At 42.5% G+C, this 510,086-nt stretch overlaps 7 protein-coding genes across 20 annotated transcripts; 5 read left to right on the top strand and 2 right to left on the bottom strand.

Moving 5' to 3' along the window:
• The first annotated feature begins 31,780 nt into the window (after positions 1–31,780).
• Positions 31,781–65,847, top strand: LOC125455168 (keratinocyte-associated protein 3). Its single transcript, XM_048536867.2, has 7 exons — positions 31,781–31,915; positions 45,308–45,492; positions 47,651–47,710; positions 58,142–58,342; positions 60,814–60,948; positions 61,718–61,815; positions 65,034–65,847. Exons 1-6 carry the CDS (start codon positions 31,903–31,905, stop codon positions 61,805–61,807), a joined length of 684 nt encoding a protein of 227 aa, XP_048392824.1. The 5' UTR covers positions 31,781–31,902; the 3' UTR covers positions 61,808–61,815; positions 65,034–65,847.
• A 24,781-nt stretch (positions 65,848–90,628) lies between these two features.
• On the top strand, positions 90,629–271,369 carry LOC125454647 (kinesin-like protein KIF13B). 4 transcript variants are annotated; one of them, XM_048535631.2, is made up of 40 exons: positions 90,629–91,021; positions 119,614–119,707; positions 162,026–162,038; positions 163,942–164,002; positions 165,268–165,360; positions 165,716–165,896; positions 171,189–171,276; positions 172,917–173,051; positions 176,080–176,192; positions 177,640–177,751; positions 182,668–182,880; positions 195,883–195,993; positions 199,040–199,174; positions 200,587–200,717; positions 204,482–204,568; positions 204,979–205,169; positions 206,389–206,596; positions 206,907–207,069; positions 209,489–209,635; positions 213,867–214,016; positions 216,331–216,471; positions 217,356–217,529; positions 219,340–219,497; positions 224,188–224,320; positions 226,740–226,886; positions 227,394–227,423; positions 229,072–229,171; positions 229,848–229,974; positions 231,186–231,241; positions 233,946–234,070; positions 235,472–235,648; positions 238,488–238,580; positions 241,304–241,456; positions 246,539–246,616; positions 248,722–248,775; positions 253,481–253,589; positions 257,087–257,205; positions 259,877–259,939; positions 260,931–262,143; positions 263,867–271,369. In XM_048535631.2, exons 1-40 carry the CDS (start codon positions 90,967–90,969, stop codon positions 264,175–264,177), a joined length of 6,042 nt encoding a protein of 2,013 aa, XP_048391588.1. In that variant the 5' UTR covers positions 90,629–90,966; the 3' UTR covers positions 264,178–271,369. The 4 variants fall into 4 exon arrangements, with proteins under 4 accessions (XP_048391588.1, XP_048391587.1, XP_048391589.1 ...); XM_048535630.2 differs by having other exon boundaries at positions 257,069–257,205; XM_048535632.2 differs by lacking the exon at positions 260,931–262,143 and having other exon boundaries at positions 257,069–257,205; positions 263,867–264,052.
• Positions 271,370–276,549: 5,180 nt separating this feature from the next.
• On the bottom strand, positions 276,550–307,424 carry LOC125454910 (homeobox-containing protein 1-like). Of its 6 annotated transcripts, none has more exons than XM_048536209.2 (9): positions 307,158–307,424; positions 294,079–294,552; positions 293,220–293,305; positions 291,827–291,937; positions 290,118–290,271; positions 289,356–289,438; positions 287,401–287,496; positions 285,497–285,591; positions 276,550–281,305 (listed from the first exon to the last, which is right to left on the bottom strand). In XM_048536209.2, exons 2-9 carry the CDS (start codon positions 294,540–294,542, stop codon positions 281,165–281,167), a joined length of 1,230 nt encoding a protein of 409 aa, XP_048392166.1. In that variant the 5' UTR covers positions 294,543–294,552; positions 307,158–307,424; the 3' UTR covers positions 276,550–281,164. The 6 variants fall into 6 exon arrangements, with proteins under 6 accessions (XP_048392166.1, XP_048392168.1, XP_048392171.1 ...); XM_048536211.2 differs by having other exon boundaries at positions 285,497–285,588; XM_048536214.2 differs by having other exon boundaries at positions 285,497–285,585.
• A 99-nt stretch (positions 307,425–307,523) lies between these two features.
• ints9 (integrator complex subunit 9) lies at positions 307,524–337,573 on the top strand. 5 transcript variants are annotated; one of them, XM_048536653.2, is made up of 17 exons: positions 307,687–307,975; positions 312,528–312,655; positions 317,732–317,792; positions 318,344–318,406; positions 319,227–319,366; positions 321,476–321,562; positions 323,367–323,487; positions 325,626–325,760; positions 326,366–326,477; positions 327,849–328,029; positions 328,476–328,536; positions 329,234–329,405; positions 329,764–329,888; positions 331,090–331,257; positions 332,082–332,180; positions 333,107–333,244; positions 335,713–337,573. In XM_048536653.2, exons 1-17 carry the CDS (start codon positions 307,967–307,969, stop codon positions 335,887–335,889), a joined length of 1,977 nt encoding a protein of 658 aa, XP_048392610.1. In that variant the 5' UTR covers positions 307,687–307,966; the 3' UTR covers positions 335,890–337,573. The 5 variants fall into 5 exon arrangements, 3 of the variants coding, with proteins under 3 accessions (XP_048392612.1, XP_048392611.1, XP_048392610.1); XR_007248137.2 differs by lacking the exon at positions 333,107–333,244 and having other exon boundaries at positions 307,524–307,975; positions 331,090–331,261; positions 335,713–335,824; XR_007248136.2 differs by lacking the exon at positions 335,713–337,573 and having other exon boundaries at positions 307,525–307,975; positions 331,090–331,261; positions 333,107–333,220.
• An 8,840-nt stretch (positions 337,574–346,413) lies between these two features.
• map3k21 (mitogen-activated protein kinase kinase kinase 21) lies at positions 346,414–445,978 on the top strand. Of its 2 annotated transcripts, XM_059648737.1 has the most exons (11): positions 346,414–347,448; positions 414,342–414,522; positions 415,326–415,474; positions 424,679–424,854; positions 426,411–426,651; positions 429,618–429,740; positions 436,958–437,080; positions 438,312–438,465; positions 438,890–438,990; positions 441,206–441,979; positions 442,685–445,978. In XM_059648737.1, the coding sequence occupies exons 1-11, from the start codon at positions 346,683–346,685 to the stop codon at positions 443,110–443,112; spliced, it is 3,216 nt and encodes a 1,071-aa protein (XP_059504720.1). In that variant the 5' UTR covers positions 346,414–346,682; the 3' UTR covers positions 443,113–445,978. The 2 variants fall into 2 exon arrangements, with proteins under 2 accessions (XP_059504720.1, XP_059504721.1); XM_059648738.1 differs by lacking the exon at positions 436,958–437,080.
• A 7,522-nt stretch (positions 445,979–453,500) lies between these two features.
• Positions 453,501–461,502, bottom strand: LOC125455199 (microtubule-associated proteins 1A/1B light chain 3A-like). The gene is made up of 5 exons (XM_059648855.1): positions 461,429–461,502; positions 458,226–458,302; positions 457,901–457,998; positions 457,562–457,668; positions 453,501–454,440 (listed from the first exon to the last, which is right to left on the bottom strand). The coding sequence occupies exons 1-5, from the start codon at positions 461,500–461,502 to the stop codon at positions 454,263–454,265; spliced, it is 534 nt and encodes a 177-aa protein (XP_059504838.1). The 3' UTR covers positions 453,501–454,262.
• On the top strand, positions 457,751–489,170 carry LOC125454726 (dapper homolog 2-like). The gene is made up of 5 exons (XM_048535836.2): positions 457,751–458,033; positions 471,809–472,090; positions 479,826–479,958; positions 485,966–486,268; positions 487,292–489,170. The coding sequence occupies exons 2-5, from the start codon at positions 471,845–471,847 to the stop codon at positions 488,587–488,589; spliced, it is 1,980 nt and encodes a 659-aa protein (XP_048391793.2). The 5' UTR covers positions 457,751–458,033; positions 471,809–471,844; the 3' UTR covers positions 488,590–489,170.
• The last annotated feature ends 20,916 nt before the right edge of the window (positions 489,171–510,086 follow it).

Below are 510,086 nucleotides of genomic sequence, written 5' to 3'. Positions count from 1 at the left end.
GCATTGGAGGCTCAGGGATTACGTTATAGAACTTTACAAAAACATGAGGGGCATGGATGGGTTGAATAGACAAGGTCTTTTCCCTGTGGCGGGGGAGTTGAAAACTAGAGGGCATAGGTTTAAGGTGAGAGGGGAAAGATTTCAAAGGGATTTAAGGGGCAAATCTTTCATCCAGAGGGTGGTGCAAATCTTTCATCCATTAGCTGCCTGCAGGAACGCTGGTGGCTGGTGCAATTATAACATTTAAAAGGCATCTGGATGGGTATATGAAGTGGAAGAGTTTTAAGGGATCTGGGCCAATTGCTGGCAAATGGGACTAGATTAATTTAGGATATCTGGTGGGCATGAACAAGTTGGAGTGAAGGGTCTGTTTCCATGCTGTACAGCTCTATGACTCTAAATAGTCCATTACTGTGTGCTTTGTCAAAGATTTAACACATTGTACAAAATCAGCAGAAGATTGGTAAAAGGTGGAACTGACCTGTCGCCCAAATACATACATAAGGTACATTGAGAAATGTCAATACTCTGAAACAGGTTGAGTGCTGATTGGAAATAAGTTATTTTTGTCTGTGTCACTTGTCATTATTTGAAACTTGTCAACCGCTTCGGATTACAAAGGCTAATTGAGACTGTGTTGATGAGTGCAAAGACATAATTTCAAAACATTGCCTTCTGTTTTGCCCATTTTTTAATCTTGAATCTCTTCCTATCCCCACAAAATTATTTATTGAGAGTTAAATTTATGAAAATTGATTTCAATGTCATAATTTTTTTTAAAAAAAGCAATCTCTTCTGAATTTTGCACTTCATCCTCGGCAAGGGTGGAGAAGCTTCCTAATTTCTCTTAGTCACAAGGACGATTTCCTGCCACCTCAGCAAATGGTTGTATTCCTGGTGAGAACTTGTTTCTTTTTAAAATTTCCCTTGAAGTCTGAATGGCAGCAATGTGCGGGGACTGAAGTTATTTCTAATGTGTATTTAACTGTTAGCTTGGTGTATTCCTTTTTCCTCTTGTAATATCTGTGTCACAGTAGATACTTAATTTCACCACCTGCAAAAGATAATGGGGTGTAGTACAGAAATAGTTTTTCTGGAGATTGATAAAATTCATTCTTTTAGAAAACTTTTTTTAAACAAAGCATTGCAAATAACTCAAAACCTTTCTGAACATTTCCATTGCGACCAGTGTTTCCTTCTCATTATAATACCTGTTCTTAGAATGTTATAATTTTGTGACATGCTTGAGTGAATCATAGTTATACAGCATAGAAACAGACCCTATGGTCCAACTTTAGTGTGTGCTGACCATAATCTCAAACTAAAGTAGTCCCACCTTCCTGCGCTTGGACGATACCCCTTGAAACATTTTTTATTCATGTACTTATTCAAATGTCTTTTTACCGTAACTGTACCCGCATCAACCATTTCCTGTGGAAGTTCATTCCACACCTGAACCAGTCTGTGTTTAAAAAATTTTGTGCCTCGTGCTGTCTTTTAATTTTTTTCCCTTCTCACCATAAAAGTATGCCTCCTCGTTTTGAAATCCACACCTTTAGGGAAAAGACTCCTGCCATTCAGATTATCCATATTTTACTCCTCATAATTTATAACTCTCTATAACATCACCAATACCTCTTTTGCTCCCGTGAAAAATGACCCAGCCAATTCAATCTTTCCTTATAACTCAAACCCTTAATTCCCGGCAACATTTTGGTAAATCTCTTCTGAACCCCTCCTGCTTGATGATATTCTTCTTGTAACAAGGTGACCAGAGCTGGACACAGAACTCCAGAAGAGGCATCACCAGCATCTTGTACAACCTCAATATAATGTCCCAACTCCTGTACTCAAAAGGTCTGAGCAATGATGGCAAGAGTTCTAAATAACACTGCCCAAGGTCCTCCTTTTAATTGTACAGGTCCTATCCTTGTTTTACCAAAATGCATACCTCATAATTATCAAATTGAACTCCACATACCACTCTTCAGCCCCTTGACCCAATTGATCAAGGTGACTCAATGATTAGCACTGCTGCCTCTCAGCGCCAGGAACCCAGGTTCAATTCCACCCTTGGGCGACTGCGTGGAGTTTGCACATTGTCCCTGTGTCTGCATGGGTTTTCCTCCAGGTGCTCCTGTTTCCACCTACAATCCAAAAAGGTGGATTGGTCATGCTAAATTGCCAGTAGTATGCAGGGAAGTGTCGATTAGGTGGGTTATAGGGGGATGGGTTCTGGTTGGGACGTTCTGAGTGTTGGTGTGGACGTGTTGGGCTGAAGGGCATGTTTCCACACTGTAGGTATTCTATGATAGCTTCAATTTTAAATAACTGCCTTTACTATTCACTATACCACCTCCTTTTGGTGTCATCTGCAAATCTACAAACCATGCCTTGTGTATTTTCATCTAAATCGTATATTTTAATGACAGAAGTGGACCCAGCACCGATCCCTGGTCTCTAGTCCAAAAAACAACCCTCCACTGTCACTCAGTCTCCTGGTGTTGAGACAGTTTTGTACCCAAGTGGCAAGCTCACCATGTGGAACTTCGTCAAAGGCTTTATTACAGTCAAAGTAAACCATATCTACTGTTCTGCCCTCATCAGTCATCTTTGTTACTTGAGTCAAGAATCTCAATCAAATTTGTGAAATACAATTTCCCCCTTTCAAAACCATGCTGACTATCCCTAATCGTTCCTTGCCCCGCAATGCATATAAACACTATCTTTCAGAATCACCTACAACAACATACCCATCACCAAAGTCAGACTCACAGGTTCATAATTCCCAGACTTGTCTTTACATCTCTCCTTGAACAAAAGGACAACATTAGCTACTCCCCAGTCACCTAGCACCTTACTTGTAGTCACAGATGATACAAATATCCCTGCAAGGGGCTCCACAATTTCCTCAACTTTCCACAAAAGTCTGGGATACGCTAGATCAGGTCCTGGAGGTTATCCACCTTTTATATTTTCTTAAGACTTCCAACACTACTACTACTGTAATGTGACCTATTTTCCAAACATCAATGTTTATTTCGCTAAGCTCTCTAGCTTCTACTTCTTTCTCCACAGTAAAAAAAAATGACATGATATATCCATTTAATATCTCTCCCATCTCTTGAGGTTCAACTCAGATATGACCCTTTGAATCTTTCAACAGCCCTATTCTCTCTAGTTGCTCTCTTTTTAATGTAGTTGTAGAATCTCATTAGCTTATCCTAACCTTATTCGCCAAGACTGCCTCATATCCTGTCTTTGTCTTTTTGATCTCCCCCTTAAGAATGCCCCATAGTCTTTATTCTGTTCAAGAGATTTATTTGAACCCAGTAGTTTATATCTAATATGATTTTTTTCTTTATGCCTGACTAGAGCCTCAATATTTTAATTTTTTCGTTAGTCACTAATCTGACCAGTTCACCTTTTACTCAAACAGGAATGTAAGGAAGCTGAACTCTCAGTATCAAATTTTTGAAAGCCTCCCACTTGATAGACTTTACCTTTACCTGCAAACAGTCTACTCCAGAGATAATGGGAACTGCAGATGCTGGAACAGTCTACTCCAATCAGCTTTTGAAAGTTCTTGTTTCATGACATTAAAATTTGCCTTACGCTAATTTAAAGCTTCAATTTTTATGGAAGGCTTATCCTTTTCCATAACTATTTTAAAACAAATAGAATTATGATCACTAGAGCCAAAGCGTTCCCATACTCTCACTTCAGTCACTGTCTTATTGCCCAAGACAACAACAAGTTCTGTTCCTTCTCTAGTAGGAACATTTACATAATTGATGAAGAAAATTTTTTTCTCAGTTTATTACTCATTCATGGGATGAGCGCATTGCTGACCCGACAGCATTTATTGCCCAGAGGGTAGTTCAGTCAACCACATTGCTTTGGGTCTGTGGGTCATCGCATGTAGGCCAGACCAGGTAAGGATGGCAGTTTCTTCCCTTAAAGGGGATTAGTGATCCAGATGCGTTTTTTCCCCACAATTGACAATGGGTTCATGGTCATCATTAGATTCTTAATTCCAGATATTTTATCAAATTCAGATTCCACTATCTGCCATGGCAGGGTTCGAACCTGGATTCCCAGAACATTAACAGGGTCTTTGGTTTAACAGTCCAGCGATTAATATCACTAGGCCATCGCCTCCCCTTTCTTGAATATGTTTAACAAATTCTTCCATCCAAACATTTAACACTACGGTGGTCCCAGCCAATGTTTGGAAAATTAAAATCACCTATTGTCACAACCTTATTATTATTAGATCTCTGTCCATATTTGTTTCTGAATTTCCCTCATTATTGCGGCAGGGGTGGGGGATGTCATTATACAGTCCCATCAGGGTGATCCTTCCTTGCTTCTAATGTCAACCCATTTATTTTCACTGAGTTAGTGAGCTGGGGGGAGGAAAAAAATAATCGGATTAGTTTAGTTCTTTTGCTTTCCACGGGGAAATATACTAATCCTTTGGGCATGCTGGGCATTTCTCTATGTGGCAAGAAAGTTTGCTAAATAAAAATATATCCTGTGGCCTCTGCAGATTGGGAGGGTAACAACTGACTGAAATGCTACGTTACTGGTGTGTGTGACAGTTTCAGTGATGCAATCCAGCAGAGAAGCAAGTTATCTGTTTATTTTATCCTGTTTTCGTTGCTCATTAACTACTTCATATAATATTTTGCTCTTGTTTGTCTTAGCCATGACTAAAGGTTGAATGAGCAATGGTTTTATTGTTAAAGGGGAGGGTGTGTCAATGGATTAGGCTGCACTAGACTTCCCTCTTTTTAAACCCACTAGTCAGACCTGTGGCAACTTTACCACACAAGGGGAAGGGGAGGGCAGTTGAACATCATGACAAGGATTTTTGATGCTTGCTACTTTTTTTGTATGTCTGTAATCTACACCAGGACACAGAATTATTCTCAATTAAGTCATCCTAGCGTAAGAACTAGAACTCCGTGGGAACCTAGGGAAGTAATTGCTGGGCTGCTTGCTAAGATGTATTTGTATCAATAGCCATCAGCGAGGTGCCGGCAGACTGGAGGTTGGCTAACATGGTGCCACTATTTAAGAAAGGTGGTAAGGAAAAGCCAGGGAACTATGGACTGATGGGCAAGTTGTTGGAGGGAATCTTGAAGGAATGGATTTACACGTATTTGGAAAGGCAAGGACTCATTTGGGGTAATCAACATGGCTTTGTGCATGGGAAATTGTGTCTCACTAACTTGATTGAATTTGTTGGAAATCGTAACAAAGGGGATTGATGAGGACAGAGCAGTGGATATGATCTGTATGGACTTCAGTAAGGCATTCAACAAAGTTTCTTATGGTAGATTGGTTAGATAACATGGAATAGCAGGAGAACTAGCCATTTAGATACAGAACTGGCTTGAAAGTCGAAGTCAGAGGGAGGTGGTGGAGTGTTGCTTTTCAGACTGGAGGCCTGTGACTAGTGGTATGCCACAGGATTGATGCTGGGTCTACTGCATTTCATCACATAAATGATTTGAATGTGAACATAGGAATGGTTAGTAAGTTTGCAGCCACCAAAATTGGAGGTATAGTGGACAGCGAAGAGGGCTACCTCAGAATCCAACAGGATCTTGATCAGATGGGCCAATGGGTTGAAGAGTAGCAGATGGAGTTTAATTTCGGTAAAAGTGAGGTGGCTTTTTGCAAAGGCAAATCAGGGCACAACTTATACACTTAATGGTAAGGTCCTGGGGAGTATTGCTGAACAAAGAGTGGAGTTTCATATTTCGTTGGAAGTGGAGTTGCAGGTAGATAGGATAGTGAAAAAGGCATTTGATATGCTTGCCTTTATTAGTCAGTGCACTGAATATAGGAGTTGGGAGGTCATGTTTCAGCTGTACAGGACACTGGTTAGGCTACTTTTGGAATACTGCATGCAAATCTGGCCTCCCTGCTATAGGAAGGATGTTGTGAAACTTGAAAGGGTTCAGAAAAGCTTTGAGGATGTTTCCATCTTGCAGGGTTTGAGCTATACAAAGAGGCTGGATACAAAAAGTTCTGAGGAAGCGTCACCAAACCCAAAACATTAACTCTGATTTTTATTCTGACAGATGCTACCAGACCTGCTGAGCATTTCCAGCAACTTCTGTTTTTGTTCCTGAATATTCTGGAGCTTTGGAGGCTGAGGGGTGACCTTATTGGAGGTTTATGAAATCATGAGATGCATGGACAAGGTCTTTTCCCCGGTTTGATGTTGGGGAAGAGTCCAAAACTAGAGGGCATAGTTTTAAGGTGAGAGGAGAAAGATTTAAAACAGACCTAAGGGACAACATTTTCACACAGAGGGTGGTGTGTGTGCAAGCTGTCTGCGGAAGTGGTGGAGGCTGGTACAATGTTTATAAGGTATCTGGATATATGAATAGGAAGGATTTTTGAGGGATATGAGCCAGTTGCTGGCAAATAGATCTAGATTTGTTTAGGATATCTGGCCAACGTGGATAAGTTGGACCAAAGGGTATGTTTCAATACTGTATATCTTGATGACTCTGTGACTGTGATTAGTGATTTTGAAGAAAAGCAGTGTAGCCGCACTGGGATATTATAAATTTTCCAATCTGAAGTGATGATTGAAGTGTTTTGCACTGATTGTGTTGTGAATTTCTGAATCTGCTGAAATGCTGACTGGTCTTTTCCCTCAAGGGAAAAAAATTATATCCAGTCTGGGACAGTTTGAATTATTTTAAGCATTGCCTTTGTCAGCACTGGCTGTGGGTCTACACTGATACAATTCATTCTACATTGTTCCTTTTTAGAGCCAGTTGGTTTATATTTTGGGTTGATGGAAAGATAATGGTGTATAAAATTGCAGGGTAGCTCAATGCATTGATCATTGTAGCTTAGTTAAGCAATGACAAATGCTTGCTCATGTCTTGCTTTCATACCGGGCAATTCCAGTAAGATTAGTTATTCAGAGTGTGATCAGTGGGATGTTTTGCGTGAATTTTCTGTTCCTACTTCAATCACAATAATTGTTTACTGATGACGAGACTGCTGGACATGTATATGGTCACAGAAATTTGAGGGTGCATACATGAGGATCAATGGTCGGCACAACATTGTGGGCTGAAGGGCCTGTTCTGTGCTGTACTGTTCTATGTTCTATGACGAATGGTAACAAACTATTTCCAGTGATACCCTGCATTCATTTCAATACAATGCATACTTCAAATGGGCTGTTGAAAGAAATCAACCATGAGAAAGGAGGAAGATTTTTTTTGTTTCAAGAGTATAATCTTTAAACCTGCAATATTATCTCAGTGTAAGTTAATGCCTTGGAATACCTGTCACCCAACAGAATTGACTGATGATTTCACTTGTTTAATTGAAGTGTTATTGCACTCCAGAAAAAGCTAGTATTCCTGTAGATAGTTTCAAAGAATGAAGTTTTTTTTTCATCACGCCGAAGAGTTGAAAAACTATGCATTTAGTTTTGCACATTGCAGTGATGTCTTGTGATATTTTATTTGTTGCGTTGCATTGCATTGTAGTAAAACTATTACTGAAATGAATGTGTAAATATGAAAGTAGGACTTTGAAAGTATGGTTGAAAGGATTTTCATTTATTTTTAAACAAGTCAGCTTTCAGATGAAATGTCTAAATTTGCACGTTGTAAATATATTTCTTGGGGGGGGGGGCAGTGGCTGTGTGGTGGGCAAGGTGATGGTGAATCTTATGCTCCATTCCAAATTTCAGCATGACTAATGACTTAAACTCAAGGTTGGTTTCTGAGCTTTCGTCTGTACTTTAACAGTTATTCTGGATGCATCTCTCTTGCTTGATCGACACTTGGCTGTTGATGTCCCTTTTGTTTAAAAATGTTCGTTCATGGAATGTGGACATCACTGGCAAAGCCAACATTTATTACCTGACCCTATTTGCCTCGGAGCTGATGGCATCACTATGGAGAACCGTAGGCTAGACCAGGTAAGAGTCAGATTTTCTTTTCGAAATAAACCAGATGGGTTTTCACAACAATTGACAGTGGTCATGTGATTGACATTGTGCTAGTTTTTAATTCTAGGCTTTTGCTGACTTGGAATTTCACCATCTGACATGGTGGAATTTGTGCCCATGCCCCAGAACATTAGCCTGGGGTTTTGTATTACTGATGCAGTGACATTACCACTCCACCACCACCTCACATAAAGCTGTTGCCTGCTGATTTCCTGTGGGTACATTATAACAAGTGTTTGCGCTGCCAAAGTACTTATGCTTCTGAAATGCATAACTGCACATTCAGGGTAGTTAAGAGTCACCCACATTGCTGTGGGTCTGGAAGCACACGAAGGCCAGACCAAGTAAGGACTGTAGGTTTCATTTTCTGAAGGACTTTTGTGAATCGTGTGGGTATTTTTTACATGGCTTGATTGGCATCAGGCTAGTTTAGTTTTTATTCCTTTTCTTTGCCCCAAACCGTTAGCCAAGGGTCTAGATTACCATTCCAGTGACATTATCACTCTGTCACTGTCTCCCCTAGATATGTTTTGGCGTTTTGTTTTGAAATTTGGTTTCTTCTCAAATCAGTTGTTTCTAATTTTTTAATTCTCTCATGTGAGCACGATATATTTTTGTGCAGGTTTCTGTTTCCTCTTTCGGCATTGTCTGCTTTCTGATTGCTCTTGATTGCTTTCTGTTACCTTGAAGTAGCTGTTATGCTTGTTCTCATTGATAATTGTACTATTAGCTATTTAAACACAGTGATAGCACTATTAAATCTGATTCTGCGCGTGCACTTGAAGGCAGGGGCAACTGGATAATGATCAGGAATGTAAACACTGGACTCTTAGCAGTCTGGGTTTCTCAAGTGGGAATATTCAGGAAAGCACAAAGTAAGGGTTGAACTCTGGGACCTTCCCAGTTTGCTGACCAATTTGTTGGACAAACTGAGCCATTGGAAAATATACAGATCTGATACTTCACATTGGATTGTGTGGGAAAGCCAAAAAACTCCCCAACTTTCCTCACCAAAAATATATATCTTTTGAGGTTGGAAATAACCTCCATACCATTGTGATGTTTATTTCAAAATTATGATTTCTCTTACACTGACTGCCTTTTGATCCTTAAGTATATGTATTGTACCATGCGTGTGAATTTTAATGTGAACTGAGTTGATAATATCCAAGTATTTATTTTGTTGAATGCTTGCATCTGATTGAGTGGAGACTCATTCCATTCCTTGGAATCAGATCAGAAAGGTGCCCTTTTGTGTATTCCAGATGCCTTCTAATAATAAAATTAATGGGACTGCTTTGTGCCAGTGGAATAGTATCTCAGGAAAGACTTATCTTTGGTTAGAGACACCAAGGTTAGTAAAATGAGAGGACAAAATATATTTACTGTACACAAGAGAATTATCTTCTTTTGCAATCACGCAGGGTTGAAGGTGACTTGCTTCCACCTGGGGAAAGCTGGTCATGTGTGGCCAGTGTCTGGATATTGGGGATGTTGGCCTGGGAGAGGATGCTTACATGGGTACACCTATGTTGCTAGTGGATTTGCAGGATTTTGCAAAGGCAATGCTCATGATAACTCTCCATGGGTTTTAAGGCCTCTGCTGTACATGGTTTTGTACATGGTGTTTCTGATGCATGCAGGAGGGTGGGTGCCATAACTGGTCTGTGGAGGTCTCAGACTTGAAATGCTTTGCTCCTCGGGTGTCCGAAGGCTGCACATGTGCATTAGAGTCTATGTTGAATTTTGTCATCAGCTGCGCAGTCAGTGTGAGCAGATATCAAAGCTATCTTCAGTCCGAGTACTCCACCCACTCGAGGATAAGGGCAGCATGAAACCACATTAAGACCAGCACTAGTTCATTAGTCCCACTCATTCTTGCAATCACTGAGGTAATGGCCAGCTTCTATTTATAGGCTGACACAAGCTGCCCTGATGATGGGCATCTATAACTTTTGTAGGGCACTTTTGGAGGGTATTAAGGCTGCCATATTGGTCAGACTGGGTACAGGTAGTTGTACCCCGCTTTCAGACGGAGTTTAGGAGCTTTTAAACAATGAGGTATTATTAATTGCTGAGTTAATTTTCAATATAATTGCAACAATTTGCACTCAGACCTCTAGGTTGCTAGCCCATTACCATGATCTATAATATTGTGCTCTAATTTTTCTATCTAAAATGTGGACCATGGGTAATTGAGATAACAAAGTGTAGAGCTGGATGAACACAGCAGGCCAAGTAGCATCAGAGGAGCAGGAAAGCTGATGTTTTGGGCCTAGACCTTTCTTCAGAAAATGGGGAATGAGCATGGGTAATTGTTCACTTGAGGAAGAAGCAAGAATTCCAGAAGTGTATTAAAGACAACTATAAATGCGAAGTGATGCATTTTGGAAGGTCGCACTTAAATGCTGAATATAGGATTAAAGGCAGGATTCTCGGCAGTGTGGAGGAACAGCGGGATCTTGGTGTTCAAGTGCATAGCTCCCTCAAAGTTGCCACCCAGGTGGATAAGGTTGTTAAGAAAGCATATGGTGTTTTGGCTTTCATTAACAGGGGGATCAAGTTTAAGAGCCACGATGTTATGCTGCAACTCTACAAAACCCTGGTGAGACCACAGTTGGAATATTGTGTCCAGTTCTGGTCGCCCTATTATAGGAAAGATGTGGAGGCTTTGGAGAGGGTCCAAAGGAGGTTTACCAGAATGCTGCCTGGACTGGAGGGCTTGTCTTACAAGGAGAGGTTGACTGAGCTCGGACTTTTCTCTCTGGAGAGGCGGAGGAAGAGAGGTGACCTGATCGAGGTGTACAAGGTAATGAGAGGCATGGATAGAGTCGATAGCCAGAGACTTTTCCCCAGGGCAGGATTGACTGCCACGAGGGGTCATAGTTTTAAGGTGTTAGGAGGAAGGTATAGAGGAGACGTCAGAGGGAGGTTCTTCACCCAGAGAGTTGTGAGCGCATGGAATAGTTTACCAGTGGTAGTCGTGGAATCGGAGTCATTAGTGATATTTAAGCGACTGCTGGACATGCGCATGGACAGCAGTGAATTGAGGGGAATGTAGGTTAGGTTATCTTATTTTTGGATTAGGATTATTCCATGGCACAACATCGTGGGCCAAAGGGCCTGTACTGTGCTGTACTTTTCTATGTTTACCTATGTTTATGAAAGAAGTTTTACATATGTTGTGCATTGCACATCATGTCATTACTTTGACCAAGAGGTGGCAGAGCATACACATGTTGAAGAACATCCAAACAAAATATGATGATGCTCAGGCGTATGCGATGAAATGGAATAGACTTTTGGTTTTGCAGTCTACCTCCAGAAGAAGCCCAGTATGAGAGACATTTTATTGTATGTGTTAGCATGATTTGTTCTTCAATCACTATCTTTTTTCATCTGCAGTTGAATTTAATTGCTAGACATCTTTCTTTAGATAAGAACACACCCTTGCTAGCAAAGCCTGTCCAGAGGCTTGAACACCGTCTAGGCTGAGGAAATGTTGCAGTCAGAGATGCCATCATGCAGATGATACAAGATACCTGGGTTTGTGTCTAACCCCATGAGTGGACCTAAAAGGCCCCACTAATCAAAAAAAAGAGCAGCTTCGTACGACCAATGCTTTCCCTAACCAATGACTGGCAGAGAAGATCGAGTGGGCAGATTTTGTTAGTCTTCTTGGCAATTTCTTTGTATAAGTTGATTACAGCATTACCTGACATTGCGGCACATAATTTGCTGCTATATTCTTTAAAAATATAAGCACCATTGTATGCACCCTTCTTGTGTAGCACTGAGTGGGATCTAATTGTGGTGCTTTCTCCCTTAACAATCAAGAATCTGAATCTTCTAAATTATTCATCCTTTGTTGTTCAATTTGGGCAACAATTTGATTGCATCAAATCTTTACCATAATATTGTTATAAACAAGACTGAAACACGAGGAATAACATCTGTTTTCCACTGAGGCATCTTACGACCTCGGTCTCAAATATTGAATTCAATAAATTTAGAAACTAGCTGAATAATGTCTGCTCTGAATTTTTCTAATGTTCCCTCCAATCCCAAAACCACAGCCATTGTCTTGTTTTGCACTTCCTGGAGGATCAATTGTCTTGCTTTGGTACCTTAATTTACACCCATTTTATATCTTTTTCTTGTCTCTACCATTAACAAACTCTTTTATTCACTGGGCTGCCTCTATCACAAGTATATTTTTAAAAATTTCAACACCTTTCAGTTTAGAAGATGTTTTGAAAAGTTAACTTTCTTCACAGATGCTGCCAGACCTCTAGGGTTTCTCCAGCATTCTACTTTGTTTCATACATCCACCATCCGCAGTATTTTGCTTTTCTGCAAAAATCAAATTGTGTAAATACTTTTTTATTATGCAGCATGTTTTTCAGCTTTATTATTTTAAGTTTCTTGGAGACATTGGTTTAGATGGGCAAAATGCCTTACTCCAATCTTATCCAAACATCTAATATTGTCATGATGTGAGGAATAGAATCATTAAAATCAATTAGGTACTAAATAAAAATTATCAATCTGAGGAGGACTTTCAGTGGAGGGAGAACACATCTGGCCTAAGTGCCCTGGGCAAGTCCAGTTATGAACCTATATGTTCAGTTAATCTATTTAATGAACCATTTAAGAGAATGTTATCCCAATCTGTACATGAATCACAACTTTTCATTGAACTAACATGCTCACTAACACACAGGTCCACTTTGAGCTGCTTCTGAGTTTGATGGCTGTGGTAGATTGTTAAATTTGAATTTTTCATTTGAGATAATTAGCCAGTCCCATCTCTTGGGCACCATACAATGATTGTTGGCCTTTGCCTTTGTTGGCATCTGACGCTTCCATGCAGGCAGCCAGCCAATGTTCACAAATATGGTAAGAACTTGAATAACTAAGGGTGTTGAGCCATGACCATAAAACAACATTCAAGCAAGCAGAAACATGACAAAATTCATTTTTAAAAGCTGTTGGCAGGATGGAGGTAATAAATGTAATCCTGATCAAGTTAACTATGGATCATTTGTGGAGTGATTACAGAGGCTGACTCACATCCTCTCTCAGCTGACAGAAAACAATTTCAGTGACTCACTTCAAAAAGATACTTGAGCCACACCCATATGAATTTCTGTTGAACTGTGCTGTGGCACTTAGGTGATTTACCAATCAGAAGGGCATGTTGTCCATCGTAAAGCTAAATCCAACAGGATTAGTCATTACCAGGCCTTAATGCTTGAAAAAGGCGTTGTTTGATGAACACAATAGTTGATTATTCTATATTTTTCAAATCTAGGAAGAGCAGAAGAGTTCTCCACTTTATATTGGCCAAAGTTGTTGTTTGGTAAACCTCACTATAAAACAGGCTATTTGACTATTAGCTGCTGTTCTTTGTCAAGTTTTATTGCATGAAATTTGACTGCCAAATTTCCCTACTTGTAGCTACCTGAGGCATCTTCACCATTGCCAAGGTTAAAAAAAGTGGTGAGTGGGCGTTGACATGTAGCAAATGTTATGTACACAAATGCTGTCTGAGACTAATGTGGATGCCTTGATGAAAACTGAGTGGCTGGCTGTCCTGAAAAAGCTCCCACTACTGCTGGCGCCGTCCAGGCTGGTCATTCTGGCTGGAAACTTCTACCTCATCGTTGTGGATGGACAATCCGGAGGGGCGAATAGTAAACTGGACAGCACATCCACATTCCTGATGGAAATGGTAAAATCACCAAACTGCATGATATTGTCAGCATCCTGGCAGACAGACAGCAAGGGTAGGTGTGCCTGGTTGCGGCCAGATGGGTCTGTCCACTCAAGGACGATTTCCTGTTTGGTGGATCTGACCAAGAAGAAGACACAAGGTCAAGCCAGTGTTCTTCTCTGACCACTACCTCCTGCTGGCTGACTGTCATGTATAGGATGAGCAGGCAAGGAAACATGGAAGCTGAACAGAAACTGTTGAACCCAGAACCCGTTGATGAGTTTAAAAGGGATTACACAGGTTGGAGAACTGTGAAACCCCTCTGATTCTCCAGCGGACTGGTGAAAACAGTAATGGGGAACATCAAGAGGTTCTTCATCATCAAAAGGTGTTCAAAAGGCGAGAGAGAGAGAGAACATAGAACATAGAACAGTACAGCACAGAACAGGCCCTTCAGCCCATGATGTTGTGCCGACCATTGATCCTCATGTATGCACCCTCACGTTTCTGTGACCATATGCATGTCCAGCAGTCTCTTAAATGACCCCAATGACCTTGCTTCCACAACTGCTGCTGGCAACGCATTCCATGCTCTCACAACTCTCTGTGTAAAGAACCCGCCTCTGTCATCCCTTCTATACTTTCCTCCAACCAGCTTAAAACTATGACCCCTCGTGTTAGCCATTTCTGCCCTGGGAAATAGTCTCTGGCTATCAACTCTATCTATGCCTCTCATTATCTTGTATACCTCAATTAGGTCCCCTCTCCTCCTCCTTTTCTCCAATGAAAAAAGTCCGAGCTCAGTCAACCTCTCTTCATAAGATAAGCCCTCCAGTCCAGGCAGCATCCTGGTAAACCTCCTCTGAACCCTCTCCAAAGCATCCACATCTTTCCTATAATAGGGCGACCAGAACTGGACGCAGTATTCCAAGTGCAGTCGAACCAAAGTTTTATAGAGCTGCAACAAGATCTCACGACTCTTAAACTCAATCCACCTGTTAATAAAGCCAAAACACCATATGCTTTCTTAACAGCCCTGTCCACTTGGGTGGCCGTTTTAAGGGATTTATGTATCTGCACACCAAGATCCCTCTGTTCCTCCACACTGCCAAGAATCCTATCCTTAATCCTGTACTCTGCTTTCAAATTCGACCTTCCAAAATGCATCACCTCGCATTTATGGGAGATGGGAAAATTGTCCAAACTTCAGAAGAGCAAAAGGAACTTACTGTTGCTGCAGGTGATGGTGGCTGAGGATTTCCAGCGGGTGAAGAGCCAGCAAGCCTCACTGTTTTGCCTCTTAGCTAATCTGCCAGTCCAGGTTCCGCTCTGTGCAGCAGGATATGATGGGCTTCTGTTTCTTCTTCCAGAAGGTGCACAGGGAGAGCTCTGCGATCTGTAGCCTGAGGGAAGAAGATGGCTCAGTCAGTGATCTCAGTTTGACATCCTTTTTATGCCAGACAGTATGACATAAGCCCAAAGACATCATGACCTCCTAGTTGTTCCTGCTGTCTATCACTAAGGTCTTAAACGACATAAATGAATGGTTGGATCAGCAATTATTTCTGGATGATCTAATCAAAGCCTTCAAATCCTTTGATAAGAAGTGACAGCTTACTGACCAAGTTGTATTCCGCTCCATGGGTCTTAATCGGCAAGGTGGTGTACAACAGTATGCTTCTGGCAGGTAGCATGTGCAAATCCATGAAGAAAGATATCATCACCCTCAACCACAGGCGAAGGTTGGGAAAGAGAGAGAGGAAGTTAGAAATTGGCGACTACTTTCGCTGTTGAATGTGAAATTCTGTCTAAGGTCATGGCCAACTGGATCAGGTCTGCTCTGCGATCAGTGATCCACTCCAACTGAGCCTGTGCTGTATTTGCCAGGAAAATTGTTGACAGCCTTGCGGTCCTCAAGGATACGATCTTCTCCAAACAGGACGGGGGATCGACACCTGCTTTGTCAGCGTGGATCAGGAAAAGACCTTTTGACAGAATATTGAATGCCTACATGACAGATGCACTCTTTGGGGATGGGATCTCAGGAGCACAAAAGCTGATGTTTCGGGCCTAGACCCTTCATCAGAGAGGGGGATGGGGAGAGGGAACTGGAATAAATAGGGAGAGAGGGGGAGGCGGACTGAAGATGGAGAGAAAACAAGATAGGTGGAGAGGAGAGTATAGGTGGGGAGGTAGGGAGGGGATAGGTCAGTCCAGGGAAGACGGACAGGTCAAGGAGGTGGGATGAGGTAAGTAGGTAGATGGGGGTGCGGCTTGGGGTGGGAGGAAGGGATGGGTGAGAGGAAGAACCGGTTAGGGAGGCAGAGACAGGTTGGACTGGTTTTGGGATGCAGTGGGTGGAGGGGGGAAGAGCTGGGCTGGTTGTGTGGTGCAGTGGGGGGAGGGGACTCAACACATCCCTCACACCCCGCCCCCGCCACAACCGCCCTAAGAGGATCCCCCTCGTTCTCACACACCACCCTACCAACCTCCGGATACAACACATCATCGTCCAACACTTCTGCCATTTACAATCCGACCCCACCACCCAAGACATTTTTCCATCCCCTCCCCTGTCTGCTTTCCGGAGAGACCACTCTCTCCGTGACTCCCTTGTTCGCTCCACACTGCCCTCCAACCCCACCACACCCGGCAACTTCCCCTGCAACCGCAGGAAATGCTACACTTGTCCCCACACCTCCTCCCTCACCCCTATCCCAGGCCCCAAGATGACATTCCACATTAAGCAGAGGTTCACCTGCACATCTGCCAATGTGGTATACTGCATCCACTGTACCCGGTGCGGCTTCCTCTACATTGGGGAAACCAAGCGGAGGCTTGGGGACCGCTTTGCAGAACACCTCCGCTCAGTTTGCAACAAACAACTGCACCTCCCAGTCGCAAACCATTTCCACTCCCCCTCCCATTCTCTAGATGACATGTCCATCATGGGCCTCCTGCAGTGCCACAATGATGCCACCCGAAGGTTGCAGGAACAGCAACTCATATTCCGCCTGGGAACCCTGCAGCCATATGGTATCAATGTGGACTTCACCAGTTTCAAAATCTCCCCTTCCCCTACTGCATCCCTAAACCAACCCAGTTCGTCCCCTCCCCCCACTGCACCACACAACCAGCCCAGCTCCCCCCCCCCCCCACCCACTGCATCCCAAAACCAGTCCAACCTGTCTCTGCCTCCCTAACCGGTTCTTCCTCTCACCCATCCCTTCCTCCCACCCCAAGCCGCACCCCCATTTACCTACTAACCTCATCCCACCTCCTTGACCTGTCCGTCTTCCCTGGACTGACCTATCCCCTCCCTACCTCCCCACCTATACTCTCTCCACCTATCTTCTTTACTCTCCATCTTCGGTCCGCCTCCCCCTCTCTCCCTATTTATTCCAGTTCCCTCTCCCCATCCCCCTCTCTGATGAAGGGTCTAGGCCCGAAACGTCAGCTTTTGTGCTCCTGAGATGCTGCTTGGCCTGCTGTGTTCATCCAGCCTCACATTTTATTATCTTGGAATTCTCCAGCATCTGCCGTTCCCATTATCTCTTGGGGATGGGATCTGACTGCTCTACACCAGCATCAGTGGTGCAGTCTCCATCAGTGAATGCAATCAAAGTTTCCTGATCAGATCTGGAATCGGGCAGGGCTACTCACTCTCTCCTGCCTTGTTTCTGCATTGTACAGAGCCTTCGGCCGAGTCCGTCAGGAAGGATGCAAGCCTGAGAGGCGTGACTATTCCAGGCAGCGAAGGCCTACAGGTTAAAGCCTCCTTACATGAATGATGTTGCCGTTTTCTACTTCAGTCTGCTGGCATTATGTAGACTTGTGAGCATCTGCATCGAGTTCAAAATAGACTCAGGAAACGAGAGGATGGCCATGTTCTTTGGCCAACCGATCCTTTATCCCCTTCACCATCAGATCAGATTATCTGAAGGCGCTAGGTATGTGCTTAGGAGGGGCCAGAGCATGCGCCACAACGTGGGAGGAGCATATTGTCAAGGTGAAACAGGCTGAGCAGGTGGGAGCACTGCTCTCGGCATTGCAAGTAAAAACCTGGTCATCAGCTGTGAGGGACTCGTGCTGTTCTTCTATGTGGTGTAGGTCTGGCCTGTTTCCTAAATCTGCACCATTCCAGTCGCTTACACCATCTTCCACTTCATTTGGAAATCAAAGATGGACTGTGTTTGCAGGGACACCTTGGAAAAACTCTGATTAGGGGTGTGTGTAAGTAAGTAAGTATCATTATGTACCTGAGTTCTGCTAGGAGACAGTTGATTCTGGTGGGTTCCTTGAACAGACAGTCATTTGCCAGAATGCATCCTGGCCAGAACTTAGCAACGAGAACCAAGATGCAACTTGGCTGGTGGTGAGAAGGGTTGCACCTGTGAGATCTTTCATGTATTTCGTCTCTATCACCGCATGCTGCCTTGGAACATTGACTGCACCTGGAGGACCGTTATTCAGTGAAAGATGCTGTTCAGTTGGTCAAAACTTGTTGGTCTTTCCATTGAACTCAACCAAGTATTGCAGACTGGTACTTTCCAAAGTCCAGGACTATGTGCTGAAAGAAGCACTAAAGCCTGGGGCATCTGTCACCAAGGCATAGTGGGCTAAGACCACCATGTAAGGTCTTTCTGCCAAAGTAAAACAGGGATCAGTCAATTATCAGACCCTCTTGTTGCCTCAGTATATGTAAATAGTGTCTGGCATGAGTAGGAAATGTAGTTATTGCAACTGCAAGGAAGATCAAATTTTAATCATTTTCTTGAAATACAAAGACTGTACAGAAGTGCTTTAGTATCTTGGTATGTGGATGAAGTTTTTTTTTAATGGATAAAGTATTTTTTGCAATAAAATCAAGTACAAGCTTTGAATTATGAGTTATTATAGGATTTTAAGATCATTGTTGGATTGGTTGTTGGAGGATCTTTGGTTGAGCTGAGCTGCTCTAAATGGATGTTCATGCCAGCTTCAGCCTAACACCAATTTGGTGTCCAGTCAACCAGAGTAATGGCAACTGTAAGTGTGCAAGCCCCAGCCTGCTGTGTCTGGAACACAGTCAGGGTGACTGTGAAGAAGGTGGAGGAAGTATGCCAATCAAGTGGACTTTCTTTGTGAAGAGGATCCTTTTGGATTCCAAGCAGTGGATATCTACTGTTGGCAGGGTTTCCCCAGTGGGGGATGTTATGTAACCTTCCGGACTGTGGAGCAATATAAATGTCCCCTGAAGATGCTTGAAGGAAAAGGAGGCAAGAGATCCCTCTCTGTTCTCTCTGGCACCAGTTTCTTTGTCCTTTACACAGAGTGCGCTGAGTTGTTAGAGTCGGTATGCTCAACCTGTGTCCCAGCAACAGATCTTCCTAAGAAAGTATGTGTGGCTTGAAGAAGGCAGCACCGATGTAGTGGACACCTTCAGAATCTGGACCAACAACCATCAGGTCAAAGTGACTCTGAAGGTGGTCACCAATGGGATCACCCTTCACGTATCCTCCAGCTTCGCGAGCAGCCCCAGAGAAATGCTGGACATCACAAGGGTACTTGAGGAATTTCCATCTTCTGTTGTCAGAAATGGTTGAGTACCCATCATACTACATTGACAAAAAAAACAAAAGAATTGCGGATGCTGTAAGTCAGGAACAAGAACCAAGTTGCTGGAAAAGCTCAGCAGGTCTGGCAGCCTCAGAACTGAGGAAGGGTCACCGAACCTGAAACATTAACTGTTTTCTCCTTCACAGATGCTGCCACACTACATTGACATTCTGAGCCAGGGGCAGAGCATAACAACTCTGATTCAGAGCACAACACCAGGAAGGTTTTGTTGTCACTATAATGACATCTGATCAGGACAACACCCCCACAGGAGAACAGGATAACAACCTCAGCCCTGTGAGGACGTAACAGTTTGCTCAGCAACAAGACAATACAAGTTCCCTCCCCCCATCCCCCTCTCTGATGAAGGGTCTAGGCCCGAAACGTCAGCTTTTGTGCTCCTGAGATGCTGCTTGGCCTGCTGTGTTCATCCAGCCTCACATTTTATTATCTTGGAATCTCCAGCATCTGCAGTTCCCATTATCTCTAATACAAGAACCTTTTGGCTTATTTGATAATACAGTGATGATAAAATCTTAAAATGGATTTGAAAATTGCCAGCATAATGTATGTAGTGTAAAAGCTGCTGGATGACGTGTCTCTGCATTGGTTTATCTGGCCAATATCAAAGTGGACCTCCTGTTTCTGCGGGAGTGCAAATACTGCATCTGGGCAGTGACTGGAAATGGTCAAGCTCTGTGCCCATGGGCCCTTGGTTTGGCTGGGGGTGGTAACAATTGCGCTCCTTCAGCCTAGGTATTCTGCTGAGACAAGGCAACCTCACTATCTCTGAAATTTAAGGAAGTAGTGGGGAGGTGCCCCCTCTCAACAGCCATCATGTACAGAAATGCTCCCTAAGACTGACTACTGTGTGTGCTTCAGCAGTAAAGAGTGAGTAGCTAGCTGACCTTTTGCTCCCACTGCTGCTGGCAATGTCAGGCTGGTGACTTCTGGAATGCGCCTTTGCAAAGAAGATCTGGAGAGAGCGAGAGACAGAGTTTTTTTTGGTCAAGGTTAATACTGAGCAGTCCTGTGACAGAGAACTCTGTGCTTGATAGGCTGTTCCCTGGGACATGCACCAAGAAAAACACAAACTGTGCCTGGAATATCATCACCTTGGTGAAAGATGCTCTTCTTTCTTGAAATCTGGTGGTTTAAAGAGTGAATCCTGATGGACTGTTGCAAACTGGCACATTTGAAGGTCCAGGACTAGATGCTGAGGGACGCACAAATGCTTGGGAAAGCTGTCACCAAGGTACTGTGGGGGATAAAAACACCATCTTCAGGGTGGCACAGTGGCTCAGTGGTTAGCACTGCTGCCTCACCGCACCAGGGACCTGGGTTTGTTTCCAGCCTTGGGTGACTGTCTGTGTAGAGTTTGCACATTCTCCCTGTGTCTGCGTGGGTTTCCTCTGGGTGCTCCGGTTTCCTCCCACAGTCCAAAGATGTGCAAGTTAGGTGGATTGGCCATGCTAAATTGTCTGTAGTGTTCAGGGATGTGTAGATTTAAGTGGGTTATAGGGGAATGGGTCTGGGTGAGATGCTCTGAGGTTTGGTGTGGACTTGTTGGGCTGAAGGGCCTGTTCCACACTGTAGGGATTCAGTTTTATGTTGCGGTCTTTCTGTCAAAGTATAGTAGGGGTCCATTCAGTTTTCATGGTCCTGCCTTGCCTCAATGAATGAAGTATTTTACTTGCATGAGCTAAAAATGCCTCTGTTCTACAGCTGCGTATTAGCTCTGTGGGATAGCAAACTCCAATGTGTTGTTTGTGTTTCTTTTCTGTCTCTCTGTAAAGACTGTACAGAGTGGATTTTGAATCCTTTGCATGTACTTTATAGATACATTCCTTGTGAGTAAAATAGCTTTTCCAAAAAAAAATTCAAGTAACTACGCTTCAAAAACACTTCATTCTCTGTCATGTATTTTGGGAGGTCTTGAATTCATGAATGTACAATATTCCCCTCTGCTTTCGCTGGGGTTTTGTTGGGTCGTCACCCCTTCTGTTGCCTGCATGCAGTATCTGGGAAAGGAGGAAGAAGCAGGAAGTGGAGGACAGCAAGATGTAGACTTGATGGGCTGAAGGGCCTTTCTATATGCTCCAAGACTGCAGTGAGCAGGAAATAAGAGCATTTTACCGTGACATTGTGAAGTTGTAGGAATAAGTTAAATCAGCTGGTGTGATCATTGTAGTTAGTGACTTAAAAAAAACTTGGTGAAGGAACATAATGAACCTGTGACAGGCAGTATATACTTGGATCAGAAAACGAAAAGAATGCCGCTGGCCTAATTTACTCAAGAGAATGATTTGGGGCCAACACCTTTTAGCAACAAAAACAAATTGGAGGAGACCAGAAGTTGTGTGTCAAATGTGATGGTGAAATGGTGTTTTAGAAACAGTATAAGGAAAATTCACTGGCTTGAAAATAATTTGAGTATTTTCTCCTTATGGCAAAAATCAAGTTGAAATTGAAAAAAACCAAAAAAGGTGTTTGATATTTTAGAGTTTAACTTTAAAAGAATGAAAATGGAGGTATTCATTCCAAAAATTAGAAACAAAAGAGTGTGAATACCTCTCACTTGAGGAATTGAAACAAAGAGGTCACAGAATAAGAAGAGAAAGCAAATAGTTGGTGATGGTTAAAGAACATGCTGCTAAAGAAATGTCAAAGCAGAAAAGAGGGGGGAAAGAAAAATACAAGGAGGGGGGCAAAAATGAGATACATTCACCGATGACAAAGAAGAAAGAATAGGCTGTTAGAATCTATCTCCTTTCTTGAATGGCTCAAATTTAGACAACAAATATGAAATTGGCAAGAAAAAGAATGCATGTACGCCAGCTAATGAGAAACGTGCAGCGAGATTTATGGTGAAGAATTGGAGCAGGAAAGAATTCATAAGTTGAGAGTTATACACCAGACAGTGGAATATTTTTCGAAGTGGTAAAGAACAGATAACTGGTGGATGCATAAAAGTTGAAGTTGATCAAGTATTACTTCAAAGATTAGCCAAATAATGGACAGAACATAGAACATAGAACAATACAGCGCAGAACAGGCCCTTCGGCCCTTGATGTTGCGCCGACCTGTGAACTAATCTCAGCTCAGCCCCTCCCCCTACACTATCCCATCATTATCCATATGCTTATCCAAGGACTGTTTTTAAACGCCCCTAATGTGGCTGAGTTAACTACATTGGCAGGCAGGGGGTTCCATGCCCTTCCCACACTCTGAGTAAAGAACCCGCCTCTGACATATGTCTTAAATCTATCACCCCTCAATTTGTAGCTATGCCCCCTCCTACAAGCTGAAGTCATCATCCTCGGAAAAAGACTCTCACTGTCCACCCTATCAAATCCTCTGATCATCTTGTATGTCTCTATTAAATCCCCTCTTAGCCTCCTTCTCTCCAATGAGAACAGACCCAAGTCCTCAGCCTTTCTTCATAGGGCCTGCATTCCACACCAGGCAACATCCTGGTAAATCTCCTCTGCACCTTTTTCAATGCTTCCACATCTTTCCTGTAATGGGGCGACCAGAACTGCACGGCCATATTCCAAATGAGGCTGCACTAGCGTTTTGTACAGTTGCAGCATGACATCACGGCTCTGGAACTCAACCCCTCTACAAACTTTCAGGGATCTATGTACATGGACACCAAGATCCCTCTGCACATCCAATCTACCAAGAATCTTTCCATTGACCCGGTATTCTGCCTTCCTATTATTTCTTCCAAAGTGAATCCCCTCACATTTATCTGTATTAAACTCCATTTACCACCTTTTGGCCCAATTCTGCAGTTTATCCAAGTCTCCCTGCAACCTGCAACATTCTTCCACACTGTCCACCATTCCACCGACTTTAGTGTCATCTTCAAACTTACTAACCCATCCACCTATGCCTGCGTCCAAGTCATTTATAAAAATGACACAAACAGCAGTGGTCCCAAAACAGATCCATGAGGCACACCACCAGTGACCTGACTCCAGGTTGAATATTTTCCATCAACCACCACTCGTTGCCTTCTTACAGAAAGCCAGTTTCTAATCCAAACTGCTAAATCTCCCTCAATCCCATGCCTCTGTATTTTTTCCAATAGCCTACCATGTGGAACCTTCTCAAAGGCTTTACTGAAGTCCATGTACACCACGTCAATTGCCCTTCCCTCATCCACATGCTTGGTCACCTTCTCAAAAAACTCAGAGGTTTGTGAGACACGACCTGCCCTTGACGAATCCATGCTGACTATCTCCAATTAAATTGTTGCTTGCTAGATGATTATAAATCCTATCTCTTATAATCCTTTCCAAAACTTTTCCTACAACAGACGTAAGGCTCACAGGTCTATAATTAACTGGGTCATCCCTACTGCCCTTCTTGAACAAGGGCACAACATTTGCAATCCTCCAGTTCTCTGGTACTAAACCTGTAGACAATGAGGACTCAAAGATCAAAGCGTAAGGCTCCGCCACCTCCTCCCTAGCTTCCCAGACAATCCTCAAAAAAATCCCATCTGGCCCAGGGGATTTATCTACCTTCACACCTTCTAGAATTGATAACACCTCCTCCATACTAACCTTAAATCCTTCAATTCTAGTAGCCCGTAACTCAGTCATCTCCTGTACAATATTCTCCTGTTCCTCAGTGAAAACAGATGAGAAATAATCATTTAGCACCTCTCCAATCTCCACAGGGTCCACACACAACTTCCCACTTCTGTCTTTGACTGGCCCTATTCCTACCCTACTCATCCTCTTATTCCTCACATACCTATAGAAAGCTTTAGGGTTCTCCTTTATTCTACCTGCTAATGTCTGCTCATGACTCCTCCTTGCTCTTCTTAATTCTCTCTTTAAATCCTTCCCAGTTAATCTGTAACTCTCCATCGTCTCATCTGAATCATCTTGTCTCAACATCACATAAGTCTCCCTCTTCTGCTTAACAAGAGATAAAATTTCTTTAGTAAACCACGGCTCCCTTACCTTATCGCTTCTTCCCTGTCTGACAGGGACATACCTATCAAGGACACGCAACATCTGTTCCTTAAACCAGCTCCACATTTCGATTGTCCCCATCCCCTGCATTTTGCTAACCTGTTCTATGTTTCCTAAGTCTTGGCTAATTGCATTATAATTGCCCTTCCCCCATCTATAACTCTTGCCCTGTGGCATGTTCCTATCCCTTTCCATTGCTAAAGTAAATATAACCAAATTATGGTCACTCTCTCCAAAGTGCTCACCTACCACTAAATCAAGCACCTGGCCTGGTTCATTACCAAGTACCAGATCCAGTGTGGCCTCCCCTCTTGTCAGGAAACCCTCTTGCACACATTGGACGAAAACCGATCCATCTGACGTACTAGAGTTATAGCATTTCCAGTCAATGTTAGGGAAGTTAAAGTGTCCTGTAATGACCACCCTGTTCCTTTCACTCCTGCCCAGAATAGTTTTGCCGATCCTCTCCTCCACGTCCCTGGAACTTTGCGGAGGCCTATTAAAAAAAAAAACTCCCAGCAGTGTTACCTCTCCTCTCCTGTTTCTGACCTCAGCCCATACCACCTAAGTAGACAAGTCCTCATCAAAAGTTCTTTCAGCCACCGTTATACTGGCCTTGACTAACAAAGCCACACCTCCTCCTCTTTTATAACCTTTCCTGACCTTAATGAAAGATCTTAAAGGAAAGATGTGGATGCTTTGGAGAGGGTTCAGAGGAGGTTTACCAGGATGCTGCCTGGACTGGGGGGCCTATCTTATGAAGAGAGGTTGACTGAGCTCGGTCTCTTTTCATTGGAGAAAAGGAGGAGGAGAGGGGACCTAATTGAGGTATACAAGATAATGAGAGGCATAGATAGAGTTGATAGCCAGAGACTATTTCCCAGGGCAGAAATGGCTAACATGAGGGTCATAGTTTTAAGCTGGTTGGAGGTAAGTATAGAGGGGATGTCAGAGGCGGGTTGGAATGCATTGCCAGCAGCAGTTGTGGAAGCAAGCATTTAAGAGACTGCTGGACATGCATATGGTCACAGAAATTTGAGGGTGCATACATGAGGATCAATGGTCAGCACAACATCATGGTCTGAAGGGCCTGTTCTGTGCTGTACTGTTCTATGTTCTATCTAAACCCTGGAACCTGCAACATCCATTCCTGACCCTGCTCTGTCCATGTCTCCAAAATGGCCACAACATTGAAGTCCCAGGTACCTATCCAAGCTGCAAGCTCACCTACCTTATTCCGGATACTCCTGGCGTTGAAGTTGACACACTTCAACCCAGCTTGCTGTCTGCCAGCACACTCCTGTGACAGTGAGGTCCTGTCCATGTCCTCCCTACGCTTATTCTCCTGTGTACTAGAACTACACCCCCCACTGAATGAGTTTAAATCCACCCGAATAGCACTAGCAAATTTCCCAACCAGGATATTAGTGCCCCTCTGGTTCAAGTGGAGACCGTCCTGTTTGTAGAGGTCCCACCTTCCCCAGAATGAGCCCCAATTGTCCATGTACCTGAAGCCGTCCGTCCTGCACCATCCCTGCAGCCACATGTTCAGCCAAAACCTCTCCCGTGAGTGAACTGTATGAGGATTCAAATCGATGGGTCCTTTATCATAGTGGCAATGATGGATGAAATTTTGATGTCAATTTGTAAGCATTCTTTACCTCTGAATACAGGAGCAATTTCCAGTATAGATGAAATGACAAAGCAAATTAAAATAATTCTGAGATATAATCCAGAAGTTTATAAAACTGGCTGAGTGTGAAAACCAAAAAGATGACCAGAAACAAAACTGTTTTAAGGAATATATTAGAAATTAGAGTGCATGACTTTGTTTGATGCCAATGAGAACTGGAAATGGTGCATGTGATGCAAAAGTCAGAAAGACGAGAGACAGTTTCAAGTAATTTTGTGAATATGTGTTAATAACAGGGAAACTCAAATTTGTAGCGTGGGGGAAGTCATTTGATGCAACATCTTACCCACATTCCTTTGTGCCTCAGAAACCTGGACTGTAACAATTTGTACAAGAAAATAAATGTCAGAAATATGGATGCTAAGCCTTGTCCTAAAAAAAATCCATAAGTACCATCAGACAATTGAAGAAGTACTTGAAATTACAATAGCAATAAAGCTCTGAAAAGTAATTTGAGAAGTTGAAGAATTTGGCTATTTGCTGAGAGCTGATCACGACTAGAGAGCAGCAAAAATAAGAGTGATAATGGGAACTGCAGATGCTGGAGAATCCAAGATAACAAAGTGTGGAGCTGGATGAACACAGCAGGCCAAGCAGCATCTCAGGAGCACAAAAGCTGACGTTTCAAGCCTAGACCCTTCATCAGAGGCCCGAAACGTCAGCTTTTGTGCTCCTGAGATGCTGCTGGGCCTGCTGTGTTCATCCAGCCTCACATTTTATTAACTTGGATTCTCCAGCATCTGCAGTTCCCATTATCTCTGATACAACATTACTCTTTCAGCCAGGGCTAACTCTGCTTTCAGGTTGAGTGCAGGTTGTTTAGATTTCTGAGACAAACGATGGAATGGATATTTTCTACAAACGGGGGGCTGAATTCTGTCAGTGCTTTTGGGATCAGCTGGAAAATTAACAAAATCTCATGGGAAGGTATCTGGCAACATGCCTGCCAGCTTCCTCTTCCTCATACTACAATTCTAGTATCAGGAAGATAGTTGCTTGTTCAACTGAACTACTTAAGTGGCCAACGATGAGCCATTTTCTGCGTGTCTCTGCCATAGGTCAGAAACTGTGGCCAGCGCAATCGGTTGACTGGCCACCGCAGCCTGGCACCTTCCCACCGCGGCGTTTCCTTCTTGGCTACTTCAAGAAATAGGAGCAGGAGAACCTTTTCAAGGCTGCTCTGCTCTTTGTTATGATCTTGGCTGAGCTTGGGCTTCATTTCCCTGCGCGTTGCCTGTATCCCTTAAAATTGTGAGTAGTCAAAAATCTGACTATCCTAGCTCTGAGTGTGTTCAATTGTAGTGTCGAGAAACCTCCCAAACATGGCTGGCTCTTAACAGACCTCCAAAATGACCTAGGAGCACTGCAATGAATTTCAAAGTCCAACAGAAAACTGAAACCAAACAGACCATGCCCTTGACTGGGAACAACGTTGCTGATCCTATCAACCCTACAATGCCCTCCTTATCAAATGTGAGGATTTCTGCCAAATTTAGGAGTGCGTCCCTCAGATTAGTCACCCTACAGTCTGATAGCATAATTTCAGAATCATTCCTGAATAGACAATATCCTTGATGCCCTCATTGCCATTCTTTATGAATTTATCTGTCCTGCTAAAATACTAAATGTCTATACTACTACCACCTCAAGCACAGGCACGAATGAGTTGCTCTGGGTGTATTCACTACATCAAGTCTCAGCATCTGGGCAAGGAAATTACCTGCTGCCTACCCTCTCTTACGACCTTTAAAAGCTGTTGGTACAGCATGTTGAATACAACCTGAAGGAAACTGTAAGGATGGCAAATGCACAGACTGCACACTGAGTGGGGGACTTCACTATCTAGCACCAAGGATGGTTCAGTAGCCACATTACTCATTAAGCTGCTGCATCCCAAATGACATAGCACAGTCCTAAAACTGGATCTTCAGCACCAGCTGAGGAACCCACAAGAGAGAAGAATCTAGTGTCACCAGTGCTGTGCAGACTTTGTGGACAGCAAGCCCCTCTTCACATTCATAAGTGACAGTGCACAGTGCTAAATGGGATAGACTTTGTTTATAAGCTCAGCTGATGCTCCTGCTGAACAATTTAGATCCCGGAATGAAACCTCATCTTCTGGTATAACAAAGTGTGGAGGTGGATGAACACAGCAGGCCAAGCAGCATCAGAGGAACAGGAAAGTTGACGTTTTGGGCCTTATCCCTGACTTTTTAAAAACTGAATTAATGTGGTGGTTATTTACTAATACAATCACCTTAGGCTGCAGAGTTTCTTTAACAACAAAACAGAAGCTTATTAAACAAAAGGCCTTTTTTTAAAGTGAAAAGGTTTCTTGATGTAGACCACAATTTGAAAGATCATAAAACAGCATCATCCTGTTTCTTATGCTATCTATTACTGAGCACTTAGGCCTGGAATTCAATTCCCTTTCTACAACAAAGCTTTAAGTTTGACTTAACTGATACTCCTGACTTGTTTCCTATGAACTGTGAAGTTGTTTTACATTAATATTCTCAAAGCGATCTTTAGACTTTTTCAACCTCTAATCGTCTGCAGATTTCTAGCCAGTTACGCTTGGTCTAAAAGTTGCTTTTCAGACTAAACTTTCCTGAACAGTTGTAAGCGGCTTGCATTCGATGGGGCTTACTGAACTCAACTACTGGATCACATTTAAACTTTGAACTCCTGGTACATCCAGTTGTGAATGGTAATGGACAGTTACAGAAGTAGCAGGAAGGGGAAGCTCCATAAATATCGTCAATGACAAGGGAGCTCAACACATTAGCAGTGCTGTGGGTGGGATGGTAGCTCTGTGTTTAGTACTGCTGCCCTATAGGACCCAAATTTGATTCCAGCCTGAGGTGACAATGTGGAGTTTGCACATTCTTCCTGTGCCTGCATGGGTTTCTTCCAGCTGCACCAGTTTCCTCCCACAGTCTAAAGATGTGTAGGCTCTGTTAAATTTCCCCTGATGTCGAGACTCGGTGAATTAACCACAGGGAATGCAGTTTTAAAGGGATAGGGTAGGTGTGGTTGCTTTTTGGAGGGACAGTATAGACTCAAAGTGATAGACTTGTACAACATGGAAACAGATCCTTTGGTCCAACTCATCCATGCTGATGTCCATCTGTACACTGCTGGGATTCTATATTCTGGAGCATCTTTTAGAAGTACAATGGCAGTGGATGAATGGGAACATCACTACGTGCACTTCTCCTTCAGGGCGCATACCCTCCTGCCTTTGAATGCTGTAGCTTTTTTTTTGTTGTTACTTGGTAAAAATTCCTCTGCCTGCCCACCCAATGACTGGAGTGGTTTGAGAAGGCAGCTCACGGTGACCTTCCCCAGCACAACTCAGGATGGGTAATGGACACTAGCCCAGCTAGTACTGCATGCATCTGTGTTTTAAAAGGAATTTCCCTATTCACATGACCAATCTTCATGAGCCACTACCATCAACAAAGAGCTCACCTGCAATTAATTTACTGTCCTTATAAACAAGCTGCTTTTTCTTTTGCCTTGATAAGAGATTACAATGCACTCAATCCAGGATGGTTTGATGGCTCTGATGCAATTTGGGGCCTATTTGACTTAATGTTACGTGAGTGCACCAGAAAAAAGTAACCTTTCACTGAACACTGTTTTTGTTTGAAACTGTACGTCTGGCAGTGGCTGTGGAGAGAGAAACTGGTCTTTGTTCCTTTCTTTGGAATTGGGGATAAATGGTGAAACTGGGAAGAAGAAAAAGGCCATGAGTTGGAAACAAGGAGAGATTGAATATGTGATAACAAGGTGTACAGCAGGCCGAGCAGGAAGGCTGATGTTTCGGGCCTAGACCCTCCTTCAGAAATGGGGGAGGTGAAGGTGGTTCTGAAATAAATAGAGAGAGAGAGAGAGAGAGAGAGAGACGGTAGAAGATGGATAGCAGAGAAGATAGGTGGAGAGGAGACAGACTGGTCAAAGAGGCAGGGATGGAGCCAGCAAAGGTGAGTGTAGGCAGGGAGGGAGGGAGGGAGGAGGTAGGTCAGTCCAGGGAGGACGGACAGGTCAAGGAGGCAGGTTGAGGTTAGTAGCTAGGATATGGGGATGGGGCTTGAGGTGGAGGAATGGTTAGGGAGGCGGGGTTGACCTGGGCTGATTTTGGGATGCAGTAGGGGGAGGGGAGATTTTGAAGCTTGTGAAGTCCACATTGATTCCATTGAGCTGCAGAGTTCCCAAGCAGAATATGAGTTGCTGTTCCTGCGACATCTGGGTAGCATTGTTGTGGCACTGCAGGAGGCCCACGATGGACATGTCATCTGAGGAATAGGAGGGGGAGTCAGGTGTCCTCGTTTTTCAAGGACCACAATTTCTACGCTTTAGTGGTCGAGAACGCCCTCCACCCTGTCTCCCGAACTTCCCGCAACTCATCCCTCACACCCTATCCCCACAATAACAACTGAATCAGAATCCCCCTCGTCCTCACGTACCACCCCACCAACATCCAGATCCAACACGTAATCCTCTGACACTTCCGCCATCTGCACTTCGACCCCACCACCAAAGACATTTTTGCCTTCCCACCCTTATCTGCTTTCTGGAGGGACTACTCTCTCCGTGACTCCCTTGTCCGCTCCACACTCCCCTCCAGCCCCACCTCACCTGGCACTTTTCCCTGCAACTGCAGGAAGTGCTACACCTGCCCCCACACCTCCTCCTTCACCCCCATCCCAGGCCCCACGAAGACTTTCTACAGCAATGGGTGTCCTGCATCCGCTATTCCTGTTGTGGCCTCCTCTACGTTGTGGAAACCAAGCGGAGGCTTGGGGACCGCTTTGCAGAACACCTACGCTCGGTTCACGCTAGACAACTGCACCTCCCAGTCGCGAACCATTTCAACTTTCCCCCCTCCCATTCCCCAGATGACATTTCCATCCTGGGCCTCCTGCAGTGCCACAATGATGCTACCCGAAGGTCACAGGAACAGCAACTCTTATTCCGCTTGGGAACCCTGCAGCCCAATTGTATCAATGTGGACTTTACAAGCTTCAAAATCTCCCCCTCCCCCAGCGCATCCCAAAACCAGCCCAGTTTGTCCCCGCCTCCCTAGCCTGTCCTTCCTCTCACCTATCCCCTCCTCCCACCTCAAGCCCTACCCCCATCTCCGACCGACTAACCTCATCCCACCTCCTTGACCTGTCCGTCTTCCCTGGACTGATCTATCCCCTCCCTACCTCCCCACCTATACTCCCCTCCTCCACCTATCTTCTTTTCTCTCCATCTTCGATCCGCCTCCCCCTCTCTCCCTTTTATTTCAGAACCCCCTTCCCTTCCCCCTCGTCCATTTCTGGGGGTCTAGGCCCGAAACGTCAGCTTTCCTGCTCCTCTGATGCTGCGTGGCCTGCTGTGTTCATCCAGCTCCACACCCTGTTATCTCAGATTCTCCAGCATCTGCAGTTCCTACTGTCTCTGAGATCGAATATGTAGTGAGATTCAATAGTGACGGATATCTTTAAACTCCTCATTTTTAAAGAAAAGCAAAACAAACCTCCATTCGCTGGAAATCTGAAATAAAAACGGAATTATCGAACCCAGAGTGCTGCCACACTTTCAAAGTATTCCCAGCGCTCTGTTTGTTTTTTGTTAGTGTTTGCCTTTAGCACGTACACTTGTTATTACTCCGTATGTCATGGAAAGAGGTGAATGCACAAAAGGGAGGGAGCGTTTCATCCGACCCGCTCAATGCCAGGATGGTTCAGTTTGCCAGGATGCCCACAGTACGGAAGTGGCTTCAGGTTCGCTCTTCCTGCCCAGGTGTCGCTTCCGGGCCGAGGTGTAAGGTAACGCCAAAGCGGTTACCCTCACCAGGTCAGGAGCGGCTGCGGGCGGTGACCAGGAGCTGCGAGCCCGAGCTCTCGGCAACATGTGCGGCTTTGGTAAGTAGCAGTGTGTTCTCGGGCGGTCCGGAGGGATGAGGTGTGTTCGAGACAGTAGCCAGCAAAGGACCCTGAAACGCGTTGTTGCAACCGGCAGCAGATCTAATTCCACGTACGGCTTTCTCCTCCCCTCAAATGCTGTCAACTCTTAACGCCGAGATTTATATGTGAAACAAATCCACCCTCAAATATAATGACACACTTCCAATACTTGAACGCTTTTTGCTTTTAATGATTAAACCTAATAGATTTTAAAACAAAGGAATTCCTGTTCTGAAATATTACCGTAAATCTGAAATGTTGTTGATCGAGAATGAAGGACTAGATGTAGATTCACCAATGACCCTTGCAAGAGTTTGACGTGGAAAACTTTGCAAGGCTATGCTGAAAGACTAGGTGAGAGTGACTGAACAGTATTTCCAGGCATTGGAGTAAAAGGCCTCGTACTGCAAGATTCTGTGGGGAGAACAAATGAGTAGCTACTTCTGTTTTCTATGAGCTGTGCTGATCTTTTATCAATAGACACATTAGTTGAACAAATACGGGACAATATTGACGCGTTTTATAACGTTATTTGGTCGATTTCCTGATGCTGAACCAAGATCACGTTCTCTCTATTACCGTTACCACCTGGCCTTAGCTTCTTCTGACCACAAATCACAGTCCTGCTACAGTTCATATGCAACTGAAACCTTCACCTAGGCCTTTTACAGAAGTTCACAGATTCCCTACAGTGTGGAAACAGGCCCTTTGGCCCAACAAGTCCACACTGACCCTTGGAGCATCCTGCCCATCTCCCTAATCTACACGACCCTGAACACTATGGGTAATTTAGCATGGCCAAGCCACATTTTTGGACTGTGCGAGGAAACCCATGCAGACAGGGGGAGAATGTGCAACCTCCACACAGACAGTCACCCACGGCTAGAATCGAACCCGTCTCCAGTGCTGTGAGGCAGCAGTGCTAACCACTGAGCCAGCGTGCTGCCCTTTTGTTCCTCATGAATTTGGTTATTCCAGTGTTCTCATGGCCAGCCAACTATTTTCCACTCTACTTAAGTGAGCTGAGAGAGGAAGACAAGAGAATAATGGACAGGATGATTTGTAACGAATTGATAAAACCTGACAATCCTGCCAGAACCTTTTGTAGGGGAGACTTCAGCAGTGAACAGGGGAACATCAATGAATAAAATGGATTTTCAAAAGATAAAGTATCTCATAAGAAACTAATGTTGGAGTTCACGGAGTTAAGGGCAAGTTATTGACCTAGTTAAGACGTGCAGTAACAGGAGAAAAGTCACTATAATGCACACGAACACTTCATTTGCATAGATTGTTTTATGGCATTCTGTAGGCATCTATGTTAGGACCTCTGTATTTGTTGTACTGATTAGTGACTAGAAAGAGTGTCATATCGAAGCTGCTGTATGGCACAAGGATAAGTGGCATTGTATAGACTGAAGTATAAAAATGAAAAGGTCTGGGTGGATTAGGTGATTGGACAAAACTGTGATAGATTTCTGTGTAGTTTGGATCCAAAACAATTGATCAGAACACTTTCTAAATGGCAAAAGGCCAATACAAGGCAAGCCTACAGAGACTTGGGAGTCCATGTATGCAGATCGTTACAATGTCATGGACCGCCCCAAACTAAGTCAAAAAGTGGGAACTGTATCTTGACAACTAGAGTACAGAGTTAGATCTCACACTGCAGTCTTTGAGAGGAAGAATTTTGGAAGGAGCATAAAATGAAAGAAACAGGGCAAGAAGAGGTGGGATAAAACCACTGAACATGTTGGTCAGAGATAATGGGAACTGCAGATGCTGGAGATTCCAAGATAATAAAATGTGAGGCTGGACGAACACAGCAGGCCAAGCAGCATCTCACGAGCACAAAAGCTGACGTTTCGGGCCTAGACCCTTCATCAGAGAGGGGGATGGGGGGAGGGAACTGGAATAAATAGGGAGAGAGGGGGAGGCGGACCGAAGATGGAGAGTAAAGAAGATAGGTGGAGAGAGTGTAGGTGGGGAGGTAGGGAGGGAATAGGTCAGTCCAGGGAAGACGGACAGGTCAAGGAGGTGGGATGAGGTTAGTAGATAGCGGGGGGTGCGGCTTGGGGTGGGAGGAAGGGATGGGTGAGAGGAAGAACCGGTTAGGGAGGCAGAGACAGGTTGGACTGGTTTTGGGATGCAGTGGGTGGGGGGGAAGAGCTGGGCTGGTTGTGTGGTGCAGTGGGGGGAGGGGACGAACTGGGCTGGTTGAGGGATGCAGTAGGGGAAGGGGAGATTTTGAAACTGGTGAAGTCCACATTGATACCATATGGCTGCAGGGTTCCCAGGCGGAATATGAGTTGCTGTTCCTGCAACCTTCGGGTGGCATCATTGTGGCAGTGCAGGAGGCCCATGATGGACATGTCATCAAGAGAATGGGAGGGGGAGTGGAAATGGTTTGCGACTGGGAGGTGCAGTTGTTTTTTGCGAACTGAGCGGAGGTGTTCTGCAAAGCGGTCCCCAAGCCTCCGCTTGGTTTCCCCAACATGTTGGTCACATGTGCATTAAACGATTCTAACAAACTGTGTGTGCAGTTGTAGGGTTAATGTTAGAACAATGAGACTGTCGAAATTGTGGTCTTGAATTCATTGTACTCCATCACTCCTTTTGTCTCTTTACTTCTCCCTTTATGGTCTTTTGTGTCAGAAATAGGAGCTGGACAAGGTCCTTAAGTTCCCTGAGCCATGTGTCTTTTTAACTGCTTTGCAATGACTTACCATGCCTTCTGTTGCCTCGGCCCTCCATTCTGAAATCTTTTCCTAAACACCCCTAACTTTCCGCTTCTCTCTTTCCCCACTACTTTTAAGATGCTCCTTTGAAACCTACCTCTTTGAACAAATCTCAAGGTTACATGTCTAATATCTCCCTGCGTGGCTAAGTGTTAAATTTTATTGGGAATGCTCCTGTTAAGGACCTTTGAGGATATATTGTTCCATCAAGAGTGTTGTTTAAATGCAACTTGTTGCTTGAGTCATTGCCTTGAAAGCAGTTGTAACATTCAATTTCAAGTGTGATTTTAGGATTGAAACAGCAAACATACGAGGATTAGTGGTTGAAACCATTCAGTCTTGAATGCTGACATATTTATGCAAATTTAATTGATTTTAAATTATTCAGATAATTCAACTCTTGACAACATCAACACTCAGTTATCTGCTACTCATTCAGTTGAATAGAAAATAACCAGGTAGATCTATCCACACTTGTTGCATTCACTGATGTTGAGTGAATAATTGCACTTTTAAATCCTCCGCTCATTTAGTTAGATCACAGTAATTAGTTGCAATTACTTGTTTTGTGAGGTGCCTTTGAAATCTTAAAGCCACTTCTTGGACTTAAATAGGCACTCTGCAATCTTTGTGCTAAAGGTGGAAGCAAGTGATGTTGTGCAGATCAAAATAGATTGTCTTGATATTGGAGGTGATATGGTTAGATTCCCTACAGTGTGGAAACAGGCCCTTCAGCCCAACAAGTCCAAACTGCCCCGTGAAGCATCCCACCCAGAACCATCCCCCTATAACACACACACCCCTGAATACTACAGGCAATTTAGTATGGCCAATCCACCTAGCCTGCACATCTTTGGACTGTGGGAGGAAACCCATGCAGACGCGGGGAGAATGTGCAAACCACACAGACAGTCATCTGAGGCTGCAATTGAACCCAGGTCCCTGGCGCTGTGAGGCTGCAGTGCTAATCACTGAGCCACCGTGCCGCCCTCAGCCGTGGTTTCATTATGGCACAGTCTTTCATGCTGGTTTAGCTTGAGCAAGCTGAAGGTAGGGTGAGAATATTCAGATGACCAAAAACAAGACATTGTTGGAGAAGCTTGACAGACCTTGCAGCATCTGTGAGAAAAAACAGAGTTAAAAATTTTGGATCCAGTGATCCTCCTTTAGAATTATTCAGCCAATATTGAGGTTTGGTGAAGGGCTCTCAAATGTCCTGCTTTTGCAGAAATTTGTTGCTTGTTTCCACTTTGAGCCGTTGGTGATCATGAAATCAAAGGTAGCCACAGATATGTTAAAGCTGGGTATCATCAGCATGCAATTGAATGCTTACTCTTATCTCTGGGTATTGTTGATGAGAATGAGTAAGCAAAGACAAGGTCAAAGGGTTTGGAGAAATGAAGTAGTCAGGAGGTGACGTAATGTTAGGGGAGGATGCAGGAGAAGATACTTTGATAGCTCTGGAATTGCCACTATTCCCAAAGTAATCTGAGCAACATTTCCAGTCAGAAGGTTTTAACTGGATCAGGCTGGCTTGTTGTAGAACGTGAGAGAATTCCTCCCGCCCCCACTCAAGATAATCTTGAAATCTTGACTCTTGCATGCATACATTTCTGATAAATGATATTTGATAAACTGGTTCTGCTGAGGGTGGGTCATGCAAAGTGCAAATAAAAAAACACTGTACAAATATTTGTGGTTTTGGCTCAAATAGCAACTCAACTTATCACCCAATACTTTTTTAAAAAAGTGCTTTAATGCTGCACAAGCTGCATCAAATTTAACAGCACTATTTGTCCTCCTTCATCACTGACTGGGAATAATTAGCATTGTCAAATTGTGAAGCTGTATGTTGCCAGCTTTTTAAAACATCCATTAAACCTACCTCTTCAATGTGGGTGTTGTTGGCGGGGCCAACATTTGTTGTCTATCCTGAAATGGTCATTGCAATGAATAGCTTGCTCAGCCATTTCAGAGGGCAGTTAAGAGTCAGTCATGTTACTGTGGGTCTCGAGACATGTGTAGGCCAGACCAGGTGAGAATGACAGAGTTCATGTCCGGAAGAGGAGTGGGTTTTTACAACAATCAATGATAGGTGGTAAGGTCACCTCCACATTTAATTCCAAATTTTTTATTGCAAAAATATACTTGATTCCAAGAAGGAAATCTTCATGTACATACAGTTAACAAAGAAGTTCAGATCTGTACTATCCTCTCTGATGAAGGGTCTAGGCCCAAAACGTCAGCTTTTGTGCTCCTGAGATGTTGCTTGGCCTGCTGTGTTCATCCAGCTCCACACTTTGTTATCTTGGATTCTCCAGCATCTGCAGTTCCCATTATCACTATCTCAGATCTATACTCTCTTTTATTTACAGAGAATAAAACAAACAGTGACATTTGCCTTCCTCTATGTTTACAATCAACCTCTTGGCTTTTAGCTGAGGCATCAGCAGGAGCCAGTTACTGAATGGACCCCTGTTATGTTTTGGCAGAAGGGCCTTACACGGTGGTCTTTGGATGAGTTTGCTCGCTGAGCTGGAAGGTTCGTTTTCAGACGTTTCGTCACCATTCTAGGTAACACCATCAGTGAGCCTCCGGTGAAGCGCTGGTGTTATGTTCTGCTTTCTATTTATCTGGTTAGGTTTCCTTGGGTTGGTGATGTCATTTCCTGTTCTTTTTCTCAGGGGATGGTAGATTGGCTCCAAGTCAATGTGTTTGTTGATGGAATTCCGGTTGGAATGCCATGCTTCTAGGAATTCTCGTGCGTGTCTCCGTTTGGCTTGTCCTAGGATGGATGTGTTGTCCCAATCAAACTGGTGTCCTTCCTTGGAGACTTGGAGACCGCTTTGCAGAACACCTCCGCTCAGTTCGCAACAAACAACTGCACCTCCCAGCCGCAAACCATTTCCACTCCCCCTCCCATTCTCTAGATGACATGTCCAAAATGGGCCTCCTGCACTGCCACAATGATGCCACCCGAAGGTTGCAGGAACAGCAACTCATATTCCGCCTGGGAACCCTGCAGCCTAATGGTATCAATGTGGACTTCACCAGTTTCAAAATCTCCCCTTCCCCTACTGCATCCCTAAACCAACCCAGTTCGTCCCCTCCCCCCACTGCACCACACAACCAGCCCAGCTCTTCCCCCCCCCCGACCCACTGCCTCCCTAACCGGTTCTTCCTCTCACCCATCCCTTCCTCCCACCCCAAGCCGCACCCCCATCTACCTACTAACCTCATCCCACCTCCTTGACCTGTCCGTCTTCCCTGGACTGACCTATCCCCTCCCTACCTCCCCACCTACACTCTCTCCACCGATCTTCTTTACTCTCCATCTTCGGTCCGCCTCCCCCTCTCTCCCTATTTATTCCAGTTCCCTCTCCCCATCCCCCTCTCTGATGAAGGGTCTAGGCCCGAAACGTCAGCTTTTGTGCTCGTGAGATGCTGCTTGGCCTGCTGTGTTCATCCAGCCTCACATTTTATTATCTTGGTGTCCTTCCTTATCTGTATGTAAGGATACTAGTGAAAGTGGGTCATGTCGTTTTGTGGCTAGTTGATGTTCATGTATCCTGGTGGCTAGCTTCCTGCCAGTTTGTCCAATGTAGTGTTTGTCACAGTTCTTGCAAGGTATTTTGCAGATGATGTTCGTTTTATTTGTTGTCTCTTTAGGGTCTTTTAAGTTCATTAGCTGCTGTTTTAGTGTTTTGGTGGGTTTGTGGGCTACCCTGATACCAAGAGGTCCGAGTAGTCTGGCAGTCATTTCGGAAATGTCTTTGATGTAGGGGAGCGTGGTTATGGTTTCTGAGCCCGTTTTGTCTGTTTGTTTGGGTTTCTTGCTGAGGAATCGGCGGACTGTGTTCATAGGGTACCCATTCTTTATGAATACACTGTATAGGTGATTTTCCTCTGTGCTGTCTTTCCCCACTGTGCCTTGGTGGCAGCTGCCCCAAGCTTTAGTGTGTCCCTCAGTACGCGGTCCTGCACCTTTGAATGTGCCAGTCTGCAACACTCGACTCGGGGTCCACTCTTCAAACCAGAAGACCAGTGAGTTTTAGGCGGACTGAAGAACATTTTTCACCTTGTTGATGGTCCTTCCAGGCACAGCTCGTGTTTGTCTTGGTGTGCGTCTGGGGAACAGACTGTGGAGCACATAATGGAACTGCTCAGGACAAAGGTCGATTTAAAAACCCACTGCATTTCTCTCCAGACTTCCTTGGCAAAGGCATATCCCAAACACTCTTGTCCCCACTGTAGCTGCTTCGAGGGCAGCGTGCAGTGGTGCTGAGTCCTTCTCACCAAAAGCCAAGCAATGTCCTGGTGCTTGCTGGTAAGCTCTGGTGATGAGGCATTCTGCCAAATGACTTTGACAGTCTGCTCAGGGAACCATACTATGGGATCGACCCTCTCCTTTTCCCAAAGGGTCTTGAGGACACTACGTGCTGACCACTGCCTGATGGGCTTGTGGTCAAAAGAGTTTTCCTTCACACATTTCTCCACAAAGGACAGGTGGTGTGGGACGGTCAAACTACTTGGAGCGTTCTGCAACAACAAGGCCAAGCCCATCTTTTGCAACACTGGGGACAGGTAGAACCTCAGGAAATAGTGACACTTAGTGTTTGCGTACCAAGGGTCTTTGCACAGCTTGATGCATCAGCACAAAAAGGTGTCCATCAGGGTGAGGGTAGCACTGGATATGTTTTCAGGCACACACCACCCCCTGCTGCCGAACCCCAGCCAGTTCTTGATGCCAAATGTATCGGCCCATCTTCAACCTCCAAACGAAGTGAAAGTTGGCCTGGGTGATTGCCTCAGTGCAAGATCTGGGAATAGGCCGGACCTGCGCCACATATGACAACACTGAGAGTACCTCGTACCTGATGTCCAGATTGTTTTACCCATAATGGAGAGGGATAGGCTCTCCCATCGTCCTAGTTTCTGCCTTAGTTTGGTGACATGCTCCTCCCTAGCCTTGGTGCATGCCCCAGCCCTCCAAACCAACAACCCAGCACCATCTCAGTCTGTCCTGATGGTGAAGGGAACCTACATTCCTGCAGAAACGGGAGGCCTGCTTTAATGTTGGCTAGGTTAACCAACATGGAAACTCATTGTGTGATAGCTTTAATGCTATGCATTTTAATACTCACGGTTTTTAAATCCACTTTAAATGTACACAGTTCTTAAAACCCAAAGTCCATTTACTTAAGATCTTATAACTGGGGCAGTCCCTGCGTGCCCATGGTGTGGGCAAACTGTTGGAACCTTGCAGGACTGACCTAGCTGTCCAGTTCCTTCCGGGACTGCTTCCCTCGTCTGGTGTCATCGGAGTGGGGATGGAGCTGGGAAGTCCGGTTTGGAGTCCCACAGGGGGCCCTGACATCCCCTGCTCCTTCCTCCAGAACTCAGTGCCTCTGGTTGCCTGGAGCCGTGGTGTAGAGGAGCCCCTTGGTTCCTGACAGTGGGAGGCTGGGTTTGCCAGGCTGTTCCCGACATCCGCTGTTTTTGGGTGGGGGGAGGGGGTACTCTTCTCCTTCTCCCTGGTAACCTTGATCCTCCTTTCCGGTTAGTGACCCTCCTTCCATAGGTGGTCCTCATCAGAGGAGCTGCTGCTGTGGCCATCATACAGCTGCTTGTTCTCATTCTGTTGCTGTGAGCATGTGGGGGCCTGGTGAGGCTTTCATTTTTGGTTGCTCTTGACTGCCCTCCACTGCCCTGACTCCTTCATTACTACCACCTCCTCCTCCATTGACTCTGGACCCTCAAGGAGAGGATGAGTCTGTTGTGCTGCTGTGCTGCCTTCCTGCCTCTCCTCTCTGGCCTGTACCACCATCCATGTGGCCCTCACTTCGTTTATCCTGCTGGATGGTGGTATGTCCCTTTAGGGGAGCTCAGCTCATGTTGCCACTGCATGCCATCTCAGCATATGTGCCCTCCCCACCCATCTTGGGCATGCCTAATGAAGGTGACCCACTTCCCCACACAGGTTAGCATTCTTTGCCTGTTGGCAGTCCTTGATCAGATGCCCCTCTTCCTTACAGTTCCTGCTCAGGGTCACCTTGTGCTCTACAGCCGTGTGCCCTGACCTCCCACAGGTTTGACAGACCCTGGGTTGTCCCCCATATGTCAGATGGCCTCTGTTCCCAACAATCGCAGTGCTGGACAGTGGATGGAGGATGTTCCCATCAACATCTGCCCTCAGGGTTACTTTGACCTGTCGTTTCTTGGTCCTGATCCCAAAGGGGTCCATCCAGTCACTGCTGCCACATTCCAGTTGCTTGTACCTTCCCAGGAAGGTCAGGGCATCTGCTGGTATATGGAGGTTACACATGTGGATAGTAACCATACGACAACTCTGCACAAGTAGCACAAACAGTGGCATTGCATTCATGATGGAGAGGGGACCCTTGCCTCCTTTATCCTCAGATATTTTCAGAAGATGCACACATTGCTTCACGCTCCCGAAGGTCACATCGAAATACTCATCACTGGGGAAAGCCTGTACACAGCAGTCCAATATGCACTCTTCATAAAAAATGTCCGATTGATGGGTGTGCCTTCTTCCACCTTCTTTGCAGTCATCCTGACTGTGTTCCGGACTCCCTGGCCTGGGGCTTACTGAGGACTTACAGCTAGGTTGGCTTTTCCCTGAATTGACGTTAGGCTGAAGCCTGTATAAAGATCCACCATAGCAGGTCAGCTCAGCCAACAGTCCTCCAATGTGCAGTCACGATCTGGCGACAATTTCAATTGCTCTGGTGACTCACAACTCAACACTGGATTTTAGTTGACTTGGTGGGATTTCAATCCATGTTCCCAGAACGTTATCCTCTTGATTACTGTTTCAGTGATATTGCCTCTGCATCAACTGAGTTCACAACTCTGGGACTCGAGGCCTGTGACTACTTGTGTACCACAGGGGTCGGTGCTGGGACTTTTGTTATTTATTATTTAAATAAATGATCTGGATGTGAATGTACAAGGTATGATTTGTAAGTTTACGGAATGATACAAAATTAGGAGGTATCGTTGATAGCGAGGAAGGTTATCAAAAATTACAGAGGGATCTTGGTCAGATGGGGAAGCGGGCTCAGGATTGGCAATTCAATACAGGTAAGTGGGTGAGGTGTTGCACTTTGGAAAATCAAACCAAGATAGGACTTAGACAGTAAAGGGTAAGGTCTTGAGGAATGTTGTAGGAGCTGGGACGTTATGTTACAGTTGTATAAGTTGTTGGTGAGGCCACATTTGGAGTATTGTGTACAGTTTTGGTCACCCTGTTACAGGAAAGGCATAGTTAATCTGGAAAGTGTGCAAAGAAGAATTACGAGGTTTTTGCCAGGATGAGTAGGCCTGAGTTATAGGGACAGGTTGGCCAGGATAGGATCTTATTCCTTGGAATGTAGGAGAATAAGTGGTGTCCTTATTGAGGTGTATAAATCATGAGACGCAGAGATAGGATGGATGCATATGGTCTTTTTCCCAGGTATGGGAATTGAAAACATAGGTTTAAAGTGAGAAGGGAAATATTTAAGAAGGATCTAAGGGGCAACTTCTTCATGCAGAGAGTGGTGCACATATGGAATGGGCTGCCAGAGAAAGTGGTTGAGGCAGGTACAATAGCAACATTTAAAATAATATTTTTTTAAAAATAGGTACATGGATAGGAAGGGTTTAAGGGGGATATGGACCAAATGCAGGCAATTCGAACTAGTTGAGTGGTCAGCGTGGACCATTTTGGGCTGAAGGGCATGTTTCCATGCTATATTACTGTATGACTCTGATTCTATAACCAGGATTGACTGGAGCAGGCTTGAAGGGCTAAATAGTCTAATCTTATTAATCATTCTGTTCAGACATATTATGTCACACACATAAACAGATATTGCTGGAAAAACTCGGTATGTCCAGCAGCAAATTGGGAGCAGCTGCTTGTAGCTAAATCAACATCTGACACGTAGGAGCCTTTTTAAAAGCAAGTCGACCAGAGTTCAGGACCAGCATCTTTCAGTGAGGATGAAAGATAAGGATGATAAGATTTGGGAACCTGGGATTACAAGAATATTGTCAGAAGAAAAGGAAGTGTATGTTAGGTTTAGGAAACAGAAATTAAACAAGGCTCTTCATTTTAATGAAAGTCAAACTTTTTTAAAATAAAAAGATTAGGACAGCTAGATCGCAACATGAAATATCCTTGGAATGTAGGATTAAGAAGAATTCCAAGGCATTTTGTACATATTAGGAACAAGAAAGTAACTTGGGGAAAAAGTAGGTCCACTCGAGGATAAAAGAGGGCATTTGTGTGTAGAGCCAGAGGGAGTGGGTGAGGCCCTTAATGAGTACTTTACATGGGTATTCACTAAGGAGAAAGATGAATGATGCTAAGTTTAGAGAGAGGTTTGTTGATACTCTAAGGCATATCAGTATTAAGAAGGAGAAGGCACTGGGTTACTTGAAACATGTTAAGGTAGTTAAGTCTCCAGGGCTTGGAAGTGATCTATCCCTATATACTGAAAGGGGCAAGAGAGGAGATTGCTGAGGCCTTGATAGAGATCTCTGTATCCTCTTTAGCACAGGTGAGATCCCAGAAGGCTGGAGAAGAACCATGGTTGTTCCTACATTCAAGAAAGGCAGCACAGACAATCCAGGAAATAATAAGCTGGTGAGCCTTACATCAGTGCCAGGAAAAGTACTGGAAAAAATCGAGGTTGAGGATTTATGTCTACATTTAGAGAAGAATGGACCGATTAGCAGTAGTCACCATGGTTTTACGCAGGCAAAATCTTGTCTCTCAAACATGCTTGAATGTTTTCAGGAAGTTACGAAGATGATTGATGAGGGTAAGGCAGTGCATCTTGTCTACGTGGACATTTCTAAAGCATTTCGCAAGGTGTGTCATGATAGCCTGGTCCAGAAGATCAAATTATGTTTAATCCATGTGAGATGGCAAGTTAAATATAAAATTGGCTTTCAAAGACAAAGATAGTTGCTGATAACACGGTGTAGAGCTGGATGAACACAGCAGGCCTGGTAGCAACAGAGGAGCAGGAAAGTTGATATTTCAGGTCAGGAAGGCTCAACTTCCCTGCTCCTCTAATGCTGCCTGGCCTGTTGTGTTCCTCCAGCTCCACGCTTTGTTATCTCTGATTCCAGTATCAGCAGTTCTTGCTATCTCCAAGTAGTTGTGGAGGTATGCTTTTCTGGCTGGAGGTCTGTAACCAGTGTGGCTGTGCAAGGATCAGTGCAGAGAGCTCTGTTGTTTGTGATTTATGTAAAATATTTTGATGAAAATGTCAATGGTTTGACTAGTAAATTAGCAGAATGACACGAAAATTGGCAGCGTGGTGGGAAGTTAGGAAAGATATCAAAGATGCAGCAGCATGTAGATCAGCTGGAAAGTTTTGCAGAGAAATGGCAGATGAAGTTTAACCTGGACAAGTGTGAGGTGATGTATTTTGGGAGGGCAAATGCAAGACATAAGTATACAGTAAATGGCCAGACCCTTAGGAGCATTGATATTCAGAGAAAACTTGGCATCCAAATCTATAACTCCCTGGAAGAGGAAACGTGTGGATAAGGTGGTTTAAAAAAAACATACAGCATGTTTGTATTTATTAGTTGGGACATTGAATGTAAAAGTTGGCAAGTCACGCTGCATCTGTGTAAAGACATTTTTCGGGCCAAGTCTAGAGTATTCTGCACAGCTCTGGTTTAGCAGGATGTTGCCTGGATTAGAGTGTGTTAGCTATAAGGAGAGGTTAGACAGCCCTGTGCTCCTGAGATGCTGCTTGGCCTGCTGTGCTCATCCAGCTTCACACTTTGTTATCTTGGACAATCCTGGAGTGTTTTTGCTAGATCATCAGAGGGCAAGGGGTGACCTGACAGAAATATAGAAATTTATGAGGGACTTGGGTAGGGTGGATAGTCACAGTGCCTTACCCAGGAGGGAAATGTCAAATATGAGGGGGCATAGGTTTCAGGTGAGAGGGGGAAAATAGGTGCCTGGAATGCTGCTAGGGAACGTGGTAGAAGTAGATAAAATAGCAATGTTCAGGCAGAGAATTGAGGGATATGGACAATGTTCAGGCAGATGGCATTAATTTAAAACAGCATCATGATCAGCACGGTGGTGGGCCTGAGGGCGTATTCCTGTAATATTCTGTGGAGAGAAAAGAGTTAAGGTTTTGAATCCCTTGTTCTGAAGAAGTGTCACTGTGCTCTAAACATTAACTCTGCCGGCATCTGTCGAGAGAGAGCAGACTTGGTGAATTTCTCCAGAAATCTATGTTGTTGTTTGTTTTACTTCTCCAGTTCATTGCTTTGTGTTATGGCACATGTCAGCAATAGGTGGGACTTCAACCTGAGTCTTTTGGACCCAAGTGTGAACACTGCCACAGGAGTTCATAGATTCATAATCCATACAGTGCATATTGAGGCCTTTGTCAGTAAAAGGTAAACTGACCAAATGTGCCAAGGGTAATGAGGACCAGCCTTTTTTAAAAATTAATTTCCTTTGGTGGATCTGGAAGGTTTACGTGGAAGATCCCTGCCTCTATTTTGTTTATGACTCTTTCCTTCCTCAATGCACGTGCAAACTGGTTGCTCTTTGCTTCGACAGATAAGGTGAAGGGACCCCGGAATTTAATGAGAAAGGGAATCACGTTGATTTTTGTTGGGCACATCAACTTCATTGTCGGCGCAATTGTTCATGGCACGGTCCTGAGGCACATTTCGAAACCTAAGGAAAAAGTGACTGCTGAGTATTCAGTGGCCAACGTTATTTGTGTCATCTCAGGTTTGTTGGTGAGTTCATATATTCCATTTATTTTTTCGGAATGAATTGCATTCATCCTGCCAGGAGTGTTGCTGTCAAATTTATTGATTTGTTGGACATAGGTGCTCATGGCTGTTGTTGTTTGATGAGAGAATAAGAGAAAAATTTGCATTTCTATACTAACTTTCAAAATATTGGAAAATCCTCAGGGCTGATTGCCAAGAAAGTATTTTCATTTGAAGTGCACCTGTAATGGCTGAATAAGGCCTCAGGTTACCATCTTGACCAAAAGATAGAAACTTGGACTGTGTGGTACTCCCTCAGAACTGTACTGGAACCGGCAACCTAGATTTTGCACTTAAACTGTGGAGTAGAACTTGAACCAACAACCTCCTAGGGGAACAAATGCTAAATTCGGGCAGTTCTAATTTGAAGCGAGAATTTTTTGTATCCCTGAGTCTTTGCCACTGTTTGGTTGGAAAGAGTCTCAACTGAGTCAGAAGGTTGTGGGCACAAAAGCTACTGTAGGGTGTTCAACACAGAATGTAACATGACAGTCCTGGTGCTGGTACTGAGGCATGGCTGCAGGGTTTGAGCATCATCTTCAAATCAAAACCCTGTCTGCCCCCTTGAGTGGGCATTAATGGTTTCATGGCACTATGTTTAAAAAAAAGAGTGGGCAATTATTACCTGCGTCCTGGGAATAAATATTTATCCTGGGGTCAACTTTCTTTTTAAAAAAAAACATACTGTCAGACCGTTATCATTTTGCTGTTTATGGGAGCTTGCCATGTGGCTGCCATGTTCCCTACAGCAGTGAGTCCTTCAAATAAAAAAGTAAGTAAAGCAATTTGGGATTCTCTAAGATCATAAAATGCAATAAGATTGTAACTGCAAGTCTTATGACCATCAATAACTTGTGACCAGACTAAACGGGAGTAGAGTCATCTATAGTTGGGGGGGTGGGCGTGGTGGATGGGTGGGCAGGGTGGATGGGTGGGCAGGTACGTTGCATCTCATTTCGATGCCATGTCTCTCCTTGCTGTTTTCTTAGTCCCTCTATTTCCACTGCTATCCCCTCAAGACAAGACATCTTTATATTTCGTTCATTCACCTGACAAAACTGCAAGAACTGACTTTTGTTTCTGATCTCTATCCACCCAACCACTTATGATTGACAGAATTAACTCTGTGCCTTGCTTGTCCTCTCACTCGTCAGCCAAAATAAAGTGAAACATTTACAATCGTATCAGAAATAATGGGAACTGCAGATGCTGAAGAATCCAAGATAACAAAGTGTGAAGCTGGATGTACACAGCAGGCCAAGCAGCATCTCAGGAGCACAAAAGCTGATGTTTCAGGCCTAGACCCTTCATCACATGGCTCTGATGAAGGGTCTAGGCCTGAAACGTCAGCTTTTGTGCTCCTGAGATGCTGCTTGCCTTGCTGTGTTCATCCAGCCCCACACTTTGTTATCTTGAAACATTTACAATGACAGCTTTTATTTGTATTGTGCTTCTAACTTAATAAATCAACCTAAAATGCTTCATGGGGGCTTATAAAGCAAAAGTTGGCATCAAATCCTATGGAGAAATTTGAGGTAAGTGACCAACATCATCTTCAGAAGCAAAGTTGAGAGACTGTCTTAAAGGAGAGAAAGGTGGAGAGGTTCAGGGTGGGAAATCCTATTGTGAAGCCTTGCTGGTTGAAGACCTGGCGATCAGTCATGGAGCACTTAAAATCAGGGATGTACAGCAGAACAGAAGAGTTGAGTGCAGACATCTCTGTAGAATTTTGAGCTGAAGAAGATTGCAAAGATTGGGAAGAGGAGCACATTGCTAATGTTGGTAATAAAAATATAAGATACTAGAAACACCCACTGTGTCCATGAAAATTTGTAAAAGGGGAAGGTGTTTTATGTTTCTGATAGAGAACTGTGTTCTTCCCAAGATTCTGTACCTAAAATACTTAACTATCTGTACCTGCTAAGTGCATAATTTTCTCCCTGTTTTATTGTGCTATACTGTCTCTTGGCAACAGTATCATGACTGCTGTGCAGACAGAGTTGAATTGTTTGTTTAATCAAGCAGCACTCTTCAATTCTTCCAAGTGACCTTGTGGAACCCAGAACCCATTTAAACTCTGGTTGTGACTAATTCAAGTTTTTTTACATTTTTATTTTTTCAGAGTATCATAACTGGTATCATTGCCATTCTGGTCTCACGGAACTTAACCAAGATAAAACTGGTATGTAGTTTAATGATAGTGAAAAGTGAAAGTGTTTTTAATGTTTTATTTTTGAACTGTTGTAAATATGAAAATAGTGTGAAACGGTGAGGATTCAGCAGGGGAGGGGTTGCATGATTTTTTTAGCACTTGTATTGCAATCTGGCAGCATTTGACTCTGAAACTGACAGCAGGTTCGCAGCCTGCTCATTTAGCTAAAGATGGAAATGCCGAAGTTATCAGTGATTTCAGTCCTTATCCAGAGGGTGAACTCTTGAAGGCTATCTGCTTCTCCGCTCCCAACACTCATGCACACAGTGTCTACAATCAATTACGAAGCACTGAAATGGCAACAAAATTCTACCCTTTTTATATTACTCATCTTCCTGCCAAATCCTTAACAGTTGCACCTTGTGCAATGAGGTGCATCTGCATTTTTTATTGGTGTACTGCTGCCTACAGGGAAAACAGTACCACCAAAAAGTACATTAACACATGACCTCAAAAAAAAATCTACACGCACATGAAATCCTGTAGTCCGCACTGGAACACATTTTGCAACCCTTGAACTAACACGCTGAATAGCCTATGTCCTGGTTCACTGCTAACGTTACTGACACACAGCCTAGTAACTGACCTAAGTGGTGCAGTCTTGTGTGACAACCTTCAACAGCTTGAGAATGGGCTGGGGAAGATGTGGATACTTTGCCCATGAGTGAAAGGTGAAGAATGGTTTAAACTGGGAGTGAAGGACATTCAAGTCAGGGTACTGCACCTACCAAATGTCTTCCTGAGCGGTCTCTTCCTGATGGCATTACAGCTGCTCACACTGTGGCAGCTAAAGCTGATGAATGGTGTAATGGGATCAAAATAAAAATGTGACTGCTTTCTTCAATCGTGCAATTTTTTGTTTAGAAAGGGGCAGTCTAAATTCAGAGATAACGTGTAACATCCTTAATGCTCTTGAAAATCAAATTTTGCATTTGAAAAGAAAAGTTCACCATTTTAACTTCAAGAGGTTTGATATTTCAGCTGTAGTCACACATGTATTTCACTCATGGTGAAACTTTAATTAAAAGTGACAATTTCAGTGCCTTTCATTCTCTACATTTATGATGGTGATGATACTTCGCTTCAAAAGTACTTCAGTGGCAAGTGGAATAAATCATTCAATTAGCTCTTGAGCCAGCTCCCTGTCAAGTAGTAGAATGCAGTGGTTGTTGATGCATGAGAGCTATAGATTAATTTGGGATTTCTGGTTGGCATGGGTGAGTTGGACCGAACGGTCTGTTTCCATGCTGTACAGCTCTGAGACTGTACTGCCTGACAGGTAATCTGAGCAAGATAAGCAAGTTAACTGGTGCACATTGTACTCCCATTGACAAGACAAGAATTCACACCTTGTTTCAATAAACTTTGTAGTGTGCTTTATAATTTTTGATTGTTGTGCATCAGGAGACTTTTGGAATCAATGCAGCATCAAATATAAAAATGACTGGTTTATTTTCACTAAGGGATGCCCAGCACATTATTACATCAGAATCATGAGTTTGTCATTTGCGTTGTTAATAGGATAGCCCCCACTGTCCTCTCACATGTGAATCAGAAGATTGGGAGTTCAGTCTTACTCCAGGTCAACACCTCTCATGTAGGACTGAGAGAATGCTACACTGTTTGCAGCTATCGTCTTTAAATTCATACAAGAAACTAAGACCATATCTGCCTTCTGATATGGTTGCTGTGAGAAAATAAGAATAAAGTACAATAATAGCAGCACTTCACAAATAATTCTTTGTGACAAAGAAGGGAGGAGGGGTAAACTGAAAGCCCTTCTTTTCTGTCTGTAATTGTGTGGTTTAATTATGAAAATATAGATGTGTGATTGTGCAAGCTTTGACAATAATAGACAGGAAATTCCACAAAGGAGTGCTGTTTCTGTATCTGTTCAAGGGGGAAACCCTCTCTGGTTATCACCTAATTTGGAGTTTTCTGGAAGCTTGATAATCGATATTGAAGTTGCAAAGTTCATCTGATGTATGTTCTTTCCCCACCTGCCCACCCCCACCCCCAACCCTCCCCCCCCCCCCCCCCCCCCCACAAACAAAGCAATCATCATGACAGTTTCAGTGTTTTAAAAGAAAAATATCTTAAAAATTGTCCTGTCTACAAGTTTGACACCAAAATACTTTGGGGCTCCTTTTCATGATTCAGACATTTCCCATAGCAAATGCCTAGAGAACAGGTGAGAGTCAACTGTGTTGCTGTGGATCTACAGTACGTGTAAGCCTAACCAGGTAAGGATGGCAGATCTCCTTCCTAAATGACATTAAGCTTACCAGTGGGTTTTATAATAATCAAGAGGCCAGGCTAGTCTTTCCATCCAGATTTTTATTAAATTCCAATTTCATTATATACCAAAGTGGAATTTGAATCCACGTTCCCAGAACAATCACTTGGGGCTCTAGATTGCTAGTCCAGTGACATTGCCACTACTCCACGCCCTCCCCAATGTTGGGAAATATGCCACATAAATTTATTTTAAGGGCAAAGGAATCCCAGACCAACGTCTTCTTCTCCGACCAACCACATTTCTGCATCATTTGTGCAATTCTACCTAACTTGATAATCCAGCCCAAATTTGGTAATCAGCAGTTAACTAATGTCACTCATCACTGACCATAAAAGGTTTAATGATGTCAGTGGTACGGCTTTCCTGATGGCAGTTTGAACAAATATGTGGACAGATTATGGAAAATGTAAAACGGTATGGTTGTTGTGGGTGATTTTTAACTTCTTACATTTGATTGGAACTCCCTTAGTGCCAGGGGCTTGGATTGGAGAGAATTTGTCAGATGTGTCCAGGAGGGTTTCTTGAGGCAAGACATAAATAGTCCAACTAAGAAAGAGGCCTACTTGACCTGTTATTAGGAAATGAACTTGGCCAGGTGATCAGAGTTTCAGTTGGGGAACATTTCAGCAACCGTGACCAAAATTCCATAAGTTTTAAATTACTCATGGATAAGGATAAGAGCTTAAAGTACTAAACTGGGGTAAGGATAACTGGTAAGGTTTGGGACAGCTGTGTGAGGGAAATCCACATCATTTGGGAATCTTTTAAAGGCCAGTTGATTCGAGTTCAGGACCAACATGTTCATGAAAATGAAGGATAAAGTTGGCAAGATTTGGCAACCTTCGATGATCAGAGAAATTATCAGCTTGGTCAAAAATAAAAAGGAGGTGTATGTATGGCTTAGGAAACTGAAGACTGACATAGCTCTTGAAGAACATTTAAAGCACAGGAGTTAACTTAAAAGGAGGAGTCAGGGCTAAAAGGGGCCATGAAGTGTCCTTGGCAAACATGGTTAAGAAAAATTCTCAAGGCATTTTATACATATATAAGGAGCAAGAAGAGGGTAGCTAGGGAAAGGACAGGTCCACTCAAGGCCAAAGGAGAGAATTTATGCATGAAGCTGGAGGAAGTGGTGAGGTCCTTCGTGAATATGTTGCATTGGTATTCACAAACAAGAAGGACATGGATGGTGAGTTTGGAGAGGAGCGTGTGGATATTTCTAAGGCATGTCAATTTAAAAAAAAGGTGGGTTTGGTATTGTATACTTTGAAAAGCATTAACGTAGGCAAGTTGCCAGGATCTGATGGGATCGATCTCAGAATGCTGAGGGAGGCAAGAGAAGAAATTGTTGGTGCTTTGTGCAAAATCGTCATATCCTCTTTTGTGACAATAGAGGTCCTAGAGGACTAGAGAATAGCCACAGGCATAGTTAATACAGTATGGAAACAGACCCTTTGGTCCAACAAGTTCACGCCAACCATGTTACCAAACTAAATTAGTTCCACCTGCACGCCCTTGGCACATGTTCTTCCACACCTTTCCTATTCATGAAATTATCCAATTGCCTTTTAAATGTTGTAACTCTACCGGTATTCCACACATGAACCACCCTGTGTGTTTTTAAAAAAGTTGCCCCTCGTGTCCTTTTTAAATCTTTCTCCTCTCATCTTGAAAACAGGCTCCCCTAGTTTTGAACTCCCCTACTGTAGGAAAAGACCCTTGTAATTCACCTTATCTGTGCCCCCTCATGATTTTATAAACATCAATAAAAGTGCCTTTCAATCTCCTTGCTCCAGTGAAAAATGTCCCAGTCTTTCCAGATTATTTTTATATCTCAAACCCTCCATTCCCGGCAACATCCTGGTAAAACCTTCCTGAACCCACTTCAGCTTAATAATAACCTTCCTCCAACAGGGTGACCAGAACTGCACACAGTAACCTCACTAACATCCTGTACAAGCTCAACATGACATCCCAGTTCCTACCCTCAAAGGTGTGAGCAATGAAGGCAAGCGTATTAAATGCCTTCATAACCATCCCGCCTACCTGTGAAACAAATGTCAAAGAATTATTTACATGAACCCCTAGGTTTCTGTGTTCGACAACACTGTCCGGAGCCCTACCATTAATTGTGTAAGTGCTGTCCTAGCCAGTGATGTTCCTTTGCTTAGGAGTGGCAACAGGGATAATCCAGGAAGTTACAGGCCAGTGAACCTTGTGTCAGTGGTTCGGAAATTATTGGAGAAGACTCTTAGGGACGGATTTACTCTCACTGGGGGAAAATATGCACTTATTAGGGATAGGCAGCATGGCTTTGTGCAGGAGGAGTCTTGTCTCTGTTTTTTGAGCAAATGACAAAGATTGATGATGGAAGTGAGGAGGAGATTGTCGACATTGGCTTTACATGTTTTTAACAAGGTTCCTTGTGGCAGGCTGATACAGAAAGTGAAATTACATTGGATCTGAGGTGAGATGGATACAGAACTGCCTTGGTCATGGAAGCCAGGGAATAGTCTTTAAGGATTTTTTTTTTGACTGGAGATCTGTGAACAGTAGTGTCCTGCAGGAATCAGTGCTGGGACCCCTGTTGTTTGTAAAAGATACAAACGATTTGGAGGAGAAGGCAGCTGGTTTGATGACTCAGTGTTCAGACACCACAAAGATTGAGGGAGATGTAGAAAATGAGGATTACTAGAGGATACAGGAGGATATAGATAGGCTGGACAGTTGGGTGGAGAAATGGTATATGGAATTTAATCTGGACAAATGAGCTAGTGCCTTTTGAGAGGTTTAATTTTCATTAGAGAGAAGAAGGTTGAGAGGTGACTTAATTGAAACATATAAAATAATCAGAGGGTTAGATAGGGTGGATAGGGAGAGCCCTTTTCTTAGGATGGTGATGGCGAGCATGAGGGGGCATAGCGTAAAATTGCGGGATGAAAGATATAGGACAGGTGTCAGAGGTGGTTTCTTTACTCAGAGAGTAGTAAAGGAATGGAACGCTTTGCCTGAAACGGTAGTAGATTCGCCAACTTTAGGTACATTTAAGTCGTCATTGGATAAGCAAATGGACGTACATGGAATAGTGTAGGTTAGATAGGCTTGAGGTCGGTATGACAGGTCGGCACAACATCGAGGGCCGAAGGGCCTGTACTGTGCTGTAATGCTCTATGTTCTATGTAATCCAGGAAATAAGTGTACAGTAAACGGCAGAACCATTAACAGACAGAGGGATCTAGGCGTACAGGTCGACTGTCCGCTGAATGTGATAACACAAGTGTATAAGGTATGAAGCAGCATGTGGCGTACTTGCCTTCATTGGTTGGGGCATAATGTATACAAACTGGCAAGTCACGTTATAGCCACATTTAGTTGGACCACATTTGAAATATTGCATACAGCTCTGTTCGCCACACTAACAAAAGGATGCGAAAGCCTTAGAGAGAGTACAGAAAAAATTTACCGGGTTTCTACCTGGTTTAGAGGGTATTTGCTATGGGAGACATTAAACAAACTCGCTTTATTTTCACTTGAGCATCAGAGGCTGAGGGGTGACTTGACGGAGGTTTACAAAATTAAGAGACATGGATAGAAGGGATAGTCAGAATCTTTTTCCCACGTTCGTAACGCCAATGACTAGGGGTCACAGGTTTAAGGTAAAACAGAACAAGTTTGAAGGAGATGCAAGAGGCAAATCTTTTGCACAGAGGATACTAAGTGCCTGGAATACAATCTCTTCTGGCAGTGCATTTGCTTCTATCATGTTCATAGACATAGAAAAGTACAGCACAGTACAGACCCTTCGGCCCATGATGTTGTGCCGTGGAATACTCCTAATCCAAAAATAAAATAACCTAACCTACATTCCCCTCAATTCACTGCTGTCCATGTGCATGTCCAGCGGTCGCTTAAATGTCACCAATGACTCTGCTTCCACGACTGCCACTGGCAAACTATTCCATGCGCTCACAACTCTCTGGGTGAAGAACCTCCCTCTGACGTCTCCTCTATACCTTCCTCCTAACACCTTAAAACTATGACCCCTCGTGGCAGTCAGTCCTGCCCTAGGGAAAAGTCTCTGGCTATCGACTCTATCCATGCCTCTCATTGCCTTGTACACCTCGATGATGATCCTCCTCTTCCTCCTCCTCCTCCTCCGAGAAAAGTCCGAGCTCAGTCAATCTTCCCTGGTTGGAAGGTATGGGACAGCTGTCCTGGCGTGGTTAAAAACCCAGACAGTAGTTTGTTTAGTTATTAAGGCAACCTGTTTAAAAATCAGCCAATGAATTTAAACCAGGCAATTAGAAATTCAAAACGAATTAAATTTATATCTGGTTGTTTTGATAACCTAGGACTAATCCTATTGTAAGAAATTAATAGGTCATCAGAAGTAATTCGTCTGAGAACAACTGCCATCTATTAGGTTGTTAACAATCTATCAGCTTCAAAAATAAAATCACTGGCTCTCTCAGAATAACCATCATCTAACTAAAGGTATAGCGGTACTCTTAGCTAATATTCCTGATACAAAACATCGATGGAGAGAGGCGTTCCTGACTGAGCATCAGTTGAGAGGGCACAGAGCATTCCAGAAGACGTATGCTGGCTGTAATTTCAAGACACTAAATTTAAAGGTTTTTTCCTTGTTAATTTGGCTTATATAAGTGGGACTTGTATCTGTTGGAAAGCATAACATTAGAATTTTGTTTTATTCTGGAATAGTTCATAGTTAAGGGGGAATTGTTTGGTTTGTTAGTAATTCTGCTAATTTGTTCACAGATGAATTGTTACTTGTTGATTATAGAGTGACTGTCAGGAATTTGTTTCATTTAACATTTCCTTTACACCATTGGGAGGTTATACCATTTTTCACACTTCCTTCAACAGATGAGGCGACTGGGTGTTTTGGTTTTACTTAACAGAGTAGCCGGGGTGGTGGGGGCGGGGGGGGGGGGCGACCTCCACTTCATAACATTTGTAAATGTCAGGAATATGGTAACCCTTAGTTATTTATCTGATGTTCACCAAATAACTAGCTTAATTTCCTTTAGCAGGGTCAGAATTAATCCTTGGAGATTGTAAAGCCTAGAAAACAAACAGCACATTCTTTTCTTTCATTTCTAATGCCTTTTTAATCACCACACTCCCATCATCTTTCTTTTATATATTCACCAACAGAATGTGGGCACACTGGCTGAGCCAGCATTTACTGCCCATCCTAGTTGCCCTTGAAGATTGTGTTAAACTGCCTTCTTGAACTGTTCCAGTCCATTTATAAATACAACCACAATACTCTATTGTAAGGCACTCTTAATTGGCTAGTTCTACATGCTTCTAACACAGAATCCCTACCTGATCCAGTTAGAGGAACATTCTTACATACAGTCATACAGATTAGGAGCAGAAATGGACCATATCATGCTTCAAGCCTGCTCCACTATTCAATAAGATCATTGTTGACCTGTTGCTATTCCAAATTCCACATTCTCACTGACTCAAAACCTTTGATTATTATATCTACCAATGCCTAAAAAATATTCAATGCCAGAGAGTCCCAGAGTTGTATAATCCTTTTGAGAGACAGAACTGCCCCTCATCTTGGTCCTAAAAGAGTGACACTCAACTTTAAAACCCTGTGAAGAGTAAACATCTTTTCCACATCCAACTGCACCCCAGGGTCTCTTTGTTCAGCAACATTGCCCAGAACTTTACCTTTAAGTGTCTAAATCCTGCCCTAACTTGCCTTTCCAAAATGAAGCACTTCACCTTTCTTAAATAAGGAGATCAAAGAAGGTACACAAGGAAGCTGTGGTCTCCCCAGCATCCTATATGCCTGAAATGTGACATCTCTGCTTTTATGTTCAATTCTTCTTGTAATGATGGATAGTATTCCATTAGTCTTGTGAATCACTTTGTCAAGTTCGTTTTCAGAGACCCTCACGGACTTGATGCAATAACAAGACACTGACCAGTTAGAAAAACACAAATCCTTTTATTACTAAGCAAGTACAAGCTGTGGAGAATCACTGTACTCAACCTGGCACAGAGTGCAGAGTCTCGCAAGTAATTCTCCCTGAGCAGCGGACAGTCCCCACTTTTTATACTTTACAAAAGACATGATACATAAAACAATTTCACAATTTAAAAAAGACATGATCCATGAAACAATTACTACAACAGACAAAGACAGGATACCAAACAAGTATTACATCAAGAACATAAAAGACCAGGATATAGTATCGATTGCTAGTGAAGTGGCTGCTCATGGCAGGAGGCGATTTCAAGTTGTTATCGGGACAGATTGTGATTTCAAGTTGCCGGTCTGTCTGGCTAAAACAAAGTCAGTGCCCTGGCCCCTTTGTCAGCGTCAGAAGTTACATGCTTTAGAGGTTTCACACCTTTACAAATGTTCCCCACCTAACCCTATTTGAAACAGTTTAATTCTAATTTTATTCAGTCAGGAAGCTTAAGACAGTGCCTGCACACCGATTTATGAGAAGATAAGGAGTTACAAAAGCTTTACACTGAATTCCGAGCTGGGCAGGAAGCTTCAGGGCAGTGCCTGCATACCGATGTGTAGGTAGATAAAAGACTTTAATTTAAAGAAGTATAGAAATCAAATGCAGATACAAGACTTTAATTTATAGAAGTATAGAAATCAAATGCAGATACAAGACTTTAATTTATAGAAGTATAGAAATCAAATGCAGATACAAGACTTTAATTTATAGAAGTATCGAAATCAAATGCAGATACAAGACTTTAATTTAAAGAAGTATAGAAATCAAATGCAGATACAAGACTTTAATTTATAGAAGTATAGAAATCAAATGCAGATACAAGACTTTAATTTATAGAAGTATAGAAATCAAATGCAGATACAAGACTTTAATTTATAGAAGTATCGAAATCAAATGCAGATACAAGACTTTAATTTATAGAAGTATAGAAATCAAATGCAGATACAAGACTTTAATTTAAAGAAGTATAGAAATCAAATGCAGATACAAGACTTTAATTTATAGAAGTATAGAAATCAATGGGATGCTATCACATTAACATCTCAACTGCAACTCATGCACTTGCACCTCAAAATTCTGCAATTATCCTCCATTTAAATTATATTCTGCTCTTTTATTCTCTCTCCCAAAGTGAACAACTTCATGGTTTCCCACATTATATTCCATTTGTCAGATTTTAGCCCACTCATTTGACTCATCTATGTTATTTTGTATCCTTGTTACATCTTCTTCACAATTTAGTTTCCTAACTATCTTTGTTTCAGAGATGGCTATCATGTCTGCCCAACCGCTCATCTAAGTCATTGATATGATCTGTAAACTGTTGCAGGCCCAGCACAAACCCATGCATCACATCCTACCAATCTGAAAATGACTGGTAGGATACAGAGTATGTATATATTAGCCAACTAATCTTCTAGCCATTCTAAGATGTTGGCCAGTAATTCATCACTTTCTGAAATGATATGATCTTTTCCTAATTCCAGGAGCCGTCAACTGAACTAACATGGACTTAGTCTTCATTTTAAAAAAATCTTTGCATAACTGTGTCTATTGTTATTAATGTAGGTGCCGTAGTATGACAACCTAAACCCTTTTCACTTTTTTTTTGTAGAACATATGTGATAATAAAATACTATTTTATTCTATTCTACAATCTATTCTGCAAAGTGTTGTGTGTAACCTTGTCAAATTTTTGATGTTGCAATTGCTGCTTTGATGACCTAAATCCAACTGCTGTTCTGTTGGAATAAATGTGAAAATCGTGTTTAAATGTGGGCACTTGGAATTTAGACTGCAGATTTCTCTTCAGTGCTAACTATAAACAAAATTTAGACTTCTACAAAAAGGTTAGGACTTTGTTGCCCACCATTTGCCAGTATTGTCTCAAACCTGGAGAATTAAACTATGTACTCAATGGCCTAGTGAGGATTATGGAATTTGTGCTGCTTGTAAGTTTGCTACTGTCACAAGAACTGGTAAATGATTCACTCCACCTAGCTGATGGAGGTGTCCGATGGCGTGGTGGTCTCTGTTTTCTGTTTTTTTTAAATCACTGACTCTTCAATTTTATTTCTGCAGCACTGGGGATTGATGTCAATCTCTCTACTAAATACTTTGACATCATTGGCCTGTTCAGTTGGACTGATGCTTGCCATTGTGCTGACAGTATCACTTGGTGGAAGGAACCTGATTTCTGGCTGCAACTCTACAATGGTGCCAGCTATCTCCAACAGGGCAGCAATAATGAATGAGTGCCCATTTGATACCACGCGTATTTATGTAAGTATTCAGGCATTTCAGCATCTTTTGAAGACAGGAAAATAGGAATTGCAATTCTGTCCCCCAGACTGGCTCTAATACAGAGCATCAACTTCATCCTTGTGGATTTTAAGTTGCAATAGAACGAGGCGAGAGCTTTTGAGAGATTGAAGAGACTGGACTTAGGTTCTTAGTTTAGAATAATGAGAAGTGACCTTGTTGAAACATAAAAATTGTTACAGGGTTTGATTGAGTCAGTTATGATTCCCGTAGCTGCGGACGTAAGGGGGAGGTAGGGTCCAGAGCTGAGGGGATTGTGGGGTAGAATAAGGGCAGACTACTTAGGACTGAGATGAGGACAAATTTTTTTCACTCAGAATGGTAAATATTTCGAATTCCCTATTAGAGGACTGGAGCCATTGACAGTCACGAAGTCAACAAACCTGTTTAATACAACCATTCCCAAGTCTGTCTGTCTCTGGTGCATTTAAATTAGAGGTCTTCAGTTAGCAACTCGCACATCGCCTGTTTAATTGACTCCACGTGACGTATTATTTTTATTGTTTGTTGTGGTGAGAATGGTCTGTCAGAAATAACGAACAAGTTGCTGGTCAGCTAAATGCCCAGCATAGTGACTATACCAATGGGTGAGAATTCATTTCTCCTTTAATTAAAATATCTTCCATTGAGTCGGATCCGTTTGCTTCATACCATAGTACAATGGTCACAAGTGTATGATAAAACATAGATAACAAAGTGTGAAGCTGGATGAACACAGCAGGCCAAGCAGCATCTCAGGAGCACAAAAGCTGACGTTTTGGGCCTAGACCCTTCATCAGAGAGGGGTTGGGGAGAGGGTTCTGGAATAAATAGGGAGAGAGGGGGAGGCGGATTACAAGAGAGTTGCAGTGGGAGAGAGATTCTCTGAGGTTGGCCCGTGACTAACCTGAAGAAGTTACCCTCCTCCCTCCAGACCAACCTCAGGGAATCTCTCTCCCACTGCAACACTCTTGTAATCCGCCTCCCCCACTCTCCCTATTTTATTCCAGAACCCTCTCCCCATCCCCCTCTCTGATGAAGGGTCTAGGCCCGAAACGTCAGCTTTTGTGCTCCTGAAATGCTGCTTGGCGTATTGTGTTCATCCAGCTTCACACTTTGTTATCTATGATAAAACATGTTTACTTGAGTCCTACAGCAGTCAAATCAAGCAAACGGTAATTGCTTGGCAAAGGATAGTTGAGTGCTGAATTTCTAAATTTATTTACATGGAAAGGAGCATTCTGTTGCACTGTAATCTGTGCAACAAACTGATGCCCTAGGCTTTTTTTGCCACCCTATGACCATCAGGAGCAGACAGCGAGTCCTAAAGTAAATAAAATCTGTATTTGCCTCTCCACTGTTTGTTAAACCTGTGACAGGCAGAGGTGTGTCCTTGGGCTGACTGCAGCATTTATTTAAAATGGTGTTTTTATATTTTTCACAACCCACTTTCTTTTTATCAACCTTAGTGAATTTGGAGATATTACTTGACTGTTGCTGCAGGCTGAATGAAATTTGGATAGTCTGAACAGACTGCCCTCACATGGCATTTAAATAATTTGAGGGTAGCTTAAGAGTGACATTATAGCTGCTTTCAATTTTACAGCAATGATAATGTCAGCCTTGTCAACACAAATCCATCATTAAAAACAGCATTGAGTGCTTGCAATGTAAAATCTGCTTAAGAATTGCTGCTGTTAGTACAAAGTGATCTGAATTCATAGCGTGAAGTCTGATAAACAAAAGTAACCTTAAACAGACCAAAAAGAATATTTGTGCATCTGGGAAATACCAAGAAGGTAATGAATAATGAGCAAATCTATTTTGCAAGCACACCTCACTACATCAGATCCTGGGTGTTCTTGTTTGTAGTTTAGCCAGGGGTTTTACAAAATGACTGTGAACAGTCTGAAACAGAAACCATAGAATCAGACAGTGCAAAAGGATCACATTCAGCCCATCATTTCTGTGCTGTCTCTTTGAAAGAGCTCTCCAATTGGTTTCTCTACCCCATCTCTTTCCCTTAAATTTTATTGTTTGAACTATTCATCCAATTTCTTTTTGCAGTTTGTTATTGCATTGGCCAAGCCACCCTTTTCTTTTGTCAAAACCCACTGTGTAAAAGAAATTATTTACTTCTCACTTTATTGTCAAACACACTGATCTCTGTTTATTTTCCCTTCCCTACCTGACTGCTGCATTTGTAGATAACCTTGTATTATTTTACATCATCTTATTTTCCTGTTATTTTTGAATGAATTGAAATGTCGTCCAGCAGCAGCTTCCTGTGCACCTGCCATTCTTATTCCCATAACTTATTCCTATTTGTTTTCAATCCAGAGACCAATCTGTTTGAAGACGTCTAATTTAGCCCAGTTGGAATTTGGTCACATGATTCCAAACTGAAATTGACAATGTTTTGCTCATGTGATGACGATCCTTTTTGATTCCAGGATACTACACTGGCTTTATGGATTCCATCAATGTTGATGTCTACAGTTGAAGCAATACTGTCTATCCGCTGTCTTGTAGTATCGATGATTCTTCGAGGGATAGGGCCTTGTGGACAGAATGATATGCTAGATTGGGTCAGTATGTCTCTGCACACTCCAGTATGTGAATGTGTTTGCACGAGGTGGATGTGTATGCTAGAATTATATGGTTGCTCATTTGCATGTAACTAGCTGTATAGAGTTTGTGTGAGTTTTAAGTTCTGGCATATGTGTGGGGGTGTGTGTGTGTGTGTGTGTGTGTGAAGTCACTTTTTTTATTCTATTGATAATACACAGACTGTCTAACAATAGGTTGATCTCAGGTGTACAGAAGTATTGTTATTCACATTCCTGACTGTAATGAAGACCCTGAATTGATGACATTTTTTGACCCCACTAAACCATTCATTTTTCCTTTTCTCACTTGCCGTCTGTCAAAGACCTGGTACAGGCACAGTGGGCTGAAAGTTCTTCTGTTATTGCAAAATACTGTGGAATATCTGTAGGAGTATAGCACCTTTTTTTGTTGTTTCACTTTCACGTTCTTGGGCTGACTTTCACAATGTACAATGCTGCTGATCATATATTAACTGTCCAATGATATATACTCCAACATCAGCATGGCTGTGCAGGGGAGTTCAGTGTGGTGTCAAAAAAAATCATTTCAATTTAAAGATGCATTTCCATGTAAACAATTTGGCAACATCCTTTCTCTATTAGTTGCACAGAACCTCTTTGCTTGAGAAGGTGACAGCATTGCTTCAGATTTGATCATTATCTCCCTTAAAAGAAGTGCCCACATTTTTAAAAAATTTGTCTGAAATCCCTCTGAAATTCAGTTCTGTGAACACATGTTGTTTGTCAGATCGAGGAGGAAAACCCAGCAAAAGGAAAGAAAGGCCAGGAATTGGAAACTCATAAACTCATCAAGAAGAGCAAAGACATCGAGGTGTAGTGAAGGAGGTGAGTATACAGGCTTTTCCACTGATCTGAGGTATAACAAAGTTACTATAAGATCTAGTTTGTCTGGTATTAGAAATTTTGATTTTGTTTTCTGCTCATTCTGGGGTATTGAGGGAGATGGGGTTAGGGAAGGAAAGTGGAATTGAGAAGGTCAACAATAATTGTATTGATTGAATGAATAAGTTTAAGGGGCTATATGGTCATTCTTGCTGCTGTTTCTTTGGTTCATCCTAACCTGACACTAACAGTACTCCTGTGTGCTACCGAAGGAGTGCTGCATTATTGGCAATTTCTTTTTTAAGCAGAAACAATTCAGGTTCTCAATGTCTCACATTAAAAGTGGTTTCTGTGATTGAAGGTCCAAAATACAGTGTCTTGGGTTGTTCAGTCATAATGAGATGGTCTCACACCTGACCTTCAACCTATTCTGATACATAGGTACTTCCTGAACGATTCATTTTAATTACCAATCTACAGTCGAGGAGGTAGTAGGAACTGTAGAGCTGGAGAATCTGAGATAACAAGTGTGGAGCTGGATGAACACAGCAAGCCAAGCAGCATCAGAGGAGCAGGAAAGCTGACGTTTTGGGCGATAAGGGTCTAGGCACGAAATGTCAGCTTTCCTGCTCCTCTAATGCTGCTTGGCTTGCTGTGTTCATCCATCTCTACACCTTGTTATCTACAGTTGAGGAGGCTTTTTGTATCTCCAACCCCCTTGAAGGCTTTCCTTTTTATGAGCTGAGGTTAATTAAAGTAACAGAAACAAGCCTTCAAAACAGCCAGGTACATTTGTCCAAGGGAAGAACAAATCCATCCCAGTTGTATTTGCAGTTGTAGTTTGATAGAAGGTCATTTGGCCTATTGTGAACCCTTGGGAAACAAGAAGCCATCCAACCTAAGATAATAAAATGTGAGGCTGGATGAACACAGCAGGCCAAGCAGCATCTCAGGACCACAAAAGCTTTTGTGCTCCTGAGATGCTGCTTGGCCTGCTGTGTTCATCCAGCCTCACATTCTATTATCTTGGAATTCTCCAGCATCTGCAGTTCCCATTATCTCTGACGCCATCCAACCTAATCCTGTTTTCCTTTGTCTACAACCTTTCAGGCAGAGACTCCGAACACTCTCTCAAGGTGAGACATTTGCCTTTCAGTTCCCTCTATCTCTTACCTTGCATTCCTGCCCCCATGGGCCCTGAACCAAACACCTTCTTACCAAGTCCATCTAGACGACTCAATTTTACACATAACTATTAGGTCGTCTCTCATTCTCCTCTTTTCCAAAGAAAACAGCCCCACTAATCTGATCTTGCCTTGTACCTCAAACTCACCAGTCCAGGTAACAAGTAAATCTCTTGTGTATCCTCTTGTTAACACAATACTTTTCCAAGTGAAGAGTAACTATTTGTACCAAGCGGTGAACCTTAACACCCAGGAGGGGATGAGTGCTTCTAGGCTAGGTGTTAGGTGGTGGTGGTTCTGTAAGTGGTGGGATATGTCCTTTTTAGGACAAGATTGTTACCCAAGCCTTTTCCCATTTGAACAATATGTATATCGTGCCGATAATTCAATCAGCTGTTTATGTGAAGAAGTGCAAAGGTGAAAATTTAAAACTTAATTTTTTGGAAGGAAATGTTTCACAGCTTTTTCAAATAGGGCATATTTGACGAACATTTTGCCTTCTGAGATTGTTGCTTGAGGTTTGGAGTGCAAACTTGCAGATTTCCGTTTGAATTACTACTCATAGAACATAGAACAGTACAGCACAGAACAGGCCCTTCAGCCCACAATGTTGTGCCGACCATTGATCCTCATGTATGCACCCTCAAATTTCTGTGACAATATACATGTCCAGCAGTCTCTTAAATGACTCCCAACAGATTCAATCTCTGACCCTGGTCAAAATTATTTGTTTGACTTCATGCAAGCATTAAAATTAGAATTCATGTTTAAGATCAAGGGATTTGCTATCTCACTGTGATCCTCAGCGTGCTGAGTTCCCTTGGCTTCAGATGAGCGGTTCGAGTTGTAACACTTCACCTTCACTTTGCAGAATCTACTCTACTGTATTCACTGCTGACAATGTGGTCTCCCCTACCTCGGGGAAACAAAGCGTAGACTGGGTGAGTGCTTCGCAGAACATCCATGTTCTGCTCACAAAGACCCTGAACTACCTGTTGCCTGCAACTTCAACTCATCACCCAGTTTCCTGGCCAACATCTCCTGTCCCTGGCTTGCTGCAGTCTTCCAGCAAAGCTCAAATCAAGCTGGAAGAACAACACCTTATTTTCCACTTGGGGACCCTGCAGCCCTTGGGACTCAGTACTAAATTCAATAATCTTAGAGCCTAAACTCTCCCCTGTCCCAACCCCCTACCCCACACACCAGGCCTAATTACCACATAGCCTGCCATTACACACCACCTATTGTTAGTCACTAAGTCCCCATTAACAACTATTCACCCTCCCAATCTGATCATTATCAACTCTTTGTTTGGCCAACTACTGTTCTTTCTTTAGAATCTGTCCTATTGTTTACTCCTTACCCCAACCCCGCCGTCCCTTTTTTCCCTGCATATAACCTGACGTTTTCCTAGCCACCATAAATTCTGAGGAAGGGTGACTGGATCCGAAATGTTAACTCTGTTTATTCCTTCACAGATGCTGCCAGACCTGCTGTGCATTTCCAGCAACTGTTTTGGTTCAAGTTGTAGCCTACAATGTTAGCTTACTCCCACATGGGACTGTAAGAATGGGTGGAGGGTTATGACCCCAAGGTGTGCCCTCATGGTTACCGATGTCAAAGCAGGATTGGTAGAGGCCTAGTAGCAGACTGGAGATACAACATTGCATCTTTTCTGCTGTTCTGTGCTAAGGGGAGGAAACACATTGGTTCCTCTGCATGGGTGGTAACTTGGCACACTGTTAGTTGCATTATTAATTTTCTATACCTGTTACATCTTGCCATTTTGACAAGACGGCTTGTCTTGACTCGAAACAGTCTTGATCTCTATGACCAGAATACCAATCTTAGCATGTTTCAATTAGAAATTTTGATGTTCCCTTCTGTTAATTCTGAGGAGTGCAAAACTGATATTCCAGTGCAAAATTTCTCAAACATGGTTTGAATTTGAGTTTGCAGCTCATTATTAGTATGAAATATGAGTGCCAGTCACTAGAATTGCTATAAGTATAAATTTCATGTTTTGTTCTTTCTCAGGTCAACATTTCCTTTACCACTTTGATGCAATGCTACTTATATTAGAATTCACATAACGCAACTGAGAGTGATGGATGGTTTTCGGAGAATGGACATACAATTTTTGACAATGAGGATGCTGCACTGATCATTTTTAACTTTAACTTAGAACCTGAAGTTGCATGTATGTAAGAGTTACTGCTGTCCTCTTCTGCTGATTGAGATCCTCCCAAGAAAAACCACACCCAATTGCTTTGTATTAAAGGCAGAAAGCCAGAGAACCAAATGCACCGCTGTGCAGTTTCCAGTTAGTGCCAAGTTTGTATTAAGTCAAGAGTGTCTTAGCTGCTAAATGGTTTATAGTTATTACCTAGAAAGGAATCAGCCAGATCTCCTGCTTCTAGTTGGTGTCTACACTGAAAATGGGCACTAGCTGAAGAAAGGAGCAGGTTTGACTGTGATTCTGTTCATGAAAGAACAGTCAGCGCCATTCATTGCCTGTAGGAGTTACTATTCATTCCTTTCTGTTTAGGTCCCTGTATATGACGCACAGTAAATCAACAGAACTTGTAAGTGGGGTTATGCTTGTCTTTCCAGTTTCTTCTGAGAATGCAGGAACTGCCTCATGTTTTGCACAGAGTGCCTTTTCGCTGGTGAACTGGCTAAGATTGGAAATTTACCACTTTTCAACGATGGAGACTTTGTGACTGCTGAATTCTGTAATTCCATCTGTATTGCCAGGCAATAACTAGATGCGGTCAGCAATCCTTGGAATTGGTACCTCAAGGCAAAGCCTCCAAATGGAATTAAATCACAAATTTATTGCTTGTACAAATTTGGTGTAGTATTACTTTCCATTTTCTTCTGATAACTTCAGTGTCACATGACCGTGAGCTAAGAGGATGCAGAGCCAATTCCTGTCTTTGGGGACAGTGATTGGCAGAATAATGCAATTCACTTTGGTGATTCTGAGTTAGGGGGAATGGCGGCATTAGTAATACTCACTCAAAGTTCAGCAGTTTGTTTTGTTGGTAATTGACTTGGGAAAACATCAGTTGTGATATCCACCCAAAAGGTAGTGGGCCTTGCAAGTTTCATCGGATATGCCCAAAGTTGACCTTTAATCTTGGTACAGAATTGACAGCTTCAGGGGTGTTATGGTAGGACAAGACGTTTCAAAATTCTATTGGATTGTGGTATTAATTTGGTGCTGATTTCCAAGGACTTGTTGTGCTTATTCTCCTCAAAATCCCACTAAATGATATTCCCTGTCGGTTGGCTTTTGCTATAAACTATTTAGAAACAGCAACAAATGTTAGAATTTTAAAATGGAATAGAGAATATTCATAATGAATACCCCTTAAAATTGTTATTTGTTGCCTTTTATAAGTACCTTTTTAAGAAAGCTAAAGAGTAATCATTTGGTAGTACAGAACTTGAGCTAAAAGTAACATTTTTATGAGAGCTCTTTCTTGTATTGATCAAGATGTTTGTAAAAATGAGAAAGGGAACATTTTGTACTGTAATTTAAACTCCTACAAGATCATGATTTTGAAATATTCAATCAAAAAAACAATGCAAATACAAAATTAGTGAATTAATCCTATTTTTTTCTCTTTCTGCCCTCTTTTTCTGGCCTTTTATTCCACTTTCACTTTATTCCCTCCTTTAATTTTTCCCTACAGCGTGTGCCTTTCCATTCATTTATCAATCAGCAGCTGGGCTACTAAAGTGGGGAAATCATGATCAGATCGCAGTGGATCTGAATTCTTCGAATCAGCTGATTGAAACAGAAAAGTCTCAGAGTACTGTATGGAGTTGACATAGCCAAAGTGTTATCCCAGTCAGCTCAAGAAATTCTTGTTTAGGGATGGGACAGAAACGAGTCAGTGTTGCTATCAGCAGAAATTGCAGTTAACTGTCCCAGTTGAACAGCTGTGGCTCACAAATTAGACATATCTGTTACTCTAGATCGGGGTGGAATTCTGTCATCTGCCTCCGCCTTAAAACAAAGGGTGAAGAATAGCAGTTGAACAGAGGCATTTTGAGTGTTGTTTCAGGATTCAGTTATAGTTTTAAGAACATTTGCCGCAAAATGTGGCTTTTTTGTGTGAAAAATGACACACTTTCACCTTCTGCTAACAGTGTTGGCGTCTGACAAATTTTGGATCTGATTTGGTATTAACTAAAGCTTTTATTTTAAATTTGGCTGCCCAAACCACATGCTTTAACCTCCCACCCTGGAATTCTGATTGCAACAGTTCAATTTCTACAGCAACTTTTTCCTTGACCATGCTGAGGGGGTTTACAAATCACTTGTGATAAGCTTGTATCAGTAGGCATCATGTAGCTTACGAACATAAATACAAATGCCCAAATGCAGGATATTTACAGATGGCAAAGACTGTCTGTGCTGTAATTGAGTATAATGTCATTGTTGAAACTTTGATTTAATCATTTTGCCATAAAAGGGTCTGGAGTATTAGATTTACTGAGTGAATGAGCAGTGGTGGGCCATCAGATACCTGGCTTTGTATTCTGGTTCTTGACTGCTGAATTGACTGATCACGCCAACAGTAGATGTCTTCGGAAGAACGTGCTTTGACAATTGGCCCTTGTCATTGGACTGGCCTTTTTTGAAAAAGGTAACGGAGGGTTTTCTACAACTACCCTTCTTGGTAGATCTCATCTTTGAATTAATTCACTTTCCTGCCCTGCAATGCACCAGATACTTGAATCATGGAATTTAATTTGGCTCAACTGAATTCCAAAACAGCTGATGGCTCAGCTTTGAGGTTTTTTAATTTTTGGCATTTTTAATTTAAAAAAAACAATTTTGGGCAACAATTCTGTTTAATATCAGTGGGATTTTATTTCCAGTGAAGGTTCTTCAATGTTCACCGTTTATTTAAAATAAAAAAAAATTGCGAACTCTTTGGTTCCCAGTTTTTCATGGTTTCATTCTTGCCTCTGAGCCATTTAGTGCACTTGACAAGAAGTGGGAGTTACAAGCTTTGATTGTGGTTTGACACTTCTGTGATGGCATGTGGTGTGCATTGTGGATGATTGAGAGTCTTCTGACTCCCTCGTCCCTAATGGCCTTAAATAGGTCGGTGTACCTTCCCTCTAGCCCTAGACTCTGCTACAAGGTGAAAAATTCTGTCAACATCCATCCTATCAAGCGTCTCAAAACAAAGATCACCTTTCATTCTTTAGTCAAATGAGAAAAGAGTACTTGGCTTGCATGTCATAAACTACGCTGAGGCTGCAACTTCATGAATGATGCTGGCTAAATTTAATGGAATTTAAAAAGATAAATATCACATTCATAGATATAAGGTGAGAGCAGCAAGATTTAAAGACATGAGAGGCAACTTTTTCCACAGAGGGTGGTGCACGTATGAAATGAGCCATGTGGGAAGTGGTGTAGGCTGGTACAGTTACAACATTTAAAAGGCAGCTGGGTGGTAGATGAATGGGAAGGCTTTAGAAGAACATTGGCTAAATGCAGACAAATGGGACTAGATTAATTTAGGGTATCTGTTAGACATGGATGAGTTGGACAAAAGGGTCTGTTTCCATGCTGTGCAGCTCACACTAACAGAATACTGAAGATCTTTTAAAATTGAAAAATGGTTTTAACTTCTATTTTATGGGAAGATTTCTTAAGACTGCAGCCATGAGGTTTTAATTGAAAACTGGAAGGGTTGTACATTGTGCTTTAGGCCACAAAAGGTGCATAACAGTGTCTATCTTTGCATAAAAAAGGCACCTTCATTTTGCTGCAGGTGAAAAATCACCGTCTTGATCACTAAAAGGCAGAACGATCCCCTGTCAGCAGTACAGAGAAACAGCATTGCTGCTTTACAGAATTTACAGCTTTCATAGAAAAAAATGCAGCATTGCTTTACTACAGAGTTTATGAAATAATGAAAGTAACTGCTATTTACTCTCTGATGAAGGGTCTAGGCCCGAAACGTCAGCTTTTGTGCTCCTGAGATGCTGCTTGGCCTGCTGTGTTCATCCAGCCTCACATTTTATTAACTGCTATTTACGTAACTTTTCCAAAGAAAAAGCTTAATTCGTTGACTTAGTTAAGGGTTAAAAGCTTTAATTTCAGTAATATTATAGTATTTAGATTTGCAGAATATAATTTTAAAGGAAACATAAATAATCACAAGATGACATGACAATAGAAATCATGCTTCATCAAAAATTTGGTGTCAGATAGATCAAATGGAAAGAAGATTCGGACATCTTAGAGAAAACAGTTCCAGGATAGAATTTTTCAATCTTAAATCATAAGCTGAACAAGTAAATACAGAAGAGTATTCAATTGAACCAACAGCTGATGTATTAATTTGCCTAATAAAAGAGAAAACAAGTGTATTTTTGGAGAAATCATAAGAACGATAGTTAATTCAATAGCAAACACAATATTTGAAGGTAGAGACAGCAAGATTTGAAAGAAGAGTTAGTGTCCAGTAGAATCCAAGTAATTTCATTAATGATCTCTACAGCTTTGTGCAAACTATGACTATAGAGACATTTTAATTCATAGGAGACAGCATTTTGTTTTGGAATTATTAAAACGTCTTTGTCAGATATGAGTCCAAAGGAGATTTGACTTTGGTAGTGCGATTTAAATTGTGTTGTTGAAAGCAGACATGAGGAAGACTAAGAGACAAATCCTGAGAGAAGGTCAAATTTATTACAGTAAAGGAATAGAAGCTACCCATATGATAACGTATAACACTCCACAGACATGTAAGAAATGAACACAGTAGGCCAAAGAACTGATACTGAGAGTTATTGCCACTCCTCGGCACATTGGCCTATCTGATCAAGATCCCTTTGTACTAGGAGGTAACCTTCTTGCTGTCCCCTACACCTCTAATGTTGCTGTCATTTGCAAACTTACTTACCATACCTCCAATGTTCACATTCCAAATCATTTACATAAATTGCAAAATGCAGTGGGCCCAGCACCGATCCTGTGGCACACTGCTGGTCACAGGCCTCCAGTCTGAAAAACAACCCTCTACCAACACCCTCTGTCTTCTACCTTCAAGCCAGTTCTTTATCCAAATAGCGAGTTCTCCTTGTATTCCATGTGATCTAATCTTGCTAATCAGCCTACTGTGAGGAACCTTGTCGAACACCTTAGTGAAGTCCATACAGATCATATCCACTGCTCTGCCTTCATCAATCCTCATTGCTTCTTCACAAAATTCAAACAAGTTAGTGAGACATGACTTCCTACGCACAAAGCTGTGTTGATTATCCCTAATGAGTCCTTGCCTTTTCAAATACATGTAAACCCTGTCCCTCAGGATGTTCTCCAACAATCTGTCCACCACCAAATTCAGGCTTACCAGTCTATACTTCTTTGGCTTTTCCTTACCACTTTTGTTAAATAGTGGCACCACACGAGCCAACTTTCAGTCTTCCAGCACCTCACCTGTGGCTATCGATGATACAAGTATCTCAGCAAAGGGCCCAGCAATCACTCCCCTAGCTTCCCACAGACTTCCATGGTACACTTAATCAGGTCTCAGGGGTTTATCCATCTTTATACATTTTAAGACATCCAGCACCACCTCCTCTATAATATGGACATTTAAGATGTGGCAACTGCTCTGCCCAAGCCTGCAGGAAATGACAAAGAGTTGTGAATGCAGCCAAGCCCATTACGAAACCTAGCCTTCCCGCTCTGGTTATACTCTCTTCCACCCTCTTCCATCAGGCAGAAGATACACAAGTTTGATTTAAGAACAACTTCTTCCCTGCTGTTTTAAGACTTAGGAACAGGACTCCTCATATATTACAGTTGTTCTTTCTCTGCCCTTCTCCGTAGCTGTAACACTATATTATGCATTCTGTTCTAATTTCATTTGTCTAATTTATATCTAAGATTTTGTACCTCCACATCTTTTACCTAAGATGATGCCAGAAATAGTGACATTGTACACTTTCACTGTACTCATGTATACATGTGACAATAAACCCAAATAAGACCATAAGACATAACAGCAGAAGTAAGGCCATTCAGCCCATTGAGTCTGCTCCACCATTCAATCACAGCTGATACATTTCTCAACCCCATTCTCCCACTTTCTCCCTGTAACTGTTGACAATCAAAAACCTATCTCCATCTTAAAATGTACTCAATGACCCAGCCTCCACAGCCTTCTGTGCCAGTGAATACCATGGATTCACCACTTTCTGGAGGAAGAAGTTTCTACTTATCTCCAATCTAAAAGGTCTTCCCTATTGTCTAAGGCTGTGCACTTGGGTTGTAGTCTATCGTAGCAATGGAAACATATTCCCAACAACCACTCTACCCAGGTCATTCAATATTCTGTAAGTTTCTGTTAGATCCTCCTTTGTCATTTAAACTCCATTGAGTACAGACCCAGAGTCCTCAAACGTTCCTCATGTGTTAAGCTTTTGATTCCTGGGACCATTCTCATGAATCTCCTCTGAACCAGCTCCAGAGCCAGTACATCCTTCCTGAGATATGGGGCCCAAAGCTGTGCACAACACTCCAAAATGTGGCCTGACCAGAGCCTTAGAGAGCCTCAGAAGTACATCCTTGCTTTTATATTCAATTCCTCTCAAAATAAATGACAAGGTTGTATTTGCCTTCTTAACTACTGACTCAACCTGCAAGTTTACTTTCACAGAATCCTTGACTAGAACTCCCAAGTCTCTTTGCACTTCAGACTTCTGAATTTTCTCCCCATTTAGAAAACAGTCCATACTTTACCACATTGTCTTTGTCTTCCATCTGTCACTTCTTTGCCCACCCTCCTAATCTGCTCAAATCCTTCTGCAGCCTCGCCACCTGCTCAATATTACCTGTCCCTCTACCTATCTTCGTACCATCTGCAAACTTAGCCAGAATGCCCTCAGTTCCTTCATCTAAATCATTAACATATAAAGTGAAAAGTTGTGGTCCTAACACTGACCCTTGTGGAACACCACTTGTCACCACTGCCATCCTGAGAAAGACTGTTTTGACCCCACTCTCTGGCTGTCTGGCATCTTGCCTCTAACACCATGAGCCTTTACTCAGCAGGCTTCTGTGCGGCACCCTGTTAAAGGGCTTCTTGAAGTCCAGTTAGTTAGTTGGTTCTCCTTGTTCTAATCTGTCCATTATTTCCTCAAAGAATTCCAACAGATTTGTCAGCCATGGCCTCCCCTTGATGAAGCCATGCTGACTTCGCCCCATTTTACCACGCACTTCCAAGTATTCAGAAATCTCATCCTTCACAATGGACTCCAAAATTGTAACCACAAGCAAGGCTAGGCTAATTGGCCTGTAATTTTCTGTCGTTTGCCTTACTCCCTTTTTATATAGGGGTGTCACGTTAGCGATTTTCCAGTTCTCTGGGACCCTCCCTGATGCTCGCGATTCCTGAATGATCGCCACCAACACCTCCATGATCTCTTCAGCTATCTCCTTAAGAACTCTGGGGTGTAGTCTACCTGGTCCAGGTAATTTATCCATCCTCAGGCCAATCAGTTTTTCTAACACCTTTTCCTTGGTGATGGCAACCAAACGTGGCCCTGCCCAACTATCTTGAATTTTAGTGATATTACTCATGTCTTCCTCTGTGAAGGTTGACGTAAAGTAATTATTCAGTTCCTCAGCCATTTCCTTGATCCTCACTATTATCTCTCCACCATCATTTTTCAGTTGTCCAATGTTCACTATTGCCCTTTATATATCTAAAGAAACTCTTACAGTCATTCTTTATATTACTGGCTAGCTTACCCTCATATTTAACCTTCTCCCTCCTTTTTTTGTTTTCCTTTTGTTGGGTCTTTATAAGCTTTCCAATCCTCTGGTTTCCGACTGCCCTTCACCACATTATACATTTTCTCTTTTGCTTTTATGCTATCCCTGACTTCCCTAGTCAGCCATGGTTGCCTTCCCGAACCATGGTATTTTTTTTCCGAGGGATGAATTTTTGCTTTGTCTCCTGAATTACTCTGAGGAACTCCTGCTACTGCTATTCCACTGTCTTTCCTGCTAGGCTCCTCCCTCACGCCTTTATTCAGCTCTAATACTGTTACTTCTGATTCCATCTTTTCCCCCTCAAATTGCGGAGTAAGTTCAATCATATTGTGATCACTGCCTCCTAAGAGTTCCTTCACTTCAGTTCCCTTATCAAGTCTGCCTCATTGCACAACACTAAATCCACCACAAGCTGCTTCTAAAAGCCATCTGTTACACATTGCACAAAATCCTTTTCTTGCAATCTACTCCCAACCTGATTTTCCCAGTCCAGCTGCATATTGAAATCCCCCGTGATCACTGTGACTTTGCCTTTCTTATACACCTTTTCTATCTCCTGGTGAATCTTGCGCCCTAGATCCTGACTACCGTTTGAAGTCCTGTACATAACTCTAGCTATGGTTTTTTTTATCTTTATGGTTCCTCAACTCTACCCACACAGATTCTACAACATCTGACCCTAAACAGTAAGAAACAAAGTAATTTCATTTCTTACTAATAAAGCAACCCCACCCCTCTGTCAACCTGCCTATCTTTTCAATAGAACATAGAATCCCTACAGTGTGGAAACAGGCCCTTCGGCCCAACAAGTCCACACTGACTCTTGCAGCATCCCACCCAGACCCATCCCCCTAATCTACACATCCCTGAACACTATGGGCAATTTAGCATGGCCAATCCACCTAGCGTGCACATCTCTGGACTGTGGGAGGAAACCCACGCAGACACGGGGAGAATGTGCAAACTCCACACAGTTGCCTGAGGGTGGAATTGAACCCAGGTCCCTGGCGCTGTGAGACAGCAGTGCAAACCACTGAGCCACCATGTCACCCCCTGGGAGCAATTATATAATAGAAATGTATATCCCTGGATATTCAGCTCCCAATCCTGACCGCCTTGTAGCCATGTCTCCCTGATGCCCACCATGTCTTATCTGCCAATTTCGGTCTGCACCTCAAACTCATTTACCTTATTTCTTGTACTGCGTCCATTCAGATATAACACCTTCACTCCTGTATTAAACATCCCTCTTCTCATTGTCATTCATTTATCCAGCGTGCTTGAAGTTTGATTCCTAACCGTTTCCAAACACTCCTATTCGTGTCTGTGCTGGAGACTTTAATCACCTCTCCCGAGTTCTGCTTCTCTGTCATTTTTATCATATTTTTCCACACATTTGAGTCCACCCTTTACAGATGTTAACCTGCTGCTTTGTTCTCCACTGGGGGACGTTTTACCCCTCCCATTACTCTCACTTTATACTTTAAAGTCCTGCTGACCAATCTATTTACCCTTTCCACTAGAACATTGGTCCCAGCTTGGTTCAGGTGGAGACGGTCCCAGCGGTACAGACACCTTCTGTTTCAATACTGATGCCGGTGCCCCATGGAATGGAATCCCTCTTTCCCAAACCACATGTTTACTTCCCTTATTCTCGTGTCTCTGGGCAAATTTGCACTTGGCTTGGGCAGTAATCCAGAGATTATAATCCATGAGGAATCGTTCCTTAATTTTGTTTCAAGGTCCTGATAATCCCGGAACAGGTCCTCTTTCCTCGTCTTGCCTATGTTGTTTGTTCAGATGTGGACCAAAACAACTGGATCCTCCCCCCAACCTCTCCAATATCCTTTCACGCTGGTCAGGGATATCTCTTACCCTGGCACCAGGCAGGCAGCACACCATCTTGATCCTGCTAGTCGGCTGGAAGCTGTCGGAGGGCAGAGCAGTGGCACAGGGTGAGAATAAACCTACTGGACCTCGGGGATTGTGGCCTAGTTGGCAGGAAGCTGTTGGAGGGCACAGCACTGGCACAGGGTGAGTATAAACTTACTGGAGCTCGGGGATTGTGGCCTAGTCGGCAGGAAGCTGTCGGAGGGCACAGCAGCAGCACAGGGTGAGAATAAATCTACTGGAGCTCGGAGCACATTGTAGCTGCGAAAAGGAAACTGGAGTGATATCTCAGAGAGGCTGTGACTTGATTGGCTGGTAGGAAGTCTGCACTAAATTTGAAAAAGAACACAGCAAAAAACTATCAATAAATTTAATTAACTCAATAAAGTCATCAACTAAGTAGAAATGGCTGGACAGGTGATGTGTTGCAGCTGTATGATGTGGGAGCTGGATGATCCCATCACAAGCGGTGGTGAGAACATCTGCACAAGTGTTGGTTGCTTGAGGAAATTCAGCTCAGATTTGGTGAGCTGGAATCTGAGCTTCAAACACTCTGGCACATCCTCAAGGGGGAGAAGTACCTGAATACTCTGTTTCAGGCAACAGTCACACCTGGTAGATGAAGTAATTCAAACTTGGTCGGTGATCAGGGACAGCAGGGGGTGACTGCAAGCGAGGCAGGTGGAGGGGTCCTGCAGTCAGGAACAGAAGAACCCAGATCTTGACCTTGTCCAACAGGCACGAGGTACTTGCTCCCAGTGCGGATGAGGAAAAGGGCTGCAGGAAGCATGAGCCAACTGACCAGTGCACCATGGTACAGGAGGCCATTCAAAAGTGGGGAGCAAAATGTAGTAGTCATAGGGGATTCTATAATCAGGGGAATAGATTGTATCCTTTGTAAGTAGGATTGAGAGTCCTGCATGGTAGGTTGCCATGTAATTCAAACTGAATTACCTGATTTACTGAGGTAAAGTATGATTTGTCTGGTTAGCATGCAAAATAATCATTTTCATTGTGTCTCGGTACATGTGATAATAATAAGTCGAATTAAATCAAAAAGAAAGTACTCATTTCCATGGAGCTACTGTCTTCCATGTTGGACATTCATGAGATCCAAGGTACCCTAGCTGATGTTATAGGGCAGCTACCTGAGTTAGTTGAGAAGAATTCCTCTATGATGGAAATTCAGGGGATTAAGGATTCTTCAGATAAGGTAATGGACCAACTATTAGGTTTGGAAGAAACAAAAACTTCCAGGTTGGCTGTGAAAGATATTGAACCAGGTGCACTGTCTCTCTTGTAATGCTCTTCTGACTATATACTCCCAAGTCCAATAAACAGATGTAACAAGCCAATGGCAGCCCGGGTTAGAACAGAGAAAGTGAAATTGATACCTGTTTTTTTAACACACTAAATCTACTCAAGTTTAGGAGAGGTGGTGAAGCAGTTTCTGTGTGTCTGGTCTAGTAATCCAGAAGTACAGGCTTATACTTTGGGGACGTGGGTTCAAATCCCATTATTGCAGCTGAAGGAATTTAAATTCAGTTGAAAACTAGTCTCAATAATGGTGACCATGAAACCATTGTAGTTACATTGTAAAAAGCCATCTAGTTCACAATATTCTTCAGAGAAGAAATTCTCCCATCTTCACCTGGTCTGGCCTGACCTTGCATGTGATTCCAGAGTCAAGGAAATGTGATTGACTCTTAACTTCCCCCATTGGCCTTGCAATACATTCAATTCTGGGGTAGTTTGGGATAAGAAGCAAATGCTGGCCTTTCTAATGCCCACATCCCATTAAAGAATAAAGGTATATTCAGATAACTTTCCTTTCCAAAACTCCAGAACAGAAGAAATAATAAGAAACAATTCTGCTGTTCAATTCAATTGCTGCTGATTTTGTCTACTTTAAGGCATACAGTGTTTTAGCTTTTATTAATAGAAGGATCGAGTTCCGGAACCATGAGATTATGCTGCAGCTGTACAAAACTCTGGTGCGGCCGCACTTGGAGTATTGCGTACAGTTCTGGTCACCGCATTATAAGAAGGATGTGGAAGCTTTGGAAAGGGTGCAGAGGAGATTTACTGGGATGTTGCCTGGTATGGATGGAAGGTCTTATGAGGAACGGCTGAGGGATTGAGGCTGTTTTCGTTAGAGAGAAGAAGGTTGAGAGGTGACTTAATTGAGACATATAAAATAATCAGAGGGTTAGATAGGGTGGATAGGGAGAGCCTTTTTCCTAGGATGGTGACAGCGAGCACGAGGGGGCATAGCTTTAAATTGAGGGGTGAAAGATATAGGATAGATGTCAGAGGTAGTTTCTTTACTCGGACAGTAGTGAGGGAATGGAACGCTTTGCCTGCAACGGTAGTAGATTCGACAACTTTAGGTACATTTAAGTCATCATTGGATAAGCATATGGACGTACATGGAATAGTGTAGGTTAGATGGGCTTCAGATCAGTATGACAGGTCAGCACAACATCGAGGGCCGAAGGGCCTGTACTGTGCTGTAATGTTGTATGTTCTATATTCTCTTAAGATTACTTAACACCTTTGACTAACAAAAATCTATCCATCTGATCATCACCGATTGAAGTTTTCCATTGATCCCCAGGCTCTGCAGCCTGTTTTTATAGAGAGGGTTCCATTTTTTCATTATGCAAGAAATGTTTTCTAACATTGCTCTGCAATGACTTAGCTCTAATTTTATGGTTATGCCATATTCTTCTGGACTGTCTCCCCTCCTAGTTAGAGCTCCTGTATACTTTATCAACCATTGCTTCTTGTTGACGTCAGATTGCCATGAAACATAGGGTTGGATACATTTCTGAACTGCCCCATTGCATCTATATTTACCGAGTTGCAGATCGCTCCTTAATTGTGCACAGGCTTCAGAAAAACAACTGAACTTCAAACAATCTCGCCTTGATGTATCTGGCCACCCACACAAAGCAGCAGTGATTGTAACTATGGAGAAGTCTGTGCCCTGGGTAATTGTTACCCAGTTGCAGATGGAAGTGGAGCCTAGGTTATAAATAAATTGCACAGTTTGTGTCAGAGGCAAGTTAAGGTTTTTCAGTATGTAGATCTGTTTGTAAACTTAAGGAGGCCATCTACTGGTTGTTTAAAATACTAATAGCTGGTAAATATCACTATTAACTCGCTATTTAAAGAAACAAAAAAGACTCAAGTTGACAACTATACCAATTGGTAATGCCCACATCTGGGAAATATTAATGTTCAAATGCAATAAATCTGACATTCATAGAGCGCCTTTCATGACAGTGGGACAATCCGAAGAACTTTACAGCTGAAGTACTTTGAAAGTACAGACACTGTTGTCAAGATAGTAACCTTAGATGTGCGACGAGAGTAAAATGTCTTCATTTCAGAAAGACTGTTCTGTGAAAATAAAGTGCAGTTTTGACAAAGATGCAGAATGGAGAGCACGAATAAAAAGACTTACAATGCATTAACATGCCTTAAATACAAGATTCACTTTTTGGCTGAATATCAGTAATATCAGTCAAACATGGACAAAGTAACCTCCTACTGTTAACCACACACCGACCACTCATCTCACACTCGATGCATCAGTACTCTTCCATGTTGAACACCACCATGCAGAAACACTGATGGCGGCATGGTCACAGAATGTACCAAGGGTGAGGGACTTCATGTCACTTCCATTGTGGCTTCATAGCACCACTATTCACCTGAGCTGGCTGAGCCCCAAAACAGTATTGCTACAAGAATGGGTCTGCAACAGGTGATGTGGGAAACAACACAAGGAAAAGCCTAGAGATAATGGGAACTGCAGATGCTGGAGATTCCAAGATAATAAAATGTGAGGCTGGATGAACACAGCAGGCCAAGCAGCATCTCAGGAGCACAAAAGCTGACGTTTCGGGCCTAGACCCTTCTGCTCTCTGATGAAGGGTCTCGGCCCGAAACGTCAGCTTTTGTGCTCCTGAGATGCTGCTTGGCCTGCTGTGTTCATCCAGCCTCACATTTTATTATCAAGGAAAAGCCGACTTGACTTTGTCCTCATCAATCTACCTGCAGCAGATGGACGTGTCCATGACAATTTTAGCAGGAGTGACCACTACGGAGTCCTTGCAAAGAAAACACGCTATCTTCACATTAAAGATATATCCTTGTTGTTTGGCGCGTCCATCATGCTACCAATAAATCAGTTCTAAGCTTTGTATTCCTGCAGCACCCAGTCAATGATGATTGATGATAAAGCAACTAATGAGGCTACATAACATCGCTCCGCCCACAGCCTCCACAGCCAGCAACCCCAGAAGAGACAGCCACACTGAGCCCCGCCGAATTTTCACCATCCCCCCAGACCTCCCACTGATGGAAGATGAGCGGTCAGTCCTCAGCAAGGGACTCACCTTTGTCCCCCTCCACCCACACATCAACGAATACCAATACGTTTGGACATTGAGCAGTTTTTCCACCACCTTCGCCCCCACACTTACTTCTCCAACCGTGAGCCCAACCCTCCCTCCACTGAACCCTTCACCCGCCTCCAACGCAAGTCCTCCTCCTGGACACCACCCCCAGGTCTCCAACCCTCCCTCAACCTCTTCATCTCCAACTGCTGTGGAGATATCAATCACCTCAACCTCTCCACCCCCTCACCCACTCCAACCTCTCCCCCGCAGAACGTGCAGCCCTCCGCTCGCTCTGCTCCAACCCCAACCTCACCGTCAAACCCGCAGACAAGGGAGGCCCAGTTGTAGCATGGCGCACTGACCTTTACATTGAGGCCAGACGCCAACTCTCCGACACCTCCTCCAACCGCCCCCTGGATCATAACCCCACCCCCGAGCACCAAACCAACATCTCCCAAACCATTCGCAACCTCATCACCTCAGGTGACCTCCCACCCACAGCCTCCAACCTCATTGTTCCCCAACGCTGGACCGCTCGCTTCTATCTCCTTCCCAAAATCCATAAACCCGCCTGCCCTGGTCGACACATTGTCTCAGCCTGTTCCTGCCCCACCAAACTCATCTCCACCTATCTGGACTCCATTTTCTCCCCCTTGGTCCAGGAACTCCCCAGCTACGTCCATGACACCACCCACGCCCTCCACCTCCTCCAGAACTTCCAATTCCCTGGTCCCCAACACTCATTTTCATCACAGATGTCCAGAACCGATACACCTGCACTCCCCATGCAGATGGCCTAAAGGCCCTCCGCTTCTTCCTGTCCTGCAGGCCCGACCAGTCCCCCTCATCTGCCCAGCCGAACTCGTCCTCACCCTCAATGACTTCTCTTTTGCTTCCTCCCACTTCCTACAGACAAAGGGGGTGGCCATGGGTATCTGCATGGGCCCAAGCTATGCCTGCCTCTTTGTAGGCTACGTGGAACAGTCCCTCTTCCGCACCTACACAGGCCCCAAGCCCCACCTCTTCCTCCGTTACATTGATGACTGTATCGGCGCCGCTTCTTGCTCCTGAGGAGCTTGAACAGTTCGTCCACTTCACCAACACCTTTCACCCCAACCTTAAGTTCACCTGAGCCATCTCCAACACATCCCTCACCTTCCTGGACCTCTCTGTCTCCATCTCAGGCAACTACCTGGAAACCGATGTCCATTTCAAGCCCACCGACTCCCACAGCTACCTAGAATACACGCACCCACCATCCTGCAAAAATTCCATCCCCTATTCCCAATTCCTTTGCCTTCACCGCATCTGCTCCCAGGATGAGGCATTCCACTCCCGCACATCCCAGATGTCCTCGTTCTTCAAGGACCGCAACTTCCCCCCCAACGGTGGTTGAGAATGCCCTTGACCGTGTTGCCCGCATTTCCCGCAACTCATCCCTCACACCCCGCCCCTGCAATAACTGCCAAAAGTGAATCCCCCTCGTCCTCACATACCATCCCACCAACCTCCGGATACAACGCATCATCCTCCGACACTTCCGCCATCTACAATCCGACCCCACCACCCAAGACATTTTTCCGTCCCCACCCTTGTCTGCTTTCCGGAGAGACCACTCTCTCCGTGACTCCCTTGTCCGCTCCACACTCTCCTCCAACTCCACCACACCCGGCACTTTCCCCTGCAACTGCAGGAAATGCTACACTTGCCCCCACACCTCCCCCCTCACCCCCATCCCAGGCCCTAAGATGACATTCCACATTAAGCAGATGTTCATCTGCACATCAGCCAATGTGGTATACTGCATCCGCTGTTCCCGGTGTGGCTTCCTCTACATTGGCGAAACCAAGCGGAGGCTTGGGGACCACTTTGCAGAACACCTACGCTCAGTTCACAATAAACATCTGCACCTCCCAGTTGCAAACCATTTCAACTCCCCCTCCCATTCCTTAGACGACATGTCCATCCTGGGCCTCCTGCAGTGCCACAATGATGCGACCCATAGGTTGTAGGAACAGCAACTCATATTCTGCTTGGGAACCCTGCAGCCCAATGGTATCAATGTGGATTTCACCAACTTCAAAATCTCCTCTCCCTGCCCACTGCATCCCAAAACCAGCCCAGCTCATCCCCGCCTCCCTAACCTGTTCTTCCTCTCACCTATCCCCTCCTCCCACCTCAAGCCGCACCTCCATTTCCTACCTACTAACCTCATCCTGCCCGCTTGACCTGTCCATCCTCCCCGGACTGACCTATCCCCTCCCTACCTCCCCACCCATACTCTCCTCTCCACCTATCCTCTCCTCTATCCATCTTTGGTCCGCCTCCCCCTCTCTCCCTATTTATTTCAGAACCCTCTCCCCATCCCCCTTTTCTGATGAAGGGTCTAGGTGCGAAACGTCAGCTTTTGTGCTCCTAAGATGCTGCTTGGCCTAGCCAAAGATAAACTCACTGAATTACCATTGCTTGGCTCATCCTTAGAACTTTTTTTGAATAAAGAGCATAACATTTGCAATTCTCCACTTCTCTGGCCCATCTCTGAAGCTACAGGATGAAATTATGGTGACTGCCTCTGCAATTTGCACACTTCTTTCTTTCAGTATGCTTGAATAGATCTCATCTGGTTCACAACCTTGTCAATTTTATGCATAGACAGCATCTCAAATGTTTCCTTGACATCAATTTAACCCCTCCCTGCAACTGAATTTACTCCTCTTTCACCATGACCTAGATATCATTTTCCTCCTTAATAATGAAAGGTGCAATGTATTTGTTTAATACTATAGCCTTGTCCTTCTGATTCCATGTGTGATTCCTCTTTGGGCCTCCCACTGTTAATGCACATATAGAAGACTATGACGTTTCCTTTTATTCCAGCCTGGTTCTCAACTGTATTTTCAAACTGACATCTGTTGTAAGTGCATTTTTTTAAAAAATTCATAATTATTACCTGTTTTGTGATTCAGGAAGTTTTGGGATTTTTACCCTACTTTTCCATTTCAAGGCAATATTCCTCGACTGCCCCCAAACCATCTCTTCTTTGAAAACAACACATTGGCCACTGTTTTGCCTGACAACATTTGGCTCCTAGTTATTTAACATTTATCTGGTCTTACACCTTTGATATTGATGTCTTTCATTGAATTACCGTACTACTATCCCAGTTTATATTTGGATTAAAAAAAAGTCCCCAATTAATACTATTGCCAGAAATTAGTTCAATTCCTGACATTTGCTCATTCTTTTAACTGTTAGGTTCCACACACAGCATTTAAGTTACACTAAATTAAATCATATACATTATCAGTAATATGAAACCATAATTGAAATGATGATAAGCCAAAGAGAACTATTGCTTTAGAAAACAAAATACTTAAAAGTTTAATTGATGCATAAACTGTATCCTGCTATGATCTTGATTTCAAACCAGCAAAGGATTTACAGCAATAAACTGGCACACAATATTGAACTCTTGACATGATTACAGATGACACAACTATCAAATTGTTTTTACTGGGTTGTAGCCTCCATGTCATCAAGGAAGAATTGGATCGAGGAAGTGTGGGGGTGAAGAGGGGTGGCATCTCAGCCTCTCCGGGAATTGGAGAGCCCTTTTCTGCTGACCAGCACATGAGTATTTGTAAGATCTTTAAGATCATACTAACAAATAGCAGGAAGTGATCCATATTGTCCTTCAATTATTCTTTATGGCTGGTATTATGGTTGATCTTCTAACTCAATTTCACATTCAACTGAAGCTCTCTGTGTAATTCATGACAATAGTATCGGGATTTCTTTTTATCCAAATATAAACTGGGATAGTAGTAGTGTAATTCATTGAAAAATATCAATATCAAAGGTGTAAGACCAGATAAGTGTTAAAAAACTAGGAGCCAAATGTTGTCAGGCAAAACAGTGGCCAATGTGTTGTTTTCAAAGAAGAAATGGTTTGGGGGCAGTCAAGGAATATTGCCTTGAAATGGAAAAGTAGGGTAAAAATCCCAAAACTTCCTGAATCACAAAACAGGTAATAATTAGGATATTCTTTAATAACCTCTGTACTGAAAAACTCTCACATTTTTGAATGCATGTACTAAATGTTGAAAATCAAAAAGGATTTCTCAGCCCCTGACAATATTGTAGTAGCTCCCTTAATGCATTGACCATGTCAATTGTTGATCAATGAACACAGAAACCACCCTGATCTAAATACATGCAGCAAGAACTTGCAATATTTTAAGGATGAAATGTTTAAATGCCTGACCAGCAAAATTAAGGTAGATATTCCCTTGCAGTTGTTATTATCACTCCAAACAAGCTTTTTTTAAGAAAAATGATAAGGTTGACATCATTGATGTCTCCTGCTGAATATTTTTCCCTTCGACAACGGAGCAAGACATTGTGATATTGTTCAAACACAACCTTGTTTCACTACTTAAACATTAATTGCACCTCATTCTGATGATAGGAAGGTAATTATACTTTTAAACTCAGCTACAAATGACTCAAAGCCAAAGTCTTAAAAGTTCTGAAGCTAGCTTTTGGTTTCAATGCTGAATCAAGTAAATAAAGTTGATCCTTCACATTCCAAAGGCAAAATACTGCATATGTTGGAAATTTGAAATAAAACAGAAATTTCAGGTCAGTAATCTTTCATGAGAACTGGAAAAGTTTTGAGATGCAAACAAAAACAAAGTTGCTGGGAAAGGCTCAGCAGGTCTGGCAGCATCTGTGAAGGCAAAAACAGAGGTAACTTTTCAGGTCCGGTGACCCTTCCTCAGAACTGTTCCGAGGAAGGGTCGCCGGACCTGAAACATTAACCCTGTTTTCTTCTTCACAGATGCTGCCAAACCTGCTGGGCTTTTCCAGCAACTTTGTTTTTGTTTTTGATTCACAGCATCCGCAGTTCTTCTGGTTTTTATTTGAGGTGCAAAATTGGATATTAGGTTTGAACAAATTAAAAAAAAACAAGAAATGGCAGGGGATATGTGAAGGAAAGGAATGGAGAAGAAGATCTGGTCAAAGTTCTTCACCTGATGATGGAAGCCAAAAGAGATTAAATAACAAAATAATGGTATGAGGATAATCATCGGAGGAGAAATCTCAAGTATCGTTGCCATTGTTGCAGCTGCTCACAGAACCACTAGGTGGCAGTAAAGGCAGTACTACAGATTCACAGATAATAAAATGTGAGGCTGGATGAACACAGCAGGCCAAGCAGCATCTCAGGAGCACAAAAGCTGACGTTTCGGGCCTAGACCCTTCATCAGAGAGGGGGATGGGGGGAGGGAACTGGAATAAATAGGGAGAGAGGGGGAGGCGGACCGAAGATGGAGAGTAAAGAAGATAGGTGGAGAGAGTATAGGTGGGGAGGTAGGGAGGGGATAGGTCAGTCCAGGGAAGACGGACAGGTCAAGGAGGTGGGATGAGGTTAGTAGGTAGAGTTGCAATGGGAGAGAGATTCCCTGAGGTTGGTCCGGAGGGAGGAGGGTAACTTCTTCAGGTTAGGCATCCCTGGATGAGGCTTCGCAGTGAGGTTAAAATAGTATCAGAGATAATGGGAACTGCAGATGCTGGAGATTCACAGATAATAAAATGTGAGGCTGGATGAACACAGCAGGCCAAGCAGCATCTCAGGAGCACAAAAGCTGACGCTTCCGGCCTAGACTCTTCATCAGAGAGGGGGATGGGGTGAGGGTTCTGAAGATGGAGAGAAAAGAAGATAGGTGGAGAAGAGAGTATACGTGGGGAGGCAGGGAGGGGATAAGTCAGTCTGGGGAGGACGGACAGGTCAAGGAGGTGGGATGAGGTTGGTAGGTAGGAGATGGAGGTGCGGCTTGGGGTGGGAGGAAGGGATGGGTGAGAGGAAGAACAGGTTAGGGAGGCGGAGACAGGCTGGGCTGGTTTTGGGATGCAGTGGGTGGAGGGGAAGAGCTGGGCTGGTTGTGTGGTGCAGTGGGGGGAGGGGACGAACTGGGCTGGTTTTGGGATGCGGTGGGGGAAGGGGACGAGCTGGACTGGTTTCACACAAGCTTCAAAATCTCCCCTCCCCACAGTGCAACCCAAAACCAGCCCAGCTTGTCCCCGCCTCCCTAACCTGTTCTTCCTCTCACCTATCCCATCCTCCCACCTCAAGCCGCACCTCCATCTCCTACCTACTAACCTCATCTCGCCCCCTTAACTTGTCCATCCTCCCCGGACTGACCTATCCCCTCCCTACCTCCCCACCTATACTCTCCTCTCCACCTATCTTCTTTTCTCCATCTTCAGTCCGCCTCCCCCTCTCTCCCTATTTATTCCAGTTCCCTCTCCCCATCCCCCTCTCTGATGAAGGGTCTAGGCCGGAAACGTCAGTTTTTGTGCTCCTGAGATGCTGCTGGGCCTGCTGTGTTCATCCAGCTCCACACTTTGTCATCCTGTGTCTACGGAATCTTTGTTGCCTTCAGGTATTCGGCTACACAGTATGGAAGCAAGGATATTTCATATCAATTTCTCTATACAGAATCCAGTGCACATAAAATTATTTAATTTTATATCATAATTGTCAGACTTTAGGTTATAATCTGACCTCCACTGCCATGACAGCATGGGGAGTAACACCACCCTGACTTCTCCCTGAATTTAATGTCATTTCCACTGTTCTAATATATTATTGCACAAGAGTCTGGAAAATTTAAAATCCAGTTGACAGAAAACATTGTTTGACAATTATGCTAACTTGCCTGCAGTGAGGTTTAACCGGTTGCTTCAGCTTTATTCATCACCCATGCCAATTAGTGTCATTGTTTCCTGTTGTGTGCAAAGCAAGTTAAATCAGTGTCTTTATATACTCAAGGATGAACCACAAGAAACAAGCACTGAAATGTCACGCTTTCAGACATTGCAGTTCTAGATTTCAGATGTTCCTTGTACTTTTTTTTAACCCCAGTCACGCCACTGTTCATTTTCATGTCTTACTAAGGCCTCTACATTGTTTTCTGCATTTTCTTTGTTTCTCATTCCACCCATAACCCCTACCTCATTTTGTTTCAGTTTTAAATTTGCTCTGATTTCATGGAATCCCTACAGTGGGGGAACAGGCCCTTTGGTCCAACAAGTCCACACCAACCATCAGAGCACCCAGACCCATCCGCCTAATCTACATATCTGGAACACTACGGGTAATTTAGCACGACCAATCCACCTAGCCTTCACATCCCTGGACTGTGGAAGGAAACCCACGCAGACACAGGGAGAATGTGCAAACTCCACACAGACAGTTGCCCGAGGGTGGAATTGAACCTGTGTCCCTGGTACTGTGAGGCAGCAGTGCTAACCACTGAGCCACTGTGCTGCCCCATACCTCCTCATAACCTTTGTTTTACGAAGGTTCAATGGGTAGTGCTCTCATCTGTAAGACAGACAAAAGTTCATTCAAATTCTGATTCTGATACTTGAGGGCAACAATTTAGGCTGATTGTACCTATGACAAAGTGCTGCACAGGGCAGTCTTTTAAAATGAGGCCCTGCCTGCCTTCTCGTACATGAAATGAAATAGTCTATGGCATACTCAAAGAAAAACAGACCTATACATTCTAACCACAGGAAGTGCTACACTTGCCCCCACACCTCCTCCCTCACCCCTATCCCAGGCCCCAAGATGACCTTCCATATCAAGCAGATGTTCACCTGCACTTCTGCCAATGTGGTATATTGTATCCATTGCACCTGGTGTGGCTTCCTCTACATTGGGGAAACCAAGTGGAGGCTTGGGGACTGCTTTGCAGAACACCTCCCCTCGGTTCGCAACAAACAACTGCACCTCCCAGTCGCGAACCATTTTAACTCCGCCTCCCATTCCTCAGACGACATGTCCATCATGGGCCTCCTGTAGTGCCACAATGATGCCACCCGAAGGTTGCAAGAACAGCAACTCATATTCCGCTTGGGAATCCTGCAGCCCAATGGTATCAATGTGGACTCCACAAGCCTCAAAATCTCCCCTTCCCCCACTGCATCCCAAAACCAGCCCAGTTTTTCCCCTCCCCCCACTGCATCACACAACCAGCCCAGCTCGTCCCCTCCCCCCACTGCACCCCAAAACCAGCCCATCCTGTCTCTGCTTCGCTAACCTGTTCTTCCTCTCACCCATCCCTTCCTCCCACCTCAAGCCGCACATCCATTTCCTACCTACCACCTCATCCCGCCTCCTTGGCCTGTCCATCGTCCCTGGACTGACCTATCCCCTCCCTACCTCCTCACCTATACTCTCCTCTCTACCTATCTTGTTTTCTCTCCATCTTCAGTCCGCCTCCCCCTCTCTCCCTATTTATTCCAGTTCCCTCTCCCCATCCCCCTCTCTGATGAAGGGTCTAGGCCCGAAACGTCAGCTTTTGTGCTCCTGAGATGCTGCTTGGCCTGCTGTGTTCATCCAGCCCCACGCTTTGTTATCCTATACATTCTAAAGTTCTTGACCAGCTAGGTACATGATAGAGCTCTAAAGCAAATGGGTACATTTAGAGTCCTGGACCACTTAGAATGGTAAAAATTCATTCACTGTGTTTTACTTCCTTCAATTCCTTATAAAAACAAGCACAGGAATTAATATTTCCATTTCAAAGAGTTTGCAACCATTCCCTACTGTCAGTCAAACTGAGATCCGAGAGACGCCCCACTGTGATAATGGAAGATTGAAATTAGTCAAGCAATCCTGTTAGAATAGCCTTCAGGTTTATGTCAACAAAGTTAGACAGTAAGCATTCAATTCTGTTCTGGATGTGAGCAAACTCACATCCAGAACCTCAACCTGAGCTACAAATCTTCTCAAAACTCGCCATTCAATTCTGTTTCAGTTCCTTTTGCCTTTTGTTCTTTTCCTTCTGGTCATAAAGTGACTCAGGATGTTTCTGACATTAAAGTCTTTTTATATACATGTTACCTTTCAGTTGGGTCCCTGACCTCTTGTTTGTGGTACAGACCCTGTCACAGAGTTTCGGCGGGCTCCTGGTCGACCTTCTGGGCCTGTGTAACTAGCATTCAGAACTGAGCTGCCAAGGCAGTGATGCCTAATTGGAGGCAGAATTTATTTAGGATGGAGCTGTTTAAAAAAAACGTGTAAAATGTTGAAATTGTCAAAATTCTAGGGCCTTTTCTTTGGTTGGTGCAGACTGTGAGCCCATTTGGTCAACCTGCTGAGTGAAAAATGTATATGAAGCCTCTCAAAGCACAGACATTCTCCAATTTTCTGTTGTTATAAACTTGAAGCAAATAAATTATCCACTATAACTCAATGGGCAATGATTTTGCCACTAAGCTAGAAAGTTGTGAATTTAAGTCCCATTCCAGAGACGAGCAAAGATATCTAAGCTGCACTCAGTACAGTCCTGATGGAGTATTGTACTACCACTTTTTGGTTGAGTTGTTAAACTGAGGCAATGTCTGATGTCTTAGGCAGACATCGGAGATCCTACAGCCACTATTTGTCAAAACTGAGAAGTCAGCTCTGGTGTTTCAGACTGGTTTCTCAAACAACATCACTAAAAAATGAGATCATTTGGTCAATATCATACTGCTTTGTGCAAATTTGATGCGCATAAATTGACTGCTGCATTACCTATTAATAGAATAGTTAGAGCAGGAAAAGAGGCCATTTCAGTCCATCTCATTCATTCCAGCTTTCTGTGTGATCAGTTAAGCTAGTCCTATTCCTTTCTTGTTTCCCCGTAGACCCTTTATTCTCCTCAGATAATTATCCATTTCCCCTTTGAAAGCTACATTTTCCACCATCCTCTCAGCAGACTACAGCAGATCCCAACCAAATGATGCGTGACTTTTTTTTCATTTCGCCTTTACAGTGTTTTGCCATTCAATTTAGGACTACGCACTCCGATTCTTGACGGTGACAATCGCTCATGGGATCAGTTTCTTCCGATCTACCTGGTCCAGGCCCGTTATCATTATGAATACATCCAAGAAATCTACTCTCAAACTTTTCTTCTCAAAGGAAAACAGCTCCAACTTCTCCAATCTAGCCATGTAGCTGAGGCCATTCATCTCTGGAAATATTCTTGTAGATTTTTTCTTCATCCTCGCCAATACATTCACAATCCTTAGAAAATGTGTTATACAGAATTTGTCACAATACTCCCATCAGGCCTAATCGGCCTTTTCCTGTTGATATGTCCATAAGATACAGGAGCAATGTAGGCTATTTGCCCATTGAGTTTGATGCATTCATTGAAATAATGGCTAATCTAATAATCCTCAAGTCCACCTTTCTGCTTTATCTCCATAACCTTGGAGTCTCTTCATGACTAGAAATCTCAATCTTGAACATACTTAACAAGCCAGCCTCAACAGCCCTCTGTGGTAAAGAATTCCACAGACTCACCAGTCTGATCAAAGTAAATTCTTCCTTACTCTGTTTTAAATGGACAACTCCTGACTCTGAGATCATGCCGCCTTGTTGTAGACTCTCCTCAAAGGGCAGGCAATCTCTTTGCATCTATCCAGTTATTTTTCCTTTTTGAAATTAACCTAACTTTTCTAATCAACCTGTTCAGAGATGTTATTTCTACACTACTGGAACAAGTGGGACTTGTCTCCAGGCCTCCCGGTCCAGAGGTAGGGACACTATCACTATGCTCAAAGAGGGTCTCCTTTTTTATGTTTCAATACAGCGTCCTCTCAGTCTCCTGAGCCCCAACGAGTACAAGCCCAAACCTCATAACTTTCTCTCTCTAGACAGAAGTCAATTTTTAAACTAATCTAGTGTTACTCAAATTATGTTCCAATGCGACTTCATTTCTCAAACTGGGTGAAAATGTTAGTTGTCCCAAAGCATGTGACCCCAAAATTTAAGCTTGGGGACGGTGACTATCTCTCTCCCACCCCAAATCCCACTGGGGCCCTGAGCAAATCCTTACAACCTCCCTCTCCCTTCCAAAAATATAACGACAATCCGCAAATATTAATATATCTGAGCTATGCAATTGTTGCTGTATAATTTATGTGCTCATGATCATTTGTGTGAATGGTAGAAAATAAGTCAATACCTCTTGGAAGTATTTTTGCACCATCTCTTAATCTACATTTCAATTCATTTAAAAGATGTATTTCATGAGGTGTACTATGGGACATTGCGTCTTGGCGCTATGTAGATGTAAATCCTTCGCTCCGCCGTTCAAGCATTGCCGAAAATTGCCGATCTTTCCAGAGCTCCCTCCGGAGATTACCGACGCTTTCCGCGCTTCGCGGAAATCACCGACCCTTGGCTCCGCTCTCCGGACGTTGCCGATCCGAGGAAGCGCTCTCCGGGAATACCCGACCCTTGGCTTCGCCCTCCGGAAGGTGCCGATCCTTGGCTCCGCACTCCGGAACTTTCCGACCCGTCGAGCAGCCCCGGTCGCGCTCCGGATTTGGCCGAGCGGTCTTCTCCCTCTCACCGGCGCTCCTTCCGGAAAGTGCCGAAACATCCCGAAGCCGGCCTTCCTTCCCTCCCCTCCTCCCATCCCCCTTCCTTCCCACCCTCTGCCTCTGTGGTCGCCGACCTGCCCTGCCGGCTCGGGTTTACCGCTGTCATGGCGAAGAATCATCGTTTCAAATTCAGGCAGGGAAATAGGTGAAACACGCGAGGAAAAGAAACAGAGGGGGAGGGCGGGGGTGTTAAAAAAATAAACTGATTTAATAAGTTTTGTTTATTTTGAGGAGTGGAAGCTGTGTGTGCCGAGTTGGAGAGTCGCCGTTGGCTCTGTCGACGTTTTAAATCTTCTTGAACCACTTCGCTGCTCTCTTACTAAATCATTTTAAAACTGAGGGAGGGAATAAAAAGTTTTTATTTCTGAGCTGGTGCTTCAAGCCTTCTGTCAGCAACATGTCCGAGTCCAATGTGAAAGTGGCCGTGAGGATTCGTCCCTTCAACAGAAGAGGTAAATCCACCAGACATTACCATCGTTAAATATAAAGTGTTCTTAAAATTATATTGTTAAACAGATTTAGAAATATTGATACTAGGTGGGGATTTAAACTTGTGCTTTCGGAGCTCCCTTACTCCGTCCCAGAGTAAGCACTCCCTGGATGTAGATAATTAAAATATTAAATCTCTTTCTATATATTAAATCTCTTCCAATCATCTTCATAAATATTTTATTTGCCTTTTGATGGCTTCCAAAAACAAGATGCGTTCGTTTTGCAGAAATGATACTTGGCACTTGTCTAGTTTTTTTTGTAGAACATGAATCAGAATGGGTTTCCCCCTCGAATTCTCTGTCCCAAGTTAACTTTGGTGCAGATGGGTCTCTGACTTGTACCAAGATCTTTCGATCTTATCCCCCTCTCTCTCTTGTCTGTCACTACCCCAAATTGGGAGTAGGGTTTTCTTTTAATAATTAATTTTTGGGCGGAGAAGAGGAAATCAAGGTCAAGCTGAGTCATTTCATAAATAAAACAAAATTAAGGCGTTCTTGACTAAGCGCTAAAGATCACCTGTCGGTGTGATTCAATTGCTGGAAGAGCTTGGGGGCTTCTGTTTCGCAATTTGATTTTAATGTATTAGCATCCCTTTGCGTATTTTCAGTTCAAATTATGAAAGTTGAAACAACTGTATTATGCAGTTTCACTAATTTTGGTTTTAGGGTTTTTTGTTACAGAAATTATTAGGCGTTGTAAGCTTTGCAGTTCCAGTTACATGTTTGTTTTCAGTTTAATTTTTAACGTGAGGGATTTCTTCAGGATATTTAGCAACTTTTCTTTGAACGGGTTAGACATGCAGTTCTTCAGCTGAACAGGGCTGCTTTGTGCTTTGATCAGAGATTTCCCACAATGTTCTTTGAAGCTTTTTTTTGTTTGCTATAATTAAATCCCATAAAGAGGCAGTGGCTTTCTTGCTGTCCTCAATTCAAAAATCAAATCCTTTTTAGAGGGGAACAGCTGATTTTAAAACAAAGGGAAGAAAAGTTAGAAGTGAAATGATGTTGACAATCAAAGCGATTATTCAGCTACACCAGCTCGTATGTAAATAGTACCTTGAAGTGCTAACAGCTCCTGGAGGAGCATTAATTAAAAAAAAATTGACATTGCACTCCAGTCCTTGTGATGCTCATTGGTTGCAGAGAGTTTCACGACCTTTTGCATCCTCTGTCCATTTTTCTTCCTCCTGGGGGTGGTATTACATCCTCTGGCAAAGTCTTATGGATTCGCCGTGTACTTCGGAGACTCACTGAAGTGGCCTTCCTCCAGCTGAGCATAACTGATGTCATATGATTCCAAATTTGGGAAGAATACGGTCCTCATCTGCATGAATGTCTGGATGTAGTCTCGGAACCTTGATGTTTTTCTCCACCTTTCTCAGCCATTAGGGCAATGGCGGAAGAAAAAGGTATCTGGAGCTTATTAGGTAGGCGATGGCCAAGTGGTATTATTGTTCACTATTAATCCAAAGACCCAGGTATGTTCTTGGGACCTGTGTTCAAATCCCACCATGGCAGATGTTGGAATTTGAATTCAAATTATAACATGGAATTCCGAGTTTAATGATTGCTAATTGTTAGGGAAAACCCATCTGGTTCACTGATGCCCTTTGGGAAAGGAAATCCATCCCTACCTGGCCTGCATGTGATGCCAGACCGACAGCAATGTGGTTGACTCTTGACTGCTCTCTGGGCAATTAGGATTGGGCAATAAATGCTAGTCCAGCCAGTGACTCCCACATCCCATGAATCAATTTAAAATAGCTAGATTTTTAAAATATAATGATGGTTACTGCTATATATGATGCAGAATGATGTGCGGCTTAATTTGTTTTAGTTAGTGTGGCATTTGTGGTATACCTCAAACTTAATTTCGTGTCAGTAAAAATAATTGTATGTCCAAAGATGTTACCTAAGAATTGACAATATCTATTACTATTTTGGATGATTATCCGGGGAAACTTGGAGGCAAAACGCTTTTGTATGGCTTTCTCACTATGGTATGATTCCAAAGACACTTTGCACCAGAAACAAAAAGAATTGGGACTTTGCAAACAAACTGGAATGGCCAAGTCTGCGTCCATTTTGGCAAAAGTTGACTGTAACTTTGGCTAATGACTATCCTGTTTAGGAGTTCTCAAGTCCTTTCAGTTACATGTTTCCACGTGTTAGTTTGAAAAATAAATTTAAAGGAAACATAAGGAGGGAGAACTTAAATTTATACCGCAATTTATTTTTTCACAACTTCATGATAGCCCAAAATACTTCTCGGCCAGTTGTGCACTTCTGAAGTGTTGCAGGGAAATTTAGCAGGTGATTTGTACACAGCAGGCTCCCACAGTTTGTGATTGGCCAGTTACTCTGCAATAGAAGTGTTAACTAATGGTTAAATATTATTTTTAACATTAGGAGAACTTGCCACCTCCTCTTTGAATACTAAAGTGGGATCTATTCCATCACCTCCAAGGGGAGAGTGAACTTATTTTAACATCTCATTTTAAAGATGACAGCACTTGCACTGCAGCATTTTCTGTGCTGTTCTGATGTGTTGACTCTCTTTTCTTGCTGCGTCAAAAGGATTTTAAATTAAGACCAACACAGGTGGTTCCTTGAAACTTCCTTTTCTTACTCTTCACTTGTTCGTAATCAATTCTGTGAAGAAGAGAAGATACGTAAGCAAGATCACTTTGGAGCCTAGTACTGAGGACTGTTGTGCTGCACTGTAGTGTCTGTGCCAACAAATGTGTGTAATAACATCTCTGAACAGGTTGTTTGTAAAATATCTGGATCCTAGTGCTAGAGCTGCTGCTCTACTGTTGATTACTGTGATGACCAGTGTTGTTCTTCAGTTCATACTTCTAAGAGCAGCATTTTTACTCAAATGAGTTTTTGTTCATTACTGCTTGAAGCTGCTTAAAACTAGACCGTAGTTGTAACTTTTGGCATTTGTGGTACATGTTCCATGAGCTAGTGATGGCAGACTGTACTTTTATTTGACAGGCTGCAGTATAATCCCATCTTTTGTTTCTGGATTTGGATCAGTGCAGAGCTGGTGAGATCAGTGGACTTGAAGATGAACTGTTATCATCTCAGGATGTTTTGTGTCGAACATTTGAATGTACATGATTAAGCCATTGATTGTCACAAGGTTATGATTGGAATAGTGATGCAAGTGACTTAAGGCTGAAATTGAGCATTCTTTGTGAATCCAAACTCCGCAGAAGAATTTCATGTCAAATGAACTTTTCTCCCAGGCACCGTGGTCACCTGAGTTGCTGGATTTGAATTTTTTGCACCAGTGTTATTTGATAATGCTCGGCTTGACTACTGATAAATGGCGTACATTATTTTATGTGCTTTTACATGCTAGCTAGCACAATAAAGTTTTGATGCAATTGTTTCCATTTGCATTTTACTGAATTTACTTTGTCTCATCTACAAACAGAATTGCACCACATTCTTTCTTTGGACCGGTGTGTGCGCACCACTGAGCTTCAGGAGACACAGAAGTCTAAGCTCGCATTAATTATTATTATATATCTCAACTTGTTGACACAGGCAGGGTTTAGTGTCTTACTTCACCCACCATTGAGATTGTAATGCTAAAATCAACCCTTTCTGGATTTCCAGGCTTTAAATCAACACATGAGAAATAAATGCAACATGTACTGAATAGCCTTGACTTCAAGGTGACTGTTGGCAGAGCAGAATCTGTAGCTTGGATATGCCTGATTTTGCTTGCATATATGAGAGATGGTGCTGTAGGTTTTCAGCAAAAATCAAATGCATTGTGTGGTTGATGCACTTGAGTTTGAGTGTTTACTGTTGCAATGATCGCCAATTAAAGTTTTATATTGTGCATAAAACATTTGATTGCAGCAATCTAATATGGAATATTAAAACAAGAGAGTCCATTAATATTTAACTTTTAGTAATTGCATTTCAATTGCTTTTGTACTTATTTTGATCTAACTTTTGAGATCAGGTATTTTAAAATTAAAATTCAGTTCAGTAGATATGGAGCTGTCTTCACAGGATGCAAGCAGTGAGTGTTTCATTGACTGGCAGCTTGGAGGATATAATTTAATAAAAAGCATGTTATTTGCACGCATGATCGGAAGTACAATTTGAATATATGACAGAGAAATATTCTCCTTGATCAAAGTGCTTGTCAGGTCTGCTGGCAGATTTATGGATTATTGTTCTCATATTGGTTGTTGAAAGGTCAGTGGTGCAGCTGGGGAGTTTGAATGAAATTTACTTTTATTCTCTGACTCCTTTTCCAGAATACTGAGCATAAGAACAGGAATAGGCCATCCAGCCCCTTGAGCTTGTTACACCATTCAGTGAGATTATGGATAATCTGTGGCCCAAATCCATATATACCTCTCTGATGAAGGATCTAGGCCTGAAACGTCAGCTTTTGTGCTCCTGAGATGCTGCTTGGCCTGCTGTGTTCATCCAGCTTCACACTTTGTTATCTTGGATTCTGCAGCATCTGCAGTTCCCATTATTTCTTTCCATATATACCTGCCTTTAGTCTCTTTCCCTTAATACGTTTGCTTAAGAAAAAATCTTTCTCCGATTTCAAATTAACAACCATGCATTTGTGAGAAAATGACCGTAAAGCACTCCGACCCTTTTGTTCTCCTGTGCATTTGTTCATTTTTCATTCCATACAAGCTTCTTCTTAGAGAACCTAACGGACAAGCTGCCGTAAATCCTCTAATTTCACTGTGACATGCTTTCCTTTGATTTTCATGTATTGTGCCAATGTGGTTGAAATTGTAAACTCTGCTATATTTGCCAATGCTTGCCCGTTACTTGATAATCCCCAGCATAGATCAAGTACAACATCCAGAACCTGATCTTTTAGATTTTTGCTTTCGGTGTTGAACCTTTTTCCTCGGGAAATTGTTTTTCTTTAAGTTTCTCTGCTTCTTCCTTGAAGGTGTTAACTTGTTTTTGAAGATAAAATGCCTTTTTGATTTGTGTTGCATCTATTCTGTTTATGTGACTAATTTGTTCTTCATGATACACTAATTATAGATTGCACTGCTATGTGGTTAAGTTATTACACGCAGCATCCTTTCATAATGTGTTGCATGTTATGATTGTTTCTCCATGACAGTTTTACAACAGAAGCTAAAGGCTTAGTGGGAAATGAACAGGAATGTTTTTTTTTCCTTAAGATCCATCCTTTTTTTTCTTTCTATTTTTTCAGGAATGATTCCAGGTTCAAGTAATAGCTTTCTGTGGTATAATTCAGCATTTACCTGTAAAACTAATAGATAAATGCACTTGTTCTAGGAACTGTATAGCCCAGGGAAGCCTCATTTTTAATTCCTCAACTGTATTTATCTTGGCGTGCCTTGGCAAAAGGGGAAAACCAATATGCTTAATTATTGACCAGTGACTTTGTACTGGAAAGGGCATGTCTAAGTTTTGGATTGGGTTGATTTATGACAACATTGACTGATATGTACTCCTTACTAAGTGCACAGATTAAAATGAATAATGTTGTTAAAATAGCAGACATCTGATATTCCTAGTGGAGCTCAGTCTTCAGGACAGACAGAGTCATAATCCATCAGACAATAACAGTGATAGTGAAAAAGATCTTGTTTATGAATATAAATTTACTCCTTGACTTGCTTGTGAAGTCGTAGTGAAAATTTTAGGATACAGATCCTGAACTACTCTGTTCCATAGTGTTGCATAACAGTGTCACAGATATGAGAGGAAGATCACTTCTTAAAAAATTATTATTGGCACATGGTTTATCTTGATAAGAGTGTTTATTATTCATCCCTAGTTCCCCTGAAGGCAAGAATAAAATTGAGGTCAAAGACTGGAGAGTTGGCATGCTCCTTGCTGAAGGATATTAGTGCACAAATTGTGTACTGAAGAAGAGTCATAATGGACTTAATGTTTCCCTTGTCTCTCTCCACAGATGCTCCATGACTTGCTGAGTTTCTCAAAAAGTTCTATTTTTGTTTCAGATCTCCAGCTTCCACAGTATTTTACTTTTGTTTTCTCTAATTATACTATAGCATCTTCCGTGGTCATTGTTCCAATCCCTAATCTCTCTCCATCAGATTTATTGAATACAGTATTTTCGCCACTTGTTTTAAATCTTAACCTTTGGGTTGCTTGAAGCCATATCCTGAAGCAGAAAGATTGTTTAGCAAGATGCCAGTGAAAATCTGCCAAAATTAGATTTAAATAGGCTGACCTTTTGGGAGAATGTTTGCTTGGTTTGGTTTCCCCCTCCCCAACATTGTGATACGAACATAGCTGACAGCAGGAATATAAAGGGGTCTCAGTTTGAGAACTTATAACCATCCTAAAGTGTTGTCTTCAAATGCTTTATCAGATATGCTTTATCAAATATCTCCAGGTATTTGGAGGACTGTTAATGTAATGCTTTAGTTATTTGATTTACAATTTATTTTTTCATGAACATTCAGAACCAGTAGATCCATACTTTTAGCTCTATTTAGCCAAATAAAGAGGAGACTTTGCTGGGCTGTCTGCACAGATCGTGAATTACCCATTAGTTTTCCCAAGTAAAACTCTGAATTACATCATATAAAGCTATGATTTGAGGCTGATGCCTTTCCTGAAAAAAAAAGCAAAGATCGGTCTTAAGGAATAAAGACAATATTCCTTACCATTTCCCACCAGAGCTTGTTTCTCCCCTACAGTTTTAGACCAGAAATTAATCATAACATGCCACATGCATCATGGAAGCTATCGGCTTTTCGTGCATCACGCGCGTTTTCATTTAACGTGGGAATGGGGTGATATAAAAATGTTCTATTGTAGAGGTTTCAAGCTGATCCTGTTTGTTACCAGGCCTGTGGATAGTGATGTTTTCCAGTTGAGATTGCTGGACACCAACCGCAAGTAGTGTTGTGAGGAATTGTAAGGGAAAGCACAGTCCTGGATTGAATTGTGATCATTACTGCCTGTATGGCCTTTTTGAAATCTCATTTGAAATTCTGAGTGCTGTATTGTTGAGTCCAAATGAAGGCTGGTGTCAGGGACGATCTTTTAAATGCAGAATAAGCAATAAGTAGCCAGAAAAAATTGAGATTTTTGAACATGTTAAAGATGGAAGTAAAAAACAAAACATGTTAGCTCATGTTAACATTACATGCAAAACATGAACTATTGCCTTTACATTATTATTGGTGGCATATTCCATTGAACCTGATTTTTTTTTTAAATGCATGGAGAATTAGAAGTCCATCCTAAAATATCATTGAACAGTCTATGCTGCAATTTGGAGCATGGAATAACTCCATAAGATTGCTTCAGGCAAAATTCGATAGGTTGAAAACAACACACTAATTGTCTGTAGTGTTAAAGACTTTTTTTCAGATTTTTTGTAACTGGCAAAGCTTTAACTGTGATATTACTTATATGTATGTTGGGCCTTCATTTGTAAATTTTCTACTCCTTGTCTTAATCTGAAGAGTGAATAATTATATATTCTCTCCTTGGTGAGTGTGGAATCCCGAATTTGTTTCAAGGCAGTTAACTACTTCTGTCAGATATTTGTTGTTCTAAGTTAGGGAAGAGAAACAAGGTACTGCAAAACTTATCAAAAACCAGACTTGTTTTAGTGGTGTTGGCTTGGGATATATATTGGCTCAGAAACAGAATGAAGCTGTTCTTTGAATAGTGCCATGGGATCTATTCCATACAAGGGGGAGGCGATGGTCGAGTAGTATCATTGCTGGACTGTTAATCCGAAGACCCAGACGATGTTCTGGGGACCCGGGTTTGAATCGTGCCACGGCAGAAGGTGGAATTCGCGTTCAATAAAATATCCGGAATTAAGAATCTAATGATGATGACCAGGAATCTATCGTTGATTGTCAGAAAAACCCATCTGGCTTGCTAATGTCCCTTAGGGAAGAAACTGCTATCCTTCCCTTGTCTGGCCTACGTGTGACTCCAGGCCCACAGCAATGTGCTTGACTCTGGCCTGCCTTCTGGGCAATTAGGGATGGGCAATAAATGCTGCCTAGCTAGCAACACTCTCATTGTAAGATTCAGACCTTTAAGAGCAGGTTGTTTCACTTGCAGAATTATTAGTGAACATTGTATTCTTGTACGTGACTGTGCACAAACTGTGGGAATCATCAAATCACAATTGCTGAGCTCAGAAGGAAGGTGGCCAACACTTCATATCCTCCCTACATGATACAGTTGTTTAGTTATTATTCTGTAATTTCCAAGCTATTACATCATTCAGCTTCCATGACCTTCACCTTTACATTGCATTAACTTCCATTAGTTTAGCAATTGAGACTTGCTGTCTCTATGTTAGCAATCCGTAGCCACCAGTCGTAAAGTGCTTGTCTACATGTCGAAGAAAAGGTCAAAGCAATTAAGGCAGACAGATTTATCCACTGGTAGTATAGAACTACACTAAGAGCAAACAACTATCTTTGACTCCAGCTTGTAGCCACCATGAAAGCGGTTTGATGATCTGGTCTGATTACCTGATCTGGACAGTGGCTGTCTGATTTAGCTGATTTCTTCTGTCACCATATTAATTACAAAATTGAATCTTGTGTACAAGGAGAAACAATCAGTGTTATCTCATTTAATATAGCTTGTTCTCACACATTATTAAGAGTCTAACGATGACCATGAATCCATTGTCGATTGTCAGGAAAAACCCATCTTGTTCACTAATATCCTGTAGGAAAGGAAACTGCCATCCTTACCTGGTCTGACCTACATGTGACTCCAGACCCTGAGCAATGTGGTTGACCGTTGACTGTCCTCTGGGCAATTAGGGATAGATAATGAATGTTGGACTACCGTTTATATGCTAAAACTCAACAATATTTAATCTAACTATAAACTCAACATACAGTATTCACAGCTCTTCCCTTCAGTGAGTTTTTGGGGTAAATGGAGAAGGAATCAGTTTCAAAAATGTTGTGCACAATTACATTACAAAAATCACACTAATGTGCAAGAAATTCATTACCTGTTAATAGTTGTTTTCCTGGCTTCTGATTAGTTGTGATTAGTTTCACTACTGTGCCCTCATGTTACCATTGGCGTCTCATTGCAGCCATTCACTTTTCTCCTCTCCTATTTCTCACCATCCACGTCTCACCTTGCGTAGAAAATTCTCATTTTTTCTGGCCTTCCTTGGCAAACTGGCTGCTACTTGCAGCTTTTCTAGTCAGATGCACCCTTACTCTGACAACCTCCCTCCTTCCCCCACCCACTCCTCCTCCTCCTATGCCTCTGGCAATCCTGCAGGCTGGTTCCCTATTATTGGAGGGGCAGCTCCTTCCAGACTTTGAGTTCCATATAAGGGAGTGACTTTGTACTGATCGGCAGGCCCTGTTATTCATTTTTTCCAGGTGCTTTAGAATTTGCTTGCTGCCCCCCTGTATTGTGAATGTTGTTGCAGGGAATTTTTGGTGCTGGAGGTGGAATGAAATGCCTATCACTCAATTTATAGCCTGCATAATGGTAAAACAAATAAGTAGTGGAACAACCATGTGTATTCTGTTTTTAAATTTGACACTTGATACCTATGGAACTTTTTGTTCTTATTTTATCGTGACTCCTTTGTCCTTCTCCTCCCCGCCCTCATTTTCTCAAATTTGAGATCTTGTAACCTTTATCATGCCTGTGTTACTTGTGCGTATAGAAAGGGCATATTGGTTAAAGGTGCCATATTATTATAAGTTGTTTCTATTGTTTCTCTGCCTTTCCCTTGGGAATACCAGACATTGTTTATGTTTGCATGGAGATTTCTTCAATCATTTGAAATGTGGATTATTTTCACTGAGAATTGAGCTGCTAACTGTTAGTCCACTTGAATAACCTGGATAATGTCATGCCCCACCCCCACCCCCCCCACCCCCACATTTAACGTGTGTAACATGTGTATTAATTGATCTGTATAATTGTTTTGAATTACTCTTCTTATAAAGGCATAATCAATTGTGAAAGTATATGCCATATTAGAATGTGTAGCTATCTTCTAAACGCTTGAGGTTTTTTCTGATAATTTTTATAGGCTTTTTCACTCTGTTAAATGTGTATCATTGATACCGATGAATGAATGATCACTTAATTTTTTTTTGATACTGGCAGTTGATGTAATTGTGTTGGTCAGGATCCTGGAAGGAGAAATGGTATAGTAATTTTACAGTCTGAGCTGGTGAGAATGCTTATGCCATGTAATAAAGTAGAGATGATGCCTATGCTTAAAGAAATTTTATGCATTGGGCACTTAAAGTGCAGGGTTAGTTTCTTTTTAAAAATCAAGGTTTGATTAGCTCCCAAGGATCTGAATAGCTTGTAGGTGTGAATGATATAACCAGAAACCTTTGGGCATCCAGAAAAACTTCTGTGTTTTCTCTGCAGTAAATAAAACCTAAATACTGAAGTAAGAGAGTCAGTTTATTCTTTTCCTCACCAGTTGCTATAAACTGAGAATTTAGGATGCATGGTTAATAAGTTTGTAGATGGCACCAAAATTGTTGAGAGTCAGGAAGGTTATCTAAAATTGCAAAGAGATCTGGATCGATTAGGCCAATGGGCTGAGCAGTAGCAGATGGAGTTGAATTTGAATAAATGTGAGGTTTTGCATTTTGATAGAAGGGCAAGACTTAGACATTTAATGGCAGGGCACTGGGTGGTGTTTTTGTACGCAGACCTCGGGACTTAGGTACATAGTTCTTTGAAAGTTACCTCACAGATAGACAGGATGGTTAAGAAGCTGGTTAACACACTTGCCTTAATTTCCCAGATCATTGAGCACAGGAATCCGGACATCACATTGAGGTTGTACTGGTTGTTGAGCCACTTTTGGAATACTGTAGAGTTGTGGTCGCCATGCTGAATGAAATATATTATTGGAAAGGGTTTAGATATATACAGTAATTTATTGTTAGATATTTATGAAAATACAGTGAAATGTGTATTCATCACCATAATTAATCCAATGCCATTTTTATTTCTTACAGATTTATATAATTATGTATACATAAAGTTACAATATACCTCATTTCGTTTTGTTCAAACCACGGCTTCTTTGTTTCGTAAGTGGCTATGGGGACATGCCTTAATCCACAGCTGCCAAAACTGTCCCTGAGGCCACAACACCAAGGAGGAAGTACGCTGCAGCAACACCTACTGCTGCTGACTGAAGCGGGAACATTGCGCTTGCCAAAGCTACTTCATTGCTACCGATACTCGAGCCACTGCCACAGCCAGGATATTGTCCCAACTTTTGGTGACTGGGGCCCATTCTCAACTTCTGAGGAGCAACAGACCATGCAAATTAGCTCGCGAGGGTAGAGGGATCATTTACTCCGCTGACTTTGCAGTTTACTGTAGAAACACTAAATGAAAAGAACTGGCCCTAATCCTTCAAAGCTGGAGCTGTTGCTCAAGCTATGGCTGCCAAGGCCATGAGGAATGGACTGGATTCCATTGGTAGGAGACCCTAGGATCCGAGGGCACAGCCTTAGAGTAAAGGGAAGACCTTTTAGAAGGGAGATAAGGAGAAATTACTTCAGCCAGAGAGTGGTGAATCTATGGAATTCACTGCCACAGGAGGCTGTGGTGGTCAAGTCATTGAGTGCATTTAAGACTGAGATAGATAAGTTCTTGATTATCAAGGGTTACAGGGAGAAAGCAGGAGAATGGGGTTGAGGAACTTAACAGCTATGATTGAATGGCGGAGCAGACTCAGTGGGCTGAATGGCCTAATTTATGCTCATATGTCTTATGGATCTGCTGCTCAATTGCTCCTTGCAACTTCTCCCCTCCACTGTAGCTGCAGAAAGAATAATAAACAAATTACCAAGATGGTGCTGGGACGGGAGGGTTTGAGTTATGAAGAGAGGCTGGGTAGGCTGGGACTTCTTTCACTGGAGCAAAGGAGGTTGGGGGGGAGGAACCTCTTAGAGATTTATAAAATCGTGAGAGGCATTGAGAAGGTGAATAGCAAAGGTCTTTTCCCTAGGGTGGGGGAGTTCAAAACTATATCCATGCCAATCAGATATCCTAAATTAATCTGGTGCCATTTGACAGTACTTGGCCAATCTCTCTCTAAACCCTTCCTTTTCTTGTACCTGTCCAGATAAGTTTTAAATATTGTAATTGTAGGGTGAGAGGGGATAGATTTGAAAGGGACCCGGGGGCAATCTTTTCACACAGTGGATGGTGTGTGTATGAAATGTGCTACCAGTGTAAGGGGTGGAGACTGGTACAATTACAATATTTAAAACTTATCTGGACAGGTACAAGAAAAGGAAGGGTTTAGAGAGAGATTGGCCAACTACTGTCAAATGGCACCAGATTAATTTAGGATATCTGATTGGCATGGATGAGTTGGACTGAAGGGTCTGTGTCTGTGCTCTACAACTCTGATTCCAGTTCATACATGTTGCCAGTTTATAAATGTTCATCTGCAGCTTAACTTATTTATTTGTAGTGGACAGTAATCCTTGTTAAATACAGAAACCTGGTCTGTTCTTTCTGAGAATCCCGAGTCTAGAAAGGCAGGTAAATTAGTGAAATTTCTGTACTTCATAAAATCTTCTATTTTTATGGTGATTCCAGGAATAGTCGGGCTCAATTTCCAGAACACTACCCTAGTGAGATGAACATCTTTTCAAAAACAAAAGTGAGACCTGCGCAGAAATGAAAATTACCATAAGACATTGGAGTGGAAGTAAGACCATTCGGCCCATTGAGCCCACTCCGTCATTTAAATCATGGCTGATGGGCATTTCAACTCCACTTCTCTGCACTCTCCCCGTACCCCTTGATTCCTTGTGAGATCAAGAATTTATCGATCTGTACCTTGAAGGCATCTAACGTCCCGGCCTCCACTGCACTCCGTGGCAATGAATTCCACAAGCCCACCACTCTCTGGCTGAGGAAATGTCTCCTCATTTCCGTTTTAAATTTAGTCCCTCTAATTCTAAGGCTGTGCCCACGGGTTCTGGTCTCCCCGCCTAACGGAAACAACTTCCCAGCACCCACCCTTTCTAAGCCATACATTATCTTGTAAGTTTCTATTAGAGCTCCCCTCAACCTTCTAAACTCTAATGAATACAATCCCAGGATCCTTAGCCGTTCATCATACATTAAACCTACCTTTCCAGGGATCATCCGTGTGTCTCCCTGCTGGACACGCTCCAGCGCCAGTAAGTCCTTCCTGAGGTGTGGGGCCCAAAATTTGACACAGTATTCTAAATGGAGCCTAACTAGAGACTTATAAAGCCTCAGAAGCACATCGCTGCTTTTATATTCCTATCCTCTTGAGATAACCGACAACATTACATTCACTTTGTGAATCACGGATTCTACCTGCAAGTTAACTTTTAGAGAATCCTGGACCAACACTCCCAGATCCAATTACAATTCTTTTCCCCCACTTTAGATTCCAAGACCCAGATAATAATATAGTATGAACCTTCATCACATCATGTACATCCATATCAATATGTTTGGCCCTTAGTTAACCTGCTTTGAATTATGACACTGTCAACAGTAGAAAATGGCCTTAGTTTGGCATGGAATGTGAGCCTAGATTATGTTTAGCTCCTGAAGTGGAGCTTGACCCCATAATCAAAAACGCCTAGGCAAAAATGCTACCAGCTAAATAGCTTAGCATTTTACATGGTAGTTCCAATTATGAACCATTGTCTACTGTAAAGGAAAACCTGATTAAGATTTGGGGGAGAAACAAGTTGACTCAAGTTCATACTGCTGTCCTGACCCCTCTGCTGTCTGCAGCTCATGAAGGTTACCCACTTGATTACTGTGGTGAAATTGGACTAATATTCTCGCAGATAAAATTACATTATCCTAATTATAGAAAGCATGAGTTTTTTTATTAATTGTTAGTTCAGGAGAAATCAATGTTCTCAAGTATTCATAGCTCTGTATAGATTCTATTTGTGGTATTCAAACTAATTTTATAATCGTACTCCACCAACTCTAAAAGATTCCTCTGTGCTGCTCTGACAGCTGTATTCCTTAACTTCCATTATTTTATCTTTTCTCTTTCTTTCTCACTGTCTAAAATCTAAAACCCATTACTAACATGAGCTTGAGCAGGACTAATCCTAAATTATATAAAATAACAACAGTAAAAAGAGTGATCAGTTTATTACTTCAACCGGAAGTAGTTAAATAATTGGCCTGATGTCACTTCTGTTTCTAGGCTTCAGTAATTTAAGATTAGAGAACATTTGCTTGACTAGGTCACAGAATTTGTGGTTATGGCCACTGTTGTCTTGGTTGAGCTCAGGAGAGTTGAAGAATAACCAGGTCTCACCATGTCATGAAAAGATTTGTGTGCTTTACGTTGAACAGTGGCAGAGTTTGTACTTGCTTGTGTGCGCTTGAGATGCTAGGTATATTAGAGAGGAACAAATCTGTATCCTAATCTGAGGGAGGAACAGTTACATGTGATTTCCACTGCACTTCTGTAATCCTTAAAGACTTACTCAAAGAGGTAGATTTTAGGTCATCGGATAGAATATTTCCTTAAATATAGACAAATTGCTTGGGAAACTCGGCTATTCTGATGGTGCCTTGGAGAGAGAAACAATGTTAGCAATTTGAGTGCAATTTAATTCTTCAGCATTGGGACAAGGGCCCTGGAGCATCAGTGACCTTAAAAAGGTTTATAAAATCAGAAGAGGCATGGATTGGGTAAATAGGCAAGGTTTTTTCCTCAGGGTAAGGGAGTCCAAAACTAGAAGGGATGGGTTTAAGATGAGACGGGAAAGCTATAAAAGGGACCTAAGGGGCAACTTTTTCACACAGCGGGTGGTGTGTGTATGGAATGAGCTGCCAGAGGAAGTGGTGGAGACTGTGGCGCAATTACAACATTTTAAAAGGCATCTGAATTGGAAGGGTTTACAGGGATATGGAGAAAATTGTGGCAAAGGGGACGAGGTTTGTATTGGATATCTGGGGGGCATGGATGAGTTGGATTGAAGGGTCTGTTTTTGTGCTGTCTATCTTTGTGACTCTCTAAGGGAAAAATAAGTCGAGTCAAAAGAGGAAGAAATATGTTAAGCTGATCTGAATCAGGCTGGAATGGGTGTGCTAGGCCAATCCTATTTGTGGACTTGGAGACAAAGGTAGAAGTGGCTTATATGGAGGTCGGCAAAGTTTTAAGCTATGGAGGCAAGGTCACTGGAAGAAATGAGGTCAGTAACAATACTGCAAACAGTGGCTTGATGTTCAGTTTTTGAGGTCATGGTGCAGTGAAGGATTGGAAGATGGGCTCGAGTGTTCAGCCTCTGCACGGCATTGGCCCATTTAACAAATGTCAATGTCACAATTCTTGTCAAGAGGTTTAATAACAAAGTCATTGTCCGTATGAGAGAATGGAGCAGAGCAAGTTCAAGGGCTGATAGGTTAGCAAGAGTGAGGGGATCAAAAAAAATTAGAAGATGAATAAAAGGCAAGTGGTCAGTGGGAAAGTATGTGGAGAGTACTAGAGATGGCTGACAGAGTTTGTGGAGCAGGAATGGCATTCACAACTGGAGGACATGCGTTTAAGGTGAGAGAGGAAAGATTTACAAGGGACTTAAGGGGCAACTTTTTCATGCAGTGGGTGGTGCATGATGGAATGAGATGCGAGAGCAATTCGAGGAGTCTGGTGCAATTATGACATTTAACATGCATCTGGACAGGTATATGAATAGGAACAGTTGAGAGGGATAACAAAAGTGTGGAGCTGGATGAACACAGCAGGCCAAGCAGCATCTCAGGAGGACAAAAGCTGACGTTTCGGGTCTAGACCCTTCATCAGAGAGGGGGATGGGGAGAGGGAACTGGAAGAAATGGGGAGAGAGGGGGAGGCGGACCGAAGATGGAGAGAAAACAAGACAGGTAGAGGGGAGAGTATAGGTGAGGAGGTAGGGAGGGGATAGGTCAGTCCAGGGAAGATGGACAGGTCAAGGAGGCGGGATGAGGTGGTAGGTAGGAAATGGAGGTGCAACTGAGGTGGGAGGAAGGGATGGGTGAGAGGAAGAACAGGTTAGGGAAGCAGAGACAGGCTGGGCTGATTATGTGATGCAGTGGGGGGAGGGGAAGAACTGGGCTGGTTTTGGGATGCAGTGGGGGAAGGGGAGATTTTGAAGCTTGTGAAGCCCACATTGATACCATTGGGCTGCAGAGTTCCCACCGGAATATGAGTTTGCTGTTCCTGCAACCTTCGGGTGGCATCCTTGTGGCACTGCAGGAGGCCCATGATGGACATGTCATGACCCCACCCCCGAGCACCAAACGATCATCTCTAACACCATCCATGACCTCATCACCTCAGGGGACCTCCCACCCACAGCCTCCAACCTAATTCTTCCCCAACCCCGCACGGCCCGTTTCTATCTCCTTCCCAAAATCCACAAACCTGCCCTGGTCGACCCATTGTCTCAGCCTGTTCCTGCCCCACTGAACTCATCTCCACCTATCTGGACTCCATTTTCTCCCCTTTGGTCCAGGAGCTCCCCACCTGCGTCTGTGACACCACTCACGCTCTCCACCTCCTCCAAGACTTCCAATTCCCTGGCCCCCAACACCTCATTTTCACCATGGACGTCCAGTCCCTATACACCTGTATTCCTCATGCATATGGCCTCAGGGCTCTCCGCTTCCTCCTGTCCCGCAGGCCCGACCAATCCCCGTCCACCTCATTCGCCTACCCGAACTCGTCCTCACTCTCAACAACTTCTCTTTCGATTCCTCCCACTTCCTACAGACAAAGGGGGTGGCCATGGGTACCCGCATGGCCCAAGCTATACCTGCCTCTTTGTAGGTTACGTGGAACAGTCCCTCTTCCGCACCTACATAGGCCCCAAACCCCACCTCTTCCTCTGTTACATTGATGACTGTATCGGCGCTTGCCCAGAGGAGCTCGAACAGTTCATCCACTTCACCAACACCTTCCACCCCAACCTCAAGCTCACCTGGGCCATCTCCAACACATCCCTCACCTTCCTGGACCTCTCAGTCTCCATCTCAGGTAACCAGCTAGAAACTGATGTCCATTTCAAGCCCACCGACTCCCACAACTACCTAGAATACACCTCCTCCCACCCACCCTCCTGCAAAAATTCCATCCCCTATTCCCAATTCCTCCGCCTCGGCCGCATCTGCTCCCAGGATGAGGCATTCCACTCCCGCACATCCCAGATGTCCGAGTTCAAGGACTGCAACTTTCCCCCCGCGGTGATCGAGAACCTCCTTGACCGCATCTCCCACATTTCCCACAACCACAACCGCCCCCAGAGGATCCCCCTCGTTCTCACATACCAACCCACCAACCTCCGGATACAACGTATCATCCTCCGACACTTCCGCCATCTACAATCCGACCCCACCACTAAAGACATTTTTCCATCCCCACCCTTGTCTGCTTTCCGGAGAGACCACTCTCTCTGTGACTCCCTTGTCTGCTCCACACTCCTCTCCAACCCCACCACACCCGGCACCTTCCCCTGCAACCGCAGGAAGTGCTACACTTGCCCCCACACCACCTCCCTCACCCCTATCTCAGGCCCCAAGATGACCTTCCATATCAAGCAGATGTTCACCTGCACATCTGCCAATGTGGTATATTGTATTCATTGTTCCCGGTGTGGCTACCTCTACGTTGGGGAAACCAAGCGGAGGCTTGGGGACCGCTTTGCAGAACACCTCCGCTCGGTTCGCAACAAACAACTGCACCTCCCAGTCACGAACCATTTCAACTCCACCTCCCATTCCTCAGACAACATGTCCATCATGGGCCTCCTGCAGTGCCACAATGATGCCACCCGGTCGCAGGAACAGCAGCTCATATTCCGCTTGGGAACTCTGCAGCCCAATGGTATCAATGTGGACTTCACAAGCTTCAAAATCCCCCCTTCCCCCACTGCATCCCAAAACCAGCTCAGCCTGTCTCTGCTTCCCTAACCCGATCTTCCTCTCAGCCATCCCTTGCTCCCACCTCAAGCCGCACCTCCATTTCCTAACTACCACCTCATCCCGCCTCCTTGACCTGTCCACCTTCCCTGGACTGACCTATCCCCTCCCTACCTCCTCACCTATACTCTCCTCTCTACCTATCTTGTTTTCTCTCCATCTTCGGTCTGCCTCCCCCTCTCTCCCTTTTTATTCCAGTTCCCTCTGCCCATCCCCCTCTCTGAAGGGTCTAAGCCCGAAACGTCAGCTTTTGTCCTCCTGAGATGCTGCTTGGCCTGCTGTGTTCATCCAGCTCCACACTTTTGTTATCTTAGATTTTCCAGCATCTGCAGTTCCCATTGTCACAGTTGAGAGGAATATGGGCCAAATGCTAGCAAATGGGGCTAGGTTAATTTAGGGTATCTGGGTTGGCATGTGCAAGTTTTACCTTTGATATTTAGACATAAGTTCCTGTACATTCTGTTGCATTTTATATACACTTTTTCAATTATGTTGTGATCATTCTTGCTTAGTAAGAATGCAAGCAAAGAAGCTTACTTTTAGATCCTCAGTAGGAGCTGAGATGGTTTATGTATTGAGACTAGGATTGCAATCCACAGAAGATGAGTCATTTCAATGTGACTTGAACTTGCTACCACAAAAAGAGTAAATATTTGATGTGAATTTTTTTGTGTTTGTAAAGTAAGTGCTGCATTTACGTCTCCCCGCTTTCTTGCTTTCTTCCTCCGCTCACTCTCTTGCTCTCGCTCTCCCCCTTGCTCGCTGTCTGTATTCTCTTCTCAACGTTCATAGCTGTAAGTTGGGAGGTAGTGAGCAAGTGATATTATCACAGGATTTTTATTCCAAAGGTTCAGATAATGTTCTGGGGACCCGGGTTTAAATCCCACCACGGCAGATGGTGGAATCTGAATTCAATAAATATCTGGAAGTGAGAATCTAATGATGACCAGGAGTCAATTGCTGATTGTCAGAAAAACCCATGACTTCAGACCCACAGCCATGTGGTTGACTCTTAACTGCCCTCTAGGCAATCAACACTGCCTAGCCAGTGATGCCTTCATCCCGTTAATGAATAAAAAATTCTCATATCTTCTATCATTCTAGGCAATCTTTACTCTGCCCATTCCTTAGCTATGATACACTCAACTTTAATATTAAACGGGTTTTCTGGAGTGTTCACTATGTTTAAATAATAGCCAAGCGTTCCAATTTTTTTTTCAAATGACTGTTTCAACTTGAATTTTCACCTTCAACATTATGGATTTAGCTTTCATTCTGCACTTGCACTGATTTCCTCAAACAATTCCAGTGCATTAGTCAAACACAGTCAACCAGTACAAATCCACGCTGGCTGTTCTTAATTATTTAGTCTCTTTGAGTGCTAACTAAATTAGTTTTGGCTCCTAAAGTTCAATCCGAATAAGAATAAGATGAACTAGCTTTTGAGGCTTAGTCCTTTACCCATTTTTTTCGACCAGTGTGTAGGATTCTCAGCTTTACAGTTAGCAGTTTCAGTTTTTCACTGCGTTGGTACATGTTGTTTAAGGGATCAGGATGGTGTAAATAGGGAAAAGTTCCTCATTTTGGTGGTTGGGTTGAGAACCAAAGGATACAGATTTAATGTGATTGAGAAAAGATTCAGAAGTTAGAGGAACATGAGAAGTAGGAGCAGGAGTAGACCATTTGGCTCCTCAAGCTTGCTACTCCATTTAATAAGGTCGTGATTGATCTGATTGTGGCTTAACTCCAATTTTTTCTTGTCTTGCCCAACATCCCTGCAAATTTTTGACTTCTTTATAGATCAAAAATCTATTTATCTCCGCCTTGAATGTGATAAGTAATCCAGTCTCTCTGCTGTTTTGAGTTTGAGAATTCTAGAGATTAGTAACTCTGAGATCAGTTTTGCCTCATCTTTGTTTTAAAAGAAAGGTCCCTTATTTTGAAGATAGTAGGAACTGCAGATACTGGAGAGTCTGAGCTAACAAGGTGTCGAGTTGGATGAACACAGTAGGTCAAGCAGCATCAGAGGAGCATGATTTTCTGAAGAAGGGTCTAGGCCCGAAACGTCAGCCTTCCTGCTCCTCTGATGCTGCTTGGCCTGCTGTGTTCATCCAGCTCTGCACCTTGTTATCCCTTATTTTGAAACTCTGTCTTCATGGTAGATTTCCCCATGAGGGGCAACATTCAACAGCTACTTGTCAAGCCACCTCAGAATTATACAAGTTTTGATTAGATCACCTTTCATTGCTCTAAACTCTGACAAAGCAGGCTTAACCTGCTCACCCTTTCCTCATAAACTAACTCCTTTACCTCACAAATCAGCCTGCTGAACTTTGTCTGAATTACCTTTTCCCAAGTATATACCTCCTAAAGTAGATTTTCCTTGGGTATCCTCTATGCAGTTTACCTAATCCTTGTAAATCTATAGCGAAACTTCCCTGCTTTTTTACTTCTTTCAGAAAGATGTTTTCACACAGTGACTGGTTAAGATGTGGACTGCACTGCCCGAGACTGTGGTGGTGGCAGTTTGAATTGTGGTTTTCATAAAGAAATTGGATAATTAACCAGAAGAGAAAAGGTATTTGTAGACTGTAGAGTAAGAGAAAAATGGAGAGCAGCTAGTGGGGTGATAATGTTGCTGGACTAGTAATACAAAACCAGAGGCTAATGTACTGGTGACATGGGTTTGACTATTACTGTGGAAGTTGGTGAAATTTGATTTCAATTAAAAAAAACTGAAATAAACAGTTAGTCAATTGACAACGATGTTGATTGACGTGAAAACTTGTCTGATTCACAGATGCTTTTTCGTGAAGGAAATCTGCCATTCTTAGCTGGCCTGACATACCTGTGATAGTTAACTGCCCTCTGGCCAGGCCAGATTTTATTGCCAGAGTGATGCTGATATCTCTTGGAACGAGTTAATCAAACGAGGTAGGAATGTGCAACTAGCTGAGTAGGTCTCTCAGAGATCCCACAGCAATATTGGGCTGCGTGGCCTTTTCCTGTGCTGTAACCATTTTGATTGTAATGTCTTGCTTACCTCCTACTGACTGTATTCTGGGATCCCTGCCATCTGGGCCGATGGCTCTTCATATTCAGTTGTAAAACTGCAGATGACAACTTTAGACTGATTTAGAAATTCGATCATTTTATGCGTGCTTTTTTTGAGGAGTTTGATTTTGATCCAGTCCAGTCAATTTACAAATTGTCTGCTCTGCAAGAACTCAGCTAGCATCAGTGCTGATAATACATTTCATCAGACTTGTTTCACGTAATTTGTTTTCAAATATTTGGATGTATTTCTCTAGAATTAGGATTCAAATTTACACGACTTGGGTTTGAAGTGGAATGTCCGTGGTATTCGGAGATTGCATACGTATGGCAACAATCTCTGGACAAAAAGTGTTTGTGGTAAAAAGGCACAGTGATCCTCCTGAGGCAGTTGAAGTGTAACTGGATAGTGGCGAGAGTGATGAAATTGTCTCTGTTCCTGATGGTGTGGATGTCATTTTCTACATGGACTTCGAACACCAATTTATTTCCAGCACTCGACACTTGAACCCTCTGTTTAGTAACAGCCCATTTCTCGTTCCTTTGAAGTGGTTGTGCTGCGAGTAATTTAATTAAATGTGTGGCATTTTTTCAGCCCAGTTTCCCAACAACTGTAGCTCCTTCACACTCTTTGATCACCATTCCCTCTCAAAAAAGAAATGCTGAGCCTGTGAAGCTATTCGTGAGGAAGGGTCACTGGACCAGAAATGTTAACTCTGATTTCTCTTCACAGGTGCTGCCAGACTTCCTGAGCTTTCCCAGCAACTTCTGTTTGTGTTTCTGATTTCCAGCATCTGGGTAAAGACCTGGGTAATCATATGGGGACCAAAACTGCTCAATATTCTGAATGCAATCTGACCAGAGCCTTAGACTGACTCAGCAGTACATCTTTGCTTTTGCATTCCAACCTTCTTGAAATTAATGCAGATGTTGCATTTGCGTTCCTCAATACCAACTGAATTTGCGTGTTCACCGTGACAATCCTGAATCGGGACTCCCAAGTCCTATTGTGATTCAGACTTCCAAAGCCTTTCCCCATTTAGAAAATAGTCTGCATCTCTGTTCTTCCTACCAAATGCATAATGCCATATTCAATTTGCCACTTTTGCCCACTTTCCTGGCCTGTCTATGTCCTCCTGTTGCCTTCCCACTTCTTCAACACTACCTGTCGCTGCACCTATCTTGTCGTCGCCGAACTTGGCAACAATGACCTCCATTCCTTCGTCCAGATCATTAATGTATAATATGAAAATTTGTGTCCCAATGCTGACCCCTGCACAACCCCACTAGACAACTGCTGCCATTCTTTAAAAGACCCCTTTGACCGTACTATGTGCCTTCTACCAGTTGCCAGCCTTCTGTCTGCGGCCACGTAGGTGAGTCACTTGAGTCTCCTCTTTTTGATTTTTGAATATCTTTGGTGTTTTGCACATGCAAATGTATAGGAGCGTGTCTCCCTCACCTCATGCCAAAGTGCACCAGAACAGTTGTCAACTATTACATTGATATCAAAATTCATGGTTGGCTTTTCAGAATATAAATGCAAAATACTCCAAATCCTCTCAGTCTTGGTTAGAATCAGTAGGTGTTGGAAAAAATGCAGTGGCTTGGCCAGTCAGCAGAGAGAGAAACAAAGTTAATGGCAAATCGGGCAGCTATTCTGACCAAAGTATTGTTGTTTTTGTCGCATTTTCTGTTTTTATTTTCTGTTGTCTGGAGGCAAGTTGTGAAATGTTGAGTGCAGAAAACCCTTCAGTTCATCCCAGTCCATTCCTCTAGATGCAGTGGATTGTTGCGATTGCTAGGTTTACTACCAAGGTGTTTTTGCATCAGTTTCTCTTTGTGTGATCCAGGTTGTATGTGTTCTTTTGTGGTGTTATTCATAAAATGGTTGGAACTAAACATTGTATGTTTACATTCAGGGTACCAAAGTACAGCCAGGTCCTGCGCTCTATCAGTCCGCCGGCCATCGGGAGTTGTTAAATAATCTGTGGTGCACTGGTATTTGTGAAGGCAAAGTGTAATCCTTTCAAACATATTTGAACTAGATAATATATACATAACGTTAATAGATTAATTCCAAAGGATTTCCATTTATTTTGCACAAATATCTTAGTATATTCATTTCACAAGGAAGATGTGGAATTATTTTGCAATCACTGTACTTTGCACTCTAGGCTTGAGTGCTGTAAGCAAATGACACTCCTCACAGTATCACGAATAATTTCACTCTACTCAGTACATCCGATAGATGTTAAGTGGCTGTTTATTCTACACTTTTTCACCTTTTTTTATTTCCCCACTACTTCCCTTGTGTAAACAGAAAAACAGCATTTGAGGACAAGAATCTCAGTCTCTTCCCCCTCTCATGCTTCCTTAAGCAGAAGCAATGAAATGTTTAGACCCTTTTGGTTAGTGAAATGCTGGCATGCTTGCTGATTGTATTTGTAAGTCCCTGCTGTCAAGGACATTTCAAAAATTACCCAGCTATTGGTTGTGAACCAACTAATGTTTGTTGTACCCAACTCACTTTTTTGCATGTAGGTAAATGTAGTAGATGGCACTTGTGTTGCTACTGACTTGTGATTTGACTTTTCCAATCAGCTGGAATAGGATATTTGGTCCTTACTTGTTTAAACTTTGTGGGGTTTAAGTTAATATAATTCTGTTCCTTATTTGTGAAGGACTTGTTTTTCTGGGTTAGTTTCCTGACCTTTGATTGAGGCTGCTACAGTTGGGACATCTTTGCTAGTCCTTTAAATAGGGATCTAATTTATTTCTGTTGCTGTTTCTCTAGCTTTTCACTTCAGATGCTTTCTAAAGGCAAAAAAAAACTTTTATACATTTTATTTACACATTTTGTTTTCTGAAGAAAGGTCCAGGCCCGAAACGTCAGTCTTCCTGCTCCTCTGATGCTGCTTGGCCTGCTGTGTTCATCCAGCTCTACACCTTGTTATCTCAGATTCTCCAGCATCTGCAGTTCATACTGTCTCTGAATTTATACTTCCTGTGTTTTAAAATGCTCAAATAATTTGGATACGTTATGCAAAAGCCACTGGCTGTTAACGTTTAAATCTTTTAAAATTAGTTATTAATTATAATAAATAGTAGATTGTAAATTTCTACAACATTGTATTAGTATAAAGACATGTCACAGATTGGTAGGATGTGGTTTTGTGACAGGATTTCCTGAATTGAATGTTTGCAATGTTGATATATGTCGAAGAGGGTAAAAGAAAATGCAAACCAGCTACTCACCCACAGGGAAGGGAAGTTAGAATGGTAGTTTCTGCACATGAATTCGTAGAATGTAGTACTGACTGAAGCCTGACAATATTATTTTTAAGTGTCTTTCAGCTAGTGTATAGTCTACAGTGAGACAGTTGCAACTATCAGTGAATTAAGATTTAGCCACCTCTTCTCAAAGGCCAGTGGGCATCTGTGATAGCATGATGAACATGTTTGACTGGTTCTTTTAACTTTGCTTCCTTTTCATTTGGTATTATTTTTTCATGGGATCTGAGCATTTCTAAGGCCAACATGTCTTGCGTATCTCTAATTTCCTTGAGTGGGTGGTAGTGAGCCAACTTTTCTGAACTTATGCAGTTCAGCTGGTGAGAATAGATCTACAATGAAAGAAGTTCCAGGATTTTGACCCAGTCACGGTAAAGGAATGGCTATATAATTTCCAGACAGAACAGGAAACTTAGACAGTTGACACTTACTTCCCTCATCCTAAATCATTAAGGAAATAAATCAGTACTAGTAGGGAAATTGTGTTGGGGAAATTGATGACATTCAAGGCTGATAAATCCCCAAGGCTTGATAACCTACGTCCAGGGGTATTTCAGAAAGTGTCCCTAGAAATAGTGGATACATTGGTCATCTTGCAAGATTAAACAGATTCTGGAGCAGTTCTATGTATTGGAGGATAGGTTATGTGATCCCATTGTGTTTTCTTTAAAAAGAAGGTACAGAAAAAATGGGGAATTTTTCACTTGTGAGCCTGGTATTAATAGGGACAATGCTAGACTTTTACAAAAGGAAATCATGCTTGCATCTATGGGAATTTTTTGAGGTTATCATTAGTAGAGTTGATAAAGGAAACCAGTAGATGTGGTTTACTTGAACTTTCAGAGGCTCTTCATATGGTCCCACATAAGAGATTAGTTGAAAAAATTAAAGTGCTTGGCTAGGGGCTTGGTTAGATCTGGTGTACAAGTCTTCAGCTGCCTGTGCTTCTTCGCATGCAAGTAATCCTGTGTTGTAGCTCAGGTTGATACTTTTTTTGGGAAAAGATATTCTTCGTGCTGGAATGCCTTCCAGTCCTGTTGAACCAGGTTTGATCCACTGGCCCAGTGTTGATGGCAGAGCGGCAGATATGCAGATTGTGGTTAAATGTAATTCAGCAGCTCTTGTGGCCGTTGGATGCCCAGTCTTGAAATTCAAACCAATCAATCAATTCATCTCATCAGCACAATGGTATTGCCACACAACATGACGAAAGTATACTCACTGAGATCCGGGGCTTCACCTCACAAGGACTGTGTGGTGATCACTCCTTCTGACACTGTCATGTCAAGATCAATCTGCTCCAGGGAGAGTAGTTGTTTGGTTCCCTGCCACAGCCCCAGTGTTGCAGCTAAGCTCTTTAGAACTTGAACACGTTGGCCAGTAATGATGTTACTGAGTGACTATTGCTGCTGGACATTGAAATCTCCCACCCTGAGTCTTTTGGTGAGCCCTCCAATTGGTGTTCAACATGAAAGAATGCTGATTCATAACTCAGTGGTACAGCAGGTGTTAATCAGCAGGTGTTTTCCTTGTCCATATTGGACCAGATGCTATGAGGCTTCATGGAGCCTGGAATCAATGTTGAAGACTGAATGCACCTCCTTGACTGTGCACCACTGTGCCTATATCTGTGGCAGTGATGTCTGGCACATGGTCATACTGATGGAACTGTAGTTTACAAATAATGTCAGACTAACACTTGATTAAACGATCTGTTCCAATTTTGGACACTAGCAATAAGGTGTTAGGAAGATGGTTTCACAGTGCTGTTTTTATTTCCTGTACCTTGGTTGATACCAGATGGTCTTTCTAGATATTAGACTTTATAGATGTGACTAAGTGATTCCTAGACCATTTCAGAGATAACATAGAACATAGAACATAGAAAAGTACAGCACAGTACAGGCCCTTCGGCCCACGATGTTGTGCCGTGGAATATTCCTAATCCAAAAATAAATTAACCTAACCTACATTCCCCTCAATTCACTGCTGTCCATGTGCATGTCCAGCAGTCGCTTAAACGTCACTAATGACTCCACTTCCACGACTACCACTGGTAAACTATTCCATGCGCTCACAACTCTCTGGGTGAAGAACCTCCCTCTGACATCTCCTCTATACCTTCCTCCTAACACCTTAAAACTATGACCCCTCATGGCAGTCAATCCTGCCCTGGGGGAAAGTCTCTGGCTATATAACATAGAAATAATGTTAGTAGTTTTATGTGGTTGTGGTTATGCAAAGCTTTAGCTATCCTATCAAGCTAATAGAAATAGGATTATGAAAAGGTATCACATGCTCAGTTGAACATCAGTTGAACTCCATGCTCACTGTACTCCTATCGGCCCTTAATTCCCCAAATCACAAATTCCTAAACTTGCTCTTGGTCAGCCTCTTACACGTGCCATCTCCAGTGGCTTTGCTAGTCCCATTGCGTTAAGTACAGATAAAGCCATTTAAAGTTTTTGAGAAGATATGTAGCTCAAGTTGTGGCTGAGGTTGTACATCTGCACACTAAACTGAAGTGTTTGATTGCCAAGGCTTTGTCATCCTCCTGGGATATATTGTCAGCGAGCCTCCGGCGAATCGCCGATGCTCTGTCCCACCTGCCATCCACATATCTAGTTTGCTGGTGTGGTTAGCACCACTCCCGGCTCTGCCCCCCAGCGATCCGCACACCAGGTCCAGCTCAGCGTGACTGCCGACAGAGCCCCGGCCGGAACGCCAGGCCCCCAGGAATTCCCCGGCACGTCTCCGGCCCGCGCTATTAAGGATGCGTTGTCCCAGTTGAATTTGTGTCTTTCCGTGCCCGCGTGCACTGAGACGAGCGAGAAACGACCGCGCCCCCCGATGACCAGTCCGCTCTCATGCATCCGCACTGACAGTTCTTCTACCTGATTGGCCCGTGCAATGGCTCTCACAGTCCCTGCATGGCACCTTGCAATTATATCAGTCCCATTGGTTGGTGGTATGGGATCCAGTAGCTGTTACAGAGTGATTACAAGGTGTAGAGCTGGATGAACACAGCAGCCCAAGCAGCATCCGAGGAGCAGGAAGGCCGACGTCCAAGTCAAAATTTTTGTGGATGTGGACTCACATGTAGACCAGACCAAGTAAGGATGGCAGATTTCCCTTCCTTAAAAGACATTCATGAACCAGAAGGGTTTTAGTGATATTGGCAATGGTTTCATTGTCACCATTAAACCAGTTTTAATTTCAGATTTATTCATTTTAAACTTTATCATCTGCTGTGGTGAGCTTTCAACCCATGTACCCAGATCATTAATTGGGATCACTAGATTGACTTCATTGACAATGTTACTAAGCAGTGGTCTCCTCACATTTGAGGTTCTTCAATTCTGGCCTTGTGCACAGTCCTGATTTTAAATCACTCCGGCGTAGTGGCGGTTCCTTCAGCTGACAAAGCCCTGAACTTTGAAAATCCCTTGCTGTACGTCCCACCCTCTATATTTTTTTCCTTTTAAATCCATCTCTTTGGCCATCTAGCTTAATATCTCCTTATGTGATTTGGCGTCACATCTTGTTTTATAATATCCTTGTGAAGAACCTTTGGATATTTGATTATACTGAAACATAAACTCATGAAAACAGGTTGAGTTTTGGTCGCGGTATTGATGTTGGAGGGAGTGAGTGCTTGAAGAGGTGCATGGAAACTAACTTGGTGATGTATGTGAGTTGCTAAATGTAGCCTTTTTTTTTGTAGTAGCTACAGTTCATGGAGGAACTGCCCAAACATGCTTCACATTCAGTAAGGAAGCGAAGAGATGTCAAGGAGCTTAGATAACTTGGCAAAGATTGTTGACAGCCAAAGGTGTGGTAGTAAAAAGAATTGTTGAGATTTCTGAAATCGAGGGAGGTGCAGACAACTTGGCAGCAAGTTGCAATGAGTACGAACAGTGTGGATGAATAATAAGCAATCAATAAGACAGCAGGTGAACCAAAAGGGTCGGGATGTGTAAGCAGAATGCATGGTTGGAAGAAATCATTAAGGGATGATAAATAAGGTCATGAGAATAATTTTTAAATCTAACTTATGAAAATACTTCAGAAAATATTTACTTTTACAGGTATATAAATTGTCTAGCTGCTTTATGATGTCTTCTGATATATGTTATAAAATATGCTATGAAGATGTGTCAGTCTTATTTTTCCTGCCACAATTTATTTTAATAAATTATGTCTCACTTTGTTTTTAGAAATTGATTTGAACACAAAATGCATTATAGATGTTGAAGGAAATCAGACCATTCTAAGTCCAGCTAATGCCAATCTTGGTAAAGGAGATGCGAGGTAAGCTGTTTGCCATAAACTGGACTTCTTGTGCTCCATTCAAAGTTTTGCTAGTGTTTCTTTTTCCATGTATTGTATCTTTGAAGAGAGGCTACTGATCACTATATTGCAAAATTTAAGCAGTACATGAAAATTTTGTTCTAGAGTTAATCGGTAACTAACTTGATTTTTAGTAATGAACTGTTGATCGAAATCTGAACTTTCAGAATAGAGTATTTGTTTCTTTTGTGTGCAAGTTACTCTGGTGCTATAGAGTGCAGCGACTGCTATCTACAGGAAATAAACATGCTGCATTTTATTTCAAGCTTGAATTAATTCAGATGTCTAAATACTCTTGCCGTTTTTTCTAAGCTTCAAAAGTTGAGAAATTGTTAGGATTTGCTAAGCAACACTGTTTTAAAGCACTTTATTTCCCTCTGCTTTAGACCATAGAGCGAGAAAACTAAAAGCAATCTTTTGTAATATAATAACAGATAAACTATAGTGAGTTTTGAAATTACAATCTTGCTTCTGGCTAGAATTGTGAATGGTACATCTTTTAATTCATGTGATGTGAATCCCTTTGAGACTGCCCTTGCCATTGATTCCTATAATTGATTATTCTGTGCAATACTGGACAAGGAATACTCTTGTGTGAAAATTACCCTGCATTAAGGCAGGAAGTGCATTGACAGTTGGTGTCAGCAGATGCTACCATTACAAGAAACTGAGTGAATGCAAAATAAAAGCCTATGTGAAATTATACCCAATCTGAGAGTAATTATCTTACAAAATACTAGCCTAATTGCAGGGAACAATTTAAAAGGTTTTGTGTTTATTGATGATTTTTGGAATACTGTGATTAGGTCTATGATTACTTCAAAGTATTTGCAATTGTTAATTGTACTCTTAAACTGAAATATTTGTTGCTGTTCATTCACCTGCTTGCGTGCTTCAGCTTGATCATATACACCAGGTGGTTGTTAGGTGCTACACGGCACGTAAACTAATTTTGTTTTGTACATTTTTGTTTTCTTCTAACTCTACAAAATAAGCAACCGGTTCTGAAGAAGTGTCCTACCAGACTTTTAAAAAAAAATTTAAGTCTGTTTCTCACTCCACAGATGCTGCCAGACCTGCTGAGTTTCTCTAGCATCCTATGTGTTTGTTTCAGATTTCCAGCATCTGCAGAATTTTGCTGTTAGAAAAGCATGGCACCTTTATGCACCTACCTTCCCTGGCTGAGGAAAGGAGGTAGAATTCCGCTCCTAAATGCGCACACCTTTTGTAAGTAGTAATGATGATGAGTGTGCTGATTTCCCTTCCCAAGGAGAAGCACTGGAGTGTGTCTGAGCCTGAGAAGCAGCTGTGTGAAGCATCTTAACGCACGCATTTTTGAGCATTTTGTGGTGTGGGTCACTGAAGTTCTGATGAGCTGTGCCACCATTGTGTCCTAAATCATATTCCAGTGAAAGGTTAGAGCAAATATAAAAGCATTGGTGAAGACATAAAATAACGAAGGCTGTTAAGGCTCCAGTTAGTAAATTAGCACAAATATTTAAATAAAACACAATGACTTGTTGAGTGGACTGAGAGCTGGGCTTGTCATTTGGGATTTTACACCTCCAGGCTGCCTTGACTGCCATGTACTATGTGTACAGTCTTGTTTTTCTGCAAAACTGATTTCCACAAATGGCTTTTCCAGTTGCATAATGTTTAGTTGTCATCAAAATAGTGCAACAGTAGTCAAGGTCCTGTACAATAATGTTTTTGTAGAGTGTATGTAGCCTTGGCTTTCAGAGCAGTCTCCTGATCTGAAGGAGTTGAACAGAATGCAAATCAGACATCTCACTGGTACGTGTGTTTTAATAATCGGTGTTTCTTTCAGTTTGGTTGGTGCTATGTACAAGTTGGGAAATCAAAACAAAAATTGATGAATGTAGGTGTAATTCATAATGTCAGTAATTATATTGTTTTTATACTCCTATTAATTATAGTCAATCATTATTTTTAATTGAAGAAAAATGAAAAAATCTTGAAGTTTTGAATACCGTACCAATTTCACATTAAAGCTTAATTCTTGGAAGACTGCTCAAACTGTGTTGGTTTCTGGTATTTATTCTGTCCTGTCAAAACTAATTTTGATCCCTCCCTTATCGATGGGGCCAGTTGTATGAGGTGAGGTTTTCTCTTACCATTTTTATTTCTTCTAGATACTTCTCTTAACCTTATTTTTCCCTCTTCCATGCTCACCATACCTCATGTCCAACCAACTTGCTAAAGACTACATTGAGGGCAGATCCCTAGAAGCCTCCAAGATTTACAATAATTTGAGTCGTTAGATAATACAATACTTTGCATGAATGAACCCATTCCGTGTGTTTAGAATTTAGTTCCAGCATGCCCTTTGGAGTTAAAAATGCTCTCCATGTTTGGGATAAACTTCAACAACGTATTTAGATCCTTGATGTGAAACAAAATGTATGGTACACAGATGACTGAGTGAGCTGTTATATTTGTCTGACCTTTGGATAAGGATCACATTAAAAGTTCAACATTTAGAATTTTTATTGAATTCCTTGACAACAGAATGCATTTGAAGTTTATAAATGTAGAATGTTTCTTCTGTTTTTGCCCTCTCATCAACCAACTTGGCTACAAATATATTTCTGTCTGGCTATGGCAGTGAATCAAAAGGTACCATTACTAATTGCCAACAAGTGCTTTGTGGCTTGTGTAGCAGATACTCAAGCACGTCAAATGAAATATTTTAGTAACAATGGTATCTGACATTCGGATTGAAGGGCGATGCTGTCCTTAAAAGCTTTATTCCCTTGTTTTAAGAATAAATACGTGTGGCTGCTACCCTGCTGACAGCGCATAATGCCACACTGCAACCATACTGTCAATACTTTAAAAATGGTGTTTGGAAAATTAAAATTCAAAATTCAGAATGAGTATTGAGCTTTAATGCTGGCTCACAGAAGTAATAATTTTTACATGAAGGAAAATATGATTTTTCCTTTTTAGGATTTGCTTATGGCATTCCAATTTGTTTGCTGAGAATTGTGTATTGACAGAATTGATTAGAATATGTAAATGTTTCAAGTTAATTGTATACAGGACACGAGCACACGTACAGAAATTGCCCAAATACAATTTGGGGCCTAATGTTAAGAACCACTTTACACAAATTCTCTGACTGGCCTTCTTGATAGTGTAATAGATGCAGAAACTTGAATCAATCCATAGGAAGTGACATATTGTAATAGATGATTGCAAACTACATCTGTTAAGTTGCAGCTTTTTTGAAATGTTCTTCTTAAGCTCAATGGATGTCTTCTACTTGATGCTGTAATAATTCAGTTTTGGATTGGCTGAAGGCTTTTATAGACTGCACATTTTATGTCCCTGCAGGCAATCTTACGATGAAAAGTTTCGCTTGCCTTTGGGCAGATTTTTTGATGCATATGTATTTGGGTTTCAGTTTTGTTAAACTCTGCGGAATGGTTTGATTAAAATTCCTGTTAGGTTTTTTTCTTCAACCGTAGATCTGTAATTTTTCAAAGTTTCCGAATGTGGCCAGCTTCTGCATAGATTCTTTTGACTGGTATAAAACCAGCCGTGGTCTTAAGCCAGTCCTAATTAATGCCTTCATTGTCTGCTGTCACAGAACTTGATGGCTGTGAATGCATTTAGTGCTTTCTGAAGGCATATTTAAATTCTGATGACAGGAAATTGGAACATCTTAGTCGCCTTTTTAAAAGAAACCTTTTACAAGGTAACTTAGTATTTTGAATGTTTCAATTTTATGGAAAAGAAGGTTAGCAAGTATTAATGTCATCGAGCCCAGAATTCTTGTTCGTTGTGTCAGTGGAGCTGCAATAACGTTCCTCGCATGGAGTGCCAGGAGTGAAATGGCTCAGCTTCGCACATCCAATGCTGTTTGTGACCATTGCAGGAAGATTTACCTGTACATCAGAATCTGCCGTCATGCCAAAAAAACAGAATACTACAAATGCTAGAAATCTGAAGTGAAATCAGAACTTGTTTTCAAAACAATTGCTAGGTCAGGCAGGAGAGACTCAGCAGATCTGACAGCAGCTAGACTGAAAGAGAGTTCGTGCTTCTTCACAAAATGGCCCTTCACGAAGAAGCATTCAGCATTCACACTTTGTTTTATTACCAGGTCAGATGGCATCTGTTTAGGGAGAAAAATCGAGGTAATGTTAGGTCTGACGGAAGGCCTTAGCATCTTTTTTCAGTGTCTTCTCTTTTTGTTTCTTCTGTAGTACTCTGTTGAATAGTATGATGGCACATGCTCACTGAAGAATGATGGCTTAGGTAATGGATTTTCATGTAAGGCTTCTGTTTCGACTTGGCATTGATTCTGGCTTCAATTCTTGACCATGCTGACTAAACTATACAAACGGAGTCTTGGTACTTCCCCTGAAAACAGTATCCTTTGCATTGGTTTAATGTTCATACGCACTCTCCAAAATACTGCATAGCCCATGCAATAGAGGCTCAAATCTATGTTGCATTTTTTTTATTTTGCAAATATTTTCCAAGTTATCGTTCACATAGTCACTCCTGTTGATGTGGAAGTAGTGATTTGAGAAGTCATTGTACGTGCTTTTGTCTGAGACTTGGCAAAATACTGTTAGCTAATTATCTACTTAAATTGTACTCAAGTGTTAGTGTACTTTTTAAAAAATTCATTTGTACTGTTATTGCCCATTGCTTATTCCCCTTGAACTGAGAGGCTTGTTAAACCATTTCAGAGGGCACTGAAGAGCCAACTGCCTTTTGTGGGTCTAGAGTAACGTGTGGGCCAGAGCTGATAAAGATGACAGATTTTCACTCCTAAAAGACAAAAATGAACCAGGGATAACGGGAACTGCAGATGCTGGAGAATCCGAGATAACAAAGTGTGGAGCTGGACGAACACAGCAGGCTAAGCAGCATCTTAGGAGCACAAAAGCTGATGCTACGGGCCTAGACTCTTCTTCAGAAAGTGGGGATGAGGAGAGGGTTCTGAAATAAATAGGGATAGAGGGGGAGGCAGATCGAAGATGGTTAGAGAAGAAGACAGGTGGAGAGGCGACAGACAAGTTAAAGGGGCGGGGATGGAGCCTGTAGAGGTGAGTGTAGGTAGGGAGGGGATATGTCAGTCTGGGGAGGATGGACAGGTCAAGGGGGCAGGATGAGGTTGGTAGGTAGGAAATGGAGGTGTGGCTTGAGGTGGGAGGCAGGGATAGGTGAGAGGAAGAACAGGTTAGGGAGGCGGGGACGAGCTGGGCTCGTTTTGGGATGCAGTGGGGGGAGGGGAGATTTTTGAAACTTGTGAAATCCACATTGATACCATTGGGCTGCAGGGTTTCTGAGCAGAATATGAGTTGCTGTTCCTGCAACCTTCGGGTGGGAGGCTCAGGATGGACATGTTGTCTAAGGAATGCAATGGGGAGTTGAAATGGTGAACCAGGCGTGTTTTTACTATAATCAATGGCCAATACTTGATTGCAGTTACACTAGCTTTTAATTATAGGTATTTTAATTTAATTGAAATTCATCATTGCGCCATCCCCACAAGAGCATTAGACTGGGGTTCTGGATTAGTACTCTAGTGACATTACCACTACATCACTGTCTCCCTCTACTACTTCATGTATCTGTGTTAACTAGTTGTCAACTCTGCTAACCATACCATGAACCTATTTCATCATCACTTATTTCAATTTATTATAATCATTTAACTTGATGTATTTTTGAACCAGATTTTGTATAAGTGGGAAATCCCTGGTTTCAGCATAAATTTCTTCTGACTCATAACCTACCAGTTGTAACAAAGCATAATTATCTCTGTGTTACGCCAGTTTATGGTACCAGTGGACAAGTCAGATCCGAGAAGGAAGTCCGACTTGACAAGTATTTTTTTGTTTTAGGTAATATCTTTCACTGTAATTCAGTAATTCACTGAAACATAGTCATGTGAAACTGTAGTGTTTCTTTAACAACAGAATAAAAATTCTTTATGCTAAAGAAATAAATAAAACCCAAGCTATATAAATATGGAGCACCCTAATTAAAATACGCAGTAGAACATGGTTTCTGCTTGTTTCTTAATAACTGTCCCTTAGAGATTCAAATCCAGAGAAAGTTCTCTCATCTGTCAATTCCTTGGGATTCTACTTAACACTGACTTTTGACTGTTTTTGTCATGAACTGTGGAGATGATTTGATGTTTTTTCAATAGGCCAATGTGGACTCTTCCACAATACTCGGAGACTAAGTTTTCTCGTTTCTAAAAACCTGCAGATTTCTAGTCAAATGGATCCGGCTTGAAAATTGCATTAACTGATCTCTTCAACTGAGATAACTTATTCTCTGAATTGCTCTGAAAAGCACCGATGTAGGAGATAGACTGTTCTTGCTTTTGACCTCGGTCAGGTCTCCTCCAAACTGCTTTAAAATCTTTTAGCTTTAAAGATATTGATTTAATCAATTCTTTATTATCCTGAACTGACATGAAGCCTTCCATGTTTATCCTGCCAGTTATAAACCCCTCAGTATAAACATCTTGTTCCATTTGCATTCCAGGTGTTTACAGTCACCTGCTCTTGAATACATATTGGATTAGGTTACTGTCCTCGAAGAACTCTGACTTTGATTTTGTTTCTAAAAAAAACTTCACAAAGGTATCGAACACCCATATGCCAGTTTTGAAATCCTGGCTCTAAAAATTGTATATATAAAAAGCAACCTCTCTGTTCATTGGGAGGGAGGATTTGTTATTGCAGGGATGAGTTGCGAGAAATGCAAGAGATACAGTCGAGGGCGTTCTCAACCCCTGTGGGAGGAAAGTTGCGGTCCTTGAAAAACGAGGACGTCTGAGAAGCCTGGGAGTGGAATGCCTCATCCTGGAAGCAGATGTGGCGGAGGCGAAGGAATTGGGAATAGGGGATGGAATTTTTGCAGGAAGGTGCGTGGGAGGAGGTGTATTCTAGGTAGCTGTGGGAGTTGGGAGGCTTCAAATGGGTATTGGTTTCTATGTGGTTGTCTGAGATGGAGATAGAGGGGTCCAGGAAGGTGAGGGATGTGTTGGAGATGGTTCAGGTAAACTTTTCTGATGAAAGGTCTGGGCCCGAAATGTCAGCTTTTGTGCTTGGCCTCCTGTGTTCACCCACACACTTTATCTCTCTGTTCATTGCGCTTTTCCTTAATTTTTCCATCCATGCCCCTGTTTGCTTTAATATCTGTGCCCTTGCATTTGTAGCTTGACAAATGTTTTTGAAAATGTGTGCCACAACATCAACTGTATTCTGATACGCTGGATTTTTCTAACTAAATTAGTCAATTGTTACCCTCTTTTTTAAAAAACATTTACTGTTGACTGATCCTTAGCAGCTGATAGTTTATCCCTGCAGATGGTGAAACTAGCAATCCAATTTTGCCATTAGCTCAAGTTTGCATTACAGTGAAGTCCAGTATTAATCTAGATTTATTTGTGTACTGTTATGGACCGGCCCAGACCAGACCCTTCAAAATATATTAAGGTAGCCTCGACCCTAACTTTTCCTTCCTTTTAAAGGTAAACGTCAGGTGCTTTGTTCCAGAGGCAATTCGATTGGTCAAACTATTTGATGTTAAGAAAAACACAATTTGTTCATACACTAAAGTTAAAATGCAACAAAAGAAAGAAGAACTTGGAATGACAACTCTCTTGGCAAACTTAACAGTATAATAGATTTCGTAACTATTACTATTTAACTGTTCGAACATAGTAACATTTCATAAACATAACCTTGGCAAAAGGCAAATTCCAAAAATAGATTTTGTCTCTCATGCAATCCAGCAGCTGAGGAAGAGGACCCCCAGCTTTTGGCTGGTAATCGAGAGAGGGAACAAGAGCTTCACCTTCAAGCAACTACTGTTGGATTAGATTAGATAAGATTCCCGACAGTGTGGTAACAGGCCCTTCGGCCCAACAAGTCCACACAGCCCTTTTGAAGCACCCCACCCAGACCCATTCCCATCACCCTACAACCCACTCACCTCTGAACACTATGGGCAATTTAGCATGGCTGATCCACCTAGCCTGCACATCTTTGGAATGTGGGAGGAAAGTTGAAAACTTAAAAAACTAAAATTCCTGGTCCTGTGAGTGGCAGCTTGACAACACCCATGCAGGCTGTTTTTATTGTTCCAGCTTTTCTAAAAAAAACGCAAGGCTTCACATGTTGTTTATCTTCTTGTAAACTGTTTGACACCTGTCTCCCAACCTCGCTGAGTAAAAGAAACCAGGACAAAACTCCTCTTTCAATTCCTCCCACTCCCTGCAGACAAAGGGGGTGGCTGTGGATACCTGCATGGGCCCAAGCTATGCCTGTCTCTTCATAGGTTACATGGAACAATCCCTCTTCCGTACCTACACTGCCCCTAAACCCCACCTCTTCCTCTGTTACATTGATGACTGTATTGGCGCCGCCTCATGCTCCCATGAGGAGCTGGAACAGTTCATCCACTTCACCAACACCTTCCACCCCCAACCTTCAGTTCACCTGGACCATCTCCAACACCCCTCTCTTCTTCCTGGACCCCTCTGTCTCCATCTCTGGCAACCACCGAGAATCCGATATTCATTTCAAGCCCACCGACTCCCACAGCTACCTAGAATACACCTCCTCCCACCACCTTCCTGCAAAAATCCCATCCCCTATTCCCAATTCCTTCGCTGCATCTGCTCCCAGGATGAACCATTCCACTCCCAGACATCTCAGATGTCCTCGTTTTCCAAGGACTGCAACTCCTCCACCCCCGCAGTGGTCGACAACATCCTTCACCATGTCTCCTGCATTTCCCACAACTCATCCCTCACACCCCCTCTCCGCAATAACAACCAAAACAGAATTACTCTCATCCTTATGTACCACCCCACCAACCTCCAGATCCAACGCATCATCCTTCAACACTTCCGCCGTCTGCAATTCGACCCCACCACCAAAGACATTTTTCCCTCCCCACCCTTATCTGCTTTCCGGAGGGACCACTCTCTCTGGGACTCGCTTGTCTGCTCCACACTCCCCTCCAGCCCCACCTCACCAGTCACTTTTCCCTGCAACTGCAGCAAGTGCTACACCTGCCCCCACACCACCCCCCTCACCCCCATCCCAGGCCCCAAGAAGACTTTCCACATTTTACAGATTTTTACCTGCACGTCTGCTACCGTGGTATACTGCATCTGCTGTTCCCGTTGTGGCCCCCTCTACATCGGGGAAAGCAAGCAGAGGCTTGGGGACCGCTTTGCAGAATATCTACGCTCGGTTCGCAATAAACAACTGCACCTCCCAGTTGCGAACCATTGCAATTCCCCCTCCCATTCCTCAGATGACATGTCCGCCCTGTGCCTCCTGCAGTGCCACAACGATGCCACCCAAAGGTTGCAGGAACAGCAACTCATATTCCACTTGGGAACCCTGCAGCCCAATAGTATCAATGTGGACTTCACCAGCTTCAAAATCTCCCCTCCCCCAACCACATCCCAAAACCAGCCCAGCTTGTCCCTGCATCCCTAACTTGCCCTTCCTCCCACCTATACCCTCCTCCCACCCCCATCTCCTATCTACTAACCTCATCCCGCCCTCCCTGGACTGACCTACCACCTCCTTGTCTCCCTACGTGCACTCCACTTTACTGGCTCCATCCCTGTCTCTTTGACCTGTCTGTCTCCTGTCCACCTATTTTCTCCTCTATCCACTTACCCGCCTCTCCCTATTTATTTCAGAACTCCCTTCCCCTCCCCTATTTCTGAAGAAGGGTCTAGGCCCAAAACATCAGCTTTCCTGCCCCTCTGCTGCTTGGCCTGTTGTGTTCGTCCAGCTTTACACCTTGTTATCTCAGGACAAAATGTGCCTCTTCAAACCACAGCATTGTCACAGTACTACTTCACCAGCTCTGCTCAATTGCCTGCTGCCCATTTCAAATTTAAGAACAAGACCGTGGTTATGCACTACTGGTGATCTATGTGCAGTATTTGATTATTTCCAACTTTTGTTGTCCAATAACTTTGAGGAAAAATGTCAATACAATGTTGTGATAAAGCAGCTGTAGATATACAAATAATGCTGTATACAGCAAAGCTATTGTTTGTCATTCATTGACTGCTGACTTCACTTTACAATCTGCTGATAAAAACCAGCAAGTAATCTGTCTGGCACTTGGAACTTCTAGAAACTCCTCAAAGCTTACCTTCAGTTGAATCAATACATCATTCATATACTATTTTATTCCATATATCAGAATAGTAGGCTATCGAGTTTCTTTAAAAGCATCTCTTGCTAATTGGCCAAGAATGGCCATAACTTGTTCCCCATCCCATCACTACTTGTGTTGACTTACTTGAATACACAAATAGAGAAAATAGATGAAACAAAAAGCAGGGGGGGATAAAAAACTGAGTGAATTTTTTAGTGAAGCATATTACTTAAAAGCCAGTGCATGTTAGTATTTTGGAGAACCTGACCAGATAGAAAAACAACATCTTAAAGGGCCTGCAAAAATTAATTCTGGAGTAGCTGGGTTCGAAGAATTCTTTTGTGTAGTATGGGGCATAATTTCGTTTGGATTTGGCTGACGGGAGTGGTTAAGACTGAAGTGAGTCTTTTAAAAGAGCACTGTTTGAAGACTTTAAATCTCATTATCTGAAAATCTACAGTACAAATTTTGAAATAATTGTTCCATCATGTCAAAATGAGATGCTGATGAATTTGGACAGAACTTGCTTGAATCTAACTACTCCGTGATTATGCTCCGGAACAGTTGTCTTCATGTGGCTGCCTGTGCACCCACATCTAAACAATGTCTGAAGTGCACGCCCAGAGTAGAATGCCAACTCAAACTTACAGTTGCAAGTGTGTTTCTATTGGAAAGCACCTGAGAGCAAAGAGAAGTGGCCATTAGCATGCCATGGTGTCAAAGTGCTGGTGTTGCACTGGGCTGGACAAGGCTGAAAATCTCAACCTGTTGGCCTATCACCTGGTGTTGTGTGATTTCTGACCTTGTCCATTAAAATACATGCTTCCTTTCCCACTTTTTACCAATCCTCTCTTCCAGCTCTGAGCTTTGGAAAATGTTTGGTTTGTTTGTCTGCATTGTGGAAGATTTAAGAGGTGGGCTGGCAGAAAATCTACATTTGATCATGCTTGGTATTTCTTTGGAGCAGATCGTAGAGTGGGAAAGGATAGTATGAACAAACTGAAGGTGAAAATTCTACAATAACCAAGTTTGGAGCTGGATGAACACAGCCGGCCAAGCAGCATCTTAGGAGCACAAAAGCTGACGTTTCGGGCCTAGACCCTTCACCAGAAAAACCTTTTCTGATATTTTGCTGTTATTTTGGCTTCAATAATCGCCTTGGACCACATGTCTGGTTTAGGATACATGTTTTGCTGGTTATTTCATAATCTGGTATAGTTTTCATACTTGGTCAATGTAATAACTTGTGCAAGACTCCATCCTAATGCCACCTTATTAGCCTCCATCACTGATCTGATAAATAGTTCCCTCTCTTCAGGTGATGTCACTCTTCATTCCAAAAATGTTTATCAACATCCTGTTCAAGAAATATATAGTTATCCTCCCCTTTGTCTTGAATGATTTATTTCCCCCTAAATCCAATGTCTCTCAGAAAACATCTCTCAAAATTCCATGACTTTCCTCCAACTTTTGACTGATGCTGAAGGCACTTCACAAAGGCAGAGTGGTGAATTATTAAATCATCCTGCCAAGTCCCGAAGCATGCAGTAATTTTCAGGATTATTTTGGCCATGTTAAAGTTTCATAGAGAGTCATAGAATTTTTATAGCACAAAAAGAGACTCTTCATTCCACAGTGTCTGTGCCGGCCAGCAAACATCCATCTATTCTGATTCCATTTTTCAGCACTCGGCTGCAGCGTTGAATACAGTGTCGTTATTGCTGCATGTTCCATGTATAAAATTTGGATTAAATTGATCTTTGGCAGGCATGCCAAATAGTTGTTGCTTGTGTTAGTAGTTTGCTTTAGACCCATTCCAATGTTTTCCTCTTGGGGAAAAGTGTTTGGGTGTTAAATGGTATGCCACTTCATTGCCTGTTTCGTTGATAGTAATTTCACTTTCTTTGGATCTAAACTTAAAAATGCCTTGGCACGTATTTTTAAAAATTTAAAATTCCTCCCCATGTTAAGTATTTTCTGTTCTTCCAGAAGCATGCTCTTTCTCTTTGTTCTGACCCATCTCTAGTTTCTGAGCAAACTACAATAACTTGCATTTTTATGTCTAGAGCCTAGATTGCTGAACTCACTGATAGTTGTTGATTTGGTACAGATTTAATTTAAAACTGAGTTCTTCTGCTTATGACTCATTTCCACAGCAAGCAATCTATTTACAAATAGTCATATAGATTAGTTTTGGAGAAGTCTTAATTGCTGAATGTGGACTTGGTGAAAAATACTTGCTCTCTTGTAATATGGATATCCTGAATAGTTGTAACTGTCTTCTTGATTTGCAAAACTGAAATGCTGTGATCTGGGATGTGGATAGTGCTTCTTAGTCTGGCATAGAATTTCTGTCTTTTTTTCCTGAGTTTAGGGTGGAGGGGAAGGGAGGGTCAAGTACACGTTTGGTGATTTGATTATCTGTTGAATAATTTTCTGAACCGAAGCATGCCTTTGCAAAACTTAGGGTGGGGAAAACTAACATTGCATGTTTTGATTGCAATTGCATACCAGATTTCAGATAGATTGGTGTTTCTGACTCCAGAATACAAGTAACTTTGCTTGACTCATTGCAGCTTCTAAACATTGCAGCTTCTAAACATTGCAGCTGAAAGTTGAGTGTTCCATTGGGAATCTTTCTTTAGTAAGGATCAGTGGCAACAAATGATCTGTAATATTCTTTTGTTTGATTTTGTGAAAAAATCTCATGTTATCATTTAAGTGTAAACCTAGTTGCTGATAGTTACATGGGATACACACCACGGTTACAGATCTTCATGCACTATTATAATCTCCTTTTGTATTCCTTATCTAACGCTTTCACACTAACCCTCTATTTTGTTTGATCTTGCATATTTCTCTACATTTCTCTGAAATCATTTAATCACTCTGCTAACAAGTTTTACATTCAATGCATTTCTCTGGATAAAGGTGTTTCTTCTTAGCATTCAACAAGAACAGAAAGTTATTTAATTTGAAATGAGGCGCAAGCCGCAAGGTGACCAAACCCCTTTAATGATTCTTCTGAAAAGCAGTGAAAGATGAGGGAAAGCTCTTTGGCCTGAGGTAATTGTAACTGTAGTATCCACTGTATTTCAAGCTTGTCAACTGTGGAATGAAGAGTCTCTTTTTGTGCTATAAAAATTCTATGACTCTCTATGAAACTTTAACATAGCCAAAATAATCCTGAAAATTACTGCATCCTTCGGGACTTGGCAGGATGACCACCAGGTGTGATAATTCTAGTAAAACACTTACTCTAAAGTTGAAAAATGTGTGTATTTCTAAACCATTTTTGCATTGTATTATCGCAATGCATTTAAAAACAAAAAGCAAAACAACGTTAACCGTCTGCTAATTGAGTTCACCCACTAAGTTAAAGAAGAGAACTCATGCTTAAGCACTCTCTTAAAGTGGCTTCCAAATTTAACATTGCATCTAACAATAGAACAAAGGATACAGTGACTTAGCTCAATTCAGGACCTTTGTTTAAAAATCTATATAAACTTAGTCTGGAAATAAAATTAGTCTTTTAACAACTCAACTATGCCAAATTTGACTCCGTTTAATTTCAGCCAAATGATAGTCCACAGCATGTGTACTGTTTTAAAAATGTAAGACTGCAAGATATGTGGTGCAAGTCCTATAAGAATGGCTTTCAAAATATGATCACAGAGGGTGGTGATGGCCGAGTGGTATTATTACTGGAGTGTTAATCCAGAGACCTAGGTAATGTTCTGAGAATCTGAGTTCAAATCCTGCCATGGCAGGTGTTGGAATTTGAAGTTAATTTAAAAAATCTGGATTTGAGAGTCTGATGACAGTGACCACGAATCAATTGTCATTGTCGATTGTTCATTGCCTATTGTTGGAAAAACCCATCTAATTCACATGCCCTTTAGAAAAAGAAACTAAATGTGGCTGATGCTTAACTGCCCTCTGGGCAATTAGGGATTGGTAATAAATGCTCCCTGGCCAGTGATGTCCTCATCCTGTGAATTAACTTAAAAAAAGCTAGGGGAGGAGAAGAATCTGGAAAAAAGACTGCAGCATGGTTCATTAGGGAAAAATGTAAGACATCTAAACTCGGAAGCATGTATCCTACTTTGCCATGCCTAATATGTTGAAGAGAAGACATGGAGGAACAATGTAACAGGATAACAGGAAAATCACCTCCTCCCACCCACCCTCCTGCAAAAATTCCATCCCCTATTTCCAATTCCTCCGCCTCCGCCGCATCTGCTCCCACGATAAGACATTCCACTCCCGCACATCCCAGATGTCCAAGTTCTTTAAGGACCGCAACTTTCCCCCCACGGTGATTGAGAACGCCCTTGACCGCGTCTCCTGCATTTCCCGCGACACATCCCTCACACCCCGCCCCCGCCACAACCGCCCCAAGAGGATCCCCCTCGTTCTCACACACCACCCTACCAACCTCCGGATACAACGCATTATCCTCCGACACTTCCGCCATTTACAATCCGACCCCACCACCCAAGACATTTTTCCATCCCCACCCCTGTCTGCTTTCCGGAGAGACCACTCTCTCCGTGACTCCCTTGTTCGCTCCACACTGCCCTCCAACCCCACCACACCCGGCACCTTCCCCTGCAACCGCAGGAACTGCTACACTTGTCCCCACATCTCCTCCCTCACCCCCATCCCAGGCCCCAAGATGACATTCCGCATTAAGCAGAGGTTCACCTGCACATCTGCCAATGTGGTATACTGCATCCACTGTACCCGGTGCGGCTTTCTCTACATTGGGGAAACCAAGCGGAGGCTTGGGGACCGCTTTGCAGAACACCTCCGCTCAGTTCGCAACAAACAACTGCACCTCCCAGTCGCAAACCATTTCCACTCCCCCTCCCATTCTCTTGATGACATGTCCATCATGGGCCTCCTGCACTGCCACAATGATGCCACCCGAAGGTTGCAGGAACAGCAACTCATATTCCGCCTGGGAACCCTGCAGCTATATGGTATCAATGTGGACTTCACCAGTTTCAAAATCTCCCCTTCCCCCACTGCATCCCTAAACCAGCCCAGTTCATCCCCTCCCCCCACTGCACCACACAACCAGCCCAGCTCTTCCCCCCCACCCACTGCATCCCAAAACCAGTCCAACCTGTCTCTGCCTCCCTAACCGGTTCTTCCTCTCACCCATCCCTTCCTCCCACCCCAAGCCGCACCCCCAGCTACCTACTAACCTCATCCCACCTCCTTGACCTGTCCGTCTTCCCTGGACTGACCTATCCCCTCCCTACCTCCCCACCTACACCCTCTCCACCTATCTTCTTTACTCTCCATCTTCGGTCCGCCTCCCCCTCTCTCCCTATTTATTCCAGTTCCCTCCCCCCATCCCCCTCTCTGATGAAGGGTCCAGGCCCGAAACGTCAGCTTTTGTGCTCCTGAGATGCTGCTTGGCCTGCTGTGTTCATCCAGCCTCACATTTTATTAACAGGATAATAAATTGTTTTGCTTTTGTGGATGTGCATCTGAGAATTAGATCAATTATTTTTATAGGTAGTTTGATAAAACGAATATATTTCTTAAAACCTGTTCAAGTCTGGATTATTGTCCCAAATGCTAGTAATGAAAACCTAGAAAATAGGCCCTTTGATCTTGCTCCACTATTCATATGATCATGGCTGATTATCCTATTCAGCACTCTGTTATTGCTCCGTACCTTTTGATCCTTTTAACCCTGAGAACTAAATCTACCTCCTTCTCGAAAGCATTCAAAGCTTTTTCTCACTGGGTGTGTGGGTCACTGGCTAGCCCAGCATTTACTGCCCATCTCTTGTCTTTTACCTTGTCTCTTCAAGATCACCGAGTTTCAAAACATGTGTAACAGATCAAAGGAGAAAAATATCATTGATTATGTTGTTCACGGTTAACATTGTTTACCACTTCACTCTTTCATTATCGAGATATGCAGTAGGGTTTTGGTACAGAACTAGCAATCCAGAGACTTTCAATTCCAGATAACAAAGTGTGAAGCTGGATGAACGCAGCAGGCCAAGCAGCATCTCAGGAGCACCTGAGATGCTACTTGGCCTTCTGTGTTCATCCAGCTTCACACTTTGTTATCTTGGATTCTCCAGCATCTGCAGTTCCCATTATCACTTTCAATTCCAGTATCACTTTTATGAAGGTTACCAAAATGTTGTAACAGAAGACATTGTTCATCAGTGTGCTATCTTGTTAGTCACACAAACATCGCTCTATCCAGTCAGCTATTGACCACCTCGGAAAGTTCAATTGGACTACTTTGAACAAATCCATGTTAGTTCACGTTGATCAATTCATTGTAAGCACTCAATCATTTTGTCTTTGATTTATATTTTCCACAAATTACAAACTGACAGTTTTGCAATTAACTGGTTTCTTCTCGCTTTTATCTCATTTAAAAAATGCGATCCCGCTAATTATGAGGATTACATAGATCTGCAATTTCTTCCCTTAATACCCTGGGGCAGCAACTATCAGGTCCTGCAGATTTTTTTAACTCTATTATTATTATTTTCTCCATTGTCATAACTTTTGTGTTAGTTCCACGAAGTTTCTCCTCTTCATAGTTAGATTTCTTTGTATCAATGATATTTTGTCTTCCTGACTCAGATACAAACATGAATTTAGTAATTCCTTGTTTACTAGTGTTGACTATCCTACATCTGTCTTTCCTCAACCTACATAGGAATTAAGAAATGTGTAGGCCACTTAGCCCTTGAGCCTGCTGTGCCATTCAGTAAAACCATGGCTCATCTATTTATCCAACATTCCTTCTTACCCCCAGCAACATTTCACCCCCATGCTTATCAAGAGTTTGTGTATCTCCCCCTTAAAAATATTCAAAGATTATGCTTCACTGCTTTTTGAAGAGAGTTCCAAAGACTCTGGGAAATCACAAGTCCTGTATTAAATGCATGACCCCTTATTTTTAAGCAGTGCCTTCTGGTTCTAGCTTCTCCCACAGGAAGAAACCTCCTTGCCACATCTTCCCGATCAAGATCCCTCTGGTTCTTGCATGTTTCAATTTAGTCACCTCTTCTAAACTCCAGTGGATACTTTGCTAATTCCCTGCATCCCACTTTATCACTCTATCCAACATATTCGTAAAATATTTGTTACCTTTGATATTTCCTACCCTGCAAGTTTTATTTCACGCTTCCATATTGCACCACATGATTTTCCTTTTATTCCTTTGCTGTTTATAGTTCTCATAGTCAGTTACACTTGCCTTCTTCCTTGTAAGTTTGATACACTGGTAATATGTGTAGAACATGTTTATATACTGATTGTTAGTCCATAATCTTCTCAACAATATTGCCATAAACAGATTGTCTCGTCACTTTTTTATTGTTAGTATGTGTCTACAAACAGTACTCCAAATTAATTAGGGTGTGGTAAGATATAAATACAAATTAATTCACCCTTTAGATTCAACAGCTAGTTTGGAAGAGGAGTTCATGAAAATGGTTTTGCTTGTGTTTTATCTTGTTAACGTGAAAAGGTTGTGATTGTGTCTTCATGTTGCTCATTATTAAAACTTCACTTATCTATCTTTTCTTGATATCAAAAGTCCATCCCCCAGCTTGGAAATCAATTAAATCCAGTTTACAAATTGACACGCGTTCCTGTTTGTATCTTTAGCATGTGCCTAGAAATCTGAGATCACTTCTTTGATTTATAGATTTCCCTTTGGAGCGTGAAACTTAAGGTACATTGAGATTGTTTCCTTTGAGGTATTGTGCCCTACAAGTGCAATGTTGTGAATTCTACCCAAGTAATTTTTGGAGAGTATCGGATTGGATCATGGTTTTGTTGTAATTGAGAGATAAATAACTCTTTGGAGGGAGGTGTTCTCTATTTTGCAGAAATAATGAAGAGAACTGTGCCCTTAAATTATATGACCTGAGGAAGGAGTGATATATTTGGCATGACTTGATGCATCCTAAATTGCTCAATTGTAACAGTGTACTGCTGGTCTAGTCTTCAGCTGCTACATTTTCTTTCTGTTGTCTAGTATTAATGAGTACCCAGTGCCAATTCCCTATCGTTGTTTTTGCTGAAGCTGTGTTGCCTTAGTAACTATACCAGCTGTCTGTGTGGGGAAACATGAAAAGGGGGTGTTTGCTGATGCATTTGTGTTCGAGCATTTGTGACTCTAAATCTTTTTATTAGCTGTAAACTTCGTAGCATAACGCAAATTATGGTCAGTTTTATAGTCAACATATGTGTGACCATCTTGCTACCATTTTTAAAAACAAAATTACTGTTTTTTTTTCGTTTAAATATGCTTAAAGCCATTCAGAGTTTGTGGTTAGGTTGGTCCATCTAGTTTTTATTTAAATATGATCTTTCTGCTTGAATTGTGCTTTGGAGATATTTAGTCGTGTACTTGTACATTTTACACTTGAGTTATAATTCAGAAGTTACTGTCCACGATTGTGGGTTTTTTTAAAGACACTATCCTACCATGCAAATCCATGTGCAAAATGAACTTTATAAAGTACTTTTAAGTATTGTAGTTGGTCAAATATTGAGGTAACAAATTATTAGAGAAGATTGCGTGTGGAATGAGGAGAAAGCTAGTTTGTTAGGTTTAAAAATTGGCTAGAAGGGGAAGACTGTTGGAGAGGACGGCTAGTTTCTCAGTGATTAATGATGCTTCCAGGAATCTGTTCGATGACCGTTTCCATTGACTATGTAAGTTATTTGGAAGTAGGGATCAATGGTGGGTGTATAAATTTGTATATAATAAACGCATAGTAAGTAATTCAGTGAGCCAAATTAGGAGTCCTGTTTATTTACAATATATCCTAATGATGTGGTTGAGGAAAGTGAATGTAGTGTAATCAAATTCGCAGATGACTTAAAGTTAGGTGGGAATGTAAGTGGTAAGAATGACTAAGAGCCTGCAGAGGAATAGACAGGTTAAATGAATGGCAATAACTTAGTAATTAGAATGGACTGAGGTAAAACATGAGGTTATGCACTTTGGCAGGAAGAATAAGGGAGCTGAATATTACTTAAGTGGAGAAAGATTGCAGAAAGTTGCAGCACGGGGATATTGGAGTTCTTGTATATAAATCACAAAAAACTGGCATACAAGTTCATCAGGTATGAAGGAAGACATATGAAATATTGGCTTTTTTTGTTAAAGGAAACGAGTATTAAAAATAGGCAAGCATTACTAAAACTAGCTGGAATAATGTGAACAATTTTGAGCCCCTTATCTAAGGAAAGATACACAGGCATTGGAAGCAATCCAGAGAAGGCTTACTAGCCTGATTCCAAATATGGAGGGACTGTCGTTCTGCAGAGAGCCTGAGTAGGTTAGGCTTGTACTCAAGAGAGTTTTGCAGAATGAGACGCATACAAGATTCTTAGAGGACTCGAAAAGGTAGTTGCAAAATGGTTACTTCTCCGTATGGAAGAGTCTGGAACAAGAGGACACAATCTCAGAATGAGAGGCGTTCTGTTTGAGACAGGTGAGAAATTTCTTCTTGGAGGTAGTGAATCTGTGGAATTCTTTATCACAGGCTTGGAGAGATTGGGCCACTAAATGTATTCAAGGGTAAAGACGGATTTTTAATTCATAAGGCAATCAAGGGTTCTGGAAGAAAGACAAGAAAGTGAAGTTGAGAATCATCAGATCCGCCATGATCTTACTGAACAGTAGAACAGACTTGATGGGCTGAATAAAAACCGGAAGCACTACAGATGCTATAAACCTTCTGAGAAAGGGGCAATCAACCCAAAATGTTAACTCTGATTTCTCTCCAAAGATGCTACCAGACCTGCTGAGTTTTTCCAGCAATTTCTAATTTTGTTTTTTTGGGATGAATGGCCTACTTCTGCTCCTACATCCTATGGTCTCAGCTTCAAGTTGGAGTTAATAAGATGGTGTCAGAAAAATGTCACTGTTGCTAAGTATAAGGTAGAACATTTTCATTTTAAATAAATAGAAACAATACTTGAAGCATGTTCGAAGAAGTGGGTGAACTGCAGGATCAAGTGGCCAATTTCACAATAGTCAGTTATAATTTCACAGAAGGAGACCATTTGACCCATTGAACCTGAGATGACTTTCTGGAACAAATCCATGCTGCCCCATTCTCCTCTCACTATCTCATTTGCCCAAAAGTTTATTTCTTTCCAGTCCTTAACCAAGTTTCCTTTAGCAAGCCCCAAGACAATCAACATTTTCCAACCTTAGGAAATAATTGACAAAAATAGAAATTACTAGAGAACCTCCGTAGGTCAGGCAGCATCAAAGGATAGAAATCAGAGTTGACATTTCGGATGGAGTGACCCTTCCTTAGAAGTATTTGTCTCTGATTTACAGCATCCAAATTTCTCTTGGCTTTTCGGAAATAAATGCACAGATGGTGAATAAAGAAAGGACCATGCACTGTTGTTCAGAGTCTGAGTGAAATTGGCTTCAAGGAAGCCAAATGGTTGTTGGCTTGGAGGTGGTTACAAAGATATACACATTTATTTTTCGGTCATACATCTTTCTTTTAGCTGTCTGGGAAATGTGATCAGATTGATGTTCCTTTGTCGATCTTTAATCTCTTACCATTGTTAATGGCATCTTAATATAGTGGTAATTGCATCTTTAGATACATACGTTATCTTCTTTGAGGAAGGAATGAGGGTAAGTTGGGCTTCTGCTGAATGAGGTCATCTCTGAGATATGATGTACTGTTGGTGATTTTGTTAAGCTCAGAAGCAGGGAGTTCTGAAAAAGAGTCCCGACCCAAAACGTCAAGTTTTCTGTGCTTCTGATGCTCCCTGGCTGTGTTCCTCCAGCTCCACACTGTGTTGACTTCTACTGAATGAGGTCACCTCTGAGATATGCATGCTGATGATTTTATTCAGCTCAGAAAGAGGGAGGGAAGAACTTCTAACCAAAATTTAGCTTTAGTTTTCTTTTAATGTGCTCCTGACGAATTCCACACTGATTGCTATGCAGTAGAAAGACAAGTGACTGGTTCTAGAAATATGCATCCATTGCCAGGACAAAAGACATCACCTCTCAGACACAACAGTGTGGAATTGGAGGAACACAGCAGGCCAGGCAACATCAGAGGAGCAGGAAATTTCACTTTTCAGGTTGTGAGTCGTCTTCAGAAAACGTGTTGTCTCTGACTCGAGCATCACGTCTCGGAATGACATTAACACCCACTCCCTCCGCCCCAAAACCAATTTGTTTCAGATATTGGATTGTAATCAACCCAATTGACTATCTTAACGGAGCCTGGCAGGTCTGTTTTGCTTCAGGGCTTGTTGAGGTTTCAGTTGTTGGATTGGCTCATCCATAGATCTGGATCTGGTGAAGTGTTCCTATTCAGTCGTGAATAACCTTATTTCCAAACATCCTGATGCATAGCTGTAACTGAAGAAACTGCAAGAAACTTAATTCTCATTGCTGGGGAGTTCTCTGCATTTTAACAGGTGAAACTCTCTTCCAGTTCCAACTTGGTGTCCCTAATCTCATTCCTGACAATTTGCAATTATATCTACTGGTCTTAATAAGTAATATAGATCTTATTGGGAATAGAAATTGTGTTCTAAAGTTTTTAAACCAAACGTGTAATGTTATTATTCTAGCCTATGGTAGTACAGACAAGTTGGATCTGGAAAAAAAAAATTAATGGATGATATGAGAGATAATGGGAACTGTAGATGCTGGAGAATCCAAGATAACAAAGTGTAGAGCTGGATGAACACAGCAGGCCAAGCAGCATCTCAGGAGCACAAAAGCTGACGTTTCGGGCCTAGACCCTTCATCAGAAAAGCTTTTCTGATGAAGGATCTAGGCCCCAAACGCCAGCCTCTGTCCTCCCAAGATGCTGCTCGGCCCGCTGTGCCCATCCAGCCCCATACCCTGCTACCATCTGTTACCTATCTCTGACTGCTCTTGCGAAGGTGGTGAGGTACATCACCATCTGCAAGCTCACATCAAAAAAAAACTTGTCTTTAAAGTATAGCATCGTTCTTTCAGTATGGCTGAGTCAAAATCCTAGAACTCTTTGCAAAACAGCATTGCAGATCTACTGAGCCCAAACAGCCTGCAGCCATTCGAGAATGTACCTCACCACCTTCGCAAGGGCAAAAGCTTTTCTGATGAAGGGTCTAGGCCCAAAACGTCAGCTTTTGTGCTCCTGAGATGCTGCTTGGCCTGCTGTGTTCATCCAGCTACACACTTTTTTAATGGACGATATGTTTAGTTTTTACATGTGGTTACAGTGATGGTTATTGATTTTGAAATATATTTGCTTGAGGATGCAGATGTTGTTCAACAACAGAATATAAGTTTATTACTCAAGGAAATAAAAACAATATGGAATACCGTTCGAGAAATTTTAAATGTCCAAGTTTCAAACTGTTTCCGAGTGTTGTACATTGCAGGTATGCAATTAGAGAAATATCTCTTAAGTGACTATTTTTTAAAATAAACTGGCACCTTACTGGTTTTCTTTGTTTTAACGGGCAGTTTTGTGAGGACTTTGAGTCACTGGCCATGTATCTCTCAATTCTGATTACTGAATTTTTTTCATTCTGACAATTTGAAGAAGTTTGCCCAAAGCCCCTCAGCTTGCAAGTTCCACGGACAAGGAATCTTGACTGGCTTTCCTGAACTGACTTGGTTTTCCTGCTCCAGCTAGGTGAGACACTGTTCTCTTGTGAATTAAGACCTTGAACCTTCTGTTCTAAAACCAAAAGTAAACTAATGGCCTTACTGTGTTTAATCTGTGAGCTCAAAAGCATAAATGCTTTAACCATTCACCCTGTATGTACTTGACTGAAGTCACCTACTTTCTTTAGAAATTGTGTATTTAGCTCAATGTTTAAAACATTTTTGACAAATGAGCAGGGGCTAGATTTTGCATACTTAATACTCACTGTCCCGCAATCATTATTGCAATCGGCATTGTGAATGAACGTTCTGAGTTTTTGCTCATCCCCATGTTCAAGAAAATTCTGTATTTCACCAAGCAAAGTCAACGTGTTTCAGCTGAGGGAAGTCAGTTTCTATCTTTGATTTTTCAATATTAAACATAAGAAAGCAGAACCGTTTGTGTTTAATGCAACAAATCCTGTATCATTCAAAATTCATGTTCTTAGTATTGTACTTCCTTATTTTCAGTACTTTTTCTTTTTTCTCCAAGATGCAACAAAGCAGTTCCTTATTATGTTATAGTTTAATTCAGCAAAGTTGAAGGCAAATCTGCTTTGAAACACTTCCTGTGTTTCCCAATTCTTAAGTGTTCCGTACCATTTTTTTCCAACTGCATTTGAACCATATCTCAAGACATAAAGTTCATGTAGCAAACAGGCAGCTTTCAATCTCATTTACCAGAAAAAATAGGCTAGGTTAGCTTAATAAGGTTACTTAACAAAGATTGTTGTTAAAGATCGTTGTCTTTAGATCCAACTTTGTAAATTTGTGGAAGCCCCTTGTGTCTTTGAGTGCAGTACTTATTGCATTATTGCGCAGAGACTCGTGACAATTTTGAAAGACTCGTTAAGCTATGGTCACTTAGGCGACCACCTCAAATGAGCGAACCTAATTATCTCCCCTGATATTCACAGGCATTACCATTGCTGAATCCTCCACAAAGTATCGTGAGTAATACCATTGATCAGGGACTAGTTTGGGCCAGCAGTTTAAATGTTGTAGCTGAAACAATAACAAGCAAGTAATTGACCTACTTTTTCCCCAGTGCATGTCCACAATTTACAAGATGCACATGGGGAGTGAGAGTGAATGCTGACCACTTGCCTGGATGAGTGCAACTCCAACACCACTGAAAAAGTGTGGCACTTCATCTGCCACTTTCAGCATTCACTCTAGTCATAAGTGATAGCAGTGTGTACCATCTAAAACACATACTGCAGCAATCCATCAAGGTTTTTTGACAGCACCTTCCCAACCTGTGAGTCTACTGCCAAGAAGGACAAGGACAGCAGATGCTTAGGAGCAGTATTGTTGACAATCTTGGACTTGCATTCTCACTGATGCTTGGTCAGAATCTGATAACACCATCTTCACAACATTGAGGCCACTTGCATTTGAAGGACTGCAGCACTTCCAGGAGGTAGCTTACCTCCATCTTCTGTAGGGCAATTAAGGATGGCCAATAACGCTTACCTTGTTAGTGATATCCATATCTAATGAACAATTGTTTAAAAAAAAGTCAAGAAAAGAATTCTCTGGATAAGGAATCCTTGATGTGAGATAGCAGACTTATTCAAATGTGACTAAAGGAACTTTCAGAGGTTTTTCTGAATGCTTTTAATTTGAACAATTTGTTTAAGTATTACATTATTAGTAGTCTCTTTCAGCCCATGTACCTTATTCTACTTACAGAGCTGTTAGCTGAGCTGAACATTCTGTTTTCTAAGTATCATACAGACAGAACACAGGCCGTTGTGTTGTGCATTCTGTTAAGGTTTGCTGTGTAAAATAATCATTTGATAATTATTAGACCACAATGTACTGTCACAGTGATAAGATAGTTAAAGCACTGTGGGCTTGAGTTTATGTAAGCCTTCACTTATTGACTCTGAATAATTCTATAGATATTTTTAATCAACCTGTTCTTTTGTGTTGTGATACAACTCTGGAGCAGGTGGGACTTGTTTAGGGCCTTCTGACCCAGAGGCAGAGATTTTATCACAGCACTACGAGAGCCTCTGAATAATCCTATATTTTGGTGTTACAGGCATAGAAATCATTTGACATGGTATTTCTCCACTTGAAACCGTCAAATCTCGCTGAGATAGTTCAGTGTGATCCAAAGAGAAAGTGATAGCTGAAAAGTTAGTGGACTGGGTGTGAATAACAGAAAAGTAAACTTTCCTGAGTCATCTTTTCACTTCTCTGAATGTTTCCAAGTTCCTCTTTACATTTCAGAGTTAAATCTCTCCTTCTCTTGGAAATAATAGAGCCAGATTGTATCATTATTTTTGGGAGAAATGTTAGTCAAAACAAGAGATTTCCTTGAATAGTGCCATGTGATTTAGGGGACATCATAGGAATTTTATTTAATTTATACAAATATTTGACAACTGCTGAATCTCTTAGAGCAGAGGACAGATGCATTGCACTTCAATATATTGTTTTCATTACAGAACACTAGCACCAACAAATGTCAGGTGCTGTGGGTACCTCTTCACTCTGTTTAATGGGAGTAGTAGAGATATAGAATGAATGGCCATTACATTTTGCTCCATTTCACATTTTTCTTCAAGAATTGGAGATACTCTAGAATAAACCCAAACTGTTTACAGAAATAGTAAGGTGTAGAGCTGGATGGACACAGCAGGCCACGCAGCATCAGAGGAGAAGGAAAGCTGATGCTTCGGGCCTAGACCCTTCTTCAGAATTCATCCAGCTCTACACCATGTTATTGCAGATTTTCCAGTATCTACAGTTCCTACTATCTCCCAAACTATTTACACACAAGATTAGATTTTGAAACACAATAAGATATAATTGTGTGTATCCCAAAGTATTCCTTTCTGGAATCCAAAAAACACTAATCTACAGTTTGTAAACACATCCTTAGTATAGAACCGTCAATAGGTTTAATTTCATTATGAACTTAAAATCCCAGCCTGGAAAATGTGATAGTTTCTTTCTTGCTTTTCATACACTTGAATTTAACTGTTCTAAATATCAATAATATCATAATATCAATAATATCACTAACTAAATATCAGGACCTTCATCCAAACACTTCTGATGTAGGAGTATTACTCCTTACTCTATCTTATCCCTTTCTCAAGAGAATTGCTTTATGCGTCCATCTTCATACAAGGGCTTCAGCAGTTGTCTACCCAGAACTGCAAAAAATACACAATTGTTTACCTTGCTCGGTTGTAAACTTACTGAATGTACTCAAAAACCCATTAGTTCTGAACATTAACTTCCCCAAGCTGTTTTAAAATCCAAACTTGAAGTGGTATCAAAAATATGCGAAAATCACACAGTTTACATCATAATTTACACAGGCTTTTCTTGTATCCTTATCTTAGCACCAGTCATACGCATAACTGACTTCTGGCAACATTTTCAGGGGAGTGATAGGAGGATCCAGACTTGTGAAATTTATTTTGTGGAAATTTACCCCAAGTTGTTCAACTTCATTAGTTGTGCCTTGGATGGAATTGATAAGAAGAGTACTACTGGTTCCCTTCTAATATTGCTGAGTAGCTGAGTGTTTTAGTTCCACTGAAGCCTTTGAATATCCTTTGAAGGGACAATTGGGTTTGACATGCTGCTTATTATTGTAAAAAAAGCCTGCTGGCATTCTTTCGGTTTGCATGGAGATTGACTATATGAGTTGAGTAATCCAAAGTTGTATTGCCATCATCCCAGCATGAGTCATTGACATAAGAAGAGGTGAGGATAAAATCCAATTTTGTGCATGAATTATTCAAGTATTTAATCACTTGGTGTAACTTATTAGTAGAGTTGACCATTTTATTTTAGAGAAAATGTGTAAAATCGTTGAACCCTGTTCCAATAGTGAGTGAGTGAGAGAGAGAGAGAGAATAAATCAGTACATGCGGTGTTTAACAGCATGCATGTGAACCTTGATCTCCTTCTTCAGAGTATCCAGAAGAATACTGTTTCCTGACAAGATCCCAGAGTTAACTGCCTTTGTTTGGCGACACTTGTCTAAGCCTGCCAAAACATTAGATGGGGAGCTACTTGGACATGTCAAATCCTATCCTGCTTGTCTTCAAGAACTAACACTTAGAGGTCAAAAGTGCTTTTTACCCAAAGTGAATTACTGCAGAGAGAAAATAGGAGCTGCAGATGCTGGAGAATCCGAGATAACAAAGTGGAGAGCTGGATGAACACAGCAGGCCAAGCAGCATCTTAGGAGCAGAAAAGCTGATGTTTCAGGTGTAGGCCCTTCATCAGAAATGGGGGAGGGGAAGACGGTTCTGAAATAAATAGGGAGAGGGGGGAGGCGTATCGAAGATGGATGAAGGAGAAGGTAGGTGGAGAGGAGACAGACTAATCAAAGAGGTGGGGGGGTGGAGCCCGCAAAGGTGACTGTAGGTGAGGAGTTAGGGAGGGGATAGGTCAGTCCAGGGAGAATGAACAGGTCAAGGGGGTGGGATGAGGATGGGAGGTAGGAGATGGGCGTGGGTCTTGGCGTGGGAGGGGAGTATAGGTGGGAGGAGGGACAGGTTAAAGAGGCGGGGACAAGCTGGGTGGTTTAGGGATGTGGTTGGCGGTGGGGGGGGATGTTGATTTTGAAGCTTGTGAAATCCACATTGATACCATTGGGCTGCAGGGTTCCCAAGCGGAATATGAGTTGCTGTTCCTGCAACCTTCGGGTGGCACTGCAGGAGGATGTTGTCATTGTTCTATTTGTAAATGTTGTAATTGTTTTCATAGAGAATGTTATGAAACCTGTTCTTTAAGCCTGGGGTTTTGTCATTGTGTCTTTTAAAGTGTCAAATATCTTCAATCTAACCATTCCAGCCAATTTCTAATAAATTTATAGCGTTTCCATCAACTACATTACATTCTATTGCAGAACTTACCTGTGTTTAAATTAGTGAATAGTCAGTTTCTACTGTCTCCTGTCCAGTTAAAATCAATTGATCGCCAGTCAGGAATGAGAATGAAAGCTGTTTTACACTAACCAAGTTAAGACCTGAACCATTCATCCTTCTCTGTTGCTTGTTCATGTTGAGCACTGTTCCACAGGAAGCGCAACTTTAAAGATGACTGACAAGGTGGGGATTAAATGGTTAGAACATATGAGATCAGGTGATTACAGTTCATACGAGATACCATCTGCAATCGAGACAGTTGTTATGATCTAAAATGAGAACAGGAATGCTGGGCATACTCAATAGTCAGGCAGCTTCAGTGCAGTGAACCTGTTAAGATGCCAAGTCAATGACATTACACCAGTTAATTGCTGCAAGATTCTTCTGTACTCAAAAAAAACACGAGTGAAAGCAAAATCTAATCCAAGGTGTATTGATGATCCAGAATAATGCCCACTGTGTGGGTTCAATTCTTGCACTAGCTGATGTTACCATGAAGGACTCTCCTCCTTAACCTAGGGTATGGTGACCTTCAGGTTAAACCACTACCATCATATCTCTCTGTAATGAGGGAGCAGCCCTATGGTCTGGTAAGGCAATGGCAACTTGATCTTTTGTGGTGCTGATGATCTCATGTATGCTAGTCTGTGACAATGTTTAAAAAATAACTTTTTGAACTTTGAAAATCATTAGATTGATGAATCTGTTGATTTTCCTTTCTGCCTGAAAAAATTGATGTTGAATTTACGGAGATTCAAACATTGGTTAAAGTAATCTGAAGTTACAGTTGCAGCAAGCATCCTTGCAGTTACTTTTGAGTAAAATCAGTTCACTTTACTGTAAACTTTACAGCTCTCTGATGAAGGGTCTAGGCCTGAAACATCAGCTTTTGTGCTCCTGAGATGCTGCTTGGCCTGCTGTGTTCATCCAGCTCCACACTTTGTTATTTTGGATTCTCCAGCATCTGCAGTTCCCATTATCAGTTTACAGTAATTTTATTTGAGGTTTCTGATGTAGTTTGTATCTGTTTTGTTCGCCTAGATTAGCTCCCCAGCAGCTGAAAGGCTCGCTCGTTATAAACATAATCTTTATAGGCTACTCCCACTGCTGTGTTGACTACCAGAAGATATCAAGAGCAAGCTTGACGTGATTTTAGTACTGCTGCAGAAGTTACCAGTCTTCCCTCAGGCCTGTCTTATCCCATTCTTCACATAGCTCAGCTCAGGTTAGGAGTTGAGCACTTTCATTGTGCCCTGCCTCCACCTTGGCTCTGTGCACAGAACAGTGCCTAGAGCTTTGGAATTTTATTTACTCCTACATAAATATCTGACCTACCAAAGCACTGAAACTTCTCTTTCAACCTGCCCACAGTACTGTACTGTTCAAAGCAAAAATGCTAATTTAGAAATCAACTTGAATACTCCAAACAGTTTTCCAGTGCAGTGCAGAGTTTGATTCGTTTTTTACAGGGACTGTGGTGGAAAAATAATATTCGGATCCAGGTTTTTAAAAATGTGTCATGTCTTGAATAGAAGTTAGTCAATACTATAATTATACATGATGAATATCTTGTTCCAACTTGTCATTTGGCCCACTTCCCAGTATGTAATTGAAGTTCAAGAGATCTGGCGAGATGAGTTGGGATTTCAGTCAGTGTCCACTTTGAGGATTGTACAAAGTTATTGTGCTGAATCTATAAGATTTAATGTTCGCATGAAGCATCTTTGTAAACAGCTAAAAGACTGGAGGTTCGTACAGTTCAAAAGTATTACATAATTATCCCACGTACCAGTGGGTTTAGTCTCCATTCGATCTGTGGCTTGTTGCATACGGCACTGTGACAAACTCCTGGAAGAAAACAAAACCTGAAATATTTGCATTTTTATAGCAGCTGCTTGTCACTGAACTAAATTTTACTTACATCAATTACTTTTAAATGCAGTTTTGGTGACTGCAGAAATCACTGTGGTCACGGCAATGACTCATAAACTCCAGTGAGACAAATGAGCAACTAATTTATTTTGGATGATTGAATATTGGCCAGGAGCTGGGAAGAACTGAATGCCTGCTCCTTGGCAAGACAAAAATTCTCTGGAATCTTTTAAGTTGATTTGACCAGATAGAATGGGCTTGTTTAATGTCTCATTTGAAAAATCTGCCTTCACACCTTGAGTGTCCTTCACCCACCATCTTTCAATTGCTCAAAATGCACAAATGGTCTTACTAACTGCAGCGATTTCACCAATGTTTGTTTGTGCCGTTTGAAAATGTGCTGAACTCCATCTGTATTGAAGGTATCCATTGAGGTAATTGGAAAGTAGGTTTTATATTCCTTGGAATTTAGAATGTTAGGGGTGATTGTTCAAAGTTTTTCAAGATAATAAGGGGCATCAATAGGGTAGATAGAAAGAAACAGTTTCTGTTCATTAGGAATGTTGGGGCTATGGGATAAAGGCTAAAATAAGAATGAGACTGCTTCGGGTATAGTTAAGAGAGACTTCTGAACATAACCATATTTTACATATGGTAGTAGTTTGCAATACCCTTCTACACATGATGGTTGAGCTACATGAATTATAAATCTTAAATCTGAGAACCACTGATTTCATTTAAGTCAAGGTTTTAAGGAAAAGGAGGCAAACGTGAATGCATGGAGTCAGATCACTGACTAACTATGATTATATCAAATGGCAGAACAGGCGAAAATGGCTAAATGGTCTCCTGTTTCTGTGATTCAACAATCATTTTATGGGATTTTTTTTAAGCATGGGACTTCACGGAGTTGTAGAAACGGGTAATTCAGTCCAAGTCAGTGTGAGTTGTTTCTTCACATAAGCCTTGTTAGTCTCACAGCTGTGTCTTGAGTAATTATTTATTTTCTTTTAAAATAAATGAACTTCATGTGTACCACTCACTGTACAAGAGATTACTTTATAATTCCATATATAATTCTTTTTATGCTTGTGGTGTACTTCCGCACATTGGAAACTACATATATTAACGCACAGGGCCCTGTTCTTTGCAGACAGAAAGAACAGTGCATGCAATTCACCTGTTTCAACTCCACACAAGAGTCAGCCAGTTACTCATGCATTTCTTCAGGCAATGCTTTGACCTGTTCAGTTTAAGACTTAGTAAAGAGATGCTGCTGGGCCTGCTGTGTTCATCCAGCCTCAGGTTTTATTATCAAAGACTTAGTAAAGCTTGGCAGTTAATGGTATATTCTGTATAGCAATTATGGGTGTAATTACACAACTACTTTTCAGTTATTGCTAGACAAATTCTCTCCCATTATTTTAATTAATTTTATCACCATCTGCACTTTGTTTATACACTGATTTCTCTTTTAACCTGACGTTTTTATTCTTTTTCAGCCACTGCTTCCATGAACATTAGCCCTTTGGACAATTTCATATTATAAACTTTTTGTCTGTTTCTCTAAGTGCTCCAATTTTATAACAGCTCTTTTAAAAATCTAGAATTTGCTGAAAGATGGCATTCAAAGCCATTTTGGACTTCGAGTGTCCAGGATTTGCAACCTTCATCCATTGACATTCCATTATTACAGCGAACTATTTAAATACTGGTGACTAGTTCTGGGCATAGGTTCTCTACTCGGAGCTTGATCGCGTTAAGTGCATTGCAAAAATCTTCTCCCTATTCAATGTGGGAGCGTTGCATGTTGAAAACTTTAGCTTTTATTGAGCAACAGCAAAAGTGAAGGGAATGCAAAAAAAAATGCTGTATTTGTTTTGGGGAATGAATAGGGCCTGCTTGCCTTTGAGTAACAACAACATTTTACAGCTAGTGAGTTACAAGTGCATCGCCTCAGATCTATTGAAAACAGGTGTCAGTTAAGGGCTTTTTGACTTCTGCCTGATGCAGCAACTACTCTATCATGCTCATGGAATAATTCTCCCAATCAACGTCTTACTTTTATGTTCTGAAAATGACTGCTGCCCTCTCAGCTCTTCAGTGTTTGTCACATGCCCTCTTTGCCTGGCTACAATTATGCAGAGCACAGCATTCTAGGATTGTGCAGCACAGGCAGTCAAATTACTACAAAGCACTTCCCCATTTTTCTCTCCTCCCCCCCCCCCCCAAAAAAAGGCCAGTACAGCCATTGAAATCTCATCCTCAGGAGGCTTTGTGAAGACTGTGGTTGAGGCATAGTTCCATTGAATCTGCACTTGGCCCCAATCAGTGGATTGCATAATGGTTGCAGAGTACAGCCTCTTTCACCCAACAACCGTTTAAAAGTACATGTCATCCCCCGATTGTACTTCCACCTGATCCTGACAGAAGCATCACAGACTACTCTCATAAAGCTGGACCAAATAATCTGCAACGCCACCAAAGAATTCCTACACCTACCACCTCATACTGCAGACGGAATGCTATACGCTAGCAACAAGAACGGCGGCCTAGGCGTCCCAAAACTAGAAGTGCAAATCCCATCCGCGATTGTTCGCAAACGCTAGGCACTAGACATGCCCAGTGATGTGGTCATTCGGGCCTCCTTTCAACATAAAGGAGAGAGCAACACAGAGACCGTTGCGGGACTGCGTGAGCTCAAGGTCCTCAAGGAAATTGAAAATTTCCAACCCAGTAGCCGCAGCAGCGGCGAGGGGAAAATCGACCTGATGACCACCATCCAAGACATGAAGCCGGCACTCCAGAAGGCAAACGCGGGACGACCAAAACCACCCAATAGGTATGCAGGCTGGAGGGAGTGGGAATTCGAAAAATGGCAAAAGCTGGAATGTCAAGGGGCAGGCATCCAGTACTTTAGAGACGACAAGATCTCTAATTCTTGGACAAAGGCCGGAGTACAGCAAAAATCCTCTAGATTTATTAACAGCATGCTTTTGCGGTGTAATCTATACCCCACAAGAACCACATTATCTAGAGGTAGGCCTAACCGAAACAACTTATGCCGAAGGTGTGAGATGGCAAACGAAACCATATCACACTTCTCAGGATGCTGCCCGTTCGTAAAAAAATGCTCGGATGAAACGCCATAGCAAGATCGCTGACCAGTTGCAGAAACATGTCAGTAAGTACGGCTGGACATCGTACGTGGAGCCCAGACTGTTTGACAAAAATGGCTCCCTATGGAAACCCGATCTCCTATTTAGAAAAGACCAGAAGATCGCGGTTGTAGATGTCACAGTGCAGTACGAGAATGACAGTAAAGCACTGGAAACAGCATGGCGAGAGAAACAAGAAAAGTATAAACACCTGAATGCCAAGGTCACGGAATTGACAGGAGGCGTGGTGCCCAGATACTTTGGCTTCATGATGGGCGCACGAGGCAAGTGGCTGGATATGAATAACCGCCTCATGAAATTCCTCGGCATCGAGAGATACGATACGTTCGCCCAAAAGACATCAAGACTCACTCTGTCACTGACACTCGAACTCTTACAACTCTTCAGTGACAAGTGAGCAAAAACCGCAAACAGTGAGGTAAGATCCTCCACCGAGACAGAAGCAGGTCCACATAATCCTTACAAAGCCAATAACATCAGTAGGGCCGTTTTTGTAAGGCATTTAGCCCTTGAAATGAAGTAGGACTATGAAGAGTTCTCAGGATATATGAATCATGTTGGCTTCTAGTGCATTATCTTCTCAGCTGTGATACCAGTGATCAGAGATGACTTGTACTTTGATAGAATGGAACCCTTTTCTCTTGAGATTTGCTGCATTATGATATGGCACTGTCAATGCAATGCATGTTCACTGTTGTACCCAGCATATATAGGAAGCCAGCCAAGTTGGCAAGACTTATTGTGCAAGCTTCAGCACTGCCATCATCATGGAGGAAACAAGATTGAAGCATTGTGATCTATCACAAGTTGCATAACTGACAGCCTTAATGCATTCTGACGTAATAGGATCTGCAGATGCTGGAGAATCTGAGATAACTAGGTGTGGACCTGGATGAACAACACAGGAGGCCAAGCAGCATCTTGGGAGCCTTAATACATTTCTGGATTGAGAAATCCCACACAGTTCCTGTGGATCCTTGGAAGAAGCAGTTGAATAAAACTTGAGCACAGCTGTCACCTTGACAATCACTGGGTAGGACAGCCACCCACCTCTTCAGATCACAGGCAGTTGGAATAGTTCTGTTCCTGTGCATCCTTACGCTATGGTGGCACACCTCTCACTTGTTTGGACCAGTAGCATCAAGAACGATAGACTATGGACATCCTTTCACGTTGCGAGGAAACTTACATCTACAACCCATTCATGTGGAGGCGAATTGTCCACAGTTGGAGGTTGCTACTGATTCTGCAATTGCTGGAGCATGTTTTTTTTTAATTTGTCTGTGCCTTTATAGCACCATGTCTGTAGCAATGATGACCTATACTGTGGTGGCATCCATAGGTCACTGTTCTAATGAAACAGTATGAGGAACATCTAAGAGATAATGGGAACTGCAGATGCTGGAGAATTCCAAGATAATAAAATGTGAGGCTGGATGAACACAGCAGGCCAAGCAGCATCTCAGGAGCACAAAAGCTGACGTTTCGGGCCTGGACCCTTCATCAGAGAGGGGGATGGGGAGAGGGAACTGGAATAAATAGGGAGAGAGGGAGAGGCAGACCGAAGATGGAGAGTAAAGAAGATAGGTGGAGAGAGTATAGGTGGGGAGGTAGGGAGGGGATAGGTCAGTCCAGGGAAGACGGACAGGTCAAGGAGGTGGGATGCGGTTAGTAGGTAGATGGGGGTGCAGCTTGGGGTGGGAGGAAGGGATGGGTCTCTGTCTCCCTAACCTGATCTTCCTCTCACCCAGCCCTTCCTCCCACCCCAAGCCGCACCTCCATTTCCTACCTACTAACCTCATCCCACCTCCTTGACCTGTCCGTCTTCCTTGGACTGATCTATCCCCTCCCTACCTCCCCATCTATACTCTCCTCTCCACCTATCTTCTTTTCTCTCCATCTTCTGTCTGCCTCCCCCTCTCTCCCTATTTATTCCAGAACCCTCACCCCATCCCCCTCTCTGATGAAGGGTCTAGGCCCGAAACGTCGGCTTTTGTGCTCCTGAGATGCTGCTTGGCCTGCTGTGTTCATCCACCCTCACATTTTATTATCTGAGGAACATCTAAAGCAGGTTCTCAAAATGTAATATGGCTGCATTGGATGTTCGCCAATACTTACACCTCAAGGTGAGAAGACATTGGCTCCATGCTGTTGTGCAGCATGAGATGCTGTATTGTCTTTGTGAATTGTGGTCCTCAAGTGACGCTTTAAAGGCTGTCTGTGTTTTCCTTCATTCAGATGACTGTTTATCAATCTGTAATGACAAATGACAAGGCCACAATTGCTTGTGACCAGGATTAGTGTCTCTTGCGGTTGCATATTACATGCATTTCACATGGAAGGTACGATGATTACAGATGATTTCAACCCCTCTCGTGACAAATGAATGTGATTTGCCCCTCGGAAGGCCTCGCATTACTCAGAGCTGGAGATTGCGTGTGCGGACAGAAACAGGCCACTTGCTCTGGGTGTGGTTACAGCCATTTTGCATTTCTTTTGCACATTTGCCATTTGGATGGGATAGAAGGCGGCATAAATGAATTGAAGGCTCAGTCTGGTAATGAAGGTCACCCCTGAGTTGTCATCTTCCTTTTCCCCCCTTGCATTCCTTTGCAGTGATCTTGCACTGTCAAGCTTCCACATGTTCCTAATCAGCTTCTTTGATTCATCTTCCTCCCTTAATATCACTTTGAGTTACATTGCTACAGCTTGGTCATATGAAACAATGTGCTGGACCTCCTTCCCTTCCACCTCCCTGCATAATTGTTCTTCAGTGCACTGTTGTCACCCCCTTCCTCCTCGATTACTGTCACCTCTGCATCCCAGCATGCCTCCTCCAATCCCCTCCACTGACTTCCCAAATTTCCCTACTAGAGTAGGGGCTCCTGGAAACATCTTTTGATTTTCATTGAGCAAACCCTAAAGAGGCTGCTCATGGTAGACAGAATACAGGGAGAACTAGCTATTTGGATCCAGAACTGGCTCGCAGATGGAAGACAAAGGGTGTTGGAGGAGGGTTTCTTTTCATACTGAAGCCTGTGACAGTGGGAAGCCACAAGGATCAGTGCTGGGTCCGCTGCATTTTGCCATTTATGTAAATGATTTGGATGTGATCATTGGAGGTATGGTAAGTAAGTTTGCAAATGACAGCAACATTAGAGGTGTAGTGGACAGTGAAGAAGGTTATCTCCCAGTACAATGGGATCTTGATCAGATAGACCAAAGTGCTGAGGAGTGGCAGGTAGAGTTTAATTTAGATAAAAGTGAGATCCTGCATTTGGGAAGGCAAATCATGTATTTAATGGTAAGGTCCTGGGAAGTGTTGCTGAGCAAAGACATCTTGGAGTGCAAGTTCATAGTTCTTTGAAAGTGGGTTGAGTGTTCTGAGGTATAGGGAGAGGCTGAGCAAACTGGGGCCATTTTTCCTGGAGCTTTGGAGGCTAATGCCTGAACTTATAGTGGTTTATAAAATCATGAGGGACATGGATAGGGTAAATAGGCCAGGGCTTTTCCCTAGAGTGAGGGAATCCAAAACTAGAGGGCATAGCTTTAAGGTGAGGGGGGCAAGTTAAAAGTGACCTGCTTTTTCATGCAGAGGGTGGTGCGTGTGTGGAATGAACTGCCAGAAGAAGTGGGGGATGCTGGTACAATTGCAACATTTAAAAGATATCTAGTTGGGTATATGAATTAGGGTTTAGAGGGATCTGGGCCAAATGCTAGAAAGTGGGACTAGATTAATTTAGGATATCTGGTTGGATGGACGAATTGGACCGACTGGTATATTTCTGTGCTGCATATCTCTTTGATTCTATGACTGATTGGTTAACAGGACTTGGCCGCAATGTGGATGAATAATCCTGACTGATGAATGACCAGGCCCCCCTCTGTCTTCAGATCCTCTGGTGGACTTAACTCAAATCCCCAGTCTAGTTGGACTAAACCAGCAGGATTAATGTTGTGCAGCTCCCTTGTTTTGGCAATCCATCACTTTCAACATTCACATCCTTCATTGCTGCTGAGCATTGTGTACAATTTACAAGATGCATTGCAGTAATTCACTGAGGATCCTTTGACAGCACATTTCAAATCTGCAATTTATTTCATCAAGGACAAGTGCAATAGATTACAATTAGGTTTATTGTCGCAGATGCTTGGAGATTGGAGGTTTGCATCAGGGAGTGGATGGGAGGAATCCCCAATATATTCAGCTGACTGCCCTTGATCAACAATTATTTTCAAATACAAGTGGCTAACTTCCATTTTCCCAATTCATTTGCTTCTAAGTTTGCGTCAGTGAGTTGTTGTAGAGGAATACTGCGCAGCTAATCCTTTTCAAATTCTGACTGCTTACAGTTTCTTTTAATACTTCAGTGTTACTAAAACATGCTGATCTAGCCTTGCAGTAGTTGAAAAGCGTTGTCTAATATCACCTGTTTTGAGAAATGAACTGTAACCGGTAGTTTAGTATCCATTTTCGGCATCAGATCATTAGCTTTTGTTTAAAGACAAACTTGCAATGCAGTTTGGCTTGAGCTATCCTTTACATGTAGCTCATAGTCCAGCTTCAGTATGTGAGTTAATGGGTTGTTTACCTTGTGGACTATGTGAAGTTATCTGCTACATGATGAAACAAGCAGTAGCAGCATTTACTGAGATAACAAGGTGTAGAGTTGGATGAACACAGCAGGCCAAGAAGCATCGGAGGAGCAGGAAGGCTGATGTTTCGGGCCTAGACCCTCCTTCAGAAATGACGGCGGGGAAGGGTGTTCTGAAATACATACGGAGAGTGGGGGAGGCGGTTTGAAGATGGATAGAAGAGAAGATAGGTGGACAGGAAATAGACAGCTTCAAAATCTGTGCTCCCCACCGCATCCCTAAACCAGCCCAGCCCATCTTCGTGCCTCTAACATGCCCTTCCTCCCACCTCAAGCTCCACGCCAATCTGCTACCTACTAACCTTATCTGGCCCCCTTAGCCTGTCCATCCTCCCTAACTCCCCACCTACACTCACCATTACTGGCTCCATCCCCGACTCTTGACCTGTCGGACTCCCCTCCACCTATCTTCTCCAGTATCTAACTTCTATCATTCTCCCCCCCCCCCCCCCACACCCCGCTCCCTATTTATTTCAGAGCCCCTTTCCCCTCCCCCATTTCTGAAGAAGGGTCAAGATCGGAAATGTCAGCCGGCCTGCTGTGTTCATCCAGCTCTGCATTTTGATATCTCAGATTCTTCAGCATCTGCAGTTCCTTCTATCTCTCCGCAGCATTTACTGCTTGCATTGTGAAATAGAACTTAATCAGTATTCTTTTTCTCAGTCCCTTTATATTAGAGTAGAAATGAAATTTTGAAACTTTGGTCCTTGCTGCATTCCCACCAATCCCACTATTATGTTGTGTGCTACGCAGGCTTATTCCAAGCTCATGACTCAGACTGACAGTGGGATTTCTGCAATCCTTTATTTTCAAGTGAATCAGCAGAAAATGTGAAGTTGTCTTTTGAATCAAGACCATTATGAACTATTCCAGGAATGCTTTGGAGTGTAAGGCTTTTTTTTTAATGTGAATGTTTTGGTAGTTGTTCATTTTTATTTCTTTATTGAGTAGGATAGTAGTAGGAGGAAAAGGACAAGTTTCAAAATATATCTTCTGAAGCAAAATTAAAGAGCACGGTTTTATTTATTAAACTATTTTTCTTGATGGAAGCTTCATTTCCATAAATAAATTATGACAAAGGACTGGGTCCTACTTCAAGGCTTCACCATAATGTACAGTATCAAATGTTCTACATTGACTTTACCAAAACTAAAGTAATATAAGCAGATCACTTCAGTTTTTGAAATGTTTTTTCCAAGATAAAGCACGCGAAACTACGATGAAATTTAAAATGTTTTGAAGTTGTACCCTGGTGAGCAGGTGATCTGTTCCTAGAATTCACTGATATTTCTTGTATTTTCTTCCTGTGCTTGCAATTCCTTGCAGAAGATAACATCTCTTCTGTTCCCTTTTGAACAGATTGCATGAACCCAAGTCCTATAATTAGAGTAGTCCGAGCTCATCATCCAGTAGAAACTGATGATTTGCTGTGCTATGATAGTTAACTGAAATTCTCACAAGGAGCTGTGATATTGATAATCATTTCATTGTTTTTTGGCAGTCATGCTTAAGAGAAGAACTTGGAGAGGTGGCCTTGCTTTACTGTCTCATTCAAAGTACAACACTGCCACGGGTTTATACTCTAGTGTTAGCTTATTATTCTGTGGTCATGTCTTGGGAATTGTGCTTGAATCCATAATATCTGACTTCAAGATGAATCTCCGAACAACTGATCCGGATTGGTACTGCATACAAAGCCTTGTCACCATGCTAGTGTTGGTACAATCCTTTTGTTTAAATTTGTTGCAAACATTAAATGTCTATCAAATCCAATGTTAATCAGTTTGATGATTGAAAGCCTTTGGAAGCTCCACTTGCCAAGATTACTGTAATAAAGCCGTCTGTCTCGAATTTTGTGAAAATAAAGATCAGATATTTGTTTTGGTTCAGGAAAATTATTCCGTGTTTTCTGTATTTTACTTGCCTTGATTATGGTGGTTCCTTGTTTTGGAATAATATCTGATTTGGCTCTGACACCTGAGTGTACAAAGCCTTCTGTATTCTGGCTTCCAAAGTAACAACAACATTTCCTTGATAATGGGAACTGCAGATGCTGGAGATTCCAAGATAATAAAAAGTGAGGCTGGATGAACACAGCAGGCCAAGCAGCATCTCAGGAGCACAAAAGCTGACGTTTCGGGCCTAGACCCTTGGGTCTAGGCCCGAAACGTCAGCTTTTGTGCTCCTGAGATGCTGCTTGGCCTGCTGTGTTCATCCAGCCTCACATTTTATTATCTAACAACATTTCCTTGCTTTGGTTTCTATTTAGCAAAAATTAAATTTGCATAGACTACATTAACAGTTTTTTTTTGCTGATGTAATTGAAGTTTCAAAGATGAGTTAAATGGATCTGCTATACTCTTGTTTCTTGTCTGACAGCAGTGTTTCTCTTCAGAATTTTTTAAAATTTGCCTTTTCTTGAGCTGGTTACACAAGAATCTGATGGTGTAACTTAGAATGTTAGAATAAAGCAGGGTGTGAGCCATCTACTGCTTCTCTACTACATTGTACTAAAAGTCACTGAATTATACAACAGACAATAAGGTTATTTAGCCCATTGTACCTGTGTTCTGTTTTAAGATGCTATGCAATTAATTTCACTCTAGTCTCTCCACAGTTTGTAATATTGAGTTCTGGAGAGGGAATGTTGAATTAAGATTTTAAAAATATTGTCATCATTGAGATCTGCAGCAGAGAAAAAGGCCCTTCAGCCCAAGTCTGTGCCCATCAAAACAAACTATTCTAATTCCATTTTACACTACTTGGCCCGTAGCCTTGACGGTGTTGGTGGCCTGTTCTTTTTCTCCCTAAACCACTCTCACCCTTACTGTATACTAGAAAGTAAACATGTGGATACCAGTAAAAGTGCTCAAGTCATTGTCCTGTGTTTGCTCAGACGAAATTATGTGGTACTTTTAACTGTGTTCCCTGCGTCAATGAGAGATTTTATACTTTAAGGGCAAATATGTATCTGTATTTTCAGTCAATTCTATCAGCTAAAATAATTCAATCCCTAAGTTTTTAAGGGTGTTAAGAGATGACACATTCACAAATTATATCTAAAATTGAACATCATCTTTGTGCTTTATATGTTTAGTTACAAGTATCCATTATGAAATACTTTGATAATAGAAACTTCGCTGATGCAATGATTTACAGTTGTCAAGGTTCTTTTGTTTATAGTTTTCATGGAATTTTTAAAAAAAATGATGAAGGCCAGAATCTTGTCCCAAGGTTAATTCAATATAATATTGCAAGTTTTGTCAAATATCTGCAAGAATTGAGAAATCCACTAATTCTTTGAACTAAGACTTGTCATTTGTTTTGCTGCCTACATAAAACTTTACGAACTTTTTGCTTTTGAAGTCCTTTGTGCTTTGTTACAAATGCTGCATGGATCCTCTATCACAACTCTGTACTTTTCTGTTACGAGATTAGTTATACAGTTTAACGTTAATATGTCTATTCAACCTGCAGTAAAAATAGCTTGGTGTAAGTGCAGTCAAATTGTGGCGTGCAACAACATCAGGTCTCTGTTCATGACTGAAGTACTTGCAGCATTTATGAACACAAGCATTAAATATTAATGGAATGATATAACTCATGCATGAACTTGAGATTCATTTTGTTTGTGGTTGCACTTTGGTTTAAACGTGAGAGTCTGATCAATTCAAACCCACATAATACTTGAGAGAAAGAAACCTCAGAAGATTTAATATGTGAAATTTATCAAACTGTTAATTGAGATATGCAGCATGTATGTCAAGTGACACTGGCATGTTAAGTAATATGAAATACTCCACTGTATCCTCCCAAAAATCTATAAGACAATTGCTGAAATCTGTTCTTGATCATTGACCCTAATAAAGTACATTGACCCTAATAAAGTACATTGACTTTTCTACAATTATTAAGCCTAGTAGATCTTATCATTTATTTAAATAGGATGTTCTGATGTTTACATCAGTTTTAAAAAACTCCAAAACTCTTCATTTTTATCTTTAATATTAAGATATTAGAATTATTTTAAGGCAATTGTCCTGGTTTCTTTTGGGGCAGGGGATTGGGGTGGGAGTACAGTTGAAATGACAGGTTTTAGCTCAAACTTTGCCCTTAATGTGAATCTCATAATCTATTTTTCAAGGAGAGGCGATGGCCTAGTGGTATTATCGCTGGACTGTTAATTCAGAGACCCAGATAACATTCTGGGGACCCGGGTTCAAATCCTGCCACGTAAGATGGTGGAATTTGAATTCAATAAATATTTGGAATTAAGAGTCTGATGAAGACTCTGAATCCATTGTTGATTGTTGGAAAAACACAGCTGGTTCACAGATGTCCTTTACGCAAGGAAAACTGCCGTCTTACGTGGTCTGGCCTACATGTGAGTCCAGACCCTCTGCAATGTGGTTAAATCTGGACTGCCCTCTGGGCAATTAGGAATGGACAATAAACGCTGCCTAGCCAGCAATGTCCTCATCCCATTAACAAGTAGAGGAAAATAAATCATGTTTTGTGACAGATCTGACACCGTTTAATTTAACGGTTCTGCTGAATGTGTTGCTAGAAATAACAATTTTTATTCTATTGCATGACTCCCTTGTGATAAGCTCCAGAGCATTATTGCCATTGAACTGAAAGCCTTTCAGTTGCTTATGTGCTCTGTTTTATTCTATAATTTCAAGCTAATTTTTGAACAAATATCATCAACATCTCTTTTTTTCATTTTTCTTTTCTTCTGGGTACTTTCATTTGAAAATCTGGAATCTATTTAACAACAGGAGCCAGCCAAAGGTATGTCTTGAATTTGTTCCTTTTCCGCTCAGTGTTAATAGAGACATTGGAGTGATACAGGTATGCAGTCTAATATACTGCCTTTTGAAGAAGAACCAGTGCAGTTCACAGCAAACCCTCAATGTTGAGGTTCGATTCTTTCCACCGCCGAGTCAAAACAGTAAAAATCTTACGGAATATGTCTCACTTATTTGGATCGCTGCAGCTGAAACAATACTAAAGAAGTTGAGTGTCATCCAAATCAAAACAGTCTGCTTAATCAGCAGTTAATCCAGCATCTTAAATATCTACTCCTTTCGTTGCCAGTATATATGGCTGCAGCTTATGCTATCTGTAGATGTACTGCAGCAAATCTCTAGGATCTTGCAAACTCATGATCTTCACCACTTAGAAGGACAAGGTGAGCGAATGGTTATCCATGACCTCCGAGTTTTCCTCCAAGTCATACACCATCTTGACTTGGATGTAATGTATCATGCGTGCATTATTGCTCTAAATTCTGGAACTTTAAGCTCCAAGCATTGTTGGATGTCATGACACTGTAGTTCTACAAGGTGACAAGTCATGCCCACCTGAAAGCAAATTAGGATGGATAATAAAAATCATTGGCACCTACATCATGAACAAGAGCCAAAAAAATTGATGAATATTTTGGTGTAGGAGTGCGGATGTAATGCCAACCATGTGGATCATATGTCCCTTTGACTGATGGATTGTGTCAGCAAATCTCCTTTATTATTTACATCAGACTGGGCCTCGATTGTGCTAGGCCTGCCTTTGCCCTCAAAATACAAAACAATTAATGTTGATATTAGGCAGCAATCACTGTGTAATTAAGAATGTGCTAAGAATTACACCAACAACCAATTCAAGATTATTAAGCAAGGTTGCAATGTGGATTACTTACAGTTAATGGAAACAGCACATATTCATACACTAGGCTCTCCTCTCATAGTATCATAGAATTCCATACAGTGTGGAAGCAGGCCATTTGGTCCATTTGACTCCACATCAACCCTTCAAAGAACACCCCACCTTCCCTACCCTATCCCCATAGCCCACATTTATCATGCAATCCACTTAGCCTGGACACTATGAGCAATTTAGCATGGCCAATCCACCTAACCTGCACATCTCATTTTTGCATCAAGGGAGGAAACTGGAGCACCCAGAAGAAACTCACGTAGCCTGACGGTGAGAATCAAACCCAAGTCCCTGGTGCTGTGAGGTAGCAGTGCTAACCACTGTGCCACTCTAACTGCAGACAATAAGAAACGTGCAGCTTTCAAATGAAAGCTTTTGGGGTGACTGTCCCCACTGCATTTGAAGCAGTGTGTACTTGTCAGCTAATTAGCATCCTGTTCCTTAATCATTATAAATGTATGTTCATTTGAAATTCGGTGTTTTGCATCTGTTCTGATGAATGCAAGATGAAAATTTTGACAGTGTATCTCTCTTTATTTCTAATAATAATGAAATTCTATATTACAAAGTGACCAAAATGAGTATTAATTTGGTCATGGCTAATGCCTGATTGGAGGAAGGGTGTGGCCAAGATGGAGGGAATTTTGAATTTAAAATAGTGAACGTTACAAATCTGAAATCTAAAAACCACTGAAAAGTATAGCTGGACAGTCGAAGCAACTAGAGAGACGAGTTATGTTAATATTTCAGGTAGGATCTATCAGTATTAGATTGAAAACTGTCAGTTGTAACAACTTCCAACTGAAATGCATACTGTTTATTTAAAACATTAAACTAGTTTAATTTGCCATTTTTGTTAAAGTCCTATTATACATATATATCATTTTAAGTTTAATTTTTTTCAGTCTCGATGTGCTTTTCCCTTCCAAGACAAATTTGAAACAAATGCTGACTGAATTTTTGCCCTTTATGTATATAGGTTTTTGCATATGATCACTGTTTTTGGTCAATGGATGAGTCCATTAAGGAGAAGTATGCAGGTATGTTGCATTTAATCTACAATAAAGTTTTAGGGCACTATTATGCTGTCTGTGAGACATGACTTAGTTGAAGTAGGTGGGAGGAGGAGATAGGTGAGAATAACAACAGGTTAGGGAGGCGGGGACGAGCTGGGCTGGTTTTGGGATGCGGTAGGGGGAGGGGAGATGTTGAAGCTGGTGAAATGCACATTGATACCATTGGGCTGCAGGGTTCCCAAGCGGAATATGAGCACTCATATTCCGCTTGGGGAACCCTGCAGCCCAATGGTATCAATGTGGATTTCACCAGCTTCAAAATCTCCCCTCACGCCAATGCATCCCAAAATCAGCCCAGCTCGTCCCCGCCTCCCTAACCTGTTTTTCCTCACCTATCCCCTCATCCCACCTCAAGCCGCACCTCCACTTCCTACCTACTAACCTCATCCCACCCCCTTGACCTGTCCGTCCTCCCCGGACTGACCTATATCCTCCCAACCTCCCCACCTGTACTCTCCTCTCCACCTATCTTCTCCTCCATCCATCTTCGGTCCACCTACCCCTCTATCCCTATTTATATAAGAATCCTCTCCCCATTCCCCCTTTTCTGATAAGGGTCTAGGCCCGAAACGTCAGCTTTTGTGCTCCTAAGATGCTGCTTGGCCTGCTGTGTTCATCCAGCTCCACACTTGGTTAACTCGGATTCTCCAGCATCTGCAGTTCCCATTATCTATGATGAAATATTGAATCTGGTTTTGTTATTTGGTGAGTATTTGGAGGAACTATTGGACAGCCTAATCACTTTTCTGACCCTTGGCATCCTCAAAAAGACAGTAAAATTGCTAGTGTAAAAGGCATTAGTGTCTAGTTGTTTTTCTTTCATTCAGAAATGTTGTTCCAGCTGTTCTGCTTCTTTAAATGCACTGACATGTACTGAGTATAGTTTAGAAGATGCTGGCTGTCTGCTTGTACTGCACGCAAATGGCAACTTGTATGTGTTCTCGGGCAATGATTGATGAAGGTGGCATTGCAGCTGAATCTACTCCTGGTAATCTCCTCGATCATTCATCAATGTGTAACATCCAAACTTGTTGAAGAAATGCAGCAGGTCAGGCAGCATCTATGGAGAGAAAATCACGAACTTTTTGGGTCCATTTCCATTGGAGTTGTTAGAAGCGCCAGTTTGAGATTTACAGTAATGTCCTACAATATGTTGACCTCATTAAATACATGTTATTACTACTACTTGGCTCGCCATTTTTGCTGTCCTCCATTCTTTCTCATTCTAGGTCAAGACGTAGTGTTCAAGTGTCTTGGTGAAAGTTTGTTACAAAATGCATTCCAAGGATACAATGCTTGTATATTTGCTTATGGGCAGACTGGTAAGGTGCTTCAATAGTGTATTTCTTTAAATGAAGTCCATTTATAAAATATTAGGCAAATAATTACCAGAGCAGCTTAGCTATAATATGTACCTCTACCTAAATAACATGTAGTCAAGCCATTTCAGTAGATTTAATATAATCTTAGAGGAATCCTTGCAGGCTTTTTCTATATACCATTTTGAGCTGATGTTACTTTTGTCAAATAGATGTTGCTTGAACTGATGAAAATACAAAGGCAAATCTAGTCATTTAAGATTACTTTATTTCTCAACAGTGTTTGGAAATATGGAACTGATTTTATTCTGATGTGTTGTAAACCTTATTAATTATCTGTGCACACCTTATTGTTTAGGCTCAGGGAAATCGTACACAATGATGGGTTCAAAAGACAAGCCGGGTTTGATTCCACGATTATGCAGCAAATTGTTCGAGCGAGCTTTGCAAGAGGCTAATGAGGAACAAAGATTCACTGTTGAAGTGTCGTACATGGAAATATATAATGAAAAGGTCCGGGACCTCCTTGATCCAAAAGGGTAAGTGAGAGAAAATAAAAGTACAGAGCAAGCATGCTTAAATCCAGAAGTGCAAGTAATTTTGTTGCGTATGCATTAACACGTCTATATTTCTTGGCACAAAAATAGATTTTCTGTTAAAAAAAAAGGTTGTGGATATACCACATTTCTGTACTACTTTTAACTTTCTATTACCGTTGACATTTCTTCCACATGGCAATTTTCTGTTTCTTTACACCGAGCAATGTGTGTCTCACACCGTATTTATTTTTCTTCTTGTGCGGATTAAACTTCATTTGGTCTCATTCTTTGATATTTCAATTGAGAAACTTTTTATCACGATTTCTTCAACATATAAAGATAAATCAGTAATAATACTGAGGAATTGTGCTTAAGAACTTGGCGTTCCCCTAACCAAGCTGTTCTGGTACATTGACAACACTGACGTCCACCCAGCACTCTTGAAAATTGCCCAGGTAATATCCTGTATGCAGGAAGCAGCACATATGTAACCTGGCCAATTACTGTTCCATCAGTCTACTGTCAACCGTCAATAAAATTATGGAAGGTGTCATTATCAGTACTGTCAAGCAGCACCTGCAGTGAATGATGCCCAGTTTAGGATCTGCCAGGACCACTCAGATCCTGGCCTTTGTACAGCCTTGATTCAAACATACACAAAAGAGCTGAATTCCAGAGGTGTGGTGAGAGTGACAGCCCTTGACATCAAGGTTTCATTCGACCGAGTGTGACATCAAGGATTCTTGCAAAACTGGAATCAGTGGGAATCGGGAGCAAAATCTCCACTGTTTGGAGTTATGCCTGACACATAAGAAGATGGGTGTGGTTGTTGGAGATCAGTCATCTTTGCTCCAGGACATCTCTGCAGGAGTTCCTCAGGATAGTGTCCGAAGCCCAACCATCTTCAGCTACTTTATCAATGACCTTCCATCTGTCAAAAGGTCAGAAGTGGGATGTTGGACAATGAGTGTGTTCAATGTTCAGCCCAATTTGTGACTCTTCAGATGCTGAAGTAGTCCATATTCAAATATAACCAAGTGTGGACAATATCCAGGCTTGGACTGACAAGTGGCAAGTAATATTTAAGCCATTCAAATGTCAGGCAACGACCAGCTCCTTTGCCATTCAATAGAGTTACCATCAATGAATGATTGCCATTGACAAGAACTTACTGGATGTGCCATATAACTCTAGTGACTTCAAGGGCAGGTCAAAGGTGAAGAATCCTGCAGCGAGTAACTCATCTCCTAACTCCCCAGAAGATGCCCAGCATCTACAAGGCACAAGTCAGGAGTGTGATGGAATATTCCACACTTGACTGGATGACTGCAGCTCCAACAATACTTGAGCTTGACACCATGCAGGACAAAGCAGCCTGCTTGATTGGCACTACATTCACAAGCATCTACTTCCTCCACCACTAATGCTTAATAATAGCAGTGTGTGCTGTCTACAAGATGCACTGCAGAAATTCACTGAAGATCCTGAGACAGTACCTTGCAAACCTTGAACCACTACCATTCTAGAAGGTCCAGAGTCATGGATACTTGAGAATGCCAGCAGCTGCAAGTTCCACTCCGAGCCTTGGAAATATACTGCCATTCCTTCACTGTCACCGAGTCAAAACCCTGACATTTCTGTCCTTAAGTCATTGAGAGTCTAACTAAACTATATGACTGCGGTGGTTCAAGAAGGCAGCTCACCCACCACCTTCTTGAGGTCAATGAGGAATAGGCATTAAATACTGGCAGTGACACCCACAGCCAATAATGAATTTTCAAAAAAATTGTGTTCCTTTGAATCACAAATGCAAATTTCCTTCTCTGTGTTTCAACTGAATATATTGACAGTTTTTAAAAATGAAGATCATGTCACAATGACATTTTAGTGTGTTTTTTTTTGCTAATGATTTTATTATTCCAAGTTTTAAAACTATTTAGAAGTAATCAAGCACTACATTGAGAAAGGTGGTCAATGCAGACTATTCTTTTCTTTATGAAACATTAATTATGCTGTGCTCCAAGACACAGGTACAGGGTTGGAGACAAAATCTAATACACTCACTACTTCAGCTCTTCTATGTGTTGATATACACTGAATAATGTTACGTGGAGGTTGGGACCAGATTGAATGTTTGACTGCTGTCATGTACTGAAACCAACTATGCATTACTGATTCAATTCCTGATATCTTTATACTGATAAATGCAAAAGCACTGGAAATGTTTGCTAACCTTGCTTCATATCCGCTTCATAGACCACTTCGAATATTTTCTAATTTAGGTTTGCTTGTCAGCCTGCATCATTGCCCATTTACATGACTTTGACCTACATTAGGTATTACATGTTTGACTGCTTTGTGGTCTTGCCTTTCTGGACACTCTCATCACAAAGCACCTACTTGCTTGGAGGTGCTTTGGCAACCACTACATATGACTTCCCTTAATGCTGACTGGAGTGTGGCTTAAACAAGTCATGCCTTTAGCCACATTTTACTATAGATATTAGAAGAAACTTAGTATTAGTGGGTTGTGTGGTGCTTGATGGGTAAGATAAAATAATGTGATCTTTTAATCACCTTATTTCCTCTCATTTCTATCTGTAACGTCATGTTTTAAAAAAAACCCAGTCAGCCACAATGGGCTAACGAGCCTCCTGCACTGATGAGAATGATGAGATTCTCTGATTCTTAATTGAAAAAATGTGGCACAACAACAGAATGAGGTTCAAGAAAGCTCGCCTCCACCACGTCCAGGTCTGTTCGGGTTGGACAGTAAAGTCAACACATTCATTCCATAATGGAATAAAAAGAAGTATCTGGATGTGAGTTTGCTTGCTGAGCTGGAAGGTTAGTTTTCAGATGTTTCATCACCATTCTAGGTAACGTCATCAGTGAGCCTCCGATGAAGCGCTGGTGTTATGTCCCGCTTTCTATTTATCTGGTTAGGGTTCCTTGGGTTGGTGATGTCATTTCCTGTGTTGGTGATGTCATTTCCTGTTCTTTTTCTCAGGGGGTGGTAGATTGGCTCCAAATCAATGTGTTTATTGATGGAGTTCCGGTTGGAATGCCATGCTTCTAGGAATTCTCGTGCGTGTCTCTGTTTGGCTTGTCCTAGGATGGATGTGTTGTCCCAATCAAAGTGGTGTCCCTCCTTATCTGTGTGTAAGGATACGAGTGATAGTGGGTCATGTCGTTTTGTGGCTAGTTGATGTTCATGTATCCTGGTGGCTAGCTTTCTGCCTGTTTGTCCAATGTAGTGTTTGTCACAGTTCTTGCAAGGTATTTTGTAGATGACGTTTGTTTTATTTGTTGCCTGTATAGGGTCTTTTAAGTTCATTAGCTGCTGTTTTAGTGTGTTGGTGGGTTTGCGGGCTACCCTGATGCCAAGAGGTCCGAGTAGTCTGGCAGTCATTTCGGACATGTCTTTGATGTAGGGGAGAGTGGTTATGGTTTCTGAGCACGTTTTGTCTGTTTGTTCGGGTTTATTGCTGAGGAATCGGCGGACTGTGTTCATAGGGTACCTGTTTTTGAATATGTTGTATAGGTGATTTTCCTCTGTGCTGCAGTGTGTGGTGGCTCGTTGGAATAATGTTCTAATGCAGCTTCGTTTGTGGGTGTTGGGATGGTTGCTCCTGTAGTTCAGTATTTGGTCCGTATGTGTTGTTTTCCTGTAGACGCTGGTTTGAAGTTCCCCATTGACTGTTCGCTCTACTGTGACATCTAGGAATGGCAGTTTGTTGTTGTTTTCCTCCTCTTTTGTGAATGTTATGCCAGTAAAGGGGATTATTGATGGTCTTGAAAGTTTCCTCTAATTTTGTTTTGTTTAGCGATGACAAAGGTGTCATCCACATAGCGGACCCAAAGTTTGGGTTGGATGATTGGCAGACCTGTTTGTTCGAGTCTCTGCATTACTGCCTCTGCTAAGAACCCTGATATCGGAGATCCCATGGGTGTACCGTTGGTTTGTCTGTAGGTTTTGTTATTGAAAGTGAAGTGGATGGTGAGGCATAGGTCCACTAGCTGATGATGATGTCCTTGCTGATGAGGTTGGTGGAGTCTGGTGTATGTATCTTCGGTTCCTCTAATAGTGTAGTCAGTAATAGTAGGGTAGGCGATTCCTCAGCAATAAACCCAAACAAACAGACAAAACGTGCTCAGAAACCATAACCACTCTCCCCTACATCAACGACATTTCCGAAATGACTGCCAGACTACTCGGACCTCTTGGCATCAGGGTAGCCCGCAAACCCACCAACACACTAAAACAGCACCTAATGAACTTAAAAGACCCTATACAGACTACAAATAAAACGAACGTCATCTAAAAAATACCTTGCAAGAACTGTGACAAACACTACATTGGACAAACTGGCAGAAAGCTAGCCACCAGGATACATGAACATCATCTAGCTGCAAAAAGACATGATCCACTATCACTAGTATCCTTACATACAGATGAGGAAGGACACCACTTTGACTGGGACAACACATCCATCCTAGGACAAGCCAAACAGAGACACGCACGAGAATTCCTAGAAGCATGGCATTCCAACCCGAACTCCATCAACAAACAAATTGATTTGGAGCCAACCTACCACCCCCTGAGAAAAAGAACAGGCAATGACATCACCAACACAGGAAATGACATCACCAACTCAAGGAAACCTAACCAGATAAATAGAAAGCGGGACATAACACCAGCGCTTCGTTGGAGGCTCACTGATGACGTTACCTAGAATGGTGATTGAAACATCTGAAAACTAACCTTCCAGCTTAGTGAGCAAACTCACATCCAGAACCTCAACCTGAGCTGGAAATCTTCTCAAAACTCGCTAAAAAGAAGTATGCGTGCAATACAGCAACTTTGAAGAATATATTCTTGGACATGCCATTCCAGTGGTCAGCCACACCATTCCAATTGCTACATTCGAAACAATGTGCAATGAAACTTGTGCATTAGAAGTGGTCCGGAAGCTTCAACATGTTGAATAAAAAAATTTTCAGAGAACTTTGATCTCCTGAATGATCTTCAGTTCTTAACTTGATTGTAGAAGAGCATTAGGGCGTTGGTTCTACTTTAACATAGAACGTAGAACATTACAGCACAGTACAGATCCTTCGGCCCTCATGTTGTGCCGATCTGAAGCCCATAAGTGCATCACCAGTTGCTCAAAATGCAGAGCTTACAGTCTCAATCTTGTTTCAGATATGACATCAGAGGTACAGATCCAACTTGTTTCTCACCAGAATTTTTAAAAACTTATTATGCATTTTTGCACACTTGTTTTATAGGAGTCGACACACTTTGAAGGTGAGGGAACACAAAGTTTTAGGTCCGTATGTGGATGGTCTATCCAAACTGGCTGTGACAAGTTACAAGGTAAAGTAAATAATTAATCAATTTGTGTAAAGCACGACCTTGTGGGTAGCAGCTTCTCAAATATAACAGATGTAAGGTTTTCAAGTGGTTGGTGTGGCCAGTGTTTTGGTTTGTGGTATCAATTGAAGTTGCTACAAAAAAGTTAGCTCTTTACTCAAAGCTACTAATGTACCTTCAGTTTAAAATTTAATGTTTAAAATTTTAAAATTTATACATTGGATTTTATTGCCAAAATGACAGTCTGCTTTGTGCACACAGTATTGTTTGAGGAGTTATTTGTTATTATTTTCATTGTTCAGCCATTTCCTTCAGCTTTCCAAGTTAGTAAATATTTTTGGGAACAGTGCCAACTTTTTGTTTTAATTTTCAGCATGTTGAAAATTTTTGACAACTGAAATTTGCAGAACCTTCCAATTTCATATCGTTTTTTTCTTAAACCAAAGTTAATTCAATAATGCTTGCTCTCCTCTATTCCCTACTACCAAGTAAAATAAGAAGAGCCTATTGTGGGAGTCTCCAATTTTTTGTTCCAAGTTTTTGTCCCAAGTTGCACATCTTTCTGATTGGGCATATGTTTTTGTTTGCTTCTAATCTACAATGTACAACTCTCAAGACAGTGCAGCAACAGACACCCAATGTTTGGGTGACAGGGCTGTTGTTGATGGTCTGTTGCTTGTACACATGATGTATGTTCTAATATAAAGCATTAAAGTAGATGAAATTTCTTCCACACATTAAGTCTAGACTTGACTTGCTGCCACCATCTAAGTTTCCCCAGTTTCCTCAAAGATCAAGATGCTTTAAACATAAAGTGACAAAAGTTCTTAAGTGCAGCTTATATTCCAAGTACTATATCCCCCTCAGACCCAGCAGCATCTGTGGAGAGAAAGCAGAGTTAACATTTTGGGTCCAGTGACCCTTCAGAACAGATTGTAACTGGAAAAAGGTTGGTAGAAATATTGAAGGTGGAGTGGAGTTAGGGGGAAAGAAGTAAATAATAAGTGGAGAGTGAGAAAAACAATTGAACAAACAAAAGGTGTGAAGCTGGATGAACACAGCAGGCCACTGATGAAGGGTCTAGGCCCGAAACGTCAGCTTTTGTGCTCCTGAGATGCTGCTTGGCCTGCTGTGTTCATCCAGCTTCACACTTTGTTATCTTGGATTCTCCAGCATCTGCAGTTCCCATTATCTCTGAGCAGACAAAAGGATTGGGTAAAGGTCAGCCTGGGAGAATGAATTGCTGCTAGTGACGACTTTTAGTGGCTCACAATGGATTGTTTGTGGTTTTGTTACCCACGCGTTCTCTGGGGTCCATCTGCTGCCAGACCTCCAGTGGATTTTCTAGCACTTTCAGGTTTTGATTCTGATTTACATAATCTGCAGTTTTTTTTTACTGTATCCCCTGTTTTGCAAGAAAATAGTTTCATTCTTGGAACAAGACAAGGGATGAGTTATTTTGGTTCTAATTACACTTCAAAGAGCATGTCTGTTTGGAGCTGTCAGAAGAAGATTTGAAATGAAAGTTCTTGGTTGACTTTTGGTTGTACCTAGGTTAAGCTAACAGGAAACTCAAAAAAATAGAAAAAAGTTCTATGGGAGAGGAGAATATTTTTTAAAAATATGCTTTTCTTATTCAACAGGATATTGAGTCTTTGATGTCAGAAGGGAATAAGTCTCGAACAGTCGCTGCAACGAACATGAATGAAGAGAGTAGCCGTTCCCATGCAGTATTCAACATTATACTTACGCACACACTATACGATCTCCAATCTGGGGTGAGGAAATGTGCATTGATAGCTGTGTGAATTTCAGAGGTGCTGCTCATGTGCAGGAGGTAGCCTCAGTGCTCAGGTGAAGTAGTTGCAAACAGCAGGTGCCAAATAGAAAACAGCGAGAGGAGATGAAGATTTTATGGTAAGAATGGCTTCCAAAAGCAGAGAGGATAGTTTGAACTATGCTCAGAGTACCAGAATGCGCAGTGGCTCCTTGCGCTCCACCAGAGCCCACTCAATGGAGAAAACAAGATCTAGTTATAGGCGTAGACGGAGCTTGGAAGAAAGTATGGTTAAATCAAGGTATGGTGGTGCCTTGCGGAATTTGAAAGCCAAGGTAAGAAATTAGAAGTCAAATCGCAGAATTACTCATTTGCTGAAACAGATGTTCAGGCTGGTCTGGATCTATTTCAATCAACTTTATGTCGTCTTTGAAGTAGGAGTGGAGGATAGAAAAAGTGGGGTCTGGTTCATTTGCAATTTCAAGAAAATCCGAGAAGGTATTGCATGGTTGTGAGTTTGCTTGCTGAGCTGGAATGTTCGTTTTCAGACGTTTTGTCACCATTCTAGGTAACATCATCAGTGAGCCTCCGGTGAAGCGCTGGTGTTATGTCCCGCTGTCTGTTTATCTGGTTAGGTTTCCTTGGGTTGGCGATGTCATTTCCTGTGTTGGTGATGTCATTGCCTGTTCTTTTTCTCAGAGGACGGTAGATGGGCTCCAAATCAATGTGTTTGTTGATGGAGTTCGGGTTGGAATGCCATGCTTCTAGGAATTCTCGTGCGTGTCTCTGTTTGGCTTGTCCTAGGATGGATGTGTTGTCCTAATCAAAGTGGTGTCCTTCCTCGTCTGTATGTAAGGATACTAGTGATAGTGGATCATGTCTTTTTGTGGCTAGTTGATGTTCATGTATCCTGGTGGCTAGCTTTCTGCCAGTTTGTCCAACGTATTGTTTGTCACAGTTCTTGCAAGGTATTTTGTAGATGACGTTTGTTTTGTTTGTTGTCTGTATAGGGTCTTTTAAGTTCATTAGGTGCTGTTTTAGTGTGTTGGTGGGTTTGTGGGCTACTCTGATGCCAAGAGGTCCGAGGAGTCTGGCAGTCATTTCGGACATGTCGTTGATGTAGGGGAGAGTGGTTATGGTTTCTGAGCCCGTTTTGTCTGTTTGTTTGGGTTTGTTGCTGAGAAATCGGCGGACTGTGTTCATAGGGTACCTGTTCTTTTTGAGTACGCTGTATAGGTGATTTTCTTCTGTTCGTAGTTCCTCTGTGCTGCACTGTGTGGTGGCTCGTTGGAATAATGTTCTAATGCAGCTTCGTTTGTGGGTGTTGGGATGGTTGCTCCTGTAGTTCAGTATTTGGTCCGTATGTGTTGTTTTCCTGTAGACGCTGGTTTGAAGTTCCCCATTGGCTGTTTGCTCTACTGTGACGTCTAGGAATGGCAGTTTGCTGTTGTTTTCCTCCTCTTTTGTGAATGTTATGCCAGTAAAGGGTATTATTGATGGTCTTGAAAGTTTCCTCTAATTTTGTTTTGTTTAGTGATGACAAAGGTGTCATCCACATAGCGGACCCAAGGTTTGGGTCGGATGATTGGCAGACGTAGACATATGGACCAAATTCTGAACTACTGGAGCAACCATCCCAACACCCACAAACGAAGCTGCGTTATAAAATTATTTCAACGAGCCACCACACACTGCAGCACGGAGGAAGTACGAACAGCAGAAGAAAATCACCTATACAGCATATTCAAAAAGAACGGGTACCCTATGAACACAGTCCGCCGATTTCTCAGCAACAAACCCAAACAAACAGACAAAATGTATCCAGAAACCATAACCACTCTCCCCTACATCAAAGACATTTCAGAAATGACTACCAGACTACTCGGACCTCTTGGCATCACGGTAGCCCACAGACCCACCAACACACTAAAACGGCACCTAATGAACTTAAAAGACCCTATGCAGACAACAAGCAAAACGAACGTCATTTACAAAATACCTTGCAAGAACTGTGACAAACACTACGTTGGACAGACTGGCAGAAAGCTAGCCACCAGGATACACGAACATCAACTAGCCACAAAAAGACATGATTGACTATCACTAGTATCCTTACATACAGATAAGGAAGGACACCACTTTGACTGGGACAACATATCCATCCTAGGACAAGCCAAACAGAGACACGCACGAGAATTCCTAGAAGCATGGCATTCCAACCCGAACTCCATCAACAAACACGTTGATTTGGTGCCAATCTACCATCCTCTGAGAAAAAGAACAGGAAATGACATCACCAACCCAAGGAAACCTAACCAGATAAACAGAAAGCGGGACATATCACCAGCGCTTCATCGGAGGCTCTCTGATGATGTTACCTAGAATGGTGACGAAACGTCTGAAAATGAACCTTCCAGCTCAGTGAGCAAACTCACATCCAGAACCTCAACCTGAGCTACAAATCTTCTCAAAACTTGCTAAGGTATTGCATGGAGTTATGGCAAGCATAATGTTGTATTCATGTCAAAGTGCCACACAAATAAAGAGAAAGTTAGATGTTCGAAAAGAAAATTTCTTGCTCTGTGAAGGTCTGATAAGGAATATAACACAGAGGCACAGTCATAGGGTAGGGGGCCGATCATTTAGAACTGAGATAAAGAATTTCCTTATTTGAAAGGTTGAGAGTCCCTGGAGCTCTATGCCCTAGACTGTTGTGGATTTTCCGCCGTTGATAGCATTCATCATTGGGATAAGTAGGTATTTGCTGTTTAGCAAATCGAAGGACGTACATTGTGGGCAGGAAAGCGGAGTTGAAGCCCTAGATCGGCTAAGGTGATATTAAGTGGTGGAACAGCCTTGACGGGCTGTACGACCTAAATCTGCTCCTTCCCGTGTTCTTGTGGAATTCCTGGTTTTATATCTAGAGCCTTCTTTGGAAGGGAAAATGGTTTGGATTAGGAGAGGAATTAATTTTTGATATTTCTATGGAGCCAGATCTGAGCTGATTCCAATATTTTCTTTTTATGTAGACTTCAGGTGAGAAGGTGAGTAAACTGAGCCTTGTGGACCTGGCTGGTAGTGAGAGGGCAGCCAAGTCTGGAGCTGCTGGAGATCGATTAAAGGAAGGAAGCAATATTAACAAGTGAGTTTACATGATTGCTGAGATGAAATGTTCGAGCTGCAGTTACTTAAAAATAAGGTGATTATAAAAAAGGACATCGTAAAATCATAGAGGATTACTAGCCTTTAACTCATTCAACTGCAATTTAGACGAATAAGCCATCATCTAAACACAAGTCCTATTGTCATTGTGACGATTGTTGAGGTGGTCCCTGTTCATCTTTGCTATATATTTTGTGACAATGCCACGTTTTCTTTCCTTGTAATGTTGAAAGGAACATATTTATTTTTGCAACCCTTTAAAAAGGATCCTAGACTTTATGTAAGATGTGTAACTACCCCTCTGTGTACTCCCACAACCTTTTTGGTCATTCAAAAAGATTCAGTAAGAACTTCCATCTACTTGATGTTCCAAGTCAGATCTGGCTGGCTGATACTTACTGAATCTACTGCATTACCTTTCCTAGTACTCTGAAGTTGCTTGTATTTAAACAACTCTTAGAGTCCTTGGCTTGTGTACTTGATTATCGGAAATTTGAAATTGTACGATTATTGCATTATGGTTTCCAGCAGGTTCTTGTTTAATTTTATCTCTATTTGCCTGTTTATCTTGCGTTGACAATTTCAAGTTGCCAATTGTTTTGTTGTCCAAATTACTAATTCCTATCTTTATTATTAGCTGAATTTCTCTGTCAGTTTTAAATCGGTGTTAGAGCAAATCTTAATGCCACAAAGCTTTTTACCTAATGTGTGGCATCTACTATTGTGAAAGATTTTAAAGGCTCTCTGATCTTGTTAATCTTTTCTCATGTTTGTTTCTGAAAAGTTAAAAATTCCTTTTTACTGCCTGTCTTTAATGTATTTTCAGGAGTAAATTTTAATTTGCATTGTAAATTTGAATTAGTATGGAAAAAGTTGTCTCTTACGCAGTGACAACTTTGCATTTTTGTGGAACCTCATTTGTATGTTGAATATGAATGTATGAACTGAACTAAATTGTGGCAATGTCATTGGATTAGCATTCCAGAGACATAGGTTTGAATTCCAACATGGCAAGTGATGAAATTCAAATTGAAGAAAAAGCTGGATTAACATCTAGCCTAATGGCAACTATGGAACGCTATATCAGTTATCATAAAAATCCATTTGGTTTGTTGATATCCTTCGAGGAAGAAAAACCTGTCCTTGTCTCGTTTGGCTTACCTGTGACTCCAGACCACAGAAGTGTGGTAGTCTCATAACTACCCTCAGAAAAGGCCGAACATGCCACTCAGTTCCAGGGCAGTGAGGGGATGGCAGTAAATGCTTGCCTTGCTGTTGATGCTGTCATCCATAAATTAACAGAAAAAACGAAAATGAAAAACATTATTGGATGGTCCTCACGATTATTGGACTTGTGGTTGAGAGTGGAAGAAAGTACATTTGCTTGCTAACGTAGTGTTTCTTTATCTCAAATATTCCCTCCCCAGATCTTTAACAACACTAGGCCTGGTAATTTCTGCTTTGGCAGATCAGGCTGCTGGTAAAAACAAGAACAAGTTCGTTCCCTACAGAGATTCTGTACTGACTTGGCTACTCAAGGTAAATTGTTAACTAACACCTGGTTTACAGTTTTTCACAGTTAAGACCTGCAGCCTTTGTTTTGTCAGATGTCTGTCCGTGCTTCTGTTTCCTGAAAGAGCAGACTGGAGGCTCAGTTATTAGGTGAGGGGAGAATACAATCTGTACGGTGTGAAAACAGGCCCAACACATCTGAAAACGAACCTTCCAGCTCAGCGAGCAAACTCACATCCAGAACGTCCACACGAACCCTCAGAAGAGGATCCCACCCAGACCCGTCCCTCTACCCTATCCCTGTAACCCTGCATTTCCAATGGCTGACACACCTAATCCACGCATCCCTGAACACTACAGGTAATTTAGCATGACCAATCCACCTAACCTGCACGTCTTTGGACTGTGGGAGAAAACTGGAGCATCTGGTGGAAACCCATGCAGACACTGGGAGAATGTGCAAACTCCACACAGACAGTCACCTGAGGGTGGAATTAAACCCAGGTCCCTGATACCGTGAGGCAGCAGCTCTAGCCATTGAGCCTTCGTTCCGGAGGAGAAGTTGGCGTCTTAATTGCTGAGATAACAAGGTATAGAGCTGGATGAACACAGCAGGCCAAGCAGCATCAGAGGAGCAGGAAAGCTGACGTTTGGGGTCTGGACCTTTCTTCAGAAATGGCCCGAAAATTCCTGCTGCTTTGATGCTCCCTGTCCTGCTGTGTTCGTCCAGCTGTACAGCTTGTTATCTCAGATTCTCCAACATTGCCAGTTGCTACTACCTCCGTCTTAAGTGCTAAGTAGTTTTAGTTGTTCTTCAGTTGTTCTCATGAGTCGTATGTTGTATGAGGGGGGAAAAAAAACATTTTTCTTCCAGTGGCGAGGTGATATGAGATGCAGTCACAAGACTTATACTGAAGCTTGTTTACAGTCAACTTTGTATCTTGTAAATTTTGAATGTGGACTGCTGTCATGTGTACAGCTCTGGTTCAATAGGTTGCATGGTGACCCAGAGTTCTCTATCTTGTTATGTAAATATACCACACCCAGTAATTCTCTTTTCTATGAGATTAAAAAAAACTGCTGATGCCAGAATCCAAAGTAGACAAACAGGAAATTGGAAGAACACAGCAGGCCAGGCAGCATCTAGAGGAAAGCATCTGTGGTGTTTGCTATGAAGTGGACATCTGCTGATCATAGAATCAAGCTGTGACATCCTTCTGTCCCCACATTGCATACCTTGCTCCTCAGTAGTTTCCAGAACCCCATTTGGTTACTGGTGACTTGATGCGGTGCTGGGTATCGCACCTCATTACCAAATTTGAGAAGAATATAAAGAATGTGGCTGTTCTTTTTCAATTATCTGTTATTGGAGGGCAACCAGAGTGAGAATAATGACTTCAGAATAAGGAACTGATGATTTTATTGCAGTTATAGAACATAGAAAAGTACAGCACGGTACAGGCCCTTTGGCCCACGATGTTGTGCCGTGGAATAATCCTAATCCAAAAATAAATTAACCTAACCTACATTCCCCTCAATTCACTGCTGTCCATGTGCATGCCCAGCAATCGCTTAAAAGTCACTAATGACTCCGCTTCCACAACTACCACTGGTAAACTATTCCATGCACTCACAACTCTCTGGGTGAAGAACCTCCCTCTGACGTCTCCTCTATACCTTCCTACTAACACCTTAAAACTATGACCCCTCGTGGCAGTCAATCCTGCCCTGGGGAAAAGTCTCTGGCTATCGACTCTATCCATGTCTTTCATTACCTTGTACACCCTGATCAGGTCACCTCTCTTCCTCCGCCTCTCCAGAGAGAAAATTCCAAGCTCAGTCAACCTCTCCTCGTAAGACAAACCCTCCAGTCCAGGCAGCATCCTGGTAAACCTCCATTGGACCCACTCCAAAGCCTCCACATCTTTCCTATAATAGGGCGACCAGAACTGGACACAATATTCCAACTGTGGTCTCACCAGGGTTTTGTAGAGCTGCAGCATAACCTCGTGGCACTTAAACGTGATCCCCCTGTTGATGAAAGCCAAAACACCATATGCTTTCTTAACAACCTTATCCACCTGAGTGGCAACTTTGAGGGAGCTATGCACTTGAACACCAAGATCCCGCTGTTCCTCCACACTGCCGAGAATCCTGCCTTTAATCCTATATTCAGCATTTAAGTGCGACCTTCCAAAATGCATCACTTCGCATTTATAGTTGTCTTTAATACACTTCTGGAATTCTTGCTTCTTCCTCAAGTGAACAATTACCCATGCTCATTCCCCATTTTCTGAAGAAAGGTCTAGGCCCGAAACATCAGCTTTCCTGCTCCTCTGATGCTACTTGGCCTGCTGTGTTCATCCAGCTCTACACTTTGTTATCTCAATTACCCATGGTCCACATTTTAGATAGACTATTACCACCACTGCTGTAGTGGCAACCACAGACTAATTTGCAAGCACTCCCTTTCTCCTTGTGGTTATATCCCAGATTTTTTTTTCCTCTGTCATCCTATTACTATGCATTTTAACAAATATGTTTTTAAAGTAAGTAAGGAAATGGATGAATTCCGTCCTTTGTTGCTGGCACCATGCGTTCACATAGAAAACAGAATCAGAAGATAGGAGCAGGAGGAGACCATTTGGCCCTTCAAGCCTGCTCCACCGTTCATGATGATCGTGGCTCACCTTGCATCTCATTTGCTCCAAGTGCTATATCTAGCCACCCCTTGAATACATTCAGTGTTTTGGCAACGAATTCCACTGAGTCACCATTCTTTGGATGAAGAAATGTCTTCTTATCTCTGCCCTCAATGGTCTACCCCAAACCCTCAGACTGTGATCCCTGGTTTTGGACACACCCACCATCAGGAACATCCTCTCTGCATCTACTCTGTCTAGTCTGATGAGAATTTTAAAATCTGTATGAGGTCCCCCTCATTTGTCTTAACTCTAGTGATAACAGTCCTAACCTCTTCAATCTCTCCTCATATGTCAGACCCGCCAACCCCAGAATCAGCCTGGTAAACTTTTGCTGCACTCCCTCAAGTGCAAGAGCATTCTTCCTCAGAAAAGGAGAGACAGTATTCTAGGTATGGCCTTGCCAAGGCCATGTATAACTACAACAACACATCCCTACTCCTATACCCGAAATGTCTCACAGTGAAGGCCAACATCCCATGAGCCTCCTTTCCCGCCTGCTGCACCCGTTTGCTTACCTTCAGCAACTGATGCACAAGGTCACCCAAGTTCCACTGCAAACTCCCCTCTCCCAAATTACAGCTGTTCAGGTCATAATCAGCTGCTTTGTCTTTGCTTCCAAAGTGAATACCCTCACATTTATACAAATGATTACTGCATCTGCCATTGATTTGCCCATTCACCCAACCTGCCCAGATTATGCTGAAGGCTTTCTGCTTCCAAGTCACAGTTCACCCTCCTAACTAACTTGATATCATCTGTAAACTTGGAGATGTTGCATTTTGTTTGCTCATCCAAATCATTAATATATATTGTGAATGGCTGGGGTCCCAGCACTGATTCCTGTGGCACCCCACTAGTTACTGTCTGCCAATTTGAAAAGGACCAATTCATTCCTACTATAGATAATAAGGTGTGGAGCTGGATGAACACAGCAGGCCAAGCAGGAAGGCTGACATTTCAGTCTGATTGACGTGTATTAGATTATTAAGGGATTGGACACTGTGGAGGCAGGAAGCATGTTCCTGCTGATGGGTGAGTCCAGGACCAGAGGGCACAGTTTAAAAATAAGGGGGAGGCCATTTAGAACAGAGTTGAGGAAAAACCTCTTCACCTAGAGAGTGGTGGATATATGGAATGCTCTGCCCCAGAAGGTAGTGGAGGCCAGCTCTCTGGATACTTTCAAGAAAGAGGTGAATAGCGCTCTGAAAGATAGTGAAATCGAGGGTCATGGGGATAAGGCAGGAACAGGATACTGATTGTGGATGATCAGCCATGTTCATAATGAATGGTGGTGCTGGCTCGAAGGGCCAAATGGCCTACTCCAGCACCTATTGTCTATTGTCTATCTGCCAACTAGTGTCCTACCCATCTTAATAAACTTTCTCCAATCCCATGTGCTTTAATCTTGCATAATGGTCTTTCTAATCTTGACTTTTCACTGGTCAAATGTTTGGATGAAACCCAGACTGGGGTGCAAGTAATCTTTTCATACTCCTCAGTAAAACTGAAAGAACTGCAGATGTTGTAAATCAGGAACAAAGACAGAAGTTGTTGGAAAAGCTCAACAGGTCTGGTAGTATCTGTGAAGAAAAATATCAGAGCTAACATTTTGGGTCTAGTGAACCTTCCTCAGACCTGCTGAGCTTTTCGAGCAACTTCTGTTTTTGTTACTCATACTCCTGATTGTCAGGTGTATTTGAAAATAGGTTTGGCTAGTCTATTCTTGTATCTTATTTTGGAATTGGACATGGATATATAAAACAGCTCATAATCCTTAAAGATGCTAAATAAGACTGGATATAATTATTTAAGCATTAGTTCTTCATTGTACCTTAACAAGAGATCTTTCCTTGTGTGAGCTTTGATAGTTTGTATTGGTGGTGTTTTTACCATTGGGAAGGTAAAAAGTGAATACTATAGAGGAATGTAATCTTACCATCACTCAATGTAGATGCATTATTGTTTTCTATGTACTAAATTGAAAAGTGACTAGAAATGGGTTACTAGTACTTGACTGCTTGATCGTTTATCGACCATGAAGGTGTTAGTATGACCCCCTACCTCTGAGCCAGAAATTCTGAGTTCCAGTCCTGCTCCAGGACTTCTTTTCCATGAAATATGTGTTCACATCTGCAGTCCAATTCAGGTATATATGTGTGAGATTGAACTATACATAACTGAACGTATATATAGATACTTAGTCCAAATCCATTGCTTTTTTTTTAAACATAAACACAGGATAGCCTTGGTGGAAATAGCAAAACAGCAATGATCGCAACAGTGAGCCCGGCAGCAGACAATTATGATGAAACCTTGTCAACGCTGAGGTATGCTGACAGAGCCAAAAACATAATTAATCATGCTGTGGTAAATGAGGATCCCAATGCCAGAATCATCCGCGAACTCCGCGAGGAAGTAGATAAACTGCGGGAACAGCTCTCCAGAGCAGAGGTATGATGTGATGGGAATTTTGGATTTTAACAGAATGCTGTCAAATCCATTGTCAGTACTTAAGTAAAACAGTTATTCTGAAGAAGGGAGTAGAAGAACTAATTCAGTCAATATTCGGCACAATTTTAAAAATACTTCATGGCATGAAGTATTAGATATAAGCATGTTTTTGTGTAATGCTAAGACAAATTCCAATAATAAACTAAATCAAAGAGCCATAGATGCTGGAGATCTGAAGGAATAACAGAAATTGGTGGAGAAACTCAGCAGGCCTGACAGCCTCTGCAGGACGAAAGCAGAGTTAATGCTTCAAGTCCAGTGACTCCTCATAAAAACTGTTTTGATTCAGAGTCACCAAACTCAAAACGTTAACTCTGCTTTCTTCCCACAGATGTTGCCAGACCTGCTGAGTTTCTTCGGCCACTTATGTTTCTGTTTCAGAAAAAATCCGAATCTGAAGGCAATTACTCAATCCAGAATCACTTAGTTAATAAATGCACTGATAGCTGTTATGTTCAGGTGGGCGATTCCAGGTCTAAATTCTGGTGAATATTGATTTGAAAGGCTGTTTCTGGCCAAGAATGAGAGGAATACGAAAGTTGGAAAAGAGGAGAATGCAGATCCACAGTGACCCCTACTGGAGAATGCAGCTTTTTTCACGTCTGATAGAATCATAGGAGCAAATAGCTGCACGTCTGTCAATGTGGTATATTGTATCCATTGTACCCAGTGTGGCTTCCTCTACATTGGGGAAACCAAGCGGAGGCTTGGGAACTGCTTTGCAGAACACCTCCGCTCAGTTCGCAACAAACAACTGCACCTCCCAGTTGCGAACCATTTTAACTCCCCCTCCCATTCTCTAGATGACATGTCCATCATGGGCCTCCTGCAGTGCCACAATGATGCCACCCGAAGGTTGCAGGAACAGCAACTCATATTCCGCTTGGGAACCCTGCAGCCCAATGGTATCAATGTGGACTTCACAAGCTTCAAAATCTCCCCTCCCCCCACTTTGCATCACAAAACCAGCCCAGCTCGACCCCTCCCCCCCCGCATCCCAAAACCAGCCCAGCCTGTCTCCGCTTCCCTAACCTGTTCTTCCTCTCACCCATCCCTTCCTCCCACCTCAAGCCGCACCTCCATTTCCTACCTCCCACCTCACCCCACCCCCTTGACCTGTCCGTCTTCCCTGGACTGACCTATCTCCTCCCTACCTCCCCACCTATACTCTCCTCTCCACCTATCTTCTTTTCTCTCCATCTTCGGCCCGCCTCCCCCCCTCTCCCTATTTATTCCAGAACCATCTCCCCATCCCCCTCTCTGATGAAGGGTCTAGGCCCGAAACGTCAGCTTTTGTGCACCTGAGATGCTGCTGGGCCTGCTGTGTTCATCCAGCCCCACACTTTGTTATCTTAGCACAGAAAGGAGCCATCTGGTCTAACATGCTTGTGCCCCTCAATTGTGCTTCATTCCGTGTCCCTGCTCATTGCCCAGAGCCCACTAATCAACTACCTGGCTAACTCCCTTTTTACAGTTACTTGTAAAATTAGCTTTCGAAATAGTTTAGACGAAGGATTGAACAAGAGACAATTGAGTGAAAGTGTTCGTTTTTACTGTTGCCTCTAATCTTTCACCAATTTTGAATCTGTAGCTTCTTAATGTTATGAAGCAGAGATTGACACCTCTATGATTAAAACTCAAACACCTAGAGAAGCTCGCCCTGCCTTTTAAAGGAAGTGCGAAAGGGTGTGACCTGCCTCTCTCCTCCCAATCTGTTGTAAAGGAGAGGTATAATAAAGTGAACTCCTGACAGTTGGTCGACAATCAGCAAGTAACAACAACTAATAAACCAAACAATTCTCCCTTAATTAGTAGCTATTCCTGAATAAAACAAAACTCTAATGGTATGCTGTTCTAGTAGATACAAATCCTATTCTATAAACAAAGTTAATTTAAATAAATTTAAACTTAATCTTTTGAAATTGCGGTCAGGATAAGTCTTCTGGAATGTTCTTTGCCTTCTCCACTGTCCTGCAGTCAGGAGCACCTTTCTCCGTCAAACCTTTGTGTCAGGAATATTAACTAAGAGTGCTGTAGTTCTTTTATTTAGGAGCTTACTCTGCTTAGAGGTTTGTATGAGGCAGTGAGTTTCTCTTCAGATGGTCGTTTGCTCTCTCACCAATTTTCAAATGCCCTCTTCTTTTGTACCCTTGATGATCTTTTAATTTCTTACAATAGGGTTGGTGCTAGGTTGTCAAAACCATCAGATTTAAATTTAATAGGATTTTGGTATCTAGGGCCTGGTTTAACTTAATTGGCTAAATTCAAAAACCCGTTATCTTGGTCAAAATGCTGCTTTGCTTGCTCACAGTATAGTCTTTTGATCCAGTGTTTCAATTCAAGAACTCTGTGCATTTGCTGTTGCTTGAAAACTTTTTAAAATCTCCAAGCCATAAAAAAACTTTTAAAGGGACAACACATTCTTTTCCACACTATCATTTTACAAACATGAAATACTGTACCCAACTTGGCAACATTATCGTTAACCGTTCCGCAAAGTGAATAGTTTTTCCTCTGTGCATCTGTTATATCAAAATCTGTCGTAGTCTTGATAACCTCCGTGAAGTCACTTCATGTTCTAATGAGAAACATTGCTAATTTTTCCAATCTTCCTTCATAACTCAAAGTCCTTGTTCCTGTTTAGGTCCTGTCTGCCTCTTCTTAGGCTGTTACATCTTTCCTAAAATATGCTGTTCGGAATTGTCTAACTGAAGTATAACCAGTGAATTATATTCTCAGGGTTTGCTGTACTATGAATGGTGAAACTGTCACCTTTTTCCATCTTTGTTCCACTGAAATTGATAACTTAGTGTCCATACATGCGCTGAATATCATGAAAATGCACAGAAGCTACTGTCGAGTAATTTGCGTCCCTTTAATAGGGTGCACTGTAGAAGTTCATACAGACTGCTGTTCCCCCTTGCAGTCATGACTTGTTGAGACATTCTATCCTAATGCTATTAAAAGCCCTGGAAGAAGTTGTTGCTCAAATGATGAGCATCTTAAGGATGTGTTAGCTTCCTAATTATTGCAGATTACTCTTATTGTGTACAAACGTTCCAATTTGGTTGCCTCCCTGTTCACTGACATTATTCCTGCCCTTTATTTGGAACCGAATTTGAACAATTGTGAAGAAAGAGGAAATTAATGCCATCGAAATTTTTGTAGGCCGCTTTCTTTAAAGTCAACAGAGAGTCCTTGCTTTCCACCAACTTTAGAATCCAAGCCATAATGCTCCAGTTCAGGACGTAGGCTCTGCTGTAACCTTCACAGTCAAAGATTTACTGAGTGGTAACTCAAACAATGCAAAGTTCCCTTTCTTTGTATGCCAAAGGCAGATTGTCTCAGGATGCAAAGAATAGACTGCTTGGAGAGATTACAAAGGCATTAATCTAATTGAAGGATACAGGTATGCGTTCAAAGACTCACAAGCACTTGTTTTTAATAGATTAACTTCAGAACTCTTTACGTAGTAAATACCTGTACTACTTAACAACATGTAGAATCATTGAACCAAACAGTGCAGAAGGGCACCATTCGGCCCATTGACCCTACGAAGAGTATCCCACCTACCCAAACTGAAAGCCAAACCCCTACCATATTCCATAACCCCAAACTTATCATGGATAATCCACCTAACCTAGACAATTTCAGTATGCTGAATCCACCTAACTTTCACACATTTGGTCTGTGGGAGGAAGTCAGAGCATCCAGAGGAAACCCATGCTGACACAGAGAATGTGCAAACTCCGTACAGACTGCCGCCCAAGTCTGGAATCGAACTCATAGAATATATAGTTACATAGAACATTACAGCACAGTACAGGCCCTTCGGCCCTCGATGTTGTGCCGACCTGTCATACCGATCTCAAGCCCATCTAACCTACACTATTCCATGTACGTCCATATGCTTGTCCAATGACGACTTAAATGTACCTAAAGTTGGCGAATCTACTACCGTTGCAGGCAAAGTGTTCCATTCCCTTACTACTCTCTGAGTAAAGAAACTACCTCTGACATCTGTCCTATATCTTTCACCCCTCAATTTAAAGCTATGCCCCCTCGTGCTCGCCGTCACCATCCTAGGAGAAAGGCTCTCCCTATCCACCCTATCTAACCCTCTGATTATTTTATATGTTTCAATTAAGTCACCTCTCGACCTTTTTCTCTCTAATGAAAACAGCCTCAAGTCCCTCAGCCTTTCCTCGTAAGACCTTCCCTCCATACCAGGCAACATCCTAGTAAATCTCCTCTGCACCCTTTCCAAAGCTTCCACATCCTCCTTATAATGCGGTGACCAGAACTGTACGCAATACTCCAAGTGCGGCCGCACCAGAGTTTTGTACAGCTGCAGCATAATCTCATGGTTCCGGAACTCGATCCCTCTATTAATAAAAGCTAAAACACTGTATGCCTTCTTAACAGTCCTGTCAACCTGGGTGGAAACTTTCAAGGATCTGTGTACATGGACACCGAGATCTCTCTGCTCATCTACACTACTAAGAATCTTACCATTAGCCCTGTACTTCGCCTTCTGGTTACTCCTACCAAAGTGCATCACCTCACACTTGTCTGCATTAAACTCCATTTGCCACCTCTCAGCCCAGCTCTGCAGCTTATTTATGTCTCTCTGCAACCTACAGCATCCTTCGTCACTATCCACAACTCCACCGACCTTAGCGTCGTCTGCAAATTTACTAACCCATCCTTCTACGCCCTCATCCAGGTCATTTATAAAAATGCCAAACAGCAGTGGATTCAACACTGACCCTTGCGGTACACCACTAGTAACTGGTCTCCAGGATGAACATTTCCCATCAACTACTACCCTCTGTCTTCTTTCAGCAAGCCAATTTCCGATCCAGACTGCTATATCTCCCACGATTCCATTCCTCCACATTTTGTACAATAGCCTATTGTGAGGAACCTTATCGAACGCCTTGCTGAAATCCATATACACCACATCAACCGGTTTACTCTCATCTACCTGTTTGGTCACCTTCTCAAAGAACTCAATAAGGTTTGTGAGGCACGACCTTCCCTTCACAAAACCGTGCTGACTATCCCTAATCAATTATTCTTTTCTAGATGATTATAAATCCTATCCCTTTATAACCTTTTCCAACACTTTACCAACAACTGAGGTAAGGCTCACTGGTCTATAATTACCAGGGTTGTCACTACTCCCCTTCTTGAACAGGGAACCACATTTGCTATCCTCCAGTCATCTGGCACTATTCCTGTAGATCATGACGAGTTAAAGATCAATGCCAAAGGCTCGGCAATCTCCTCCCTGGCTTCCCAGAGGATTCGAGGATAAATCCCATCCGGCCCAGGGGACTTCTCTATCTTCACCTTCTGAAGGATTTCTAATACCACTTGTGAACCTCAATCCCACCTAGTCTAGTAGCCTGTATCTCAGTATTCTCCTCGACAACATTGTCGTTTTCTCGAGTGAATACTGTTGAGAAAATTCATTTAGCACTTTCCCTATCTCATCTGACTCCACACACAACTTCCCACTACTATCCTTGATTGGGCTTCATCTTACTTTCGTCATTCTTTTATTCCTTAAATACCTATAGAAAGCCTTAGGGTTTACCCTGATCCTATCCGCCAACAACTTCTCATGTCTCCTCCTGGCTCTTCTGAGCTCTCTCTTTAGGTCTTTCCTGGCTACCTCGTAGCCCTCAAGTGCCCTAACTGAGCCCTCACATCTCATCCTAACATAAGCCGCCTTCTTCCTCTTGACCAGAGATTCCACCTCCTTCGTAAACCACGGCTCCCGCACTCTACAGCTTCCTCCCTGCCTGACCGGTACATATTTATCTAGGACACACAGGAGCTTTTCCTTGAATAAGCTCCACATTTCTACTGTGCCCATCCCCTGCAGTTTCCTTTCCCATCCGATGCTCCCTAAATCTTGCCTAATCTCATCATAACTGTCTTTCCCCCCGCTATAATTTTTGCCCAGTGGTATACACCTATCCCTTTCCATCACTAAAGTAAACATAACAGAATTGTGATCGCTATCACCAAAGTGCTCACCTACTTTCAAATCTAACACCTGGCTGGGCTCATTACCCAGTACCAAATCTAATGTGGCTTCGCCCCTTGTTGGCCTATCTACATACTGTGTCAGGAAGCCCTCCTGCACACTCTGGACAAAATCTATAGTACTCGAACTATAGTGTTCCCAGTCAATATTTGGAAAGTTGAAGTCCCCCATGACAAATACCCTGTCTCTCTCACTCCTGTTGAGAATCATCTTTGCTATCCTTTCCTCTACATCTCTGGAACTATTCGGAGGCCTGTAGAAAACTCCCAACAGGGTAACCTCTCCTTTCCTGTTTCGAACGTCAGCCCATACTACCTCAGTTGACGAGTCCCCAGACATCCTTTCTGCAACTGTAATACTGTCCTTGACCAACAATGCCACACCTCCGCCCCTTTTACCATCTTCTCTGTTCTTACTGAAACATCTAAATCCCGGAACCTGCAACAACCATTCCTGTCCCTGCTCTATCCATGTCTCCGAAATGGCCACAACATCGAAGTCTCAGGTAGTAACCCATGATGCAAGTTCACCCACCTTATTCCGGACGCTCCTGGCATTGAAGTAGACACACTTCAATCCAACTTCTTGTTTGCCGGAGCCATCTTGCTTCCCTGAAACTTTATTTTGGACCACCCTACTCTCAACGTTTTTCTGTAGTCGAACTACAATTTTGGTGCCCATCCCCCTGCTGAATTAGTTTAAACCCACCCGAATAGCCTTAGCAAATTTCCCCCCCAGGATATCGGTACCCCTCTGGTTCAGGTGAAGACCATCTTGCTTGTGGAGGTCGCACCTACCCCAGAAAGAGCCCCAATTATCCAAGAATCCAAAACCCTCCCTCTTGCACCATCCCTGTAGCCACGTGTTCAACTCCTCTCTCCCCCTATTCCTCGCCTCACTAGCACGTGGCACGGGCAACAAACCAGAGACGACAACTCTGTTCGTCCTAGCTCTCAGCTTCCGTCCTAGCTCTCAGCTTCCATCCTAGCTCCCTGAATTTCTGCCTTAAATCCCCGTCTCTCTTCCTACCTATGTCGTTGGTGCCTATGTGGACCATGACTTGGGGCTGCTCCCCGTTAAGGATCCCAAAAACACGATCAGAGACATCACGCACCCTGGCACCCGGGAGGCAACACACCAACTGTGAGTCTCTCTCGTCCCCACAGAACCTCCTATCTGTCCCCCTAACTATGGAGTCCCCAATGACTAATGCTCTGCTCCTCTTTCCCCCTTCCCTTCTGAGCAGCAGGGACAGACTCTGTGCCAGAGACCTGTGCCCCACTGCTTTCCCCTGGTAAGTTGTTCCCCCCCAACAGTATCCAAAACGGTATACTTACTGTTGAGGGGAATGGCCATTCCATTCCCTTGTGCAGTGAGGCAGCAGTACTTACCACTGGGCACTGTGTGTAGTGATACAGGAGTATTTTTATGACTATGGTGGTGATTTGTGCACTTTGTCCTTGTGATCCTGCCAATATTCATTGAGTTAGATTAATTTACAAGCATACAAACTCAGTTGACTGGACCGCTTGTTTACATTGCAGAGTAATGCCAACAATTTGCGTTCACTTTGCGCAATGCCTGAAGTCACCATGAAAGTCCCACCTTCTTGACTTTGCTTCTTGCCTGAGAAATGGTGACCCTTATGTTAAACTCACCGCCAGTTATCGCTCTGTAATGAGCGAGCAGCCTAACGGTCCTTTGAGACTATGTCAATTTTACCTTGCAAACTCGAATGTTGTTATTTTCACTGAGCATCCTGTTAATCTGCTAAACCAAAAAACTGAAAGAACTGTGGATGCTGTGTAAATCAGAAAAGAAAACAGAAGTTGCTGGGAAAGCTCAGCAGATCTGGCTGCATCTGTGGCTGAAATCAGAGTTAACGTTCAGTTGGAGTGACCTTTCCTCGTAACTGTTAACCTTGATTTCTCTCCACAGGTGCTGCCAGACCTGCTGAGCTTAAGCTGCTCAACAGCTGGGGAAGCACTTATCGTGCTTATTTTCAACTCTATTTTGCGTCAGTGTTTACTTTGGAGAAGGATATGGAAGAGCGAGAATGTGGGGAAATAAATAACGAAAAATGTCCAAATTACTGAGGATGAGGTGCTGAATGTCTTAAAATGCATAAAGGTGGATAAATCCCCTGGACCTGATCAAGTGTACCCTAGAATTCTGCAGGAAGTTAGGGAAGTGATTGTTGGGCCATTTGTCAAGATACTTGTATCATTGATAGCCACAGCTGAGGTGGCAGAAGACTGGTAGTTGGCTAATATGGTGCCTCTATTTAAGAAAGGTGGTAAGGAAAAGCTAGGGAACTATAAGCCAAGATAACAAACTGTGGGGCTGGATGAAAACAGCAGGCCAAGCAGCAGCTTAGGACCACAAAAGCTGACGTTTCGGGCCTAGACCCTTCATCAGAAAAGGGGGATGGGGAGAGGATTCTGAAATAAATAGGGAGAGAGGGGAAGGCAGACTGAAGATAGATAGAGGAGAAGATAGGCGCAGAGGAGAGTATGTGTGGGGAGGGGATAGGTCAGTCCGGGGAGGACGGACAGGTCAAGGGGGCAGGATGAGGTTAGTAGGTAGGAAATGGAGGTGCGGCTTGAGGTGGGAGGAGGGGATAGGTGAGAGGAGGAACAGGTTAGGGAGGCGGGGATGAGCTGGGCTGGTTTTGGGATGCAGTGGGGGAAGGGGAGATTTTGAAGCTGGTGAAATCCACATTGATACCATTGGGCTGCAGGGTTCCCAAGTGGATTATGAGTTGCTGTTCCTGCAACCTATGGGTCACATCATTATGGCATTGCAGGAGGCCCAAGATGGACATGTTGTCTAAGGGATGGGAGGGGGAGTTGAAATGGTTTGCGACTGGGAGGTGCAGTTGTTTATTGCGAACCGAGTGTAGATGTTCTGCAAAGCGGCCCCCAAGCCTCTGCTTGGTTTCCCCAATGTAGAGGAAGCCACACCGGGTACAGCGGATGCAGTATACCACATTGGTGGATGTGCAGGTGAACACCTGCGTGATGTGGAATGTCATCTTGGGGCCTGGGATGGGGGTGAGGGAGGTGGTGTGGAGGCAGGCGCAGCACTTCCTGCGGTTGCAGGGGAAAGTGTCGGGTCTGGTGGGGCTGGAGGGGAGTGTGGAGCAGACAAGGGAGTTGCGGAGAGAGTGGTCTCTCCGGAAGGCAGACAAGGGTGGGGTGGGAAAAATGTCTTTGGTGCTGGGATCGGATTGTAGATGGTGGAAGTGTCGCACGATGATGCGTTGTATCTGGAGGTTGGTGGTGTGGTATGTGAGGACGAGGGGGATTCTCTTGGTGGTTATTGCAAGGGCTGGGTGTGAGGGATGAGTTGCAGGAAATGCGGGAGACATGGTCAAGGGCGTTCTCCTCCACTGCGGGGGGGAAGTTGCGGCCCTTGAAGAACCAGGACCGGTGAGGCTGACATGGGTGGTGTGCAGTTTTTGGGAGGGAATCCCAAAGGACAGGATTTACATGTATTTGGAAAGGCAAGGACTCGTTAGGGATAATCAACGTGGCTTGTGCATGGCAAGTCATATCTCACTAACTTGTTCAAGTTTTTTTGAAGAAGTAATGGAAAGGAGTGATGAGGGCAGAGTGCTGGACATAATCTCTATGGACTTCAGTAAGGCATTTGACAAGGTTCCTCATGGCGGACAGTTTAGCAAGGTTAGATCACGAGGAATACAGGTGTGAATACCTATTTAGATACAGAACTGGCTTGAAGGTAGAAGAGCGATGGTGGTGGTTGAGGATTGCTTTTCAGACTCGAGGCCTGTGACTAGCGGTGTGCTGGGAGGATCGCTGCTGGGTCGACTGCTTTGTGTCATTTATATAAATGATTTGGAAGTGAACATTGGAAGTGTGGTTGACAAGTATGCAGGTGACATTAAAATTGGAGGTATAATGGACAGTGAAGAAGGTTCAGAGTACAGCGGGGTCTTGATCAGATGGGCTAATGGGCCAAGGAGTGGCATATGGTATTTAATTTAGATACATATGAGATGCTCCGTTTTGGAAAGGTAATTCAGGGCACGATTTGTACACTTAATGGTAAGGTCCTGGGCAGTGTTGTTGAACAAAGAGACCTAGGAGTACACGTTCACAGTTCCTTGAAAGTGGAATCGCACATAAATAGAATAGTCAAGAAGGTGTTTGATATGATAATAAAATGTGAGGCTGGATGAACACAGCAGGCCAAGCAGCATCTCAGGAGCACAAAAGCTGACGTTTCGGGCCTAGACCCTTCATCAGAGAGGGGGATGGGGGGAGGGAACTGGAATAAATAGGGAGAGAGGGGGAGGCGGACCGAAGATGGAGAGTAAAGAAGATAGGTGGAGAGGGTGTAGGTGGGGAGGTAGGGAGGGGATAGGTCAGTCCAGGGAAGACGGACAGGTCAAGGAGGTGGGATGAGGTTAGTAGGTAGCTGGGGGTGCGGCTTGGGGTGGGAGGAAGGGATGGGTGAGAGGAAGAACCGGTTACGGAGGCAGAGACAGGTTGGACTGGTTTTGGGATGCAGTGGGTGGGGGGGAAGAGCTGGGCTGGTTGTGTGGTGCAGTGGGGGGAGGGGATGAACTGGGCTGGTTTAGGGATGCAGTGGGGGAAGGGGAGATTTTGAAACTGGTGAAGTCCACATTGATACCATATGGCTGCAGGGTTCCCAGGCGGAATATGAGTTGCTGTTCCTGCAACCTTCGGGTGGCATCATTGTGGCAGTGCAGGAGGCCCATGATGGACATGTCATCAAGAGAATGGGAGGGGGAGTGGAAATGGTTTGCGACTGGGAGGTGCAGTTGTTTGTTGCGAACTGAGCGGAGGTGTTCTGCAAAGCGGTCCCCAAGCCTCCGCTTGGTTTCCCCAATGTAGAGGAAGCCGCACCGGGTACAGTGGATGCAGTATACCACATTGGCAAATGTGCAGGTGAACCTCTGCTTAATGTGGAATGTCATCTTGGGGCCTGGGATGGGGGTGAGAGAGGAGGTGTGGGGACAAGTGTAGCATTTCCTGCGGTTGCAGGGGAAGGTGCCGGGTGTGGTGGGGTTGGAGGGCAGTGTGGAGCGAACAAGGGAGTCACGGAGAGAGTGGTCTCTCCGGAAAGCAGACAGGGGAGGGGATGGAAAAATGTCTTGGGTGGTGGGGTCGGATTGTAAATGGCGGAAGTGTCGGAGGATAATGCGTTGTATCCGGAGGTTGGTAGGGTGGTGTGTGAGAACGAGGGGGATCCTCTTGGGGCGGTTGTGGCGGGGGCGGGGTGTGAGGGATGTGTCGCGGGAGACGCGGTCAAGGGCGTTCTCAATCACCGTGGGGGGAAAGTTGCGGTCCTTAAAGAACTTGGACATCTGGGATGTGCGGGAGTGGAATGTCTTATCGTGGGAGCAGATGCGGCGGAGGCGGAGGAATTGGGAATAGGGGATGGAATTTTTGCAGGAGGGTGGGTGGGAGGAGGTGTATTCTAGGTAGCTGTGGGAGTCGGTGGGCTTGAAATGGACATCAGTTACAAGCTGGTTGCCTGAGATGGAGACTGAGAGGTCCAGGAAGGTGAGGGATGTGCTGGAGATGGCCCAGGTGAACTGAAGGTTGGGGTGGAAGGTGTTGGTGAAGTGGATGAACTGTTCGAGCTCCTCCTCTGAGGTGTTTGATATGCTTGCCTTTATTGTTCAGTGCATGGAGTATTGGAGTTGTGGCTGTACAGGATATTGATTAGGTCACTGTTGGGAGTATTGCCTGCAATTCTGGTCCCCGTCCTGTAGGAAGGATGTTGTGAAACTGGAAAAGGTTTTTTAAAAAAAAGACTTAAGAGTATGTTGCAAGGTTTGGAGAGTTTGAGCTATGCTGAGAATCTGAGTAGGCTGGGGCTATTTTGCCTGGACTGTTGGAGGCTGAGGGGTGACATTGTGGAGATTTATAAAATCATAAAGGATATGGATAAGGTCAATAGGCAAAGTCTTTTCCCTGAGGTGGGAGAATTCTGAACTGGAGGGGATGGGTTTAAAGTGAGAGGGGAAAGATAGAAAAGGGACCTCAGGGGCAAGTTTTCAAGCAGAGGATGGTACATATATGGCATGAGCTTCCAGAGGGACTAGTGGATGTTGGTACAATTCCAATATTTAAAAGGTATCTGGATGTGTGTATGAATACCGAGGGTTTAGAGGGATATGGGCCAAATGCAGGCAGATGGGTTGAGATTTATATCGGACATCTGATGGGCATGGAGGAGTTGAACCAAAGGGTCTGTCTCCATGCTGTATATCTCTATGCCTGACGTCAATATGAACGTGTTTGTTCATGTTCACCCGAACCTTTGCACCACTGCATCCCAAATGTGAGGCTAGATAATTTTCTGTCAGGGGTGTGAAAATTGCAAGAACGTTTATAGCCTGAGGCTAGGTGCGCAAATGTTACTTTCAATTGTTCTGGGACTGAGATGTTTGAGATGAAATATTAACCGGAATACAGGCTTGAAAGTGTGTACACTTGTAAGTTGCATGGCCTACAGAAAATTTCAATTAACAAGAAAAAAGACTGAGCTGCTTAATAAATTCCCTAGAATGATTGCAAGACAGATGAAGCCATTTGGCCGTTGTGTGTGGGCTGGGTGTCTCTTGGAGCAACTCCGATGATCCCACTTCTGCCCTTTGCCTGTAGCCATGCTAATGATTTTCTTTCAGGTGCTTATCCCATTTTTTAAAAAGTGAATTATATCTGCCTCCAATATACACACAACTTAGTACTTTGCAGGTCCTGACCACTTGCTGCATTAAAAACATTCCAACCCATGTTGCCCAGTTTATCTTAGTTTTGGTTTTAAATGCTGATTTTAGAATTTATCGTTTTGGCTTAATTGCATATTTACGTTTTCCATACCAGGCAATGAAAGCCCCAGAGCTGAAGGATCGTTTGGAAGAATCTGAAAAACTAATTCAGGAAATGACTGTTACATGGGAAGAAAAGCTGAGGAAGACTGAAGCTATTGCACAGGTATGTTCTGCAATATAACATTCACCAGATGTCAGAAGGAACTGTAGAGTCAGAGACAGCGCAATGTGGAGCTGGAGATAGGCAGCAAGCCAGGCAGCCTCAGAAGACCAGGAAAGTTGACGTTTCAGGTCGGGACCCTTCTTCAGAAATGGGGAGGGGTAAGGGAGCTGGGAAATAAATAGAGAGAGCAGCGGTGGGCCTGGGGAAAGGTAGGTGGGATTGTGATAGATGACTGCATGTAGGCAATAGTGGGGATTGCTTGGCAGGAAGGAAAGGGCAGGTAGGTGGGAGAGGAGATGAACATGTTGTGTCAGGTCAAGGAGGCGGGGAAATGCATGAGATGCTGTTGAGGGCATTTTTGATCATTGGAGAGGGGGATGTCGTGGTTCTTGAAGTAGGAGGCCATCTGGGATGTTTGGGAGTGGACGGCTGCATCTGGGGAGCAGATGTGGCGGAAGCAGAAGAATAGAGAGTAAGGGATCACATTCTTGCAGGAGGGTGGGAGAGAGGAGGAGTGGTCCAGCTAGCTATGGAAGTCAGTGGGCCTGAAATAAATGTCGGTGTTAAGTCGGTTACCAGAGATGGAAAGGTCCAGGAAGGGGAGGGAGGTATCGGAGATGGTCCAGGTAAATTTGAGGTTAGGGTGAAAGGTGTTAGTAAAGTTGATGAACTTTCCAAGCTCCCCCTGGGAGCATGACAGCTCTGAAACAGCTATCAACATAGCGAAGGACGAGGTGGGGCATGGTGCCAGTATAACAGCGGAAAAGGGATGGTTCTACATATCCGACGAAGAAGCAAGCATAACTCAGAGCCATTTGGGTGCCCACAGCCACACCCTTAGTTTGTAGGAAGTAGAAGTTATTCAGGCTAAGGACAAGTTCCATAAAGTGGATGCGGCTATCGCTGGACGGGGACTGGTTGGGCGTGCGGGACAAGGAAGAAGTGGAAGGCTTTTAGCCCATCTGCATGGGCGATACAAGTGTACAGGGATTTGATGTCCATATTGAAAATGAGGTGTTGGGAGGCCAGGGAACTTGAAGTCTTGGAGGAGAGTGGTGTCCCGGATGTAGGTGGGGAGTTCCTGGACCATAGGGGGAAAAGACAGAGGCAGGGTAAGTGAATCTTGCTGGGCCAAGGTAGTGCGCAGTGTTTGCAACTCCATGTACCTTAGTAAATGACCTGAGTTTGAATCTTTCCAGGATTGATGAGATTAGACTCTTTTGCAGTGAGCTGTACAGGTTCTAAGGGACCTCCAACAATGGCAATAATCTTAGTTTGTGCAAGGTATGATTCCAACCACTGGGGAGTTTCCTGCCCAATTCCCATTGACTTCAGTTTTGTTTCTGCTTCTTGATGCCATTCGTTCAAACGTAGCCTTTACGTTAACAGGTGTCAACTCTCACTTCACCTCTGGAATTCAGCTCCAAGTCTGAAATAATGTCAGGTGTTAAGTGGTCCTGACGGAACCCAAACTAAGTGTCAGTGAGCAAGCTGTTGCCAAGCAGATACTCTTTGATAGCACTGTTGATGACCCATACTGTCTCACTACTGATGATCAAGCGTCACTGCAAAATGTTGGCAATTGACTGGTTCAGATTTATCTTGCCTTTTGTGCACAGCGCATACCTGGGGAATTTGTCAATTGCCAATACTTGAAGCTGGCTAGGGGTGTGGCAAGTTCTAGTATTCAGTACTATTGCTGTTTCTTGGTACCACTTAGTGAATCGAATTGACTGAAAATTGGCAATTGTGATGCTATGGATTTCTGGGGGATGCTGAGATGTATCATCCATTTTATGAGGTTAATGGCAGAACCTTTAAGAACATTAGCATACAGACAGATCTGAGCATGCAGGTTCACAGTTGCTTAAAGGTGGCAACATAGGTGGCCAAAGTGATTAAAAGGCAAATGGCACACTTGCCTTTTTTATATTTCTGGTTGTAGATTGCTGAGTGGATTTCCACCGACATTGCTGTGTCCAGATTTTGCTCCCAGCTCACTAATCCTGTCTGTGCTGCTCCAACAACACTCTGGCCTTCGGGTATCTGAGTCAGTGTTGAAGAATAGATGCATGCTTCCCCCATCTCTGGTGAACATCTGAAATCCATAAAATCCACGTGTTGTTTCAGTTAACAACTCTAAAAGAGCCTTTAGTGGTCCTTCATTTTGCCTTGCTACTTTCAACTCTTGCACTATGTATATATTGAAAGTTGAGTTATTACATTTGTTCAATGCTATTGACATAAAATCTAGACTTCTTAATTGTTATCATTTTAATTTTACAGTTGTTTTAAACTGTCACATTAAATATTATTTTCATTTTCTCATCTGTTTGTTATTTTGATTACCTGTTGCTGTTCAGCTCTCCATGTCGAAAATTTTATCTCTGTTCCCCATTTCTATACTCTTTTTACAATCACATGCTGCAGGGTTCCTCCTTTTTTTATTTGTACTGGCTTTGTCATGCCTGTTTTCCTCCCTATTCCAAAGTCTATTTGATCATCTTGCAGATCTGTTTACCATTTTTCTTGTATGTCTTCAGTCATGCACTGTCGCAGTAATGCATTCTGTAATTTTCAGTTATATCATTCATCCTTATCCGAACTTCCAAGCCTGTCATTGATTACAAAATAGTAAACAGTAACTATCCAACAGTAATCTGAGCAGGAGGTTCAGATAACTTAGAATGTTAATTTGTTTTTGATATCTGAATTGCCTGATTTTAATTACTGATTTGTAATTGTGCGCAACAATCTTGTTACTGTTTTGAGAACGGAATCGGCAATCCTCTGAAAAGTTGAAGCATTACTATGTACACAATGAAAATGTAACTAAATTAGTTTGTTTAAACAAGGCCTGATGCTTTAAGCAGATAAGGGCTGCGTTTACTTCAGTAATGATGATTGAAGTTTATATTTATGTCAGTTTCCCTGCTTCTCTGTCTTTGCTATTCATTGTTGCAATTATACGGTGTTGAATGTATCCTGGTATCCTCCTCAAAATATTTTTAAATAGATTTGTATGATTTACTGACTCTGTTTACAGGAGCGCCAGAAGCAATTGGAAAGGCTTGGTATTTCTCTCCAGTCCTCGGGTATCAAAGTTGGAGATGACAAGTGTTTCTTGGTGAATCTGAATGCGGATCCAGCCTTGAATGAGCTGCTTGTTTACTACTTAAAGGTACCGCTGCTTGTGGATAATAGTGTAATTTCTGTTCTAACATTGCATTGTCAACCCTGGCTATGATTTATGCAGAGCTCTTACTGTTGCCACATGTTCCCTTTTCACAGCTGACAAAAAACAATTGTATTAAATTGTTTTGACTTGCCTTTAAAAGGGTAACATCTTTTGTGGTTTTTCCAACCTTTTGCTTGATCTATTGAGTTAAAGATCACTAGGAGCCCTTTGTTTCATTGCTAAGTTCCAGACCTCAATTGAACATGGTTAGGTTTGACGACTAAGGGCCTCAGACTTGAAATTTGTCCCAATCTAATCCATACGTAAATAAGTTACTTCCTAGCAGGAACTAAATAAATGATATATGGAATAAAAACCTAAAGAACTGCTCATGCTGTAAATCAGAAACAAAAACAGAAGTTGCTGGAAAAGCTCGGCAGGTTTGGCAGCTGTGGAGAGAAATCAGAGTTCACATTTTGGATCTGGTTACCCTTCCTCAGAATGCTGTATGGAGCTTGGGCACAGATCAGCCATAACTTTATCGAATGACTGACCAGGCCCAAGGGTCCAAACGGGAACTCCTAGCGCTATCTAGAAATGAGCTACAAGCATGATGGCTCTGCGCGGTCCCCTTTCTTTCTGCCATTAAAAATAATGGTCTTTGGTACTTGCTGAGATTTAAAACAGATTTTTTTCCCCCCAAGCATTCTACCTACTGAGAACCAGAGTTCATAACTATTACTCTATCAAACTGCAATAATCTGTAAATTACAAATAGAGCTTTAAAAATCCCTTGGAGCAGTGCTTTCCCAAAAATAAACAACTGGAGAAGCAGGGAAGATGCTTTGAACGTGAGCAGAAGGCAAGGAAAAGAAAATCTCAAAGATTCGCTCAATTTCCTTGCTGGTTTCTTCATGTTTATGTGCTTCACTTCTCATTATATCGAGGAATTTGTGTATAGTGGTTTGTTTCTCCAAGAAACGCTGCGTTGTTGTCTCAGCTGCAGACAAGTCAACAAGTAGAGTGGCCATGCAAAGGCAGTAGAAAATAGGATATGTCATTCAAGTTTGCATGAATATAGTTGTACTCTTTCTGAATGATCCTTATTCATAGAACCTGACTACACAGAATGAAGTCATTCAACTTGTCTTGCTTATTTTAGACACCTAACAATTAGTGCCACACGCCTTGTTTTTCCTCATAGCCCAACAAGTTTCTTGCCTTCACTTATTCAAACATTTGAAAGTTAATATGGAATCTACTTTCACTGTACATTCCAGGTCGTAATACAGTGAAGCATTGACAACTTGTAGTTACTGTTGGTATCGAAAGCAGGTATTCTGGTTGTTGGGAGATCTGGTCTGTAATGTGGAAGAGAGGTATCTGATCGTTGTAATTTTTTTTTCATTTGACAGAACCACACTCTAGTTGGCTCTGATGATTCCCAGGATATCCAACTGTGTGGCATGGGAATACTTCCTGAACACTGTGTCATTGATATTTCTCCAGAAAGACGAGTCATTCTCACACCAATGCAAAACTCCAGGTGAGATTCTTTAACTCAAAATCGAGTGGTTGATTAAAAATGTGACCAACATTAATTCTAATCTGATCAAGTGGGCAGATTCTTGCACCTGGACTGTGGAAATTATTGTTTTTAAACTAAAAAGTAAACTCTAGTCAGTATGGCAAACTATTGTAAAGCTTATCCATCTGTATATGGAAACATCAGGCTCCTCCCAGATATCCTAATTCTTTACTCTGGCTTCTAAAACATCGCTGATGTTAATAGTACCATTGGCAACTGTGTGATCAGTCGTTTGGCCCTTGAATTCTGGAATTCCCTCTCTAAAACATAAAATTTATGAGCAGGAGTAGGCTCTTTGCCCTGTGACCCTATTCCACCATTCAGCAAGATCATAGCTAATCGTCCAATTCCCTAACCTGTCCTACTTATTCCCCCATACCCTTAATCCCTTTAGCTTTAAGAAAAATATTTCCTCCTTGGAAATGTTTACTGTTTTGGACCTGACTGTTCTTTGTGGCAAAGATTTCCACACTCTAGATGACGATGCTCCTCCTTGTCACACTCCACCCTGCGTCTTTACACTGTGATTCTAGCCCTGAACTCTCCAGCCGTCAGGAACATCCTGCGTTTAACCTTTTATAGTCCTGTTAAAAATTTACAGGTATCTATAAGATCTCATCCCCACTCTTGCTCATTCTTCTGAACTCTACTGAACAGAAAACATAGAACATAGAACAGTACAGGCCCTTCAGTCCATTATGTTGTGCCGACCTATTATTCTACTAAGATCAAACTATCCTGCATGTGCCTATCCAAGAGTCGCTTGAAAGTCTCTTAAAGTATCTGACTCCACCACCACTGCCGGCAGCACATTCCACACGCTCACCACTCTGTGTGAAGAACCACCTCTGACATCTCCCCTGTACCTTCCTCCAATCACCTTAAAATTATGCCCCATCACTCTGGCCATCCTCTTGTTCCTCACGTAAGCATAGAGCGCCTTAGGCTTTTCCTTGATCCTACCCACCAAGGTTTTCTCATAGCCCCATCTAGCTCTCCTAAGTCCATTCTGCAGTTCCTTCCTGGCTACCTTGTAGACCTCTCGAGCCCCATCTGATCCTTGCTTCCCCAACATTAAGTAAGCTTCCTTCTTCCTCTTGACGAGTTGTTCCACATGTCTTGTCATTCCAAGGTTTCTTCACCTTATAATCCTTTCCTTGCCTCAGTGGGACAAACCTATCCAGTACTAGTAGCAACTGCTCCCTAAACAACCTCCACATTTCTATTGTGCATTTCCCTGAGAACATCTGATCCCAGTAGGTGCTCCGTAGTTCTTGCCTAAAAGCATTGTAATTCCCCCTCCCCCAATTAAATACTTCCCGTACTGTCTGCTGCTATCCCTCTACGTGACTATAGTAAAGGGCAGGGAATTGTGATCACTATCACCGAAATGCTGTTGCACCGAGAGATCTGACGCTGAGAGATCGTCACCAAGCACCAAATCCAATATGGCCTCTCCTCTAGAGATAATGGGAACTGCAGATGCTGGAGAATTCCAAGATAATAAAATGTGTTCATCCAGCCTCACATTTTATTATCTTGGCCTCTCCTCTAGTTGGCCAATCTAGGTATTGAGTCAGAATGTAGCCCTAACCAATTCATTCTGTTTTCATCTACCAGTTCTCCCATCCCAGGAATCATTTTGGTAGAACATTCTTCTGAATGAGGAGCAGGAAACCAAAACGGCATGCAGAAAAATAGGTGTGGCCTCACTAACACCCTGTATAATTGCAGCAAGACACCCCTGCTTTCGTACTGAAATTCTTGTGCTACAAAAACTTTTTCTTTCATCATTGCTTACTGCACCTGGATGCTTGCTTTCAGTCACTGGTGTATAAGGATGCAGAAGCCTTGGTTGCACCACCTCCTTTCCCAATCAGATAATCTGTTTTAAGTAGCAAAATGTCAATTGAGCATTGACGGACATAAGACCAGAAGACATAGGAGTGGAAGTAAGGCCATTTGGCCCATCAAGTCCGCTCTGCCATTTAAATCATGGCTGATGAGCACTTCAACTCCACTTCCCTGCACTCTTCCCCCGTAGCCCTTGATTCCTTCTAAGATCAAGAATTTGTCGACCTCTGCCTTGAAGGCATCCAACGTCCCGAATCTTTATTCTCTGGCCACAAGTGAGGTCTGAGGCCTGGGGAATAGCCAATGTTGCACCATTGTTTAAGAAGGGTAGCAGGGATAATCCTGGAAATTACAGGCCTTTGAGTCTCACATTGGTGGTAGGGCAATTATTGGAAAACTTTCTTAGGGACAAAATCTATACACATTTGGAAGCAAATTAACTTATTAGCGATAGCGTGGTTTTGTGCAGGTCATGCCTCATTAAATTGATCAAGTTTTTTGAGTAGGTGACGCAGATGGTTGAGAGGGATAAGCAGTTGATGTTGTCTACATGGACTTCAGTAAAGCCTTTGACAAAGTCCCTCATAGCAGACTGGTACAAAAGGTGTGGTTACAGGGTATTGAGTGAACTGACAAGATGGATGCAGAACTGGCTTAGCCATTGGAGACAGAGGGTAGTGGTAGAAGATATAAATGATTTGGAGGAAATCGGAGCTAGTCTAATTGGTAAGTTTGCGGACGATACAAAGATTGGTGGATTGCACATAGTGAGGAGGATTGTCAGAGGATATGGCAGGATATTGATCACTTGGAGGCAAGAGCAGAAAAATGGCAGATGTAGTTTAATCCCAGACATATGAGAGTTGATGCATTTTGGAAGGTCAAGTACAGGTGGAAATTATGCAGTGACTGGCAGAACCTTTAATAGTATTGATATGCAGAGGGATCTGGGTATGCAGCTCCATACATCATTGAAGGTGGCAGAGCAGGTAGATCAGGTAGTAAAGAAGGCTTAAAGGCATGCTTGCTTTTGTTGAAGGGGCATTGAGTGTAAGGATAGGCAAGTTATGCTGTAGCTTTATAGAACTTTAGTTAGGCCACACTTAGAATATTGTGTACAGTTCTGGTCACCACAATACCAGAAGGACATGGATGCTTTGGAGGTGGTACAGAAAATGTTACCCAGAATATTGCCTGTTATGTGGTATTTTAGCTACGAAGAAAGGTCGGCCAGATTTGGGTTTGTATCCACTGGAACGCCGGGGGTTGAGTGGCCACCTTATAGAAGTTATTAAGATTGTGAATTGTATGATAGAGTGGAAAGTATGAGACTTTCCCAGAGTAGAGGGGGCAAATACTAGGGGACACAGGTTCAAGGTGCGAGGTTGGGGGAAGTTTATAGAGAAATGTGCAAAGGATGGCGAGTGTCGAGGAGTTGGTGATGTGGACACAATAGCAGCATTCAAGAAGCATCTGGACGAAGATCTGACTTGGAAGAGCATAGAGGGACATGGATCCTGTAAGTGAAGACAGTATCAGTATAGAAGGGCAAAATGTGTCAGCACAGACTTGGAGGGCCAAAGGGCCTGTTCCTGTGCAGTATTGTACTTTGTTTATCCACATTATACGTTATTGGTCATGAATTTACCCACTCGCTGAACTTGACCAAATCACGTTGAAGCTGTTGCTTCTTGAAACCGCTTGTCTCTCCATTTGTGTTTTCGTATCATATTTTAATTTATTTGGTTCTGTGAAATGCCTAGAGATCTTTTAGTATGTTAAAGGCACAAGTTTTTGAAATTAACGGTGTGTTGTCAACTTAACCAGAGTTTTCACAGCCTCTGGTTGTAATCTCTCTTTCTTTCTAGAACATTTGTGAATGGCTCCCTGCTGACCAACCCCGTGCAGCTTCACCACGGTGATCGTATCCTTTGGGGAAATAACCATTTCTTCAGGTAAATTTGTGTGACTATAAAATTAAGTTTGCTCGTTCTTCTCCAGGCTGTTTATCATATGGCACTTTAAGTTAGAAACTCAGTCATAATATTTCTGTTGTGTTGAGAGTGAAGTTTTGTGGCCTGGTTCATTGTTTTAATTATTGCTGTGTTGCAAGAGATACTGGATAAATGTTGCACATTCCAAATCATGTGAAACCTGTTCACCTGCATTCTCCAGGACTCGGGCTGGGGCGGGGCTAGGATTTACCTGGAGACAGTTTAAGGATGAGGAGTCTTGATTGTATTTATTGGAACTATTACTGGTGACAGCAGAAGTAAGCCCATAAGACAGGAAGCATCAAGACAGGAATGCAAAATTTCTAAGTCTACTGAGTCCGAAATAACATTTTCGTTTCTTTCTTTAACAGAATTAATTTGCCAAAAGCCAAACAGAAAAAAGCACAGGAGGAAGACGGAGGGGAGAGTCCCATGAAGCCAAGTTCCAGTACTGAGCAACTGGATGGAGATGGGGACAGTGCCAGTGAGGGCTCCAGTGAAAGCAATTACAACTATGAGTTTGCACAGATGGAGGTCACTATGAAGGCTCTTGGCAACAATGGTAAGAAAGAAACACTTACTACCCTCACCTTAGAGAATTAATTTGGTTCAGGTAGCACTATGTTAAAGAAAGGAAGGCTTGTATTCTCTTGAGATAACACAGTATGGAGCTGGAGGAACACAGCAGGCCAGTAGCATCAGAGGAGCAGGAAAATTGATGTTTCGGGCTGGGACCCTTCTTCAGAAACATCACCTTTCCTGCTCCTCTGATGCTGCCTGGCCGGGTGTGTTCCTTCAGCTCCATATTGTGTTATCTCTGACCCCAGCATTGGCAGTTCTTACTATCTCCTTGTATTCTCTAGCACCTCTCACCACCACTGAGCATGTTTTATCCTGTCTGGTTATGTATTTAAGTTGTGGTTGCGACAGTTCCTTACCCAGTGAAACTAAAAATGTGATATCATGTAGAAGGCTGATGTTGCATGGATTTTATTAGTTAATCTGCAGCTTGAATTGAGGAAGTGATAGACAAAAGAGTAATGAATTCTGCAGCATAGAAAGTGACCCATTGTAGCTGCGAAGGTTATCAAACATCCATCCAATGTTTAAAAAACACCAAAAGAACTGAAGATGCTGGAAATCTGAAACAAAATTAGAAACTACTGGAAAAGCTCAGCAGGTCTGGCAGCATGTATGGAGAAAAATCAGTTAACATTACAGGCCCAGTGTCAGGGAGGTTGGATATTCTTCAAATACACTTTCTTTACCTTTTTGGAATTCTAATAGATTACCATTTTTTTACTTAGAAAAGAAAACACACCGGGTGCTGGAAATTGAAACCTCTGGCAACATCTGAAGATGGAAACAGAAGTGGTGTTTCAAATTGAGAACTTGCATCAAACCCCAGACAGTCTTTCATGTAGATCTGGAAGCAGAGGAGAATTTCAGATAGATGGTTCAGGCTTTGATGCAAGTCTCAATTTGAAACACTAATTCTATTTCCATCTTCAGATGTTGCCACCCCTCCTAAGCATTGCCAGAAGTTTCTATTTTTGTACCAGATTTCCAGCAGCTGGAGTATTTTCTTTTCTAAGCATGAAATAGTAGCTTGTTAGACTTCTGAAAAAGGAAATAAATTGTGATTGAAGAATATCCAATCTCTCTGTTATGTACACACCTAGAACAAAACTTGCCCCTTACCCCTTGATGGATATAGAACATTGCATGTGGCAGCAAGACTTTGCGCATTGTACTGATTCCATGACTTATTGTATTGGCAGATGCGATGCAGTCGGTTTTGCAGAGGTTGGAACGCCAGCATGAGGAGGAGAAGCGCTCTGCACTTGAGCAACAGCGCCTAATGTATGAGCGGGAACTGGAGCAGTTGCGTAGACGTTTGTCTCCAGAGAAACATTACCGTAGTATGGAGCGCCTTTCATTTGGCTCCCCCAGTACTCAACAGCGACTTCGTCAGTGGACAGAAGAGAGGTGAGTCAGTGGCATGCTCTGTGTTTTTCCACGAAGATCTCATTGTAGGGTTGCACGGGGTGATTCTTTCCTTGTCCTTTCAAGATGATGTGCATGTACTTCTGGGAAACATTTCTACTGCTGTCACCTGAGTTAGAACTCACTTGTGTGTTGTGTCAAAATGGCTGGAGGATGGGGTCAAAATTAATCAACTGGATTTTGTTTCTTTCTGGAATTTTACGTCTTGTGTTCTTTAATAATTGTGTGTATTGTAAGTAGCTATTTATAACTACATTTTCTGCTTTTCACAATGGATTTCTGATCCTTCCAGAGAAGCAATGCTCAACCTTAGTCTTCTGAAGTTGCAAGAGCAGATTGCCAAGGCAAATCATTATGTGCATGAAGCAAATTACATTGCCGAAGAGATGGAGAAGAAGACAGAGTATCAAGTTACTCTGCAGATTCCAGCTTCCAGCCTAGATGCTAATCGAAAGGTAAAAATTGATATGTACCATGTTCTGAAGTTAAGATGGAAATTGAGAGTATGACTTTGATTTCCTTTATTTTACTATTCCTGAAGTGCTGTGAGCTTTGATATATCCTGTGTTTCAATACACCTGGTAAAGTTCTGCTTTGGTAGAAGCTCAGATAGTTTAAAGTACTAATCTTGAGAACTGGTTTAAAAAGAAAAATTGTATGGATAGTCATGAATGTTAATCCTTCTACCCTGAACAAAACAGGTGGAAGAGATTTTGAGGCAGCTCATTATGGAGAAAAGGAATCTTGAGGTAAATATACCATACAGAAATCTGAAGGAGTTGTGGCTCAAGTATAATGTAAGCAGATGCACTGTTATAATTAATATGGTCATCCACAATCTAACACTAAAAAATATCTCATGTGTTTGCACATGCATCCTCTGGCTTAGGGGAGGGAAATTGAAATTTCTCAGGGAACAAGAATGAATTGGTAAATGGTGAGTGATTTGATAAAAATACAGCCCTTGAAAATAAGCAAGAAACAATTAAACAAGTCATCACCAACAGGGGTTCTGTCGTGACAGGTAGAAAGCCTGTTGTAAGGAAGTTGAAGTTCACGAGGCAGATAAAACATTTTTCTTTCCCAAATTGAATGTCAAATGTGTTGGCTTGGCAAAGATCGAGGATATGGACAGTAAGGTTTTCCCCAAGCCACACTATTAAAGTACTTAAGCCACAGTCTTGAGAAGAGTGTTGTACCTTGGGTGTAATTTTCATTTCCCCGTTAGATCTTTTTATCTCTATTTGTTCGGACATTGCCTGGTTTAGGACTGAATTAATTGATGTAAAAAAAATTTCTTGCAAATAACACTTATTCCGCTAACCTAATTCACATTATCTTGGACCTGATTTGCATTATAATCAGAACAGCAGTGCTTTACATCAGAAATGAAATGTCATTACTGCACAGAATGTTAATCATCTTCATTAATGTTGGTTCTTACTGCAGACATCTGTTGTCCCTGTGAATGATTACACAGTATTGGGATTAATCTTTGCTTTGGCTCCTTGCTTGTGAATGAGGTCATCGTTGACTAGAGGTGGATCCATCGTATAATTAGTTTCAGTTGTTCCAGCAAGGCATCTGCTGTTAAATATATACTCAGTAGAAGAATACAAATGAGTAACTTTCTAAATATTGAAGAGATTAGAGAGCAGACAAGTGCAATTTATATTTGTTAAGACAAATGCAGTTGACAGAAGTGTCAGATTCTAGATCTTCCAACAGTCATTGCCGCACTCCAGTATTTATCACTGAAAGCTGTGTATCATGCCCAATTTCCTTTGTAATAAACACAGATTATTAGCAACACTCAGCAGGTCAGAAAGCATTTTTTTGGAAAGAGAAGCAGAATTAATATTTCACATTCACATCAGAATTGAAACGTTAACTCATTTCTGTCTCCACAGATGAAGTCAAACGTACCACGTATTTCTGACATCTTATATCAGATTTTTAAAAATTTTGTTTCACATCATGTAACTTATATAATGTGTTTGGTATGATGTTATAGGGTTCTTTAAACTATAATTAATTCATTTAATACAATACAGGGAATTTCAGATTGCCTTTTCATCAGTAAGACATGATGCAGAGTCCAAATTAATTGTGTGTTTTATCTGGGAGTGTTACTGTAGTTTTTCAAAATGTTAATGGAATTAACTTTCCACAGAAATGTGCCGAGTATGGTACATATGTTGTTATCCATGTCTACCTTATTTTCATGCACAGTGAAACTGCAATACAGCTCATTCTTTGTCAAATATACATTGCGCCATACATTAGTTTGCTTCATCAGTTTCTGTTCACCCACGAATACAGTCTGTGGTTGCAGCTAGTATTCTGCCAGTGCCTCATTTAAATGTATCATGTCGGATAATCCCAGCCTCAAGTACCAGGTCTTTGTGTCTAGATTCCATTGGTGAATGAGATTAATCAGTGTTTCATGACACTTTGTGATTACTTGGCTCACGTAAACAATCACTGAGTTTACAGAAGATAACCTTGGACAGTCGAGTAACCCATTTTATAGCCATCTTGTCCCAGGCAGAAATATCTTTCTCCTTCTCTCTTTGTCTCCTCAGTTGGACTCCCACACACACGTATGAGTCACAAGATTTCAGTCTTGAAATGAACCTAGATCTGAAGCTGACTTCAGCATGACTCTGGCAATTCTTGCACCGAACAGTGTAGAGTCTGTTACTGTGCTTATTCCAGTGCTTCCCCCTGTACTTCAGTTACTGGTCTGAACAGATCTTATCTTGATAAATTCTGAATTATTTCTGAGGCTCTAAGTTCTTGTGTCTGTCTGTTTGGACATTTTAGATGATTTTTGGATAAGAAATCACCTCTTTTACACTCTGTTTCCAACAGCGTGACTCCATTCTTAGTGAACCAGCCATTCAGGTGCGAAGGAAAGGTAAAGGCAAACAGATCTGGTCACTGGAGAAACTAGAAAACCGATTAATTGATATGCGTGAACTTTACCAGGAATGGAAAGACTGTGATGAGGACAATCCTGTAAGTAGATTTATGTTACCTTTTACTATATTGTTAGACTTGGGAATGTGGGAATATGCGGAAAGAGCTCATATACCGCTTGATCTCTTTTTATCGTATGTAAATAATGTATCTTTGTGAACTTGCAAGTACTGTTCTCCTCTAAGATATCATGCTGGTTATCCTATTCTATATGTACATCAGTCATTGGAATAATGAGATCTAAAGTATAATTTCAGCTACCTGTTATGTGCTGAGTATACTTGATTTCTTTTGGTAATCAAAACATTAACATTATTTGAAAGAGATTGTTAGAACCCTGGGTGACTTTTCATAACTTCCGTTTTTATTCTTTTATCAATTTTGAGCTGGAAATGACTGGTGGATTTTGGGACAGCTTGTGTAAAAACTGGGAGAAAACAGACCAACCAAGCTTTCTTTGTTTGTAAAGCGAAGCCTGGAAACTAATTACAGGCTGAGCCTTGATTTTCGAACTTTTCTAACGGATACAATGACCCCTGGGTAAAGTGTTGTAATTTAAACAGATAGCAGAAGTCGGCTATTTATGGGGTCAGTATCTTGGAATTGTTTCCAAAAGGTCTGAAAGAGACCCTATCCTCAAGCAGGTGGCAGTTGTTGAATTGAGGCCATGAAGGAGTCAATTAGTCTTTTGGGGTGGAACCAGAATTCAAGTTTTTTTTGAATTGTGTTTTCTGAGAAATAATTCCAGGCAGCTGCCAAAACAGTGTGAGGATCTGAAAGCTCCCTACCTAGTTTTTTTTACATTGACACATTATGGTATCCCAAAGAGTAGAAAGTTGAGTTAGAAAGATTGCTGACTTTGCCAGGGTGAACTGAGAAGATGATTCGAATCAATATTTCAGGGAAGCAACCAGGGATCCACATTTCTGTCTGTGAAACAGCTGATCATGAAAGCTATTTAAATAATCTGTCCAGTTTTGTTATTTTCTTGTATTCATCCCTTAACTATGCTTGTTAGTTTGTTTTTGTCTGCTTGTCTTTTGTGCTGAAAGTAATTGGTATGGGTTTAAAGCGCGGATCTTAATCGCTTACTGTATTTTTTGCTGAAGTTATTATGTATTTCATGAATAGTGAAGTCCTTTGTTTAAGACACAAAACTGGTTTCTGGAAATTAATTATTTGCAAAGCCTAGCATCGGTTATTCAAAAGTCTGGTCAGGAATCATTGGATTGACTATTTGGAGACTAGGTTTAATTTTATTGCGTTGTGTATACCAAGGTAGGAAAACTGATTTGGTTTGGCTGACTGTCTCTGTCTCTGTGTTGTAACTTAACAAAGTAATGTCAAATGTGGAATATCTTTGCACGTTTCAGGTATAACCCTGAAAAGTCCGTTCACAAGCCAGAAACAGTCCCTATCAGTCAATGATGGGTGATGATATGTGGCATTGAAAGGTCGAGTAACTGACTAGGAAAAGCAAAAATTCTTGAAAGTGAGGAATTTCATTTTAAAAACTATATTGAATAACATTGACAAGGCATGATTTACCACCTGGGGACATCAGTAATCAAATGCATAATATGAAAATGGCGTTGAATGGACATCAGACCAAGTAGGAATGACAGATTCCCTTCCAAACAGATCGAACGCAGCTAGTTCTCTAAGTGCAGTCCAACACTTTTATTCCAAGTGCTGGCTCATAAAGTACTTTATCGAATTCAGTTCACCGCTTTCAATGACAGGATTTTAACTGCTTATTCTCTGAATTTCTAATCCGATGCCATACCATTAAGTTATTCTGCTAGCACTTTCTACACATAGTGAGCGTTCTAAGGATGCTATTTTAACTGCATTCAGGTAATAGTTCCATAAATTTGATTAACTGTCTCCATTTGATTGCTAAGAAATATCCTTAAGCAATATGCTAATTAATAGGAAAATGTTAATACCTGGGAAAATCTTACCTGAATTCTGAACCTTGCTGTAAAAAAATCATTAGGTTTTGAGCCTGAGATCGTGGTTTTGGTTCCTTTGTTATTATCTCTGTGAAATGTTTGGTTCTGTGTTAAGGTGAGGAACTTTTTATGAATTGCTGTGAACTACTCAACAAATTGAACTAGATTGCAATAGTAGTTTGGCATTTATGCCAATAATTTTGCAAGACTTTGTTAGGAACTTAGAGAGGAGCCATTTAAACTTTGGAGCCTGTTATCCCCCTCTTGTGGCTGAAGTAGCTATTGTTGTATAATATACACGATTTGTATCGCACCTGGTCACACCTTTCAGAAATATCCAAAGTGTTTCATGTGTAATAAATGTCTTTCAAATTGCAATGTGATTATTACACAGACAAATGTGTCCATCAGTTTGTTTGTTACAAAATTTCATAACTGCAGTAAGATATCAATGAAGAGCTAACAAGATGTAGAGCTGGATGAACACAGCAGGCCAGGCAGCATCAGAGGAGCAGGAAAGTTGACGTTTCAGGTCTGGACCCTTCAGAAAATTTTTTTTTATTCTGAAGAAGAGTCCAGACCAGAAACGTCAGCCTTCCTGCTCCTCTGCTGCTTGGCCTGCTGTGTCCATCCAGCTCTGCACCTTGTTATCTCAGATTCTTCAGCATCGGTAGTTCCTATTATCTCTGAAGATATCAATAAACCTGTTTTTGGTGGTGGTTCTTGAGGAAAAGTTATTTAAGACACAGGGGAAAGTAGCTAAAATTAATGGTTGATCTAGTTATTTTCAATTTTTGGTTGGACACCTTCAATGAAATACAATCAATACACATCCCCACCCACTCATTCCTACCCCTCCCATCACATTTTCCTTTAAATGTACACTTTGTCATAGAACACCTAAATGAGTACATTATGTCACTTATGCAAGGTTTTCTACAGTGTGTTATTGTGCTCAATGAAAATTACGAGTAAACCTCCTCAAATGCTTTTAGGGATGGGCAGTGAATGCTGGTCTGGTCAATAGCGTCCACATCTCATAAACGAATGGAAAAATAAGTTAGTATATCCACTTGATCTAATTTAACTAACGTGTACCATTCTTTTCAGAAGACTGGCCTTGTAGAATTCTGTCTCTAAAGAGTAATTGGACTACTAGTCTTAAGGTTATTAACAATTCATAGGTTTTAATGATCTGTGTGAGGATTTTCAATTTAAAACCAAATAAGCTCCATATTAACAATGTCAGATGATTTTAGTGCCTAATCCAAATGTTGCCAAATGGCATTGAGGCATTTTGCAGTATGAGACCACCCTTTGATGCTTGTTTGCTCAGTCATCAGAATGGGATCTGAACTTATAATTCTAAATGAATTAGTTTGTGTGTGTGTGTGTGTGTGTGTCATCAGTTGAGCCAAACAAAATTAAAAATGTTCTTCCTTCAGTGGGCCAGCAACATGTCTCTGATAAGAAGAGTATACCCTGATTTCTGCCAGTAGTACTTTCAAAATGTTCACAATGAGATATGTGTGAGTGACTTTAGATGAATTTGCTTTTTGATAATAAGAAAAGACTTCCTTTTCTTCCTTTGAAATCAAGTTTACTTATTGCAGCCAAACCTGTCATCTGTTTGCATCAAGATATAATCTTCTATCAGTTTATAGAGGCCCTATCTATAGCAAGGCAACCATTTGACACAACTGTGTGTATCTAAATTTGTTTCCGATTTAAAGTGCAGATCTGATACAGTTAGTTGTAAAGTAGACTTGCTGATGGTGGTAGTCTAAGTTCTAACAGATGACATTGAATTGTATTTGGAAGATTGTTAGTTGTATTATATTGTGACATGAACTGATAGTGAAAGAATATGAAGAAAATCTGCGCTCCAAATCTTATTGCCTCCATTGATATTCAGCTGCTCATGTCCAAAGATCTATTGCTCAAGAATTGGCCTGTTCCATCACAAGGCAACCCATGGCAGAAACACAACCCTGAGTCGACATCCTGTTCCAACTGAGGGACAGCTGATGACGATTAATGTTGAATGGAGAGAACATCAGAAGCACACAATTTAGTCTGTGTTTCTCATGAAATGTTAATATATTGATAAGTCTGCATATTTTAAGCAATTTGCATTTTATTTAAACTTTAAACGTTGCCTGTTTGACTTTGTTTGAGTTGTTATTCATGAGTTGCCTTAGTGATTATGAATATAACTAAGGTATCTGATCATATTCTGATACCTTGTATGATACCTTGTTTGCATGGAATTAGTTCATTTTCAGGCTGTTGGTTGAATGATCTTTCTTTTGCAGATGATGAGATCCTATTTCAAGCGAGCTGACCCGTTCTTTGATGAACAAGAAAATCATAGTCTTATTGGGGTTGCAAATGTGTTTTTGGAATTGCTCTTTTACGATGTTAAATTGCAGTATGCAGTACCCATCATTAACCAGAAGGGAGAGGTATGTGATAAATCAGTGTACTCCACTGGTAATGTTGAAAGGCTGCACTTATAAAATGTTGAATGTCATCTTTCCACCTCAGCTGTTAAGTCAAACCCCTCAGAATCTTATAAAGAAATTCTCAAATAATATGCAAGGGAAATGCCCGCTTGTTAATGTGTCTGTTTATGCCTCCTTTTTTTTAATGGTTGGATTTTTGTCAAAGTACGTACTTTATTGTTCAAGCTCATCCACCACTGCTGTATAAGTCCTGATGAACAGTGTATTTAGGTTTTAATATATATGTATTTTGAAGCTCCTGTTTTGCTCTTTCCTGCATCTTAATCATGAAAAGTACAAGTTCAAGCCAAGCAGGGATCAACATTCACTACTAAATTCAGTATGAAGTAGGTCTATTGATGGTCAGAACTTTTTTGAAAGGGAATCTCTTAGGCTGACCATTTACCTTCATTACCTGCTCCTCAGGTTTCTGATGTTTCCACTCCAGAACAATCTTTCCTCAGACCAGATTGATGTTTTGCAGAATTGAGTAATTTAAAAGGCAGTAAATTCACAGAATAAAGGTAAAAATTGCTGATGGTGCACAGGACATCTGTTGGGACCTGGAAAAATAGATGTCCTGTGCCATGATGTGGGTCGGTATCCAAAAAGCCTGTGGAATTTGCTGTCACAGAAACTGTTTGAGGCCAAATGATTGAATAATACTAACAAGGAGTTGGATATTGTTCTTGGGCTAAAGGGGGTCGTAGAATATGGGGAGAAAGTGGGAACAGGGTACTGAGTTGGATGACCAGTCAAAATCATATTGAATGCCGGAGCAAGCTTGAAGAGCTGAATGGACTACTCCTCCCCTATGTTTCTATGTTAACTGTATTTCCCTTTCAGGTTGTGTGATCTTTTACTTCTTTTAAATTTTAGTTTCGTTTTCAGCATTTTGTCTCTATAGGTCTGCTCAAAAATATGCGGGAATTCAATTTAATCCTGCTTTAAGCTTTAAATGTGTTTTCCAAATAGCTTTGTAGTAGAGGATGAGCTGTGAATATCTGAATTAAGTTTCAGGAAGATTGAGTTGTTTTTGGAGACCATGGCAAAGTCCATCTGACAACAGGCTGAAACTAAACTAAAGATGTTTGCAATCTCTGTGTCATATTTACGCCCAAGATGAGGTTCTGAATCATAATTGTACCATCACAGAGACAGCCTGTTTCCTCCTAATTTTGCCTACGTTAAATTTGAAGAAGACGCTGCTGCTGAAGTCTTAACTCAAACCAAATCCAACCTGTTGACTTTCTTTGGCTCTTGACCAAGCAACACTTTGATTTTAATATTCCTAACCCTTGTTTTCATGTCCGTGTTTGCTCTTCCTTATTTCTATATTTCCTCCAGCTTGATAACCCTTCAAAATATCTGTGCTCATTGAATTCTGGTTTCTTGAGCATCCCTGATTTTTTTTTAACACACCATTATTGACGATTATAATGTCAGTTACCTTAGACTTAAATTCCTAGAAACCCTGCTGTGTATCTGTCTGCTTCACTTCAATCTTCTAAACCATTCCTTGAAACCTTCCCATCATGATCAAATATTTAGTCAATGACCTAATAAGTCATGGTATGACTCTGCATCGTTTTGTTTTGTAATGCTCTGTGAAAATGCCTTGAAACATTTATTGCAATAAAGATTGTAAATAAATTCAATTTGTAACTAACTGAAGGATTTAGCTTGAAGTCAAATGCTTTCATTCTTGGATGATGATTTCTAGCTTTGCAAACTGAATTACACAAACTATCTCTGAAATTATTTCTGTTAGACAACTAACTGGTATCAGCACAAGTAAAACCAAATGCTCAGCTGTAATAATTAAGGGAAAAGTAATAATTAATGTAGATGGAGCTCAAATCAGTGTTGCAATGTGTTTGTCTGTTCTGATCTGGCTTCATTATTGTACAAACAAGCTGAGCTGTAGAGAGCTTAGTCAACTGTGTACTGAATACACCAGCCTTTGGTCGAAGCTTTGGTGGTGTTGAAACTGCCAAATAATGCTGCAAAGGGTAACTTGGTGCGACCTCACTTAGGTATCCTTTGTAACAAGAACGGCAGTATGTTTTATGCAGTGGAATCTATGTAAGGTATCACCGTTGTTGCCTTTTGGTGAATCTATGTGATTCACCAGGCCGTGTCTGGTCAGAATTTCACCGTCACCTTTTAGGCGTATGAGGAAGACTTCCCTAATGTTTGAATTTGTGATTGTATCCTCAAGTTCAAAAGTTAAGTCACCTGCTGGAATGAGTCACAATATTTCTGCAATTTTTAGGTGGCAGGACGCCTGCATGTGGAAGTGGTCCGAACAAGTGGGGATCTTAGCGATCGAATTGCTGGTGGGGATGACACTTTGGACAGTCCAAATGAAAGTGACATGCAGGAGAAAGAAACGGTGCGCAAAATAATCTGCAGAGTAAGTGTGACTCTGGTTATTGAGTTGTTAAACAGATGAAGAGTAGGTGAGGTAAAGTTTTCATAGTCCAGGGGATCATTTGGGTTGCTGTCATTCGAGACGGAGGTAAGTGATGGTGAGATTAACCTGAAGGTCACCATGCCTCAGGCAGGGCATGAGGTTGAGAAGGTGGAACCTTCACAGTGATCTTAGCCGGTGTGGGGATTGAAACCCCAGTGTTGGTGTCATTTTGCATCGCCATCCAGCCAATTGGGCTAACTGACTCCAGATGAAAAGTAGCTGTACGTTATCACATTTAGCAGTTTGTATCATTAACAAATACTTGGTATAACAGTTTCACTCTTCATAAGAAAAGGCAGAGCCTTTACCACTTCAAATAACATTCACAACTACAAGGATTGATTGCACAGTCAGTAACTGTGAAAACTGTTAACTTAATTGGTTTATTTTAATGTTAGTTATATTATTGAATTTCATAAAGATGTGATTTGGTAACTGAAATCTAGGAATGGTGTTTGGCTCAAAATGATTTTTCCAGAGGGACAGATTCCTGTTTAACCTGCATTCTCTGTCCTCCAACAATTACAGCAACAGTTTTTTTAAATTGTCAGAAATTGTTTTGCCCTTGCTGGCCTAGTCCTGTATTCCACATTTTGATCTCTTGGCTGAATAATCAGTTGATATAAGAGTCTTTAAAAGCTTAATGTCCCATGCTACAGGTCACCTGTTTAAATCTCTCCCACTGATTTTTTTTTTACAAAATCACCAATGATTTTCAAAGATCTCAGTATTGCACCTGGTATGCTAAATGAGTACACTGGAGAAATCTAAAATGTATGAAACTGTTGTATTCATTTTCTTTCTTCCCCCACCCACCTTACCAGATAAAAATTCTTCAAGCTACAGGGTTGCCTCGACACCTGTCAAACTTTGTTTTCTGCCAATACACCTTCTGGGATCAGACTGAACCGATCATTGTTGCACCGGAGGTCGATCCTTCCTCCTTAACACCAGCTGGCAAGGATCCAGAATGCATGGTTGTTTTTGACCACTGTAAGGTAAGGGAATAAATCTTGAAACTTCATCTGATTTTCTACTGCATCTTCTAATGTGGTAAGGTATTTGGCTTAATTTTGTTGGAAATTTCATATTGAATCCAATATCATATGACTTGCAGTCTGAACATTCGAAGACATTTGGGCTTTTTTTTAGAAGCCTGTAGAGATGGGTTGCAGAGACTAATGTACTTGTAGAGAGTGATTTTTGATGTTGATTATGTGCTGTCATGCCAGAGCTTGGTTAATTGAGGGCACATAGTATCAGAAACAAATATTCTTCATTTTGATGCCAGTTTAGAATGCCAGAACTGCATAGCAGGTTAGTGAATAGCTGGCGAAAATACTTTGCTGATAAAGGAGACGTGTTGCAGAGCATAGTTATCAGGACAAGTGCAAGCATTGCTTCAAGTTTCAGTAGAAGACTGTGCTTGACTCCGGTGTTGCACAGTGTGAAACAACAAGAAATAGTCGAGTCCGATCATAGGTCCTGGGTCATTGTAAAAGACAAAAGGCCTTAATGTTCTTTTTGTTTACACAGAATGTGTTCCTACATAGGAATATATGTTACTTCCAAATAACAAATGAGCAGCGTTAAAGATTGATTACTTAAATTACTTGTTAGTGTGGCTGTTAACACACTGTGGATTGTTGAGCAGGTGCTGCCCAATTGCAGAATCAAATCTGCTGGTTTGTTCTGGGTTTTGCAAGTGAGGGCTTATTGAATATAGTCTGCAAACAGCGAAGGGTACATGCTCAAGCCTAAATAAGAAATATATTTAATTTGGCATTCTTGCGTTTTTCTAAGTGGGTGCAAGATGAAAAGCTTAGGTGACGTGTCTCCTTTTCCAACAATAAGTAAGTTGATAGTTTTGATGTAACCCTTGAGTAAACACAAAGCTATTCAGCAAGATGTTATGCATTTTTAGATTTTAAGCTATAACACAAAGATATGCCTATCTCTTTAGATTGCATATGACCATTTTATTAATTAATGTTTTTAAAATTTGCTTCCAGCCTTTCTGATGTTTTTATCTTATTTCAGAATTTAAAACGTACTTTAGATGTAAACCACAAATATTTACGAATAATATATTCCAGTATACGACACAGAATTACTCGGATATATTTTCTGGAGCATAAATTTTATGCTCTCAAATGTATTCCTGTGATGTGAGTTTGCTCGCTGAACTGGAAGGTTAGTTTTCAGATGTTTTGTCACCATCCTAGGTAACATCATCAGTGAGCCTCCGACGAAGCGCTGGTGTTATGTCCCGCTTTCTATTTATCTGGTTAGGTTTCCTTGGGTTGGTGATGTCATTTCCTGTTCTTTTTCTCAGGGGATGGTAGATTGATTTGGAGCCAATGTGTTTGTTGATGGAGTTCCGGTTGGAATGCCATGCTTCTAGGAATTTTCGTGCGTGTCTCTGTTTGGCTTGTCCCAATCAAAGTGGTGTCCTTCCTCATCTGTATGTAAGGATACGAGTGATAGTGGGTCATGTCGTTTTGTGGCTAGTTGATGTTCATGTATCCTGGTGGCTAGCTTTCTGCCAGTTTGTCCAACGTAGTGTTTGTCACAGTTCTTGCAAGGTATTTTGTAGATGACTCACTGATGATGTTACCTAGAATGGCGACGAAACGTCTGAAAACTAACCTTCCAGCTCAGCGAGGAAACTCACATCCAGAACCTCAACCTGAGCTACAAATCTTCTCAAAACTCGCTAGCATTCCTGTGAGTAATCTCATTCTGTGTTGGATGTTAGCATATTGCTTTGAAATTAATTGCTAATTACATCTGGTTGTATTTGTTCAGGAGTTCTCACTCAACCTTTCTGAAGATCTGTTGGAATATCTGTCAGAGGGAGCACTGGCATTTCAAGTTTATGGTCATAAATCACGTGACTCTAGGAAAAACCCTTCCATATGGGACCTGGGAATAATACAAGCCAAAACTCGATCACTGCGGGATAGGTGATTATTCTGACACTGAGTATTGATTTCTGTTTGATTGTTGCCCTTCTAGCTTGTGTAGAAAACATTATTGCAAGTAGTATCTCACTACTCTGATACCTGCCCCCCAGCCTATTGATGTCTATCTGACACTCCTTAAAACTTCTGTTGAAGCCACTGAAATTGTCATCCCCTTTCCTCGTACGCTTATACACTTCTCTCATTGTTTCTCATTTTAGTTGGTTTATTCTTGTTATTCAATCATTGTTATTCAAACCAATGGCAATTTCAATTTTCTGTCTGCCATGTTCGACCAAAAAAATTATGCAATTACATTTTGCAAATATAATTTCATTACAATTTTACAGTAATGCACAAGCCTCACCCATTCAACTATATGTATTTTCAACAGAACAAATTTATGGAACTCTATTTGTTCATGGGATTTAGGCATTATTGGTAGGACCAGTATTCATTACCCATCCCTAATCCTTTTGGAGAAGGTGGTGCTAAGCTGATTTCTTGAGGTTCTGCATGATCAGCATGTATGGACTTGCTGCTGAGCAGGAGTTCCAGAATTTTGACCTAGCAACCCAAGATCTTAGGAGATGTGGCAATATTGACGTTCCTGTGAATCTGCTCTCGTCCTTCGAGAGATCATGGGTGTCGAAGCTATTGTCAAAGAAGCCTTGGTGAATTCGTGCTATGCATCTTGTATATGGTACATATTTGGCTTTTTGGCTTTCACTAGCAGAGGGATTAAGTTTAAGAGCAGAGAGTTTATGCTGCAGCTCTATAAAACCCTGTTTAGACCACACTTGGAATATTGTGTTCAGTTCTGGCCACCTCATTACAGGAAGGATGTGGAAGCTTTAGAGAGGGTGGAGATGAGATTTACCACGATGCTGCCTGGACTGGAGGGCAGGTCTTATGAGATAAAGTTGAGGGAGCTAGAGCTTTACTCATTGGAGCGAAGGAGGATGAGAGGTGACTTGATAGGGGTGTACAAGATGATGAGAGGCATAGATAGAGTGGATAGTCAGAGACTTTTTCCCAGGGCAGAAATGACTATTATGAGGGAGTATCATTTTAAGGTGATTGGAGGAAGGTATAGGGGAGATGTCAGAGGTAGGTTCTTTACACAGAGAGTGGTGGGTGCGTGGAATACACTGCTGGCAGTGATAGTGGAGTCAGATACGTTAGGGACATTTAAGCGACTCTTGGATAGGCACATGGGTGATAGTAGAATGTAGGGTAGTTTGATCTTAGGGTAGGATAATAGGTCAGCACAATATCATGGGCCGAAGTGCGCTTTTTTCATTCTTTCATTGTTCAGAGGATAAGGGTATCGCTGTCTAGGCAGCATTTATTATCCATCCCTAATTGTCCAGAGGGCAGTTAAGAGTCAACCACATTGCTATGGGTCTGGAGTCACATGTAGGCCAGACCAGTTAAGGGTGGCAGTTTCCTTCCCTAAAGGACATTAGTGAACCAGTTGGGTCTTTTCCAATTGCCATTTATGTTCATCATTAGATTCTTAAGTCCAGATTTTTAAAAAAAAATTGAAATCAAGTTCCACCATCTACCATGGTGGGTACCGTGGTGGGATTTGTACCCAGGTCCTCAGAACATTACCTAGGTCTCTGGATTAATAGTCCAGCAATAATACCACTAGCCTGTTGCCTCCCCTGACCTGTACTGTTCTAGGTTCTACTGCTGTCAATCATTGTGGAGACAGTGAATGTTGAAAGCTTTGGATCGAGGTCTGCATCAAGCACAGTACTTGTTTGAACTTCTTGAGTGTGGGTGGAGCTGGATTCATCCAGGCAAGTGGAGAGCATTTTATGACACTCCTGACTTCTGCCTTGTAAATGGTAAACACACAGTGGAGAGACTGGACGCATGTTAATTGCAGCAGAATTCCTAACCTTCAACCTGCTGTTGTTGCTGCAGTATCTGTATGGCTAGTCTGATGAATAGTAACACAAGATTTTGAAATTGTTTTTCAATTACGGTAATGCCATTAAGTTTCAAGGAGTGATAGTGACATTCCCCTTTGTTGGGGATGGTCAATGCCTGACGCTTGTGTGGTGCATGTATTAATTGCCGCATAACAGCTCAATGGATATTGCCCAAACCTTGCTGCATGTGGACCTGAAATGCTTCAGTGTATGAAACATCATGAATGTTTGAATGTTGTGCAATCAGAAAACATCTCCACTCTGATGATGGGAGGAGATCATTGTTGAAACAGCTGAAGATTTTTGGACCAAGGACACTATCTTGAGGAACACCTGCAGAGATACCTTTGGGCTGAGATGCTTGTCCTCCAGTAACCAGAACCTTAATTTTGAACTCCAGCGAGCAGAGACCTTTCCCTTGGATTCCCAACAAGTTCAGTTTTGCTTAGGCACACTATCTGTGGCCTTGATGTCAAGGGCTGTTAATTGCACTTTCTCTTTAGATCACTTCTCATGACCATATTTGGACCAAAGCTGTAATGAGGCCAGGAACTGAATGACCCGGGGGGATCCTAAGTTTTAATGATCAGTTCATTCCTTTGCAAGTGCCATTTGTTAGCACTGATAATGAACCTTTGCCTTGCTTTGCTGCTGAGCAAGAGCAGAATGGTAGGGCCATTGCACAGGTGGAATTTATCCTGCTTTCTGTGGGCAGGATTTACCTATGTAATTCTCCACATTGCTGGATAGATGCCATTACTGTAATTGACGCACGTAGTTTTGGAGCATTTCTTTGGTGCTGTTGCTGGACTGTTGTCAGGCTCCAACCCTTTGCAGGATTCAGTGCCTTCAGCATTTTGTTGATACCATGTGGAGTGAATTGACTAGGTTGAAGACTGACATTTGTGATGTCAGAGACCTCTAGAGGATAGAGAGATTGTCACTTTTGGCTGAAGATGGATACAAATGTTTTTGACTTTTGCACTTGTGCTTTGTTCCTCTCTCTTTGGAATGGAGTATTTGTGGGATGCCACCTATTTGCATATAATGGCCCACCATTCATGACTGGATTTAGCAGGACCATGTTGCTGAGCTCTAATCGATTGCTTGCTGTATCTGTTGCATGCTGTTTCTCCTGCTTAACGTGCAAATAGTTGTGTGATGTAGCTTCACCAGGTGATGCCTCATCTTTGGGTACGCTTTGTGCTGCTGTTGCCATGCCCTCCGCCACTTTTCTTTGAACTGGGATTAGACTCCTGGCTTGATGATACTGGTAAAGCAGGTGATATACTGGTACATGTAATCAACATAATACGTAACCACAATTCTTCTGCTGATGGCGCCACAGCTTCTTAGATATCCAGATTTGGGTCACTAAATATGTTTGACTTGGTCCCATTTAGCACATATATGACCTGCAGCTATGAGACTCGAGGGATCTGGAGTCAAAGTTGAGGATTCCAGGGTAACTCCTTCCTGATTATATACCACTGTGCCGTCATCTCTGGGTGAATCTTGTCTTGCAAGTGGAACAGGACTTAATCAGGAATCGTGATGGTGTTGTTTAGGACAATAGCAGAATGATATGATTCTGTAAACATGAGAGTTAGGCTGTTGTTTGACTAGTCCATAGGACAGCTGTCCCAATTTTGACACAACTCTCCAGATATTGGTAAGAATGATTTTGAGGGGTTGATGGGCACTGTTTAACATTGCCATTTCCAATGTCGGGTGGTCTGTACAGTTTCAATCCTTTGTTTAGATTTTGTAGTTATTTGATGCAATTGCGTGGCTTGCTAAGTCATTTCAGAGAGCAGTCAACCACTTGTTGTAGACTTGGAGTCATATATCGTCAGTCGAAGTAACGATGTCAGATTTCCTTCCCTGAAGGATAATACGTTTTCCAAAATTAGGCACAAGTTTATTGTTTCTGCTAATGTCAGTTGGTAGTCCTGATTTGTCATTTTTCAATTCTTTAACTCAAATTGTCACCTTCTGTTTTAACACACTATCCTTTATTGACACACTGCACCCTTCCTGGGCTGATAGCTGGACAAAATTTATATTAAAAGTGCATATCATTCCCAGGAGATACCATAGTTTTATTCACTGGAGAAACAAGTGTTCAAGTGAGCATTTGCTGGAGACTACTTTCTGAGGATGAGGACTACAGTTTCCGGGTACATGCTATTCGTGGCTGGATTTTGATGCACTTAGTTGGCACGTAAAATGTACAACATTTGGACTACATGCTTTATTTCTTTCCCCTACAGTGCATCAATGCTAATGTGCTCTGTAGGTTTTATTAACCTGTTTTTCTAATCAATCTGTTCAGAGATGTTATTACACATTTCCAGAGTAGGTAGGACTTGAACCGGGGCCTCCCGCTCCAGGGGTTGGGAGACTACTATGTGCTTTAAGAAGGCTCAGTGAGTAAGTTCTATAAGTATGTTCAATTTTCACCTTTTAAAGCCAAAAACTGATTTTACTTTGATGTTCTGACCAAGTGCATTGTGGTGGAACATACGATAGTTAATGGTAAAATGAAGTAATAAATTATTTATATTTCATTTAACCCACCATTAGAGAGAACTAAATGTTACAATAAACCTCTTGCTGTAAATGAAGATAATATTATACAATCAAGGCCACTAATAACCTGTAGTACAGGCAGAACTTTGACCATTCAGTTTAACCTTTGATTCATGAAATAATAATTTATATACCTGGATAATTATTTATATTAACAGGTGGAGCGAAGTGATGCGTAAGGTAGAGCTCTGGATCCAAATCTTGGAACTGAATGAGAATGGAGAGTATGTTCCTGTGGAGGTGACCTTCTCAAAAGATGTTTTCACTGGTGGCATCTTTCAGCTACGGCAGGTAACGGCAAGGCAGGAGAGTTCCAGGCTGTGCATCAGTGAGGATGGAGGTCTGAATGTCTTTCTGGAGTTTAATGTTGAGGTGGAATGGAGAGAATGCAATTTTGGCAGGATATTGTAGTTGCTCAGATGAAGTTCTCGTAGGATGTGTTAATGTGTTTCTGTGAGCAGCCCACACAAACTAGTGATTGTTTCCCTAGCTAAAATACATACTTTAGCATCAAACCTCAGCCATACAGTGCACGAATGTAGTTACGTCACGTGGAGGCCAGAATTGTCGGGGAAGAGATAGGGGCTGTTTTCTCTGAGGGGAAATTAGTGATGCACTTGGGTTGTCATGTCAGAGTAATATCCCAGCAATTCCTTGCATTTGTTCACAGAATATCAGATTTTTTTTCAGTATTGTAGCATTGAGGTCTGGGTTTCCAACCAGTCCCAAAAGTATAAGATCATATCCCGGGTGAGGTTTCAAGTTCTTCAGTTGTAATTTTTACCAAATTTTATCTATATTGGTGATACCATCGTGCCAGCTATCAGTTGATAAGAAGGCAAAAAGAATTTAGGAAGTTCTTTTTCTTTATGTAGGGTTTCCCATCTTTAGTCAATTAATCCTTCAAAAAGTGGTGTTGGGGAATCAGGAGATCGTGCTCTCCCCTATTGTATTATTGGACCTGAACCTTTTTTATATTGCCATGTTATTACAGCTGACTCTCTAAAGACAGGTGATGCACGTCCTGGTAGAGAAAGACTTGTACTTCAGGAGTAGGTAATGCTGGACCAAACATCTGCAAGTATAATTCAAAACGTTGCCAGATTGTTATAGATATGGAGGACTATTTAGCTTATCACAGTTCACCCATTCAAAAAAGAACCTCTTGTGCCACCGAGCTACAATTGAGTAAGTTCTCAAAAAGATTTCAGAATTTTGCCTGCACTCTTAAACTATGCAGTCCATTCAATGTACTGGTTGATTCGTATAGATAACTTCTGGGCCTTAATGGTAAATTTGTCTTTTATTCATATTCACATCCTACCTTTTAATTCTCATTCGCATATTCATTCTCTTCATTCTCCAAACACATGCACTGCTTTATATACCTCTCTGAGGTCATTTCTCAGATAGGCATTTGTGCGCCAGGCTTGCTTTTTCCCCTTTCTTTATTCAATCATGGGATGTGGGCATCCATGGCTAGTCAGCATTTATTGCCCATCCCTAATTGCCCAGAAGACAGCTAAGAGTCAACCACATTGCTGTGTGACTCCAGTCCCAAGTAGGCCAGACCAGGTAAGGATGGCAGTTTCCTTTCCTAATGGACATTAGTGAACCACATGGGTTTTTCTGACAATCAGCAATGAATTCATGGTCATCATTAGATTCTTAATTCCAGATATTTATTGAATTCATATTCCATCATCTGCTGTGGTAGGATTCGAACCTGGGTCGCCAGAATATTATTTGGGCGCCCAGAGCAACGGTCCAGCGATTATACCACGAGGTGATTGTCTCCCCCCCCCCCCCAAAAGACCATGTTTGTTAACTTGTAACTCAGCCCATTGTAGCTTCCAGAACATGCATGTTTCTGACCACAGTATGTAAAGTGTCACTGGGTGAGTCCACTCGACAGTTTGATCATGACTTCCTCTGATATTCCTCTGACTGATGTTTTGGCTATGCAGTTCACTGTTCTCTTGCTTTGTTGACTGGAGTCCTGCATTTAATTGGACATGTCTAGCATTAGGCTTACTTAGTGTTCTAGATGTTAGTCAACTCTATTTGTGGCTATTTGTGTGCCATTTATGCAAATATAGATCAACAATTTTTCCTTCCTTGATGTAGCACCTTACATTTGCATTAAATTTAATCTACCAACGGTTTCCAGCTATTGTATTTAACTCAGTTGATTGATGTCTGTTTTAATTCCACTGACCCTTTCTAGTTTGATTCTGGCTGAAAATATGATAAATTTATGTTGGGGTTATGAGTGCAATATATACTGCATATACTCAAGAAACTAAGTGACCGCAAACACCAATTGCTGGCGTCTTTACATCTCCACATCTTTTCATAAGTCTGTGTTGTTTTCAATGCTACAGCCAGTTCTTCAAAATTTGCACCCAAGATTTACAATAAATTTACTAATTTCTTTTTAGAGGAAACTTTTATAAATGCATTTGGATGACTGGGTATGATATATCATAGTTCATTTCAGTGGTCAGACAGGGACTTCCTTTGAATTTATATTGGTTGCTATTTACTTGATTATTTTGGACAAATAATCTTTGAATTAATTTCTTATTGATTCATACATTATTTTGAAATGCGCCATTGTCTGTCTCTGATACATGCTATTTTTTTGGGTGAACAATGCAATGGTCTTTATGATAAAGATGTGATTCCTCTATCTTCCATCACTTTCCAGGGTCAGTCTCGACGTATTCAAGTTGAAGTGAGGTCAGTCCAAGATTCCGGGACGTTGCCTTTAATTACTGAAGCAGTTATATCTATTGCTGTGGGATGTGTCAAAACCAGACCTGCTAGAAACCAGAAATATCAAGATACCCACTTGGTAAGAGGTTTCAGGTCTGTTACTATTGGTAAAAGCAGAATAATTTAAAGTGATTAATTAGAAATGGCACAGAGGAGCATACAGCATGGGATTTAAGCATCATGGTCAAAACCATGGTTTTATTTTTTAATAGGAAACTGGCATATGTTTCATTTTGAATTGGTAAAGGAGGTTTGAATGGAAGGAAAGCAAAATGCAAACTAAACATTTTGAGATACACTGTAACTTCAGTTTCAATCTCTGCTGCTACTACTGTTCTTGGTTGTCTGTTGCTTGATTTCAAGCAAGTTCTTGTGACGCTCACTCTAGCTGACATAATCAACCTTGTCGACTGTAAGTCATTCTCTTGGCAGGAAAAGAACTTAATGAATACTGTGCAGCTGTTAAGTAAATACAGTACCCTTTTTAAAGTGATCCTGGTTATGTGAATTGTTCATCCAATTTATAAATATGTATCCCTCATCTATTTTTGCACTGCTTTGACTGTTGCTTTTACCTTTTGCACAGGAAGAGGAGGATGACATGGACAGTTACCAGGTATGATTTGATAGCTTTAGAATTCTGTTGTCTATTCTCGTCTTCATTTTATGCAAATTGTTCTCTCTTGACTGTCCTTGGTACAACTGCCACACAAATGTCATTACAAATCTCCTTTCAACAAGCAGAAAAGCCTTAAGCCATTCAGCTCTGATACATCTGTTAGATTTAAACGGGGCCTGAGGACCAAGAAGGCACTATTAGTTGTTCTTTGATTAGACCGTTGATATTATTAAAGACGCCCTGTTGAGTAAAACTCATTACTTACACTTCAGAATTATTTTATACTATTCAGCCTATTGAGTCTCTGTGCCATTTGATCATGGCTGATATGTTTCTGAACCTCATTCTGAACCTTGTCTTCTCCCTGTAATCCTTGTTCCTATTTATCTGTCTCTGCCTTAAAGACATGCAATGGCTTGCCTTCTACAGCACTGAGTTCCACAGATTTACCACCCTCTGGCTGAAGAAGTTACCCTCCACTCCATTCTCAAGGGTCATTTCTTCACTCTGAGGCTGTGCCCTTGGATCCTAATCTCCTCTACTTGTAGGAACATCATCCCCACATCTATTCTGTAAAAGCACTTACCTTTGTGCTGTGATACTATTTGCTTTTGATTGATTTGCTTAAATGGTAGATTTATATGAAGGAGTTGTTATGGAATGAACAGTTTTCCATTTTCTGACCCTACTGAGCATTGTCAGGTTATGCGTAAGATGCGAGCAAAACTCAGTCTAGCCCAACATGATACCTTGAAAGAGGCCATGAAAGAGATTCCCTATTATACTGAAAATTATTTTTCTCATTTAACACATTAAGCATACTAGAAGAAAATGTGAAATGCTCAAGAGGACAGTATTGTATTCACCAGTCTATATTTATCAAGAGATGGATCTTGTTTGCCAATTAATTTTAGTTAGAACATAGAACATTACAGCACAGTACAGGCCCTTCAGCCCTCGATATTGTGCCGGCCTGTCATACCAATCTGAAGCCCATCTAACCTGCACTATTCCATGTACGTCCATATGCTTGTCCAAAAATCCTAATAATAATCCAAAAATCAACTAAAATATAGTTTATTCCTAGACAACCATCTGTTGTGGGAGCTGAGGGGCTAGACTGAATTTTCGAGATCGATTTGTGAGCAGAAGTCCCTTCCACAGCTGGCACAAATGAATAGCTTTGGACTGATGTTGACTGATGGTGTTGTCTTCTGGTGTGTTCTCACTTGCATTGTCCGGTGATTACTTTGGTCCTTTGCTGTTGTCATGCCCTTCCTGATATATTGTCTCCAAGCAGTCCAGTCAGCAGAGAGGACTTGCCTTGCATCAATTCTGATCCTGGACAACTTGAGGACTTGAAGACATTCTTGATTGTAGATATAAACAATCTGTTGGTCTTGTGTCGATAGTTTGTGTATGATAGAAGATGATTTTGAAATGTGTCTGTAATCTGTGTGAGATATGTGACCCTGCCAGCAGTGTTTCTGATGACCTGAGTCCCATTGTGTTGGAGATCCCTGTCTCTCTCTTTCTGTCTTGCCAGGCAATGATAAAATATTGTAAATGATTGTAATGGATGATATATTATGTTAAACAAGAAAAATAAGGAGCAAGGGCATTAACTCTTTGTAATATCTTATAGGAGAGGGATTTGGAGAAGCTCCGTCGGAAATGGCTAAGTGCATTGACCAAAAGGCAGGAATACCTTGACAAGCAGCTCCAGAAACTTGCTAGCAAATCCAGTAAGTGAAGCAAGTTTGGAGGCACTAATTCTGAAAAACCAATTTGTTACTGTGGCTTTTCTTGATTACAATCTATCCACTAAATTCTATGTTTACTGCTGCAGTCTTTCCAGTTCTTAACCTTTGTCTGTTTCAGGCCATATGCCACACGGGATGTTAATCTGTGAGCAACACTCACCCATTAGAACTCACTCAAAGCTATAATTGTATGAGCCTATATAGTAAGTATCAGCAGGCTCCTCTGTGCGCTATCATAGCTCAATCTGTTCCTGTCCTCAGCAATCTGATTTTTCAGACTCCACACACTAGTAGAAGTCGTCACAGCCCCTTAGTGCAGTTAAAAGTCAAGCAGAGAAAGCTGCATTTTGAATTCAAATTCATTATTGTGAATTTCAGAGGTTGGGTTCCTGAAATTAATTAATGTTTAAAATAGTGCAAAGTTATTTGCTAATCAAGCTCGTTGCTGTTTTGAGAGTGCCAATATTTTGTATGTATTAGAATGTGATGTCCTGTCCATGGTTGATGACATACAAGCTCTGACTTAATGCATGTGCTGGCAGTCTCCCATCCATTCTCTGTTGAATGAACAGGATTTTTGAAATCATGCTCCAGCAGCCTGTTTTCCCCCCTCACTTTGTTGGAGTCATATGTGAACTTGATGCCGTGTATCTTGCAGATAAATCTGAAGATGATGCAGACCGTGAGGCGCAGTTGCTGGAACGAAGGCTGACTCTAACTGAGGAGAGGAATGCTGTCATGGTCCCGTCAGCTGGGAGTGGAATTCCAGGATCCCCAGCAAAATGGTTTGTTCACAAATTGGTTAACCAAAACAAAATTCTTTGGCCAAAAGTTGTTAACTGCCAGAGTGGGGGGAGGCGGGCCATTGATAATAAGATTGTAAGGAGCCTGTAGGATCAACTTTTCAATATAGTTCTGCAGTCAGGGCAGTCTACAGATACTGGGATCAGAAGCTGACAGAATTTTTATGCCATAGATAACAAAGTGTGGAGCTGGATGAACACAGCAGGCCAAGCAGCATCTCAGGAGCACAAAAGCTGATGTTTCGGGCCTACCTGTTATAGGTCCCAGGCTTCCTGCCTGTCTCAGCAGTGGCCACTACCTTTGAAGAAAGCTGCCTTCCTTAACAGGACAGCAGCTGCTGTATCTGCACTCTGCAAAATGTAACCCTGTGTTCAACCGTCTGCTGAAGCTGGCGTCCCCAGCCCTGTTATCACCTTCCTGTTGTCCCTTGCCAACTCTGGATCCTCATTCTTTTACTGACTAAAAACTCAACTTTGAAATTGCAAGCTTCTTTTTGTTCCGTTTTCAAATATAGTATGATCGTTTCTCTTACTACTCCAAATGCAAATATGCCAGCTGTATTTAAATATGCCATGGTTTTTTTTCTGCCTCCTGAATGGGCCTTTGCACTGCAATGCAAATAGGCAGCTAGCATCAGCCTGAAGAAGTGAACATCTGCAGATTAGTCAATGGTCAAAGGCGAGCAAATATTGATACATTTAATATTAACTGAAATGAATAGTCAACTTCCTGCACTTTGCATTTTGAATTGCCAAATTTTGATGGTCCAAAGTATTAAAAATAGAGAAGTTTTGCTTTCATGTCTGTTTAGGACTACCTAGTAATTCAAATTACATGATTTCAACTTGATGTGGTCAGTCACAGCATCGAGCAGTAATGGATTCAAAACTACAGTTTTAACAGCTGATCTAAAATGACTATCTCCAGGTTCATTGATTTTTAGAGTGACTTGAATAAATTAAAATCTGTTTTCTTATTACTTTACACCTTACATATGATCTCTGATGCTTTGTTAATCAATGTTTTGCAAATCATACTCCACAGTTGCATGAACTTAAAGCTAGAAATATTTGTTTGTTGTAATTGAGTCGGGTTTAATTTTCATTGCACAGGTTAACCAACCAATTTTTTCATCAAAGCGTTAAAAGCTTATCCCCTTCTATGTTGATATGTTTTTTGGAATTTCTTCCAGGAGCCCAGTGCCTGGAATGGAAACGCATGTTCCTGTTGTTTTCCTTGATCTAAACGGTAAATATTTGTACAGTTTACTTCTCTAATGCACCAATTGAAAGGGGAAAGAATAATACTTTCTTAAAATTTGGAGGATGGGTAATCAGTGTGATCTTAGCGGTACCATTCAACTCCTGACAAATTAATGACTTTTTAACCCCAAGCTCATTAATATTTTACACCATACTTTAACAAGTACTCACATTAACCAATGATGACAATGCTGTCTTAATCTGCTCAAGTTAATGAGAGAGGATTATTATTTCTCCTCTTTCTGATCTAATTAAATTCTAGGATCCAAATACTGTTCACACCCCAACCAGGTGTAGTAACTGGAAGCAGCAAGCGTTTGAAGGTTCAGATTGGTTTCGGAGCTTTTGAAATCTTGAAAGTTCTATCTTTGTTCCTCAATTTGTTGAGCCAACATGAGCCAAAAGCTGAAGTATAATATGGTATATTATAGTGCAGATGAACGTAATTCAACACATTGACTCTGATGGCATGTTCAAACACGGTTTCAAATTAGCCCCACTTCCTGACTCTTTCCGTATGCACTTACATTTTTCTCCCAATCCTTTTATTCAATACTACAGCGAAAATTGCTTCCAAATCTGTTTCCCCTGTTAGACAATGCTTTCAAAATCCTAACCACTTAGTCATAGACATTCCTAGAAGCATGGCATTCCAACCGGAACTCCATCAACAACCACATTGACTTGGAGCCAATCTACCGTCCCCTGAGAAAAAGAACAGGAAATGACATCACCAACCCAAGGAAACCTAACCAGATAAATAGAAAGCGGGACATAACACCAGCGCTTCGTCGGAGGCTCACTGATGATGTTACCTAGAATGGTGACGAAACGTCTGAAAACTAACCTTCCAGCTCAGCGAGCAAACTCACATCCAGAACTTAGTCATAGGGTCTTACAATCGTACAGCACAGAAGCAGACCCAATCAATCCAACTCGTCCATGCCGACCGTAGAACGTTACAGCACAGTACAGGCCCTTCGGCCCTCGATGTTATGCCGGCCTGTCATACCGATCTCAAGCCCATCTAACCTACACTATATTCCATGTACGTCCATATGCTTATCTAATGACGACTTAAATGTACCTAAAGTTGGCGAATCTACTACCGTTGCAGGCAAAGCGTTCCATTCCCTTACTACTCTCTGAGTAAAGAAACTACCTCTGACATCTGTCCTATATCTTTCACCCCTCAATTTAAAGCTATGCCCCCTCGTGCTCGCCGTCACCATCCTAGGAAAAAGGCTCTCCCTATCCACCCTATCTAACCCTCTGATTATTTTATATGTTTCTATGAAGTCACCTCTCAACCTTCTTCTCCCTAATGAAAACAGCCTCCAGTCCCTCAGCCTTTCCTCGTAAGACCTTCCCTCCATACCAGGTAACATCCTAGTAAATCTCCTCTGCACCCTTTCCAAAGCTTCCTCATCCTTCTTATAACGCGGTGACCAGAACTGTACACAATACTCCAAGTGCGGCCGCACCAGAGTTTTGTACAGCTTCACCATAACCTCTTGGTTCCGGAACTCGATCCCTCTATTAATAAAAGCTAAAACACTGTATGCCTTCTTAACAGCCCTGTCAACCTGGGTGGCAACTATCCTAAATTATTCTAGTCTCATTTGCCAGCGTTTGGTCCATATCCCTCTAAACCTATGCTGTTCGTATACTCATCCAGATACCTTTTAGACAGCTGATTGTACCAACCTCCTCCACTTACTCTGGCAGATTGTTCCGCACATGCAACACCCTCTGTGAAAAAGTTGTTCCTTAGGTTCCTTGTTAAAGTCTTTCTCCTCTCAACTTAAACCTATGCCTTTCAATTTCAGTCTCTCCCACCCTGGGGAAAAGACCTTGACTTGTCACCCTATCCATGGCCTTCATGATTTTATTAACCTCTGTAAGGTCATGCTTCAGCTGTAACATGACCTCCCAACTCCCATACTCAATGCACTTACCAGTAAAGGCAAGTTTACCAAATGCTACTTGTTGCATAAAATGATTTTGTCATGTTACCTCCAGTTCTTCAACTGTCTCTGTAAGTCTATGCTGTCTGGCAATTGATCCTCCAGCAGTTAGAAATAGTTTCTCTTTTATTACCTAAACCCTTTTCTGATTTTGAAACATTCTCCGAAAAGTAGGCTTTGGGACAGAGCCACGTCAATCAGGATAAAGATGCTTTTTAGGTACAGGTGTGTCAATAGTTTGCCCAGGCTGACAAAGTTCTGGTGTTGAATTTTTCCTTAACAGACTTTCCTCACCCAAAGGCATTACTTGCAAGAGTGGATTTGCTTCAGTCTGCTTTCTTCCTTGGCCGCTGGGATTTTGCTTGGTTGTCATTCTGCTTGATTCCCAATTTCAAATGCCAGTGCCTGCAAGTGGGGAATATGCGTTTGTCACTCCCCTCCAAGAAGTTTTGGAGGATCAGAGTGAAGAGAGCAAGCAAAGCAATGCGTGTCTTTCCACAATGCTTCATTTCACTCAGCTGAGACTACAGATATCTTTGAAATACATTTAATCTTCTCTCCTTATCCATGTGCACATACTGAGCACAACAGAGGAGTGCCATTAACTAGGAAAAAGTTTAGAGATAATTTAGAAAAAAAACCTCTTAAATAATCCCAAAAGATGATGCGCTTTTGTTTAGCACTGTCGCTATTTTCTCTCTTTCCTTGCTCACCCACCATTAGCTGATGACTTCAGCTCCCGTGAAGATCTGGATGGGCCAGAACCTGGTGCATTGGATGCTAGCCTTATCGATGAAGATGATGATGACATTTTTGAACTTCAGATTGCAAAGCGCCACGAACCAGAGGTGATTTAGCTCTCCAATATATTTATATATCTTCAAATTAAACTTCTAATAATGGAAAACAGTAGAAAATTGGACAGCAAGGACTAAACAAAAGGACGTTTGTGGAAGGAAAGAGGTTTTATAAGCTTTCCTTGAAACTAGAAAGGGAGAGAGAAGTTAAAATGTCAAGTCAGAAAGGAGCAGGAATCCCACTTCTAATGATGGGTGGAATTTTATTTTCATTTTTCAAAGTAAGAGGAGATTGGAGGAAAGAAGTGAGGATCATTTGTCATCCATGAACTGAGTTTTGCAGCATGTGCAGAATATTTCTCCATTGATATGTGATGAATCCTAAACTGAATCAGGCCTAACATGAAACAGTTGTGAAACTAAAATATTTAATAAGTTAAAGTTCTTCGAGCACGCAGCTAGAGCAAAACTGAATGGAGTTGGGAATGAATTTGTATCAACAACATAGTGGCAATGTCACTGTACAAGTAATCCTGGCAGCATAGCTGTTGGAATTTAAATTCAATTCATCAATAAAAATCTGGATATAAATCTCAGTCTCAGTAGTGGTGTCATAAAGATATTGTTTTGTCTGTATGGTTCATTCATGTCATTTGGAGCGGAAGGTTGTCGTCCTTGCCTGGTTTGATCTACGACTCTAGATCCAGAGCACCGTCAACTGCCCTTGAAAAAGTTTAGCCAGCCACCCAGTTGTACCAGCATGATACAACTCGTATTTGAATCATGGAACCACTTTCATAACAGAACTGAGAGAGGAGTGCCTCAGACCAGTAGTGCCTGCTGCAGCGGCGAAGAACCACTTCCTAAAGGGCAGTCAGGATGTGCATTAGATCATAGAATCCCTACAATGTGGAAACAGGCCCGTCAGCCCAACAAGTCCACACCGCCCCTCAGAACATCCCACCCAGACCCATCCCCCTAATAACCGACCTGATCTACACCTCCCTGAACACTGTGAACAATTTAGCCTGGCTAATCCACCGAACCTGCACATCTTTGGACTGTAGGAGGAAACCCGCGCAGGCACGGGGAAAATGTGCAAACTCCACACAGACAGTCACCCAAGGCTGGAACAGAACCCAGGTCTCTGGCACTGTGAGGCGGTTGTGCTAACCACTGAGCCACTGTGCCACCCCTAATGAGAAGTTGATCTTGACAGCAACTCATGAAAAAGTCTTTTTTTTTAAAAAAAGCTAACCCTCAACAGCTGATTGAAGAAAAACATGCTATGCTGAGTACCACTGTCCATCTTTTCCTGGTATCTATAAACATTTCATAACGTCTGCTGATCCACATTTAAACTTCTTTCATTCAGTAATTTGCTGTAAGCTGACTTTTGGAATTTATCCATAGTAAATGCTGTGCACTGATTTTTATTTTTTTTCTCATAAGGTGAAGGCAGAGGCTTCCTGGGACTCTAACATTCATAATTGTCCATCCTTGAGCAAAGGCACTCCAGCTGATGAGCGTGTTTTTCTCATTGTGAAGACTGTGGTTCAGCTCAGCCACCCTGCTGAGATGCAGCTCGTGTTACGCAAGCGCATCTGTGTAAATGTTTACAGCCGACAGGTACAGTCTGAAGGGAGCCCTCTGGCAATTCTGCTAAAATCAGAGTCCTAAACAAATTAATGAAGAAAATTGGAGTGATTCAATGAAGTGAATTAAAAAGGCAAGCTAATAAATTGTGATTGAAGGTTGCAAACTCACCTTATTCTGTTCACAAGTGTTAATTCTGCCACCTGGATTCTAAAAGTCCTGCAGTGGTGATGGTATAGTTTTAGCCAGGACAACTTTAGGGCTGTTACGCTGACTTCAGTGCATCTGCTATAGGGAAAAGTGAAGGCAGCTTGTTTCACTTCTGATTGTTATCTTTTGGCCCTCCTGGAAAGCATGCTGACACCGGCTTTGGTTTGATGGTAGTTTTGGACACTCCTAACCCTTGAATAGTTTATCAATTCTGATTTAAGCACCTGTGTGAAGAATTATTAGCTGCTGGAGGGCAGCTGGTGTCTGCACTGTCGTGTATGTTACCAGGAAGAGTATTAGGGATTCAGTGGGGAGGAAGGAAAAGAATTTAATAAAGGAAAACTAAACTTGTTCCCAAGCGGAGTTGGCTGTCATTTAGTATTGTGATGCTGGGTGGAAAAATGGCAGGAGCCTTACCAGTGCTGCCTGCTGGAGGGCTGTGTAGTTTAAAACTATAAAAATTTTCCTCTGCTCTGGCTGCATGTTGTGAACATTATCTACCTTTGCTACGTCCTTGGGTTTCGACACCTATGTTATGTTTGTATTAGAAGATTGGGAGCTCCAATAATCGGCCAAATGGCAGCTCCAGCACTCTGGCTACCTTAACTTCGTATAGAGACTCACCTGTAGATTTTGCACATGTTGGGCACGTGGCTAAGCCAAAGCGGGGAAAGAACTGCTTGGTTAAGGTACTGATTTGAGCTGTGCTGCTTTGTGATAGTTTCAGGTTGGTAGAAAAGTCAGAGAATACAGTAGAGTACTGAAAATTCAGATGTCAGGATGTGAGTTTGCTCGCTGAGCTGGGAGGTTCGTTTTCAGACGTTTGGTCACCATTGTAGGTAACATCATCAGTGAGCCTCTGATGAAGCGCTGGTGTTATGTCCTGCTTTCTGTTTATCTGTTTAGGTTTCCTTGGGTTGGGGATGTCATTTCCTGTTCTTTTTCTCAGCGGATGGTTGATGGGCTCCAAATCAATGTGTTTGTTGATGGAGTTCCGGTTGGAATTCTTGTGCGTGTCTCTGTTTGGCTTGTCCTAGGATGGATGTGTTGTCCCAATCAAAGTGGTGTCCTTCCTCATCTGTGTGTAAGGATACTAGTGATAATGGGTCATGTCGTTTTGTGGCTAGTTGATGTTCATGTATCCTGGTGGCTAGCTTTCTGCTGTTTGTCCAGGTGTAGTGTTTGTCACAGTTCTTGCAAGGTATTTTGTAGATGACGTTTGTTTTATTTGTTGTCTGTATAGGGTCTTTTAAGTTCACTAGTTGCTGTTTTCGTGTGTTGGTGGGTTTGTGGGCTACCCTGATGCCAAGGGGTCCGAGTAGTCTGGCAGTCATTTCGGACATGTCTTTGATGTAGGGGAGAGTGGTTATGGTTTCTGAGCCTGTTTTGTCTGTTTGTTTGGGTTTGTTGCTGAGGAATCGGTGGACTGTGTTCATAGGATACCCGTTCTTTTTGAATACGCTGTGTAGGTGATTTTCCTCTGTGCTGCAGTGTGTGGTGGCTCGTTGGAATAATGTTCTAATGCAGATTCGTTTGTGGGTGTTGGGATGGTTGCTCCTGTAGTTCAGTATTTGGTCCGTATGTGTTGTTTTCCTGTAGACGCTGGTTTGAAGTTCCCCATTGGCTGTTCGCTCTACTGTGACATCTAGGAATGGCAGTTTGTTGTTGTTTTCCTCCTCTTTTGTGAATGTTATGCCAGTAAAGGGTATTATTGATGGTCTTGAAAGTTTCCTCTAATTTGTTTTGTTTAGTGATGACAAAGGTGTCATCCACGTAGCGGACCCAAAGTTTGGGTTGGATGATTGGCAGAGCTGTTCGTTCGAGTCTCTGCATTACTGCCTCTGCTAAGAACCCTGATATCGGAGATCCCATGGGTGTACCGTTGGTTTGTCTGTAGGTTTTGTTATTGAAAGTGAAGTGGGTGGTAAGGCATAGGTCCACTAGCTTGATGTTGTCCTTGCTGATGAGGTTGGTGGAGTCTGGTGTATGTGTCTTTGGTTCTTCTAATAGTGTAGTCTGTGTCTCTTCGGCCAGGTTGACGTTGATGGATGTGAACAGGGCTGTTACGTCAAAGGAGACCATTATTTCATCCTCTTCTATCTTGGTGTCTTTGGTGTTCAGGAATTCTTGGGTGGAGCGAATGGAGTGGCGTGAGTCTTCTATTAGGTGTTTTAGTCTTTGGTGTCGTTCCTTGGCTAATCTGTAGGTTGGTGTTCCAGGTAGTGAGACTATGGTTCTGAGGGGGGCTCCTGGTTTGTGAATTTTTGGTAGTCCGTAGAAGCGTGGTGTGTTGGATCCATCTGGTTTCATTTTTTGGAAGTTTCTCTTGTTTAATTCTCCAGATTTTTGAAGTTTTTTGAGTAAGGCTGTGATTCGGTTCTCTAGTTGTGGGGTCTGGTCTATCACTACCTGTTGGTAAGTGTCAGTATCTGCAAGCAGTGCGTTTGCTTTCTCAATGTAGTCTGTTCGGTTTAAAATGACTCAAGTGTCCTTGTCTGCAGGAAGGATAACGATGTTTTTATCTTTTTTGAGTCCCTCTAGGGCTTTCCTTTCTTGTCATTCAGATGTCAGTTGATCTTCGTGCTAGCGCCTGGTGTGGGTTGACTATTGTGAAGCTTATTAATGTCTTCATTTTACACCATAACAAAATGTATAATTTCAGGGTTTTGCACAAAATTTCCTGAGACGAATGTCCCATAAAAGTACATTTAATGCGTGTGGAGTGACCTTTGAGATCGTCTCCAATATTCCAGAGGTATGTAAGCAATAATTGTCATGACTTGATGTTGGTTTGTGGACTTTTTTAAAGAGTTGGACCTAGTTTTGGTGTTATTTGTGGGGATATTGACAGGTTTGCGCACAAAATGATGTCCTGTACCTAAGTACGCTGTAAATAATGAAAAAGAGGTTCCAGTGAAGGCTGATTAACTCAAAAAGTTGACCAATTGGTGTCGGCAAGTTTTGCAGGTAAAGCGTTATCTGCATGTAAAATGCATAATAATCCAAGATTGCCTTTGAGCACAGTGGAAATAGTGCTGGTGAATGAGAGGAAGTTTGATGTAGCAGATGGCAAAAAACTGCATCTACTGACAGGATGGTCAGTAACCTTTGGAAAATGATACGAGATAATTGACAAATGAGCTAAGGGGTCAACATAATAGTTTCACCAAAGTAAATCTGGGATCTGAAAACAGTGTTGGGAGTAAATTCAGAATCAACTTTGAAAGAGAGTTGGATATATTGTTAAAAATTGAAAAACAAATTGCAGGCTCTGGGCCAAGAGCAGGGGGCTGCTTTCAGAAAGGTGGAACTGGTAGTGTGAGCTAAAACCCTCTTCCTAAGTGGTTAAGTTTAAGTTAAGAAGTTAAATTTTTAAGCTGGCATCCATATCCTATCTGGTTACTCTTGCGCCTCAAACATAATTTGAGGGAGCCTAATAGACATTATGTCGAGGTTATATGATTTAAGGGAAATTTTAACTTGCTGTTTAATTAGTTTAAGATTATTCGAGTTAGATTTACAGATGGAATGTGCATTGTTATTGGGTTTATTAATCATACTTAGGCTGATTTAATTAACTTTCTATCTGACCCAACTAACTTTATTAGTAGCATGGTGTATTTTTATGGGAAGAGCAACTGTGTAGTTTCTTTAAAACATGTCCTGTTTTGAATGTGAGTTTTGTTGACAATTTCAGCCTTTATTCTCCATCCTTAATTGGTTTAAAGTTGGTGGCACTGTGCCACCTACAATTGAGCAGTTTGCTTGGCCTTTTCAGAGAGCATTGGCGTGGTTTGGAGTCGTGTGGGCCAGTATGAACAGGATAATGGGTTTCCCCCCTTGAATGAAATGAGTGAGCCCGATGAGTTTTTTATAACTTGCAGGCTGTTTGGTTCCAGAATCATTACTTATTGACTTTTAAACTGCCCCAGCTGCAATGGTGCGATTCGAACTCCTGTATCGTCAGAACATCAGTTCAGGCTTCTGGATTATTCATTTAGTAATTTTACTGTGCTACTTGAGCCCTCTAACCCTCAATGAAACATGCCTATGACTTGGAGGAGTGTGGAAGCACCCTATTTCCTTCAGCACCAAAGTTGTGACAGTTGAAGGGATGTCTCCCATTGTGGGCAAAACTAAAACAAGGTGAGATAGTTGAAAAATAGGGTGATCGCATTTTAAGTTAGAAATGAAGAGTTTTTAATTTGAGAATTAGAAGCATTTGGAATTTTCTTCACTGGTGAGGTAGAGTCAGTAATTACTTGTAAGACACAAGGAGACAGATTATTGACTAACAAGCGGTTAGTGAGGGTCATCGGGAAATTAGTGTTGAGGCAACAATCGGCTTAGCGAGGATCTTTCTGAATGGCAGAGGAGGACATAACTGGCGTATGCCTCCTTCTGATTCATGTGTTTGTATGTACTCTTGCAACACAGTTCAGGAGTAAGTTTATGTTAAAGCAAATTGGTAATTGATAGTATGTGATATACATTCTTTGGATCATGAAACAGCACTAGAGCTGACTTTATGGGAGAAGAGATCCTAATTGAAAAATACGTGCACACACCTTGACAATCTGTTGGTGATCTGTCACTCACCAGCAGAGAATTTTGATGCATATCACTATCCTGTGAGAGAATTTCAGCTGCTGTGTCAGCTAATTGTCATAGATTAGTGATTGATGCCAGTCTGTATTTTGAACAGCAAGATCTTTAACTTTACAGCATAAACAAAATCCACCTTGTGTTCATTCTCATCAAATTTACTTTGAACGTTACTATTGAATCTACATCTGCTACCCAAGTTGTATAAACAAAGTAAAATATTCTCCTCATCTAGCTCCTAGTCCTTTTATTGATTATCTGAAATCCTTGTCCTCTAGTTGACAACCCTCCTGCTTGAACAATTTATATCCATTTAGTCCATCAGCTCTTTCCTAATATTGAACACCTTTGCTGAATCTAATCGTACATCTTGAAGAACTTGTCCAATCCCTCCATGTAACTGAAGGCCCTCAGTCCTGGTACAATTCTAGCAAATGTCCACTTCAATGCATTGATTTTTTTTTCCCTGATGCATAATACTAAGAGTTGTTCACATTACTGTAACTGAGGTTTAACTGATGATTTAAAAAGAGAAATTTTCTATAACTTCCTTGCCTTTGTGCTCCATTTAATTCCTCCTTGTGAAGCTAAGATACTTGATGTTACTACCCTACCTCTTAACCAAGTGATCTGTCATAGAGATCAGTTAGCCTGAATCTTAATGCCTAAGTGATCAGTATTGAAGGTGCAGGCTGATCAAAGCGATAGATAGTTTCTGAACGTGGCAGCTTACACTTTTATTGACAACGAAATGATCAATAGATCTATTTCAGCAAAAACTAAAATAAATCGCCACCTAATTTTTGCATGGTTTGCCTTAAGACACAAGATGGGTTATATGAATAATCTGGTATTCTTCTTTCTATTTCTCAGGATGCCCAAGCATCCGAAGACCGTGAAACTCTGGCACGAATGGCAGCAGAGTTAGAAACTGCGGAGTCTGCTGAGAAAGAAGCATACATTGAGAAATATCTCCGTAGTGTACTGGCAGTGGAGAATATCCTCACTCTGGATCGCCTGCGTCAGGTGAGTTTTCTTGAGATGGTAGAAACTGACTCAGCTGATGTTTTCCCACCTTCAATTTCCAATTTAAGACTTGTGGGCATAATTTTACTTAGTGTGCAGGTTACATGCACAGGCAAAGAAGGTCAAAGGTTACAAAAGGATGCTTACATTTTGAGCTAAATTTAAAACTGAATTATGATACAGGCATTAGTTTGGCATGCATTGTGTATGCAGGTCAAAAATAAACTGATCCAAAGGAGTAGTTGATCATTGTAATTAGACTGAAATTTTGATATCCGTTATGTTGATTCCTGAAATGTAATCAAATTTGGTGGGTAATCAATTGTACATTTTAGCACATGCTCCACTCCACCCCGTCCTCTTCAACATTTTCAAATAATGCTTGCCTCTGTTACCTCTGTTACCTCTGTTACCTCTGTCCACTGAAATGAACAAGCGCTATGCTGTTGATCATTGGGTCTGGTCAACACACTCCTCTGTGACTTGAGCAATGGCACCTGCTGCAAGACGTGGGTGGGCTGATCCAGAGGAGAACTAATAGCTAATCTTTCCAGCCAATTGCCAATAAAGCCATGGATCCTATCTGTGTTAAATTGTGAAATCACAGGTAATCAACATGTCACAATCTCTGCAATTTGTTTTTAGTTCAGTCTTATGATGCTGAGATAGGAGTGTAGTAACCAGCTGTGTGAATTTTTTTGATCAGCTCAAGATCTGGGATGTGAGCCAACCATAAGTGATATGGACGAGACTGGACAAACCCCTCAATATATTAAGATTATAGCCTAGACCCCAACTGTAAGGTATTGCATTCCAGATGCAATTTGATTGGCCAAACTACTCTAAGAAAATCACTTATTTTTGCACCACAGTTAAAATACAGTCAAAATAAAAATGAAATAACTGACTTAACTGTAACTTGATTGAATTGCTTAACAAAATAATACATTATCTGCTAATTAACTGTTTTGGTACGGTAACATCCTTTGTTGGCAAAATCGAATTTAGTTAAATAGATTGTCTCACATGCAATTCTAGTAGCAGGAAGAACAGACCACCTTTCAGCTGTAGTACAGAGAGGAATATGTGCTTCCACACTCAACTTCACGACCTCAGCAATTGCAGAAAGCTAACACTAAAAATCTTGGATAAAAAAATGTGAGGCTGGATGAATAATTTTATTATCTTGGATTCTCCAGCATCTGCAGTTCCCATTATCACTAAAAATCTTGGTTCTGAGGGAGCTTGACCTTGCTGCTTCTCTTGTTCTAACTGTTTTTTAAAAAAAAGCCTAACGCCTCACAGGCTCCCTTGAACAGACTGCTTGCCAGCTCTGTCTAAACCTTTCTTCATGTTTAAAAAAAAGTACAGGATACACCCCTTAGCCATAATATTGTCACAATGAAAATGTGATTTTTGAGGAATGTCATCTGCCACTTAACTTGCAGTTGTATTAACTTGTAGATGTTTTAATGGATGTGAACTTAGCTTTGACATCAGTGCAAGCGGTCTGTTAATAAAAACGAAACCTGGAATGTATATTTTGTTCTGTACATTGTTAAGCTCCACTGAACTTTTAAGCTCCTGCTTACTGTTGTTGTCTGAGCAAGCTGTTGTTGCAATTTCTAATGGAGTCAATCAGCAATCTGTCTGGATTGGTGTTCTTATTCTATTTTCAACAGTTAGACCTTCACCAATTTTCCTTCGGATTCTGAGATAATGGGAACTGCAGATGCTGGAGAATCCAAGATAACAAAGTGTGGAGCTGGATGAACACAGCAGGCCAAGCGGCATCTCAGGAGCACAAAAGCTGACGTTTTGGGCCTAGACCCTTCATCAGAGAGGGGGATGGGGAGAGGGTTCTGGAATAAATAGGGAGAGAGGGGGAGGCGGACCGAAGATGGAGAGAAAAGAAGATAGTTCGAGAGGAGAGTATAGGTGGGGAGGTAGGGAGGGGATAGGTCAGTCCAGGGAAGATGGACAGGTCAAGGAGGCGGGATGAGGTTAGTAGGTAGGAAATGGAGGTGCGGCTTGAGATGGGAGGACGGGATGGGTGAGAGGAAGAACAAGTTAGGGAGGCAGAGACAGGCTGGACTGGTTTTGGGATGCAGTGGGGGGAGGGGATGAGCTGGGCTGGTTGTGTGATGCAGTGGGGGAAGGGGAGATTTTGAAGCTGGTGAAGTCCACATTGATACCATTGGGCTGCAGGGTTCCCACCCCTCCGACACTTCCGCCATCTACAATCCGACCCCACCACCCATGACATTTTTCCATCCCCACCCTTGCCTGCCTTCCGGAGAGACCACTCTCCGTGACTCCCTTGTTTGCTCCACACTGCCTTCCAACCCCACCACACCCGGCACCTTCCCCTGCAACCGCAGGAAGTGCTACAGACTTGCCTCCACACCACCTCCCTCACCCCCATCCCAGGCCCCAAGATGACATTCCATATTAAGCAGAGGTTCACCTGCACATCCGCCAATGTGGTATACTGTATCCATTGTACCCGATGTGGCTTCCTCTACATTGGGGAAACCAAGCGGAGGCCTGGGGACTGCTTTGCAGAACACCTCCCCTCGGTTGCAATAAACAACTGCACCTCCCAGTCGCAAACCATTTTAACTCCCCCTCCCATTCTTCAGACGACATGTCCATCATGGGCCTCCTGCAGTGCCACAAGGATGCCACCCAAAGGTTGCAGGAACAGCAACTCATATTCCGCTTGGGAACCCTGCAGCCCAATGGTATCAATGTGGACTTCACCAGCTTCAAAATCTCCCCTTCCCCCACCGCATCCCACAACCAGCCCAGCTCATCCCCTCCCCCCGCTGCATCCCAAAACCAGTCCAGCCTGTCTCTGCCTCCCTAACCTGTTCTTCCTCTCACCCATCCCTTCCTCCCATCTCAAGCCCCACCTCCATTTCCTACCTACTAACCTCATCCCGCCTCCTTGACCTGTCCGTCTTCCCTGGACTGACCTATCCCCTCCCTACCTCCCCACCTATACTCTCCTCTCCATCTATCTTCTTTTCTCTCCATCTTCGGTCCGCCTCCCCCCTCTCCCTATTTACTCCAGAACCCTCTCCCCATCCCCCACTCTGATGAAAGGTCTAGACCCGAAATGTCAGCTTTTGTGCTCCTGAGATGCTGCTTGGCCTGCTGTGTTCATCCAGCCTCACATTTTTATTATCTTGGAATTCTCCAGCATCTGCAGTTCCCATTATCTCTTCAGTACTCGGCTGTTCTTTCTTCATTTGCAACTGCTTACACTGCACAAAGATAATAATATCCCATCTTTACATTATCATGGAAAAAGACAAGCTAATCTACAACAACAGCAAGTTGACAGACACTAATGAACACGTCGATGCTTCACACAGTGCCATCATAAAAAAAAAGTTAACATCTTGAGAGAAACAGGATCTGAAGGAACGTAACGAAGTGTGAAGCTAGAACTGAAGTTGTTGGAAGTTTTTCCACAGTACAAAAATCAAAGTCTTCACAGGGTCTTATGTATTTAAATAGATTTGACGAGAACAAGTCTGAGTCATGATATTCATGTTTGTCTGGCACAGGGAGCCTGGTGCTGTTATCACTAGAACATTAATCCAGAAACCCAGGTAATCCTCTGGGGACCTGGTTTCAATTCCTGCCATGGCAGATGGTGGAATTTGAATTCAATAAAAGTAGCGAGTCAAGAGTGTAATCATGATATCAAAACTGAATCTGTTGTTGGAAGAACCCACCTGGTTCACTGATGTCCTGTAGGGAAGGAAACTGCTATCCTTGCTTGGTATGGTTTACTTGTGACTCCAGACCCATAGCAAGGTGGTTGACTGCCCTCTGGGCAATTAGGGATGGACAATAAATACTGGTCTAGCCAGTGACACCCACATCCCATGAATGGTAGTTTTCCTTAAATGGCAGTTAAAACCTTTGGTAAACAGAGCCTGTGATTTTATTCATACATGGGATGTGAGCATCACTGGCTGGGCCAGCATTTATGTCATGTGTAGATGATGCCTGGTAAAGATGGCAGATTTTCTCCCCTGAAGGACGTTAGTGAACCAGTTCTGTTTTTACAAAAAGTCAATTGGTGACATAGTTGCAGTTAGATTAACTTCTGTCTCCAGATTTTCATTGAATCAAATTTTAACCATCTATTTTGTTGGGATTTCAGTACAAGTCCCCAGAACATTAGCCTGGGTCTCTGGATTACTAGTCGAAAGACTGAGAATGCCACAATGTCAGGTGGAGTAGTGTCCAAAATATAGATTTAAAAATCAGGAACTGCACTTGGCTCTGAACAATAGTAATACAAGTAGCTGAACAAAATTGTTTAAGTGAGCTGGTTGAATGGAGTAAGTTTTGAAAGTTTTTTTTGTGAGGAAGTAGAGTTGGACGAGTTCAAGTTGTGGATTGAAAGATAGACCGAGGGGAAGTTGCTCTATGGGCTGAAGCAGTTGATAAGTTTCAGAAAAAAGAGACAAGGGTATTAAACAATATGGAAGAAAGGGGAGTAAATAAAATTAAGATATAGGTCAGCATGACGTGATTGAAAAGTGGAACAACCTGGCGGGACTGCCGGACCTCTAACTTATTCTTGATGCTCAGCATCCTCTGACTGGCGAATGTATTTGCATGTGAGCAGCATTGGCTCCACCTGGCGCTGTTCTCCTTAACCCTCAATTCTCCCTGTCTGCAGATATAAATGGTTAAGGGACTTAAGTTGAGAAGCCAACTAGGATTCATTGGATTGTCCTCCAGCAAGATGTTGCTACTGGAGGAGAAGAGGAATTGGCAAAAGATCTGTCACAATTGGAAATAACAACAAAGGTCCCGACCGTTTCTGCCAGACTGCTGAGTTTCTGCAACACTGTTTTATTTCAGATCTCCAACATTTGCAGTATTTTACTTTCATTTAACCTATTCAAAGGCTGTTTGCTTGCTTTCTTCCAAAGTAATGAACTGTTCCTTTTGCACTGTAGAACTGCTGATTTCTCTTTCTGTTGTTTTGTCTGGTTTTGTCCTTGTCCTGATTGTATGTTGTGTTGTATCTTTTCTGCTGTGTTTTGTGAACAGGAAGTTGCAGTAAAAGAACAATTAAATACAAAGCGTAAATTGACCAGAAGGTGCATCAGCTCTCCGAATGTTAATCGGGTATGACTTCAGCAACTGTTTTCACTTTGCCTGTGTGCGCGATGAGAATCAGAATGTGCTTTAAACCACGCTTTTAAGAGAATTAAGCTTTGCTTTGTCATTTTGATCCTGTTGTCTTAGTCAATAAACTGAGGAACACGATGGATTTTTGTGTAATTTAACTATCCCAATATTGATTTACAAATGTACGAACAAGGAACGAATAGACCACCCAGTCCTTGCAACCTGCTGTTCTATTCAGTAAACTTATAGCTGAACTGATTTTAACCTCAACTCTACATGTCTGCATACTCAATAATCTTTTGCTGCCTCTGTATCAAGAATCTGCCTCTGACTTAAAAACAAAGATTTTGGACCCAGTGCCTTTTGAAGGAGGCAACTCCAAAGACTTCCAACAGTCAGAATTTGTTTTCCTCATCTGTATTAAATGGACAACAACTTATTTTTAAGCTATGACCACCTAGTTCTAAATTTCACTTGACCTTTAAATGTTAGGAGAAGGAAATATCTGATTGTCAAGCGTACGTAAAGGTAGAATTGCATTATGGAGTTTTAGTTAAAATAAAATTAAAAATTTTGCTAAGGTAAGATGGGATTAATACTTGCATTGAATAAATAGAGGATTGAAAGTTACTTGTGTCTCAATCCTTTCATGGGCCATGAGCATTGCTGGCAACGACTATCGTTGTTGCTGATGCTCGCAGTACAAGTGGTGTACTTAGACCTACAATGCTGTTCGGGAGGGAGTTTTGGTATTTTAACTAAGCGACAATAAAGGAAGGACAACATAGTTCCAAGTCAGGATGGTGTATGATTTAGAGGTTGCGATGCTCCCATCTGTCTTCTGACATTGTCCAACTTAGATGGTGGAATTAAGTGGACTGGCAAAGTACTTTTGAGGTATTCTTGCATATGTTGCACACTGCTGCCAATCAAGGGGGTTGCTTTGTCCTGGAAAGCATTGAGCTTCAGTAGTGTTGGAACAGCACTGTAAGGGTAAATGGAGAGTATTCTGTCACAATCCTGACCTGTGCCTTGTAAATGGTGGACAGACTTTGGGATGTCAGCATTGAGTTACTTGCCACAGAGTTTTGGGCCTCTGACCTGCTATTACAGGCCCGTAGTTTTATGGCTGATCCAATTCAATTTATCATGAATGGTAACTTCCAGGATGTTGATTGGGAATTTTTCTGTGATAGTGTCAGTGAGTGTCAAGAGTAGATTCTTTGTTGCTTGAGATGGCCATTGCCTCATAGTTAAGTGGCAAGAATTATACCGACAAAGGGAATTCTGGGAGAGGCCAGGAGAAGTTTTTTTTAATGCACCGGTGGAACGTAGAATGCACTGCTCAAGATTGGTGGAAGTTGAATTCTTATCATTTCCAAGGTAAGTGATTAAGTTTAATGGGAAAGGGCAGTTTACTCAGACTAGAGAAAGGTATCTTTGAACATTTAGAGATACAGAAGGAACCTGTACAGTATGACTCAATGACAGAAACATCATTTGTCAGTCATTGATCTGTTAATATAGATTAAGCAATGCAGCAAAATAATGGGTTTGCTCCAGTTGAGTGGTGTTCTCATCATACATTAATGAAGTTGACATGAAGTTTTACCACAAAGAATAGTTCCAAGTCAAGATGGTGTATGAGTTAGAGATTGTGATGCTCCCATTTGTGTTCTGACATTGTTCAACTTAGGTGATGGAATTAGGTGGTAGAATTGCAGGGGAATGGTCAAGTCCTTGTTGTTTAATGGAGATGTTCTGGCTGCCATTTATTGCAAAACTATTCATTATTATCTACTGGAAATATATTGTGTGCTCATTATGTTTGTGAGTATAAATACTTGGTTGATTTTCTTTTAGGCAGCATGAAGTTCTGTCCCTAACTACCTTCCTGCTATTTTAATAAACTCTTTGTTTGTTAAAAGTGCTGCATAATACAATTTAATCCCCTTGATTGTTCTCATCATCACAGTCTGAATTTGGATGCGCTAGAGCATGGCTAGTTATCCTGAGCTTGCATGCTGTGATCTATCATAGCATCTTTAATAATTTTACTTCATTCAAGTAATGTATGCATCTTTTGAATTTTTTTTAAAAAGTTATCCGGAAGCCGTCATGACCTCAATGCAAGATCAAGCCTTGAACGCAACAAGGTAACTATACTCTTGCCATTAATATAAAGCAAATTAACAAAATTAAGGAGAAATAACTTCCCTGATTAACTAATGTTTAACATTGCCAGTTGATTCCTGTGTCGCTCTTGTCTGGTGACCTAACAATTCAAGTGATGAGATTCTGGTTACATTTCCCCCAGTACATGCTACTGCTAATCAACCTTAAACCACCTGGTGATGCAAGATTTTAGAGGCATGCAGTTGATCATTTATAAACCCGTTTGTGGTCCTCTTGGTGTTTTCTAAGAAGCAAGTGAATAGACTGGTTAGTATTATCATTAGTGCGTATTGTAAGAAAAGCATCAAACCTAAACAACCAAATCCCCAGTTGTGTAGTATTAGTGATATCCCCATGGGTACTGGCCCGTACTGAAGTCCGCCTCTGTTATTGCACTGGTGGTAATCATGGGCAGCCTGATGGCTCAGTGGTTAGCACTGCTAACTGACAGCAGGGGACCTGGGTTTGATTCTGCCCTTGGATGACTGTCTGTGTGGAGCTTGCGTATTCTCCTCGAGTTAGCGGGTTTCCCCCGGGTGCTCCAGTTTCCTCCCACAGTCCAAAGATGTGCAAGTTAGGTGGATTGGTCATGCTAAATTGTCTACAGTGTCCAGGGATGTGTAAGTGAGGTGGGTTAGCCATGGGAAATGTAGGGATAGCGATGCTATTCGGAGGGTCAATGTGGAATTGATGGGCTGAATGGCCACACTGTAGGAATTCTCTGATTCTATTCTATCATTCCAAGAGATCATTATTTACCTGCTGGATGCAGTTTAGGTAACCAAAGTGGGCTGCTGATTTGAAAAATGAACTTGATATTTGTTTCTCTGATGAAGGGTCTAGGCCCGAAACGTCAGCTTTTGTGCTCCTGAGATGCTGCTTGGCCTGCTGTGTTCATCCAGCCTCACATTTTATTATCTTGATATTTGTTTTTCTGTGTTTAGATTCCAAATAACTTTGTAACTTATACTTTGGCAGAGAATTAAGAATTAATTAGTGAGAAGAACTTTGCCTGGCATTTATCCCTACCTGCATTCTTTGTATTTATAGCTCCAGATTTAATGGTCAAAGAACTTGTAAAATATTGAAAATTTTTTATCTCTAAAGGGGTAGTAGGAACTGCTGATGCTGAAGAATCTGATATAACAAGGTATAGAGCTGGATGAACACAACAGGCCAAGCAGCATCAGAGGAGCAGGAAAGCTGATGTTTCGGGTTTGGACCCTTCTTCAGAAATATTTCTGAAAAATTTCTGAAAAAGGGTCTTGACCTGAAACATCAACTTTCCTGCTCCTCTGATGCTGCCTGGCCTGCTGTGTTCATCCAGCTCTATAACTTGTTATCTATAAAGGGCCAATCTTCTGAACTTAATTAAAATTAATTGGAATTAGTCAAAAATATTATCACTTTCTTTTTGCACTTAATTAAGATGTTGCAGTGTTTTGCTTAACTTGTAAAGTCTTTGGTAAAGTATGCAGACATTGAGACCCAAGATAATAAAATGTGAGGCTGGATGAACACAGCAGGCCAAGCAGCATCTCAGGAGCACAAAAGCTGACATTTCGGGCCTAGACCCTTCATCAGAGAGGGGGATGGGGTGAGGGTTCTGGAATAAATAGGGAGAGAGGTGGAGGCGGACCGAAGATGGAGAGAAAAGAAGATAGGTGGAGAGAGTGTAGGTGGGGAGGTAGGGAGGGGATAAGTCAGTCCAGGGAAGACGGACAGGGCAAGGAGGTGGGATGAGGTTAGTAGGTAGATGGGGGTGCGGCTTGGGGTGGGAGGAAGGGATGGGTGAGAGGAAGAACAGGTTAGGGAGGCAGAGACAGGTTGGACTGGATTTGGGATGCAGTGGGTGGAGGGGAAGAGCTGGGCTGGTTTAGGGATGCGGTGGGGGAAGGGGAGATTTTGAAACTGGTGAAGTCCACATTGATACCATTAGGCTGCAGGGTTCCCAGGTGGAATATGAGGTGCTGTTCCTGCAACCTTCGGGTGGCATCATTGTGGCACTGCAGGAGGCCCATGATGGACATGTCATCTAAAGAATGGGAGGGGGAGTGGAAATGGTTTGCGACTGGGAGGTGCAGTTGTTTGTTGCGAACTGAGCGGAGGTGTTCTGCAAAGCGGTCCCCAAGCCTCCGCTTGGTTTCCCCAATGTGGAGGAAGCCACACCGGGTACAGTGGATGCAGTATACCACATTGGCAGATGTGCAGGTGAACCTCTGCTTAATGTGGAATGTCATCTTGGGGCCTGGGATAGGGGTGAGGGAGGAGGTGTGGGGGCAAGTGTAGCATTTCCTGCGGTCGCAGGGGAAGGTGCCGAGTGTGGTGGGGTTGGAGGGCAGTGTGGAGCGAACAAGGGAGTCACGGAGAGAGTGGTCTCTCCGGAAAGCAGACAGGGATGGGGATGGAAAAATGTCTTGGGTGGTGGGGTCGGATTGTAAATGGCGGAAGTGTCGGAGGATGATGCGTTGTATCCGGAGGTTGGTGTGGTGTGTGAGAATGAGGGGGATCCTCTTTGGGCGGTTGTGGCGGGGGCGGGGTGTGAGGGATGTGTTGCGGGAAATACGGGAGACGCGGTTGAGGGCGTTCTCGATCACTGGGGGGGGAAAGTTGCGGTCCTTGAAGAACTTGGACATCTGGGATGTGCGGGAGTGGAATGTCTTATCGTGGGGGCGGAGGCGGAGGAATTGGGAATAGGGGATGGAATTTTTGCAGGAGGGTGGGTGGGAGGAGGTGTATTCTAGGTAGCTGTGGGAGTCGGTGAGCTTGAAATGGACATCAGTTACAAGCTGTTTGCCTGAGATGGAGACTGAGAGGTCCAGGAAGGTGAGGGATGTGCTGGAGATGGCCCAGGTGAACTGAAGGTTGGGGTGGAAGGTGTTGGTGAAGTGGATGAATTGTTCGAGCTCCTCTGGGGAGCAAGAGGCGGCGCCGATACAGTCATCAATGTACCGGAGGAAGAGGTGGGGTTTGGGGCCTGTGTAGGTGCGGAAGAGGGACTGTTCCACGTAACCTACAAAGAGGCAGGCATAGCTGGGGCCCATGCGGGTGCCCATGGCCACCCCCTTAATCTGTAGGAAGTGGGAGGAGTCAAAAGAGAAGTTGTTGAGGGTGAGGATGAGTTCGGCTAGGCGGTTGAGACCGCGTCTGCTGTATTTCCCGCAACACATCCCTCACACCCCGCCCCCGCCACAACCGCCCTACGAGGATCCCCCTCGTTCTCACACACCACCCCACCAACCTCCGGATACAACGCATCATCCTCCGACACTTCCGCCATCTACAATCCGACCCCACCACCCAAGACATTTTTCCATCCCCACCCCTGTCTGCTTTCCGGAGAGACCACTCTCTCCGTGACTCCCTTGTTCGCTCCACGCTGCTCTCCAACCCCACCACACCCGGCACCTTCCCCTGCAACCGCAGGAAATGCTACACTTGCCCCCACACCACCTCCCTCACCCCTATCCCAGGCCCCAAGATGACATTCCACAATAAGCAGAGGTTCACCTGCACATCTGCCAATGTGGTATACTGCATCCACTGTACCCAGTGTGGCTTCCTCCACAATGGGGAAACCAAGCGGAGGCTTGGGGACCGCTTTGCAGAACACCTCCGCTCAGTTCACAACAAACAACTGTACCTCCCAGTCGCAAACCATTTCCACTCCCCCTCCCATTCTTTAGATGACATGTCCATCATGGGCCTCCTGCAGTGCCACAATGATGCCACCCGAAGGTTGCAGGAACATCAACTCATATTCCACTTGGGAACCCTGCAGCCTAATGGTATCAATGTGGACTTCACCAGCTTCAAAATCTCCCCTTCCCCCACCGCATCCCTAAACCAGCCCAGTTCGTCCCCCTCCCCCCACTGCACCACACAACCAGCCCAGCTCTTCCCCTCCACCCACTGCATCCCAAAACCAGTCCAACCTGTCTCTGCCTCCCTAACCTGTTCTTCCTCTCACCCATCCCTTCCTCCCACCCCAAGCCGCACCCCCATCTACCTACTAACCTCATCCCACCTCCTTGACCTGTCCGTCTTCCCTGGACTGACCTATCCCCTCCCTACCTCCCCACCTATACTCTCTCCACCTATCTTGTTTTCTCTCCATCTTCGGTCCGTGTCCCCCTCTCTCCCTATTTATTCCAGAACCCTCTCCCCATCCCCCTCTCTGATGAAGGGTCTAGGCCCGAAACGTCAGCTTTTGTGCTCCTGAGATGCTGCTTGGCCTGCTGTGTTCATCCAGCCTCACATTTCATTATCTTGGATTCTCCAGCATCTGCAGTTCCCATTATCTCTGAGACATTGAGACCCATATTGGCCCAACCGATAACCTAGAATAGCAGTGTTAGAACTTAAGTATATGCTTTTAGTTGAGAGTTGATATCCTAATTAAAGGCAAGTATGAAACTGAATCATGTCTCTTTCTACCCAAACAATCTTAAGCAAATGCATGTGTAAGTAGGGAGTGGAGTTGACCTTTTTTGCATCTTGCAGGCATGAGTTATGGAACTTCCCTCCTAATTTTGTATGTGTTTCTCAGAGACTTAAATGAGAGAAAAAAACTGGTGTAATTTTAAAAGAACTTGCAGTACCCACAGTCTGAAGTGCAGCTATCACAAAAACTTAAGTTAAACTGGATTTCTTTGTTTATTTCCCCCCTCCCCTGCCTCTGGGCAGAGTCGATGGGAGAGTCAGCAGGACATTTCGACAGCTGCACTGCAGTCAAACAAGAAGACTCCTCCGTTCCATTCCCCGGTGTCCAGGCATTCCATGCCACAAGCTGCAGGTGAGAAGTAGTACAAGGATATATTAGATCATGAGGGACACAAATAGGGTAGGCCAAAAGAAATCTCCCTCCTGTTGGAGGGACTACGCGGCATAGACCTCAGGTTAGGGGCAGGTCATTCAGAAGGAGTGAGAGGAAAATGTTTTTTACCCAGTGGGTGGTTGGAACCCGGAACTCATTGCAAGTAAGGATGGTCGAAGTAGAAATCCTCATAACATTTAAGCATTTAGTTGTACACTTGCAGTGCGAAGACATACAAGGCAGTTGGCCAAGTGCTGGAAAATGAGACTAAAATAGTTAGGTGGGCTTTTGACTGGTGCAGATTTGATAGCCTGACGGGCTTTTTCCTGTGGTGTAGACCTCTATGACATGGGATAGTTTTCTCTTTTATGAGGAGCGTGTGCGAGAAAATTTGAAAACAGAAGTCTGACTTAGAGGGATATTAAAATCACAGTATTTCAGACGCCAGTGTAAACGAAGTGTGGAGCTGGATGAACACAGCAGGCCAAGCACAAAAGCTGACGTTTCGGGCCTAGTCCCCTGAAGGGTCTCGGCCCGAAACGTCAGCTTTTGTGCTCCTGAGATGCTGCTTGGCCTGCTGTGTTCATCCAGCTCCACACTTTTGTTATCTTGGATTCTCCAGCATCTGCAGCTCCCATTATCTCAGATGCCCGTGTTATTGTTTCATACTTTTAAACGGCATACTTTTTTTTGAACTTTAATTCTTGAAGAAAAGTTCATTGATGTTAGCTTGCAAGTTTGACCTGACCTTTGAGAGAACGCATTCCCTCTGAGATATTTAATCCCGATCCCAAAATCTTACTGTTCGAAAGAACCTGTAATTTTCAACATTTGGGGATCACTTGTTAGTTTAGTAATGCAGTTTTAATCAGCAGGCATTTAAATAATTAGGAGCGGAAAGTGACTTCCTTGATCTATCTGTGGCTGCTTCCGGTACGTTTTAAATTTTTATTGCATTTGTTCTTGTAGAAAGCTGGTGGCTTGTTGTGATTTTAAATAACCTGCTGGTGTGGTTTTTAACTGAATATTATTTGAGCAAAATGGATTGAAAATTCCAGAAAGACTTGATGAATAATGAATCAATTTCACTTTAATTTCTGTAATCTGCCTAATACTTCAACTGTAGTCGGGTTTTATTGAATTAAATGCGTCTATAATCTTTTAAAAGACTATCATTCTCCAGAAAAATGTCCAGCTGCTGCTTGAGTCTTGTAAAATCTTTGCTTCCTATCACTTAATTTATATTCGCTAAAAATGCACAGTTCACTTTAGACTGCCACTGTGCACAATATGCAGTGCTCTGGAGATTCCAAGCACTTTTTTTGTTTGATCAACAGTATGTTGTCAGTAGATAACTAACAAACTAATTTTTACAGTATGCTTTTTCATGGTTTGTTCATTTTTTTCTATAATGTTACTTTTTTGAGAAGCATTCAGCCAGGTAAGATCAACCGAGCGATTAAAACAAAATGAAGTATGACTCTTACTCTTACATGAGAGTTAGAAATGATGCAGATTGGGAGCCATCTATTTTAGAGACCCTGCCTGGGCTAATCGAAGTCAAGACTTAATGGGTTGCATTTGGAAATATGGTTTGGAGAAAAAGTGCAGTCTGCGTTATTGACAAAACACATTTCAAAAATCAATTGACTGTGAAATTTCAGTAGTTCAGATGATAGAAATATTAACAATGGTAGTGTCATCTAATGATTTTCTACCAGGGCTAAGTCCTTTTTATTTCCCTCTCTCTAGCTCCTATCTTTGTTAATGTGGTTTCCAGTGTTCACAGTCATTTACAGTGTTGCCTGCTAAAGCTTATTAAACTGCTTGTTCGAAATTCTTTACTCAATGATGAAAACAGCTACAAATGATAATGACTGTCCAGTAGCACAACTCCGCTATCTCTTTACAGCTCCTCCACTCGCAAAATCTAATTATAATACAAAGGGTTCACATTTTCAGTGTAAAATTTGATTGCATAACAGTAGTTTTCTACTAAATGAAACTGCTACCAATTCTAAAAAGGATTCCTGTGATTTAACTCATAATTCATCTTCTCCCCCCCCCCCCACATTTGCACTGCCCTTCTTTCTATGATGAATAATGGTAAGAAATTCTAACAACAGGTGCCATTTTAAATTTCCGTCTACATGTGCTTTCATTCCAGTGTCGGGGCAAACATTAGTGCATGTTCTGATTGGACTTGTAACACTCTGTGTCTGGATTGTTCTTAATCCCTCTTCCACACTTCTGATTCACTCACTATAGAGCATGTTGTTATATTTAATGAAATGTGAGATCTGCTAAAATAACAAACTCCAGTCAGTTTCAGTGTATGAATTAGAAGGGCCATTCCATTGTGCATGTATTCCCCAAAGGCAGCATCAAGTTTGACCTGTTTGGAAGGTGATTAGTTGTGTGACCCAGAGCCTCCATGTTTTCAAGCACCAAGATGAATTTGGAAATCTGGCTCACATTCAGAATGGTTCCCAGTAGATATTTCAGGAAATGTAAATGGATGAATGTATTCCTTTGCTATGCCATGTAGGTTATGGTTACTCTGCAGTGTATTAGTGAAATGTGGGCTAATGCATGAAAATGGTAATGATAAAGTCACAATGCTACTTGTTTTACAGAATTATCTTTACTGATGGCACAAATATTCTACAAAGCTCTGACAAAGTGAGCAGCATTGCTGAATAATTTTGAAATTCCTTGAAGGTGAACTGAGAGATGGGTGTTGTAACGCTTAAACTCTGGGACTGTAGATTCAAATCCCACATGGCAACCGATAGAATTTAAATTCAATTGATTAAAACATATCAATTAATTTTAAAAGTTTTTATAAAATTATAATTGAATGCTAGAAATGTGTGACTGAAGCTATGATTGTAATGAAAACCTATCGTTCTTGCCAGGTTTGGCAATTCTGACTTTATTTTTATTCATTCACTGAAGAACTTTGGGTGTACTTTGCAAACCCAAGATTTGTTTCTAATCCATAATTGCCTTAAACCAAATTGCTTGCTTGGCTATTTAAGAGCTGTTGCCTTAACTCCTAATAGTCCTTGTGGCTTGGTGTGCCCAGGGTCCTATCGGGAAGGGAGTTCAGGCATTTTGACCCAGTGAAGGAATGGTGATATAGTTCCAAGTCGGGTTAGTGTATGGTCTGGAGAGGAACTTGTAATTACAATGGAGACCTTATGTGGATTTGAACTCGGAAATAAAACTTGGGTCTTGTGTCAGTGCTTTTGCCAAGGAAGAGGGAAAAGGAGAGATGTTCAGGGAAAAGTAAATGATCAAAGAGTGGAGTGTGCAGTTTGTGGAGAAAACTCTGCATTTCATCTTTCCTCTTGTACAGCAATAAGGGGCAGTGCAGAATAACAAGGTAAAAAATATAATACAGTGATAAAATTCATTTTTCAATATCTGCATCATTGTCTACCATCTCTTACCAGTCTCCTTTTCAACACTAGCTGCCTCTTACTTGAATCCAGTGAAGGCCTTTGTACCTCAAATGCCCAAACTTCTCAAATCACTTTTCCCTGTACGGGATGAAGAGAAGAGAAGATCTGTCCCTGCACCGAATCAACAGGTGAGGACTCATAAGTTGTTTTCGAAAATGTCATTAAACAGTTAAATATATTTGGCTGGCAATGAGACACGAAAAACGCTGTGAAACACTTCTAATTTTAATTAAAATCAAAGAACTGCAGATGCCAGAAATGAGAAACAAAAATAGAAGTAGTGGAAAATTTCAGCAGATCTAGCAAAATCTTTGGAGAGAAAGCACTTTTGTACCATTTACGGTCCAATTTGAATCATAGAATTCCTACAGTTCGGAAGAGACCATTTGACTCATGAAATCTGTATTGACTCTCCAAAGATCGGATCACGCAGACTCAGCCCCTGCTTGCACATACCTGAATGCTACAGGGCAATTTTAACATGGCTCATCCACCTAACCTGCACGCCATTGGACTATGGGAAGAAGCTGGAGCACCCTTTTCCTCTGCTCCTTTTCATTTAGTCTTGCCTTGGTATGTTTAGATGTAGGGATACAGCAAAAAACTTAAGTCATGATAGCTCTCAGAAACATGGGCAGGATGATTGGCTAGTTAGTTGTTACAGTTCGAAGAGGTGAAAGTGGCAGCGTGACAAATTGAGAGGGGAGCAAGGAAGATTTCAACAATGTTAAATATAGTGACGGTGGCTCAGTGGTTAGCACTGCAGCCTCACCGCCAGGGATCCAGGTTTGATTCCAGCCTAGGGCGACTGTCTGTGTGGAGTTTGCACATTCTCCCTGTGTCTGCATGGGTTTCCTCCGGGTGCTCCGGTTTCCTCCCACAGCCCAAAGGTGTGCAGGCTAGGTGGATTGGCCATGCTAAATTGCCTGTAGTGTTGAGGGGTGTGTGGGTTATGGGGGATGGGTCTGGGTGGGATGCTCCAAGGGGCAGTGTGGACTTGTTGGGTCGAAGGGCCTGTTTCCACACTGTAGGGAACCTAATCTAATCTAGTCTAATCTAATTGTCAAGAAGCAAGCGGGCAATTATGGGAACATCACCATAAATTTGGCAGTTCATACACTATTTCAATAAAGCTGGCCATGTGTGCATTACAGAATCTTAAATGCTGACCTGGTGTTTAACTGGTGTAGAAAGTGTATTCTGTACGTGAATGAATTATGAAAGCAAGGAACTTTAAGGGCACCTTTGTAATACTTCATTTAAATGTTACCAGACCTTTGTATATTCAATGATAGTCTCTATGAGCTGGCTTTTCAATATGATCTGCCAGAATGTTCCTGAGATACGTGAAGGACACTTTTCAACTGCAAAGTGGCATCAATGTGTATGCCATGACACGGGAATATGTACTGAGTTTATAGCGCAAGTATAATCCGACAGCACACCATTTAATACAAAGTGTGCTGCAGTCGTGAGCAGAATGTTAAATCTTTTGGGAAGGCACACATCATCACCGCAACATGACAGGATTACAGAATTGTTAATGGCTCAGAGGAAGCTATTCGGCCTGTTGTGTCTGAACCAGCTGTCTGAGCACTTTGAATGAGTCCCATTCTCCTTGTTCCCTGTAGTCTGGCACACAGTTTCTATTTAAATAATCATCTGATGCCCTCTTAAATTCCTCAGTTGAACCTACCTGTATCACAGTACTAAGTCATGCATTCAATCATCCAAATAGTGTGGAAAAGGTTTCTTTCTACCTTGCATTAGTTTCTTTTGCAAAATACTTTTAAAACTATGTTCTCAAGATCCTCAAGCCCCACCCCAATCTCCTAGCTACCAGCCTCATCCCATCCCCTTGACCTGTCTGTCCTCCCTGGACTGACCTGTCCCCATCCTAACTCCCCACCTACACTCACCTTTACTGGCTCCATCCCTACCTGTTTGACCTGTCTATCTCCTGTCCACCTATCTGCTCCTTTATCCATCTTCCATCCACCTTCCCCCCGCTCTCTCTCTCTCTCTCTCTCTCTCTCAAATTTCAGACTCCCCTTCCCCTCCACCATTTCTGAAGAAGGGTCCAGACCCAAAACATCAGCTTTCCTGCTCCTGTGATGCTGCTTGGCCTGCTATGTTCATCCAGCTCTACACCGTGTTATCTCTCTTCTCTAGTTTGTGATCCTTTTATGAGCAATAGGATAGTAGTTGAAATGGAAAGGGATTATAGAAGTGACTTGTATTGTTGTTGAGCTCACTGTCGGTTGGCTCACTCATTTGGTTGATTTCAGTAACTTCTTGCAAAATGTTTTAGTTACGATGACATCATATTTTAAACAATGTTTCAATAAAAATGTAAAAGTGCCATTGCATATATGCAGTGCCTTTTCCAACCTCAGGACATCTCAAAGTGGTTTACATTCAATTAAGTGCTTTATTTGAAATGCCACTGATATTTTTGTGGACCAGGACTGACTCTGAAATATAATGATAGTTTTGAGCCAGAGCTTCTGCAGGCCCTTGCATAGGGTGCAAAAGAAGGAGGCGATGGGAATCAGAGGGATATTCAGAAACAAGCTGTGATTGGATCTGCCCTTGGTGAAGGTGCAGTGGTCCTGGTTGCATAGAATGTGGTGAAATGTGAGACTAAAAGTATTACAAACAAATGTTTTGTTAAATGTTTATAGGTTACTGAATGATACAGTAATTTAAGCTGGGTCATTGACAGTCTGGGGATTTTTGAGTTTAAGCCTTATTTGAATATGTAGTGCATAGTAACTGATCAGTATTTCTTATCTGTAGTCTGTTCCTCGAATTGTGGTGCAGTCTGCTAAACTTCAAGATACATTTGAACAGAATAAAGTTGTAAGTATAATCTCCAGTTTCAAGAAGCTAAGTATTAGAATTCATACCTGTCTGGTTAGTTATCTCATAACACATTTACTGCAGAAGAATCAAAATTATTTCCAAACGTCCCATGTGTGTGCAACTGTGCATTCAACAGCTTAAGTAGTTACAATATTGCCATCTGGGGAGTGCTATAAAAGGTGGACAGCATATTCAGTTGAAAGGAGAGTGGTAAAGAGATTTTTCTTTTAAGAATGTTTTTAAAGATTGTGGAAGAGATTATAAAGTCAGATGGATACGGAAGAGAGCTTTGCAATGATGGAATGGAGTGATACGAGATGATTCAGAATGGTGAGGACTGAGAGTAGCAACTGCGATGCAGGCTTGAGGAAAATGCTGTGCTGTAAGATAAAGGAAGGATTTAAAAGCATTTATTAAATCACTGTCTTTTCATTCAATCTTCTTTATTGACCTTGCATATGGACCTGGTTATGGATAATTGGCAGCTAAGTATGCTGCATAAGAACATTTGACTGCACTTCAAACAAACATTTATTGTGAAGCACTTCTGGGATGTTCCAGTGTCTCAAAATAAGTTGGTACATAAATGTAGCTTAATTTCCATTAAATAAACTTATACATTTTTGAAAAACTAATTTTCATGACATCCATGTTTAGTGATGTATAAGATATAGTGCTTATTAGGTCAAAGATGGACTGAGAAATCATTTCCTTTTCGAGATGTTTTTCTCTTCAGTTTTGCTCATCTCTCTTTAGCACATCCCTTGGTACCTTCATTGTTTGCCCACTGAGGTCTCTTCCTTCTGCTAGGAGGATGATGAGGAATGTATTTGAGATTGTTGCATGATTTCAGCATGACTTGTATTTGATTTTGCAAAGTACGTGTTGTTTGGAGTGGTTGTGGGATGGGGGTAATGAGGAGAAGGGGTAAAATGTGCTAACATAACTTGCTTTGCCAAAATGTGGTGTTTCTGTACATTTTCATCAGGCTCAACAAGAAAAAGCCCCTTCTGCACCAGTGACCATGACACAACCCACCCATCCCACAGTGATGGGCTCAGTCATTCCAAATACTCCATCAAAGATAGAGTCTGTGGATGCAGCTGGCCATGAGTCCCAAGGAGACCCTCAGAGTCCTTCAAGTGAAGCTTCAAGTGGGTATTTCTCCCACAGCGTTTCTACAGCTACCCTTTCGGAAACTGCAATGGTGTCAAGTGGAGACATTGGCACACCTCCGCTAAGTTGGGCCACTACAGATGGGGACGCTTCTGCCCAGTTACAAAGTCAAAGGACATCCAGCAGTGAGGGTTCAGCCAAACTGAATGCCAATGTGAAATCTGGTTCCTGCTTTGCTGGACATATGGCTAATGGATCTCTGGACATGCAGCATCAAATCAATCAAGTAAAAAATGGTGCTCCACAGGTGTCCAGCAAAGGTCAATTCCAACTGCAAAGCCCAAGCAAGGATGTGGGAAAGGATTGTGCAAGAGTTGAGAATCGATCAGCAAATGCTGAGGTAACAGCAGAGCCTGCACATGAGACAGTGGTAGCAGAGGCCATGGAAATATCTGCATCAGTTGACACTAAAAACAGCTTTTCTACCTCTCAGACAGCTGAAGCACCAGTGGACAAATCAGTCGGCCCTGATGTGACCAACCAGAAAGTTGTCCTGCATTCCCTCCAACTTGATGAGCTGGAGGACTTGTTGCTGGCACAGAAGTCCACCTCAGCACTAACTGTCTCCAAGTCTGAGTCAAAATCTGACACAACTCCGTCCATAACCTCAGCATCTAACCCTTTCAAAATACAAAAGGTGAGGACGTCCGAGTTGAAGTCATTCACGGGCATCTTGGGGGATGAAAATTCTTGGCAAGATTGTGAAGATAAAGAAGAGCAGTGGTCAACAGAGGAATGGGGGTCTGGGGTCTCCGGTCTGGCTGCAGGTTACATACCAGAGCCAAGTGACAACTTTGAGAGATCTGTGACTGCAGATACAAGATATGATGAAGATCTTGAGTTATCAAATGAAAAACTTGAAATTATTTCAGATTCTGAGGAAGCAGTTGACATTGTTCCTGAGTGGCTAAAAGAAGGGGAATACGTCTCATTTGGTACAAACAAGACTGGTACAGTCAGGTATATAGGACCCACAGAGTTTGCTGATGGAATTTGGATTGGAATTGAGCTGAATGTACCAGCAGGTAAGAGACTGAGAAATCCCTTCAATTGATTTTTGATTTTATGCGTAAAAGAATGTTGTTAATGCGTTTGAAACGTCGCTTTACCTTTTCTCATTTAGTTCATAGTTGTTTTCTTAAGATCTTGAGTTACAGGTTCCCACAGGAGTGGCAAGTTTGCTTTTCTTTTGTTCTTCTTTCTGATTTGTTATTTTCATTTGTTTATTTGGTGTCCTTAATAATTAAATAAATAAATTTGCCTCAGCTATGTCATAAAATGCTGTTTGAACTTTGTGCAACCAGGTAACGAACAGATGGTCACATTGAGCATGGGCCAACAGGATTTCTATAAAATTATTTTGTTGTATCTTATTCGCTGTAGTTTTGCCTATTACTCAGTATACAAAAAATTCATGTCTGCTCCAATGTAAGTTCATAAACAACTCTAGTTCTGTATGGCAAATGCAGTATTGACTGATGTTCTGTACTTTCAGCGTGGACCGTACTAACTTTGGGTGATGTCAAAGCTGAAATGAGAAGTTAGACAGACTCAGAGCACAGGAGGAGTTACTGTAGTTTATTATCTTTAAAATGTCCACTCTTTGCCTTCACCTATAATCCTTTATCTTCCTTTTGCTTCAAATATTTATCCATTTCTCCCTGAGAATGCTCAATGATCTCTGTCTCAGCCATTCTCTACAAACTGTCCCATTGTTCCAACGTTCCATTGCGTAAGGAAATTTGACCTATCATTCTTCCCATGGGTGAAGATGAAAAGAGACCTCTTCAACTTAATGGTTTTGCAATTTTTGTACACTAGCGAGTTTTGAGAAGATTTGTAGCCCAGATTGAGGTTCTGGATGTGAGTTTGCTCGCTGAGCTGGAAGGTTAGTTTTCAGACGTTTCGTCGCCATTCTAGGTAACATCATCAGTGAGTCTCCGACGAAGCGCTGGTGTTATGTCCCGCTTTCTATTTATCTGGTTAGGTTTCCTTGGGTTGGTGATGTCATTTCCTGTTCTTTTTCTCACGGGATGGTAGATTGGCTCCAAATCAATGTGTTGGTTGATGGAGTTCCGGTTGGAATGCCATGCTTATAGGAATTCTCGTGCATGTCTCTGTTTGGCTTGTCCTCGGATTGTACACTGTCTTGCTTTGAATCAACCATGAGAGAAATCCAAAGAGCTGGAAGAATGATTTGTTTTAAATCTTGGGATTAGCTCCATTGTGAGACGTTAGTCCCTTTTTTGTGTTTTCTCCCTAGAGTTGAAATAAAAGATCAGGTGTACTTCTGTTCTTACATTCCTTTCATCCTGTTCTGGAAGATTGTGGCTGTGACCTGTTTTGGACCAGTGCTGTCCTCGGCCGATTGTTTTATTGTGTAAGAGTACCTTGTGGAGAAAAGCTCCAAGGTATTTTGCTGTTTTGAAGTAACGGTGCGGTTTAAAGAGTCACCTCTTTCTCTTCGTCATCTTTTAGACCATAAAACCATAAACAGGAGTAGGTTGTTGATCCCCTTGATTCTGTTTCATGATTCAAAAGGGTCATGGCTGATCTGGCATTCCTCATGTCCACATTCCTGCCTTTTCCCTGTAACCCTTTAGTGAAGCCATTGTAATGGAGAAAGTTAAATCTTGCCTATCTCATCGTTTCATGGGGCTAGTTCCGGGGTGTTAGCTTACTATCTGAATGTTTTCACAATTTGCTTTAAGTTTAAAGATCTTAAAAACACTTTTTGTTATGTTTCAGGAAAGAATGACGGTTCAGTTGGTGGAAAGCAGTATTTCCGATGTAATCCAGGCTACGGAGTGTTAGTCAGGCCAAATAGAGTTGCAAAAGCCACTGGCTCAGCGAAACGACGCAGCATTGGCCTCCGGACACAGCTGGCTGCAAATTCAGAGAATCGGAGGAGCGGGAACTTTTCCAAGTCTAACCCGAACTTGTCAGCTCTCACTGCAATGGCCAAATCTGAAGGAGGAACGGGAATCCGATCAGGTGACAGGACTCCAAGGAAGAGTGAGCATAGGAAATCCTGGTCTTCTGAACAAAAACCTTCGTGAGAAATCAGCCAGTGCATGGTTATGTTTAGACCTAGTAAGGCTTTGGAACTCGACATCCATGGCAAACTCCTTTTAAGCTGAACCCAGTGGTGCCTTTCCTCGCTAACCTCTGTACCAAGGAGACCCATTAACTGGCCTACCCTGGAACACTCTCACTTAATGTTCTTCTTTCTACCTGCTATGTTCACTTATCTTCCAGCTGTAACATCATTTCATTTTCTTGCTTCAATTTAGTCGATTATCAAACCGTGCCTGAATGACTTATGAATTATTGAATGTATGCTGTAAAAATATTTATGATTCACATAAGGGCTTTTGTATTGTCAAAGGTTGACTTCACATTTCTATTGTGCTGAACTGCCTGCAGTCGTCCTCGTTGGGTGATGAAAGTGTCCATGCACGACCGCCCCACCTGCCCCATCACAGCTGCTAGGGAATAAAACATTATCATATGCACCTCTTTGAATTTGCACAAAGAACATATGAACATTTGACTATTAATTTCCTGCACCTGTGACATTGGTTACTGAATTGTTTTATTCCAGTACTTTGTTTTCACCTTGAATTGGTTCTGATTTTAGTTCTGGGGGATTTTGAGCAGAGCTGAGGGTTTCAGAGTCTTTGCTGAGAGGTCTGTGCCAAGTTGAGGTTGTGGTCCCATTTCTTTCCTACTGTTAGGCCTCAACGGTTCACTGATAGATGGGCCACAGGAAAAGGGTGAGAGAACACAGCAGTTCTGGGAAGGTGCAGTTTGCTATTATGGTCAGGATGCTACCAGCATGCTTCCACTGGTGGAAGCTCCTACTATGGGGACCTGGGAATTTTTTTTTAACTAGTCATGGTGGAAATTTAAGTTCTTTCCCTATGCAATGCAAAGCCATGTATTTTAAGTGGTCTGCTGGGATATTGAGAAATATTTTGAAGTATTCAGGGACTTAAATGAATAGGGTTCCAAATAGTTGGGAAAGATGGAATTTTCAATCATTTGACTGCTATTAAACCTCAGAATCATGTTTAACTGTACATTTGACAGTAAGAATTGGAACAACATTGTTGATCAGTGAAACCAGATTTCCGAAAGTTCTGTCTCATCAGACCATTTCTACTGTGATGATTTTAAAAATGCATTACGTGAACTGTGCAGGTGTCGTGTAATTAACTTTACAAGTTTTTATTTGTAAAGCAGGGTGCTACTCCTGTTGGGTCTTTTACTGGAACAGAAACTCCCTGATTTACTGAAAATTCTTAACAAATTTGTAATTGGCCACAATGTTGGGGCAGGCATTACTGCTATAGAAGCAATGAAAGAACCTTAATTCTATGTAATCTAACATTTCAAAGTTTCTTGATGTATTCTCTATGATCAAATAATACTTTTGAATAGGCATAGCATTGGGTACGCAATATTGAGAAGAAACCCAAAAAGATGAGAGACTTGATTGATGGGTCAAGAATTGAAATGTTGTCAGAACTGGAGGTGGATACGTGAACACCTTTGTGCAACCGAAGAAAAGAAAGGGAACGAGAACCAACCAGTCATAATTAAGCCAGGAAGTTCCACCACTGTTTAATACCTGCAACGGACATTGCACCATCTCTGGCTAGTGTTTTCTACCTGAAATTATAACTTGTTCCTAATTAGGATGCGGTTGTACCTGCTGCGTACCGTCAGTTCTGCTATAACATGGGCTGCTTTAACGCGTTTAAAGAGCTTAGAACGTGAACTTTCCTCACTGGTATCGGCTATAATGCGATTCCGGCTCCATGGGTCTAAACAGCGGAGCTACTGCGCGATTATTTTTGTTAAAATATAGCGAGATCGCACGAGGACGCAACTATCACGTTATACCAGAACAGACTGTATTTCCAATTCATGTTGTCTTGTAATTTCATCAGTTGTTTTCTCAGTTGTGATGTTTAGGTTTACATCTTGAACTTTTGGGCAGCAGTTGCCCGATGTAGCAAACAGATTCTCCAAATGTGGCAGCTCCTGCTTTACTGACCAGAAATCAGAAATTCCTGGTATCTGCCATAGCTCTGAAATGTGCCTTGTTCTTTACCTGATCATTTTGGATTTGAGTTGTCGGCGCTCGAGGTCAACTGCAAAACAATCTTAAATGCTCAGGCTCCTTAAGTTGATGGGGAGCGGAAACGTTGTCAGTAGGCCTGTGGCAAATACTGACAATTTGAGCAACGAGGAGTAGTAAACCATTTTTCTTCATTTCTTTTTGATCGTCATGGTGGATCTCGGTGTAAGTCTTATGAAATTTCGATAAGATGAGGTAGATAATGCACAGGCTATGAAAGATGGATTGTGTGGTCTTTTTCCAGTTTCATCCCTTTGCCTTGTGAATCACACATGGACGTTTTCCTGTGATTTACTACTTTACTGATTATTGAGCACCTCATAGTCTGTGTTGGAATGTTATAAGCACTACTTGAATGACTTAAATTGGCTGAATTGTTGAACTTGATAAATGGTTTTGGTGCTGGAGTTCAAAGGTAGATCTGATTGTTGTTTTGAGAGAGGGCCAAGAGTATGATTTGGTAATATGCTGGGAATCTAAAATCAAGTGCTGGAGGAAATTGGCAGCATTTTTGGAGAGACATTTAATGTTTCAAGTTGAATATGATTTGGTTTAGGTGGCCTGATTTCTTTTTAAACTTAATTTCTGTAGGGAATTCATTTGCCAATTTTGACTCTATAAACACCATAGAAGTTATTCTCAAAGTAATTTGCAGGTGGTAGAACTTGGGAGACCTGAATTCTGTAACTATGTATCCTGTTCTTATCTGTAACCTAATCAGTCCCCTCTTATTTCCTAGCACCAGTTGGTTTAAATGTAACTGAGCAGCTTCTGAAGAGAGTGGGGACAGAATCTTCCATGTAACTGGTGTTTAAAATTTGTCCATTTGGCTTTTATAACAAAGCGCAGCCACATACATCTGTAACAAGGGCAAAGTGTTTGGATACTTCCAACCTTGTTGGAGAGAGCATGGAAATACTGGGAACCAATTTGCAACAGATTACACCTTGTTGCAGTGGTACTGTCACTACCTCTGAGCCAGATGATCAGGGTTAAAGTCCCAGCCACCCCCAAAGGTATGTCAAATCATATCCGAACAGATGGATTAAAAATAGTTAGACAACTTGTCTAGTTCTTTTGGTTCATAAAGTGCTGGTAATCGCTGTGAATGCAGTTATAAACAACTGCTCCATATGTCTATTTCCCTTGTAACAGACTCTTTACCTTGCATGGAAAGGGAATGGAAAACAGCCATTGTCATACAGCAGATCTGTATGAGTTTAGGCATCCACCAGTAAATTTTCTAGCTGGCTGTTACCCTGAATACAAATTGCACTTAATTAATGTGCACTATTTTAACAGAGGATTCAATTTTTTAGATCATTTTCTTTTAAAGAGCACGTAGAAGATTCTGCCATTTTAGTTGTTCGTAACAGTGACAGGCAGATTAATACACTCTCTGGTTTACAAGTTGGCTCAGCAGAGGTTACGTATTACTCGATATAGCCATCTGGTTTGTTGGATGATTATGCAAAGTTCCCATTTTCTCCAGAATTTTACTGCTGGTCTGCTACAGCCACCTGTAGTATATCGTGAAGCTTTGAGTAAACCTTTTGGACTGGTTTTCAAATTTTAATCACTAAATTAGCAATTTAGCATATGTTTATCAAATGAGTGTTCAAATCGAACAACATTTATGTTAATTTTTAAAGATTTCTGAACTTTTCTTTATATTTAGTCTATTTCCTTTAAATCAAATCCAGATTGAAATGTCTTATGGATGTTAATTAGGCTTGTCAATTACTCTATGTATTGGTGTATGGGCAGTATGTTGAGGTCTTGATATATCGAGAATCTATGTAATGGACTTGGTGTAGCGTAGAAGCAAAGCCTCCTAGCTGTATTCATTCAGGGTTCAAAAAATATGAAATGAGCTATAATTGTCTTTTAGTTTCTTGGGAGGCTGGGGGAAAAGAGAGCTTTTGGCAAATTGTTGTGGTGAAACTAGCCTGCCCAGTTATAGCTCTTAGAAGTGTGGAATGGCCAAGTTTAACTTACCATGACAGTGTAGTGTTTGACTCAAGGAACCATCAGGTAGAAATAATTTTGTCGCATATAATATTCTACTATTCAGTCACTTAAAAAGTTAGAATGAGGTTTTAATTTAGCCACGTTTATTGCTCCATGTATAACTCAAGAATGTTGGTGTAACTGGAGGTGTTGGTTGGCACACTTAACTATTTTGCAAACCTATAGTGGACATTTTATTAATGAAATTAAATGGGTTTGTTCTGGGAGAAAAATTTCTGCGAATACTTACTTAGTTCCCACTGAGTATGTTTAAGATATTGCCTGCAGCCAATAGGCAGCCTGAGTTACTTTTGCCTTAATCCTTATGAGATATGATATGTCGCTGAAGGAAAGATTTTTGGGTACAATGGAGGAGGAAGATGAGCAATGACAGCTCAAAGAATGAGTCACTTCTGTTAATCACATTTACTTGTATTTGAATCAAAGCTGAATTAAATTAGAATACAGAGACCAAATCTGAATGATCCACCATTTCTCAAATGACCAAAAGATGAAATAGTAATGTAATTAAAGTAATGGTAAATTTTATCAAGAATGATTTTTGCAACAAATCCATTACTTAGCACACAAATACCAAGAAGTTGAAAGTGTGGAGCTCAGCACCGATACATCAGCAGACAGCTTCTTCAAAGAGAAACCCAAAACTATTTTTAAAAAACACTCTGAAACCAAGGATAACACTGTGGGGAGCAGGAGGAACACAGTAGGGAAGTTAGGCTGAAGACTTTACCAGAGGGTTGCAGTTGGCGAGAGATCCACTGAGGGCTTTCCAGAGGGAAGAGGATAACTTCTCACAAGGTGGGTGTCCCTAGAAGAGGCTTCGCAGTAGGGTTATAATTCACTGAGATAGTAAGAACAGCAGTTCTTACTATGAGTGAATTAACAATCGGAAACCAAACTGTATATACACATTTTTAACGTGTTGAAATAATGCATGAATACTATCAATACAACAATTGATTTCTTTATTCATTCACGGGATGAGGGTGTCACTGGCTAGGGCAGCATTGATTGCCCATTGCTGTGGGTCTGGAGTCACATGTAGGCAGTTTCTCCTGACAGTCAACAATGGATTCCTGATCAGCATGAAACTCTTAATCTAGCTTTTTTTAAAAAAACTGAATTCAAATCCCATCATCTACTTTTGGAAGATTTGAACTCAGGTCCACAGAACATTATCTGTGTCTCGGGATTAATGGTACAGTGACAATACTACTAGGCCATTGCTTATCCCCTTAACCTCTGCACTGGTTGAAAGTGATTTTGATGCCTAATGTACATTGTGCGATTCTGCACTCTTTCTGTAAGTAGACCATAACAATAGCAGTCGTGGAAAACACTGCCAGTTTTACACCATTACAGCCTCGTCTGTTGAGTTTATATTACTGCTCTCTGCTGCTTTAAAGTGAGTTTTGGTGCACGTTAAAAGTGATTTGCCCTGGAATGAAGTTCCACATGTACTTTAGGGTCAGAGTTCCTTTTGCAACACACTCATGGTAGTACAACTCAAATTTGCTGCCTGTACATGTTTCAAAAATGCCACACAAAGGTACAGTTCCACAACAGTTAGATAAATTATTGATCATGTTAACTTCCAGCAGATTGTGGCTGAAAAACAAACTGGTAACTCTCATTTTTTAAAATTCATTAACCAAACATTGACATGTTTGACTAGAATGTCCAGGAACAGTGGAGATGATGAAAAGAACAGAGCACACAAACTCAACAACTTTAACCCAGGTTTACTGTTTGCTTTCTCAAGTGAGTGTGGTTTTCTATGCTCTCCTGCCAAGGTTTGTCCTGTTTGTATTACAAGTGTGTGAATGGTTGGTAGTAATTAACTTGACCAATGTCACACCTATCTCTCACATGTAAACTCTGACTTTAATTCCTTTACTTGAAAGAGAACTTAATTTCATAAAATTAAGGTTTGAAATGATGACTTTGAGGTTAACATGCAGTGTAATTGAGTATTTTAAGTTGAATTAATGTTGTAAATGTTATGTAAAAATTTAAAAATATTTGGGACAATACAATGATAAGTGTTTAGATACCTTTTAACATAGTCATTATGTCAAATATTTATCAGAATTAATGTTACTAGCTCTCAAGCTACAGAAATACCCCATATATTCCTTCAGGGCCAGTTCAAACATTTGTCTAATTTTTAAATTCCAAATCTGTCTCAGAATAGGTCAGCAGTAGAAATAAACAGAGTCAAAGGATGAGTTCAGTGTTTACATCTGGTTCAAGGCTGGATGATTCTGACTGTAAGAAGAGAAAAGGCTGATGTTCCTACATGGTGTCAGTGCAGTTGGGAACACTTGTTACAAAGTAAGTTTCGGAGATAATAGGAACTGCAGATGCTGGAGAATCTGGGATAACCGGGTGGAGAGCTGGATGAACACAGCAGGCCAAGTAGCATCAGAGGAGCTGATGTTTTGGGCCTAGACCCTCCTTCAGAATTGGGTTTTTGTTCTGAGCTGACATCCTGTGATTTTGACTGTACTGGGTCCAAACATTGGATTTTTCTATCTCAAATTCTATTTTATAAATATGGGAGTTATGGGAAATGTACAACAAAATAGGTATGCAATTGCAATAATATTTGTGGCAACTGACTTGCCTCAACAATTACAATACAATCATTTATTTATAATGTTTGCAGCTCTCTGGAGCAGAGATGTATCATACCTCTTGGATTTAATCATACAATGACCATTTTTGAAACGTAAATTCTAAACTACTGATTCTCATTTTATGTATGAATAAACACTGAAGCTCAGAGGTTGTCAAGCCCAGGAAAGGTTTGAATTTAACACTAATTTTTTGCAGTCTAGTGGGAAGTATGCATAAGGTTCAGTAGCTGGTTGGCCACCTGTGTATGTGCTGGGTTTGTATATAAAAGCACAATGCAAAAATTTTAAATGTTTAATTTTAAATATTTTTAAAGGCTCGATGAAATTCAAAGGTGCTTTGTCATCTGCATGTCTCATGTACTTAAATTTTAGTCTGTATAATACTACTTGTTACTTCTGGCTTAACAATGAGCAATAAATACAAATTAATGTACAGACTCAGCTTACCTTGATTTTCTAATATTGCCAGAGTTACAGGGAACATTCTGAGTGGGGCTTTATACAGTTAGATGGAATAACATACAGAATAGGTAAACTTAGAGCACTACAACCGAGTTACCTGAAAGCATTGTTCTGCAGATACTGTAAATTTAATTCTAAGGAAAGAACAAAATGATGTCCTCACATAGCAGGCCAGCTCAGATCTGTGGAGAAAGGGTTCATGTTTTGTTGTGCTGAAAAGTGATCAACCAGAAACATCACGCCCCTCTCTCTTCACAGATGCTGCCTGACCTCTGTGCATTTTAAATTCATTTTCAGAGTATCCAAAACATCAAGTTAGAGAGCAAATTTATTTTGTTGCCAAAAGATGAAATTGTGGATTATAAAACTGCAATGGACTGCCACTGAGGTGATCTTAATCTTTTCACAGAATATTCCTTTGGGACCCTTACAGCAAGAAGGTGTTCAAGATAATCAAAAGAAAAAAATTCCAAACTCCGGGTGTAAAAGAAGTTAGTCAAAGTTAAGCAGCAGTAGGAAAAACCTACACAATGGGAGTTTGAAACAGACTGGGCAGGAACAGGTTCCTAAATTTCCTACATGTCAGTGCAACAATAAGCACCTGTGTATAGGCTGACCACATCCATCCAACTCAAAGTAAACCTGGAACGTGTGGGGCTCTATTCACGAACAGTACCGTATCTCCTCTTGGAGCTGTGGAAAAAAAAACTTACAAAGCAAGCAAAATCAGGAGTAGGCCAACTAGATCATTGAAAAAGTGATGTTTGTATTTTTAACTGATACCCTTATTGTCCAAAGTGAGCATTTTTTTGTTCCCCTTCATAACACCCTAAAGAAACCATTTTAAAACAGCAAAGACATTGAATGCAGCACAATGTATAGTTTATTTTTTCCTACTTGTACAATACGGAGATTTAACACAAATTTTAAAAAATAATTTCTCAAAACAACTGTACAAAAAGCATAACATTTTTTGCCAAACAGTCTACTGTCCAAAAAAGGCACTATAGGAAAAGAAACTGATACAGGACTCAAATGAAAAGACATCTGCTGCTTTGTATATATTTATTGGAAAAAGTAGTCTAAGGCTTTAAGATTATTCTGTTCACCTTCCAGTTTGGAAATCAATAGATTATTTCAGTGCAGAACTGCCCTATTTCCTGCATCATTCCCTCCACAAACCTGGAATGTGAGAGTTTTTTATTCATAACTAGCATTGTGCATCTCTTCATCCAACCTGGCTGTGAGAAGTTTATTTGTTGGTGGTAAGGAAAGAGAAGAGAACAAAAAACAAGGCAATCAGAATTGGAAGTACACAGGAATAAAGTGAATAGGAGCAGCAGTGGGCTATTTGGCCCCTTGAGCTTGCTCTGGTAAGGTCATGGATGACTGATAGGATTGTGGCCTGACCTCTGCTTTATTGCCTACCCTGTGACTTTTAAATATGGTGGAGTTGCAGCCTGATTTTTGATTAACAAGAGAGTCAATGATCCGGCCTCCACTGTTATCAATGACAGAATGCCAAAGAACTTAATGCCCCTGAGAGAAAATTCTTACTCCCTCTCTGCCTTACAATGGGAGATGTCATAATTTGAAATTGTCACTTAGAATGTATCTCTCGGGTGAGAGACCAGAACTATCAGAATTTACCTATGAAATCCCCTACTCAGAATCTTATACATTTCAGATCTTCTAAGCTCCAAAAGGTACAGTAGCAATGAATAGTGAAGTGTTCCTTCTTTGTCAAAATCATACTTAGATTGCTCCCCTGCAAATTCATGAATTATTTTACATTGCAAAGAAAAAGATGTGCATTCTGGAATAAATTTGTCATGAAAACAGGACGTATTCATTTGTGGGATGTCGGTATCAGTTCCTAATTGCCTTTCAGAAGGTGGTGGTGAGCTGCCTTCTTGAATTACTGCAGTCCTCCTGCTGTAGGTTGACCCACACTGCTATTAGGGAGGGAATGTGAGTATTTTGACCCAGCAAAGGAACAGTGATATAGTTCCAAATCAGGATGGGGAGTGGCTTAGAGGGGAACTTGCAGCTTGTGGTGTTCCCATATGTCTGCTGCCCTTGTCCTTCTAGATGGAAGTGGTCATGGGTTTGGAAGGTACTGTGTGGGGATCTTTGGTGAATTTCTGCAGTGCATCTTGTAGATCATACACACTGCACCAGAAAAGACAACAGTAACAGCTCTGTTGACCGCGCAAAGTCCTCCTCACTAACATCTGGGGTTAGTGCCAAAATTGGGAGAGCTGTCTCACAGATTAATCTTTCAGATATGATTCTAACTGTTCCAGACACCATCACCATCCCTGGATATGTCCTGTCTCACCAGCAGGTCAGACTCAGTAAAGGTGGCATCTTAGTGGTACTACAGGTGGGAGGGTGTTGCTGTAGGAAGTCTCATGGCTTCAGGTTAAACATGGGCAAGGAAACTTCCTGCAGATTACCACACACCATCCTCCTCCTCCATGTTGAACACTTAGAGGAAGCACTGAAGATAGCAAAGGGCACAAAATGTACACTGGATGGGGGATTTCTACGTCCACCACCAAGAGTGGCTCGGCAACTACTACTAATCGAGCTGGTCAGGTCCTAAAGGACACAGCTACTAGACTGGGTCTGTGACAGGTGATGAGGGAACCAACAAGAGGGGGAAAAAAAAAATACCTGATCTTATTCTTAGTAATCTGCCAGCTGCAGTCAACAATACTGTCACGGACAGATGTAAGAGTGACCATCACAGTCCTTGTGGAGATGAAGTCCTGCCTTCACATTGAGAATAACTTCCATTGTGCTGTGTGGCACAATCACTGTGCTAAATGGGACAGACTTTGCCCAGATCTAGCAACTTAAGGCTAGGGCATCCATGAGACCATCCACAGCAGCAGAATTGTACTCCAGCACAACCCGAGTCTGGCATATCCTGCACTCAAACCATTACTATCAAGCCAGGGGGTCAACCCTGGTTCAATGGAGAGTGCAGGAGGGCATGCCAGGAGCAGAATCAGGCTTACTCGAACATGTGGTATCAACCTGGTGAAGCCACCAAACAGGAGTACTTGCATGCCAAACAGTGAAAGACATAGCTAAGCGATCCCACAAACAACGGATCAGATCTAAGCTCTGCAGTACTGCCACATCCAGTGGTGAATGGTGGTGGACAACTGGAGGAGGCGGCTCCACAAATATCCCCATCTTCGATGATGGAGGAGCCCAGCACATCAGTGCAAAAGATCAGGCAGAAGCATTGAGTGGATTGATCTATCTCTGCCTCCTCCGGTAGTCTCCAGCACTACGGAGACCAGTTTTCAGCCAGTTAGATTCACTCCACATGATATCAATAAATGGTTGGGAGACACTTAAATACTGCAAAGCCTACCAGCCCTGCCAACATTCCGGCAATAGTACTGCCTAACTGTGCTCCACACAACTGAGCTTGCCGCTCCCCGTGCCCAGCTGTTCCAATACAGTCACAACACTGGTATCAAACCAACAATGTGAAAAATTGTCCAAGTATGTCCTGTACACAAAAAGAGGGACTAATCCAACCGGGCCAATTACCACCCCATCAGTCTAGTTCTGATCATCAGTAAAATGATGGAAGGTGTCATCAATAGTACTACCAAAGGGCACCTGCTCAGCAACACCCAGTTTGAGTTACGCCAGGGCCACATAACAGCCTTGGTTCAAACATGGACAAAAGAGCTGAATTCCAAAGCAGAGGTGAGTGTGACATCTCTTGAGAGCAAGGCTGCATTTGAGTGTGGCATCGAGGAGCACTGGCAAAACTGGAATTAATGGGTATCAGGGTAAACTCTCCAGTGGGTGCACTAATACCTCACACACAGGAAGACGGTCATGGTTGTTGGAGGTCAATCATTTCAGCCCCCAGATATCTCTGTAGAAATTCCTCAGGGTAGTGTCCTAGGCACAAGCATCTTCAGCTGTTTACCTTCCCTCCATCAGGAGGTCAGAAGTGGGGATGTTCGCTGATGATTGCACAATGTTCAACACCATTCATGACTCGTCAGATTCTGAAACAGTCCACGTTCAAATGCAACAAGATCTGGACAATATCCAGTATTAGGATGACAAGTGACATTCGTGCCACACAAATGCCAGGCTATGACCATCACCAATAAGAGACAATCTAACCACCATCCCTTGATATTCAATGTTAGCATGACTGAATTCTCCAGTATTAACATCCTGAACGTTATCATTGACTGGAGACTCAACTGGACTCACCACAAATACAGTGGCTACAAGAGCAGGCCACAAGCTAGGAATACGGCAGTGAGTAACTCACCTGTATCCTCAAAGCCTGTCCAACATCTACAAGGCACAAGTCAGGAGTGCAATGGAATACTCCCCATTTTCCTGGATGAGTGCAGCCCCAACAACATTCAAGAAGTTTGACACCATCCAGGACAAAGCAGCCCACTTGATTGGCATCACATCCAAAGCCATTCACTCCCTCCAAGGCCGACGCTCAGTGGTTGTCATTTCCAGGGTTCGCAACTGTACAGCTGAATAGGCAGGAGTGGGATGTAATGTGACATTTCTGCCATTCTTTTGGAGTGAGGAAGACCCATTATAAATAATGATATTTCAAAAAAAAAGTAGAATCACAAAGGCAGTCTGAGTGTCTGGTCTGCCTTAAAGGCAAGTTGCTAACATCTCTCACTGGCCTCATTGCTTAAAAAGTCGAGAAATAGGTCCCTGCAGCAATGGAACAACAGTCTAGTCCAAGTGTGAATCTGCATTCAAATATAATCTCAGACTTGGGTGGTTCTGACTATACTCACTGCTACGAGCAGGAAGCAGGTGATGTGCAGGAGTTGTCAGGAAAGCTGCCTCTCCTAATTTAGTTACCCTGAGTATGAGGAGCAGGTTTCCATGTCTGTTGATTGATGGAAGCAATGGGGTGGGCAGGACAGTGTCGTTTTCTTTTTCAATGAATTACTTAAGATATGGTGAAACATATGATTTTGGAACAGAAGAGTGATCATAACATTTTTTAAAAATAATTTCATCCATGACCACAATGACGAAGTAGGGCCAGAAACATACATGCTTATACAATTTGATTTGTCAGCATTTGCTGATTTCCACCCCCCCCCCCCCCCACCATACCCCACCCAACTAAAATTACAAAATTGATTTACCAGAACAGCAGAGGATGAAATGGTCTCTCTCACTGAATATTTTTCATATTTACTAATGGTTGAAGCAGAGACATACAGGGCTGCACAAACTAACCCTACATGAGGCTGGCTGACGCAATAAACATTAAGTTTCTGTGGTTCCAAGTTATGATAGCTAATCCTTTTCTGCATCATTTCCCTATCTCCGGCCAGTTTTGTTTTTCACAATAATCAGGAGAAATTGATTGGTTGATTTTATATCTGTTATTAAAGGGGAACCAAGTACACGGAGTACTTTGTTGATATTCCCACACCAGTTTCTGAAATTGGATCTACCCCACTCTCTATTTCAGTTTCATGACTGGTCTGAAGAGCCACCTCATTGTGATCCATTGGTTTCTCTGGAGTTCTGAGAAACATAAGGGCAGGAGTTGTTTGTCTAACAATCCTAACTGGAAATGAACAGTTGTTGTTTTAACACTCCAGCTACGAATACAAATGCTTCTTATGTTGAAATGGGTTGTGAAAGTACTCTACCGGTATCTGTTCCACAATAACACCTACAATTAATACTGGCCAACTGCTGGAACAGTGCTTTTTACTTATCTCTTACGAAGGGAAGCTCTTTTTGGGATCTAATTCATGAAAATCTGGTTATTATTCATAAAAATCCAGTGTGTCTTAAAAACATGGCTCATTAAAATTAACATTGTCTAGTGTCTCCTGTGCAAAATAATAAGTAACAGAAAACTAACTTTGCGAGAATCTTGCTGGGTGAAAAACATTTGAGGCCTGTATTAGGGGAGGTGGTGGAATTGTATTACAAATATAAGTACAGCTGCTAAATTAGCAAATACAACATCTAACACAGGGAAGGATTATATCAACCTGAATCCTTCATTTACTCTATAGAATATTCCCTTTCTGCTTGGCAGAAAAATACATCACTTATTACAAGACAAATGAAACCATAAGAAAGTAGTGTCTCTATTCCACATGTTATTTACAGGTTTGGCAGCATTAGCTCAAAGAGTACATGGGAAATAAACACTTATTTTGTTAGCTGAACTGATCAGCCAGGAAAACTGTAGTAAATATAAAACTAAGGTGAATCGATTACTTAAATCATTATTTCTATCATCCCTGGGAGTGATACTCCAACCTAATATGCCCACTATGTTACATAATAACAATCGATAATGGTATATGATTATTGAAGCAGGGATTCATCATTTTGAGATTGCTAGTTTCATTTCCTCCCAGCACTTTCTCATGCAAATTCTGGCATTCAAATGGCAGCTCACACTGCATGCATTAAATGTCATAATTTGTAGCATGCAGTTGCACTATTTGCCCTACTAGCCAGATTCTGGATTGGAATTCTGAAGTTCCTTGATCCATCAACTAAATTTGGGATCACAAAATACCAGCTCCTGTTAATATTTTTGTCACTCATTCTCCGTGGATGATTAATTACATTCAGCAGCTCTCACTGAATGGCCCAAGCACATTCTCTATTTGCTCGACCATTGTATAGAGCAGCTTATCTTTTCAATGGTCATTGCAAGATGGGGGCATGGCCATAATTTACTGCCCATCCCCAATCACTGTGACAAAGGATCTTGGAGAGTCAAACTGTCGTTGTGGGAACACTGGTCCAAACTGTACTAAACCACATTGGACAGAAGTACACAGTCACTTTGACGAACAGTAGGCAAAAAGTGGGATATGAAAACAGGTCTTGTGAGATAGTCTGTGTTGCCACCAACCTGTACACTATTTTTTATAAAATATGACATGGCTGCTTGTAGAGAGGAGGCAGGAGCAGTAAACCTGGGGTACATGCATGCACGGTATTGACAGTGGCAGAGTTTGTTGCTAAGCAATTAAAAAGACATAGCAGATCTTTGACTTCATAAATATAAGTAATCAGTACAAAAACAAGTAAGCTTTGTTGAACCTTTATGTAACACCCTGAATCTCAACTGCAATATTTTGTCCAACTCTGGTACCATACCTCTGGAAGGAAATGAAGGCTTTGGGGAGAATTTGGAAAAGATTTGATAATGCTTTCAGAGATGACAGATCTTCAAGATTGCTGAGAACACCATTCTAAAAAGACAATAGTGTGAAGAGAGTTGACAAAGGTCTAGTGTCTTCAGAAAAGACAGAAACTGGTACCATTGGTGACAGGATCAAAGACTGATATATGGTGAATGAGAAAAAGAACTAAAGACGAGATGAGGAAAAAAAAATGTAGTAAGTGATCAGATGTGGAATGCACTGCCTGAGTGTATGATGGAGTCACATTCAAGATTTCGAAAGGGAATAGGATAAGCAAAACTAAACAAAAGGCCTATCAAGAAAGGAAAGGGCAGGGAAACCAGTTGAGTTGTTCTTGCAAAGAGCCAGCATGAATACGACAGACCGAATGACCATCTCCTGCATTGTAGCTATTCTACACAAAAGGAGTATTGGTTGTCGGGGAGACTAAGGGAGACAAGACTGTAGGTTGACAAATGTAACTGTGACAATCACAACTGATTTTACGACCAACAAATCAGTCAAAAAATGGATAGCAAAAGTTACCAAGGAATAGGACAGTGTGGAAATCTACAATGGGACTTTAGAAGAGCTAGGATCAACTGGGTTTCTAACCCATACACTAGATTCCAAGGATGAAATCAGACAGTAGCAGGAATGTAAAATAACAATTGCAAATGCAACTGGGCAGTGCATCCACTGTAATAACCCAAACACATCCACTTTTACCTCATGTTCCTTCCTGGAAACACAATTTGAGTTTGAGATCAAGCCAGAATGAAATAAAATCCATTGGAAATGCCAAACTTTTACTAGTGCACACGGATGGATAATTGTGCCTCATCTCCCAGGGTATATTTGTTCCCTTTTCAGTTGCTCTCTTGAAGATGAAACTTGTTAAAAAAGGTTCCATTTGTCTTCACTTCCTCACATTCACTCTTTATCAATTGTGCAGCACAGACAACCTATACCTGAGGTTATTGAGCTATAAGACAGTCAGTCTGACAAGGTCCTCAACTATAATCCTCCTACCAGCTTAGATTGCAAGGTTATCCAGGATCAGACTCCTTTGTGCTAAACTTCCTGTGGAAGTAAACAAGGAGTTCTCATGTAGTGTTTGTCCCTTCCTTCCATCCCAACATTACTAGAAACTTGTTACTTTGTTTTCCAGTTCTGAAGGAAGGTCGTCAACCTGTAACTTTAACCCTGGTTCTCTCTGCACAGATACTCATCTGGTTGGGCTGTGTCTCCAGTGTTTTCTGTTGTCATACAAGTGGAAGATTCTGCATGTGGAATATCTTTGTTTCACATTCACATGGGCATTGCATAATGAAATACTATACACAAATTAATAGCTTTAACTTGCCTCTGATTACTATTAAAACTGCACAAAAATAAAACATGACTGAGACACAATGTCCCTTCAGAATTTTTTTTGGCCTATGCAGGAACTGGAGTTAAGTATAGACCCCTGTGTAATGCAAAAGCGTTCATTAATGGCACCGTGGCAAAAGGGATGCTCTCATCAGTCTACTCCTGAAGAGCTGAATTAAGCACATTCGAGGAAGTGAATCAGGGTGGTTCGTTGTTGTGGGTACATTCTCCACGTGCAACATGTAGGACAATCTCCCGGGCTACATGTGCAATCAGACTCTTACAACAAATTCAATCAAATCAGATGTTCCACCAGGTTCATGCTTGAACTTCACTTGAGTCAGGCACATTAGTTACATTAAAGGTGCTACTGACACTCTTGTTACAGCGATGCCCAGTTCAATAAGGACTTAATATCCAAGCAACTGCCTGCAGCTGTCCAAACCAACCGCTCCTAACAGATGTCCTAACTGTCTGTAATTTTTGGTGACCCACTAGCATGAGAAGGTTGCCACTGGAATGTTTTTGTATCTGCCATGAACCTCCAAACAACTTGGCGATATCCAGTTCTAGTATTTGTTAGCAACAATCCAACAGTGAAAATATCTTGTCTGTAATTCTGAACGAATCAGCACTTCTCATTTCCCAAACCATGCAGGTAGTGAAAATCAAGGTCAGGTAATCGGCAAACCTCGGAGACTCGGCCCAGGAAAGTGCACTTTAAAGTGGGAATGTTTGATGTTACAGGTCAAAACCATGGGAGGAAGAATCAGTCAAGGCCAGACATCTGGTTCTGTTTGCGGGACTACTTTAAGGTTCAAATTAAACAAGAGTAGTGGGAACAGCCCTTCAAACCTACAGAGGTTTGAGAAGCATTCTTTTGAAGTTACAGGCTGGTGAGTACATACCGTCTGGAATGCTGCACTCAGGAATACTTCATGCTTATGCACTGCATCCTTAGGAATGTTTACAGACGGATGGTAAGTGCAGAGGTGCAGCTTTGATCAGGAAAATGGAGGGCTTCTGGGTGAGAGGTACAACCTTTGCCCAGGTCAGTTCCTGATAGCTTACTGCAATCTGGATGAAGAGAACCCTATTAACTAGTTCAAAACAAAACACAGAAATATTGAGATTACATTAAAGATAGGGCAGTCCAATGATGCACCAAATCTTAGTCCATCCCAACAATGCTTCAATCATCTTCAATCACCTCTCTCTTTATTTCACTCCCCCCTTGTCTGGCTAATGCCAGGATGGTGTGATTGACTGCAGCCATTTCGACAGCTAAAGAGATAGGATCTTGCTGGGGATCACTGTGGCTCGTGTTGTCATCCTGTGTTTGGAGGGAGAAAAAAAGACTTTGATTCATGAGGAGAATTATGAACCTGTCATGAATGTACCTCTGCCTCTCTCTCCCTACTTCCCTCCTCTCTCCTGGTGGCCTTGAGTGAATGTTCATTCTAGCCAAGAGCCTGCACTCGGCATGTTCTGGCTGCTCCTGTTGATCCACTGTCCCAATACAACAAAGTTAAAGGATGGTGATCAGGAAAAGGAATCCTCACAAATATCCCACTCTGCTCAAAAATATTGAGATGATTATAATAATTGAGCTGTTGTCGCAGCCAAGACCAAACTCAACAACATTGTTGGGATCAAAACAAGAACCCTTTCTAGACTACAAAGTGTGGAGCTGGATGAACACAGCAGGCCAAGCAGCATCTCAGGAGCACAAAAGCTGACGTTTTGGGCCGAGACCCTTCATCTGTGTGTGTTCATCCAGCTCCACACTTTGTTATCTTGGATTCTCCAGCATCTGCAGTTCCAATTATCACCTTTCTAGGCTGTCCCACTCACTCACTTGGGCAACTCAGCTCCTGGTCTATTACACATTGATTTTTTTTTATTGGTGCTATGATCCATCATTTTTTTTCCTGAAGTGTGAAATCATACAAGAAGACTGTGGGAAGAATTCAGTGCAGTGTACAGTTAATGTAGATATTACTAATGTACAGCCACAGAGATCACTGAACCTTGGACAGCACAGAAGCAATAGAAATGACCCTAAATATCCTTGAACCATCAGAGAAGCAAACAGCCGTTAGTCCTCTTTTGGGTAACTTCAAGGTCAAAGGTTTGGCACATACATAGCTTCCCTGATGATTATGACAGATCATCTTTGACTCGAGGGTAGTTTGTTAAACCACCTCACAGGCTCAGAGTTTATTTTCAAAGTGAATTGGCAGGTATGTTTTTCAATGGGGCCAATGAAATGCTATCGTTATAGATAAAGTTTGGCCCATGTCATCTCCAGAATTGATTTTTGTTGAATAAGCTACTTGGCCTGAAAGAGCTAACTTGAAAGCTCTGGAATACCTCCCCATACTGTTACATCAAGGACGGTCTCTGGGAAGAGGAACTCAGTATAGTTGGTGTCAATACAGCATAGAGCTGGAAAGTTGATGTTTCGAGTCGGGACCCTTCTTCAGAACTGGGGAGGGAGAAAGGGAGCTGGGAAATAGAGAGACAGGAGGGGTGAGATGGCGGAAGGTAGATGGGGGATATAGGTGAATGCAGGTAGGGACTGGGGAGATTGGTCAATGGGAAGGGTACGGCAGATAGTCGTGGAAGACAGAGGACAGATTGTGTCAGGTCAAGAAGGCAGGAATGAGGGGGAGGATTGGACATGGGATGAGGGCTAGGGGTGGGGAGATTTCGAAACTGGTGAATTCTAGGTTCAGGTCATGTGGCTGTAGGCTCCCGAGGCAGAATGAGGTGTTGCTCCTCCAATTTGCATGTGGCATTACTGTGACACTGGTGGAGGCCCAGGATGGACATGTCACCCAGGGAGTGGGAGGGGGAGTTAAAATGTTTGAAAACTGGACGGTGTTGTTGATTATGGCTTACAGAGCATAGATGCTCCGCAAATCGATCACCAAGTCTGCGCTTGGTCTCATCTATGTAAATGAGGCCACGTCGGGAGCAACGGATAGACCAGAACAGATGAACCCTGTCAGATATGGAAAGTTTGTCTTGGGCCTTGGACGGAACAAGAGGGGAAGAGGTGTACGGGCAGGTGCAGCACCTCCTGCGGTTGCAGTGAAAGGTGCCAGGAGTTGTGAGGCTAGCGGGCAGTGTGGAACAGATGAGGGAGTTGTAGAGTGAGCAGTCCATATGAAAGGCAGATGATGGTGGGATCGGATTGCCCGTGGTATAAGGTGTGCTGGTTATGATCCTTCTACTTCAATTCACCAGTTTCAAAATCGCCCCAAACCCAGCCTCGTCCTATGTGCAACCCTCCTTCTCATCCCCACCTCCTTGACCGGACAACCTTGTCCATCTTCCACACCTATCTGGCCCACCTTCCCACTAACCAATCCTTACTATCCCCTACCTGCATTCAATTACCACCAGAAACCCCCCCCCCCCACTATTTATTTCCCATCTCCCTGCCCCCTCCCCAACCCAAATGAAGGATCTGACCCGAAACGTCGACTCTGATGTTGCTTGACCAGCTGTGTTCCTCCAGCTCCACACTATTTTGACACAGATTCCAGCATCTGCAGTTCTTGCTATCTCTCAGTTCAGTTGGTTCTAGTTTGTCATTACTTCTGCCTTCTACAGCCACGTAGCCTTGACCTAGTTACTATCTCTTACCTAGCGTTAATGTTGTTAACCAGAAACTGTTATCTTACCATCACATAATAAAATACTTCTCATACTCAAGAACATACTTCCTCCAAGGAAGTGTAATAATGGTTAATCTTTCATTTAATACTATTAAGCACAACAGACTCGCATGGCTGCCCTCACCTCTTCTTGTAAACCTACCCAAAGACCCAACAAGAAGGGGGTGCCAACTGCAGGCATCTCACAACTGTTTCAATAGCCTAAAGCAGTCACAGGCAAATAGTTTAGAGAACTATTGATTGCCTCCAGTTTCATCTGATTTTTTTTTACTATTGCAAGAGATGATTTGGTGGTGGGAGATGTCTGGTTGTGATATTCTAACCATCATGAGTTGGGGGCACGTTTGAGGAACCTGCATTTTCCTTTCTCAGGAAGGCAGGACATGAATAAATTGGAGGTTTTGCAACTGGCTGCAACTTTCACAATTATGACTTTCCAAAGTGCGCATTTGCAATTTGCCAGATTTGATGATCAACTCATGATGTTTCCAAAACTCTGGCTCGGTTTCAGCAGGAGAGATATTTCCCAATTCTGGGCACCACACTTCAAGGAAGGTGTGAAGGCCATGGAGTGGGTTCAAAAGAGGTTTCACCAGAATGGTATGCTAATATCACATCAATGATGGTCCAGGGTAAGCAGGTGAAAGGTGTGGGTGTTTACTGATTTTTTTTTAAATGTGCGTTCAGAGACAGCAGAAGGTTTTATGGTAGTGTCTCTACCTCTAGCTCCACCTCAGGGTGTAATGGCCACGGAGATGTGTAATTACATGCTAATTAAGACAAGATATTATTTCATTGAAGGCAGTTCGAAGAAGCTGACAACAATGATTCCCAGTATGGAGGGACTGTCTTACATGCAAAGGATAAACAAGTTGGGACACTACTCACTGGAGTTTAGAAGAATGAGAAGTGGTCTTATTGAAACATATAGGATTCTTAAGGGGGCTGTCAGGGTAAATGCTGACAGGATGCTCCCTTTCATGGGAAGAGAGTAGGACGAGTTAGCATAGTTTTAGAAAAAAGGGGTGCCAATTCAAGACTGAGATAAGGAGGAATTTCTTCCCTTAGAGGTTTAAGTGTCTTTGGAACACCTGGCCACAGAAAGCTGTCAGGGCAGAGTCCTTAAAAATATATTAAAGGCTAAACCAGATTCCCGATCAGTTGGGGAAGATCAAGGATAATGGGCAAATGCAGGATCTGAACAGATTGATTGAAAAAAAAACTGTAAAGGGGACAGCAGAGACTCGAGGCAAGAGATCAGCAAGACTACACGTGTGTAATATTATTTTAAAGAAAAGCTCCATCTGAATTCTGTTTCAGAGTGATTTCCACTTATCAGGTACCAGGGACTTGAGCGAAGACTACACACGTGGAGGAATTTTCTTTAGAATACAGTAAGTTAAGAGAACATTTGATAGTGGGAATAATTATAAACTGTTTCCACTGGTAACGCTCAGTAAACAGTGGATAAAGACTTTTAAAAGGTGAGTTGTTAAAGAACCAGAGGGATGTGAAGAAGAAATTGTCCTGCCCATCAATTTTTAAACTTTTTCTTTAAAAAGAGAGCAGAGTGCCCCGAATTGGATACAAAACACCAGCTGAAAGGAACCAATGTTTTGGTTTTGTGATCTAGAATGTGCTGATTGAAAGGGGATGAAAACAGGTTTGATTGTAATGTTCAAAAGAAAACTGGATATGGGAAGATGTTCCTCATTCTAGTTTGTGGAAAGAAATGGTGTTTGCAGTTAATTGACAGGGCTTTTAAATAAAGAGAGGAAATATTTCTGAAGTTTCCACATGGGTTGACAATCCAACATAAAATAAAGAACATTCTCTACCTGCTCCAGGAAATCACTCCCATCGATATCGTCACTATTGGAATGTCCACCTGGGCTTTGCACATCGATGCCATGAGTTTCTAGGATTGCTGCTTCTTTGAAAAAGCAAAATTCTCCATAAGAAAATAATCTTGCCACACCAAAAATAAACACTATGCTGAGGGGAGTAATGGGATCAAAAGTTATAAGGAGAAGGCAGAAAAATGGGGCAGAGAAACATATCTGCCATGACTGAACAGCAGAGCAAACTTGATGGACCAAATGGCCTACTTCTGCTCCTATATCTTATGGAGTGTCCCAGAAAGCCCCATTGTCTGCTACAGAAAAAGATGACATGTTGGGTGTAGGGTGCTGGTTAGCGGAATAAATATAAGCCCAAGTGCAAGCAGCTACAAATTGTTAACAGAGGAAGAAAACCAAATGCACCTTACACCTGCAGGCTGCTTTTAAAATGAGAAGTACTATCTCAGGTGTTTGTGTAAACTGTGACCATGAACAGCTGGTAATGGGATTGACAGGAACAGGCAAAGCACCAAGTGTTTTCAGGCATGTGACGCAAGCTATTGTCGCAACACTGCCTGGATTAGAAAAACATTTTAGCAAATCATCTAAATGAAATAAGAGAATGTGTCTTTAAACACAGTGTTAACAGACTGAAATTTGGCTTAAATGCAGGAAAAACTGTCAGTTCCCACCCCAAGTGGGAGGACAGAACTTTGATAGCAAAACTCTTTCCATTTCTGGGACAGCTGGAGCAGAATAGTACTGACAGTGCTAGCAAGTTGCAGCACTATTACTGCCGGACGTTGCTTCTGTTACCTGAAAGTGAACTACACTGTTTAAGGAGGAAACTCACCACCATCTTCTCAAGGGCAACAAGGGTTGGCAATAAATACTGAATGCCCACATTCAGCGAATGAATATTCTGAGTCACTGCTGTTGTGATGGTGTAAGCTTTAGTGAGGCACACAATGTCAAAAAACTCTAATTCCATATTTCAATTTCTTGGTGGAGCAGCACAAGGAGCCTAATTATTGACCTTAACTCTCTGAGGCTAGAAGGAAGGTGACGTGCATCAGTGAGGGTCCTTGTTCTTGATCACAATGTTCATATTCTCACTGTATAGCGTGCATGAATGAACACTGGATGGGGACTACAAAAGCCCAGACGAAGCTCACATGTCATTTGGACAAGACACTGGAACACTGCTATTATCTACAGTACCTCAGCGAAAGGTGTCGGGTATAAGGAATAGATAAGATAACCAAAGAGAATGTCAAAAAGAAATAGAAATAAATTAATGTTATTATCCACAAGAGAAACAAAAAGGAAATGAAAGGGCAAGAGAATGTGCAGATAAGATTTAAGGTTGGTGCCAGAAGTAGGAGATCAGAGCTATCAGGAAAGATTGAAAAGATCAGCATTTTTCCCTTCAGAAAATGGACGTCCTCTCAGAGATTTTTAAACTTTGAATGTGTTGGAGAGGACAGATGTCAAACAAATGTTTGCGCTTGAGAGAGAATACAAAACCAGGGACCATAAATACAAGATTTAGTTGCTAATAAATCCAAGTAGGTAGAACATGGAACTTGTCAACTCAGGAAATGCTGAAGCAAATACCTTCAAGTATTTCAAAAGGAAATTAGATGAGTACGTGGAAGAGAATAGAAAAAAAAATGATGAAAGGCTGAAATGAGAGCAATGGAATGGGAGTAGGCTGATGCTGAGGATGAAAAGTGGGTCAAAATAGTAAGTTTCTGTCCTGTATGTAATTCTACTGTAACACTGAGCTAGAAGAACAATGACATTATAACCTCCTTGCAGGTTTGGCTGCAGATCAGGCATTTTCCTTCCAGCACACTCTTTTTGCTAAATCCTCTCCACATTGTCTTCAACAACATTACCAATATTTGCCCTCCTCTTGATCTCCTTCCTGCGATTGGCAAACCAGTTGTAGACTTTGAGAGGGGTCACTCGCTCGGACTCTGTCAGCTTCCTACCTACAACAATAGCAAAATGCGTTACTTGATTCTCCAAAACAAAAAAAACAACAACAACAAGCAGCTGCCTTCTAACTGAAGAGAAAAGGACAGGGAAACATCCTAAACTCTGTACCAGAGCTGAAAGGTCCTACTACAAAATGTTTCCTACAAAAGCAATAACCCATCCTTGAATAGCACTTTTCTGTGACAAAACATCCTAGGTGCTTCACAAGAATGGTACAATTCAAACTCGGACACCAAGGACATAGTAAGAAAATGAGAACACATGGTCTAAAACCTGATCAAAGAAGTAGTTTTTTTTCAACCAAGAGCAGAGAGGCAGAGGGGTTTGCGGGTAGCCTCTCAAGCGGAGGTCTGAGGCAGATGAAATAGAAAATATCCCACAGTCTCCAATAACAGCTACCAGGTTTCTGTTCAAAATCAGCAATCTGCCTTTTCCTATGTACTGAAAGTCTTGCACGACCCATCTCCCGCACTTCTGCCCTCACGTCTCTTCCCTCCCGCAACAGTGATAAGGTTCCCCTTGTCACCTACCATCCCACCAGCATCCACATCCACAAGATCATCAGATGTGATTTCCACTACCTCCAACAAGATGTCACCACCAGACGCATATTCCCCTCCTCTCCCTTGTCCGCTTTCCAAGGGACCGTTCCCTCTGGGACACCCTGGTCCACACATCCTTCTACCCCAATACCTCCCCGCAGCCCTACGGCACCTTTCCCTGTAACCGGCAAAGGTGCAACACCTGCCCATTTACTTACTCCCTCCCCAGAATCCAAGGGCCCAATCCTACCTTCCAAGTGAAAGAACACTTCACCTGCACTTGCAAGAATCTAGTCTACCGCATTTGCTGCTCACAACGTGATGTCCGCTACACTAGGGCAACGAAGAATACAGTTGGCGACCGCTTCGCAGAACAGCTACGTTCTGCTCGCAAAAAAAAAACCCAACTATCTGTTGCCTGCCTCTTCAATGCACCATCCTGGTCCCTGGCCAATCTCCGTCTCTGGCTTGCTACAGTGTTCCAGTGAATCTCAACGCAAGCTGGAGGAACAACACCTGATTTTCCGCTTGGGGACCCTACAGCCCTCCAGACGCAATATTGAGTTCACTAATTTTAGGGCCTAAACTCTCCCATGTCCCAGGCCCCCACCCAGACACCAGGTTTTGTTACCACATAGCCTGCCACTACATACCCCCTGTTGTTAGTCACTAACAGTCCCCTTAACAACTACTCAGCTTCCCAGCCTGATTGTTAGCAACTCCTTTGTCTACCCAACTGTCTTTCTCTCTCTTTGGGCTCTATCCCATCGTTTACTCCCTACCCCACCCACCTCCCTATTTTCTGCATACAAACTGACATTTTCCCAACCACCATCAGTTCTGAGGAAGGGTCACTAGACCCGAAACATTAACTGTTTTCTCCTTCACAGATGCTGCTAGACCAGCTGAGCTTTTCCAGCAACCACCTTTTTGTTCCTGATTTAGAGCATCCGCACCTGTTTTGGTTTTTATTTAGAAATGTCTCAGTACCAATTTCTGACTTTGAGATGTTGATAAATATTGGCCAGAAGAGAGGATAACTCGTGTGAAGAGATGGCCATGGACCTTGACATCTGCGTGAGAGCACTGGGTTGGTGGAGAAGATTAGTTTAATCTCTCTGAACAGTAACAACGCTGACACTGTAGCACTTAGTACGTGCTGGCGTATCAAACAGAAAATTTGTGTTTAAATCTCTGGAGTGGGAGATGAACCCAGAACCTTTTGAGTCGGACTGACAACAGCAAAACCTGAGCCCAAGTGACATTAATTGTCATGTCCAAATCGTCATCATAAACACACTGTTCTGTACCTGGTTTCTGTATAACTGCATTACAAGCATTTGAAATCTCCTCTCTCTTAGCTTCATCTGGGTATTGGTTATCATTGAAGTAACTGAATAAAGGAAAGAAGGTTACAGTTACATAATAATATTACAGCTAGATTTTACTCAATATGCTTTAAATTTCAGATGTGTATTTCTTTACTGTGCAACTACCGCAGTTCCCATGATGCACCTTGCTCCTGTCATTCAGAGAACCTACTTCACCAAGAATCAGCTGAATGTTTGGAGTACCAGAAACTGTGACACTGCAGCAGGGGAATAGGGAACACTGCAAATTAATGGGCTATTCTGCTGTTTGTGTACAACACAAATGAAATAAGGCTGTGAGAAGAACAATGGGAATTCAGTGAAGTTGACCTGCAGTATGAACAGTTACGCTGGGCCTCATTTTCAAGGATATCACCACTCAAAATAGATTTAACAGCATTTAATGCAGGGATAAGATTCATCTAAGTAGCTGTGCTACATTCAGCGTTGAAACCTTTGACATCAGCACAGACCCATATCATGATCGAGTAGGACCACCACATTTGTACAGCTCCTGATGGATAATGCTCTCAGAACTTCTGCTGTCAAAACCCCGAGGGTGTGTTTGCACTCAGACTGCAGCAACTGCTGAAGTGTTTAATATCAAACTCACACACTATCATAATGCATCACGTGCATGTGAACGTGCATCAATGCAACGACAATGACAACGAAACAAGGAGCTGGGGTAGCAGCAGGTACCTTTCCATGACAGTTAGGCACTCCTTCCGCCAGGTGAATCGGCTGCCCCTTCGGAGACGGAAGTTGCCTGACGTGGCACCAACAGGTGGTGTTGACTGTTTCCACTCTGGTTCCTCTGTGGTGGATGAGGCCGGCCTCATGTTTAGGGTAGCTCCTCCAAACAAAAAAAAAAGGAAAGACACTCAACAATCAAAATACCAGCTCGAAGGAACGATTTTTTTCAGCAACGAGTCTGTCATTCCCTTAGTTGGCTGCAATTTCTAAAACATTCTCATCTTTACATTTGACATTTCAATTGTGGGTTCTAGCCTGGATCTATACTTCTCTGAAATGCAAAATAACCATCCTCTACAAGTCAGCCAATTGAAGGCATACTCAAAGCCAAGAAATTTTCGTGGTTGGAGGATTAAGGCAAACTTGATTTCAAACTGCCCATCTTTCATTTTCATGCACTGATTCCCAGGTGCCCAAAATTCGAACTTTTCACTTCTCAAGCTTTTCTTTCCTGCTATATCTAAAATCTTCAAACCCAAGCTTGTTATCACATGGTCACTACTTCTGACCTTTTCTTTTTCGGTCTTAAAGAAGTCCGTATCTCGACTCCGCCTTAGTGTCACAAAGGAAAACTGAAATCAAATACCAATCAGGATTATTTGTTGGACAGATGTGGGTGTTAATGGCGAGGCCATCATTTATTGACTATTCCTAATTGCCCTGGGGCTAATGGCAGTGGTGAGCTGCCTTCTTGAACCTCAGCAGTCATGTTATGTAGGGACACACTTAGTCAGGGCGGGTTTTCCAGGATTTTGACCAAGTGATAAAACAGTGATTTAGTTCCATGTTAGGACAGTATGCAGCTTAGAGGGGAACTTGCAGGTGGTGGCGTTCCCAATCACTTGTTGTACTTGTCCTTCCAGGAAGTAGTCGTCAGAGGTTTGGAAAGTGCTGTCGAAGGAACATGACTGAATTATTGCAGTACATCTTGCAGATGGTCCCATTTACTGCCACTGTGCATAGGTGGTGGAGGGATTGAATATTAAAGGTGGAGGATGGGGTACCAATCAAGCACACTGCTTTGTCCTGGTTGGTGTCAACCTTTAAGAGTTTTGCTACAGCACCACAGGCATTAAGGAAAATATGAGTCAAGCTTCTGGCTTCGGAATTCCAGATCTCTAACCTATTTATATAACTTCAACATTTACAGGTTGTCCCACTTCAGTTTCTGATCAATGGAAGCCAACATCCTTCCAAAATATTGATAGTGAGGAACTCAGGGATAGTAATGCCATTAACCATCAAGGGGTAATGGGTAAATTCTCTTTTGTTGGAGACAGTCATTGCCTATCAATTGCATGCATGACAGTTTCTTGTCAATTATTAGCCTAAGCCTGCACGTTTTCCAGGTCTTGCTGCATGTGTGTATTTGGGTTAATTCAACTCTCTTGGCTGGAGTTGAGCATCAACTCAACAACTGTCTGTGGCCATTGACCTTTTGCCTGCAAAATCTGTAACTATATTTCCACGGTAAAGTCTCAACTGAACATTGTAAACTCTTCACCCTGCAACCAAACGTCCACTTCATCTGACTATGCCCGGAGATAGGGCTCTGCTGACAGAGCCCCAATTCAGACCTGGTCTGAGACCACAGAGTGTTGGCAATACAGAAGTGGCAATAGAGTGTTTAGAAGTAAACCTGAGTTATCCAATACCTGGATTCATCTTCTCCAGGAGATACCATCTGTATAAAGTCCGCTTCTTGGGTTCACTCATGTCAAGTCCTTGCTGCAAGAGCCACTGGGAAATGAAGCTTCGACTCATGCCTGCAACCATAGAAAAGATGCCATGCAGTTAATGCTTTGCACACTTGGACCACTGGCTGGCATTTCTTTTTCCCCTCGAAATGAATTTGGTTCCTTCTCTCTCATCCTGAAATAGTCCCATGGCAGCATTTTGGCACCTCAGCCAAGCAACCATTGCTGTTGATTCCCAGTCACTGTAGGAACCTACATAATAACTGTTACAGACAGCTTCACAGCCAAGCTCGAACATGCAGTTGGACTTGGCTGAAAGGGAAATGGAGTGAAAGGAAAGGTCCATTCTTCCTTTCCTCAAGCCAGTGATCAGGTGCTGTTGGAGCCAACTTGAAGTTCCCAAAGCAAAAAGGATGATGTACTTCTTGGACAAATGAATCCAAGAACTCCACCATCTCCTGATCTGGAATTACTCAGTTACGGTGGAGGTTGGGTTCCAAACAGTGAATTCAAAGAGAAAAGTTAATTTACATGGTGCTATAGCACATAACATTTCACCAATTTGTCAAGTTAATTGATCGATTTGATTTATTGTCACATGTAACTGAGTACAGTGAACAAAGTACTAAGATACACGTGACAATAAGTCAAATCAATCAACTTAATTGATTCTCAATTGGTTCTCAAGTGCAGTGACTGCTGTCATTTAGGAAAATGTAACAGCTGTTTTGACACCAGCAACATCCAACAAACAGCAATGAGATGGAAGACAAATTAATGTGTTAACTTGTGAGCGCACGGCAAAACAAATATTTTGAAAACTGTCAGCTGTGAAGCACTTTTGGATATATAAAATAAAGTCTGTTTCTCTGTCCTGCCAGTATGGTCTTTCAGTTGCTATATTTAGACAACATCCACGCCTTCCTCTTGTCATGTGGCCACAAATATAAAGTGAGTTTTACATTTTTAACTTGAACTGTATGGAAGTTCTTAGCAGACACGTAGCTGCAGTTGTAATAAGCTTCTTAGCAACTCCTGGAACAGGAAGGACACACCCCAACCCAATATGGACTTTCTTCCTTCTCATGCTGGTTTCACTGTTGGGTTCATTTCACTCTTCACCACTTGCTCCTGTTGTGCTGGTGTTAACTGTACGAAGTAAAAAGCTTGGCATAAAGTTACAACTAACCAGGTGGGTCCATGTGAATCAGGAAGTTTTACATACATTTTCAAAGACTCAACAGGTTTATAGTACAACAAACTGGTTGCATAGTTCAGAAGAGTTTTGAGTATTTTTCTTTATAAAAAGCACATCAATCTCAAGCACAGGTTGGGCTAGCTGCCTCCTCACCTGTGACCTGGCCCACGATAGTCTGGGAAATCATCCGATTAGAAAGAAAGCTCTTTATCTCTTCTTTAACAGCAGTGCCGTCCCTCCTACAGAACGCAAACAAGAGGAGGGAAAAAATAACATTAAAGGTTTCTATGTAACGTTTCAAAGTTTTGGAGAGTGAATTTCTTGCCATCTCTGTTTCCAAGTAACAAATGGGTTGGTCGATTAATGCATTAAAACAGAACTACCTTATTATGAGTAAGGGATATTCCAACCTGTAAAGACTCTAAGTTTGTAACAGTGAGGAGTACCCCACTCTCAAATCCTGCTTTTGCCTTCAAAATTCTGTTTTTAAACACAGCCATTTGGTTGGCTTGTTTTAGTGCCTGTCAGACTTTTTAGCACTTCAGCGTGACATAACTGACCCACAAACACTGGGAGATGTGCCAATGATAAAACCATTCAAATACCAGCCAAATCTCAGAGGACGGAATCGACTGTCCTGCTGTACATTTAAGTACAGCTATACACATCCACTGCATTGGAATCCCAATAACGGTGCGACACAGAAACAGGAAGAAGCTGCTCAGCCCCTTCAAGCTTGTTCTGCCATTGGATTAAATCATGGTGGCTCTGTATCTAAGTTCCACATCCCCTTATCATCAGCCACTAAAATCTACTGCTGTAAGATTTAAAACAAAAATGCTGGTTACCTTCCTAGTTTTGAATATATTAATGGGGCTCCTCAACTACACCAGGCACTGCTCAACAGAGTTGGCTAACATGACACAAGTCATTATCCTACAAAAGATGGAAAGCTGCCTTTGGCGACTTAAACCTCAACAGTAAAAATAACTGAATAGTCATTTCAACCAACCTCATAAGCTCTTCAACCCTTTCTTCCAGGTCTGTCTCTTCTTCCATGGCATGGAAATTTCCTGTCCTCTGGCTACTGGTTGTGTGGAAACGGTTAGGTGACAGCCTGCCATTGGCCACTGGCGGTTTCTCGTTGCTGTAGCTCTCCCGCCCATTCAGATGAGTGCTGCACGGTGGTGGTGAGGTGTCATAGCTGTTACTCGGAGATGGCGACGCGCCACTGTGCTGTGTCTGTGTCGCGGCTGTGACTGTCGAGGATGAAGCAGAGACGTTGTTGCTGTTGCTGTGGGAACTGTTGTTGTAGGTGTGCCGTTTGCCAAATTTCTCAGAGTGCTCTTGGTCAAGTCGGTCCAAGGTCTCCAGCGCGTGGATTATGTCACGTTTTGCCATCCCGCTCCTCCGAAGTCGCTGCAGCAAGTCAATCTGTTCAATTGTAAACCTGGGCTCATCTGTGTAGTGTGACATTGTGTTACTGCTAAATGGGGCATAGGAAAAAGGCATTAAACCCTCAATGAGGAACAGACAAATCAAAGTCAATTACCTCCTGTTTGGTAACCGTTATCCCACCTTTCTTTTAATGCCATTATGAAATGGTTCAATTAATTCTCACAACCAAAATATCATCAATGCCCTGGAGCTATCGTTGAGCTTATCGAGACACAGTTTTGACATACAATGAAAAGGGGAAACCTAAATAAGTAAATAAAAATTGGCTCCCAAGTATGTGTGTGTTGCCATAGTTGTGCACATTGTTTATGAATTAATTCATTACTTCAAATTTCTTCCACTGAATGACAGCCCTGTCACCGCTGAATTGTTACAACACAGTCTTAACATGACAAGTTCTGAAAGTCAAAATGCTAAACTGGTGCTTTGCAGTATCCATACGGGCATAATGCAAGCTTTTCCCTGCATTTAAATCCTAGCAATTATTATTCAGAATGCTAGCCAAGAAAGTTGTACTCAAGTATTTATTTCATTTAAAGACATCATCTGCAACAGAAAAGACAACTTCTTGTATGTCATGCAGGGAGTGGGAGGTGGAGTTGAAATGGTTCATGACAGAAAGGTGCTACGTTTGTCTCAAACAGAACGCAGGTGCTCTACAAACAGGTCTCCAAGCCGCTGTTTGTTCTCGCCGATGTAGAGGAGGCCACATTGGGAGCAGGGGATGCAATCGACCACGTTGACAGATGTGGAGGTGAACCTCTGTCTGATTGAAAGGTTTGTTTTGTTCCTTGGATGGAGGTGAGGGGGGAGGTATAGGGGCAGGTGTAGCACTTCCTGCAGTTGCTGGGATAGGTGGCAGAGGTAGTGGGGTCTGCGGAGCGAACAAGGGAGCTGTGGACAGAACAGTCCCTATGGAACACAGAAAGAGGTGTTGGGGGGAGGAGAATATATCTTTGGTTGTGGGGTTAGATTGCAGGTGGCCAAAGTGGCGGAGTATGATATGTTGAATACGGAGGTTAATGGGGTGATTCTGTCTTTGGTTTTGTTGCAGGGAGGGAATGCGAGGGCCAAGGTGTGGGAAACACAAGAGATGCGTTCCAGAGCACTTTCGACCCCTGATTTGGGGGTGGGGGGGGGGTGGCTGCAGTCCTTGAAATAAGAGGACATCTGGGATGTTCGGGAGTGGAACACCCCATCTTGGGAGCAGATGTAGCAGAGATGAAGAAATTGGGAGTAGGAATTGCATTCTCGCAGGAAAGTGGGTGAGAGGAGGTGTAGTCGAGGTAACTATGGGAGTCGGTGGGCTTGAAATAGATGTCGGTTTTGAGACGGTTACCACAGATGGAGAGGTCCAGGAAGGAGAAAGAAGTATCAGCTGATCCAGATGAACTTGAAGTTAGGGTGAAAGGTGTTAGTAAAGTTGATGAATTGTTCAAACTCCTCGTGGGAGCACGAGGCAGTGTCGATAGTCATCGATGCAGTGGAGGAAGTGGTGGGGGATAGCGCCAGTGTGGCTGCGAAAGAGGGACTGTTCCATGTAGCCTACAAAAAGGCAGACATACCTTTGGCCCATGGGGGTTCCCATGGCCTTAGTCTGTAGGAAGTTGGCCCTTTGGCCCAACAAGTCCACACCAACTCTCACGGCATCCCACCCAGACCCATCTCCACATGAACACCTAATCTACACATCCCTGAACACATAAGCAATTTAGCATTGCCAATCCACCAAGCCTGCGCATCTTCGGACTGTGAGAGGAAACGCATGCAGACATGTGAGAACGTGCAAACTCCACACAGTCGCCCGAGAGTAGAATCGAACCCAGGCCTCTGGTGCTGTGAAGCAGTGCTAACCACTGAGTCACTGTGCTACCCTTACATACATGTACCAAGAGATTACAGCATGGAAACAGACTATTCTGCTCTACCAGGCCACGTCAGTACAATCTTCTGACGAGCAAATAGTCCAAACTCATTCTCATTCATCCAGTTTATCCAAGCTGATTTTGAGTTTCAGGGTCAGTGGTTGAGGCAGAAACCAGATTATACAGCCTCATAATTTGTGGCATGAAGACATATCTCTTGTCCTCTGTTCTATATTGCTCGAATTTAATCTTTGATCTTTGCTCCTTACTCCAAACCCCTCAACTACAGCTTAAACACTAACACATCATCTGCAAATGGCTATTAAAGACCAAGTTTTACAAACTGTCTATTTAAATACCCTCATAACATGCAGAAATGTAGTAAATCTGCACAAAATCCAAACATTCTTTCTATGATTTAATGCCAAATACTGCACATGGTATTCTAACCAAGGTTTTCATTTTTGTTAAAGCTCATTTTCACTGGTATTCTACATAGTGATAAACTCCATTCCTTTTCGAAAACACACTGCCTTCCTGAACTTGAACATTCGATGAAGCCAAAACAGCAAAACCTCTAGCTCTTCCACAGTACCCACGTGGCTGAAGTCCATATGCACAACAGTACTTGCACGTTTGTTACATCCTGAAAGAACTACCAAGTTTGTCAATCTCAGTCATTGCTTTTGGAAGCTGTGCTGATTACTTCAATTCCACTTTTAGATTCCTGAGCGACACTAACATCTTCCTGAACAGCTCTGTAATTAACCTCATTGACACTCTTCCTAAAACAAATGCATACAACACTCGCGACTCTTCAGTCTTTCAACATATTAGTACCAGTTCTCTGCGTTCTGTAATTTCCTCCTTTAGAATATTAGGGTGTATTCCATCTGGTCCTGCAAAGTTTGCTTACTTTAACCAACTAAACAAAGGGCTCATTGGTGCAATGGTACTGCCAGAAACATTTGAAGCTCTGGTCAAAAGGTCCAGGTTCAAGTCCCACTGGATATGCCACATTATACATCTGAACAGGTTATCTTTCTATCTTTCTCGTCATCCTCTTTGATATCATTCAGTTTACTCTCAACCATCTAAAAATCAAATCAATTGGCACTTCAAGTTCCAAAGAACAGTTATAATTGATTTGAAATGTTTCTCTCCCCATTGCTTGCAACGTACTAGTTTAGGACAATGTACTACTTGTAATTTCAGATTTCCATCGTGCACAATATCTTGTTTTTATTTCTGGATTCACTTTCTCCTTACTAAGAACAGTGCAAGTTACTTAACTACGTCACTTATTTTCGTCATGATGAGTAAATTACAAATCCTGACCTTTCGGAGCTTCCGCCTCCTCTGATTCTCTTGGTACTGTGTCCTCATCTTTCCATTAGGCCATAAGATGTACAAGCAGAATTAGGTCATACAGCCAGCACATGTGTGCCACTGTTTGATCATGAGTGATATCTTTTTCAACCTCAATCTCCTATCTTCTCCCTGTAACCCTTAATCCCCTACTGGTCAAAAACCTGTCTTAAATACACTTAAATCACTCAGCCTCCTCAATCTTCTGCAGTAATAAATCCCACAGATTAACCATCCTCTGCCTGAAGAAACTCATTAGTTCCAAAGGGTCAACCCTTCACTCCAAGGCTGTACAAACAATTACGTCCACTGGCTCTCCTTTGTCTAACTTGCTCATTACCTCCTCGAAGAATTCTAACAGGTATGGTTCAGGGGTGTGTGGGTTATAGGGGGACGAGTCTGGGTGGGATGCTCCAAGGGACGGTGTGGACTTGTTGGGCCGAAGGGCCTGTTTCCAGTGTGTAGGGAACTGAATCGAATTGAATGTCTCCCCTTGACGAAGGCATGCCGACTCTGCCCGATTTTACCATGCACTTCCAATTATCTTGTAATCTCAGCCTTAATAATGAACTCCAAAATCTTACCAATGACTGAGGTTAGATTTATCATTTCCCATCCTCTGCCTCCAGCCAATCTTAAACGGGCTGTGACATTAGCCATTACCCAGACCTCTTGGACCGTAACTGACTCCAGTGATTCCTGAAAGATCACCACCAATGCATCCTCAGCTATCTCCCTCAGAACACTGGCGTATAGTCCAGCTGGTCAGGGTGGTTTATCCAATTTCAGACCTTTCAGCTTCCTCAGCGCATTCTCCTTAGTAATGGTCCACTACACTCACCTCTGACACCAACTCTTGAAATTCTGGTATGCCGCTTGTGTCTTCCAGTGAAAACTGAAAAGTGTCTATTCAGTTCCTCTGCACCCATCTTCTCCAGCCTCATTTTCCAGCAGTCCAATATCCACTCTTGCCTCTCTTACTTTTTATACATCCAAAGAAACTCTTGCAATCTTCTTTAACGTTACCAGATGGTTTAATGTCATTTATCTTCTCCCAACTATTTTATTTAGTAATTTCTGCTTTTTCTTTAAGAAAAATACAGGTTTCCCAAACTTCTAACATTCCAATTATCTTCAACACAATTGTCCTTGACTTCCCTTGACAGCCACGGTTGCCTCATCCTCCCATTAGAATTTTTCTTCTACCTTGGGGTGAATTTCTGCCATGCCTTCAGAATTACCCCCAGAAACTCCTGCCACTGTTGCTCCTCGCTGTCTTCCCTGCTCGGCTCTCCTTCCAATCAACTCCATGCTAAAGTCTAGGCCCGAAATGTCAGCTTTTGTGCTCCTGAGATGCTGCTGGGCCTGCTGTGTTCATCCAGCTTCACACTTTGTTATCTTGGATTCTCCAGCATGTGCAATTCCCATTATCTCTGAGAACACTGAAATGTAATCTTCAGGACCTCTGTATCTTCCTCAGGATATTTATATCTCCTACCCGGGCCTGTTACTTTATAACAAGCTCCTCTCATAAAAAAAGAGTATCTTTCAACTTCAATCTCACTGAATCTGTCCATGTCCTGCATCATCCCTCTCTTCGGATGTATTTCCTATTTGACAAGCTTATAGTGCCATACCAGCTTCTTTGTTTTATTTAATGCTTCTAACCACATTAATTAACAATGTGTTGACTTTTTTTGTCCAGATTACAAGCTCTGTCAGTGCTACTAGGTCTAAGTATGCCTAGAAAATGATTTCTCCCACTTGGTTTCCCTTAATTTATACAATCTTTTGAATTACCTTTTTGCTGCTGTTATTCTCTGCAGACGACATTTATTCCTGGGATAGTAGGAACTGCAGATGCTGGAGAATCTGAGATAACAAGGTGTGGAGCTGGATGAACACAGCAGGACAAGCAGCATTAGAGGAACAGGAAGGCTGACGTTTCGGGCCTAGACACTTATTCCTGCTTCTGATGAATAAGATCATCAACATTAAATATGTAGTTTGTTTCTCTCTCCAACAAATGCCATGTGCACTGCTGAGTATTTCCACCCTTTTCTGTTTTTCTTCCTGTACCTATGATTTTTTTTTGGTCTATTTGTTCTGTGCAGACCTTTCTCCATTCAGTGCACAAATCAGGAAGCAGATCGAAGGATTGTCACCTGCATAGTGCTATGCTTTAAAACCTTTACTAATTGGCTAAAACCATTTCTTCTTTAACTTCAGCTTCCACGTGGACTCTCCCTCTCCATCTATTCCTGCACAATAATACCTGCACTGCAATACGTCCCTCATTATGGCGCTTCAGAAGCAACAAAATATCAAGGACTTTTGGGCTATGATGATGTATTCTGCCAGCCACTCTAAGTACTGCATTGTTGTTGTTTGGCTCATACACCTCATTCGACTCTCTTCTGGTCGACTGGTACCATTGTAATTTATTGGATTGTTCTGCCTAGTCATTTTTCCACATGGAGCTCCAAAACTATTGGGAAGCATTTCCTTCAATGTATTCCTCTAACCTTTCCAAAAGGCTTTTCTCCTGCTATTCAGATAGTCAATCAATTTTACATTTCTCATGCCCCTTCTCTAATCAGTTTACTACTACTATTCATTTGATATAGAAAACTGGCCTTTCACACTGAGCAGAAAACAGAAGCTAAGCGACAAATTCCATCATCAGTTGATATGTGAAATGAGAAAAAACATTTTTGCTAGCTTACTCAGAAATTTCAGAATTACATCTGCCTTCAACTAATACCTAGGATCTCAGCAGTGTCTCTTTTATTGCTGTACAATATTTACTAAATAACCTGTTCAAAAGATGTTATCACATACAGGTGTGACCTGTACCTGTATCTCCTGGACTAGAGGTAGGGACACTACCACTGCACCAGAAGAGCCCCAATGTTGTGCAAAGCCATTATTTCTGACATTTCAATGAGGGGTGGCAGGTGGAGCTTGAACAAAAGCCAATGGGCTCAGAGGTGTGTCACAAGACCTAATTAGTGATCAAGGGAGATATTATGAATCAACTGTTCAGCCACGTTACGGTACACTCCCGGTGGCAGTTGGGACTTGAACCCAGACATCCTGGCACACTGAATTAGTGCTCGATGTACTTTTTTAAAATCGACCTGTTTAGGTGCATTGTTACACATTGCTAAAGCAGGTGGAGCATTTGTGAAGGCCCCCTGCTTGAGAGGTAGAGACCCTAGCACTGCACCAAAAAAGCCCCAATAGTGCACAGATTTCTTTTTCGAACCAATCTTAAATGGATTGGCCATGCTAAATTGCTTGCAGTGTCCAGGAATATGCAGGCTTGGTGGATTAATCATGGGAAATGCAGGGTTACAGGGACTGGGTAAGGGGGTGGGTATGGTTAGGATGCTGTTCAAGGATCAATGTGGACTCGATAGCCTGCTGCCACACTGTTGGGATTCTGATCTGTTCAGAGATGCTATTACATACCTCAGGAGCATGTGGATCTTGAAACGAGGCCTTCTGATCTAGAGGCAGGGATACTATCGCTGTGGCACAAGACCACCATTACTGCTATAGGTAATTATTTAAGCAATACCCTTCACCCGTATATCTGAACAACAACTAACACAGGAATGATGAAAATGGATACTGAAAATATGAAATAAGAACAGAAATTGCTGGAAATTTCTAACAACTCACACAGTGCCGTTTGAGGGAGAAACAGAGGTTACATTTCAGGTCAATGGTGTTTTATCAGAAAAATCAGAGCTCTATCACAAGGTCAGTGATCTGAAATACAGTCACAGAGCTTAGAAACAGACTCTCCGGTCCAACTTTTCCATACTGACCACATATCCCAAACTGACCTAGTCCCATTTGCCAACATTTGACCAATATCCCTCTCAACTCTTCCTATTCATGTAGCCATCCAAGTATCTTTTAAATTTGAAATTGTACCAGCTCCCACCATTTCCTGGCAACTTGTTCCATGCACACACCACCCTCTGCATGAAAAAGTTACTCTCCAGGTCCTTTTTAAATCTATGCCCTCTAGTTTTGGACTCCCTTACCCTGGGAAAAAGGCCTCAGCTATTCACCCTATCCATGCCCCTCATGATTTTATAAACCTCTATTAGGTCACCTCTCAGCCTCCAATGCTCCAGGGAAAAAGCTCAATCTAAACAGCCTCTCCCTATAATTCAAAGCCTCTAGTCCCTGTTAACCACTTCTCTGACCAGCATTTCTAGCTTTAGTAAAAGTGGGTAATTAATTGATTTCAATGTGCATACTGATTTCATTTGAAAATTAAATGACTAACGTAGCATCCCCTCTTCACCTTCAAATATTTCTCCTCTGAACTTTACTTTCTATTGGTATAGTTATGATGGACAGAGTAAAGATGAGTAGTAATGTCACTGGGACAGGACGGGTCCAGCAGTTGATTCTTCAGTGTGTAGGTGCTGAGAGATGAGCATCACATACCCAACAAAAACTCCACGAAAGAGTGTCAAAAGGAATAAGTTTAATTACGAGGCATCCAACTGTGCTAACAGTGTTTTAAATCACTTTACATAAAACTTGTGGTTCTTTTGCGCTGTGATGGTTATATCTACAAACAGGTGAGACATTTTAGGTAAAGGTTCACAATTAAAAATAAACTGACAAAATGATATTTGACAAGTTGTTTATTGCTACCAAACAGCTGCTAAAAACTCACTGATAACAGGATGGGCTCAGCGGTGATGCCCCTACAGGCAAATGATGTTCAGGCACTCATTTTCCAAGCTCACAGCTGAAAGATAGCCACTGGACAGAATGCTGGAAGTCAACTGGCAAATACACCTGACAACTAGTGTTTTGTTTTGAAAGAGAAAACAGGTCACCACTAAACCTTCTGGTGTCGAAAACTCCAACCTCTGGATAATAATGAACCTTATTCACATTATTCAACATTTTTTAAGGAAGTACTTTCATACCTTAAATGCAAGCAAGGAAATTAACAGTGTGTGAACAAGTTGAATGGAAAGAGGCTCATGTGCAGTATTGACACTGGTGTAGCCAAGATGTGCAGATATTTGAATGTAAACAGGATCCTATTCCGATTCTATTAGTTGTAATTTTTCCCACAAATTCAGATTTAAATAAAAAGTCCCAATTTACAATTTCAAATTAAGATCAGATTACCTCAAATTCCAACTACTTAGCAATGAAAAAGAGTATGGGTGTAAGCGAGTTTTGAGAAGATTTGTAGCTCAGGTTGAGGTTCTGGATGTGAGTTTGCTTGCTGAGCTGGAAGGTTCGTTTTCAGACGTTTTGTCACCACTGTAGGTTAAATCATCAGTGAGCCTCCGGTGAAGCGCTGGTGTTATGTCCCACTTTCTATTTATTTGTTTAGGTTTCCTTGGGTTGGTGATGTCATTTGTTGGTGATGCAAAAAGAACAGGAAATGACATCACCAACCCAAGGAAACCTAAACAGATAAATAGAAAGTGGGACACTGATGATGTTACCTACAGTGGTGACAAAACGTCTGAAAACGAACCTTCTAGCTCAGGGAGCAAACTCACATCCAGTATGGGTGTAAAGCGGAAAAAAAATGTTAGTGTGATAGTCTCAGCTGATGTTACTATTGGGCAAGTCAGATCACAGAACTAAATGTGGCTTTAAAGATAATTTTTTTTCAACTTTAAAATGGCAGTCTTTCACTGAAACAAACACAGAAGGCTATAGATTTTGATTCACCAATATAACAAGTTTATTACACAGTTGTAATCAAATTAGAATAGATCTAACCAAGCTAACACAACAGTTTGAAATACTTCAAAATACAGGGCAAAACAAAATCCCATCTATTCCCCAACACTACCACTATACAGTTAATCAAAACACCAAAAGATTTTCTCATCCCATAAAACCTGTAAGTTTGACTTAACTTCTTCTCAGTTCCAGTCTTGTGATCTGTAAAGCATTTTTCTTGAATATTCACACAATTAAAGAGCTTAAGCTTTCTTTAAATAGCCTGCAGGGTTCCAACTAAATACTGTGGGTCTGGATTTTTCACAAAATAAACTCTTTCCCTGAGCTAACTTATTCCCTCACTGATCTGAACAAGGGGATCCAGGAAAAACTATACTTGCATCTGACTTGCATCAAGTTTCCTAGGACTGCCCAAAAGCTTTCCATTCTTTGGATTTTGCTGGGGTAAAGTCATTCCTTGATTAATTTACTTGTGTGTTTAGGACAATGTCTTCCAATTTTTTTTTCCCCTGTCATAATTCTTGACCATGTAAATAAATTTCCCATTAATACTCCGGACGCTGTTTACAATCATGGTTCTGAAATACTAACCCAGTTAATTCTTAAACACTTTACGAAAATATATATACTACATTTCTTGAAAACTAAGTCTCACACACAACCTTCAGATTTGATGAAAAACAAAACTCTGCAACAGTTTATCTTAAGTATTTTAGCCAAGTGACATAAACTCAGGAGAAATGGGTAATTCACAGATCATCCCAAACATTGATCTGTAGCTAAAGTCACTTTGCACACACAAACTCATGGCAGAGATGGCTTGATAGATCAGTTGCAGCTGGCTTGAATCTCTTTTCTGCAGGAAATATTGTAAATTCCAAAATGTTCTTTCAGAACCCTCTGTGCATGGTGACAGGCCTTACAGAAGGTTTACTGATCACATACAGAGGATTTGAGAGACTTCTTTGGTATTACTGTAGGCTGGATGTCATTATCAAAATAACTTGTTTGTTGCAAATGCAATATTGTTGCTGGTACAATCTGTCTGTCGCTTTGCAAATTTCAAGATATAGATAGATATCTAGACACATCCACTCAACTGTATTATAAATTAACATTTGGTTCATACAACTTCATAAAAAAGGCTAAACACAGGATTCCGCCAACAGCAATAAAAAACATAAAGGATTGATAAACTGAAAGTGGTTACAGCTGTATCTGAAGAAAGATTTCCTTCTTTCCATCTTTGATCATTTCTGCCACCTCAACACAGCTCTCAGGAATCTAGAAGGCCCCATGTTATGATTAAAAGATCAGGAATTCTCCAGCTAGCTAACCAAAATTTCTCTCTCCATGAACAATACAAGTACATTATTAGTCTCACTAACTCTTTGTGGTCTTGCTATGCATAAACTAGCCACTGTGCTTGCAGTTAAAACAACAGTCATTACATTTCAAAAGCATATTATGTGAAGCATTTTAGAAAAATCTTAATAATGAGATACTGTGTGATGCAAGTTTTGCATTTTGCCAAAGAATAGCATACAGATTCCCAACTGAAAGGATACTAGTTGAACTACAATACATGGAAATCCTGAGAACATTGTGGGTCTGGATAAGAAACTGGACAAAAAAAGGAAACTGTGCATTTGTAAGAGGCATAATGCTATGTGAAGGAAGTAAAAATTGGTTACAGGAATCTTTGTACAAACACTACACTGTGGGGATAAAGGTAGAAGTTATCAGCTTGCTAGATTCCCTAAAAAAAATGCTTATTGAGAACTGCAATTAGGGTTTGCAAAAAGTTCATATTTGGGCAAGTAAACAGCAAAAGGAATTTAATGTCAACCAAATGTTTTCAGCACCTCAGAATGAGCACTTAAAATGCCAGGGCATAACGGGCTATTGACTAAGCATGGGAAATGGGATCAGTATAGTCTGGTGTAGACATGGTGAGTCAAGGGCCCATCTGTATGCTGCATGACTCTAAGACATTGCAAATGTATGGTCTACAGCCAATTTGTACACAGCAAGCTCACCCACAAAGAAAGATAGATTTTGGGTTTTTGTAATGGTGAGTGATACAACATTGGCCATGACACTGGAGATAATTTTACTGTCCTTCAAAATAGCACAAGAGGCAGATGGACCCCAGTATAAAGTCTCAGCCAAATAACAAAGGCCTTAGCCAAAGATTCTCCACACAAAAATGGTAATAAATCCCCAAATTTATCAAGCCCACAAGATTGGAGCTGAAGATATTGTGGAGTTGAAGATGCAGTTAGCCATCTGTTGGGTGAGTTCAAAAATGAATTCAATGGTCTTTGCTCATCACTAGCTGTATTTATGTTCTGATTGCTGCCAACAAGAGAAAAATAATCTCAAATGCTTTTTACATGTTTTGCATTGAGACAAGATACTTCTGCTTAAATCAGCATCAGGCAATTCTGTACCAGTACAAGAGTTTTCTTCCCCCCAATGCTTTTCTATCCACAAAATTCCATGCCTGAGCTGTGAACTCAGAGTTGTAGTGTATCATAAGAGGAACCATGCTGAGTCAAAACAAAAAAAAACTAATGCAGCCTGCTGAAAAGTTCACTTTTAAGTGAGGCAGATCCAAATCTGTCACTCATTCACTCAAGTACTTTCAGACATTCTAACAAGGCCACATGTGACTACCACTGCTACTCCATTCACAGTCAAGTTTGTACAGCTGCCTCACGATTTAAGAACTCCACTGTATTCAGCTATTGTCTTTGCACAAGTCCCTGATATACGTTAAAAAATGACAGAACACGCATAAAATGTAATCCCAGTGTGTTTTCCAGCACATTTGAAAATATCTAGTTGTGTTACAATATACCATTTATTGGAAACCTAATCCATTAAAATCTGTGCTTTAACAAATATCCCCATACTCAGCTTTAAATTTACATGAAACAACAATAACAAGCATAGCCTTCATCTAACAAGATATCCAGGAGCAATGGCTCATACTGTAGCACAAATAAGACAGTAAAACTCCAATTCAAAACATACAATGCAGAAACTCAAGTCACAGTTAAAGAATATTAGGCCACCTGTGATCGCTAAAGTGTTTACCTGGCCCTAAACACAATAACATGAATTGATAGCATCCTTCCAGCACAGAAGACTGGAATGACTCAGTCACACAGCTCCATGTGTTTTGCCTCCATATGGAAACTTGCCCGTAAGTAGTCACAACAGTGAGACTGTGTAGAACAAAATAACCCATTCGAAACTTGCCTGCGTAACCTCCGAAGGAGAATCCTTCCTAAATTCAAAACACCATTGAGACCTAATGCCAAATATCATATCTCACAATTTAAGGAACATTATTTTCAACGACATTCAGTATTTTGGTGCAGTGCACTCTGGAAAACAAAACCACATTTGATTGTGGTAACTACGTGTTGCCTTTCTTCTTATAAATCTCAGCATTTTCCTTGAAATTTGACAGTTCTGATAACTAGCTGAGTTGATTCTCTGCACAATGAGCACATACACACTAAATAGTATTTAGATGAAACAAAACATTATGTACATTAGCCTGACACAAACAGCTCAGACTTACCAATTACTACCCACAAATTAAAAATAAACAGCCTCCGTCAAGCATAAATAAAACACTTACCACCTTATCAGCTTCCTCTGCGATTCTTGGAAATAATCTCATCCATTTAAACATAATCAGGGTGCATTCTCTTACCCAGTAAGGAGCTAGCTGTTTCATTTATATTTTTAAATTTTCCTTCTTTCAAAAAAAGAGAAAAACACCACGCGAGAAACTTTCTTAAATCTGCACTTTAGGAGTAGGTCTCAACGCCTTTGTCTGCCTCAGACCCGCCATGATTAACAACATCAAGCTCCCACAGCGACAAGAGGCGGGGGGCGGCCAGCTCTCCGTCCGTCCGTCCCTCCCTCATCCCCGCCCTCCGCCTCTTGCTCAGGGGTGCGCAGGTGCGCTCGCGCAGAACGCCGGGACATGTAGTCTCCCTACACTAAACCCCCATCAAAACGGGATAGTAGGACCTGCCGGTGCTGGAGAATCTGAGATAACAGGTTGTAGAGCTGGATGAACACAGCAGGCCAGGCAGCATCAGAGGAGCCGGAAGGCTGACGTTTCGGGTCGCGACACTTCTTCAGAATAACCTTTCTGTATGAGGATCTCGACCCGAAACTTCAGCTTTCCGGCCCCGTAACGCGAGAGGCGTGGTCGGCGCTCGGACTACAGTTCCCAGCCTTCCCTGCGATCGGGGCTCATGGGTCGCGCACGCGCGTTCCCCACATACGACGACGACGACGACGTCGACGGTTGCGCCTTCCTCTCCTCGAACTCTGACATTTCATCTTCTGGCGCGTGAGGAGAGAAGGTGAAAGAGTGTGAGGGGTTGGGGAGGGTAGGTTGTCCATGGAAACGGTTTGTGCTGCTTGAAAGGGACGATGAAGCTGGTGAGGATTTTTTTTATGTATTTCAACCCATCTCACATACAGTAGGAGGTGTGCTTATTGTGTATTCATGGCGAACGCAGGTTGAGTCAAATCAGACCAAGAGAAATCAAAAGGGTCTGCAGCTTCATTTCATTTCAATGTAAATGATATAAGCAGTTTCATGTCTGTGTTCCACTTACATTATTTACGTTTCTGTGCTTCAGTCAATGTCTGGAATAATCTGCTGGCGTTGGAGACCGTCTGCTCTGGTTCCTGGGAGCACTTGGATGCTCTGGACTGTCTGCTTGGAGGGTTACGTTTAATTGCTTCGCCCTTTCTCCCTCCCTGAGTATTTTTATCTATTCTCACCAAAAGGGATGAGAAATGTACCTCTGAAACTATCCATGGTCCATAAAATGTCTTCCCTCTCACCATCCGCCCCACACAAACTTTGTATCCAGCTATTTCTTATTAGCTTGTATTTCGACTGTGCTGTTAAGAAAGATGTGGATTTATGTAGCACCCTTCACAACATCAGAACCTCTCATAATGCTTTGCACCCAATGCAAGAGTTTTGAAGTGCAGTCACTGGTTGTATTGTAAGAGAGGCAGTGGCTAATTTATAGACATCAAAATCCCACCATCAGGATTGTGCTAATGATCAGATAAGAACATAGGATGATACTGTTCCAGAATTCAGTGCAATCATTGGAGTTAGACCATACCATCAGACCATAAGACACAGGAGTGGAAGTAAGACCATTCGGCCCATCAAGGCCACTCCGCTATTTATATCATGGCTGATGGGCATTTCAACACCACTTCTCTACACTCTCCCCGTAGCCCTTAATTCCTTCTGAGATCAAGAATTTGTCAATCTCTGCCTTGAAGGCATCCAACGTCCCGGCCTCCACTGCACTCTGCGAAAATGAATTCCATAAGCCCACCGCTCTCTGGCTGAAGAAATGTCATCTCATTTCAGTTTTAAATTTACCCCCTCTAATTTTAAGGCTGTGCCCACAGGTCCTAGTCTCCCTGCCTAACGGAAACAGCTTCCTAGTGTCCAACCCTTCTAAACCATACATTATCTTGTAAGTTTCTGTTAGATCTCCGGTCAACCTTCTAAACTCTAATGAGAACAATCCCAGGATCCTTAGCCGTTCATCATACGTTAAAGCTACCATTCCAGGGATCATCCATGTGAATCTCCGCTGGACACCCTCCAGCGCTAGTATGACCTTCCTGAGGTGTGGGGCCCAAAATTGGACACAGTTGTAGTGATGTTGGCCAAGGGTTAAAGGTTGACCAGGGCACCCTTGCCCCACACTGTGGTTATGTATTTTGCTGCCTAGGACACGATCCAGCACACCAAGCCCTTCTAATATTTTCTGCTTTAACTTGGCATTCATTTTTGCAACCCACCCCTCTAAAATTGTTTACATAAAGCATAGATTGTGTGGTGGTGGCTGTCAGTCACTGCAGCAACTGACCTGCATGGCAACTGAAAAAAAGAAGCTTTAATAACTTGGAAATTTAAGCCTTTTAATGAGGCAGCTGTTGGGATGAGACCTCCTGCCTGCTGGAAACTCTTTCATAAAATCTGTGTGACATGCAAGTTGCTGTTAAACAGGAGACTTTATACATGGAACAAAAACAAATTTGCTGGAAAAGCCCAGCAGGTTTGGCAGCATCTGTGAAGGGAAAAACAGAGCTAATGTTTCGGGTCCGGTGACCTTTCCTCAGAACCCGGAACCGAAATCTTAACTCTCTTTTTTTCCTTCATAGATGCTGCCAGACCTGCTGGGCTTTTCCAGCGACTTTGTTTTTTTTTCCTGATTTCCACCATCCGCAGTTTGTTTGGTTTTGACTTAATTCACGTAGGGATAGTGGGCAGTATTGTCATTTTAAAAGGAGCCAAATATTTTCTTTCTGCTTTGTTAATTCTTTCTTTGAATGTGAGTGTCCATGAGAAGGGCAGCCTTTGTTGCTCATCTTCTAATTGCCCTTCTGACTCTGGTGGTGAGTCACCTTCCTGAACTACTGCAGTCAATCTGGTGTAGGCACACCCACAGCGCTGTTAAGAAAGGAGTTCCCTGATTTTGACTCAGTGAGTGTGAAAGAATGATAGTACGGTTCCAAATCAAATATGTGTGTGGCTTGGAGGGGAACTTGCAAGCCGGTCATACTCCCATGTGTCTGCTTCCCTTGTCCATTGGGAGTGATTGCAGGTTTAGAAGGTTCTGTTGCAGGAGCCTTGTCAAGTTGTGACAGTGCATCTTGTTGATGCTATGCACAGTTGCCACTGTATGTTGATGGTAGAGCTAGTGATTTTTTTTTTTAAGGGTTATGGGTGTCTTCAAAACAGTACTGAAAAGATCCCTGCTGACTAATGGGAGCCTGGCTGGTAACACACCAAAATGGAGAAGGTTTTTAGTAGAAAGGCACAAAACACATCGAGAAACTTTGTCAGGTGGAGACGGTACATAAATTCCCAAATGTGTCATTTGGCCAAACCATCAGGACTGCAGATCATGCATTGGGTTTATCAGCCAACCTAAAACCAATTGAACCAGAATAGAAGGAAATCACCTTGGATACTGAGGGATAACAGTGTGGAGCTGGAGGAACACAGCAGGCCAGGCTGCATCAGAGGAGCAGGAAAGTTGACATTTTGGGTCGGGACCCTTCTTCAGGGATTTTCTGAACTTACCTGTTCCTTCAGCTCCACACTTTGTTGTCTCTGACTCCAGCACCTGCAGTTCTTACTATCTTTGGATACTGAGGAATTGCCTAAGAGAAACAGCAATAAATGTTGAAGATGGCAGATGGGATGCCAGTTGAGTGGGCTACTTTGTTTTGGATGGCATTGTTGAAACCACCTTCTGGGCAAGAATAATGTATTCCATTACATTCCTGATTTGAGCCAAGTAGTTAGACACCCTTTGGGAAGTCAGGGAGTGAGTTCTTTAACACTGAATTCCCAGATTCTGATGTGCCATTGTAGCCACAGTATTAATATTGTTATAACTAGGTGAGGAGAGGTCATAACTCCACTCTTTATTTTCTATTTTAGGGCGGCATGGTGGCTCAGAGGTTAGCACTGCAGCCTCTCAGCCCCAAGGACCTGGGTTCGATTCCCACCTTGGGTGACTGTCTGCGTGGGTTTCCTCCGGGTGCTCCGGTTTCCTCCCACAATCCAAAGATGTGCAGGTTAGGTGGATTGGCCATGCTAAATTGCCCGTAGTGTTCAGGGGTGTGTGGGTTATAGGGGGATGGGTCTGGGTGGGACGCTTCAAGGGGCGGTGTGGACTTGTTGGGCTGAAGGGCCTGCTTCCACACTGTAGGGAATCTAATCTAATCTAATTCAAGTGATCAGTTGCAACAATTTTTGTTATTTTAAAGCACATAACAACCACACTTCAATCAAACTTAATTAACTAGATTAAGAATGAAGAAGAGAAAATTCCAAGGTTTTCCTGAGTGCAAAAGAGTGTTTTATTATAAAAATACAAGAAAGCATGACATTATAAAGGTACACAAATGCAGAGCTTGCAAAAAGGTTGAGGGCAGAGAGAGGTATGTAGTACAGACAGGAAAGTAAAGGCAAATGCAGTTACAGTTTTTAAGAGTCCCGTGGGTTGTGAGAATGAAAATGTGAGAGTCCAACTGTTTAACCATTGTCTTATTTCTTTATCAATGACACATTTTTCAGAGCTTGGATACTCAGTGCATCAATTTTCTGAGTTTCTTTCTCATCAATGCCTGTTTGTGGGACTGAGATTGAATGAAGGAGAGAGAAGAGCTTCCAGTGTACTTGCCGTTATTAGTGTACATTGCTCTTTCTCTGTCTCTTTGCTCAAAAGCTGCTGTTGATATACCACTCCTTTACAGATTTTGGTGTATTTGTCATTGTTTCATTCCAAATTGGCTAGTTGTGGGCAACATTTCATCTCCGAGTAGGTATAATCATCGTGCAAGTGCGAGTAAAACACGAGATACAAATTTCTTGATATCTTATTGAATTTCAGTGCCTTTTGATTAAAATGGTATTTCCAATGCAGCCAGTTTTTTGTATTCCACATAAATTCCTTGAGGTTGTCAGGTGATCACAGCAGCCAATTTAGGTCAGCAGTGTCCTTTTTAAAACCATTTTTAATTCATGAAAGTTTCATGCATTAAATTCAAATTATGGAAGTTGAATGCTGACGGTCCATTTTCACTGCGATCATAACGGTATGGTTCTTCCAAATCGGTGTCTGGCCAATGGTAAACAAACGCCATGCTATTTTTTGGATGTTGATAGTGGGGGATTCAGTCGTGGTGATGTCGAGGAAACATGGTTACACTCTCTCTGGTTGGGGGTGGTCATTGTCTGAAACTTGTGTGACACTGGAATTAATTGCCACTTATCTGTTCGCCCAATGCTGAATGTTGTCCAGGTCTACTACATACGGCCGTGGAGGGCTTCAGAATCTGAAAAGTCTCAAATGGTATTGGACGTTGCGGAACACTTTATGCATGTTTGTATGCTCTATCAGCAATGAAATCCATATCGTTTTACTTTCTCCCTCAGTACTGCTTGTCTGGTCATCCGACATTGCCATGCAATGTCTTGAAGTTCAAATCAACCACCATTATGCTCGACTGTGGGTTAGACATGACCTCAGCCCTTCATTTCTTACCTTTACCGCTTGTCCACAGGTAAGTGTCTCTGATTGAATTTCTTGTGTGATTTAAACTGGCATTTAGAAACGTCCCTAATGTCTTTCGTCTTAAGTATCGATTTTTGGATTTTGATGTACTAACAGATTTTTCTGTGTTTTGAAGGGTTAATAATTAACTTATTGTTTCTGTAGCAATGATGATATTTTTAAAACTGATTGTGAGGACGAGTTTCCAGACATTGATTTTTTATTTACCTTCAGATGATTTACAACCTAGTAGGAAATTGCCTCAAGACCTTCGGGAGAAATTTCTGGACTTGTTCTTTTTAAGGTTAGGGGAAACACCCATAGCATAGAGAGATTTTTTTCAGTTTTACTTTGTTTTGGCCGGTTCTGCAGAAGTTTCTATGTGTAAGGTTGCTCCCGGGAAAGGGAGAAGTAGTTAGATTTGCTAACACTACATTACCTTTGAGTTAGGAGTTAGTGATGGTTCCAGACTGGAACTGTTTTGATAAAACTCTGAAGAGGTTACTTGAAGCTGACAATATTTAAGCTCAGATGTGTGATAGCTCCAGGAAGAAGCATTAAGCTTTTCCAGGTTGGAGTCAAACCCATTGAAGTGTTGGACATAGGAATTTTCTGGTGTGAATAATGTACAAGGGATGCTTATGGGTATCATATAGAGGTGTTTTAGGATCTGTAATGGAGTGTTTTTGGGATTATTGACACTGTATTTGGAGCTTCAAAATCTGTCATCTCAAATCTTGTGCTCTAAGGAAATGGTCTGGATTATTCTATTTTAACTCTATTCCTTTTGCTTAGTATACTTGTTTTATTATGAATGACAAATCTGCAACATTGCATGCTTATATTTCAATGAGAGAGGAACTTGTTAAAAACCATATGAAAACAAAACAAAAATATAACGCAACAAGCCAGATTTCAGTCTAGGATCTGGCTTGACCAGTAATGGCATTAATTAACACTGGATAACATTTAAAATTATGAACCACGAATGATTTATTGTTATGCAAATATACCGCTTGATGAAAAGTTGCAGTAGATGTCCTAAAAATAGCCCAGATTAAAACTGCAGTTTGTGCCAAATTATCTTAGCTAAATTGGGGTAATGATGAGGATGGAATATTAGTTATCCTAGGCTCTGAATAACAAAATCAATGTGTGTCCTGCTGCTGATCTGATCACTGGAGTTATGGGACATCACTACACATTTTTATAATCATATGTGCGTAAATCCTGTATTTCCTGCATCCATTTCCCCCATTACACCCCAAACATTAGCGTGACATTGCTATTGTTTCAGTGGAATTTGACAAAAACTCCTTCATTTTGCTAGAGCTGTTGCTTACTTTCAGTGGCAATGTTCGGTGTTCAGTCTTTTGTGACAGCTGCACATCATATCAAATGGCGCAAGCGTGTACAGGGGCAAGAAATGCTAGTTCAAAATGGGAAGCAAGGAGAATGCTCCAGCTAACCTCCGGAAGAGAGTGGGGAATAACTTTGGGAGGCAAATGTACAATAAAATGAAGTAATTGACCAATCAGAGCTTAAAAATAAATCCACTGTGCTCTGGAATGTCTACAAAAGAAAGAATGGAAAATCAATGTAATTTCACTCATCCGGTCTCTCCTGCATCCATTCTCCCAATTCTACCTCAGAATGACATTACTCCTGCCTGACATTGCTACTGTTGCAGTAGGATTTCACCTTGTGGATAAATATCCTTTATTTTGCAAGAGCTAGTCCGGTCTTCAGCAGTGAAGTTCCACCCCATCCCCTCCTAAATCTAGAACCTCTCTTGTGTGGAAATTGTGATGAATGGAGTAGATTCAAATATAACATTTTGCTTGGTCAGGTTTGCTTATCTTTACTAGCTAGGCTTGCATCTGAGGATGGATAGAATGAACAGGCAGGGACTAGGTGCTGTCCCAAATAGTCATGAAGCGACTGAGCATCATGCTTCTCCATTGTACTACCAACCGATTAAGAACATTTAACACATCCAAACCTATTTCAGGGAAAACATTCTAAGAAATTCCTGAAGGTGATCGCACAAATATCAAAAGATCACAGTGATCTTGTTATCCTTCCCATACATCTCCACCACCTTTTAACTATGGTAGGATTAACCACAGCAATGAACTTGGTCATTTTGAGTTGTTGAAGTGCAGTCACATGTTGATGTCTATTCTGATCTGACACTTTCATAGATTATACACAGGACTCCTTGTTTTGTGTAGACTGTGCAATTCGAGTCAGCTAGCCACACAGATGTAGTCTGTTAGCTTGAAATAATTCAGTTAATCACTTAGAAGGTGCCCTTTGCAGTACCCCATTGACTTTTAAAGTATGGAATTGTAGTATAGCGCAGCAAATCAAACCTGTGTGAGGAAGTCTGGTTGTGCCTTGTTCATTCTCTCTCTTTTCACTTATCTTAATTATTTCTGCATTCATGGGATGTGGGCAATTTTTCCCATTCCTAATTGGCCTTGAGAAGGTGATGGTGGTAGTGAGCTGCTTTCTTGAATCACTGCAGTCAATATAGCACTGGTGCACCCATCATACCATTACATAAGTAGTTCCAGGATTTTGACCCTATGACAGACTGAAGTCAGGGTGGTGTGTTCTTATGCAAAGGTTACTGTTTGTTCTCCGAGATTATAGTGGGTGTGGATTTGGAACGTGTTGACGATGGAGCTTTGGCAAACTGCTGCAGTGCATCTTGCAGATGTTTGTGCACAGCTACTGTTTGTTAGTAATGATGGAGTGTCAGTTAAGCGTTTAGTGGGAGATGGTGTGGTGATGGTCATGTCATTGGACTAATAATCTAGAGGCCCAGGCCTTGGGGAATGAGTTCAATTTCTCACAGCAACTGGTGGAATTTGTTTCCATTGAATAAAGCTGACAGTGCTAGCTAGTCTCAGTGATGAAAGTAAAACAGATTGATTTGATTTATTGTCACATGTACCAAGAAACATGTGAAAAGTATTGGTTTGCATGCTAGCCAGACAAATCATAGCTTACATCAGCCCGTCAGGGTGATCAAACAGAATGCCAAATACAGTGTTACAGCTACGGTGAAGGTGCAGAGAATGACCAACTCTAGTATGTGAGAGGACTGTTCATAAGTCAGATAACAGTGAGGAAGAAACTGTTCTTAAATCTCTGTGACATGTTTTCAAACGTTTGTATCTTCTGCCCTTTGGAAGAGGGTGGGAGGGGTGTTTAATTATGTTGGCTGCTTTCTCAAGGCAGTGGGAAATGTAAATGGAGTTAATGGAAGGAAGGCCAATTTTTGTGATGAACTGGGCTGCATTCACAAATCTCTGCAATTTCTTGTGATCTTGGGCAGAGCAGTTGCCATACCAAGCTGTGATGCGTCCGGATAGGATGCTTTCTAAGGTGCATCTATAAAAATTGGTAAGATTCATGGTGGACATGCAGAATTTCTTTAGCTTTCTGAGGAAGAAGAGGTGTTGGTATGCTTTCTTGACAATTGTATCAACATGGTAGGACCAGGATAGATGGTTGGTTATATTTATTCCTAGGAACTTGAAACTCTCAACCACCTCCACTTCAGTTTCATTGATACAGACAGGGGTGTATCCTCCACTCTAATTCCTGAAGTTGATGACCAGCTCCTCCTCTTTGCTGGCATTGATGGAGAGATTGTTGTCTTTACACCATGCCACTAACCTCATCTGTCCTTCCTGTACTCTGTCTCGTCGTTGTTTGAAATCCAACTCTGGTGGTGGCATCAGCAAAATTGTAATTGGAGTTAGAGCTGAATTTGGCAAACAGTTGAGTGTATAGGGAGTATAGTAAGGGGCTGAGCACACAACCTTGCGGAGCACTGGTGTTGAGGATTATTGTGGAGGAGGTGTTTTCGCCTATCCTCACTGATTGTGGTCTGCAGGTAGGGAGTCATGGATCCATTTGCATGGGGGTTAACAGCGTCTTAGGTCTTGGAGTTGAGTTTTCTTGGAATTATGATGTTGAAGGTGGAGCTAAAGTCAATAAGTAGGAGTTTCACATAGCTCTCCTTGCTATCCAGATGTACCAGGATGAGTGTAGGGCTAGGGAGGTGGCATCTGCTGTGGACCTGTTGTGATGGTAGACAAATTGTAGTAGATCAAGGCAATCTGGGAGGCTGGAGTTGATGTATGCCATTACTGACCTCTCAAAAAAACTTGATAATGTTGGATGTCAGAGCCACCAGATGGTTGTCGCTAAAGCACATTGTCTGGTTTTCCTTTGGCACCAGTAGGAAGGAGGTGGGAACTTCACAGCGTAGTAGGGAGAGGTTAATGACGTCTGCAAATACTCCCACCAGCTGGTCCTCAAGGGATCTGAGTGCATGTCTTGGGTCTTCATCCAGGCCAGTTGCTGTCCATGGGTTCACCCTCAAGAAGGCCGATCTGATGTCTGCAGTGGTGACTATGGGTACAGGTGCACCCGATGCTGTCAGGGAAGGTCACGTCATTTCACTGACCTTCTGTTGAAATGAACGTGGAATACATTGAGCTCGTCGGGGAGGGATGCATTGTTGTCAGTGATTCTATTTGACTTCATTTTTGTTGTGAAAACCTAGTTCACCAATGACTTTCAGGAGAGGAAACCTGCCAACTTCACCTGGCCCAACCTATAACTGACTTCAGAACCAAAACCATGTGGTTGACTTTCAACTACCTTATTAAATAGCCTGGAAAGTTACTCAGTTCAAGGGAAATTAAAAAAGGCAACAAACGATAGCCTTGCCAGTGATGCTCATGTTCAATGACACAACGAAGGAAAATCAGACTGTTCTGGATGGTGTCACAAACTGTCTGGTACTGGAGTTGTCAAGCGTATTCCAACACAATCCTGACTTGTGCCTTTTATTGATAGTGCACAGGCTTAAGGAAGTCATGAGGTTTTATTCATGACAGAATTCCCAGTCTCTGACTGCATGATAACATTTATAAACTGCCTTTTAAGTATGGTTGGGCCTGTTCATTTTCTGGTCAATGCTTGTATTGTATTAAGAGACCTTGATTCATTACGATAGTGATGAAAATATTTTGATTGTGGCAATTTTTTTTTCCTCCCCCAGCCCAAGACTTTCCAAACTTCCAGGCTGGATTTTAAAAGATGGTAATACCATGCTAGAGAAGGTAAAGTGGGACCATTTCACTGTACAAGTATGAGAAATTTATTCTGAATATTGATCATAGTTGTTCACAGTTCTGTTGCAGCAAATAATAGATTTGTCTTTATTAGAATTACTTATCTCCCCTCCCATCATCTGTCCTTCCTGCCACGATTGTGATATGCAGATAATACTATGCAGTTCCCGGTGTCCCCTCACACCTGAAACCTGCGCCCTGTAGTTTTGGACTCCCCTATCCCGGGGAAAAGACCCTCGCTAATCACCTTATCCACGCCCCTCATGATTTTATAAACCACCTATAAAGTCACCCCCTTGGCCTCTGACGCTCCAGAGAAAATAGCCCCAGCCTATTCAATGTCTCCCTATAGCTCAGATCTTCCAAACTGATATAGGAGATCACGGTTGGGACTTCACAAGGTGACTGATAGGTAGGGAGGGGTTAAACTTTGTGAATACAGCACAAGTCTTCTCTCACTCATTCATCAGCAATTTGATAATTACTTGTAACTTCTTGCCTACTGTTTTAACAGTGGTAATCTAATGTTTCCATTCTAGGAGCTGAAAGATTGTGCCGGACGAGTATTCGTTGACTCTGTGCCAGAGTTCTGCCTACCAGAGGTAAAAAAAGGTTACCTTGTGTTTGAGTAAGTGACTAGTGCTCAGAAAGAGCAGTATAGGTAGAGTACCTCAAATCCAACTACCTGACTAGTGGAGTCATCCAAAAATTGGACATCTTTTGCATCAATTTCAAATTGCATAAACTTACCAATTTAATTTGACGCAACATTGTGATATGGCTACAGACTAGTTAACATCTTCACCTGCTGCTCTGTCTCATATTGCAAGTTACTGTTGACTATACCAACCCAAGCTTGACTCAAACCATCCAAGCCTAAACTGTCTGACCTAAAATATCTGAAATCCAACAGTCTTGGATTTGAGGTACTATACTTGTAGTCCAGTGTTAATTATGCAGTGTCATGTTTCCATTTGTGCTGGTATCTCTAATAGTAAAATTAGTAGACACCCATTCATACTGCCTGTAGCAATGAAATAATGGATCCTAATTCAGGCACTGGCTTCTCCAGCAGCAACAAGTCCTCTCAGCTGCCATTCAAGTATTTGCTTCTTTGACAGTAGTATATTTTTCTTGGGTTAGGCTGACCAGTCTGACTTTGGGACAAAAGTGGAAGTGACTGCAGCAGCTCTGAGAAGTGTGAGCTTTATCATTGCTGATTGAGCAGCCAGCGTGACAAAGAGGGAAAGGAACTGGGTGATGGGGTCTGGGTTTAGAAGTATAACATTTTTGTGCATTGAGATTGAGAGTGTGCTTTTCCTTAAACATACTTTCCCCTTTCTGCAGTGTATGCAAATTGTAGGTACACCTGATTCCTTTTGTGGCTGTATTCCTTTAAAATGTTTGTAATGTCCATTACAGACAGAGTTGCTGGACCTCTCCACTGTAGATGTGATCCTGATATCAAATTATCACTGTATGATGGCATTGCCATATATTACAGAGCACACTGGCTTTACTGGCACAGTCTATTCCACTGAACCCACAATGCAGATTGGAAGGTAAGCACTTGAGAGTTTTTTAAAATTTAAAATTAAAATTTAATTCTCTGTCCCCTCCATTGCTCAATTTACATTTTCTACCTTTCCCTTTGTTCCTGACAATGTTGACCGCAGCTGTGACACTATTCCATGTGTAAAGTCTTACTATTTGTAACTCTCTCAAAGATGCCATTCGAGTGTCAACTGCAGGGCAAATGTATTGTTCCTCTGAGGGCCATCTTGTCTGGAAACATCATCTTATTTCTCATAAACACAGACATGGAATACAAAAGTCAGGGAGTTTTGGTGAATCTTTATAAAACACTGGTTTGGCCTCAGCAGAAGTATTGAGTCTAATTCTGGGCACCAGGTAACTGTTGAAATGTGAATTCACTGAATAAATCTGGAGTATAAAACTAGTCTCAGTAATGGTAACCATGAAACTACCAGTAATTACTGTAAATCTGATTCATTAATGTTCTTTAAGGAAGGAAATCTGCCATCTTTACCTGATCTGGCATATATATGACTCTAGACCTACTTTATGGGCAAAACAGTCTCTTCAGGCACACAGGACCAATAGGCCATTTAGCTACTCAACGATTCTAGACTGTGATTGATCATACACATCAATTCCACTTACCCTCGCTGTCTCTAGATACACCTATCCTTGATTTCATTCGCATGTAGACATTTATCAATTTCTGACTTGAATTTCTCAATGACTAAGCTCCGTAGAGAATTCTGGGCCATAACAACTCTGACTGTATTTCCAAAGGTCAGTCAGAGACATTTGATTTGGCACAGGTTTAAAGAAGTACAAGGTGAAGAGACAGAGTGTTTCTTTTAGGTATCAAAAAACATTAGATCACAGAGAGTGGGTGCTGTTTTATTTTTGGAGCAATTTAAAAAGGGCAAGTAATTTCACTTCATTCAAGATTTTGAAGAAAAATGCATTATATACAACCACTGTCATCATAAGTCTATTTATTCTGCCTTCCTGACAATCCATTCCAGTATTGAAGTGTTTCAGTGATTGATCTGATGTGGCCCGTGTTTATTTTTAAACTTTATTCTTGGAATGTGAGCATGAATGGCAAGACTGACATTTATTGTTCATTCATAATTGCCCTCAAGAAGATGGTGATGAGTATTGTAAATGAAGTGCCTCTACAGTGCAAGGGAGATTCAGAATTTTGCCCAGCGTTGATTAAGGTATTGTGATATAAATATCTGAAGGAAGATGATAATTGATATGGAGGGAACTTAGAACATAGAATGATACAACTTAGAACTGGAGCATTTAGTTCATCAAGTTAGCTTTAAAGTCCCTTTGAAGAGCAATTCAGTCCAACCCAGTCCACTGCTCTTTCCCCGTGTCCCTGAAATTTAAGGTAGCTGTCTGTGCTGAGTCCAGCAATATGTTGGAAAATCAGAGTGAAAAATGGAAGTAATGAATAGGCACACAGGTCAGATGGCAGTTAAAGGAGGAAGTTAGTTTTAGGAGAAATATACTTAATTTTATTTTACTTGCCCCATATTGGAATATGAGTCACCTGCACAGTTAAACTCAAAAGCAGCGTTGTGTTCAGAAGAAAGGTTGCAAAATCTTTCTTGGCCCTAATTATGACCCAGGGCCTGACACATTCGTGGTTTAGTGACACTTGAAAGCTGATATGTTCACCTCTATTGTTCTTTCACAAGATCACTGTTGAACACCAAGCTTCAGTACTTGCTACATGCAGACAGACCTCGCAATGACCACCAGCTTTGGAACCCAAAACAATTAGCTCATTAAGATGTGAAAAAAAATAAGATCAGTCCAATGCCATATCTTGTCCCTAAAACAATTCAATCTAACTGCTGTTAAACTCTGAACCCTGTTAATATAAAGACCCTAATCTAATGATCTGAATTTTATTTTACACTCTTCATTTCATATTTTTACATGTTGGAATAATTGATCGTAAAATTTACCTCAATTCATTCCTTATCTGCTACCTACATTGATTTCTAAATTCATGATATTTTGATAATGTAACAGTGTATGTGGCCACTGCAGCTTGGTGCATTTTCACTATATTAAAATCATTATTTTAATTGTTATATTTTTCCTCCTATTCTCAACAGGCTTCTCATGGAGGAGCTAGTCAACTTTATGGAGCGTGTACCAAAGCCGCAGTCTGCCACCTACTGGAAGAACCGTGAAATGCTCAGGTTGAACAATTAGCTGAATTAAACTCTTGACTAAAACTGTATAATTTACTGTTGCTTCTTCTCTTTATATTTTTGTAAGTGTTATTTGTCCACTTTTTAATTTCTAGGTGAACAGATTACAAAAAAAAACGCTGTAATATTAGGAATATTAAGTGAGGAAATACCTGTGGGATGTTGCATGGAGTATCCAAGACATTCTGAATAGCTACGCATGACTCATGGATTAATTGGACCAGTCGTGTACATACAGTGGTTGCAGAGTGTACTATTTACAAGGTGCACTGCAGTAACTCACCAAGGAGGCAACTCCCAAAGCCATGACCTCTACTGTCTAGAAGAAGTACGACACCAGGAGCAGGGAAACTGTATAATATGCAAGTTCCCCTCCAAGCCACACATCATCATGATTCCGAAGTCTCTTAAGCTGTTCCTCTTATCATCAGTGAGTCATGATTGTAGAACTCGCTCCCTAATAGCACTGTGGGTGTGTCTACAACACATGGACTGTGGCAGTTCAAAAAGGTTGCTAATCAGCACCACCTCCGGGGCAGTTAGGGATGGGCAATAAACACTGACCTTGCCAGTGATGCCAACATCCCATTTTTTTCAAATTTATATGGTGAGTTTCAGCGTGAGGAAGGATTTCTTCTGGTTTCGATGTGTTAACAATGCCATAAGTATAGTTTGAAAATTGTCATTTGATGTGCAATAGCATAGTCACCAAGTAGTCATGCCCTAGTCTTTGATGTGAAGAATAGTAATTTAGTTAAGATAAAATGGTAGTTGGCACTATTTAAGCTAAAGCCTGTTTTGTCAGTGCCTCAGAAAATGTTCGAGACCTGTAAAATTAGTCATAAACGCTGCATCCTGTTTGAACAGGCTATTGCATGCGAGGAAATGCAAACTAATTTCATTTACAACACGGAAAGAGGCTATTTGTCCTATAAAGTCTGTACTGGTTGCCCAAGCTTCTCTCTGCTCAGTCTCATTCCTGATTCAATCCCTGTAGCACTCTTAAGTGCCCATCAACCATTCTTTTGAAATCATTTATTGTTTCTGCTTCCACACCCTAAGGGGAACATAGGCATTAGGAGAAGGCCATCCAAGAAGATCATGGCTGAACATAGCATAGAGTTCTTCCTCTCAACCTACTTGCATCTTTCATCTACCGTATTAAATCTCTGTTCCACTATTCTTGTGCTCTCAGCTAACAGTGTTCAGTTGAAGCCCTTTGTGTAAAAAAAAAGTCTTAAATATTTGTGAAATCAAACAAAGAACTGGAGGTGCTGGAAATCTGAAACAGAAACAAAAATTGCTGAAGAAACACAGCAGCTCTGGCAGCATCTGTGGAGAGGGACGGAGTTAATGTGTTTTGAGCCCAGTGATTTTTGTACCTTCCTCTTTTGCTAGCAGTGTCTCACTGCCAAATCTATTCAGCACAGAGATTGAGAGACAGAGACTTGATCCTTATTTGTTGCTATTGTTCTTCTGAATCACTCCGATGCTACTTCTAATAATGAGCTCTGTTGTGTGGATGTGATTTTTCTTTGCACAGTACCACCATTCAGCATTATACTTTGTCCTCGTGAGCCTCCAACAGTCCTCTTTATGTAACTCCATCGAAATGTCCTTCTATTCCTTTTTCATTGTTTTCTTGTTTCTCCTTAAATAGAAATTTGCTGTTCACCTCAGCTACCCATCATGGTTGCAAGTTCCATATTTTAACCACTCTCTGGGTAAAGAAGTGTCTCTTGAATTCGCTGTCATTATTATTCCTCATTTTCTATCCTGTTCCTGCTTCCAGGCACTTACCTGTCCCTCTAAAGGATGCTGTGGAGGTTTTGACATGGAAGCGTTGTTACACAATGCCAGAGGTTAACTTGGCTCTAAGCAAGGTTCAGCTTGTAGGGTACTCTCAGAAAATAGTAAGTATTCGTTTATCATTAAAGTGATTATTAAACTTACTGAGTGAGGGAAACACAATAGTGAGAATGCACAGTAAAATTGTCAACGGTTGGGTTAATGCCTTGGGTAAAACCTTTCAACCTCAATATTTTGCTTTGAGTTTTGTCTTTCAGCAGTTGTGGAGTTTTTTTTGTGTGTTTGTTTTTCTTTAGGATTTATTTCTGAGGAGAGAACTGCACACTGGTAACATCACTGGTTTAGTATCCGGAAACCCAGGCAAATATTCTGGGATCACAGGTTCTTATCCTACCAAAGATGTTGGTGCAATTTAAACTCAGTTAAATCAGGAATTGAAAGCTATTCTCAGTAATGGAGACAATGAAGCTATCATCAATTGTTGTAAAAACCCATCTGGTTCTCCAAGGTCCTTTAGACATGGCAGTCAGCTATGCTTAAACCAGTCTGGCTTAGCAGTGACTCCAAACCCACAGCGATATGGTGACACTGAACTGCCACACATTGCAAGGACAAGGTCAGGATAGGCAACAAATTCTGGCATTACGGTGACACCCACATCCCATGAAAGTAATTTTAAAAATCTTACTGAATCATAGTCTTGATGAGAAGAATGTCTTGATCATTAACCAACAAGATCAATGCATAGTCTGTCTCCTGATTGTTAGTTGACAAATAGAAACCTTTTTACTAACAAGACATGTGTACACAAAGAAGTTTACAACACACAGGCTTGACCCTGTGTATTGTTAGTTGACACAGCAAATGTTAAAAGAAAAGCCTGACTCAATGTGATAACAGTTTGCACTGTAGTTCCTTCAACATATATTTATGTGCCTTAGGAGGTTTTTTGGATAATTTAAAAAATGAAAGCAGGGCAGCATGGTGGCTTAGGAGATAGCACTGCTGCCTCACAGCGCCAGGGACCCTGGTTTGAATCCACCCTCGGGCGGCTGTCTGTGGGGAGTTTGCACATTCTCCCTGTGTCTGTGTGGGTTTCTTCCACGTGCTCCAGTTTCTTCCCACAGTCCACAGATGTGCAGGTTTGGTGGATTGGCCATGCTAAATTGCTCATAGTGTTCAGGGATGAGTGGTATAGGGGAAAGGGTTCTGGGTGGGATGCTCTGAGGGCTGGTGTGGACTTGTTAGGCAGAAGAGCCTGTTTCCACACTGAATAGATTCTATTCTATGAAAACTGCAAATGCTGTAAATCAGGAACAAAAACAGAAGTTGCTGGGAAAACTCAGCAGGTCTGCAGCATCTGAGTTCCGAAGAAGAGTCACCAGACCTGAAACATTAACCGTGATTTTTTTTTTCTTCACTGATGCTGCCAATCCTGCTGAGCTTTTCCAGCAACTTTTGTTTTTGTTTTTGTATAATGTGTTGGCTGGTCTCCTGTGAAGTTGCAGTCAAAACCAAGTATAATTGTCAACTGAAAAGAGAATTGTTGGTCTACGATGTACTGATGTACTCCGCCCACCGCTGTGTGAAGTAATATAAATTCAGTCCTTATTTCTACACGTTTACATTAGGAATTTCAATGTCAACATTTGGACTGCTTTCCACATGGGTACGCTTGCCGAGCTGTAACTAAATCATCCCATCGCTAAGGGTGTTGAATCATTTGCACTTCCAGGAAGTTGCAAGTAGAGTGTGACCAGTTTACAACATAAACGTAGATGTACAAGTTTATAATGAAAAATGTTCAGAGAAATTGCTTGAAGATGCAGAATTGCTTGCTTTTATGTTTATTTCAGTCAGAAACTATGTACATCAATTTTCAATTTTCTATTGAATTTAAGTAGAATATTTCCGATACTCTTATCAGGACTGAGGCCTTCAGAGTTAGTAGCTGATCTCTATCAGGCAATTGGAGGGCTACATCTAGCCTCTACATCCCTACACTGGAAGGAGATGAAAGTCAGCCAAATTTTAGTTGCCAATCACCATCCAAAAGAGCATCGCTGGAAGCAATTATGTGTGGGTTTCGAATGAAGCCATATGTGAAGATCCTAACAAAGTTCACTATCTTAGTGGACATATTAGTTAATCATTGCTTTTAAGAAAGTGGATGGTATTAGGTTATGTATTTAAAGATGAGAATCCTGTCGATTGAGTTCAGTTTCTTTCTGTGATATATCAGGAGTTATTCGGTGCAGTACAGATCACACCACTCAGCTCAGGCTACTGTTTGGGTAGCTCCAATTGGATCATCCAGTCGCACTACGAGAAAGTGGCCTATGTGTCTGGATCCTCATTGCTCACCACACATCCACAGGTAACTACCTTCTCCTCCCAGATCCCTTCCCACTATTGGGACATTGATGGTGTAATGGACTAGTAATCAAGAGGCCCAGGCTGATGCATTGGGGACATTGACTTGAATTCCGTGGTGGAATTTAAACCTGTTAATAGATCCAGAATTGAAAGCGAGTCTCGATAATGGTGACCACAAAGCTATTGTTGATTAACCTAAAAACCAATCTGGTTCACAAATGTCTTTCAGGAAAGACCAAAGGTCCTTACCCAATCTGGTCCTTACCCAATGTGACTCCAGACCCGTGGCAATGTGACTAACTAATAGCTGCTTTCTTAAATTACTGAGCAAGCCACTCCATTCCAAGATAAGTTGGGATGGTCAACAAATGCTGCTCTTGCCACTGACGTTTAACAGGAGCTTTATCTTTAAAAACACTTGTGCAACAAGCTGATGAAGAACAGATAGCCAAAAGCTTCATTAGCAAAATGGGTTTTAAGGAGCCCAACAGGTAAGATTAGGAAGAGGATGGAAAGATTAAAAACTTGTGCACCTTCTCAATGTTGAGGTGCAGCTGGTTCAAGAAAGGAGAAGAATTGATTAAAAAAAAATATGTTCAATTTCAGCCCATGGAACAAACCTCTCTGAAAAATAGTGATGTCCTTATCCTGACTGGACTGACACAGATTCCGACCGCTAATCCTGATGGCATGTTGGGAGAATTCTGCAGTAATCTAGGTAACAGACTAGGAAGGAGGTGTATTGAGAGCCAGGACTTCAATTTACTCAGTCCTGGGCTCAAGATATTTTATTTTGTTCCCTGAGGTGCGTTTTTTTTTTAACGTCCTTTCAGTTAGAAATGTACTTAGCATCTCAAGATCAATTTTGTATTTGGTAGCATCTTCAAAGTTGGACTCACTTAGTACAGTGGGTCAGTCGTCTGTCCTTTTGTCTTAAATCCAAACTGATTTCTCTGTTGATTCCCAGACTAAAATACTGTGAATGCTGGAAGTCGAATAAACGGGGGCAAGCAGAATTAGAATGATATAATTCCTACAGTGTGGAAACAAGCCATTTGACCCATCCAGTCTCCAACGACCCTCTGAAGAGCACTTCAATTCCACCAACTCCCCCCTCCCTGTCCCTATAACCCTACATTTCCCATGGCTGTTTCACATAACCTACACATCCCTGGATACTATTGGTCATGCCAAATTGCCCATCCACCTAACCTTTGGACTGTGGGAGGAAATTGGAGTACCAGATTGAAACCCACGCAGGCACAGAAAGAATGTGCAAACTCCACATGGACTGTAGCTCAAGGGGAGAATTGAAACTGGGCCCCCCATGCTGTGAGGCAGCAGTGCGAACTGCTGAGCCACTGTGCTGCTCATATGTCATGGAATTAAAGAATTATTACAGCGTAAACCCATCACATCCATGCTCAATTTCCTGAAGATTGATTTGTGTGCTGCCAACCCCTGCTCACTTGACATATATGTTACATTTCTGCTGTTCAGATATTTAGAAAATGTGGAAAAAATTATGGCATGAAAGGAGGCCACTCTACCCATTAGGTCTGTGCTGGCTGAAAAACTAGCTAACCAGTCTGGCCCCACTCACCAGCACTTCGTCTGTATCCCTAGAGATTGTAGAACTGCAGGTGCACATCCAGGCATCTTTTCAACGAGTGAAGGGTTTCTGCACTTAATACCTTTTCAGGCAATGAATTCTGGATCCCAGACACCTTCCAAACGAAAACTCCTGTCCTTGACTCCCCCCAATCCTTGTACTAATCATTTTAAAATTAGTCACTAGTCCATCTGCTATATCCAGCCCCATCTCAAAACTGTACATCTCATTCAGGTTTACTCTTGCCTCCCTCTGTTGCAAACTTGATGTTCTCAGAAAAAGAACACTTGCGCATTTTAATAAAAAAGGCCAAGCAAATAAAACAAAAGAGTATCTTCATCTATCAGCTTTCAAATCCCTTCTCTAGCTTTTGAGGTTGGTTTATACTTGGAGCAAAATTATCCAGTCTTGCTGGTGAGAAAAACAAAATTTCCCCAAGTGTTAAAGGCTTTGTGCGGACTTTTCCTCTGCCCACAGCTGTGACTGTCCGAAGTGGTGGGAATGTCCTGGTTCCATGCTATCCCTCGGGAGTAATTTACGACCTTCTGGAATGTCTGTATCAATACATTGACTCAGCTGGACTGTCCACTATCCCATTTTATTTCATCTCTCCTGTGGCCAACAGCTCGCTGGAGTTTTCTCAGATCTTTGCAGAGTGGTAAGTGTGTGATAACTGTAGAGATAACGAACTGAGCCCTCAAAGGTATCCATTTCATTGTTGACACGAGGAAAGATAATTGTTATGCAGCCTCGCAGGTGTTTTTTTAAATTCTTACACCTAGCTAGCCAACATCCTGTCTGTCAAAGTCACTTTTATTTCCAGTATTGTATTTAAATGATTCAAATTCTCAGATTGGTCAGATAGCAAATCTTCAGTTCAACTTCTAAGTTATTCTAATGCTGATGGATTACTAGTCCGTTAAATCACCCACCATCACCACTATAGTCATGCCTGTGTGTATAAGGCTCAATATCTCACCTTGTCATTTTTTTTTAATAGTTTGATGATATTATCTTGTCATGACAAACTTCAATCTCTTAATTGTTTCACTTTTTTCTCTTTTATCTTCGAACCCTGCCCACTATCACCTGTTCGGACTTAAGGCTTTGTCACAACAAACAGTCAAAAGTCTACCTGCCAGAGCCGCCATTCCCACACGCAGAGGTAAGGAACAAGTCTGAAGGATTTTGAGGCTGTACTCTTTAGTGCTGCTTTTATGAAGCACACAATTTGCACATTGACTTGCTTTGGGATCTACATTTCCATAGTATTGTATATCTGCATGTGGCCAACTTGATGGAAAAGTAACTCATGTTTTGACTGCATCTAGCTTTGAAAATTGGCTTTGTTACTTTGAATGTGATATTGTGTGTTAAGTAGGTGTGGTTTGTTAATTGATGTGGGTGGTGTAAGTGTTCATGTATGCACTCCTAGGTTAAGGCAGCTATTAAATGACCAAGTGCTGAATTTTGAGATTCTCGGATTATTGTATTCCATTATAAATCAAACTGTTGTGCTAAGTCAGTTTTTAATGATTTTCCCCATAACTTGCTGGGATATTCCCCTCATCCCTCTGTGCTTCCTGTGCCAACCTTAATCACTTGATTGTGAGCAAATGCTTAGCTAAACACCAAAGTTGCTTCTGCTTTTGAAAGAGAGGAACAGAAAATTTCCAGGGTGGTGTTCTACGTAGAACTTGGGAAAGAGTCAACAGCCCATCCTCTAGGCTATGATGGGGAGTAGAATAGAATTTGTTTAGTACTTTGAACCTGCTGAAACTTCACCGCTTCTTTCCAGTTTAGCTGATAGTTGCTTATTGTGCTCTTTACTCTGTCCTTTCCTATCTCGATTTTGTTTTCAGCTGATTTTGACCAATAAATTGAAGCATTATCCCAGTATACATGGGGAATTCAGCAATGACTTCAAGCAGCCCTGCGTGGTATTTACAGGCCACCCTTCCCTACGTTATGGGGACGTTGTACACTTCCTGGAGCTGTGGGGAAAATCCAGCCTCAACACCATCATTTTCACAGGTAACTGAACCACTCACAGTTGGAAATGAAAGGAAGGATGAATGGTGTGGTGCTGGAAGGCAGGTTGAGTGGACACATCATCCACCTTTCTAGAGAAATGTCAAACCAAGGCCTTGGCTGACCCCTCGGATGGGATGTAAATGATTCTATGTGCAAAAAATACAGAACAGCTTCATTTTCCGTCACAGGCATCACTCATTAAGCCTGAGATAATCTGTGTCTTGAATTAAAAAAATAACTTGCATTGCGAAAGGAACTTCGGATTAGCCGTGATCCAACTGACTAGTAAAACAGGATCAAGGGTCCAACTCCTGCCCCTATTTCTTATGGTAATCTATTGTATCTGATTTCCTTCCAGAACCGGATTTCTCCTATCTCGACGCTTTGGCACCATACCAGCCACTGGCTATGAAATGTGTTTACTGTCCAATTGATACTCGATTAAACTTCATTCAAGTTTCAAAATTATTGAAGGAGGTTCAGGTATGTTGATTGGTGTCATTCTTTTGTCATTTTAGTCAGGAGAAAGCAGAAAACTTCAATCAGTGATGGAGATGGTGGCATATAGGTAATGTCACTGGGCTAGCAATCAAGAGGCCCAGGCTAAAATTCTGGGGACATGGGAACAAATCCCATTACAGCAGCTGGTGGAATTTAAACCCAGTTATTAAATATGGAATGTAAAGCCAGTCTCAATAGTGACGGTGAAACCATTGTCGATTATCATAAAAACCCCATCTGGTTCATGAATTTCTTCTTAATTCATTCACAGAACATGGATGTTGTTGGCCAGGCCCGTGTTTATTCCCCATTTCTAATTGCCCAAGAGGACAGTTGAGAGTCAACCACATTGCACTTGGTCTGGAGTCACATGTAGGCCAGACTGGGTAAGGATGGCAGATTTCCTTCCTTAAGTGACATTAGTGAACCCTTTTGAAGAAAGAAATTTGACATCCTTACCGAGCCTGGTTGACATGATTCCTGGCTCGCAGGAATTTGGTTGACTGTCTTCTGGAATGGGATGTAAGTGACTCATTTTGAGAGCAATGATAGATGGGCAACAAATGCTACTCTTGCCAAATAAAGTCTAAAATAATTTTTTTGCCAATATATGTATTATCTTAACGTTTTATAAATCATGTGATGCAGCATATCAGGCCAAAGATACTGCACATTCTGTTTGCGTGAATGTTGGCTGATGAATTGTCAAATATAGAGTTGTTTTCACTTTGCAAAATAGGTGCGAACAGAGTAAGCCAATCTCTGCTAATCCATCTGTTTCTCAAATGATCTTGGGGAGTTTTACTTCCCTTTGTTTTGTTTCCAGCTTGCCTCTGGCTGATCTATAGCACTCAATCCCTTTGCTAGTGTAACAATACCATAATCAGTAAAGTGCGTTATTACAAATACACGTAAATTTTCTGCAACCATGTATGATGAGGCCAGAGTCGCTTAGCATCATTGTACCTTGAAAAGGATTTACAATTCCGTGCAGTGGCATTTCCTCATTAGAACTTGAGGAAATGTGAAGATCGACCAGTCCCAAGGGAGATGAAATGGCCTCTTTTTTTAATCCTACCCAACCCACACTGTCAGTGAATGTCAGACTGTGGGACTGATCAGTAAAATGTTATTTAGTGTTTTGCACCCCTACCCATCAACACTCCCTGTTTTGGTTTTCCAGCCATTGCATGTTGTGTGTCCAGAACAATATACTCAACCTCCACCTGCCCAATCGCACCGCACTGATCTGATGATTGACTGCCAGCCCCCACCAATGGCCTACCGGAGGGCTGAAGTGCTGACCCTCCCCTTCAAACGGCGCTATGAGAAGATTGAGCTCATGCCTGATGTAAGTGAGTGGCTGTTTTTGATCTATTGGTGCAGTTATATTTATTCACTCTGTTTGTTTTACTTTTGTTGCTCCTTCATTCCTCCCTCTTGGCCCTCCCTCCCTCTCAAGCCTTAAACTTAACACCATTGTGAGGATGAGCTTGGACTCTCCTTCAAGCTTATATTGAAAGCTGACATCAGCCGTGAATTGAGAAGTTTGCTGGAAGACAGCGACTGAGATTAGAAAACTTAATTCATGGCCAGTGCGTTGTGGGAGAGAAAAGATAGCCTCTTGCCATGTCAGACTGCTTGCAGTCTGCAGATTTAAATAGCATGTGGCAAACTGCAGGTAGGATGGGTTAAATGTTTCTTTCCCAATACACTGGTTTACCATAGATTGGGAAATGTTTTGTAGTCACTGTATTTTTGTCCAAAGTTTGCGCTTATAGAAAATAAGAAAATGCTGCTTCACAGTTAGAGATGCTGTCCTTCACCTTGGTCCCATTTACCTCTTCTGGTGGGCATGAAAGATCCCATGACACAATTTTGAAGAAGAGGGGGATTTTTCCCAATTTCCTGGCCAATATTTATCTCTGACCGGCGTGTCTAAAATAGTTGGCCTGGTCATTATCAGAATGCGGTTGTGGCAACTTGCTGTGTGCGTAGCTTGCCTGCTGCATTTTTAATACAGCAGTGACTACGCTTCATTCAGAAAATAAACATACATTGTTGGCTATACAGCACCTAGAGATATCAAATAGTTATGAAAGGTGACGTATGTATCCAAGTTTTTTTCTTGCCGTCCCTGATTTTAATTCCTCTTGTACTATCATTGTTTTACAGCTCGCCGAGTCCCTGGTGCCTTCTGAGATAAAACCTGGCATTTCCATGGTAACTGTGTCTGCAGTACTACAGACCAAAGACAATAAGCACATTCTGCAGGTTAGTCATAAAATTACACTAGCCCAAAAGACTTGAATTGGATTTATTTTCCACAATTTCACTTAACCTACGTAAATAATTGATGCTAGTTGGGAGATGTGTGGAAGCACCACAGGTAGGATGTCATCAGCTTTACCCCTCTTTTTCTCTCTTTCTCCCCCAACCCCAAGCAGAAACTTGTGGCATGGTTAACTGCTGTTCATTAGTGCTCACATAGACTTTTCATCGCTAGTACAAGATACAGTTATAGATGAACATAAAGTATGGCATAACTTCAAAAAAGCAGTGTTCATCAAATGTTCTCGTCAATGTTTACTTTCAGCCAGCATGATCGAAAGAAGTAACATGATCATTTAGCTCATTACTGTTGGTGGGAGCGTGCTGTGCACAAGCACATTCAATGTTTTTATACTTTACAGCAGTAATACCACTTCAGAGGAAAGTCATTGATTTTAAAGTACTTTGGACCTTTCTAACCTTGTTAAATGCAAGATTTTCATTTATTTCTTCATCTCCATTTGGGTCAGCATTTATTGCCCATCCCCAATCATCTCGAGGGCATTGCTGATAGTCTGGTGTCATATATAGGCTAACACAGGTAAGGATAGCAGATTTTCATCCCTCTTTCTTCAGAAAATGAAGAAGGGTCTTGGCCCAAAATGTCAGCTTTTCTGCTGCTTGGCCTGCTGTGTTCATCCAGCTCTACGCCTTGTTATCTGAGTTTCTCCAGCAGTTTGTTTTTGGTTCTGAAGTGAAGCTGCTTAATTTTGTGACTGATTTCTTAGATCAGGGGATTGTATGATGTGAATAAATTTATCATTACACACCATCCCTCAAAGCAGTGGAATGAAGTACTGAGTGTGTCTTAATTGCTCCGTTACATTTTTACTAAATACATTGTGATATTCCAATCTTTTCTCTCGTAGTCACTTCCAAAGTCAATGCAGCCTCAAACTGGCAAGAAGAGGAAGCGGGCAAATGATGATACTCCTGAATTCAAACCTCCCAAACCGCTACTGTGTGGTTCGATCACCATTGAACAATTTGTACAGAGCCTAGAGAAGGTAAGTATCAATTCTGCTATCCTGGGATTTCCCAGATCCTCTGCTTCATTAGTAGTAGCCATGTCTTCAGCTACCAAGGCCCTAAACACCAGAATTCCTGCCCTATGCCTTTCCATCTTTTCATTCTATCTTTAAATCCCTGCTTAAGGTAGTGCTTCCCAAACTTTATCCTTGTGCGATCCCACTTTAAATACTTTAAATCTTGTGTGAAGCCAGATTGAAAATTCGCCATTGAGCGAGGGGTAGGAAGCAAAGGCTTCATAGTTGTTAAGATAGAGGGGGCATGAGTTGGGCAGTAAGGGAGTTCAAGAAAAGTCCAGATTCTACAAAGAAAAAATCCACAACTTTTTGTGGGCTAATGCCATTGGGCTAGTTATCCAAGGCTTTTGCTCTGGGAACATGAGCTCAAGTCCAACCACAACAACTGGTAGAATTTGAATTCAATTACTAAAGACCTGGAATTGAAAGCCAGTCTGAGAAATGGTGCCACAAAACTATATTGATTATCCACGACATTGTGGCTCAGTGGTTAGCACTGAGGGTTCAATTCCACACTTGGATGACTGTCTGTGTGGAGTTTGCACATTCTCCCACTGTCCATGTGGGATTCTTCTGGGTGCTCCAGTTTCCTCCCACTGTCCAAAGATGTGCAGGTTAGGTGGGTTGGCCATAGTGTCCAGGGATGTGCAAGTGGGGTGGATTAGCCATGGAGATGCAGGATTACAGGGATAGAGTAGGGGGTGAGTCTGGCTGGGCTGCTGTTGGGAAGGTCGATGTGGACTCGGTGGGCCGGATGGCCAGGTTTTACACTGTAGAGATTCAATGATCCTTTGGGGAAGGAAATCTGCCACCCTTAGCCAGTGTGTGATTTACCTCTGACTCCAGGCCCACAGCAATACAGTTGAGTCTTAACTGTCCTCTGAAATGTCCAAGCGAGCCATTCAGGGATGGACAACAAATGCTGGCCTCATATCCCAAGAAAGAATAAAGTAACTGAGAACTTAAAGAGCCTTCTTAGCAATCAGTTTGAGCTGGCAGCAGCTGTTGCTGTCTTGGAGCTCGTGACCCCACTGTGATGGCTCTGTACAAATTGTTCAATGGTGATCGAACCACACAGTAGCGGTTTGGGAGGTTTGAATTCAGGAGTATCATCATTTGCCCGCTTCCTCTTCTTGCCAGTTTGAGGCTGCATTGACTTTGGAAGTGACTACGAGAGAAAAGATTGGGCTCAGGAGCCACAGTTTGGGAATCCTGGTTTAACACCTACTCCAGGCTCTTTAATCACCTTTACTAATAGTTGCTAATGCAGCTTTGGGTTATTTTGGGCTGTTATGCATGCTTCTTTTAAGTGCTTTGGGACATTTTGTACATATTGTAAGTACTTTGGGACATTTCAGTTTGTGTTGTTGAACTTCTTAGAGTCACAGAAAACACCCAAGAGAACGATTTTAAGGTCAATGTTTGATGGTGATAGTGACCCTGACACTTTGCAGTTGACGTATTGAATCATTGTGACTAAAGGAGTTTGAGCTTTTCCTCCCATTTGAGGTAATACACCGTACTTCCCCTTGCTTCATAAAATTATGACATTGTTATTGTGCAGAACGAGGAAATTTGGCCCAGTGTGTCTGGATGATCATCATGACAGAAACAATACTCCATCAGTCTGTCTAGTGCCATTTACAAGTAGTTCTTCAGCTTATAAATTTTCCCAGCTGTCTTCATAGTAGCTTTTAAGTATTTTAAAAATAACTGCAAATGTCAATGATTCTTTGATCTGACCTGTGTATGTGTGTTTATACTGTGAAGTCCCTCGAATACCTCAAATTCTCTAGTCTAGGGAGTGATTGAGGGAGCACACATTGGGGTCAGTCTGTCTTTCTCCAAAGTTAGACCATAGGATATCAGAACAGAGTTGGGCCATTGAGCCTGTTCTTCCATTTGATAGTGGCTAATGTGTTTCTCAGCTACATTCTCCAGCCTTCTTCCTATAACCCTTGTTCCCCTTACTAATCAAGAACCTGTCCATCTCTGTCTTAAACTCAATGACTTTGCCACAGAGGGCTGTGGAGGCCATGAGTTCCACCGATTCACCACCCTCTGACTGAGGCGGATCATCAAAAGGAGCCACGTTCCGAGCTCACTTCTCTTGTTCCAATGCTTGATGTTTTATAGGTTTTGCAGTGAGCACGGCTTTTTTTGGAAGTAATCTTCATTTTCTTATCATTTTTCTCACCTTGTGAACTCCAGTGAATGGTTTGGTCCTGAGGGAGGGAGGAAGCTTAATGAGCAGAAGGGTTTTCAATCCATATTTTCATTCTAGTGACGTAATTTATTATGTCTTATTTGAGATACTCCCAAATCAATGTGCCTCACATCTGTTTGTTGTTTTTAAGTAGCATTTTAGTTGAGAAGCAACTGGATGCACACCACCACTGTCAGTAACGTGTCTCCTCATTTCCCCACAGCATGGCATCACAGATGTCAAAGTTGAAGACACGCCGGAGGGACATATTGTCCACCTTCAGTCTGAAGATACACTCGTCCAAATTGAAGAAGATTCCACTCATATTATTTGTGACAACAATGAACCACTTCGCACCAAGCTCCGTGACTTAGTCCTCAAATTTCTACAAAAGCTATGAGTGAGGCTTTGACCTTTTGTGACTAATTTTTAGTAGCTTGTGAATTTCAGACTCACTGACCGGAGCATGATATAAATGGTTGTCAGAGGATACTATGCACTGTCATAGGAATGGGCCGTTTTAGTCCCTGAAGCCAGTTGTACCATTTGTTTAGATCATGGGTGTTCTATAGCTTCATCTTGCTTATGTAACCCTTAATAATTTCACCTATCAAAAATCTATCAAACTTAGGTTTTGCAATTTTCAATTGACTGCCCAGTCTTAATAGTTTTTGGAGAGTTCTGGATTTTAACTTGCCATGGACAGTTTTCTAACGTTACTCTGAACAGCCAAGCTCGAGTTTTAAGGCTGTGCTAACCTTGTTTTAGAATTGTGCATTAGAGGAAAGGTTTCCTTTTTCTTTTTTTGCTTTTTTTCTCTCTGTGTGTGTATCTCTCTGTCTGTCTGTCTGTCTCTCTCTCATTGACTCTGCAACCCAAAACCATTAATCATTGTAAGTATTGTGCTAGGTAATCTCAATTAGATCAACCCTTAATCCTCTGTTCAGATTCACACACAAGCAGATGCTGACAAAATGGCAAATGTGAGGCTTGAGGGGTTTAAAAACTTCACCTTGACCTTAAGGCTGGACAAAGGCTTTGATCTCATTCCCTAACCACGCATGTACAGCTTGAAATTTTACGAGTGAAAGGGGATAGTTAATCAATTGATAGCATAATGCTGATGTTGGCTGTGGCTGAGCTGATAGTGCTTTTGATTCATAAAGTTGTGGAGTAGAATTCCCACTGCAGAGACTTCAGAAAAATGTAGACTGATGCTTCAGTGCTGTACTGAGAGTGTGGCACTATCAGTAGGGCTGACCTTTTGATTAAACATTAAACCAGATTCATCAGCCTTTTCAGGTGCACATAAAAGGTACAAGGACAGAAAAAGAACAGTGGCGTTCTCCCTGATGACAGTGACCAAAACTTAATTATCGATCAATACAGCATTTGGACAGTTTTCATTTACTCTTCGTAGGAGCTTTCTCTGTGCAAATTAGTGGGTGATTGTACTTCAAAACTATTTGATTGGCCGTAAACTTCTTCAAGCCGTTCTGTGGTGGTGAAAAGGTCTATATAAATGGAAGTTCAATGACATGGAAGAAGAAACTTGCAAGTCCTTGATGTGTGATAAATTCCATAAAGGAGACTTATCGATGATGACGCTTCCACTACAAATGAAAATGGTTTCCAGTTGATTTTTGAGGCCACCCTATTTGTGATATATGTTTTATAAAACCTTAACTGGAAAGCATTTGGTGGGGGACTGGTTCTCTGATCCTCACTGGTGTCCACATAGCTTCCATTAGAAAACATCAATATTCTAGTAGAATCCAAAGTGTAAAATCTGGCATACCATTGGTGCTTTTCTCATCCTGGCCTCAAAGTGCTTCGCATAGTGTATTGATCACCCACTGTAGGAGTGCATTATGTCCATCAATCTAATAGGCATCCACACAAATGTAATTAACTGATGTTCTTTTGACTTTACTATGTGTATTAATTGATTATTGTTTTATAAGGATTTTTATATTTTGTTTCAAGTGTATGAACTTTTTTCAATGAAAATGTATATTTGTAACTCCACTATCAAAAAACAAAGTAGGGAGGAATTGCATAATAAAAACTCAGTTTGAAAGGTGCTGAACGAGGAGGAACCTTTTATAACAGTCATAACATGTGAGATACAGAAGGTGAATCCAGAGCATGGCCTTCAGTGAAACAACAATAGCTGGACCAGCAGATGGGTAGAAACTAGTAAAGCCAGACCTGTTGTTTTTTTTTAAGCAAAGCTTGTTTTGAATGGACAATGAAGGTGGAAACTTTGGCACAATTCTTCACTCCATGCTAAACCATTAGATCACGAGTTATGTGACCTTTTGAAGTAGTTTTCAGTCCTGAGCACCAGACTTTGGAGTTATCTCAAAGCCTTGGAGAGAGTGCAGTGGAGATTTACTAGGATGGTTACTGGGATGAATGGATTCCAATTTTGACAAGGGGTTTGAGCAGCTGAGATTACTGAGTACTTTATACATGCACTTTTTATTAATAGTTCACAGCTGAAAATTCCAAGGTCACTAAACTTACCCCCTTACAGACCCATGTACACTGTATAAATAACCCATAATTGCTGCCTTTTTTAGTACTACTCATGGTGTAGACCAAAAACCTTTATCTGAGACCTCTGTTCTAAATCATCAACACATGTGGCATTCTTCCCAATCAGTGTGATTCTGTACCTTTAGTTAGTCAAAACACTTATTGTTTAGTGACATTTATAGCAGTTCACTCTTCCTGTGTGGCTTTGCAAATAATTTGGATTGGTTCACCCTTTCCATGATTGAAACAGAAAAACATTGGAAAACATTCAGGAGGTTAACCAGCATCCTTGGAGAGGAGAAAGTTAACATTTCAGGTTGACCCCTGTTATCACTGAGCTTTGTTCAAAGGGGAAGAATTGTGTATGCATAGTATGCCACATTTTTGAACAAAAATGAGCAACATCATGAGTTTAGTAAGTAAAAGCCTGTGTGGTAGATCCAGGACTATTAACTTTTGGAAGGGGAATTATGAGCTGCTTTCATAAATAATTGTGAAATAATTGAGATTTTGTTGTTTATTTTCAACCCCTTCCCTCATTTTGTTCTCTGTCTGCCTCCTTTCTGCCTACATACTGTTATCAAAGGTATTACTCCAAGGCATTTGGTTGATACCAATGCAAATGGAATAGTCAAAGTTTGTTACCTGCACTTTGAAATCCTTTTTTCACACAATGTGACACTCTGAAGGGACGTTTTGCCAAAATGCAATACATATGAGAAATTTCACTACAAAGAAGCTAGAATCAAGTTTGAATACACAAAGGCATTCTTTAAAGTGGTTATCAAAGCTGTTTGTTAATCGCTCATATATAGGAATGTCAATGCACCACACAACGAAATAGAGCCAGTTATCAGGCTTCCCCCACTAAATTACATTCCACTCTCAATCTGCAGGATTGGAAAGAACACTTCAACTGGAATTGTGAAGGACATAGATGGTCTGATGAGGAACAGCAGTAGCCACTTTTAATTTATTTTTGTGTGTTCCAATGAAACCAAATAATCCAATGTACAATTTGTTATTTTACGTAATTGATGCTAATTTTGATCCTTTATCTTCTCGGGGGAAGTTTCCTGGTTTTGAGAAATTGAAGTTTTATCATCAGTGACTTTATTATATAGGGAATGAGGAAAGGCCAAACGGTTGATTGGTACTGTTGTCTCACCACTTTCTTTGCCCTGTGGCCTTGTGCTGTTTGGGCTAAATGGAATATGTACCTAATTACATGTTCTGCTGATCAGAGATTTTGTTGATTCTGCCCCTTATCCACAGTTAATCAGTCTGAAGTCGTAACTTCATTATTTTTCAATGTCTGAACACCACTGACATGTCTGATGACCGAGATTGGATAAGTGACACATCATTCACACACAAGTCCAGAAGTCACCTTTCTGTCTAATGTTTGACATATTGGATATGTGAACTCTTCCACAAAAGATGGTCTGAAGCACCCTGTGCACTAGACTTCCAGAGATTGTGGAAATAAGCACAGAAATAATTTAATGAGTAGAAATGGCGCTGAGAGGTCCCTTACAACCACCATTTGTGCTGATTGATTCAGTGTGATGCAGAGAAGATAGGCCTGTCTATTTGTCATGAGTAAAATGGGTATTTACAAAATTACAGTAGTGCAGCAGAAGGTCATTCAGTCCATCATGTTTGCACCAGCTGTTTGAATAAACATCTTGACTTAGTGCCAATCCCCTTCATCCTGCACATAAATAATCAAAAAGTGTTCTCTTACCTCAGTTGAGGTAAAATCCTTTCAGGTACTGCAATCTATACCAAACCGCTTGCAACATGAAACCATTTATTCTCACATCTCACTTACTTCTTTTACAAGTCACTTTAAATCTGTAGCATCTTGTTCTTACAGAGTCACACGACACAGAAACAGACTCCCCAGTCCAACCAGTCTAAGCCGAACACCAACCCAAACCGAACTAGTGCCACCTGCCTGCTGTCGGCCCATATCCTTCCAAACCTTTCCTATTCACGTACTTATCCAAATGTCTTTTAAATGTAGTAATTGTGCCTGCATCCATCCCCTTGGATTTCAATAAAAATTGTCCCCAAGTCTTTTTTAAATCTCTTTTCTCTCACCTTAAAAATGTGCCCCCTCGTCTAGAAATGCCCCATCTTAGGGGATAAAGAGAACTATCATTAACTTTATCTATACTCCTCATTACTCTATTAACTTCTATCAGATTGCCTCTCAAACTCCTATGCTGTAGTGAAAAATGTCCCAGCATATCCATTCTTTCTTTGTAACTCAAACCTTCCATTCCCAGTAACATTCTGGTAAATCTCTTCTGAACCCTCTCCAGCTTAATAATATCCTTCCTATAACTGGACAACCAGAACTGGACACAGTACACCAGAAGAGGCCTCATCAATGTCCTGTATAACCTCAACATGACTTCCCAACTCCCTTGCTCAGTCCCTTGAGTATAGAAGGCAAGCATGCCAAATGCCTTTTTAACCACCCTCTCTCTCTGACGCAAACTTCAAAGAACTATGTACCTGCACCCCGAGGTCCTCTGTTCTACAACCCTACCCAAGGCCCTGCCATTAATTGTATAAACCCTACCCTTATTTGTTGTACCAAAAAGCCAGCACGCTCATTTATCTAGATTGAACTCCATCAGTCATTTTTCAGCCCGTTGACCCATTTGATCAAGATCCCTACGTAATCTGAGAAAACCTTCATCACTACTTACTATGCCACCAATTTTGGTGTCGTCCGCAAACTTGCTAACCATGCCTTCTATATTCTCATCCAAATCATTTATACAAATGAAAAACAAAAGAGGACCCAGACCTGATCCTTTTAAGACCATAAACTGTTTCACCTAGTGAACCCATGATTTGAAAACTTCAATCAAATTTTCCCTTGGCTGCCTCTCCAAGGCAAACATCCCAATTTCGCCAGCCTACCATCATAACTTATGTTTCTCATGTCTGGAACCAATATCATGAATCTCTCCTACTCTGTTTAATGTGTTGACATCCTTCTTTACAACAGCATTGTAAAACAGCATAACAATGACCCACAAAAGGAGATACTGTTTTGGGTTGATGACCAAATGCTAATGTTATGAGAAGGTGTCTTAAAGGAGGAAAGCACAATGAGGAGGCAGAGGGGCTTGAGAGAGGACATTCAGAACGTAGGGCCAAAGCAACATCCTCACACCCTGCTCGTTGTAAGGACTCTATTCTATTCTACCAGTTTCTCCATCTCAATGCCATTTTTGACAATGCCATCTTCTAGAAGAGGGCCTCAGAAATGTCCACAACATTTTCCATATCTGAGGACTCGCCCCACCTCATTGATGATGGAGCAATTAAAATTGGGATGCTCGAGAGGCCAAAACTGAAGGTGTACAGGTATCTGAAACCTGTGTTGTAAGAAGGGAGGAGATTATAGAGATAAAGAGTGGCTGTGGAGGGAATTGAAAATGATGAGAATTTTATCATGGAAATATGGCTTGACAGGGAGCCAGTGTAAGTTAGCAAGAGTTAGGACAATGGTGAATGGAATTTGATGCGAGTTCGGACACAGTTGGCTGAGCTTTAGATAAGCTCACAGCAGACATGGGAATAGTAAAGATGTGGAAATATGTGGTCTTGGTGATAATTGCAGGTCTCTGCTTAGGGTTAGGGAAACCTCAACTTGCAATTAAATGTGACAGCAAGTCTGGTTCAGCTTTAGCCACTCACAATGGGGAGGGATGGTGCAGTGCTCAGAAAATTGTCTTCAGTCCCCATCACAACGATTTCAGTCTTCTCAATTCATATTGTATTATATTCATGAAAAATTAATTATGACTTTTCCACCAAAGTAGAACACACAATTTCAGACCACTAGAGGGTTGCCTCTAACCCACCTGTGATGTGGTGATGGATGAGAATTGCCTGGAATCATTTTGCATTGTGTCACTGTGGAACTTTGCAAAGCACTTAAAATAAAAATCCATTCTGATGAAGAGACACTGGACTCTCTGCATTAACTCAGCTTTCTTCCCACAGATGCTGCTAGACCTGCTGAGTTTCTTCAGCAATTTCTGTTACTGTTTCAGATCACCAGCATCCGCAGTTCTTTGTTTTATTAAAATATAAATGATGTGCAGATGCCTGAGTTGGACTGGAATGGCTCGGGTCAAAAACCTCACGACGCCAGGTTATAGTCCAACAGGTTTATTTGAAAACACCTGAAAAAGGAGAGAGACTCCAAAAGCTTGTGTTTTCAAATAAACCTGTTGGACTATAACCTGGTGTGGTGTGGTTTTAATTTATTTTTTCCTTAGGCCTCAAAAACATCATGAAAACAATAGAGACATGTTATTGTAAAACTGATATTCTGCACCTGTTTAGCAGATACCCACACAGTTGTGATTGTTGGAATGGTGCCTGATTCGGTTATACTGAAGTGGACTCAGTGGATGAGTTTCTGCATTGAACGTGATCATCCACTAGATGGAAGCAAACCATAATGGCAATAGGACAAAGCAGAAGCTGGAAGACTGGTAATACTCAGCCCAGTTTAACAGTAAAAAGAATTGTGGATGCTGGCAATCTGAAGGACACACGAACATCCTCACAAGCTGCTTCTTGTAAAGGATTCCATTCCATTCTCCCAGTATCTTTGTCGCTTCTGTTCTAAAGACACCACCTGCTGCAAGGGGACCTTGAGAAATATTCACTTTTTCCCTCAGCTGAGGATTTCCCCTCTACTGTGGTTGACAGGGCCCTCAACTGTGTCCAACCCATTTCCCACACTTCTGTCTTCACCCAATCTCTTCCCTCCCACATCAATGTTTGGGTGCCTCCGGTCCACACTCTGGCAGAGGCATGGCATGGGCTGACAAGCCTGAAGTGGGACTGTGGCAGTGGAAAGGGAAGTTGGACTCTGAAGAAGGGTCCTGACCCAAAATGTCAGGTTTCCTGCTCCTCTGATGCTGCCTGGCCTGCTGTGTTCCTCCAGCTCCGCACTGTGTTATCTCTGATCCCGGTACCTGTAGTTCTTGTTACCTCTTGGACTCTCAAGTTGTTTTTTCCTTATCTTATTCTAAGTTAATGTGAATGGTGCCAGTTATACACCGTGAAGGTACACACTTTTCACTGTATTTTTACATTGAAAACACATGACAATAAATGATTCAATTCAATTCAATACCCTCCCCATTTAAAGGACCCCGGTCCACTCCCCCACTCTAGTGGCACCTTCCCATGCAATTGCAGAAAGTGTAACACTTGTCTCGTTTACCTCTCTCCCTGCTATCCAAAGCCTACACACTGCTGTAAAAATGCCCTTGACCTTCCATTTCTCTGCCACTTCAACAGGCCAACATTACTGTTTTAGGCCTGCTGCATCTCTCCAGAAGTTGGAAGGGCACCACCTTGTCTTCCACTTGGTTAACTCAGTTGGCTGGATGGCTGGTTTGCAATGTAGAGTAATGCCAACAGCATGGGTTCAATTCCCGCAATGGCTGGGTTTACCACACAGGACACTCCTTCTCAACCTATCCCCTGGTCTGAGGCACAACAACCTTCAGATTAAATCAGCACCATTCATCTCTCTAATCAGCCAATAGCCTTATGGTCCAGTAGGACTAGTGCAACATTATCTGTACCTTTGGACTGGAAATGCAGGAGAATTCGACTGTCAATGACAGCTGGAACATTTGCTGAGTACGTTAATGCAGAAAAGATTTGGAAAGATTGCTAGGAAGGAGAGTAGACTTCACTGTAAAAGGAAACACTGGAAGGTTAGTTCTATTAGACAACACTCATTTTGATGGAGAAAATAATTGAGAAAACAGTTTCAATCACCAAAAGAGTGGACTATGGGAGCATAATAGTGATGTAATTGAACCAGTAATGCAGAAACTCAGGGTAATGCACTGGAGGTCATTGATTCAAATTCTTACCAGGGCAGATATATCCAGATATAAAAGCTTACCTCCATGACAGTTACAATGAAACTATCATTGATTGTTGTAAAATCAATGTGGCTCACTTTGGGAAAGGAAATCTGCTGTTTTTACATGATCTGGCCCACAGCTGAATCCAGACCCACAGCAATGTGGCTGACTCGAACGGTCCTCGGAAACGGCCCTAGTAAGCCACTCAGTTCAAGGGCAATTAGGTATGGGCAACAAATGCTGCCCTGCCTAGCAACATCCATATCCCATGAAAGAATTAAAACATGTTTCTGCATGTTGTCCCTTTTACTGATGTCCTCAATCAACACTTGTCATCAAAAACTGTTTCATTTTATTTATTCCATTGAAATAATTAATGACTTTTAATACCTCTTCTGAATCAATGTTTAACTTATCTGCTCTTCAGAATGTAACCCCTGCCGAATCAGCCATGATCCTACTGAATGGCAGAACAGGCAGAGGGGCTGAATGGCCAAATCCTGCTCCTATTTCTTATGGTCTTCTCCAGACTCCACCTTACATCTAAGATTTTATCTGGCATGCATCTTAATTCCCCTCATTTTTAAGGTATTGAGATGTTCCTTTGCATGGGTGATACTGCCTAGCTGGTGAAATTGCTCGCAGATTCAATCATAGATTCAGTACACTGTAAGAAATTCATTAGGTTTACCAGTGGGAGATGTGCTCCCCTAAATACGATGGCTTTCCATAGTTCAAGATCTCAAAAGGTATTGCTTTCACCTGGAGACTCGCATATCTATTTGTCCTGATAACCATAGTGAAATGCAGTGAAGGGAATCCTCAACTTGCAATAAAAGCAAAATCCAGAGCCTGGACATATAAAACATGTCCAGACAATTGTCTTTCATGCTTCAAAACACTTGGGCATGCAACAGAAAGGCTGTCGGTTGATTGATTCAGGATATGTAAAAAGAAGTTTTCCTTTTGAACTTAACCCAACATAAAACTGGCCTGTCAGTGATTACATCAGAGTGTATGCACTGTGGGTTCAAGTCTCACTCTAGGCTGACAGTGGTGCTGTCTTTCAGCTGAGGTGTTAAAACAAGATCCTGTTGCCCTCTCAGGTGATGCAAAAGATGTTGTGATACTATTTTGAAGATGATCATATTTATCCCTCAGTCAGCATCATTAAACAGAGTATTTGATTATCACCTTTGCTGTTTAGTGTTTCCTAAATTAGAACAGTGAGCACACTTTAGAAATAGTTCATTGGTTCTGAGGTAATTTGAGATGCTTGTGATGGGTCTGTGCGATGTATTCTCAGTACCAATGCCTGGAAAAATGGTGCTGCTGCATAAAACAGGTGGTGGGATGGGTGTGCACTCATAGATGAGGCAATTTAAGAAGCCTTTGCATATTAGATAGAGCTAACAATATTAATAAATAGTAGGCATGAGCGTCTTAAGGTCCCCCTTGTTGCACAGAAGTAGTGTCCCTACCCCTAGACTGGGAGTCCTGGGTTCAAGTATCATCTGCTCCAGAAGTAACATCTCTGAATAGGTTGCTGAGGCAAAACTGGTAGATATGATAGTGAAAAAGAAGCTGTCCCACACCATTCCTTGTTCCTCCCCATTGCCAGCTGCCCTCCCACATCTCAAAGCTCTTCCAAATACACACAACCGTATTGACAAAAATCAAATCCACTGTTCACTCAGCCCCATCTGCCTCAATCTCAGCCTCACCCTCGGACAACCCCCCCCCATTCCCCAGTCACACCTCCACCCCACAACCCCCAACCCAGGCCCGACCCTTCATTCCAAACCTCCGCCCTCTCATCGAATCCACTTCCTCACACAGTCCCGCCTTCCTTCACCCCCGAGCCCCACCCCCTCACCGCCAGCCCCTCCTCCTCACCCGAGGTCCACCTCCTCAACCCCAGCCCCGCCTCCTCACCCTAGGTCCACCCCTTCACCATCATCCCCGCCTCCTCACCCTAGGTCCACCCCTTCACCATCATCCCCGACCCGTCACTCCCATTCCCTCCTCCTCACTTCCACCCCCACCTCCTCAACCCCAGCCCCGCCTCCTCACCCTAGGTCCACCCCTTCACCATCATCCCCGCCCCATCGCTCCCATCCCCTCCTCCTCACCCTAGGTCCACCCCTTCACCATCGTCCCCGCCCCCTCACTCCCAACCCCTCCTCCTCACCCTAGGTCCACCCCTTCACCATCATCCCCGCCCCCTCACTCCCATCCCCTCCTCCTCACTTCCACCCGCACCTCCTCAACCCCAGCCCCGCCTCCTCACCCTAGGTCCACCCCTTCACCATCATCCCCGCCCCCTCACTCCCATTCCCTCCTCCTCACTTCCACCCCCACCTCCTCAACCCCAGCCCCGCCTCCTCACCCTAGGTCCACCCCTTCACCATCATCCCCGCCCCCTCACCCCCATCCCCTCCTCCTCACGGCACGGGGTCAGTCGGAAGTGGCGGTTGGTCGGTTCAGTGAGGGTAGTTAGAGAGTGAGAGTTCTCAGTGACCCCCGCGGATCCTGAGCGCAGAGACAGAAGAGAGTGTGACAGCCGTTATATGTGATCCCCGGGGGAAACCGCCGGGCTCTGCCGCCGCCGCCGCAGTGACTGAGTGACTGCCGTGTCCATGGAGCCGGAGCGGCTGCCGGGCCGGGCGGCAGAGGGGCCGGAGGAGGCCGCTGCTGCCGCTCCTCTGCTGCCGGGTCTGGGCCCATGAGTACAAGCGGAGGCCGCGGCGGCGCGGTTGCTATGGAGCCCCTGGAGGCCTTGTTCAGCCCCGATGTTGGAGTCGGTGATGGCCCCGGGCCCGGCTCCTTCTGGACGGCGGTGTTCGACTACGAGGCGAGCGCCGAGGACGAGCTGAGCCTGAGGCGGGGCGAGCGGCTGGAGGTGCTGTCGACAGACGCCAAGGTGTCGGGCGATGACGGCTGGTGGACGGGAAAGATCGGCGAGAGGGTCGGCATCTTCCCGGCCAACTACGTGACCCGGCAGTCGGCCCGGAGCCGAGCCCCGGCGGCTGAGCTGTCGGGACAGGCCGGGGGCGCCCAGCAAGCGGCAGCCGCCGCCACCGAGATCGAGTTTAGCCAGCTGACCCTGCAGGAGATCATCGGGGTCGGCGGCTTCGGCAAGGTGTACCGGGGCATCTGGAAGGGGCAGCCCGTGGCCGTCAAAGCCGCCCGCCGGGATCCCGACGAGGAGGCGGGCGCTACGGCCGAGAGCGCCCGCCGTGAGGCCCGGCTCTTCGCCATGCTCCAGCACCGTAACATCATCGCCCTGCGGGGCGTCTGCCTGCAGGAGCCCAACCTCTGCCTGGTCATGGAGTACGCGCAGGGTGGGCCCCTAAACCGGGCCCTGGCCGGGCGCCGCATCCCACCCAGCACCCTCGTCAACTGGGCCGTGCAGATCGCCCGCGGTATGTGCTACCTGCACGCCGAGGCCATCGTGCCGATCATCCACCGGGACCTGAAGTCCAGCAACAGTGAGTAGCTAGGAGCAACGCGGGAGGGGGCACAGTTGGAGAAGGGGGCTCCTTGACCTGTGCCCCGGGATGCCAGGGGTGCCCTGTACGCGGAGTCATGGAGGATCCTGTGCTTTGTGGTGCTCTGGGGGGCCTTGTGCCCTCGGCGCAGTGTCCCCTGAATGTCACCGCAAATGTGTAGTCCTGGTCTGGACGCACCGTGTGGGGTCATCCTTGGACTGGGGTGGCTCAGTGGTTAGCACTGCAGCCTCACAGCGCCAAGGACCCAGGTTCGACTGCAGCCTTGGGCGACTGTCTGTGTGGAGTTTGCACGTTCTCCCCGGGTGCTCCAGTTTCTTCCCACAGTCCAAAGATGTGCAGGTTAGGTGGATTGGCCACGCTAAATTGCCCGTAGTGTTCAGGGGTGTGTGGATTATAGGGGGATGGGTCTGAGTGGGATGCTTCAAGGGGCACTGTGGGCTTGTTGGGCCGAAGGGCCTGTTTCCACACTGTAGGGAATCTAATCAAGACTGTGTGCTCGTGTCATTACTGTGCGTGTCTGGGACTCGTTTGGTATTTTGGTCATATGTCAGAGCGAAGGAAGATATTGAGAGTTAGATGATATGCAGGATGTGGTCAGGCTGTTAAACCTATAATGATGGAAAATGGAGATGCATTTGATGAGTTCGATCCAATAATTGTTGCAGGTTATTTTGCAATGATGAGAAATACCTATCGTGCCTATTTGGATTTGAACCACCGTGGAATTCTAAACTTGCATACGGAAATCAATATTGTATATGGAGTTATACGTGCGAACATTGGCGTCACTGTGGATTTAGTGTTGTAGATGTGTGCGTGTTTTATAGGTTATGTATAATGATATTATTAATGGTTCATTGCCCTCTTTATAAAGCCACAGTTATTTTCTATTATAATGGGGATAGTGGGCAATGATTTAAAAAAAAACACTCGGTCTATTACCCTCCACCTGAGCTTACCTGTCCTAATTCTGTCTCCAACAAACTTCGTTTGCTTGTCCGATTTCTTGTCTTGGTGTCCAACGTCAGTTTCTAATATAAATGACGTTTCCTGCCAATCATCTGTTGCCTAAAGCCACATCCACACACACATTCGTTTCATTGCTCTCCTTTTCAACCTCCCATCTTCTACCACTGACTTGAGCTCATTAAAATTCTGCCAGTTCTATTTTACATGAATCACACCTCGTTTGACCCCTGTGGTCACTGACGTACATTGGACCCCAAGTCCCGCAAAAGTTTCCGTTTAAAATGCTTTGTTCTCTTGTTGAAATCTCCATGGCCTTTCGTTCTCCCCCCTCTGATGTTGAAGACTCTTCTGATATTACTTTCTTTGACTCAACATCAGTTTTGTTTGATTATGTTTCGTTGGAACTTTTTAAAGACATTGCATAAATGCAGTTTGTTTTTGATCTGATTTGTGCATGTTCAGAGTTTTTCCATGAGTTGCCTATGAATGTGTAATTTTCTCTTTTGCTTCTATCCAGAATGATCTATATACTGATTTAAGATTCTGCTCTAATCTCTATGTACGTTAGTTCTCCTGTGTCGTTAATGCATGTGTTTCTCCCCATGACAGTTACTAGTGGTGTACCGCAAGGGTCGGTGTTGGGTCCACTGCTGTTTGTCATTTTTATAAATGACCTGGATGAGGGCGTAGAAGGATGGGTTAGTAAATTTGCAGACGACACTAAGGTCGGTGGAGTTGTGGATAGTGACGAAGGATGCTGTAGGTTGCAGAGAGACGTGGATAAGCTGCAGAGCTGGGCTGAGAGGTGGCAAATGGAGTTTAATGCAGACAAGTGTGAGGTGATGCACTTTGGTAGGAGTAACAAGAAGGCAAAGTACAGGGCTAATGGTAAGATTCTTAGTGTAGATGAGGAGAGAGATCACGGTGTCCGTGTACACAGATCCTTGAAAGTTGCCACCCAGGTTGACAGGGCTGTTAAGAAGGCATACAGTGTTTTCACTTTTATTAATAGATGGATCGAGTTCCGGAACCAAGAGTTTATGGTGAAGCTGTACAAAACTCTGGTGCAGCCGCACTTGGCGTATTGTGTACAGTTCTGATCACCGCATTATAAGAAGGATGTGGAAGCTTTGGAAAGGGTGCAGAGGAGATTTACTGGGATGTTGCCTGGTATGGAGGGAAGGTCTTACAAGGAAAGGCTGAGGGACTTGAGGCTGTTTTCATTAGAGAGAAAAAGGTTGAGAGATGACTTAATTGAAACATATAAAATAATCAGAGGGTTAGATAGGGTGGATAGGGAGAGCCTTTTTCCTAGGATGGTGACGGCGAGCACGAGGGGGCGTAGCTTTAAATTGAGGGGTGAAAGATATAGGACAGATGTCAGAGGTAGTTTCTTTAGTCAGAGTAGTAAGGGAATGGAACGCTTTGCCTGCAACGGTAGTAGATTCGCCAACTTTAGGTACGTTTAAGTCATCATTGGACAAGCATATGGACGTACATGGAATAGTGTAGGTTAAATGGGCTTGAGATCGGTACGACGGGTCGGCACAACGTCGAGGGCCGATGGGCCTGTACTGTGCTGTAATGTTCTATGTTCTGTGTTCTATGACAGTGCATTGCTTTGAACTGGAAGCATGTTCTTACTGGTACTCTGTCTTAACCTGTTTTGTAACGTACCTACTTTATCATCTCTCTGAGATTCCACTCAAATAATTCAAAATGGGGTGAGTTGGCAGCAATATTAATTAAGGTTGTAGGTACCTAGTGGTGAAATATGCTTGATATTATCATGAAACTCAAGCAAACAATAGAGCAGATTTTAAAAAAATTGGCAAGTAGCATTCAGGAAAGAGATAATGGGAACTGCAGATGCTGGATAATCCGAGATAACAAAGCGTGGAGCTGGATGAACACAGCAGGCCAAGCAGCATGTTAGGACCACAAAAGCTGATGTTTTGGGCCTAGACGCTTATCAGACAAGAACATGGTTAAGGTAATCCTTGTCAGGTGAATAAACTGTGCTGCTGGGGAGAGCTGAGCTACCAGGAGTCTTTGACTTTAGATAACTGGTGAGTTGTCTGTTAACAGTAAAGGTCAACCTTTGGAGATATGTTTGCGACTGAAATAATGAGAAATCTATATGTTATCTGCAGGCAATCTTACAAGATTCTAGCTTTGAAAGTAAAGAAGAAACAGGATAGTGGATAGAATTGGGCTAAGACCATGAGACCATCAAGAATCTATCTGAGCCTGAAATATTCACAACAACTCTGCCCCCACAGTTGCCTGTGGCAAGGAGTTCCAAACACAGTCAGCCCTTAGAGAGAAGAGATTCTTTCTCATCTCGATCTTCAGTTGGCACCTCTTTATTCTGAAGCAAAAGTAGAAACTTTGCAGGTCTAGCAGCATCTGTGGGAAGGAAGCAGAGTTAACGTTTCAAGTCTGAAACTCTTCAACAGTCACTGAATTTGAATTTTAACTCTGTTTCCTCCCACAAATGCTACAAGACCTGCTGAGTTTCTCCATTAATTTTTTGTTTTTGTTTTTGTTTTTGTTTCAGATCTCCAGCATCCACAGATGTTGATTTTTTTTCCCTTTATTCTGAAACTGAAAGAGAGAGATTGGTGCCACAGCAGCACCACTGGTCTATTACATTCCATTGGAGGTTTTAATATATACCTTTTTATATGCCACATTTCCATTGTGATTTGAAGCTAAGTAGATTGAGGTGTTGCGTGAAAAGTAGCATGTGGTTTTGAAGTGTGGTTAGTACCTCTGCATTTATTTTGTCAGTGCCTGACTTCTGCTTTGTACTTGTGTTAGAAAACCTAAGCCATCTGTTAGCTGGATTAGACCTCATAATTACCACCCCTCCCCCAGCTCCATTACATGAATTCTAAAATTGCAAGGAAACTCAATTTCTGAATCAGAACCATTAACACACCAGGCTGCAGTTCTGAAGAGAGAGGCCAGCTGATGGACAGAGCCAATATTGAATGCACGTACTACAAGTGTGCAGTTGACAGAAGTCTCATAGGGGAGAGTTGATGCCAAGGCTGCAGCTAACAGTGTACATCAATTGCTCAAGTCGCTGATGACACAGACACGAGTAGGAACATAAGTTAGGGAATCTGCAAAGGGGCACAGAAATTAAGTCAATGGGGAAAAATTGAGGCATATGGTCTATAATATGGGAAACTGCATTTGTCTGTTGTCACAGTATCAGGTTGGGTGGCAATTTGGAGTGGAAACCTCAAAAAGATTTGCCATGGATTTAGCTGAATAATGAAGTAAGTGGCTGGATGTATGGAACTTCTCTTAACATTATAATTTAGCGTGGCAGCTGAATAATGTTTTTATAGTATTACAGACAGAGTTTCCTCGTTGAACTAGCTGTGTCATCTTTTATCCTTTCAGTTGGTGACTTGTTTGAATACCGATTATCTACCTTGCTCCCATATTGCTTCAACTCCCTTTCCTTTCTCCATTCCTCCAGTCTAATTGAGTCATATAGTACGGAAATAGACCCCGTGGGCCAATTCGTCCATGCTAACTAGAAATCCGAAACTGGTCCCATCTCATTTGCCAACATTTGGCCCTTATCACTCTTAAACCCTTCCTATTCACCTACCTATCCAGATGCCTTTTAAATGTTGTAATTCTACTAGCCTTCACCATAATTGTACTAGCCTCCAGCAGAGGGAGGCAATGGCCTTATGATATTTTTGCTGGACTGTTAATCGAGAGACCTGATAACGTTCTCGAGACAGTTCGAATCCCACCGTGGCAAATGGTGGAATTTGAATTCAATAAAATATATCTGGAATTTACAGTCTAATGATGACCATGAATCCATTGCCGATTGTCAGAAAAACCCATCTGGTTCACTGATGTCCTTAAGGATGGCAGTTTCCTTCCCTAACCTGGTCTGGCCTACATGTGACTCCAGACCTGCAGCAATGTGGTTGACTCTGAACTGCACTCTAAGCATTCAGGGATGGATAATAAATGCTACCTAGCCAGCAATGTCCTCATCCTATTAATGAATAAAGAAGAAAAATTTCCTATGGCAGCTCATTCCATACTCATCACCCTCTGTGAGAAAATGTTGCTCCTTGGCTCCCTTTTTAAATCTTTCCCCATTCATCTTAAACCTATGCCCTCTAGTTTTGGACTCCACTACCCTGGGGAAGAAGACCTTGGTTATTCACCCTATCTAGCCCTTCATGATTTTATAAACCTCTGTAAAGTCACCCATCAGCCTCAAACATTCCAGGGAAAGTAGCCCCATCCTATGCAACCTCCTTATAGCTCAAACCCTCCAATCCCAGCAATATCCTTGTAAATCTTTTCTGCACTCTTTCAAGTTTAACGACATCATTGCTATAGCAGGGAGACCAGAATTGAAGGCAGTATTCCAGAAGGGTCCTGATCAATGTCCTCTACAGCCGCAACATGATGTTGCACCTTCTATACTCTGTATGCTAACAAATGGAGATGAGTGTGCCACGTGCCTTTTTCACCACCCATTCTACCTGAGCCTCCATTTTAAAGGAACTATGCACCTACACCCATAGGTCTCTCTAATAACACTCCCTAAGGCCCTACTGTTACTGTATAAGTCTTGCCCTGGTTTGCCTTAACAAAATGCGACATCTCTCATTTATCCAAATTAAACTCCATCTGCCAGCCGTAGGCCTATTGGCCCATTGTATCAAGGTCTGTTGTACTCTGAGATAACCTTCGGTGTCCACTACACCTCCAATTTTGATGTCATCTGCAGACTTACTCGCCATACCTCCCAAATTCATGTCCAAATCATTTATATAAATGATGACAAGTAGTGGACCCAGTCCTGATGCTTGCATCAAACTGTTGGTCACAGGCCTCCAGTCTGCACAGCAACCCTCTACCACTGTCCTCAGTCTTCTACCTTCAAGCCAATTTTATATCCAACTGGCTAGTTCTACCTGGATTCCATGAGCTAACCTTGCTAACCAGTTTATCATGCAGAACCTTGCTGAAGTCCATACAGACACACAATCATCTTTGTCACCATTTCAAAAACTCAATCAAATTAGTCAGACGTAATTTCCCATGCACAAAGCTATGTTGACTATCCTTAATCAGTCCTTGCTTTTCCAAATGCATGTATATCTCCTATGCCTCAGAATTACCTTAGAATCCCCTCAACAACTTAACCACCACTGACATCAGGCTCACCAGTCTATAAGATCCCTGCCTTTTCCTTACAGCCTTTCTTAAATAATGACACCATGTTAGCCACCCGTAAGTCTCCGGCACCTCACCCATAGCTATTGATGATGCAAATATCTCAGTAAGGGGCCCATAAATTTCTCCCCTAGCTTCCCCCAATGTTCTGGGATACATTTGATCGTTCCCAGGCGTCTATCTACCCGTGTGTCTTGTGAGGCCTCCTCTTCTGTAATGTGGACACTTTTTTCAAGACATCGCTGTTTCTTTCCCCAAGTTGCTTAGCTTCTACATCCACTTCCACAGGAAATACAAGCAAAATATTTGTTTAGTATTTCACACATCTCCTGTCTTATCTTGAATGTTGATATTGCATCTGCTCACTGACTAACTGTGCATTGCATAGCCTCACAAATCACTTTTTCTCATGCCCTTAATTTCTGTATTCTCCCTCTTGGATTTGTGAGTAACTCTATGTATAAGTGGATACTTTCTGTTCCATATGGAAGTACTCAAGAGAATTTCTGACCAGAACAGTTGCATTCGTTTTGACCTAAAAAAAGGACGTAGACGATGAAAGCCAAAACCCAGCCATGCATGTTTATGGTGTGTTTTGCAATTTTAGTTTTGCTTGGTTTGGGTTTTCTGCTGTGAGCTATTGGACTTTCCTTACAAATACATGTATGCTGAGCTGAGGCCATAATATGTCACTGCTGAAACTGGTTAGACCATGTGTGGAGTTGACAACCAGGTTACAGCCAGTTGGACTCTTGAGTTGCCACTACCAAGAGGCAGATTGGACAAATTGCATAGGAATTGGCGTGGTTGGGGTGGCAGCAATGGGCAGTTGGGAGAGAAGTTCAAACTCTTACAGTGACTAGAGAAACTGATTATAAATGCAGACTGTTTATCAGATGTAGGTCAACCACTTATCTCCCGAAGGCACCAACTTAAAAACAGATTACGTCTTGCACGTTGCTGAAAACAAACACGTTTTGTTGAAGTTTTGCATATCAACAGCAATGCAGTATCCATGCACTCAAGATTGCTAGTCTTTTCACAAATATATTGCTCAAAAAAAAAGATATTTGTACAATAGCACAATATTAAGGCAGTCTTGTCCTGCCATCCTTCTATGAATCATGTTCATAAAGTTAAGAATTTAAGAACCTGTACATTTGAGCTCAGACTTAACAACACTCAAATAGATAGTGTTGCCGTAGGATAGTTAAGCCCAATTTTCACAACATCTTTGTTAGGTTCCATAAAAATATTTGGAATGACACCTAACCACCTACATCTTGCATAATTCCAGTTGATAATGTCTTATTGTATTTGAATCCATAGCTGCACGTAATTATTTCCTAAAATGTACTTGTTCAGTCATACAGAATTTCTGTGTTACTGGAAATAGACACCTTTTGTCAATGCTTTCCTTACATACCTTAGTGGGCTCCATTTTGGACTCGAAGTTCACCCTTGAACTGGGAGAGTCCAGTGAGATCCCTTCCTTAGACGCCCTGGTTGAGAAATTGGCTGAGGGACTTTTCAACTCCCGTCTGCTGCGAAGGTACCTTCGCTGGTCAGTATGCTTGTTGGAATCCCTACAGTTCCATGTGCTGTAATATGCGCCTCATTTGCTAGCATATAAACAGGGTTTGAGCCATTTGTTCGTTGTGCGAGCTAGATGTTGAATTAGCTGCATTAGAGCCATTGTGGGGCTAATGGCTACCCTAATCAGATTATTTCTCACTGTACAAGGTACAAAATTATAAACAGATCTAAGGCTGTCCTGTAAAGTGTCCCAGTACCTCAGACGAGGCATCACAAGAATTTGAGCAACAGATGAAGTTACTTTTTCACGCTGCTGCTGAATTTCACTCAGTCTGATTGTTAGTTTTGTAGGCCTAATGTCCCAAGACTGGCAGATTATATCAACCAGCATGTCCCTTTAGCTGTTAATAGTAAGCAAGATACTGAGTGTAACCAACTTGCACTGCTTAAATTCACCACACAGATTCCATAATTACATGTGATTTGCAATTGTGAAAAAAATTAGGCTGACCACCAATTTAGCATTGCCATTCTGGATCTCAGTGTAGTGTACTGGCAGCGAAAGGGCTCTGTTTGTGGAAGACGGGAAAATTATATATGTGCACTGCCTGTTTAAATGTAACAAAATAAGTGACAACTATTCACTAGTTCATTTCCCAGGGCATTGTCTTGATCAGTGAGTCAACCTGCTTTGTTTAAAATTTAACGAAAGCTTGACAGCTAATTGTCAGTCAGTCATTAACTGGTGCATTCTCCGTGGCAACATCTCGATCAATCAGAATCCACTCGTCAGCCAATCAGCACTCACCTTTCAAATCCCTCCCACTCCCTGGGTGACATGTCCATCCTGGGCCTCTTTCAGTGTCACAATGACGCCACCTGGAAACTGGAAGAGCAGCACCTCGTATTCTGCCTTGGGAGCCTACAGCCCAATGGCCTAAATGTAGATTTTACCAGTTTCAAAATCTCCCCACTCCCAGCCTCATCCCACGACCAACCCTCCCTCTCATCCCCACCTCCTTGACTTGACACAACCTCCCCCAACTATCTGCTTCTCCCACCTCACTGACCAATCCCCAACACTCCCTACCTGCATTCCCCTATCACCATCCCACCTACCTTCCCCAGCCCACTTCTCCTCTCTATTTATGTCTGAACTCCCTTGTCCCTCCCCCGTTTCTGACGACGGGTCCCAACTGAAACTTCAACTTTCCAGCTCCTCTGCTGTGTTCCTCCAGCTCCAAACTGTGCTATCTCTGACTCCAGCATCGACAGTTTTTACTACCTCTGTGTTTTAAGGTTGTGTTCTCTTTACTTCTGTGATTTATCCTGAGTGTGGGAGGAAACTTCTCAAAACTTTGCTGAGAAAATGACATTTTGCCAATACCTAACTTCTGTACTACCAGATTATAATTTAGATTTGATCTTGAGATAATAGGAAATGCCGATGCTGGAGAATCTGCAATAACAAGGTGTAGAGCTGGATGACATAACAGGCCAAGCAGCATCAGAGGAGCAGGAAAGCTGATATTTCAAAAAGTGACCCTGAAGAATGGTTCAGACCTGAAACATCAGCTCTCCTGCTCCTCTGATGCTTCTTGGCCTGCCGTGTTCATCCAGCTCCACCCCTTGTTATCTTCAACTAGATCTTGCTCGCTTAGAATGTTAAATATTGCATACAGCCCAAGGATAATTGTTTATTACATAGGAGAAAGCTCCTATCCTTAATTCATCTTTGTTTTCAAATCCCCACAAGGTCTTGCTCCCTCTCAATCTCCAAAATTACCTTCAACCGCACAACCCTCTGAGATATCCAATTATAGTTGCTCCATCATTGGTGGTTAGGTCTTCAATTACTTAGTAAGAACCTAAAGAACTGCGGATGCTGTAAATCAGGAACATAAACAAAGTTTCTGGAAAAGCTCAGCATCTGTGGAGGAGGAAAAAAAGAGTCAATGTTTTGGGTCCGGCTCTGAGGGAAGGGTCACCAGACCCGAAATGTTAAGTCTTTTTTTTCTCCTCCACAGATGCTGCTAGACCTGCTGAGCTTTTCCAGCAACTTTGTTTTTGTTCAGTTACTTAGTCCGTGAGCTCTTGAATTACTCCCCTACTCCTCTCAATCTCACCATTCTCCTTTTAAGACACTTGTTAGAACGTCTCATTGCTGAAACTGATCTCAATCAACCTAATATCACCTGTGCGTGGCACACAGCCAAACATTGTTCAATAATGCACCTGTGAAGCACTTTGAGAAGTTTCATTATCTTAAAAGTGATTTTTAATGAGTTGTTAGCTAATCAATTTTGACTGATCCTGATCAGTTGCACAAGAGATATGTATATTTTTTCCTCTTTTCAAAAAAAAATTAAAAATGCAAGGCTTGGCTGCTATTGTTAAATTTACTGAAAAGACAAGGACACTGATTCCATAGGACACACAATAGGTCCATAGAACTATGGTATTTCTGCAATAATTTGACACCATCCCTAGAGTGATTAATCATATTTTACAGATTTTAAGCCTAGGTAAATATGCAGTACTATTTAGTTTCATTCTTGGTAATTTTTGCATTCATAGAGTGAAGAACTGTTAGAATACGTTCCAGATTGGAAACTTGGGCGAGTAGAGGATCACTGAGATCATTAGAATTCAACCCATCTGTCATCAGATCAGAATATTTCTGTCTTTGTTACCTTGCTAGTTTGTTATCCTCACTTGCTAATGGAGGTACATTTTCTGCCTTTGTAACAGGTGTTCGGAGATCGTCCCCGCCTCCTGAACCTGTTCTTCCTCTCACCTACCCCTTCCTCCCACCTCAAGCCGCACCTCCATTTCCCACCTACCAACCTCATCCCGCCTCCTTGATCTGTCCGTCCTCCCCGGACTGACCTGTCACCTCTCCACCTATCTTCTCCTCTATCCATCTTCGGTCCGCCACCCCTCTCTCCCTATTTATTTCAGAACCCTCTCCCCATCCCCCTCTCTGATGAAGGGTCTAGGCCCGAAACGTCAGCTTTTGTGCTCAGCCTGCTGTGTTCATCCAGCTCCACGCTTTGTTATCTTCGGAGATTCTTTTGCAGGAGAGGCTGAAAGGTAGAGGAAACAGTCAATAACAAATGAGAGCAGTTAACTGACTAACGCATCAAAATACATCATCCAGCTTCTTCCTTGAAGAATATGTTGTTCTGGCACAAATAACAAACTTATTTTTCAGCATCAAAAATCATACACATGAATCGATTTTCTCTTCTTGTACTAAAAATTGTTGTACATACATTGGCATTTGCCTAAGATTGTCATCTCGGACACAAACGTTGTATTCACTTCAAATTAACAGATCAGGCTAATGTGACCACGTTGCCAAGAAGGTGCAGCAGAATTTAAGACAGCAAATTGTGCATACCTGCCAAAAATGCTATCAAAAGTGAATTGCAAAGCTGGTTTCAAGCTAAATGTTGTAATATTTGCTGACTTGTTAAATAATATGTCCTGTAGCAAGGGAATGTGGTATTAATGAATAACCTGGACAAAAATACCCTAAAAAAGATACTGAAAATCAAATGCATCTAAGAAACACAGACCAAATGCTTGCTTGAGACTGAGAAGTATGTATGTTTTGAAAATTGCCATTGCTACCACACAGGCTAATTCACTGTGAATTCTGTTTCCCGACATTCAGTCTTTTTCATTCAAACTTTTTTAAAAAAAGAAGTCTTTTCTACTCCACCATTCAGCTTCTTCTGAGCATTTCAAATTTCACTGGCATGTCATTCTTGTTAAATTGGTCCTGTCAGATTCAGATTTGTTACATAGTCACTAAAAATTTAACGTGCATGCATTTAATTGGGCTAACTCAAACCCTATGTCCAACCAAGATTTGAAAGCAGCCTGTATTTAATGAAGCTGTTAATGGAATGAAACGTCTCGTCTTGTGTTGTGGCGGGACATCAGATTGCTCGGAAGCTGCCAAAATTTAGTTACCAGTTGTTGGACAGTGGCAAAACACATATGCCCACTAGCTCATACCAACAACAAGAATTAAACGCCAGTGAAATCTGAAATGCTCAGAAGAAACTGAACTGTGGAGTAGAAAAGTTTCTTAAAATGTTTCAATGAAAAAGACAGAATGTGGGGAAAACAGAATTCACAGTGAATTAGCCTGTGTGGTAGCAATGGCAATTTTCAAACAGTGATGCTATCAATTAAGTTACCTGCAGGAGTTTCTGTACAAGTCTAACAACAGTGGGAAGGATGAATGTGGAGTGAAATTGTGGATTAATAATGTTGGGAAATAGATGTCATGTTACACCTATTCATATGACTGAAGGCATTAAGAAGAAGACAAACTGCGATAATGGCTAGAACATTAGATGTCTGTAGTTTTAGCTTTGGATGTGTTCTGGAACAAACGAATGTTCACTGATCATGTTCATGCCAAATGAAATATGTGGACAGTTAATTGAGAAAATGCCTCAATGATGACTGGAAGCAAGCTTTAGGCTCTGCTTAATGTTCTGTGTGATTTTTGTCATCAAATCCTGTGTCGTTGGATTATACAAAAACTGCAAAATATTCAATTCGGTGATGAAAAGGAGGTTATGTTGTTGTAGAGGCGTCATTCTGAAAATGACAGCACCAGATCTGACTCAGTGGATTCTTTAAGATGATGTGATAGCTAGTGACTCAGAATGAATATAATGTACTTTAATTATCTTTGGCATTAGATTTAAGTATTTTCAAATATTTTGATTGTAGTTAAAGATTTGCTTGTAGGATTAGCTCACTTAATGACCAACAATTGAATTTGTAACATGTTTCACATTTCAAAATGGTGGCCACCTACACCCAACTTAAATTGTCATTTAAGTTCACACTAATTCCTATAACGACTTCTTGAGGCTCTGCATGTCAGTTTGTATGCCGTGACTTATGGCGTTGAAGTGCAGTTTATGCTGGGAATGGCTGCTGCCTGTGGAATCAATGCCTCAGGGAATTGGAGAACGTTGTCAAAATGAGAACAAATTTGAGATGAATTGTGTTTAAAGACATGGGCCTTTTTTCTGTGTATTTTTGAAATTTTAATGCAACCTTTATTATTTATTCACAGGATGTGGGTGTCAGTAGTTCGACCAGCATATATAGTCCAAGTATCATCTCCCCAGTGGATAGTTTAGAGTCAACCACATTGCAATGGATCTAAAGTTGTATTAGGTCAGACCAGGTTAGGACTGCAGAATTCCTTCCTAAAAGGACGACATTAGTGAAGCAGATGGGTTATTCTCCCCCCCCCCCCCCCCCCCCCAACCCCATTAATAATGTTTTCATGGTCATCACCAGACTCTTAATTCCAGACCTTTTACTGAATTCAAATTTCACCATCTGCCATGCGAGAGTTCTAACCCGACACCCCTGAGCAGTTCTTGGGGGTCTCTGGTTTAATATACTAGCAAGAATACCAACATACCATCGTCTCCCAGATTGTTTTGATGCTGTCCCAGGTTTTGTTTATTGAATTCAAATATCATCATTTGCTATGGGGGAATCAAGCCAATCTCCCTAGAAATTTAATCAGGGGTTCTGGGCTTCTCTTCCAGCAATATTACCACTATGCATTACCTCTCTGACAAAAACTAGACACTATCCAGAAATTTTTTGTTCAACGTCTGGTTGGTAAAAGCCATCATTTTGCACAGAACTATAGGAGAGAGAATATTTGCACCAGAGTTATAATCTATTTGTGTTTTTTGAAGGTATCTGGAAATATTTGTCAATTGCTAGCTTTGAAAGATCGTCGGAGAAGTCCTATGACATGGTCCAGTGAACTAGTTGAATGTTGCTGTTGTGACTAAAAATGCACAAAGAAATTCTTTCAGCCTTGAAGCAACTCGAGCAATATTTATTATTGAGTCTGGTAGTCATAGTACATTGTGTACCATTTAATTACGTTCCAAATTGTACGTCCAGAATTATGAATGGATGGATGTGAGTAATAGGCTATAATTTAACTGGTGGAGGAGGTGTTGTTCACATGACTTCACAAGGCTGTATGCTTCATGAATTTATTTTTAAAGTTATCTATTACTGTTACCAAATAAAGTTTCAAGTAATTGTATCAGTGATAATGGGAATTGCAGATGCTGGAGAATCCAAGATAACAAAGTGTGGAGCTGGATGAACACTGCAGGCCAAGCAGCATCTCAGGAGCACAAAAGCTGACGTTTCGGGCCTAGACCCTTCATCAGAGGGTCTACGCCTGAAACGTCAGTTTTTGTGCTCCTGAGATGCTGCTTGGCCTGCTGTGTTCATTCAGCTCCACACTTTGTTATCAAAGGTTCAAGTAATGGCATTATTATCAGGGAGGTGATGGCTATTGGTATTATTGCTGGACTGTAAATCTAGAGACCCAGATAACATTCTGGGGACCGGGGTTCAAATCCCACCAAGGCACATGGTGGAATTTGAATTCTTTTAAATGTTTGGAATTAAGAAACAAATGATGAATCCATTGTTGATTATGGGGGAAGGACCCATCTGGTTCACTAATGTCCTTTAGTGAAGGAAACTGCCAACCTTACCTGGTCTGGCCTGTGTGTGACTCCAGACCCACAGCAATGTGATTGACTCCTAACTGACCTGTGGGTAATTATGGATGGGCCATAAATGCTGGCCTAGCTAGCACCGCCCTTATCCTGTGAACGAATATGTAAAAATGTATTAAGCAGCGCCAAACTGACAATGTTGCAAATAATGTGATGCTGTTCACAAGTGGATTTGAGGGCATTGTTTTTCTGGAGGTAAGAAGGAAAGTGTGGCTCTCTAGCTTGTGATGTTCCAGTAGAATCCAAACTCTCTCTCCTGGTTTATAGAAACGTTCTAGTTTATAGACCAGACCTGTCTTGTGTCTAGGTGGTGCAGCTTTAAACTAATCAGTGTCAGATTGTCTAGATCCTGTTCTGCATCCATCTCCCATAATGCTGCTGGATGTTTGCATTGCCGAGTGTTTGAGGCTGCTGTTTTGTTTTCTGATTTACGCCATGCTGTGTGTGCCCAAAAGAATTATGCTCAGCCTTTGACTCACTGAATTCAAATCACTAAATTCAAATTTGCCACTTGACAAGTTGCTTACTGTTGAATTCATCATTGTCATTTTCATTCGCCAAGAGACAGAATCATTAAAATTAGAAAAAGAAAACGAAACACTCAATAAGTACACTTTCAACCTGCTCAACCTCGCCTCTTTAGAAAATTCGTCTATACCTCGTGAACTTTCTGATGGTCTGTCTCCAATTCTGATATTATCTTGCTTTAGGTAAGGGCTGCCTATCTCTTCAGAATTAGGAATACTTCACCATACACACAAACTCTTCATTTCCTGAAATTTGTCTGATTGTTTCTTTGACTTTCAGGTTAACTTAGTCCACATTTTTGCTGCCACGTCATTGAACATCATTCTGCCAGCATTCCCTCTTGCACTTTACTTCCTCATTTTCTCTCTCATTCCCCTGAACAGTCATCGAGCTTTCACCACAGTGCACTTTTGGATCAATTCCAGTCATACTGTACCAGGCATCTAGAAGAGCATGAGACTAAATAAGTCACTAATATTACAAAATTGACATGTTGAACAAACCTGCTGAAATTTGTCGGGTGACTAAAGAAGTTGGTTCATATTGCCTCTTACTCCTCCCAGACCCTTGTTCTTCTCCAAAGTTGTTCAAAATTCATACTGTGAATTATTGATCAAGAACAGAAATGTATGTATGACCCCAATTTTTATGTATTACAAATACATACTGCAGACATGCATGTCTTTTACATGGAACTTCATGCAGAGGAGTATTTGACAAAACTAGTCCACATTGATATTCATGCTCCCACATTATTTATATAATCCTAACTGCATATCGTCCTTTGTGTCAGTTCTTATCGAGTTTCCCTTTAAATGGATCTTTGCTATCCTATAAAGCTGTAAGATTTGAGAGTAGAAGTAGGCCATTTGGCCCATTGCGTCTGCTCCGCCATTCAGTGGGATCAATGCTGATCTGATAATCCTCAGTTCAACTTTCCTGCCTTAACCCCATTACTCTTGATTCCAATATGATTAGAAATCAGTCTGTCTCAGCCATTCAGTATGCTTAACAACCTATGACCTAGTCTTGACAGCACGCTTTCACAGAGTCAATGTCCTCGGAGAGAAAAAAAAAATTCTCCTCATGGTTGTCTGAAATGAATGATTCCTTATTCTGAGACTGTGCCCTCTCTGATCTTGAACTCTCCCACAAGGGGAACAACTTCTCTGCATCTACCCTGTCAAGCACCCCTGCCTTGCAACCAAGATTCTTCTAAATCTTCTAAAATTTATTACAGTCTTCTTTCGTTCATCTGAACTCCAATGAGTACAAACACAACCAACTCAACGTTTCCTCATTAGAAAATTCCTCCATTCCTGGGATAGACCTAGTGAACTTCCTGATGGTCCATCTGTAGTTCTAGTATTATTTTGCCTTGGGTAAGGGGAGTCAAAACTCTCCACAGTATTCCAGCTGTGGTCTAACTAGTGTCTTGCATAGTTTTATTCCTCAATCACATGACTGAAAAAGTCCACATTTTTAGCTACATTGTGTAAAGGGGTTTCTCCTGAATTCCGCAGAGGATTAATGAATGTGTAAGCATGTGAAATAGTCTTAGGGATATACAGCACAGAAACAGATCCTTTGGTCCAACTCGTCCATACCAACAAGATATCCTAAACAAATCTAGTCCCATTTGCCAGCATTTGGCCCATATCTGCCTAAACCCTTTCTATTCCTATATCCATCCAGATGCCTTTTAAAATGTTGTAGTTGTACCAACCTCTACCATGTCCCCCGGCAGCTCATTGCATACACACACCACCCTCTGCATGAAAAAGTTACCCCTTAGGTTCCTTTTATATCTTTCCCCTCTCACCTGAAACTGCCCTCTAGTTTTGGACTCCCCCACCCTGGGAGAAACACTTACCCTATCTATGACCCTCATGATATAAACCTCTAAGGTAACCTTCTTCACTGTTCACTACACCTCTGACTTTGATGTCATCTGCTAACTTACTAATCTTACCTCGTCTGTTCACATCAGAATCATTTATATAAATGATGAAAAGCAGCGGACACGGCACAAATCCTTATTGCACACTGCTGGTCACAGGCCTCCAGTCTAAAAAGATCACGCTCTCTTCTATCTTTTGAACTGGCTCTGTATCCAAATAGCTAGCTGTCTTTGTAATTCCATATGATCTACCCTTGCTAAGTAGTTTACCATGAGGAACCTTGTTGAATGCCTTACTGAAGTCTATACAGATCACGTCGCCTGCTCTGTCCTTCTCAATCCTCTCTGTTGCTTTTTCTAAAAACTCAATCAAGTAGGTGAGACACGATTTCCCATGCTCAAAGCCCTGTTGACCACCCCTAATCAGTCCTTGCCTTTCCAAGTGCATGTAAATCCTGTACCTTCGATTCCCTCCCAACAACTTGCCCACCACTGACAGGTTTACCGGTCTATAGTTCCCTTTCCTCACAGCCTTTTAAAGGAGTGTATGAGGGCCATTTGGCCGCTTAATCTTTTGTCTCCATTCAGTAAAATCAGTTTGTGTTTTGAATTCGAAATTCCTATCCTTGTGCCCTTAGATTCTTGTTAAACAAAGGAATCCATCTACCTCTGCTTTAAAAATTATTTGATTACTCTTCTTCCACTGCCTTTTGAAACTGAATTCCAAAGTTGCATAACAGCCAGGGGGTCAGCGGGTGAGTTATCCTCCCTTATTCCAAAAGGGTGACCCCTAATTGGGGCGAGTTGGTCCCCTGTGTTCTAGACTGACCCAAACGCCCATCTTGTCAAGGCCATTCAAGATCTTGTATAATTCAATTAGATCACCCTGACCACTCTTATAAACTCCAGTGGGAATGGACCCAACCTGTCTAATCTGTTTTCCTAAGACAACCCACTGATTCCAGGTAATAACTAAGGAAACCTCCTCTGAACTCTTTCCAATGTACACAGTATTCAAGATGCAATCTCACCAATGCTCTAAATAACTGAAGATTAACATCCTTCCTTAATTTTCAATTTCTCTTGTAATGAAAGATGGTGCCGCATTAGCTACCTTGATTTATGTGATTTATTTATGTTTTGTGACTTATGCACTAGAATGCCTAAATCTCTCAACAGCTGAATTCCATTCATTCTCTGTGTAAGTGATATTCTCATTTTTTTATCCTCCCAAAGTATACTTCTTCACACTTTGCCACACTGAATTGAATTGAATTAGTTTTGTCACATATACTCAAATGAGTTCAGTGAAAAGCTTATACGTTGCCACTTACAACTCTATCTTAGGTGCAGATCTTAGAAAATACAGAGCTAGGATGTCTACCATTGCAGAAATAAAAGTTTAGAACAGAGATCCACCCAGACCATGCTGGCACTGAGATTTCAGTTCACCCCAGAGATTGGCTCCAGACCGTGCTGGCTTTCACCTTACGGATTATGAAGCTGAGAGATTGTTCTGATATCACCCCAAGACCAGGAGACATGCTGAGGCTATGCCAGGCATGGAGGCAGCCACGTCTGGCCGGGACGCTGCCAAGCCAGGCTGGGAGCCTGTTACCTCAAGCCAGGAGTCCACTACACCAGGCTGGAAGGCCCCTCTTTGTTAGGTCTGCACTGAGGCTGCGAGCCACCAGAGGCCGAGAGAGAAGAATAAGAAAGAAGGGAGAGAAAAGAGAGAAGAACGGGCTGAGTGGACAAGCTCTGGCTGAAATGACATACTTAGCCACCATCTTGAATGCGCTCCATCTGCTGGATTTTTGCACACTCACTTGACCTATGCATCTGCAACCTCCATGTGTCTTTGCAACATACTTGCCTCATCTCGCTGAACCAGGAACAGGAGTTTCCAAATATTCACGACGGTCTGTTCCCTAGTTATGATCACCACCACAAGTGGAAATGTTATTTTCACTCTAAACTATATTTAATTCCAATTCCTTTACAGTTTTGTGAATAGCATGTTAAGAAAAACTACACTTAAATGCCTTAAATTCATTTCAACAGTCTTTACCAGCATTGCTATTATGTTTTAAACTTATGGTTTAGAGCTGTCAGTTCTGTCCTTTTGTGTCATGTGCAGCCAAAGGCAACACCAAAGTAAAGTTGAGATAACAAGGTGTAGAGCTGCACGAACACAGCAGGCCAAGCAGCATCAGAGGAACAGGAAAGCCTACGTTTTGGGCCTAGAGTGTAGGAAGAAGGGTCTAGGCCCGAAACATCAGCTTTCCAGCTCCTCTGCTGCTTGGCCTGCTGTGTTCATCCAGCTGTATACCTTGTTATCTTAGATTCTCCAGCAACTGCAGTTCCCACTAATGCCAAAGTTAAGTTGCCAGTCTGAGTAAGGCCAGTGAATGTAAGACCAAATAAAAGCATACCCAGCTGCCAAGAGAGAATAAGAACTGCACTTGCAGGAGTCAGAGTCAATACAGCGTACAGCGTACAGCTGGAGGAATACAGGTCAAGCAAGATCAGAAGAGCAGGAAATTCAACATTTGGATTGGGATCCTTGGTCAGAATGGGGGAAGGGGGAAGGGTGCTGAGAGATGGAGGATTGGGGCCGGGGGAAGGTAAGTGGGATGGTGATAGGTGGAAACAAGCAAGGGGTTGTGGGGATTGGTCATTGGGAAGAGTGGGGGGGATAGGTGGGAAAGAAGATGGACAGGTTGTGTAGGTCAAGGAGGCAGGGATGAGAGAGAGGGTTGGACATGGGATGAGGCTGGGGTGGAGAGATTTCTAAAACTGGAGAATAGTATTGAGGACATTGGGCTGTAGGCTCCCAAGGTGGAATATGAGGTGGTCTCATTGCATGTGGCGTCATTGTGACGTTGGAGGAGGCCCACCCATGGAGTGGGAGGGGACAGTTAAAATGGTTGGCCACCAGAAGGTGTTGATTGTAATGTACAGAGGGCAGGTGCTCTGCAAATCGGTCACTGAGTTTGCACTTGGTCTCTCTGACCTACAGGAGGCCTCATCGGGAGCAACGGATACATTGGATCAGGTTGAAGGATGCACAGATGCACATGTCCATCCTGGGCCTTCTCCAGTACCACAATGACACCACACACAAACTGGAGGAGCAACACCTCATTCCACTTTGGGAGCCTACATTCCCATGGCCTCAATGTAAAATTCACCAGTTTCAAAATCTCTCCAGCCCCGGCCTCGTCCCATGTCAATCTATCCGCCCCACCCTTCCCACTGACCAATTCCCACATGCCCTACCTGCATTCACCTATCACCATCCCATCTACCTGGTAAATCTCCTCTGTGCCCTTTCCAATGCTTCCACATCCTCCCTATATCGCGGCGACCAGAACTGTACGCACTACTCCATGTGCGGCTGCACCAGAGTTTTGTACAGCTGTAACATCACCTCGTGGCTCCGAAACTCAATCCCTCTACCAATAAAACCTAATACATTGTACGCCTTCTTAACAACCCTATCAACCTGGTGGCAACTTGCAGGGATCTATGCATGTGGACACAGAGATCTCTCTGCTCATTCATGCTACTAAGAATCTTACCATTAGCCCAGTACTCTGTTTTCCTGTGACTCCTTCCAAAGTGAATCACCTCACACTTTTCCACATTAAACTCCATTTGCTACCTCTCAGCCCAGCTCTGCAGCTCATCTATGTCCCTCTGTAACCTGCAACATCCTTCCGCACTATCCACAACTCCACCAACTTTAGTGTCATCCGCAAATTTACTAACCCATCCTTCTACGCCCTCATCCAGGCCAAACAGCCCCAAAACAGATCCTTGCGCTACACCACGAGTAACTGAACTCCAGGATGAACATTTCCCATCAACTACCACCCTCTGTCGTCTTACAGCTCGCCAATTTCTGACCCAAACTGCTAAATCACCCTCAATCCCTTGCCTCCGTAGTTTCTGCGATAGCCTACCATGGGGAACCGTATCAAACACTTTACTGAAATACATATACACCACATCAACTGCTTTACCCCATTCTGTTTGGTTACCTTCTCAAAGAAGTCACTCAGGTTTGTAAGGCACAACCTACCTTAATCAAATTATTCTTTTCTGGATGATTATAAATCCTATCTCTTATAATCCTCTCCAACACTTTAACCACAACCGAAGTAAGGCTCACTGGTCTGTAATTACTAGGATTGTCTCTACTCCCCTTCTTGAACAAAGGGACAACATTTGCTGTCCTCCAGTCTTGTGGCACTATTCCTGTAGACAATGATGACATAAAGATCAAAGTCAAAGGCTCTGCAATCTCCTCCCTAGATTCCCAGAGAATCCTAGGATAAATCCCATCCGGCGCAGGGGATTTATCTATGTTCGCACTTTCCAGAATTGCTAACACCCCCTCCTTATGAACCTCAAACCCGTCTAGTCTAATAGCGTGTATCTCAGTATTCTCCTCAACAACATGATCTTTTTCCTGTGTGTATACCGATGAAAAATATTCAGTTTGCGCCTCTCCTACCTCTTTGGATTCCATGCACAACTTCCGACTACTGTCCTTGACTGGCCCTAATCTTACTCTAGTCATTCTTTTATTCCTGACATACCTATGAGAAAGCTTTAGGGTTTTCCTTGATCCTACCTGCCAAAGACCTCTCATGTCCCCTCCTGGCTCCTCTTCACTCTCTCTTTAGGCCCTTCCTGGCTAACTTGTAACTCTCAAGCGCCCTAACTGAGCCTTCATACCTCATCTTTACATAAGCCTCCTTCTTCCTCTTGACAAGAGATTCAACTTCTTCAGTAAACCATGGTTCCCTCGCTTGACTACTTCCTCCCTGCCTGACAGGTACATATTTATCAAGGACACACAGGAGCTGTTCCTTGAACAAGCTCCACATTTCAATTGTGCCCAGCCCCTCCAGCTTCCTTCCCCACCCTATCCTATCAATACTTCTTGTGTCAAACGACTTAGCACTTTGGCTGGATAGTTCCAAACCTTGACAGAACAGAACGTGTAGTGATACCATTGAATATTTTTAATGATTGAGGCAAACAAGCAACTAAAGTTTGCATCTTTGGCTATTGGTAATGCTTGAACGTTGAATCCATTTGCAGCTGAGATGGACAGATCTTTTCATGTCCCGTGAAATGTGAGAAGTGGTGAGGAAGGTTAAGGCAGATGATCATCCATGATTGTATTGAGTGGCAGAGCAGGCTTGCAGGGCTTGTTTTCTGGTATTTTCACAGCATACTTGTGCTATCAAGCTGGTCATCTGTTTTGCACACAGTAAGAAAGCTGGCATTAACAATTATTCAAAAAGGCAATGACTCACCTCAGCTAAGCATAGATAAGCCAAATTTTCCTTTCAACATGCTTCTCTATTGATAAATTATTTCCCAAGTTCGGTCAACCTGACCTTTTTGTCTCTGCTGCCGAGCAAGCCAGTGGGACAACATTCTCCATGTTGCTGCCAAAATTCTCATTGTTAGTCGTCTGCTACGACTTTCTCCCATTTCCTCCCTGCACCTCCACCCCCAAAAGAAGCCTTCGTTCATTTAAAGCTCCTTCCCATTATGCTTGGAGTGACTTTAATTTAGGGATTTGTATTTCTCATCTCATACTACAGCATTCTTAAACTTCATCAAATTTAGCTGAAACTAATCCCGATCATTGAATGTTTATAGTTTCTTAAAAAAAGGCTATTCACCCAAGGTATCTGTTCTGGTCCTCTGAAGGAGCAGTTTATTTAAAGCCACTCCCTTGTCTTGTTGCCAAAGCCCTGCAAACCTTTTCTTTTCAAGCACTGATACGATTCCCATTTAAAAGCCTCAGTTGAACTTTCCTCTACTACAGTGTCAGGCCTATCCCAACCACTTACAATGGAAAAGATTTTCTTCATGTCATCATTATTTCTTTTGCCAGTTGCCTTAACTCTGTGCCCTCTGTTCTAGACCTTCCCACCAGTCAAAATTGTTTTTTTGCATCTATTCTGTTCAATCCTCATGATTCTGCATTCATTTATCAAATTTCCTCCCAATCCTCTTCTCTCCAAGCAAAATTGTCCCAATTTCTTCATTCTTTCGACATAACTGATGTCTCGCGTTCCTTGAACTCCATGTATGAATCTTCCCTGTACACTTTCTAATGATGTCAAATCTATCATTAAAAGTATGGTACCCAGAACTGGATACAGTATTCAGTTAAGGCTGAACTAAAGTTTTTATGCAGATTATCACTAATTTCCTTATTTTATGCTCTGTGCCCTTATTGGTCAAGCCTTGAACTCAATATGTTGTAATAGCTATGTTTAAAAATTTCAATGACTTGTGCTTATGTACGCCCAGGTCCTTCTGCTCCTGCATTTCTTTTATAACTGTACCTTTTACTTTTGCATTCTTAAAGAAGTTCTTCACTGACCTCCTTGAGTTTAACAATGTTTCAAAGTTTTGTATTATCTACACGTTTTGAAATTGTGGCCTTCACACCAAGGTCCAGGCTGTTAATATGTGTTAGAAAGAACAAGGGTCTGGACACCAATCCTTAAGGATCTTTGCTATTAAACCTTTCTTCTTCTTTGGAAAAAAGAAACAGCCATTCATCATTCCTGTTTTTCAGCCATGACTAAAACCATGTATTTCTTATTCCATGAACTCTAACTGTAACTTTATTTACAAGTTGCTTGTATGCCACTTTGTGAAATGCATCTTTGCAGTCCATCGTCCACAAGCCTCAGCAACCCTCTCTGTTACCTTGTCAAAATAAAACTCGAGCAAATTAGTTAAACATGATTTGCACTTAACTCCATCCTGACTTATCTTTCTTTAATTCATTCATGGGATAAGGGCATCACTGGCTAGGTCAGGATTTATTGCCCAGAGTGCAGTTAAGAATCAACCACATTGCTGTGCGTCTGGAATCTCATGTTGGCCAAACTAGGTAAGGATGGCAGTTTACTTCCCTAGCAATCGACAAAGGATTCGTGGTCATCATTGGACTCTTAATTTGTAACCTAGAATTCAAATTCCACCATCTGCCATGGTAGGATTTGATCTTGGCTCCTCAGTACATCATCTGGATCTCTGGATTAATATCGCTAGGCCATCACCTGTCTATGTTTAACAGTCTTTGGTTTATGTTGTCGTGAATTGTCATTTCTGAAAGCTTTCCCACCACCAAGGGTAAACTAACTGACCTGTAACTACCAGACTTTATACCTCTTTTGAACGTTATGTGTAATATTTTCCATTCTCACTTCCCTGATTCTAAAGAGGATTGAAAAATAATGGCCAGTGCCTCTACAATTTAGCCTCATGTTTCCCTCCGTATCCTTGGATCTATCTTATATGATCCTGGTTTTGTACCAGTATTACGTCCAGACAGCCTATACAATACCACTACCTAATTTTAAAACTCTTCAGTGTCTGAACTACCTCCTGTTTCACCATGACTTCAGTAACATCATCTTCCTTGTTAAAAACAAGTGCAAAGTATCTATACTTTGACTGTACTTAAACAATCACCTTCGTTATAGGCAGTCCATTGTCCATTTAGTGTTTTGCGTGCTAACCGTCAACTCAAATTTATCTGGGAACTAAAATGTATTGCTGTAGAGCATTCTTATGAACACATTCTAGTAACTCTTCTTTGTACTTTACATTGCTGCTACCCCAGTCCATGTTTGAATGATTTAATTCCCTCATTATGGCTGTAATAAATTCTTGAAATTTTCTGTAACTTCCTAACAAATTGTTCCTTAATATGAACTAGCTTATGGCCTGTGATTATTCTGAGCAATGCGCATGCATCCTTATGTTTGTTACCTGTAACCAAATAGATTCCATCCTTGATCCTTCTGCAGTACTGGAGAAAATAACCCTATGTTTTCCTTTAATCAATCCTGCCTTTCTTTTTTCCTTTTCTCAGTGACTTTGTTCTATTTAATATCCAGTCCTGCCTTTCTTTTATCCAGATCTCTGTTATCTCCTCCTCCCACCCACCTTCCTGCAAAAATTCCATTCCCTATTCCCAATTCTTTCGCATCTGCCGCATCTGCTCCCAGGATGAGGCATTCCACTCCCGCACATCCCAGATGTCCTCGAGGACGGCAACCCCCACCCCCCCACCCCCCGCAGTGGTTGAGAATGCCCTCAACCGTGTCTCCTACAATTCCTGCACCTCATCCCTCACACCCCACCTCCGCAACAACCGCCAAAAGAGAATCCCCCTAGTCCTCACATACCCACATACCACCCCACCAACCTCCGGATACACCGCACCATCCTCCAACACTTCGGCCATCCACAATCCGGCCCCACCATTAAAGACATTTTTCCAACCCCACTCTTGTCTGCCTTCTGGAGAGACCACTGTCTCCACGACTCCCTTACTCCCTTGTCCTCTCCACACTCCCCTCCAACCCCACCACACCCAGCACTTTCCCCTGCAACCGCAGGAAGTGTTATACCTGCCCCCGCACCTCCTCCCTCACCCCATCCCAGGCCCCAAGATGACTTTCCACATCAAGCAGATGGTCACCTGCACATCCGCCCATGTGGTATACTGCATTCGCTGTAGCCGGTGTGGCATCCTCTGCATTGGGGAAATCAAGCGGAGGTTTGGGGACCGCTTCGTAGAACACCTACGCTTGGTTCGTAGTAAACAACTGCACCACCCAGTCGCGAACCACTTCAACTCCCCCTCCCATTCCTTCGACGACATGTCCATCCTGGGCCTCCTGCAGTGCCACAATGAGGCCACCCGTAGGTTGCCGGAACAGCAACTCATATTCCGCTTGGGAACCCTGCAGCCCAATGGTATCAATGTGGATTTCACCAGCTTCAAAATCCCCCCTTCCCCCCGCATCCCAAAACCAGCCCAGCTCGTCCCCACCTGCCTAACCTGTTCTTCCTCTCACCTATCCCCTCCTCCCACCTCAAGCAGCACCTCCATTTCCTACCTACTAACCCCATCCCGCCCCCTTGACCTGTCCGTCCTCCCCGGACTGACCTATCCCCTCCCTACCTTCCCACCCATACTCTCCTCTCCACCTATCTTCTCTTCCATCCATTTTCAGTCCGCCTCCCTCTCTCGCCGTATTTATTTCAGAATCCTCTCCCCATCCCCCTTTTCTGATGAAGGGTCTAGGCCCGAAACATCAGTTTTTGTGCTCCAGAGATGCTGCTTGGCCTGCTGTGTTTATCCAGCCCCACACTTTGTTATCTCTGTTATCACCACGTTGTTATTTCACATATGGTCATCTGCACCTGCGATACACCAATCTTATTTAACAACAGCATGTTGCCATTCATGCTTTCCCTCTTGCATTGTCCCACCTAACATCTTAATTACCCCTATTTTCTTTGCACTTTGGGATTTCTCTCTTGTTTGCCTTCCTGATTCCAATACATCTACCAGATTAGTTTAAAGCCTCCCCAACAGCAGTAGAAAATGGCCCCCACAAAGTAATCTGCTGTGTTGAGGCTCAATGCCAGAATTGATCCCAATCTCCCAAGAATATAAAGCTCATCCTTTTGAAAAACTTTGCATCTGTATATTCATCTGCTCTATCCTATTTCTATACCTGTGTGTTGTTCTAGCTATAATCCAAAGGACCTTTTCAAGGCCATGTGTACTAATTTTCTACCTGTCTCCCTGATAGAATCTAAATGGAGAGTAAATGAATCCTTTAGCTAGAACACTGGAGTTCAAATATATATCTGTCCTCACTTCAAATCTTTACTGGTTTTTATCTGTCTTCTGGTAATGCTGCAAGAGTGATTTGTCTCACTGAATCATGGAAATGGAGATGTGAATGCAGAAACATTTAACTTGGGCAGAAAAACCTCTTGGTGTAAGGCACGTGTTCTTATTGTTCAGGCAGGCGAATACTTAACAGGTGTGTTATTTTTACCAAAGCTGGATTCCAAACTGGCCACATCAGTCTTGGCATCCACACTTCCCTGACTTTTGAATGCCACATTCTTAATCACAGTCTCAGATTCAGGTTGGCTTAGTGAAACATTTGAACTATTTAAATTGCAAGGAAAGGTGTTGTGTTGTGGAGATTGTCTGAACCTTATGTCTTCAACTGTACTCCCTGTTCAGTTTTTGTATGCTCAACCTCAAGCATGTCATTGCCTGATTAATGTGGGTTAACACTTACCCGCTTTGACAATTTCTATATTGCAACGGTGACTGCTGCCTGTGCATTGCTATGGGACAGCTTCAAGTAGCGAAAGCTTCTGTATAAATGCAAGCATTTGTTTTTTGTCAAAGTACCTCACTAAGTGTAAAAGCCAGTAGTGTGTATGCTGGAAGTACTCAGTGGTTTGAGCAAAACTAGTGGAGAGAGAGAAACAGTAAACATTTGAAGTCAAAGGCCTTTCATTAGAATGGCACTTGTAAATACTTTTCTGTCTATTTAGTACTTACTCATGTCAAGCCACCTACCTGAACATCCTTTCCCTTTCCACAGATACTGCCTGATGTGCTGAGTATTTCCAGCATTTCTTGATTTTACCTTACTCAGATATCTGATAGATCTTTCATTTTAAATAGAAATCCTTGCCCAGTACTCAGGGCGACTAAGGCTGGGACTTGAATCTGGAAATATTTCACACTGTAATGCCAGAAAGCTAATTAATTGATGGCAATTAACTCAGTACTGAGAGGTGACTGTAACTTAAAAGATGTCTCCATTTGAGTAGAGATAAGAAATAGTAAACCATGGGGCAGGCAATTCTAGATAATTTTTAATCAGCATGTTCAGACATGTTACAACACAAGTCCGGGGTAGGTGACACTCAAATCCAGACTTTCTGGCCCAGTAATAGGGATACTACCGCTGCGTCATGAAAGCCTTTGTCAGGCTATTCCAAACTTGATAATGTACAATGAGTCAAGATTGGACATTAAAGGGGTTTGTCATCACATGATAAAATTTCATGTTCAGTGTGAAAGGGAGATTTTTTTAGTCTGGGAAACTAGCTTAAAAGCTAGGATGATGGAGTTGCAGTTACTGACTTTTTAAGGATGTTTAACAACTCAGCAAAGATTTATTCCAGAGGGAAAGAAAAACTATTTGAGAAAGATGTCATCCTTGCCTAAATAAGGAAATTGCATTCGAAAGAAACATGGTACAAATCTGCAAAAGTTAGAGGTGGGTCAGAACAATGGGCAGATTTAAACAACTACCAAAGATTAAAAGATAAGAAGGAAGTAGAAACCAAGAGTATGAAAGAAAACTATCTCATAACATAAAAACTTGAGAGTTCCCACAAATACTTGACAAGGAAAAATGTTGGTCCCGAGGGGTATGAACCTAGGGATTTGAAAATAGGGGGGAGAAAATGAAGGCCTTGAACAGTATTGTCTTCCTTCACAGCAGAAGATTTTAATAACTTGCCAAACACAACTGAAAATTAGAAGGTAATAGGGAAGGATGAGCTTGATAATTGTCATCAAGATGATAAAGTCGCTAGGCAAACCATTGGACCTGACTGATAATGAGTCCCCAGAACCCCACAGCTTGCATCAAAGGATCTTGAAAGAAATGACAGCAGAGATACGTTAGTTAAATTTTCTGAAGTTACTTAGATTCCGAAAGTGTCCCAGTGAATTGGAAAGTAACAAATATGACATCCTTTATTCAAGAAACAAGAGGGGCAGAAAGCTGGAAACTATATAACTGGTTTGACTAACATCTGTTATAAATGAAGATGTTTGAATCCATTATTTAGAAGATTTTAACAGGCTATGTAGAAAATCATTTTATCAAGCAAACCAGCAGGGTTTCATTAAATGGAAAATTAATTTAATAATGTTCTAGGATTTTTTGATGAGGCAGCATGTGGGTGGAAGGGACCTGATAGATATAGTGTACTTGGAATTCCAAAGGATATTGGATTAGATGTCATATGTTGCTGTACAAGATTAGAGGGCGCGATATAGAAATAACATAACAGTACAAGTTAATAATTATTTAGCTAATGTGAAGCAGAGAGTAGTGATAAATGGATCTGTTTTGGATTTGGCAAGTTGTGATTGGTTAAGTGCCTCAGGTCAGTGCTGAATGCTGAATGACTTGCAGTCCATATAGACAACCTAGTTGGGGGACTGAATGTATGATAGCCAGATCTTGCACAAAGAGGGAAAGAGCCTATAAAGGTATATAGTCATATAGGTTAAGTGAATGGGCAAAAAATTAGCAAATTGATTATGGGTGAGTAAATATGAACTTGTCAGTTTTAGCAGGAAGAATTGAAAAACAGTCTGCAGTTGAAAGGGAAAGAGATTGAAGAACTCCGCGGTGCTGAGAAATCAGGAGTCTAGGGATATGAACCACAATGTTAGTATGCAGGTATAGAAATGATTAGAAAGGGTGTTTGGAATGTTGTTGTTTATGCGAGGGGAATGAAAACTAAGAGTAGGGATATTTTACTGTAACTGAACATGGCATTGGTGAGTTCACATTTACAACACCCTGCACAGTTTTAGTTTGCTTGTTTGAATAAAAAATACAATTGCTACTGAAGCAGTTAAGAGAAGAGTTGGACTCATTCCTGGGATGAAAGGCTAACCTTAAGGAGGGTTGAACAAGTTAGGCCTATATCCATTGGGGTTCAGAAGAATAAGAGGTGATCTTAATAAATTCATTAGATCTTGAGGGGAATGAACAGGTGTATCCTGGATGGATAACCAAGTATGAAGCTGGATGAACACAGCAGGCCAAGCAGCATCAGAGGAGCACAAAAGCTGACGTTTCGGGCCTAGACCCTTCGTCAGAGAGGATCGGTCTAGGCCCGAAACGTCCGCTTTTGTGCTCCTCTGATGCTGCTTGTCCTGCAGTGTTCATCCAGCTTCACGCTTTGTTATCTTGGACTCTCCAGCATCTGCAGTTCCCATTATCCTAGAAGGACGTTTACTTTTGTGAGAGATACCTAAACTAAGGTCATGATTTAAAAATAAGAGGTGTCCTTTTTATAACACTAATTTTTTTTTCTTGTTGTTAGAGTGGATTTATTTTTTTCCATAAAGTAGACACACCTGGGTCTTCAAATTTGTGTCTCTTATGCCTCAAAATAATTTTTAAATTAGCTTTTCCATCCAAAATTTCATAGTTGACTGGGTAGAGGCACTGAGTGATGAAGGTTAGAATGAGGCACAAATTAAGCCAATTGCAGCAGCTGAATGCATGACAATTTTGCATGACAATTCACCAAAATGCTGTACACCAGAAGAAAAGAAACAAATCAGTCAAGATTTTCCTTCCAGACAACTATTCAGTTACTCCCTGTATTTCCCAACTAGGAAGTGCATGTTTGTTGAGGATGAGGCTTGTCATTGTTGGGCTGAATAAATTAACCTGATTGTTGCTTTCAAAAAACACAGAACTGTGGATGCTAGAAATCTGAATCAAAAACAGAAATAGCAAGTTAAATTCAGTGGGTCTGGCAGCATTTGTGGATGGAAGCAGAGCCCATATTTTGAGTCCAGTGATCCTTCTTCAGACCTACTGAATTTCTCCAGCTATCGCTGATTGTTGCTTTGGCTGGGGACGTGTGACAAATGTAGTGGGATGTGAGAGGGCTTACGGTGATCATCAAACCAGGTCCTATCTTGTGGACAAACAAAAGGAGCTGAAAAATGAGATTTCATACATCCCACTAAATGCATCTTTGACTGACTGCTATTAGGTATCCACCTGCCAGTCTTGTTTGCTGCCAAAGGATTTGATTGAAAGTAGTGCATTGTACTGTAAACATTAACAGCAGTCACAGACCTTTGCATTTACTCCACATTTTTTGAGCAGACATGCTGTTTAGTACCGAGAGATTGTACATGGTGATTCACTGAGAATTCTAGTTGTGCAACTTAGCACGTTTACAGTCATTTAGGGAGTTGTGGTTAGATGCAAGTCTTGGACAAATTGGACTAAATCCAGATTTGCAGATGTCAGTAGTCAAAGGAAGAAGTGCTACTCAAACAGAAATTCATTGTTTTTGAGTCATTGAAACCATTGCTAAATGCATCCTTTCAATATTAATCATTTAATTGCACTTTTGTAAGACAAAAAATCCTAAGGAATGTGTACGTCTAATTATTTATTGAAATTTGTTGAATTATTTGGGTGCAATTCAAGAATCTTAAGCAAATTGGGAAACCACTCCAAGTAGCTCAGGTAAAAGAAGAGAACTTGTGTATAATGAGGATTGAAGCCAAGTGGTCTGTCAGATATCTCAATTTGACACAAAATGCTTGTAACTTTTCCTTGGTAACTGGATCTGTTAGCATCTGTGTGACTGTGCAAGCGCTAGCAAATTTCAGTATGTTGATCAAATACCAAGTCCCTGTTCTGAGGAAGGGTCAGCAGACCCAAAACATTAACACTGATTTTTCTTCACAGATGCTGCCAGACCTGCTGAGCCGTTTCCAGCAACTTCTGTTTTTGTACTAAGTTATTGTTAATTTGCAGAATAAATGCTTGCATATCAATGTGCAACTGGAGAGAATGGGAACTTACATTGCACTTCAATCATATTAGTATGCCTACGCCGTACTGCGAATACAAAGGATACGAGTTCCATTCTCCTGGTTAGAATAACCAAAATATTGACTTTGTTAGGCTTTGGTAGGAAATTGGGGAAAGCAACTCTGAAATGAGTCTGAGTGAGCAATGCTATTTTGACTAGGTGAAAACTGCCCACTGAAGTGGTTGCTACAGCCTCCCTGGCTCATAATGTAAAAACATTACAGCACAAGGGCAGCTTAATTGCTTACTTCAAACTGTTCTACTGAATTGATTTCAAGAAGAGGCATTCCAAATTCCAATGTCACTTTGCATATAAAGAGAAAATCTCTGGCTCTGTTGTTTGAAGTAGTGGTCATGTTGGTGTGTTGAGTTCGAGAGACACATTTCACTAATTGTTGGGGGAGTATTCAAACAGCAGGAGCAGCTTTGTTACCAATTTGTGCTCTGAGTTTGTAGATTGGCACAAAATGGCAGTGTGCAGCTGTTGTCAGTGCAGGCTCTAACTTACACATTTACTGCTTTTTGTTGTGCTGCCCCCACACACAATCTTGCTGCTGTTCCTCATCAGAACATCCTATTCACGGGATGTGATGATCAACACAGCAAAAGATAAATTGCACAATGCTACTGGTTGATTCTCTTTGTGGGAGTTATTAATTAATCTTTTTTTTCATTCTTTTGGGTCAACATTAGCAAAACTGTACAAAAGAGTTGAATTAAAACAGAAACTTTGAATAAATCCATGTTTTCTTTTGCTGTTGGATTTTCCCATCTTATCCTTTCCCAGGTATAATCTGATGAACAGTAGAGGCCATGTAGTGCTATAACTTTAAAATTCTGGTCCTTATGTTCAAATCTCTTTCTGGTCTTGCAAAAATAAAGTATAAATGCAAGTTGTTAAAAATCCATCCATTGGTTGTGTATTTGGTCAGATTAAATCAAACATGCAGTAAAGCAATCTACAGAGTCTTATCAAGGCTCCATGAACGTTGGCTGTATAACAATACGCTGGTAAAACTCTAACCTATAACTAAGTTGGGTAAGTGTGTAGTGGAAGAAATAATTTGTTTGAGGCATCACAGCTTTACAATGCATTCCTTACAAATGAAATTGAAAATGTTAATAATCGAACATGTCTTGAACACAGGAATGATTGCAGTCACAATTATATTTTAATATCCATTCATATCATCCATTTCTTAATAACATCTAGATGTGGCTATCTTAATGGACTGCAGCCAATCCTTTGTAAATTTGATATTATCTGTTACTAACATGCACCAAGCATTATCTCTATTTGATAAATACATCTGTCATCAAATCCTTCCATGACTTGCCATACCTGATCTCTGTAATGTTCTCCAGCCCCTCAAACCCTCAGATACTCATGCTGTTCTGAATTGTTCAGCAGCTATTGAGCCAAAATGCTGACAGCACAGAAATGGACCCTTGGGTCTAACTTGTCCATGCTGACCACATATCCCAAATTAATCTAGTCCCATTTTCAAGCATCTGGCCCGTATCCTTCTAAATTCTTCCTATTCATATAGCTATCCAGATGCCTTTAAGGCTCCACCACTTCCTATGGCAATTTATTCCATATACACCACCGCCTCTGTGAAAAAGTTGCCCCTTGGATCTCTCTTTAATCTTTCCCCTCTCACCTTAAACTCATGCTGTCTAGTTTTGGACATGCCTACCCCGGGTAAAAAAAGAAACCGTAACTATTCACCCTGTCTGTGCCCCTCATGATTTTATAAACCTCTATAAGGTCACCCCTTAGCCTGCACACTCCAGGGAAAGTAGCCCCAGCATATTCAGCCTCTCTCTATACCTCAAACCATGGCAGCATCCTCGTAAATCTTTTCTAAACCGTTTCAAGTTTTACAACATCTTTCCTGTGGCAGGGAGAACCAGAATTGAAGGCAGTATTTAAAAGGTGGTTGAACCAATATCCTGTATGGCTGCAACATGACCTCCCAATATGCATATTACCTGTGGATTCTCGTTATCTCCATTTTTGAAGGCTTCCTACTTTCCAGGTGTCCCTTACCTGCGAGTGTCCTTTATCATCTTAATTTTTAATTGCTCCACCATTTGTGGCCAAGCCTTTAGATATCTAGCCCGACGTTCCAGAATTGCTCTAAAATCACTTGGTAACTCCCTTACCTCCTTTTTAAGGTGCTCTTAAAACCTCCCTTGGACCATGTTGTTCGTCATTTGCCCTATCATATGGTGCCAAATACAAAAAGCTCTCTGATGAAGGGTCTAGGCCCGAGACATCAGCTTTTGTGCTCCTGAGATGCTGCTTGGCCTGCTGTGTTCATCCAGCCTCACATTTTATCAACATGTAAATCCTGTCCCTCAGGATCCCCTCCAGCAGCTTGCCCAACACCGATGTCAGGCTCACTGGCCTGTAGTTTCCTGGTGACTTATTTGTATAATCTCTTTACAAAATATCCTCAAATGCTTTATTGCATTAGCAGCTACAGAAGCACAAATCATTGCTTTTATCCAAAATCTAGGCTGGCATTTCAGTGTAATAGCAAGGGAATGCTGCACTTTTAGATGAAGAATTAAAGGGAGTCTCCACATACTTGTTCTGGTGGGATTCAGATGAGGCTGTTGAATAGGGAGGTTTACCACTGTTCGGATAAATTGGTTCTGGGTCTTGAAATATTAACTGTTTTCCTTTCTACAGGTGCTGCCAGACCTACTGAGTTTCTCCAGCACTTTCTGTTGATGTTTTCACTGTTCTAGCTGTCGGTCCCAGCAGGAAATGTGGCCTTGATAAGTGGTGTTTTATACTGAATGGTTGAATTCAGAGAACCTCAATGGGTTAAGAGTTGGAACTTCTGACAGCCGAATAAAAAAAACTCAACAAAGTACCAGGAGCATTTAAATATTTTTCAGCGTTAAGTGTTCATCATTTACAGAATATTGTTTCTATAAGTATTAAAATCAAGTATTAGAAGATGTAAAGCCCTTCCACCTCAGTGCTACATTAGAGAATTATCTGCGAAATTTATCCTTCACATTCTTATGGTCTTTGGAAACTTCAAACTAGGATCACCTCATGACATAATTGGACCAAAATATGTTAACTGTTAACTGAAATCAAACTAATCCCCTTGAACTGAGCATTGTTGAGTGAGCTAGTTACCTCTTTGTTCTAAAGTAGTCAAAGTTGCAATATGACCCTACATTACTCTTAGACAACATTACGATGCAGTCACCAGTCTGTCATTAGGAATACATAACAGGATTTGTGGATACTTGAGAATTTAAAATCATTACAGGCACAAATACAAGTTTTCATAACGACATGGTTTTTGCTTACTTGTGGATTATCTAAAGTTATGTTGTCTGAAATTGTGTTTCTCATCTGGTGCTTTCATCAGTAAAAACAGAAGTAGTAGGGATGTTTTAACCATCAAAACTCAATTCACCTACTGACTTTTCACAGGTTTTATGTGCGATCAAGGTTTTTCTTATCTGGTACTATTCCAGACAGCTGTTTGTTCCATGGCCCTGAACAGTCTGGACTTCGCAGCTCAAGTAGTACAAGAGTGCCTTGTTCTCTCCAGTTTGTTATCTGAACTTGTCATTGTTACAGTGCTACACTCTTGGGTTTAATAGTATTAAGTAGGATTGTTTGAACACCGATTTGTCTGATCCTTGTTTTCCTGTGACCACAGCGACAAAGTGCACCAATCATTTGCTCCATCTGAGCTCTTTCTGTGCACTATGTCTGCATTGTTTAGCAATACATTAACATGACTGCACTTCAAAAAGTATTCCATTGATGGTAAAGCACTTTGGAATCTCCCACCGATGTGATGAGGTGCAATATAAATGCAAATTATTTTTCTTTTCTCAATCATCCTGTGTGTATTATAAAATACTAATGAATAGTGTTTAAAGCAGAACATTGTACAAAATCAGTTTGACTACTGTTAGATAGCCACAACAACCTCTTGTTCACAGCAGAATAGAAGAAAAGGTATTTTTGCTGATCTTCCATTAGGATCCGCCCTGGTTATTTGCTAAATTTTTTTGTGCCATTAGCCATTACTAAGAAGAAAATTTTCCAAATTATTCCCATTATCTGTGACACTACTCTTTCTCTTCCAGATGCTGACAGAAATAGAAAATAAGAATAGACCATTTGGTCCTTAAAGCCTGCTGCCCTGTTCCATTTCATGTGATCGTGGTTGATCATTCAGTGCAGAACCCGATTCTTGCTTTCTCTCCATATCCTTTGATTCCTTTGGGTCAAAGAGCTATATCTAACTTCTTGGAAACATTTGGTGTTTTGGCCTCTACTATTTTCAATGGTGGAGTATTCCGTAGGCTTGCCACTTTATGGGTCAAGAAATTTCTCCTCATCTGAGTCTGAAATGACCTATTCTGTGTCCTGAGGCAGTGACCTCTGTTTTTGGAGTCCTCGGTCATCAGGAACATCCTGTGTTTACCTTGTCTAGTTCTGTTGGAATTCAATAAGTTTCAATCCGATCCTTTTACATTCTCAAAGACTTCAGTTAATATAGTCTTAACAGAGCCAGTCTGTCTTTCAGACTTCAGTCTTACCATCCAGAAGTCTGTATGGAAATTTTTGCATCCTCCCTTAGCTTAAAAAATCCATCCTCAGATGAGGGGACCAAAACTGCTCATAACACTCCAGGTATGGTTTCATCAAGGCCCAATGCAATTGCATCAAGGTATCTCTTCTCCTTTGCACAAATCTGCTCCCGATGAAGGCCATTTGTCACCATCATTGCCTGCTATACCTGCATGCCTTCCCTTCAGTGACTTTACTACAATGTGGAATTCCAACACATGGATTTACATAAATAATGAAATTCTGAAAAGACACGCCTGACTCAACGTTAATTTTATTTATTTCGCCACTAATGCTGCGAGACCTGCCAAGTTTCTTCAGTATTTTTTATTTGTGACATGGATTTGCTTAGTGTCTCTCATATATTTAAGTGCTTAGCAGCAATTAAAATTTGTACAATGCCTTTACAATAGCAAAGTATCCTCAGGCACTTTGCAGAACCAGAATCAAAAAGGCATGTTAGTATTGATAGCCAAAGAAAGTGGAGGAAAAGCACAGGAAAAAGAAATTCAGAAGGTAAAGCTAGTGACTGATCTGTCGAGAGTTCTAGAGGACAGTGACGTAATGGTTGAAAGATTGGGTTCCCATGGCATAATGGGAACAAGGAAGAAATCCAAGTCAGAGTGACATGTAACAATGGTGATTGAGGAAGAATCTGAAGACACAAGGTGTGTTCGATTTTTTTTTTTCCCCCTTGCAGTAGTAGGCCATCGGAGTGTGATAAGGTCAAATATGATGGATGTATTATTTACAGCTTCTTAAACTACTTTTCCATTGTTGAATATTCCATGGTACTCATCACTGTTATTTGCACTTGTTTTAATGTAAGTGGATATAATTGAATGTAAACCATAGTACTAGTTAAATCTTTCAAATAACCATTAAACCTAAACGCCAAGCACGAATAGTCCGATCTTCTGGTAGAAGGGCAGTGAAGCAGGGCTTCTGAGCTTGAGGCATGTCCGCTGCGTCCACTTGTATTTTTGTTTCTTTCTCCCCCGCCCTTGGTTATTTTCTCTCTTACTTTACGTTCCTCTTGTTGGAGTGCTTGGAAGCTCACAGCAACAGGATTGGCGCAGACTCATGGAGGTGGCGTCAGTGTGTGTGTGTTCGGGTACGCTGAGGTAGTCCGAAAGCTGACTCAGGGCTGCTGCGGTCGAGGTGAGTTTGGGTTCTCGGTGTCAGCGTCCAGTGCAGAATCATGGAAGTGACAGTGGAGTCGAGTTTGGGCTGGTACGGTATGGGTGTTGGTGCTGTCTGCATTGGTGAGGGTTTCAGTGGGGGTTCCAAAGATTGGCGAATTTCGTCCCAGCGCTACCAGAACAGTCAAGGGACTCATGCCTGGCCCCAGGCCCATAGTGGAATACTTAACAAGAAGGCCCGAGAAGTTGAATGCTTCTTTATTCTTCTACCGTCATATCCTATTATTTTATTTATTTGTGTGTTTTAAGTTGGCACTGGAGAATGGTGATGTTATACAACACATTTTTGTATTTCGTAACAAAATACACGTGTCAATAAATCAAATTAGATCTAAATCAAATCAAATCATTTTATTGGTGAAACGAATAACTGCCTTTAGCCCGATCTATTCATTCAAAACGCAGGAGCCCATGTTTATTCATTCCCTCTTTCTATATTTCATCCTCTTCCCCTCTTTTCTCTACCCTGAACAGCCCACCCAACCCCACTCCATGCACACAAGCGACACACAAAAGCACTGCCACTTACATTTACCACAGCCAGTGCAACTAATTATAATGGCCTAATTGCCATCTCAATTGAGATCAGCAACTCTGTTCAAACCAGCAAATGAGCCTGTGACCTACGTGCTTTCTCTACTCTTATGAATGGAAAAAGTGCTTTTAATTGAAACAGATTCTGAGCTAGTATTGTTTTCGTCGCATTGACATCAAGTAGCTTGTTTTGTGTAATTCTGCAGTAGACGATTTCTTAATTGTCCTTTGTAATTGGCATTTGAAGACGTGTAAAGGGGAAGAGAAGAGGTGTCTCAAGAAAGCTCATTTTCAATGAGGTTTGCCACTGCTAGTCAAAGAGCTGAGTGTTTTCTTAGAAAATCGAGTACTGTATAACACAATCAGATACTTGAAGCTTTGAAAATTCCTTTTCCGTATTTGGGGGTTTAGTAGTTGCAGTGCAATGTGTACGAAATATGGCGAAATCTTGAAGGATTAAAAAGTGACCAATTTAACAGTTGGTAAATAAATCTGAAGCTGGTCACTGAGCAATATCTACTGTGAAATAATTATGGTAAACCAGAAGTGGTGGATTAGGAAAATAGAGAATGTATTTAACCAATACTGAAATGTTTTGGCGGTATGACTAACTAGAACAATAATGAGCAATACACTTTATTATATATCTGGTTTTTAAGAAAACTCTTCAAAAGTTTTCACATCCATTACTATCAAAGGTAAAGCTAGATTGGGATAAAAAGTTTAATTAAAATATATTAATGTGCAGGAATACAGAAATAGAGGAGACAGGTGTGGTGATGCGTCACACGCAGTCAAGCAGTCTGAGTTCCTGTGGCAGTTGTAGTTTTGAATTATGGTCGGCAGTGATGATAGAGACTGCAATGTTCCTTCTATCGTGCAGCTGATCAGGAATCGCTCCTGCTCTTAGCACCTTACTTTGGCATGGATTGGAAAGATTTACAGATTGGTGGTGGCTTTGTTTTGCTTCATTTTCAGTGCCAAAGGAGGCCATTCAGCCCATTTTCTCTGCGTAGGCTTTCCCAATTCTCCTGCCTCGGCCTCTCATATCATTAATTTTCAATCAATGTCTTTGTCACTTCTGAATGTGTTGATTGAGCATGTTTAACCACATTCTCTCATGCAGTGAGCTCCAGGCCCTAACTACTCGCTGTGTGGGGGGAAGAAAGATCTTTTTGACATGTTACATTTGCTGCTTTTACATGCCTCCCTTGGCCCTCCAGCCTTAGGGTGGGACTCAAACCTGGACCTTCTAGCTCAGAGGCCAGATAGCTATCCACTGTGCCACAAGACCTCAAAGACAAGTAATAAACCATGAGACTTAATGGTCTGACTTGCGGCCTCTTGTGCTGTATTATTCTATGGTGTTATTAGGTCTTCTGGATTTGCATTTCACTTCAATTAAAAATTAATTTTTAAAAATTAATTTAATTTTTAATTAAAAATAATTTTAAAATTATTTTTAAAAATAATTTAACAAGTTAAATTATTTAACTTTGTTAAATAATTAGCAAAAGTAGCTTTGACCAAACCTACTCTTGCTCAAGATAAAAAATGAAGTCCAACTGAGAGAATCCCCACACTTAATGAGAAAAGTAATTTTGGAAGAAGTGAAAGATTAATTCATACATAATAAATATGTACTTCCTTTCGAGGGTTTTCATGTTGTAAAGAGTCATTGCATCTGCAACAACATCTCTCTATTGGAACTTCATCCTACAATATGTACGTAACACTGGTTACTGGAGATGCATTCTTTATGCTGCATTCTGTACAGGGAAAGATGTGATCTTCTTGTCAACTGGGAGAAGTTGCTACTTGCATCTCACCCTCCAAAAATCTGAATGTTTATGTATTGTAGCTTTGTACATATGTCTACTATAACAGAAAGCTTTGAAAAGTTCAGGGGTATATTTGGTGAAGAATAGACAATGAATAAGGAGTTGCTGTCCAAATTTTTGGCCAATTTTTCATATTATTTGCAAGGATAGAAGTAAGGTTGCCCAAGTCCCAGAAGACCATTGGTGTTCTCACTTTTGTGAGAGGAAATTAAGAAGGCAGGACCTTCATGGTGCAGGAATCGAATGAATGCTGTTGATCATGCTGTGCTTTGCAAACCAGCAGTCTGGTCAACTGAGCTAACTAACTACTAATAAAACATGTAAAAGCCTTTTGAATAGAATACAAGACCCAAATAATAATCAAACAGGAAATTCTGAAGAAGTATAGAAGACAGGCATTTCTTTTTGACACAATGTTTTAGATGCATATTTTATTTGAGGACCTTAGCTTCAATACAAATGGGAAGAGTAAATAATTGAGAAAATTTGCTTTTGTAGTAAGCAGCCTGTAATGTTCATCAGGTGTGGATGTTGTTGCAACAGGCTTAATTATTGGATATGTCTTGTTTTCTGAGGACATTAAAAGCCATCTTCTCGAGTGTGGAATTAGAATTATATGGGTACCAAACTAGATCGGGTGTAGCAGAGTCCCAGTTGAGATTTGTGGCTGTCTTAGTATCTTTGTTGCTAATTCATAGAATCCTAGATTACAAAATTCCTGCAGTGTGGAAACAGTCCCTTCGGCCTAACAAGTCTACGCCAAATCTCAGAGCATCCCACCCAGAATCCATGCCCCTATACCACTCATCCCTGAACACTATGGGCAATTAAGCATGGCCAATCCACCTATCCTGCACATCTTTGGTCTGTGGGAAGAAACCGAAGCACCCGGAGGAAGCACACGCAAATGGGGAGAATGTGCAAACTCCCTATAGACAGTCACCCAAGGGTGGAATCGAACCCGCGTTACTGGTGCTGTGAGGCAGCAGTACTAATCACTGAGCCACCGTGCCAATTTTGATACATTGGATTTTAAACGCTGGATCTCTGTCTGAACAGTTCTGAGGAAGGGTTACCAGACCCAAAGCGTTAACTCTGATTTCTCTTCACAGACACTGATAGACCTGCTGAGCTTTTCCACCAACTTCTGTTTTTGTTTCTGCCTTATAGTATGAGCATTTCTTTTGGTTTTAGTAATGTAATAACTTCAGAACCTAGGGTGGCATAATTGTTCGTTGGTTTGCATTCTGCCTCACAGCACCAGGGACCCAGGTTCAACTCCAGCTTTGGGAGACTGCCTGTGTGAAATTTACTTGTGTTTCCTCCCGCAGTTCAGTTCTGGGCGCCCTATTATAGGAAAGATGTGGATGCTTTGGAGAGGGTTCAGAGGAGGTTTACCAGGATGCTGCCTGGACTGGAGGGCTTATCTTATGAAGAGAGGTTGACTGAGCTCGGTCTCTTTTCATTGGAGAAAAGGAGGAGGAGAGGGGACCTAATTGAGGTATACAAGATAATGAGAGGCATAGATAGAGTCGATAGCCAGAGACTATTTCCCAGGGCAGAAATGGCTAGCACGAGGGGTCATAGTTTTAAGCTGGTTGGTGGAAAGTATAGAGGGGATGTCAGAGGCAGGTTCTTTACGCAGAGAGTTGTGAGAGCATGGAATGCGTTGCCAGCAGCAGTTGTGGAAGCAAGGTCATTGGGGTCATTTAAGAGACTGCTGGACATGCATATGGTCACAGAAATTTGAGGGTGCATCCATGAGGATCAATGGTCGGCACAACATTGTGGGCTGAAGGGCCTGTTCTGTGCTGTACTGTTCTATGTTCTATGTTCTATGTGCATGTTAGGTGAATTGGCCATTTTATGTTGCCCCATAGTATCCAGGGATATACCGACTTGGTGGGTTAACCGTGATAAATGTAGGGTTATGGGATAGGGTGGGGGACTGGCTGGGATGCTGTTCAGTGGGTTGGTGAAGAGTTGATGTGTCAAATGACCTCTTTCTGCACTGTAGGGACTCTATGATGTGAAACAATAAAAGGAACTTAAATAGGAGGCAAAGTACTCCATTCACTATGTTGAGCCTACTCTGCAATTCAGCTCATGACTGATAATATATTTCAACATCATTTTGCCTGTATTGTGACCACATCCCTTTTATATGTAAAATGGTATTAATCTATGTCTTAAATATATACTCATTGACTGAACATCCACAGCCTTGTAGGTTAAAGAATTCCAAAGATTCAGTATTCTAAGTGAAGGAATCGCTATTCATCTCACTTCTAAATGGCCCACCTCTTATTCTGAAACTGTCCCCTGCTTCCAGGCCCCTTAGCTGGGGAGAATAACCTTTCCCATATCCATGAAGTCAAGGCCTGTAAGGATTTTCAAGTGCTTCATTGAGATCTCTTCTCATTCTAATAAAATCTAAATTGTGTAGGACCAGTTTTCGTGTCGTCTTCTACTACAGTCTTTCCATCCCATTCATCAGTCTGGATAAATTCCATTGCACTCACTCAATGGCAAGTTTATCCTTCCTTGCTTCAGGCGACCAGAAGTGTACACACTATTCCAGGTGTGGTACCTATGCGACTACAGCAAGACTCTTTTTTTTTTAATCCTGTATTCTCATCTTGCAATTAGGTCTGCATGATTGCTTTCAATGACTTATGAGCAATGACGCACAGGTTCCTTTGGGCACCGGCACATTACCCATCTCTCATCAGTGAGCAATACCGTGTCTCTGATTTTCCTACAGGCCTATCAATCTGGTTAACAAACTTCTTTCTGTATTTGATATTGCCCACTTGGTTATAGCACGCACTGAACTTCAGAGTTGGCTTTGAAATTAGGTCAAGCTGATGAAATTTTGTTCTCTTATGTTTGTGAAATGATGTTGATTCACTTTGCAAGGTTTGTTACTTGCTGACTTTTAGATAAAGTTAGCAGTATCACTTTGAACATGCTTGAATGAAAGATAACAAAGTGTGGAGCTGGATGAACACGGCAGGCCAAGCAGCATCTCAGGAGCACAAAAGCTGACGTTTCGGGCCTAGACCCTTCATCAGAGCAGGTCTAGGCCTGACACGTCTGCTTTTGTGCTCCTGAGATGCTGCTTGGCTTGCTGTGTTCATCCAGCTCCACTTTGTTATCTTGGATTCTCCAGCATCTGCAGTTCCCATTATCTCTGATCACAATGCTTGAATGAAAGTTAGGTTTATTGTTCCACAACTTAGATTGGGGCATGTTGGAGTAGACTAGCCACCTTTCCCCCCAATAAATGCTGGGTAAAATCGATCATGGAGGGGGGGCTCTAATTCTGACTATGAATTATGAACACTGTTCAGATTTCTTCAATTCTTCATAATTTCCATCCCCCGCATCCTCTCTTCCCCACCACAAAAGAATTTGCTTTCCACCTAACTGGGCTGAATTTTATGCAGGGTGATGGGCTCTTGCTTCCCATTGTAACAGTTATGGGCCAGCTGCATTTGGTTGGCTCAACCTGGAACTATTTAATAGTCATTGCACCTTTTAATTATTATGGGGGCAGAATTTCTGTTTCAGCGGAAAGGATCCCACCCCTGAGAGCTTACAACTCAGTCAAATGTCAGGCAGCACCACTGGGAACTGTGAACCCTCCTGGGATGATAATGAGCCTCCTGATAGGAAAGGAGCCAGAAGTCCAGAACAGAGAGCGCCCAGGTCCTGCAGGGGATTGAGGCACCTGAACTGTACCACCTTGTCACCAGTACTTACTGAGCAGACTGGGTTCCACTGACACAGGAACCTCCTACTGCCAGAAATACCCTACGAAGAGGAAGCCCTTAAGCAGTGGTTAATTGACTGCTTTGGGCCTCAGTTCGCTAACAGTCAATGAGTGACCAAATCTGCTACTTTTCTCTTCAGCTATTATTGGTGCTTAAAATTAAGGCTTATTCTCACTTTGTGCGATGCTGCTTAGTTTTGCGATCCCCCAAACTCTTAAAGTATTGCTGTTAAGTTGTAAAGCTTCCCATCTTTCTTTTTTCCACTGCTGCTACATTGTAATTTTCGGTGTGTTTGGGCAAATTAACCATTTTGTGTAAGAGATCTTACAGCTTTAGAAGTCAAAATTGGGCAGCCAAGTCATTGTACTGCATGTTATGAGATGGTTTGCCTTGAATCCTGCAGTAAATTTTAACATGCTTGTCCACCGTGTGTGAAAAGTTTTGTCAAGGTGACCGCTGTCATATGTTCACTTATCATTGAAATTCCATTTTTGGAGGATCTGCGATATCTTGGCTAATGCACATCCTATTGAGGGTAGACAACTGTTAACAAAGTAATAGAAGATCAATGAGGAAAAAATAAAGTAATTTTCTAATGTTCTAACCTCCATCCTGCATAGAACATATTTTCAGTGCTGTGTACAAAATGTTCTGAGACATTGATTTGAATGATTTCATTTCAATAGACCAATTGAATATATTCCTTGTCAAAAGCTAACAATGATGGAGAAGCCCCATAAGACACATGTAGCTCCTTTATAATGTGAAAATACTCAAAAAGTGGTGGCTTTTATTTAATATTGTTCTATCTACTGAGAAGTTGTTGACGAGTGTGAATGTTGCTTGTTGAGTGATGAGCAGTTGGATGGTTTTGGGTGTAAAATAACATTGAACTAGTTGAATAGTCAGGCTGAGGGTGTGAAGTGTGGGAAGAAAATGAAACCTGGATCGAAGTATTTTAGGGAACTTGATCAACTGGGTGAAATGGCTGAAAATTGGCAGATGGAGTTCAATCTGGATAAATGCAAGGTATTGCATTTTGGTACAACCAGGGGCAGGATTTATACAAAGAATGGTGAGGCCATGAGCAGTGTTGTAGAGCAGAGAGACTTCGGGTGCTCAGGTACATAATTCTTTGAAGTTTGTGTCACTTATACCTAGGGGGTTAAAAAGGCATGCTTGCCTTTGTTGCTCTGTCCTTTGAGTATAGGAGTTGGGAATTCATGTTGAGGTTGTATAGGACATTGGTGAGACCTCATCTGGAGTACTGTGTCCAGTCCTGGTTGCCCTGTTGTAGGAACGATATTAAGCTGGAGAGGGTTCAGAAGAGATTTACCAGCATGTTGCTGAGTATGGAAGGTTTGAGTTACAGAGAAAGGCTGGGATCTTTTTCATTGGAGCTTAGGAAGTTGAGAAGTAACCTTGGAGGGATGTAGGTAGGGTTAATGATAGGTGTCTTTTTCCCTAGGATGGAGGATTTCAAGACTAGGGGACATCTTTTTAAGGTAAGAGGGGAGAGATTTTAAAAAAGACATGACGGGCATACCTTTTACACAGAGGGTGATTCGCGGTTAGAATGAATTTAGGAAATGGTGGATGTGACACATAACATTTAAAATTAACTGAGGTAAGATTAGATTTTCTGAAGAAGGGTTCCAACAAGAAGCATCAATTTTCCTGTTCCTATGATACTGCCTGGCCTGCTGTGTTTCTCCAGCTCCACACTGTGTTGTCTCTAGATAAGTATGTGACTAGGAAAGATTTGGAGGGTTATGGGCCAGGAGCAGGAAGGTGGGACTAGTTTAGTTTAAGGTTATGCTTGGCGTGGACTAGTTGGGCTCTTTCCCTGATGAATCTCTTCTTGAGGTGAGAGCACTGCTGGCATGTCAGCATTTATCCATGCCTAATTACAATGGAGTAGCAGTTTTGAACTGCTGCAATCCATCTGTTGTAGCTGCACCCACAGCTGCACCACAGTTGGATAGGAAATTTCAGGTTGGTTTATTAGGCCAAGTTTTCCAAGTTTCATTTCTCTTTCCTCCCCAACCAACTTCGAGATAGACTGAACTGGCAATGCAAGTCGTTTTTGCAAGCCATTTATATTGTACTTTAACAAATTGTGTTGCTGCTTTGTGCTTGCTTTATATTTCTTAAGTTACCACTGAGATCAGCAATGGTATAAAACATTATTCTGTCTTTACAATATGGCATAGTGACCTGCTTCCGATCAAGGAAGCTGTGTTTATTTAAACTGTAAATGTTATGCTCGGCAACAGCAATAACACAGATCATTGACCATTTAAACCATAATTCTTAGTCTGTCAGTTAAGTAAATCAACCCTGAAATGTTGTGTTGTTCATATGCAATTGACAGGTAACTGCAAGAGACCTATTTGAAATTTGCTTTCTCACGGGTTGCAATCCTAAATATTTAGAACTTTCAGTTCATAGAAAGGACCTAAATGTATATTAAAATAGACTGTGACTAGCTTCTGACTTTAATGCTAACAAATGTGGTCTTGAAGCAATTTTGAAGACCTGTGTAATGTATTTTCTTGAAAGATAATGTGATCTATATGTTGTGCCCTGTATGTTTCCCTCTTATTATCCATTCAGCATTTTCTCTGCATCTTGCATTCAGACAAACTGCTCTAACACAGGACATAGTACTTCAGAATCCCTAAATGATGCCATTCAGCCCATCATGCTTGTGCCAGCTCTTTCAAAGAGCAGTCCAATTAGCTCCTTTTTGCAATTGTCTAAGTTTTTATTTTCCAGTTACTGCGATGGGCTTCTCTTCATGTGAAGTTGATGAATGCCCTGCTTTCTTTACTTACTGTATTTTAAGGAGCATGTCACACCAAAGTATGGTTACAGAAAAATGGGGTTCAGATGCTTAACCTTTTTAGGAGAGCATACTTATTAACCTGAATTAGCCTTTGACATAATCCTTGCAAGCATATATACCAATCAGTTTCTTTTTTTGTTATGCTCCTACTGTGCTGTACTGTTCAATAAATTAAAACAATTGAGTGTTTTTCTTACCATTAAAATATAGATTTCACATTGTACAAAATCAGTACCTTTAATGGGAATGGGCTGGCCCACACTAACTTATTAGAACTTGCATGTAAACATCATACAGAAGTAGTTCCAGACCTGGTATGTGAAGTCTACAGAGGAGTGTGCCCTCAGAAATTTAGTGAATAATCAGATAACTGGATTAGAAAAGTCCAACGTTTGATCACCTGACTGTAATGTGGTGGCTAATTTCAGACAGGGGTAATACTAGGAGTGTTTCAACAGTTGTCCAGGGTTCATAAACTAGCTTTTGTAAGGACTGTTGGAGTTGGGATGAGGGAAAAAAATAACAAGCACACAGTCTTGCTTGTCTGGTGACCCCTGCTGAAAGCGCATAGCTGAGGGCCAAAATCAAGTCAGCCTTCATGACTGAATAAGTAGGCTCACTGCCTAGACTATTTCAGGAAGAATGATCATTTCGGCAAAGTGAGGGTACAACAAGGCCTTGTGGAATTATAGCTCAGGATTTTTGAAAGAGGGGAAAGTGATGATTTGGAAAAACAAAATTAATTCCAAATTCTAATTTCTCCTGAATTTATTTTGGGGGGTGTATGGAGCATGACGATGAAGCGATCACGTTGAACCCATTGCACCACAAAATGACGTTTGACCTGCCTCAAGTCAAATCAAATGTTTTGCTTGTGCCTAATTCTTCATTGTAGATGTTTTTATCCACATGATGTTCTGGATTGAGACTATTTTTTTCTGTACACTCTTCTCCATTCCCACACTTCACTGTAGTTTGACTGCATCTGATCTGATGCCATGCCAGACTACCTCAGTTGGCTAGACAGCTGGTTTAGGCGAAGGGCGAAGCCGACAACGTGGGTTAGTTCCTGCATCAGCTGAGGTTATCATGAAGGACCTTCCTTCTCAACCTCTCCCCTCACCTGAGTATAGGACCAAGCTGTTCAATCTTGTCTCAATCCTTTCATTCCAGGAATCAGCCTAGTGAATTTCCACTGAAATGCATCCTTTCTTTTTTATTCATTCATGGGATGAGGGCATTGCTGACCAGGCAGCATTTATTGCCCATCCCAAATAGCTCAAAAGGCAGTTCGGAGTCAACCACATTCTTGTGGGTCTGGAATCACATGTCGGCCAGACCAGGTGAGGATGGCAGTCCCTGAAGGACATTAGTGTAAGTATATTCCTCCTAAAGTAAGGAGACACAAACTTCAGGCAGTGCTCTAGGTCCAGTTTCCACATTGTCCTCTATGCTTGGAGCATACTTTTAAACTCTGAGATATTGGCCTTTATTGCAATATTCCATTTGCCTTCTGAATTACTTGTACCTGCATAATAATGCTTGTTTTGTGATTCATATACAAGGGTATCCAGATCCCTCTATACAGCAGCATTCTCCATTTAAGCGACACTGTTTTTATGCCACGTGAATAACCTTGTATTATAATCAGCGAATTATTTTTTGTTCAGGTAACCTATCTACAATAGGCCAGTTAGCTCAGTTGGTTGGATGGCTGGTTTGCAAGGGAGCACCAACAGCATGGGTTCAGTTCCTGCACTGGCTGAGGTTACTGTGAAAGTCCTGCATTCTGAACCTCACTCCTTGACTAGGGTGAGTTAAACTCACCTCCAGTCTTCTGTCTTTAAAGGGATCAACTCTGTGGTCCTCTGGGATTGTGGTAACTTCACCAACAATATATATTATCTAATATGATCTGTAGATAAACCTGGGACCTAATGGAGTGAGGGAACAGGTATTGGATACCTTAGATGCAGGTTAATAGCATTATAGACTAGATCAACACCCTTCAAAATATATTAAGATGATAGTCTAGACCCCAACTTTTTCTTATTTTTAAAGGCGTTGTGTTCTGATTGCAATTTGATTGGTCTAACTACCAGGCTAGAAGCAAAACGCACTTTATTCTCTCTCAGTAGTTTGCACTATAGTCATCTTTGCTGTGTTCCAATTTTTTTTCTGATCTTTCTGGACTGCTAACGGTCTTTGCAACATTGTATGTCTTTACTTTCAATTTAAAGCTATCATTAACTTTCTCAGTTAGCTATGGTTCATGCATTCGTCTCGTAGAGTCTTTGTCAATGGAATGCATTTTGTTGTGATATATACCTGTGCTCTATTAAAATCCCCTACTTAATGTATAAGTTCAGCCAATGCGAATAGGCTGTTTATGTCGAACATCACAGCAGAGCTTAATTTTGCCCTTGCCTCAGGCCTTAGATGTGCTCACAGGTTATGATTGATCATAAACAGAAGCGTTGGCTCATTTCCTCAATTCTACCTTGCACCGTTTAGATCAGGTAATTCAAAACAAGGATTCATCAGAAAGCAAGAATGGCCTGTATCATTTGAATTGGAGGTTAGAGGATTTGCTTCCCAGTGCAAAGAAAAAAGTCAAGCACATTTATTGGCAGCCTGGGTATAAACATAATTTTCTTTATCTCCCTTTTCCTATCACCTCTCCTCCCCTTACAGGCTGGAGGTCTGGGTGATTTTCCTTGAATGCTAATGAAAGTCAATAATAAGTGATCTCCACTGGCATCCCAACCTTGTATGAACTTATTCTACAGCAACCTTTTCAGATGTAATGTGTGTCATTATGCTTGAATAACCTTTGTTGAATTGGCAGCATTGTCCATGTCCAGTGCCTTAGAAATCCTGGCAGGACACAGTGCTACAGCTGCCCAGTTCAGCTAGCCAGTTTGAAAACAATGTCTTGTTGTGGTAGTACCATGCATTCTAGTCTGATTCTTTAACTGATGACATGTCTTGTCTCACTGTTTTTAAAAATGATAAGCTCTTTTACCAGTTGTAGCTCTTTTCTCCAGATCTTTGTTTGTAGGAGGAGTTGAATTATGATTTACCTTAATGCAGGTTCCAGTAATGTGGAATTGTGGATTACCTGTAAAGATTTTGAGCAATGTTTAAATCTCTCTATACCATGATTTGTTTCTCATTGTTCAAAATGAAAACACAAAATAGCTCCTCTGCAAAGGAACTTGCTGGACAGCTTAAATGGTGATTGAGCTGTACATTTTGGAGTGTTCTGCCTCACTGAAATCAAATAAATTGTACTGCACAGGTCTGTTGAATTTAATACAATCCATTTGTCACATGTTTTTGACCAAGCATGGCAGATCTATTGAGGAATTATTCTGGAAGTAGAGCCCTGCAATTGTGTATCCTGCACATTACCTCATTTGTAATTTAATTATAAGGGAAACTATCTTTTATCTTTTAACATATCTTTTACAGTCACCCAAAAAGGCAGTTTAGGAAGGGGGCTACAGCACCTCCAACTTAATGTTTAATTTTAAAGACACACCACTGACAACGTGGCAGCCCCCAGCACTGCACTGGCGTATTGACTAAGTTTTTTTTGAGACTAACCATAGCATCACTTTCTGGCATCTCAAGCTTTGTCAACTGACTCCTACCTGAAATATGCCCTTCGCAGCTGAGACTAAGAGCATTGGACACTGGTATCTTACTTCAGATTTGAACTCATCTTTGACAAGAATGTCTATAAGTCTGGTTTGTAGTGGGCAACGTTCTTTGAAACTCTACCTAATTTGACATTAATCTTCAATCCCAAGTATCTTCATCCGTTATGAGGTTGGTGTCCCATCCCCTAAAGATCAAAGTTTCATTGTAGATTGCTTCATTTTAATCAAGGGCCATAGACCTAATTAATCCTGTGCGTCAGAATTTTTCTTGGATGCACTGTAACCAAAATCTGAGACTGCAACTCCACCAGACAACTGTTGATTTTGACCATTCCAGTTAGGGTCACCAATGCTTGAATGTCAAGCCATTTCCTAACAGCAAGGTGTAACTGACAGCTCCAGTTCTGTTTTAGTGTACACATTGTTGCCATGTGTCAATACCTTTACCTATTGCTGCGTTGCTCAAAATGCCAGAGTGTACTGAGGCTGTAGCTGAATAGCTAGGTGGGCTGTCATGTCTTCATATGAACATGCAATTACAGAATCTGGAATTATGTGTTTGTAATTCGTTCTCCAGCCCTGTTTGTTTCTGAATGAATTGTGTTTTTTAAAGAAAGCATTTTGAGGTTGAGTAGCTGCCAACTTTCTTCTTTCTTGATTACAACTTTAGGTAACCCACATTTTATGTATTGAAATAAATGGTATTAGTTAGAGATTAACAATTGGGCTATAAATTAACTTTTATCAGAATCGTGAATCTGCTTCATTCCATCGTTTCTCATGGATATCTGAAGCTTGTACCAGTTGAGCTATTGCCAGTTTTGTGTTCCTCAGGGAGTTGGTTTTTATTTTGGCAGTGTTTAAAAAGAAATTGGAAGCAAATGATTATGGACGAGCTAATCTTTATCAAGTCACGAGATGTCATACGTGATGTGGTTCGATAAATGTCACGTCACATGTTCAGTCTTCATTGCTCAAGAAGGAAATGTATTGACCATAGCTTGGAGTTGCCTTTTAACTTAGTCGAAAACCTGTGGCAGTGCTTTCAATGCAATGCACTCAGTCAGCTACAATTTAACCATTAATTCAACGCTATTTATTTTGAACTGGTAAATATTCTGATTTATTTTTGCACTAAATTGCAATGCTAATTTGCACTAGCAAACATGGGCATTTTTTCTTACAGGAGTCAGTTGTGAATTATCAAGCACTACATAGCTGCTGTTGGTGTCATTATGGGCAGTTGGTCACTTTTTAATATTCTGAAATAATGTTGAAAGACTAATGCTTCCAATATTAAAGCAAGATGCAAGGAAGTTAAAGGAAAGTCAGATTGCGGTGGTTACATGGTACAAAGCTCAAGCTTCCTACCCTTCAGGGTTTATAGAGGAGAAAAGAACTGAAGGAGAATTGTTAAATTAATGAGATGTCGCTGACACTGTACATGCAGTCAGCTGCCTGAGCAAGTCGTGAAAAAAGACATCAGCAAACGAGGCACTATTTTATTGGCATAGAGTTCATGCTGGATTCTTCCACTCTACTATTGTTTAACATTTTTAAATGATAAAATCAGGCATGATTGTATTAGAAGCGATGGTAATCATGTGCATAATCAGAAAAATCAGTGTAAAAGCACCTCAAGAGATCAAAGCAATGACAGTTTTAAGTTTCAGGGCAAGAAAAGTTAGAATGCAATGATAAGTAATTTGTCTTGAGTTCAGCACCGTGATAATTTGGGGAGTAATGTTTATCTCACTAGAACTCTGAATTACTTATTTTTTCTTAAGGTGATTTAGCCATGGTAATTGAAGGGTTACTGGTATAAGGTGGGGGTGCTGGGTCTGGGTGGCATCCTCTTTGGAGGATCAATGCAGATTCAGTGGGCCAAGTGGTGTCCTTCTGCACTGTAGAGATTCAATGATACTTAAACCAAAGGGCTGGAGAAACTCAGTGGTCTGGCAGCTTCTGTGGAGGGGCAAACAGAGTTAACAATTGGAGTCCAATATGATTCTTGACTTGATTGACTCAGTTTCTCATTCCGTAGATGCTGCCAGACTTACTAATTTTCTCCAACAGTCTGTTTCATTTCAGACCTCCAACATCTGCACTATTTGCTTTTGTTTCATGGAAAGTTCTTGAAACTGTGAATGTGTCAACTTTACCAGGACTGAATGTGAAAAGGTGGTTTCAAAGATTAGTTTGACCTATTTTCCCCTCTTTTCTGCCCAAAAAAATCTGACTGTTTTTGCCTTTGAAGTCTGCTTTAAATTAATCAACGGTGCAAAAAATATCCTTTATTTAGACTGAACCTGAAACTTTCAGGTATGTTTTGTAATTGTCCCTAAAATACTTGCATTGAGTATTCATCACTGCAAGTTTAGTCAGGTAGCTTTTGACTTGTAATGCATTTGTTTCTGTCAACAATGTCTCAACTTGCCAGTCATAATTGCTGGGTGTGGGATTCTGCATTCTCTTACAGTGGTGTTTCCTCACTCCTAAGTGTTTAGATAAGCGACATAATCACAGTGAATTGACTCAGTGGAACAACAACCTGTACCATTCAGATCTGATGGTCCTGTGCCTGGTTCCAATACTAGGTTGTCAGAGTTGACAATGTTAGCATGGGTGGAGTTGGCTGCTATGTTTGTTCTTGAGAGCCTGGGGAAAGGGGTAAAGAACATCAGCCAGGGTGTTCCTGATCGTAATCCAGTGATCATGTTTAGTAATAAAACCTCTCAACCATCGCCACATGTGGATTAAGCCATTTTTTTCAGCCTGCTCATGAAATGTAATAAATGTTCAAATTGCTGGCATCTGTTGAAGTCTAACTGTTTGAAGTCAACACATGACAGGAAGAACTCTGAGTCTCTGAATAACAGGATTTCTTTTTGTGGATGATGCTGGCAGGTTGTATTTATTGTTCATCCCTGGTGCAAATGTTTGATGTTTTTACACCTGTGTTCCCAAGCTACTTCAGAAAGAGCTGAGAACAGACAGGCAGGATACACTGTCATGTTTCAACTACCTCTAGTGGCAGTATCGATTGATAGTTTGTGTAAATATTTTGTCCAGTGATTCAAACACTGCTGATAAAGATTTCTTATTGCAATGCTAATTCAGCAGCTAAAAGCTGTCATCCATCCTTCCTTTAAAAAAAGGGACCTGCATTTTTACCTGAGACCACATCACGACATCTCCTAATGGCTTTACAATTAATAGACTAATTTCAAGATTTCGTTGTCGCAACTTGGGAAAAGTTGCAGCTAGTATATGACAGCAAGCCTTTGCAGCCAAGCATGACTTAATTATCAGGAGGCCTTTTTCTTTAGTAATGTGTTTGGGAAATAAATATTGGACAGGACAACAAGATTACTTCCATGGTCTTATGTGAAATATTGTTGTGGAACTCTTATACCCATTTGAGACGGGAAGAGGCTTTAAAACCTTGCCTGAAGGATGGTATCTCTGATCGATCCGCCCTTCCTCAGAACAGGAGATTTTTGTGTTCAAGTCTCTGAAGCAACACTTATTCCTTTTTGAGGTGAGAAAGCTACCACTTTGTCAGAAAGCTGCCACAGTAGATATGATTCTGCTGAGTTTCACTACAGCACCAAGTAAAACATAACAAGCTGGTGATAACAGTGTGGAGCTGGAGGAGCAAAGCAGGCCAGGTGGCATCAGTGAAGCAGGAAAGTTGACATTTAGGAAGGGTCCTGACCTGAAATGTCAACTTTCCGGCTGCTCTGATGCTGTCTGGCCTGCTGTGCTGCTCCAACTCCACACTGAGTTATCTCTGACTCTAGCATCAGCAGCTCTTGTTATCTCTCAGTGAAATAAAACAAGCTTATCTTTTCAATTCATTTTCTTCACTTTCATGATCAAGCTTATTGTGCTCTACCTCCTCCAAAGGCAGCATGGCTGATGTGCCCAAGGATCCAATCTAGCAGCTTCTTAATTTTGTTCATTGAGTTATTGGATATACCTACCATATGGGGAGCTATCTTTAACTAATCTTCAATTCTGTTGCTTGAAGATATTTGATCTTTTAGCGCTACACTTTTGATCTGTGTGAATAAGCCAGAAAAGTTTGTGTATAAAACAATGAGATATTGATTCATTTTTAGTGTGTGAATGAATGAATTCATTCCATCTCTTGGGTATGTTTCAAAGCACATCAGTTTATACTTTCAAGGAATATGGTTTCATTTTTACCACTTTTTCACTTGTTTAGAATTTTCTTTTCACAAATGCAAATATATCCTATACCTGTTCACAGGCTAGTATACTTTCCTATCACATGTATAAAACAGGCCATTTTTGTCAGCTTTATTCTGCTTGATAGCACCATCATTTCCAGAATGCCCTCTTAGCCCCTGGAAAGAGGTACTGAGACAGTCATGCACAGTAATTGTCTGTCTCTTTCCTGAAGACTCGTTAGAGGTATTGTGCACAGTACAGTGGTGTTGTGACAGATCTTCACCTCTCGTCATGTCAGCCTGTCCCTCATGCTACAAGAGTGTGTAGATTTGGTGAGGGTCAAACAATAATTAACAGGCTTTGTAAGTAGTTGAATATAGTAGAAGAAAATCCAATATGATCTGGAATTAAGACCTATTTTTGCATTTTTAATCTGTTGTCAGCATGAGAGGAGGAACTGTAACCACATCCTGGATTTGCCTTTTCATAAGTCCACAGTTTTGCTGTCAGATGCACAAAGCCTGTGCTGTCTTTTATTTGGTCCTTGCTTGCAGTTCCTTTTTGCTGAAATCATATCTACCCCTCCAGCAGCCATCTCCCCAATTGCTACAGTGCCTATAAAGTGGCATTGCTCCACGTGAGAAAGGATGCACAAATGAGAGCCAGGAGTTGCTGTCAAGCTTCACCGTCCCAACAAGAAAATATAACACACCATTTAAACTCCAATATACCATTAGCATTTGTTTGGAGGTCCTGATCGAAGTATACTATTTCTTGGAGATCAGTTGTGTGTCTGCTTTAGTTCAGCAGAATTCCACTTGACTGGAAAGTAAACAAAACGCTCAAGTGGTATGTTGGTTGCCAGGGATTTGGGCCATGAGAATGCTTCAGTCACCAGTCCTCAAGCTTGTGCTTTTATTCTATGAAGTGCATGTTGGCTGGCTGCCTGCTGAAGTACTGCGCCTTAGTGGCAGAAAACAGAAGAGCAAAACACTCAGAAACTTGGGACAGTGGTTCAAGTGAAACCTGGCTCATCGCCAGGCAAGTCCTTGGTGCCTTATTTTTGGTTTCGGCCCAGTCTGAGCACAGTAAGAAATTTCAGGAATGTCACTGTTCACCTTTGGAGTGAAGGTGGCCCTGTTGATTCTGGCACAACACCTAATGGGACCGTTCTCATCAAAAGGCTTTCTGTGCCAGTCAGTATGCTGGCCACTTGCTGCAAATCACCTTGCACTTTGTGTTTATCTTAGAGTTGTCTGGGAGAAACCTCTAATTATATACAGGCAGTAAACTATTTATAGAGTTTTATGATTAACCATTTAACCTCTTACTGGCTTGGCTGATTTTTGCTTAGGTAATGTTCTTCACTTCACCTTTTTGAGTGAGTTCTGTGATTCTGTTCATGGGTCTTGATAGTAGCAAACTGACTTCAGGAACTCAGGGTTGGGCGGGTGGTGGTGGGGGGGAGGTGGATATGTGATGGGACAGATCAGGTCTAATTAGTCTTGGCTCCGGGGATCATCATCAGCATCATCTCCCTACAATGTGGAAACAGGCCATTCAGCCCAACAAACCCACATCACCCTTCTAGAGAGCATCCCATTCCCCCTATCCTTTTCCCTATAACCCTGCATCTCTTATGTGTAATCCACCTAATTTTACACACCCTGGACACTACAGGCAATTTAGCACGGCCAGTTGACCTAACAGGCACACCTTTGGACTCTGGGAGGAAACCAGAGCACCCAGAGGAAACCCACACAGACACTGGGAGAATGTGTTGACAAACAACTTCTCACAATCATAAGATCGCAGTCAGTAGCTGTGGGTTTGAAAACCAGGCAGAGTTTTGTGCCTTTGGGAGAAAACTGCTGTTTTTTTTAAAATATACTGCAATTCAATGATGTTAAATTGGTTTGTTTCTTGTCCACTTGCACTGATATACAATTGAAGAGTTGCAATATAAACAAACATTTGATCTGTCTGAGAGTATGAAGCAAATTCAGTAGTAACTTTCAAAAGCAGAATTTGACAATTACCTAAAACAGGAAAATAATTACAGAACTAAGACGAAGCAGTAGAGTGGGCATAACTAGTTGATGGGGCAAATGGTCTTCTCTGTGCTATATCATTCTGATGGTAATTAAGTTTCAATCTTGGAGTGATATTTTGTCATTCAACTGATTGATTAGCAAAATGATGCAAACTCTTCATTTTGTTAACAAGCTACCCACGTCCTCATTGTCAGATGCTGCCCAATCAAATCCGTTGATGCACTCACATTCAGAAAAACATCAACTTCATCTCCAGAATGAACATGATGAGTCAAATTACCTCGTTTGCAATTGATACTTTACATCTGTACATATGAGATCGCAACACAAACTCAAACGCAGCAATTGTGCATTGTCCCAAAATAATTCTTTAGAAGTAGACATGTGCAAAAGCGTAAGCATATTTGTAACTGGAACTCCCAGAAGCCAACAGCTTATTTTCGATTTTACTGTCCCAAATTAAGACTCAGTCTTCCACAGTGTCTGGCTTGTGACTGACTCTAATTGATCTTGGAAGTTTGCAATGCCAGAGGGCAAAGTAGTGCATTCTTCTTGTTAAATACTGGTAATGTTAAACCAGGATATAAAATAGCCTCTTTGAAATGCCAATGGTATTTATGCCAATTAATCTTGAATAGCATTTGTTAATAAACTTAGCACCCTAAGTTGCCAACATGTCCTGTAAGCAGTAAAAGAGGGAATGGCCTCTAGTGGTGTAGCTTGACAGGACAATGTTGGTCAGAACCCAGGGAGCGCTCTAATCATCTTCGATAAATGCCACGGAATCTTTGCATCCTCAACTTAAGGCTTAGTTTATCCCAAAGATTTAACTCATGGCAACAGAGCAATCCCTCATACTGCATTAGGTCTCAGTCCAGGTTACGTACTCAAATCCCACAATGGATATCAATCCACTGTCAATGGTCTGGTGGATAGAAAAGTGGTAAACTGATTCCAACCTGGAGATTGTGAGAGCTGATGCATTTTGGAAGTCTAACAAAGCAAAATAATAGGGTGGGAGAATGCTGAAAGGAGGAAAGTTTGAGAGGGACTTTGGAATAAATGTGGCAGATGTCACAAATCCCTGAAAGTGGCAAGATTAGTGAATAAGGTGGTTAAAAAGCCATTATAAATCTTAATTAGCTGCGGTATGGGATTTAAGTGCTGAATTATTGGGCCCCATCGTGAGTATTGTGTGTAGTTCTGGTCATCTCTTTATAGAAAGGATGTAATTGCACCGGAGAGTAAACAGCAGGAAACATCAGAGGCAAGATCGCAAAATGCAGCCTTGAGGAAAAATTGGATTAACAAGGGTTGTTTTCCTCAGCACAGAGGAAGCTGAGGGCAGATGTAATTGAAATGTACAAAATATTGAGGGATCTGGGTAAAATGGATGGGAAGAGCCTGTTTACTCTCTGACAAGGGGCAATAGATTTAAGATGATTGAGGCCAGGTGAGGAACGGATTTTTCCATCCAGAAGCTGGTAGAAGCCTGTTATGTACTGCCTGAAACACTGATAGAGGCACAGACTGTCAAACTGTTTAAACAGTGTAGAGCTGGAGGAACACAGCAGACCAGGCAGCAAGAGAGGAGCAGGAAAGTTGACATTTTGGTTCAAATGCTGCCTGGCCTGTGGTGTTCCTTCAGCTCCACATTGTGTGTTATCTCTGACTGTAGCATCTGCAGTTCTTAATATCTCATTTAAAGAGTGTCTGGATAAGCTCCTCCTATGCCATTATCTAATGGGCAATGGACCAAATACAGAGAAGTAGCATTCGTTTGGAGTGGCATGAATTTTGGCTGGCACAGACATGGTGCTGAGTTGACCTCTTTCTTTGCCATTAGCCTTCTATGATTAGAACTTGAGCTAATGAATTTGATTTCTGAGGCCAGTTCCAGGAAGAAGCTAAGCTGACATTTGGATCCTGATTCATTGCATATATTCTTTAGTCTAGCAGCCTTTTGGCAGCTCTGATATTTGTTTTGAAGCTGTTGGTCATCCAATTTATGTTCACCAGATTGGTGAATACAAACATTGAATATGAAATGCTTTGGGGAGTTGAGATTGTTGCCACCGTATTTTCATAGTTTATATTTCAGCCAACTAAGGTTATTCACATTAACACTATCTCGGGAAAGCAAAGCTTGCGATTATCAGAATCAAGTGAAACGGAGATGGTAACTCTGCAAGAAGAAGCAAGACTTCTAAGCCTGGGATCAATAGAAGTGAAGTTGGAAAAGCACAGCAGGTCAGACAGTATCTGAGGTATAGGAAAGACAGCATTTTGGGCTGAAACCCTTCATCAGGACTGGGGAGGAAAAGGGGAGCCCAGAAGTAAATAGATGGAGAGGGCTAGGGCTAGGGGAGAACTAAGTGGGATGGTGATAGGTGGACGCAGGTAGGCAGTAATTGTGATTTGCCAGTGGGAAGTGTGGAGCGGATAGGTGAGTAGGAAGGTGGACAAGTGAGGAGCATAGAACTGTACAGCAGAATACGGACCCTTCGGCCACAATGATGTGCCAAACTTTTACCCGAAACCTAAGGTCTACCTAACCCCAACCTTATACTATCATCCATATGCCTATCTAATAGCCGCTTAAATGCCCCTAATGAGAAGGAGGGGGCACACTGGACATAGGATAAGGCTGGGGTGGGGGGGGTGGTGTGGAGGGATTTTGAAGCTGGTGAAGTCAGTATTGAGGCCATTGGATTGTAACCACCCAAGCCGATGCATGAGGTGTTGTACCTCCAGTTTATGTTTGGCCCTGGTCTGATAGTGGAGGAGGCCAAGGATGGACATGTCATCGTGGAAGTGGGAGGGGAAATTCAAATGGATGGCAACCAAAAGGATTGGTTGGTACATGCAGAGCACAGATGCTCTGCAAACCGAGTATGCGTTTGGTCTCCTCAACGTAGAGGACACCACATGGGGAGCAACAGATACAATGCATTAGGCCAATCTCTGCCAGATCTGGAAGGATTGTTTGAGGCCTTGGATGGAGGTGGGAAAGGGCAAGTAGGGTCAGGTGTTGGACTTCTGGTTGCAGAGAACAGTACTAGGTGTGGTGAAGTCAGTGGGGAGTGCAGAGCTAATGAAGGATTCGCGGAATGAACAGTCCCTACAGAAAGTGTACAGCGGTGGGGAAGGAAATATCTTTTTGGTGGGGTTTAATTGTAGGTGGCAGTAATGTTGGAGGATGACGCATTGGCTTTGGGTGTTGTTGGGGTCCTACATGAGGATTAAGGGGACTCTCTCCTTGTTGGGGGGGTGGAGTTTTGAGAGCGGAAGCGTGGGAAATGGAAGAGATACAGATGAGGGCATCCTTAATTACTAAGGAAGGGAAATTATGGTCACTGAAGTAGGAGAATATCTGGGATGTTCCGAAATAAAACGCCTCCTCCTGGGAACAGATTTGACAGAGGCGAATTGAAGGTATGGGAAAGCACTTTTTTTGGGAGGGTGGGTGAGAGGTGTATTCAAGGTAGTTGCAGGAGTCAGTGGGTTTGAAATGGATGTCAAAGAACATTACAACACAGGAACAGGCCCTTCAGCTCGCTAAGCCTGCGCTGATCCAGATCCTCTATCTAAACCTGTAGCCTATTTTCCAAGGATCTGTATCCCTCTTCTCCCTGCCCATTCATATATCTGTCTAGGTACATCTTAAATGATGCTATCATGCCCCCCTCTACCTTCTCCGCTGGCAATGCCTTCCAGGCACCCACCAACTCTGGGTAAAGAACTTTCCACGCATATCTCCCTTAAACTTTTACCCTCTCACCTTGAAATCGTGACCCCTAGTAATTGAGTCCCCCACTCTGCGGGGTTGGGGGAGTGGGGGTGGGGGTGGGGGGTGGGGGTGGGGGGTGGGGAGAGGAGGAGGAAAAAGCTTCTTGCTATCCACCCTGTCTATACTTCTCATGATTTTGTAGACCTCAATCAGGTCGCCCCCTCAACCTCAGTCTTTCTAATGTAAATAATTCTAATCTACTCAACCTCTCTTCATAGCTCTCATCCTCCATACTAGGCAACATACTGGTGAACCAAGATAATAAAATGTGAGGCTGGATGAACACAGCACTATCTCTGATACTGGTGAACCACCTCTGCAAAGCATCCACATCCTTTTGGTAATGTAGCGACCAACACTGTACGCAGTATTCCAAATGTGGTCGAACCAAAGTCCTATATTGCTGTAACATTACCTGCCAACTCTTGTACTCAATACCCTGACCATGAATGAAAGCATGCCCGTATGCCTGCTTGATCACTCTATTCACCTGCGTTGCCCCCTTCAGGGTACAATGGTCAGTGGTGAGTCAAGAGACAGAGGTCCGGGAAGGGGAGCGAGGTGCAAGAAATTTGAGGGCAGGGTGAAAGTGTTGGCAAAGTTGATGAACTGCTTGACCTCCTTGCAGGAGCACAAGGCAGCACTGAAGCAGACATCAGTATAGCGGAGCAAGAGGTAAAGGATGTTGTGGTTGTAGAAGAGGGACTGTTCTACGAATCCTACACAGAGGCAGGCATAGCTCATAGTCATATGATCCGATGCAAGTGCCCATAGCCATTGCTTTGGTTTGTAATAGTGAGGCTGGGGTTGGGGTTGGGGTTAGAGCAAAGAAAGTCAGGGATTTCTGGGCATATAAATTGATTCAGCCTCCTTCGTGAGGTGTCTTCAAAAGCAATTCACTGGTTTTCATAAAACCCTGAAAAGTCTTGAAGTTGAGAGGCATTATGTAAGTGCTTTTCTTCCCTTGTTTTCTTCAGTGTGATAAATTTATGATTTTCTGATGTGACATAGCAAAAACGTCTGGCTTCCCCTTACCCTCTGCACTTCCTGGTGGCAGTAACACTTCAGGATTCGGTAGGGACTGGCATATTCTAGTAGCCCTTATTCTGGTACCAGTAAGCAGTGTCATTGAAAGCACGTGAGCCAATCCATTTCATAGCAACGATTCCCAGGCCAATTATCCTCTTCCAAACCGGAGTCCAATTTTGACTTAGCCATTTTCACCCGGGAAAAGGTCGAACTTGGTACAGACTTGGGAATCCATCCAGAGGGCTTCTGGCCTGGGATCACAGCAGCACTGCAAATGTTTAAACCCCACCTCTGTGTTCATCCGAGCAAGTGGGTTATTGCAGCTACATTGCAACCTCCAGTGTGCAAGAATCAGCATGCCATCAGCAAAGTTCATGCACTTGGTGTGACCATTGTCTGAAATGCTCTTTTAATGTGGAGCAACTCAAATACAGTTACCCATTACTGACTGAGCCCCAAGTTTGTTCAAGTCTATATCAGGCTACTGAAAGACTCTGACATTGCCTTCTTACGCTGCTGTGCAAGCTCTCTTTGCACGTATGATTAATTTCATAGAAAATTCATTCTTACTATGTTCTTCAAAATTGTATTCTATTCTGCCCTCTTTATTTCCTTGACTATTCATTTAACAAAGTGAATGCTGTTACTAGGTCGTCATCATAGTAATATTTTCACTGATTTTAGTTAATTGATTTCTTGGGGTTTTAGTTTCTGATCATGGAGCAAAAACGAGCCCTCTGCCAGAAATAGTGGTGAAGCATAATCCACACTGGTTTTATAAAAGGGAAGTGGTTAAGTGTATTGAAAATAAAAGGAGGAGCTATGAGGAATTCGGTTAAGTGGGTAACTATTTCTGAGTGCTGAATGCTTTACTTCTGTGCTTTATTTTTATAATGGATGTGGGTGTTGGCTGTACTAGTATTTATTGCCCATCCCTAATTGCCTTTGCAGTGTATGGCTTGTTGGGCTATTTCAGAATCAATCACATTATTGTGAGTCTGGAGTCATATTTGTGCCAGACTAAGTAAAGATGATAGATTTCCTTCACTGAAGGACGTCAGTGAGCGAGTTTGCTTTTAAACAATTGATAATGGTTGCCATTGAACAAGTTTCCAGATACTTAACAAATTCTTGCAGATATGAACCAAATTCTGCCTTGGCAGAAGCGGGGATTGAACCCAATCAACTGAGGACAGGCAAAGGGCATTAGTTTAATTTGGTGTCATGTTCGGTACAAAAGTTGTGGGCCGAAGGACCTGTTCATCTACGCTCTGACCCATGTTCCCATACATTAGCCTTGGGCTCTGGCTTACTAGCACAGTTACATTACAGCTATGTCTCTGCCTCCCCATTGACTCAATTTTTTTTGCTGGGCTTCATCTTGTATGAAGAAAAAAACTTTGAGCATTTGAGATAAAAAGGTTTTAGGAATGTGCAGCTGGCTAAATATTTGGCTCCCCTCCCACAAAGGATTGATTTGATGTGAAAAAAAATCTAATGTTGTAAAGGAACTGATAAGTTCTAATCATCCATTTTCAAAAGACATGTCACATACAATATTAACTGCTAGTAACCTTTAATTGCTAAAGCTGAAGTTTGGTCTGAAATGTTATGAGGTTTAAAGGATCCTGAGAAACTGTTCCAATTTAATAGGGCAGGGGGAAAGACAAAACAGAAATGAAAATTCTCGATTTTTAGTAAAATGATTGGTGGCCAGAAAGAAAAAAAATATTATGATGTGTACTGCTTTTTGTTTAGAAATAGGCTTTCTCAAAATTTCTACCAGAGATAAAAATCCCGTGGGGGCTTTGAATGCTCATAGGATATGTTACAATGTGCAGTCTGTGTAATCGGAACTTTCTTTCCACTAATCTGGACAGAATTTAAACCGATGGGGTGGAAGGGTCAGCAAACAAACTGGACCACCCAGCCTGCCTTGTCTTGATGAGTCTCCAATCTAAATGCAGTCCAGTTTGTGTTGTATGGAAGCTAAGCTGAGCACCTTATGGTATGAAGTACTTAGTGTCATGATCTGTGAGACAGTTTATGCAATCTTGTATTTTTTCTTGGTTGCAGACTAAAATTTCATGGTATTAGTGACAAGTTATTTAATTATCTAGGTATTTAGGATAATGAGAAATTGTTTCACTGCAAATGTAGTCATGCATAATCCAGGGGCTAGCTGAAACGTGAGCCAAATTATACTGTTGAACCAAATAATCTAGCAGAGTTCAGACTGCTAGGGCATGTAAGGCTGAGAAGCTAATACAGAATTCTGGAAATACATCAAACTATAATATTGTGCTCACCAAGAATCCCACTGAAATATTAATCCAGGTTCTGCTTGCTCCTAATGTTTATTTCTAACAGTTTCATTTTCAATTCTGAATGCAGTAATGTTCTTCCCAATTCCTTTCCCCTTGTTCCGAGTCATTCAGATCAATTGTATTATGGATATCTTTTTCAGTTGAACCGAAATTGACAAGTGTGGTTCTGCTGCCCCCTCTCAGCCAAAGAGAGGGTTGCTGTAGTCTGTACACTTGACGGTTTTTCACTGATAACTATGAAATTGAAGTCTCGGTCTGGGGCCAACAACATAAAGCATAAAGATTCCATCATTTCAGATGTGCAACTACCTCCTGGGTAAGGTACCAAGCTCAGCTTCCATACAGACAAAAATTGATTCAAATTATGGAGTCATCAAGATGTGGATGGTGTTTAACCACGTTTGCGAAAGAACCTGATGCTGTGAATTAGTGTGGAGCTGGAGGAACACAACAAGCCAGGCCACCACAACGGAGCAGGAAGGTTGAAGTTTCGTGTCTGGACCCTTCTTCAGACCTGAAACATCAACTTTCATGGTCCTCTGATGCTACCTGGCCTGCACTGTTCCTCCAGCTCCACCCTCTGTTATCTCAGACTCCAGCTGCAGCAGCACGGTGGCTCAGTGGTTAGCACTGCTGCCTCACAGCACGAGGGACCTGGGTTCAGTTCTACCCTCTGACTGCCTGTGTGGAGTTTGCACATTCTCCCCAAGTCTGCATGGGTTTCCTCCAGGTGCTCCAGTTTCCTCCCACAGTCCAAAGATGTGCAGGCTAGGTGGATTAGCCGTGCTAAATTGCCTGTAGTATTCGGGGATGTGTAGCTTAGCTGAGTTAAAGTGGGATGGGTCTGGTTGGCTTTCAGGTTCAGTGTGGACTTTTTGGATCAAAGAGCCGACACTGTAGGGATTCTATAATCTATGATCTTCTTGTTATCTCTACTGAGTTACTTGCCTTCTGCAATTCAGTTGGTGTTGTATAAATAAACATGACTGAGAATTTGCGCATAGCTGTGTGCAGTGGACAAAAGTGAAATGAAGCATTAACTGATTTGTTTGATATTGGTTATATTGAATAAATGTCTCAAGTGCAGTGTAGAAAATGAGAACCTTGAATATCCATAGCACTTTTTGTGCCATAGGGTATTGGAAATCACCTCCATTCCATTGAATTATTTTGGCGTGTTTGTTTTTTTTAGGGAGATATGGCAGCCAATTTGTGTGCATCCAATCCTACTAAATGGTATTTGGTTAAATGAGTGGATGATCTACTTTTCTAATGTGCAAGGTAGCTGATACATTTGTAAATCTTCTTTACCGATCCGGTCTTATCCAACTAAACAAGCAGACAGGTCTTTGGTTTAATATTGCATCTGAAAATTGGAATCTGTGAAAATGCAGCTTTGCTTCGTCCGCTGAAGTATTAACAAAGGTATTGTACTGACTTAAATTTGTGAGCACAGCATTCTGACACTTGAACCACTTTGACTTGGAGTGTCATCTCTATTCATCCAATGCCAAATTGCTTTTCTTTACTCTGCCTTGCTACAACTGAAAGTGGAACCAATAGAAGCTTACGCTTGGCTGTGTGGTTAAAATTAAGCAAAAATTACTTTCTAGGACGGTAATGCCAGGGGGAGTAAATAATGAACTGATTTCTCAGTAAACCTTCTAAACTAGTTGAAGGAGGTGATTATTACAGGAAGAAATCAATTTCATTCTTGCTTGCCATCCTTTCTGGGGAGTTCACCTGTGGGGATTCCAGAATGAATCTTTTCTTTGAAAGCAATCCAGAGGAAGAAAAGCAGCAGCCCATCAGTTATGTTGCCCAAATCCTCAGTCTTGATGTTTTAACTTAGAAATTAATTTCTATGTTAATACAAGTTCAGTAGTGCAGTTGTCTGACCCAACAACTTGTCTCTTGACCTGTCAGATTGTACCTTTTTCACAAGGGGATTGCATTCATCTAAAATTGAGCAATTCCTATCTCCTCATGTAATATCTCTGATTCCTGACCGGCAGATGGAGATTCTGATCTGCCAAAAAAAAAAGAAACCCGGGTAATTTTCTGTATGTGCACAGAAAGCTTGATTCCCTGAATTCCAGATCAGCCTTGAGAACCCTTGCAGAGGATAAGGCATACCCTTGATTAGTTTCATTGTCCGGACACCAGAGCAAAATAAAAAGTGTTCTTGAAGAAAAATAGTATGTGGTGACATTCTGGAATATTTCCCCAAATTTGATGGTCAGCTATCATTTCCATTCTTAAGAAACTCTTGTCATCAGCTGTCTTTAGTCTCTAACTATTAACTTTTTTGAGATTCAGCAACCTGCTGGGATGGAATTTGAAACGTGCCTTAATGGTGTTGACTCCCAAGATAAGTGTTACAATGCTGGCGTTGTTTGTAGTTTAAACATCAATAAATGGGAACTAAGAGCAGAGTTGATTTGGGAAGATTGATTAAAAATGGGAGATTAAGTTGTTTGGTTTTGACATTGACTGATTGTACTGTTATCAGGTATGCTAGATAGTGTACTTAGCCTTTTGAGTGTACTATCATGCTGCCAATTCTGAGTGTCTCTTGGTACCTCCTGCATAAAATATGAAACCTGCTGTAAAATTATGGATAATTTTGTTTCAGTTGTACTTCTGCAATGAGAAAGAACTTGGACCTTGCTACTTTATTTCAAGTTCATGTTTAGCCAGTCCAAGAGATGAAAAATTAGTTTGTGGTGGTATTTTCTATTATGTGAAACTTGTATACTTTGTATCACACTTAAATTTCTTTGGTATAGTTGTGCCTGCAGTGAAGGCTGTGGGTCATTAGGGTTCATGCACATTGCTGTATCTTCGTCCCTACTGTTGAACTTCATTTCTGCATTATCATCCATTACAGCACAAACCACAGTTACAAGTGTTACTAATTTACTAAAACGTCATGTGGTGTTCAAATGAGTATCTTGAAGCTAAACACCTTGTGGATTATAATTGATGAGACTTGAGCAGTTTTGCCTTAGAATGGATAGGCTTTTTAGATCTGCATACATTGCAATTATTTTCTTTGATTCTCTCTGCATTCATTGAAATTCTGGGGACCAGCAATTCCTTTTTAAAACACTGCAATTGACCTCTATGACCCAGGTCAGAGAGGTCAAACATCAAACGGGAATCCTGGACCAGAGTGCTCTTCAGTGACACCAGCTAGTGGTGCTGGTGTGTGGCCAACAGATGAGGATAGCAATGGATCCTGCCAGGCTTTGATGTCCTCCGTTATCACAGTGTTGATGTTCATTGTTGAGATAAGCTCTTGGGTGATGTACCCAGAAGTTGTACCTGACTGAACCACAGGACAGTGCCCTGTTTTTCTCATTCCTTCTGGAAGAAATTGCAGACTGTGGTTAAAGGATTTGTCACTGTCCTAAAAATCCATTGAGTTAGTCATACATAACAAAGCTGCTATTAGAATAGAAAATGTGATGGGGACGAGTATGGACTGTAATCTTTGTAGGGATAGTCTTGCACTTAAAAACTGTTACATTTTAGTGACAATATTCATCAGAATGTGTTTTCTGAGATGGCATAAACCAGTGTGGTAACATAAATAGGCAAGCTTAGAAATTCACTTTGAGCCAGGAAGCAGCAAGGTTAAGTATTTACAAAGTGATGCTTACGCTGCCCTTCATATTTTTACTTCCTCAGTTCTGTTACTTGAGAAGATTGAACATGATGATATCGCCAACAAGACATTGAAGATCACTGACTTTGGCTTGGCCAGGGAGTGGCACAAAACAACCAAGATGAGTGCGGCAGGAACATATGCTTGGATGGCCCCTGAGGTTATCAAATCATCCATGTTTTCCAAAGGCAGTGATGTCTGGAGGTAGGTATACCCTTCAACCGTCGAGCATGAAATTCTGGCAGCTTCAAATCATTCATGGGATATAAGCAGCACTATAAGGGTTTCCCACCCCTAATTGCCCACTGCAATGCATGTGGTCTAGGTATGTGGAGCTGTTAAGGTGGGACAGCAGTATATCTACAAGCCAGGGTGGTGTATGACTTGCAGGTGGTGGTCTTCCAATGTGTTTGCTACCCTTGTCCTTCTAAGTAGGAGAGGTCATGGGCTTGGAAGGTGCTCTAGTTATGAAGTTAAATTTCTTATGAACATAGAGAAGAAAAATTAATTGCAACTAAATATATCCCATTAATCTTTTCCACATTTTTGTCTCTCTCTCTCTCGCTCTCTCTGCCTCTCTCACTCTGTTTGTGTGTGTCTTCCTGCCTGTTGCACCCTCTCTCCACTCCTTGATCCATCATGTTTACCCGCTCTTCCTCTCCTAGACCGTCATGTTTGGGACTCTCTGCTTGAAACTGAGGTTTAGAAGGTTAAGGGCTGATATAATCATGGAATAAAAAATATTAGAAAGGAAAATGAAGTAGATATTAGAAAGCTTTCCTTTATATGAGTTCAGGAAGAACTTTCTCATGCTGAAAATCCCAAACTTTCTTCTCCCAAAGTATTGTATGTAAAAATGAAGCTTGTAGATTTTTGTTGGATAATAAATATGCAGTAAATGTTGAGGTCTATGTTACAACCTAATGGAATGCCGGGATAGGCTCTTTCTATTCCTTTCTTTCTGCTGTTGATGCTCAAGAAGTTTGGTGTCACCTCTCTGCTTTCAGCTATGGCGTTTTGCTGTGGGAGTTACTAACTGGAGAAGTACCTTATCGTGGAATTGATGGTCTTGCAGTAGCATATGGAGTAGCTGTTAACAAATTAACCCTTCCTATTCCATCCACGTGTCCTGAACCATTCACCAAGCTCATGGAAGGTAAGCAAATGGTCTTGTAAAGTGAATTTGATTTGATTGATTTATTGTCATGTGTCAGGTATACCTAATGATAGTGAAAGGCTTTGTTTACAAGCAGTGCAGACAGATTATAGTATACAAGGACATACAGATCGTAGGGTGAAAAAAAAACCTGAGGCATACAGGCTATGTTGCAGAGGGCGTTTGCTAGGCAAGATCAACATTAGCAAGATGATCATTATTTGAAGTTGGAGAGTCCATTCATCAGTCTAAAAACAACAGCTGTGATGAAGCTGTCCCTGAACCTGCTGGTACACGTGTCCAAGCTTCTGTATCTTCTGCCTAACACAAGTAGTTGGAGGAGAGCGTTATCTGGGTGCGGTGGGTACTTTTGTTGGCAGCCTTTCCATGGTAACAAGCAGTGTAAATGGAGTCCATGGATGGAAAGTTTACTTCTGTGATGGTCTGGACTGTGCATACAATCCTCTGTCGTTTCTTATGGTCCTGGGCAGAGCAGTTTGCAATACCAGGCCATTATGTATCTGGACAGTATACTTTCAATGGTGCATCTGTAAAAGGTGCTGAGAGTTGTTATGGATATGCCAAATTTCCCGAGCTGTCTGAGGAAGAAACAGCTTATTGTGCCTCCTTGACCATTGCATCTACGTGTGAAGTATGATACAGGTTATAGGTTAACGTTGCTCCTAGGAACTTGACGCTGTCCACCCTATCAACCTCAGTTCCGTTGATGTAGATGGGGGCATGCTCTCCTTTCTTTCTGAAGTCAATGATTGGCTGATTAGTTTGCGAACGTTGAGAGAGAGGTTGTTCTCACAGTTTCAAATCACTAAATTTTCTCTCTCTCTCTCTCTCTCTCCTTTCTGTATTCTGATCCGTGGTTGTTAGATGTCCACCTACCATGGTGGAGTGATCAGCAAACTTGTAGGTGGCGTTCATTCAGAATTTGGCAACAGAATCATGGGTGGACAGGGAGTACAGTAGGGGGCTGAGGATATATCTTTGGGGGACTTCAGTGCTCAATGTTATTGTGGAGGAGGTGCCGTTGTATACCTTCACTGATGGTGGTCTGTGGGTCCGAAAGCTGAGGATGCAGGTGCAGAGGGCAGAGCCAAGGCTGATCTCAAAAGTTGGAGACCTTGATCTATCAGGAATAATGGTGTTCAAGGCGGAAGCTGTAGACTATGAGCAGGAGTCTTACATAGGTGTCCTTGTTGTCCAGATTTTCCAGGGATGAGTGCAGGGTGAGGGATATGGCATCCTCTGCGGATCTGTTATGTCAGTAGGCACATTATAGGAGATTGAGACAGGTTGGGGGACTGGAGTCGATGTGGGCCGTGACCAGCCTCTGGAACCACTTCATGATTGTGGAGGTCACAGCTAATGGGCAGTAGTCATTAAGACACTCCATATGCTTTCTTAAGTACTGGGGCGATGGTGGTCTTGAAGCAAGTGGGGACTTCAGCTTGGATGAGGGAAAGGTTGAAGATGTCGATGAATACTCTGTCACTTGGTCCGCACAGGATCTAAGTGCTTGTCCAGGCTTTCCTTGGGTTGACTCCCAGGGTGACCAGTCTGACATCTGCAGCGGTGACAGTGGGCACAGGTGCTGGCATTCTGCTCAAGCTGAGCATAGAAAGCATTGAGCACATCAAGGAGGGTTCTGTCTTTGTCTGCTATCTTGCTCTGCTTTATTTTAAATCCTCTAGTGTTGTTTAGGCCTCACCACAGGTGGTGGGGGCCTGTCTGGTTGATTTGGGCCCCTAACTTGGTCCGGTACTGCCTCTTGGCATTTTTTTTTCCTTTATGTGCATTCACAGGATGAGGGCGTCGCTGGCCAGGCAGCATTTATTGCCCATCCCTAATTGCCCAGAGAGCAGCTAAGAGTCAACCACATTACTGTGGGTCTGGAGTCACATGTAGGCCAGACCAGGTAAGGATGGCAGTTTCCTTCTCTAAAGAACATTAGTGAACTAGATGGGTTTTCTGACGATTGACAATGGATTCATGGTCATCATTGGACTGTTAATTCCATATATTTATCGAATGCAAATTCCACCATCCGCATGGGGGCGTTTGAACCCAGGTCCCCAGAACATTATCTGGGTCTTTGGATTAACAGTCCAGCGATAATACCATTAGGCCATCACCTCCCCTTCAAACCATCACTGATGGCTTTGGGAAGGTTGTATCTGGATCTTGTGTATAGGTCTGGGACATCTGACTAGAATGCTGCACGTCTGGTCTACAGCAGGGAGTGGATTTCATGATTTATCCAAGGTTTCCATTTGTGGAACTCCCACATTGACTTAATAAAAAACTGAAAGAACTGCGGATATTGTAAATCAGGAACAAAAAGAGTAGTTGCTGGAAAAGCTCAGCAGGTCTGGCAGCATCCGTGAAGGAAAAAATCAGAGTTGAGGTCCAGTGACCCTTCCTCAGAACTGATGGTAGCTGGGGAAAGGTTGATTTATATGCAGAAGACAGGAAAGGGGGTGGGTAAGGAGTAAATGATAGGATAAAGGATTGAGCCCACAGTGAAAGAAGAGCAGTTGGATAGACAAAGGAGTTGTTAATGATCTGGCTGGGATGGTGAAGAACTGTTAATGGGGACTGTTTGTGGTTAACAATTGCTAGTGCGTAATGGCAGGCTATGCAATAACAAGGTATGGTTTCCGGGGTAGTGGGCTAGGACATGGAAGAGTTCAGGCCTGAAAATTATTGAACTTGATATTGAGTCTGATGGGCTGCAGGGCCCCAAAGTGGAAAATGAAGTGCTCTTCTTCCAGCTTGTATTGAGCTTCACTGGAACACTGCAGCAAGCCTGAGACAAAGGTGTTGGCCAGGGAAGAGAGTGGTGTGTTACAGCGGCAGGCAACAGAAAGCTCACGGCCTTTTTTGTGAATAGAACATAGATGTTCTGCGAAGCAGTCACCCGTTCTATGCTTTAAAGTGCAGGTAAAGTGTTGCATCACCTGGAAAAGTATGCTTGAGCCCTTGAATAGTGTGGGGCTAGGATGTAAATGGACATGTTACACCTTTGCCAGTGCAGGGGAAGGTGCATTGGGGCTGTGGGGGTGCATGTTGGGAGTGAAGGAAGAGTGGACCAAGGTTTCCCGGAGGTCATGGTCCCTGTAGAGGGCAGACAAGGGAAGTGAATATGTCTGCTGGTGGCATCTCGTTGGAGATGGTGGAAATGGCATCTGGTGATCTTCTGGACATGGATACTGGTGAGATCGTAGGTAAGGGGAAGGAACCCTATTGCTATTGCGGGAGGGAAGAGAAGGGGTGAGGACAGAAGTGCGGGAAATCGGTTGGACACTGTTGAGGGCCCTGTCGACAACAGTGCTGGGGAATCCTCGGTTGAGGATATTTTGGAGGCTCCCTTGTTGAAGTCGGCCTCATCGGAACAAATGTGATGGAGACGATGGAGCCTTTACAGGAAGCAGGGTGCGAGGATATATAGTCTAGGTAGCTGTGGGAGTCAGTATGTTAGTGGCCAGTCCCCCTCCACTGACACCCTCATCCGCTTAGCTGAACTCATCCTCACCCTCAATAACTTCTCTTTCAATTCCTCCCACTTCCTACAGACAAAGGGCATGGCCATGGGCACCCGCATGGGCCCAAGCTATGCCTGCCTCTTTGTAGGATATGGGAACAGTCCTCCTTTGGCACTTGCACTGGCCCTAAACCCCACCTCTTCCTCCGTTACATTGATGACTGTATCGGAGTCACCTCGTGCTCTCATGAGGATCTCAAACAGTTCTTCCGCTTCCACCCCAATGTTAAGTTCAGCTGGACTATCTCTAACACCTTCCTGGACCTTTCTGTTCCCATCTTGGGCAACCACCTAGAAACCAATATCCATTTCAAGCCCACCGACTCCCACAGCTACCTAGATAACACCCCCTCCCACCCACCTCCTGCAAAAATGCCATCTCCTATTTCCAATTCCTTCCCATCTGCCACATCTCCCATCTCGGATGTCCTCGTTCTTCAAGGGCCGCAACATCCACCGCCCTCGATCGTGTCTCCCACATTTCCAGCAACTCATCCCTCGCGCCCCATCCCCGCAATAATAACCAAGAGAGATTCTCCCTCGTCCTCTCGTGCCACCCCACCAACCTCCGGATCCAACACATCATCCTCTGACGCTTCTGCCATCTGCAATCCGACCCCACCACCCAAGACATTTTTCCCTCCCCTGCTTTGAGGGACCAGTCTCTCCGCGACTCCTTTGTCCGCTCCACACTCCCCTCCAGCCCCACCAGACCCAACACTTTTCCCTGCAACCGCCGGAAGTGCTGCACCTGCCCCCACATTACCTCCCTCACCCCCATCCCAGGCCCCAAGAAGATTTTCCACATCAAGCAGATGTTCACCTGCACATCTGCTAATGTGGTATACTGCATCCACTGTACCCATTGTGGCCTCCTCTACATTGGGAAAACCAAGCAGAGGCTTGGGGACCGCTTTGCTGAACACCTCCGCTCGGTTCGCAATAAAAAGCTGCACCTCCCAGTTGTGAACCATTTCAACTCCCCCCACCCATTCTTCTGACGACATGTCCATCCTGGCCCTCCTGCAGTGCCACAACGATGCCACCTGAAGGTTGCAGGATCAGCAACTCATATTCCGCTTGGGAACCCTGCAGCCCTATGGTATCAAAGTGGATTTCACAAGCTTCAAAATCTCCTGTCTCCCCACCGCATCCCAAAACCAGCACAGCTCGTCCCCGCCTCCCTAACCTGTTCTTCCTCTCACCTGTGCCCCCTTCCCACCTCAAGCCGCACCCCCATCTCCTACCTGCTAACCTCATCCCGCCCCCTTGACCTGTCCATCCTCCCTGGACTGACCTATCTCCTCCCTACCTCCCCACCTACACTCACCTTTACAGGCTGCATCCCTGCCTCTTGTCTGTCTCCTCTCCACCTGTCCTCTATCCATCTTCAATCCTCCTCCCCCTCCCTCCCTTTTTATTTCAGAACCCTCCTCCCCTCCCCCACTTCTGATGAAGGGTCTAGGCCCAAAACGTCAGCTTTCCTGCTCCTAAAATGCTGCTTGGCGTGCTGTGTTCATCTGGCTGCACACCTTGTTATGTCGGGTTCTCCAGCATCTGTAGTTCCTATTATCTTTGATTATGTTCGTTGCTTTCCAAAGGCAGTAAGAACTATAGATGGATTCAGTGAATGGAAGGCTAGTTTGTGTGATGGATTGGGCTATGCTTATAACTCTCTGTAGTTTCTTGGGGTCTTGGGAAGAGCAGTTGCCATACCACACCGTGATGCATACAGATAGGTTGCTTCCTGTCTTGCACCTATAAAAATTGATAAGTGTCTTTGTGGACATGCTTAATTTCCTTAGCTTCTTGAAGAAGTAGAGATGTTGTTCTTTCTGAACTGTTGCATTGGTGTGGATGGATCATGACAGGTCGTTGGTGATCATCACTGTCAGGAACTTGGCGTTTTCAACCATCTCCACCTCAGCACCATTGCAGACAGGGGCATTCCCTCCCCTCTGCTTCTTGAAGTCAATGATCAGCTCCTTTGTTTTGCTGATGTTGATGGAGAGATTGTTGTCTTTATACTATGTCGCTAAGCATTCAATCTCTTTCCTCTGTTGTATCTTGTTATTGTTTGAGATCTGATGTACAATGGTGGTGTCTTCAGCAAACTTGTAAATGGAATCGGGGCAGAATTTGGCCACATGGTCTTGACTATATGAAGAATATAGTCGGGGGCTGAGTATGCAGCTTTGTGGGGCACCTGTGTTGACGATAATAGTGCCGGAGTTGTTGTTGCCTATTCTTACTGATTGCTGTCTAGTTGAGGATCCGGTTACAGACAGGGGAGCCAATGTCTCGGAGTTTAGAGATGTGTTTGTTTGGAATTGTGATGTTGAAGGCAGAGCTGTAGTCTGCAAGTCAGAGCCTGATGTAGGCATCATGATGTATGTAGGACCAGGCAGATAGCGTATGTTGTGGACATGTTGCATCGTTAGGCAAACTGCAAAGGATCAGGGCAGTTTGGTAGGCTGAAGTAGATGTGTTTCATGACTAACCCCTCATAATTACGGATGTCGAAGCCACCATGCAATAGTCATTGAGGCACAGCGCATGATTTTTCTTTGGCACAAGGATGATGGTGGTTTTCTTGAAGCAGGTGGGGACTTCAGATGTAGTAAGGAGAGATTAAAGATGTCTGCGAACCAGCTGGTCTGCAACTGTCTGAATGCACAGCCAGAGACTCATTCCGGACCACTCTCTTTTCGTGGGTTCACTCTCAAGGAGACCAATCTAAAGTCTGTGATGGTAACCATAAGTACAGGTGCATCCAAGGCTGTCGGGATAGGTGATACCTGGTTTCCACTAGTAGGAGAGACGACTGGAGGGCACAACCTCCAAGTGAAGAGGTAACCCTTTAGAATTGAGATGAGGCGAAATTTCATCAGCCAGAGAGTGGGTGGTGAACCTGGTTGGGGAATTGGCCCCAACTAAGTGACACATTAGATTGATACAGATTTTTGCCAAAACTCAATGAGAAAAGGCAATATGATTGTACAGCAACAAGCTGCAACAGCGTAAAACCCCTTGCATTGTGTGTCTTGGGCACTGTTTCATTCGATGTATCTGTACTGTAAGTGGAGCACAGCACCCTTTCATGCTTCATTCTGTATTCAACCTAATTGATTTGCACTGATTTTTCTCTATTTTATTCACTCATGAGACATCACCCAGCATTTATTGCCCATCCCTAGGAACCCTTGAGAATGTTGTCATGAGCTGCCTTCCCGAACTGCTGGAGTCCATGTGCTGTAGGTTCAATGCTGTTGGGGAAGAAATTCCATGATTCTGACCCAGTGACTTTGAAGGAATGACAAAATATTTCCAAGTCAAGTTGGTGAGCGACTTGGAAGAAAACTTGCAGTTGGGGATGTTCCCATGTACCTGCTGCCCTTGTCCTTCCAAGTGGTAGTGATTGTGGGTTTGGAAGGTGCTATCTAAGATCATTGAATTTCTGCAGTGCATCTTGTGGGTGGTGCTCACTGCTGTGACTGAACATCTGTTTGTGGAGAGAATGGATTTTTGAAGACATGCCAATCAAGCAGAGATTGTGAGAACTGCCGATGCTGGAGGCTGAGATAACAAGGTGTAGAGCTGGATGAACACGGGTCCAGGACAGCATCAGAGGAACAGGAAAGCAGATGTTTTGGGTCTAGACCCTTCAGAAATAGGGGAAGGGAAGGGGATTCTGAAATAAATAGGGAGAGGGAGACGATGAGGGAAGGTGGATAGAGGAACAGACAGGTGGAGAGAAGATGGATAGGTCAAGGAGGTGGGGATGGAGCCAGTAAAGTTGAGTGTAGGTAGGGAGTTGGGGTGGGGGTTGGTCAGTTCAGAGGGAGTGGCAGGTGAGTGGGAGGGAAGACGGACAGGTCAAGTAGGCAGGGATGAGGCTAGTAGGTAGGAAATGGGGGTGATTGGTCAGTGAGGTGCGAGGAGTGGATAGGTGGGAGAAAAGACTGACAGGTCAAGGAGGCGGGGATGAACTGAGCTGATCTTGGGATGAGGTTGGGGTTGGGGAGGTTTTAACACTTGTGAAGTGTTCCCAAGTGGAATATGAGGTGCTGCTCCTCCAACCTTCGGGTGGCATCGTCGTGGCACTGGCGGAGGCCTAGGATGGACATGTCGTCCAATGAGTGGAAGGGGGAGTTGAAGTGGTTTGCAACTGGACGGTATAGTCGTTTGTCAGGAACCGAGTGTAGGCACTCCACAAAGCGATCCCCAGCCTCCGCTTGGTTTCTCTGATGTAGAGGAGGCCATATCGGGAACAGCGGATACAGTATACCACGTTACCAGATGTGCAGGTCAAGATCTGTTTAATGTGGAAGGTTTTCTCCGCGCCTGGGGTAGAGGTGTAGGGGCAGGTGTAGCACTTGTGCACTTGCAGGGAAAAGTGCTGGAGGTGGTGGGGCGAGTGGGGAAAGTGGAGTGGATGGAAGAGTCACAGAAAGAGCTGTCCCTCTGGAAGGCAGATAAAGGTGGGGAGGGAAAAATGTCCTTGTAGTAGGGTCAGATTGCAGGTGGCAGAAGTGGCAGAGGATGATGCGTTGAATCTGGAGGTTCATGGGGTGATAACGTGAGGACAAGGGGCATTCTGTCTTTGTTGTTAGCAGACTGTTTTCTCCTAGGTAGTGTCAAGCTTTTTGAGTGTTGTTTAAGTTGCATGCATCCAGGCAGATGCAGAGTATTCCATCACATTCCTGATTTGGGCCTTGTAGTTGGTGGAGAGGCTTGAGAAGTTGGAAGGTAAGTTACTCGCTGTAGTATTCATAGCCACTGTATTTACGTGGTTAGTCAAATTCAGTTTCTCTTCACTGGTAACCCCAGTAAGTTGATGGCAGGGTTTCAGTCATTGTAACATTGTTGAATATGTCCTGGGGCAACGGTTCGATTGTCTCTTACTGAAGATAGTCATTTGACTGATATAAGAGTTACTTGCCATTTGTCAGCCCAAGCCTGGATATTGCCCGGGTCTTGCTGCATTTAATTATCTGAGGAGTCACAAATGTTGCTGAACACCGCAATCAACAGCGGATATCTCCACTTCTGACCTTTATAATGGAGGGAAGATCATTGATGAAGCAGTTGAAGATGACTGGGCCTAGGACACTAACCTGAGAAACTTCTGCTGAGATGACTGACCTCCAACAGCACAGCTATCTTCTTGTGTGCCAGGTGTAACTTCAAATAACAGAACTTGATTTCCATTGATTTCAGTTTTGCTAAGGCTCATTGATGCCATACATGGCTGAATGTGGCCTTGATATCAGGCAGCCATTTTCTCTTCACTTGAACTGCAGCAGTTTACCTGCAATGCACCTCCTGCAAATTTTATGCATGAAGTAAATTTTAGAAGATAAGTTGGATTAAAGAGAAAAAAGCAGCCAGAACTTTCAGTCCTGATTGTTTCTACTGACTCCGAGAGATTGTGAGCCATGCTGTGAGGTTCTCTTGGATTAATAGTCCGACAATCAGCACTACCAAGCCGCAGATGAAGTGACCACTTAGGAAAAAAGTTTCAGAGGGTTGCCAGTGGCTGCACATGTACAGGAAGTGTTGATGCTTTCAGTAAGGGGAAGAAAATTAGAGAAAAGGAAACAGTTTTTATAAAAAATTTTGATCCAATAATCTGTTGAAATTTTCAGAATGTTGGGATCAGGATCCTCACGTCCGTCCAAATTTTGCTACCATTTTGGAACAACTCACTGCTATCGAGGCCACAGTCATAACAGACTTACCCCAGGAATCATTTCACTCCATGCAAGATGATTGGAAAATGGAAATACAGCAAATGTTTAATGAGCTGAGGACAAAGGAAAAAGTGAGTTTTTTTTAAAGTTTCTTTGTGCTTTGCACTTTGACAAGACTTCAGACATGTATAGTTCCCGTCGTAAGGCACATCTGGAACAGAGACTGGATTGATGGTTCACAGCAGTGGCTGAGAGAGCACTGTAATGTCAGAGATGCTGCTGTCCAGGTAAGAGTCCGAGACACACTCTGTCTATTCAGTTGAGGTAGGTGTCAATAGATGACTCTATTTAATGAATAGCGATAAATTTTCCTGAAAGTCCAATGTTTGTTCTGAAATTCTCTCCAACCCAAAAAAAAGCCGTTCAGTCTCCTCTTGTATACATGTGAAGCTTATTCTTAAAATTCATAGAAATACTGGTGCACTTTATGGGTCAGAACATATTTAAATGTGGCCTTTTTTTAAAACTCAGAGATAATGAGAACTGCAGATGCTGGAGACTCCGAGATAACAAAGCGTGGAGCTGGATGAACACAGCAGGCCAGGCAGCATCTTGGGAGCACAAATGCTGACGGTTCGGGCCTAGACCCTTTTTACTGCCCACCTGTAGCATCACCATTCAGTCCTGCTGACAGCTGAAATTATTGTCATTCTCATATGCTTTATGAAGTTTACTCCAGAATCTCTTGAATTGTTCTACAGTTCAGTTCCAATCTGAATGAGATTGGAGTTGCATTGACTCTAAATTCTCATTGAGAGTTTGGGAAATCCAATGTCAGTGATATGATTAAAGTGCACTTATAATTGGGTGAAGTTTCCATTCATTTCTCGAGTGATGTAATACTTCACAGTAGATTTAGGATCATAAGTCTGTTAGACCGTAAAAAATAAGAATAGTAGGCTGCTCAGCCCCTGCTCCACCATCCAATAGGATCAATTTGGAAGTAATATGTTAGCATAGTTTCTCATTTATTAATATTATTAATAAGTACAGTGACACAAGTGTTGGAAATATTTCAGACCCTTGGTCCTGCCTACCTGTGCCCTGGAAACGCCTCAAAATCAAAATATGTAATCTCATATTAATCCCTATATGGTCTCAGTACTATCTCTGAAATGTCCTTCAGTGGTCTAGACACCCAAACCTGAAATCTTGCTCCTCAGACTGTGACCTTTTATCACATGTCACAACCCCTTTCACATACATGCACTCACGTGAACATGCAGACATAACTTTAACCACCCATGTTGATGGTGCGTTTAGCTGTCTAAATCCCACCCACTCTATAATGAACTTCCAAAAACCTCTTCTCTGGATTAAATCTCTCCATAAAACCTACCTGCAACTAAATGTATGATCACTCTTCCAAATACCTCCTATGGTTTGGTACCTGTTTATTATGTGAAGTGCCTTGGATTTTGACATTCTCCTAATTAACGTAAATTTAATGGATCCAACAATGTCTTTTGAGATGGTGTACGTAATGCAAATAAAAAGTACAAAGACTACTGAAACGTTTTGAAGAAGGTAGAAGATTTTAATCATCATTTTCACTGATCATGTGCTTTATTGTGATCTGGTTCCAAACAATCCCAGACTTGTAGCTTTGTTCTCTTGTGTTTCCTAGGAGTTGCGATCACGAGAGGAGGAGCTGACGAGGGCAGAGCTCCAGCAGAAGTCCCACGAAGAGCTGCTAAAGCGACGGGAACAACAGCTGGCAGAGCGGGAAATTGATGTGTTAGAGCGTGAGCTGAACATTCTCATCTTCCAGCTGAATCAAGAAAAACCAAAAGTGAAGAAAAGAAAAGGCAAGTTCAGGAAAAACCGGCTAAAGCTAAAAGATGGAAATCGAATCAGTTTGCCTTCAGGTATGGAGTTACAAACTATGATGTCTGGATCTGCACACAGGAATTACTCATGCCAAGCCAAATTGAAACTTCAGGCTGATGCAAATGTGTACTGAGAAATGTATTTAAATTAAAATCCATGCAGCAGTTTTTGGCCAATGCAGAGTTGAATCTTCTTACGTATGGGATCAATCACTGGACTGTTCAATCCTGATTACTGTTCAGTGAACTTTGCTGGATGTAACGCTTATTTGGATTTTGGGTGAGAACAGAGTGAATTTGTCAGCAGTCAAATAGCCTGCCATCACTCACTCAGTCTTCTCTATCTCTTGTCACCTTCTGCATGACTAATATTTTGCTCCACTGAAAACTGGACCTGGTCCTTTCCAGTCCTTTAGCCCTTTGCTTTTGGTCTTCTAACCATCTGTCCTTGTAGCAACATTCATTTTCTTCATCTTACGTAGGTATCTTGCACAGGAAAAGTAACTTAAGAGATGTAAATCCCAATCAGTCCATGCTAACACTAATGCTTCACGTGCACCTTGCTCTATTTTTCCTTATCCATATCACTATTGTATCAATTTATTATATCCTTTTGTTATATGCTTAAACAGGTTGCTTTTTTATATGCTTAAACAGGTTCCTCTTAAAAGCATCTTTTGTAATTTTAGCACTTGCTGTGCTAGGATATTCCACATTGTCACCATTCTTTGGAAAAAGACATTTCTTTTGAGCACCCTATCGGATTCCTAAATTGTTGCTTACTCTGGATATGATATCTTCTCCACAAAAGGAGTTCTTCTGTAGCCACTCTACTAAAGCCCTTCGTAATTTTCAAGATTTCTATTAGGTCACCTGTCAGTTTCTGTTTTACAGGAGAAGGGGGATTCAGCTTGTCAATTCTTTTTTGCAGTTAAATTTTGCAACGTTTAGCCCAAATCTGAACATCTGTGTTAATATCAGTACCAAATTCTCACTAAAATTTCACAATTCTTCACATGGAAAAAGCACTGCTGGCACCCTACAACAATCCAACCATAACTTAGATGCCATATTTAGAATTCTTTCTCTCAGGCCGTTCTTCTAGCCTGTTGGTATCTCAGTTTTGGCTTCTGTTTACCTCTATTGCCAAATTCACTGTAACTCAAATGCGAACTGTATCCTAAATACAATCATAGTTTAATCTCTTGTGTATTTTTTAATCCTCTTTTTAAAGCTGCATTATGACAATATTTAACACTTAAAGTAATGCCAATTTGATTACTACCTTTATTAGTTCTGGAAATATGTCAATGACATGAAGTCTTAGCACCAAGCATCGATTTAAAGGTTCAGCATAAATTCTGTGCTTTTCAGTTCTGTTCCTTTAAAAATTAATCTTAATAGACTAGATTAGATTCCCGACAGTGTGGAAACAGGCCCTTCAACCCAACAAGTCCACACCGCCCCTTGACACATCCCACCTAAACCCATCCCCCTATAACCCAAACACCCCTGAACGCTGTGGGCAACTTAGCATGGCCGATCCACCTAGCCTGCACATCTCTAGATTGTGGGGGGAAACCATTAACCACATCAGAGATAATGGGAACTGCAGATGCTGGAGATTCCAAGATAATAAAATGTGAGGCTGGATGAACACAGCAGGCCAAGCAGCATCTCAGGAGCACAAAAGCTGACGTTTCGGGCCTAGACCCTTCATCAGAGAGGGGGATGGGGGGAGGGAACTGGAATAAATAGGGAGAGAGGGGGAGGCGGACCGAAGATGGAGAGTAAAGAAGATAGGTGGAGAGGGTGTAGGTGGGGAGGTAGGGAGGGGATAGGTCAGTCCAGGGAAGACGGACAGGTCAAGGAGGTGGGATGAGGCTAGTAGGTAGCTGGGGGTGCGGCTTGGGGTGGGAGGAAGGGATGGGTGAGAGGAAGAACCGGTTAGGGAGGCAGAGACAGGTTGGACTGGTTTTGGGATGCAGTGGGTGGGGGGGAAGAGCTGGGCTGGTTGTGTGGTGCAGTGGGGGGAGGGGATGAACTGGGCTGGTTGAGGGATGCAGTGGGGGAAGGGGAGATTTTGAAACTGGTGAAGTCCACATTGATACCATATGGCTGCAGGGTTCCCAGGCGGAATATGAGTTGCTGTTCCTGCAACCTTCGGGTGGCATCATGGTGGCAGTGCAGGAGGCCCATGATGGACATGTCATCAAGAGAATGGGAGGGGGAGTGGAAATGGTTTGCGACTGGGAGGTGCAGTTGTTTGTTGCGAACTGAGCGGAGGTGTTCTGCAAAGCGGTCCCCAAGCCTCCGCTTGGTTTCCCCAATGTAGAGAAAGCCGCACCGGGTACAGTGGATGCAGTATACCACATTGGCAGATGTGCAGGTGAACCTCTGCTTAATGTGGAATGTCATCTTGGGGCCTGGGATGGGGGTGAGGGAGGAGGTGTGGGGACAAGTGTAGCATTTCCTGCGGTTGCAGGGGAAGGTGCCAGGTGTGGTGGGGTTGGAGGGCAGTGTGGAGCGAACAAGGGAGTCACGGAGAGAGTGGTCTCTCCGGAAAGCAGACAGGGGTGGGGATGGAAAAATGTCTTGGGTGGTGGGGTCGGATTGTAAATGGCGGAAGTGTCGGAGGATAATGCGTTGTATCCGGAGGTTGGTAGGGTGGTGTGTGAGAACGAGGGGGATCCTCTTGGGGCGGTTGTGGCGGGGGCGGGGTGTGAGGGATGTGTCGCGGGAAATGCGGGAGACGCGGTCAAGGGCGTTCTCAATCACCGTGGGGGGGAAGTTGCGGTCCTTAAAGAACTTAGCGAACAAGGGAGTCACTTCATTTCCTTATTCATATACATGATATGTTGTTGGTCTGAAGAATTCAGAAAACTAGTCAAGCATAACCTCTATTGATTGATCCTGGTGTTAAATTGGTGCTCTAAGTTGTTAGTATTTCAACAATGTAGTATTGGATCATCTTCAGTGTTTTGATTTTTTTTTAACATTGATAGATTTTCAGCATAAGATCACTGTTCAAGCTTCTCCAACTCTCGACAAAAGGAAAAGTTTGAATGGCAGCAGTTATAGTCCACCAAGCAGCCCTACCATTATCCCAAGACTAAGAGCTATACAGCGTAAGTGCAGTGCTATTTCCATCAATCTTGTATGTTATAATGGTTTTGTACTACTTGCTGATTTAAGACAGTTGACAAAGCAAAGATTGAAACTAATTCCTTATTTGTTTATTTATCCCCGTGTGAAATCTTTCTTTATACATGCATCAGGATTTTTAGTTTTGTTCATGGCATGAGTATTGCTGGCGCAGCCAGTATTTATTGCCCATTTTTAATTTTTAATTTTGAAAAAGCTGGCAGTCCATATTTTGCAGGGAATGCGCAATGCCTAAATGATCTCAGGATGTTTGTAAAGCTTCAGTATGATTTGTGTGGGCATTCTTCCTCAGTTTCACATTTTCCACCAAAATCTTACGTTTCATTTCGCAAGATGGACATGACTGCCCAACAAGATCTTGGATGCAAGGTCCAAGCATCCTTCAGCATTAGACCCACGTTTGATCAAATCCTTATTTCTGGTATTAGCCTAACACCCGGAACCAAGTGGACTGACACACAGGGATTGAGTTGTCAGCAGTCTTTAAAGCTGATGGCTGATTGGAAAATGGCAGCATCTGAAATAATCTTAGTAGATGAGGGCACTTAAACTTGCTTCTCTATTGATTCGGATGATTTCAGTCTGGAGCAATAAATAAACCTCTGCCCTGAACTAGGACATCAGACAATCTCCAAATGGCACTTGAGAGGGCTAAAAGGGGCCATGAAATGACCTTGGCAAAGAGGATGAAGGAGAATCCCAAGGCTTTTCATGCATATATAAACAGCAAGAAGCTAGGGATTGGATTTATCCGTTTAAGGATAAAGGAGGAAATTTGTACATGGAGCCAGAGTGTGTGGGTGACGTCCTTAATGAATATTTTGCATCAGTGTTCACAAAGGAGAATAACATGGTGGATGGTGAGTCTGAGAGGGATGTGTTCTAGGGCGTGTTTGTATCTTGAAAAGCATCAAAGTAGACAAACGCTCAAGACCTGATGGGACCTGTCCCAGAATACTGAGGGAGGAAATTGCCGGGTCCTTGTACAAAATATTTGCTTCCTGTTTAGTCACAAGAGAAGTGTCTGAGAACTGGAGAATAGCCAACTTTGTACCTTTATTTAAGAAGGACAACAGGGATTATCCATTAAATCACAGGCTGGTGAGCCATAATTAGTGGTAGTTATTGGAGAAGATTCTTAGGATTTATTCACATTCCTAAAAATGTAGACTTGTTAGCAACAGGCAGTGTGGCTTTGTGTGGGACAGGTCTTGTGTCTCAATCTTTATTGAGATTTTTGAGGAAGTGACAAAGCTGATTGAGAGCAGAGTGATGGATGTTGTCTCTGTGGACTTCATCAAGGCCTTTGACAAGTGCTTTCATGATAGGCTGATACAGTAGTTACCTGGGATCCAGGATGAACTGCTAAAATGGATACAGAGATAACAAGGTGTAGAGCTGGATGAGCGCAGCAGGGCGAGCTGCATCAGAGGAGCAGGAAAGCTGAAATTTCAGGCATAGACTCCTCTCAAGGGCTTGGCCTGCTATGTTCATCCAGCTCTACACCTTGTTATCTCAGATTCTCCAGCACCTGCAGTTCCTACTATCTCTGAAAAATGGATACAGTACTGGCTCAGTCATAGATGTAGAGTAGCAGTGGGAGGGTGTTTTTCTGACTGGAAATCCTGTGTTCACAGGAATCAGTGCTGGGACCCTGTTGTTTGTAATATGGATAAATGATTTGGAAAAGAATGTAGATAGTCTGATTAGTAAGTTTGCGGATGACACAAAGGTTGGGGGAGCTGCAGATAACAAGGCGTATTCCCAGCGGATACAGCAGGATAGCAGTAGATATTGTTTGCTTGCACTTCAGTAAAGACTTCGACAAGGTTCCACCTGGTAGACTAATTAATAAAATTGGTTCACAAATGAGAGTCATGTTCAGTTTGCCAATTAGATACCGAAAGAGGCTTAACGGCAGGAGACAGTGATGGTTGAGGGTTGCTTTTCAGACTGGAAGCCTGTCACCAGTGGTGTTCCATAGGGATTGGTTCTGGGCCCTTTTGTTTGTTATTTATATGAATGATTTGGATGAGAATGTAGAAGGTATGGAACCATAGAATCCCTACAGTGTGGAGAGGGGCACTTCGGCCCAACAAATCCACACCGAACCTCAGAGCATCCCACCCAGACCGATCCCGCTATAACCCACCCCCCTATAACCCACCACATCTTTGAAAACTACAGGCAATTGAGCACGGCCAATCCACCTAGCCTGCACATATTTGGACTGTGGGAGGAAACCGGAGTACCCAGAGGAAACCCACGCAGACACGGGGAGAATGTGGAAACTCCAAACAGACCATCGTCCAAGGGTGAAATCGAACCTGGGTCCCTGGTGCTGTGAGGCGGCAATGCTAACCACTGAGTCACCGTACCATTTTTAGTAAGTTTGTGAACGACACCAAAATTGGTGGCATTGTAGGCAGCAAAGAAGGTTTCCTAAGATTACAAAGGGATCTTGATCAAATGGGTCGATGGTATTGCATTTTGGTACAACAAACAAGGGTAGGGCTTATACAATTAATGGTAAGGCTTGGATAGTGTTGTAGAACAGAGGTACCGAGGGGTGCAGGTATACAGTTCTTTTGAAGTTTGCAGCACAAACAGACGGTGGTTAAAAAGGTGTTTGGCACACTTGTCTTCTTTGTTCAGACCTTTTGAGTATAGGAGTTGGGAAGTCGTGTTGAGGTGGTACAGGATATTGGTGAGGCCTCTTCTGTAATACTGTGTCCAGTTCTGGTCGTCCTGCTCTATCCCCCCCCGGCATTTTTTATCCCCCTGTCCATGCACCTCTTTCAGGTCCCCCTCAGCCGCCTTTGCTCTAAAGAAAACAACCTGAGCTTATCCAGCCTCTCTTAGCAACATCCAGGAGAATCTGCTCTGCAACCCCTCCAGTGTTATCACCACCTTCCTATAGTGCGGTGACCAAAACTGTAAAAGGTCCCAAATGACCATAGAATTGCTCTCTCATTAGAGAGGGACAGATGATGATTTTGACATTTTCTGTTCAATCTGTTCAAAATTGTTATTATACACCTTTGGAGCAGATAGGACTTGAACTTGTGTGTCCTGGCTCAGAGGCAGGGACACTACTACTACTGCACTCGGGAGCCCTCCAGCAGTAGTTTAACCTCAAGGTCACCACACTTCAGGTTAAGAGAGACCTTGAGGAGTTGAGAACTTGATGGTATGGGAATTCAATCCATACTGTTGGCACAATTTTGTATCTCAAACCAGCCATCCATCCAACTGAGCTATGCACCCCACTCCTGGACATAGAACATTGGTGTGGCCACAGCTGAAGTAATGTACAACTCCAACGTAATCTCCCCACTCTTGTAATCTATGCCACAAACGATAAAGGCGTGAAACAAAAACAAAGTTGCTGGAAAAGCTCAGCAGGTCTGGCGGCATCTGTGAAGGAGAAAACAGAGTTAACATTTCGGGTCTGAGGAAGGGTCACCTACTTTATCATCTCCTGACTTCCTCCTTTATCATGTGTGTGTGTGTATATATATCTCAAATCAGGTATTGGTTAGCTTAGTTGGCCTTAAGGCTATTTTGAAATGTGGAGACTGTAAGGTCTGATTTCATTTCCTGCATCAGCTGAGATTACCGTGGAAAAAAATCACCACCTCCTCAACCCCTCTGCTTACTTGAGATGTGTGACCCTAAGGTTAAACCACTAACAGTCGTGTCTGTCATGAGAGTACAGTTCCACGGTCTGATAAGACCATGGCACCTTTTATATTTATATCACAAACAATGGGAGACCCAGCACTGATCCCTGTGGTATGCCACTGAACACTGGCCTCTAGTCACGCAAACAGCCTTATACCACCACCCTTTGTCTCCTACCACTAAGATAATTTTGGATCCAACTTGCCAGGTTACCTTGGATCCCATGTGGGAACTTGCCAAAAACTTTGCTGAAACAAATATAGACTACATCAACTGCACCACCTTCATCTACACGCCTGGTCACCACCTCAAAAAATTTAATCAAATTTATTTGGTAGATGATTAGTTCCACAACATCATTACCATGATTATCTTTCAATTAATCAGTGAACTGAAGTTTCATCAGCTGTTGTCCCTTGCGCATTAGCCTGGCTGTCTGGATCATGCGTTCAGTGACACTACCAGTATGCCACTATCTCCGCTATGATGAGATTAGGACTAGGATTCCGTGGCCAGTGCATGGATCATGCATCACAGAGGCATGCTAAATTTTGAAGAAGCAGCAGAGAATGGCTGATATGTAGATAGGCCAACAAGGGGCGAAGCCACATTAGATTTGGTACTGGGTAATGAGTCTGGCCAGGTGTTAGATTTGGAAGTAGGTGAGCACTTTGGTGATAGCGATCACAATTCTGTTATGTTTACTTTAGTGATGGAAAGGGATAGGCGTATACCACTGGGTAAGAGTTATAGCTGGGGGAAAGGCAATTACGATGCGATTAGGCAAGATTTAGGGAGCATAGAATGGGGAAGGAAACTGCAGGGGACGGGCACAGTAGAAATGTGGAGCTTTTTCCAAGGAAAAGCTCCTGTGTGTCCTAGATAAGTATGTACCTGTCAGGCAGGGAGGAAGCTGTAGAGTGCGAGAGCGGTGGTTTACGAAGGAGGTGGAATCTCTGGTCAAGAGGAAGAAGAAGGCTGATGTCAGGATGAGATGTGAAGGCTCAGTTAGGGCACTTGAGGGCTACGAGGTAGCCAGGAAAGACCTAAAGAGAGAGCTCAGAAGAGCCAGGAGGAGACATGAGAAGTTGTTGGCGGATAGGATCAGGGTAAACCCTAAGGCTTTCTATAGGTATTTAAGGAATAAAAGAATGATGAAAGTAAGATTAGGCCCAATCAAGGATAGTAGTGGTAAGTTGTGTGTGGAGTCAGATGAGATAGGGGAAGCGCTAAATGAATATTTTTCAATAGTATTCACTGCAGAAAACAACAATGTTGTCGAGGAGAATACTGAGATACAGGCTACTAGACTAGGTGGGATTGAGGTTCACAAGGAAAAGGTATTAGAAATCCTTCAGAGGGTGAAGATAGATAAGTCCCCTGGGCTGGATGGGATTTATCCTCGGATCCTCTGGGAAGCCAGGGAGGAGATTGCCGAGCCTTTGGCATTGATCTTTAACTCATCATGGTCTACAGGAATAGTGCCAGATGACTGGAGGATAGCAAATGTGGTTCCGCTGTTCAAGAAGGGGAGTAGAGACAACCCTGGTAATTATAGACCAGTGAGCCTTACCTCAGTTGTTGGTAAAGTGTTGGAAAAGGTTATAAGGGATAGGATTTATAATCATCTAGAAAAGAATAAATTGATTAGGGATAGTGAGCACGGTTTTGTGAAGGAAAGGTTGTGCCTCACAAACCTTATTGAGTTCTTTGAGAAGGTGACCAAACAGGTAGATGAGAGTAAACCGGTTGATGTGGTGTATATGGATTTCAGCAAGGCGTTCGATAAGGTTCCCCACAATAGGCTATTGTACAAAATGTGGGGGAATGGAATTGTGGGAGGTATAGCAGTTTGGATCGGAAATTGGCTTGCTGAAAGAAGACAGAAGGTGGTAGTTGATGGGAAATGTTCATCCTGGAGACCAGTTACTAGTGGTGTACCGCAAGGGTCAGTGTTGAGTCCACTGCTGTTTGTTATTTTTATAAATGACCTGGATGAGGGCGTAGAAGGATGGGTTAGTAAATTTGCAAACGACACTAAGGTCGGTGGAGTTGTGGATAGTGACAAAGGATGCTGTAAGTTGCAGAGCTGGGCTGAAAGGTGGCAAATGGAGTTTAATGCAGACAAGTGAGAGGTGATGCACTTTGGTAGGAGTAACCAGAAGGCAAAGTACAGGGCTAATGGTAAGATTCTAAGTGTAGATGAGCAGAGAGATCTCGCTGTCCGTGTACACAGATCCTTGAAAGTTGCCACCCAGGTTGACAGGGCTGTTAAGAAGGCATACAGTGTTTTAGCTTTTATTAATAGAGGGATCGAGTTCCGGAACCAAGAGGTTATGGTGAAGCTGTACAAAACTCTGGTGCGGCCGCACTTGGAGTATTGTGTACAGTTCTGGTCACCGCATTATAAGAAGGATGTGGAAGCTTTGGAAAGGGTGCAGAGGAGATTTACTAGGATGTTGCCTGGTATGGAGGGAAGGTCTTACGAGGAAAGGCTGAGGGACTTGAGGCTGTTTTCATTAGAGAGAAGAAGGTTGAGAGATGACTTAATTGAAACATATAAAATAATCAGAGGGTTAGATAGGGTGGATAGGGAGAGCCTTTTTCCGAGGATGGTGACGGCGAGCACAAGGGGGCATAGCTTTAAATTGAGGGTGAAAGATATAGGACAGATGTCAGAGGTAGTTTCTTTACTCGAAGTAGTAAGGGAATGGAACACTTTGCCTGCAACGGTAGTAGATTTTCCAACTTTAGGTACATTTAAGTCGTCATTGGACAAGCATTTGGACGTACATGGAATAGTGTAGGTTAGATGGGCTTGAGATCGGAATGACGGGTCGGCACAACATCGAGGGCCGAAGGGCCTGTACTGTGCTGTAATGTTCTATGTTCTATGTCTGTGCGATTGAGGATCGGAACTTGAACTTTTAGAGAAAGGGACAAAATTGCCACAGATTAACAAGTTGCAAAAACCTGTATTTCTTTATTCTTTTGTGGGTTGTGGACAGTGCCCAGCAAGGCCAGGATTTGTTGCCTGTCAAGAAATGCCATTGAACTTACTGGTTTGATAGGCCATTTTGGAGGGCTGTTAAGAGCCAAACACATGTCGACCAGAAACAAAAAACAATCTTACTGGACAAACTCAGCAGGTCTGAGACATACAATGGATGGTAGTTATCATGGTCATAGTTTAGCATCAGCTAGTTTTATGTTCCTGATTTGTGTGTTGAATTTAAATTCCATCAGCTACTATCATGAAATTTGAACATCGGAGCATCAGCCTGGGCCTCCTTGATTAATCGTCCAACGGCATTACCAGTTTGCCATGGCCCTCAGTGCTGTATTGTTTCTGTTACAAGTGATTATTGTTAATTGCCTTTCTAAATATTTTTCTTAAGGACCTACAGACAAATAATGAGCTTCAAATTCTGCTTAACCTAAAACAGACAGCTTTTTCCACTCCACCACCCTCTCCTATTTTGTTTATTCTCCTCAGTGAGCTCCAAAACAGATGCAATCAATTCCATCGGCCACCGCAACAGTATATATGTATACCACCAGGATGTCGATATCGCAAGTGAATATACAAGCAAATCCCTGTGTAGGGCTAAGACAAAAGGCAAGGCTTTTGTGTTAAATTATCAGGAGACAATACATCTTTGTACCCCATATTGCACTGTTCAGCGGTGTCCTTTTTCAAGCATTCAGACCAGTTCCTTCAGATATGTTATGTTTTCGATAGTGTTTGGCCATTCAGTCAGTGGGGATCATTTTGCCTGCTTGTTAGTGTCAAATGAGTGACGGCGATTCAACAGCCCATTTTTCATATCTCTCTCAATCTCTCTTTCTATTGGCACAAAACCAAAATCTCTCATCTCCTCCCTTTTCCTCATGCAGTCTGAACATGTCAGTTTGTCGTGACCTAATTGACTTTCAAGGTGAAATGAACAATTTAGCTTGTCTCCCCTCAGTTCTGTCAAGATACTAGATAGCACTGGTTCCTCCTGCCACCCTCAAAACATAACCAGTCCTTGGAACGTCAAGCTGCCTCCCTGTGGTGGCTGTCTGTCTAATACTAAGTTGTTATTGACAATTTTCCGGTCCTAAACTGAATTCAGGCATAGGTATCCATGCAAGGTGAAAAAGTGGAACAAAATGTCATTGATATTAATTATTAAAATGTTCACTTAAATTCTTCTCACTGTGTGCTAAATACTACTTCCACATGGTTTAGTTATTTTAATAAATGTATTTATATTAGCCCTCTTGGGTGATGAAGGTTTGGAATGATCTACCAAGCAAGTTAATGGAAACAAAAAGAAAATTGGGGTTAATCAAAGTAAAATTAGATACCATTTTGAAAGTTAATGAGATGAATGGGTTAAATGAACTGACCTTTCTTCATCCTTGACTCCACTTCTTTTGAAGTGAATGTTTTTATATTTTGGCAGCCTGACTCTGGGGCACTCACCACTGAACAGTGCATTTATGACTAAATCTGCCTGTTGTCAGACATCTGTCAACTGACAAACTGATCCAACTATTCCCCTTGTCAGCGGGTTCTGTTCCAGTCACCAGTGGTCTGCTGCTACAACTTGGCTCTTCCTTCTCTGCTCTTGGGTCTATTTAGCAATCATTGCAGTAAAATGTTTTAACTTCTGGGTCATTTCTGGTCGGATTTTGTGGCTTTCATGATCTGTTGCTTTGTGTTGCCTGATTGAGCTTTTTTGCTTTGTATTTAATTTTATTTCCAGCTGACAAACACTGTGACCGTGCAGGGGTGAATTCGCGTGTTCTGTACACTCTTGGATTACTTGTAAAACATGTAATTTTTACTGTGCTTTGTACAGTTACCCTTGATGAAAGCAATAGGACCTGGGGTAAAAGCACCATATACCGACAAGAAGATTATGATGAAGAAGTGCAGAAAGCTTGCAAAAAGAAAGGGCGAACTTGGGGACCTAGTTCTATGCAAACAAAGGAGCGGGCCAGTTGTGAGGAAAGGTAAGTCCTGAAAGGTTGGGGAGGGTGATGGTTATACCATGCGGCCCAACATGCACATACTTTAGATTGGGCATCACAGAATAGTGAGTTTAGTTTGATACCACAAACTCTCTCTCAAACCATCTCATGGCCTTACTGTGAATTACTGCATGTCTCATTCTTTTCGAACTCAGCTGCCTGCTGGTCTGTTTTAGAATGCTGCAGAAAAGCGATAGGCCCTGACTGAGCTTCAATTTATTCCTACTCCACCACCTGGATTTCCTATGAGCACGGCTGTGTGACCAGTCATGGATTAATATTGCCTTCATTTTTGTGGTACATGGCATAGCGTGCGGGTGGTGGGGAAAATAGAGGAAGGGAGGGTGGAAAATAGAACATAATAAAAAATACGATTGTATAGAATTATTTTTGTTTTAAATTTTAGGACAAGGCCTTTATCAGATGGAAACAACCCATGGTCTACAAGTTTGTTGAAGACTCCAACTTTACCTCTAACTTCAGTTTTTGCAAATGTTACTGACCATGGTATGAATTTTTACCGAACTTGTTAAACATTTTACATTCCATTAGTAATTTAATCAGCTACTTGAAATCAGTAAAGAAAAATCATGATTCATAAATGTAAATGGAAATAAAGACTTGAATATTTTATCACCAGTGGATATCTCAGAATGTTTTACAACTATCTTTGAAGTGTAGTTGCTGGTGTCATGGAACAAACCTGAAAACTAATTTGCATGCAAGAAATTCCCATTCACAGCAATGTGACAGTGTCTAAATAATCAGTTTCTGTGATGTTGGCTAAGGGATAAATATTGGCCAGGACACATTAGGATAGTTGTTCTGCTCCTCTTTGAAATAATGCTGTAGGATCTTTTACATTCACCCAAGTAGGGAGATGGAGCATTGGTCTAATCTCTTATCTGAAAGAGAGCAGCTTTGACAATGCAGCACTCCGTCCAGTACAGGACTGTAGCGTTGGCCTCAATTTGTGTGTTCAAGCCCTGGAGTGCAATAGTGCAACTTGAACCTTAACTCGGAGATGAAAATTCTCTGAACTGAGCCATGTCTGACACAAACAGATGATACCTTATGAATGAAACCAATGTAGAAAGATGGCAAAATTGTGGACCAGTTTCAATTCACAGTTAGTAATCTGTCAGTTGGAGGAGATAGACTTGGTGTTAATACTATAGGCTTTAGAGGAGTTTGCAGGCTTCTGCTCTTCGTTGTGATTTATATGATTGTCCAAATGTAAAAATCCTCTGTCTCTCTCACATGGACATTATTCTTAACGGAGCCTTTTGGGTCAACACTTGGATTAGATGCAGGAGTAGGCCGTTTGAAACTTTCAGCCTGCTCCATCATTTAGTGGGGGACCCCTATTTTTTAAGGGCAATTATATTCTTTCTTCAGTAAGGATACCAGAAGTCCAGAAGCAGTTAATAAGGGGCCTGCCCAGCTGCAATAACACTTCTTCTGTGCTTTGATATTCTGCTCCCATAAGATCGTACAACATAAAAACAGAAATAGACCATTTCATGAGATGGCTGATCTAATACCCTTCAACTCCACTTTCCAACCTTTTTTCCATAACCCTTGATTCATTTACAGACTGAAAATCTGTAAACCCTTACAATAAATGCCAATATTCCATTCACCTTCCTAAGCACTTGCTATATCTACATTCTAACTTTTGTGATTCATATACCTGGTCCCTCTGTAACCTTGAGTTCTGCAATGTTTTTCCAATTAAATAATACGTGGGCTGCTTTGTCCTGGATGGTGTCAAGCTTCTTGAAAGTTGTTGAAGCTGCACTTATCCAGGTAAGTAGGGAGTATTCCATCACACTCCTGACTTGTGCTTTGTATATGGTGGATAAGCTTTGGGGACTCAGTAGGTGAGTTACTCATCACAGTTTTCCTGTCCTCTGACCTACTCTTGTAACCACTGTTTATGTGGCGAGTCCAGATGAGTTCCTGATCAATGGTAATCCCAAGGATGTTGATAGTGGGAATTCACTGATGGTAACACCTTTGAATGTCAGGGAGTAAGTCAAATATTCTTAGGTTTTTTATGTCTTCCATGGTGAGGGCAGACATAAGCTACCTCTTCAACGCTTCTGCATTTCCTTGTCTCCCATTTTTAGTTTGCCATTGTCATCTTCTAAGGAACCAACACTCAATTTACTTGTATTTTTAAATACCTGTTGGAAGACTTAATGTATTCATGTTTGTAGCTAACATTCTCTCATTTTATTTTCTCCCTCAATATTTGTCATTTTTAAAAAATAGTTTGTCCAATCTTCTGACCTAACTCCAATCTTTGTGGCATTGCACAATTTTTTTCTTCAATTTGATACTCTCACTGACCTATTTACAGATGGTCCATTGTTGTAACATCTATGTTCCTTCAATGGAACATATTTATCTGTCATATCTTATGGAATACCTCCTGAAATTTCTGCCACTGTTTCTTTACTGTGCTACCTTTAGGTGAGAACCAGCCAAACTGACCACATAGCAGAGGGAATTCATGGGCCAAACCCTGTCTGTGCATCTCATAATATTGATAAACCTCTTCTGCACCCTCTCCAAAGCCTCCACATCTTTCCTGTTATATGTTGACCAGAATTGAAAGCAATACTCTGTGGTCTAACCAAAGACTTACAAAGCTGCAATATACAAATATGAGGGGTTCTGGTTGAGGTAGTGACCTATCTGATTGTTTTCCCAACAGGGAGCACTTCTGAACAGACACGAGCAACTGAAGACTATGAAAATCGACCAAAGCAGTCCAAATTACCTAACCAGGTGTATATTGATCTACCTCTTCGTAAAGATCATCAGGGAGAGGGAGATGGTGACAGTGAAAGTCAGGAGGAGGTGACACCAGTCAGTTCAGCCAACAGCACCCCACAGGTCACTCCCACAAATAGCCTGAAGCGATTAACACAGAGGAAGAAAACTGATATGGTATTATACGGGTGTGCTGTGCTGCTTGCATCTGTGGCCTTGGGATTTGATGTCAGAGAAGTGAATAAATCACAGGTTCCAGAGGAATTTGAGGTCAAAGAGGAGAAGAAGAAAAAAGAGGGCCTCTTTCAGAGAACCAGCAGGTTCCGCAGAAGCACAAGTCCTCCCAACAGGACCGTATCCAGGAAGGAAGAGACTAACATTCCCTCACTAAATTCCCACGCTGTTAATCTCTTGTCAGTGTCTTCCATTTCCAATTCCACAAGGTCCTTGCTCCGATCAGACAGTGAGGATACATCCATTTATAACATGCCTGGCACGCCAAACAGTGTCATCCATAGACCAGAATTCTTGACTGACAATCCTCCAAATGGCTCTGTGAATGGAGTACACAAGGATCTGGATGAATCTCCTTTGTCGGACTCAGACGCACCAGTTTTTATGTGTCTAACTGAATCCAGTGCGATGCCAGCAAAGGGAGCTGCTAACCCCAGTATAACCTGCTGTGGCCAGCTATCATCAGAAGAAAGTCCAGCCAGTAAGTTTTTTTTCCCCTCTGTCTTGTCCAAGGTCACATTTCCAACCACGTGTCTTTCTTAGAATCCTTTGACCTGGAAGGCTGTGCCGTGAATGAGGGGATGTCGATTTACATTTTGAATTCCCTGAAATGCAACTGATTTCAATTGCACCAATTGCCAGTTCATAACAATCAGAGGTCAGCATACATTTCTCACTCAGAGACAGAAACCTCCCTGTAGGAGTGATATTCCGTAAAGGCGTTGTACTTCTGTAGAGTACTTGAGTGGAACTTTTGACTAAATATTTGGACACACACACCCTTGCCTTCATTGCTGGAGGGCATGCAAAAGGAAGGGAATAGCATTGAATAAGTCAGCAGCCACCATTAAAGGAAGGCAGTGAATGAAAGCCAAGAAATATAAACAAGCAGCGCATGGTTCACAAAGGGGTCGTGAGCTACAAATATCCACTGTATTACTTGGTGGGGTGGTGGAAAAAGGGTGTGCTTCTGTGCTGTAAAATGCCATGTTGATTGGGCTCTGAATTTCCAAATTTTTTTTCTATTTATTGGGCAGTGTGATTGTCATTTGAGATATTTTACTCTGTTAAGTACCTCACAAAAAGCAGCTTGTTGAATTGTACTATAAGGTTGACACTTACTTGGAGGCGGACTCATTATTTCAGATGATTGTGAAACCATTATTTTCTCTTTATTTCTGTTTAGCCAATGGAGTTTCTGACTCCAGCCCTCAGAGAGAGTTCCCGCGTCTTCCAGATCCCAGAACCATTTATCCAATATCTGCGAGACGACGAACCCCAAAAAGGGATCCAACGCCCGAGAGACCAAAATCTGGCGACATGGTACCAAGGCCTCGGCCTTCTTTGTCCCGAGTAAGAATGGACCCCTGGCGACTTGTGTCGCAGTTGATCAGACAAGATGTGTCATTAGAAAGTACAGGAGATGTCACGGTGACTAGTTCAGATGTAGCTCTTACCACCGAGTGCCAATCCAGCTTGCCCTTTGGTGCCTGCTCTCTCCTGGACATGGACATGGAAGGCCAGAGCCAGGATGGCACAGTACCCCTCTGCAGAAGTGAATCGAAGCCTTGCAGACCAAGTGACTTTGAACTGGAGAGAGAGTTTCTGTCTTAGCACTCACTGCCTTGGATACAAGACCATGCAAACATAACCCTTTCAGATTTGGGAGCAAAGATTTATGAATGCAATGAACTTTACTTGGAAAAAGAAATGTGAACAGAATGTAATTTGTTTCAGGTTTTGCGTGACACTTTCTTACTGTAGATCCATGAGGTTGCATCTGATTGGAACAGATGAAAAGTATCTTCTCATTACTTTGTCCTCGTCATAAATACCTGACTCGCAATTCCTGGATCCAAGCAGGATTTCATCTTGGATCACTGGTACAGAAGGACTGTTTATCCTGTACCTAGTTCTGGCTCTCATATTTGGTAAAGCAAGTGCATGTTGCTGACAAACACAAGATCAATCTAATGCATGTGGAACTGGAGGACCAGTTTTACATGTAGCCCTTGGTATGTTGCACTTTGAATGTTCTGAACACATCAAAAATGTACCTGAGGTCATTACGTGTCCATTGCATATTTAAATTGAGAGTCTAATCAGGTATTTTGAGTCATTTGTTTAAAACAAAAATGAGTCTTCAATCTTTTTTGCATTGAACCTCTACTGTGGTCCAAGATCTTTTATACACATAATTGACTGTTTATGAATAACTTAGATTCTAGCTGTTAATCTTAACTCTTTATTTCTCTGACCGAATGAGTGCCCCCTTTGACTGTCCCTCCATATAGTTACTTTCTCAAATGTTGATTTTTGTGATCATCACTATGCAAAATCAATTTAAATGCTGCAGTTTTCATCACATTTTATTAACAATATGTCCATAAAGACCAGAGGCTGATGAAACTGACGTATTGCACAGATTGTCAATTATCATGTTTTCAAAAATAAATAAATCCGCTCAGCACTCCCCCCAGCGTCCACCCACTTCTCCCTTTAAATGTGCTTTGTGGCGCAAAGTCCTTCTGCTGAGCCACAGAGCCTAGCCATGTCTCAGGTTTTTTTTTCCTGGTCTCTACTGACTTAACTGCTTTCAGCATTGGGGTGCAACAAGAGACAGTGTCATCCCTGGCTTTGCACTTGTCATACATCACCAAGTGCTAACGTTCCAAGGATGGGACTAGAAGAGAATATTGTGTCCTCGCAATCAGATGACCCGCCAGCACTTACACTTCATTCAGGCCAAAATTATGGCGTATTGGACAAAGTAATAGAGTGAAAAGTAAAACAAGTTGCTGGAAAAGCTCATCAGGTCTGGCAGCATCTGTGAAAAGAAATCAGAGTTAATGTTTTGGGTCTGGTGACCATCCCTCAAAGTAATTGAAAGTGAATCAGATGCCTACAGAACTGTATCCTACTGAAGGTATGGTCACCTTCAAGAAAGAATGAACAGAGGTGGGGAGATAAAAGCTGTAAATTGCACTCTAAGTCAACAAAGGGACACTAAAGTTTTGTTCAGTAATACATTAGATAGTAATTTTGAGTATTAATTGGAACAAACTTCATTGGAACATATTCAAAAGGAACAAATATGCTGAGACATTGCTGCTTAGACCTAAAGACTTAACTTGGAACAATTTGTCAGGAACTATGCCTGTTTGAGGAGATTTAAGAGGACTGTGATATAAATTGACAGACTGTGGGATTAAGGGCTCATTTTTTAGAAGTTGAATTCAGAAATTTGTCGCACATATACATTAAAGTCACAACGCCAATGATTTTTATAATTAATTTTACTGTTCAAAACCACAGTAAAAGCTACAAACACTGGAATGAGTTGATATTGTTTTTACAGTGCACCCTTAAATTTGAGGGCGGGCTGCGGGAGAAGGCTTATGTGAAAAGCTCATGCAGGGTGATCACATCACCTTTGATTTACACTTATCGGCCTTCCTGTTAACTTGATCTATTCTGTCAATACTGTGGTGGTCCACTAAGCAACTTAAACTTTGAAAACAACTCGTATTAGCATGTGTAAAATATTCTGCTGCTAGTTTTCAACTTGTGACAAACCTCCTTGAAAAGTGCATTTACTTGCAAAATATAATTCATTTGCTGAAGGCGTTCTCTTTACAAAACTCCTGACCATTTTGAACACCGATGCCTTTTGTGCTGTATAGTGCTGGCTGATTTACAACCCTGTGCTCAATTCAGCTGTTTCCCAATACCTAGTTGCCTTAAGACATTTGTTGAACAAGATTCTTCAGGGCACAATGGAATGTTATTCCAAAATCCTTTGAGGAGTATTTCCCCAGAGTTTTATAGTTTTCATTGTGATGTGACATGGTTATTCAAAGACAGTTACTTCATTAGCATGTCTTGAAGATAGTTCCATTCTCTTCCCAGTAGATGGTCAACTCTGGATATTACACAACAAAGTATAAATTATTAGATGCCAAAGTACTGAACAAAGGCCAGTCCTGTAGTTAAGGTCTGGATTTGGCTTAGATTTTTTAAATCCAGATGTGGTACTACAAAGCTGGTGTCCCAGAGCAAAAAGGTATGCTGTTGAAGCTTTTCATCTCTCGCTCATCAGGACAAATGCAAGAATGCCAAATTTCAAAGAGAGAAACAATTTCTTTTGGAGAAAACTGTGCTGATTTGACGTCAACTTGCAAACAATTGACACTATTTTTGTACACTATAAATTGTTTCTCTGTGAAATTTGGCACTATTGCATTTGACCTGATTTGAATACAAAATGTAAAGCTTCAGGTCTTTTTCAGCAGTGTCCCTTTTGTTATCATTGAGTTTTTCTGATTTGTTAAGCTTAAAAATACATTTTCTGATCATTTCTTTAGCCTCATGAGCACCTTTGACAACTCTGTGGATGTCCTGAGCTGGCTCGGTTACTTTGTGCTTCAGTTCGAGGTTGTGACTGTTTTACCCCTCTTTCTTCCCCCCCCCCCCCCCCCCCCCACAAAACCAACTCCTTCCAGATTACTCTAAAGAGCAATTTTTTTTTTTCCCCAAGTCAACCTGCACGAGGATCACTTCCATGTACTGAAACGTACATGGCAAAAGAGCATCTGTATTTAGGTTGTTGTGAATGATGTGTATCCAGCAATTTGAAGTTTTCAAAATGAAGTGACATTAAAGCAATGGGGTTTGAGTTCTTCCTGTTTGAAATGGGTCGTAAAGAGAATTGTGGCTTGAGTTTTTTTTAAAAATGTCAGTATGAGGATTTTGTACCCTTGCTGATTATGCCTGCTGAGTTTTTGCAGGAATCATAGTTTTAAATTATACCCTTTCTGCACATTTTCCAGTGGTCACTAATAACTGGAAGAAAGCAAGAGGATCCAGTAACAATTGAGATTCCCAAGGGATAATTTTTTTCAAACAGCTGTATTTTTGTTTAAAATTGTCCAATAAAGTACAAAATTTTAATTTAGAGAATGGAACATTGATATATAATCCAACTGATTCATCTTGCCAGTGTTATCCTGTATTTTAAAACTAGTTAAGCTTTTTAAATAACTGACTTGTTGGAGTATTGTCTTTTACCTCTGTTCAAATACAATCTTAGTTTATTTTTAAAAGCATTAATTACTGCACAGAGACTGATTCTTGACTCTTGCTACTCGAATCATACAATTTACTTGTGCTATTATTTTTCAGTAAAAGAAGGAAGCTGTTTGTACCACTATGTAAATCATCTGTCAAAGGTCTTTTCACTTGAAAATGCTGCTTTATATATTTGTTTAGTTGTATTTTTACTGCAGTTTGAAACTTTGAATAATATTTATGTAAAATCTTAGGTATTAAATAAGAACTTGTTTTATATTTTGCCAAGCGGGCTTGGTCCATGCTGAATCCCAACAAAGGCTTATGGGAAACCTTTTGAGAAGCTCAGCATCAGAGTATGTGTATAGCCCATTTTGTTTCCCTCTTCTCAACATAACTTTGATATGAAAACTCTTTGAAAAAAGTAAATCATGACATCAATCTCACAGAATTCCATTGAACAGTTTTTAGTCTAAAAACAAGCCATTAAAGTAAGTCTTGATCATTGGTTATTCAGTAAAAACTGAGTAAAAACTGATTATCTCTTCCACTATTTAATACAGCCTGTCAATGATAGGAACATGACAATTAGGATGTATCATTCTGTCCCTTGATCCTTTTCCACTAGCTATTTAGATCAATTCATGAAGTAGGTGGTAGCATGGTAATGTCACTGGACCAGTAATCCAGAATCACAGCCTAATGTATGGGGTCAAGGGTTCATATCCCTTTGGGCAGTTAGGAATGGGCAATAAATGCTGGCTGTACCAGTAATACCTCAGTCAATGATATGTACTTCAACTCATCATCTTAAAGATTCCTGTTAGTCCACCTCACTCTTGAACTGATCTATGTCCACACCCCGTCGTGCATTTTTTTTTTTCGGGGGGGGGGGGGGGGGAAAGAAGAGCGGGGAGGGGAGGAAATCTGTTTCGTATTTACACTTAGCTCTAATTTTAAGACTGAAGGGGTAAACATCAGTTACTATATAGCAATAGTTTAATACTATAATGTTAATTGTCTGAATGTATAGTGTAAACTGCACTAAATGATTGGTACTGTCAATGAACTTTTCCCTAAGTAAAGAACAAAATTTAAGATTATTTTGAAACAAAGGTAATACTTTTATCATTGAATGCGGTTTGTTTTATTATTAAATTCATATAGGTCACAGCAGTATAATGACAGGTATTAGTAGAATGGATGGGAACACTGAGCTTGATTGTCAAGCTTTTTTTGTTTGTCTAGAACTTTCCTTTTGAGCTCATGTATACAACATTCTTAGGCAGCTAGTCTCCATTGAACCTATTTGTCAGAAATAATCAGTGCCCACAAGAGCAAATGAAGATAGTATAACCTAACTCTAATAGTCTTATCGGATGAGACAAGATCAAACTGGAATTCTGCACCTTAGAAATTATCTTGCTGCACACAAGAATTTTGGCAACAAAAACAATTAATGTATGAACTTGGGCCACTCTTAATGTAAGATAACTATAAAGTCTGCTTGTTGCCCTTTTAAATGAATTATGTTTGAAGAATGTAATGTTTTCAATAGAGAAATTGAAGATAGTCACTGTAAAGATCACTGAATACAATTTTTAAATTAAGTTATTGGAAAATAGCTTATCTATTTGGATTTTAAAATGTTTACAATGGTTTGACTGGAAAACAAGGCAATCTGATGCTGTAAGTGATACTACAGTATAAAACACCTCATTACTCAACTGTGGCTTTCCTATTTTGAACTTAACATGTTGAAATTAAACATCTTTGAAAGACTAACTTAAAAATTAGTAACCCATGCCTTTTCACTCCCCATTACGTTATCACCTTTTTGGCCAGATCCTTTAAACTCAACAAAAGTTTAGGATAAAGGTGGCTAATTGAGCAATCTTTCCACTGCATGGTCCTTTGACCCCATAGCAAATAATTGAACTGTATGATTCCCATGTCTTTGTTACTGCAGAACAAAGTATCACTGTTGCTTCCAAGAACATCCTACTTGCTTTTGTGCAGGATTAGCGTGTGGATGGAGGGGCAAATCAGACCTTTCTATTTGTCACTGACCTCAATTTAAAAAGAAATCAGTGCTTAAATACAAAAATACAGTATTAACCTGGAGTTGTTTTTGGGGGTGGAAGTAGTTCTGACTGTTCTGGGTGTTACCCCTCCCTGATGCTGGGCTGGTGTTTTAGAAGGTTGATATATGACTACATTGTTTCTGTGCCTTAAATTCTGTTTTGATTAATTAGTGGGTTGGAACCAAAAATCCACTGATCTTGATTGAAAAGGATGTTGTATTGGATGAAGCTTTGATTAATGCATGTTACCACTCTAGGTAATGGACCAAATGGTACAATGTACTCTTTTATTGAAGGACTCCATATTCTGCTGCCATTTTGACTATGCATACCCGACTGACTTACACCAGGAGTTAATCTGCACATTCTAATAAAAGAGAATTACCGGCTGTAAAGTATTTGGGTTTAATAACCCATTACATTTGTATTACAAGTCAACTAACTGAGTTTCTGCAGTACGCTACATACATTCACCTCTGGTCAAGTTTCCATGTGTATTTTGCCTTAAAGGAGAAGATACCTAAATGACAAGTATTTCTTTGTTATGTGGATCATGTGAACTGAATAATTGGCACAGTTGGCATGGATGTAATGGGACAATATGCTCTGTCAGTTTTACAAGTATCACAGGTGCTGTTTGGAATAGAGTGTTAACACTGTTACAGTACAAATTAATGGGGATGTGTATACTACTGAATATTTTTCATTAGTTATAAATTGTTTTTGTATTATGTTGTAGTTGGCACCTATGCTACTGGGTGGGGGGTGGGGGGGGGGTGGAGAGGAGAATGGGGGAAAAGAAAAAAGAAAAAGAAAAATCACTGCATTGCTTCCTGCAAGGAAGTTATAACTGAGATAACTGTGCTCCTCAGAATTTTGGCATGTTTTGGCCAATGCAAGAGGCACATCAATTTTAATAAAACCTGTTTTTCAGTAACCTGTTCAGTGTTTTTATTCTAACTGCATGTTTCCATTGAGGACAATCCAGTTTTGTGATTGAAGAGTACTTTAATCTAGGATAGGTGAGTGACCTGGTTGGTTGATTTAATTCTTTCCCTCTAAAATTGGTAACTTCTAAAGTGAGTTCAGTGTTTTCTTCCTGGCCAGGATAAGTTTAAACTATTTCATAGTTAGATGGTCAGCTTACCATCCACATGATCAGCTGAAGTTCCACCTGAAAATTGAATGTGTGATCTTGACTAGTATTTCTGTTGTACAGAAGGTGTTGTCTTACTTGACATGACAAAATACTTGTTTATGATTTCAGTTATCCTCTTGATCCCACAACTGGCCAAACCCCTCTCACTTAAACTCTAAGCTGGAGTTTACACAATGGGACAACCAAAATGGAAGGAGTCCAACAATCAGTCTCCTTTAAATAAGATAAAAACCCTCACTTTTGGCAAAAATCATGAAGTTTTAGTATGCAGTGTTTCTCTCTCTGATTTTCCTTATGGCAAGGATTTTTGGAAATCTTGATCAGAACAACTTCAAGCTCATGTCAATTCAAATTGAAGACTCAGCCTGCTTCCACACAAAGGAAGCTGATTACTGGGGTGGGGGGAAAGAAGCTATTTGGCCCATCAAGTCCACACTGACCCATCTGAAGATCAGCCCATCCAGACCCAACTTGTAGCTGTGTACAAGGCTAGGGTAATCTACGTAGCCTGCACATCCCTGGATGCTATGTTAATATAGCATGGCCAATACCCCTAACCTGCACATCTTTGGAACTTGAAGGAAACTCACGCAGACAGAGGGAGAGTCTGCAAACTCCACACAGCCAATCACCTGAGGGTGGAATCGAACCCTGGTCCCTGGCTGAGGCAGCAGCGCAGCCCTGAGCCACCCATCCTGTATCACAGATTAATTGCCAAGATCAAAATTCTTGATTAGGTCCTGCAATTAACAAAAAATACTGAACATTAAAGAACTCTGCTAAATTAAATCCAAATGTTAAGTTTAAAAAGAGGATGAGTTAGAGGATTTGAGAAACTAGACCAATGGTTGTGGATATTTTGGCATTTTAAAGCAGCTTATTTACAGCCCAAACCCATGAAAATCATTTATTCATAACCAGTGATCCTACAAGATCAGCTGGTTAGTATGAAGAGACCAAACAAACTGGATGCTGTAAATCAGGAACAAAAAAAGTTGCTGGAAAAGCTCAGCAGATCTGAAAGCATCTGTGAAGGCAAAAAACAGTGTTTTGGGTCTGGTGACCCTTCCTCAGAACTGATGCAGTTCAGAAAACGTCAGTTTATAATGCAGAAAATAGGGAGGTGGGTGTGGTAGGGAGTAAATGATAGACAGTTGGACAGAAAAGGAGTTGTTCATGATCAGGCTGGGAGGGTGAATAGTTGTTAATGGGGACTGTTAGTGAGCAACAATAGGGGGTGTGTAATGGCAGGCTATAACAGTAACCAAGCCTGGTTGGGGGTGGGGGGCTGGGACATGGGAAAGAGTTTAGGCCCTAAAATTAGGGAACTCAATATGGAGTCTGGAGAGAGTCCAAGAAGGAAATGTGATGTTCTTCCAGCTTGCATTATGCTTCACTAGAAGCGTAGCAAGCCAGAAACAGATGTTGGCTAGGGAGCAGGGTGGTGCATTGAAGTGGCAGGCAACAGGTAGTTCAGGGTCTTTTTTGCAGGTAGAACGTAGATGTTCTGCAAAGCAGTCACCAGGTCTCTGCTTAGTTTCCCTAAATGTAGAAGAGACTACATTGTGAGCAGTGAATGTAGTAGACTAGATTCTGGGAAGTGCAGGTGAAGTGTTGCTTCACCTGGAAGCACATCTTGAACACATCTTTGAATGATTGGAAGGTATCAATTTCCAAATTGATACCTGAAGTGTTGAGGGGTTGAAGAGGGCAGTGCATCTTGTCTTTGCCATTGACAAGCTGTCATATGAAGCATAGGAATCTAAGGGGTGACCCTTGTCATCTATAAAATCACAAGCAGCATTCACAAGGTAGAAAGCCAACATTTTTCCAACCTCAGTAGAGGTTGGAAACTAGAGGGCACATTGAAAAAGGAGACAGGAACAAGATCTTGTCAAGACAAGGGGCATTTTCTTTCTAAAGAGAGAAGGGGAGGGTGGTTAGTGTGTGGACTGAACTTCCAAAGGTGTGGATGCAGTGTAATTAATATTTAAAAGACATTTTCATAAGTCCAAGGATAGGAAATATTTGGAGACATGGCCAGGAGTAGGCAGGTGGGACTGGTTTAGTATGGGATTATGGTCAGACCAGTCTGTTTCCATGTGATGTGACTTGGACTCAATTGAATGAGATTAAAAATTGTGAAAACTGGGCAGCATAGACAAATTAGGCTAAAGGGCCTGTTTCTATGTTGTAAGCCTGATCCTGTAGAGAGAAAAACTAAGATATTTACTCATGCTTTCTGCAGAAAGCATAGCCAAACCTTGTAGGCAAAAAAAGAAAGACAGCTGAGGAAAGTGAATTTGGTTTCTTATTCCATTCAAAGAGGACACTGAGTTACAGGAATGCTGAAGTTCTGTTTGGTTATCCCGAAGGCAGATTTATCAAAACAGAAAACTGCCCTTCAGGAGTTGTCAAGCTTGTCAGTCAGATGCTAACTGAATGGATGTTACAGAAGAGACTAGAACTGGGGTATCAAGAAGCAGATTAATCCTGCTAGTGTTCTCAAATGCTGTTAAAGGCAAGTTTCTTCACAAGTATATTTCTTATTTCACTGAGGCAGCTTGGACAAAAATTCATGTTTTCATTGAACTAGAACTACTTGCAATAAGTTGAAAACAATTCTAGCTAGATCCAGAGGAATACTGCAATATCATCTGTATTTTGTGTCTTCCATTGCAAGTTATCCTTCAAGGTCACCATCCTGACTTGGAGAAAAATGGCCTTGTGGTATTATTGCTAGATTAACTCTAGAGATAGAAGAAATGTTCTAGGGACTCCAGCTGATAAATTTAACATTCTTGAATGAGAATCTAGTGACCATTAATACATGGTCAATTGTTGGAAAACCCCTCTAGTTCATTAGAATCCTTATCACTGAAACTACCATTCTTAATTGGTCTGGACTACATGCAACTCCAGACCCATAGCAATGTGGTTAATTCTCACCACCTGCTGGTTAATTAGGGATGAGCAATTAAACACTGGCTCAGCCAGTGACACCCTCATTCCACAATTTAAGAGGACAAAGTCATCCACTGGTGCTGGATGAAAAACCCTCCTTAAAGGAGGTGTTTATGGAGCCAAGTGGCTTGATATTTCATAATGCTTTTATGGAGCAGCATTGGGTCCCATGAAACATTTAGGGTAGTACTGTAGTTTAGCCCTTGAAGGGCCTGGGGTTTGCACATTCTCCATGTCTGTGGATTTCCTCAAACAGTCCAAAGATTTGTCGTTAGGATGGATTAGCTATGCCGAGTGTGGTATTACAGGGATACCAGGGCAAGGGGCTGGGTGGAACGCTCTGAAGGTCAGTGCAGACTTGATGGGCTGCATGGCCTCTTTTGGCATTATAGGGTTAGGATTCTATGACATTGTTCATTCAGTTTGAAATTTTTCTGATTGGGGACCCAGATTACGATCACAACATGGACTGCTCCATTGTTATTTTCTCTACTTACCAATCAGAATTAAAAATCATCCTGAGGAGGATAAGTTTATCTTTGATAGACCATGCCACTACCTACCAGAAACAGGTTCAGGATGTTAGGAGTACTCTAGATTGGCACAATTTCTGTACAAGCCTGTTTGGAAAAAAGTAATTGAAGAGACAAAAAAGTTTCAAGAAGGTTTATGACCAAATATTGGCTTACAAAAATTCATTAGTTTATGCATATGCTTTTCCCATTTGATTTGTTCTAAAATGCACTAATACAATTAGGATTTATCATTCCAACATGGATTAGGTGGCACTGTGGAAGTTGTGATGTCCAAGGTAGTACAAAATTTTAAAATACCAGAATAAAATAGGTGTATGTTGCTCATGTCAAATCCAAATGTAGCACGTTACTATACAACAAAAGCTCTACATTGAAACAAGGGCAGAAAGGCTCCACTAACTTTCTCCACACCAAAGTTACTGGAGATAATCAGGACTGAAGTGCAGAGTACTGGCTGTATACAATGCTTCAAGATTAGATCACCACTCCCCAATGGAATCTACATTAACGTGAGCTAGATTTGTTAAGCCATTAAAGTGGGACAGGAATGTGTAACAAAGCAGTAAAGCAGGAAATAGTTGTACCAGTCTGGCCAGTATTGGTGCAGTGGTGGGAAGGAAGGAGAGAAAAAATCTCATCTACTAAGTTGCCTCTGGCAAGCTTGAGAGAATGGGCCATCATTAAAAAGAGGGATTTTTGCTCAAATATCTGTTGCCTATATAGTTTAACAATTTCAAAGTGCCATTTCACCCAAGATGTACATGGACAGTAAACAAACAAAACAAAGTTTGGTGAATCAAGTGCAAAGAGTTGCATTATCTAGTTTAGAAGGAGGATCTTTCCCTTAAAGTCAGGAAATAAACTTAGTGTGCATCACCTTCAGGAATTGCTTTGCATAACACTGCAATACACACAACTCAGTTGACAGCAGATTCAGGTTCCCAGATGACTTCATTAGTGTCCTGGCCAATTTGCACCAAACATTTCTTGGGACGCATAGGAAATGTACAAGAAGCCATCAGAATCCTTGTATTCTTGGTCCAGTTCAGCAATTGTTGTATACATATTGGAGAGGCTCTTGTTCTTCACCACAAGGTAAAATGCTTGATTAGGTGTTAGAGCTAGCCGGTTCCTAAGGAAGGACAACCTTGTTTAAAATTCCATGTTGTCAGATGTCTATGTTATAGGCCCTCAGAATAAGCCATTTAGTCCAAAGTCTTGTTCTTAGAATCCTCTGCACAATCTCCATGAGATAAAGGGGCAAAACAAACTTGATCCTCTCTTGGGAAGTAAAGCAGGGCAAGTGACTGATGCTGGGGGGGGGGGGGGGGGGGGTAGGAGAAGCACTTGGGACCTTTATTAATTCAAAAAAGGTGATGGCAGGGGCTAGATTTGATCCTCAAGTTCTAAACTGGGGAAAGGCTAAATTTGATGGTATTAGGCAGGAACCTTCAAAAGTTGGTCGGGAGTCTGTTCACAGCCAATGTGACATCTGAGGTGGGAGGCTTTCAAAAGAGAGACACCTTTTGTAAAGCAGTGACAGCATGCTCTTGTTAATGAGAAGGGCAAGGCTGGCAAGTGTAGGGAACACTGGATGACCAGAGATAGATGCTCTGATCAAGACAAGGAGGCATATGTCAGGTTATAGGCAGATAGGAAGAAGTGAATCCCAAGGAGTATGGGGAGGGTGTACAAGTACATTTCAGAGGGAAGTCAGAAGTTGTGGGGGGGGGGGGGGGTGTGGCAGGAAGGGGAAGTGCACAGGGAACAAGAGGAGAAAGCTTTGGCAAATAAAGGTTCAAGAGAATCAAAAAATTCCCCACTCAAAAAAAAGTGGGACAGGGAGAGAATAGGAACCCTTAAGAAAACCATTAGAGATGGTAACAATAAGTATATTTTGTGTCAATACTTACTGTAGAGAACAATATACAAACACAGCAAACAGTGATGCCTTGAAGAGAATCCATGTTTCAGAAGAGATAGTGCAGAAGGTTTTAAAAAATGCTTAAGAGTTAGTAAATCCCTAGGACCTGCTCAGGAATATCCCAGGACATTGTGGGAAGCTAGGCAGAAGTTTCAGAGACCCCAACAGTTATTCAAGCCATCAATAGCCATGAGTGGGGTGCCAGAAGACTGGAGGGTGGCTAATGTTTTTAAAAGGGCTGCAAGGAAGAGCCAGGGAACCTTAGACCAGTGATCCTGATAGAGGTGGATACATTGAAGGGGATTAGGAGACAGAATCCACAGGCCTTTGGAAAGGCAAGACCTGATTAGGGATAGTCAGCATGGCTTTGTACATGACAAATCATGTCTCAGTAACTGGATTGCATTTTTGCAAGGAGAGGTGACAGCAGAGCAGTAAAATGTTATCTGCAGCAACTTCAAGGCCTTTGACAAAGATCCCACACAGCAGACTGGTTAGCAGGGTTAGAGCATCTGGGATGCAGAAGAGCTAGCCAATTGGATACAAAAATTGGTTATGTTCAGACTCCAAGCCTGTGACCAGCAATGTGCTGCAAGGATCAGTGCCAGGTCCACTGTTTATTTTAATATAAAACAAACTTGGATAAGAATTATAGGAGGTATGGTTATTCAAGTTTGCAGAGGACACCAAAACAGTCAGTATTTTGTCAACTGGGCCATGGGTCAAAGTAATGGCAGATGGAGATAAGTGCAAAATGTTGCATTTTGACAAGACAAACTAGGCCAGCATAATAATAAAATGTGAGGCTGGATGAACACAGCAGGCCAAGCAGCATCTCAGGAGCACAAAAGCTGACGTTTCGGGCCTAGACCCTTCATCAGAGAAGGGTCTGATGAAGGGTCTAGGCCCGAAACGTCAGCTTTTGTGCTCCTGAGATGCTGCTTGGCCTGCTGTGTTCATCCAGCCTCACATTTTATTATCTTGGAATCTCCAGCATCTGCAGTTCCCATTATCTCTGAAACTAGGCCAGCACTTGGTCAGTGGTACAGCCCTGGGGGCAGGGAGGAAGCATAGTCAGAATGGGGTGCAGTTAGTGTTATTTGCAAGTGACAGCAAAAGTAGATAGGCTGGTAGAGACATTTGGCACACTTGCCTTCAGTCAGAGCAGGAGTTTGGGCTGGTGGGCAGTGTTAGATTTCTCAAAAAAGCCATATTGAGTACTGCATTCAATTCTGGTCACCAAAGTTTTAGAAGTTATGTTATTAAACTGGAAAGAGTGCAAGAGATTGAGATGTTAATGAGACTGGAATTTCAGAGAAACCAGAGCTTTTTCACCCCCTCCTGTGGGGGATCAGAGGAGGAGGGTGACCTTAAGAGGCTTAAAGTATAAATGAAAGGCATGGATAGATCACTAGCCAAGGTTTTTCCCAAACTAGAGGGCATAGATTTGAGGGGAAAAGATTTAAGAGAGGGACCCAAGGGGCAAATTTCAGAGGGTGGTGTGTGTATATGGAACAAGCTGCCAGAGGGAGTGGTAGAGCAGAGTACAGTTAAAAATCTTCAGGCAGGTACGTGGATAGGAAGTGTTCAAGAGGGATTATGGACCAAATGAGGGCAAGTGGAACTAACCACATTTACAAAACCAGGTCACTATGGATAAGTTGTCTGAAGGGTCTGGCTCCATACTGCATTACTAACTCAAAAGAGCACCACAATAGCAATTACTATAGGCTAATCACTGGGAGAAGTCAGTGCTTAAGAGTTCTGATAGAATTTTAAATCTAGTCACACAAGACATAATAACCAAAAAGGAAACAAAACCAGTAGAAATATCCAGTTCAAATCTCAAGGCCTCAGATCACCCCACTTCAGCTTTCTCTTGATTTGTTCACAGTCTTTTGGGATGAGATATACCAAGTGTGGCGTTCATCCTTAAAATTTTCACATTGAGAAAGGGTCATTAGTACAACTTAATGTTTCCTTAAATTGGAGGAAGCCCAGCAAAGCTAGTGGCCACACTGACCCAAGCAAACAAGGAATGCTCAGTGGGAATAATAGCAAGTTGAGTTGGATGTTTTGGTGGGGGGGGGGGGGGGGGGTAGAAAAGAGAGGGAAATAGCGATCAAGGATGCGCAGCAAATGGAGTGGCCCATTGAGTGTTTAGGAACACTTTGGCTCCAAGTTAAATGACCACTTAACTGCATCCTTTTGGGGCACGTAGGCAAAAAAGTTACTGCTGGTCATCAGTTTTAAAAAAAAAAGTGACGAGAATCACAATGCTCTTCAAACAAAATTAAGTGGGACTGATCGACGTGAATAGCAACGATACCTGATAATAGTAATGAAGTGGCTCACTATTACATCTTGAGGAACGAGGAATTTGGTTCTATCCAACGATTTCAGATGCTTCTCGCCAGGATACCGTTCCACAATAACCTGCAGGGAACACGAATGTTACCACCAGGGAGCGAGCGAGCCCCGGAAACTAACAGGGCAGAGAGAGAGAGAGAGAGAGCGAGAGAGCGAAAAGCGCCTACCGGTATTTTCTGGGGGTATTTGGAGCGAATGAACGCAGACTCCTCTTTCCTGGCAGCTGTTAGGAAGTTAGAATAATTACGCTTGAGCCATTTCTAGAGAGATTTAGATAAAACAACAGAGGAACACTTACCAAACGTTTTTCGGTGTTTGAAGCGATGAGCTCCGTAAGTCCGGTGCACAACAGCCATTCCCCGGCCGGCACCTCTTGTTCCTTCCGAGATGAAGTGTTTCAGTTGGCGGTGGATGCAGGAACGGTTTGACTTGTGAGTCTGGAATCTTGCTCAACTCTATTCTATGCAAAGAGAGAGAGAGAGAAGGGGGAGCTTGGTATCAACTCCAACCGATCGTCGTGCACTTTTATAATGGTATCAGAGATAATGGGAACTGCAGATGCTGGAGATTCCAAGATAATAAAATGTGAGGCACTTTTATAATGATTGGGTTAGTGGCACAACCTTTAAACGAAAACACGTGTAAGACCTTGTCACCGTAACCAAATAGAGTTTTCAGTTGCCAATCAGGACGGCTGTATCTGTCAGCAGTCAAGAGCAATTTAACTAAGGGGCCAGAATCTCCAAATTATCAATAAAGCACAGGAAAATGTAACTATTTACAGCGTCACTTCCTGTGTTTACAATATGCACCGACCCTCAGCTCTGTGGTGTGGTGCTTAAGAAAGGTAAAGTCATTATGCCTCATTGAATACCGCCTGTGTGGAAACAGGCCATTTGGCCCATCGAGTCCTCACTGACCCTCTGAAGAGCATCCCACCCATATACACCGCCCTACCCTCTCCCTGTAACCCTGGTTAGTCCACTTAGCCTGGACACTAGGGGACAATTTAGCGTGACCAATCCACCTAACCTGCACGTCCGTGGACTTTGGGAGGAAACTGGAGCACCTGGAGGAGATACAAGGCGAATGCGTGGCACGGTGGCTCAGTGGTTAGCGCTGCAGCCTCACAGCGCCAGGGACCTGGGTTCGATTCTAACTTCAGGTGACTGTCTATATGGAGTTTGCACATTCTCCCCGTGTCTGCGTGGGTTTCCTCCCACAGTCCAAGGAATATGCAGGATAGGTGGATTGACCGTGTTAAATTGTGTCCAGGGATGTGTAGGTTAGGTGCATTAGCCATGGGAAAATGCAGGGATAGGGATAGGGGCTGGCTGGGATGCTCGGTGTGGATCTGTTGGGCCAAATGGCCTGTTTCCACACTACTGGGAATCTATCATGTGCAAACTCCACACAGAGAGTCACCCAAGGCTGGGATCAAACCCATTTCCCTGGTGCTGAGCCAATCACTGTGCCACCCCATGTGAGGGGAGAGGTTGAGAAGGAGAGCTTTGTTTTGTGGTAACCTCAGCTGGAATGGGAATTGAACCCATGCTCTTGGTGTCAATCTATGTTTTAAACCAGCTGTGCAGCCAACTGAGCTAGCTGATCCTTAGTGGTAGTTTTCCTACCTCTGAGCTGGAAGTCCTGAGTCCAGAAGAGTGGAATAAAATCTCTGAGCAGGTTGACTTAAAAAGTATGTGTCCTTGCCACTTTCAGCCCTACAATGCTGCATTGAACTGGTGACATGATGTATTGAAGGTTCAGTTTTGCATTGTCCTCCCCAGTTGTCCCTTCTATTAAGATACTACAGATGCAATAAATATTACAATAAGGTGCAATAACCGTACTGCTCTCTCATTATGGAGAGTTGACTGGAGGTGGTGCAACCTGATGATCTCCACACTTTAGGTGAGGGGAAAGGTTGAAAAGAAGACTCTTTCATGGTAACTTCAGCTGGCGTATGAATTGAACTCACACTGTTAGCATCCCTTTGCATTGCAAATCAGCTGGCTGAGCTAGCTATTTGTTCCCCCTTCCTATGAATACAATAACCAGCAGAGAAAGCCAATTAAACCATATACTCGATAAGCGACAAAATGAAATGAAGTTACATGTACAACAGTGGTTCAAGAAGGCAGCTTCACCACCTTCTCCAGGCAATTAGTGATGGGCAATAAATGCTGGCCCTGCCAGCAATCCATCAGGTCAATGAATAATAAAAGGGTCTACAATGCATTTCAATGAGGCAGTGATAACCAAACAGACTGATGAATACTAAATAAAAACCGAAAGAACTGCAGATGCTGCAAATCAGGAACAAAAACAGCAGTTGCTGAAAAGCTCAGTAGATTTGGCAGCATCTGTGAAGGAAAAAATCAGAGTTAACGTTTTGGGTCAACTCCTTCGTCTATCCAACTCTTCTCTTGCTTTGGGCTGTATCCTATTGTTTACTCCCCATCCCATCGCCCTACCTATTTTCTGCACATAAACTGACATTTTCCCATCTACCATCAGTTCTGAGGAAGGGTCACCAGACCCTAAGTATTAACTCTGGTTCTTGCCTTCACAGCTGCTGCCAGACCTATTGAGCTTTTCCAGTGACATCTGTTCTTGATACTGATGAATTCTGTCTACTCTTCCTTCATGATCACCTGAATAATCCAGGCAAGAGTGACCAAAGGGAGCTTTGTCTCAACACAGTCAGCCTTCTAGGTCCAGGATGTCCTTCATCCTGGACCTAGAAATTTCAGTCTGAACAGTGTCCTGCAGCAAGTCCAGAAGACATCGCCTGTTCTCTGTCCACACCAGGTAACCAACAGTGTGAAATATGCAACTCCCCCTTCAACTTCAATGCCCCCTCCCACTCCTTGGACGACATGTCCATCCTGGGCCTCCTCCTTTGCCACAATGATGCCGCCCGAAAACTAGAGGAACAGCACCTCATATTCCGCTTGGGAACCCTGCAGCCCAGTCGTCTCAACGTGGACTTCACAAGCTTCAAAATCTCCCCTCCCCCGACCACATCCCAAAACCAGCCCAGCTTGTCCCCGCCTCCTTGCCTGTCTGTCATCCCTCCCACTGACCCACCACTCCCTCCTCACTGACTGGCCTCCATCCCAACTCCCTACCTACACTCACCTTTACTGGCTCCATCCCTGCCCCCCTTGACCTGTCCGTCTTCTCTCCACCTATCTGCTCCTTTATCCACCTTCCCTCATCGCCTCCCCCTCTCTATTTATTTCAGAACCCTCTTCTCCTCCCCCATTTCTGAAGAAGGATCCAGACCTGAAACGTCAGCCTTCCAGCCCCTCTGATGCTGTTTGGCCTGCTGTGTTCATCCAGCTGTACGCCTTGTTATCTCAGACTCCAGCATCTGCAGTTCCTACTATCTCTGAGTGAGTTATATCAATATAAGTTGTTATGTGTTGACTTGTTTAACTAAAAAAGCACTAATTGGGTTATATGGAACGTTGAACTTTGTGTTCCTGGACCTGAGAGAGACGGGGAGAATGGGAGATAATAGCAAAATACTATGGTTGCTGGAAATCTGAAATACAAACAGAAAGTGCTGGAGAATCTCAGCAAGTCTGGCAACATCTGTGGATAGAGAGAGACCAAGTTCTTGCTCAAGTCCAGTCCTATTTTTCTTCAGGTGATGAAAATCGTGGTAAGAAGTCAAGTTCTTTAGTATATAAATTCTGAAGTTAGTTGCTCTTACCTGGGGTAACGATGACATTGAATCCCAAAGATCTTAAATTAGAAGGGAAATTATTCACATTCCCCTGTCTTCCTCACTCTGCAGCAACATCTGATGCGTACATACCGAGGTAAGCTATCATAGGTAACCTCTAGCGGAACTGGCAACCAATCAATATCTTCCCAAGCATCTTGGGACATGTTACTATGACAAGGGGGCTAAATAAATTCAAGGGATGACAGACAGGAGCAATTAGTTGAGAAGAGTAAAACTAAATGTTAAAGTAGTGTTTTGAGACTGGGGTAAGAAAAAAACATGCTAAGGGGCCACCAGATGGCAGTATAATATCATATTTGCTTTGGGATGAGGCCTGAGCTTGATGGAAGTGACCCTGTGAATCAGAGATTGATGTTCTGACCTGCTCTAGAGGGGGTTCTGGCAGAATGACTCCTTATGTATTCGGAGGGAGACTGAAATTTTAATCTCATGTCTATTAAGGCAGCTAATTTAGAAAATGCAAAGGTCCCCAATTTATAGAAACACAAAAAATGAACAGTAGGCCATTCAGCCCTTCAAGCCTGCTCTGCTATTCAATATAACCATCCAACGCAGTCACCTATTCCTGCTTTCTCCCCATACCCTATAGACCAAAGATCTATATTTCATTCCTGCTGAGGACATTCAATGTTTCGGTCTCAACTGTTTCCTGTAGCAGAGAATTCCACAGGCTCACCACTCTCTGGATGAAGACATTTCTCCTCATCTCCATTCTGAATGGCCTACCCTGTAAACTTGAGTAGTGACCCTTGGCTCTGGACTTCCCTTGTAATCAGGAACATCCTTCCTGTGTTTACCCTGCCTAGTCCTGTCCATAGAATCGCTACAGTATGGAAACAAGCCATTTGGCCCATTGAGTCTGCACCAACCCTCTGAAGAGACCCCCTCCCAGACCCACCACCCTACCGTATCCTATCCTGTCCCCTGCATTTCCCACAGCTAACCCACTTAAGCCTGCAAATCCCTGGACACTATGGAACAATTTCCCACGGCCAACCCACCTAACCTGCACATATTTGAACTGTGGGAGGAAACTAGAGCAGCTGGAGACATAGGGAGAATGTGCAAACTCCACGCAGACAGTGTGGATTCGAACCCACTGTGAGGCAACAGTGCTAACCACTGAGCCACTGTGCCGCGCTATTAGAATTTTATAGGTCTCCGTGAGATAACCCCCCTCATTCTTATAACCTCCTCCACATGTAGGTTCAGTACGAGATGATAAGCAACACTACAAAAGAAACAGTGGTGAAACTAGAAGTTTTTTGTGACATTAAGTTGTCATGTGGAATGGATTGCGGAAGGGGTAGAGGAAGCAGAAACTTGTCATTTCATTTTATTTGTGGGCATCACTGAGTGGGTCAGCATCTGCCCCTAATTGTTTTTGAGAAGGTGATGATGAGCTACCTGCTCGAAATGCTGCAGTCCGTAGAATGTAAGCACACAGAACTGGAAACAGTTCAGCAGAAGCTAACTGGACTAATACCTGGAATGGACGGGTTGTCTACTGAAGGCTCAGATTGCATCGACAGGGGAATGTGAGGTGACTTTGTTGAAACACACAAAATCCTGAGGGATCTTAACACAGTTTAAATGGAAGGGGTGGGATGTTTGTGCTTGTGGGAGAATCTGAAACAAGGGGCCACTGTTTAAAGATAAGGAACTGACTTTTAAGGTCGAGATGAGGATTTTTTTTGATGAAGTGTCATGAGTTTTTGGAAACCTCTGACTCAAAGACTGATGGTGGCAGAGATTCTGAAATTTAGCAGACATGTAGAGATTATTATGCATGGCAGAAAGTTATCAAGGGTAGGTGGAAATGGGGAGTAATTCGATTAGCTATCAGTTTACTGAATGGTGAAATAGGCTTGAGGGGCTGAATGGCCTCCTTCTGTTGCTGATTGTTCTGCTTATACACATGCGTCTACCCAAAATGCTCTCCAGGAGGGATTTCCAGGGATTTTGACCTGATGACTGTCAAAAGGGACAAACACCTGAAATGGAGAAAATTGCAAGGCTATGAGGAAAAAGCTGGGATTTTGGAATGGTTGTTTACTTATCAAAGAGATAACGTAACGTTCAATGGCCTCCTTCTTCTCTCTTGAAAGATCCTAGTGAGCTGGATTTCATTCAGCTTGATAATGTGGGTCCCAGTCAGGTCTGCCAGTTCCTTCAGTGAGATGGGGTTTTGTTAAGTTGACAAACAGAAAGCTAACAGGCCTACACCAGAGACTGAGCAGAGCCTATGCTTAGGAAATTTCAAGTGTGTGGAAGAGCAATGTGGAGTTTAATCTGTTGTGACCATGGGTCCTTGTGCAGTGCCAATAACTCTCTTCCTCTCTATCACTGTCTCTCTCTCTCTATCTCTATCTCTCTCTCCTGCTTTAAGATATTTCTTAAATCTTCTTTAATCAAGCTTTTGGCCAATGTGTTCTGATATCTTTCAATGTCAAGCCTTTTGTTTGATAATGGTCCTGTGCTGTGTCTTGGGAATGTCTACTACATAAATGTAAGATATGGTGGTCTCCGTCTGGGCTGATGGCAGGGAGGGTAGCAGTAAGCACAGTACAGATAGCCATAGGGACCCTGAGGTCGTTGGAAGTAGATCACCTGGGTTGATAATTCACAAAGCCTCTCCAGTGACTAACCTCCATCTGTGTGGGTGAACTGCTGCTTTGGGGCATTGAGAAATGGAGGTGTTATTGGGCTGGGACAGGACACTGGTGGCAAATCCAGGGGTTTCAGGCCTCGCCTCTGTATGACGTCCCGTCTTGGTAGGCGACCATCACATGTGGATGGTAACAGACTTGATGCCGAATCCGTTCAAAGAGCTGTGGCAGTCAAATCTCAAGCAGGTCCCCCCCTCCTCTCTCTGGCCACTGCTTTGCACTGGTCATGGTCCCTGTAGAGGGCGGACAAGGGAAGGGAAAACAAATAAACAGAGAACATTTTAAGGCAAGAGAAACCCTGGAAAAGGAAATTGAAACTGGAAACTGAAAGATATGGAATGATTTTAAGTGAATCCTGATTGGGATCTAAGAGGCAAGGGTGGCTTTGTGGCTCAGCAGTTAGCACTGCAGCCTCACAGCATCAGGGACCTGGGTTCAATTCCACCCTCAGTCAACTGTCTGTGTGGAGTTTGCACATTCTCCCTGTGTCTGTGTGGGTTTCCTCTGAGTGCTCCAGTTTACTCCCACAGTCCAAAGATGTGCAGGGCAGGGTGGATTGGCCATGCTAAATTGTCCCATGATGTGCAGCTTAGGTGGGTTATATGAGGATGGGTCCGGATGGGATGCCCCAAGGGTTGGCTTGGGCCAAAGGGCCTGTTTCCACTCTGTAGGGATTCTATGATTATTGTCCCTTGAACTGTATCTTGTTTGGCCACTTCCAAGGGCAGTTGAGAGTCAATCACTTTGCTGTGGGTCTGGAGTCACAGATAAGATTAGCAGGTTTCCTTTTCTAAACGACACTAGAAAAGCAAATGTTTAAACAATCAATACAGTAAACACGGTAGCTTCATAGCACGGTGGCTCAGTGGCTAGCACTACAGCCTCACAGCACCAGGGGCCTGGGTTCGATTCCAGCCTCAGGCGACTGTCTGTGTGGAGTTTGCACATTCTCCCCGTGTCTGCGTGGGTTTCCTCCGGGTGCTCCGGTTTCCTCCTACAGTCCAAAGATGCGTAGGCTAGGTGGATTGGCTCTGCTAAATTGCCCGTAGTGTTCAGGGGTGTGTGGGTTATGGGGGATGGGTCCAGGTGGGATGCTCCAAAGGGCAGTGTGGACTTGTTGGGCCGAAGGGCCTGTTTCCACATGGTAGGGAACCTAATCTAATCGTAGCACCATTGCTAAAATTAGCTTTCAGGTAATCAACTGAATTTTAAGTTCTGCGAGGTGCTGTGGGATTTGAGTCTACATTCCCCGGACATTAGCCTGACTCTCTGGATTCCTGGTCCAGTGACATTACCATTACTCTACCATCTCCCCTTTAAGATGAGGTTGGCAGTTCCTGCTCACTATTTACATCCAGAAAACCAGCGGCCAACAATTTGTTCATAATTGATTTTTCTGCCCGCTCTTTGTTTTCCAAAGATATTGACTGTAAGTAAGAACTTACATTTATATAGCAACCGGCATGAGCCCCCAAGTGTGTTACAACCATTTTAAATACTTGTTAAGGTGTGGTCGCAGTTCTCTCCAATTTGCTTGTGTGTAGCTATGTAGCAATGTCAGATGCAGGCAACAAGCATTCTGTGTGCGATGAGCTGTCCCTTGATGCTGTGTGTCTGTGTGACCACATTACAACCTTAAAGGGACCAAGCTGTGTTAGGAACACAATATACACAGCAAAGCCCAACTATCAGCACTATGAGGCGGGGGCTTTATCATTGACCAGAAACTGAACTGGACTAGTCATATAAATATATTGGCTACCAGAGCAGGTCAGATGCTAGGAACACTGCAGTAAGTAACTCATCAATGGGCTCAACAAAATCTATCCACAAGGCATAAGTCAGGAGTGATGGAATAGTCCCCACTTACCTGGATGGGTGCAGCCCTAACAACTCTCAAGAAGCTTGACCCTACCCAGGACAAAATAAAAACCAAAAGCACTGCAGGTGCAGATGTCAGAAACAGAAATAGAGATTGCTGAGAAAGCTCAGGTGTGTGGAGTGGGGGGCTGGGACGTGGGAGAGTTCAGGCCCTAAAATTATTGAACTTGATATTGAATCTGAAGGGCTGCAGGGCCCCGAAGTGGAAAATGAAGTGCTCTTCTTCCAGCTTGCATTGAGCTTCACTGGAACACTGCAGCAAGCCTGAGACAAAGGTGTTGGCCAGGGAAGAGAGTGGTGTGTTACAGTGGCAGGCAACAGAAAGCTCAGGGCCTTTTTTGTGAATAGAACATAGATGTTCTGCGAAGCAGTCACCCGTTCTATGCTTTAAAGTGCAGGTAAAGTGTTGCATCACCTGGAAAAGTATGCTTGAGCCCTTGAATAGTGTGGGGCTAGGATGTAAATGGACATGTTACACCTTTGCCAGTGCAGGGGAAGGTGCATTGGGGCTGTGGGGGTGCATGTTGGGAGTGAAGGAAGAGTGGACCAAGGTTTCCCGGAGGTCATGGTCCCTGTAGAGGGCGGACAAGGGAAGGGAATATGTCTGCTGGTGGCATCTCGTTGGAGGTGGTGGAAATGGCATCTGGTGATCTTCTGGATGTGGATACTGGTGAGATCGTAGGTAAGGGGAAGGAACCCTATTGCTATTGCGGGAGGGAAGAGAAGGGGTGAGGACAGAAGTGCAGGGAGATGGGTTGGACACTGTTGACTAGAATGCTGCACGTCTGGTCTTCAGCAGGGAGTGGATTTCATGATTTATCCAAGGTTTCCATTTGTGGAACTCCCAGATTGTCTTAATAAAAACCGAAAGAACTGCGGATGTTGTAAATCAGGAACAAAAAGAGTAGTTGCTGGAAAAGCTCAGCAGGTCTGGCAGCATCTGTGAAGGAAAAAATCAGAGTTGAGGTCCAGTGACCCTTCCTCAGAACTGATGGTAGCTGGGGAAAGGTTGATTTATATGCGGAAGACAGGAAAGGGGGTGGGTAAGGAGTAAATGCTAGGATAAAGGATTGAGCCCACAGTGAAAGAAGAGCAGTTGGATAGACAAAGGAGTTGTTAATGATCTGGCTAGGATGGTGAAGAACTGTTAATGGGGACTGTTTGTGGTTAACAATTGCTAGTGCGTAATGGCAGGCTATGCAATAACAAGGTATGGTTTCTGGGGTAGTGGGCTAGGACATGGAAGAGTTCAGGCCCGAAAATTATTGAACTTGATATTGAGTCTGATGGGCTGCAGGGCCCCAAAGTGGAAAATGAAGTGCTCTTCTTCCAGCTTGCATTGAGCTTCACTGGAACACTGCAGCAAGCCTGAGACAAAGGTGTTGGCCAGGGAAGAGAGTGGTGTGTTACAGTGGCAGGCAACAGAAAGCTCATGGTCCTTTTTGTGAACAGAACGTAGATGTTCTGTGAAGCAGTCACCCAGTCTATGCATCGTTTCCCCAATGTAGAGGAGACCACATTTTGCACAGTGAATGCGGTAGACTAGATTCTGGGAAGTGCAGGTGAAGTGTTGCTTCACCTTGAAGGTATGTTTGGGCCCTTGGGTACGGGCGGGAGGGAAGAGGTAAATGGGCAGGTGTTGCACCTTCACCAGTCACAGGGGTCGGTGCTGTAGGGCTGTGGTGGTCGGGATGTAGGGAGTGAAGGAAGAGTGGACCAGAGTGTCCTGGAGGGGATGGTCTTTGCAGAAGGTGGAGAAGGGAGCGGATGGGAATATATATCTGACAGTGGCACCTCGCTGGAGGTGTGGAAATGGCATCTGATGATCTTCTGGATGTGGATGCTGATGGGATGGTAGGTGAGAATAAGGGGGATCCTATCGCTGTTGCAGGAGGGAAGAGAGGGTGTGAGGGCAGAAGTGCGGGAGATGTGTCAGACAAGGCTGAGGCCCCTGTCAACAATGGTGCTAGGGAATCCTTAGTTGAGGAAGAGGATAGATGTTTCGGAGGCTCCCTTGTTGATGTTGGACTGATTGGAACATATGTGACAGAGATGCAGGAACTGAGAGAATGGGATGGAGTCTTTACTGGAAACAGGGTGTGAGGATGTGTTGTCCAGGTAGCTGTGGAAGTCAGTGGGTTTGTAATGGATGTTAGTGGCCAGTCTATTGCCAGAAATAGAAACAGAGATGTCGAGAAAGGGAAGAGAGGAGTCAGAGATAGACCAGGTGGAAGTGAGGGTGGGGTGGAAATTGGAGGCGAAATTGATGAACTTTTCCAATTCTGGACGAGAGAGGGAAGCAGCACTGATCATATCATCAATAAATTGGAGAACAAGTTGTGAGTGGGGGCCGGTACAGGACGGGAACAAAGAATGTTCCACGTACCCCACGATGAGACAGGCACAACCGGGGCTAACTATCCAGGACAGGGCATGCCGGTGGATGGATGGCTTGTCCACCACCTTAAATACTCACTCCCTTCTCCACTGATACTCGGCGGCTGCAGTGCGTACCATCTACAAGGTGCACTGTAGCTACCTGCTGAGGCTCCTTCAGCAACACCTTCCCAACATGTGCTCAGACAGAGGGCACATGGGAACACCGCCACCTGCACGTTCCCCTCCAGGTCACTCAGCATCCTGACTTGGAAATATATCACCAGTGTCACTGGCTCCAAATCTGGGAGTCCCTTCACACTGTAGCTACACCTAAACCCCCAGACTCCAGGAACGTGGCTCTTCTCCAATTTCTCAAGGATAAGGGCTGGGCAGTAAATTTGGGGCAGCTACATGCCACACACAAATAGAAATTATTGCAGGCCTGCCAATTTCTCCCTGGCTGAAAGCAGCTCATCTGACACTAGGAACAGTGAACAAACTCCCAAAATATATCATAGGCTCAAACACTAACCCTTCTGATCCTGAGGTGCAAGAATTCCCATTGGAATGTTGTGATGAACACCTACTGGAAATCTTGTAAAACAGTCATTGGCGGGAACAAAGGAACAGGCATGTTAGTTGGCAAAATAAAATTTCAGAGAGGGTCTGGCGCTAGGGGACAGTGACAAAACTAAGGAGCAGCCCACTAAGATTGAGATGTGGAAGAATGTTTTCTCTAAGAGGGCTATGAGTCTTTGGAACCCTCTTTCCCAGACAGCTGGGGAGGCGGGGTGATTTAATATTCATAAGGCCTCTCCTTGGCAAACCAGGAAGGTTAGAGAGAGGGGAGGGAGATAGATTGAAAAGTGGAGGCTGTACTAAGATCACCGTGATCGTATTGAGTAGCAGAGCAGGCACAATGTTGCTTCTAATTTGCATGTTTCTATGTCTCGGGTCACCGTACAGAAACTGTGAAAATGCTAGTGCTTGGATGGTATCGAAACCAATTAACCGCAGTAGGAGCTGCTGCAACCGGCACCTAGGGATCAGGAAAGCGAAGGTTCGCCAATATTCCGGATACTCAAGAGGCACACTATAGCCTTACCAAGCGAAGCTTCGAGGTATCAACATCCCTCAAAAATGAGTGAAAACATCAACACACTTCCTAAAATGAATGTAAAAACACGCAGAAAGTAATAGAAAGAGATTCTGTACATCACTTACGTATATAGGTCAGAAATATTTAGACATGGTGTTAATGTGGCTAGGTTAAAATTGTGATCAGACACAATGGGAACTGCAGATGCTGGAGAATCCAAGATAACAAAAGTGTGGAGCTGGATGAACACAGCAGGCCAAGCAGCATCAGAGGAGCACAAAAGCTGATGTTTCGGGCCTAGACCCTTCTTCAGAAATTGTCCAAATGGGCATTTCTGATGAAGCGTCTAGGCCCGAAACGTCAGCTTTTGTGCTCCTAAGATGCTGCTTGGCCTGCTGTGTTCATCAGCTCCACACTTTGTTATCTTGGATTCTCCAGCATCTGCAGTTCCTACTATCTCAGCACTGAAGGAATGTTATACTGGTCGCAGAACCATCTCTCATGTGGACATGTTAAACTAACCTCTCAGCTGGATGGGTGAGATCCCGAGGCACTACGTCTGAAGTAAAAACACGCCGAGCAAATCCCCACAGAACCTGGAGAGCTATCTATCAATCAACCGATAATCTGGCCATTGTACTACCATTTGTGGGATCTTGCTGTGTGCAACCAGCCTGCCGCACTTCATCGCCTTACGAAAAGTGGCTGCTCTTCAGAAACATTCATTGGCTGTGAGGCCAGTTGTGAACGGCTCTGTACAAATGCAGTTGGTTTTCTTTCTGAAGCTCAGTTTCCAAGCCCTTCCCCATATTGAAACACAGGCAGAAAGTGCTGGAGAAACGCAGCCGGTCTGTGAAGAGAGAGGCAGAGTTAACGTTTCGGGCCCAGTGACCGTTCTTTAGACTCGAAACATTTCGCTCTAATTTCTTGCCACAGATGCTGCCAGTCCTGCTGAGTTTCTCCAGCAATTTCTGTTTCTGTTTCAAGATTTCCAACATCCGCAGTTCTTTATTTACATTACTGATTCTGATTCCCGTAAAGACAACCTCTAATTCTCGCAAAAACTCAATGTTTGGAAGAAATTATACAGGGAGCATTGATCTGGAGGGGAGCTGAAGGATTTGAGAGAAGGGGGAAACGGGGTGCAAGGTAATGGGATTTGTTATTCCAGGAATAGCCAGGGGTTGTATTTGCTCAGTAACATCGTGATAGAGAGTTCACAGACTGGAACTCTGCTTCTCTCTCCACAGGTGCTGGCAGGCCTGCTGAGTTTCTCCAGCAATTTCTGTTTTGATTCCATCAGCAGTATATTGTTCTTTTTTTCTCATTATTTTCCAGTCGAAATGTTGTGCATCGGGGGCTGATATTATATGGCCAGAAGAAATCGGCATCGGAGCAGGCCAATCGGCCCTTTGAACCTGTTTTGTCAATCAATAAGATCGCAGCTGAGCTGATGGTGGATTCAGCTACGCCCTAGCCTGTCCCCACGCTCCCCGCATGTCTCGTTTATCAAAAAAAAACCTTCTCTCAGCCTTGAATATATTTAGTGACCCGGCTTTCTCTGATCCCTGGGGCAGAATTCAAGAGACGAACCACATCCTAAGAGAGCAGAAACTCCTAATCACGGTCTTATTCAGAAAATGCCTCTCCCGCCACTTCCCAATAATACATTCCCAAACACGGGATACGTTCTCTCATCCTCCACTGTCAAATATATACTGAAAGAATCTCCATATATGCCGATAATATCTCCATACGTTCAATGTGATGCATTTATATAGACAACAGTCAACTTAACTGCTCCTCCAATGCTGCCTGGCTTGCTGTGTTCCTCCAACTCAACACTATGATATCTGACTCCAGCATCGACAGTTTTTACTGTCTCTGCATTTATATATATCTCCATATAAGTTCACGAATATATATATTTATCTTTATTAGGCTTCATATATATCTCCATAAAAGTTAAAGAGGATGCATTTATATAATTCTTTATAGGTTAAGCGCGTGTATGTGTGTTAAATTGGGATGCATATTATATATAGTTTCATATCAGTTAAAAGTGCGTATCTATATTAATTAGAATATATATATATTTTGAATCCATGCAGGTTAAACGTGTGCGTCTATTTACAGGTTACATAGGATGCATATGCAAAACAGCAGTGGAATTTCTGAAGTGAATTGGTGGGGAATTGATGACGATGAGAGTGTAAAAACTGGTTTCGCCAATTAAAGGCTGCGGTATGAGAGAGGTTGTATTGGGTAGGGACTCAGATTTGTCAGCGAGCACTTTGGAGGTGAAGTGATAAATAGTTGGTCCTCTGTTGCACTCTGACTATTGAATGTGAGTCCTTTTGTGTGAGATTGAGAACAATCCCTCCCTCCCTCCCTTCTCTCTCTCTCTCTCTCTCTGGACAGTGAGCCCGATCACTCACACCTCTCAGGAGTTGCAAGATGCTGAACAGGAGGCGCCGGTCCGTGCCTGCACCTTCGGCCGCCTTTGACCGCTGCCGGGCTGGGGAGAGGCTGCAGGCGGCGCTAGCCGGGTTGCAGGAGCTGGAACTGTTGAAGGAGAGGCAGAGGGAGCTGGTAAAAGGGGCGCTGGAGACCGAGAGCCCTACAGCCAAGCTGGCCAACAGGCAGAGCTGCACCGAGGAGGCCAGGCTGGAAGCGACCCTGTGCTCTCTAAAGGAGCAACTGGTAAGCAACCGTTCTGAGCAAAACCGTAACTGACAGCTGCTCATTCCGAGTTTAACATTGTCCCAACTTTTTCAACCTCTCATGATCTGACACATCCTTGTTTTCAGTTTTGTAGCGATCCCTACCCCAAGCCTAGCGCTGGGGGGAGGGGATGTTGGCAAATGGTAAGAGTTAGAGAATTTAATAACTCATAAAAAGTTCTTGGTTGGGATTGGATGGTGCGGAGAGTTATTTAGCAAATAATTAAACCAGCTGCAAATCCCCAGTGTTCAGCTTTCACTTACTGCAAGAGCTGGTGTGAATACGGTGTATCTTGAAAAAAGTACAGTATCTGTTTCTAACGGTCATTGTATTTTCGAGCCAGCAGTTTAGGGACGTTAATATACACCTTTGGAACTATGTAGGACGTGAACCTGGATCTCCTGCCCCAGTTCTGAGGAAGGGTCACCCGACCCGAAACGTTAACTCTGGTTTCTCTCCACAGATGCTGCCAGATCTGCTGAGCTGTTCCAACAATTTCTGTCTCCCACTCCAGAGGCTGGGACACTACTACTGTGTTACAAGAGGCTGCATTTTTAAAAAAAAATAAAGATAGCTTTCAAAAGGCTGCATTTAATGCCAACAAACAATGTGATCCATGATATGTAAAATTTATTTGCGTATGCATGGACTAATTATGCATGTTAGGATTATTGTCTGTTTCAGAAACAATTACGAACATATTCGCATTTATAGACAATAGGTGCTGGAGTAGGCCATTCGGCCCTTCGAGTCAGTACCACCATTCATTATGATCATGGCTGATCATCCACAATCAGTATCCTGTTCCTGCCTTATCCCCATAACCCTTGATTCCACTATCTTTAAGAGCTCTATCCATAATAGTAATTTCATAATAATTTCATTTATGTCCAGAAGAAAGAAGTGTTTGTCTATTTACAACTTGTTTAAGAATTTTACCGACACGAGCAGTTGCTATGCGTTTAATGTTTAGGAGTTCGGGAGTTAAAAATACTTGTATGTTACTTTTATTTTTACCGGCGTCATGATTGCATTTAAAAGTTTTATAGCGATATATTTTAGGATTTAATGCATTCATTTACACAAGAGTTTACAGTTAATTCCTGATGTATTGGGGTTTTTCGCGGCTAATTTGATCCCCATGATCGATGTCTACATCAATTCTCAATCCACATTGAGACTGGGATACACATCCTGGCCTGACTTTCCACAGGTCGTCTGTCTGTGTTTAAAATATCAACAGCTCGTCAACTATGTGTGAAAACGGGGCACATTGTTCCCCGGCCCAGTTCCCTGTTCTGATGTGACAATTTCTCTCTCTCTCTCTCCCCTGGACTGCTGCTGAGGTCTCATTCAATGCAGATGTGAATTCCTCTCGAAGTCTCCCTCCCCTCCCTCTCTCTCTACAAACCCCCGAGGGGACGTCTCGTCTTGTTCCGGGGGGCCCCACCGCCAAATAGTCTTTGCATATTTCGAGATTGTTATTTCAGCAGAAGGCAGACTTGCATTTGTATAACGCCTTCAACACCACCTCCCTCACCGCCACCCCCCCGCACACCCAACTCCCGCCTGAGGCCACTTTCCAGAGGGTCACCGTTGCAAAATGGGAAATGTCACAAACGATCTTGTACAGCAAGATCCCACCAACAAACGAAAAGAGTTCAGATTATCTGAGACGGCGGTGTTGTTCAGGAGATAAATATTAGCCAGGAGTCAAGGGATGACTGCCCTTCTTCGAAAGACATGTAACTACACTGGTTAGGAGCAGAAATTGGCCATTCGACCCCTTTGGCCTGCTCTCCCATTCAATAGCTGAGCAGAATGTTTCAAAGGGTTTGGGAGCGACGTGGCGATTGATTCAAGGCTCTTGTCACATTAGACCAGAAGATAAGATAAAGATGTTAAGGAAATCAAACAGGAGGGAATCCTCCTTGAGAAGAATGCGGCATTGAAGAGGAGGGAGTGACCATGGTAAATAGCAGTGGTACCTGTTAATTAAAGGCAGACAGGGAACAATTGACCTCAAGTCAAATCCCCTCCTCGACTGGCTCTGTCTGACTGAAATGCTATGGGTTGATAATGGTGTGTTTCCAGTTAGTGAGGACTCCTATTCATAAAGAGATCAGCGTGACAGGCTTTGAAAAGATATCATTTTCCCTTTGTTCCAGTTTCATAGCTCTCTCTCTCTCTTGTCTCTGTGTCAGTCATTTATTCCCCCTTTGAACTTTTCCAAAGTTGCTCTTATGATGACCCTCTCGTAACTTTCCCTGAGTGAGCTGGGACAAGCTGAATATTGGCAGTACAGCCTCACCTGAGATAACAAAGTGTGGAGCTGGATGAACACAGCAGGCCAAGCAGCATCAGAGGAGCAGGAAAGCTGATGTTTCGGGCCTAGACCCTTCATCAGATCTGAACCACGAGATCCCGAGTCCAAGCCTCATGCTAGGACATGAGCACAAAATCAAGGCAATCTGGTGCAGGGGTGGGGGGGGGTCGGTGATGACCTCGTGGGATTACTGCCGGATTATTAATCCAGAGACCCAGCTAATGCCATGGGTCCTGGATTCAAATCTCATCAGGGCAGATGGTGGAGTTTTGGGAAAGATCCACCTGGTTCACTACTGTCGTTTAGGGAAGGAAACTGCCATCCTTACCTGAGATAGTAGGAATTGCAGATGCTGGAGAATCTGAGAATATGAGGTGTAGAGAGCTGGATGAACACAGCAGGCCGAGCAGGAAGAAGGGTCCAGATCTGAAACATCAGCTTTCCTGCTCCTCGGATGCTGCTTGGCCTGCTGTGTTCATCCAGCTCTACACCTTGTTAGCTGCCATCCTTTCCTGGTCTAGCCTACATGTGACTCCAGACTCTCAGCAACGTGGTTGTCTCTTAACTTCCCTGTGGGCCATAAATGCTGATGCAGCCAGTGACACCCACATCCCAAGGTGTACTGCACTGCTGGTGATATTGGCTTGCAGATGAAGCATTAAAATCAAGGCTCTGCTTGCCTCAGAAGAGCTGGTGTCCCAACCAACGATTATCCCTAGATCAACTTCACAAAGCCAGGTGATCTTGTTGTCACTGCTTGATCTTGTTGTGTTTTCGTCAGTGGTAGGGAAGCTACTCGAGAAGATACTGAGGGATAGGATCTATTCCCATTTGGAAGAAAATGGGTTTATCAGTCATAGGCAACATGGTTTTGTACAGGGAAGGTCATGTCTTACCAACTTAATAGAATTCTTTGAGGATGTGACAAAGTTGATTGATGAGGGAAAGGCTGTAGGTATCATCTACATGAACTTCAGTAAGGCATTTGATAAGGTTCCCCATGGCAGGCTGATGGAGAAAGTGAAGTCACATGGGGTCCAGGGTGTGCTAGCTAGATGGATAAAAAACTGGCTGGGCAACAGGAGACAGAGGGTAGTAGTTGAAGGGAGTTTCTCAAATTGGAGACCTGTGACCAGTGGTGTTCCACAGGGATCTGTGCTGGGACCACTGTTGTTTGTGATATATGTAAATGATCTGGAGGAAGGTGTAGGTGGTCTGATCAGCAAGTTTGCTGATGACACTAAGATTGGTTGAGTAGCAGATAGAGAAGGGGACTGTCAGAAATTACAGCAGAATATAGATAGACTGAAGAGTTGGGCAGACAAATGGCAGATGGAGTTCAATCCGGGCAAATGCGAGGTGATGCATTTTGGAATATCAAATCCAAGGGCGAACTATACAGTAAATGGAAAAGTCCTTGGGAAAATTGATGAACAGAGAGATCTGGGTGTTCAGGTCCATTGTTCCCTGAAGGTGGCAACGCAGGTCAATAGGGTGGTCAAGTAGGCATATGGCATGCTTTCCTTCAATGGGCGGGGTATTGAGTACAAGAGTTGGCAGGTCATGTTGCAGTTGTATAGGACTTTGGTTTGGCCACATTTGGAGTACTGTGTACAGTTCTGGTCACCACATTACCAAAAGGATGTGGATGCTTTGGAGAGGGTGCGGAGGAGGTTCACCAGGATGTTGCTTGGTATGGAGGGTGCTTGCTATGAAGAGAGGTTGAGTAGTTTAGGATTATTTTCATTAGAAAGATGGAGATTGAGGGGGGACCTGATTGAGGTCTACACAATCATGAGGGGTATAGACAGGGTGGAAAGCAAAAAGCTTTTTTCCCAGAGTGGGGGACTCAATTACTAGGGGTCATGAGTTCAAAGTGAGAGGAGGAAAGTTTAAGGGAGATATGCGTGGAAAGTTCTTTACACAGAGGGTGGTGGGTGCCTGGAACGTGTTGCCAGCGGAGGTGGTAGACGGAGACACGTTAGCGTCTTTTAAGATATATTTGGAGAGGTACATGGATGGGCAGGGAGCAAATGGACACAGACCGTTAGAAAATAGATGACAGGTTAGACAGAGGATCTTGATCGGCGCAGGCTTGGAGGGCCGAAGGGCCTGTTCCTGTGCTGTAGGTTTCTTTGTTTTCATTGAAATCTTAGAATTTGTCTGCCACCAATCCTCCCATGGCCACTATGTTTGAAAGGTTTCCATTGGCTTTAAAATGGGCTTTGAAGTATTTGGTCAAGAAGGGCATCACATAGGTTCAAGTCTGTACTTTAAATTTTGACGTTGAGGGGCATCTGTTCAGCAAGCCTGATTGTACCCTTGTATCTCATGCTTACATCTTCTGTAAGTGAGTGCTTATTTTTTTACAATGTATTTATATGGAGCTTCGGGGTTCCCTGAATTATTTCATAGCCAATGAGGTATACTGAATGTGTAATCAGTGTGGTGGAGGAGGGAAATATGACAGCCAAATGGTGCACAGCAAAATCCCACAGAGTAGGATGCTCCAGACAACTGCCCTGCTCTTTGACCCCCTGGGCAGAGGCTAGGAAAGGGGTCACTGAATAACAAGTCAGTAGCGACCGCCACTCCATAATCCTGAGGCTCTGAGGACCAGCCCCTTTGGTGCCACAGAAGATGCCTTTGAAATGACTGGCACTGTGTGTGGCATTTTGGTATTCAGGTGCGCAGTAGGGAGTAGGCTGCAAGAGCAAGAAGTGATTCAAAGTCTGATTCACGTGACTGAGATGACACAAAACCATAGAAACTTAGAAAATAGGAAGTAGTAGGTCATTCGGCCCTTCAAGCCTGCAGCACCATTCGCTGAAATCATGTCTGATCATCTAGCTCCGTCCCCTGTTCCCTCATTTTCCTTGGAACAAGAAACCTTAAAGGGACATTTATGAAGAGATTCTCAGAAATAGTGAGCAGCTACGGGCAGAAGCAGGTTAGCAGACATTTAGAGGGGAAAAATGAGGAACGTTTTTAAAAAACATTTAGTCAGTGAATTGCTTGTAATGTATGTGATGCCTAAAAGTGTTGGAAGTGGATTCTTTTAAAAGGAATTCAATCTGTATTCACTGAGGACAGATTATCAGGGTCACTGACAAAGAGATGGGAAGTTGGGGACCAACTGGATGGCTCCTTCAAAGAGCTGGCACATGAGCTGTGGGCTGAATGACCTGCTTAGTGTGAAATGAAGCTTCATTCCCCCTGGAACCTGGAGCGTGACGAGGTCGTGGGTCACTCAGCCAGATTTCTATTTGCTTTCATCTTCCTTGTGTCAGTTTTTAACTGCAACAATTGGAGAGCACTCTCTTGCTCTCTCTTCACACGCAGGTTTGGGAAGCTATAATTATTGGAAACTGAATCGTTGCACATCGCATGATCACAATTAATGTCTTTGTTTTTCTTGAAATGCCTGAAATGAGATCTTTTTACAATCTGCTGAATTATCAATGACTGCTGTATATCTTTATGACCACTCTACGTGAGCTACTGCCATTAATCAAGACAGTCTAAGACTTTGGCTCTCTTTAATCACTTCCTTGATGTGGATTTGGATTGTCGTGAAACTGTAAATGCAAGTCTAAAAAATGAATCACTTCAGATGCTGTCACCTGAGTAAGTAATTGCATCTCCATTTTCCTTCTCAGTCAAGCAACGATGTATCCAGATTGTGTTTTTAAAACAGTAAGTTGCTGACTACTTTCCTGGCACGGATGTTCCGCAGTTGGGTGGTCAGCTGTGTGTGGATCAGACAGCACTTGTGCGCTGTACTGTACCCCCCCATTTCTTGTGACATGGAAGGTTTCAGTAGTGGTTTCTAATGGATGGCTCTATTGCCTCTGAGCCTGAGGTCTGCTCAGGAGGCTTGAGAACAAATCTTTCCCAGAGCAGTAGCGAGGGAGTGTTGCTCTCTCTGAGGTGCCATCTTTCTGGGTGAAGTATTAAACCCTTTGCCTGTAAAAGATCTGCCGGTCCTTTCAGCAGAAGTAAGATGTTGAGGAGCCTTGACAGAGAATGTATGGAAAAGCTGTTTCTCTGCTCGTGGGCAATCTAGTGGGTGGGGGGTGGGGGGTGGGGGGGGAGAGGTGTCCATCTTGTTAAAAGAAGGGGGTTCCCCCATTTGACACCAAGATAAGGAGAAAACATTTTCAAAGACGGTCATGTGTCTTTGGAACTCTCTGCCATAAGACTTGGGAGGCAGAAGTAGGCCATTCAACCCATCAAGTGTGCTCTATACTCCTCAAAAGGTGTTCAAAGCCGATCCTTTGAGTGTTTTTAGTGCAGAGATAGATGTACTCGTGTTGTCAGCATAAGTTGGGGGTGCAGTGTGTTCAGATCAGTCATGATCTTATTTAATGGGCAAGCAAACTTGAGGGAATGAGTGGCCAACTCCCGCTCCTATTTCATATGTTTGTATTTGAAGAAGAGCAGAGGGGTTTCTCTGGACTGTACTCCAGGCAACCAATACTGCTGAGAAATGGACGTGTTATTAACCCATGGCTGCATATAAATGCAAGTTGGTGTTCTGAAGGAGCTTGCTGTCTGCAAATTGGCTGCTGCTTTTGTGCCGTTAGAGCAGCAACTCTAATTTGTCGGCTGTAAGACACTTTGATATATCCTGAGGTTGCTTATAAGCACGGCATAAATGCAAATTTCTGTTGCATCTTTTTGTAGAGTGGTAAGGAATCTGTGGTGAAGCAGGACTCTCGGGGTTTTGTGAACAGCTTTCACTCTCCCTGCCTTATATGTTCTGAGTTCCACGGTTTTCGCAGGTAGCAGGGAGGCAATAGGAGCCATCGTTGTAGTTTTAGTAGGAGATGTAATAGCACCAGAACTGCTGTGGAGTCATTCCTCAGACAGATGCCATGTTGGAGGAACCATTGTGGTCCAGGTTGATGGACTGAACTGCCTCCTTTTTTTTTGTTGTTTCAAAGCTACACCATTCGTAAAGTTTGTTGCATGAGGAGTCAAAGTTGACCTTCTGTAAAATACAGTGTATTTCCTGTAGTACAATAAGTTGCACATTGAGGTTGATTTGTGGTGTGTAAGTCAAATATAAGTTGACCTCATTAGAATTTAGGAAAGAAAAGAGTCATTTTGTACTTAATATTGATTCTAGTTTCTCTCTCCGCAGATACTTCTCGGTATTCTGAGTTCCTCCAGAACTTTCAGACTTTCATTTACTTACAGTTCACACGTTTGATACTGAGGGGGAAATCCTCCTGATCTTCATTCATTTATATGACACTGTATTGTACGCTGCGGCCACCCACTAATATAAAATAGCAGAAATCATTCTGGTCCCTGAAAGTTAATGCTGGAACTTTTCAAAATTCTGTCTTGTTTGAGCAAAAGTCTTTTTTGTTTGCTTTCCAGTCACATTTAAGGAAGCGAGATGCGGGGCTGAAAATTCATCTGCAACAATTGGACCATCAGATCAGTGAGCTCAAGCTCGATGTGAACAAGGCTTCCCCTGAGCAACCAGAGAGTGACAGCAGGCCAAGTTCCGGTAACATTCTCCTGATGTAGCAGTAATGCTGCAGAATCCAGGGCTTCCCTGGATTTGGGTGCAGGTGTGGTGGGGTAGACTGTGTTTTTCAGAAACCTGCAAATGGGAGGAGACTACTCAGTCCCCATTGAGCCTCTCCCACCCGCTGTGATGAGATGGTACCCGTGTGGTATTATTGCTGGGCTATTATTCCAGAGGCCTGTGGCAGACCTAGGTTCAAACCCTGTCATGGCAGCTGGATTTAACAGTCTAGCGATGATCACAAAACTGTTGGGGGGGTGCGGGGGTAGTCTTGGCTGGCTCACTAATGTCCTTTAGGAGTGGAACTTGGAGTGCTTATCTGGTCTGGCATCCCTGCAACACCCTCATCCTGTGAATAAATAATGGAAACAAAAAAAAGGTCATGGCTGAATATGCCTTATATTTGTATACATATAAATCTGCGTCTTGAACATCATCTACCTGCCTTAGTCCCATAAACCCAACAGTAGCCACTTACTGGTAAGATACTCCCTGGTTGTGTGTTGCAACATTTTTAAATTTCATCATGGAGATGATGTCTCCAATTATTGATGAATCTAAAAGTATGTCATAATTATAAGACAGTCACTAATAATAAATTTGTGGAAAATGTCCTTATGTAGATCTCAACTCTGGATTCCCTTATATACCTCCTTTTGAGCCAGTTGTTAAAACCTATCCCTTTTAACAATTTTAAAAATTAAACTAAAAATTCTACTTTTGTTTATCACCTTATTTTTCTTACCTGATCAGCTTTTTCTTTAAAATTCTTCTACTTAGGCATTTGTCACTTTTTGCCAAAATATATTTGTGTGAGATATCGCTGCCAGCCCATATGCAGGTGCAGCCAACATAGCACAACAGAGAAAAGCCTTGGGGGGGTTTCATGATGTTAAAGGCACTAATAAACAGAAGTTGTTGTTGCTGAAAGTGTTGAGAATGTGAAACTTGTTACTGCTTGGATTAGCGTCGGTGCATTTTAGGATAGGTGCAGCAGAGAGAGAGAGGCAAAAGGTATGACCAGTTATAGTAGTGGGGTGGGAGGAGTCTGGCTTGAAGTATAGCTACCAGCATGGACCAGATGGGCCAAATGGCCTGTTTACAAATTCTTTCATGGGATGTGGATATTACTGGCAAGACCAGTGTTTGTTGGCCATCCCTAATTGCCTTGAATTTAGTGCCCTGCTGGGTTGGGTGTTGGGGAGAGGACAGTAAGAGTCAACCATATTATTGTGGGTCTGGAGTCAAATGTAGGCCAGTCCAAGTGAGAAAGGCAGATTTCCTTCCTTATAGGACATTAGTGAGCAGGTTTTACTGACAATCATAGTTTCATGGGGACCAAGGATTTATAGGATATATATTTATAATTATTTTCTAATCAACCTGTTCAGAGATGCTCTTGCACACCTCTGTGGGACAGGTGGGATTTGAACCTGGGTCTGCAGGCTCAGAGGTAGGGACAGGTTTGTGACCTGAGTATAAATTTCCATCGGCTGTCATGATGGGATTTGAATCCATGCCCCCAGAACATTGGGCTGTCCTTCTGGATTACCAGCTCAATGACATCAAGACCACCTCTCCCTCTTCGTGGCTTTATCCTTTTTCTTGGTGAATCAACCTGGATTAGAAAACAAATAGGTTGGCAATTTATTGCTGTGTGTCCTGCATACTACAGGTATCTTGCTATTGCAAGTGTAATGTTCAGACCAACACTAGACTCCCTCTGTTGAATAACTAATGCAGCAGCATGATGGCATGTGTTGACTGCAATTGGTTTGTATGTGTGTTGATATGAATATATCACCTTGCCTAACCTGGTGTGTTTGTATTGTAGCATCTCCCAGTCCATTAACAAATGCTGTTGCTGCCCGAAAGCTGTTCATGTTTCACAGATTTCTCTGATTGCTACGTTCCTCCACTTTAGCTGGAGAGTACCTAGTGTGTGACTAATCCTAAACCCCATACACCCCCCAACTCTGATAGTCCCACTCCAGCAGCAGAACAGTTGAAACACACGGTTTAGGAGCAAGTGGAGACCACTCTATCTCTTGAGCCTGTTGTACCATTCAACAAGATCACAGCTGATCTGCATATTAGGTTTATAGCAACAATCAGTTCCTTTTATACACAGGGTCACGTCTCTTCATTGAGTCATACAGCACGGAAACAGACCCTTTGGTTCAACTAGTCCGTGCCTACCACGTTTCCCAAGTTAAACAAGCCCCACTTGCCTGCATTTGGCCTGCAATCCCCCTCGTTCTCACACACCACCCCACCAACCTCCGGATACAACGCATCATCCTCCGACACTTCCGCCATTTACAATCCGACCCCACCACCCAAGACATTTTTCCATCCCCACCCATGTCTGCTTTCCGGAGAGACCACTCTCTCCGTGACTCCCTTGTTCGCTCCACACTGCCCTCCAACCCCACCACACCCGGCACCTTCCTCTGCAACCGCAGGAAATGCTACACTTGACCCCACACCTCCTCCCTCACCCCTATCCCAGGCCCCAAGATGACTTTCCATATTAAGCAGAGGTTCACCTGCACATCTGCCAATGTGGTATACTGTATCCATTGTACCTGGTGTGGCTTCCTCTACATTGGGGAAACCAAGCGGAGGCTTGGGGACCGCTTTGTAGAACACGTCTGCTCGGTTCGCAATAAACAACTGCACCTCCCAGACACGAACCATTTCAACTCCCCCTCCCATTCTTTAGATGACATGTCCATCATGGGCCTCCTGCAGTGCCACAATGATGCCACCCGAAGGTTGCAGGAACAGCAACTCATATTCCGCTTGGGAACCCTGCAGCCCAATGGTATCAATGTAGACTTCACCAGCTTCAAAATGTCCCCTTCCCCCACCGCATCCCAAAACCAGCCCAGTTCGTCCCCTGCCCCCACTGCATCCCAAAACCAACCCAGCCTGTCTCTGCCTCCCTAACCTGTTTTTCCTCTCACCCATCCCTTCCTCCCACCTCAAGCTGCACCTCCATTTCCTACCTACTAACCTCATCCCACCTCCTTGACCTGTCTGTCTTCCCTGGACTGACCTATCCCCTCCCTACCTCCCCACCTATACTCTCCTCTCCACCTATCTTCTTTTCTCTCCATCTTCGGTCCGCCTCCCCCTCTCTCCCTATTTATTCCAGAACCCTCACCCCATCCCCCTCTCTGATGAAGGGTCTAGGCCCGAAACGTCAGCTTTTGTGCTCCTGAGATGCTGCTTGGCCTACTGTGTTCATCCAGCTTCACACTTTATTAACCTCTAAACCATTCCCATTCATGCCCCTGTCCGAATTCATGTCCCTACTTCATGCTGAACAGTCCATTTACGCCAGCACCCAGTTGGGGTTATCTTGTGCGATAATGTTCTCTAGCTGTGAGGATTTGCCCGAGCTCCTTGAGATTTGGATACAGGAATAGAACTAGGCCATTCAGTCCTCAATACAGTGATGGCTGATAGAACGCCTTAAGTGCTCTTATTCACCCCATCTCCATAACCCTGTACCCACCTGATGACTTCTAATTCGTCTTTGATCTCCATGATGTTGCATCTGTTTTATCTTCCATAGTACCCATTGACTAACTCCCATCATCGTCACCCTGAGAATTAATGATTTCCCCACCTTTGGTTTAAACTCTCTTTATATTATCAACTATCTTTGCTGTCTCTCCAACACAGAATTGGCCATTTGATCTTTGCGATCGGACCAGCTCTTGGGCAGAGAGTTTGATCGTAGCTCCTGAGTTCTTTCATCTTTGACTCAGTCAACACCTTGCCCTGAATTAATTCTGCAATTCCCATTTTGAAATTATTGATGGCAAACATTTCTATACCAATTGGGATAAAGCATTCCAGATCCCAAGAGCTCTTGAGGGGGAAGAATGTCTTTTTTAATCTGCCCTCTGGATATTTTATCAATTTATCTTGAATCCTTGACCTCAGTTCCTCCCCCTCTACTTTATCTCTCTAGGATTAATCTACCTCTTGTCTGCAGCTTTTCTAGAGCAAGTTTGTGTGAACTGAGCTTGATCTCCTCAGCCTGGTCTTCATTGTGGATCAGGCTGTTAACCTTGAAATCCTGGTTAATGTTTGGAATGTGACCAATTCTATCTTGGCTCCCTCTCCCAATCTCTTCCAGTTTTCTACAATTGCGGGGTAAGTAACAATGGAGTGAGATGAAATTGGGTTGGTTTGATCTTGTGTGGAGCCTGAATGCTGGCATGCTGTAATTAGGCAGAATGGTCTGTCCTCTGATACAAACTTAGTCAATACCTTTACATTTCTTGGTATTTTCTCTTCCAGTTGTAAAACTGATCCAGATTTGTTTGCAAGCCTCTTGTACATCCAATGTACACTTGGTACATTTCTAACATATCCTATTAACTTCCAATTTTTCCATATTTTCGGAAGGATACAGTCTCATTGGAAATGGTTCTTGTGGCACAGTGGGTAGTGTCCTTACCTCTGAGCCAGAAGATTCAGATTTGTAGCCCACCTCCCCTAGAATTGTGTCATAACATTTCTGAACACGTTGATTAAAATGACTATCATTGAACCCTTGCAGTGTAGAAGCAGGCCATTTGGCCTATCAAGTCCATGCTGACCCTCTGAAGAGCAACTCAATCCCCCATCCTATCCCCACTTTTCCCTTGGCTAACCCACCTAGCCTGCATATCCCTGGACAATCTAGACAGCTTAGCCTGGACAATCCACCTAATGGGCATAACAAAGTGTGGAGCTGGATGAACACAGCAGGCCAAGCAGCATCTTAGGAGCACAAAAGCTGACGTTTCGGGCCTAGACCCTTCATCCTAATGGGCACATCCTTTGATTGTTGGGGGGGAAATGGCAACGCCCAGAGGGAACATGCAAACTCCACAGACAGTTGCCCAAGGCTGGAATTGAACCCAGTTCCCCAGTGCCATGCTAACCACTGAGCCACCGCAACTATATTTGCTTTAGAAGGGCTACAGTGAAAGCTTATTAAAGAGGTCCCTGGGATGAGCAGGTTCCTCAATGACATGAAATGATGGCTCAAGATTCTCTGGAGCTCAGAAAAATGAGAGGTAATCTCATTGAAATGTTGAAGATCCTGAAGGGGATCCACAGTGGGGTCTCAGAGAGACTGTTTCCACTGGTCATGGAATCTAAACACAGATATGGTCTCGGGATAAAGAACCAATGGGTTTTTTCTCTGAGATGAGGAGAAATTTCATTACTTGAAAGGTATAATATCTTTGGAATTCTGTAACCCCCAGAAGGATGCTGCATTGTTGAATCTATTTATGCCTGGATAGACAGTTCTTTCTCAGGGAATTGCAGGAAATGGCGAGCAGGCAGGAAAAGATGTTTAATGTTAAAGATCATCCATGATTGTATTGAATGTTGGATCAGTCTCAACCAGTTGGATATTGCTCCAATTTCTTGCTGTTTTGGTGTTTGTTTTTCTGATTTTAACAGGTCGTTGAACTGAAATGAGGGGAGGTGGTGGTGGATTGGTAATGTCGTGAGGCTGGTAACCTCAGGCCCACGTTCTGGGGACGTGTTCAATCCCATTGTAGCAGACGGTGAAATCTGAATTCAGCCAAAAACTCTGGGATAAGAAGTTAGCCCAGTGGGCTGTCAGTTGTAACAAAAACCCATTAGGGTTCATTCACGTCCTTTTTAGAGAAGGAAATCTTCCACCCTCTCATGGTCTGGCCTACATGTGCCTCTAGGCCCACAGCAATGTGTTGTTGAGTTTGGACAATTAGGGATGGGCAATAAATGCTGGCCTAGCCAGCAATGCCCTCATCCTGTGAATGAATTTTTTTTAAAAACCTTCTCCTTACACTCTCGCCTCACCCCAGGGATAACGCCTGACCCTCTGTGTGTTTGTAGACAAAGTCCTTGTTTCATCTCCGTAATCAGCTGTGCTTTGGTCTCTTTGTGAGGTTGTGGTTCTGAGTGTGATTTGGTTTCCGCTCCACAGGGTTTTACGAACTCAGTGATGGAGGGTCCTGCTCCCTGTCCACCTCCTGCACTTCCATGTCCAGTGAGCGTACCTCACCGTCGCTGGGCAGCCTGTGGTACTGCAGCCGCCCAGCCGAGACAAGGGCCCTGAGGTCAGAGGTACGGCCTCGCTCGGCCGATGAGCTCACCGTGCAGTCGACAGCCTTCAAACAGCAAGGTCCTGGCAAAAGGCCGGGGGGAGGCATTCGAACAAGTGCCGAGCTGCTTCCCGGCTTCCACCTTGCCAGGCTCGGGGTCCCTCGGCAGAGACCAGTCTCTACAGGTACTTGGGATCTATCCTGCTTCGAAGAGAAAGGGGTGTAGGGGACTGACTGATGCTGGACGAAGCAGAGCACTGGGCTGATACCAGAGAAGTTCACCAGGCTGATCCTGGTACAGGGGGACTGTCTTACGAGGAGAGGTTTGACTGGATTGGGCCTACACACTTCGATAAGAGAATGAGAGTTGACCTTGTTGAAGCGTATGGGATTCTTAAAGGACTTGACAGAGCAGATGTGGAAGGGTTGGTCCTGGACTGTCCCACAAGGAGAAACAGCAGGAATAATCTCAGAATAAGGGGTGGCAGAGTTGAGGAGGAATTTCTTCTCTCAGACGGTAGTGAATCTGTGGAATGTTTTACCACAGAGGGCTATTGAGGCTGGGTCATTAAGTGTATTCAGGGCTAAGACAGACAGATGTTCAATCAGTAACTGAATCACGGATTATGTGGAAAAGGCAGGAAAGTGGAGTTGAGGATTATCAGGCCAGCCAATAAATGATGGGGAAGACTTGATGGGCCGAATGATCTAGTTCTGCTCTTGCGTCTAGTGGTCTCATGGATCGGGAGTCTGGGTGGATAGGGGAAATGGTGCAGGGGTGGGGTGATGAGGAGATGGTGGCGCAAATGTATCGGCGTGATGTGGGGGGAGGTGGTGGACAGTGGATGAGTGGGTGGGAGACTCCAGCTGCTGCAGGGGATGCTGGTGGGTGGTTGGTGAGAGGGGATGGAACCTGACTGGTGGAGCGAGGCGGGTGTGGGTTTAAGGTTGGGGAAAGAGGAGACTTGCGGGGGGGGTGGAATCTTGCACACTGTTTGTGGGACGGGGGTTGAGAATGACCTTTTTGGTGTGGGGTGCAGGGGATGTGTGGGGTAATACCTCTTGGGGGGGGTTGGGTGGGGTGAGAGAGGGAGGAATAAGGGCTAGAGGTTTAGCAGCTTGCGGGAGTTGGGGGGGTGGGGTGGTGCACAAAGTGAATACTAGTGCAAGCGATATGACATGTCTTGTTTCTCCCACCTGTCGCCCAGGGGACCTGGAGAGGTTGGCACCATGGCATGTAACATCTGCAGGCATCTCAGACTGGAAGCTCCCTCAGCCCCCCTCTGCTGGGAGCGAGCACCACCTCCTTGCTCCGCATCGGAACTTCCAGTGTGACCTGATCTCCGAGGACAGCAGCGACATCTACACGTACCCCAGCCCCCTTCACGCCGTGGCTCTGCAGAGCCCCCTGTTCTACCCGGTGGACGACGGGCCCCCCGTGGGCCGGAGCGGTGGTCTGCAGCCACGGGGGATGCTTCTGTCCAACACCGGAGCAGTCGGCCCCAAGGAAGGATCTTCGCCTCAGGCCACCGCTGGAGAGGGAGGGCCCGAACCAAGAGCAAGGGCCATCATGTCAGAGAAGGAGCGGGAACGGTGCGTCGTGGCCTCGCAGAAGGAGGCGGCTGCGAGGCCTGTTGGCAGCTGCAGGGCTGTAGGACCTCCAGCAGGAAGCACTGGATTGAAGTCCCGGGGGGCTAATGGTTGGCCCCCAATCCCACCCCTAGGTTGGGAGGGGCTGGAGGCGGGGGCCGATGTCCCGTTTGGGTTGGCAGTGCCCAGTATTACTTCAGGGACTCGCTCAGGCCCCTTTGGTTCTGTGGGCCTCACCGGGCACGGTGGTCTGGAGCCCGGCATTGACCCCCTGCGGAGGACTGGCTGGAGGCCAGCGGTCAGGCCAGGCAGGGGCAAGAGCGGGTTTGTGCCCACAGAGCCCCGGCTCCAGCTGCAGGTCAGCAAGGTCCAAGTGGCCAGAGCTGAGCGGAGGGTCAGTGGTGAGTCAACGTGGGCAGTTAAGAGACCTGGTGCTCGAGGGGTGATAGCTGTGGCTGAGGAGAGTCCTGGCAGTGGGCGTGCAGCTGGCACAGGGGGCCTCCGAGCTCTGGGCCGCCAGGAGTTCCAGGGTCGGGCCCAGCGGCTGAGGGCAGGCAGGCACCGGGGTCCACGGGCAGGGCTGAGGGCACGGACCCCTCCTTGCTCCCACTCCCACCCCCGCAGTGAGTCAGAGGGCTCAGAGTATTCAGCTGAATGTGCCTCCCTATTCCACTCCACCGTCGTCGAGAGCAGTGAGGGTGAGGGCAGCGAGTACACGGCTAACCGTTTCGGGGACAGCGAGTCGAGTGGGAGCGAGGGCCGAGGGCACAGGGTCGCCCTGGTCTGGCCTCGGGCCTCAGGCGGGCGGCATCTCCCCGCAGAGGCCAGAGTTTGTCGTATCAAGGCGTCGAAAGCTCTGAGGAAAAAGATCCGGAGATTCCAACCTGAATCCTTAAAGGTTATGACTATGGTTTAGGGAGGTCTGGAGGGAAAGTAACCCTAGGCCTCCCCCCGTGGAGACCGGGCGCTGGGCCTGGGGCCTCCTCCCGTGGACATGTCTTGACAAAATAAGAGGTTACCTTTTTTAAAAGAGGAGATGATGATCTGATGGTATTGTCGATCGCTTACTAATCCAGAGATTGGGGTAACCTTCTGGGGTTTGGCTTCAAAAACAGATAATGGTATTTGAACTCAATAAAAATATTTAATGAAGTGACTAATGATGACCAGGTCAGGAAAATTCATCTGGTTCTGTCCTTTTAGAGAAGGAAATCTGCATCCATACCTGGTTCGGCCTACATGTGACTCCAGACCTACAGGGACTTTGCGCAGTTATGGATGGGCAGTAAATGCTGGTGGATCCTTATTCTGTGAATAAATTTTAAAAAGTGAGAGCAGTCTCTAGCTGTGAGCTGTAAATGACCCCGGTGTGGCAGGGCTCCTGGGATGAATCACTCGGTGGGTCTAGTCTTATGCGACTTGTCTTTGTACTCTGTGTATAATACCTTTTACTGTTGTAAGGATGCAGTGTAACAATAAAAATAAAAATATTCCTTTCTGAGCTTAAAAGAGTTGATCCTTTTTTGACTTGTCGGTGCTCACATCAGACAGTAGGGCAGATGTCACCTCACTCAATACAAATACCTTTCTGTATTCCCAAAATCATCTTGGATGATGTGATTGGTCTCTGTATAGGCACCAGGCTGCTAGGAGGATACAAGTGTATTGGGATTAGGAAATGGCGTCAGATTCAAATCCTCAATCCAACAGATCAGTTTTCTAGTTCGTCATTTGCCGGGAAGAACAGTGAAGGAAGCAGTTCGACAATAGTTTCAACCTAAGCTGGACCTGGCCGGAAATCTCTCCGTGGGACCTTTCTGGGAGCTGCCCTGTTCCATCTGCTAAAGAGCTGACCGTTGAAGATTGGAATAGGCCGTTTGTCTCCTCCAAGCCTGCTTCACCATCTGAGGTCATGGCTTTATCTGATTCTGGTCCCAACGTCACATTTCTGACCCCCTCCACCACCCTGCTCCCCCGAATAATCTTTTGACTCTTGTTAGTCAAGAGTGGACCCACGTCTGCCTCAAACATATTCAACGGCCTACCCCATCATTCTCTAAGAGATTTCCAATGACTTCACAACCCCCAACAGAATAAAATGTGCCTCAACTCCATCTTAAAGTAAGCAAAGCAGTGTCCCCCTAGTCCTAATCCCTCCTGCAGAGAGGAAGAAATAGCCACGCTGTCAAATCCCCTTGGGGTCTTCCATGTTTCGATACAAACATGCCTCATTCTTCTAAGTGCTAAGGGTATTCTGAGATGCGTGCAAACATCCTCAGTATAAAGTTGTGTTCTTTATCAGGGAGGGAAAGGGAGGATTGAGAGGAATGACGGGAAGGTGGGGGTCAACCTTACAATGGTTGGGTGGGGGGGGGGTGCAGGCTTTGCTGCGAATAGGAATAAGTCAATATTGGGATGTACCATTAAACCTTGATTGGCTCAATCATTCGAAGGGGCTGGTTAATTTGTGGAAGCCAAGTGATGGTATCAGCAAGATGTGGAGCTGCTACCTCAGGTTTGAAATCTTGAGTCAGCCGATTTTTCAAGTTGGAGCCATTGTTTTGATTTAGTTGGCCTCGGAACTCCTGGGTTAAGGGTATGGTGGGTGGGGGAGGACGTGAGTCTGTTTCTCTCCCACGCTGCCTTCACTCCATCAGTTCTGCCCTCCTCCGCATTCCCTGTCCTCAAACACACCTCTTTCCACCTCCCTCACCTCATTCCTGTGTTGGTGGCTGCGCCATCAGCTGCCTGGGCCTCATTCCCTCCCGAGACCTCTCAGTCTCTCCATCCTCCCTACAGCTTCTCTGGAAGACTCCCAACTTTCTGTTGATCTGCGCTAATAACTTCCCAAGTGGCTCCTTGTCCAATTTTGTTTAATAATTGCTCCTCTGAAAGACTTTGCAACATTAAAAGTGCTATATAAATACATATTGCCATTACTTTCAGAGGATCCTGTTACACTGTGTAATTTTGTTTTAGAAAGTAGTTAAGGCATGGAAATAATCTCTTGCAGTTATTTTCCTGGTTATGCATACTTGTGCCTAGGTATGTTCATAGGGTCGCTGGGAATCCTGCAGCAAAGGCCTTTATCACTGGAGCGTAGGAGGCTAAGAGGTCTATAAGATCATGAGGGGTATAGATAAGGTGAATGGCGGCTGTTTTTTCCCTAGGGTGGGGCATTTCAAGACTAGAGGACAGATTTTTAATGTGGGAGAAGAAAGATTTTAAAAAAGACATGGGGGCAACTTTTTTTACACAGCGTGTCGTTCATGTCTGGAATGAGCTTCCAGAGGAAGTGGTGGATATGGTACAGTTACAATGTTTAAAAGACATTTGGATAAGTACATGAATAGGGAATGTTTGAGGGGATATGGCCCAAGTGCTCACAATTGGGACTATTTAAGTTTGGGATTAAGGTTAGACCAACAGGTCCGTTTCTGTGCTGTGTGGCTCTTATGTGGTCCCCAAAGCCCACCAACTATCTACAGGGTGCAAGTCAGGAGCATGATGGAATACTCTGGATGGTTTCAGCTCCAACAACACCTCAAAAAGTTCCATCAAAGACAGAACTACCCTCTTATGTGGCACTACGTTTAGCCCAGCAGCAGCAGCGTGTACCATTGTCAGGATGTACTGTAGTAACTCTTGGCTGCACCTTTCAAACCCATGCTCGCTACCATCCAGAAAGACAAGAGCAGCAGATACTTGGGAATGCTGCAAGTTCTCGTCCGAGCCACTTGCAAATATATCGCAAAATCCTGGAATTTCCTCCCTAGTGGCACTGTGGGACCATCTACAGCACATGGGCCGCAGTGGTTCAAGTAGGCAGCTCATCACCACCTTCTCGATGACGAAAACAAACGTGAGACAGGAGCAGGATGAATCCATTCAGCCCCTCGAGTCTGCTCCACCGTTCAATCAGATCGTGGCTGGACCGTTCTCAGAATTCCTGTCTAACCCCTCCTGACAAGAATCTATGCACCAAGACCTTCAGCCACCCCTGCCACCACCATCCTCTGAGGCAAATAATTCCAATGTTGGCCAACCCCTGATGGAAAAATAATCTCCTCATCCTGCCCTGAAAGGGGGCCCCTTACTTTCAGATAAGGGCTATCTTGTTTTAAAAAGTTCAGGATGAGGGCATCACTGGCTAGGCAGCATTAATTGCCCATGCCAGAGGGCAATTCAGAGTCAACCACATTGCTGTGGGTCTGGAGTCACATCTAAGCCGGACCAGGTAAGGATGGTAGTTCCCCCCCACCCCCACCCCCCCCCCCCCCCCCCCCCCCCCCGGCCAAAGGGCATTAGTGAACCAGATGAATTTATTCCAATAATGAATTCATAGTCTCTTAATTCCAGATGTTTACTGAATTCAACTTGCACCATTTGCTGTGATGGGATTCAAATCCAGGTGCCCAGAACATTATCTGGGTCTCTGGAGTAACAGTCCAGTGCTAATACCTCGAGGTCATTGCCTCTGCCTATCTAATTCTGGACTGGCCCTCATGGAATGTATGTCCCTGTTATGAATGAGTGTTTCGGTTTTCTCAAGTTAACAGCTGATATGTCTGGCCTTTCAACACTGTTTATAACGGCTGCTAATTTCAATGTTTTGTTTCCACCCCATTCTCTTCAAAGGACCTGCTGTAACTAGTCATGGGGCTATTAACGCTGAGTTTGGGAAGTTTCTTTCACTCACAGGAAACAATTTAATGGCCTCAGAAAAGAATAGTTTGTAAAGGTCTGTGTGTGCAGTACAGTATGTTCAATAAAACGGACCAGGACTGTTTCCTGACCTGCCTTAACCAAACACATTAAAGCTGGGTGTTACATTGCAATTTGACTTGGGCATCATTCATTTTATGAGGGAAGGGAAAGTGTATCTTTTTTCAAATTAGGGCTGCAGGGCCTTTCGCATCAAGCTGTGAGGGTCTCAGTACGACAACTCATTCAAAACGTGGATGGCACCTCTGCCAGTCCTGCACTCCCTGAGTGCCACAAGAGACTGTGGGCCAAGGCAGGGAAGCGGCGCATGAACAGACAATCTGAGATAACACAGTGTAGAGCTGGACGATCACAGCAGGCCAAGCAGCATCAGAGGAGCAGGAAGGCTGACGTTTCGGGCCTAGACCCTTCTTCAGAAAAGTCAGCTTTCCTGCTCCCCTGATGCTGTTTGGCCTGCTGTGATTGTCCAGCTCGACACCGTGTTATCTCTGGTAAAAATATATACCTCTTGTACATCTACGCTGGTTCCCTAATCGACTTGAAACTGTCCTGGCTCGTTATCCAACTCTTAGCAATTTGAAACCAGCAGCAGAACGATCCTTAACAAAGAGGAGGGGAGAATCTGATAAAAAAAATTGAGAAGTGCCATCTCTAAATGTAAGCCTTTTCCCGGTAGGCCGAGCCTCTGAAGAGAATTAACAATGGAGGGGACTGTACAAATGAATAGGATTGTCGGGGCCCAGGGGCTTTGCTCAAAACCTTCACGCATGACAACAGTTTGAACCGGGGAGGTAGTACAGTCTCAGGTCATTTTGCTGCGGGGTGCACAGCCTTCAGACACTTTAACCTCTGATCCCCTTTTCAGAAGAAAAGACCCCCGGGAGGACATCCACCACCCTGGGTTTGGACAGCTTACTGTCCAGTTGCGTTACTTGGATATAGTCCTCCACAGCTGGATCCCGTGTGTGAGTGCTCCAGGGAAGGATGTTCATTTAGGTAGTGCCTTTCATCACTCCCAGGATGCAAGATAACAAGGTGTGGAGCTGGATGAACACAGCAGGCCAAGCAGCATCTCAGGAGCACAAAAGCTGACGTTTCGGGCCTAGACCCTTCATCAGAGAGGGGGATGGGGAGAGGGTTCTGAAATAAATAGGGAGCGAGGGGGAGGCGGACCAAAGATGGATAGAGGAGAAGATAAATGGAGACGAGAGTATAGATGGGGAGGTAGGAAGGGTACAGGTCAGTCTGGGGAGGACTGACAGGTCAAGGGGGCGGGATGAGTTTAGTAGGTAGAAAATGGAGGTGCGGCTTGAGGTGGGAGGATGGGATAGGTGAGAGAAAGAACAGGTTAGGAAGGCGGGGATGAGCTGGGCTGGTTTTGGCATGCAGGGGGGAGGGGAGATTTTGAAGCTTGTGAAATCCACATTGATACTATTGGGCTGCAGGGTTCCCAAGTGGAATATGAGCTGCTGTTCCTGCAACCTTCAGGTGGCATCATTGTGGCACTGCAGGATGCCCAGGATGGACATGTCGTCTGAGGAATGGGAGGGGGAGTTGAAATGGTTCGCGACTGGGAGGTGCAGTTGTTTATTGCAAACTGAGCGTAGGTGTTCTGCAAAGCGGTCCCCAAGCTTCTGCTTGGTTTCCGCGATGTAGAGGAAGCCACAACGGGTACAGTGGATGCAGTAACCTCACTCCCAGGATACACCTCACACTCAGTGAAGGAAATCTGAACTGTGGCCACTGCTGCAGGAAGCAGGGCGGCCATTTTGTGCACGTCAAGCTCCCTCAAATAGCAATGCGTTAATGACCAGCTTGTGTGCTTTCTCAACCGAGGAACGAAAATTTACCAGCATGTTGAGGGGAATCTGCATCTCCTTCCTTCAAAACCGAGTCAATGTGCCTTTGATGTTGGCTGGGGAGGGCAAGGAGGGCTTTAGTTTCAATGTCTGAAAAATACCACCTTCAGGCCCCAGAGCAAGTATCAGCTTAAATTTACCAAGATGTTTGGATTGGGCCTTGATCCCACGGCTGTCAATGTTAGCCACGAGACAGAAACCCACTGAGTTACAGCTGGCATCTTACCCAGGTGCCACTATGCTGGAGGATTGCAGCGCGAGGCTCAATAAACTTGCTCTTTCACCAGCTTCTCTGCAACAGGTTGAGGCTTCGGGCTGAAGAGGGAGAACGGAAAAAAAAATTAAGAGGACTGATTTCGTCTAACTTGCTCGTACTCTCCACGTCAATCAGAGACCTGGCAGTTCGCCAGAGAGTAGCAGCTGGGTATAGGCTGGGGAGTTGGTGGGAAGAGTCTAAAATTAAAAAAGAGCTGGAGAAATTTGAATTCAATTAACAATCTAGAACTTGGAGCTAGCCTAAATGACAACTATGGCTCTGTCAATTGTTTGCACAATGTCCTTTAGGGAAGGAACCTGCCATCTTACCTGGTCTGGCCTACATGTGACTCCAGACCCACAACAAAGTGATTGCCTCTTAATTGTTGTCGGTTCAAGCCACAGTTAAGGGTGAGTAATAATAGCTGGTTTGTCCAGTGATGCCTATATCCCATGAATGAATGAGAACAGTGATGAGGAGTACACCCAGCTGCGTCCAATATGGTGGATGTGATACGGTATGTGGTAGGCTTACGGCTTTGGAAGTCCTTTATCCTGGCAATCAAGCACTTTCCAAATGCAGTGACTGCTGTAACATCAGAAACATGGTGACCGGTGTAAATGAGGACAGCACGACACCACAGGCAGCGACCGAATAAAACAAGAGCTGCGATGTTATTTGAGAGCACTCCGTAGACGGTCTTCAACTATTAGAGAAGCCAAACTTTGATTTCCACCTGAGAGAGCAGTCACAGCCTCAGTTCAATGCCCCATGTCTTGTTTGTTGATAATCTCACTCAGAATAGTTTGGCAGTTTTGTGAGTTGGCTTCCTGACACTCCTACATCAAGCCGTAACATCACCGTGCGTGGATGCTCAAATTTTTCTCTGGAATGCAAATGTTCAGAGAGGTGATTTTCTAGCATAGAGTCAATGGGCCGAATGATCTGTGCCTTCCCTCAATTAAAGCCTAGCTTGATTTATGAAACTGCGGGGTGTGGGGCTGGTATTGTAACATGACACACTGAAATGTAACTTCAGATTCAGAGAGCGAAGAACCAGTAAAGCTCTGAAACACCCATTAATATTGCCATAAATCAGCCCCTCCCAACCCCTTTGATCTGTGCCACAAGAAGACAATCTCATAGCAAAGTAGAAATTGAGTGTGAAATTGATCCTGTGTTTGTGTAGTGGAAACCCTTTCAGATAGGTGCCGTTAGAAGTGGTATTAGAGAAAGGGTGATGGGAAGAATCAATGCTGTATGAACTCAGAAGAATCTCCACTCATCTTGCTCTGGGTCACAGCTCTAGGCCTCGTAGATGAACATTTGGCTAACAATCTGAATCCCACTGAAACAGATCCCCTTAACTACCGCGCCATCCTCTTGTCTTCATTCATCTACAAGCCATTCATTTTGTATCATTCGGTATCCTACATGTGACTCTGTCTGTCTCAATTACAGAGCCAGCTTTTGGCCTCATGAATTGGTCAGTCATAGCTCGTGTGGTTGTCCTCTTGCCTCTGCATTGTGAAGCTCCGGGTCTGAATCCCACTCCACAGCCTGAGCACAGACATCAGGGCAGACACTCCAGCTCGGCACTGTGGGAGCACCGCACTGTCCGAGGTGCAGTCTTCTGGATGAGACATTAATCTGAAGAACTGCATGCCTGGTCGACTGAAATGTTACAGATCTGTTGGCACTCCTCCGTTTGTCAATTATTCTAAAGAAGTGTCGGGGAGCGATCCCTGGTGTCCTGCTCAGAAAAGCATATTATCTCAGTCAGTGTTACATTGCTGCTTTGTGGCAGCTTGCTTTGCAAAATTAGCTGCCGTATTTCCTGCATTACAATGCTGATCACACTTCAAAAGGACACTGGCTGTAAAACAATTTGTGATGCTTGCTTGTTCTGAAATGTGCTCTACAGGCGCAAACTTTCCTTATTTTATTTCTGTCATGCGAGGACTGTTACCCAAAAACAGGGTGAGAAAAGAAAGAACTTTCATTTGTTTAGTAACATTCTTGGCCTCAGGACAGTTGCCAATCAACAAACTTGCAAACGGCAATGAGAGAAATGACCAGGTAATTTATTTCAATGTTAACATTTTGGGTCCGGCGACCCTTCCTCAGAGGAAGGGTCTGAGGAAGGGTCACCGGACCCGAAACTTTAACCCTGTTTTCTCCTTCACAGATGCTACCAGACCTGCTGAGCTTTTCCAGCAACTTTGTTAGTGTTCCTGTATTACAGCATCCGCAGTTCTTTTGGTTTTTAATCTATTTCAATAATAGGAAGAATGTTAGCCAAGGCATGAAACTAGAAAAGAGCTAGAAGTCTCTTTTCGTTCCTATCCAGAGATGATATAACAAACTTCTGAACAGTTTTTAGAAAACACAGTGTGGAGCAGAAGGAACACAATGGCCCAAGCAGCATCAGAGGGGCAGGAAAGCTGATGTTTCAGGTTGGGGCTCTATTTTTCTGAAGAAGTGTCCTGACCCGAAACGTCAGCCTTCCTGCTCCTCTGATGCTGCCTGGCCTGCTGTGTTCATCCAGCTCTACACTGTGTTATCTTTGACTCCAACACCGGCAGTTCCTACTATCTCCGAAAGGCTTTTGTTTTAGCACCATGAAATTGCCCATGTTTCTCATTCAAAGAGCAATTTGCGAGCACAGGGGCAGGGCAACGTCAATGTAAGTGAGGAATGGGTAAGGAGAGAGGGAATTGGATTAAAATGATGTCGGTGGGGTGCGGAATAACAAGGCATTCTAGCCCCTGCAGTGCCCACTTCTCTCTAAAGGCTTTGGGGGTGTTGGCAAACACTGAGTGCCATCTCTCCAAGGGCACCCAGCATGAACGTTGTCACGAGAGAGGGGCAGCAAATCAATAACTGTCTGTGGCCCTGTTAATGCCACTTACCTCAGCCAGTTACCAACCTCATGATTTTGCCCGGCTCCTTTGACTGGCCTTTCAACCTTCCCTCCTCCGAGGTGAACCAGTCCAGTTTTGTCAATCCATCCACAAGGCTGCAGTATTTCATGAGGCACTGAGCACCTCCCCCGCTCCCCTCCCAAAGGGTGTATTTGGGATGAGGGTTGAGCACAGAAAGGTGCCATGATATTTTGGGACAAAAATACAGAGCCCACCCGGGCTCAGTACCTGCCAAATTCACCTCTAATTCAGGAGGCAGGAGGCTCAAGTTACACTCCACAGACATGACCACATGGTCATGGTCACTGGTTAGAATTCAGAGGCTCAGACTCAGTTAGCAATATAGAATGGCAGGATCCCAGCAGCTCAGGGTTCTTTTGATGTCTTCTAATGCTGTTGGTTGAGGATTCCACCAAGGAGCATGGAAAGACTCCCATACCCGCCTTTATATTGCAGGGGAGGCCAAACCAGGGCTTCAGTTCATCATCTCATCTGAGAAACGGGCACCAATGACAGTGTGGCACTCTGTCAGTGCCAACCTGGATTCTTCCTTTCCCTTTCCTCAAACATTGGCACTGTTGGCAATGCCAACATTTGTTGCCCATCCCTAATTGCCCTTGACATGAGTGGCTCGGTAAGGCTATTTTAGAGAACAGGACCCTTCAAGGACCAAAGTGGACACGTATATGTGGAACCGCAGGAGATGGGTGAGGTCCTCGATGAATTTTCTCCTGTGTGTTTACCATGGAGAAAGACATGAAGACTTGGGGACTTGGGAAAGTTAGTGGTGATAACTTGGGGACAGTCCATATCATGGTCGAGGAGGTGTTGGATGTATTAGAATGAATAAAGGTGGATAAATCTCCTGGTCCTGATCAGATACATCCAGGATCCCTGCAAGAAGCTAGAGAAGAAATTGTGGGGGCCCTGGCTGTTATGCTTGTGTCATCGTTAGCCACAAGCGAGGTCCCAGAAGACTGGAGGGTAGCAAATGTTGTGCCGTTGTTCAAGAAGGGCTACAAAGAAAAACCTGAGGATTATAGACCAGTAAGCTTAACATCTGTGGTAGGTAAGTTACTTGAGAAGATTCTGAGGGATAAGTCATACATGCATTTGGAAAGACAGGGTTTGAGCAGGAGTAGTCAGCATGGCTTTGTGCGTGGGAGATCACGCCTCACAAATTTGTTTCAGTTCTTTGATGAAATGACCAGGAATGTTGATGAGGGCAGGGTGGTAAATGTAGTATATATGGATTTCAGTAAGGCCTTTGATAAGGTTCCACGTGGTAGGCTGCTCTGGAAGGTTAGATCGCATGGAATCCAGGGAGAGCTGGAAAATTGGATACACAATTGGCTTGATGGTAAGAAGCAGAGGGTAATAGTGGAAGGATGCTTGTCAGTCTGGAGGCCTGTAGCTAGCGGTATGCCTCAGGGGTCAGTGCTGGGTCTGTTGCTGTTTGTTATCTATATCAATGATTTGGATGAGAATGTACAAAGCATGATTCGTAAGTTTGTGGATGCCACTAAAATAGTTGGTATCGTGGACAGTGAGGAAGCTTATCAGAAATTGTGATAGGATCTTGATCAGCTGGGGAAGTGGGCTGAGAAATGGCAAATGAAGTTTAATATAGATAAGTGTGAGGTGTTGCATTTTGGAAAGTCAAATCAAGGGAGGAGTTTCAGGGTGAATAGCAGGGCCTTAAGGAGTGTAGTGGAACAGAGGGACCTTGGAGCTCAGGTGCACGGTTCTCTGAAAATGTAGTCACAGGTAGACAGGGTAGTGAGGAAGGCTTTTGACACACCGGCCTTCATCACTCAAGGCACAGAGTACAGAAGTGAGGAAGTTATGCTGCAGCTATACAGGACTTTGGTGAGGCTGCACGAGTATTGTGTTCAGTTTTGGGCACCTTGCTATAGGAAAGATGTTATCAAACTGGAAAGAGTGCAAAAGAAATTCACAAGGATGTTGCCAAGGCTCAAGGGACTGGGTTATAGGGAGAGGTTGGACAAGCTAGGGCATTTTTCTTTAGAGCTTAGGAGACTGAGGGGAGTCTTGTAGAAGTGTATAGATCATGAGAGGCTTGGATATGGTGAATGCACTCAGACTTTTTCCCAGAGTTTAGGAATCGAGGATTAGAGGGCATCAGTTTAAGGTAAGAGGGGAAAGAATACATGGGAACCTGAGGGGCAGAGATAACACAGTATGGAGCTGGAGGAACACAGCATCAGAAGAGCAGGGAAGTTGATGCTTTGGGTCGGGACTTGTATAGTTTCTGAAGAAGGGTCCTAACACGAAAAATCAACTTTCCTGCCCCTCTGATGCTGCCTGGCCTGCTGTGTTCCTCCAGATGCACACTGTGTTAGCCCTGACTCCAGCATCTGCAGTTCTTGCTATCTTGGAACCCGCAGGGCAGCCTTTTTACACAGGAGGTGGTACGCATGTGGAATGAGCTGCCAGTGGAAGTGGTTGAAGTGGGTACATTAACATTTAAAAGGCATTTGGACAAATACATGGATAGGAAATGTTTAGAAGGATCTACACTTCCCAAGTGCAGGGAAATGGGATTAGCGTGGATGGGCATTTTGGTCAGCATATACCTGTTGGGGCCAGAGGGCTTGACCCTGTGCTGTGGGACACTATGATGACTCTCGGATGTTGCCAGGTATGGGAGGCTTGAGATATAAAGAAAGGTTGGATAGGCTGGGACTTTTTTCACTGGTGGTTCGGAGGTTGAGTGTTGACTTTATAGAGGTTTATAAAATAATCAGAGGTGTAGATAGAGTTAATGGTAGGTGCCTTTTCCCCAGGATAGGGCACTTCAAGATCAGGGGGCATATTTTTAAAGTGAAAGGAGAGAGATTTATCAAAGTCATGGGGGCAAATTTTTTACGCTGAGGGTGGTTCATGTGTGGATTGAGCTTCCAGAGGAAATGGTGGGTGTGGGCACAGTTACAATATTTAAAAGGCAGTTAGATAAGTACACGAATAGGAAAGGTTGGGAGGGATATGGGCAAGGAGCAGGTAGATAGTACTAGTTCAGTTTGGCATTGTGTTCAGCATGGACTGGTTGGATTGAAGGGTGCTGTCTGACTCTATAAGGACTGATAGTGTGGGTTACAGGGGTAGACTGTCCCAAACAGTTGGCAATCTCATTAAGCTGGTGCGGGCTGGATGGTTTGCTAAGAGATATGGAAAGAGTTTGCTGACTCAATCCCACACCTGGAATTTCACTGCTGCGGCCTATTGCGAATTGTGTTAAGTGGCCCCCTGTGAGATGTGGGCCTTTTGTTTGAATTTTTCCAGCTGTGGTTGCTAAACAACCATCGCCCAGTGCCCACCTCAGATCCTTGGTGAATATTTATTTTTCCACAAGACGCACATTTCACACAAACATATGTAAAGTTTGCAAAAAAAAAACAAAAATATCCAAACTCCAAGAGCAGCCTGTCAGTGTTCAGGAGGCACCTCCAGGTTTAAACATGCAATGAAATCTAGGCTGATGTATTGGTGAGCTTCACAATGGACTGCTGCAACCCTATTTTAGCTCACTGCACTTTGCAGTTTAGCCAGAGTGTGCCAGAGAGACTTCGCAATACGCCTGAGTGACTTGTTAATCGCCGCTGAGTGCAGCAGTTAATTGGATTTGGTGTTGTACTTGATATAGGCTTATTTATAAAGGATTATACTTTGCACTGCATCACAAATCACTTCATAACCCAATCACCTTCTCCCTCGGCTACAATATCAGTTTTAGCCCTTTGGATTGTAAGTTTGGAATGGGCCTGGAACTCATAACCTTCGGATTTTAAATGCCACCGTTGGTGAAAATGCGTTGTTTCAATCATTGAAACTATCATCATACAACTATCCAGAATAAAAGAAACATTCACCAGACTTCTTTGAAGAAGCACCGCTTAACATCTAGACTATGGCCTAGAATTAAACTTCCATCATTTTTATCCCACACTTGCATGACACAGAAAAGACCAGGGTCTGTAGGAATGATCATCCTTTTAATAAAAATGCAAAAGTGGGGAGTAAAACACGAGGTCTTTGTGGGCCAAAGGTCCGGAAACACAGGATAGAACATGATCAGTTTTCATGTCTGCTGCATTTCCCATTGACAGGGCTTAATTGCTACCAGTTGTACATTACTCACACACTTCCCAGCTCTGATTCCAACCAACGTGGATTTGGTTTTTGTGGTTTAGTCGCAGTCCACTCCATCTGGTTTCACCAGGTAGCTGAAATACTGGTATTTGGAAACTCCATCTGGCTCCCAACAAATTCTACTGTGAAATAGGGTTTCAGGGAAGAATCCTATGGCTTCTGTGGTGTCTTCTTTACACTGACACCAAACAGAACTTCCAAATCCAGAAAGAGCTGCTGGGTGATAATTAGCATGGAGGACCCGCAGCCCTTTCAAAGCCAGATTTTCCAGAAATTAAAGCAATCAACCCAATCTCTTATCTCCTTGAAAGATTTGCTTGGCTGTTTCTCCAAAGTCTCATGATTACAAGTAAACTACAGCACATATTAAACTGTTCTGCAAAGCAACCATCCAGTCTATAACAGAGGAGATCACATTGTGAGCAGCAAATACTGCAGACTAGAACATAGGACATAGAATGGGCGGCACGGTGGTTCAGTGGTTCGCACTGCAGCCTCACAGCGCCAGGGACCTGGGTTCAATCCCACCCTTGGGTGACTCTCTGTGTGGACGTTCTCCCTGTGTCTGCGTGGGTTTCCTCCGGGTGCTCCGGTTTCCTCCCACAGTCCAAAGATGTGCAGGCTAGGTGGATCAGCCATGCTAAATTGCCCGTAGTGTTCAGGGGTGTGTGGGTTATATGGGGATGGGTCTGGGTGGGATGCTCCAAGGGGCGGTGTGGACTTGTTGGGCTGAAGAGCCTGTTTCCACACTGTAGGGAATCTAATCTAATGTAAAAAATATAGAGCATAGAACAGTACTGCACAGCACAGAACCACGATGTTGTGCCGTCCTGTTATTCCTAATCTAAGATCAATCTACCTTGCGTACTCTACGTTTTACTAGATTGACTGAAGTGCAGATAAATTGCTGTTTCATCTGGAAGGTATGTCTGGTGCTTTGTTTGGTGAGAACAGAGGAGGTAAATTAGCACGTTACACCTTCTGTGGTTGCAAGGGAAGGTGCCGTTGGTGTGTTAGGAGTTGTTGGGAATGGAAGATGATTAGATCAGAGTGTCCCAGAGGGAATAGTCCCTGCAGAAGGTTGACCAGGGAGGAGAACATGTGCCTAATTGTGGCATCGCACTGGAGAAGGCGGAAATAGCAGCTAATGATCTTTTGGAGACAAAATCCGGAGGGGTGTGTTAGGTACAGATCAGGGAGACCGGGGTGAAGAGTAATAGATGGGTCAAACAGGACTGAGGGTGGTGTTAAAGAATCCTCTGTTGAGGATAAAGGTGGACATTTCTGAGGCTCCCCTGGACTGTCAGAATAGATGCAATGGAAACGGAGAAACTGGGAGAGTAGGAGGGTTTGTAATGAATATCGATCCCAGCCTATCCCCAGAAACAGAAGCAGAAATGTTGAGGAAGCAAAGGGAGGAGTCACAGATGGGCCAGATGAAAGTAAGGGCTGGGTGGAAATTGGAAGGGAATTTGATAAATTTTTAATATTTTTCAAGTTCAGAACGAAAGAAGAAACCGTTGTGGAGAGAAACCCAAGTAGGACTGGAACAAAGAATGTTCTACATACCCCAAAAAGGGACAGGCATAACTGGCCCATATAGGTAACCATGGCCACACCTTTGACCTGAAGAAAGTGAAGAAAAGAGTTAAATGAGAATTTGTTGAGGGTGAGGACGAGCTTGGCCAAACGGAGGAAGATGGTGGAGGATGGGAATGGTGCAGACCTTTTCCCTAGGAAGAAGTGGAGAGCCCTGAGACCACCCTGGTGGGGGATGGATGTGTAAAGGGATTGCATGTTGATGGTGAAGAGCAGGCAGCTGGAGCCTGCAAACTGGAAATTCTGAAATTGACATAAAGCATCAGGAGAATTTTGGGTGTAAGTGGGGAGGGAGTGGACAAGGAGAGAAAAAAATCAAGTCAAAGTATAACCCCTTTGATTCTTGTCTGTGTATTTTCAACATTTGTTGGGCTTAATTTCGGGCACCCTGCATCTGTGAAAGCCTTCCCTCATTGCCTTCTGAGACAAACTAATAATGTTTTCCAGGAGGAAAGGGTGTGAGGTGGGGTAATAAGGAGTAGGCTCATGGGGTATGGGTAGTCAGACAGGTTGGTTGGAAGTGTTTAAGTTAACCGTCAATACTATCTAATGTATATAGTACAAAATAAAAAGTTGAAACACTTCTTGTTGATTTTCAGAACAATAGGACACAAGAAGCAGGACTTAGATCAGGCCATTCGGCCCCTCGAGCCTGCTCCACCACTCAATGAGATTGTGATGGAGCATCAGCCGTCCCTCATCATTACCTCAATGCTTAACTTTCTTTGTATCCAAGAATCTACCAAGCTCTGGCCTGATGAAACTCAATGATAGAGCATCCATAGCTCCATGATGTAGAGGGTTCCTATGACCCTCTGAGTGAAAACATTTCTCTACATCTCAGTCCTAAATGGGCCAACTTCTTTCTTCTGGGCCTGTCACCACCCCACCCCACCCCCCACCCCCAACATCCCCCTGCCCCCACATTTCCAGGTTTCCTGACCAGGGGTGACATTTCCTTTATGCTTACCCTGCGAAAAGTGCCTTAGGAATCTTCAATGAGATCGTCTCCCATTCTTCTAAACTCCAGGGAATATAGGCTGAGATTACCCAGCTTCCCTTTCTGGTGACAGGTAAATAATAAGCCCCATTCCCAGGGTGTGGGCCAAAGTGGAAGAGATGGAGCCTTTGAAAGAAGTGCATGTAAGAAAGATTTGTGGAACTCTATCTTTTATTCCTTTATTTTTCCACTTAATACTAGGAAGGACTGTAATGATAACTTGTGACTTTATTTTGTTATCTTTCTACTTGTACCAAGAACAACACTAATGCCGTATCTTTAAGGTTTGTTTCTCTACATTACTACTTGTTTTGTACCTAGGACCCTTCGTACCTAAGGTAGCACAGTGTGTGGTGATACCGTACACTTTTCGCTGTACTCCTGTACTTCTGTACTTAATACAATAAAGCTTTGCTGACTAGGTGGATCAGCCATGATAAAGTGCACATAGTGTTCAGGGGTGTGTGGGTTATAGGGGGATGGGTCTGGGTGGGATGCTGCAAGGAGCGGTGTGGACTTGTTGGGCCGAAGAGCCTGTTTCCACACTGTAGGGAATCTAATGGAAAAAAATATAGAGCATAGATCTACCAAGCTCTGGCCTGATGAAACTCAAAGTAAGTCATTCTCAGTCCCTTGTGAAGAAAGTTACACATTTCTGGGACTTGGGAATGAAAAAAAGGTGTTATCGGGAATGACAGCAGTTCGTCTGCTTTGGAAGAATGGTTAGTTCTCCCTGATGCGGAGAGTCAGTGATGACATATTTATGAAGGATAAACACGGTTTGAAGAAAACGTCTCCAAAAACACAGGAGAACATCGGGAAAGCTGGGCTAGATGTGGCCTGTTAATCCGGGGATGGAGGTTTTTCGGCTTCTCCCTCTCCCCCTGCAGCACACTGCCTGCACCACCCCACCCCACTCACTCCCTGAATACAACCCGCCCACCCCACCTCTGTGAGGCCTTGTGGAGAATCAAGCTGCCTCTGGCCGAAAATGAGGTTGCCTCTTGCCTGGGTTAATTATGAAGAGGCGAGCTGTTGATTAACTGGTGCTGAACAAAAGAGGAAACGAGAGCTCAGTTGGCTGGTTCTCCCAGAGCGCCAGACCAGACTGTGACCGGCTCATCAGGGGTCAGGCCTTCGGAAGAACACTTCAATCAGAATCTTGCAGAAGAGAAAAGGGAGCTGAGTTGCACAGAAAGTATAATGTAACTTTAAGTACCCCAGTCGTCCCCAAAGGCAAAACTCTGTCGAGTGGAGGCGGTCACAAAAGGTCGACCTAAATAGATCCTTGGGTTTGAGTTTAAGTGATTCAGAGTTCAAAAGCAGCTTTGAAAACGCGCCATATGTTGCAACATGCACTTTGGATGTCCGGGCCATAATTTTCCACTCAAAACTGTCCCGGAAATCTTCATTTACACTGCCTTCGACCCAAAGTCCTCTAGTGATCCCAGTACCGGGTCGGCTGACCTGGGAAGAAGATCACAGGCTGGCCAGCAAGTGAGCGTAGAGCTGCAAAACCCAAGATGTACGCGATCGCTGTGTCAGCAATCCTGTCAACTGCTTTTCAGGACAGCAAGATCCCACGGCCGACCCAGAGGGGTGCGCACGGCTCGGTTGATGGGTTCTTGCCCCGCTGTTGGGGGATGATCGCAGGGTCCGGTCCCTCTCCAGTGACCCCAGTGGGAAGTCAAAAACTGACCTTCCAGTGCCGAGGGAGTGCTGCCCAGTCTGGGATGTTACCTGCAGATGAGATGTTAAACCAAGCAATTGTGCTCCATCTCAGGTGAATGTCAAAGACATCACTGCCCTGTTTCGAAGAACAGCAGAGGTGCTTTCTTTCATGTCCTGGCCAGTCATTATCCCTCACTGAATATCATGAGAAACAATAGCTTATTTGAATACTGTGGTGAAGGATGCCAGCTGGGAATGTGGCTGGCACCAAAGTAGGAGTCACAGAACTTCTTAGTTCCACAACAGCAAGATCATGTCTCATTTCCAATTGTTTGAACATTGATTTTAAAAAATCCCCTCTGTGAGAAACTGTATAGATGTGAGCGTGAGTATGAATGAGCGTGTGTACGCTTATGCAGATATTTATACACACATGTGTGAGAATGCATGCATGAATGTGGGGCATGCTTGCGTTTATGTGCACAATTCAACATGTGTACGTGTGTGTGTGTATGTTTGTGAGTGTGTGTGTATGTCTTTGTGTGTGTGTGTGTGTGTCTGTGTATGTGTGTGGTGTATGTGTGTGTGTGAAAGAGAGTATGTATGCATCTGTATGCCTTTGCTTATGAATGGATATATGTGTGTTTATGCAGTGAGTGTGTGTGTGTGTGTGTGTGTGTGTGTGTGTGTGTGTCATTTTGTATGTATATGTTTGTATGCGTGCCAAAGTATATATGTGTATGCATGTGTGTTTTTGTATGTGTGTGTGTGCGTGTGTGTGCGCGCAGTGTGTGTGTGTGTGTGTGTGTGTGTGTGTATGTGTGTGTGTATAAGTGTGGGTGCTTAGATATATTTTTGTATGTACTTGAGTGTGTGCGTGGTGTCCTGCTTGGTGTGTGTACATACTTGTGCATGTGTGTGAACAGTCCCATGTACCTCTCTGTGTGTAACAGCAGTGTGCATGTGTGCCTTTGTGTTCACCTGCATGCGTGTGTGTACCCGAATATGTGTATGCATGTGAGAGAGAGGGGAATGTAAACCATAAAATAATCTCTCACTTCAAATTGAGAACTGACATAGATTTACAAAAAGACAGGCAAGACTTCAAACAGAGAGTGCGCTGATGCTTGCACCTATTCTCACATTAAAGTGACAGATGCATGAGGTAAGCCCCACTCTAATTTCCAGCTCTGAAACCTGACCAGTGCCTTTGACCCATTTCTAAGACCTTCTCCATCAGTCACCAGAACTCTTAAGCAGCAGGACATTTGATCTTAATGCCTGATGAGTGTTTCACATTGACAGTGCTTCACTCCAAAGAGCAGGAGATCAGGAGCCTGAGAGAGGGCAACAGCAGATCAAGTGCTCTCTGTATCCCCTTGGACTGACTATATTCTGAAGAAAAGTAACAGAGTTTTTCGTCCAGTGTCCTGACTGATAGTTACCCCTTGATAGTTAACTTTCAATGAGAGCCATTAACACCCTTGCAGTTTGTGGGATCTTGCAGTGCACAAGCTGGTTGCTCCTTTCCCAACATTACCACAGTGGCGAATGCACATTGAGAAAGCACTTCTTTGGCTCTGAAGGATGCCAGCGGGTGGGCTGCTGTGAAATCATGCCGGGTGCTATACAAATGCAAATCCTTCCTTTCAGAAGCAAGCACAAGCAGGCCGATGCTTGGAGTTAAGAAGAAAGGGTGAGAAAGCGAGCAATCAGAAATAAAAAGAAAGACAGAAATACTAGATTTGTTTCGGATGATGGGCCCAACTGCTGCTGGAGCGGACATTCAGTGGAAATGTTCCCATGAGTTCCCAAGGCAGAATGTGTCCGTAGACTCAGGACCTCCCTCGTGGACTGGCTTCTCAATGGTGCTAAAACTTTACTCTGATCGCAGGCTCCAAGCCTTATTTTCATACAGTGTATTAACTCCAGGGAGCTGCTTAACGTAAGCATATATACATTGTGTATGCTGATAGAACAGAAGACAATGGTTCTCTGCTGTGGTGCCTTCCACATCAGTACAAAGAGAACAGAATCAGAGATCCAGGAAACACACTTCTGAAGAAGGGTCCCGACCCAAAATGTCAACATTCCTGCTCCTCTGACGCTGCCTGGCCTGCTGTGTTCATCCAGCTCTACACCTTGTTATCTCAGACTACAGCATGGGCAGTTCCTACTGTCACTTAGTCAACCAGATGGGCTTTTTCAACAATCAACAATAGTTATCATTAGATTCTTAATTCTAAATATTTATTGAATTCAAATTCAACCATCTGCCATGGCAGGATTCAAGCCCAGGCCCCCAGAATGCTACTTGTGTCACTGGATTAACACTGTTGTGACAATACCATGAGGTATACACCTCCCTGTGACAATGTTATTATGGTCCAGTTTTTGATTCCATATTTATTAATTGAATTCAAATCCCATAAACTACCAGGGAGGAGTTTGAGCCCAAGCCCCTAGAGCCTTGGCCTGAAATTGTGGATTGCACATCCACTGACATTACCATCGCCTCCCCTCAACGTGCATGTTGCCGCAGTAACTCAGGCTCACTGGGGGGCAAACATCTTTAAAAGCTCAGTAATGCCAAACATTCTCCAGGAGCAAGCTTGGCTTTGTGCCTGCTGGAACTGGAAACTGGGCTTGTTTACCATATGTATGAGTTGATCTTTGTCGATGGGGTCATAGCAAGGGCTTCTGTCTCATGGGAGTTGGGGGATGGGAGGGAATAGTTAGCTTCAGATGAACTCCTGCCAATCCCAACTGCGCATTGTGCAAGAGCCCACTTTGGCCAATAATCTAATTTCCCAACTCTCAAATCGGAAAGGTTCACCTTGTGTATTCCTACAAACAGACAGTGTACTTATTCCATGGCATCTGCTGCTCAATGAGCTCTCATTGTGATGATTATTAACTTATAGGATGCTTTACCCACCATGGATGAGTAGCAAGTTCCTCCAAATAAATTATTAAGAAGGCTGCCGTGAGTATCCAACCTATTCCCAAGCCACAAACTCTATTCTGTTCCCTGGCGACAGTCTGAGATGAGGCTGGGCAGTTTGCAACATTGATGTCATGTCCGAGCCTCTGGCCTCATCTCCCCATCACTATGGACACTAATTTCCATCTCTACAGCGCTCCTGATTCTACCCTCAACACATCATAGCTCACCTGCTGGTGGATATCCTCACCCGTGCCTTTGTGAGGTCCAGGCGCAAAATTTCCACCTCATTCTTGGCTGCTCTCCCGCATATCCAAGAGTTCTCCGATTTATGTAACTGGAGACTGTCCCGAGATTCTGATGCCTGTCCCTTCACTTGCGACAAAATTGCTTTGTGGACTCGTCCCTCAATGTCTCCTTACCCTCCTCCAGCCCGAAAACCCTTTGCTATCTCTGCACTCCAATTCTTGTGCACTTCCAATTTTAATCGCTCCACCATTAGAGGCTATTCCTTCAGCTGCCTGAAGCCCAGGCTCTGGAATTACCTCCTTCCCTCCCCTGGAATATCTGTCTCCCTTTCTCAGTTGTCTTAAAAGCCCAGGCTTTAGATCATCCACTATGCTATATCCTCATGTGGCTTAATTTGCTTTCTAATGACCTTGTGTGAAGGGCATTGTCATTGTATTAAAGGTGCGATATAAACATATTTTGCTGTAGTTAGCGCACAAGAGAGAGGATAGAGAGATGAGAGTGGTTGGAAGGGGATGAGATAGATGTCACCAAAAGCCATTTGTTGTCTAACCCTGATTGGTAGATAGTTCAGTGGGTGGGAATTATGTCAAGGGGCCAGCAGACTCAGTAAACTCCTCACTCTCAATTCATTCTACGTATACGTTAAAGGAGACCACCCGCTCACCCCCTACTCCAAAGTCTTTCATTATTCTCAATCTTTTAGACAAGTGAAAATGTACACTTGAATACCTTAATGTAGCGAACAATCTCAGGGAGAGAGCAACAGACAGTACAAAGAGGAGGGTCATACTGGAGTCACTGGGTGATGAACCCGGTGTTGTGAGCTGGGACCTGATGTTTGGAGAGAGGGTCGATGCTAGCCTGGTTTTCACTCTCCCAATCTCCTCCAGAAATCTCCTGCTCCTGGTTCACACAACTCTCTTCAACTCACAAACTGCCACTTGCTCCACCTCGTAATCTTAGACTCTTTCTTTTGCCTTTTGGAGCTTTGTGTTTGCAAGTCTGACTCCCCT

Source organism: Stegostoma tigrinum, chromosome 9 (genome assembly GCF_030684315.1).
Source record: "Stegostoma tigrinum isolate sSteTig4 chromosome 9, sSteTig4.hap1, whole genome shotgun sequence".
Taxonomy (NCBI): domain Eukaryota; kingdom Metazoa; phylum Chordata; class Chondrichthyes; order Orectolobiformes; family Stegostomatidae; genus Stegostoma; species Stegostoma tigrinum.
Note: the sequence above shows the minus strand (reverse complement) of the source record. Positions and strands in the feature narration are given on the sequence as shown.

Bases quoted from the DNA above. Each gene is read 5' to 3' on its own strand.
- LOC125454910 (XM_048536209.2), bottom strand. From the start codon at position 294,542: ATGTCACACTACACAGATGAGCCCAGGTTTACAATTGAACAGATTGAC. The intron at 290,272-291,826 runs GTATTGGATAAC...TTTTGTTTGGAG, and splicing joins CCTGGAGAAGATGAATCCAG to GAGCTACCCTAAACATGAGG. The intron at 281,306-285,496 runs GTAGAGAATGTT...CTCCAAACACAG, and splicing joins GGAGTGATTTCCTGGAGCAG to GATGACAACACGAGCCACAG.
- LOC125455168 (XM_048536867.2), top strand. The intron at 47,711-58,141 runs GTATGTAGTTTA...TTATTTCTGCAG, and splicing joins ACTTAACCAAGATAAAACTG to CACTGGGGATTGATGTCAAT. The intron at 58,343-60,813 runs GTAAGTATTCAG...TTTTGATTCCAG, and splicing joins TTGATACCACGCGTATTTAT to GATACTACACTGGCTTTATG.
- map3k21 (XM_059648737.1), top strand. From the start codon at position 346,683: ATGAGTACAAGCGGAGGCCGCGGCGGCGCGGTTGCTATGGAGCCCCTG. The intron at 438,991-441,205 runs GTATGAATTTTT...TTTTCCCAACAG, and splicing joins TGCAAATGTTACTGACCATG to GGAGCACTTCTGAACAGACA. The intron at 441,980-442,684 runs GTAAGTTTTTTT...ATTTCTGTTTAG, and splicing joins ATCAGAAGAAAGTCCAGCCA to CCAATGGAGTTTCTGACTCC.
- LOC125454647 (XM_048535630.2), top strand. From the start codon at position 90,967: ATGTCCGAGTCCAATGTGAAAGTGGCCGTGAGGATTCGTCCCTTCAAC. The intron at 182,881-195,882 runs GTATGATGTGAT...TTTCCATACCAG, and splicing joins AACAGCTCTCCAGAGCAGAG to GCAATGAAAGCCCCAGAGCT. The intron at 199,175-200,586 runs GTACCGCTGCTT...TTCATTTGACAG, and splicing joins TGCTTGTTTACTACTTAAAG to AACCACACTCTAGTTGGCTC.
- LOC125454726 (XM_048535836.2), top strand. From the start codon at position 471,845: ATGCTGAACAGGAGGCGCCGGTCCGTGCCTGCACCTTCGGCCGCCTTT. The intron at 472,091-479,825 runs GTAAGCAACCGT...TTTGCTTTCCAG, and splicing joins GCTCTCTAAAGGAGCAACTG to TCACATTTAAGGAAGCGAGA. The intron at 486,269-487,291 runs GTACTTGGGATC...CCTGTCGCCCAG, and splicing joins GCAGAGACCAGTCTCTACAG to GGGACCTGGAGAGGTTGGCA.
- LOC125455199 (XM_059648855.1), bottom strand. From the start codon at position 461,502: ATGTCCCAAGATGCTTGGGAAGATATTGATTGGTTGCCAGTTCCGCTA. The intron at 457,999-458,225 runs GTTGTGCCACTA...CCGCCAACTGAA, and splicing joins ACACGTGTTTTCGTTTAAAG to ACACTTCATCTCGGAAGGAA. The intron at 457,669-457,900 runs GTAAGTGTTCCT...TGTTCCCTGCAG, and splicing joins CAAACACCGAAAAACGTTTG to GTTATTGTGGAACGGTATCC.
- ints9 (XM_048536653.2), top strand. The intron at 318,407-319,226 runs GTAAAAAAAGGT...TGTCCATTACAG, and splicing joins CAGAGTTCTGCCTACCAGAG to ACAGAGTTGCTGGACCTCTC. The intron at 319,367-321,475 runs GTAAGCACTTGA...TATTCTCAACAG, and splicing joins CCCACAATGCAGATTGGAAG to GCTTCTCATGGAGGAGCTAG.